The 550,731-nt window shown below is 46.2% G+C and overlaps 3 protein-coding genes across 5 annotated transcripts; all 3 read left to right on the top strand.

Moving 5' to 3' along the window:
* Positions 1 to 13,415: 13,415 nt before the first annotated feature.
* Positions 13,416 to 15,387, top strand: LOC138660347 (uncharacterized). Its single transcript, XM_069745975.1, has 2 exons — positions 13,416 to 13,875; positions 14,012 to 15,387. The coding sequence occupies exons 1-2, from the start codon at positions 13,529 to 13,531 to the stop codon at positions 14,895 to 14,897; spliced, it is 1,233 nt and encodes a 410-aa protein (XP_069602076.1). The 5' UTR covers positions 13,416 to 13,528; the 3' UTR covers positions 14,898 to 15,387.
* A 26,068-nt stretch (positions 15,388 to 41,455) lies between these two features.
* C1QTNF3 (C1q and TNF related 3) lies at positions 41,456 to 278,090 on the top strand. 3 transcript variants are annotated; one of them, XM_069745978.1, is made up of 6 exons: positions 41,456 to 41,543; positions 182,962 to 183,070; positions 218,577 to 218,731; positions 240,592 to 240,721; positions 251,300 to 251,399; positions 277,790 to 278,090. In XM_069745978.1, the coding sequence occupies exons 1-6, from the start codon at positions 41,526 to 41,528 to the stop codon at positions 277,947 to 277,949; spliced, it is 672 nt and encodes a 223-aa protein (XP_069602079.1). In that variant the 5' UTR covers positions 41,456 to 41,525; the 3' UTR covers positions 277,950 to 278,090. The 3 variants fall into 3 exon arrangements, with proteins under 3 accessions (XP_069602079.1, XP_069602077.1, XP_069602078.1); XM_069745976.1 differs by lacking the exon at positions 41,456 to 41,543 and adding an exon at positions 178,376 to 178,732; XM_069745977.1 differs by lacking the exon at positions 41,456 to 41,543 and adding an exon at positions 178,380 to 178,537.
* A 209,126-nt stretch (positions 278,091 to 487,216) lies between these two features.
* On the top strand, positions 487,217 to 525,996 carry AMACR (alpha-methylacyl-CoA racemase). The gene is made up of 6 exons (XM_069745979.1): positions 487,217 to 487,456; positions 498,866 to 499,118; positions 503,840 to 503,983; positions 509,972 to 510,132; positions 516,128 to 516,314; positions 525,447 to 525,996. Exons 2-6 carry the CDS (start codon positions 498,872 to 498,874, stop codon positions 525,854 to 525,856), a joined length of 1,149 nt encoding a protein of 382 aa, XP_069602080.1. The 5' UTR covers positions 487,217 to 487,456; positions 498,866 to 498,871; the 3' UTR covers positions 525,857 to 525,996.
* Positions 525,997 to 550,731: the final 24,735 nt, after the last annotated feature.

Here is a 550,731-nt window from a genome sequence, read left to right on the forward strand (position 1 = left end):
AGTGTGAAAGTAGCCTTACAGATGTGCCTTTTCTGGGGTGGCTGGGGGCAGATGTTTTTAGCTGGGGGGGGGGCCACTATCCATGGTCCCTCTCTAGGCTATTAATATCTGCCCTCAGTCACTGGCTTTACCACTCTGGCGGAGAAAATTGCGTGGGAGGCCACGCCAATTTTTTCCGTGATTTAACCTTTTATTGTAACAGCTAGAGCCACCATATTTTACACAAAGACACTTCTTACATTAGTAGTCAGGAATGTGTAATAAAATAAGGGATATGAGATGGTTTACTGTACTGTATGTAACCATGTCTCATATCAAGTCGGGTTTGTGAAGGAGATAGCAAAAGCCGGTAATTGAATTACCGGCTTTTCTGCTATCTAGCGCTGTATGAAATATAAATATATATATATATGTGTCTCACTGACATATATATCTATATATACCTATTCTATGTGTATATATATATTCTAACCTGTCAGTGTGATTTTACTGTACACCGCTCTGAATTACCGGCTTTTCAAAGGACACCGGTGCGTAAAATTTGGACAGAACTCGCATGGTGCGAGTGCTGTGCGATTTTTTTTCTGGCACCCATTGACTTACATTGGCGAGTCTCGTCCGAGAATCGCAGCAATACACAGCATGCTGCGATTTTTTTCTCAGTCCGATTTCGGCTGAGAAAAAAATCGCAAATGAGATGACATCTATTGAAGAACATTGGTCCGAGTGCAATCCGATTTTTTTATCGGATTGCACTTGTCCGTTTTCCTCGCAAGTGGAAATGAGCCCGAACCCTGAATAAAATCCTTGAGGGGTGTGATTTCTAAAATGAGGTCACTTGTGGGGGGTTCCACTGTTTAGGCACATCAGGGGCTCTTCAAATGCAACATGGCGCCATCATCAATTCCAGACAATTTTCCGTTCAAAAACTCAAATGGTGCTCCCTCCCTTCTGAGCTCTGCCATGCTCCCAGACAGTAGTTTTCCCCCACATATGGGGTATCGTCGTACTCAGGAGCAATTGCACAACAAATTTTGTGGTCCATTTTCTCCTGATACCCTTGTGAAAGTAAAAATGTTTGGGTGTAAAATACATTTTTTTGCGAAAAAGTGAAATGTTATAAAAAGTTTTAAAATTGTGACATTTTCAAACTTTTTCACAAATTTTTCACAAAGAAACGCAAGTGATATCAAATAAATGTTACCCCTATTATGAAGTACAATATGCATCTTACAGAACTAGCAAACCCCATGAGATTTCAGAAATCTCATGCACACACATTGTTTTTTTTTGTCCTCAGTATTTTGTGCTTTGCATGTTTTTTTTGGACATAGAGCATGTCACTTCTTTCAGCGTTTTTCACTCATTGACTTGAATGGGTGGTGAAAAAAACCTGCAGGTATCAGGTTTTGCTATTTTTTTTGTGCCAAAACCTGATTCGATGGAATAGGAGTTTTTTTTTAAAAAACATTAACCTTTATCAGCATGCACAAGACAAGAGGCAAATCTAGCATGCCAAAAACACAGCAAAAACTGCAGCAAAAATGCATTAAAAAACGCATTAAAAACAGAGAAAAAATAAGGAAAACATTCTTTTTTCTGTAGCTTCTTTCCTGCCAAGAGATCAGCTTTTGCTGCAGAAAAAAAAAACACGCTGGAAAAACGCCCTATGTGATCTTAGCCTTAGTTTTTGCAGTATTTGGACCATAGAGGACGTTTCACTTACCTTGCCTGGGTCACTGTCTCACTAAATTCGCTGCCGCTGCCTTACACTAGAATGATAGTATTAGAAAAAATGGAACAGCGCACTTATAAAAATACAATGTGGGTGCAAAAATGCTTCCCAAACAAAATATCCAAATTTTATAAGAGCGTATACGAAGTCAAAAAGGGCACAACTTCCCAAATTAAATGGACTATTTAGCCCACATAGGTGACTTCTTGAGAAAAGTTCCTTTTAACCCGAAAGGTCGCCACACCATGTGGGCTAAATAGTCCATTTATTTTGGTAACTAGTGGCGCGCGGCCTACTTTTTTACAGATAGATATATTTATCCATCCATCCTAATACCCGTCTATTAATATTGTATCTATCCGGATGGATTGGTCCTTGCTGTGCACATATCCTCACTGCAAATCACCGGGTAAGTGGAGAAGAACCAGTATCCAGAGATGCTGATGTGAATATATGGACCTGGTTCTGTTCCTTGCGTTTCTTGCCATTCGATGGAGAGTCTACGAGTCTGAACCGTCTCCATATTGTAAAAGCAGCGCCTGCTTCCTAGTGCACTAAGTACCTTCATTCAGTAAGTAGAATCTATATAGCAGGAATGTCGGAGAGATTCCGTATATTCATTGTTTGCAGACATCTTCACGCACACAGATGCTCCAGATTCTTTTCTTTGTATATATAGATACTATAATCAATGCTGACATAGGTTATTATGGGACAGTTTCCGTTCTCTTGTGCTTCTACTTGATTTCCTCCAGGAGGCGCTGATGTCTTAAATCGGCGGCACGGTGGGGGCCGGTGGTCTCCTGTAGGTTGCACGTGTATACATGTGTTACACTTGCACCCGTCCGGGTCATCTTGGGGCGTGACGTGAATCGCTTTCTATGTACATAATCCTATGAAGTCTTGTGACAGCCGGGGGGAAAACGTCTTCAGTGAGGGGTCAGATGTCATGAATGGATTTTTACACACATCCCTTCAGGCCACATCCAGCAGTGATGGTGGACAGCACATGACTGAGCGCTCCGTACATCACATGAGGTTCAGGCACCACGGCGAGGAATATGGAGGGCGATCAGGGAGGACGAAAGTGCGTGAGAGCCCGGATGATCGTGTTATGCAATAAATGTGCGAAACAGACTGGTGACTGCAATGTAAAAGTAAATGGGCGCTAAGATATTTGCAAACAACACCAAATAATTATAGGGCAATACGTACCCCTCATATGATGTATAAGGTTCAAATACAGTAGTACCTAATTGCATCATACAGGATAACCGTGCTATAAAGTGGCCAGATAATACTCCCTAAGAAAAAAGTACATGTAGTCTCCTCTATACACGCCAAATATACTATATTGTACCCAGCAGGGCCAAACAATCCCTAAATCCCGCCAGAAAGGGCTATACAAGGTTGAAATACTCCTGGTGCGCTGCTACATTTGGGTCCTAGATGCCAAAATGGGCAACTTTCTAAATAACGTTCATTAACAATGTTCCGTCGTTGTAGAGTCTGTGTATCTCTGCTACATAGCTGGCTGTGCAGCTGAATCAGACTTAGACGGGACTGCTTGTCGTCGTGCCGGCTCACTCTGCTCAACCCTTCAAATATGGGTGCCTAACAACAAGATTTCAGTATTGCACTGCCGAATCTACACTGATGACGGTGAATGCGTCTGCTTTGTTTCCAGCGAGTTAACACAATAGCGACACAAAAATCAGCAGAAATTCCACTTTGATGACTTCCAACTCCATCACGCTTCCTAGCAATTTTTCTCATTTGAGCAGCATGATATTGCTGAGATGATGTGAAGTCCTTAGTTTTAGAGAGAGCAGAAGTGTGGGGGGAGGCGATGTATCCAGCAGATGAAATAGTGGTGCAGGAAAGTATCTAAGTTTTCTGAGAGGGTAGATTACCTAGGATGTGGATAGGGAGGAAAGCACAATGGGAGGGAGGATAAGTAAGCGAGTGGATAGAACCCATTGAACTCTCTGTACGGAGAGGGATGGGGAACCATAGACTTCTCAAATTCCGGGAGAAATCACTCCAGGAATGAAGTTGTACTAACTTTTTAGTATACAACAGCTAAAACTAACTCAAGAAAGGTATATTTGTCAACTAAAGGAGACCACACCGAAAACAAACCCAAGACAAAAAGCCCCACTAAAATATTATGACTTTATTAGTTATTAATGTATTAAACAAATAATAAATAATATTTTTTTTAATCATATACAACAGCTGCAGGCTTGTGCTGGAGGAGACAGTGATGAGCAGTTAGCAGATGGCTCAGTGTTAAATGTTAGGCTGCCATCACACTAGCAGTATTTGGTCAGTATTTTACATCAGTATTTGTAAGCCAAAACCAGGAGTGGGTGATAAATGCAGAAGTGGTGCATATGTTTCTGTTATACTTTTTCTCTAATTGCTCCACTCCTAGTTTTGGCTTACAGATACTGATGTAAAATACTGACCAAATACTGCGAGTGTGACGGCAGCCTTAGTGTCATGCAGCTGCAGTGCAGTACAGTGCAACCTCCACCAGGGGGAGCTTGGTAGGGAAGCCAGACTGCACACACAGAGCAACTGAACAGACGCCACCTAGTGGCGAGAGCGAGGTCAGGAAAGCCGAGTCAGATTACAAGACAGCACAATAGTACAAATGGAGTTAGACAGAAAGAATAGTCAGGACATAGCAAGGGATAAGTAAACCAGGACGGGCAAAATACGGTACAATAGCGACAAACTGAAACAGAGTCAAAGAGCCAAGCCAAGATCATAACCAGAGAGTCAAGCAGATATACAAACAAACAAAGAGACACTGGGAAAGGGCAGGCAGGGGGAGATAACAGACACAGGACAAGTCAGGGTTCACAGTAGGTCAAACCAAGGGCTTCCAGAGTCAGGTTCACACGCCAAAGACAGAGCTATAGCTGACACCACCCTCGGGATACCTGGGAGCTAAATAGCAAACTTGAGCCCAGAATGAGGCAGATCAAAGTTAACCCTTGACATGATCCATCCAGAGAAACAGCAGACAGGACTAAACTCCGGAACGGATCATGACAGTTAGAGTTTTTTTAAAGGGTTATTCCCCCCCCCCAAAAAAAAAATTAGGTTACCCCCTACCGAAAGGACTTCTGGAGATTTATAGTCTATGGGACTGAGTGGAAAAATTGGGGTGCTGTGCTCAGTTGTCTCATAAAAAATAAATGGAGCAAGGGTGCACATGCGCACCGCCGAATGATTCCGTGTGGGGTTGCTGACCCCCATTATTTTTTGACGTTCCAAAAGTATCACTAGACTTCAAGTTTTGTGCGTTGCAAAATTGAGTAAATTAGTATTTAGCCGGCGCTGCGTCTTCGTTCTCATTTCGTGAGCGATGTTCTTTATTTCATCTGGCTGATAATAGCGGGGAGAAGGCGCTCGATTGCTCATTTCTTCTCTTTCACAGCCGCCGCCGTGTCTTGTGTTCTGCAGTAGTAATTAGCAGATGGGGCGGCTGCTTTTGATGGAGATATAAAGGAACGACGCGTTCCAGCCGCACGGCGAGCACCGACAATTACACCTATCATCTGCGGGTATTGGTATGTAAAGCGATTTCTATTAACCAACGTAATTGTACCTTTAAATTAACTCCTTAAGGACCAAGTCAACAAAGAAGTTTTCCTGCTTTTGTACAAATAAAGCTTAATCACTAAATAGCTGAAAAGTGCATCAACTTTCCAATATATTTTGCCATTTGATGGATATTTATCGTTTGCTGTCAGTGAATGAGAACACTTGTTTCCATTCAGAGGCAGTAACACTGTACATCGCTAGTTTGGACTTTTCTAATGCAGGAGTATCTCTCCCAGTAATTCATGCTGGATGTTACAGTCTTCACTAGTTCTCATGTGTCAGCACAGCTTAATTCCTGGAGTAATTAACCTTTCTACAGGCCATGAGGAATCCCCTCTCCATTGGGATGACTGACGCTGGTGCTGAGGAGTATGTGAGTCCAAGTCCCTGCAGACTCTGCCGCGTGTGCTTTCCTCTCCTTCTACTCTGTGTGATCTGCCCTCTCTGAACCCTTGGATGCTTTTCTACCTCTCCATATTCCAAACTACCATTTATAGTCTTCACTTGTCCCTGCTGATATTTTTAAAAATGAGAGGTGAAAGGGAGAACGGAGAAAGCCGATACAGTGAGGAGCCGTGCACGTACAGCTTTTGGTCAGACAGCAGGATAACTAGCTATGTGAAGGATTGAAACAAACTTCAGCAAAATGCAAGGACATTTTCAATGCAGATTATTTATAAAGTTGATTTATTTCTCATCTAGAAAACAATGAAGACATAAACATTTAGTGTGAAGTGAATAATAGCCTTTAAAGAGAATCTGTCAGCAGGTGTTTGCTACGTAATCTGACGTCAGCATGATGTTGGTTGCTGAAAGCCTGATTACAGAGATGAGTCACTTACTAGGCTGTGTTTGGGTGTCTCCTGTCTCTTAGTGCTGCTGCTCTGTGTAACCCCACCCTCACCACTTATTAGCAGATTTCTGCCTATGCATAGTACACACAGAAAGTTGACAAACAGTGGTCAGAAAGCAGTGGCCCCATGGCTCCCAAAGCTGACGGCTCCAGTGACTCATCCACGGCCGCCACACACTGTCCAGGCCGTTCACAACACTGAGTCTCCTGCGGAGGTCCTTCCTCCTGACTGGAGGCCATTTTCATGGCCACCGCATATGGCCCTCGGGGCCCCTGCTCCTCGATAAAGTCAACATGGTACACTAACCACAGAGGATTGTGAAATGTAAGGGACCCAGCATTAATGTAGACCTTGGCTCTGGTACCAGTCTCCTGAATTAAGCCGTAGCCCCGCGCCAAGTCCAGATGTCGGACTACACCGCCGGCCATCCGTCCAGCCATAGCTCCCCCTCTGGGGCGCTACAGTTCCATAACAATGCGGCGCTCTTGCCGCTTCTCCCTGATCACACTCCAAATCCACTGAGCTTCTCCAGCAGTGGGCACATGGGTCTCCTCCATGTATGCGCTGCTGGTGCCTGACAGAACAGGTGCGAACCGGGATGACACAAGTGTTACCATCACCGGGGGAAATGGTGGAGTCGGGAGACAAGACACGACTGGAGAGGACGGTGGGACCACAGGGGGTGAAGGATCAGGGGCCACGATGACAGGTTGGTCAGACAGGAGTTCCTTACTCACCGCCGTTGCATCCAATGAGATCACTCTGGTGCAGCCATGGGAGTCGGTAATCACAGCCACTTTGATCTTCCTCAAAGCAGCCTTCAGGGTCTTCCGAGCTGTGATGAGGGAGCAGCCGCCATCTTGAATACAGGCATACTAACAGAGATTGGCGTGACTCCATTTTGTCTCCTGGTCATAGGTCTGCAGAGATGAGCACTCCTGGCCCCCACCTTTTCTCATGAATAAAGTTCATTTTAGCATGGTAATGGAATTAAGCTCACTGTAGCAGGCAGAAGGTACTTCAAGGCTCAATGAGGCAGTCACACCAGCAGGGGACCAGGAGGTGCCTGGGGGCTCAATTAAAGCACGCATGTCAAGTGGCCACAGGATACACGTCTATTGTGGCCTTCCAGTCGAACCGTCTCCAACATGGAATCATGAATTATGGACGCATCGTCCGGGGTTATAGGCTCATAAAAAATATCCCCCTCGCCCTAAAGAAATTGCGCATCTGACAGTGCAACTCCAGGCATCACTGTCCTCACCTTCGCACGAATTGAACATGAAGAAGAAGTCAGAGATCTTCATGTCAATCTGTAAGAAGCCGGGGACAGTGACGTTAGCACTGACTGGGTGCTTGGGGTCACATGTCACAACAACCGCACCACAGCCCTGGGACCGCCAGTGCCGACCCTGGAATGGCGCCGCATGGGAGGGGAGTATAGGCTTTATTATTATACCGAGGCCAAACATTTAGATCAAGGGTGGTCCTAGTAGTGGATAACTCCTTTAAGCTTTATTTATATAAATCAGAAAACCCCTTTAAGCTGGTTTTCCTAGCACTACTGGTCTGATCTGCATCAGGACAAGTGAGTCTTCTGACATTCCCTGCTCTGCTGCTGGGCTCTGCTACAACATTGTTCTCTGCTTCTTCTCTACAATGAGTCTCTAGCTCTGCTACATTAACAGACTACTCATCTCGCTGCTTCATCATCATCGGTCCGCGCTGCTTTCCATCTGCTCATTCAGACCAAGGGCTGTGATGACAGAACTTACCCAGGAGACATAACAGAATGTGGAACATAAAAAAAGAATATAAAATCCTATTAGCAATTGTTCATTAAAAAAATAAATATTTTTTTTTGTTCTTGTTTTTCTATGGAACCTTTTAATATTCCATGACAAACATCGCACACAGTCACACGTGTATATAAACTCTCAATGGTTGTTAATGAGGGCACATCTCAAGAAGAGGCTATAAATGAGCCATCGGCATCTGCAGTTCTCCATTTTCCCCTTTATAATTAGTGGGGTTAGATGTTAATCTGGAATTCTTGGAACTTCCTTTTCAGTTTCCACGTCAGATATTTAACCCTTTCCCACACAGCCTCAGCCATTCATTAATTATACCGTAACATCGTCTTCATCAACCGAGCACATAGCCTTATGTATACAATGTAGGTTTATTTCTGGGAGCGGGAGGACGAGGAAAGCGATCACTTATCCTGGAGGAGCTAACGAGAGCCTTCATTACTTCCCCAGACATAATAACATCAATTCACATTTTTAATTGTAATCTTTTGTTTGGAAGATGAAGGCACAATTCACTTTGCTGTAGCAATAGGCGGAGAAAAAAATAACATAACAAACAAAAAAATGTGAAAACAAACATTGTAGGTAAATACAAAATATAAATTAAAAAATATATTTTTTTTTCAACCATTTTTTTTAACCCCAGTGAAAGAGCCAGATTAATGACCGGGCCAATTTTTACAGTTCTGACCACTGTCACTTTATGAGGTTATAACTCTGGAACACTTTAATAGATCCCGATGATTCTGAGAATGTTTTCTCGTGACATATTGTACTTCATGTTAGTGGTAACATTTCTTTGATATTACCTGCGTTTATTTATGAAAAAAAATGGAAATATGGCAAATTTTTTACATTTTGCAGTTTTCAAACTTTGTATTTTTATGCCCTTAAATCAGAGAGATATGTCACACAAAATACTTAATAAATAACATTTCCCACATGTCTACTTTACATCAGCACAATTGTGGAAACAATTTTTTTTTTTGTTAGAAAGTTATAAGGGTTAAAAGTTGACCAGCAATTTCTCATTTTTCCAACAAAATTTACAACACCATTTTTTTTAGGGACCATCTCACATTTAAAGTCACTTTGAGGGATGTACATGACAGAAAATACCCAAACTTGACACCATTCTAAAAACTACACCCCTTTAAACCACATTCAAGAAGTTTATTAACCCTTTACGTGCTTCACAGGAACTGAAGCAATGTGAAAGGAAAAAATTAACATTTAACTTTTTTTTACAAACATTTTACTTCAGAACCAATTTTTTTTATTTTCACAAGTGTAAAAAGAGAAATTAACCACAAAATTTACTGTGCAATTTCTCCTGAGTACGTCGATACTCCACATGTGGGGGTAAACCACTGTTTGGGCGCACGGCAGAGCTTAGAAGCAAAGGAGCGCCGTTTGACTTTTTCAATGCAGAACTTGCTGGAATTGAGATCGGATGCCATGTCGCGTTTGCAGAGCCCCTGATGTGCCAAAACAGTGGAAACTCCCCACAAGTGACACCATTTTGGAAAGTAGACCCCTAAGGAACTTATCTAGATGTGTGGTGAGCACTTTTAACCCCCAAGTGCTTCACAGAAGTTTATATCGTAGAGCCGTGAAAATAAAAAAATCGTATTTTTTCCACAAAAATGATATTTTCGCCCCCAAATTTTTACTTTTACAAGGGTAACAGGAGAAATTGGACCCCAAAAGTTGTTGTCCAATTTTTCCTGAGTACACTGACACCCCAAATGTGGGAGAAAACTACTGTTTGGGCGCACGATGGGGCTCGGAAGGGAAGTAGTGATGTTTTGGAATGCAGACTTTGATGGAATGGTCTGCTGGTGTCATGTTGTGTTTGCAGAGCCCTTGATGTTCCTTATCAGTAGAAACCCCCCACAAGTGACCACATTTTGGAAACTAGACCCCTTAAGGAGCTTATCTAGATGCGTGGTGAGCACTTTGAAAGCCCAAGTGCTTCACAGAAGTTTATAACACAGAGCCGTGAAAATAAAAAATCATTTTTTTCCACAAAAATGATTTTTTAGTCCCCAATTTTTTATTTTCCCAGGGGTAACAGGAGAAATTTGACCCCAAAAGTTGTTGTCCAATTTGTCCCGAGTATGCTGATGCCCCATATGTGGGGGGAAACCACTGTTTGGGCGCATGGGAGAGCTCGGAAGGGAGGGAGCACCATTTGACTTTTTGAACGCAAAATTGGCTGGAATCAAAGTTGGCGCCATGTCGCGTTTGGAGACCCCTGATGTGCCTAAACAGTGGAAACCCCCCAATTCTAACTCCAACCCTAATCCCAACACACCCCTAATCCCAACCCTAACCACACCCCCAACCCCAACACACCCCTAACCCTGATCCCAACCCTAACCATAACCCTAATCAAAACTCTAACCCCAACACACTCCTAACCCTAATCTCAACCATAACCCTAATCAAAACTCTAACCCCAACACACCCCTAACCCTAATCCCAGCCCTAACCGTAATCCCAACTCTAAAGGTACCTTCACACATAACGATTTCGTTAACGATATCTGTCATGATCCCAATGGCAGGGGATCACAAAAGGACAAGCACAAAAAACAAAACAAGCTCTAGGGTGATGGAAACTGAGCTGACCGCGATCCTGAACCTCAACACACAACTAGCTGTAGCCGGGGAACGTGCCTACGATGATTCTAGACGTCTCGCGCCAGCCGAAGAACTAACTTTCCCTATTAGAAGAAACACAGACCTCTCTTGCCTCCAGAGAAACACCCCACAGAAATAGCAGCCCCCCACATGTAATGACGGTGAAATGAGAGGAAAGCACATACGTAGTTATGAAAACAGATTCAGCAAAATGAGGCCCGCTAAAGCTAGATAGCAGAGGATACAAAAGTGAACTGCGCGGTCAGCGAAAAACCCTACAAAAAACCATCCTGAAATTACTTGAACTCATGTTCCAACTCATGGAACATGAGGAGTAATATCAGCCCACTAGAGCAACCAGCAAAAAGGAATCACATATCTGCAAGCTGGACTAAGACAAAAATTAAGCAAAACGTGGAACAGGAAAATCAAAAACTTAGCTTGTCCTGAAGAATACAGAAGCGGGAAGCAGAGGTAACAAGACACACTGATTACATTGATAGCCGGCGAGGAAATGACAAGAAAGCCAGGTTAAATAGGAAACTCCCATATCCTGATAGAACAGGTGGACACCAGAGACCGCAGAGAACACAAGTCACCCAGTACCATCTGTAACCACCAGAGGGAGCCCAAAAACAGAATCCACAACAGTACCCCCCCCCCTTGAGGAGGGGTCACCGAACCCTCACGAGAACCACCAGGGCGACCAGGATGAGCCCTATGAAATGCATGGACCAAATCAGCAGCATGAACATCAGAGGCAACCACCCAAGAATTATCCTCCTGACCATAACCCTTCCACTTGACCAAATATTGGAGTTTCCGTCTGGAAACACGAGAATCCAAGATCTTCTCCACAACATACTCCAATTCTCCCTCCACCAGCACCGGAGCAGGAGGCTCAAGCGAAGGAACAACAGGTACCTCATACTTCCGCAACAACGACCGATGGAACACATTATGAATAGCAAACGATGCCGGGATATCCAAACGAAACGACACAGGGTTAAGAATTTCCAAGATCCTATAGGGACCGATGAACCGAGGCTTGAACTTAGGAGAAGAGACCTTCATAGGAACAAAACGAGAAGACAACCACACCAAGTCCCCAACACGAAGTCGAGGACCCACGCGGCGACGGCGATTAGCAAACTGCTGAGCCCTCTCCTGGGACAACTTCAAATTGTCCACCACATGACTCCAAATCTGATGCAACCTATCCACCACCATGTCCACTCCAGGACAATCAGAAGGCTCCACCTGACCAGAGGAAAAACGAGGATGAAACCCCGAATTACAAAAGAAAGGAGAAACCAAGGTAGCAGAACTAGCCCGATTATTAAGGGCAAATTCGGCAAGCGGCAAAAAGGTAACCCAGTCATCTTGATCAGCAGAAACAAAACACCTTAAATAAGTTTCCAAGGTCTGATTAGTTAGTTCCGTCTGGCCATTCGTCTGAGGATGGAATGCAGACGAAAAGGACAAATCAATGCCCATCTTAGCACAGAATGTCCGCCAAAATCTAGACACAAACAGGGATCCCCTGTCAGAAACGATGTTCTCCGGAATCCCATGCAAACGAACCACGTTCTGAAAAAACAGAGGGACCAACTCAGAGGAGGAAGGCAACTTAGGCAAGGGTACCAGATGAACCATCTTAGAAAAGCGGTCACACACAACCCAGATGACGGACATTTATTGAGAGACAGGGAGATCCGAAATAAAGTCCATGGAAATGTTCGTCCAAGGCCTCTTCGGAATAGGCAAAGGTGACAACAATCCACTGGCCCGAGAACAGCAAGGCTTAGCCCGAGCGCAAACTTCACAAGACTGCACAAAAGAACGCACATCCCTCGACAAGGAAGGCCACCAAAAAGACCTGGCCACCAAGTCTCTAGTACCAAATATTCCAGGATGACCTGCCAACGCAGAAGAATGGACCTCGGAGATGACTCTACTGGTCCAATTATCCGGAACAAACAGTCTTTCAGGCGGACAACGATCAGGTTTATCCGCCTGAAACTCCTGCAAAGCATGTCGCAAGTCTGGGGAGACAGCCGACAAAATCACCCCATCCCTAAGGATACCAGTGGGCTCAGAATTTCCAGGGGAGTCAGGCACAAAACTCCTAGAAAGAGCATCCGCCTTCACATTCTTTGAACCTGGCACCCTCAAGCCAATGACGCTACTCCTCAAATGCCCATTTCATGGCCAAAAGCTCCCGATTACCAACATCATAATTCCGCTAAGTGGGCGAAAACTTTCTAGAAAAGAACGCACATGGCTTCATCACTGAGCAATCGGAGCTTCTCTGTGACAAAACCGCCCCCGCTCCAATCTCGGAAGCATCAACCTCAACCTGAAAAGGAAGCGAAACATCTGGCTGACGCAACACAGGAGCAGAAGAAAACCGGCGCTTAAGTTCCTGAAAGGCCTCCACAGCCGCAGGAGACCAATCAGCAACATCAGCACCCTTCTTAGTCAAATCCGTCAAAGGCTTAAGTCTAAGTTCACATTTGCGTTGTGCGCCGCAGCGTCGTCGCCGCAACGCACAACGCCGCAACGCACAACGCAAACAAAAACGCACCAAAACGCATGTACAACGCAGCGTTTTGCGCCGCATGCGTTCAACGCATGCGTTGCAAAACGCTGCGGGTTTTTGAAACGCAGTTGCGTTTTTACCAAAAAACGCAGCGTTTTTAGACGCATGCGTTTTTAGTGCAGTGAGTCATTCATGATCCCCCACCCACAATAAAAAGTGTCTACACAATAGATAAAGAACCACCAATGGCTAGAAGAGGGTTGGTGTTAACAAATGTGTATATACCCTGGCAGAGATGAATTCCTCACATTTTGCTGGTATTCATGATGGAGCGAACCATGAACAGTATCTACATGGATATGGATATGGAATTTGCCTTGGCTCATGCCTATGCTGTTGCCTGTTTTAATGAAAGGGAAAGGGAAAAACGGAGATGGAGTCGTCGCCGCTTTTGGATCCACCCTATAGTTGAAGTCCGGGAGAGTCGTGGAGCATACCATTGCTTGTTTGGCGAACTGAATGACAACCGGGAAAAATATTTCGAATATACCCGGATGTCACAGGAGAGCTTCCGCTATCTTCTGCGTCGGGTGGAAGGATCCATTAGCAGGCAGGACACGCAGCTCCGGAGAGCTATTTCCGCAGAGGAACGGCTGCTGGTGACTCTACGGTACGTTGCTGTTTGAATGACTGTGATATGTATTTACTTTTTATTTTATTTTATTAATTTTTTTCAATTGTAATGGTCAATGTACTTTTATAAATTATAATGTGCTTTATTCTAAATTTCTTTATCTTCTTTGCAGTTTCCTGGCTACCGGAGAAACGTTGAGGTCACTTCATTTTCAATTCCGGATTGGAGTCTCCACTCTTTCAGGAATTATTGCTGAGACATGCCGCGCTTTGTGGGATAATCTCCGGGAGGAATATTTACCTGTCCCTACAAGTGCAATCTGGGAGGCCAACGCACAGAAATTCAACCAAGTGTGTAATTTTCCAAACTGTATTGGCGCTGTCGATGGAAAGCACATTCGGATTACCAAGCCTGCGAAAAGTGGATCCCTTTTCTACAATTATAAAAAATACTTTTCAACTGTTCTCATGGCAATTGCCGGTGCGGACTGCCGTTTTCTCGCAGTGGACATTGGTGCATTTGGGCGTGCAAATGACTCGCGCACATTTAAAGAGTCGGATATGGGCCAAAAGTTATATGGAAACAATTTTAATTTCCCACAGCCACGACCTCTTCCCCACACCGAAGGCCCTGCGATGCCATTTGTTGTGGTAGGGGATGAGGCGTTCCAAATGTCTGCCAACCTATTGAAACCCTACTCCAGTCGGGGCTTGGACCATACAAAAAGGGTTTTCAATTACAGACTGTCCAGGGCCAGAAGGACTGTGGAGTGCGCCTTTGGCATCCTCGTTTCCAAATGGCGGATATTGGGATCGGCCATTAATCTTAAAATTGAAACAGTGGATGAGGTGGTGAAGGCTTGTGTGGTTCTCCACAATTTCATTATGGCCAAAGAGAGAATAAATGTTGAACTGGATGAACCCATAGCCAACCCCTTGCCCGATTACCATGATCATCCTCTGAGGACAAGTGTGGAAATTGCGCAGATGCGTGATCGTTTTGCGGCCTATTTTGTGTCAGATGTTGGCCGTGTGTCATGGCAAGATCAAATGGTGTAGTAATGTTACTTTTGGACTGTCTTCTGATTGTAACTACACCAATAATACCTCTACTGTGACAGTTAGAAATATATTAAAAAAAAATAATTTTCCGTTAAATGTGCAATCAAAGTTCCGTTTAGGTTGGTTTGGTATATGTCAAATTTTGCATCTAAGTATAGTTCACAAATTTAATGTTCCTATAAAAACTTGAACCTGTTGTTTTTAAAATATTAAATAAAAAAGTTTTTAAATTCTATACCGATTCAAATACAATTTTTATACCATAATATTACATATACTTGTTTGTCTGATCGACCTGTATCTTTGTGTTTTACCTGATAAGCAACGATAACAGCGATGTTTTCCAATTGAAACCAGGGTAAATATCTGAAGCGTGGCCCTGCGCTTATCAACATGATGTACGTGGGCCTCTGCATCGTTGTTCGCTGGAGAGATGTCTGTGACAGCTCTCCAGGGACCAACCAGCGGACGCTGCAGTGATCTGCATCATTGTCTGTTTCGCTGCTGTGAAACACCTCATACAGCAATGAGAGACACCCAAAAAAAGGCAAACTAAAAATTGAAAAAATAGTGTCTGACATTGCATATATGAGGTGTTTGAAGCACAAAATATGTGTAGACAGCACATGGCGTGATTTGCCGACATAAATTCTGGAAAATAATAGCATAAATAATAACAAATAGTGTTTTTTTAAAATAACATTTTTTATTGGGGGAAAACAGAAAACAAAAAGGGTTCTTAAACTTAGGGGGTTTCCACCTGTGCCACCAGGGGGGAATGGTAGGTGTCTTCTCTGGAATGGTGAGAGAAATGGGAGGATGATGGAGAAGATGACGATGATGGCGAAGAGGAGGATACATAGTCAAGTAGACTTGATGGGAGATCCAAACCCTCCCCAGGGTATACTGGGGAGGAAACCGCCACCTCTGTAGGGGAGGGAGGAGGCAACACAAGCCTTGTTTGGCCCTGGCTGCTCCTACTGCGACTCGAGCCCCTACGGACAGTTGGTGTTGTCACTGGAACAGCAACCAGAGCCTCTTTGTGTGCACGTCTGTGTTTCCTCTTTTTTTTTTTTTTTTTGGGTCCTGTGGCAGGTTCCCCAGCATGATGACGCCTACGGGAGGATGAAGGCATGGCAGGAGCAGGAGTCGGCGGCACTATGTTATGGTGCCTGTGGTGGCGTCGCTCGGCACGTGGACCACGGTGGGGTGGCTGGAGTGGCTCTCCAGCAGGAGTGGGAGTCATGCTTGCCAGCGACGGCACTACTGCCATTGTCTGTTATGGCTGGCAATCAGGCAACACAGCGTGCAGTAATCAGCGCACATACAGAGATCTGGCAATAACCCAAAACAATAGGACGAGCTCTGAGACGTGGAATCTCTGTAGACTGCAGTACCTGATCTATCCTCACACAACTGGAAGCAGCAGTGGATTGCGCCTATCCACTACCTATGCAACTCGGCACTGCCTGAGGAGCTGACTAGCCTGAAGATAGAAATACAAGCCTGACTTACCTCAGAGAAATACCCCAAAGGAATAGGCAGCCCCCACATATAATGACTGTTAGCAAGATGAAAAGACAAACGTAGGAATGAAATAGATTCAGCAAAGTGAGGCCCGATATTCTAGACAGAGCGAGGATAGCAAAGAGAACTATGCAGTCTACAAAAAACCCTAAAACGAAAACCACGCAAAGGGGCAAAAAGACCCACCGTGCCGAACTAACAGCACGGCGGTGCACCCCTTTGCTTCTCAGAGCTTCCAGCAAAAGATAATAACAAGCTGGACAGAAAAAACAGAAAACAAACTAGAAGCACTTATCTAGCAGAGCAGCAGGCCCAAGGAAAGATGCAGTAGCTCAGATCCAACACTGGAACATTGACAAGGAGCAAGGAAGACAGACTCAGGTGGAGCTAAATAGCAAGGCAGCCAACGAGCTCACCAAAACACCTGAGGGAGGAAGCCCAGAGACTGCAATACCACTTGTGACCACAGAAGTGAACTCAGCCACAGAATTCACAACAGTACCCCCCCCTTGAGGAGGGGTCACCGAACCCTCACCAGAACCCCCAGGCCGACCAGGATGAGCCACATGAAAGGCACGAACAAGATCTGGGGCATGGACATCAGAGGCAAAAACCCAGGAATTATCTTCCTGAGCATAACCCTTCCATTTGACCAGATACTGGAGTTTCCGTCTAGAGACACGAGAATCCAAAATCTTCTCCACAATATACTCCAATTCCCCCTCCACCAAAACAGGGGCAGGAGGCTCCACGGATGGAACCATAGGTGCCACGTATCTCCTCAACAACGACCTATGGAATACATTATGTATGGAAAAGGAGTCTGGGAGGGTCAGACGAAAAGACACCGGATTGAGAATCTCAGAAATCCTATACGGACCAATAAAACGAGGTTTAAATTTAGGAGAGGAAACCTTCATAGGTATATGACGAGAAGATAACCAAACCAGATCCCCAACACGAAGTCGGGGTCCCACACGGCGTCTGCGATTAGCGAAAAGCTGAGCCTTCTCCTGGGACAAGGTCAAATTGTCCACTACCTGAGTCCAGATCTGCTGCAACCTGTCCACCACATTATCCACACCAGGACAGTCCGAAGACTCAACCTGTCCTGAAGAGAAACGAGGATGGAACCCAGAATTGCAGAAAAATGGAGAGACCAAGGTAGCCGAGCTGGCCCGATTATTAAGGGCGAACTCAGCCAACGGCAAAAATGACACCCAATCATCCTGGTCAGCGGAAACAAAACATCTCAGATATGTTTCCAAGGTCTGATTGGTTCGTTCGGTCTGGCCATTAGTCTGAGGATGGAAGGCCGAGGAAAAAGATAGGTCAATGCCCATCCTACCACAAAAGGCTCGCCAGAACCTCGAGACAAACTGGGAACCTCTGTCAGAAACAATATTCTCAGGAATGCCATGTAAACGAACCACATGCTGGAAGAACAAAGGCACCAAATCAGAGGAGGAAGGCAATTTAACCAAGGGCACCAGATGGACCATTTTAGAAAAGCGATCACAGACCACCCAAATGACAGACATCTTTTGAGAAACGGGAAGGTCAGAAATGAAATCCATCGAAATATGTGTCCAAGGCCTCTTCGGGACCGGCAAGGGCAAAAGCAACCCACTGGCACGTGAACAGCAGGGCTTAGCCCTAGCACAAATTCCACAGGACTGCACAAAAGCACGCACATCCCGTGACAGAGATGGCCACCAGAAGGATCTAGCAACCAACTCCCTGGTACCAAAGATTCCTGGATGACCGGCCAGCACCGAACAATGAAGTTCAGAGATAACTTTACTAGTCCACCTATCAGGGACGAACAGTTTCTCGGCCGGACAACGATCAGGTTTATTAGCCTGAAATTTCTGCAACACTCTCCGCAAATCAGGGGAGATGGCAGACACAATGACTCCTTCCTTGAGGATACTCGCCGGCTCAGATAACCCCGGAGAGTCGGGCACAAAACTCCTAGACAGAGCATCCGCCTTCACATTTTTAGAGCCCGGAAGGTATGAAATCACAAAATCAAAACGAGCAAAAAATAACGACCAACGGGCCTGTCTAGGATTCAAGCGCTTGGCAGACTCAAGATAAGTAAGGTTCTTATGATCAGTCAAAACCACCACGCGATGCTTAGCACCCTCAAGCCAATGACGCCACTCCTCGAATGCCCACTTCATGGCCAGCAACTCTCGGTTGCCCACATCATAATTACGCTCAGCAGCAGAAAATTTCCTGGAAAAGAAAGCACATGGTTTGAACACTGAGCAACCAGAACCTCTCTGTGACAAAACCGCCCCTGCACCAATCTCAGAAGCATCAACCTCGACCTGGAACGGAAGAGAAACATCAGGTTGACACAACACAGGGGCACAGCAAAAACGACGCTTCAACTCCTGAAAAGCTTCCACGGCAGCAGAAGACCAATTAACCAAATCAGCACCCTTCTTGGTCAAATCGGTCAATGGTCTGGCAATGCTAGAAAAATTACAGATGAAGCGACGATAAAAATTAGCAAAGCCCAGGAATTTCTGCAAACTTTTTAGAGATGTCGGCTGAGTCCAATCCTGGATGGCCTGAACCTTAACCGGATCCATCTCGATAGTAGAAGGGGAAAAGATGAACCCCAAAAATGAAACTTTCTGCACACCGAAGAGACACTTTGATCCCTTCACGAACAAGGAATTAGCACGCAGTACCTGGAAAACCATTCTGACTTGCTTCACATGAGACTCCCAATCATCTGAGAAGATCAAAATGTCATCCAAGTAAACAATCAAGAATTTATCCAGATACTCACGGAAAATGTCATGCATAAAAGACTGAAAAACAGATGGAGCATTGGCAAGTCCGAACGGCATCACCAGATACTCAAAATGACCCTCGGGCGTATTAAATGCCGTTTTCCATTCATCTCCCTGCCTGATTCTCACCAGATTATACGCACCACGAAGATCAATCTTAGTAAACCAACTAGCCCCCTTAATCCGAGCAAACAAGTCAGAAATCAATGGCAAGGGATACTGAAACTTAACAGTGATCTTATTAAGAAGGCGGTAATCAATACACGGTCTTAGCGAACCATCCTTCTTGGCTACAAAAAAGAACCCTGCTCCCAATGGTGACGACGATGGGCGAATATGTCCCTTCTCCAGGGACTCCTTCACATAACTGCGCATAGCGGTGTGTTCAGGTACGGACAAATTAAATAAACGACCCTTAGGGAATTTACTACCAGGAATCAAATCGATAGCACAATCACAATTCCTATGCGGAGGTAGGGCATCAGACTTGGACTCTTCAAATACATCCTGAAAGTCCGACAAGAACTCTGGGATGTCAGAAGGAATGGATGACGAAATAGACAAAAATGGAACATCACCATGTACTCCCTGACAACCCCAGCTGGTTACCGACATAGAGTTCCAATCCAATACTGGATTATGGGTTTGTAGCCATGGCAACCCCAACACGACCACATCATGCAAATTATGCAGTACCAAAAAGCGAATAACTTCCTGATGTGCAGGAGCCATGCACATGGTCAGCTGGGCCCAGTACTGAGGCTTATTCTTGGCCAGAGGTGTAGCATCAATTCCTCTCAACGGAATAGGACACCGCAAAGGCTCCAAGAAAAATCCACAACGTTTAGCATAATCCAAATCCATCAGATTCAGGGCAGCGCCTGAATCCACAAACGCCATGACAGAATATGATGACAAAGAGCACATTAAGGTAATGGACAAAAGGAATTTGGACTGTACAGTACCAATAACGGCAGAGCTATCGAACCGCCTAGTGCGTTTAGGACAATTAGAAATAGCATGAGTAGAATCACCACAATAGAAACACAGTCTGTTCAGACGTCTGTGTTCGTGCCGTTCTACTTTAGTCATAGTCCTGTCGCACTGCATAGGCTCAGGTTTACTCTCAGACAATACCGCCAGATGGTGCACAGATTTACGCTCGCGCAAGCGACGACCGATCTGAATGGCCAAGGACATAGACTCATTCAAACCAGCAGGCATAGGAAATCCCACCATTACATCCTTAAGAGCTTCAGAGAGACCCTTTCTGAACAAAGCCGCTAGAGCAGATTCATTCCACAGAGTGAGTACTGACCATTTTCTAAATTTCTGACAATATACTTCTACATCATCCTGACCCTGGCATAAAGCCAGCAGATTTTTCTCAGCTTGATCCACTGAATTAGGCTCATCGTAAAGCAATCCCAGCGCCTGGAAAAATGCATCAACATTACTCAATGCAGAATCTCCTGGTGCAAGAGAAAACGCCCAGTCCTGTGGGTCGCCGCGCAAAAAAGAAATAATAATCAAAACCTGTTGAATAGGATTACCAGAAGAATGAGGTTTCAAGGCCAAAAATAGCTTACAATTATTTCTGAAGCTCAGGAACTTAGTTCTGTCACCAAAAAACAAATCAGGAATCGGAATTCTTGGTTCTAGCATCGATTTCTGATCAATAGTATCTTGAATCTTTTGTACATTTACAACGAGATTATCCATTGAGGAGCACAGAGCCTGAATATCCATGTCCACAGCTGTGTCCTGAAGCACTCTAATGTCTAGGGGAAAAAAAAGACTGAAGACAGAGCTAAGAAAAAAAAATGATGTCAGGATTTCTTTTTTCCCTCTATTGGAAATCATTGAATGGCTCCTTGTACTGTTATGGCTGGCAATCAGGCAACACAGCGTGCAGTAATCAGCGCACATACAGAGATCTGGCAATAACCCAAAACAATAGGACGAGCTCTGAGACGTGGAATCTCTGTAGACTGCAGTACCTGATCTATCCTCACACAACTGGAAGCAGCAGTGGATTGCGCCTATCCACTACCTATGCAACTCGGCACTGCCTGAGGAGCTGACTAGCCTGAAGATAGAAATACAAGCCTGACTTACCTCAGAGAAATACCCCAAAGGAATAGGCAGCCCCCACATATAATGACTGTTAGCAAGATGAAAAGACAAACGTAGGAATGAAATAGATTCAGCAAAGTGAGGCCCGATATTCTAGACAGAGCGAGGATAGCAAAGAGAACTATGCAGTCTACAAAAAACCCTAAAACGAAAACCACGCAAAGGGGCAAAAAGACCCACCGTGCCGAACTAACAGCACGGCGGTGCACCCCTTTGCTTCTCAGAGCTTCCAGCAAAAGATAATAACAAGCTGGACAGAAAAAACAGAAAACAAACTAGAAGCACTTATCTAGCAGAGCAGCAGGCCCAAGGAAAGATGCAGTAGCTCAGATCCAACACTGGAACATTGACAAGGAGCAAGGAAGACAGACTCAGGTGGAGCTAAATAGCAAGGCAGCCAACGAGCTCACCAAAACACCTGAGGGAGGAAGCCCAGAGACTGCAATACCACTTGTGACCACAGAAGTGAACTCAGCCACAGAATTCACAACAATTGTCGCTGACTGCATGACCCCAGCCTGCTGGAGAGCCCTCACGTAGGAAGTGTTGCAGGACTGCATCACTGAAATCTGTAGTTCCGGCATAAGGTGTTCCACCATGCCCTTAGCAATGGTACTAAAAAAATGTTTTGCCGGATTTGAGAACTCGGTTTCAATTGTTTCAAGGCGCCGGTCGATATTGGACAGACGAGTGTCCATGTTATCGCTCAACGCCTTGAAACAGTTCTGGAAAACCGTGCTCAAATGCAAAAATTCGGGCATGGTTGGCCTGTCCGAGGCCCGCTGGCGCTGTCGGGAATACCCAAACGAAGGTGCGCCAGAGGCCTCGGCCAGGGGAACACCTGATGTACCGGCTGCCGGTTCACCAGATGGTGGTGCAAGCCTGCTGTCGCTGTGGGAGGGCTGTGTTGTTCAGATGGCGATTCATGAAGGACCGCTTCTGCGGGGCGAGCTCTCTCGAGGGTGCTGCTGTGTGTCCTGTGAAAAGATAATGAAAAAATTAGTCTTCAATGAATAACCTCTCCCATACGCCAACTCCTGGAATAAAAATAGCATTACATTACACAATAATACAAATCCTCGGTCTCACAGTCTGTGTGGCCAATAATTAATTTCTGATTGTTATCGCCAGCTGACCGTTAGGGCCGACGATAACAATCATGAACATTCCCGCTGTCAAAGCATTTTGACCGTATACCACTGTGGGTATAAAAATTTTGTAATCGAAAACTCTTTCTGGAAGCTGCCTATGCCACAAAAATAGTTGAAAATTTAATGTCAAGATAAAAAATTAAATAAAAAAAAAACCAGTGATTTCACTGATCTGATTGCAGGAACGACCATGATGTTAGGATCATGTGATCGAGACTTCATCATTATTCCTGCAATCAGAACTACCCTGACTCAGAACTTAACCTGTCATGGACTACAAGGACTCACGCTTAACCCAAAAAATTAACTAATGGCCTATATAGCATTTTAATAGGGATACATTTACGTGGATGGCCAATATGTTACGCTGACTACATGGATGGGCAATACAGTATGTGCCTGGGAAATATACTATGTGGATACGTGGCTAGAACGTGTGGTATGTGGCTGCGATATTGTTACCTGCCAATATACTATGTGGATGCACAATGTACGTGGCTGGGCAATGTACTATGTGGCTGTGCAGTAGGCTATGTGGCTGGGCACTGTAATGGGGCTGTGCAATATGTTTTGTGGACAAAATACTTACTGACGGTGGCCAAGGACTGGTCTTAAGAACTGTAAACATTTGGAATATTTATAGGGCACAGACTTGGCCGCAGCAGCACCACTCTTCGAGCGCTCCTCCTCTGCCCGTAGCCCCTTATTGAAACGGTCCTTGATGGATCGCCATCTGATCCTCAACCTTTTAACTGTGAATGCAAAGGAAAAAAAAGGTTACATATGTAGCATTTGAAATGGATAAAACAACCGTGTGCGATGCAAAACTTTAGGCGTTTATTGCATCACACACGGTTGTGTTTATCCTGGAAAGATGGTGGGTCATAGCAACGTATCTGCACGGCGTATCAGCAATACTCACCAAAGTTGGCTTTGTCCTTTGCAGGAGCTATGTCAAAGCCCTCCCACAGCGACTTTGCCACCTCTACCCACAAACGCCTCAACACCACCTGGTCCATGTGCCGGGAGTCACGGCTGTCCCACAACGGGCCACGCTCCTGGATGCTTGATATGAGGAGCTCCACATCAATGACTCCATGGTCCCGTTGTGAAACCTAGAAAAATTACAAACAGAAAAGGTTACAAATATGCAAATATTAACAAACACCAGCACCTGTCATGATATGTACCTTGGCCCTATCCTTTGTCATTTGATATATGTATATTGATGGTTTCTACACCTGTATTTTTGAATGTTTTGGTTGTTTCACCTTTGTTACCTTCCCCCAATACTTGCTACCCTGAAAAGTTTGAATGTAAGCTTACTAAACATCCCTAGTGAAAGCAGGATGCTAATCAAAAAAAAAAAAGAAATTGTTTAATAAAAATACTCACTCGCCGTGCTGACGCCACACCTTGGCCCTGACCTCTCTGCTCCCGCTGACTTCCTTCACCCTCACTTGAAGAAGCCTGTAAATATTGTATAAAGAAATTATTTTAAAAACTACAAATGACTGCGTATAGTAAGGAAATTGACATAATTACTCACCACACTCCCCTGCGCCGATTGGCTCGATTCTGACACAGTGGCCATTGTAGCACGTATGTTCTGGCATGAAAAAATGAAAAAAAAAAAATCAAAACTAAACCTAAATATGGCACATACAATAAAATATGCCCAAAATTTTTTACAACAACCACAATTGACTTTTGACTGATCGGACAAAGCAAAAATAAGAAAGCGACACCACAACGCCATACATTGCAAGAGAAGACAATCAATAGAAGAAACTATACAAGAATAGACCCAAACCAAAAAGCAAAAATAGACACCTATGTCCAAAAATGGACATATCAAAACTTTCTGAAAAAACATTACAGGCACAAAAATACAATGAAAGAGCAAAATAATGAACGCAATACTTTACAATTGCAACAAGACATGATCCTAAAAAACAACATCTTGTGACATCTAACCACAGAAAGACAAAAGGCAATAAAAACCATTCTAGATAACAAGCAATAAACATTACGGGACAACCGCTGTAAAAATATACAGCAACCCAAACATAAACCATAGCCAAATAGAAAATAAAACACATGGAATTTTTAAAAAAGGCCACCACCAAAAATAATATAAACAAATAAAAATTATACTACACACTTCGCAATGCAATCAGTCAATGAAGGAAGATATATGCCATACGGAAAACGACGTAAAAACATCAGCGATATTTTTTAAAATAAAGGGAAAGTACAATTGAAACTATAATGGCATAGCAGCAGCACGGAACTATACAATACAAAGACATCATAAATGTTGCCCCCCCACCAGCAAGAAAATACACTCAAGGAAAGAAAAAATAAAGCCAACAGCATAATCCAAAACACAGCAAGACATGAGCCAAGAAAATGCCACACAGTTACCACCAACAATAGAAACCAGAAAAACATGCACCAGAAATTTTACAAGACAAAATGAGCAAAAATCAATACATTGAACAACCACATGACACAAGAACAAAACACATAACCAAACCCAAACTAACGTAAAAAAAAAAAATAAAAGAAGAAAAAAAAAAAAAAAAGAAAATAAATGCAATCCTATTAACCCAGAAGAACATCAGAGCCAGACAAACAATTTTTCAATAACAACCCATAACCGTAATAGCACAGACCAAACATTACAAAAATATAGACAAATCAAGAAATAAAACACAGAATACAAAATGTGCAAAGAGAAATATATACTTACAAGTTTGGAAAGCAGATTCTCCTCTCAGTCTTGTCTTGTGTGATGACTTGTGAAAGACAATGGCAAACCCCTCGTTTCTTTATATATATAGGTTGTTTTTTTTGTGTCTAGACAAAGTCTAGACAATGTTTTGCATTTTTTATTGGAAAACGCATGCGTCGTACAACGCACCACGACGCAAGTACTTGCGTCGTCTGCGTTGTCAATACAAGTCAATGGGAAAAAAGGCGCATCGACGACGCAAACACGACGCAAACACGACGCATGCGTTTTTTAAAAGGTCGGCGCCGCCAGAAAAATGCAACATGTTGCATTTGCCGCGCCCAGACAGGTGCGCCCTAACGCCGCATGCGGCGTAAAACGCAACACAACGCATGCACATGCGGCCCCATGCGGCGCCAATGTTAAAGATAGGGCCGCACGACGCATGCGTTTTGTTGCGGCGGCGACGCTGCGGCACAAACCGCAAATGTGAACGTACCCTTAACAACACTAGAAAAATTAGTTATGAAACGACGATAAAAATTAGCAAAGCCCAAGAACTTCTGTAGACTCTTAAGAGATGTAGGCTGCGTCCAGTCACAAATAGCCTGAACCTTGACGGGATCCATCTCAATAGTAGAAGGGGAAAAAATATACCCCAAAAAAGAAATCTTCTGGACTCCAAAGAGACACTTTGAACCTTTTACAAACAAAGAATTGGCCCGCAGGACCTGAAACACCTTCCTGACCTGCTGAACATGGGACTCCCAGTCATCCGAAAAAACCAAAACATCATCCAAATACACAATCATAAATTTATCCAGATATTCACGGAAAATATCGTGCATAAAGGACTGGAAGACAGAAGGAGGATTAGAAAGTCCAAAAGGCATCACCAAATACTCAAAATGGCCCTCAGGCGTATTAAATGCGGTTTTCCACTCATCACCCTGCTTTATCCGCACACGATTATACGCACCCCGAAGATCAATCTTAGTGAACCATTTAGCCCCCTTAATGTGAGCGAACAAATCAGTCAACAACGGCAAAGGATACTGATATTTAACTGTAATCTTATTCAAAAGACGGTAATCTATACAAGGCCTCAAGGAACCATCTTTTTTGGCCACAAAAAAAAAACCTGCTCCCAAAGGGGACGAAGATGGACGGATATGTCCCTTTTCCAAGGACTCCTTAACATAATCACGCATAGCAGTATGCTCTGGCACTGACAGATTGAACAAACGACCTTTAGGAAATTTACTGCCAGGAATCAAATCTATAGCACAATCACAATCCCTGTGAGGAGGAAGCGAATTGAGCTTAGGCTCCTCAAAAACATCCCGATAATCAGACAAAAATACCGGAACCTCAGAAGGAGTAGATGAAGCGATAGAAATCGGAGGTGCATCATCATGAACCCCCTGACATCCCCAGCTTAACACAGACATCGTTTTCCAGTCCAAGACTGGGTTATGAGTTTGTAACCATGGCAGACCAAGCACTAAGACATCATGTAAATTATACAGTACCAGGAAGCGAATCACCTCCTGATGAACGGGAGTCATACGCATGGTCACTTGTGTCCAGTACTGAGGTTTATTCATAGCCAAAGGTGTAGAGTCAATTCCTTTCAAAGGAATAGGGACTTCCAGAGGCTCCAGACTAAACCCACAGCGATTGGCAAATGACCAATCCATAAGACTCAGGGCAGCGCCTGAATCCACATAGGCATCGACGGAAATGGCTGATAATGAACAAATCAGAGTCACAGACAGAATGAACTTAGACTGTAAAGTACTAATGGCAACAGACTTATCAACCTTTTTTGTGCGTTTAGAGCATGCTGATATACAGATATCGTTGCAACGTCACGCTTTTTGTGACGTAGCAACGATCCCGCTAACGATCTCGTTATGTGTGACAGCGACCAACGATCAGGCCCCTGCTGGGAGATCGTTGGTCGCCGGGGAATGATCAGGACCTTTTTTTGGTCGCTGATCACCCGCTGTCATCACTCGATCGGCGTGTGTGACGCCGATCCAGCGATGTATTCACTTGTAACCAGGGTAAACATCGGGTTACTAAGCGCAGAGCCGCGCTTAGTAACCCGATATTTACCCTGGTTACCATTGTAAAAGTAAAAAAAAAAAAACAGTACATACTCACATTCCGATGTCTGTCACGTCCCCCGGCGTCAGCTTCCCTGCACTGACTGTCAGCGCCAGCTGTAAAGCAGAGCACAGCGGTGACGTCGCCGCTGTGCTGTGCTTTACGGCCGGCGCTGACACAGTCAGTGCGGGAAGCTGACGGCGGGGGAATCGGAATGTGAGTATGTACTATTTTTTTTTTTTTTACTTTTACAATGGTAACCAGGGTAACTATCGGGTTACCAGGCGCGGGCTGGGCCGGGTGGAAAAGGGGCATGTGCCCCCTGGGCCGGTCACCAAGCAGCTGATTCGGGCTGCTGGTGGCCGGCGCTGTGTTGTATATGTCCTGGCAGCTGCCTCACGGTGGAGCTGCAGACACGCCCCTTGCCCCCTGTGTGTGCGGCCGGCTGCTGAGGTAGAGAGGGGACACTGCTGCATGTAACTGCTGGAGATCTGCATGTGGATGGCTCAGATATCAGTGAGTACAGTAGTACCTTCAGCTCTCTGAGTGTGGTGAGGAGGTGAACGCTGCTGCTCACCTCCCGATAAGTCCAGGGCCGGTCTCTATAGTATCAGTGGCCGCTCTGCTGATGCTCACAGAGTTATTGCAGGGGTCTGAACTTTCACCCTGTCAGTGCCAGGTCATCAGCTCCAGGGTCACCAGACTGCAGGAAAGTTCAGTCTCCTGCAATAAATCTCCCTATACCGAGAGTGAGCACAGACTGTCTACAGAATCCAGCACTGGAGTGATCAAGCCTGAACCTGGTGACCAGACATCACATGCTATATACATGGCCCTGTATATATACAGTGCATGTATGTCCTGGGTAGAGTTGAGCGACCTTGACCTTTTTAGAGTCGAGCCGGGTTTCGCGAAACCCGACTATCTCAAAAGTCGGGTCGAGTGAAATCGGCCGATTATGACGTAAAGTCGGGATCGACCGAAACACGAAACCCAATGCAAGTCAATGGGGCAGCATAGTCGGCAGTGAGTGGGGGCCAGGAAAACACCTAGAGTGCCCATTTTAATGTCAAAACCATCCATTCTTCTTAATGAAGCTTGTCAAGCGTAATTTACCTTATAATAATTGGAAGGCATTTGAAATTGGGGGTCATGTGGCTAAAGTTGTGGTGGGTAGGGCTGGTTCAAGTAATTAGTGGGCCCAGGAAATCTGGACCACGTCACGGCAGTGGAGCAGGGAGAGGTAAGTATTTCAACTTTGCAAGTGCTGTGAACCTGAGCAAGCAGGGGGGGCCCACTCGTTGGCATTGGCACTGGCACAGGGCCCCTCAAAGTACAGCGGTGTGTTTGCACGGCGGGGGCGCCTCCCACCGGCAGCAACACTTTTGCGTACCATGAGAGGCCCTGTGCCAGTGACGTCGCCAACTAGTATTCCTCCCCCCACCTGATGAAGGAACCTGCACTTTCATCTGCACCTTCCTGTTTGTCCCCGTGTAAGGTGGTATGGTATGCGGGAAGGGGGACCTGACTTTCAGCAGGGTCACAATCTTGCAGTGTAGCGTGCACGGGAAATGTTGCGTTATGGGTCAATGTACCAGCAGACTCATCTATCACTGGCTGGGCAATGGGCAGGATGAGGAGGAAACACAGATATAAGCCCAAAGAATAAAGTGGGCTAAATGCAGTTCAAAATTGGTAACACAGGACTAATCAGGGGGCATTGCAGTGGAGGACAACTGGAATGAGAGGCTGACACAGAGAGTAGGCCCAAATCAGTAAGTAGTCGAAATGCAGTTCAAAATTGGCAACAGTAGTAAACAGGCGGCACAGCTTTGTTCAGTGGAGGAGAACAGCAAGGAGTGGCAGACACCGATAGTAGGCCCCAACCCAACTAGTAGGCCAAATGCAGTCTAACATTAACAACTACTTAACGAGCGCCTGAAAACGGAATTTCAGGACAGGAAACCAGGAGAACAGCAAGGAGCGGCAGACACCGATAGTAGGCCCCAAACCAACTAGTACGCCAAATGCAGTTGTTCCGTTTAACCACAATTTAATGAGAGCCTGAAGATAGAAGTTCAGGAAAGGCAACCTGGAGAACACCTTGGAGTGGAACACACCATCTCTCTACACCCCATACCCAATTTGTAGGTCTAATGCAGCGTAGTTTCCAACAACTACTAAACGAGAGCATGATGATCGAAGCATTGGCGAGGAAACCTGGGGAACACCTTGGAGTGGAACACACCATCTCTCTACAGTGGAACACACCATCTCTCTACACCCCATACCCAATTTGTAGGCCTAATGCAGCGTAGTTTCCAACAACTACTAAACGAGAGCCGGAAGATCGAAGCAATGGAGAGGAAACCTGGGGAACACCTTGGAGTGTAACACACCATCTCTCTACACCCCATACCCAATTTGTAGGCCTAATGCAGCGTAGTTTCCAACAACTACTAAACGAGACCCGGAAGATCGAAGCAATGGAGAGGAAACCTGGGGAACACCTTGGAGTGTAACACACCATCTCTCTACACCCCATACCCAATTTGTAGGCCTAATGCAGCGTAGTTTCCAACAACTACTAAACGAGAGCCGGAAGATCGAAGCAATGGAGAGGAAACCTGGGGAACACCTTGGAGTGTAACACACCATCTCTCTACACCCCATACCCAATTTGTAGGCCTAATGCAGCGTAGTTTCCAACAACTACTAAACGAGAGCCGGAAGATCGAAGCAATGGAGAGGAAACCTGGGGAACACCTTGGAGTGTAACACACCATCTCTCTACACCCCATACCCAATTTGTAGGCCTAATGCAGCGTAGTTTCCAACAACTACTAAACGAGAGCATGATGATCGAAGCATTGGCGAGGAAACCTGGGGAACACCTTGGAGTGGAACACACCATCTCTCTACAGTGGAACACACCATCTCTCTACACCCCATACCCAATTTGTAGGCCTAATGCAGCGTAGTTTCCAACAACTACTAAACGAGAGCCGGAAGATCGAAGCTCAGGAAAGGCAACCTGGGGAACACCTTGGAGTGTAACAAACCCTCTCTCTACACCACGGAAGGGCTGATTCTTAGGAAGGAAGGCTGTCGGAAAGAAGCAGGGCGCGTCCGAGGGTGATTATATTCTTATTAGGTATATACTCACCCTCGGACGCGCCCTGCTTCTTTATTTGTAATGAATGTTTATTTGCAATGTGGTTTTGACTTACTCTATTTTTTTGGTAAATAATGATTTTATTATTTTCATTGTTTTGCATCTTCTTGGCAATAATATAAAGAAGACGCGACAGGACAACACTCGGTGGATGCCATATCTGAGTTTAAAATTGAAAAAACCTTTCAGTTAACTACTTGCAGGAGAAAGTTATTGTAGCTGGTGGCCATTTTTAGTACTGTACCAGATTTTTGTTGTATGTGTTTGTTTTTAATGTTAAAATGTCTGCATTTGATATCTCTCCAGTATTTTCTTTTTTATAAGCAAAATACTTATTTTTATATTTTCTGATGTTGGTTCCAGGGGTACACGGGCAGCAGTGGTGTGGTCAGTGGAGGCCTAGTGGAAGGAGTGACCGCAGACAGGCATCGAAGGCCTAAAATAATAACACATGGCTGTAGGCAATTTTAAATTGGTTCCAGGGGTACACGGGCAGCAGTGGTGTGGTCAGTGGAGGCCTAGTGGAAGGAGTCACCGCAGACAGGCATCGAAGGCCTAAAATAATAACACATGGCTGTAGGCAATTTTAAATTGGTTACAGGGGTACACGGGCAGCAGTGGTGTGGTCAGTGGAGGCCTAGTGGAAGGAGTCACCGCAGACAGGCATCGAAGGCCTAAAATAATAACACATGGCTGTAGGCAATTTTAAATTGGTTACAGGGGTACACGGGCAGCAGTGGTGTGGTCAGTGGAGGCCTAGTGGAAGGAGTGACCGCAGACAGGCATCGAAGGCCTAAAATAATAACACATGGCTGTAGGCAATTTTAAATTGGTTCCAGGGGTACACGGGCAGCAGTGGTGTGGTCAGTGGAGGCCTAGTGGAAGGAGTCACCGCAGACAGGCATCGAAGGCCTAAAATAATAACACATGGCTGTAGGCAATTTTAAATTGGTTACAGGGGTACACGGGCAGCAGTGGTGTGGTCAGTGGAGGCCTAGTGGAAGGAGTGACCGCAGACAGGCATCGAAGGCCTAAAATAATAACACATGGCTGTAGGCAATTTTAAATTGGTTACAGGGGTACACGGGCAGCAGTGGTGTGGTCAGTGGAGGCCTAGTGGAAGGAGTGACCGCAGACAGGCATCGAAGGCCTAAAATAATAACACATGGCTGTAGGCAATTTTAAATTGGTTCCAGGGGTACACGGGCAGCAGTGGTGTGGTCAGTGGAGGCCTAGTGGAAGGAGTGACCGCAGACAGGCATCGAAGGCCTAAAATAATAACACATGGCTGTAGGCAATTTTAAATTGGTTACAGGGGTACACGGGCAGCAGTGGTGTGGTCAGTGGAGGCCTAGTGGAAGGAGTGACCACAGACAGGCATCGAAGGCCTAACATAACAAAAATGTCAATACAATGGTATTGTCAGTGGCAGGCATTGAAGGATGTCAGCGCATAGACTAAACATTGGTGGAGCTGTGAGATAATTTTGCAAGTGGTAGAGCACTGTTTGAGCTGGGGTGGGGGGAAACTGTCTTGTGGCCGGCGGTACAGGCCCAGGGCCCCTCATATTACAACGGTGTGTCTGACGTTGGGTGCGCACCACCACCGCCAGAGACACTTTATTGTACTAGGAGGGACCCAGTGGCAGTGCCATCGACCAAAAGCGGGCTCACCCACCTCTTCAGACAAACTGCACTCTCACGGGTGCTGTCGCCAAGTGTCGATACCACGGCCCCGTGTGGGGAGTTTGGCCATTTAGTGAGGTGTAAACATGTCGTATGCTGGACAATCAGGTGCAGAAAATTACGAGATTGGAAAAGGCATTCAGAATAGTCCACAGGTAAGACCTTTTCATAGGAAAGCTAGGTGTCAGCCGGGCAAGGTGGGGCAAAAGATTTCGAAATCCAGTTGTGGTTCATTTTAATGAAGGTTAGATCATCTACATTTTGGGTAGCCAGACGAGTCCTTTTTTCTGTTAGTATTGAACCTGCAGCACTGAATACTCTTTCTGATAGGACACTAGCTGCCGGGCAAACAAGCTCCTGCAATGCATATTCTGCCAATTCTGGCCAGGTGTCTAATTTTTATGCCCAGTAATCAAATGGGAATGACGGTTGAGGGAGAACATCGATAAGGGATGAAAAATAGTTTGTAACCATACTGGACAAATGTTGTCTCCTGTCACTTTGAATTGATGCTGCAGTACCTGTCCTGTCTGCGGTCATAGCAAAATCACTCCACAACCTGGTCAGAAAACCCCTCTGGCCAACGCCACTTCTGATTTCTGCCCCTCTAACTCCTCTGGTCTGCTGGCCCCTGCAGCTCGTGTGAGAACGATCACGGGCGCTGTGTGCAGGGAATGCCAGAAGCAAACGGTCAACAAGAGTTGATTGTTTGGTTGCTAATATTAGTTCCAAGTTCTCATGTGGCATTATATTTTGCAATTTGCCTTTATAGCGAGGATCAAGGAGGCAGGCCAACCAGTAATCGTCATCATTCATCATTTTAGTTATGCGTGTGTCCCTTTTGAGGATACGTAAGGCATAATCCGCCATGTGGGCCAAAGTTCCAGTTCTCAAATCTGCGGTTGTGCTTGGTTGAGGGGCAGTTTCAGGCAAATCCACGTCACTTGTGTCCCTCAAAAAACCAGAACCCGGCCTTGCCGCGCCACCAATTTCCAGTGGCCCTGGAAAAGCTTCCTCATTAAAAATATAATCATCCCCATCATCCTCCTCGTCCTCCTCCTCCTCTTCGCCCGCTACCTCGTCCTGTACACTGCCCTGGTCAGACAATGGCTGACTGTCATCAAGGCTTTCCTCTTCCTCAGCTGCAGACGCCTGATCCTTTATGTGCGTCAAACTTTGCATCAGCAGACGCATTAGGGGGATGCTCATGCTTATTATGGCGTTGTCTGCACTAACCAGCCGTGTGCATTCCTCAAAACACTGAAGGACTTGGCACATGTCTTGAATCTTCGACCACTGCACACCTGACAACTCCATGTCTGCCATCCTACTGCCTGCCCGTGTATGTGTATCCTCCCACAAAAACATAACAGCCCGCCTCTGTTCACACAGTCTCTGAAGCATGTGCAGTGTTGAGTTCCACCTTGTTGCAACGTCTATGATTAGGCGATGCTGGGGAAGGTTCAAAGAACGCTGATAGGTCTGCATACGGCTGGAGTGTACGGGCGAACGGCGGATATGTGAGCAAAGTCCACGCACTTTGAGGAGCAGGTCGGATAACCCCGGATAACTTTTCAGGAAGCACTGCACCACCAGGTTTAAGGTGTGAGCCAGGCAAGGAATGTGTTTCAGTTGGGAAAGGGAGATGGCAGCCATGAAATTCCTTCCGTTATCACTCACTACCTTGCCTGCCTCAAGATCTACAGTGCCCAGCCACGACTGCGTTTCTTTCTGCAAGAACTCGGACAGAACTTCCGCGGTGTGTCTGTTGTCGCCCAAACACTTCATAGCCAATACAGCCTGCTGACGTTTGCCAGTAGCTGCCCCATAATGGGAGACCTGGTGTGCAACAGTGGCAGCTGCGGATGGAGTGGTTGTGCGACTGCGGTCTGTGGACGAGCTCTCGCTTCTGCAGGAGGACGAAGAGGAGGAGGAGGGGTTGCGAACGGCTACAGCCAATTGTTTCCTAGACCGTGGGCTAGGCAGAACTGTCCCAAACTTGCTGTCCTCTGTGGACCCTGCATCCACCACATTTACCCAGTGTGCCGTGATGGACACGTAACGTCCCTGGCCATGCCTACTGGTCCATGCATCTGTTGTCAGGTGCACCTTTGTGCTCACAGATTGCCTGAGTGCATGGACGATGCGCTCTTTAACATGCTGGTGGAGGGCTGGGATGGCTTTTCTGGAAAAAAAGTGTCGACTGGGTAGCTCGTAGCGTGGTACAGCGTAGTCCATCAGGGCTTTGAAAGCTTCGCTTTCAACTAACCGGTAGGGCATCATCTCTAACGAGATTAGTCTAGCTATGTGTGCGTTCAAACCCTGTGTACGCGGATGCGAGGCTAAGTACTTCCTTTTTTCTAACCATAGTCTCATGTAGGGTGAGCTGGACTGGAGAGCTGGAGATCGTGGAACTAGCGGGGGTGCCGGTGGACATGGCAGACTGAGAGACGGTGGGAGATGGTATTGTTGCCACCGGTGCCCTAGATGCAGTGTTTCCTACTACGAAACTGGTGATTCCCTGACCCTGACTGCTTTGGCCTGGCAAAGAAACCTGCACAGATACTGCAGGTGGTGCGGAAAATGGTGGCCCTACACTGCCGGAAGGGATGTTGCGTTGCTGACTAGCTTCATTGGCCGAGGGTGCTACAACCTTAAGGGACGTTTGGTAGTTAGTCCAGGCTTGCAAATGCATGGTGGTTAAATGTCTATGCATGCAACTTGTATTGAGACTTTTCAGATTCTGTCCTCTGCTTAAGGTAGTTGAACATTTTTGACAGATGACTTTGCGCTGATCAATTGGATGTTGTTTAAAAAAATGCCAGACTGCACTCTTTCTAGCATCGGATACCTTTTCAGGCATTGCAGACTGAGCTTTAACCGGATGGCCACGCTGTCCTCCAACAGGTTTTGGCTTTGCCACGCGTTTTGGGCAAGATACGGGCCCGGCAGATGGAACCTGTTGCGATGTTGATGCCTGCTGCGGCCCCTCCTCCTCCGCTTCAGAACTGCTGCCGCCTGCACCCTGTTCCCCCAATGGCTGCCAATCGGGGTCAAGAACTGGGTCATCTATTACCTCTTCTTGTAGCTCGTGTGCAACTTCGTCTGTGTCACCGTGTCGGTCGGTGGTATAGCGTTCGTGATGGGGCAACATAGTCTCATCAGGGTCTGATTCTTGATCAGCACCCTGCGAGGGCAATGTTGTGGTCTGAGTCAAAGGACCAGCATAGTAGTCTGGCTGTGGCTGTGCATCAGTGCACTCCATGTCAGATTCAACTTGTAATGGGCATGGACTGTTAACTGCTTCACTTTCTAAGCCAGGGACGGTATGTGTAAAGAGCTCCATGGAGTAACCCGTTGTGTCGCCTGCTGCATTCTTCTCTGTTGTTGTTTTTGCTGAAGAGGACAAGGAAGCGACTTGTCCCTGACCGTGAACATCCACTAACGACGCGCTGCTTTGACATTTACCAGTTTCACGAGAGGAGGCAAAAGAGCTAGAGGCTGAGTCAGCAAGATAAGCCAAAACTTGCTCTTGCTGCTCCGGCTTTAAAAGCGGTTTTCCTACTCCCAGAAAAGGGAGCATTCGAGGCCTTGTGTAGCCAGACGACGAACCTGGCTCCACAGCTCCAGACTTAGGTGCAATATTTTTTTTCCCACGACCAGCTGATGCTCCACCACTACCACTACCCTCATTACCAGCTGACAATGAACGCCCCCGGCCACGACCTCTTCCACCATACTTCCTCATTGTTTTAAAAACGTAAACAAACTAACGGTATTTGTTGCTGTCACACAAATTACACGGTGAGCTATAACTTCAGTATGATTTAGCTACCCCTTTACAGGTGAGTGAGACCACAACGAAAATCAGGCACAATGTTACACACTCTGTTGTTGGTGGCAACAAATGAGAGAGATGCCACACACGCAGGACTGTCACTGAAGCACAAATGTAAATATTAATCTCCCACTGATTTGATTTTTTTTTTTTTTTTAAGGGAGACTTTAGGAAAAAAAAAAATAGAATAAAATGATTTTTTGAGGAAGAATTTAGAAACCAAATAAAATAAAATGATTTTTTCAGGGAGAATTTAGAAAACAAATAAAACAAAAAAAGGCTTTCTATGGCCCACTGAGTGAGAGATGACGCACACAGGAGTCAGGAGTGGCACACAAGCCCAGAGGCCAATATTTATCTCCCACTGATTGATGTAGTGATTTTTTCAGGTAGATTTTGGAACCCAAATCAAGCTAAAAAAAATAATAGGCTTTCTATGGCCCACAATTGGAGAGAGAGAGAGAGATGGCACACCCAGGAGTCAAGACTGGCACACAAGCAGAAAGGGCAATATTAATCTCCCACTGATTTGTTTTTTTGGTTTTTTTTTTCAGGGAGACTTTAGTAAAAAAAAAAAATAGAATAAAATGATTTTTTGAGGAAGAATTTAGAAACCAAATAAAATAAAATGATTTTTTCAGGGAGAATTTAGAAAACAAATAAAACAAAAAAAGGCTTTCTATGGCCCACTGAGTGAGAGATGACGCACACAGGAGTCAGGAGTGGCACACAAGCCCAGAGGCCAATATTTATCTCCCACTGATTGATGTAGTGATTTTTTCAGGTAGATTTTGGAACCCAAATCAAGCTAAAAAAAATAATAGGCTTTCTATGGCCCACAATTGGAGAGAGAGAGAGAGCTGGCACACCCAGGAGTCAAGACTGGCACACAAGCAGAAAGGGCAATATTAATCTCCCACTGATTTTTTTTTTTTTTTTTTTTCAGGGAGACTTTAGGAAAAAAAAAATAGAATAAAATGATTTTTTGAGGAAGAATTTAGAAACCAAATAAAATAAAATGATTTTTTCAGGGAGAATTTAGAAAACAAATTAAACAAAAAAAGGCTTTCTATGGCCCACTGAGTGAGAGATGACGCACACAGGAGTCAGGAGTGGCACACAAGCCCAGAGGCCAATATTTATCTCCCACTGATTGATGTAGTGATTTTTTCAGGTAGATTTTGGAACCCAAATCAAGCTAAAAAAAATAATAGGCTTTCTATGGCCCACAATTGGAGAGAGAGAGAGATGGCACACCCAGGAGTCAAGACTGGCACACAAGCAGAAAGGGCAATATTAATCTCCCACTGATTTGTTTTTTTTTTTTTTTCAGGGAGACTTTAGGAAAAAAAAATAGAATAAAATGATTTTTTCAGGAAGAATTTAGAAACCAAATAAAATAAAATGATTTTTTCAGGGAGAATTTAGAAAACAAATAAAACAAAAAAAGGCTTTCTATGGCCCACTGAGTGAGAGATGACGCACACAGGAGTCAGGAGTGGCACACAAGCCCAGAGGCCAATATTTATCTCCCACTGATTGATGTAGTGATTTTTTCAGGTAGATTTTGGAACCCAAATCAAGCTAAAAAAATAATAGGCTTTCTATGGCCCACAATTGGAGAGAGAGAGAGAGATGGCACACCCAGGAGTCAAGACTGGCACACAAGCAGAAAGGGCAATATTAATCTCCCACTGATTTGTTTTTTTTTTGTTTTTTTTTCAGGGAGACTTTAGGAAAAAAAAAATAGAATAAAATGATTTTTTCAGGAAGAATTTAGAAACCAAATAAAATAAAATGATTTTTTTCAGGGAGAATTTAGAAAAGAAATAAAACAAAAAAAGGCTTTCTATGGCCCACTGAGTGAGAGATGACGCACACAGGAGTCAGGAGTGGCACACAAGCCCAGAGGCCAATATTTATCTCCCACTGATTGATGTAGTGATTTTTTCAGGTAGATTTTGGAACCCAAATCAAGCTAAAAAAATAATAGGCTTTCTATGGCCCACAATTGGAGAGAGAGAGAGAGATGGCACACCCAGGAGTCAAGACTGGCACACAAGCAGAAAGGGCAATATTAATCTCCCACTGATTTGTTTTTTTTTTGTTTTTTTTTCAGGGAGACTTTAGGAAAAAAAAAATAGAATAAAATGATTTTTTCAGGAAGAATTTAGAAACCAAATAAAATAAAATGATTTTTTTCAGGGAGAATTTAGAAAAGAAATAAAACAAAAAAAGGCTTTCTATGGCCCACTGAGTGAGAGATGACGCACACAGGAGTCAGGAGTGGCACACAAGCCCAGAGGCCAATATTTATCTCCCACTGATTGATGTAGTGATTTTTTCAGGTAGATTTTGGAACCCAAATCAAGCTAAAAAAATAATAGGCTTTCTATGGCCCACAATTGGAGAGAGAGAGAGAGAGATGGCACACCCAGGAGTCAAGACTGGCACACAAGCAGAAAGGGCAATATTAATCTCCCACTGATTTTTTTTTTTTTTTTCAGGGAAAATTTATAAACCCATTAAAAAAAATAAATAAATAAATAGGCTTTCTATGGCCCACTATCTGAGAGAGAGAGATGGCACGCTTAGGACTGGCACACAAGCCCAAAGGCCAATATTAATCTCCCTTTTTTTTTAAGGGAGAATTTATAAAACCAAAAAAAAAAAAAATAAATAGGCTTTCTATGGCCCACTATTTGTGAGAGAGATGGCACGCTCAGGACTGGCACACAAGCCCAGAGGCCAATATTAATCTCCCACTTTTTTTTTTTTTTTCCAGGGAAAATTTATAAACCCATTAAAAAAAAAATAAAATAAATAGGCTTTCTATGGCCCACTATCTGAGAGAGAGAGATGGCACGCTTAGGACTGGCACACAAGCCCAAAGGCCAATATTAATCTCCCACTGATTGATTTATTGATTTTTTCAGGTAGAATTTAAAACCCAAATAAAGCAAAAAAAAAAAAAAAGGGCTTTCTATGGCCCACTGAGTGAGTGATGATGCACACAGGAGTCAGGAGTGGCACACAAGCCCTGAGGCCAATATTTTTCTCCCACTGATTGATGTAGTGATTTTTTCAGGTAGATTTTAGAACCAAAATCAAGCAAAAAAATAAATAGGCTTTCTATGGCCCACTGAGTGAGAGATGGCACACACAGGAGTCAAGAGTGGCACACAAGCCCTGAGGCCAATATTTTTCTCCCACTGATTGATGTAGTGATTTTTTTTAGGTAGATTTTATAACCCAAATCAAGCAAAAAAATAAATAGGCTTTCTATGGCTCACTGAGTGAGAGATGACACAGACAGGGATGGCACTCTAGCAGAAATGTCAATCTTAATCTCCCACAAAAAAAAAAAAAAAACAGGGAGTGTCCTTCAATTACTATCTCCCTGCAGTAATCTCAGCCAGGTATGGCAGGCAGCAATAAGGAGTGGACTGATGCACAAATTAAATAAAAAGTGTGGACAAACAAACAAGATAGCTGTGCAGAAAGGAAGGAACAAGAGGATTTGTGCTTTGAAAAAAGCAGTTGGTTTGCACAGCGGCGTACACACAGCAATGCAGCTATCAGGGAGCCTTCTAGGGCAGCCCAATGAGCTACAGCGCTGAGGGGGAAAAAAAAAAATGTAGCTTCCACTGTCCCTGCACACCGAAGGTGGTGTTGGGCAGTGGAAATCGCTACAGCACAAGCGGTTTTGTGGTTAATGGACCCTGCCTAACGCTATCCCTGCTTCTGACGAAGCGGCAGCAACCTCTCCCTAAGCTCAGATCAGCAGCAGTAACATGGCGGTCGGCGGGAACTCCCCTTTATAGCCCCTGTGACGCCGCAGACAGCAAGCCAATCACTGCAATGCCCTTCTCTAAGATGGTGGGGACCAGGACCTATGTCATCACGCTGCCCACACTCTGCGTTTACCTTCATTGGCTGAGAAATGGCGCTTTTCGCGTCATTGAAACGCGACTTTGGCGCGAAAGTCGCGTACCGCATGGCCGACCCCGCACAGGGGTCGGATCGGGTTTCATGAAACCCGACTTTGCCAAAAGTCGGCGACTTTTGAAAATGAACGACCCGTTTTGCTCAACCCTAGTCCTGGGCCAGGTGCAGGATTGATCCATCCAGTGTATATAACATTGTATATCTGTGCCTATGGTATACCACTATCAGGGGCGTAACTACAGAGGTTGCAGCAGGGCCCGGAGTGTTAAGGGGCCCCTAAGCACGCGGAGCTACAAAATGGGCCGCCGGCCCTCTAAATCGTCTGCGCAGGCCCTGGTGCGTGCTCTTTTGGTGAACGCGCTGACCAAGGCCGTGGCGGCCCACATGAGCACAGCCCTCATTCGTGCTTGCGTACATGGCTGCAGCTTTTGTCAGTGAAGGCAAACAGGAGAGCGCACGCACCAGGGCCTGTGCAAAGGTTTGAAAAGGCCGCCACTGTGTGCACAGACGCCCGAGCCTCACTGTGTCTGACCCTGGCCAGAACCAGCATCAGAGAACAGCGCTCTCCTCACCAATCCCCGGCCAGCATCTGCCCCACGTCCTTAGCACCTCCGATGCCGGCTGGACAGTGGACCCTCCTCATCCTCCACTATCTCAGGTGAGAACCAAGATGAAAACTTTTGTAAGTATATGCAGCATTTGCAGTTTGACCTGTCTAATGTATATTGTATACTGTTGTATATACATTATATAGGTGAAACTGCGGTACGTACATTATATAGGTGATACCACTGTGTGTAATATACTGCGACCACTGTGTATAGGCCATATAGGTCAGCCGCAGTGTTTATGTGCGTGTGTGTGTGTATATATATATATATATACATACACAGACACACACACATTTGTACACACACAGCGTCTGGCCTTTATGGGCTATACATAGCGGTCGCAGTATATTACACACAGTGGTATCACCTATATAATGTACATACCGCAGTCGCGGTTTCACCTATATAATGTATGTGTGAGTGTGTGTGTGTCTATGTATGTGTGTGTGTGCGCGCGTGCATGTATGTATGTGTATGTATGTATATATATATGTGTGTGTGTGTGTCTATGTATGTATGTGTGTGTGCGTGCGTGCGTGCGTGCATGTATGTATGTGTGTCTATGTATGTGTATATATATGTGTGTGAGTGTCTGTATGTGTGTGTGTGTGTCTATGTGTGTGCGTGCATGTATGTAAGTGTGTGTGTGTGTATATGTATGTATATATATATATATATATATATATACGTAATTGTGATGCCCGGAACCAATCAGTGCTGGTGTCACTGTCTTCGCCTTCAGACAAACTGAACATGAAGAGGACGTGCAGGATGAGCTGCTTGATCCCGGACGTCCTCTTCATGTTCAGATTGTGTGAAGATTGAGACAGTGACACCAGCACTGATTGGTTCCAGGCATCACGTGTCATAACACCACATAACAGCCTCTGTGGGAATGGCGCTGGCACAGGAGGTGAGTATAGGCTTTCTTAGTTTATTGGGGCCGAACACTTAGGGGTTGTCCTAGTAGTGGACAAGCCCTTAAATATTTGGTGCTGCTCAGTTATGATATATATTGCCTGCATGGTGTAAATCTATGTCTGTATATATACACTGCACATACCACTCCTCCTGTCCTGTATATATACACTGCACAGTACCACTCCTCCTGTCCTGTATATATACACTGCACATACCACTCCTCCTGTCCTGTATATATACACTGCACAGTACCGCTCCTCCTGTCCTGTATATATACACTGCACAATACCACTCCTCCTGTCCTGTATATATACACTGCACAATACCACTCCTCCTGTCCTGTATATATACACTGCACAGCACCACTCCTCCTGTCCTGTATATATACACTGCACAGCACCACTCCTCCTGTCCTGTATATATACACTGCACAGTACCGCTCCTCCTGTCCTGTATATATACACTGCACAGCACCGCTCCTCCTGTCCTGTATATATACACTGCACAGCACCACTCCTCCTGTCCTGTATATATACACTGCACAGTACCACTCCTTCTGTATATATACACTGCACAGTACCACTCCTCCTGTCCTGTATATATACACTGCACAGCACCACTCCTCCTCTCCTGTATATATACACACTGCACAGTACCACTCCTCCTGTCCTGTATATATACACTGCACAGTACCACTCCTCCTGTCCTGTATATATACACTGCACAGCACCACTCCTCCTGTCCTGTATATATACACTGCACAGTACCACTCCTCCTGTCCTGTATATATACACTGCACAGTACCACTCCTCCTGTCCTGTATATATACACTGCACAGTACCACTCCTCCTGTCCTGTATATATATATATACTCTGCATCGTACCACTCCTCCTGTCCTGTATATATACAATGCACAGTACCACTTCTCCTGTCCTGTATGTATATATATATATATATATATATATGTATATATATATATGCACTGCACAGTACCACTCCTCCTGTCCTGTATATATACAATGCACAGTACCACTTCTCCTGTCCTGTATGTATATATATATATATATGTATATATATATATATATACACTGCACAGTACCACTCCTGCTGTCCTGTATATATACAATGCACAGTACCACTTCTCCTGTCCTGTATATATATATATACAGTCATGGCCAAAAGTATTGACACCCCTGCAATTCTGTCAGATAATACTCATTTTCTTCCTGAATATGATTGCAATCACAAATTCTTTGGTATTATTATCTTCATTTAATTTGTCTTAAATGAAAAAACACCAAAGAGAATGAAGCAAAAAGCAAAACATTGATCATTTCACACAAAACTCCAAAAATGGGCCAGACTAAAGTATTGGCACCCTCAGCCTAATACTTGGTTGCACAACCTTTAGCCAAAATAATTGCGACCAACCGCTTCCGGTAACCATCAATAAGTTTCTTACAATGCTCTGCTGGAATTTTAGACCATTCTTCTTTGGCAAACTGCTCCAGGTCCCTGATATTTGAAGGGTGCCTTCTCCAAACTGCCATTTTTAGATCTCTCCACAGGTATTCTATGGGATTCAGGTCTGGACTCATTGCTGGCCACCTTAGAAGTCTCCAGTGCTTTCTCTCAAACCATTTTCTAGTGCTTTTTGAAGTGTGTTTTTGGGTCATCGTCCTGCTGGAAGACCCATGACCTCTGAGGGAGACCCAGCTTTCTCACACTGGGCCCTACATTATGCTGCAAAATTTGTTAGTAGTCTTCAGACTTCATAATGCCATGCACACGGTCAAGCAGTCCAGTGCCAGAGGCAGCAAAGCAACCCCAAAACATCAGGGAACCTCCACCATGTTTGACTGTAGGGGCCGTGTTCTTTTCTTTGAATGCCTCTTTTTTTCTCCTGTAAACTCTATGTTGATGCCTTTGCCCAAAAAGCTCTACTTTTGTCTCATCGAACCAGAGAACATTCTTCCAAAACATTTTAGGCTTTTTCAGGTAAGTTTTGGCAAACTCTAGCCTGGCTTTTTTATGTCTCGGGGTAAGAAGTGGGGTCTTCCTGGGTCTCCTACCATACAGTCCCTTTTCATTCAGACGCCGACGGATAGTACTGGTTGACCCTGTTGTACCCTCGGACTGCAGGGCAGCTTGAACTTGTTTGGATGTTAGTCGAGGTTCTTTATCCAACATCCGCACAATCTTGCGTTGAAATCTCTTGTCAATTTTTCTTTTCCGTTCACATCTAGGGAGGTTAGCCACAGTGCCATGGGCTTTACACTTCTTGATGACACTGGGCACAGTAGACACAGGAACATTCAGGTCTTTGGAGATGGACTTGTAGCCTTGAGATTGCTCATGCTTCCTCACAATTTGGTTTCTCAAGTCCTCAGACTGTTCTTTGGTCTTCTTTCTTTTCTCCATGCTCAATGTGGTACACACAAGGACACAGGACACAGGTTGAGTCAACTTTAATCCATGTCAACTGGCTGCAAGTGGGATTTAGTTATCGCCAACACCTGTTAGGTGCCACAGGTAAGTTACAGGTGCTGTTAATTACACAAATTAGAGAACCATCACATGATTTTTTGAACAGTGCCAATACTTTTGTCCACCCCCTTTTTTATGTTTGGTGTGGAATTATATCCAATTTGGCTTTAGGACAATTCTTTTTGTGTTTTTTCATTTAAGACAAATTAAATGAAGATAATAATACCAAATAATTTGTGTTTGCAATCATTTTCAGGAAGAAACTGAGTATTATCGGACAGAATCGTAGGGGTGTCAATACTTTTGGCCATGACTGTATATATACTCTGCATCGTACCACTCCTGCTGTCCTGTATATATACAATGCGCAGTACCACTTCTGTCCTGTTCTCGGATAGGCGACATTGGTCTTTGGGAGGGTTAATATTGGTTTATTATTTTCAGGAATACTATGGGAAAATAAAAAATATATATATATTGGAAAACACATTTAAATGGATTATACCAAGTAATCCCCTTTCCCGAGAACTTTGTAGTTGCTGGGGTCCGAACGCTGGGACCCCCATGATCTCGAGAACCGGCGCTCTAAAGAAGCGATCAATCGTGCGCACTGCGACGGCATTCACACATAGCTCTTCAAATAACGCCTTTAAGAGGAGCGTTGAAGAACACAACACAGTATAGGAAAATCCACTGATCGGGTGTCGGGGAGTGTTATAGTCTGTGGGCTGGTGGGGTTTGTGTGGCATTGCTCCTTTTTTGTTCCAGCACGGCCCTGGACAGCAACTTTGTACTGGTTTTATTCCCTGCACATAGTAGGGCAGCTGAAGGGTTCAGGTAGCAGTGTCATCGCCCTGTGTTGTTCTGTAGCCCACATTCCCACCCTGACTATATACAGTGGCAACTAAGGGGTAGACAGCAGTTCCTTATGAATAGTAGGGTCAGTGGGTAAATGTGTCTACCTGTTTTACAATGGTATGGCCCAAATGTGAGCTGAGGTAAAACATTGCCAGAAGCTAAGAGGCACTAACATGTCCATACACAGGCACTAATGCCCTCACACTTCTGCCAGTATGTACTGCCGTGTGTGTGGCAGTAGTTTTTCTAATAGTCTTATCACACCTGTCTGCCATACTTCCTTGAGGCGGGATGGGAACTAAAGTTGACGTGTTCTAATATTGAGCTCCCATTTCCCAGCTCTGGAAATTCAGCACTTACGGTTGGAGGATTGGCAGTGATTACATGGTTTAGAGGAGCACACTTCCATTTATAAGGGGTTGACCCCGTCAGGCTGGGTTTACAGGAGGGATACCCTCCGCGAGGCTGGCGGTTGTGGTGTGTATACAGAATGTAAACTTCACTCTTGTGAACCCAGCCTACAACTAATTATGTAATGGTGCATGTATTACTAATGCAGATGACGTTTGCGTGTGTCGCCATTTCTAATTCATCTATATATTTTGGCATGGGGGGACCTCATTTGACAGTTCGCAGCGGGGCCCATAACTTTAGTAGTTACGCCACTGCTCTGTAGTAAGCTCTGTTCTGCTCCCATATGTCTGTAGTAAGCTCCGTTCTGCTCCCATATCTCTGTAGTAAGCTCCGTTCTGCTCCCATATCTCTGTAGTAAGCTCCGTTCTGCTCCCATATGTCTGTAGTAAACTCCGTTCTGCTCCCATATCTCTGTAGTAAACTCCGTTCTGCTCCCATATCTCTGTAGTAAGCTCCGTTCTGCTCCCATATGTCTGTAGTAAACTCCGTTCTGCTCCCATATCTCTGTAGTAAGCTCTGTTCTGCTCCCTTATCTCTGGAGTAAGATCAGTTCTGCTCCCATTGTCAAGGTAAAAATATACGTCTTTATACACTTTTGTACTTTTATATACTCTTATGCTGTGAAACAATAAGTTTTTCCCTTTGCTTGCCACATGCAAATTTAACTGTATTTAAGATGGCTGCCAGTATTCACCTTTGCCCTACTTTCAGGCTGAAGGAACAAGTTGCACATTCCAGAAGGACAAGTAACATTTCTCTGGAATTCGAAACTTAACAAGATGTGGACAAAGAAAGATTCATCAGATGATGTCAGAGCCAATCAGAAGGACAGAATACTAGATACATTGCTTAACCCCTGCCTATCCCCGCCCTCTGCACACCTTCCCCCAATGGACCATGTAATATTGTGTTTTAGGAAATAAAGTTCAGTAGTTGCTGTGACGTTCCCACTACGTGTGGACACACGAGCATGCTATGAGTTTGAACCAGCATTGTGTCTGACTCATTCTTATCCGGTACCAACATGCTTTAAATCTGATTTGGAATGACTGGTGGATGAAGGGTATTGTCGTGACGACCCCGACAATTTGGCGCAACCAACGTGGGGCGTGGCCCGCGATCCGAGACCCCCTGGACCCATACCTGGACGTCCGTGGACGACACCCGTAGTGGCTGACCTCGAGGACTGATCACCCTCCAAACACGGTAAGTGGAGATCACATACTATGTATGTGTCACACTTGCTAGTGTTTCAGCCGTTATTGGTTAGTCTGTGGTCTCCTTGGGTCTGGGGAGTGACCGGTCGAGTGGTGAGACCGAGCGCGATCCCGTGCCACGCTTCGAACCAGCAACTGAGAGACGTCGCACTCTGCGCGTCCTCGTGTACACCACACCTCCTCCACTGGTCATTGTACTCCATTCAACCACCCTACCCGTGACTGTTGCCTAGTAGTGATAGAGTGAAAGATTGAGGAAGTTTGTGGATTGGGGGCGGCTTTGAGAAAGGGATAGGAGACGCAGCCTCTGTGATATTGTACCAACTAGGTAATTAAGACGTCCCGAGAGGGGACCACCTGTTTTTCTGTGGAGGGCTCTCACTAGGAGACCGCCTCCCGACTGGTTAGAATATCGTGACAGGGTAGACTGTTAATCACGGGTGTTCAGGGGTTAGGGACAGGATATCGAGCGCGAGGCTCTTTATTCATAACACGTCGAGCGCGAGGCTCCGTGTTGTTTTTTGAAGGGAAACCTGTGTTGTTACCGCTGTCAGTGATCCTGGGCTGCAGCAGGGCATAGTATTCTGTGAGTCATGTTGCGTCTCTTATGGCAGAAGAAGTCCGTGCCCCACAAGTTAGATGAGGATGCTGTGGAAGTCAAGACAATAGTAGAGTCACGGGAGGGCAAGAAGGCAGTCAAGAATGTTGAAAGATGAAGGACTGTTAGAACAAGTGCAAGCTCATCTGCGAGTTGCGCGAGGATAAAGAATGAGGGATGGAAAGAGGTTGATGGAGAGGGAGGATGAGAGGATGCAGAGCCCGTGTTTGGCTATAAAATACCTCAATTATTAGTTTTTCTGAGGTGTTCTGGCATAGGAATTGTGTGAAGGTTTTGTAGAAATTAATTGAGTCTGAGAACTGCTGTATTTCGTCACTCTGTGTGGTTTTCCGAGACACCCAATGGGAGGGGTGAACCCCTGCGCGAATTGTTTTTTTTTTTTTTACTTCTCCTCTTTGTGCTGCCGGCCAGAGAAAGGGGGGCCAAAGTTTCCAGAAGAACTTAACCCAGTCTGTATCAGCAGCTGCAGCGATCCTCACTCGCTCTCTAGTCCCCCTCCCCTCGCAGCTTCAAGGACACAACTCGCAGCTCGCTTCCTTATCAGTGGCCCAAGAAGCAGAAGACTTCAGCTCCAGCCCCCCCTCCCTTACACAAATCAACTCTTAAGCTCCAATATTCATTTTAACCCTGTGTCTGGAAATCTCCCTCGCCATGTTAATTCTCAGACCAAGATAGGACAGATGGATTTGTAAATATTGCGGTCAGACAAACCCAGACTGGAGAAATGCTTGTATAATCTGTGCTGCAACTCGACCTAAGTGAATTACACTGATTCCTGTCCAGATAAGATCACATGTAGTGATGTAGTGATATAAGAAGCTGACACAGGATAGTGGGTAGTGGGGACATTAACTTTGGGAGTAGGCTGACAGTAATCCTTTTGGGAAGGAGCTGTAGACCAGCATGTCATGTCACCCCCACCCGGTCATCTAGTCACCCCCACCACCAGAGAACCAACCACACCAGGTAGTGTAAGACAGATACAGGAGTATTATCCCTGGAAGCCCTCTGACTAGCTAGCTACGCTAAAATAATTGGCTGACCCTGAGAACAAACCTTTCCCAATTTACAGACAAAGACAATATGATGGACGTATAAGTGCACCTGAGCAGACCTAGAGAGTTGGTGAGCCAAGATGATGGTCAGATGGTATTTATGTTATATAACCCCTATGTAGATGAATATAATGAGATGTGTTATTAAAAAAAAAAAAAAAAGGGGGGGATAGCGTTGTTAACCCTGTCAGTTAGAATATGCCTATGTCACGTTACTTCAGTATGTGGGTAATTTTTTTTTTGTTTTTTGTTGTGTGCACAGACAGAGCAGGAAGCCATTGTTGCCACTGTTAGTTTTCGCAAGTATCTGGCAGATCTGAACTGTCGGGCTTCGGCCTTGAAACTTCGGTTCTGCCTTGGTCAAGTGATATTTTTGGGTCACTGTCTCCTTCAGGGTGCCAGACACCTCACAGAAGAAAGAAAAAAAATAGCCGTCAGCTCCCTTCCATTCCCAAAAGATGTGACTGAGCTCCAGCGTTTCCTTGGACTATGTACTTATTGTTGTCAGTGGATACCGGACGCATCCCGCATAATGCAACCTCTCTACAAGGCCCTGAAAGACTGTTCAAGATATGCTGATGATTTTGGCAGATTTCACACATGATACGCTGTTACTACGGAAGACACTGTAGTGCACGGAGCTGCACTCACTCCCTCCCACCGTCAGCACAAGAAGCAGAACGTCAGGCTCTGTCTACTGCATGTACTTTGGCCAAGGACAGGCGGGCTAATAAATACACAGACTCACTGTAAGCATTTGGTATTGTTCATGATTTCGGAGCCTATGAACCAATCGAGGATTTGTTACTACCGCCGGGACTCAGTGAAGAATGTTGAAGCTGTTAAAGCCCTCATGGACTCAATCGAATTACCTACCCAGGTGGCCATTATCAAAGTTAAGGAGCATGGTACTATGGAACAGGCCACAGACTGTTGGTAACGCCTGTGCGGATATGCAAGCAAAAGACGCTGCTCTCCTACCCGTTGAACTGACCATACCAGCTATGGTGACCACACGCCCTCACTCTAAACAGTTACAAGAAACACTGACTCTACAGGAACCTGATGATCTATGCCAGACTGAGGATTTCTGCCGGACCTCGCAAGACCGCTTAATGACGATGCAGAGAATGTCTCCAAAGGAAGAAGTGAAGCAGTGGAAAGCTGATGGAGCACGTATGGACATGGTCGCTGGAAAAAGGACCAACTTGTGTGTCTCCCTAAGCGGATGTACCCTGCTATTGCCATGTGGGCGCATGGGCCCACATATCGAGGTATCTGTCAGACCTGCTAACCCGGTCAACTTCAACGTGTACCCCCGAAGCATCTTGCTAAGCCCGACTATCCTTTCCAAAGGCTCCAGGTGGACCACATCACGTTGCCGAAGTCTGGAAGGTATGAATATTGTCTGGTGGTTGTCGACATGTTCTCCAGTTGGCCAGAAGCATTCCCCGTTACCAACGTGACTGCAAAGATCACAGCAAAGAAACTGGTGATGGAAGTTATATGCAGATATGGTGTTCCAGAAGTTGCTGAAAGTGACCAAGGCCCGGCCTTTTCTTCTCATGTGTATCAGGAGGTTCTGACAATGCTTGGATCCACTGTAGCCCTCCATACTCTCCACAATCCAGTGGGAAAGTTAAGAGGCTGAACGGCACACTGAAGGGACAATTGACCAAAAATGATGCAGGAGACTACGGCTCCATGGCCAGGGCTCTTACACATTCGTACTACCCCTATTGCAAAATATGGCCTGTCCCCATATGAGATATTGTTTGGTGCTAGGTTCTCAGTTGCAAATTTTCAGTCTCAGTAGTTGTCAGAAGAAACTGACCGTGCTGTTCAATATGTTATTCAGCTTAGTAAAAAATGTTGCTAACACCCATGTTTTAGTTTCTTTTTCCCTTCCAGGTTCAGCAGAAACCGATATTGGTCACAATTTGATGCCTGGTGGTTTTATGGTCGTGAAAAGCTATGTCAGTAAAACTTGAAGGAAAGAGCACCTGAATCCACGCTTCACACTGCAAAAGAGACCGGACCAGCGCTTACTCATAGTGATGATCGAAGGAAAATGTTGTTGTTGTTTTTGGTCCTAGGGCCAGGGGTCATCCTCGCCCCTACCTCCCCGGCCCCTATTGTAAATAAGAATCCCGGTGCCACTATTCTCTGGGTAAACCTAACGGCCCCGGTAAATATCTGGTGATTTGATTTCTGCGATGTAGTCAAGTGCCCCGAGACTCAGCGGTTGGTAGAGGGAATTATCCAGTATTATATATGTGTTACCAGAGATAACAATTGTACTGGGAAGATATTTTCATAATGTGTTTAATAGTATCGGATACTATGGGAATTTAGGCCATATACAGCTCCAGGATATTAGCTTCAGACCAACCAAGGCCCCCGTTACCAGTACAGCTAAAACAGGCCCAGGTGAACGTTTGCAAAATATAGTTAACGAAGTAATCCCCATTCCAGGTCTTAGTTGGCAAGAAGTTTTCTCCATAGAAACACAAACAGCCCCAAGGACAAATTTATGGTTAGAATGGGTAAGATACAATGTAAGAGTCCAGAATATCTCTGTAGGATGTATTGCTTGTGCTGCAGCGGATACACATCTATACACACATGCATTGTCTTTTCCTGATGACAATACTACTGCCTGTGTTATGAATCTGTTGAAGGGTCTAAAGTCCACTGATTGCTCAGATTATGTCCCACTAATTCATGAAGAACCCAAACTAAAGGTCCCAGGGGGATAACCGTATTAGCTGATAATTATACCTGCTATAATACCCACGACACTACAGGTACACCAGTAGGGGTCTTCGAGGCAGGGTTCTGCAAAGAGAACAGTTCCCTGGATACTGATTTCCTAACTAAACATACACAGTACATGTACGACATTTATTGGTTATGTGGAGATGGTAAACTCCGTCCTAGGTTGCCTAATGCCTGGACAGGTCAATGTACCCTTGTTAAACCAGCTGTGCAGTTTAAGATTTCACTTTGGGATCCGGAGACACCTGATGAATATACCAGAAAGAGGAGAAGTCTCGATCAGCTCTACATGAGTTATGAAGAAAATCCATTGGTATATGTCGATGGCATTGGAGTGCCAAGGGGGGTGCCTGACCAATTTAAGGCCCAGAATCAGATTTATGCTGGCTTTGCTTCCATAATCCCACAGGTGCAGATTAATAAAAATGTTGATGGGATCAATTACATATATTACAGTGAACAAAGGTTTGTCAATTCTATCTGTGATACCTTCCAAGGTATGGTTGAGGAATTGGGCCCTAACACTAGAATGACCCTCCAAAACCGACTAGCCCTTGATATGATCTTAGCTGAGAAAGGAGGAGTCTGTGGGATGGTGGGAGAGGAGTGTTGTACCTATATCCCTCAGAACTCTGGGGTAAATGGAAAGACCATGATAGCCCTTAAAAAGATAAATGGGTTAGCAGCAGAATTAAAAACTAATGCAGGAGTAGACACATCATTCTTTTCCGGTTGGTTGGGTGGGCTCAAAGGATTCCTCCAACAAGCTTGTCTGGTACTGATTGCCCTTCTTGTAGTTGGATCGATAATCCTCTGTTGTGTTATTCCCCTGTATAAAAAGGTTATTGCTGAGGCAACTCCGACTGGCACCTTCCTCAACCAAGAAGTAGACCCACTAGAGTACAATGGCACTGATCCGGGGGAAATCCCTAAGTATGTCCCCCTCAAGAAGATAGACAATACCCCTTACTCTCAGGTGCTAAGAGATCTAGTTTAGGGACAGTAGGAGAACTCCATGTGAAGCTAGTGAAGGGTTCAGCTGCCTGGAGGCCTCTCACAAGGGGAGAACTTCTGAGGTGTCTGGATGAAGAAATCCACCTCCCCTTTCCCCATCACATGGACAGTCTCAAAGGAACTTTCTTTTTAGGGAAAAACTTAGTGTTTAGGGGGGATTGTCAAGGTAAAAATATACGTCTTTATACACTTTTGTACTTTTATATACTCTTATTCTGTGAAACAATAAGTTTTTCCCTTTGCTTGCCACATGCAAATTTAACTGTATTTAAGATGGCTGCCAGTATTCACCTTTGCCCTACTTTCAGGCTGAAGGAACAAGTTGCACATTCCAGAAGGACAAGTAACATTTCTCTGGAATTCGAAACTTAACAAGATGTGGACAAAGAAAGATTCATCAGATGATGTCAGAGCCAATCAGAAGGACAGAATACTAGATACATTGCTTAACCCCTGCCTATCCCCGCCCTCTGCACACCTTCCCCCAATGGACCATGTAATATTGTGTTTTAGGAAATAAAGTTCAGTAGTTGCTGTGACGTTCCCACTACGTGTGGACACACGAGCATGCTATGAGTTTGAACCAGCATTGTGTCTGACTCATTCTTATCCGGTACCAACATGCTTTAAATCTGATTTGGAATGACTGGTGGATGAAGGGTATTGTCGTGACGACCCCGACACCATATCTCATAGTAAGCTCTGTTCTGCTCCCTTATCTCTGGAGAAAGCTCAGTTCTGCTCCCATATCTCTGCAGCAAGCTTAGTTCTGTTTCCATATCTCTGTACCAGCATGTTTTTAAAGCCTGTTATGTCTGCTGCTTTAATGCAATGGACAGAGGTAAGCAGGGAAAAGGAGGGCCACCGCAACTGAAGGGCCACTGCCTTGTGATTGCCCCCCAGGCTGAAAAGTGCCAGCCAGCCCCTGCGGGTTACTAAGCGTGGCCCTGCACTTAGTAACCCGATGTTTACCCTGGTTACCCGGGTGCTGCAGGGGGACTTCGGCATCGTTGAAGACAGTTTCAACAATGCCGAAGTCTTTCCCCTGATCGTTGGTCGCTGGAGAGAGCTGTCTGTGTGACAGCTCCCCAGCGACCACACAACGACTTACCAACGATCACGGCCAGGTCGTATCGCTGGTTGTGATCGTTGGTAAGTCGTTTAGTGTAACGGTACCTTAACCCTAACTTTAGCCCAACTCTAACCCTATTGGGAAAATGGAAATAAATATATTTTTTCATTTTATTATTTTTTCCTATCTGAGGGGGTGATAAAGGAAGGGTTTATTTGCAATTTTTTTTATTTTGATCATTGTGGTAGGGTCACAGTGACCAAAATGAAACAATAGGAAAAATCTTCCTATTGTTGCCAGGTGCCGGCCGGCAGATGTCGGCGAGCATACTGCGCATGCGCCTGCCATTTTCTTACCGGAAGAAAACGTCAGCAGCTGTGGGAGAAGCAGGAGGACCCAGGGACACCGGGGGCACTGGTAAGTATCAGGGGGCAATCGGAGACCCTATTTTTATGTCAGGGGACAGAGAAATTACATGGCAAATTGCGTTTTTTTATTACGGTCGCCGTTATACGGTTAATAACGGCGATCGCAACCTGGGGGTCGGTAAAAACCAACCCGAATCATGTTCTCCCCCAGCAGCCGAGACCCCCAGAGAAAATTCGACTCTGGGGGGCGTTATACACTTTTTCCACAGCGCTGTTAATTAACGGAGCTGTGGTTTAAGTACCCTTAACTTCCGCCGTTAAAAGGCGTATCAGCGGTCGTTAAGGGGTTAAGCCATTATTAAATAAGCCCTCCTCCTCGTTTTCCTCCTCATTTTCCTCCTTCTCTTCCTCCTCCTCCTTGTCTTTCTACTCCTAGTCTTCCTCCTCCTCCTTGTCTTCATCCTCCTCCTCATTTTCCTCCTATCAATTTTTTTTATCTTCTTAATAAATTGCAGTCATCATAATATACGGCACTGTGCACTTACAATTGCTTATTTTTCTTTTCTACCCAGATAATTCTTCTCTTTTTCATTAGATCTATGACATCACATGATTAATAACTGAGGAGCTGAATCCTTCTAAGCTCTATGTAGCAACAGGAGGTCAATTTTCTCTGCATGAGTCATCAGTCACTGCAAAAGTCCCTGGCAGGGGGGAGGAGAGAGCAGCTGGGTGAGGAGTTGGAAGAGGGGGATGACTCATGCAGGGACAAGAGACTTCCTGTTTCTACAAAGAGCAAAAAAAAGAATTTACTGGGTAGAAAGGCAAAACAAGCAATGGTAAGTACAAAATGCTAAAATGTATTTTATTTGCTTTTTATATTTAGAATTTATATTTATTTATGGCATTTTTATGTATATGTATCCCCCTCCTTATGAATACAGGGGATGAGATTAAAACCCTGAACTTTCCACTAAAAAAAACTTTTTCTCTGGTTCATTTTCTAGTAAACTATGCAAATTAACATAATATTTGGCCCCATAAAAAAAATGCTAAGCTGCAAGAATAAAAAAAAATGGCCCAAAAGGCGAGAAGCTACTCCTGGGGTGAGTATTTTTGCTGAGTCATTGGAGTTAAAACTCCTTAGGGAAAAAAATAATAAAAAAAAGTTGGTGTTTCTGCTCCAAAAGCTCATCAAAAAGATTCAGCACGCACACAGCTTTAGGGTATGTTCACACGGCGTCATTTAGATGTTGGCACAGGATCCACTTTAGGAATGAGCCTAGCAGTTGACTTCACGAGCCGGCTTCACTGGTGGCTTTGCCATCGTTCCATCAGTAGCTTTGCGGTGGCTTGAGCGCGGGTGGCTTTTCAGTGGAAGCTTCTTACTTTTTTTAACCTTTTCAGGCTTCCAAAGATGCAAAGTGGTTAAAAAAGTGACAAAAGAGAGTAAATATGCACAAGAAGTAACAGAAAACTGATCACGTGCACAGGGTTGTTTTGACATTCTTGTTCATTTTATGGGTCACTTTTGCAGCACTTTTTTTAGCCGGATTCTGGGTAGGCACACTACGTTCACGATCCCTCAGAATATGGGCACCAACGACTATTAAACTCAGACCAACCCTCAGGGTATTGGCATCAACAACTACTAAACTCAGGTGAACCCTCAGGGTATTGGCATCAACGACTACTAAACTCAGGTGAACCCTCAGGGTATTCGCATCAACAACTACTAAACTCAGGTGAACCCACAGGGTATGGTCACCAACAACTACTAAACTCAGGTGAACCCTCAGGGTATTGGCATCAACAACTACTTAACTCAGGCCAACCCTCAGGGTATTGGCATCAACAACTACTAAACTCAGGTGAACCCTCAGGGTATGGGCACCAACAACTACTAAACTCAGGCCAACCCTGAATTTTTCAAGCAAAAGACTCTTCAGTAGTGATGATCGAATATCTTGTTGCTCGGGTTTTTGTTGTGAATTCTGCTCTTGGGCTCCCTCCGGTGGTTATGAGTGGTAGTGCTGCTGTCTTTGGATCGCAGCATTTATCAGGTGTGTCCACTTATTGCAATTTGGGCTGGGCTATTTAGTCTTGCTTGATCCTTTAGTCAGTGCCAGTTGTCCATTGTTTTTGGAGGATTCACTTCCCTGCTGGTCTCTCCTGTTTTGCTGTTCATTTCAACAAAGATCAGTTCTGGCTTTGTTTTTGCTGTCCACATGCTGTGGACCTTATAGTTCAGTGCATTTTCATGTTTTGTCTTGTCCAGCTTTGTCTGTGAAGGATTTTTGCAGCCAAGCTGTGTCTCTGGAGATGCAGATATACCCCCCATGTCTTTAGTCAGATGTGGTGATTTGTATTTTCTGCGGTGGATATTTTCTAGTGTTTTAATACTGACCACATAGTACTCTGTCCTATTCTTTCTTTTTAGCTAGTATGGCCTCCTTTGCTAAATCCTGATTTCAGTCTGCGTATGTCATTTCCCTCTCCTCTCACAGTCAATATTTGTGGGGGGCTGTCTATCCTTTGGGGATTTTCTCTGAGGCAAGATAGTTTTCCTTTTTCTATCTTTAGGGGTAGTTAGTTCTCAGGCTGTGACGAGGTGCCTAGGGAGTGACAGGAGCATCCCACGGCTACTTCTAGTTGCGGTGCTAAGTTCAGGATCTGAGGTCAGTACAGGTACCACCTTCTCCAGAGTACGTCTCATGCTGCTCCTAGGCCACCAGATCTGTACAAATCACTAGTTAGACCGCACATGGAGTACTGTGTCCAGTTTTGGGCACCGGTGCTCAGGAAGGATATAATGGAACTAGAGAGAGTACAAAGGAGGGCAACAAAATTAATAAAGGGGATGGGAGAACTACAATACCCAGATAGATTAGCGAAATTAGGATTATTTAGTCTAGAAAAAAGACGACTTAGGGGCGATCTAATAACTATGTATAAGTATATAAGGGGACAGTACAAATATCTCGCTGAGGATTTGTTTATACCAAGGAAGGTGACGGGCACAAGGGGGCATTCTTTGCGTCTGGAGGAGAGAAGGTTTTTCCACCAACATAGAAGAGGATTCTTTACTGTTAGGGCAGTGAGAATCTGGAATTGCTTGCCTGAGGAGGTGGTGATGGCGAACTCAGTCGAGGGGTTCAAGAGAGACCTGGATGTCTTCCTGGAGCAGAACAATATTGTATCATACAATTATTAGGTTCTGTAGAAGGACGTAGATCTGGGGATTTATTATGATGGAATATAGGCTGAACTGGATGGACAAATGTCTTTTTTCGGCCTTACTAACTATGTTACTATGTTACTATGTTACTATAACAGGATTTCGTCAGCACACTCAGGTTGTCTCTGAGTGTTTGTTAGTGTTCAGAGATTTAGTTTTCATCACTGCAGCTGAATGATTTACAGCAGGGGTGTCAAACTGCATTCCTCAAGGGCTGCAAACTGGTCATGTTTTCAGGATTTCCTTGTACTGCACAGGTGATAATTTAATCACCTACACAAATAATGAGTTGGTGATTAAATTATCACCTGTGCAGTACAAGGAAATCCTGAAAACATCACCTGTTTGCAGCCCTCGAGGAATGCAGTTTGACAACCCTGATTTACAGCTGCTAGCCAGCTTGATTACATGTAGGGATTCTCTAGCAACCAGGCAACCCCCGCATGTACTCAGGCTGGCTAGTAGCTGTAAATCATTCAGCTGCAGTGATGAAAACTTAATCTCCGAGCAGTCATAAATACTCGGAGGTCACCCGAGCGTGCTCTGGAAAACCCGAGCAACGAGTACACTCGCTCATCACTACTCTTCAGTAAACTCTAGTGTTTTTTCACTGAATTGTCTTTTGTCTCATTTTTTTCGGCGGTTTCCTGATCTTCTTTCTGAGGGTTTTTCTGTAAGGATTTCCTATGGATTTTGTGATGTTGTTATTTCACTCCATTGGACAATGAAAAAATGATGGCAAAACTTTCCAAAATGTCCGGGCGGCATCATTTTTGCCTTCCCATTCACTTTTATTGTAAAGTACAAAACCTCTTCTGAGTGTAAACCGCCAGAAAAATGGATGTCACTTCTTTCACCTTATGCAGGGTTTCTGCTGCTCTATATCTTTTCAACTCCGCTAATGAGACATTTTCAATATCACTGCTTTCTACTAGTGAATGTACATCAATCTAATACATTATACACCTACAGACAATGCTCTGTGAGCTGAACACCCTGGACTCCAGACTGATACAATGTATCCGGTACAGACAATTCTCTGTGAGCTGAACACCCTGGACTCCAGACTGATACAATGTATCCGGTACAGACAATGCTCTGTGAGCTGAAAATCCCAGTCTCCAGACTGATACAATGTATCCAGTACAGACAATGCTCTGTGAGCTGAACACCCCGGACTCCAGACTGATATAATGTATCTGGTACAGACAATGCTCTGTGAGCTGAACAACCCGGACTCCAGACTGATATAATGTATCCGGTACAGACAATGCTCTGTGAGCTGAACACCCCGGACTCCAGACTGATATAATGTATCTGGTACAGACAATGCTCTGTGAGCTGAACAACCCGGACTCCAGACTGATATAATGTATCCGGTACAGACAATGCTCTGTGAGCTGAACACCTCGGACTCCAGACTGATACAATGTATCCGGTACAGACAATGCTCTGTGAGCTGAACACCTCGGACTCCAGACTGATACAATGTATCCAGTGCAGACAATGCTCTGTGAGCTGAACACCTCGGACTCCAGACTGATACAATGTATCCGGTACAGACAATGCTCTGTGAGCTGAACACCCCGGACTCCAGACTGATATAATGTATCCGGTACAGACAATGCTCTGTGAGCTGAACACCTCGGACTCCAGACTGATACAATGTATCCAGTGCAGACAATGCTCTGTGAGCTGAACACCTCGGACTCCAGACTGATACAATGTATCCAGTACAGACAATGCTCTGTGAGCTGAACAACCCGGACTCCAGACTGATATAATGTATCCGGTACAGACAATGCTCTGTGAGCTGAACACCTCGGACTCCAGACTGATATAATGTATCCAGTACAGACAATGCTCTGTGAGCTGAACAACCCGGACTCCAGACTGATATAATGTATCCGGTACAGACAATGCTCTGTGAGCTGAACACCTCGGACTCCAGACTGATATAATGTATCCGGTACAGACAATGCTCTGTGAGCTGAACACCTCGGACTCCAGACTGATACAATGTATCCGGTACAGACAATGCTCTGTGAGCTGAACACCTCGGACTCCAGACTGATACAATGTATCCGGTACAGACAATGCTCTGTGAGCTGAACACCCCGGACTCCAGACTGATATAATGTATCCGGTACAGACAATGCTCTGTGAGCTGAACACCTCGGACTCCAGACTGATACAATGTATCCAGTGCAGACAATGCTCTGTGAGCTGAACACCCCGGACTCCAGACTGATACAATGTATCCAGTACAGACAATGCTCTGTGAGCTGAACACCCCGGACTCCAGACTGATACAATGTATCCGGTACAGACAATGCTCTGTGAGCTGAACAACCCGGACTCCAGACTGATACTTTGTAGCTGCTCCCGATATTCGTCCTTTTTGGATTGTTCTGTCTGTTACTTGGGTGACAACAGTTACATTTCTTGTCTGACATTCAGGAGTCTGGGAAAGCTGGGAGATAAATGACACGGTAGCTGTAATGGTGGCCATTTTGGTTACCGGCTAGCTCAGAAGTAGCTGAATAAAGTAGTTTGTATTTGCCCAATGATATTTGAAGAATTGCAATTAGGGGAAAGTGAGTAAGTTCTGCATTCACCAGAGATACAATATTACTGTGGTCTGATGACCGCGATACTAAATGCTCTCCCTGTACCGGTCATGGCCAATAGGGGGCAGTATATTCTCACACTGAAAGCAATAATCCTGGCGCCCTGATCCTGAGTGCTGAGCGAGCACGTTTTATTCTAATGCAGACTTGTATGGAAACCTCTCGCTCAGATCATAGGAGCGTCTCTCGGGCAGATGGGCCCATCGCTGGTCTGTGGCTGAATTGAAGCCTCAGAATAAAGAATATATATATATAATAAAGCAAGGATCAATATTAAAGGCCGTCCCTGGTACATGTCTGATGCACTTCTATCATAAGTAGGAGTCATCCCATTATAGCGGGAAGTTGGCTCCCATCGGCAGGAGAGTATATACCGGGCTGATTCTGGCAGATGCATAACCAGACACTAGGGGGCGCCACAGGAAAAACAGCGGACCCCGAAGATTCCCTGTTTAGTGCCCATTTGTAATAGTCTCCCCCACTGATCGGCAGCGGTTCCATGAGTCCCAGTGATCAGATACTGATGGACAGTTCTAAAAGAGAGACCGTCAATATCATAATCTCCAGAGACCCTTATATTATTACATTTTTTCAGTTAATTACACAAAACAACAATATTCAGTGTAAATACAATTATTAATGAATCTAGATATCATTACACACTTGTTATGGCGCCCCCTGCTGTTACAGACTTGTTATGCCGCCCCCTGGTGTTACAGACTTGTTATGGCGTCCCCTGGTGTTACAGACTTGTTATGGCGCCCCCTGGTGTTACATACTTGTTATGGCGTCCCCTGCTGTTACAGACTTGTTATGGCGCCCCCTGGTGTTACATACTTGTTATGGCTCCCCCTGGTGTTACATACTTGTTATGGCGTCCCCTGCTGTTACAGACTTGTTATGGCGCCCCCTGGTGTTACAGACTTGTTATGGCGTCCCCTGCTGTTACATACTTGTTATGGCTCCCCCTGCTGTTACATACTTGTTATGGCGCCTCCTGGTGTTACATACTTGTTATGTCTCCCCCTGCTGTTACATACTTGTTATGGCTCCCCCTGCTGTTACATACTTGTTATGGCGCCTCCTGGTGTTACATACTTGTTATGGCGCCACCTGGTGTTACATACTTGTTATGGTGCCCCCTGCTGTTACATACTTGTTATGGCGCCTCCTGGTGTTACATACTTGTTATGGCGCCCCCTGGTGTTACATACTTGTTATGGCGCCCCCTGGTGTTACATACATGTTATGGCGCCCCCTGGTGTCACATACTTGTTATGGTGCCCCCTGGTGTCACATACTTGTTACAGTGCCTCCTGGTGTTACATACTTGTTATGGCGCCCCCTGCTGTTACATACTTGTTATGGTGCCCTCTGCTGTTACATACTTGTTATGGCGCCCCCTGGTGTTACAGACTTGTTATGGCGCCCCCTGGTGTTACAGACTTGTTATGGCGCCCCCTGGTGTTACAGACTTGTTATGGCGCCCCCTGGTGTTACAGACTTGTTATGGTGCCCTCTGCTGTTACATACTTGTTATGGCGCCCCCTGCTGTTACAGACTTGTTATGGCGCCCCCTGGTGTTACAGACTTGTTATGGCGCCCCCTGGTGTTACAGACTTGTTATGGCGCCCCCTGGTGTTACATACTTGTTATGGTGCCCCCTGCTGTTACATACTTGTTATGGCGCCTCCTGGTGTTACATACTTGTTATGATGCCCCCTGCTGTTACATACTTGTTATGGTGCCCTCTGCTGTTACATACTTGTTATGGTGCCCCCTGCTGTTACATACTTGTTATGGCGCCTCCTGGTGTTACATACTTGTTATGATGCCCCCTGCTGTTACATACTTGTTATGGTGCCCTCTGCTGTTACATACATGTTATGGCGCCCCCTGCTGTTACATACTTGTTATGGCGCCCCCTGCTGTTACATACTTGTTATGGTGCCCCCTGCTGTTACATACATGTTATGGCGCCCCCTGCTGTTATATACTTGTTATGGCGCCCCCTGCTGTTACATACTTGTTATGGTGCCCCCTGTTGTTACATACTTGTTATGGCGCCCCTTGCTGTTACATACTTGGTATGGCGCCTCCTGCTGTTACATACATGTTATGGCGCCCCCTGCTCTTACATACTTGTTATGGAGCCCCCTGCTGTTACATACTTGTTATGGCGCCCCCTGCTGTTACAGACTTGTTATGGTGCCCCCTGCTGTTACATACTTGCTATGGTGCCCCCTGCTGTTACATACTTGTCATGGCACCCCCTGCTGTTACATACTTGTTATGGTGCCCCTTGGTGTTACATACATGTTATGGCGCCCCCTGCTGTTACATACTTGTTATGGCGCCCCCTGCTGTTACATACTTGTTATGGTGCCCCCTGCTGTTACATACATGTTATGGCGCCCCCTGCTGTTATATACTTGTTATGGCGCCCCCTGCTGTTACATACTTGTTATGGTGCCCCCTGTTGTTACATACTTGTTATGGCGCCCCCTGCTGTTACATACTTGATATGGCGCCCCCTGCTGTTACATACTTGATATGGCGCCCCCTGCTGTTACATACATGTTATGGCGCCCCCTGCTCTTACATACTTGTTATGGAGCCCCCTGCTGTTACATACTTGTTATGGCGCCCCCTGCTGTTACATACTTGTTATGGTGCCCCCTGGTGTTACATACATGTTATGGCGCCCCCTGCTGTTACATACTTGTTATGGTGCCCCCTGGTGTTACATACTTGTTATGGCACCCCCTGCTGTTACATACATGTTATGGCGCCCCCTGCTGTTACATACTTGTTATGGCACCCCCTGCTGTTACATACATGTTATGGCACCCCCTGCTGGTACATACTTGTTATGGTACCTCCTTCTGCTTAATATTTTGTTATGGTGCCCCTGGTGTTCATTTGCTTCCATCTCAGACCACAGACCCCCTGTTTCCAGTGTTGGTGGTCACTAGCGATGAGCGTACATGCTTGGGTGTTATCTGAGCATCTCGGGAGCGCTCGTATATTAACTTCGAGTCCCCGCGCTGCGTTATCCGCGGCTGTTAGATACATGCGAGGATTCTGTGTGTTCGGCGGTGCCATCCTGATGATGCCCTTGTGCACAGTCGGTGGAGGTAGTAATCCGCTCATGGAGCTTCTTCATGTTCCCAGCACTGGGCACAAATTAGTGATCGGGTGCCAATATTTTTTACGTTTCCTCTGAAGAGCTCTGTTACAGAACACACCAATATCGTCCAACATTGAGTTTGGTGAATGTGTGGCGCCCCTGAGGTTCAGTCGCCACAGAGGTACTGCTCCTCATCCAGAGGTGTGGTACTCTTGGGTAAGGAGGGTGCACTACCCAGGATCAACACACTTGCATTCAACATCACATCACTTGAGCCTGGAAAGATGGGCAGACACTAGAAAAAGGGATCTCACTTAGGCAGGAAGGGTGGTGACAGTTGGAGGAGAGTGTGCAGTCAGTCTGTGGGGAGGAGGAGAGCAGAGCAGACCTGAGAGATTGTGAGAGGAAGTAGAAGGAGTGAGAAATGAAGAAAGAAGCTCCCAGAGAGAGGGAGCTAGAGAAAGGTGAAGCTACAGAAAGAAGTGAAAGAAGGGGTCCTAGGGGCACGGGTAGTGACCATTGCCAGGTGGAGAGACCAAGTCGCAGTGGGGAACTGGTCCCCAAGGCTAGTGGTGTGCTGCTCAGTTTATTCTGATAGACTTTCAGTCATACATGGACATTTATGTAGTGCTAAAATGCCTGGTTCTATCATTTGTTGTATTTGTTATACTTTGCTGCCATCTACTGGCCGTTGCTATATCACACTGTAATATTTGTTATGGCATTTTTCCCACAACACCTTTCTGTCTTTAGCTCCTCCTATCTTTTTCCTTCTCTTCCTGTTTTGTACTCCGTGCCATCTTGGAATACACATGTGCTGCAGAGCTGGAGAAGGATTCTCTTGTTACCTCTAACCTGAAGCTTCTATTATCTCTATCTGGTGATTCTGTAACAGCTCTAACCTACAGTCCTCACTCTCACCAAGGTACTGTAAATAAACCTGTTGAATGTATCACTGCATCATCCTTCCGGATCACCACGCATAGCTGATAGAGACTGCTGGCACGGGTTGGCGAGTAACGCTACCTGCCATTGTTTATATAGCGATTTGTGATCACATCCCTCAGACACATCTCATCCACGTATATCGGTGGCAGAATAGTAACAAGAGACCTAAGTCTACAGTGTCTGTGTGCATATGCATTGTCTGCTAGCAAGTCTTAACCATCCGCCATCTTAGCTAAAACATGTCCACAAAAAGCACCGTAGACCCATCTGCAAGTGAAGCACATCAGGTTCCCGACACCATAGATGCTGCAGGAGCAGAGTCCACACTTACTGCAGAGCAGGACGTACGACCCAAAAGTGTAACCAAGCCGACACAAAAGGCCAGAGAGAACTTTGAGACTACTAGAGACGAGTTCCATGATAACCTAGAACATTTATGGGGCAGAGTTGATCACTATTTAGCAACTCTTCCACGTTACCACAGTGACGCTGCAGGTTTAACCGCCACATTGAAGAGTTTATCTGCCGCCTATGATCGCTACCAGAGACTGTCTGCAAAGTACATCACATTTCTGAGTAACTGTGACATGGAAGATGCCCCAGCAGAAGTAACTGAAAGGGAAACTCTTCTCCAAGAAAAGACCTCATTAGTACGAGATGCCCAGGATAAAGAAGAACTCCGCATCGCTCACCTCCAAGAGGTTAGGTCACATCGCACAACATCGACCAAAATCACAGCTCGGTCTTCCAGATCATCTCACTCCAGGAAGTCAACATTGTCCGACAAGCTACTGGAGATCCATGCAGCTGCAGAGGAAGCTAGAGTAAAAAGCTCCTTTGCTAAAAGGGAGGCTGAAGTGGAAGTGGAAGCTCAAAGAAACAAAGTGGAAGCTCAAAGAAATGAGATGGAAGCTCAAAGGAAATTAAAAATACTCCAAGCAGAAAGGGAAGAAGCAACAGCCCTTGCTAAACTGAAGGTCCTTGAACAAGCATTGGGACAAGAAGACAACTCGGACTGTCTTATTCCAGAAGAAATGGAGGACTCAGCTGATCGCACCTCTGACTACGTGCTAAGACATCTAACATCTGCACCAGCACCACCTCCAGTTTCTAACACGGATGCGCCCGCAAGTCAAGAAATGTCGCCACCTACTGCCGACAAGGTAACTTCCAGCACTAACTCACAATTTAGGCCACAGCCAGCGGACCCTATAGAGACTAAACCGCAGTTTAACCCTTATGCCGCATCATTTCGTCCTGATTTGTCGCAGTCATATAAGCCAGAGAACTTACATTCCCTACGGATACCACAAGTTCATCCTGCAACAATGACCGGGAGATCGGACATGTCTGACTTCGCCAGATACATGATTCGCCGGGAGTTAATAAACATTAGTCTCTCAAAGTTTGATGATCGTGCTGAGAATTATAGAGCCTGGAAATCCACCTTTCAAGCAGTGATCCAAGACCTTAATCTCACCGGCAAGGAACAACTGGATTTGCTTGTTAACTGGTTAGGCCCTGAATCAGCAGAGCGCATAAAGACAATAAGGGCAGTTCATGTGGACTATTCAGATGCAGGTCTTATTGCAGCCTGGGAGAGACTGGAACAAACCTATGGCAGCTCAGAAGCTATAGAATGTGCCTTATTTAAAAGACTGCAAACCTTCCCAAAGATAACTAACAAGGACAATAGAAAACTTCAAGATCTGAGCGACCTGCTAAAGGAAATAGAATTGGCAAAATTAGACCCACGTCTCTCAGGACTGAGCTACCTAGATACTGCTCATGGCGTTAATCCAATAGTGTCCAAGTTGCCACACGGCATGCAGGATAAATGGGCAGACCACGGCTCACGGTATAAAAGGCAGCATGATGTGTCCTTTCCCCCCTTTTCATATTTTTCCAGGTTCATCAGTGACCAAGCTCGGAAGAAGAATGATCCCAGCTTCGACTTCACTGAGCCTACTCCACCAGCATCATCATCATCTACAAGGTATGATAACATTGCCAAACGTAGAGATTCAAGGAACACAGTATCTGTGAGAAAGACTGACGTTCCACTTACTACACCTGCCTTCACTAAGACAAATAATGTTGCTCCTAAAGTCATGGACAGTAACCGCATGTGCCCTATCCACAAAAGGCCTCACCCACTTAAAGAATGCCGTGGATTCAGAGCAAGGAATTTGCAGGAGTGTAAAGATACCCTCAAGGAGCTTGGGATATGTTATAAGTGTTGCACCTCCTCAGACCACCTCGCTAAGGACTGTAAGGCCGCCATTAAGTGCACTGAATGCAGCAGTGATAAACACGTCACAGCCATGCATCCCACGCCAGCTCCACACAACTCACAACCTTCTGCAGCATCTAACCCTGCTCAAAAGCATGGCGGGGAGCCACAGGTCCCTGACCCAACTGCAGCTGGTGTTTCCTCCTCATGTACTGAAGTATGTGGAGAAGGGACTGATCCTAAATGCTGTGCCAAGGTATGTCTGATTAAGGTCTATCCAGAAGGACAACCCGACAAGGTCTCCAAAATGTATGCCATAATAGATGAGCAAAGTAACCGATCTCTAGCAAGGCCCAAATTCTTTGAGATCTTCAACATAAAGGGACAAACGACTCCTTACACCCTCAACACCTGCTCTGGTCGTATTGAGACTTCTGGCAGGAGAGCCTCTGGGTACATAGTCTCTTCAATCAAGGGAAACGTGCATATACCCTTGCCAACCCTAATTGAATGTGACCAGATACCTGATAACAGGGAGGAGATTCCCACTCCGGAAGCCGCACTTCATCATCGCCACTTGAGGCACCTGACTAATGAAATTCCTCCTCTGGACATGAATGCTGATATTCTAATCCTACTCGGAAGGGACATTCTGAAGGTCCACAAGGTACGCCAACAATGCAATGGCCCAGATGATGCTCCATACGCCCAAAGACTCGACCTAGGCTGGGTAATTGTGGGCGATGTATGTCTGGATAGGAGTCACAAGGCATCCGAAGTCAACGCCTGTAAAACGTATGTGCTCCAAAATGGTCGCGCAACTCACTTTAAGCCATGCCTTCATCACTACGAAGTGAAAGAGAGGTTCTCTGATTGCATCCAGGAGCCTGACATCATTCCCACTCCCTACGGTGATGACTTAGGGAGAACAGTGTTTCACACAACAAAAGATGATAACAAAGTCGCCTTATCCATAGAAGACAAGGAGTTTCTTAAAATTATGGACAGTGGATTCTTCAAAAATGAATCGGACGGCTGGGTTGCTCCCTTACCCTTCAAGGCTTCAAGGACCAGGCTTCCTAACAACAGAGAACAGGCCTTATCTAGATTCATCTCACTGCAGAGAACATTAAGGAACAAGCCTGAAATGAAGGAACATTTCATAGCCTTTATGGACAAGATATTTCGCAATGACCATGCAGAGCCAGCTCCACCATTGCAAGCTGATGAAGAATGCTGGTATCTCCCTGCCTTTGGAGTGTATCATCCAAGAAAGCCGAAACAAATCAGAGTGGTGTTCGATTCAAGCGCCAAACATGACGGCGTATCTCTGAATGACGTTCTCCTCACTGGTCCGAACCTGACTAACAACCTGGTGGGAGTGCTCATGAGATTCAGAAAGGAACCGGTCGCCATTACCGCCGACATCGAACAAATGTTCCATTGTTTCATCGTGCAACAAGATCACAGAAATTATCTCCGTTTTCTATGGCACCGAGACAACGACACCAACAAGAAAATGATCGAATACCGCATGAAGGTGCATGTTTTCGGAAACAGTCCTTCTCCTGCAGTCGCTACATACGGCCTACGTAGGACCGCCTCTGATGGTGCTGCGGAGTTCAGGAAAGATGCCCAACAGTTCGTTGAAAAGGACTTCTACGTGGACGACGGTCTTAAATCCCTTCCTACAGTGGAGAAAGCCATAGATCTGCTCCAACGGACACAAGGTATGCTTTCTAAAGCTCATTTAAGATTGCATAAAATTGCCTCCAATAGTGCTGTTGTCATGAAGGCCTTTCACCCTAATGATCATGCTGCAGAATTTAGGGTTTTGAACCTAGGCTCAGACAATCCACCAGTACAGAGAAGTCTAGGCCTGAGGTGGAACTTGCTAAATGACTCCTTCAGCTTTCAGGTTAATGGTGCAGAAAAACCATTTACTAAGCGTGGGGTTCTGTCAGTGGTGAACAGTCTATATGATCCACTTGGGTTTGTTGCACCCCTGACTATACAAGGCAAGCTCCTGCTGAGACAACTCTCAGAGTACATTAAGGACTGGGATATACCACTCCCTGCAGACAAACAAAGTGGAAGTCATGGAGAGAATCTCTTTGCGCCTTGGATAAGATCCACATACCACGTTGTTACACTCCAGCATCCCTAACTACAAGTCAAAGGAAGGAGATTCGTGTATTCGCCGATGCCTCCACTGAAGCTATTGCTGCTGTCGCTTACTTGAAGGTTGTAGACTCTAATAATGAAGCCCATGTTGGATTTCTGTTTGGAAAGGCTAAACTGGCTCCTAAACCCGAGCACACCATACCCAGACTCGAGCTCTGTGGGGCTGTACTAGCCATAGAGATTGCAGACTTCATACAGAGCGAACTAGCTATTCACGTGGATGACACAAGATTCTACACAGACAGTAAGGTAGTTCTGGGCTACATATACAGGTCCTTCTCAAAAAATTAGCATATAGTGTTAAATTTCATTATTTACCATAATGTAATGATTACAATTAAACTTTCATATATTATAGATTCATTATCCACCAACTGAAATTTGTCAGGTCTTTTATTGTTTTAATACTGATGATTTTGGCATACAACTCCTGATAACCCAAAAAACCTGTCTCAATAAATTAGCATATTTCACCCATCCAATCAAATAAAAGTGTTTTTTAATAACAAACAAAAAAAACATCAAATAATAATGTTCAGTTATGCACTCAATACTTGGTCGGGAATCCTTTGGCAGAAATGACTGCTTCAATGCGGCGTGGCATGGAGGCAATCAGCCTGTGACACTGCTGAGATGTTATGGAGGCCCAGGATGCTTCAATAGCGGCCTTAAGCTCATCCAGAGTGTTGGGTCTTGCGTCTCTCAACTTTCTCTTCACAATATCCCACAGATTCTCTATGGGGTTCAGGTCAGGAGAGTTGGCAGGCCAATTGAGCACAGTAATACCATGGTCAGTAAACCATTTACCAGTGGTTTTGGCACTGTGAGCAGGTGCCAGGTCGTGCTGAAAAATGAAATCTTCATCTCCATAAAGCATTTCAGCCGATGGAAGCATGAAGTGCTCCAAAATCTCCTGATAGCTAGCTGCATTGACCCTGCCCTTGATGAAACACAGTGGACCAACACCAGCAGCTGACATGGCACCCCACACCATCACTGACTGTGGGTACTTGACACTGGACTTCAGGCATTTTGGCATTTCCTTCTCCCCAGTCTTCCTCCAGACTCTGGCACCTTGATTTCCGAATGACATGCAAAATTTGCTTTCATCAGAAAAAAGTACTTGGGACCACTTAGCAACAGTCCAGGGCTGCTTCTCTGTAGCCCAGGTCAGGCGCCTCTGCCGCTGTTTATGGTTCAAAAGTGGCTTTACCTGGGGAATGCGGCACCTGTAGCCCATTTCCTGCACACGCCTGTGCACGGTGGCTCTGGATGTTTCCACACCAGACTCAGTCCACTGCTTCCTCAGGTTCCCCAAGGTCTGGAATCGGTCCTTCTCCACAATCTTCCTCAGGGTCCGGTCTCCTCTTCTCGTTGTACAGCGTTTTCTGCCACATTGTTTCCTTCCAACAGACTTACCATTGAGGTGCCTTGATACAGCACTCTGGGAACAGCCTATTTGTTGAGAAATTTCTTTCTGGGTCTTACCCTCTTGCTTGAGGGTGTCAATGATGGCCTTCTTGACATCTGTCAGGTCGCTAGTCTTACCCATGATGGGGGTTTTGAGTAATGAACCAGGCAGGGAGTTTATAAAAGCCTCAGGTATCTTTTGCATGTGTTTGGAGTTAATTAGTTGATTCAGAAGATTAGGGTAATAGGTCGTTTAGAGAACCTTTTCTTGATATGCTAATTTATTGAGACAGGTTTTTTGGGTTATCAGGAGTTGTATGCCAAAATCATCAGTATTAAAACAATAAAAGACCTGACAAATTTCAGTTGGTGGATAATGAATCTATAATATATGAAAGTTTAATTGTAATCATTACATTATGGTAAATAATGAAATTTAACACTATATGCTAATTTTTTGAGAAGGACCTGTACAACCAGACGAAACGCTTCTACATCTATGTCAGTAACCGAGTGGAAAGGATCAGGAAATCCTCCAAACCCCAGCAATGGCAGCACGTCCCATCCCATCTGGGTTGGTGCCTTCGCAAGCTCTTCTTGGTTGACTGGACCGGAGTTCCTTCACGAACAGTGCAAAGAGACTGCCGTTGAAGACAGCTTCAGCCTTGAGGATCCAGATGTCGACCCAGAGATCCGTCCTGATGTCAGCACCTTCATCACCAAATTCAAGGAGAAGGTTGGCTTGGACTGTCAGCATTTTGATCGCTTCTCAAGATGGAGGAGGCTGGTTCGTGCCATTGCAAGGTTAGTACACATTGTACAATGCTATCGCAATAAGGACAGTAACACTGATTGTCACGATTGGCATATCTGCCATAAGCCTCTCTCTGCAGAAGACATTGCTCTGAGTGAACTCATTGTGATACGCAATGTGCAGCAGAATGTTTTTCACAAGGAACTGGAATGTATACGTAAAAAACTAGACGTTCCTAAAAACAGCCCCATTGTCAACTTAAACCCAGTAATTGACGAAAGGTGTTTATTGAGAGTTGGTGGTCGTTTAAACAAAGCTAAATTGGATGAGGCAGAAAAGAATCCTCTAATTATTCCTGGTCATCACCATATCACCACTCTACTTATACGACATTACCATGAAAAAATCAAACATCAAGGCAGACACTTCACTGAAGGTGCCTTAAGAGCTGCAGGCCTCTGGATTGTGGGAGCAAAGAGAGCGGTTTCCCATTTAATTTATCATTGTGTTCAGTGTCGTAAGACAAGAGGAAAACTGCAACAACAACAGATGTCTGATTTGCCTGCTGATAGGACAAGCACAGAGCCCCCATTTACCTATGTTGGCTTGGACGTTTTTGGCCCATGGGCAGTCGCTGCACGTCGGACCAGAGGCGGGCATGCGGAAAGTAAACGTTGGGCAGTGTTGTTCACGTGCATGAGTGTACGAGCAATACACATAGAAGTGATAGAGTCCATGGATTCCTCCAGTTTCATTAATGCCCTAAGACGATTCTTCTCCATCAGAGGACCAGTAAAACAACTAAGATCTGATTGTGGAACGAACTTTGTAGGTGCCTGTCGAGAACTACAACTGAATTCAACAACAGTCCAGAACTTCTTGACAACCAATGGCTGTTCTTGGGTCTTCAATCCTCCTCATGCTTCCCATATGGGCGGATCATGGGAAAGAATGATAGGCATTACTCGTCGGATACTGGAATCTATGCTGATGGACTCAAATCTTTCAAGACTCACTCACGAGACCTTGACCACTTTCTTAGCAGAAGTCTCTGCTATAGTAAACTCAAGACCACTTGTACCCATATCTACGGATCCAGAATCTCCTACAATTCTCACTCCAGCAACTCTCCTCACCCAGAAACTTGGAACTGTTCCAAACCCGCCTGAAGACTCTGTGTCCGGTAACAAATATCAGAGACGGTGGAAATACAGTGGGGCAAAAAAGTATTTAGTCAGTCAGCAATAGTGCAAGTTCCACCACTTAAAAAGATGAGAGGCGTCTGTAATTTACATCATAGGTAGACCTCAACTATGGGAGACAAACTGAGAAAAAAAAATCCAGAAAATCACATTGTCTGTATTTTTAACATTTTATTTGCATATTATGGTGGAAAATAAGTATTTGGTCAGAAACAACATTTCATCTCAATACTTTGTAATATATCCTTTGTTGGCAATGACAGAGGTCAAACGTTTTCTGTAAGTCTTCACAAGGTTGCCACACACTGTTGTTGGTATGTTGGCCCATTCCTCCATGCAGATCTCCTCTAGAGCAGTGATGTTTTTGGCTTTTCGCTTGGCAACACGGACTTTCAACTCCCTCCAAAGGTTTTCTGTAGGGTTGAGATCTGGAGACTGGCTAGGCCACTCCAGGACCTTGAAATGCTTCTTACGAAGCCACTCCTTCGTTGCCCTGGCGGTGTGCTTTGGATCATTGTCATGTTGAAAGACCCAGCCACGTTTCATCTTCAATGCCCTTGCTGATGGAAGGAGGTTTACACTCAAAATCTCACGATACATGGCCCCATTCATTCTTTCATGTACCCGGATCAGTCGTCCTGGCCCCTTTGCAGAGAAACAGCCCCAAAGCATGATGTTTCCACCACCATGCTTTACAGTAGGTATGGTGTTTGATTGATGCAACTCAGTATTCTTTTTCCTCCAAACACGACAAGTTGTGTTTCTACCAAACAGTTCCAGTTTGGTTTCATCAGACCATAGGACATTCTCCCAAAACTCCTCTGGATCATCCAAATGCTCTCTAGCAAACTTCAGACGGGCCCAGACATGTACTGGCTTAAGCAGTGGGACACGTCTGGCACTGCAAGATCTGAGTCCATGGTGGCGTAGTGTGTTACTTATGGTAGGCCTTGTTACATTGGTCCCAGCTCTCTGCAGCTCATTCACTAGGTCCCCCCGCGTGGTTCTGGGATTTTTGCTCACCGTTCTTGTGATAATTCTGACCCCACGGGGTGGGATTTTGCGTGGAGCCCCAGATCGAGGGAGATTATCAGTGGTCTTGTATGTCTTCCATTTTCTAATTATTGCTCCCACTGTTGATTTCTTCACTCCAAGCTGGTTGGCTATTGCAGATTCAGTCTTCCCAGCCTGGTGCAGGGCTACAATTTTGTTTCTGGTGTCCTTTGACAGCTCTTTGGTCTTCACCATAGTGGAGTTTGGAGTCAGACTGTTTGAGGGTGTGCACAGGTGTCTTTTTATACTGATAACAAGTTTAAACAGGTGCCATTACTACAGGTAATGAGTGGAGGAAAGAGGAGACTCTTAAAGAAGAAGTTACAGGTCTGTGAGAGCCAGAAATCTTGATTGTTTGTTTCTGACCAAATACTTATTTTCCACCATAATATGCAAATAAAATGTTAAAAAAACAGACAATGTCATTTTCTGGATTTTTTTTTCTCAGTTTGTCTCCCATAGTTGAGGTCTACCTATGATGTAAATTACAGACGCCTCTCATCTTTTTAAATGGTGGAACTTGCACTATTGCTGACTGACTAAATACTTTTTTGCCCCACTGTATGTGCAACATCTGGCTAATTGTTTCTGGAATAGATGGAAGAGGGAGTACCTGACACTTCTCCAAAAACGAAGAAAATGGCAACAAGTAAAGCCAAATTTACAAGTAGGAGATATTATCCTCATGAAAGACCAGAAGGAGGAAAGAAGCACATGGCCTATGGGACTTATATCTAAAACCTTTCCAAGTGACGATGGCAAGGTACGCAAGGTAGAAGTGACAGTTACTAAGCAAGGTGACCCCAAAACTTTCATTAGGCCTATATCAGAGATTATCTTACTCATACCGGTTGAGGATTGATTATCCATCCAATCAGTAGGAACTCTTTCAAGGAACTTCAACCTTTGGATTACAAATGGGTTGGAGACAGTTTGGCCTAGCGCGGCTTCTCCAATCCGAAGATGGGTTATCCGTTGGATTACTTCAGGGACTCGTTATAGACATTTGTCTATCTTGTTATTCAATATGTTATTGTTGCATTGCATGCGTTGTTTTCATCTTACAGGTTGAGGTATCCCTCCATGCACTTCTGGTAAACACTTCCAATTTGAGACTGGTATAGTGAAATCCGAGGATTTCAGACGGGGAGTGTGCTGCTCAGTTTATTCTGATAGACTTTCAGTCATACATGGACATTTATGTAGTGCTAAAATGCCTGGTTCTATCATTTGTTGTATTTGTTATACTTTGCTGCCATCTACTGGCCATTGCTATATCACACTGTAATATTTGTTATGGCATTTTTCCCACAACACCTTTCTGTCTTTAGCTCCTCCTATCTTTTTCCTTCTCTTCCTGTTTTGTACTCCGTGCCATCTTGGAATACACATGTGCTGCAGAGCTGGAGAAGGATTCTCTTGTTACCTCTAACCTGAAGCTTCTATTATCTCTATCTGGTGATTCTGTAACAGCTCTAACCTACAGTCCTCACTCTCACCAAGGTACTGTAAATAAACCTGTTGAATGTATCACTGCATCATCCTTCCGGATCACCACGCATAGCTGATAGAGACTGCTGGCACGGGTTGGCGAGTAACGCTACCTGCCATTGTTTATATAGCGATTTGTGATCACATCCCTCAGACACATCTCATCCACGTATATCGGTGGCAGAATAAGTGGAGAACTACAAAGGCTCAGCTAGCCAACCGGAGGCTGTGGTATCTGTATGTGCCACAGCCAGATCCACACATATTCACTGAAAAGGCAGCCACATAGGACCCAGGGGACTAGAGAGACGTCACCCAACTAGATCCGGGGCTGCTGACTTGGGACACTGTGTGTGAAGGCGCAGAGCAGGAGAGGTGGGAGCCAGCACAGCGAGACGGCAAGGAAAGGAACATAAGAAGGGGGTTCTGGCAAAGTGTACCCTGAATTACCTGAGAGCTGGCTGGACCACAGACCCGGAGGACACAGCACCCCGGCTGGGGACTGCATCTAAGAACTGTGAGTAAAGGTGTGGAAACTGCACCCTGCTGTGTCCTCTGAATTATTACTGCATCACCTGCCCTGCACCACAACATCCACCATCACATTTAACACCATAACTGCCCTGGGACTAAAGGCCCCTTCACATTTAGCGACGCTGCAGCGATACCGACAACGATCCGAATCGCTGCAGCGTCGCTGTTTGGTCGCTGGAGAGCTGTCACACAGACCGCTCTCCAGCGACCAACGATGCCGGTAACCAGGGTAAACATCGGGTAACTAAGCGCAGGGCCGCGTTTAGTAACCCGATGTTTACCCTGGTTACCATGCTAAAAGTAAAAAAAACCAAACACTAGATACTTACCTACAGCCGTCTGTCCTCCAGCGCTGCGCTCTGCTTCTCTGCTCTCCTCCTGTACTGTCTGGGAGCCGGAAAGCAGAGCGGTGACGTCACCGCTCTGCTTTCCGGCTCACAGACAGTACAGGAGGAGAGCAGAGCACAGCGCTGGAGGACAGACAGCGGTAGGTAAGTATCTAGTGTTTGTTTTTTTTACTTTTAGCATGGTAACCAGGGTAAACATCGGGTTACTAAGCGCGGCCCTGCGCTTAGTTACCCGATGTTTACCCTGGTTACCAGTGAAGACATCGCTGGATCGGTGTCACACAGGCCGATCCAGCGATGTCTCCAGAGAGTCCAGCGACGAAATAAAGTTCTGGACTTTATTCAGCGACCAACGATCTCCCAGCAGGGGCCTGATCGTTGGTCGCTGTCACACATAACGATTTCATTAACGATATCGTTGCTACGTCACAAATAGCAACGATATCGTTAACAATATCGTTATGTGTGAAGGTACCTTAAGCTCTACCTGTGGAGAGCTGTACCAACTCTGCTGCATCACCATCAGCCCCAGCGGTTCTCTTGAAGCAGCGCCGGCCATCCCTAGCCAAGTACCACAGGTGGCATCACGAACAATTCCCCTATAAACTATTTCCATTTCATTGACACTTTTATTGACCTCCAGGACCACGGTCCGGGTCACTGCTGCAGTGACACATCCCCCTTAACCCCTTTCTGACCTTAGACGTACTATCCCGTCAAGGTGCCCTGGGCCTATCTGACCCTCGATGGGATAGTACGTCATATGCGATCGGCAGCGCTCACGGGGGAGCGCCGCCGATCGCGGCCGGGTGTCAGCTGCCTATCACAGCTGACATCCGGCACTATGTGCTAGGAGCGGTCACGGACTGCCCCCGGCACATTAACCCCCGGCACACCGCGATCAAACATGATCGCGATGTGCCGGCGGTATTGGGAAGCATCGCGCAGGGAGGGGGCTCCCTGTGGGCTTCCCTGAGCCCCCCGCAGCAACGCGATGTGATCGCTTTGCTGCGAGGGTCTCCTACCTCCTTCCTTGCTGCAGGCCCCGGATGCAAGATGGCCGCGGCATCCGGGTCCTGCAGGGAGGGAGGTGGCTTCACAGAGCCTGCTCAGAGCAGGCACTGTGAAGGCTGCAGTGCTGTATGTCAGATCGGTGATCTGACAGAGTGCTATGCAAACTGTCAGATCACTGATCTGTGATGTCCCCCCCCGGGACAAAGTAAAAAAGTTTAAAAAATTTTTTCCAAATGTGTAAAAAAAATTAAAAAAAATATTCCTAAATAATGAAAAAAAATATATATTAGTCCCATAAATACATTTCTTTATCTAAATAATAAAAAAAACAATAAAAGTACAGTATATTTAGTATCGCCGCGTCCGTAACGACCCCACCTATAAAACTGGCCCACTAGTTAACCCCTTCAGTAAACACCGTAAGAAAAAAAAAAAACGAGGCAAAAAAACATCGCTTTATTATCATACTGCCGAACAAAAAGTGGAATAACACATGATCAAAAAGACAGATATAAATAAACATGATACCGCTGAAAACGTCATCTTGTCCCGCAAAAAACGAGCCGCCATACAGCATCATCAGCAAAAAAATAAAAAAGTTATAGTCCTGACAATAAAGCGATGCAAAAATAATTATTTTTTATAGTTTATATCGTATAAAAGCGCCAAAACATAAAAATATGATATAAATGAGGTATCGCTGTAATCGTACTGACCCGAAAAATAAAACTGCTTTATCAATTTTACCAAACACGGAACGGTATAAACGCCTCCCCCAAAAGAAATTCATGAATAGCTGGTTTTTGGTCATTCTGCCTCACAAAAATCGTAATAAAAAGCGATCAAAAAATGTAGCGTGCCCAAAAATGTTACCAATAAAAACATCAACTCATCCCACAAAAAAAAAGACCTCACATGACTCTGTGGACCAAAATATGGAAAAATTATAGCTTTCAAAATGTGGTAACGCAAAAAATATTTTTTGCAATAAAAAGCGTCTTTCAGTGTGTGACGGCTGCCAATTATAAAATCCGCTAAAAAACCCGCTATAAAAGTAAATCAAACCCCCCTTCATCACCCCCTTAGTTAGGGAAATATTAAAAAAAATGTATTTATTTCCATTTTCCCATTAGGGCTAGGGTTAGGGCTAGGGTTAGGGCTAGGGTTAGGGTTAGGGCTAGGGTTAGGGCTAGGGTTGGGGCTATAGTTAGGGTTGGGGCTAAAGTTAGGGTTGGGGCTAAAGTTACGGTTAGGGTTTAGATTACATTTACAGTTGGGATTAGGGTTAGGGGTGTGTCAGGGTTAGAGGTGTGGTTAGGGTTACTGTTGGGATTAGGGTTAAGGGTGTGTTTGGATTAGGGTTTCAGTTATAATTGGGGGTTTCCACTGTTTAGGCACATCAGGGGCTCTCCAAATGCGACATGGCGTCCGATCTCAATTCCAGCCAATTCTGCGTTGAAAAAGTAAAACAGTGCTCCTTCCCTTCCCAGCCCTCCCATGCGGCCAAACAGTGGTTCCCCCCCACATATGGTGTATCAGCGCACTCAGGACAAATTGGACAACAAATTTTGGGGTCCAATTTCTCCTGTTACCCTCGGGAAAATACAAAACTGGGGGCTAAAAAATAGTTTTTGTGGGAAAAAAATGTTTGTTTTATTTTTACAAGTATTCAAGAATCACCCGGCACTCAAAAATTGTGAAAAGTTACAAATACAGTTTATTATTATCCAGACATAGAACCAGTATGTTGAACGTTTTCGGTCCCAGATGGACCTTCTTCAGAACAGTTCAATTTATCTAGTAAGTGCTCCTAATATGAAGAAGTGCAATTCCCATGGAGGTCTAATTTTGTAGAACAGACGAAATTCTTCCATATAAACATAGTCGGTGAAAAGTGCATTGTGCCTGGAATGGAAGGATAATGCATATGGCCAGTAGGGGGATCCCTCTGACAATGTACTGGCTATCACCACACTAAATGCAATGTGTACATCTGGGGTGTGTAGTGCACAGCGGCGCTACAGAGATCCGGAGGTCAGCACGCTTCCCCTCGGCGACCTAGCACGCCACCAGTGCTGCTGCTTCACCACGTGCTGACCTCCGGATCTCTGTAGCGCCGCTGTGCACTACACACCCCAGATGTACACATTGCATTTAGTGTGGTGATAGCCAGTACATTGTCAGAGGGATCCCCCTACTGGCCATACGCATTATCCTTCCATTCCAGGCACAATGCACTTTTCACCGACTATGTTTATATGGAAGAATTTCGTCTGTTCTACAAAATTAGACCTCCATGGGAATTGCACTTCTTCATATTAGGAGCACTTACTAGATAAATTGAACTGTTCTGAAGAAGGTCCATCTGGGACCGAAAACGTTCAACATACTGGTTCTATGTCTGGATAATAATAAACTGTATTTGTAACTTTTCACAATTTTTGAGTGCCGGGTGATTCTTGAATACTTGTGACTGAGGGTTGGATACCCTACTCGAGCACCAAAACTCATATCCTCACAGAGTGCCGTGTTTATCAATTTTTATTTGTTTTATTTTTACGGCTCTGCATTATAAACTTCTGTGAAGCCCTTGGTGGGTCAAAGCGCTCAAAACACATCTAGATAAATGCCTTAGGGGGTCTAGTTTCCAAAATGGTGTCACTTGTGGGGGGTTTCAATGTTTAGGCACATCAGTGGCTCTCCAAACGCAACCTGGCGTCCCATCTCAATTCCATTCAATTTTGCATTGAAAAGTCAAACGGCGCTCCTTCCCTTCCGAGCTCTCCCATGCGCCCAAACAGTGGTTTACCCCCACATATGGGGTATCAGCGTACTCAGGACAAATTGTACAACAACTTTTGGGGTCCAATTTCTTCTCTTACCCTTGGGAAAATAAAAAATTGGGGGCGAAAAGATAATTTTTGTGAAAAAATATGATTTTTTATTTTTACGGTTCTGCATTATAAACTTCTGTGAAGCACTTGGTGGGTGAAAGTGCTCACCACACCTCTAGATAAGTTCCTTAGGGGGTCTACTTTCCAAAATAGTGTCACTTGTGGGGGGTTTCAATGTTTAGGCACATCAGAGGCTCTCCAAACGCAACATGGTGTCCCATCTCGATTCCAGTCAATTTTGCATTGAAAAGTCAAATGGCGCTCCTTCCCTCCCGAGCTCTGTCATGCGCCCAAACAGTGGTTTACCCCCACATATGGGGTATCGGTGTACTCAGCACAAATTGTACAACAACTTTTGGGGTCCATTTTCTCCTGTTACCCTTGGTAAAATAAAACAAATTGGAGCTGAAGTAAATTTTTTGTGAAAAAAAGTTAAATGTTTATTTTTATTTAAACATTCCAAAACTTCCTGTGAAGCACCAGAAGGGATAATAAACTTCTTGAATATGGTTTTGAGCACCTTGAGGGGTGCAGTTTTTAGAATGGTGTCACACTTGGGTATTTTCTATCATATAGACCCCTCAAAATGACTTCAAATGAGATGTGGTCCCTAAAAAAAAATGGTGTTGTAAAAATGAGAAATTGCTGGTCAACTTTTAACCCTTATAACTCGCTAACAAAAAAAAATGTTGGTTCCAAAATTGTGCTGATGTAAAGTAAACATGTGGGAAATGTTACTTATTAAGTATTTTGTGTGACACATCTCTGTGATTTAATTGCATAAAAATTCAAAGTTGGAAAATTGCGAAATTTTCAGAATTTTCGCCAAATTTCTGTTTTTTTCACAAACAAACGCAGGTACTATCAAAGAATTTTTACCAATATCATGAAGTACAATATGTCCCGAGAAAACAATGTCAGAATCACTGGGATCCGTTGAAGCGTTCCAGAGTTATTACCTCATAAATGGACAGTGGTCAGAATTGTAAAAATTGGCCTGGTCATTAACGTGCAAACCACCCTTGGGGGTAAAGGGGTTAAGAACTGTCCGACATGGCCCGAGTACCCCACGGCCCTGGCGGGCGCTCCAAATGTTCTGTGTAGTGTCCCTTATACACTGTGACCTCCCATGTCCTCCCTGCTCGGCCTCTGCTACTTCCTCCACATTGTTACGTCACCATCTTGGCGAGAATCACTTGGCATTAATAATCTCTACACTTGTGAGGGACATAATATGGTTCTCAGGATCCTCATGGGATGAGAGCTGAGGAGACAGACGCTAAACTCCAGGCGATTACTGCAGCAGAGCGGAGCAGCTGTGGTGTCGGGCTACAAATCAGCCATGAAAACCGCAAACGTGCAGAAGAAACAGTGATATAGACAAAAGTGCACAAATGTAGGAGACATGGGCATGGGCCACCTACAAGCATCACCGCAGGGCAACAACAGCAAGAAATAACCCGGTGGGATCGAACAGAGGCCAAGGTCAAGAAGTGTAGGTTAGTCATGTATAGAGATGGATGACCCCGAACAGTAAAGTTCCACCTGTTCAGGCGGCACAGAAACCGAACACGTACTTCACCAGGAATTCCACGCTACTGTTTGGGTTCGGCCCCCTGTACACTGGGTGTTTGTCACATGACAGCGCGGCAAACACTGCTTCTGATCAGCAGTAAAATCATTACCACTGGTCAGACAGCTGCGGTTCCCACGCTCTCATTTGAGCCCACAGCTGTGATAACTATTATCAGCTGATGGGACTACTGCTCCCATCAGCCTACGCCAGCTGGAGCTAATGACAGAGTTAGAGCGGCGGATGGGAGTATTCATCAGCCGACACCTGCGCTCTAAATAAATAATTAAAAAAAAACAGCAGTAAAATCATTACCACTGGTCAGACAGCTGCGGTTCCCACGCTCTCATTTGAGCCCACAGCTGTGATAACTATTATCAGCTGATGGGACTATTGCTCCCATCAGCCTACGCCAGCTGCTGCTAATAACTGAGAGTAGGATTGGCGGATGGGAGTATTCGTCAGCCGACATCTGCGCTAAATAAATAATTAAAATAAAAACAAAAGCGTGGCGTCCCCTGTATTTTTGATAACCAGCCAGTTAAAACTCACAGCTGGTGGCTGCAACTCTCAGCTGTCAGCTTCAGCAAGGCTGGTTATCAAAAATAGAGGAGTCCCCACACTGTTTTTTTAATTATTTAAATTAAAAACATACATGCTCTGAACTGGACACACCTGCCCAGGAATGGACACACATGCTCTGATCTGGACACACATGCTCTGAACTGGATTCACATGCTCTGGAGAGGACACGCATGCTCAGTCACTCTCTTCAGCCGCCTCTCTGCATAGAGACGTACTGTGCAAAGCACGACAGCCAATAGAAATAGCTTGCAGGGCAGAAAACTATTTCAATTGGCTGAGGAGGAGGCTGTGGGGAGTGTGTCTGAGCATGTGCGACCACCTCACTCAGCTCATAAGAAGGATATATCACCATTCATTTAAATACCTTACTGGTGCCATACTATGAAACAAAATTACATGACCTGTTGTTTCCTTTTATTTCATGCCCTCTTACCTCAATCTGAACCTTTAGAAAACGGAAATTCTAACTAATCTGAACTTACAAGACTTTACTCGTGCTGCACCCGATCTCTGTACTCCGCTACCCCAGACAGTCAGATTAAAGAAAGGCAGGACTTCTTTTGTATAAAAGATGGCCAAATTATTGTATCCTTCTTTCCTCGTAGACAAAAAGCCCATGAGAGCTGAGCCCCAATTCATTGTTAATTAGTCTGTTATTCTGAAATGTCCTATTTTTTTTTTTTTTTTTGGGGGGGGGGGGGGGGATTGAAATAAATAAAAAAAACATGAGTGCGCTCTTCCGTAGACGGCTCCATATCTGTCAACAGGTTGTGTCTGGTATTACAGTTCAGGCGCATTCACTTTAGTGGAGCTGAGCTGCAGTACCAGACACAACCTGTGGACCGGAGTGGCGCTGTTTCTGCGGAACCCTTTTAAGAACTGCTGATATATTTAATTTGTCATCCTCACAGCTCTAAAAATACACACTTTGACAGAACAGAACATAAGGTGATTAACTATTCGTCTTGGTTGGACTTTCATGCCGCCGTGCAGCACCACCGGTTGTCATTGATCACTCCCGTTAGGTGAAAGGTCTGTGAAATATTCCGAGAGGAAATCCAATTACAGAGACCCGCCACAGTACAGTCAGTGACAGACAAAGGGGAATTGGGTAAGCGACTTCCATTTCAAGCTCTTACAAGTGACCTTGAAGGGGATCGACTCCTGGTGGGGAATGATCCGGTGGGGATGGAGAGAGAGCCAGTAAGTGATCTGGTTTGTCCACACAAGTTATCACTTCCGATTTCACAGACAATATGAAATTTTCTTCTAAAGAAGTTTTCAAATTTACATAAAAAAATATTGTTTTGCTAAAGTTTGTGCACCCTTTGGAGTCAGCTGTAAAATATGACTACATCATTGTGTCATTACTGACCTTTTGGTAGCCACCTTGGGCCGCGTCTCCGCGTGCAAAAAAAAAAGTATTTTTTCTGCAAACATCCAATAATTGATTCGATTATTGCATTTTTGCTGTTTTTGTGCGTTTTCTCATTTTTTTTTATGTTTTTTTTTTATTGGTGCAGATTTGAAGCAGTAATTTTTCCATGCTTCTTCCTCACTGCAAAAAGCGAGGCAAAAAATGTGATTTTTAAATAAGCGCAGCAAAATAATGGACTGCAGCAAAAAAAAAACGCAATCATTTTATGAGTTTGCTCGACAAAGCGGGTGTGATTTTCATTATTCTGATTGATATTTTGGCTAATTCATTATTAAAAATGTTTCCGCAATGGGATATGAATACTCTTGCGGTGCACAAATTTTTTTTTTTGCACAGTTGAAGCCTAACGTGAAACATTTTAAAACTTATTAAAAGGATCAGTCTAAAAAAGCCAAAAAGTAAAAATAATCAACTTTTAACTCGCACCAAATTCCGTTCACAGAGAGGTTTTTCTTGGCAAATGTAATGCCCCTTGTTATACTCTGGGGTCTCCGTCTTCCAATAATGACGCCTTGCTCTATTTGTCTTTCCGGACCCCCAAGGAGATTTCACCAACTCCTGTTTTGTGTTGTAATTTACATCAAATAACTAAGCTATATAAATGTAATAAAATCCAATTTTCTAATGTATTAAATACAAATGTGTAATTGTGTTACCTCCAAATTGATGCTTAATCCGGCAAAAAAATTCCGCTTTGTCCTAGCACCCAAGGGAAGAGCGGCCAATAATGAGAAACCATAATATTATAATCACCACATTAATTGAGCAAATGACATAACAAGAAAAATTATGTGGATGTCACATTATAGTCGTCCATAAGAGGATTAAAGAAAAGTCCTCTATTAGCCATTGCCGAAATTAGCTGCAAAGAATGTCTCTCCTCATTGAAGGACCCAGCACGTCCATTTATAACACAGATAGCCCAATAAATTTTTTTAATAGATAACGTGATACTACATTTCTCCTGCAGAGGCGCTGTAGGGGGATTGAATGCCTACTTAGGTTACCCCACAGATTGTTGGTCACTGGTTATCAGAGATTAGCAAATCAATTTAATGCACATAGAATTTGTTTGATTTTACACAAAAGATGGAGTCCCAAATTTTTGAGATCCAGTCGCTCAAGTTCAAACCAAATTGTGGCCGACCGGACCCTACTGTGCTAGATTTTTTTAGAGTAAGCAAGGGATAACGCCTCCAATATGATACTTCCTCTCCTTGCCCCACCCCTGCAGATCCTTCTGGCTCTGGTCACACTCCAGGGCTCTCGTGTGCCTAAGGAGTTGACAAAACCTCACATATCATGACATGGGCTGACTCATATCATGATAGTAGTTCTCACATGAGGTGCCTCCTCCATCATTACACTGTAACACCGATGCTGGAGTCCCTGTGTGGCCCCTCTCCCGCCTCTCGGTAGGGATGCCGACATACTCACTACTCCAGTTAAGTAAATAGGGCAGCACACTGCAGCGCCAAAACATGCAAACTTGAAAACACGAAATTTGAACTGCATTACTGCACTAGAAATATGAAAAATGAGAGCTTTTAGCGCATAAAAATGGCCAATTTTATGTGTACCTCGTAGCCACTTTACGGCATCTCTCTTATACGAGGTCCTACGCTTGACCTACCTCGCTGAGAATAAACGTCTCCATCTGAATGGGTACATGTGAAACCTCTTCTTGGACTCAAATTCTCTCTCTCTGTGGAGGGGTATTGGACCTACTATAATTAAAACACCTGAAGCTAGGAGTCGGGGAGTGCACGATCAGAAGGCTAGAGAATACATTTCAAAAACCTGACCTGCACATCCAAACATAGACTAAGTGTGAACAGGTGCTGAACCCAGAGTCGCCAACTCGTATATAGTTAAGTAAATAGGGCAGCACTATTTACTTAACTATATACGAGTTGGCGACTCTGGGTTCAGCACCTGTTCACACTTAGTCTATGTTTGGATGTGCAGGTCAGGTTTTTGAAATGTATTCTCTAGCCTACTGATCGTGCACTCCCCGACTCCTAGCTTCAGGTGTTTTAATTATAGTAGGTCCAATACCCCTCCACATAGAGAGAGAATTTGAGTCCAAGAAGAGGTTTTTACATGTACCCATTCAGATGGAGACATTTATTCTCAGCGAGGTAGGTCAAGCGTAGGACCTCGTATAAGAGAGATGCCGTAAAGTGGCTACGAGGTACACATAAAATTGGCCATTTTTATGCGCTAACAGCTCTCATTTTTCATATTTCTAGTGCAGTAATGCAGTTCAAATTTCGTGTTTTCAAGTTTGCATGTTTTGGCGCTGCAGTGTGCTGCCCTATTTACTTAACTATATACGAGTTGGCGACTCTGGGTTCAGCACCTGTTGACACTTAGTCTATGTTTGGATGTGCAGGTCAGGTTTTTGAAATGTATACTCACTACTCCAGCCATGCAGAGGTGTCTCTGTTCATTGCTGTGACTTGGTGGTTCCCTGGGCCTGCACATGTCGTGCATGTCTCACAGCGGTGTGTCTAGTGCTAGTGCTCACTTTGGAAATGACCCCAGCAAAGCTGGGCGGCATCAGGTTTATGAGGCATGCTGCCCTGTAGGGAGGTGCCTGAGCAACACTTCCCCTTTGCTTAGTGTTTACGCAGTTAGTCAGTTGCAGGTCTCCTGTGTTGTCAGAACCTGAACGGTGCCTGAACCTGAAGCCGCTCTGGCTGTAGCTGAACCCGAAGCCACTCCAGCGGTGCCTGAACCTGAAGCCACTCCGGCGGTTCCTGAACCTGAAGCCGCTCTGGTGGTGCCTGAACCTGAAGCCGCTCTGGCGGTTCCTGAACCTGAAGCCGCTCTGGAGGTGCCTGAACCTGAAGCCGCTCCAGCGGTGCCTGAACCTGAAGGTGCTCTGGCGGTTCCTGGACCTGAAGCCGCTCCGGCGGTTCCTGACCCTGAAGGCGCTTCAGCGGTGCCTGAACCTGAAGCCGCTCCGGCGGTGCCTGAACCTGAAGTCGCTCCGGCGGTTCCTGAACCTGAAGCCACTCCGGCAGTGCCTGAACCTGAAGCTTCTCCGGGGTTGCTGAACCTGAAGTCGCTCCGGCGGTTCCTGAACCTGAAGCCGCTCCAGCGGTGCTTGAACCTGAAGTCGCTCCGGCGGTTCCTGAACCTGAAGCCGCTCTGGCGGTGCCTAAACCTGAAGCCGCTCTGGCGGTTCCTAAACCTGAAGCCGCTCCGGCGGGGCCTGAACCTGAAGTCGCTCCGGCGGTTCCTGAACCTGAAGCTGCTCTGGTGGTGCCTAAACCTGAAGCCGCTCTGGCGGTTCCTAAACCTGAAGTCGCTCTGGCGGTTCCTGAAGCTGAAGCCACTCCGGCAGTGCCTGAACCTGAAGCCTCTCCGGGGTTGCTGAACCTGAAGTCACTCCGGCGGTTCCTGAACCTGAAGCCGCTCTGGCGGTGCCTGAACCTGAAGTTGCTCCGGAGGTTCCTGGACCTGAAGCCACTCCGGCGGTGCCTGAACCTGAAGCCTCTCCGGGGTTGCTGAACCTGAAGTCTCTCCGGCTGTAGCTGAACCTGAAACGAGTTCTGTCTTCATGACAAGTATTTTAGTATCGGAGTCTTGTTCTGCCAGTGACTCAGGGGACTGCCCAAGAGTGGTACCTGGCAGCTACCTGCAGTGCAAGCCTAACTCCACCATAAGGAGCTCTATAAAAAACCAGGTAGCTGCTTAGCCACACCTCTCCTGGGTAAGCCCGGCCTGTGGCACAGTGGGTCCACTATCCACGTGTGTGAAACACACCGTGAATCTACGTCACCGTGCAAGGTGCTGAAAATTGACAGGAACCAGAGACTGGTGAGGGTCTGTGAAAGTTGAGAGTTATATTTAAATTTAACCCCTTTACTATTCTCTGGAATCTGGGGAGACCTCAGAGCATAATAAATATGATAAATACCATCATATAGATATACAGGCAGCATTCTAGTGAAGCCTCATCGATTTCCCCCTATTGACTGTGACTTATATTGTGTACTTTTGGCCTCTCGCAATCATAAAACAAAGCCCTTTCCTAAAATGCTTCCACGTGTTTTCTCCTCCATTGATCGACTTGTGACCCGATCCCGGTTCAGCATTGTTTCCGAACAAGATCAATTAGCTTTTAGCTAAAGTAGTGAGATTCTTACTGTTGACCTCAGTCTGCGGAGGATGGGGGGAGGGCGGCAGGAAATTAACCTTGTCACCTCCAGAGGGAATTAGCTTATTTGTGGCACGATCAATTTGAACCTGAAGACGTCGACAGTTTCCATTAAAGCACATATTTCTGATAAGAATATTAATAATTTATATGAGAAAGAAAGTAACATGTTCATATACAGTGGCATGTAAAAGTTTGGGCACCCCTGATTAAAAGTACTGTTATTGTGAACAGTTAAGCAAGATGAAGGTGAAATTATCTCTAAAAGGCCTAAAGTTAGAGGTGACACATTTCCTTTGTATTTTAGGGAAAAAAAACTATAGTCTTTTTTTTTTACATTTTAAAATTTGCAAAAAGGAAAATGGACCAATGCAAAAGTTTACTGCATGGTCAGTACCTAGTAGCGCCCCCTTTTGCAAGTATCACAGCTTGTAAACTCTTTTTGTAGACAGACAAGAGTCTTTCAATTCTTGTTTGATGGATTTCCATCTATTCTTCCTTGGTGAATTCCTCCAGTTCTGTGAGATTCCTGGGTCATCTTGCCTCCTCTGCTATTTTGAGATCTCACAACAGATTTTCAATGATGTTCAGATCAGGGGACTGTGAGGGCCATTGTAAAACCTTCATCTTGCGCCTTTTGAGGTTGTCTATTGTGGATTTCGACGTGTGTTTAGGATCATTATTACCCATTTGTAAAAGCCATCCTCTTCTTCTTTTTACATTCAGCTTTTTAATAGACAATGTTTGCATCAAGAATTTGTTGAAATTTAATTAAATCCATTCTATCCTCTAGCTGTGAAATGTTCCCTGTGCCATTAGTTGACGAGATGTTCTTTTCCTGAAATTCTGTGCCCTTTTTTTCCCACACATACCTTTGATCATTGTGGCCAAAGAGTTCTAATTTAACCTCATTGGTCCAAAGGACTTGTTTCCAAAATGCGTCAGGCTTGTTTAGATGTTATTTTACATACTTCTAACTATGAATTTTATGGTGAAGACAAAGAATAAGTTTTCTTCTGATGACCCTTCTATGAAGGCCATATTTTTGCAGGTGTCTCTGAACAGTAAAACAATGTAATACAACTCCAGAGCCTGCTAAATCTTTCTGAAGATCTTTTGCAGTCAAGTGGGGGTTCTGATTTGCCTCTCTATCAATCCTATGAGCAGCTCACACCAAAGTTTTTCTTGGTCTTCCAGACCTTATCTTGACCTTCCCTGTTCCTGTTAGCTGCCATTTCTTAAATACATTTTGAATGGAGGAAAGGGCAACTTGAAAACGCTTTGCTATCTTATAGCCTTCTCCTGCTTTGTGGGCCTCCACCATTTCCATTTTCAGAGTGCTCGGCAGCTGCTTAGAAGAATCCATGGCTGCATTTTTGACACAAGGTTAGAGGAGGCTGGGTTTTTATAAAGCAGGGAAATTTGCATCACCTGGCCTTTCCTAACAATCATAGTGATAAAGCCATACCCTTAACAGGCTAAAAAAGGTCTGAGACCTTGGTTAAAGTTATCTGAGCACACAAATAAACAAATGTGCCCAAACTTTTGCAATGGCCCATTTACCTTTTTTGTAATTTTAAAAAAAGTAAAGGATGAATATAAATAAATATGTATATATATATGTTTTACAGAAGAAATGTGTCATCTTTAACTTTAGGCCTTTTAGAGATCATTTCTAGTGATGAGCGAGGGTGCTCGTTACTCAGGTTTTCTGAGCATGCTTGGGTGTTCTCTGAGTATCTTGGGCGTGCTTGTAGATTGTTTGTGTTCTCGGAGCTGCATGATTTGTGGATGTTAGACAACCTGGACACATGCAGGGATTGCCTGATTGTTAGGGAATCCCCACATGTATTCAGGCTGTCTAGCAGCTGTAAATCATGCTACTGCGGTGACTCAAACATAATCTACCAGCAGGCCCAAGACACTCAGAGAACACCTGAGCATGCTCGGAAAACCTGAGTAACGAGCACCCTCGCTCATCACTAATAATTTAATCTTCAACTTTCTTAAAGTGAATCTGTCACCTCATTTTTCGGCTATAAGCTGCGGCCTCCGGCATCAGGGGCTTATCTACATCATTCTGTAATGCTGTAGATAAGCCCCCGATGTAACCTGAAAGATAAGAAAAACAAGTTAGATTATACTCACCCAGGGGCGGTCCTGATGTGGTCCGGTCCGATGGGTGTCGCGGTCGGGGTCCGGCGCCTCCTATCTTCATAGGATGACGTCCTCTTCTTTGCTTCCTGTCGTGGCTCCGGCGCAGGCGTACTTTATCTGCCCTGTTGAGAGCAGCGTAAAGTACTGCAGTGCGCAGGCGCCGGGGCTCTCTGACCATTCCCAGCGCCTGCGCACTGCAGTACTTTGTTCTGCTTTCAACAGGGCAAATAAAGTACGCCTGCGCCGGAGCCTCGACAGGAAGCAAAGAAGAGGACGTCATCCTATGAAGATAGGAGGCGCCGGACCCCGACCGCGACACCCATCGGACCGGACCGCATCGGGACCGCCCCTGGGTGAGTATAATCTAACTTGTTTTTCTTCTCTTTCAGGTAACATCGGGGGCTTATCTACAGCATTACAGAATGCATTACAGAATGCTGTAGATAAGCCCCTGATGGCGGTGGCCACAGCTTATAGGCAAAAAATGGGGTGACAGATTTCCTTTAACAGTTCACAATAACAGTAATATTGATCAGGGGTACCCAAACTTTTATATGCCATTGTATAGAACTTTCTGTATTTTATGGGATAGATCCCTTTATTGGGTGCCAAATCCTACTCAGTGATGGATTTATCAGTTGTTGGGATCTTGTTCAAGGTCCCAACTGCAGCACGCTGGAACACACGGCCCTACTCATGCCACAACGGCCGGGACCAGATACAACTCCTGTCCCAGCAGTTTAATCCCGTGGATGCCTAAGTCAGTAGTGACTACAGCATATAAGACATTTGACAGATGAGCAGGGCTTCTGTATCAGCCCAAAAAGCACCCATGATCACAAGGTGCCAGTAGATTACCAGGATAGCCAGGGTCAAACAAAACTAGCGGTATAGAGTAGGACATTCAACCCCCGGGAGTGCCATCTAGCCATTTTGCCCTTGAGGGTATTTAGATGCAGATTTGGGGGGTTTAAACTGAATGTTTTTCCTAGATAAAATCATGCCTGACAACTTTCTGGCAATTCTGATCGGGACGACAGAATATGTACTGTGCAAAGTTGCAGCCATGCCTAATTTTGAGAGCCTCTCGTCTCTTTTTCATCACCTCTTTCCCGACACCTCCATTAAGGATACTTTTAGGAAGCTTTAGGAAGAATTAAGCTTTTATCCGGGGGTCTTTCCTTTTTTTCGGGAGTCTTCTTGACATTCCAGAAGAAGTGACAATTGTGGCTATAATAAAACCTAGCCTAAAACTCCAAGCAACGGCCCCAAGGTCCGACATAGGTATCTGTCCAACTGGCCATGAACCCACCGATATCCTCCCCTGCAGCCCAATCAGTGCCCTTGGCAATGGGCTGCAGCTTTCATGGACTGATTGCCTGATGCTCCCTGCAGCTGGTAACCACTGCAGCCAATCACTACACAGTGATTGTTTCTTTTTTTAGTCATGTGTCGGCAGAAACAGTCCCTTCCTCTCTCCTTCACGGCTCATATGGCACATCATGGCTGCAGTCAATCGGTATTTAAAGAGAAAGCATGGAGACTGACGGGGAACATGGGCAGCACCGAGACTCCCGTGGGTATATATATATATTTTTTATTATTTTAAGACCACCATAGGCGTATTATTTTAAATAAAAAGCGGTAGATAATCCCTTTAAGGCGTTGAACACAGGGTTAAGGCGTTAAACTCAATCCGAGGTAAAGGAAAATCGAGCTACAACTTTGCTTTATGGATCTTAAGATTGCGCCAGGCCACCTGGAGGAAACCCACCCAAGCACATGGAGCAGAATTCCAGATGGATGTCATCTCTGGTTGAGTTTATTTTCTACTGATTTTTCTTTTTTAACATTTAGAAAAAAAAAAGTCTCTACGCTTCACTGCTGTGCACGTTCTCTACTCCAAGAATTGGAAGAACATCATAGAAGTAGGTGCACGGTGTTCTGGAATCTCCTGTTAACCCTTCTCACACCTGGTTGCTTAGTGCCGAGTGTTTAGACAATCTGCTGGTAAATGAAGAACAGCGGGAGAAGAAGAGAAGTCAAACAATTTACGTCTGCCCGCCGTTATGTCCTCCTCCATCCCACCGGCAATGCTTCTGATTCTGAATGCTTATGACTCATATTGAAAGACTTAATGCATAGACCATCATAGATGATGTGTTGAGCTGACCCCGGCAAAAGAAGCCTAAAAAAAACCCAAAGCATCTGAAACCAGCCACCGACTCCTAACATTTGCTGACTTAAGATGCTAAATGCCAGATGGTCATCCATATTTCTCCAACAATCATTTGTAACAGACTAAACTAAGCGCATTGACCTCAAATCAGAGGGCGCTCAATGCCAGTAAGCCTCCGATCAGCCAATGTAAATATATCCTGCACTCCACTCTAAGAAACTCTAGGAATATCGAATGGCAGAACCGATTCATTAGAAGTATTAGTTATGCATTCTGCGCCTTCCAATTGGGATTATTGTGGGAAAATACCAGAGCGGCCACAATCTGATATTTTACCGGGAGCGTTTAGTGCAAGAGCAGCATGCGGTGTCATTCTAGTCTGTAGACACACGGCATTATCAGCCAAGAGATGAAAGGGAGTGGAGAGAAAGTTCAGACCTAAAATGCCCCTATCATTTACATCCAATGTTTATACAGGACATGGGAAATGAAGCTCCCGCAGATTATTTTATATGTGCGATCATTGGAGACACCTGTCTTTTTATCCAGAGTTTCACCTCTCTGGGAGTGAGACACATGAGCCCAAACTACAGGAAAAAAATAAATCAGTTTTTCATAGATCCATATAAGAATGGGAGAACCAAGTGATCTGATTACAGGCACTAGATCATCTGGGGCCAATGGGGCCTTGTGGGGTTGTCTTATGAAGCGGTGTAGTGAGTATATAAAAAATGGTGTGATCCAGGAAAAACATCCAAAAAAAGTGGATCCGGCAGACAGAAATAACTCATGAAGGAAAAGGGATGAGAGGAGGATGCGAAGAATCGTTCTCATGAAAGGATCGGTGGAGGATGTGAAGAGGCAGTCTGATGAAAGGATCAGAATAGGACGGGAAGAATTTTTCTGATGATTGGATCAAAGGAGGATGTGAGGAATCATTCTGACAAAAAGGATCAGAAAAGGATGTGAAGAATCATTTTGATGTGACATTTAGAGAAGGTAGTGGAGAATCATTCTAATGAAAGCATCAGAAGATGTGAATAATCATTCTAATGAAAGCATCAGTGGATGTGAAGAATCATTCTAATGAAAGCATCAGTGGATGTGAAGAATCATTCTAATGAAAGCATCAGTGGATGTGAAGAATCATTCTAATGGAAGAATCAGTGGAGGATGGGAAGAATAATTGTGATGAAAGAATCAAAGGAGGTCGGGACGAATTTTTCTGATTATTGGATCAAAGGAGGATGTGAAGAATCATTCTGACAAAAAGGACCAGAATAGGTTATGAAGAATCATTCTGTTAGGTCTCGAGTTCCCGCTTCTGCACAGGGGGAATCTCGAGCCGTCTCCGCTGCGGTCCCCCATCCCCATCCAGCCGCAGTGGAGCCTGCTCAGCAGGGACGTCAGTCCCAGCGTCTTGCTCGGTCTCACTCTGTTCAGAGAGTTACTGCTGCTTCTTCAGCTCCTGCCATTAAAGTCAGTGCTGGTCAGCAGCGAGTGGACTTCTCTGGGACTAAGTCCTTGTCTGCGCACACTGAGCATGCCCAGGGCAAGATCTCCCGTTGGAGATCGAGGGTCATGTGCTCAGACTCTGCAGCGCATTCTATTGGTCCTCTTGGCAGGTCTTGGAAGGGCAAAGTTTCTGTGGCCACTTCCTGTCCTGCAACTATATAAACTGCGCATGACCGCACGGCCATGCACTAGTGTACAATTTAATACGTGTGTTTGTTGTGAGTGCAAGTCGTTCATTAAATACCCCTACCCTATTGTATGACTGTTCGCGTATGGTGTATGGCTGCTATCTAGCGCCCGACTAATCACTCAACGTGTCACACACGTATCAGCGTCTATTGCTGTGACCGCCAGTGCGGTGCCACGCGCCAGTGTGCGCTTCCTGACCCACGTCTGGGTGCTTAGTGGTACCTGCCAGCACGGCACAGTTCGCACTTTGGTGCTATAATTATATATTTCCTTACACACCCAGTTGCGGTGTAGTGCCAGCAAGGGTCTAATCGGACTACAATCCCTGTTGGGGTTAAGTTCGCTGACCACTTGCTCGCGCTCTATGTGCGGTACCGCGGTCCTGTGACGCAACAGGATCGCTTTCTTCACGCTGGGTGAGGTTTAACCCACGCGTGTATACTTTTGGATACCGCCATATTGTCTGTCATTTCCTAGCAGCAGGTTTCACCTGCACGGTGGACCCCGGACTGCGAACGCATCTATATCATCTCTTTTGGTGCGTTCCGCCAGTCCTAACACATTCTGATGGGACGTTTAGAGAAGGTAATGGAGAATCATTCTAATGAAAGCATCAGAAGATGTGAAGAATCATCCTAATGGAAGAATCAGAGGAGGATGGGAAGAATAATTGTGATGAAAGAATCAGAGGAGGATGGGAAGACTCGGTCGGTGAAAGGATCAGTTTACGATGTGAATAATTGTTTTCATGCAAAGAACAGAAAAAAATAGTCAAAAGAGGATATGAAGAATTGTTTTACTGAAAGAAACAGAGGATGATGAATTGTTTTAATGAATCAGAGATTTGTTATGAACAGGTAACTCAGAACCACAATGGACATTGAAGTTCAGAGCACACAAAGTGACCTGACATTTACCAAAAACATAGGACGAGCTCTGAGACGTGGAATCTCTGCTGACCGCAATCCCTAATCCTATCACACCACACTAGAGGTAGCCGTGGATTGCGCCTAATGCTCCCTATGCAACTCGGCACAGCCTGAGAAACTAACTAGCCCTGAAGATAGAAAAATAAGCCTACCTTGCCTCAGAGAAATTCCCCAAAGGAAAAGGCAGCCCCCCACATATAATGACTGTGAGTAAAGATGAAATACAAACACAGAGATGAAATAGATTTAGCAAAGTGAGGCCCGACTTACTGAATAGACCGAGGATAGGAAAGATAGCTTTGCGGTCAACACAAAAACCTACAAACAACCACACAGAGGGGCAAAAAGACCCTCCGCACCGACTAACGGTACGGAGGTGCTCCCTCTGCGTCTCAGAGCTTCCAGCAAGCAAGAAAAAACCAATATAGCAAGCTGGACAGAAAATATAGCAAACAAAAATAACATAAGCAGAACTTAGCTTATGCAGGATAGACAGGCCACAGGAACGATCCAGGAGGAAGCAAGACCAATACTAGAACATTGACTGGAGGCCAGGATCAAAGCACCAGGTGGAGTTAAATAGAGCAGCACCTAACGACTTAACCTCATCTCCTGAGGAAGGAAACTCAGAAGCCGCAGTACCACTCTCATCCACCAAAGGAAGCTTATAGACAGAACCAGCCGAAGTACCACTCACGACCACAGGAGGGAGCTTGGCCACAGAATTCACAACAGTACCCCCCCTTGAGGAGGGGTCACCGAACCCTCACCAGAGCCCCCAGGCCGACCAGGATGAGCCACATGAAAGGCATGAACCAGATCGGCAGCATGGACATCAGAGGCAAAGGCCCAGGAATTATCTTCCTGACCATAACCCTTCCACTTAACCAAATACTGGAGTTTCCATCTCGAAACACGAGAATCCAAAATCTTCTCCACAATATACTCCAATTCCCCTTCAACCAAAACCGGAGAAGGAGGATCAATAGATGGAACCACAGGTGCCACGTATCTTCGCAACAATGACCTATGGAACACGTTATGGATGGAAAAAGAAGCTGGAAGAGTCAAACGAAAAGACACAGGATTAAGAACCTCAGAAATCCTATATGGACCAATGAAACGAGGCTTAAATTTAGGAGAGGAAACCTTCATAGGAATATAACGAGATGACAACCAAACCAAATCCCCAACACGAAGTCGGGGACCCACACAGCGCCTGCGGTTAGCGAAACGTTGAGACTTCTCCTGGGTCAAAGTCAGATTGTCCACTACATGAGTCCAAATCTGCTGCAACCTATCCACCACAGTATCCACACCAGGACAGTCCGAAGACTCAACCTGCCCTGAAGAGAAACGAGGGTGGAACCCAGAATTGCAGAAAAATGGCGAAACCAAAGTAACCGAGCTGGCCCGATTATTAAGGGCGAACTCAGCCAAAGGCAAAAAGGACACCCAATCATCCTGATCAGCAGAAACAAAACATCGCAGATATGTTTCCAAGGTCTGATTGGTTCGTTCAGTCTGGCCATTTGTCTGAGGATGGAAAGCCGAGGAAAAAGACAAATCAATGCCCATCCTAGCACAAAAGGCTCGCCAAAACCTCGAAACAAACTGGGAACCTCTGTCAGAAACGATGTTCTCTGGAATGCCATGTAAACGAACCACATGCTGGAAAAACAACGGCACCAAATCAGAGGAGGAAGGCAATTTAGACAAGGGCACCAAATGGACCATCTTAGAGAAGCGATCACAAACTACCCAAATGACCGACATTCTTTGAGAGACGGGGAGATCCGAAATAAAATCCATAGAGATATGTGTCCAAGGCCTCTTTGGGACCGGCAAGGGCAAAAGCAACCCACTGGCACGAGAACAGCAGGGCTTCGCCCGAGCACAAATCCCACAGGACTGCACAAAAGAACGCACATCCCGCGACAGAGACGGCCACCAAAAGGATCTAGCCACTAACTCTCTGGTACCAAAGATTCCAGGATGACCAGCCAACACCGAACAATGAACCTCAGAGATAACTTTATTCGTCCACCTATCAGGGACAAACAGTTTCTCCGCTGGGCAACGGTCAGGTCTATTAGCCTGAAATTTTTGCAGCACCCGCCGCAAATCAGGGGAGATGGCAGACAAAATTACCCCCTCTTTGAGAATACCCGCCGGCTCAGACAAACCCGGAGAATCGGGCACAAAACTCCTAGACAGGGCATCCGCCTTCACATTTTTAGAGCCCGGAAGGTACGAAACCACAAAGTCAAAACGGGAGAAAAACAGCGACCAACGAGCCTGTCTAGGATTCAACCGTTTGGCAGACTCGAGATAAGTCAAGTTTTTGTGATCAGTCAAGACCACCACGCGATGCTTAGCTCCTTCAAGCCAATGACGCCACTCCTCGAATGCCCACTTCATGGCTAGCAACTCTTGATTGCCAACATCATAATTTCGCTCAGCAGGCGAAAATTTCCTGGAAAAGAAGGCGCATGGTTTCATCACCGAGCAATCAGAACTTCTCTGCGACAAAACAGCCCCTGCTCCAATTTCGGAAGCATCAACCTCGACCTGGAACGGAAGCGAAACATCTGGTTGGCACAACACAGGGGCAGAAGAAAAACGACGCTTCAACTCCTGAAAAGCTTCCACAGCAGCAGAAGACCAATTGACCACATCAGCACCCTTCTTGGTTAAATCAGTCAACGGTTTAGCAATGCTAGAAAAATTAGCGATGAAGCGACGATAAAAATTAGCAAAGCCCAGGAACTTCTGCAGACTCTTCAGAGATGTTGGCTGAGTCCAATGAAAAATGGCCTGAACTTTAACAGGGTCCATCTCGATAGTAGAAGGAGAAAAAATGAACCCCAAAAATGAAATCTTCTGAACACCAAAGAGACACTTTGACCCCTTCACAAACAAAGAATTAGCACGCAGGACCTGGAACACCATTCTGACCTGCTTCACATGAGACTCCCAATCATCCGAGGAGACCAAAATATCATCCAAGTATACAATCAGGAATTTATCCAGGTACTCTCGGAAGATGTCATGCATAAAGGACTGAAACACTGATGGAGCATTAGAAAGTCCGAATGGCATAACCAGGTACTCAAAATGGCCTTCGGGCGTATTAAATGCTGTTTTCCATTCATCGCCCCGTTTAATACGCACAAGATTATATGCACCACGAAGATCTATCTTGGTGAACCAACTAGCCCTCTTAATCCGAGCAAACAAATCAGACAGCAGCGGCAAGGGGTACTGAAATTTGACCGTAATTTTATTTAGAAGGCAGTAATCAATACAAGGTCTCAGCGAACCATCCTTCTTGGCCACAAACAAGAACCCCGCTCCCAATGGCGACGATGACGGGCGAATATGACCCTTCTCCAAAGACTCCTTCACGTAACTCCGCATAGCGGCGTGCTCAGGTACAGATAAATTAAACAGTCGACCCTTAGGAAACTTACTACCAGGAATCAAATCGATAGCACAATCGCAATCCCTATGCGGAGGTAGGGCATTGGACTTGGGCTCATCGAATACATCCCGGTAATCAGACAAGAACTCTGGGACCTCAGAAGGGGTGGATGATGAGATAGACAGAAATGGAACATCACCATGTACCCCCTGACAACCCCAGCTGGACACAGACATTGAATTCCAATCTAATACTGGGTTATGGACTTGTAGCCATAGCAACCCCAACACGACCACATCATGCAGATTATGCAACACCAGAAAGCGAATATCCTCCTGGTGCGCAGGAGCCATGCACATGGTCAGCTGGGTCCAATACTGAGGCTTATTCTTGGCCAAAGGCGTAGCATCAATTCCTCTCAATGGAATAGGACACTGCAAGGGCTCCAAGACAAACCCACAGCGCCTAGCAAACTCCAAGTCCATCAAATTCAGGGCAGCGCCTGAATCCACAAATGACATGACAGAATAGGAAGACAAAGAGCAGATCAAAGTAACGGACAAAAGAAATTTCGACTGTACCGTACCAATGGTGGCAGAACTAGCGAACCGCTTAGGACAATCGGAGATAGCATTAGTGGAATCACCACAGTAGAAACACAGCCCATTCTGACGTCTGTGTTCTTGCCTTTCAGCTCTGGTTAAAGTCCTATCGCACTGCATAGGCTCAGGTTTATGCTCAGATAATACCGCCAAATGGTGCACAGATTTACGCTCGCGCAAGCGTCGACCGATCTGAATGGCCAAAGACATAGACTCATTCAGACCAGCAGGCATAGGAAATCCCACCATGACATCCTTAAGGGCTTCAGAGAGACCCTTTCTGAAAATAGCTGCCAGCGCACATTCATTCCATTGAGTGAGCACGGACCACTTTTTAAACTTCTGACAATAAATCTCTATCTCATCCTGACCCTGACACAGAGCCAGCAAATTTTTCTCTGCCTGATCCACTGAATTAGGTTCGTCAGAAAAAACGCATCAATATTACATAATGCAGGATCTCCTGGTGCAAGGGAAAATGCCCAGTCTTGAGGGTCGCCACGTAATAAAGAAATAATGATTTTAACTTGTTGAACTGGGTCACCAGAGGAGCGGGGTTTCAAAGCCAGAAATAGTTTACAATTATTTTTAAAATTCAAAAACTTAGCTCTATCTCCAGAAAATAACTCAGGAATAGGAATTTTAGGTTCTAACATAGGATTCTGAACCACTAAATCTTGAATGTTCTGTACTCTTATAGTGAGATTATCCATCAAAGAGGACAGACCCTGAATGTCCATGTCCACACCTGTGTTCTGAATCACCCTGATGTAAAGGGAAAAAGAAAGACAGAACACAGTGCAAAGAAAAAAAAATGGTCTCAGAACTTCTCTTTTCCCTCTATTGAGAAGCATTAGTACTTTTGGCCTCCAGTACTGTTATGAACAGGTAATTCAGAACCACAATGGACATTGAAGTTCAGAGCACACAAAGTGACCTGCATTTACCAAAAACAAAGGACGAGCTCTGAGACGTGGAAACTCTGCTGACCGCAATCCCTAATCCTATCACACCACACTAGAGGTAGCCGTGGATTGCGCCTAACGCTCCCTATGCAACTCGGCACAGCCTGAGAAACGAACTAGCCCTGAAGATAGAAAAATAAGCCTACCTTGCCTCAGAGAAATTCCCCAAAGGAAAAGGCAGCCCCCCACATATAATGACTGTGAGTAAAGATGAAATACAAACACAGAGATGAAATAGATTTAGCAAAGTGAGGCCCGACTTACTGAATAGACCGAGGATAGGAAAGATAGCTTTGCGGTCATCACAAAAACCTACAAACAACCACGCAGAGGGGCAAAAAGACCCTCCGCACCGACTAACGGTACGGAGGTGCTCCCTCTGCGTCTCAGAGCTTCCAGCAAGCAAGAAAAAACCAATATAGCAAGCTGGACAGAAAATATAGCAAACAAAAATAACATAAGCAGAACTTAGCTTATGCAGGATAGGCCTGTCTGACAGGAACGATCCAGGAGGAAGCAAGACCAATACTAGAACATTGACTGGAGGCCAGGATCAAAGCACCAGGTGGAGTTAAATAGAGCAGCACCTAACGACTTAACCTCATCACCTGAGGAGGAAACTCAGAAGCCGCAGTACCACTCTCATCCACCAAAGGAAGCTTATAGACAGAACCAGCCGCAGTACCACTCACGACCACAGGAGGGAGCTTGGCCACAGAATTCACAACAGAGATTGCCAGAGACGATCAAGACTGAACACAAGACTGGAAGGAGAGAGCGAGGGATCGGACAGGGATCTACGGAATCAGGAAGGTGCATCTAGGACAAGTGAGCATAATATTTTAGTGGTTTTTTTTTTAATCTTTTTTCAATTTTGGAGCCAGGCTGAATTTGTTTGGAATGAATCGAATCTGTCCGTTGATTAGAGCGAATCTGTCCCAAATGAATTTTAGGAGATTTACTCTTCTCCAACTGGGACCCATGGATTCCTATAAGTATATTGGGTTGACCACAACCCAACAAGCCCTTTTTACAACCCCAAGACAATCATCTCCATGGCATCCATAGGATATATGGAAATATATGATACCGCATGGACTGTCTCACATGAGAACGTCAACTCTGCTACTTTATAGATATCTATTGGTACTGTTATGTAGCAGGAAGAAGTCTATTGTATGGCCAGAGCCATGTGGGACATGGACGACGACATATAACTAGGAGGGTCCCTGCAGAGCTCAGGCAGATTTACGTGATGTTCAGAGAAGGTTTTCCTGGAAATCTTGATGCTTCCCCGGAGAACTGTGACAGGTGGCTTAGGATGTGCCGCTCTCCTGATGGTCAGACTCTGCTGTAATAATCCATCAGATGGTTTATTTTGAGAAACAAGAATAAGAAACTCAAGAAAACATCCGCAGCCCATTGGATCCAAAACTTCTGGGCTCCATCAAGAAATCTGTACCACTCCTTACCAAAAAACCAGAGATTACACCCATGTGCATCGGGCTATGTGAACACAGAGTTTTCCAGGAGGAGGACAAAAACGACAAGTCATCAGGAGCTGATTCAAAGAAAAGACAAACACTTGTCTTTTTTCTCCGCTAGGCGTTTAAAGCAGAATGAAAGCGCTCAAAAGTAAGAAGGTGGGGAAGCTTTTTTATGTCCTCTCCACGTTCGAAAATACTGGATCCCACTCTGATCAAACTCTGATCTGGGTCTGATTAGCGTAATCGGCCCAATTTTTTCTGATGGAGAGAAAACGGTCATGTGACCTTAAGCCTAAGAAAAAGTTACAAACTCCCCCCCCCCCCACCGACATATTCATGCAACCAGTGGTGCGCACAGAAACAAGAAACCCGTGAATGACAAATAGTGCCACATTTTTTATGAAAACCATTTTTGTAAAAATATTTTTAGCCAAAAGTACATGCATTAACATAAAAAAATTACCCAAAACGTGTCTAGATTCTTTACAAACTTGAATATTCTGTACACTGGTGTATAGTTTAATAGAACTAAGAAGAGAATTCGATAGAGGAGGTGCAGCACAGGAGAAGTGTATGAGATAAGACGGTTTCCATGGGTCAAGACAGTGTTTGGTGCATAGCAGGTAGAGTGGGTAGGCATATAGGAGTGATTCAGGTTCAAGGTTACTAGGGGTGAAGAGGGGTAAAAAGTTTAACCATCTGTCTTGGGAGACGTTTGGTGACCAGTGGTGAGAATTGGAATGGCTAGTAAAAAGAAAAATAGTGTGGTGACTGTGTATATTTGAGGATTTTATGGGTCCCTGGGATAGAGGGGGCCCGGCCTTGGCTGATCTATTGCTTTTTGTTGCTGTGTGGCAAGAACCTGTGCAGAACTCCACTCGTTATTCATGTTATCACATTCAGTAGCATTCACTTCGTTCTTATTTTAGATCTCAGTAACTACAACTCCCATGGGTGAAAGTTAATGAGAACCTGCAGATTTCCGCTATTCGTTCATTAAAGAGTAAAAAATATACCCACCTATCTCAGGAGACGTTGGGTGGAGAGAATTGGAATGATTAGTAAAAAAAAAATAGTGTGGTGGCTGTGTACACTTGAGGATGATTAGCAAGGTCATCCATAACATAGAGGATCACTATGCAGCTGCTATGGGTCCCTGGGAGAGAGGGGACCCGGTCATGGATGATCTAATGCTTTTAGGTACTGTGTGGCAAGAAACTGTGGAGAACTCCACTCATTTTGTATGTTATTATATTCAGTGGCATTCACCTCGTTCTTTTTAGATCTCAGTAACTACGACTCCCATGGGTGAAAGTTAATGAGAACCTGCAAATTCCCTCTATTAGTTTATTACAAATGCATCTTTGGCATTTAGAGAGAAAATCTAAATTCCACATTAGCATAAACCATCCTCTTGCTGCCCTGGTTTGTAGACCTTTTGATGTGCTTAATGGGACAGTGGGAGCTTCTTTAGGTCATCGGCAAATCTGCAAACCAGTTTTGTCACATTATGATGCAGGGATGCTGGTGCTGATAAAAAAGCATCAGGTTAATAAATGAAAGGTCAGATCCATACAGGAATCCCATTAGTTACATCCCAGCATAATTGCAGAACGTTGACAAGCAGACTGTAAGTGTCTCACAGTACGCTGATCACTCACGTACTATACTAGCCCATACACATTAACATCAGCGAGTCCTTCTGTATAATCCCAAAATCTAGTGTGCATAGGGTCTCCTGACTGTCTGCCATGAATGTGCAATATAAGGCTACTTTCACACTAGCGTTGTTTGCTGTACGTTGCAATGCGTCGTTTTGGAGAAAAAACGCATCCTGCAAATGTGCTTGCAGGATGCGTTTTTTCTCCATAGACTTGCATTAGCGACGCATTGCGACGTATGGCTACACGTCACATCCGTCGTGCGACGGGTGCGTCGTGTTTTGTCGCATCATCGGCACAAAAAATGTTACGTGTAACTTTTTTTGTGTGTCGAGTCCGCCATTTCCGACCGCGCCCCCTCCGCCCCCTCCTCCCTGGACCTTACAATGGGGCAGCGGATGCGTTGTAAAACTGCATCTGCTGCCCCCGTTGTTCATTATTTTCGCAGTTTGCGTCGGTACGTCGGGCCGACGCATGGCGACGGCCCTGTACCGACGCATGGCGACGGCCCTGTACCGACGCTAGTGTGAAAGTAGCCTAAAATGGAGAAACGGGACACAATGTAGCTATAAATTAATGGTTGGGGGTCTCAGGGTTCTGCTCTGGAGACGGAATTTATTAAAGGACCTGAATTTTTTGTCTTGCCTTGTAGACTTGCTGTGGCTGTAGTTGTATATTGGAAAAAATCTCTGGGCAGCAAACTCTGAAGTCATCAGGAGATGTCGTCGTAACAGTCTGGCTGGATGGAGATGAATGGTTTGGGGGTCTAAATTAATCTAGGAATCTTATTTAGGTCTGAATTAATTTGGGGTTTGATATGGGATTTGTATTTATTTAAGCTTCTAATCTGGGGTATATATGTTTTTAGGGGGTCTTGTTTTGAATCTGTATTTACTAGCGATCTGAATTGATTTATGTTGCTTTACAGGCTGCACTTTTCAGGAGAAGTTATGATATTGGTCTGAGCTGGATGGAGAGCAAAAAATAACGTCTACAGTTAGGGAAGATATGACCTGGGCAATGGGCATCACTGGATGTGCTTTGTCTATTTTGACTGTTTTGAGAGAGGAAAAAGCCACTGCCAGACCTTTCCTCTCCAAGGAAACACAGGATAGGGCAGATATCCTGAAGGTTGGGGGATCTCCTCATTTCTCGAGGACCTGAGCTGCATCCCATTGACCAGCCCCAGCTGAGGTCACCATGGGGAGGTATATGGGCGGCAATCTTATTCAGTGCTTGATGATACAGCTTGCTGTAGTTCTGTACCATTTCCAAAACAAATCATTATGATGTAAAAAGAGAAAACACAGTAGTTTGATAATAAATGGCTTCACCCAACCACTAACCATGAGTGGAGGAAAAGTTTTGGTGTTATCATTCATATTTTCTGAAAAAAAGGTCAAGAAAGCAAAAATTTAGCCGGGGTATGTAAACTTTTCCAGCAGGACAGCTTGAATTTCTTTGGAACTTGATTGGGGCTTATCCACATCCGGACTATCCTGCGTTGCAACTTTTCATAAATTTTTCTCTGTTGTCCACGTCCATGGAGATTAGCTATACTGCCATGGGTTGTAAACTTCTTATTTAAGTTGTGCACCGCGGACAAAGGAACATCAAGATCTCTAGAGATGGACTTGTCACCTTGAGATTGTTGATATTTTTCAGCAATTTTGGTTCTCAAGTCCTCAGACAGTTCTCTTCTCCTCTTTCTGTTCTCCATGCTTTTTGTGGCACCACAGTCACACAATGCAAAGATTGAGTCACCTTCTCCCCTTTTTATCTGGTTCCAGATGTGATTTTTATATTGCCCACACCTGTTACTTGCAACAGGTGAATTTGAATGAGCATCACACGCTTGAAGCAAAGTTGTTTACCCACAGTTTTGGGAAAGTGCCAACAATTTTGTCAGGTCCATTTATGCATTTTTTTTTTTTTTTTTTTAAATGACGTCCAATTTGCCTTTTCTTCTCTTTTTTTACGGCGTTGTTCCAATAAACACAAAGGCAATAAACATGGGTATTACAAAACATGTGTAATTGCAATAATTTTCTGTGAGAAATATTTTATTTTCTGGAACAATTTCAAGGGTGCCGACACCTTTGGCCATGATTGCATATGTGCACGTCTGTGTATTTTATTTTTTTATTTATTTATTTTTCTTCTGTTTTTGCTCTTTGAGTGTTGATGTTAAATATATCTAATTTAAAATACATTTTTAGGGGTTGTTTTCATAAGGTTTATCATCTGAAGTGCACAATAACCTGCCTAGAATCAAAAGCAGCCGTGGTCTCGTCCAACAATCGTCAAGTCATGATTTTGTAGGGATCCGATGTGTCACTCAAGAGCATTCTAGAAGAAGAAGCCATATTCAAATATGACCGGAAATGCATCGTAAGAATTTGATCAAGTGCATTCCTAGACAGCGCTATAATAATAATTCACAAGCTAAATTGCCGAGGGGTTCTATGCTAAATTCTTCATTTCTGGAACATCAGATCTTCACAAAAAAAAGTAGCGTTATATATTTTTTTGTATTGGGGGACAAGTTCGTATATAGCTATACCACCACTTCCACATCTGAGAATGACATAGTGGGTTCACATTCTTCTCCAGAGACCTGGCCACAGAGCTATACAAATTCATAAATATCCTTTTGGGAAGAATGGCACCACAGGGGTCACTACTAATCATTCTATGCTCACATTTTGGTTTGTTTTGTTTCCACTTCTCTTCTCTTTACTTCTTGATTTTCTCATCCTTCGATTTTTTTTTTTCACAATGTTCTTATTCCTGACCTCGTTTTATTGTTTTGTGGATTTCACAATTTGACTGAAAGATATATAATAAGTACCGCTCTTCTTTGTCGCATTTTCTGTATTCCAGTATTCAGCTTGTGGGAAGAGAGAAAAAGGCCGATGCCAAACTCCTCATTTACATGGAAAAAAAAAGATCGGGCATATTAAAATCCAACATTCTCTATTCTTCCAACGGAATCCGCCTTCAGGGAGACACTACATTATGTAATCCTGTAGGAATCATCCAGCTTCCTTCTACATAACTATCTACAGTCATGGCCAGAAGTTTTGAGAATGAGACAAATATTAATTTTTCCAAAGTCTACTGCTTCATTTTTTCTAATGGCAATTTGCATATATTCCTGAGTGATCAGCTTAACAGCAATTACTGTACTTGCAAAGTCAATATTTGCCCAGAAAATGAACTTTATCCCCCAAAACACATTTCAACATCATTGCAGTCCTGCCTTAAAAGGAGCAGCTAACATCGTTTTAGTGATTGATCCATTAACACAGGTGTGGGTGTTGATGAGGACAGGGCTGGCGATCAATCAGTCATGATTAAGTAAGAATGACATCACTGGACACTTTAAAAGGAGGCTGGTGCTTGGTATCATTGTTTCTCTTCAGTTAACCATGGTTATCTCTAAAGAAACACTTGCAGCCATCATTGCACTGCACAAAAATGGCCTAACAGGGAAGAGTATCGCAGCTACAAAGATTGCACCTCAGTCAACAATCTATCGCATCATCAAGAACTTCAAGGAGAGAGCTTCCATTGTTGTCAAAATGGCCCAGGGCGCCAAAGAAAGACCAGCAAGCGCCAGGACCGTATCTTAAAACTGTTTCAGCTGTGGGATCGGACTACCAGCAGTGCCGAGCTTGCTCAGGAATGGCAGCAGGCTGGTGTGAGTGCTTCTGCACGCACAGTGAGGCGGAGACTCTTTGAGCAAGGCCTGGTTTCAAGGAGGGCAGCAAAGAAGCCACTTCTCTCCAGAAAAAACATCAGGGACCGACTGATATTCTGCAAAAGGTACAGGGAGTGGACTGCTGAGGACTGGGGCAAAGTCATTTTCTCTGATGAATCCCCTTTTCGATTGTTTGGGACATCTGGAAAACAGCTTATTCGGAGAAGAAGAGGTGAGCGCTACCACCAGTCTTGTCTCATGCCAACTGTAAAGCATCCTGAAACCATTCATGTTTGGGGTTGCTTCTCAGCCAAGGGAATTGGCTCACTCACAGTCTTGCCTAAAAACACAGCCATGAATAAAGAATGGTACCAGAATGTCCTCCAAGAGCAACTTCTCCCGACCGTCCAAGAGCGGTTTGGCGCCCAACAATGCCTTTTCCAGCATGATGGAGCACCTTGCCATAAAGCAAAGGTGATAACTAAATGGCTCATGGAACAAAAGATAGAGATTTTGGGTCCATGGCCTGGAAACTCCCCAGATCTTAATCCCATTGAGAACTTGTGGTCAATCATCAAGAGACGGGTGGGCAAACAAAAACCAACAAATTCTGGCAAAATGCAAGCATTGATTATGCAAGAATGGACTGCTATCAGTCAGGATTTGGTCCAGAAGTTGATTGAGAGCATGCCAGGGAGAATTGCAGAGGTCTTGAAGAAGAAGGGTCAACACTGAAAATATTGACTTGCTGCATTAACTCATTCTAACTGTCAATATAACCTATTGGTAATCCTAATATGATTGTAATTATATTTCTGTATGTGATATAAACATCAGACAAACACTAATAAAAACCAGAGGGCAGCAGATCATGTGAAAATATAATTTTGGTGTCATTCTCAAAACTTCTGGCCATGACTGTATACATAATCATAAGTGTGAAGACACAAAAGAGCACAGTGAGGTCAATACTCTGTTGTAAAAAAATCACAGTAATAAGCAAGTGTTTTTCAAAAGATGGAAAAAAACAGGGTATTTAGTTGATACGTTTTTTTGCAAAACAATGTATACTAAGCTGCTCCACCAATCGTCAAGGTATAACATAGTAACATAGTAACATAGTAACATAGTTAGTAAGGCCGAAAAAAGACATTTGTCCATCCAGTTCAGCCTATATTCCATCATAATAAATCCCCAGATCTACGTCCTTCTACAGAACCTAATAATTGTATGATACAATATTGTTCTGCTCCAGGAAGACATCCAGGCCTCTCTTGAACCCCTCGACTGAGTTCGCCATCACCACCTCCTCAGGCAAGCAATTCCAGATTCTCACTGCCCTAACAGTAAAGAATCCTCTTCTATGTTGGTGGAAAAACCTTCTCTCCTCCAGACGCAAAGAATGCCCCCTTGTGCCCGTCACCTTCCTTGGTATAAACAGATCCTCAGCGAGATATTTGTATTGTCCCCTTATATACTTATACATGGTTATTAGATCGCCCCTCAGTCGTCTTTTTTCTAGACTAAATAATCCTAATTTCGCTAATCTATCTGGGTATTGTAGTTCTCCCATCCCCTTTATTAATTTTGTTGCCCTCCTTTGTACTCTCTCTAGTTCCATTATATCCTTCCTGAGCACCGGTGCCCAAAACTGGACACAGTACTCCATGTGCGGTCTAACTAGGGATTTGTACAAAGGCAGTATAATGCTCTCATCATGTGTATCCAGACCTCTTTTAATGCACCCCATGATCCTGTTTGCCTTGGCAGCTGCTGCCTGGCACTGGCTGCTCCAGGTAAGTTTATCATTAACTAGGATCCCCAAGTCCTTCTCCCTGTCAGATTTACCCAGTGGTTTCCCATTCAGTGTGTAATGGTGATATTGATTCCTTCTTCCCATGTGTATAACCTTACATTTATCATTGTTAAACCTCATCTGCCACCTTTCAGCCCAAGTTTCCAACTTATCCAGATCCATCTGTAGCAGAATACTATCTTCTCTTGTATTAACTGCTTTACATAGTTTTGTATCATCTGCAAATATCGATATTTTACTGGGTAAACCTTCTACCAGATCATTAATGAATATGTTGAAGAGAACAGGTCCCAATACTGACCCCTGCGGTACCCCACTGGTCACAGCGACCCAGTTAGAGACTATACCATTTATAACCACCCTCTGCTTTCTATCACTAAGCCAGTTACTAACCCATTTACACACATTTTCCCCCAGACCAAGCATTCTCATTTTGTGTACCAACCTCTTGTGCGGCACGGTATCAAACGCTTTGGAAAAATCGAGATATACCACGTCCAATGACTCACCGTGGTCCAGCCTATAGCTTACCTCTTCATAAAAACTGATTAGATTGGTTTGACAGGAGCGATTTCTCATAAACCCATGCTGATATGGAGTTAAACAGTTATTCTCATTGAGATAATCCAGAATAACATCCCTCAGAAACCCTTCAAATATTTTACCAACAATAGAGGTTAGACTTACTGGCCTATAATTTCCAGGTTCACTTTTAGAGCCCTTTTTGAATATTGGCACCACATTTGCTATGCGCCAATCCTGCGGAACAGACCCTGTCGCTATAGAGTCCCTAAAAATAAGAAATAATGGTTTATCTATTACATTACTTAGTTCTCTTAGTACTCGTGGGTGTATGCCATCCGGACCCGGAGATTTATCTATTTTAATCTTATTTAGCCGGTTTCGCACCTCTTCTTGGGTTAGATTGGTGACTCTTAATATAGGGTTTTCATTGTTTCTTGGGATTTCACCTAGCATTTCATTTTCCACCGTGAATACCGTGGAGAAGAAGGTGTTTAATATGTTAGCTTTTTCCTCGTCATCTACAACCATTCTTTCCTCACTATTTTTTAAGGGGCCTACATTTTCAGTTTTTATTCTTTTACTATTGATATAGTTGAAGAACAGTTTGGGATTAGTTTTACTCTCCTTAGCAATGTGCTTCTCTGTTTCCTTTTTGGCAGCTTTAATTAGTTTTTTAGATAAAGTATTTTTCTCCCTATAGTTTTTTAGAGCTTCAATGGTGCCATCCTGCTTTAGTAGTGCAAATGCTTTCTTTTTACTGTTAATTGCCTGTCTTACTTCTTTGTTTAGCCACATTGGGTTTTTCCTATTTCTAGTCCTTTTATTCCCACAAGGTATAAACCGCTTACACTGCCTATTTAGGATGTTCTTAAACATTTCCCATTTATTATCTGTATTCTTATTTCTGAGGATATTGTCCCAGTCTACCAGATTAAGGGCATCTCTAAGCTGGTCAAACTTTGCCTTCCTAAGGCAAAGGTATACCCATATAGAGCAGTCCTATCTAATGTACATAATCCCTATCTGATGTATTTAAAACCTGATCATCTGTATAGTACCTGTATAAGCAGGGTTCAGAGAAGGAACATCCATGTGGACATGCAGGATGGAACAGCTTAAATGCAAATGACCCACAGAGGAGTGGTGGACTCCCCATCATAATCATAAGTGTGAGGAGCTGGCCACTTACTAAAGACTATTGGACCAATGCACGTAGAGCGGAGTCCACAGCTCTAACGGATGCAGACTTTTTCCAGCACAAAGTACCAAAGCAATCGTTCTAGTAATCTCATCAGTATCTTAGGGGCTTCAAGCCATTGTTCTCCCAGCAACTAGGCCCATTGTGTGGATGGGGAAAGTAGACCCATGGAAGCCATCACCATAGGGGGGTCTCATATCACATGCAATCCCAGGTGATGGGCTTTTGGAATATTCTCCATTTTCTGAATTAATATCAAATATTTAAGGGGGAGGGTGTGATCACTTATGCCCATTCAGGGGGCTGATCCCCGAGAGGGAGGAAAAAGCCACTTAATTATTCAGGGAGTTGGTGAGAGTGACATCCAACGGAGAGGATCTAGGATGACATCCTGGAGGACATGGATGGATAGAGTGTGAAGTTCAATTGCCGTCAGGGCTAGACGTATGTCCTACTGTTGAGGGATCTGTCGTCTGGATTTCAGAAACTTTATTAACGACTGTTGCTGCTGGATACAGGGGCTTCGGTTGTGTTTCATTGTTAGAAGGCTATCTTTATTTGCCATGATTGCAAAATTTGTCTCATTTGACTGAAATATATATAATGTGAACCTCTCTCCTTTATATTGTGTTTTCAGTTCAACGTTCATGGGTTTTGTGGCCATAAATCAGACTTACTATGGATGTAGAAGCGTATTGGTAAAACATGTCAGGAGGAGAAGTCGCCATATTGCTCTGGGCTGGATGGAGAAGAAAACAGGATGTCTACAACTATAGTGAAAGGCACACGAGTCATTGGATTTACTTGTGTATTATTATTATGGGGAGACATAAAAAATTAGCCACTGCCAAACTCCTCTTTTATGTGGAAACTAAGGCTCAGGCAGGTTAAAATCCAACACCCTCTCCCCATCTATTACATCCACCATCAGGGAGAATAGAGAAGCAACATTACATAATCCTGGTGAAATTATTCAACTTCCCGACTGCAGAACACTTTATTCATATCTTAAATATCCATTTTGGAATGATGGCACCCTATGTATCACTAGTATGTACATCCAGACAGGATGGTTTTCCTACTTTCTAATTTTTCTCTTCTCTTTTACTTCTTTATTACTTATTTTTCTAGTTCTTCTCACAATTTTCTTACTTCTCACCTTATTATGTGGATTCTTTTATTTCCCGTGATTGCACAGCTTGTCGTATTTGACTGATAGAACCAAAAGATATAAAAAGGTTCCATACATATTTAATATCATGTTTTCTGTATTCCGATAGTTTGTGTATTATCACGTATTTTTCCTTTTCGATAAACTGTCTCGTTCTCTCTCACAGCGGGAAGTCACAGCAGTATCTTTTGAAGGAAAAAAAAACAATGGAAAAGAAACATTACAAGAACATCAAGTAAGAAGAATTCTGAGGCTTAAAAGGTAACATAAGACTACAAAAACAAGGCTGCTCTCCTCCAAAAACATCAGAGCTCCAGTCCTCAGGCCGTGTGGTGCTGCTCGCGAAAAAAGCAGAGTATGAAAATCTTCTGTAAGAAACATATTAACCCCTTTACCCCCAAAGGTGGTTTGCACGTCAATGACCAGGCCAATTTTTACAATTCTGACCACTGTCCCTTTATGAGGTTATAACTCTGGAACGCTTCAACGGATCCTGGTGATTCTGACATTGTTTTCTCGTGACATATTGTACTTCATGATAGTGGTAAAATTTATTTGATAGTACCTGCGTTTATTTTTGAAAAAAATGGAAATTTGGCAAAAATTATGAAAATTTCGCAATTTTCAAACATTGAATTTTTATGCAATTAAATCACGGAGATATGTCACACAAAATACTTAATAAGTAACATTTCCCACATGTCTACTTTACATCAGCATAATTTTGGAACCAAATTTTTTTTTGTTAGGGAGTTATAAGGGTTAAAAGTTGACCAGCAATTTCTCATTTTTACAACACCATTTCTTTTTTAGGGACCACATCTCATTTGAAGTCATTTTGAGGGGTCTAAATGATAGAAAATACCCAAGTGGGACACCATTCTAAAAACTGCACCCCTCAAGGTGCTCAAAACCACATTCAAGAAGTTTATTAACCCTTCAGGTGTTTAATAGGAATTTTTGGAATGTTTAAATAAAAATGAACATTTAACTTTTTTTCACAAAAAATTTACTTCAGCTCCAATTTGTTTTATTTTACCAAGGGTAACAGGAGAAAATAGACCCCAAAAGTTGTTGTCCAATTTGTCCTGAGTACGCTGATACCCCATATGTGACAGTAAACCACTGTTTGGGCGCATGGGAGAGCTCGGAAGGGAAGGAGCGCCGTTTGACTTTTCAATGCAAAATTGACAGGAATTGAGATGGGACGCCATGTTGCGTTTGGAGAGCCACTGATGTGCCTAAACATTGAAACCCCCCACAAGTGACACCATTTTGGAAAGTAGACCCCCTAAGGAACTTATCTAGAGGTGTGGTGAGCACTTTGACCCACCAAGTGCTTCACAGAAGTTTATAATGCAGAACCGTAAAAATAAAAAATCATATTTTTTCACAAAAATTATATTTTTGCCCCCAATTTTTTATTTTTCCAAGGGTAAGAGAAGAAATTGGACCTCAAAAGTTGTTGTTCAATTTGTCCTGAGTATGCTGATACCCCATATGTGGCAGTAAACCACTGTTTGGGCGCATGGGAGAGCTCGGAAGGGAAGGAGCGCCGTTTGACTTTTCAATGCAAAATTGACAGGAATTGAGATGGGACGCCATGTTGCGTTTGGAGAGCCACTGATGTGCCTAAACATTGAAACCCCCCACAAGTGACACCATTTTGGAAAGTAGACCCCCTAAGGAACTTATCTGGATGTGTGGTGAGCACTTTGACCCACCAAGGGCTTCACAGAAGTTTATAATGCAGAGCCATAAAAATAAAACAAAAGTTTTTTCCCACAAAAATTATTTTTTAGCCCCCAGTTTTGTATTTTCCCTAGGGTAACAGGAGAAATTGGACCCCAAAAGTTGTTGTCCAATTTGTCCTGAGTACGCTGATACCCCATATGTGGCGGGGGAACCACCATTTGGGCGCATGGGAGGGCTCGGAAGGGAAGGAGCGCCATTTGGAATGCAGACTTAGATGGAATGGTCAGCAGGCGTCACATTGCGTTTGCAGAGCCCCTAATGTACCTAAACAGTAGAAACCCCCCACAAGTGACACCATTTTGGAAAGTAGACCCCCTAAGGAACTCATCTAGATGTGTTGTGAGAGCTTTGAACCCCCAAGTATTTCACTACAGTTTATAACGCAGAGCCGTGCAAATAAAAAATATTTTTTTTTTCCACAAAAATTATATTTTAGCCCCCAGTTTTGTATTTTTCCAAGGGTAGCAGGAGAAATTGGACCCTAAATGTTGTTGTCCAATTTGTCCTGAGTACGCTGATACCCGATATGTGGGGGGGAACTACCGTTTGGGCGCATGGGAGGGCTCAGAAGGGAAGGAGCATCATTTGGAATGCAGACTTAGATGGATTGGTCTGCAGGCGTCACATTGCGTTTGCAGAGCCCCTAATGTACCTAAACAGTAGAAACCCCCCACAAGTGACCCCATATTGGAAACTAAACCCCTTAATGAACTTATCTAGATGTGTTGTGAGAACTTTGAACCCCCAAGTGTTTCACTACAGTTTATAACGCAGAGCCGTGAAAATTAAAAATCTTTTTGTTTTCCCACAAAAATTATTTTTTAGCCCCCAGTTTTGTATTTTCCCAAGGGTAACAGGAGAAATTGGACCACAAAATTTGTTGTCCTATTTGTCCTGAGTACGCTGATACCGCATATGTTGGGGTAAACCCCTGTTTGGGCACACGGGAGAGCTCGGAAGGGAAGGAGCACTGTTTTACTTTTTCAACGCAGAATTAGCTGGAATTGAGATCGGACGCCATGTCGTGTTTGGAGAGCCCCTGATGTGCCTAAATAGTGGAAACCCCCCAATTATAACTGAAACCCTAATCCAAACACACCCCTAACCCTAATTCCAACGTTAACCCTAACCACACCTCTAACCCTGACACACCCCTAACCCTAATCCCAACCCTATTCCCAACTGTAAATGTAATCTAAACCCTAACCCTAACTTTAGCCCCAACCCTAACTGTAGCCCCAACCCTAACCCTAGCCCTAACCCTAGCCCTAACCATAACCCTAGCCCTAACCCTAACCCTAGCCCTAACCATAACCCTAGCCCTAACCCTAACCCTAGCCCTATTCCCAACTGTAAATGTAATCTAAACCCTAACTTTAGCCCCAACCCTAACTGTAGCCCCAACCCTAACCCTAACCCTAACCCTAGCCCTAACCCTAGCCCTAACCCTAGCCCTAACCCTAACCCTAGCCCTAATCCTAGCCCTAACTCTAGCCCTAACCCTAGCCCTAACCCTAGCCCTAACCCTAGCCCTAACCCTAGCCCTAATCCTAACCCTAGCCCTAACCCTAGCCCTAACCTTAGCCCTAATGGGAAAATGGAAATAAATACATTTTTTTTATTTTTCCATAACTAAGGGGGTGATGAAGGGGGGTTTGATTTACTTTTATAGCGAGTTTTTTAGCGGATTTTTATGATTGGCAGCCGTCACACACTGAAAGACGCTTTTTATTGCAAAAAATATTTTTTGCGTTACCACATTTTGAGAGCTATAATTTTTCCATATTTTGGTCCACAGAGTCATGTGATGTCTTGTTTTTTGCGGGACAAGTTGACGTTTTTATTGGTAACATTTTCGGGCACGTGACATTTTTTGATCGCTTTTTATTCCGATTTTTGTGAGGAAGAATGACCAAAAACCAGCTATTCATGAATTTCTTTTGGGGGAGGCGTTTATACCGTTCCGCGTTTGGTAAAATTGATAAAGCAGTTTTATTCTTCGGGTCAGTACAATTACAGCGACACCTCATTTATATCATTTTTTTATGTTTTGGCGCTTTTATACGATAAAAACTATTTTACAGAAAAAATAATTATTTTTGCATCGCTTTATTCTGAGGACTATAACTTTTTTATTTTTTTGCTGATGATGCTGTATGGCAGCTCGTTTTTTGCGGGACAAGATGACGCTTTCAGTGGTACCATGGTTATTTATATCTGTCTTTTTGATCGCGTGTTATTCCACTTTTTGTTCGGCGGTATGATAATAAAGCGTTGTTTTTTGCCTCGTTTTTATTTTTTTTCTTACGGTGTTTACTGAAGGGGTTAACTAGTGGGCCAGTTTTATAGGTCGGGTCGTTACGGACACGGCGATACTAAATATGTGCACTTTTATTGTTTGTTTTTTTTTTTATTTAGATGAAGAAATGTATTTATGGGAATAATATTTTTTTTTTTTTTCATTATTTAGGAATATTTTTTTTAATTTTTTTTTACACATTTGGAAATTTTTTTTTTTACTTTTTTACTTTGTCCCAGGGGGGGACATCACAGATCAGTGATCTGACAGTTTGCATAGCACTCTGTCAGATCACTGATCTGATATGCAGCGCTGCAGCCTTCACAGTGCCTGCTCTGAGCAGGCTCTGTGAAGCCACCTCCCTCCCTGCAGGACCCGGATCCGCGGCCATCTTGGATCCGGGCGTGGAGCAGGGAGGGAGGGAGGTAAGACCCTCGCAGCAACGCGATCACATCGCGTTGCTGCGGGGGGCTCAGGGAAGCCCGCAGGGAGCCCCCTCCCTGCGCGGTGCTTCCCTGTACCGCTGGCACATCGCGATCATCTTGTGACCGCTCCTGGCACATAGTGCCGGATGTCAGCTGCGATAGGCAGCTTACACCCGGCCGCGATCGGCGGCGCTCCCCCCGTGAGCGCTGCCGATCGCTATGACGTACTATCCCGTCCAGGGTCAGATAAGCCCAGGGCACCTCGACGGGATAGTACGTCTAAGGTCACAGAGGGGTTAAACACCTTCTTCTCCACGGTATTCACGGTGGAAAATGAAATGCTAGGTGAAATCCCAAGAAACAATGAAAACCCTATATTAACCCCTTTACCCCCAAGGGTGGTTTGCACGTTAATGACCGGGCCAATTTTTACAATTCTGACCACTGTCCCTTTATGAGGTTATAACTCTGGAACGCTTCAATGGATCCTGGTGATTCTGACATTGTTTTCTCGTGACATATTGTACTTCATGACAATGGTAAAAATTATTTGATAGTACCTGCGTTTATTTGTGAAAAAAACGGAAATTTGGCGAAAATTATGAAAATTTCGCAATTTTCCAACTTTGAATTTTTATGCAATTAAATCACAGAGATATGTCACACAAAATACTTAATAAGTAACATTTCCCACATGTCTACTTTACATCAGCACAATTTTGGAACCAAAATTTTTTTTTGTTAGGGAGTTATAAGGGTTAAAAGTTGACCAGCAATTTCTCATTTCTACAACACCATTTTATTTTAGGGACCACATCTCATTTGAAGTCATTTTGAGGGGTCTATATGATAGAAAATACCCAAGTGTGACACCATTCTAAAAACTACACCCCTCAAGGTGCTCAAAACCATATTCAAGAAGTTTATTAACCCTTCTGGTGCTTCACAGGAATTTTTTGAATGTTTAAATAAAAATGAACATTTAACTTTTTTTCACAAAAAATGTAATTCAGCTCCAATTTGTTTTATTTTACCAAGGGTAACAGGAGAAAATGGACCCCAAACATTGTTGTACAATTTGTCCTGAGTATGCCAATACCCCACATGTGGGGGTAAACCACTGTTTGGGCGCATGGCAGAGCTCGGAAGCGAAGGAGTGCCATTTGACTTTTCAATGCAAAATTGACTGGAATTGAGATGGGACGCCATGTTTCGTTTGGAGAGCCCCTGATGTGGCTAAACATTGAAACCCCCCACAAGTGACACCATTTTGGAAAGTAGACCCCCTAAGGAACTTATCTAGAGGTGTGGTGAGCACTTTGACCCACCAAGTGCTTCACAGAAGTTTATAATGTAGAACCGTAAAAATAAAAAATCATATTTTTTCACAAAAATTATCTTTTTGCCCCCAATTTTTTATTTTCCCAAGGGTAAGAGAAGAAATTGGACCCCAAAAGTTGTTGTACAATTTGTCCTGAGTACGCGGATACCCCATATGTGGGGGTAAACCACTGTTTGGGTGGATGGGAGAGCTCGGAAGGGAAGGAGCGCCGTTTGACTTTTCAAAGCAAAATTGACAGGAATTGAGATGGGACGCCATGTTGCGTTTGAAGAGCCACTGATGTGCCTAAACATTGAAACCCCCCACAAATGACACCATTTTGGAAAGTAGACCCCCTAAGGAACTTATCTAGAGGTGTGGTGAGCACTTTGACCCACCAAGTGCTTCACAGAAGTTTATAATGCAGAGCCGTAAAAATAAAACAAAATTTTTTTCCCACAAAAATTATTTTTTTAGCCCCCAGTTTTGTATTTTCCTGAGGGTAACAGGAGAAATTGGACCCCAAAATTTGTTGCCCAATTTGTCCTGAGTGCGATGATACACCATATGTGGGGGGAACCACTGTTTGGGCACATGGGAGGGCTCAGAAGGGAAGGAGTGCCATTTGTATGCAGACTTAGATGGAATGGTCTGCAGGTGTCACATTGCGTTTGCAGAGCCCCTAATGTACCTAAACAGTAGAAACCCCCCACAAGTGACACCATTTTGAAAAGTAGACCCCCTTAGGAACTTATCTAGATGTGTGCTGAGCGCTTTGACCCACCAAGGGCTTCACAGAAGTTTATAATGGAGAGCCGTAAAAATAAAACAAAAATTTTTTCCCACAAAAATTATTTTTTAGCCCCCAGTTTTGTATTTTTCCGAGGGTAAAAGGAGAAATTCGACCCCACAATTTGTTGTCCAATTTGTCCTGAGTGCGCTGATACCCCATATGTGGGGGGGAACCACTGTTTGGGCGCATGGGAGGGTTCGGAAGGGAAGGAGCTCCATTTGGAATGAGGACTTAGATGGAATGGTCTGCAGGTGTCACATTGCATTTGCAGAGCCCCTAATGTACCTAAACAGTAGAAACCTCCCACAAGTGACACCATTTTGGAAACTAGACCCCCTAAGGAACTCATCTAGATGTGTTGTGATAGCTTTGAACCCCCAAGTGTTTCACTACAGTTTGTAACGCAGAGCCGTGAAAATTAAAAAAAAAAATCTTTCCCCCCAAAATTATTTTTTAGCCCCCAGTTTTGTATTTTCCCGAGGGTAAGAGGAGAAATTCGACCCCAAAAGTTGTTGTCCAATTTGTCCTGAGTACGCTGATACCCCGTATGTTGGGGGAAACCAACGTTTGAGCGCATGGCAGAGCTCGGAAGGGAAGGAGCGCCATTTGGAATGCAGACTTAGATGGAATGGTCTGCAGACGTCACATTGCGTTTGCAGAACCCCTAATGTACCTAAACAGTAGAAACCCCCCACAAGTGACCCCATATTGGAAACTAGACCCCCCAGGGAACTAATCTAGATGTGTTGTGAGAACTTTGAACCCCCAAGTGCTTCACTACAGTTTATAACGCAGAGCCGTGAAAATAAAAAATCTTTTTTTTTCCCACAAAAAATATGTTTTAGCCCCGAGTTTTGTATTTTCCCAAGGGTAGCAGGAGAAATTGGACCCCAAAAGTTGTTGTCCTATTTGTCCTGAGTACGCTGATACCCCATATGTTGGGGTAAACCCCTGTTTGGGCACACGGGAGAGCTCGGAAGGGAAGAAGCACTGTTTTACTTTTTCAACGCAGAATTGGCTGGAATTGAGATCGGACGCCATGTCGCGTTTGGAGAGCCCCTGATGTGCCTAAACAGTGGAAACCCCCCAATTATAACTGAAACCCTAATCCAAACACATCCCTAACCCTAATCCCAACAGTAACCCTAACCACACCTCTAACCCTGACACACCCCTAACCCTAATCCCAACCCTATTCCCAACCGTAAATGTAATCTAAACCCTAACTGTAACTTTAGCCCCAACCCAAACTGTAGCCCTAGCCCTAACCCTAGCCCTAACCCTAGCCCTAACCCTAACCCTAGCCCTAGCCCTAACCCTAGCCCTAACCCTAACCCTAGCCCTAACCCTAGCCCTAACTCTAACCCTAACCCTAGCCCTAACCCTAGCCCTAACCCTAGCCCTAACCCTAACCCTAGCCCTAACCCTAGCCCTAACCCTAGCCCTAGCCCTAACCCTAGCCCTAACCCTAACCCTAGCCCTAACCCTAGCCCTAACCCTAGCCCTAACCCTAGCCCTAACCCTAACCCTAGCCCTAATGGGAAAATGGAAATAAATACATTTTTTTAATTTTTCCCTAACTAAGGGGGTGATGAAGGGGGGTTTGATTTACTTTTATAGCGGGTTTTTTAGCGGATTTTTATGATTGGCAGCCGTCACACACTGAAAGACGCTTTTTATTGCAAAAAATATTTTTTGCGTTACCACATTTTGAGAGCTATAATTTTTCTATATTCTGGTCCACAGAGTCATGTGAGGTCTTGCTTTTTGCGGGACGAGTTGATGTTTTTATTGGTAACATTTTCGGGCACGTGACATTTTTTGATCGCTTTTTATTCCGATTTTTGTGAGGCAGAATGACCAAAAACCAGCTATTCATGAATTTCTTTTGGGGGAGGCGTTTATACCGTTCCGCGTTTGGTAAAATTGATGAAGCAGTTTTATTCTTCGGGTCAGTACGATTACAGCGACACCTCATTTATATCATTTTTTTATGTTTTGGCGCTTTTATACGATAAAAACTATTTTATAGAAAAAATAATTATTTTTGCATCGCTTTATTCTCAGTACTATAACTTTTTTATTTTTTTGCTGATGATGCTGCATGGCGGCTCGTTTTTTGCGGGACAAGATGATGTTTTCAGCGGTACCATGGTTAGTTATATCTGTCTTTTTGATCGCGTGTTATTCCACTTTTTGTTCGGCGGTATGATTATCAAGCGTTGTTTTTTGCCTCGTTTTTTTTTTTTTTTTTCTTACGGTGTTTACTGAAGGGGTTAACTAGTGGGCCAGTTTTATAGGTCGGGCCGTTACGGACGCGGCGATACTAAATATGTGTACTTTTATTGTTTTTTTTTTTTTATTTAGATAAAGAAATGTATTTATGGGAATAATATTTTTATTTTTTTTTCATTATTTTGGAATATTTTTTTTTATTTTTTTTTACACATTTGAAATTTTTTTTTTTTACTTTTTTACTTTGTCCCAGGGGGGGACATCACAGATCAGTGATCTGACAGTTTGCACAGCACTCTGTCAGATCACTGATCTGATAGGAGTGCAGGCTGCTTCACAGTGCCTGCTCTGAGCAGGCTCTGTGAAGCCACCTCCCTCCCTGCAGGACCCGGATCCGCGGCCATCTTGGATCCGGGGCTGGAGGGAGCAGGGAGGGAGGTGAGACCCTCGCAGCAACGCGATCACATCGCGTTGCTGCGGGGGGCTCAGGGAAGCCCGCAGGGAGCCCACTCCCTGCGCGGTGCTTCCCTGTACCGCCGGCACATCGCGATCATCTTTGATCGCGGTGTGCCGGGGGTTAATGTGCCGGGGGCGGTCCGTGACCGCTCCTGGCACATAGTGCCGGATGTCAGCTGCGATAAACAGCTGACACCCGGCCGCGATCGGCGGCGCTCCCCCCGTGAGCGCTGCCGATCGCATATGACGTACTATTGCGTCCTTGGGAAGTAAAGCCCACCCCACATGGACGCAATAGTACGTCTAATGGCAGAAAGGGGTTAAGGGTCACCAATCTAACCCAAGAAGAGGTGCGAAACCGGCTAAATAAGATTAAAATAGATAAATCTCCGGGTCCGGATGGCATACATCCACGAGTACTAAGAGAACTAAGTAATGTAATAGATAAAGCATTATTTCTTATTTTTAGGGACTCTATAGCGACAGGGTCTGTTCCGCAGGACTGGCGCATAGCAAATGTGGTGCCAATATTCAAAAAGGGCTCTAAAAGTGAACCTGGAAATTATAGGCCAGTAAGTCTAACCTCTATTGTTGGTAAAATATTTGAAGGGTTTCTGAGGGATGTTATTCTGGATTATCTCAATGAGAATAACTGTTTAACTCCATATCAGCATGGGTTTATGAGAAATCGCTCCTGTCAAACCAATCTAATCAGTTTTTATGAAGAGGTAAGCTATAGGCTGGACCACGGTGAGTCATTGGACGTGGTATATCTCGATTTTTCCAAAGCGTTTGATACCGTGCCGCACAAGAGGTTGGTACACAAAATGAGAATGCTTGGCCTGGGGGAAAATGTGTGTAAATGGGTTAGTAACTGGCTTAGTGATAGAAAGCAGAGGGTGGTTATAAATGGTATAGTCTCTAACTGGGTCGCTGTGACCAGTGGGGTACCGCAGGGGTCAGTATTGGGACCTGTTCTCTTCAACATATTCATTAATGATCTGGTAGAAGGTTTACACAGTGAAATATCAATATTTGCAGATGATACAAAACTATGTAAAGCAGTTAATACAAGAGAAGATAGTATTCTGCTACAGATGGATCTGGATAAGTTGGAAACTTGGGCTGAAAGGTGGCAGATGAGGTTTAACAATGATAAATGTAAGGTTATACACATGGGAAGAAGGAATCAATATCACCATTACACACTGAACGGGAAACCACTGGGTAAATCTGACAGGGAGAAGGACTTGGGGATCCTAGTTAATGATAAACTTACCTGGAGCAGCCAGTGCCAGGCAGCAGCTGCCAAGGCAAACAGGATCATGGGGTGCATTAAAAGAGGTCTGGATACACATGATGAGAGCATTATACTGCCTCTGTACAAATCCCTAGTTAGACCGCACATGGAGTACTGTGTCCAGTTTTGGGCACCGGTGCTCAGGAAGGATATAATGGAACTAGAGAGAGTACAAAGGAGGGCAACAAAATTAATAAAGGGGATGGGAGAACTACAATACCCAGATAGATTAGCGAAATTAGGATTATTTAGTCTAGAAAAAAGACGACTGAGGAGCGATCTAATAACCATGTATAAGTATATAAGGGGACAATACAAATATCTCGCTGAGGATCTGTTTATACCAAGGAAGGTGACGGGCACAAGGGGGCATTCTTTGCATCTGGAGGAGAGAAGGTTTTTCCACCAACATAGAAGAGGATTCTTTACTGTTAGGGCAGTGAGAATCTGGAATTGCTTGCCTGAGGAGTTGGTGATGGCGAACTCAGTCGAGGGGTTCAAGAGAGGCCTGGATGTCTTCCTGGAGCAGAACAATATTGTATCATACAATTATTAGGTTTTGTAGAAGGACGTAGATCTGGGGATTTATTATGATGGAATATAGGCTGAACTAGATGGACAAATGTCTTTTTTCAGCCTTACTAACTATGTTACTATGTTACTAAACTGTCAAGTCTGACATTTATTAGCAGAAAAGCAGAAATTTGGGGATTCCACGAGGGATGTGACATTAGTAAGATACAGCTTTTTGTCACAAAAATGTTGCAAGTTGTTTGCCGAAACGCAAACTTTTTTTTATGTTTTTTGGCATTTTTACATGAGTTCTGAATGCCTGTGGCCTCCCGACACCTTCCTCTGGCCGCAGGCATTCAGCACAATGACAGCTGGGCACAGTCACACAGGTAAGCTGTGTTGGGTCACTGACACATCTCACCTCCACAACCCGGCAGTCGTTTCCTCCTCGCACACAGTTTTATTGCATCTATCAATTGTGAATACAACTGAAGGGAGTGTTGCTCGAGACGAGATGTAATAACCCCCCTGCTCCACCACTATATCTGGCCTGCGGAGGGATGTGACATCGATAAGAGACAATTTCTTGGCACAAAAATGTTGCAATTTTTTTGTGCAACGCAAACTTTTTTTAATGGTTTTTGGCATTTTTACATGAGTCTTGGCCTGCTCCATGAGTTTTTAGAAAAGGGTCGTCACTAGGGTTGATCGATCACCCTAAAAATCGTATCGGAAAGGACTGGCCCGATCACACTTGAAAATCGGCGATCGGGAATTCCGATTTCTGATCCTCATTGAAGTCAATGGGGATAAAATATCAGAGACTGTGCGTGTCTGTGTGTGCAGGCACATTCCGTTCAAGAGGGGGAAAGAGTGTGGGCGGTGCGTGGGCGGAGACTGTGCGTATCTGTGTGTGCGGGTGGGGTCTGTGCGGGACCATCGGGGGTCTATGCGGCCTGTCGGGGGTCTGTGCGGGCCTGCCGGGGGTCTGTGCGGGCCTGCCGGGGGTCTGTGCGGACCTGCCGGAGGTCTGTGCGGGCCTTTCGGGGCCTGTCCGGGCTGACGGGGGTCTGTGCGGGCCTCTCGGGGTTCTGTATGGGTCTGCCGGGGGTCTGTGCGGGCCTGCCAGGGGTCTGTGCGGGCCTCTCGGGGGTCTTTGTGCATGTGTGTGCAGGCATCGTCCGATGGGACTACAAGTCCCATCGGGCTAGGCCTGCTACAATGACTGTGATTGACACATTGACACAATAGCCAATGATGGGACAGTAGTAGTCCCATCACCCGGCTAATGTGTTGAATGTAAAAAAACCACAAACATACTTACTACATGCTACATACAACATACTACATACATACAACATACATAATACATACATACAACATACTACATACATACAACATACATACTACATACATACAACATACATACTACATACATACTACATACAACATACATACAACACACTACATACATACAACATACATACTACATACATACAACATACATACTACATACATACAACATACATACAACACACTACATACATACAACATACATACTACATACATACAACATACATACAATATAATACATACATACAACATACATACTACATACAACATACATACTACATACATACAACATACATACAACATACATACAACATACTACATACATACTAAATACATACAACATACATACATATAACATACTACATACATACATACTACAGACATACATACAACATACTACATACATACAACATACATACTACATACATACATACATACAACATACAAACAACATACATACAACAAACATTTTTCCTCCACTGAAAAAAGCAATGCCGCCTGTTTAGTCCTGTTACCAATTTTGAACTGCATTTAGCCTACTTTATCGTTTGGGCCTACTAACTGTGTCTGCCCCTCATTACAGTTGTCCTCCACTGAACAAAGCAATGCCGCCTGTTTAGTCATGTTACCAATTTTGAACTGCATTTAGCCTACTTTAGTATTTGGGCCTACTAACTGTGTCAGCCCCTAATTACAGTCGTTCACCACTGAACAAAGCAATGCCGCCCGTTTAGCCCTGTTACCAATTTTGAACTGCATTTAGCCTACTTTATTATTTGGGCCTACTATGTTGTGAATTCTGTGGCAGAGCTCCCTCCTGTGGTCACAAGTGGTACTTCGGCTGATTCTCTCTGTGAGCTTCTGTTGGTGGAGGGAAGTGGTACTGCGGCTTCTGAGTTTCCTCCCTCAGGTGATCTGGTGAGGTCGTTAGGTGCTTCTCTACTTAACTCCACCTAATGCTTTGATCCTGGCTTCCTGTCTATGTTCCAGTGTTGGACTTGCTTTTCCCTGGATCATTCCTTTGGCCTGCTGCTCTGCATAGCTAAGTTCTTCTTTGCTATTTGTTTGCTATTTTTTCTGTCCAGTTTGTCTAATTTGTTGCTGGAAGCTCTGGGACGCAAAGGGTGTACCTCCGTGCCGTTAGTTCGGTACGGAGGGTCTTTTTGCCCCCTTTGCGTGGTTTTCTTTAGGGTTTTGTGTAGACCGCAAAGTTACCTTTTCTATCCTCGCTCTGTTAAGAAAGTCGGGCCTCACTTTGCTGAATCTATTTCATCTCTACGTTTGTCTTTTCATCTTAACTCAGTCATTATATGTGGGGGGCTGCCTTTTCCTTTGGGGTATTTCTCTGAGGCAAGGTAGGCTTATTTTCTATCTTCAGGCTAGTTAGTTTCTCAGGCTGTGCCGAGTTGCATAGGCAGAGTTAGGCGCAATCCACGGCTGCCTCTAGTGTTGTTTGGAGAGGATTAGGGATTGCGGTCTGCAGAGTTCCCATGTCTCAGAGCTCGTTCTATGATTTTGGGTTATTGTCAGATCACTGTATGTGCTCTGACCGCTATGTCCATTGTGGTACTGAATTGCCTTTCATAACAGTACAGGAAGCCAAAGTACTAATGATTCTCAATAGAGGGAAAAAAGAAGTTCTGAGACCATTTTTTTTTCTTTGCACTGTGTTTTGCCTTTTTTTTCCCCTAGACATTTGGGTGGTTCAGTACACAGGTGTAGCGATGGACATTAGAAGTCTGTCTTCATTTGTGGATCAGCTCTCGGCAAGAGTACAAAAGATTCAAGACACTATTGATCAGAAATCTATGTTAGAACCAAGAATTCCTATTCCTGATTTGTTTTTTGGAGATAGAACTAAGTTTCTGAGTTTCAAAAATAATTGTAAATTATTTCTGGCCTTGAAACCTCGCTCCTCTGGTGATCCAGTTCAACAGGTTTTGATTGTTATTTCTTTTTTGCGCGGCGACCCTCAGGACTGGGCATTTTCTCTTGCGCCAGGAGATCCTGCATTGAGTAATATCGATGCGTTTTTCCTGGCGCTCGGATTGCTGTACGATGAACCTAATTCAGTGGATCAGGCAGAGAAAAATTTGCTGGCTCTTTGTCAGGGTCAGGATGAGATAGAGGTATATTGTCAGAAATTTAGAAAGTGGTCCGTGCTCACTCAATGGAATGAATCTGCGCTGGCAGCTATGTTCAGAAAGGGTCTCTCTGAAGCCCTTAAGGATGTCATGGTGGGATTTCCTATGCCTGCTGGTTTGAATGAGTCTATGTCTTTGGCCATTCAGATCGGTCGACGCTTGCGTGAGCGTAAATCTGTGCACCATTTGGCGGTATTACCTGAGCTTAAACCTGAGCCTATGCAGTGCGATAGGACTTTGACCAGAGTTGAACGGCAAGAACACAGACGTCTGAATGGGCTGTGTTTCTACTGTGGTGATTCCACTCATGCTATCTCTGATTGTCCTAAGCGCACTAAGCGGTTCGCTAGGTCTGCCACCATTGGTACGGTACAGTCAAAATTTCTTCTGTCCGTTACCTTGATCTGTTCTTTGTCATCGTATTCTGTCATGGCATTTGTGGATTCAGGCGCTGCACTGAATTTGATGGACTTGGAGTTTGCTAAGCGTTGTGGGTTTCTCTTAGAGCCCTTGCAGTGTCCTATTCCATTGAGAGGTATTGATGCCACGCCTTTGGCCAAGAATAAGCCTTAATACTGGACCCAGCTGACCATGTGCATGGCTCCTGCACATCAGGAGGTTATTCGCTTTCTGGTGTTGCATAATCTGCATGATGTGGTCGTGTTGGGGTTGCCATGGCTACAAGCCCATAATCCAGTATTAGATTGGAAATCCATGTCGGTGTGCAGCTGGGGTTGTCAGGTGTTATGAAAGGCAATTCAGGAACACAATGTACATAGCGATCAGAGCACACACAGTGATCTGACAACAACCCAAAATAACAGAACGAGCTCTGAGACGTGGGAACTCTGTAGACCGCAATTCCTAATCCTCTCCAAACACAACTAGAGGCAGCTGTGGATTGCGCCTAACGCTCCCTATGCAACTCGGCACAGCCTGAGAAACTAACTAGCCTGAAGATAGAAAAATAAGCCTACCTTGCCTCAGAGAAATACCCCAAAGGAAAAGGCAGCCCCCCACATATAATGACTGTGAGTAAGATGAAAAGACAAACGTAGGGATGAAATAGATTCAGCAAAGTGAGGCCCGATATTCTAGACAGAACGAGGATAGGAAAGATAACTTTGCGGTCTACACAAAACCCTAAAGAAAACCATGCAAAGGGGGCAAAAAGACCCTCCGTACCGAACTAACGGCACGGAGGTACACCCCTTGCGTCCCAGAGCTTCCAGCAAAACAAATAGACAAGCTGGACAGAAAAAATAGCAACAAATAGCAAAGAAGCACTTAGCTATGCAGAGCAGCAGGCCACAGGAATGATCCAGAGAAAACACAAGTCCAACACTGGAACATTGACAGGAAGCATGAATCAAAGCATTAGGTGGAGTTAAGTAGAGAAGCAGCTAACGACCTCACCAGATCACCTGAGGGAGGAAACTCAGAAGCTGCAGTACCACTTTCCTCCACAAACGGAAGCTCCCAGAGAGAATCAGCCGAAGTACCACTTGTGACCACAGGAGTGAACTCTGCCACAGAATTCACAACAGTCGGGGGGTACATGGTGATGTTCCATTTCTGTCAATTTCGTCATCCACCCCTTCTGAGGTTCCAGAGTTCTTGTCTGATTACCGGGATGTATTTGATGAGCCCAAGTCCGATGCCCTACCTCCGCATAGGGATTGTGATTGTGCTATCAATTTGATTCCTGGTAGTAAATTCCCAAAAGGTTGATTGTTTAATTTATCCATGCCTGAGCACGCCGCTATGCGCAGTTATGTGAAGGAATCCCTGGAGAAGGGGCATATTCGCCCGTCATCGTCACCATTAGGAGCAGGGTTCTTTTTTGTAGCCATGAAGGATGGTTCGCTGAGACCTTCTATAGATTACCGCCTTCTAAATAAGATCACGGTTAAATTTCAGTACCCCTTGCCATTGTTATCTGATTTGTTTGCTCGGATTAAGGGGGCTAGTTGGTTCACCAAGATAGATCTTCGTGGTGCGTATAATCTGGTGCGAATCAGGCGAGGAGATGAATGGAAAACTGCATTTAATATGCCCGAGGGTCATTTTGAGTATCTAGTGATGCCATTCGGACTTGCCAATGCTCCATCAGTGTTTCAGTCCTTTATGCATGACATCTTCCGAGAGTACCTGGATAAATTCCTGATTGTGTACTTGGATGACATTTTGATCTTCTCGGATGATTGGGAGTCTCATGTGAAGCAGGTCAGAACAGTTTTTCAGGTCCTGCGTGCTAATTCTTTGTTTGTGAAGGGATCAAAGTGTCTCTTTGGTGTGCAGAAGGTTTCATTTTTGGGGTTCATCTTTTCCCCTTCTACTATCGAGATGGATCCTGTTAAGGTCCAAGCCATCCATGATTGGACTCAGCCGACATCTCTGAAAAGTCTGCAAAAGTTCCTGGGCTTTGCTAATTTTTATCGTCGCTTCATCTGCAATTTTTCTAGTATTGCCAAACCATTGACCGATTTGACCAAGAAGGGTGCTGATTTGGTCAATTGGTCTTCTGCTGCTGTGGAAGCTTTTCAGGAGTTGAAGCGTCGTTTTTCTTCTGCCCCTGTGTTGTGTTAACCAGATGTTTCTCTTCCGTTCCAGGTCGAGGTTGATGCTTCTGAGATTGGAGCAGGGGCTGTTTTGTCGCAGAGAGGTTCTGATTGCTCAGTGATGAAACCATGCGCTTTTTTTTCCAGGAAGTTTTCGCCTGCTGAGCGAAATTATGATGTGGGCAACCGAGAGTTGCTGGCCATGAAGTGGGCATTCGAGGAGTGGCGTCATGGGCTTGAAGGAGCTAAGCATCGCGTGGTGGTATTGACTGATCATAAGAACTTGACGTATCTTGAGTCTGCTAAGTGGTTGAATCCTAGACAGGCTCGTTGGTCGCTGTTTTTTGCCCGTTTTGACTTTGTGATTTCGTACCTTCCGGGCTCTAAAAATGTGAAGGCGGATGCTCTGTCTAGGAGTTTTGTGCCCGACTCTCCAGGTTTGTCTGAGCCGGCGGGTATCCTCAAGGAAGGAGTAATTGTGTCTGCCATCTCCCCTGATTTGCGGCGGGTGCTGCAAAAATTTCAGGCTAATAAACCTGATCGTTGTCCAGCGGAGAGACTGTTTGTCCCTGATAGGTGGACCAATAAAGTTATCTCTGAGGTTCATTGTTCGGTGTTGGCTGGTCATCCTGGAATCTTTGGTACCAGAGAGTTAGTGGCTAGATCCTTTTGGTGGCCGTCTCTGTCGCGGGATGTGCGTGCTTTTGTGCAGTCCTGTGGGATTTGTGCTCGGGCTAAGCCCTGCTGTTCTCGTGCCAGTGGGTTGCTTTTGCCCTTGCCGGTCCCGAAGAGGCCTTGGACACATATCTCTATGGATTTTATTTCTGATCTTCCCGTTTCTCAAAAGATGTCAGTCATTTGGGTGGTCTGTGATCGCTTTTCTAAGATGGTCCATCTGGTACCCTTGTCTAAATTGCCTTCCTCCTCTGATTTGGTGCCATTGTTCTTCCAGCATGTGGTTCGTTTACATGGCATTCCAGAGAATATCGTTTCTGACAGAGGTTCCCAGTTTGTTTCAAGGTTTTGGCGAGCCTTTTGTGGTAGGATGGGCATTGACTTGTCTTTTTCCTCGGCTTTCCATCCTCAGACTAATGGCCAGACCGAACGAACCAATCAGACCTTGGAAACATATCTGAGATGCTTTGTTTCTGCCGATCAGGATGACTGGGTGTCCTTTTTGCCTTTGGCTGAGTTCGCCCTTAATAATCGGGCCAGCTCGGCTACCTTGGTTTCGCCATTTTTCTGCAATTCTGGGTTCCATCCTCGTTTCTCTTCAGGACAGGTTGAGTCTTCGGACTGTCCTGGTGTGGATACTGTGGTGGACAGGTTGCAGCAGATTTGGACTCATGTAGTGGACAATTTGACCTTGTCCCAGGAGAGGGCTCAACGTTTCGCTAATCGCAGACGCTGTGTGGGTCCCCGACTTCGTGTTGGGGATCTGGTTTGGTTATCTTCTCGTCATATTCCTATGAAGGTTTCCTCTCCTAAGTTTAAACCTCGTTTCATTGGTCCGTATAGGATTTCTGAGGTTCTTAATCCTGTGTCTTTTCGTCTGACCCTTCCAGATTCTTTTTCCATACATAACGTATTCCATAGGTCATTGTTGCGGATAATACGTGGCACCTATGGTTCCATCTGTTGATCCTCCTGCCCCGGTTTTGGTGGAGGGGGAATTGGAGTATATTGTGGAGAAGATTTTGGATTCTCGTGTTTCTAGATGGAAACTCCAGTATCTGGTTAAATGGAAGGGTTATGCTCAGGAAGATAATTCCTGGGTTTTTGCCTCTGATGTCCATGCTCCCGATCTTGTTCGTGCCTTTCATGTGGCTCATCCTGGTCGGCCTGGGGGCTCTGGTGAGGGTTCGGTGACCCCTCCTCAAGGGGGGGGTACTGTTGTGAATTCTGTGGCAGAGCTCCCTCCTGTGGTCACAAGTGGTACTTCGGCTGATTCTCTCTGTGAGCTTCTGTTGGTGGAGGGAAGTGGTACTGCGGCTTCTGAGTTTCCTCCCTCAGGTGATCTGGTGAGGTCGTTAGGTGCTTCTCTACTTAACTCCACCTAATGCTTTGATCCTGGCTTCCTGTCTATGTTCCAGTGTTGGACTTGCTTTTCCCTGGATCATTCCTGTGGCCTGCTGCTCTGCATAGCTAAGTTCTTCTTTGCTATTTGTTTGCTATTTTTTCTGTCCAGCTTGTCTAATTTTTTGCTGGAAGCTCTGGGACGCAAAGGGTGTACCTCGGTGCCGTTAGTTCGGTACGGAGGGTCTTTTTGCCCCCTTTGCGTGGTTTTCTTTAGGGTTTTGTGTAGACCGCAAAGATACCTTTTCTATCCTCGCTCTGTTAAGAAAGTCGGGCCTCACTTTGCTGAATCTATTTCATCTCTACGTTTGTCTTTTCATCTTAACTCACAGTCATTATATGTGGGGGGCTGCCTTTTCCTTTGGGGTATTTCTCTGAGGCAAGGTAGGCTTATTTTCTATCTTCAGGCTAGTTAGTTTCTCAGGCTGTGCCGAGTTGCATAGGCAGAGTTAGGCGCAATCCACGGCTGCCTCTAGTGTTGTTTGGAGAGGATTAGGGATTGCGGTCTGCAGAGTTCCCACGTCTCAGAGCTCGTTCTATGATTTTGGGTTATTGTCAGATCACTGTATGTGCTCTGACCGCTATGTCCATTGTGGTACTGAATTGGCTTTCATAACACTACTAACTGTGTCTGCCACTCATTACAGTTGTCCTCCACTGAACAAAGCAATGCCCCCTGGTTAGTCCTGTTACCAATTTTGAACTGCATTTAGCCTACTTTATTATTTGGGCCTATATCTGTGTTTCCTCCTCATCCTGCCCATTGCCCAGCCAGTGATAGATGAGTCTGCTGGTACATTGACCCAGACCACTACATCATTCGCCTTGCACTCTACACAGCCAGAATCTGACCCTGCTGAAAGTCAGGTCCCCCTTTCCGCATACCATACCACCTAACACGGGGACAAAGAGGAAGGTGCAGATGAAAGTGCAGGTTCCTTCATCAGGTGGGGGGGGGGCAATACTCGTTGGCGACGTCACTGGCACAGGGCCCCTCATAGTATGCAAAAGTGTCTCTGGCAGGGGGAGGCGCCACCCGCCGTCAAACACACCGCCATACTATGAGGGGCCCTGTGCCAGTGCCAACTGAAGCAAGCAAACAGATCCCTGCACAGCAGATCACAGCACTTGCAACGTTGAAATACTTACCTCTCCCTGCTCCACCGCCGTGACGTGTTCCGCGTTTCCTGGGCCCACGAAAATCTTGAGCCAGCCCTACCCCCCCACAACTTTAGCCAAATGAGCCCCTGTTTTCAATGCCTAACTATTATTATAAAGTAAATTAATAGTGACATGCTTAAGAAATAAGAATTGATGTTTTGGCATTAAAATGGGCACTCTAGGTGCTTTCCTGTCCTCCACTCACTGACGACTTTGATTCACCATTGACTTGCATTGGGTTTCGTGTTTCGGTCGGCCCCCGACTTTTCGCAATAATCAGCCGATTTCACCCGACCCGACTTTTGACAAAGTCGGGTTTCGCAAAACCCGACTCAATCCGAAAAAAGTAAAAGTCGCTCAACTCTAGCTCCATGCACTGCATAAGAGGCTGTATTCACACCATTAGAGGCTCCGTGCACTGTAATAGAGGCTGTATTCACACCATTAGAGGCTCCATGCACTGCATTAGAGCCTGTATTCCCACCATTAGAGGCTCCATGCACTGCATTAGAGGCTGTATTCACACCATTAGAGGCTCCATGCACTGCATTAGAGGCTGTATTCACTCCATTAGAGGCTCCATGCACTGCATTAGAGGCTGTATTCCCACCATTAGAGGCTCCATGCACTGCATTAGAGGCTGTATTCACTCCATTAGAGGCTCCATGCACTGTATTAGAGGCTGTATTCACTCCATTAGAGGCTCCATGCACTGCATTAGAAGCTGTATTCACTCCATTAGAGGCTCCATGCACTGCATTAGAGGCTGTATTCACTCCATTAGAGGCTCCATGCACTGCATTAGAGGCTATATTCACTCCATTAGAGGCTCCATGCACTGCATTAGAAGCTGTATTCACTCCATTAGAGGCTCCATGCACTGCATTAGAAGCTGTATTCACTCCATTAGAGGCTCCATGCACTGCATTAGAGGCTATATTCACTCCATTAGAGGCTGTATTCACTCCATTAGAGGCTGCATTCACTGCATTAGAGGCTATATTCACTCCATTAGAGGCTCCATGCACTGCGTTAGAGGCTGTATTCACTCCATTAGAGGCTCCATGCACTGCATTAGAAGCTGTATTCACTCCATTAGAGGCTCCATGCACTGCATTAGAAGCTGTATTCACTCCATTAGAGGCTCCATGCACTGCATTAGAGGCTATATTCACTCCATTAGAGGCTCCATGCACTGCATTAGAAGCTGTATTCACTCCATTAGAGGCTCCATGCACTGCATTAGAGGCTGTATTCACTCCATTAGAGGCTCCATGCACTGCATTAGAGGCAATATTCACTTCATTAGAGGCTCCATGCACTGCATTAGAGGCTATATTCCCACCATTAGAGGCTCCATGCACTGCATTAGAAGCTGTATTCACTCCATTAGAGGCTCCATGCACTGCATTAGAGGCTGTATTCACTCCATTAGAGGCTCCGTGCACTGCATTAGAGGCTATATTCCCACCATTAGAGGCTCCATGCACTGCATTAGAGGCTGTATTCACACCATTAAAGGCTCCATGCACTGCATTAGAGGCTGTATTCACTCCATTAGAGGCTCCATGCACTGTATTAGAGGATACATTCACTCCATTAGAGGCTCCATACACTGCATTAGAGGCTATATTCACTCCATTAGAGGCTCCATGCACTGCATTAGAAGTTGTATTCACTCCATTAGAGGCTCCATGCACTGCATTAGAGGCTGTATTCCCACCATTAGAGGCTCCATGCACTGCATTAGAGGCTGCATTCACTCCATTAGAGGCTCCATGCACTGCATTAGAGGCTGTATTCACTCCATTAGAGGCTCCATGCACTGCAGTAGATTCTGTATTCACCCTATTAGAAGCTCCGTGCACTGCATTAGAGGCTCCATGCACTGCATTAGAGGCTGTATTCACTCCATTAGAGGCTCCATGCACTGCATTAGAGGCTGTATTCACACCATTAGAGGCTCCATGCACTGCATTAGAGGCTGCATTCACTTCATTAGAGGCTCCATGCACTGCATTAGAGGCTGTATTCCCACCATTAGAGGCTCCATGCACTGCATTAGAGGCTGTATTCACACCATTAGAGGCTCCATGCACTGCATTAGAGGCTGTATTCACACCATTAGAGGCTGTATTCACTTCATTAGAGGCTCCATGCACTGCATTAGAGGCTGTATTCCCACCATTAGAGGCTTTGTGCACTGCATTAGAGGCTGTATTCACACCATTAGAGGCTCCATGCACTGCATTAGAGGCTATATTCACTCCATTAGAGGCTCCATGCACTGCAGTAGATTCTGTATTCACCCTATTAGAGGCTCCATGCACTGCATTAGAGGCTGTATTCACTCCATTAGACGCTCCATGCACTGCATTAGAGGCTGTATTCACACCATTAGAGGCTGTATTCACTTCATTAGAGGCTCCATGCACTGCATTAGAGGCTGTATTCCCACCATTAGAGGCTCCATGCACTGCATTAGAGGCTGTATTCACACCATTAGAGGCTCCATGCACTGCATTAGAGTTTGTATTCACTCCATTAGAGGCTCCATGCACTGCATTAGAGGCTGTATTCACTCCATTAGAGGCTCCATGCACTGTATTAGAGGATACATTCACTCCATTAGAGGCTCCATGCACTGCATTAGAGGCTATATTCCCACCATTAGAGGCTCCATGCACTGCATTAGAGGCTGTATTCACTCCATTAGAGGCTCCATGCACTGCATTAGAGGCTGCATTCACTCCATTAGAGGATCCATGCACTGCATTAGAGGCTGTATTCACACCATTAGAGGCTCCATGCACTGCATTAGAGGCTACATTCACTCCATTAGAGGCTCCATGCACTGCATTAGAGGCTGTATTCAGTCCATTAGAGGCTCCATGCACTGCATTAGAAGCTGTATTCACTCCATTAGAGGCTCCATGCACTGCATTAGAGGCTGCATTCACTCCATTAGAGGCTCCATGCACTGCATTAGAGGCTCCATTCACTCCAATAGAGGCTCCATGCACTGCATTAGAGGCTGTATTCACTCCATTAGAGGATCCATGCACTGTATTAGAGGCTACATTCCCACCATTAGAGGCTCCATGCACTGCATTAGAGGCTACATTCACTCCATTAGAGGCTCCATGCACTGCATTAGAAGCTGTATTCACTCCATTAGAGGCTCCATGCACTGCATTAGAGGCTACATTCCCACCATTAGAGGCTCCATGCACTGCATTAGAGGCTACATTCACTCCATTAGAGGCTCCATGCACTGCATTAGAGGCTATATTCACTCCATTAGAGGCTCCATGCACTGCATTAGAGTTTGTATTCACTCCATTAGAGGCTCCATGCACTGTATTAGAGGATACATTCACTCCATTAGAGGCTCCATGCACTGCATTAGAGGCTATATTCCCACCATTAGAGGCTCCATGCACTGCATTAGAGGCTGTATTCACTCCATTAGAGGCTCCATGCACTGCATTAGAGTTTGTAATCACTCCTTTAGAGGCTCCATGCACTGTATTAGAGGCTGTATTCACTCCATTAGAGGCTCCATGCACTGCATTAGAGTTTGTAATCACTCCTTTAGAGGCTCCATGCACTGCATTAGAGGCTATATTCCCACCATTAGAGACTCCATGCACTGCATTAGAGGCTGTATTCACTCCATTAGAGGCTCCATGCACTGCATTAGAAGCTCTATTCACTCCATTAGAGGCTCCATGCACTGCATTAGAGGCTGCATTCACTCCATTAGAGGCTCCATGCACTGCATTAGAGGCTGCATTCACTCCATTAGAGGCTCCATGCACTGCATTAGAGGATACATTCACTCCATTAGAGGTTCCATGCACTGCATTAGAGGCTACATTCACTCCATTAGAGGCTCCATGCACTGCATTAGAGTTTGTATTCACTCCATTAGAGGCTCCATGCACTGCATTAGAGGCTGTATTCACACCATTAGAGGCTCCATGCACTGCATTAGAGTTTGTATTCACTCCATTAGAGGCTCCATGCACTGCATTAGAGGCTATATTCACTCCATTAGAGGCTCCATGCACTGCATTAGAGTTTGTATTCACTCCATTAGAGGCTCCATGCACTGCATTAGAGGCTATATTCACTCCATTAGAGGCTCCATGCACTGCATTAGAGGCTATATTCACTCCATTAGAGGCTCCATGCACTGCATTAGAGGCTGTATTCCCACCATTAGAGGCTCCATGCACTGCATTAGAGGCTGTATTCACTCCATTAGAGGCTCCATGCACTGCATTAGAGGCTGTATTCACTCCATTAGAGGCTCCATGCACTGCATTAGAGGCTGCATTCACTCCTTTAAAGGATCCATGCACTGTATTAGAGGATACATTCACTCCATTAGAGGCTCCATGCACCCCTGTATAGAATGATCTCACTGCATTAGAGGCTGTATTCACACCATTAGAGGCTCCAAACACTGCATTAGAGGCTGTATTCACTCGATTAGAGGCTGTATTCACACCATTAGAGGCTCCATGTACTGCATTAGAGGCTGTATTCACTCCATTAGAGGCTCCATGCACTGCATTAGAGGCTGTATTCACTCCATTAGAGGCTCCATGCACTGCATTAGAGGCTACATTCACTCCATTAGACGCTCCATGCACTGCATTAGAGGCTGTATTCACTCCATTAGAGGCTCCATGCACTGCATTAGAGGCTGTATTCACTCCATTAGAGGCTCCAAACACTGCATTAGTGGCTGTATTCACTCCATTAGAGGCTGTATTCACACCATTAGAGGCTCCATGCACTGCATTATAGGCTGTATTCACTCCATTAGAGGCTCCAAACACTGCATTAGAGGCTGTATTCACTCCATTAGAGGCTCCATGCACTGCATTAGAGGCTGTATTCACTCCATTAGAGGCTCCATGCACTGCATTAGAGGCTCCAAACACTGCATTAGAGGCTGTATTCACTCCATTAGAGGCTCCATGCACTGCATTAGAGGCTGTATTCACTCCATTAGAGGCTCCATGCACTGCATTAGAGGCTCCAAACACTGCATTAGAGGCTGTATTCACTCCATTAGAGGCTCCATGCACTGCATTAGAGGCTGTATTCACTCCATTAGAGGCTCCATGCACTGCATTAGAGGCTGTATTCCCACCATTAGAGGCTCCATGCACTGCATTAGAGGCTGTATTCACTCCATTAGAGGCTCCATGCACTGCATTAGAGGCTATATTCACTCCATTAGAGGCTCCATGCACTGCATTAGAGGCTACATTCACTCCATTAGAGGCTCCATGCACTGCATTAGAGGCTGTATTCACTCCATTAGAGGCTCCATGCACTGCATTAGAGGCTGTATTTACTCCATTAGAGGCTCCAAACACTGCATTAGAGGCTGTATTCACTCCATTAGAGGCTGTATTCACACCATTAGAGGCTCCATGCACTGCATTAGAGGCTGTATTCACTCCATTAGAGGCTCCAAACACTGCATTAGAGGCTGTATTCACTCCATTACAGGCTCCATGCACTGCATTAGAGGCTGTATTCACACCATTAGAGGCTCCATGCACTGCATTAGAAGCTGTATTCACTCCATTAGAGGCTCCATGCACTGCATTAGAGGCTGTATTCACACCATTAGAGGCTCCATGCACTGCATTAGAAGCTGTATTCACCCTATTAGAGGCTCCATGCACTGCATTAGAGGCTGTATTCACTCCATTAGAGGCTCCATGCACTGCATTAGAGGCTGTATTCACACCATTAGAGGCTCCATGCACTGCATTAGAAGCTGTATTCACTCCATTAGAGGCTCCATGCACTGCATTAGAGGCTGTATTCACACCATTAGAGGCTCCATGCACTGCATTAGAAGCTGTATTCACTCCATTAGAGGCTCCATGCACTGCATTAGAGGCTGTATTCAATCCATTAGAGGCTCCATGCACTGCATTAGAGGCTGTATTTACTCCATTAGAGGCTCCATGCACTGCATTAGAGGCTGTATTCACTCCATTAGAGGCTCCATGCACTGCATTAGAGGCTGTATTCACTCGATTAGAGGCTGTATTCACACCATTAGAGGCTCCATGTACTGCATTAGAGGCTGTATTCACTCCATTAGAGGCTCCATGCACTGCATTAGAGGCTGTATTCACTCCATTAGAGGCTCCATGCACTGCATTAGAGGCTACATTCACTCCATTAGACGCTCCATGCACTGCATTAGAGGCTGTATTCACTCCATTAGAGGCTCCATGCACTGCATTAGAGGCTGTATTCACTCCATTAGAGGCTCCAAACACTGCATTAGAGGCTGTATTCACTCCATTAGAGGCTGTATTCACACCATTAGAGGCTCCATGCACTGCATTATAGGCTGTATTCACTCCATTAGAGGCTCCAAACACTGCATTAGAGGCTGTATTCACTCCATTAGAGGCTCCATGCACTGCATTAGAGGCTGTATTCACTCCATTAGAGGCTCCATGCACTGCATTAGAGGCTCCAAACACTGCATTAGAGGCTGTATTCACTCCATTAGAGGCTCCATGCACTGCATTAGAGGCTGTATTCACACCATTAGAGGCTCCATGCACTGCATTAGAGGCTGTATTCACTCCATTAGAGGCTCCATGCACTGCATTATAGGCTGTATTCCCACCATTAGAGGCTCCATGCACTGCATTAGAGGCTGTATTCACTCCATTAGAGGCTCCATGCACTGCATTAGAGGCTATATTCACTCCATTAGAGGCTCCATGCACTGCATTAGAGGCTACATTCACTCCATTAGAGGCTCCATGCACTGCATTAGAGGCTGTATTCACTCCATTAGAGGCTCCATGCACTGCATTAGAGGCTGTATTTACTCCATTAGAGGCTCCAAACACTGCATTAGAGGCTGTATTCACTCCATTAGAGGCTGTATTCACACCATTAGAGGCTCCATGCACTGCATTAGAGGCTGTATTCACTCCATTAGAGGCTCCAAACACTGCATTAGAGGCTGTATTCACTCCATTACAGGCTCCATGCACTGCATTAGAGGCTGTATTCACACCATTAGAGGCTCCATGCACTGCATTAGAAGCTGTATTCACTCCATTAGAGGCTCCATGCACTGCATTAGAGGCTGTATTCACACCATTAGAGGCTCCATGCACTGCATTAGAAGCTGTATTCACCCTATTAGAGGCTCCATGCACTGCATTAGAGGCTGTATTCACTCCATTAGAGGCTCCATGCACTGCATTAGAGGCTGTATTCACACCATTAGAGGCTCCATGCACTGCATTAGAAGCTGTATTCACTCCATTAGAGGCTCCATGCACTGCATTAGAGGCTGTATTCACACCATTAGAGGCTCCATGCACTGCATTAGAAGCTGTATTCACTCCATTAGAGGCTCCATGCACTGCATTAGAGGCTGTATTCAATCCATTAGAGGCTCCATGCACTGCATTAGAGGCTGTATTCACTCCATTAGAGGCTCCATGCACTGCATTAGAGGCTGTATTCACTCCATTAGAGGCTCCATGCACTGCATTAGAGGCTGTATTCACACCATTAGAGGCTCCAAACACTGCATTAGAGGCTGTATTCACACCATTAGAGGCTGTATTCACTCCATTAGAGGCTCCATTTACTGCACTAGAGGCTGTATTCACTGCATTAGAGGCTCCATGCACTGCATTAGAGGCTGTATTCCCACCATTAGAGGCTCCATGCACTGCATTAGAGGCTGCATTCACTCCATTAGAGGCTCCATGCACTGCATTAGAGGCTGTATTCACTCCATTAGAGGCTCCATGCACTGCAGTAGATTCTGTATTCACCCTATTAGAGGCTCCGTGCACTGCATTAGAGGCTCCATGCACTGCATTAGAGGCTGTATTCACTCCATTAGAGGCTCCATACACTGCGTTAGAGGCTGTATTCACTCCATTAGAGGCTCCATGCACTGCATTAGAGGCTGTATTCACACCATTAGAGGCTCCATGCACTGCATTAGAGGCTGCATTCACTTCATTAGAGGCTCCATGCACTGCATTAGAGGCTGTATTCCCACCATTAGAGGCTCCATGCACTGCATTAGAGGCTGTATTCACACCATTAGAGGCTCCATGCACTGCATTAGAGGCTGTATTCACACCATTAGAGGCTGTATTCACTTCATTAGAGGCTCCATGCACTGCATTAGAGGCTGTATTCCCACCATTAGAGGCTTTGTGCACTGCATTAGAGGCTGTATTCACACCATTAGAGGCTCCATGCACTGCATTAGAGGCTATATTCACTCCATTAGAGGCTCCATGCACTGCAGTAGATTCTGTATTCACCCTATTAGAGGCTCCATGCACTGCATTAGAGGCTGTATTCACTCCATTAGACGCTCCATGCTCTGCATTAGAGGCTGTATTCACACCATTAGAGGCTGTATTCACTTCATTAGAGGCTCCATGCACTGCATTAGAGGCTGTATTCCCACCATTAGAGGCTCCATGCACTGCATTAGAGGCTGTATTCACACCATTAGAGGCTCCATGCACTGCATTAGAGTTTGTATTCACTCCATTAGAGGCTCCATGCACTGCATTAGAGGCTGTATTCACTCCATTAGAGGCTCCATGCACTGTATTAGAGGATACATTCACTCCATTAGAGGCTCCATGCACTGCATTAGAGGCTATATTCCCACCATTAGAGGCTCCATGCACTGCATTAGAGGCTGTATTCACTCCATTAGAGGCTCCATGCACTGCATTAGAGGCTGCATTCACACCATTAGAGGCTCCATGCACTGCATTAGAGGCTGTATTCACTCCATTAGAGGATCCATGCACTGCATTAGAGGCTGTATTCACACCATTAGAGGCTCCATGCACTGCATTAGAGGCTACATTCACTCCATTAGAGGCTCCATGCACTGCATTAGAGGCTGTATTCACTCCATTAGAGGCTCCATGCACTGCATTAGAAGCTGTATTCACTCCATTAGAGGCTCCATGCACTGCATTAGAGGCTGCATTCACTCCATTAGAGGCTCCATGCACTGCATTAGAGGCTGCATTCACTCCATTAGAGGCTCCATGCACTGCATTAGAGGCTGTATTCACTCCATTAGAGGATCCATGCACTGTATTAGAGGCTACATGGCAGACGCGGTACTGATTAAGGAACGCGTCTCTGACTGGGGAGCACACAGAGAGCTGCACGTAAAGGTTGTAAGTGCCAGATCCCCCCTAGCATCACTCCCCCTTAGTGATGCACTGATTGGAAGACCCCCAGCCGGCCAGTGGGCACTAGAGGGGAGGGGTCCTACGGCCACTCCTACAGGGGTTAAATCCAGGTGTCCGGCCCAGAACTTTCTCTTTCACTCTCGGCAGGACACCTGGAAGCTTTTGTCCCTGCAGTCGTGATGTCGGACCCCCTGATTGAGGCCTTACAGAAGAGAGCGGCACAGAGAGGTGAGAACTGGCTTCGGTCCGTTTTTTCCGACATCAGGGCTCAGCTTTCTGTGCCCTCTCCCGACCCCCTGCTCACACCCCCCTTATCTGGTCCGGCCTCGTCCTCCCTCACGCCTGCGCCCCCGGGGCCCCTTATGGCAAGCTCACCTTTCACGCCAGCTGGGGGCCGTCCCGTGCAGCGTTCATGCGGTCCAGGGTATGATTTGGTGCTGCCCCTCTCTTCCACCCTACGGGCTGAGGGTATCACAGCCGCAGACGTTGGGAGGGCCTCCAGGAAGCGGCGGGGGAGGGCCGGGTGCCGCACACAGCGCAAACGAAGGGTAGTCCCCCCGGGCGTCGCGGGCCGCGCCGTGCAGCTGACAGGGTCGCCTCCTCCCCCTGTGCCTCTGGTGGCCGGTGGTGAGCCGGCTAGCGGCGCCAGGCGGCGTGAGGCTTCGCCTCCTTCCCTGGCCGTTCCGGCGGGTACCGCAGCTGTGCGGGGGGGAAGGCGGTCTGCCCGCCTACCCCGCGCCCCGGAGCGGCTCCAGGTCGGTGAAGGGGCGGCCTCGCCGCCTCGCAGCGGCCGGCGTCCTCGGGCACCGCTTGCTGCATCGGTCCGGCGCTCGGTGGAAGCTCCGCCCACCGACTTCCTGCCTCCGCCCGCCCACTTCCGGTCCCCTCATTTCAGCAGTGCTGGTTACAGCGCCGGACAGTCCTCCATTACCTTCCCTGCGGGCATATATATGCCGCCCGCAGGGGGTAACCTGGAGGCTTCCAATAGCGCCCCACGGTCCCCAGAGCGCTTTGATCGGTCAAACCAGACCGATCAGCGCGCTGATTTCTCTCCAGGTCTGACCTCCTGCCCACCCCCCGGCAGACGCCGCACTGATGCCTGCTCGGGGGTATCAGGGGTCAGGACGAAGCGGTTACAGCGCAGCTGAAGAGCGCATTGTTCGGTCCCATAGGACCGAGCAGGGCGCTCGACAGCTGCACAACGGGAATCACTGCGTAATATCAATAAACGCACCAAGCATGGACATATTTACACCTCCCCCCATTGCCCAATTTCCTAATAAAAATTATCCGTCAACCGCCGCCCCATTAAATCCCAGCAACGAGGATGAATACAGTTACCGCCTGACTCCCCCCCCTTCTAAGTAGCACAACAGGACCGGATACCTCCAATATTCACCCCCCATAATACCGCTAGAACCCCCCCATTACACCGCTGAGCAACGGCGGACGAAGGCGTAGACGCCGCACGTCCTCCCAATCCTCATCAGATAACTCCCATCACCATTCCCGCTACCCCTCTAAACGCCCCTCCCGTCACCGTCGCAGACGCAGCTCCCATAGGAGCCGCCGCAGATCTCAGACAACAGCCAAGGGGTCCGATTTATCGCAGAGCCCGGACAGAAGTCGCGCACGTGGCAAATCATATAAATCGCGGGCACCCTCTAGGGCTTTCAGCCGGGGAGAACAATCCCCCGCGGCTTCCAGCCACAACAACCACCGCACAGTCGCTGAAGACGGAGCCATCAATCCGCCACTATGTGGTAGTAATCGGGCTCCCGCGGCTTCCAGCCACAACAACCACCGCGCAGTCGCTGAAGACAGAGCCAACAATCCGCCACTACGTGGTTGTAATCGGGCTTCATCGCAAGATACTCAGCATCAATCCCTCGCTGTAGCGGGAGCCAGAGTTTCCCCGTCCTGCGACATCCCCCCGTCAACATCTGCGGGGGTTCCTCCAGGATCGGTGTACACTCGTCCAGAGTCACACAGCGGTGAGTGTTCCAAGGATAGCGAGGAAACGTTACGCTACGGGGTTAATGTAAAGGAAATGGAGCTAACTTCAGCGTTAAAGGAGATAATCCTACAACTTTCACATTCGAGCGGTAAAGTGGTGAACAATTCAACAGCTAATCTACACAAAGACGCCTTCTTCTGCGGGATCAGCCCGCTAGGCGCTCATATAGATCTGGACACTAGACAGAAAATCTGGAACAACGATTATATTGATATTTGGTCGCTGTTATCAGCGGACCAGCAAACGGGGGATAGAGCTAACGATAGGGGTTTCGATAGGGGGAGATCGAAAATCGGTTTAACGATGAATAATTGGCTCCAGGTCAGAACTCGGTGGTCGTGCGAAAACCCGTGGCCTGCTGGCTATATAACGAGGGAAACTGCCGTTTCCACACATTATGCAAATTCAGACATGATTGCTCCGCTTGCGGGGGGGGGACACCCAGCATCAAGGTGCACTCGTCAGGCATACAAAGGGACTACAAGGCAGAACCCCAGTGAGCGTAACCGCAATGGGCACCCCCCCCACCCCCCCTAAAGCTAAAGATCTACCCTAATAAGAAAGCGGCTCAGCAGCTGCAGGCAGGATTCTCCGACAGTTTCTTTATCCCCTTTAGGCTAACAAGAACGCCAACCCTATCTGATAACCTAAAATCGGCCCGCGAATTTCCCCCAAATTCTCAGACTAAAAATCGAAAAGGAAGTAGAAATGGGTAGAAAAGAATCCGGTAAATACCGCCTAATCCACCATTTATCTCACCCAAAGGGCGATTCGGTTAATGACGCAATTTCCACAGAAGAAGCTTCCGTCTCATACGCGTCGTTTGATAAAGCGGTTGAATTAGTCCGGGCAGCCGGACCCGGCGCTCTGCTAGCCAAATCCGACATAGAATCGGCATTCCGGTTACTACCCGTGCACCCCGAATGTTTCCACCTTCTGGGCTGTAAAATGGACCAATACTATTACTTCGACATGTGCCTCCCGACGGGATGTTCCATCTCATGTCACTACTTCAAGCTATTCAGCACCTTCCTAGATTGGGTAGTTCGGTACGAGACGGGCAGTAAATCCCTAATCCACTACCTCGACGATTTCCTGTTCGTCGGCCCCAGAAATTCTAAAGTCTGCTCCAATCTACTAGAAAAATTCAAATCTATATCACTCAAATTCGGCGTGCCATTGTCACCGGAGAATACGGAGGGTCCATGTAATGTATTGCCCTTCCTGGGCATTGAAATAGATACCAACATGATGGTGTTTCGCTTACCAGAGGATAAAATACAAAAAACCCAGCAAATATTGAAAGGCTTCCGCGAAGTTAACAAGGTAACCCTACTGCAAATGCAGGCGTTATTGGGTCTACTGACGTTCGCCTGCCGCGTAATGCCGGTCGGCAGAGCATTCTCGCGCAGACTATCGCTGGCAACAAAAGGCGCTTCTCAGCCCGGCCATAGAATTAGGCTCACTCGTTCGCTAAAAGCTGATCTGCTGGTATGGCAGACGTTCCTGCAATCGTACAACGGTCACACGTGTGTCATGGCTAGAGAGATCACAAGCAAGGAATTAGGGCTGACAATAGGGTGGAACAAAAAGGAGGGTTTCGCAGCAATCTACAAAAACCAATGGTGCAAATCTGGTTGGCCAGAGAAATGGACGACAACAAAGTGGGGGCAAGACCCAGCCCTATGGGAATTGTTTGCGGTAGTAGCAGCGATGGAGTTATGGGCCGATCAGTTGAGGAACATGAACATTTGTTTCCAAACTAAAAATGTGAAAACAGCAAAGAGTCTAAATCACATGTCCTCTTCATCCCTGCCCATACTCGCTCTCTGGCGACGGCTCGCACTGATATGCCTAGAAAACAATATTTGGTGTAGAGCCACCGTGGTGGCGGAAGTTGACGATAATATCTTTAACCCATTGTTATTTTCCAATTGGCAAGCTTTCAGAATCCAGCAGCCCAACGCGCAACACCGGGGTATTCTGTGTCCACAGTCCCTGTGGGATACAGTGGCCAATCATTGATGCCCTTAATCCGGGCCTCCGTTTCGCCAGCTACCTGGCAGGTGTATGGTAAGGATTGGGAGGAGTGGTGCTCACTAATTCAGGGTAGGCCAGTCGATAAATGCAACCGAGCACGAAGCGTGGTGACAACCGATTTCCTATTACGGATGAGGGAAGGTGGGGCGTCGGGCACCTCGGCACAACGGAAATTATCGGGGCTAGCATTTTTCTTTCAATTATTGGGATGGGTAGACGTAACTAAGTCCTTCTGCATAAGACAAGCCATAAAAGGTTGGAAGAGGCTTCAGCCAAGTCAAGAATGTCGCCGCCCCATTTCACTGAGATTATTGCAGGAACTGATTGCGATATCCCCGTCGGTCTGCTTATCGCAATATGAGGCGGCCCTCATATCAGCAGCTTTTGCGACCGTCTTTTTCGGAGCACTGCGTATCAGCGAATTGCTACCGCGGTCAAAAAAAAAAAAAAAAAAAAAAAAAAGCGTCGGAAGGAGGCCTAATTAATGAGGACATGGTAATATGCAGCGACGCCCTGCGCATCAGGGTTAGAAAATCCAAATGCGACCCCACCGGTAGGGGCACATGGGTACTGGTTAACTCCACAGATGGCCCAGCTGGCCCACTAAAAATGGTTAGAAGATACGCCGGGATAAGACACGCTGGTAGATTTTTCTTCACTCATACAGACGGGTCCCCTCTGACCAAGTACCAATTTCAGGCGATGTTCAAGCTATGCTTGGAAAAAGCCGGCGCAAATCCAAAGGAGTACGGAACACATTCGTTTCGCATAGGTGCAGCCACAGAAGCGGCTAGGGCAGGAGTGTCAGAGGCCGAGTTGCAGAGAATGGGTCGTTGGAAGTCCGCATGCTTCGCCAGATACATAAGACCCGACTTGCTTAATTAACATGTGTTGTCTCTTACAGGGGTTGAAGTTTGGGTTGTAGGAGATTCCTACGTTTACTGGGCCGAAAAGAGGGCCGAACGGCGGCCAGGAGGGACAAATCTTTACCTCCCGGAAAAAAAAAAAAAAAAAAAAAAAAAAAAAAAGTTAACTGGAGGGGTGTCAGAGGCCTCCAGTGGAGACAGGTGTTCAAAGAGATGGTTGGCATAGCAAGGATGGCGGAACACCTGGTGAGAATGGTGGTACATGCGTGTGGCAATGACCTCGGCAAACAAAAGGTGGCCGAATTGTACAAATGGGTGACAACGGATATGGAAAGGTTCAACTGCCTATTCAGGAACATAATACTGGTGTGGTCGGATATAACACCACGGGCCGTGTGGCGAGGTGTAAGAGATAAAAAAGCCATAGAGCGGACAAGAAGGAAATTCAACGCGCGGATTGGAAAATATGTGAGAGGAAGAGGCGGTATCGTATCGTGATTCGTCACCACCAGCTACAAGGGGATAACACGCCACAATTAAGGCCGGACGGAGTTCACCTAACGGACATTGGCATCGATATTTTTCTGTCTGGTTTACAGGATGGGGTTGAACAGGCCCTAGCATCGAGGGGTGGGGTCGGAGTCCCGCGTAGTTAATTCACGGGATCCTCCGTGGCGGAAAAAGCGGAGGAGGGCAAAGGTCGTAACCGCTCGTTGGGCCAATTCCCCTGTCGATCACGGACAGGAGCTCGGCGCGAGCCGCTCGTTACGATATGTAATTGCCCTTTCTCCGATTATTGAATTAATAAACTGTGACCGACCTGTTCAACCCAACTAGGACTGTGTGTGTTTCATTACGGGACTGATGGGAGGGGGGAAGGCACTGGTTACGACACCCAGGTCTCCACAGTCTGGCAGACGCGGTACTGATTAAGGAACGCGTCTCTGACTGGGGAGCACACAGAGAGCTGCACGTAAAGGTTGTAAGTGCCAGATCCCCCCTAGCATCACTCCCCCTTAGTGATGCACTGATTGGAAGACCCCCAGCCGGCCAGTGGGCACTAGAGGGGAGGGGTCCTACGGCCACTCCTTCAGGGGTTAAATCCAGGTGTCCGGCCCAGAACTTTCTCTTTCACTCTCGGCAGGACACCTGGAAGCTTTTGTCCCACCCACCCTCCCTTTTTAAAGGCTAATGATTAAACTAACCCACAGGATAATGTAAATGTGTGAATTATGTTGTAAGATTTATAAAAAAAAAAAAAAAAAAAATTATTACGCATGTTGATAGAACTAACCCCTGGTAACCTTTATTAAGTCACAGCGGAAAAAGCGGAGGAGGGCAAAGGTCGTAACCGCTCGTTGGGCCAATTCCCCTGTCGATCACGGACAGGAGCTCGGCGCGAGCCGCTCGTTACGATATGTAATTGCCCTTTCTCCGATTATTTAATTAATAAACTGTGACCGACCTGTTCAACCCAACTAGGACTGTGTGTGTTTCATTACGGGACTGATGGGAGGGGGTAAGGCACTGGTTACGACACCCAGGTCTCCACAGTCTTCCCACCATTAGAGGCTCCATGCACTGCATTAGAGGCTACATTCACTCCATTAGAGGCTCCATGCACTGCATTAGAGGCTGTATTCACTCCTTTAGAGGCTCCATGCACTGCATTAGAAGCTGTATTCACTCCATTAGAGGCTCCATGCACTGCATTAGAGGATACATTCCCACCATTAGAGGCTCCATGCACTGCATTAGAGGCTACATTCACTCCATTAGAGGCTCCATGCACTGCATTAGAGGCTATATTCACTCCATTAGAGGCTCCATGCACTGCATTAGAGTTTGTATTCACTCCATTAGAGGCTCCATGCACTGTATTAGAGGATACATTCACTCCATTAGAGGCTCCATGCACTGCAATAGAGGCTATATTCCCACCATTAGAGGCTCCATGCACTGCATTAGAGGCTGTATTCACTCCATTAGAGGCTCCATGCACTGCATTAGAAGCTCTATTCACTCCATTAGAGGCTCCATGCACTGCATTAGAGGCTGCATTCACTCCATTAGAGGCTCCATGCACTGCATTAGAGGCTGCATTCACTCCATTAGAGGCTCCATGCACTGCATTAGAGGCTATATTCCCACCATTAGAGGCTCCATGCACTGCATTAGAGGCTGTATTCACTCCATTAGAGGCTCCATGCACTGCATTAGAGGATACATTCACACCATTAGAGGCTCCATGCACTGCATTAGAGGCTGTATTCACTCCATTAGAGGCTCCATGCACTGCATTAGAAGCTGTATTCACTCCATTAGAGGCTCCATGCACTGCATTAGAGGCTGTATTCACTCCATTAGAGGCTCCTTGCACTGCATTAGAAGCTGTATTCACTCCATTAGAGGCTCCATGCACTGCATTAGAGGCTGTATTTACTCCATTAGAGGCTCCATGCACTGCATTAGAAGCTGTATTCACTCCATTAGAGGCTCCATGCACTGCATTAGAGGCTGTATTCACTCCATTAGAGGCTCCATGCACTGCATTAGAGGCTATATTCACTCCATTAGAGGCTCCTTGCACTGCATTAGAAGCTGTATTCACTCCATTAGAGGCTCCATGCACTGCATTAGAAGCTGTATTCACTCCATTAGAGGCTCCATGCACTGCATTAGAAGCTGTATTCACTCCATTAGAGGCTCCATGCACTGCATTAGAGGCTGTATTCACACCATTAGAGGCTCCTTGCACTGCATTAGATTCTGTATTCACCCTATTAGAGGCTCCATGCACTGCATTAGAGGCTGCATTCACTCCATTAGAGGCTCCATGCACTGCATTAGAGGCTGTATTCACTCCATTAGAGGCTCCATGCACTGCATTAGAGGCTGTATTCACTCCATTAGAGGCTCCATGCACTGTATTAGAGGATACATTCACTCCATTAGAGGCTCCATGCACTGCATTAGATGCTGTATTCACCCTATTAGAGGCTCCATGCACTGCATTAGAGGCTGCATTCACTCCATTAGAGGCTCCATGCACTGCATTAGAGGCTGCATTCACTCCATTAGAGGTTCCATGCACTGCATTAAAGGCTACATTCACTCCATTAGAGGCTCCATGCACTGCATTAGAGGCTGCATTCACTGCATTAGAGGCTCCATGCACTGCATTAGAGGCAATATTCCCACCATTAGAGGCTCCATGCACTGCATTAGAGGCTATATTCCCACCATTAGAGGCTCCATGCACTGCATTAGAGGCAATATTCACTCCATTAGAGGCTCCATGCACCGCATTAGAGGCTATATTCACTCAATTAGAGGCTCCATGCACTGCATTAGAGGCTGTATTCCCACCATTACAGGCTCCATGCACTGCATTAGAGGCTGTATTCACTCCATTAGAGGCTCCATGCACTGCATTAGAGGCTGCATTCACTCCATTAGAGGATCCATGCACTGTATTAGAGGATACATTCACTCCATTAGAGGCTCCATGCACCTCTGTATAGAATGATCTCACTGCATTAGAGGCTGTATTCACTCCGTTAGAGGCTCCATGCACTGCATTAGAAGCTGTATTCACTCCATTAGAGGCTCCATGCACTGCATTAGAAGCTGTATTCACTCCATTAGAGGTTCCATGCACTGCATTAGAGGCTGTATTTCCACCATTAGAGGCTCCATGCACTGCATTAGAGGCTGTATTCACTCCATTAGAGGCTCCATGCACTGCATTAGAGGCTGTATTCACTCCATTAGAGGCTCCATGCACTGCATTAGAGGCTGTATTCACTCCATTAGAGGCTCCATGCACTGCATTAGAGGCTGTATTCACTCCATTAGAGGCTCCATGCACTGCATTAGAGGCTGTATTCACACCATTAGAGGCTCCAAACACTGCATTAGAGGCTGTATTCACTCCATTAGAGGCTGTATTCACACCATTAGAGGCTCCATGCACTGCATTAGAGGCTGTATTCACTCCATTAGAGGCTCCATGCACTGCATTAGAAGCTGTATTCACTCCATTAGAGGCTCCATGCACTGCATTAGAGGCTGTATTCACTCCATTAGAGGCTCCATGCACTGCATTAGAGGCTATATTCACTCCATTAGAGGCTCCATGCACTGCATTAGAGGCTGTATTCACACCATTAGAGGCTATATTCACTCCATTAGAGGCTCCATGCACTGCATTAGAAGCTGTATTCACTCCATTAGAGGCTCCTTGCACTGCATTAGAAGCTGTATTCACACCATTAGAGGCTCCATGCACTGCATTAGAGGCTGTATTCACACCATTAGAGGCTATATTCACTCCATTAGAGGCTCCATGCACTGCATTAGAAGCTGTATTCACTCCATTAGAGGCTCCTTGCACTGCATTAGAAGCTGTATTCACTCCCAATGCGGAACGAATGTGTTCCGTACTCCTTTGGGTTTGCGCCGTTTTTTTCCAAGCATAGCTTGAATATCGCCTGGAATTGGTACTTGGTCAGGGGGGACCCGTCTGTATGAGTGAAGAAAAATCTACCAGCGTGTCTTATCTCGGCGAATCTTCTAACCATTTTTAGCGGGCAAGCTGGGCCATCAGTGGAGTTAACCAGGACCCATGTTCCCCTACCGGTGGGATCGCATTTGGATTTTCTAACCCTGATGCGCAGGGCGTCGCTGCATATTACTATGTCCTCATAAATTAGGCCGCCTTCCGACGCGTTTTTTGACCGCGGTAGCAATTCACTGATACGCAGTGCTCCGAAAAAGACGGTCGCAAAAGCTGCCGATAAGAGGGCTGCCTCGTATTGCGATGAGCAGACTGACGGGGATAACGCAATCAGGTCCTGCAATAGTCTCAGTGAAATGGGGCGGCGACATTCTTGGCTTGGCTGAAGCCTTTTCCAACCTTTTATGGCTTGTCTTATGCAAAAGGACTTAGTTACGTCTACCCATCCCAATAATTGAAAGAAAAATGCTAGCCCCGATAATTTCCGTTGTGCCGAGGTGCCCGACGCCCCATCTCCTCTCATCCGCATTAGAAAATCAGTCGTCACCGCGCTTCGTGCTTGATCGCATTTATCGACTGGCCTACCCCGAATTAGTGAGCACCACTCCTCCCAAGCCTTACCATACACCTGCCAGGTAGCTGGCGAAACGGAGGCCCGGATTAAGGGCATCAATGATTGGCCACTGTATCCCACAGGGACAGTGGACACAGGATACCCAGGGGTTGCGCGTTGGGCTGCTGGATTCTGAAAGCCTGCCAATTGGAAAATAACAATGGGTTAATGATATTCTCGTCAACCTCCGCCACCACGGTGGCTCTACACCAAATATTGTTTTCTAGGCATATCAGTGCGAGCCGTCGCAAGAGAGCGAGTATGGGCAAGGATGAAGACGACATGTGATTTAGACTCCTCGCTGTTTTCACATTTTTAGTTTGGAAACGAATGTTCATGTTCCTCAACAGATCGGCCCATATCTCCAACGCTGCTACTACCGCAAACAATTCCCATAGGGCTGGGTCTTGCCCCCACTTTGTTGTCGTCCATCTTTCTGGCCAACCAGATTTGCACCATTGGTTTTTATAGATTGCTGCGAAACCCTCCTTTTTGTTCCACCCTATTGTCAGCCCTAATTCCTTGCTTGTGATCTCTCTAGCCATGACACACGTGTGACCGTTGTACGATTGTAGGAACGTCTGCCATACCAGCAGATCAGCTTTTAGCGAACGAGTGAGCCTAATTCTATGGCCGGGCTGCGAAGCGCCTTTTGTTGCCAGAGATAGTCTGCGCGAGAATGCTCTGCCGACCGGCATTACGCGGCAGGCAAACGTCAGTAGACCCAATAACGCCTGCATTTGCTGTAGGGTTACCTTTTTAACTTCGCGGAAGCCTTTCAACATTTGCAGGGTTTTTTGTATTTTATCCTCTGGTAAGCGGAACACCATCAAGTTGGTGTCTATTTCAATGCCCAGAAAGGGCAATACATTACATGGACCCTCCGTTTTCTCCGGTGACAATGGCACGCCGAATTTGAGTGAGATAGATTTGAATTTTTCTAGTAGATCGGAGCAGAGTTTAGAATTTCTGGGGCCGACGAACAGGAAATCGTCGAGGTAGTGAATTAGGGATTTACTGCCCGTTTCGTACTGAACTACCCAATCTAGGAAGGTGCTGAATAGCTCGAAATAGTGACATGAGATGGAACATCCCATTGGGAGGCACATGTCGAAGTAATAGTGTTGGTCCACTTTGCAGCCCAGCAGGTGGAAACATTCGGGGTGCACGGGTAGTAAACGGAATGCCGATTCAATGTCCGATTTGGCTAGTAGGGCGCCGGTCCCGGCTGCCCGCACTAATTCTACCGCCCTATCAAAAGACGCGTATGAGACAGAAGCTTCTTCTGGAGTAATTGCGTCGTTAACCGAATCGCCCTTTGGGTGAGATAAATGATGGATTAGGCGGTATTTCCCGGGTTCCTTTTTTGGTATGATGCCTAACGGTGATATTTTAATGTTTTTGAAGGGGAGCGACGTAAAGGGGCCTGCTACCCTACCCAATTCTACCTCCTTTCCAATTTTTTGCCTAAGAATTTTGGGGAATTCGCGAGCCGATTTAAGGTTATCGGATAGGGTTGGCGTTCTTGTTAGCCTAAAGGGAATAAAGAACCCGTCGGAGAATCCCGCCTGCAGCTGCTGAGCCGCTTTCTTATTGGGGTAGAGCTTTAGCCAGGGGGCCATCGCGGTTACGCTCACTGGGGTTCTGCCTTGTAGGCCCTTTGTGCGGCTGACGAGTGCACCTTGATGCTTGGTGTCCCCCCCCGCAAGCGGAGCATTCGTGTCTGAACTTGCATAGCGCGTGGAAACGGCAGTTTCCCTCGTTATATAGCCAGCAGGCCCCGGGTTTTCGCACGACCACTGAGTTCTGACCTGCGGCTCCGGAGTAATGAGTGGTCGTGGCTGAAAAGGGGGGCTGCTTTTGAGACAACATCATACGCAACCACACGTCTGTCGCTTTTACCCCCCAGCCTAGATCGGGCTGTAGGGCCAGACGCCTGCGGAACTCCTCGTCGTACCTTCGCCAGGCTGAACCGCCGTGCGACTTGTACGAACTATATATCATGTCCTGATATATAAACAATTCGGAGCAGCGTTCCGGATGTTTCTGGCCCATAATACAGCCCAATACTGCGAAGGCCTGGATCCAATTATTCATGGTTAGAGCAATTTTCGATCTCCCCCTATCAAAACCCCTATCGTTCGCTTTATCCACCGTTTGTTGGTCGGCTGATAACAGCGACCATATATCTATGTAATCGTTGCTCCATATCTTCAGTCTCGTTTCCTGGTCTATATGAGCGCCTAGCGGACTGATCCCGCAGAAGAAGGCGTCTTTGTGTAGATTAGCGGATTGTGGTATTGAATTGTTCACCACATTTCCCCTTGCCTGAGATAATTGCAGGATTATCTCCTTTAACGCTGAAGTTAGCTCCATTTCCTTCACATTAACCCCGTAGCGTAACGTTTCCTCGCTACCCTTGGAACACTCACCGCTGTGTGATTCTGGACGAGTGGACACCGATCCTGGAGGAACCCCCGCCGATGTTGACGGGGGGATGTCGCAGGACGGGGAAACTCTGGCTCCCGCTACAGCGTGGGACTGGCCGATGTGCTGAGTATCGTGCGTTGGAGCCCGATTACTACCACATAGTGGCGGATTGATGGCTCCGTCTTCAGCGACTGCGCGGTGATAGTTGTGGCTGGAAGCCGCGGGGAGAGCCCGATTACTACCACATAGTGGCGGATTGATGGCTCCGTCTTCAGCGACTGCGTGATGGTTGTTGTGGCTGGAAGCCGCGGGGGATTGTTCTCCCCGGCTGAAAGCCCTAGAGGGTGCCCGCGATTTAGAGGACTTGCCACGTTCACGATGAATCTTATCCGGACTTAGCGATACCTCGGACCCCGCGGATGTTGCTGATGACAGCCATCCTGAGGCCCGGGATCTGCGGCGGCTCCTATGGGAGCTGCGTCTGCGACGGTGACGGGAGGGGCGTTTAGAGGAGTAGTGGGAACGGCGACGGGAGTTATCGGAGGAAGATTGGGAGGACGTGCGGCGCCTACGCCTTCGTCCGCCGTTATTATGCGGTGCAATGGGGGGGATTCTATCAGTAGACAGAGGGGGATAATTGGCCGTAGATGGTCCTGTAACGCTAATCGGAAGGGGGGGCGTCAGGAGGTAACCATATTCATCCCCATTGCTGGGATTTGACGGGGCGGCGGTTAACGGATAATTTTTATTTAGGTTTTGGGCAGTGGGGGGAGGTGATAATGTGTTTGTGTTTGGTGCGTTTACTGAGGTGTCGCCATGATTCCCGCTGCGCGGCTGTTGAGCGCCTTGCTCGGTCCCATGGGACCGAACAACGCGCTCTTCAGCCGCCCTGTGACCTCTCCGGCCTGACCCCTGATACCCCCGTACAGGCATCAGGGCTGCGTCTGCCGGGGGTAGGCTGGTGGTCAGGCCAGGTGATAAATCAGCACGCTGATCGGTCGATTTCGACCGATCAGTGCACTGTGGGGAAAGTGAGGGGTTAAAACCAGCCCCCAGGTTACCCCCTGCGGGCGGCGTATATGTGCCCGCAGGGAAGGCAACCGAGGACTGGCCAGCGCTGTGTTCAGCGCTCATCTGCCGCGACCGGAAGTGGGTGGGCGGGGACCGGAAGTGGCTGGGCGGAGCCTCCCAGCACTCCGAGCGGTGTCCGAGGCCTCCGGAAGACGCCTGCAGCTGCGAGGCGGCGAGGCCCTCCCCTCCCCGACCTGGAGCCGCTCCGGGGCGCGGGGCAAGCGGGCGGATCGCCTGCCACCCGGCGCCACCACCGGCCTCTCCGGAGCGGCCGGGGAAGGGGGCGACACCGTCCGCCGCCGGGCGCCGCCGGATGTAGCCCCGCACAGCCGGGACGGAGTAACCGGCGCCGGCTGCCCATCGCTGCCCTCCGCCCCCACCGGAGTCCGGACAAGAGCCGGCGAGGAGATGCCGGCCACCCTCCGACGGGTGCGACGCCCGGCTCTACCCCGCCGCCTTCGAGAGGCCCCCAGACCCCCTACAGCCGAGGGGTCCGGCACCGACAGCGGCGCAGAGAGGGGCCTCTGTCCACCGATCGGGGCCGGGCCTAACGACGGACCGCAGGGCGCTGGTGCTCCCGAAGGTCTTGGAGGTGAGCTAGGCCCGAGGGGGCCCGATGGCGGAGGGGTGAGGGAGAACAGCCCTGGAGAAGGGATACTGGGGGACGGACCCAGGGGACCAGCGGGCGATGGGGTAATATAGGACGGACATACGGGACCAGGGGACAAAGGGGTAATGGAGGACGGACCTATGGGGCCAGGGGACGAAGGGGTGAGGAAAGACAGAGCGGGGTCAGGAGAAGGCCCAGGGAGGTGAGCCCTGAGGCCGGTAAGGATGGCCTGAAGCCAGTGCTCACCTCTCTGTTCCAATCCTTTCCGCAGGGCCTCGACCAGGGGGTCCGACATTACTACAGGGATGCAGGCACAAACGCTTCCAGGTGTCCTGCCGAGAGTGAAAGAGAAAGTTCTCGGCCGGACACCTGGATTTAACCCCTGTAGGAGTGGCTGTAGGACCCCTCCCCTCTAGTGCCCACTGGCCGGCTGGGGGTCTTCCAATTAGTGCATCACTAAAGGGGGGGGGGGGGAGTGATGCTAGGGGGGAACTGGCACAGACCACCTTTACGTGCAGCTCTCTATGTGCTCCCCAGTCAGAGACGCGCACCTTATTCAGTACCGCGTCTGCCATACAGCTTCTAATGCAGTGCATGGAGCCTCTAATGGAGTGAATACAAACTCTAATGCAGTGCATGGAGCCTCTAATGGGCAGCCACGGAAGCGGCTAGGGCAGGAGTGCCAGAGGCCGAGGTGCAGAGAAGGGGTCGTTGGAAGTCCGCATGCTTCGCCAGATACATTAGACCCGACTTGCTTAATTAACATGTGTTGTCTCTTACAGGGGTTGAAGTTTGGGTGGTAGGAGATTCCTACGTTTACTGGGCCGAAAAGAGGGCCGAACGGCGGCCAGGAGGGATAAATCTTTACCTCCCGGGCATAAAAGTTAAATGGAGGGGTGTCAGAGGCCTCCAGTGGAAACAGGTGTTCAAAGAGATGGTTGGAATAGCAGGGATGGCGGAACACCCGGTGATAATGGTGGTACACGCGTGTGGCAATGACCTGGGCAAACAAAAGGTGGCCGAATTGTACAAATGGGTGACAACTGATATGGAAAGGTTCAGCTGTCTAGTCAGGAACATGATACTGGTGTGGTCGGATATAACACCACGGGCCGTCTGGCACGGAGCAAGAGATAAAAAAGCCATAGAGCGGACAAGGAGCAAATTCAATGCTCGGATTGGAAAATATGTGAGAGGAAGAGGCGGTATCGTGATTCGGCACCACCAGCTACAAGGGGATAACACGCCACAATTAAGACCGGACGGAGTTCACCTAACCGACATTGGCCTCGATATTTTTCTGTCTGGTTTACAGGATGGGGTTGAACAGGCCTTAACATTGAGGGGTGGGGTCGGAGTCCCGCGTAGGTAGTACACGGGATCCTCCGTGGCGGAAGAAGCGGGGGAGGGCAAAGGTCGTAACCGCTCGTTGGGCCAATTCCCCTGTCGATCACGGACAGGAGCTCGGCGCGAGCCGCTCGTTACGATATGTAATTGCCCTTTCTCTGCTTATTTAATTAATAAACTGTGACCGACCTGTTCAACCCACCTAGGACTGTGTGTGTTTGATTACGGGACTGATGGGAGGGGGGAAGGCACTGGTTACGACACCCAGGTCTCCACAGTCTTCACTCCATTAGAGGCTCCATGCACTGCATTAGAGGCTGTATTCACTCCATTAGAGGCTCCATGCACTGCATTAGAAGCTGTATTCACTCCATTAGAGGCTCCTTGCACTGCATTAGAAGCTGTATTCACACCATTAGAGGCTCCATGCACTGCATTAGAGGCTGTATTCACACCATTAGAGGCTATATTCACTCCATTAGAGGCTCCATGCACTGCATTAGAAGCTGTATTCACTCCATTAGAGGCTCCTTGCACTGCATTAGAAGCTGTATTCACTCCATTAGAGGCTCCTTGCACTGAATTAGATTCTGTATTCACACCATTAGAGGCTCCATGCACTGCATTAGAGGCTGCATTCACTCCATTAGAGGCTCCATGCACTGCATTAGAGGCTGTATTCACTCCATTAGAGGCTCCATGCACTGCATTAGAAGCTGTATTCACACCATTAGAGGCTCCATGCACTGCATTAGAGGCTGTATTCACACCATTAGAGGCTATATTCACTCCATTAGAGGCTCCATGCACTGCATTAGAAGCTGTATTCACTCCATTAGAGGCTCCTTGCACTGCATTAGAAGCTGTATTCACTCCATTAGAGGCTCCTTGCACTGAATTAGATTCTGTATTCACACCATTAGAGGCTCCATGCACTGCATTAGAGGCTGCATTCACTCCATTAGAGGCTCCATGCACTGCATTAGAGGCTGTATTCACTCCATTAGAGGCTCCATGCACTGCATTAGAGGCTGTATTCACTCCATTAGAGGCTCCATGCACTGCATTAGAGGCTGTATTCACTCCATTAGAGGCTCCATGCACTGCATTAGAGGATACATTCACTCCATTAGAGGTTCCATGCACTGCATTAGAGGCTACATTCACTCCATTAGAGGCTCCATGCACTGCATTAGAGTTTGTATTCACTCCATTAGAGGCTCCATGCACTGCATTAGAGGCTGTATTCACACCATTAGAGGCTCCATGCACTGCATTAGAGTTTGTATTCACTCCATTAGAGGCTCCATGCACTGCATTAGAGGCTATATTCACTCCATTAGAGGCTCCATGCACTCCATTAGAGTTTGTATTCACTCCATTAGAGGCTCCATGCACTGCATTAGAGGCTATATTCACTCCATTAGAGGCTCCATGCACTGCATTAGAGGCTATATTCACTCCATTAGAGGCTCCATGCACTGCATTAGAGGCTGTATTCCCACCATTAGAGGCTCCATGCACTGCATTAGAGGCTGTATTCACTCCATTAGAGGCTCCATGCACTGCATTAGAGGCTGTATTCACTCCATTAGAGGCTCCATGCACTGCATTAGAGGCTGCATTCACTCCTTTAGAGGATCCATGCACTGTATTAGAGGATACATTCACTCCATTAGAGGCTCCATGCACCCCTGTATAGAATGATCTCACTGCATTAGAGGCTGTATTCACACCATTAGAGGCTCCAAACACTGCATTAGAGGCTGTATTCACTCCATTAGAGGCTGTATTCACACCATTAGAGGCTCCATGCACTGCATTAGAGGCTGTATTCACTCCATTAGAGGCTCCATGCACTGCATTAGAGGCTGTATTCACTCCATTAGAGGCTCCATGCACTGCATTAGAGGCTACATTCACTCCATTAGACGCTCCATGCACTGCATTAGAGGCTGTATTCACTCCATTAGAGGCTCCATGCACTGCATTAGAGGCTGTATTCACTCCATTAGAGGCTCCAAACACTGCATTAGAGGCTGTATTCACTCCAATAGAGGCTGTATTCACACCATTAGAAGCTCCATGCACTGCATTAGAGGCTGTATTCACTCCATTAGAGGCTCCAAACACTGCATTAGAGGCTGTATTCACTCCATTAGAGGCTCCATGCACTGCATTAGAGCCTGTATTCACTCCATTAGAGGCTCCATGCACTGCATTAGAGGCTGTATTCACACCATTAGAGGCTCCAAACACTGCATTAGAGGCTGTATTCACTCCATTAGAGGCTCCATGCACTGCATTAGAGGCTGTATTCACACCATTAGAGGCTCCATGCACTGCATTAGAGGCTGTATTCACTCCATTAGAGGCTCCATTCACTGCATTAGAGGCTGTATTCCCACCATTAGAGGCTCCATGCACTGCATTAGAGGCTGTATTCACTCCATTAGAGGCTCCATGCACTGCATTAGAAGCTATATTCACTCCATTAGAGGCTCCATGCACTGCATTAGAGGCTACATTCACTCCATTAGAGGCTCCATGCACTGCATTAGAGGCTGTATTCACTCCATTAGAGGCTCTATGCACTGCATTAGAGGCTGTATTCACTCCATTAGAGGCTCCAAACACTGCATTAGAGGCTGTATTCACTCCATTAGAGGCTGTATTCACACCATTAGAGGCTCCATGCACTGCATTAGAGGCTGTGTTCACTCCATTAGAGGCTCCAAACACTGCATTAGAGGCTGTATTCACTCCATTAGAGGCTCCATGCACTGCATTAGAAGCTGTATTCACACCATTAGAGGCTCCATGCACTGCATTAGAAGCTGTATTCACTCCATTAGAGGCTCCATGCACTGCATTAGAGGCTGTATTCACACCATTAGAGGCTCCATGCACTGCATTAGAAGCTGTATTCACCCTATTAGAGGCTCCATGCACTGTATTAGAGGCTGTATTCACTCCATTAGAGGCTCCATGCACTGCATTAGAGGCTGTATTCACACCATTAGAGGCTCCATGCACTGCATTAGAAGCTGTATTCACTCCATTAGAGGCTCCATGCACTGCATTAGAGGCTGTATTCACTCCATTAGAGGCTCCATGCACTGCATTAGAGGCTGTATTCACTCCATTAGAGGCTCCATGCACTGCATTAGAGGCTGTATTCACTCCATTAGAGGCTCCATGCACTGCATTAGAGGCTGTATTCACTCCATTAGAGGCTCCATGCACTGCATTAGAGGCTGTATTCACACCATTAGAGGCTCCAAACACTGCATTAGAGGCTGTATTCACACCATTAGAGGCTGTATTCACTCCATTAGAGGCTCCATTTACTGCATTAGAGGCTGTATTTACTGTATTAGAGGCTCCATGCACTGCATTAGAGGCTATATTCACTCCATTAGAGGCTCCATGCACTGCATTAGAGGCTGTATTCACACCATTAGAGGCTCCATGCACTGCATTAGAAGCTGTATTCACTCCATTAGAGGCTCCATGCACTGCATTAGAGGCTGCATTCACTCCATTAGAGGCTCCATGCACTGCATTAGAGGCTGTATTCACTCCATTAGAGGCTCCATGCACTGCAGTAGATTCTGTATTCACCCTATTAGAGGCTCCGTGCACTGCATTAGAGGCTCCATGCACTGCATTAGAGGCTGTATTCACTCCATTAGAGGCTCCATACACTGCGTTAGAGGCTGTATTCACTCCATTAGAGGCTCCATGCACTGCATTAGAGGCTGTATTCACACCATTAGAGGCTCCATGCACTGCATTAGAGGCTGCATTCACTTCATTAGAGGCTCCATGCACTGCATTAGAGGCTGTATTCCCACCATTAGAGGCTCCATGCACTGCATTAGAGGCTGTATTCACACCATTAGAGGCTCCATGCACTGCATTAGAGGCTGTATTCACACCATTAGAGGCTGTATTCACTTCATTAGAGGCTCCATGCACTGCATTAGAGGCTGTATTCCCACCATTAGAGGCTTTGTGCACTGCATTAGAGGCTGTATTCACACCATTAGAGGCTCCATGCACTGCATTAGAGGCTATATTCACTCCATTAGAGGCTCCATGCACTGCAGTAGATTCTGTATTCACCCTATTAGAGGCTCCATGCACTGCATTAGAGGCTGTATTCACTCCATTAGACGCTCCATGCACTGCATTAGAGGCTGTATTCACACCATTAGAGGCTGTATTCACTTCATTAGAGGCTCCATGCACTGCATTAGAGGCTGTATTCCCACCATTAGAGGCTCCATGCACTGCATTAGAGGCTGTATTCACACCATTAGAGGCTCCATGCACTGCATTAGAGTTTGTATTCACTCCATTAGAGGCTCCATGCACTGCATTAGAGGCTGTATTCACTCCATTAGAGGCTCCATGCACTGTATTAGAGGATACATTCACTCCATTAGAGGCTCCATGCACTGCATTAGAGGCTATATTCCCACCATTAGAGGCTCCATGCACTGCATTAGAGGCTGTATTCACTCCATTAGAGGCTCCATGCACTGCATTAGAGGCTGCATTCACACCATTAGAGGCTCCATGCACTGCATTAGAGGCTGTATTCACTCCATTAGAGGATCCATGCACTGCATTAGAGGCTGTATTCACACCATTAGAGGCTCCATGCACTGCATTAGAGGCTACATTCACTCCATTAGAGGCTCCATGCACTGCATTAGAGGCTGTATTCACTCCATTAGAGGCTCCATGCACTGCATTAGAAGCTGTATTCACTCCATTAGAGGCTCCATGCACTGCATTAGAGGCTGCATTCACTCCATTAGAGGCTCCATGCACTGCATTAGAGGCTGCATTCACTCCATTAGAGGCTCCATGCACTGCATTAGAGGCTGTATTCACTCCATTAGAGGATCCATGCACTGTATTAGAGGCTACATTCCCACCATTAGAGGCTCCATGCACTGCATTAGAGGCTACATTCACTCCATTAGAGGCTCCATGCACTGCATTAGAGGCTGTATTCACTCCTTTAGAGGCTCCATGCACTGCATTAGAAGCTGTATTCACTCCATTAGAGGCTCCATGCACTGCATTAGAGGCTACATTCCCACCATTAGAGGCTCCATGCACTGCATTAGAGGCTACATTCACTCCATTAGAGGCTCCATGCACTGCATTAGAGGCTATATTCACTCCATTAGAGGCTCCATGCACTGCATTAGAGGATACATTCACTCCATTAGAGGCTCCATGCACTGCAATAGAGGCTATATTCCCACCATTAGAGGCTCCATGCACTGCATTAGAGGCTGTATTCACTCCATTAGAGGCTCCATGCACTGCATTAGAGTTTGTAATCACTCCATTAGAGGCTCCATGCACTGTATTAGAGGATACATTCACTCCATTAGAGGCTCCATGCACTGCATTAGAGGCTATATTCCCACCATTAGAGGCTCCATGCACTGCATTAGAGGCTGTATTCACTCCATTAGAGGCTCCATGCACTGCATTAGAGTTTGTATTCACTCCATTAGAGGCTCCATGCACTGTATTAGAGGATACATTCACTCCATTAGAGGCTCCATGCACTGCAATAGAGGCTATATTCCCACCATTAGAGGCTCCATGCACTGCATTAGAGGCTGTATTCACTCCATTAGAGGCTCCATGCACTGCATTAGAGTTTGTAATCACTCCATTAGAGGCTCCATGCACTGTATTAGAGGATACATTCACTCCATTAGAGGCTCCATGCACTGCATTAGAGGCTATATTCCCACCATTAGAGGCTCCATGCACTGCATTAGAGGCTGTATTCACTCCATTAGAGGCTCCATGCACTGCATTAGAAGCTCTATTCACTCCATTAGAGGCTCCATGCACTGCATTAGAGGCTGCATTCACTCCATTAGAGGCTCCATGCACTGCATTAGAGGCTGCATTCACTCCATTAGAGGCTCCATGCACTGCATTAGAGGCTATATTCCCACCATTAGAGGCTCCATGCACTGCATTAGAGGCTGTATCATTAGAAGCTGTATTCACTCCATTAGAGGCTCCATGCACTGCATTAGAGGATACATTCACACCATTAGAGGCTCCATGCACTGCATTAGAGGCTGTATTCACTCCATTAGAGGCTCCATGCACTGCATTAGAAGCTGTATTCACTCCATTAGAGGCTCCTTGCACTGCATTAGAAGCTGTATTCACTCCATTAGAGGCTCCATGCACTGCATTAGAGGCTGTATTTACTCCATTAGAGGCTCCATGCACTGCATTAGAAGCTGTATTCACTCCATTAGAGGCTCCATGCACTGCATTAGAGGCTGTATTCACTCCATTAGAGGCTCCATGCACTGCATTAGAGGCTATATTCACTCCATTAGAGGCTCCTTGCACTGCATTAGAAGCTGTATTCACTCCATTAGAGGCTCCATGCACTGCATTAGAAGCTGTATTCACTCCATTAGAGGCTCCAAGCACTGCATTAGAAGCTGTATTCACTCCATTAGAGGCTCCATGCACTGCATTAGAGGCTGTATTCACACCATTAGAGGCTCCTTGCACTGCATTAGATTCTGTATTCACCCTATTAGAGGCTCCATGCACTGCATTAGAGGCTGCATTCACTCCATTAGAGGCTCCATGCACTGCATTAGAGGCTGTATTCACTCCATTAGAGGCTCCATGCACTGCATTAGAGGCTGTATTCACTCCATTAGAGGCTCCATGCACTGTATTAGAGGATACATTCACTCCATTAGAGGCTCCATGCACTGCATTAGATGCTGTATTCACCCTATTAGAGGCTCCATGCACTGCATTAGAGGCTGCATTCACTCCATTAGAGGCTCCATGCACTGCATTAGAGGCTACATTCACTCCATTAGAGGCTCCATGCACTGCATTAGAGTTTGTATTCACTCCATTAGAGGCTCCATGCACTGCATTAGAGGCTATATTCCCACCATTAGAGGCTCCATGCACTGCATTAGAGGCAATATTCACTCCATTAGAGGCTCCATGCACCGCATTAGAGGCTATATTCACTCAATTAGAGGCTCCATGCACTGCATTAGAGGCTGTATTCCCACCATTACAGGCTCCATGCACTGCATTAGAGTCTGTATTCACTCCATTAGAGGCTCCATGCACTGCATTAGAGGCTGCATTCACTCCATTAGAGGATCCATGCACTGTATTAGAGGATACATTCACTCCATTAGAGGCTCCATGCACCTCTGTATAGAATGATCTCACTGCATTAGAAGCTGTATTCACTCCATTAGAGGCTCCATGCACTGCATTAGAAGCTGTATTCACTCCATTAGAGGTTCCATGCACTGCATTAGAGGCTGTATTTCCACCATTAGAGGCTCCATGCACTGCATTAGAGGCTGTATTCACTCCATTAGAGGTTCCATGCACTGCATTAGAGGCTGTATTCACTCCATTAGAGGCTCCATGCACTGCATTAGAGGCTGTATTCACTCCATTAGAGGCTCCATGCACTGCATTAGAGGCTGTATTCACTCCATTAGAGGCTCCATGCACTGCATTAGAGGCTGTATTCACACCATTAGAGACTATATTCACTCCATTAGAGGCTCCATGCACTGCATTAGAGGCTGTATTCACTCCATTAGAGGCTCCATGCACTGCATTAGAGGCTGTATTCACACCATTAGAGGCTCCAAACACTGCATTAGAGGCTGTATTCACTCCATTAGAGGCTGTATTCACACCATTAGAGGCTCCATGCACTGCATTAGAGGCTGTATTCACTCCATTAGAGGCTCCATGCACTGCATTAGAAGCTGTATTCACTCCATTAGAGGCTCCATGCACTGCATTAGAGGCTGTATTCACTCCATTAGAGGCTCCATGCACTGCATTAGAGGCTATATTCACTCCATTAGAGGCTCCATTCACTGCATTAGAGGCTGTATTCACACCATTAGAGGCTATATTCACTCCATTAGAGGCTCCATGCACTGCATTAGAAGCTGTATTCACTCCATTAGAGGCTCCTTGCACTGCATTAGAAGCTGTATTTACTCCATTAGAGGCTCCTTGCACTGAATTAGATTCTGTATTCACACCATTAGAGGCTCCATGCACTGCATTAGAGGCTGCATTCACTCCATTAGAGGCTCCATGCACTGCATTAGAGGCTGTATTCACTCCATTAGAGGCTCCATGCACTGCATTAGAGGCTGTATTCACTCCATTAGAGGCTCCATGCACTGCATTAGAGGCTGTATTCACTCCATTAGAGGCTCCATGCACTGCATTAGAGGATACATTCACTCCATTAGAGGTTCCATGCACTGCATTAGAGGCTACATTCACTCCATTAGAGGCTCCATGCACTGCATTAGAGTTTGTATTCACTCCATTAGAGGCTCCATGCACTGCATTAGAGTTTGTATTCACTCCATTAGAGGCTCCATGCACTGCATTAGAGGCTATATTCACTCCATTAGAGGCTCCATGCACTGCATTAGAGTTTGTATTCACTCCATTAGAGGCTCCATGCACTGCATTAGAGGCTGTATTCACACCATTAGAGGCTCCATGCACTGCATTAGAGTTTGTATTCACTCCATTAGAGGCTCCATGCACTGCATTAGAGGCTATATTCACTCCATTAGAGGCTCCATGCACTGCATTAGAGTTTGTATTCACTCCATTAGAGGCTCCATGCACTGCATTAGAGGCTATATTCACTCCATTAGAGGCTCCATGCACTGCATTAGAGGCTATATTCACTCCATTAGAGGCTCCATGCACTGCATTAGAGGCTGTATTCCCACCATTAGAGGCTCCATGCACTGCATTAGAGGCTGTATTCACTCCATTAGAGGCTCCATGCACTGCATTAGAGGCTGTATTCACTCCATTAGAGGCTCCATGCACTGCATTAGAGGCTGCATTCACTCCTTTAGAGGATCCATGCACTGTATTAGAGGATACATTCACTCCATTAGAGGCTCCATGCACCCCTGTATAGAATGATCTCACTGCATTAGAGGCTGTATTCACACCATTAGAGGCTCCAAACACTGCATTAGAGGCTGTATTCACTCCATTAGAGGCTGTATTCACACCATTAGAGGCTCCATGCACTGCATTAGAGGCTGTATTCACTCCATTAGAGGCTCCATGCACTGCATTAGAGGCTGTATTCACTCCATTAGAGGCTCCATGCACTGCATTAGAGGCTACATTCACTCCATTAGACGCTCCATGCACTGCATTAGAGGCTGTATTCACTCCATTAGAGGCTCCATGCACTGCATTAGAGGCTGTATTCACTCCATTAGAGGCTCCAAACACTGCATTAGAGGCTGTATTCACTCCATTAGAGGCTGTATTCACACCATTAGAAGCTCCATGCACTGCATTAGAGGCTGTATTCACTCCATTAGAGGCTCCAAACACTGCATTAGAGGCTGTATTCACTCCATTAGAGGCTCCATGCACTGCATTAGAGGCTGTATTCACTCCATTAGAGGCTCCATGCACTGCATTAGAGGCTGTATTCACACCATTAGAGGCTCCAAACACTGCATTAGAGGCTGTATTCACTCCATTAGAGGCTCCATGCACTGCATTAGAGGCTGTATTCACACCATTAGAGGCTCCATGCACTGCTTTAGAGGCTGTATTCACTCCATTAGAGGCTCCATGCACTGCATTAGAGGCTGTATTCCCACCATTAGAGGCTCCATGCACTGCATTAGAGGCTGTATTCACTCCATTAGAGGCTCCATGCACTGCATTAGAAGCTATATTCACTCCATTAGAGGCTCCATGCACTGCATTAGAGGCTACATTCACTCCATTAGAGGCTCCATGCACTGCATTAGAGGCTGTATTCACTCCATTAGAGGCTCTATGCACTGCATTAGAGGCTGTATTCACTCCATTAGAGGCTCCAAACACTGCATTAGAGGCTGTATTCACTCCATTAGAGGCTGTATTCACACCATTAGAGGCTCCATGCACTGCATTAGAGGCTGTATTCACTCCATTAGAGGCTCCAAACACTGCATTAGAGGCTGTATTCACTCCATTAGAGGCTCCATGCACTGCATTAGAGGCTGTATTCACACCATTAGAGGCTCCATGCACTGCATTAGAAGCTGTATTCACTCCATTAGAGGCTCCATGCACTGCATTAGAGGCTGTATTCACACCATTAGAGGCTCCATGCACTGCATTAGAAGCTGTATTCACCCTATTAGAGGCTCCATGCACTGTATTAGAGGCTGTATTCACTCCATTAGAGGCTCCATGCACTGCATTAGAGGCTGTATTCACACCATTAGAGGCTCCATGCACTGCATTAGAAGCTGTATTCACTCCATTAGAGGCTCCATGCACTGCATTAGAGGCTGTATTCACTCCATTAGAGGCTCCATGCACTGCATTAGAGGCTGTATTCACTCCATTAGAGGCTCCATGCACTGCATTAGAGGCTGTATTCACTCCATTAGAGGCTCCATGCACTGCATTAGAGGCTGTATTCACTCCATTAGAGGCTCCATGCACTGCATTAGAGGCTGTATTCACACCATTAGAGGCTCCAAACACTGCATTAGAGGCTGTATTCACACCATTAGAGGCTGTATTCACTCCATTAGAGGCTCCATTTACTGCATTAGAGGCTGTATTTACTGCATTAGAGGCTCCATGCACTGCATTAGAGGCTATATTCACTCCATTAGAGGCTCCATGCACTGCATTAGAGGCTACATTCACTCCATTAGAGGCTCCATGCACTGCATTAGAGGCTGTATTCACTCCATTAGAGGCTCTATGCACTGCATTAGAGGCTGTATTCACTCCATTAGAGGCTCCAAACACTGCATTAGAGGCTGTATTCACTCCATTAGAGGCTGTATTCACACCATTAGAGGCTCCATGCACTGCATTAGAGGCTGTATTCACTCCATTAGAGGCTCCAAACACTGCATTAGAGGCTGTATTCACTCCATTAGAGGCTCCATGCACTGCATTAGAGGCTGTATTCACACCATTAGAGGCTCCATGCACTGCATTAGAAGCTGTATTCACTCCATTAGAGGCTCCATGCACTGCATTAGAGGCCGTATTCACACCATTAGAGGCTCCATGCACTGCATTAGAAGCTGTATTCACCCTATTAGAGGCTCCATGCACTGTATTAGAGGCTGTATTCACTCCATTAGAGGCTCCATGCACTGCATTAGAGGCTGTATTCACACCATTAGAGGCTCCATGCACTGCATTAGAAGCTGTATTCACTCCATTAGAGGCTCCATGCACTGCATTAGAGGCTGTATTCACTCCATTAGAGGCTCCATGCACTGCATTAGAGGCTGTATTCACTCCATTAGAGGCTCCATGCACTGCATTAGAGGCTGTATTCACTCCATTAGAGGCTCCATGCACTGCATTAGAGGCTGTATTCACTCCATTAGAGGCTCCATGCACTGCATTAGAGGCTGTATTCACACCATTAGAGGCTCCAAACACTGCATTAGAGGCTGTATTCACACCATTAGAGGCTGTATTCACTCCATTAGAGGCTCCATTTACTGCATTAGAGGCTGTATTTACTGCATTAGAGGCTCCATGCACTGCATTAGAAGCTATATTCACTCCATTAGAGGCTCCATGCACTGCATTAGAGGCTACATTCACTCCATTAGAGGCTCCATGCACTGCATTAGAGGCTGTATTCACTCCATTAGAGGCTCTATGCACTGCATTAGAGGCTGTATTCACTCCATTAGAGGCTCCAAACACTGCATTAGAGGCTGTATTCACTCCATTAGAGGCTGTATTCACACCATTAGAGGCTCCATGCACTGCATTAGAGGCTGTATTCACTCCATTAGAGGCTCCAAACACTGCATTAGAGGCTGTATTCACTCCATTAGAGGCTCCATGCACTGCATTAGAGGCTGTATTCACACCATTAGAGGCTCCATGCACTGCATTAGAAGCTGTATTCACTCCATTAGAGGCTCCATGCACTGCATTAGAGGCTGTATTCACACCATTAGAGGCTCCATGCACTGCATTAGAAGCTGTATTCACTCCATTAGAGGCTCCATGCACTGCATTAGAGGCTGTATTCACTCCATTAGAGGCTCCATGCACTGCATTAGAGGCTGTATTCACTCCATTAGAGGCTCCATGCACTGCATTAGAGGCTGTATTCACTCCATTAGAGGCTCCATGCACTGCATTAGAGGCTGTATTCACACCATTAGAGGCTCCAAACACTGCATTAGAGGCTGTATTCACACCATTAGTGGCTGTATTCACTCCATTAGAGGCTCCATTTACTGCATTAGAGGCTGTATTCAGTCCATTAGAGGCTCCATGCACTGCATTAGAGGCTGTATTCACACCATTAGAGGCTGTATTCACTCCATTAGAGGCTGTATTCACACCATTAGAGGCTGTATTCACTCCATTAGAGGCTGTATTCACTCCATTAGAGGCTGTATTCACTCCATTAGAGGCTGTATTCACTCCATTAGAGGCTCCATGCACTGCATTAGAGGCTGTATTCACTCCATTAGAGGCTGTATTCATACCATTAGAGGCTCCATGCACTGCATTAGAGGCTGTATTCACTCCATTAGAGGCTCCATGCACTGCATTAGAGGCTGTATTCACTCCATTAGAGGCTCCATGCACTGCATTAGAGGCTGTATTCACTCCATTAGAGGCTGTATTCACTCTATTAGAGGCTGTATTCACTCCATTAGAGGCTGTATTCACACCATTAGAGGCTGTATTCACTCCATTAGAGGCTGTATTCACTCCATTAGAGGCTCCATGCACTGCATTAGAGGCTGTATTCACTCCATTAGAGGCTCCATGCACTGCATTAGAGGCTGTATTCACTCCATTAGAGGCTCCATGCACTGCATTAGAGGCTGTATTCACTCCATTAGAGGCTCCATGCACTGCATTAGAGGCTGTATTCACTCCATTAGAGGCTCCATGCACTGCATTAGAGGCTGTATTCACACCATTAGAGGCTCCAAACACTGCATTAGAGGCTGTATTCACACCATTAGTGGCTGTATTCACTCCATTAGAGGCTCCATTTACTGCATTAGAGGCTGTATTCAGTCCATTAGAGGCTCCATGCACTGCATTAGAGGCTGTATTCACACCATTAGAGGCTGTATTCACTCCATTAGAGGCTGTATTCACACCATTAGAGGCTGTATTCACTCCATTAGAGGCTGTATTCACTCCATTAGAGGCTGTATTCACTCCATTAGAGGCTGTATTCACTCCATTAGAGGCTCCATGCACTGCATTAGAGGCTGTATTCACTCCATTAGAGGCTGTATTCATACCATTAGAGGCTCCATGCACTGCATTAGAGGCTGTATTCACTCCATTAGAGGCTCCATGCACTGCATTAGAGGCTGTATTCACTCCATTAGAGGCTCCATGCACTGCATTAGAGGCTGTATTCACTCCATTAGAGGCTGTATTCACTCTATTAGAGGCTGTATTCACTCCATTAGAGGCTGTATTCACACCATTAGAGGCTGTATTCACTCCATTAGAGGCTGTATTCACTCCATTAGAGGCTCCATGCACTGCATTAGAGGCTATATTCCCACCATTAGAGGCTCCATGCACTGCATTAGAGGCTGTATTCACTCCATTAGAGGCTCCATGCACTGCATTAGAGGCTGTATTCACACCATTAGAGGCTCCAAACACTCCATTAGAGGCTGTATTCACACCATTAGAGGCTGTATTCACTCCATTAGAGGCTGTATTCACTCCATTAGAGGCTGTATTCACTCCATTAGAGGCTGTATTCACACCATTAGAGGCTGTATTCACTCCATTAGAGGCTCCCTGCCCTGCCATACAGGTACTGTGCCAGTCTGCATAAGCCCTTAGAGAAAGCATATCCAGCAGGAGCTTGGAGACATAAGATAATCTACACTGAAGGAACGTTAGTTCTGCAAGATGAAGCCAAATCGTTCCAAAGATAATTGCCAAATAGTAAGACCACAGGAATTGTTGGCATCACAGTGTATTACAGCATGGAGGAAATGATGCCAAGAAGTCTGGAAAATGACTGAAGTGACATAAGAGAAACTATTGCAGGAAAAGCAATTAATTGAACCTGAATATCGCAAACTACAGTATAATTATTCCATATATATCCTATAGGTGGGATCTCTACCCAAGACTCCCTGTTTGGAGTGATCTGGAAACCGTTGACCTTCATTTGCCAATGGTGTCTTCCATGTTGATCTCTCCGCAAACGTTTATAGATAAAGGTACATACCCGTATGAATTGCCATCTTTGTAGTGCGATTATTCGTCGTGCTAACAATAATTTTGAAAGTTTTTTTTTTTAACCTGTAACTAATATTGTTTATTTTATAAAGTACCGATGTGGGTTGGGATATTTGGTCAATCATCGTTCAGCTATTAGGTTATTTGTTGAATAAAAACAAATTTTGATGGATAATAAATTGGGGAAACAATGGTAGCCAGACATTTTTGGGAGTGAAAACGCATGGTGTCTGAATTAAAATGGATGGTTTGGTTAGAAATTTCCAAGACAGATGTAAATCAGATAAAAAAAGGAACTATTACAAAGAGACGTACAGTATACTGGATGTACTCTCTTCATACAGTCTCACTTAAAGGGATGAATGAAAAATGTAGCTTTAATGATTTTTTTTATAAGATGGATCGATTGGGTTGTGTGTGTTTTTTGGGCATTTTGTGTAATAATTGCTTATATTTAACCCCTTTACTACAAATAAGTACGTCCAAGGTCGTCTACCACCCTTTGATGCGGGCTCAGGTGCTGAGCCTGCATCTTTCCCTGCGTATGACAGCAGACCCGATCTGCTGTCATGTGCCTCTAACAGCCGCGGGTGTATCCATGATCCAATTGTGGCTGTTAACATGCTAAATCGCGCTGTGAATCTCTGACAGCGGCATTTAGGTCACACAAAACCGTAAGCGCGTCGTAAGTAATGCCCATCGGTGTACCTGTGATGCAATTGCGGGGCACTGATGAGTTGTCATCACAGAATACCCCCATGCCTGTCATTGTAAATCTCCGATGAACGCTGGGCCTATTCATAGGAGATGATGATTTATGCTACTGTCACGATTCATTTTTTGATTCGTGAACGCTCGGGTTCTGCTTTAATTTAAATAGTTTTACTTTTTGGTCAGCAAGGGTTAATGTCAGTTTCCTTGCTGGCTGCTGCTTTGTTGCTGGTCAGCTGATGTGGGTGGTGACCACTCCCACCAATCTTTAAATAGTCACATGACGCATCAGTTGACCGTTAGTAATAGAATTTGTTTCTGAAGACCAGCCTAGGAGTTTGTTTCTCTCTGGTGCCAGCGGTGTATCTGCTGCTTCTGTGGAGTTCGAGGGTCCTGGTGCCGTATCCTCTGCTGTTTGGAGCTTGGCAGCAGAGTATGGAGCTAAGTTTCGTTGTTCCTTTCCTTGACTGTCGCGTGCTTGTCACTACCCCTTGAGTTGATACAATCTGCAGTGGTGAGGCTAGCATCCTTGCTGGCCAGTGCACTAGCCAGGATATAGGGAAGTGACAGCTAGGGACAATGCATGTGACGGCGGCGGGTGGAAGGACCTGAATAGGACATTAGGGGAGTTTAGGAAAAGGCACAGGTTGTGGATAGGAGGTGCCTCATTCCTCGCTTATTACTGTTAGGGCTTTCCTCTCCCTTTTTCCATCCTGTTTGTGTGTGTTGTGCCGTCCGCCGGACTTTCCCACCCTGTGAGTGACAGTTACACACAGGCTGAATCACCGCTATGTGTACTATAAGCGATCAGATCATCGCAGCTTCAAGTCTCTTCAGGAGACTATTGAAGCAAGTAAAAAGTAAAGAAAACTATTTATAAAATAAAAAAAAATTAAAAAAGCATAAAAAGTTCAAATCACCCCCATTTTTGCCCCATTCAAAATAAGACAGTAAAAAAATACACATATTTGGTACCGCTGCGTTCAGAAATATCCCATTTATCAAAATATAAAATAAATTTATTTGATCGGTAAACGGCATAACGAGAAAAAAAATCAAAATGACAGAATTACGTTTTAATGGTTGCCGCAATAATGCAATAAAATGCAATTACGATAGCTCAAAACATTATACCTACCCCAAAATGGTATAAAAAATCAGCTCATCATGCAATAAATAAGGCTGGTTTCACATTTGCGGATGGAGGTGCTGTGGAGGGCTGCGTAAGTCCGCCGTGAAGCTCCGCCCACCGCCGCATCTCCTCCAGTCAGCTCCGCCTACCTCGGCATGAGGCGTGCGTACCCTATCTTTACCATTAGGTACGCAGGCCATGCAGATGTATGACGGTGCGGCGACCAGCACTGAACGCAACAAGTTGCATTTTGTTGCCGACACCGCACCGTCAAAACGACGCATCCGCAGCACCTCCAACCGCAAATGTGAAACCAGCCTAAGCTCTCACCCAGCCCTTGATCCCGAAAAATGGAGACACTATGGGTCTCAGAAAATAGTGATTTTTTTTTTTTTTAATTTCACCGCACTTGGAATTTTGTTTCCAATTTTCCAGTATACTATATGATAAAATCAATGGCGTCATTCAAAATTACAACTCGTCATGCAAAAAACAAGCCCTCACATGGCCATATAGACAGAAAAATGAAAAAAGTTATGGCTCTGCAAACAAGGAGAGCAAAAAATACAAAGTGCAAAAACGGAAAATCGCAAGGTGATGATGGAATTAAAGGAGGATTGCATGGCGAGGTCCCCCGAAATGTCATCGCGGGTGTTTCCCTGTATTTTTAAACAAGCGTCTCTGTCCTGCTGCTTTATCCATAGTGCTTGTGTGTGCGCGGTTTGTCTACATTGTTGTTCCTGCTGCTGCCCAGAAGTCTGCTGGAGCTCACATCCAGGGCTGCCACTAGAAATTTCGGGGCCCCATACTGGCAAAATTTTCGGGGCCCCCTTGAGACTCCGCCCAGGCTCCACCCCAGCCCCGCCTCCAGGCTCCACCCCTCGAAGACACTTTTGGCCGGGCCCTACTCTGCTGTAACCTATTAAATATTTGTTAAAATATGCAATACAATTTAGGTATATTTTTATTTATTTTTCAATTTTTAAAATGCCCAATAATATCACATAGAAGGAACAAATACCACAACACCATGACCAGATGACATATTACCACCACAGTGATCGAATAATATCACATACAAGGAACAAATACCACAACACCATGACCAGACCACATATTACCACCACAGTGATCGAATAATATCACATACAAGGAACAAATACCACAACACCATGTCCAGACCACATATTACCACCACATAGTGACTGAATACTACAATTCTGATCAGTAATTTTTTAAAAAGCACCATACTATCACCATAAGTGCCATTATACACAGGAAATCTGTACTTAGTATGCAGTGTCTGTGTACAGATAATATAGTGATCACTAGTGAAATTATACACAGGAGCTCTGTATACAGTGTATAGTGTCAGTGTATAGGTAACACACTGACTCACCAGTGACGTCTCTAGGTGAAGTCCTTCATCTTTCATCCAGCACAGACCGACATCATTTCATCCAGCCAGGACTTCTCTCTGCAGGAAATAACACAGTTATCTCGAGCTCCGCTTGCAGAACACATTACTTAATTTTTCACAACTTCTACATTACACCACATAAAGAAGGCGACATAGTATCACTCTATACAGTAACAGGACCGCCCCCCATTTAAAACAGTATACTCAAAAAATAAAATAAATACATCACTGCAGTAATAATATCCCTAAATTAGCCCCTATGGTATTAATAATATCACCCAGCCTGGCCCCGTGTGTCTCATTCCTGGCGTCAGCCAGATATTCTCCCATCCTGCCCTCATGAGTATCCATTCTGCCCCATATGATCTCCTTATCCTGCCCCATATGATCGCCCCATGTGATCTCTCCATCCTGCCCCATCTGTCTCCATCATATCCATCCTGCCCCATGATCCTGCACGATCTGTCTCCAATTCTGCCCCCAGTGTCTCCAATCATGCCCCATGTCTCCATTCTGCCCCCTATGTCTCCAACCATGCCCCCATGTCTGCAATCCTGACACTTGTCTCCAATCATGCCCCCTGTGTCTCCATTCTGCCCCATCTGTCTCCAATCCTGCCCCATCTGTCTCCAGTCATGCCCCCATGTCTTTCATCCTGCCCCGTGTCTCCAATCATGCCCCGTATCTCCATTCTGCCCCGTGTCTCGCATTCTGCCCCTGGGTCTCACAGTCTGCCCCTGTGTCCAGCATTCTGCACCTGTCACTGTGTCCAGCATTCTGCCCCTGTCACTGTGTCCAGCATTTCTGCCCCACTGTGTCTAGCATTCTGCCCCAATGTCCAGCATTCTGCCCCTGTCACTGTGTCCAGCATTTCTGCCCCTGTCTCCAGCATTCTGCCCCACTGTGTGTCCAGCATTCTGCCCCACTGTGTGTCCAGCATTCTGCCCCACTGTGTGTCCAGCATTCTGCCCCACTGTGTCCAGCATTTCTGCCCCTGTGTCCAGCATTTCTGCCCCTGTGTCCAGCATTTCTGCCCCACTGTGTCCAGCATTCTGCCCCACTGTGTGTCCAGCATTTCTGCCCCGGTGTGTGTCCACCATTCTGTCCCACTGTGTCCAGCATTTCTGCCCCTGTGTCCAGCATTTTTGCCCCACTGTGTCCAGCATTTCTGCCCCACTGTGTCCAGCATTTCTGCCCCTGTGTGTCCAGCATTCTGCCCCACTGTGTCCAGCATTCTGCCCCACCGTGTGTCCAGCATTTCTGCCCCTGTCTCCAGCATTCTGCCCCACTGTGTCCAGCATTTCTGCCCCTGTGTCCAGCATTTCTGCCCCTGTGTCCAGCATTTCTTCCCCTGTGTCCAGCATTTCTGCCCCTGTGTATCCAGCATTCTGCCCCACTGTGTCCAGCATTCTGCCCCACTGTGTGTCCAGCATTTCTGCCCCTGTGTGTGTCCACCATTCTGTCCCACTGTGTCCAGCATTTCTGCCCCTGTGTCCAGCATTTTTGCCCCACTGTGTCCAGCATTTCTGCCCCACTGTGTCCAGCATTTCTGCCCCACTGTGTCCAGCATTTCTGCCCCTGTGTGTCCACATTTCTGCCCCACTGTGTTCAGCATTCTGCCCCACTGTGTCCACCATTCTGCCCCACTGTGTCCGGCATTTCTGCCCCTGTGTCACTGTGTCCAGCATTCTGCCCCACTGTGTCCACCATTCTGCCCCTGTGTGTCCACCATTCTGCCCCTGTGTGTCCAGCATTTCTGCCCCACTGTGTCCAGCATTCTGCCCCACTGTGTCCACCATTCTGCCCCACTGTGTCCGGCATTTGTGCCCCTGTGTGTCCAGCATTCTGCCCCACTGTGTCCACCATTCTGCCCCTGTGTGTCCACCATTCTGCCCCTGTGTGTCCACCATTCTGCCCCACTGTGTCCAGCATTTCTGCCCCTGTGTGTCCAGCATTCTGCCCCACTGTGTCCACCATTCTGCCCCTGTGTGTCCACCATTCTGCCCCTGTGTGTCCACCATTCTGCCCCTGTGTGTCCACCATTCTGTCCCACTGTGTCCAGCATTTCTGCCCCTGAGTGTCCACCATTCTGCCCCACTGTGTCCACCATTCTGCCTCACTGTGTCCAGCATTTCTGCCCCTGTGTGTCCACCATTCTGCCCCTGTGTGTCCACCATTCTGCCCCTGTGTGTCCACCATTCTGCCCCACTGTGTCCAGCATTTCTGCCCCTGTGTGTCCACCATTCTGCCCCACTGTGTCCACCATTCTGCCCCACTGTGTCCAGCATTTCTGCCCCTGTGTGTCCACCATTCTGCCCCTGTGTGTCCAGCATTTCTGCCCCTGTGTGTCCATCATCCTGCCCCCCGGGCCCTCCTGGATCGCAGCAGCTCTCAAAGAAAAAAAAAAAACACAACTTCTTACCTGGCCAAGCTCCAGTGCCGGGTGAAGCTCCCTCTCCAGGCTCCACACAGACGCACTCGCCGCCGGGCCCGGCGGCTGACAATGACGTCAGACGCCGGCGGCGGCGAGTGCGCACTGCGGCCCTATTCAGCCGCCAGCCTCAGACTGGCTGGCGGCTGTTAACTATTGACGTGCGGGCGCGGGCCCGCACGTCAATAGTGTGCCGCTGCCGCAGCGCCTGCAGGGGGGGCCCGGTGACCAGATGAGACGGGGCCCGATGCGGGCCCCCTCTGCTCACCGGGCCCCATACGCCAGTCACGGCTGTCATGCCCTGATGGCGGCCCTGCTCACATCGCAGTGGGATATTATATCCACAGTGGTGATTATTATCTACTAGATGGTGGCCCGATTCTAACGCATCGGGTATTCTAGAGTATGCATGTCCACGCAGTATATTGCCCAGCCACGTAGTATATTGCCCCAGTTACGTAGTATATTGCCCATTTACGTAGTATATTGCCCAGCCACGTAGTATACAGCACAGAGCCACGTAGTATACAGCACAGAGCCGACCAATCAGCGACTTGGATTTCCATGATAGACAGAGGCCAGGACCAATGAATATCCGTGACAGAAGGACAGACAGACAGATGGAAGTACCCCTTAGACAATTATGTATATAGATTTATACTGTACAGTTTTGTCCATTTTGTAACAACTTTGTTATTTTATAAACACTGTATATATTTTATCAGATTAAATATATAAAATAGTTCTGTTCCTCTTGTTCTATAAACCGCACCCCTAAAGCCATATGCTATCTCAACGGTTGTCCAATCGGTGTGTATAAACCATTTGTAGTGGCCGCTAGTTACTTTTGGTATTGTAAAGGTTGGCAGTGACCTTACTGAGGTGTATATATACTGTATACGTACTGTACCATACACTCAATGTGAGTTCCTCAATAACTGGCCTAACAGTAAAAACAGCTGAAACCTCATCCGTCACTCATTGGACAATTGCATAATTGTCTTGATGGTTGGAGGCAGCAGAATGTCATTCTTGATCGTCGGTGCAGCAAGACTCCATCAGGGAATTCAATACGGCCTCCCACTGCCTCAAATGATTGGTCCTCGTTGCCCTAGCAGCCCACTGCACCTGAACTTGACCTGCTCACTGCACGTCTCTAACCACACACTATCAGGAACTACCTCCTTTTTTTTAAACACTAGTTCCCACCCACTGGGTTAGTTCTATCATTAAAGGGAACCTGTCACCTGAATTTGGCGGGACTGGTTTTGGGTCATATGGGCGAAGTTTTTGGGTGTTTGATTCACCCTTTCCTTACCCGCTGGCTGCATGCTGGCCGCAATATTGGATTAAAGTTCATTCTCTGTCCTCCATAGTACACGCCTGCACAAGGCAAGATTGCTTTGCACAGGCGTGTACTATGGAGGACAGAGAATGAACTTCAATCCAATATTGCAGCCAGCATGCAGCCAGCGGGTAAGGAAAGGGTGAATCAAACACCCTAAAACTCCGCCCATATGACCCAAAACCAGTCCCGCCAAATTCAGGTGACAGAGTCCCTTTAACAATATCCTATCCTATAGACTAAACCTATTGTCCTTTCTTATGCCCCATACCACTTAACTATGTGAACTATGGGATTGCTGTCTTCAGAGGCAGGAACAGGGTAACTCAGTCCACATCCCTACAACTGCTTGTTACTCGATAGAGCATCAGGTTGCTCGGACACGCTCATTACTTGATTCAGTATCACGAGTGCTCACGTGCCATACACACCTGACAGATTCCATTTCACATATTAAATACATTTAAAAAAGTTAAGAGGGGGAGAGGGTTAATTACCAGCTAAGGTAAAGCAGACAGTATCAAAACAAAGCTCCATATATTTTGGACCACAGAGATGGAGATCGTTATGGGACCTCCATGTGGACCACGGTAGACTGGCGGATTTTTTATTTTAATAAATTGGTGAAAGAGGGAAATTGCTATGGAGAGAATTTTTCAGTTAAAGATTTTTGCGTGTGTGTTTGTTACTGGGTTAGTAATGGGGGTATCTGATGGACACCTCTCGTTACTAAGATCAGGGCTTTGATGTTTGCCAGCTGTTGACATCATCCCCAATAAACATTACCCCAATTGCCACCGCACCAGGGTATCTAATATCATGCACCACTTCTGGGGCGGCTGCGGGATGGTATTATTAAGCTAAGAAGGGTGAAATAACCATGGACCTTCCCAGCCTGACAATATAAGCCTACAGCATTCTGCTTTACCCTAGCTGGTTATTAAAATAGAGGGGACCCCAAGTAGTTTTTTTTTTACTTATTCAACATGTTAAAGTGAATCTATCAGGTGATTTTTTTTGGACTAAACCAGTAGTATCCTGAAATAGGGCTTGGGCAACTCTTTCACGAAATGTAACGTTTATTGCTCTCACTTGTCTTGTTTTCTCATTGTCTGCACCAGAGAAATGACCAATTAAGCAGATGTTAATTCAAAATGAATATTCACTGCTCCCTATGGCCACCTCTCGGCGCCGGGTCAGTGACAGTAAAAATCTTCACAGGCGCCGAGAGGTTGGCGAGATTATAATTGCGGGGAACACGGAATATTCATTTTGAATTTACATTTGCTTGACTGCTGCGGCTGAGCAGTGGTTCCATCCATTTAAGTGATTTTCATGCCTCGCCAGAGTCGCCATCCCTCTGGGTAGGATCTGCAGGAAAAATTCTCAAGTTTCCCATTGACTTCCATTACACTCGGTACTCAAGGCGAGCCCATCCGAGAGTCCAACCTGCTCGATTTGAGTACCGAGCACTCGAGCATTTTAGTGCATGATCATCACTAGTCCCTATGGCAGAAGATGATCTCCGAGGACCACAATAACCAAATAAAAGACTTGTCTGAGTAAACATAATAAAAAATAATTTGCTATCATGATGAAAATTTTTAAAAAAATTTAAAAAGTTTGAGAATAATTACTCAAGAAAAGAAAACTTCCTCGTGGTTCTGGTTATTTTGAGAAATTTTCACACTTGAGAAAACGCTCTAGAGAAACTCTTGGCCACCATAAAACTTGTCCTTGTTCCAACTTGTCCTTGTACAAATGAAGAAGCCATACAATCTCCGTGTCTAACGAAGGGCAAAATCCCAATTGTTCCATGGTCACAATTTTCCATCTTATTTGTATATAGAGAGGCGACGTATCCGGAGAGGTTTGACTCCCATACACGTCCCGAATTACGACCATTCATGATACTAAGCGAAAGCCGCGGGGAAATCCATTTCTCTGGTCACAGTAGAAGGATGACTAATACTTTCCTTTAGGCTTGGTATATTTTGCGGTCCTCTTTTTTTTTTTCCCCCTCTCCAGCTGCCTCCAGTATATAACTTGGTAGGAGCAGATTTTTTCGGGAACTTTTTTGACCCAAGCTTTATGTCTCTTGCCTGGATTCTCTACCTGAATGGCTCCAAAGCGTCTTAGCCTCTGGTGGCTTCTGGCTGTATTTGCTTTGCCGTGTAGCCTTGGTCAGGATGAAAACATGGAGGTGAGGAGAAGATCTAATAATCCACTGGCCAAAGTAGTTGGGAGTCATCATCAACGGACGGGCGTTGTATCCAGCAGGGAAGTAGTGGGAGAGCGGAATCTCCACATTGAGACATTTTCCTTTAATTCTGCTACTCAAAAAGAGTTGGTGACCCCAGAGGTAGATGAGCTAGAGCAACCCTCCCCCAGAGTCCAGGTACTCTGCATTCATCTTCTTCACCTCTACCTGTCTTGGCTTTTCTTGATTATTTCTTACAAGAACTCTGGTTATAACTCCTGTTTCCTAGATGTAGCAGAGCTGACTGTATTGTTGGAACCTCCTATTAATTCTTTACCAGCAGTGCCAAATGTCGGACTCTGACAAACTCAGCTCTGCTACATCTGTAATTCGTTCCATTGTCATTGTCTTGCTCTGTTTCTTGATGTCTCTTTATTAGGATGGTTACTGTATGTTCTGACGGAGGTCACTTTTTTTCTTGGACAGTCCGGGTTATGAAGATGGAAATTTCTCATATTTACTTATTTGTGGTGATGACGGATTAATTTGTGCACTTGGAAAGCGGCTGTTACTGTTTTGTTCCATTTTGGAGTTTTTCTCACTTTTTTGTAACTTATTTTTATAAGGTATTATTCAATCGTAGCCCGACATTGTTATATATAACTATCACTGTAGATGGAGATATAGGGTCACTGGGAGGATGCGGAGGCTATGTAGGGTTAGCTGATTACAGTTTTGAGTCTGGTACTATTGACTCCAGCAGGAGAATAGTGAGTGCAGCTCTGGGGTATAATACAGGATGTAACTCAGGATCAGTAATGTAATGTATGTACATAGTGACTGCACCAGCAGAATAGTGAGTGCAGCTCTGGGGTATAATACAGGATGTAACTCAGGATCAGTAATGTAATGTATATACACAGTGACTGCACCAGCAGAATAGTGAGTGCAGCTCTGGAGTATAATACAGGATGTAACTCAGGATCAGTAATGTAATGTATGTACACAGTGACTGCACCAGCAGAATAGTGAGTGCAGCTCTGGGGTATAATACAGGACGTAACTCAGGATCAGTAATGTATGTACACAGTGACTGCACCAGCAGAATAGTGAGTGCAGCTCTGGAGTGTAATACAGGATGTAACTCAGGATCAGTAATGTAATATATGTACACAGTGACTGCACCAGCAGAATCGTGAGTGCAGCTCTGGGGTATAATACAGGATGTAACTCAGGATCAGTAATGTAATGTATGTACACAGTGACTGCACCAGCAGAATAGTGAGTGCAGCTCTGGAGTATAATACAGGATGTAACTCAGGATCAGTAATGTAATGTATGTACACAGTGACTGCACCAGCAGAATAGTGAGTGCAGCTCTGGGGTATAATACAGGACGTAACTCAGGATCAGTAATGTATGTACACAGTGACTGCACCAGCAGAATAGTGAGTGCAGCTCTGGAGTGTAATACAGGATGTAACTCAGGATCAGTAATGTAATATATGTACACAGTGACTGCACCAGCAGAATCGTGAGTGCAGCTCTGGGGTATAATACAGGATGTAACTCAGGATCAGTAATGTAATGTATGTACACAGTGACTGCACCAGCAGAATAGTGAGTGCAGCTCTGGGGTATAATACAGGATGTAACTCAGGATGAGTAATGTAATGTATGTACACAGTGACTGCACCAGCAGAATAGTGAGTGCAGCTCTGGGGTATAATACAAAATATAACTTAGGATCAGTAATGTAATGTATGTACACAGTGACTGCACCAGCAGAATAGTGAGTGCAGCTCTGGAGTATAATACAGGATGTAACTCAGGATCAGTAATGTAATGTATGTACACAGTGACTACACCAGCAGAATAGTGAGTGCAGCTCTGGGGTATAATACAGGATGTAACTCAGGATCAGTAATGTAATGTATGTACACAGTGACTGCACCAGCAGAATAGTGAGTGCAGCTCTGGGGTATAATACAGGATGTAACTCAGGATCAGTAATGTAATGTATGTACACAGTGACTACACCAGCAGAATAGTGAGTGCAGCTCTGGGGTATAATACAGGATGAAACTCAGGATCAGTAATGTAATGTATGTACACAGTGACTGCACCAGCAGAATAGTGAGTGCAGCTCTGGAGTGTAATACAGGATGTAACTCAGGATCAGTAATGTAATGTATGTACACAGTGACTGCACCAGCAGAATAGTGAGTGCAGCTCTGGGGTATAATACAGGATGTAACACAGGATCAGTAATGTAATGTATGTACACAGTGACTGCACCAGCAGAATAGTGAGTGCAGCTCTGGAGTGTAATACAGGATGTAACTCAGGATCAGTAATGTAATGTATGTACACAGTGACTGCACCAGCAGAATCGTGAGTGCAGCTCTGGGGTATAATACAGGATGTAACTCAGGATCAGTAATGTAATGTATGTACACAGTGACTGCACCAGCAGAATAGTGAGTGCAGCTCTGGGGTATAATACAGGACGTAACTCAGGATCAGTAATGTATGTACACAGTGACTGCACCAGCAGAATAGTGAGTGCAGCTCTGGAGTGTAATACAGGATGTAACTCAGGATCAGGAATGTAATGTATGTACACAGTGACTGCACCAGCAGAATAGTGAGTGCAGCTCTGGGGTATAATACAGGATGTAACTCAGGATCAGTAATGTTATGCAGGGGTGTCAAACTGCATTCCTCGAGGGCTGCAAACAGGTCATGTTTTCAGGATTTCCTTGTACTGCACAGGTGATAATTTAATCACCTATACAAATAATGAGTTGGTGATTAAATTATCACCTGTGCACTACAAGGAAATCCTGAAAACATGACCTGTTTGCAGCCCTCGAGGAATGCAGTTTGACACCCCTGATGTAATGTATGTACACAGTGACTGCACCAGCAGAATAGTGAGTGCAGCTCTGGAGTATAATACAGGATGTAACTCAGGATCAGTAATGTAATGTATGTACACAGTGACTGCACCAGCAGAATAGTGAGTGCAGCTCTGGGGTATAATACAGGACGTAACTCAGGATCAGTAATGTATGTACACAGTGACTGCACCAGCAGAATAGTGAGTGCAGCTCTGGAGTGTAATACAGGATGTAACTCAGGATCAGTAATGTAATATATGTACACAGTGACTGCACCAGCAGAATCGTGAGTGCAGCTCTGGGGTATAATACAGGATGTAACTCAGGATCAGTAATGTAATGTATGTACACAGTGACTGCACCAGCAGAATAGTGAGTGCAGCTCTGGGGTATAATACAGGATGTAACTCAGGATGAGTAATGTAATGTATGTACACAGTGACTGCACCAGCAGAATAGTGAGTGCAGCTCTGGGGTATAATACAAAATATAACTTAGGATCAGTAATGTAATGTATGTACACAGTGACTGCACCAGCAGAATAGTGAGTGCAGCTCTGGGGTATAATACAAAATGTAACTCAGGATCAGTAATGTAATGTATGTACACAGTGACTGCACCAGCAGAATAGTGAGTGCAGCTCTGGGTATAATACAGGATGTAACTCAGGATCAGTAATGTAATGTATGTACACAGTGACTGCACCAGCAGAATAGTGAGTGCAGCTCTGGAGGATAATACAGGAGGTAACTCAGGTTCAGTAATGTAATGTATGTACATAGTGACTGCACCAGCAGAATAGTGAGTGCAGCTCTGGAGTATAATACAGGATGTAACTCAGGATCAGTCATGTAATGTATATACACAGTGACTGCACCAGCAGAATAGTGAGTGCAGCTCTGGAGTATAATACAGGAGGTAACTCAGGATCAGTAATGTAATGTATGTACACAGAGACTGCACCAGCAGAATAGTGAGTGCAGCTCTGGAGTATAATACAGGATGTAACTCAGGATCAGTAATGTAATGTATGTACACAGTGACTGCACCAGCAGAATAGTGAGTGCAGCTCTGGAGTATAATACAGGATGTAACCCAGGATCAGTAATGTAATGAATGTACACAGTGACTGCACCAGCAGAATAGTGAGTGCAGCTCTGGGGTATAATACAGGATGTAACTCAGGATCAGTAATGTATGTACACAGTGACTGCACCAGCAGAATAGTGAGTGCAGCTCTGGAGTATAATACAGGATGTAACTCAGGATCAGTAATGTAATGTATGTACACAGTGACTGCACCAGCAGAATAGTGAGTGCAGCTCTGGAGTATAATACAGGATGTTAATCAGGATCAGTAATGTATGTACAGATTGCATGAAGATTTTGATGTAATTCACAAATATTGAAATCTACATGTTGACTACATGTTTGTGCTGTAGTCGTGCTATGGACACAGTTGTCAATGATGAAATTCTTCTGATGTTTTAGGCTCGGTGTGTAACAATAATTTATATTTTTTAGACTCCGCAGCAACCAGATTGCAGCAGCTGCTGTCGAGGAGAATTTGGTTATAGATTTCAGCAACCAATTGCAGGACCACCCGGTCTGCCGGGACCACCGGGTATGCCAGGTACTGTAATTATAGCGGAATTTATCAAATTCTGTAGGAACGCTGACAGTAAAGGCCATAAGGCTAAAAGAACTGCTGGAGATACACAATAATAAATGTTACATGAAGCCCGAAAGAGAAATTCTCTCCCATTCTCTGCAGATAAGATCACGTCTTGATTCTTGATGATATAAAATCTAAATTTCAGGCAATATATTTTCCCAAGAATATCCCCTTTAACCCTGATGTTGCTGGGACAATTTTTACATCTTTGACCCACAAAAAAAAAAAATCTAAATTCTAACGAAATAAATCATATTCCGCCATGTCTCCATGTGTCTCCTGTGTGTTTGAGAATGCCAGTCGGCACTTTACACTCATAAATGCTTTCAGCCGGTTTTGCATTAAAATTTACATTTATATAAACTATGCAAATTCGTAAGATTTATGTCTGTGTCTATTTTCACGTATGTTCACATGGTAATCTAAACTGAATAGACAAAACCCCCCTATCCAGATGCCAGAAAATATCAATAAATTGATGCAGCTCAGAATAACAGCTCATGCTTTGTCCCTGACGTAGAAAATAAATACCTTCCCCTGCCGAAATATAGCATTCACATAGCATTTATCCTTTCTGTATGCCCCATAGATGTCATTGAAGGCAGTGGCGTACCACCAATGTAGGCACCACACCGTACAGCTGCTATAGGGCCCGTGGTTCGGGCCCCTCAACCGCCACCATAAGTTCAACTATATCGGGGAGTGCATTATACTGTATGGACTATGGGGAGTGCATTATACTGTATGGGCTACGGGGAGTGCATTATACTACATGGACAACTATGGGGAGTGCATTATACTGTATGGACTATGGGGAGTACATTATACTACATGGACAACTATGGGGAGTGCATTATACTGTATGGGCTATGGGGAGTGCATTATACTACATGGACAACTATGGGGAGTGCATTATACTGTATGGACTATGGGGAGTGCATTATACTACATGGACAACTATGGGGAGTGCATTATACTGTATGGGCTATGGGGAGTGCATTATACTACATGGACAACTATGGGGAGTGCATTATACTGTATGGACTATGGGGAGTGCATTATACTGTATGGGCTATGGGGAGTGCATTATACTACATGGACAACTATGGGGAGTGCATATACTGTATGGACTATGGGGAGTGCATTATACTACATGGACAACTATGGGGAGAGCATTATACTGTATGGACTATGGGGAGTGCATTATACTACATGGATAACTATGGGGAGTGCATTATACTGTATGGACTATGGGGAGTGCATTATACTACATGGACAACTATGGGGAGTGCATTATACTGTATGGACTATGGGGAGTGCATTATACTACATGGACAACTATGGGGAGTGCATTATACTGTATGGACTATGGGGAGTACATTATACTACATGGACAACTATGGGGAGTGCATTATACTGTATGGACTATGGGGAGTGCATTATACTGTATGGACTATGGGGAGTACATTATACTACATGGACAACTATGGGGAGTGCATTATACTGTATGGACTATGGGGAGTACATTATACTACATGGACAACTATGGGGAGTGCATTATACTGTATGGACTATGGGGAGTGCATTATACTACATGGACAACTATGGGGAGTGGATTATACTGTATGGACTATGGGGAGTGCATTATACTACATGGACAACTATGGGGAGTGCATTATACTGTATGGACTATGGGGAGTACATTATACTACATGGACAACTATGGGGAGTGCATTATACTGTATGGACTATGGGGAGTGCATTATACTACATGGACAACTATGGGGAGTGCCAAAAAAAAGACTCGCACATCCAAACTAGTGTGAATAGGTGCATACCAGGAGCAGCTACCTCCATACATAAATATACAAAAAAGGTTGCACTCTATCGTGCAAAAGCATGTCTAATCTGAAATATATGAAATATGAATAGCAAAATGGCTTTTTTGGTTTTTAATCGCATCTCATCACACTTGGCCCCGGCCAATTCATATGTAGGCTTTGCTGAACAGAGGTGTCCATATTCACCCAGGCATACAGACATTGGCCTTCGGTAAGTGTTCACATTTGGACAGGGGGGTCAGGGACCCATCAGTTTTATGAGACCACCTTGACGACGGTTGATGGGCTCACACTATTTGATTATATCAAATTCTGTGCAAAGCGTCTCTTAAATATTTTCCTAATGTTCAAAAGCCATTTTGCTATTCATATTTCATATATTTCAGATTAGACATGCTTTTGCACGATAGAGTGCAACCTTTTTTGTATAACTATGGGGAGTGCATTATACTGTATGGACTATGGGGAGTACATTATACTACATGGACAACTATGGGGAGTGCATTATACTGTATTGGCTATGGGGAGTGCAATTCAGTACCACAGTGGACATAGAGGTTAGAGCACATACAGTGATCTGACAATAACCCAAAAACATAGAACGAGCTTTGAGACGTGGGAACTCTGTTGACCGCAATCCCTGATCCTCTCCAACAACACTAGAGGCAGCCGTGGATTGCGCCTAACGCTCCCTATGCAACTCGGCACAGCCTGAGAAACTAGCTAGCCTGAAGATAGAAAATAAGCCTACCTTGCCTCAGAGAAATACCCCAAAGGAAAAGGCAGCCCCCCACATATAATGACTGTGAGTTAAGATGAAAAGACAAACGTAGAGATGAAATAGATTTAGCAAAGTGAGGCCCGACTTTCTGAACAGAGCGAGGATAGGAAAGGTAACTTTGCGGTCAACACAAAACCCTAAAAACCATGCAAAGGGGGCAAAAAGACCCTCCGTACCGAACTAACGGCACGGAGGTACACCCTCTGCGTCCCAGAGCTTCCAGCAACCGAATAGATAAGCTGGACAGAAGAAAAGCAAACAAAATAGCAAAGGAAAACTTAGCTATGCAGAGCAGCAGGCCACAGGAACGATCCAGGAGGAAAAAAAGTCCAATACTGGAACATTGACAGGAAGCCAGGATCAAAGCACTAGGTGGAGTTAAGTAGAGCAGCACCTAACGACCTCACCACATCACCTGAGGGAGGAAACTCAGAAGCCGCAGTACCACTTCCCTCCACCAACGGAAGCTCACAGAGAGAATCAGCCGAAGTACCACTTGTGACCACAGGAGGGAGCTCTGCCACAGAATTCACAACAGTACCCCCCCCCTTGAGGAGGGGTCACCGAACCCTCACCAGATCCCCCAGGCCGACCAGGAAGAGCCACATGAAAGGCACGAACAAGATCAGGAGCATGGACATCAGAGGCAAAGACCCAGGAATTATCTTCCTGAGCATAACCCTTCCACTTAACCAGATACTGGAGTTTCCGTCTTGAAACACGAGAATCCAAAATCTTCTCCACAATATACTCCAACTCCCCCTCCACCAAAACCGGGGCAGGAGGGTCAACAGATGGAACCATAGGTGCCACGTATCTCCGCAACAATGACCTATGGAATACGTTATGTATGGAAAAAGAATCTGGAAGGGTCAGACGAAAAGACACAGGATTAAGAACCTCAGAAATCCTATACGGACCAATGAAACGAGGTTTAAACTTAGGAGAGGAAACCTTCATAGGAATATGACGAGAAGATAACCAAACCAGATCCCCAACACGAAGTCGGGGACCCACACAGCGTCTGCGATTAGCAAAACGTTGAGCCTTCTCCTGGGACAAGGTCAAATTGTCCACTACCTGAGTCCAAATCTGCTGCAACCTGTCCACCACAGTATCCACACCAGGACAGTCCGAAGACTCAACCTGTCCTGACGAGAAACGAGGATGGAACCCAGAATTGCAGAAAGACGGTGAAACCAAGGTAGCCGAGCTGGCCCGATTATTAAGGGCGAACTCAGCCAAAGGCAAAAAGGACACCCAGTCATCCTGATCAGCAGAATCAAAGCACCTCAGATATGTTTCCAAGGTCTGATTGGTTCGCTCGGTCTGGCCATTAGTCTGAGGATGGAAAGCCGAGGAAAAAGACAAGTCAATGCCCATCCTACCACAAAAGGCTCGCCAAAACCTCGAAACAAACTGGGAACCTCTGTCAGAAACGATATTCTCTGGAATGCCATGTAAACGAACCACATGCTGGAAGAACAATGGCACCAAATCAGAGGAGGAAGGCAATTTAGACAAGGGTACCAAATGGACCATCTTAGAAAAGCGATCACAGACCACCCAAATGACTGACATCTTTAGAGAAACGGGAAGATCTGAAATAAAATCCATAGAGATATGTGTCCAAGGCCTCTTCGGGACTGGCAAGGGTAAAAGCAACCCACTGGCACGAGAACAGCAGGGCTTAGCCCGAGCACAAATCCCACAGGACTGCACAAAAGTACGCACATCCCGCGACAGAGATGGCCACCAAAAGGATCTAGCCACTAACTCTCTGGTACCAAAGATTCCAGGATGACCAGCCAAGACCGAACAATGAACCTCAGAGATAACTTTATTCGTCCACCTATCAGGGACAAACAGTTTCTCCGCTGGACAACGATCAGGTTTATTAGCCTGAAATGTTTGCAGCACTCGCCGCAAATCAGGGGAGATGGCAGACACAATTACTCCTTCCTTGAGGATACCCGCCGGCTCAGACAAACCCGGAGAGTCGGGCACAAAACTCCTAGACAGAGCATCCGCCTTCACATTTTTAGAGCCCGGAAGGTACGAAATCACAAAGTCAAAACGGGCAAAAAACAGCGACCAACGAGCCTGTCTAGGATTCAACCGCTTGGCAGACTCGAGATAAGTCAAGTTCTTATGATCAGTCAATACCACCACGCGATGCTTAGCTCCTTCAAGCCAATGACGCCACTCCTCGAATGCCCACTTCATGGCCAGCAACTCACGGTTGCCCACATCATAATTTCGCTCAGCAGGCGAAAACTTCCTGGAAAAGAAGGCGCACGGTTTCATCACTGAGCAATCAGAACCTCTCTGCGACAAAACAGCCCCTGCTCCAATCTCAGAAGCATCAACCTCGACCTGGAACGGAAGCAAAACATCTGGTTGACACAACACAGGGGCAGAAGAAAAACGACGCTTCAACTCTTGAAAAGCTTCCACAGCAGCAGAAGACCAATTGACCACATCAGCACCCTTCTTGGTCAAATCGGTCAATGGTTTAGCAATACTAGAAAAATTACAGATGAAGCGACGATAAAAATTAGCAAAGCCCAGGAACTTTTGCAGACTTTTCAGAGATGTCGGCTGAGTCCAATCATGGATGGCTTGGACCTTAACAGGATCCATCTCGATAGTAGAAGGGGAAAAGATGAACCCCAAAAATGAAACCTTCTGCACACCAAAGAGACACTTTGATCCCTTCACAAACAAAGAATTAGCACGCAGGACCTGAAAAACCGTTCTGACCTGCTTCACATGAGACTCCCAATCATCCGAGAAGATCAAAATGTCATCCAAGTACACAATCAGGAATTTATCCAGGTAATCTCGGAAGATGTCATGCATAAAGGACTGAAACACTGATGGAGCATTGGCAAGTCCGAACGGCATTACTAGATACTCAAAATGACCCTCGGGCGTATTAACTGCAGTTTTCCATTCGTCGCCTCGCTTAATTCGCACAAGATTATACGCACCACGAAGATCTATCTTGGTGAACCAACTAGCCCCCTTAATCCGAGCAAACAAATCAGATAACAACGGCAAGGGGTACTGAAATTTAACCGTGATCTTATTTAGAAGGCGGTAATCTATACAAGGTCTCAGCGAACCATCCTTCTTGGCTACAAAAAAGAACCCTGCTCCTAATGGCGACGATGACGGGCGAATATGCCCCTTCTCCAGGGACTCCTTCACATAACTGCGCATAGCGGCGTGCTCAGGCACAGATAAATTAAACAATCGGCCTTTTGGGAATTTACTACCAGGAATCAAAGTGAAAGCACAATCACAATCCCTATGCGGAGGTAGGGCATCGGACTTGGGCTCATCAAATACATCCCGGTAATCAGACAAGAACTCTGGAACCTCAGAAGGGGTGGATGATGAAATTGACAGAAATGGAACATCACCATGTACCCCCTGACAACCCCAGCTGGACACCGACATGGATTTCCAATCTAATACTGGATTATGGACTTGTAGCCATGGCAACCCCAACACGACCACATCATGCAGATTATGCAACACCAGAAAGCGAATAACCTCCTGATGTGCAGGAGCCATGCACATGGTCAGCTGGGTCCAGTACTGAGGCTTATTCTTGGCCAAAGGCGTAGCATCAATTCCTCTCAATGGAATAGGACACTGCAAGGGCTCCAAGAAAAACCCACAACGCTTAGCATACTCCAAGTCCATCAAATTCAGGGCAGCGCCTGAATCCACAAATGCCATGACAGAATACGATGACAAAGAGCAGATCAAGGTAACGGACACAAGAAATTTTGACTGTACCGTACCAATGGTGGCAGACCTAGCGAACCGCTTAGTGCGCTTAGGACAATCAGAGATAGCATGAGTGGAATCACCACAGTAGAAACACAGCCCATTCAGACGTCTGTGTTCTTGCCGTTCAACTCTGGTCAAAGTCCTATCGCACTGCATAGGCTCAGGTTTAAGCTCAGGTAATACCGCCAAATGGTGCACAGATTTACGCTCACGCAAGCATCGACCAATCTGAATGGCCAAAGACATAGACTCATTCAAACCAGCAGGCATAGGAAATCCCACCATGACATCCTTAAGGGCTTCAGAGAGACCCTTTCTGAACATAGCTGCCAGCGCAGATTCATTCCATAGAGTGAGCATGGACCACTTTCTAAATTTCTGACAATATAACTCTATCTCATCCTGACCCTGACAAAGAGCCAGCAAATTTTTTTCTGCCTGATCCACTGAATTAGGTTCATTGTACAGCAATCCGAGCGCCAGGAAAAACGCATCGATATTACTTAATGCAGGATCTCCTGGCGCAAGAGAAAATGCCCAGTCCCGAGGGTCGCCACGCAAAAAAGAAATAATGATCAAAACCTGTTGAACTGGATCACCAGAGGAGCGAGGTTTCAAGGCCAGAAACAGTTTACAATTATTTTTGAAACTCCGAAACTTAGTTCTATCTCCAAAAAACAAATCAGGAATAGGAATTCTTGGTTCTAACATAGATTTCTGATCAATAGTGTCTTGAATATTTTGTACTCTTGCCGTGAGCTGATCCACACATGAAGACAGACTTCTAATGTCCATTGCTACACCTGTGTCCTGAACCACCCAAATGTCTAGGGGAAAAAAAAGGCAAAACACAGTGCAGAGAAAAAAAAATGGTCTCAGAACTTCTTTTTTTCCCTCTATTGAGAATCATTAGTACTTTGGCTTCCTGTACTGTTATGTTTAGGCAATTCAGTACCACAGTGGACATAGAAGTCAGAGCACATACAGTGATCTGACAATAACCCAAAAACATAGAACGAGCTCTGAGACGTGGGAACTCTGTTGACCGCAATCCCTGATCCTCTCCAACAACACTAGAGGCAGCCGTGGATTGCGCCTAACGCTCCCTATGCAACTCGGCACAGCCTGCGAAACTAGCTAGCCTGAAGATAGAAAATAAGCCTACCTTGCCTCAGAGAAATACCCCAAAGGAAAAGGCAGCCCCCCACATATAATGACTGTGAGTTAAGATGAAAAGACAAACGTAGAGATGAAATAGATTTAGCAAAGTGAGGCCCGACTTTCTGAACAGAGCGAGGATAGGAAAGGTAACTTTGCGGTCAACACAAATCCCTAAAAACCACGCAAAGGGGGCAAAAAGACCCTCCGTACCGAACTAACGGCACGGAGGTACACCCTCTGCGTCCCAGAGCTTCCAGCAACCGAATAGATAAGCTGGACAGAAGAAAAGCAAACAAAATAGCAAAGGAAAACTTAGCTATGCAGAGCAGCAGGCCACAGGAACGATCCAGGAGGAAAACAAGTCCAATACTGGAACATTGACAGGAAGCCAGGATCAAAGCACTAGGTGGAGTTAAGTAGAGCAGCACCTAACGACCTCACCACATCACCTGAGGGAGGAAACTCAGAAGCCGCAGTACCACTTCCCTCCACCAATGGAAGCTCACAGAGAGAATCAGCCGAAGTACCACTTGTGACCACAGGAGGGAGCTCTGCCACAGAATTCACAACAGAGTGCATTATACTACATGGACAACTATGGGGAGTGCATTATGCTGTATGGACTATGGGGAGTGCATTATACTGTATGGACTATGGGGAGTGCATTATACTGTATGGACTATGGGGAGTACATTATACTACATGGACAACTATGGGGAGTGCATTATACTGTATAGACTATGGGAAGTACATCATACTACATGGACAACTATGGGGAGTGCATTATACTGTATGGACTATGGGGAGTACATTGTACTACATGGACAACTATGGGGAGTGCATTATACTGTATGGACTATGGGGAGTACATTATACTACATGGACAACTATGGGGAGTGCATTATACTGTATGGACTATGGGGAGTACATTATACTACATGGACAACTATGGGGAGTGCATTATACTGTATGGACTATGGGGAGTACATTATACTACATGGACAACTATGGGGAGTGCATTATACTGTATGGACTATGGGGAGTGCATTATACTACATGGACAACTATGGGGAGTGCATTATACTGTATGGACTATGGGGAGTACATTATACTACATGGACAACTATGGGGAGTGCATTATACTGTATGGACTATGGGGAGTACATTCTACTACATGGACAACTATGGGGAGTTCAATATACTGTATTGAGGACTACGGGGAGTGCATTATACTGTTTGGACTATGGGGAGTGTATTATTCTGTATGGAGGACTATTGCTGTGGTGAATTTCACTGTATGGAGAACTATGAGTAGCAGTATACTATATGGAGGATTATGGGGTGCAGTATACAATATGGAGGACTATGGGGCACATTATACTATATGGCGAGGTATGTTGAGGCCATTCTAATATTTGGATGGATATGTGGGAGGTTTCATCCGTTATGGAGGGCTATGTGGGGGCCACTAAACTGTATGCAAACAATTGTAAAGTGTGAAGATTTGTGCGGGATCCATCATACTGTATGGGGGCCATTATACTGTTTGGAGGGTTAGTGAGGGCTATTATTATTATTTATTGTTATAGTGCCATTTATTCCATGGCACTTTACATGTGTAAGGGGATATACATAAGAAAAACAAATAAAATTATTTTCACCAAAATGAGTCATCGACTGGTACAGGAGGAGAGAGAACTCTGCCCATGAGGGCTCACAATCTACAAAGGATGGTTGAGGATATAGAAGGTTAGGGTTGTGCAGCGATATGGTGGTTCGGGGTTTACTGTAGGTTGTAGGCTTGTCAGAAGAGGTGAGTCTTCAAGTTCTTTTTGAAGGTTATGAAGGTTTTGAAGAGTTCCAGAGTAGAGAAGATATACGGGAGGAGTCTTGTATGCGATTGTGGGAAGAGGAGATAAGATGGGAGTAGAGAAAGAGATCTTGTGAGGATCGGAGGTTGCGTGCACGTAAGTACTGGGAGACGAGGTCACAGATGTATGGAGGATACAGGTTGTGGATGGCATTGTATGCTAAGGTTAGGGTTTTGAACTGGAGTCTCTGGGTAATGGGGAGCAAGTGTAGAGGTTGACAGAGGGGAGAGGCTGGGGAATAGCGGGGGAGAGGTGGATTAGTCAGGCAGCCGAGTTGAGGATAGAATGGAGGGTTGCAAGAGTGTTAGAGGGGAGGCCATAAAGAAGGAGGTTGCAGTAGTCAAGGCAGGAGATGATGAGGGCATGGCTACCGCCCAGATTGACCCTATTATAATCCGCCCCTGGCTACATCCCTTCCAAGGCAGGCCTGGCCCTGTGGCACAGTGGGTCTACAAATCCACTTGCGCCACTGTTGGACTTAACACCATGATAAAAGTTCCCTCAGTTTCCCCTTAGATAAGATCTTCCCCGAAAGTAAGCCCCAACATGATTTTACATGATTTTTAGAGCAGGTTTGAAATATAAGCCATACTCGAAAAAATAATCCCTAGTTACAGTTGGGACCAGCATTTGGAAGGTGGGTGGGAAAACTGATCAATTTCCCAGGATCCCACTCTCTTAGGAGCCCCCAGCATGTCTGTTCCGAGGTTAAAACTGCTTAAGGACCTTTTAATGACATCACGGTCATGTCAGCATGATGTTGTAAGAGTATGTCAGGGACAAGCATGTTCTTCGTCCCTTCCTAATAAAACGGGTATGCTTTTTTCTGTGTTGTGAATAATGCTGTAGAATGTTTATATATTAATGTTATGGTTGACTCATGTGTATTTTGATAACGGGGCTTCAAATATGTTATAATGACATTACGATGTTGTATTATGTATAGGAAAAATATAAGGATTGGAAATTAGAACAAAGGTATAGGGATAAGATTAGAGTGATAGGTATAGTTAAGATTCAGAAGTACAGTGAGGCCACAGTAGAATAGGAAATAGTTATCTATGGTAAAGTAATCGGTATTACAGACAGGAATGGCCCCAGTTAGGGGAAGCACAGGTAAATATAAGGGGAAGCATTTCTTAGTTTTAGATAGGGTTGGAGATAGTGTTGATGTGATCAAGTAAGAAAGTTTGGAGCAGATGTTCAGGGAGAGAGGGCTGAAAGTAACTTGGATACTAAAGGAAAGAGAGCAGCATGAGGATGACCACGACAAATTTCAGTCATTCTTCCTGTAATGTCCGCGGCCAGCAGCCTGAAAAAGGTATGGAGGAGGCTGCCTTACTTTCGTCCCCAAAGGAGAAAACGGATGGGAAACGGATGTGTATATACATGTGTATGTGAAGTGTGTGTATATATTGTACATGTGTATGTGCAGTGTGTGTGATGACATGATTATGTTGAGGGAGGATCTGAAGTGACCTTTCACGGCTGACCTAGTGATTTCCAAATTGATCCACAGAGCGTTGCGTTGCCGGCATCTGAAAATGACCAGACAGAGACGTGTGTCTCTGTTTGGAGGGATCGAGCAGATCTCTGTCCCCCGTTTATTGCTTCGCACTTTTCATAATCTTAACAAGTTACACTTCAACCAATCAACATAAGAACACGCTCACAGTTCTTAACCTATAAGAATGCAGGAACAGCCTGTACGTGAAGGTCCCGTAGAACAAAACACCCTCAGTGTCATATCTTGTTCAGGCTGGAATAATAAAGGTCTCATAACAGCTATGAACTTTAACCTAGTAACAAAATTTATCTTAAAGCAGCAAGATGGAGTCGGAAAAGCACAAAATGAGGCCTGCTTTAATTTTTCTTAGTTTATCCCTTCACATTCCCCCCTATATAAATTGTTAACTAATATGCAGCATCAGAGGTACTATCCCGAGCTATAAGCTCGAGGGGTACGGTTTTCACATGACTGGTGCCATGTTACCAGCCATGGCTGTTGTGGTGCACCCGTCCCCCCTGTATTCTACAATTTGCAGATAACTATTTTTGATGATGGTGGAGGAGGTCTTTTGAAGCTAGCCATGCGCTTGGCTTCAACATCTTCATCAGGTAGGTTTGTGAAATCGGTGTAGAGAAGACCAGGGGTGGCAACGTTTTTGGTATCATCATTAGTTGTTCTAGTGCAGAATCTCCTAATATATTCAGAAATACAGCAAAGAACAAGTTTTAGTATTACATACATGACAAGGATAAAGGCAGCGATATGTAACAAACTTTGCAAGATTCCAGCTATCCAGCCTCCAAGTCCCTTAAACCAAATGGCTGGATAAAGAAAGGAGATGGTGTCTGCCCACCAACTGTCCTTATTACGGTCATTGTCTTTATCATATTAATCTCTGAGTCTTTGAATATCTTCTAACTTTAACTTTAACTTCATAGTGCTATTGGGATCTATATAATGACAGCAAGTGGGTCCAATAACCTGACACATACCACCCTGTGCTGCTGTTAAGTAATCCAGTACTATAGTATGTTGATTAGTGACTATGATAAGTTGGTTCTGGACAGCAACAGTAGTATTAAGTATATCCAATATATCCCAAATTTGATAATCTAGATAGTCTGTGGCCCTAAGCAATTTATCCCACATTTGTGTAATCATAGGGTAAATGAAAATAGAACTGGCAATTTTATTGGCTATACCCATATGTACTACATGTGGTCTCCCCGAAGGGAAAAAAAAAAAACATTATGCCCCTTATTTGCTTATTTGCTACTAGTCTGTTTAACCAGCTTGCAGTGCGATGCGTGGATCCACGTCGGCCTTCCTTCCAGCTTTACTGACATAGGAGTGATATGGAGGCCCTGATAGGGACCATCATACAAGGGTTCTAGTCCGTGTTTTCTGACATGCCTTTTCAAGACCACAAAATCACCAAGCTTCAAGTTGTGACAAGTGTCAGTTTCTTCTGAATCTGGAAGGGAAGAAGAAACTAGAGCATGGGTGTTAGCAAGATTTTTACTAAGCTGAATAACTTATTGAACAGTACGGTCAGTTTCCTCTGACAACTGCTGAGACTGGAAATTTGCAACTGGGAGCCTAGCACCAAACAATATCTCATATGGGGACAGGCCCTGTTTTGCAATGGGGGTAGTACGAATGTAGTACAGTACAATGGGTAGGAGCTCTGGCCATGGAGCCGTAGTCTCCTGCATCATTTTGGTCAATTGTCCCTTCAGTGTGCCGTTCAGCCTCTCAACTTTCCCACTGGATTGTGGATGGTACGGAGTATGGAGGGCTACAGTGGATCCAAGCATTGTCAGAACCTCCTCATACACATGAGAAGAAAAGGTCGGGCCTTGGTCACTTTCAACGACTTCTGGAACACAATATCTGCATATAACTTCCATCACCAGTTTCTTTGCTGTAGTTTTTGCAGTCATGTTGGTAACGGGGAATGCTTCCGGCCAACTGGGGAACATGTCGACAACCACCAGACAATATTCATACCTTCCAGACTTAGGTAACGTGATGTGGTCCACTTGGAGCCTTTGGAAAGGATAGTCGGGCTTAGCAAGGTGCTTCGGGGGTACACGTTGAAGTTGACCGGGACTGCAGGTCTGACAGATATTACATGCACGGTTGAGTGCTGTCAAGACAGTAGAAATACCTGGAGCCCAGTAGGATTTTTGTACCAGGGCTAGGGCCTGTTTTTTTCCTCAATGTTTGGGCCCATGTGCCCACGTGACAATAGCAGGGTACATCCTCTTAGGGAGACACACAAGTTGGTCCTTTTTCCAGAGACCATTGTCCATACATACTCCATCAGCCTTCCACTGCTTCACTTCTTCCTTTGGGGACATTCTCTGCATCATCATTAAGCGGTCTCGCGGGGTCCGACAGAAAACCTCAGTCTGGCGTAGATCATCAGGTTCCTGTAAAGTCAGTGTTTCTTGTAACTGTTCACGCTGAGAGCACCGTAGCTGGTATGGTCAGTTCAACAGGTAGGAGAGCAGCAGCTTTTGCTTGCATATCCGCAAAGGCGTTACCAACAGTCTGTGGACTGTTCCTAGGATCGTGCGCCTTGACCTTGATAATGGCCACCTGGGTCGGTAATTTGATTGAGTCCATGAGGGTTTTCACAGCTTCAGCATTCTTCACTGGAGTCCCGGCGGTAGTAATAAACCCTCGATTGGCCCATAGGGCTCCAAAATCATGAGCAATACCAAATGCATATCGTGATGTTGTGAGTTCTGTTTTTGGGCTCCCTCTGGTGGTTACTGATGGTACTGGGTGACTTGTGTTTTCTGCAGTCTCTGGTGTCCACCTGTTCCATCAGCTTATGGGTGTTTCCTATTTAGCCTGGCTTCTTTGTCATTTCCTCGCCGGCTATCAATGTAATCAGCGTGTCTGTTTACCTCTGCTCCCTGCGTTTGTATTCTTCTGGACAAGCTAAGTTTTGATTTTCCTGTTTTTCGTTTTGCTAACTTTTGGTCTTTGTCCAGCTTGCAGTTATGTTATTTCTGCTACTGGTTGCTCTAGTGGGCTGAAATTACTCCTCATGTTCCATGAGTTGGCACATGAGTTCAGGTAATTTCAGGATGGTTTTTTGTAGGGTTTTTCGCTGACCGCGCAGTTCACCTTCGTATCCTCTGCTATCTAGCTTTAGCGGGCCTCACTTTTGCTGATTCTGTTTTCATTACTACGTATGTGCTTTCCTCTCATTTCACCGTTATTACATGTGGGGGGCTGCTATTTCTGTGGGGTGTTTCTCTGGAGGCAAGTGAGGTCTGTGTTTCTTCTTATAGGGGAAGCTAGTCCTCCGGCTGGAGCGAGACGTCTAGAATCATCGTAGGCACGTTCCCCGGCTACTGCTAGTTGTGTGTTTGGGTTCAGGATCGCGGTCAGCTCAGGTTCCATCTCCCTAGAGCTGGTTATGTTTTTGTGCTTGTCTTTTGTGATCCCCTGCCATTGGGATCATGACAGTATAGCCGGCCCATAAATATAATTTGGTCTTTGTTTTGGCTGAAGTAGGAGGAAAAATAGTCTGAGCATTTTTTTTATTTTTATTTTTTTCCTTTCCTCCTCTTAATCTTTGAATGGCCCTGACTTCAGCTGTTTATCATGGACGTCCAGAGTTTGGCTTCCAGCCTGAATAATCTTGCTGCTAAGGTTCAAAATATACAAGATTTTGTTGTACATACGCCTATCTCTGAACCTAGAATTCCTGTCCCAGAGTTTTTTTCTGGAGATAGATCTAGTTTTTTGAATTTTAGGAATAATTGCAAGTTGTTTCTTTCCTTGAAATCTCGCTCTTCTGGAGACCCTGCTCAGCAGGTCAAGATTATTATATCTTTCCTGCGGGGGGATCCTCAGAATTGGGCATTTGCATTGGCACCAGGGTAACCTGCGTTGCTCAATGTGGATGCGTTTTTTCTGGCATTGGGTTTGCTCTATGAGGAACCTAACCTAGAGATTCAGGCTGAAAAGGCTTTATTAGCTCTCTCTCAGGGGCAAGATGAAGCAGAAATATATTGTCAGAAATTTCGGAAATGGTCGGTGCTTACTCAGTGGAATGAGTGCGCTCTGGCTGCAAAATTCAGAAATGGTCTTTCTGAGGCCATTAAAGATGTTATGGTGGGGTTTCCGGCGCCTACAGGTCTGAATGAGTCCATGACTATGGCTATTCAGATTGATCGGCGTTTACGGGAGCGCAAACCTGTGCACCATTTGGCGGTGTCTTCTGAACAGGCACCTGAGATAATGCAATGTGATAGAATTCAGTCCAGAAGTGAACGGCAAAATTATAGACGGAAAAATGGATTGTGTTTTTATTGTGGTGATTCAGCTCATGTTATATCAGCATGCTCTAAACGCACAAAAAAGGTTGATAAGTCTGTTGCCATTGGTACTTTACAGTCTAAGTTCATTCTGTCTGTGACGCTGATTTGTTCATTATCATCCATTTCCGTCGATGCCTATGTGGATTCAGGCGCTGCCCTGAGTCTTATGGATTGGTCATTTGCCAAACGCTGTGGGTTTAGTCTGGAACCTCTGGAAGTTCCTATTCCTTTGAAAGGAATTGATTCTACACCTTTGGCTATGAATAAACCTCAGTACTGGACACAAGTGACCATGCGTATGACTTCCGTTCATCAGGAGGTGATTCGCTTCCTGGTACTGTATAATTTACATGATGTCTTAGTGCTTGGTCTGCCATGGTTACAAACTCATAACCCAGTCCTGGACTGGAAAACAATGTCTGTGTTAAGCTGGGGATGTCAGGGGGTTCATGATGATGCATCTACGATTTCTATCGCTTCATCTACTCCTTCTGAGGTTCCGGTATTTTTGTCTGACTATCGGGAGGTTTTTGAGGAACCTAAGCTCAGTTCGCTTCCTCCTCACAGGGATTGCGATTGTGCTATAGATTTGATTCCTGGCAGTAAGTTCCCTAAAGGTCGTTTGTTCAATCTGTCTGTGCCAGAGCATACTGCTATGCGGAATTATATTAAGGAGTCCTTGGAAAAGGGGCATATCCGTCCATCTTCGTCCCCTTTGGGAGCAGGTTTTTTTTTTGTGGCTAAGAAAGATGGTTCCTTGAGGCCTTGCATAGATTATCGTCTTTTGAATAAGATTACAGTCAAATATCAGTATCCTTTGCCATTGTTGACTGATTTATTTGCTCGCATTAAGGGGGCTAAATGGTTCACTAAGATTGATCTTAGGGTTGCGTATAATCTTGTGCGGATAAGGCAGGGTGATGAGTGGAAAACCGCATTTAATACGCCTGAGGGCCATTTCGAGTATTTGGTGATGCCTTTTGGACTTTCTAATGCTCCTTCTGTCTTCCAGTCTTTTATGCACGATATTTTCCGTGAATATCTGGATAAATTTATTATCGTGTATTTGGATGATATTTTGTTTTTTTCTGATGACTGGGAGTCTCATGTTCAGCAGGTCAGGAGGGTGTTTCAGGTCCTGCGGGCCAATTCTTTGTTTGTGAAGGGTTCTAAATGTCTCTTTGGGGTCCAGAAGATTTCTTTTTTGGGGTATATTTTTTCCCCTTCTACTATTGAGATGGATCCCGTCAAGGTTCAGGCTATTTGTGACTGGACGCAACCTAAATCTCTTAAGAGTCTACAGAAGTTCTTGGGCTTTGCTAATTTTTATCGTCGCTTCATAACTAATTTTTCTAGTGTGGTTAAGCCTTTGACGGATTTGACTAAAAAGGGTGCTGATGTTACTGATTGGTCTCCTGTGGCTGTGGAGGCCTTTCGGGAACTTAAGCACCGGTTTTCTTCTGCTCCCGTGTTGCGTCAGCCAGATACGTCGCTTCCTTTTCAGGTTGAGGTTGATGCTTCCGAGATCGGAGCGGGGGCGGTTTTGTCGCAGAGAAGTTCCGATGGCTCAGTGATGAAGCCATGTGCGTTCTTTTCTAGAAAGTTTTCGCCCGCTGAGCGGAATTATGATGTTGGTAATCGGGAGCTTTTGGCCATGAAGTGGGCATTTGAGGAGTGGCGTCATTGGCTTGAGGGTGCTAGACATCGTGTGGTGGTCTTGACTGATCACAAAAATCTGATGTACCTTGAGTCTGCCAAGCGTCTGAATCCTAGACAGGCTCGTTGGTCACTGTTTTTCTCCCGTTTCAATTTTGTGGTTTCATACCTGCCGGGTTCAAAGAATGTGAAGGCGGATGCTCTTTCTAGGAGTTTTGTGCCTGACTCCCCTGGAAATTCTGAGCCTACTGGTATCCTTAGGGATGGGGTGATTTTGTCGGCGGTCTCCCCAGACTTGCGACGTGCTTTGCAGGAGTTTCAGGCGGATAAACCTGATCGTTGTCCGCCGGAAAGACTGTTTGTTCCGGATAATTGGACCAGTAGAGTCATCTCCGAGCTTCATTCTTCTGTGTTGGCAGGTCATCCTGGAATATTTGGTACTAGAGACTTGGTGGCCAGGTCTTTTTGGTGGCCTTCCTTGTCGAGGGATGTGCGTTCTTTTGTGCAGTCTTGTGGAGTTTGTGCTCGGGCTAAGCCTTGCTGTTCTCGGGCCAGTGGATTGTTGTTACCTTTGCCTATCCCGAAGAGGCCTTGGACGCACATTTCCATGGACTTTATTTCGGATCTCCCTGTCTCTCAAAAAATGTCCGTCATATGGGTTGTGTGTGACCGCTTTTCTAAAATGGTTCATCTGGTGCCCTTGCCTAAGTTACCTTCCTCCTCCGAGTTGGTCCCTCTGTTTTTTCAAAACGTGGTCCGTTTGCATGGCATTCCGGAGAACATCGTTTCTGACAGGGGATCCCAGTTTGTGTCTAGATTTTGGCGGACGTTCTGTGCTAAGATGGGTATTGATTTGTCCTTTTCGTCTGCGTTCCATCCCCAGACGAATGGCCAGACGGAACGAACTAATCAGACTTTGGAAACTTATTTAAGGTGTTTTGTTTCTGCTGATCAGGATGACTGGGTTTCCTTTTTGCCGCTTGCCGAGTTTGCCCTTAATAATCGGGCTAGTTCTGCTACCTTGGTTTCTCCTTTCTTTTGTAATTCGGGGTTTCATCCTCGTTTTTCCTCTGGTCAGGTGGAGCCTTCTGATTGTCCTGGAGTGGACATGGTGGTGGATAGGTTGCATCGGATCTGGAGTCATGTGGTGGACAATTTGAAGTTGTCCCAGGAGAAGGCTCAGCAGTTTGCTAATCGCCGTCGCCGCGTGGGTCCTCGACTTCTTGTTGGGGACTTGGTGTGGTTGTCTTCTCGTTTTGTTCCTATGAAGGTCTCTTCTCCTAAGTTCAAGCCTCGGTTCATCGGTCCCTATAAGATCTTAGAAATTCTTAACCCTGTGTCATTTCGTTTGGATCTCCCGGCATCGTTTGCTATTCATAATGTGTTCCATCGGTCGTTGTTGCGGAGGTATGAGGTACCTGTCGTTCCTTCTCTTGAACCTCCTGCTCCGGTGCTGGTGGAGGGTGAGTTGGAGTATGTTGTGGAGAAGATCTTGGATTCTCGTGTTTCCAGACGGAGACTCCAGTATTTGGTTAAGTGGAAGGGTTATGGTCAGGAGGATAATTCTTGGGTGATTGCCTCTGATGTTCATGCTGCCGATTTGGTCCGTGCTTTTCATAGGGCTCATCCGGTTCGCCCTGGTGGTTCTCGTGAGGGTTCGGTGACCCCTCCTCAAGGGGGGGGTACTGTTGTGAGTTCTGTTTTTGGGCTCCCTCTGGTGGTTACTGATGGTACTGGGTGACTTGTGTTTTCTGCAGTCTCTGGTGTCCACCTGTTCCATCAGCTTATGGGTGTTTCCTATTTAGCCTGGCTTCTTTGTCATTTCCTCGCCGGCTATCAATGTAATCAGCGTGTCTGTTTACCTCTGCTCCCTGCGTTTGTATTCTTCTGGACAAGCTAAGTTCTGATTTTCCTGTTTTTCGTTTTGCTAACTTTTGGTCTTTGTCCAGCTTGCAGTTATGTTATTTCTGCTACTGGTTGCTCTAGTGGGCTGAAATTACTCCTCATGTTCCATGAGTTGGCACATGAGTTCAGGTAATTTCAGGATGGTTTTTTGTAGGGTTTTTCGCTGACCGCGCAGTTCACCTTCGTATCCTCTGCTATCTAGCTTTAGCGGGCCTCACTTTTGCTGATTCTGTTTTCATTACTACGTATGTGCTTTCCTCTCATTTCACCGTTATTACATGTGGGGGGCTGCTATTTCTGTGGGGTGTTTCTCTGGAGGCAAGTGAGGTCTGTGTTTCTTCTTATAGGGGAAGCTAGTCCTCCGGCTGGAGCGAGACGTCTAGAATCATTGTAGGCACGTTCCCCGGCCACTGCTAGTTGTGTGTTTGGGTTCAGGATCGCGGTCAGCTCAGGTTCCATCTCCCTAGAGCTGGTTATGTTTTTGTGCTTGTCTTTTGTGATCCCCTGCCATTGGGATCATGACACCGTGAGTCCGTGTATATATTAGCCCGCCTGTCTTTGGCCAGAACACATGCAGTAGACAGAGCCTGAAGTTCTATTTCTTGTGCTGACAGTGAGGGAGGGAGTGCAGCTGCGTGCACTACAGTGTCTTCCATAGTAACAGCGTATCCTGTGTGGAATCTGCCAAACTCATCAGCATATCTTGAACCATCCGTGTATAACACCAGATCAGGATTTGGAAGTGGGTTTTTGCTGACATTTGATGGAGTAGCTGTCTCTTCAGACAGGAGTTGGGAACAGTTATGTTTGAGATAATCCTCATCACTGCCATCTTTCTTGGGGACCAGCAGTAAAGTAGCGGGGCTGATTGTAGTACAGCGATGCAAGTATTGTTGTACAGTCAGATGTCTTGGCTGTTGAAGTGTCAGTATTGCCGCAATATCATGCGGGGCAAAAATGTGCGTCTCATGTCCAAGAATTATGTCTGCAGTCTTGTCATGCAACGAGTGAGTGGTGTGAACTGCCCTCATGCAACTTGGTGATGCTTGGGCCACGGGGTCAAGGTGGGCTGAATAATAGCCCACTGGCTGGTGCGGTCAAGTATAGTCTTGGATGCACAAGGCAGGGGCAGATGCAATAAACCGCTTTAATTCAGAGAAGGCACGATAAAGGCTTTCCATACAAACGTGATCTTTCCTTATAGTTCATTATACCGTCTTTCTAGGCATTGTAGAGAGGTTGCATTATGCGGGATGTGTGAGGTGTCTGACACCCTGAAGGAGACAGTGACCCAAAAATATCACTTGACCAAGGCAGAACTGAAGTTTCGAGGCCGAAACCCGACAGTTCAGATCTGCCAGATACTTGAGGAGGCTAACAGTGGCAGCAATGGCTTCCTGCTATGTTCGTGCACACATCAAAAGATCATCCATAGGGATGATCTAACTGCCAGGGTAAAAGACACTCGTCCATATTTTTTTGCAAACTGATTGGGACTGTTTTGGGCCCCTTGTGGCATAACTGTCCACGTCAATTGTCATCCCTGATAAGTGAATGCAAGCAGAAACTGGCAATCTGGGTGTAATGGAATGCTGAAGACGGCATTGGCAAGGTCGATGACTGTGAACCAAGCAGCATTCTGAGGTATCTGGGACATAAGAGTATGTGGATAAGGCACCACCGGAGTTTCTAGCACAGTAGCTGCATTAACTGCCCGTAGATTTTGTACCAGCCACTACACAGGGGGTTGGCCGGATGGGGTCTTTTTCTTAAGGGTTATGTAATGTAAGGACCATCTGATCATCATCTCGGAATTGTATTCTGGAGCGGAACTGTGATAATAAATCTGACCCCAGTAAATTTACCGGACATGCGGGAGAGATTGCGAACTGAGCAGTAACCTCAGGGGAAGGTCCCACAGGGATGGGTTTTGTAAGAGTATGTTTTTTGGGTATGCCATCTACTCCAATTAAAACAAGCTCTTGATCTGAGAATTGACATGGCGGTGCTAGGGAGTGGGGTTCCCAGAAATAGGGTTAAAAGGTTGGAGTAGGGAACTAAATTTGTGTAAGGTGGGAGGGCAGGAGCTGAAGTCTGTTGCGTAGACCTCTGATAAGAAACCAGCTACAACTCCGGGTCTTTTTTCTCCACAATTGTAACAGACCTCTCTCCACTGAGAATTAGTAACTCCACATATATCACGAATCCACCCGGCAGGAACATAGGGTGGGAGCGCACTAAGCTTGGCAACCCAGGATATATTGGTGCTTTGGGATTGAGGGGCACGGAGCTTACAGTCGGGAAGAGAGGCTTAAGTTCCTGGGGAGGGACCATATCATCTAACAGGGTGCCCCCCTGTCCCAGATCATTATTTTTAATTATTCGTTTTTTCTAGCACATTACCCTAAATCACTTTCTCAGTTCCTTCTTGCACCACAAAACATCCAGTCTTTGTCATAGTAGTAGATAGCTTTCCTTTTTCAACATAACAATAACAGAAACAATCAGAACTCACTTCCTCTGTTATTCCTCAATTTGCTATATATCAATCACTCAACTTGAAGCAGGTGAATCTTTTACCAATCTTTCAATCACACTGATAACCAATCACTTACAAGTTTCCTTCTAAAACTAGGCACCATATTGTACTTTCAACTTCCAAATTCAACTTACAATATTTCTTTCTACTTCAATACAGTACTGTTGCTTTAAACAAAACACAGATCTCCCAGCGTGTACTACACCAAGGACAGAATATACAGCGAATCTTGAGCACTGCTACATGCCCCCTCCCACCCGAGACTTCAGCGGAGATAAGAACTCACAGCATCTCTCCACACAGAAAGGAGAAAGCAATTGCGCAGCTGCTTAGACTGCCTCTCCCCTCAGATTTTTAGAAATTTCACACAGAAACAGAATACAGCAGTTCTCAGACTTAATTAATTTCTACAAAACCTTCATGACACAAATTCTTCTTTTTTCTTAGACGGAAACATGATTCTCCTTTAGAGCTAAACATCCTTACTTCAGTTGTGCACAGTACTAGAGCAGCCGTATTGTCTGTTCCACTGGGTCCACCTGTCCCCCACTGGGACAACCCAAGAAACGCGGTACTCCGTGAAAGGAAGAGGGTGTCTCAGACTATTCCCTCTGGATACCCCTGGACATATATATATATCTATATATTCCTGAGTTACGTATCCTACCCAATCTTCGATCACCTCACCACGTCTGATTCTAACAGTGATCAGGATTTCAGGATATTTTGACTATAAAGAGAATTACAATCACTGGTGATTCCGGGGTGTCCGTCCCTTATGAGGTACGGTTTGAGCACTGGGCCCCCAACGGAACTACACCTCTATATGATTCAACCCAAGAATCACGCCACCATTGGGGACAAACCTCAGATCCTCTTTGCAGAAACAAACACTGGAAAACCACACCAAATGGTCAGTCTGAACAGTATAACTGCCAACTTACCGTGGTTGTTGTGGGGGATGATCAGTCCCAATTTTCCAGTGCCTGTGTCCAGTCCGAGGGTCCTTTGTCTTGTTGTCCTCCTGGGGGCAGAGGTGTCCCTATTGGGGGCCCCACGTAGGGCGCCAAGCTGTTGAGGGAGGATCTGAAGTGACCGTTCACGGTTGACCTAGTGGTTTCCAAATTGATCCACAGAGCGTTGCCGGCAACTGAAAATGACCAGACTGAGACGTGTGTCTCTGTTTGGGGGGATCGAGCAGATCTCTGACTCCCGTTTATTGTGTCGCACTTTTCATAATCTTATCAAGTTACACTTCAACCAATCAACATAAGAACACGCTCACAGTTCTTAACCTATAAGAATGCAAGAACAGCCTGTACGTCAAGGTCCCGTAGAACAATACACCCTCAGTGTCATATCTTGTTCAGGCTGGAATTATCAAAGTCTCATAACAGCTATGAACTTTAACCTAGTAACAAAATGTATCTTAAAACAGCAAGATGGAGTCAAAAAGCACAAAATGAAGCCTGCTTTAATTCTTCTTAGTTTAACCCTTCACAATTATGTTTGAGTAAATGTTTTATTGTTTGTTCGAGAATAAATGTTGATTGTTGTTCATGGAAAAAAAAAAGATATAAACTGAAAATAATCCGTAAAAACATCTTTCAGACCAAAAAATAATATAAGACCATGTCTTATTTTTGGGAAAACTTGATAGATATAACAGTCTGTCTTACGGAACCCAGCTGGGGAATCCCGCAGATATCCCCTCACTGTTACCAAGTTGTCACGAATAGCACTTGGTTGTCTCCAATCGTCAGGACAATTACTCAATTGACTGGTGATTGGTGGACGAGGACATTTTTGGCATGTTTTTACAAATAAAATGGGCCCACCCCTGGCATCCACATGTGATTTACGCCTGAAACAATAGTTCCTGACAGTGCTTCCCAAGCAGATGGGCAGGTTTGAAACAATAGATATTAGGCCGGGGTCACACTTGCGAGTGCAATGCGAGAAACTTGCATCAATATAGAAATAAATGCAGCCGCACAATCCGGTCCCGAGTGCCGACACCAGTGCCAGATATTGATGCGGTAGACTGGCGTGAGTTTCTCACATTGCACTCGTAAGTGTGACCCCGGCCATATGGGCTGGAGGGGGTGTAACTGGACATGTACCTATGCTAAAGATGCAATATAAAGTTTAACTTTCTTAACTACATATATGATGTGATGGGATGGTTCCTGTGCTTTCCTTCATCAGGGATTGTTTATTTACCAATAACCATTCCACTAGTGACTTTTGATGTTTTCTCTTTTACATATTTTACATTGATTTCAATTCTTGTAGTTTCTCCATGGTAACGGAGGTTGGACCAAAAGGAGGAATCAAGGGGAATAGTCTATGACTGACTTACCATACAGTGAGTACAGAAAGTATTCAGACCCCTTTAAAAATTCCACTCTTTGTTTCATTGCAGACTTTTGGTAAATTCAAAATAGTTCATTTTTTTCACATTAATGTACACTCTGCACCCCATCTTGACTGAAAAAAACAGAAATGTAGAAATGTTCTGATATCCACTCCTTTGCTACGACTTCCTTCATGCTCGCTGCAATACAATTCTGCCCTTGATGTCTCTTTCCAGGAGCTGCAGCTCTGATGGCATGCATAGCTCCGTGTCCTTCTCCTTCGTTCTCTGACAGGATCCCACCCCTGTCAAGGACCAACTAACTGAGCAGAGCTCAGCCAGCAACTGACTAACTTTCCCTACAGGCGACCAGTTTTTACCAATGTGGGGAGTGACCTAATAAATAGGAGCAAGAGCTCCCCCTGGTGGCCTGGAGTGTGAAATATGTTGCATGTTTGTGATACCTGGATGCAGTTATCTTTCTTTGCCTCCAAACGTAGCATCACTCTCCCCGAGAGGAAAGCAATACCACTGCGACGACCAGGACCCTGGGACACCGCAGTTACAACAGAATTTCTGCAGTAATCAAGGTTCCTAAGAGCACAGTGGCCTCCATAATCCTTAAATGGAAGAAGTTTGGGACCACCAGAAGTCTTCCAAGACCTGGCCATCCAGCCAAACTGAGCAATCGTGGGAGAAGAGCCTTGGTGAGAGAGGTAAAGAAGAACCCCAAGATCACTGTGGCTGAGCTCCAGAGATGCAGTAGGGAGATGGGAGAAAGTTCCACAAAGTCAACTATCACTGCAGCCCTACACCAGTCAGGCCTTTATGGCAGAGTGGCCAAACGGAAAACTCTCCTCAGTGCAAGACATATGAAAGCCCGCATAGAGTTTGCTAAAAAACACATGAAGGACTCCCAGACTATGAGAAATAAGATTCTCTGGTCTGATGAGACGAATATACACCTTTTTGGTGATAATTCTAAGCGGTATATGTGGAGAAAACCAGGCACAGCTCATCACCTGCCCAATACAATCCCAACAGTGAAACATGGTGGTGGCAACTCACTATTTTAATAGCATGTTTTTAAAGGCATTGCAATAAAATGAAGTTTTTAACGTCCACTCAATGACCTGATTTTGGATGTCTGTTCCTGGAACTTTTTTGTTTGATTACCAGCTTTGCTCAGCTTTTTCTGAGCAACATCCTGGAGTCCACACCCAAAGCCAGAGAAATTCATCCAATGGGGAGCTGAATAACTTTTTTTTTCTATGGTGGCAGCATCATGCTATGGGGGTGTTTTTCAGCTGCAGGGACAGGACGACTGGTTGCCATTGAAGGAAACATGAATGCGGCCAAGTACAGAGATATCCTGGATGAAAACCTCTTCCAGAGTGCTCTGGACCTCAGACTTGGCGGAAGGTTCACCTTACAATAAAACAATGACCCTAAGCACACAGCTAAAATAACAAAGAAATGGCTTCAGAACAACTCTGTGACCATTCTTGACCGGCCCAGCCAGAGCCCTGACCTAAACCAATTGAGTATCTCTGGAGAGACTTGAAAATGGCATCCACCAACGTTCACCATCCAACCTGACGGAACTGGAGAGGATCTGCAAGGAAGAATGGCCGAGGATCCACAAATCCAGGGGTGAAAAACTTGTTGCATCATCACCAAGAAGACTCATGGCTGTACTAGCTCAAAAGGTGCTTCTACCCAATACTGAGCAAAGGGGCTGAATAATTATGACCATGTGATATTTCAGTTTTTCTGTTTTAATAAATTTGCAAACATTTTTAGATTTTTTTTTTTTCAGTGAAGTTGGGGTGCAGAGTATACATTAGTGAGAGAAAAAAATGAACTTTTTTGAATTTACGAAATGGCTGCAATGAAACAAAGAGTGAAAAATTTAAAGGGGTCTGAATACTTTCCGTACCCCCTGTACTGTGGGGACATCATAATGTGTGTGGGAATGCTTCCTGTTTTGTGTTATTTGACTATGTACTTTTTTGGGGGCTTGACAAAAGCCCTGAGTGGCTGAAACATTGCTAATTTTCCTGTGTGTACATTGGTGTTAATTAAAATATTTTTTGTGGAAGAAAGATACCCGGTATCTTGGATTTTTTAGAGTACACCCAATTTTCACAACTTTGTAGAAGGGCTATATCAAGTCTACATGGGAAATGGAGTGGTGCATGGGATACACCTTGTATTAATGGAAGAGGCCATGGCTACTTTTGCTTCTTGGCCGGATATTAGGCAACTCACAGTGACCATATAATATATACACCTCCGATTCCAATCCATGGAATAGACATATATATATTCTGGTAGTCACTCTCAAGCTTTGCAATAACACAGGAAAATTAGCTGCTGCAACCAATCGTTTATACAGACCAATTGGATACCCGTTAAAGATGTGCAGTTCATAGAACAAGAGGCTATTAAATTTTCTTTATTTAAGTTGAAAAGTAAGCAGTGTATATAAAAATACACAAAATATGTTACAAAATGGGATACAGCATATAAAATCACGTAAAATAAAAATGGATAATAAAAGAAAAGTACTAAATCTGTGTCACATAAATGGCGCAGTTCTTAGTTGAGGGAAACACTCCTTTTAGGAAAATTGTACCGAGCCACAGCTTACTGTGTCTTCTGGGACTGACAATGATTATAATTCAAAATCTGTATTTATCAGATAAAAGTCACCTCACCTGGGTGACCTCAGATTGGGGTGGGTTATTGGAATGTGCCTAGGTCCCAAAAAATTATGGAATCCCTGATTTTCAGGATATCTGCCCACCTGGAGGTCCCAGGTGGGAGATGTTAATGCCATATTTCTTATCATTATTTTAGCTTTCATAGATCTGAAACATAGCATATATGTAATTATCCACCTGTCCAATATTAATTTGGAGCTATTGCAGCGACCACCCATTGAGTGGTAAGTAAATACGTTACGTTAGCCACTTCGTCACGGCACCGAATATACATAGAAGCTACATCATTCACAAAAAAAAACAATATTCATACCTGGACTTCAATATCCTAATGTCTGACATCCTTGGCCAAATGAGGCTTTGAAGAGAGGAAACTTATTTTCCCAGGTGACAAAAGTCACAACCCTCAGCCTCTTGTAACCACTGAGCACAGTCATGGTGTCTGCTTTTCAGCAAATAACCCACTTCAATCACCTGTTCTTAGCAGGAGGTCATAAAGCAGATGAAGTGCTAGCTCTAGTTCCTTTCCCAAGTTATAATTAAGCCTTGCTTCAATGATATGAGGGTGACATGTCCTCTCTTAAGAGATTGCTTATGTATTTTGATCCCATTTTACCATTACATCTATGAAAGGCTGTTATTGGTAAGATGGGTGATACTAAGATGAAAGTTCCTGTTCAGGAGACAGATAAAAATTACAGGCTGTACTCTTTCTACCTGCTGTTAGCTGCTGCACCAGGCTCAGGCATGTGTACTCTAGAGACACAGCATTGTATCTTAATTAACCAGTCATCTATTTTTAGCAAGCCAGGAAGAATAGACTGTTATCTATATGTGGACTTATAACATGGTGACACGGTGGGTCAGTAGCGCTTCCGTCCACTAGCTGAAACTGCATGGACTAGGGGTCATGCGACCGAGCGCCCGCTGTCCTTTTAATGTGGGCATAACGCTATTCAGATAACACAGGGTGAGGGTGAAACCATATGGCCATACTTTATTGAACCACAAAACAGGCAGATAACACATAGAACAGTCCCAGCACTAAACCCAAGATGGTACACTTTACAAAGTCTCACCCTTACACTGATTCTGCCGGGAGAAGAGAAGCTGTGACTTCAGAGCTTCCAGGGTCGACTGCCCAACCTGTGGCATGCACAGAGAGACGAGGTAACGAGAAGCTTAGGAAGATGACAATCCATTCAGGTATAAGGCCAGCTGACTGGAGGGTCACAACCTGGCTTCGTTTTCCAGGGCCGACTACCCCACCTGTGGCATGCAAAGAGAGAAGGTAACGACAAGCTTAGGAAGATGACAGTCCATTGAGATATAAAGCCAGTTGAACGGAGAGTCACATCCTGGCTTTTCCAAACATCTCCCAGTGACAGGCGGGTCTCAATCATGGCTTTCTCCAAACGTTTCCATGGGTTGAGTGATGGTCAATGGAGCAGATCTCTATTATGCCAGCCAGGACCGAGGTCCTCTAAGCTGGCATCCTGTAGAATTATAAATCTGTGTCCCTCGTGATGGAGCCATGATGTCTTGGCTGCAGTCTTGTAGAGTGCCTGGATGTGTTGATGTCTTTGCTCAGTCTCTGTCTCTGCATACAGAGGTATATAACCTCTTTTTATACTTAGCAAGTGTCCTTCAAGCCATTCACAGATAAAGGGGAGAATGGTGATGTATTTGCATAGATTTTTCTCCTCTATAGTAAAAGTTAACAAACTGGATGGTGTGGACAATATGTAATTAGCATATCAGCAAACATCATTAGTCATCAAGGATAAGAGCACAATATGTTACATCATATGTCAACTTACAAGTCAATATTACAGGCTTAGACAAGCAAAATGTAAAACCTAAAACAAGTATGGGTATCGGAATGGCTAGATGTAAGACATATTTATATACAAAATTATGCCTTAGAAGAGACCTAGAAACACTAGGATTGGTGAAGCAATATCAAATGTATTGACAGAAAATACACAAATTTATCATAAACATAATAATTGGGGAGGGGGAGAAGACAGAAGTGAGAATCCCCTTAAGAGATTCATCTCTCTCCAAAAGCCACACAACCAAGGTGGGTACACTAATAATTTGTAGTGATATCAGATGCAACTGAAAACGTTAATGGCTAGTAGGCTACATAACATTAGTGGGTATGAAAATGACCCACAATAGACAGTTGCTGTGTGGTATTGCACAAATGATTGACACTGAATAAAGGATAGAAAATATAATTCAAGAATATAAACAGGGACACTGAAACAGTATTTGCTGTAAACCTATCCCTCTCTCTCATTCTTCCCCTTATTCCCAGCCCGCACATTTTATTACTTTCTTGGAATTGACCAATCCAAGTTTTATAAAAACAAGTCTATTAAATATTATTCTATTTAGCATTTGAATTAAACATTCTGGACCCCGGACTCTGGACACGTCTGGACCCCGAGAGCGCCATAGGCTATGTTGTGAGGCGAAATTTTAACCCCGTGCGTTCCAATTCACCAAACAATTTCGCCCCTATCTACATAATGGGGAAAAAGTGAAAGGAAAAGTGTTGGAGGCGAACTGACAGCAGCCAGATGTGAAGAAGGGGGACTTAAAGAATGAGAGCGATGGCGCCAAAGCGTATATACCGTACAGTCGCTAAGGTGGGGCCCCGACATGGGATACTCACCACACACTGGAATATGAACACACACACAAAATGCGCCACACACTACCACCTGCTTGAACACATATACCACCCTCAGCACACATTTCACCACACATACACCAACCTCGCCACATAAAAGTCGAAACACAAAAGTCGCCGCTCAAAACTCGCCACACGCAAAACTCGCCACATGCAAAACTCGCCACATGTAAAACTAGGCTCATGCAAAACTCGCCACAGGTAAATCTTGCAGACACGGAAAAATTGCCACATGCACAAAAGTTGCAACACATGCAAAAGTTGCCTCACACAAAACTTGCACATACTCAAAACATACCACAAATGTACCATATAGGAACATGACCTGTCTATTATGTGTATGCATGAGCTAATATATACTGCCAGGGGGAGGGCTTCCTGTTGGCTGGGGATTTATCAGGCTGCCATTTTAGCTTCCAAATACTGAGGTAAAAATACTGAGCAAATAACGTGTGAACGAGGTCTAATACAGGAGTAGATGACATACAGATATATACTATATACAGGGGAGATGACACACAGGTATATACCATATACAGGAGAGATGACACACACAGGTATATACTATATACAGGAGGAGATGACATACAGGTACATACTATATACAGGGGAGATGACACACAGATATATACTATATACAGGAGAGATGGCACACACAGGTATATACTATATACAGGAGGAGATGACATACAGGTACATACTATATACAGGGGAGATGACACACAGGTATATACTATATACAGGAGCAGATGACACACAGGTATATACTATATACAGGAGGAGATGACTTACAGGTATATACTATATACAGGAGGAGATGACATACAGGTATATACTACATACAGGAGGAGATGACACAGGTATATACTATATACAGGAGGATAGTAATTAATAATAATTTTTATTTATATAGCGCCAACATATTCCGCAGCACTTTACAATAAGCGGGGAAATGTACAGACAATAAATTCAGTATAAGTTAAGACAATTTAAACAGTGACATTAGGGGTGATGTCCCTGCTCGCAAGCTTACAATCTACAAGGAAATGGGGGGACACAATAGGTGAAAAGTGCCTGTTATTTCAGGTCTGGCAATTGTAATAAATAGGGATTTTCATATAAAGCTGCATGATCCGGTCATCAGCCCGTGTGTTTAAGTGCAATAGTCAAGTATCAAGTGCAGTTATCGTGTGCATGGAGGATGTGGAGACAGATGGATAGTAGGATGCAGATTCACATGATAATATTTGGAGGAGGGAACAGGACAAAGTTAGTTTACTGAGTAGTTGATTTGGTAGGCTTGTTTGAAGAGATGGGTTTTTAAAGCGCACTTGAATAGGTCGGGGCTAGGTATCAGTCTGATCGTCTGGGGAAGTGCATTCCAGAGAGCTGGAGCAGCACGAGAGAAGTCTTGGAGACGGAGGTGCGAGGTTCGGATTTCGGGGGATGTTAGTCTTAGGTCATTTGTAGAACGGAGTGCACGTGTAGGGCGATAGACGGAGATGAGAGAGGAGATATAAGGCGGTGCAGAACTGCGGAGAGCTTTGTGGGTGAGAGAGATGAGTTTATACTGAACCCTGTAGCGAATAGGTAGCCAGTGTAATGACTGGCACAAGATGGAGGCATCGGTGAAGTGGTTGGACAGACATATGACCCTGGCTGCCGCATTCAAGATGGATTGGAGAGGAGAAAGTTTGGAAAGAGGGAGACTGATCAGAAGAGAGTTGCAGTAGTCCAGACGAGAATGAATAAGAGCAACAATAAGAGTCTTAGCAGTTTCAAAGGTGAGTAAAGGTCGGATTCTGGAGATGTTTTTAAGATGCAGGTGACAGGAGCGAGTGAGTGATCGGATATAGGGAGTAAAGGAAAGTTCGGTGTCGAATATGACCCCAAGACAGCGGGCATGCTCCTTGGGAGTTATGGTTGAACCCTCCAGGGTAATTTCGATGTTGGGTAGAGTGAGGTTAGTAGAAGGGAGAAACACAAGTAGTTCAGTTTTGGAGAGATTTAGTTTCAGATAGAGGGAGGACATGATGTTAGAGACAGCAGACAGACAATTCTTGGTATTTTGAATTAGGGTAGGGGTGATGTCGGGGGAAGAAGTGTATAATTGGGTGTCGTCAGCATAGAGATGGTACTGGAACCCAAATCTGCTGATTGTTTGTCCAATAGGGGCAGTGTATAGAGAGAAGAGGAGGGGGCCCAGGACTGAACCCTGCGGCACTCCGATAGTAAGGGGACGAGGAGAGGAAGAGGAGCCGGCAAAAGATACAGTGAAGGAGAGATAGGAGGAGAACCAGGAGAGGGCTGTGTCCTCGAGGCCTATGGAGCGGAGCATGGTGAGAAGGAGCTGGTGATCCACAGTATCAAATGCGGCAGAGAGATCCAGGAGAATCAGCAGAGAGCAATGACCTTTGGATTTAGCTGTTATCAGATCATTAGAGACTTTAGTGAGGGCAGTTTTAGTGGAGTGTAAAGAGCGGAAACCAGATTGTAAGGGGTCAAGAAGAGAGTTATCCGAGAGATAGCGGATTAGACGGGAGAGGACCAAGCGTTCCAGGAGTTTAGAGATGAAGGAAAGGTTAGAGACAGGTCTGTAGTTAGCCATGCAGTTCTGGTCCAGGGATGGCTTTTTAAGTAAAGGGGTAATGATGGCATGTTTAAATGAGGAGGGAAAGATGCCTGAGGAAAGAGGGAGGTTAAATATTTTAGTCAGGTGAGTGGTGACCACTGGTGACAGAGACTGCAGGAGAGGTGAAGGAATGGGGTCACTATTGCAGGTTGTAGGCCGGGCAGAAGCGAGGAGCTTGGAAACTTCTTCTTCTGAAACAGGCTCAAAGATGTCTAATGAGCTTGAGGTGCGGCAGGGAAGGGGATCCAGGCACTGAGGAGATTGGGCTGAGATATCTTGATGGATGTGGTTGATTTTTAGGAGGAGATGACATACAGGTATATACTACATACAGGAGGAGATGACACACAGGTATATAATATATACAGGAGGAGATGACATACAGGTATACACTATATAAAAGAGGAGATGACACCTAAGTAAATACAGGAGGATATGACATACAGGCATATATATATACAGGAGATGACATACAGGTATATACTATATATAGGAGGGATGACATACAGGTATATACTATATACATAATAGATGATATACAGGCATATACTATACACAGGAGGAGATGACACATAGGTATATACAATATAGAGGAGGAGATGACATACAGCAGGTATATACTATTTACAGGGGAGATGACATACAGGTATATACTATATACAGGGGAGATGACACACAGGTATATACTATTTACAGGAGATGACATACAGGTGTATTATATATAAGGGAGATGACAAACATGTATATACTGAGGGGAAAATGAGAGGTGTGAGGTGAAAATGAGAGGTGTGAGGTGAAAATGAGAGGTGTGAGGTGAAAATGAGAGGTGTGAGGTGAAAATGAAAAGGTGTGAGTGCAAAATGAGAGGAGTGAGGGAAAATAGTGGAGTGATGGGAAAATGACAGATGTGAGGTCGGAATGACAAGTGTTAGGGGGAATGAGAGGAGTGAGGGGGAAAATAAGAGGAGTGAGGGGGAAAATGAGAGATGTGAGGTGGAAAATGAGAGGCGTGATGGGAAAATGAGAGAAGTGAGGTGCTATAACTAACCACAGATATTTACTATGCCCAGGCAACGCCGGGCTCTTCAGCTAGTATACAGTACAGACCGAAAGTTTGGAAACACCTTCTCATTTAAAGATTTTTCTGTATTTTTATGACTATGAAAATTGTACATTCACACTGAAGGCATCAAAACTATGAATTAACACATGTGGAATTATATACTTATCAAAAAAGTGTGAAACAACTGAAATTATGTCTTATATTCTAGGTTCTTCAACGTAGCCACCTTTTGCTTTGATGACTGCTTTGCACACTCTTGGCATTCTCTTGATGAGCTTCAAGAGGTAGTCACCAGGAATGGTTTTCACTTCACAGGTGTGCCCTGTCAAGTTTAATAAGTGGGATTTCTTGCCTTATAAATGGGGTTGGGACCATCAGTTGTGTTGAGCAGAAGTCTGGTGGATACACAGCTGATAGGCCTACTGAATAGACTGGTAGAATTTGTATTATGGCAAGAAAAAAGCAGCTAAGTAAAGAAAAACGAGTGGCCACCATTACTTTAAGAAATGAAGGTAGTCAGTCCGAAAAATTGGGAAAACTTTGAAAGTGTCCTCAAGTGCAGTTGCAAAAACCATCAAGCGCTACAAAGAAACTGGCTCACAAGAGGACCGCCCCAGGAAAGGGAGACTAAGAGTCACCTCTGCTTCTGAGGATAAGTTTATCTGAGTCACCAGCCTCAGAAATCGAAGGTTAACAGCAGCTCAGATTAGAGACCAGGTCAATGCCACACAGAGTTCTAGCAGCAGACACATCTCTACAACAACTGTTAAGAGGAGACTTTGTGCAGCAGGCCTTCATGGTAAAATAGCTGCTAGGAAACCACTGCTAAGGACAGGCAACAAGCAGAAGAGACTTGTTTGGGCTAAAGAACACAAGGAATGGACATTAGACTAGTGGAAATCCATGCTTTGGTCTGATGAGTCCAAATTTGAGATCTTTAGTTCCAACCACCGTGTCTTTGTGCGACGCAGAAAAGGTGAACAGATGGACTCTACATGCCTGGTTCCCACCGTGAAGCATGGAGGAGGAGGTGTGATGGTGTGGGGGGGCTTTGCTGGTGACACTGTTGGGGATTTATTCAAAATTGAAGGCATACTGAACCAGCATGGCTACCACAGCATCTTGCAGCGGCATGCTATTCCATCCGGTTTGTGTTTAGTTGGACCATCATTTATTTTTCAACAGGACAATGACCCCAAACACACCTCCAGGCTGTGTAGGGGCTATTTGGCCAAGGAGGAGAGTGATGGGGTGCTACGCCAGATGACCTGGTCTCCACAGTCACCAGACCTGAACCCATTCGAGATGGTTTGAGGTGAGCTGGACCGTAGAGTGAAGGCAAAAGGGCCAACAAGTGCTAAGCATCTCTGGGAACTCCTTCAAGATTGTTAGAAGACCATTCCTGGTGACTACCTCTTGAAGCTCATCAAGAGAATGCCAAGAGGGTGCAAAGCAGTCATCAAAGCAAAAGGTGGCTAATTTGAAGAACCTAGAATATAAGACATAATTTCAGTTGTTTCACACTTTTTTGTTAAGTATATAATTCCACATGTGTTAATTCATAGTTTTGATGCCTTCAGTGTGAATGTACAATTTTCATAGTCATGAAAATACAAAAAAATGTTTAAATGAGAAGGTGTGTCCAAACTTTTGGTCTGTACTGTATATATATATATATATATATATATATATATATATATATATATATATATATGTATATATACATATATAATTTTTTTTTGCATGTAGAATCAACACATAGTCATTTGCATGAAAACTACAGAACGCAAACATTTCTGGAGGATATGATGATGCCGCAATGTTAGGGCAATCATATATATGTAACAGAAGTGTCAATCACCTGCAGCATATGCTTCCTACATGTGACATGTGCAGTGATTTCCCTAGATGCTGAGCATGAAAAGAATCCATTTATTCACCAGCACCTGTTGTCAGGCAGTTTATTTGTATTCTGCCTGAGATGGTAAATCTGTTATACAGGATCAAAAAACATAGCTGTTTTTTTTTTCTATATACAACAAATTATAATATTCTGTCAGCCTGCAGTCACCACTAGGGGGCGCTGAATGACAGTTATATAAATATCCCTGTAGTGAGCTCCCACTAGTGGTGGTTGTAGGGAGATGTAATGTTATACTTTGACTATGGGTATTTAACAGGGAACAGAGGATTTAGATTTGGGTCACAAACAATACATTTTGACAGGATGACACTAAAGAGAAATTGGCAACAGTCTTCTGCAATGATGAGCTCCAGAATTGCCAGTATTATAGTCATACAGGAGGTGGTTAAAATAGGAAATCAGTAAGGCGCAGCTTCAGCCAATAGTTTCTGAATAGGAAGTGATGTCAGAGAAAGGGGTGTGGTTTGGGCAACCTCTGCTGCACAACACAGTCATCTGCAGCAGTAGTTATTATTCCCACTGCTGCAATGTACATCAAAATAAAACATTTCTGGTCTTGGCATGTTACTCCACCCTAATAGCTTCATTTTACTAACTATGAATAAAAGTTTCAATTTCTTATAAACCTTTTCTTTTGCATGTAATGTTTAGGAAATCATGGAAATAATGGCAACAATGGAGCAACTGGGCAAGAAGGAACAAAGGGTGATAAAGGGGACAAAGGAGACATAGGTCCAAGAGGAGAAAGGGGGAACTCAGGCCTCAGAGGAGAAAAAGGCTACCCAGGCGTTCCTCCGGAGCTTCAGGTAAGAGTATGACATCACTTAAAGGGGTTTGTCCACTTTTTTCTTTTCACCAAAAGTGATTTTCATACTAAATGTCTATGTATTTAACTTAATAATCAGCTCACTTTTATAATGAACTAGAATTAAACACTTCCTCTTTAAATGCTTTTTTTTGGCTCAAACTTTTTCACGATGCAACCAATTTCCATTTTTGTGCTTTCGTCTTTTACTCCCCTTCTTTTCAGAGCAATAACTCTTATTTTTCTGTCCACATAGACATACGAGGGCTTGTTTTTTTGCAGGACGACTTGTACTTTTGAATGACACCATTCATTTTACCACACAGTGTACTGGGAAACTGGGAAAAAAAAATCAAAAACAGCAATTCTGATATTGTTTTTTGAGAATTTCTTTTTTGTCACATGTTATGTAGTTAGAACTACTTCACAATATCATTCTCCTCATCAGAACGATTGCAGCGATACCAAACATGTACAGTTTTTAAAGTTATTTTAGTGGTGAAAAATAAAATCAGAAATGTAAAAAAAAAAAATATTTTTGCTTGTGTTACCACTTTCTGGGACTTTTCAGTCGATGGAGCTGTTTGAGGGCTTATTTTTTGAGGGGTTGAGAAGACGTTTCTATTGATACCATTTTGGGATAGATAAGACAATTCAATCACTTTTAACAGTACAGTATATTTGCGGTATTGCCATGTGGCAAAAAAACCCCGCAATTTGGGTTTTCTGTTTATGGCATTAAGCGATCGGGTTACTTGTTTTTATATTTTTAGGAAAGTATATCTGTAGTAATAGGTGGGCGCTAGTGCCAGGAGAGGTATTGCAGGTATGCGGCTGCAAACAGGACAACACCACAACGTTGTGAAAAATTCAAGCAAATAAAGACAAAGAAAAAGAAGTTTGCGCCTGTATATACCCTTTGACGGAAAAAAACTCTTAATAAAAACACATGTAATCCATGATGGCGAATATAAGTTATTACCTTATCTTTAAAATGGTGGTTGAAGTCCAAGGTAAAATCACTGGGATCTTCTTCTTATCCTCCTCCGATACATGTAATAGTTGGTGTGTAGAAAACACACACTGCAGCAGCTTTAGCCAAACACGAAGATCTTCAGAAGTGTTGACCCCGGCCGGTGACAAACGCTCCCTTAGCCTCCTTCCCGATGTAGCACGGGCTCACCGTGCTCCGTAATCGAGGAGTGCAAAGCCGCGTCCGGCTAGCAGGACCTTCAGTGACGTAGGAAGTCACGTGATGTGCGGGAGTACGAGGCGCTGTCAGGACCAAAAAACAATCCAACGCGTTTCGGAGATCTCGATCTCCTTCGTCAGGGATGGCACTTGAACAAACACAGCTGCTTTATATAGTAACTGTTACCTTCACTGCAATAGAACAAGATTGGAGGTGGATATTTTAAATAAAAGCGAACAGCTCTATTTCGCTATTCAAACCCGATGGCTTCATTGAATCCAAATTAAAAATCCAACTGCTCTCTGCTCTCGACATTTTTCTAATAAAATTCCCTTTTCGCCAGTCTTTTTTTTATTATCTCAAGGCCTGTGATTATTGTACCGTTAATTAACCCATTATGATACTCTCCATAATGCTTAGATAATGGGTGGCCCTTGAACTTCTTCCTGATGTTTCTCAAATGCTCGTTGATCCTAACTCTATACAGGAGGAGATGACATACAGGTACATACTATATACAGGGGAGATGACACACAGGTATATACTATATACAGGAGCAGATGACACACAGGTATATACTATATACAGGAGCAGATGACACACAGGTATATACTATATACAGGAGGAGATGACTTACAGGTATATACTATACTACTAGTTTAGTGTGCCCCACATAAATCTTACTGCACGGGCATTTTAGAGCATAAATCACCCCAGTAGTATTACATGTGATGACATCGCAAATTTTAAAGTCCTTTTTCCCACTTGTGATAGATTGCTGTTTTGGTGTTTTTAATATTTTGCATATATTACAATAACCGCAAGGGAAAAAAACTGAAGTTTTTTTTTCCCAATAAAGGAGATAGATTTTCCTTTTTGATTGTAAAAAGGTATTGAGGGGGCTATCAAATTCCCCACATTCTGCGTTTTTTCTAAAAATAAATCTGGGATTCACGGGAAATTTATCGCCAATTATTTTATCCTCTTTAAGTAAACTCCAATGTCTCTTAACAATTTTCTTAAAGATACGCACATTGGAGTTATATTGAATAATAATAGGGATGTCATTAATGATGTCACCGTCTTTTTTAACATTTCCAGTATTTTTCAAAAGCTCTTCATGGGGCTTGCTCGATGCAGCCTGTCTAGCTTTTAAAAAACCGGCGTCATCATATCCTTTGGTCATTAACTTGGTAGTTAAGAGATCTGCCTCTCTTATGAAATTGCGTGAGCAATTTCTATATGCGCGTGAGTATTGACTCTTTGGTACATTTAAAAGCCAGTTGGGGAGATGGCAACTATTCTTAGATATATAATTATTTGAGTCAGTTGGTTTGAAATACGTGCAAGTGTGAATGGTATCCTCCTGTATAAAAAATTTTTAAATCCAGGAAATTAATAGTCTCAAAACTCGTTGTTGCAGTAAAATTTTAAAAATAACTATTTTTATTAATATCATCTAAAAAAAATTCCCCAGAGATTCTGGGCCGCCTGACCATATAAAAATAATATCATCAATAAATCTCTGCCAGAGTACCAGGTTCTCACGCAGCCCGCCACCTCCAAAAATGGCAGACTCCTCACATTTGCCAACATAGAGGTTGGCGTAGCTGGGCGCGAACCTGGCCCCCATGGCAGTACCCCATTGCTGGGAGTAGTAGTTCTCCTCAAATTGAAAATAATCGTGGGTTAAAATAAATTGGATACAGTCAATAATAAACTGTCCTTGTTCACTAGGGATATCGTCTGCTTTATTTAAAAAATACTCGGCTGCTTCATACCCTTTTGTATGCTGAATAACAGTGTAAAGAGATGTAACATCTAGTGTACCCAGGATGTAATGTTCATGCCGCTGAGTTTTACTCAAAATCCCCAAAATATGTGCACGATCCTTTAGGTATGATGGTAACAGAGGTACCAACCTTTGTAAAAAAAAGTGTCCACATATTTAGACATATTGGCTGTTAAGCATTGTATACCCGATATTACTGGGCGACCAGGAGGATTTTCTATATTCTTATGTACTTTTGGTAAGTAGTAAAAAATGGCCATCCTGGGTTGTGTAACCTTCATAAAATCAAACTCGTGTTTATTGAGTATACCAGTGTTGAATCCCTTTTTCAGCAATAACTGCATTTCTTTAATATAACCCGACGTGGGGTCATTTTTCAGTTTTCTATAAGTGTGTCCGTCACCCAGCAACCGCAAAGCTTCTTTATGGTAATCTGATGTATTAATAATCACAATTCCCCCTCCCTTGTCCGCCGGACGAATCGCTATCTCTTTATTTTCCTGTAGTTGTTTTATGGCTTTTCGTTCATCCAAATTTAGATTATATCTGATATTAGAACATTTTTTCTCACTAGTCTTTCCAATATCCTTGATTACGTTTTTCTGAAAAGCTTCAAACGATTCGAAATATTCATTAGGGGGATTGAAGGTGGATTTATTACGGAGATTAGTATGTGAGTATTGTTGAACCTCATTCTCAGAATAATTAGACATCACTGCGTTCTTTTTTTTGAAAATGTTTTTTTCAGGGCCAGTTTTCTCGTGAATAGTTTAATTCCAATAAATGCTTGGAATTTATTAAACCGGGTAGCCGGGGCAAAATTCAATCCCTTATTCAGGAGGTTAATCTCATTTTGACTAAGGTCGTGCTTGCTTAAATTAAAAAATTTTTGTTGTTCCTCCTTATTTAGTTCTTTCTGCTTTTTTCTTTTTTTTTTTGGCGAGTTTCCCCCCTCGGCAGCTCCTCCTGTGTTTCTTTTTGGGGCCACCCGAAAAAACGGAACACTGCTTTGTCTTTTTCGAACTTGTTTTTTCCTTTCAATCATGGTATTAGAATCCAATGCTAAACTAATTTCACTCGCATTGCTGGTTGATGGTGGTTCGTCTAATTCTCTCAAGCATTGGAACCTATTTTATACATTAAGTACAGTATTAGTCATGGGGTGCATTAAAAGAGGTCTGGATACACATGATGAGAGCATTATACTGCCTCTGTACAAATCCCTAGTTAGACCGCACATGGAGTACTGTGTCCAGTTTTGGGCACCGGTGCTCAGGAAGGATATAATGGAACTAGAGAGAGTACAAAGGAAAGGAGGGCAACAAAATTAATAAAGGGGATGGGAGAACTACAATACCCAGATAGATTAGCGAAATTAGGATAATTTAGTCTAGAAAAAAGACGACTGAGGGGCGATCTAATAACCATGTATAAGTATATAAGGGGACAATACAAATATCTCGCTGAGGATCTGTTTATACCAAGGAAGGTGACGGGCACAAGGGGGCATTCTTTGCGTCTGGAGGAGAGAAGGTTTTTCCACCAACATAGAAGAGGATTCTTTACTGTTAGGGCAGTGAGAATCTGGAATTGCTTGCCTGAGGAGGTGGTGATGGCGAACTCAGTCGAGGGGTTCAAGAGAGGCCTGGATGTCTTCCTGGAGCAGGACAATATTGTATCATACAATTATTAGGTTCTGTAAAAGGACGTAGATCTGGGGATTTATTATGATGGAATATAGGCTGAACTGGATGGACAAATGTCTTTTTTCGGCCTAACTATGTTATATGTTACTATGTTATATGTTGTCATTGGTGTTAAAGAATTTTTATGATCTTTGGAAGACCCAGTGGGAATATTAGTCTCATTTACCACTGCAAGATTAGTAGTATTATAATCCGGAGAAAAGGATTCCTCCTCTGACACAGGGTGAATAGAGAATCTGTCATCAGAGAGAGCAATAGATGTCGGACTCCCACTGATTTCATCAATAATCTCAAATTGTGATTCCCTCATGGGTGAATTTTCAACATGATTTTCTGGTATGGCATCTCTACCGAATTTTCGACGTTTTTTTCTCCAATAATTTCTTGTTCCTTTTGATGGATTCTCTTTTGTATGTTGGTAGAGAGAAGTACAACCTCTGGGTGCGATTGATATGGTTTAATTTCATTAAATAGTTTTAAAAATTTGTATCTTACTTTCTAGTAATTGTTTTTTCCTCTTTTCAATAATAAATAAAACTGTGCGTTTGGAAAAGTCTTTAAACATTACATCCCATTCGGCAGTAATACTTGAATCGGCTAGATCACCAGATAGAGATTTATATGCTTAAAGTCCTTTTGGGACGCAATCATGGGCTAAATAACGCTCTAATCTCTCATTTCCTTTAGGAGACATTGTTCCAATATTTTTAATGAGTCTATGGTCTTCTTAATATTAACATCCTTAGATTTACTGGGTGTTGCTGATGGGATAAATTAATTTTTTTTTGGATAGTCTGGATTCTATCCCTTCTATCTGTCCACAGATCAATCATACTAAAAGGACACTGCTGCCTCCCAAAAGAGTGGATAAACACTTAGCAAAGTATATCTGTAGTAATAGGTGGGCGCTAGTGCCAGGAGAGGTATTGGAGGTATGCGGCTGCAAACAGGATAACACCACAACATTGTCAAAATGTTGAGCAAGTAAAGACAAAGAAAAAGAAGTTTGCGCCTGTATATACCCTTTGATGGAAAAAAACCTCTTAATAAAAACACATGTGTATCCCTTCAAAAACAGGATTATTTGTAGATACAGCCTACAGATTATGGTCCACTATGTGCAATAAAGATGAAATAAGATTGTTCGTGCACATGCATATAATTCAGATGGCGAATATACTGTATATACTCGAGTATAAGCCGAGATTTTCAGCCCAAAAAAATGGGCTGAAAGTGCCCCTCTCGGCTTATACTCGAGTCATAGAAGGTGGGGGGGGTCGGCGGGTGAGGGGGAGCGACGCCTGTCAAATACTCACCTGCTTCCAGCGCTCCTGACGCGGTCCCTGCATGTCCCACGGTCTTCGGGCGCCTGCAGCTTCTTCCCCTGTTCAGTGGTCACATGGTACCGCTCATTAAAGTTATGAATATGGACTCAACTCCCATAGGGGTGGAGCCGCATATTCATTACTGTAATGAGCGGTACCATGTGACCGCTCACTACAGGAAGAAGTTGCTGCTCCCGGAGACGTGGGAAATGCAGGGACCGCGTCAGGAGCGCCGGGAGCAGGTAAGTATGTCATATTCACCTGTCCGCGTTCCACCCGCTGGGCGCCGTTCCGTCTCCCCGTCCTCTTGCTGTGACTGTTCAGGTCAGAGGGCGCAATTACGTATCAGTGTGCGCACCACCCTCTGCCTGAACAGTCACTGCGGAGAGACGGGATGCTGAGGAGCAGCGACAAGAGGTGAGTATGTGATTTTTTTTATTTTATTTTTTAGTGCAGCAGCATTACTTGTGGCACAATGCATGGCAAGAACTGCATGGGGCATCTATGGGGCCATAACTGCATGGAGCATTATATGGGGCCATAACTGCATGGAGCATTATATAGGGCCATAACTGCATGGAGCATTATATGGGGCCATAACTGCATGGAGCATTATATGGGGCCATAACTGCATGGAGCATTATATGGGGCATCTATGGGGCCATAACTGCATGGAGCATTATATGGGGCATCTATGGGGCCATAACTGCATGGAGCATTATATGGGGCATCTATGGGGCCATAACTGCATGGAGCATTATATGGGGCATCTATGGGGCCATAACTGCATGGAGCATTATATGGGGCATCTATGGGGCCATAACTGCATGGAGCATTATATGGGGCCATAACTGCATGGAGCATTATATGGGGCCATAACTGCATGGAGCATTATATGGGACCATAACTGCATGGAGCATTATATGGGGCATCTATGGGGCCATAACTGTTATGAAAGGCAATTCAGAATCACAATGGACATAGAGGTCAGAGCACATACAGTGAACTGACAATAACCCAAAATAGAACGAGCTCTGAGACGTGGGAACTCTGCAGACCGCAATCCCTAAGCCTATCAAACCACACTAAAGGTAGCCGTGGAGCGCTCCTGACCAGAACCTAGGCGCCTCGTCACAGCCTGAGAAACTAGCTAATCCTGAAGATAGAAAAATAAGCCTACCTTGCCTCAGAGAAATTCCCCAAAGGAAAAGGCAGCCCCCCACATATAATGACTGTGAGTAAGATGAAAACACAAACATAGAGATGAAACAGATTTAGCAAAGTGAGGCCCGACTAGCTGAACAGAACGAGGATAGGGAAGATAACTTTGCGGTCAGCACAAAAACCTATAAAAAAACACGCAGAGGGGACAAAAAGACCCTCCGCACCGACTAACGGTACGGAGGTGGTCCCTCTGCGTCTCAGAGCTTCCAGCAGGCGAGAAAAACCAATAAAGCAAGCTGGACAGAAAAATAGCAACAAAATAACAAAAGCAAAACTTAGCTTTGCAGAGCAGCAGGCCACAGGAATGATCCAGGGAAAAAACAAGTCCCACACTGAAACATTGACAGGAAGCATAGATCAAAGCATCAGGTGGAGTTAAGTAGAGAAGAAGCTAACAAGCTCACCAGATCACCTGAGGGAGGAAACTCAGAAGCTGCAGTACCACTTTCCTCCACAAACGGAAGATCCCAGAGAGAATCAGCCGAAGTACCACTTGTGACCACAGGAGTGAACTCTGCCACAGAATTCACAACAGTACCCCCCCCTTGAGGAGGGGTCACCGAACCCTCACCAGAGCCCCCAGGCCGACCAGGATGAGCCACATGAAAGGCACGAACAAGATCGGGAGCATGGACATCAGAGGTAAAAACCCAGGAATTATCCTCCTGAGCATAACCCTTCCATTTAACCAGATACTGGAGTTTCCGTCTAGAAACACGAGAATCCAAAATCTTCTCCACAATATACTCCAATTCCCCCTCCACCAAAACCGGGGCAGGAGGCTCAACAGATGGAACCATAGGTGCCACGTATCTCCGCAACAATGACCTATGGAATACGTTATGTATGGAAAAAGAATCTGGAAGGTTCAGACGAAAAGACACAGGATTAAGAACCTCAGAAATCCTATACGGACCAATAAAACGAGGTTTAAACTTAGGAGAGGAAACCTTCATAGGAATATGACGAGAAGATAACCAAACCAGATCCCCAACACGAAGTCGGGGACCCACACGGCGTCTGCGATTAGCGAAAAGTTGAGCCTTCTCCTGGGACAAGGTCAAATTGTCCACCACATGAGTCCAGATCTGCTGCAACCTGTCCACCACAGTATCCACACCAGGACAGTCCGAAGACTCAACCTGTCCAGAAGAGAAACGAGGATGGAACCCAGAATTGCAGAAAAACGGTGAAACCAAGGTAGCCGAGCTGGCCCGATTATTAAGGGCGAACTCAGCCAAAGGCAAAAAGGACACCCAGTCATCCTGATCAGCAGAAACAAAGCACCTCAGATATGTTTCCAAGGTCTGATTGGTTCGCTCGGTCTGGCCATTAGTCTGAGGATGGAAAGCCGAGGAAAAAGACAAGTCAATGCCCATCCTACCACAAAAGGCTCGCCAAAACCTCGAAACAAACTGGGAACCTCTGTCAGAAACAATATTCTCTGGAATGCCATGCAAACGAACCACATGCTGGAAGAACAAAGGCACCAAATCAGAGGAGAAAGGCAATTTAGACAAGGGTACCAGATGGACCATCTTAGAAAAGCGATCACAGACCACCCAAATGACTGACATCTTTTGAGAAACGGGAAGGTCAGAAATAAAATCCATAGAGATATGTGTCCAAGGCCTCTTCAGGACCGGCAAGGGCAAAAGCAACCCACTGGCACGAGAACAGCAGGGCTTAGCCCGAGCACAAATCCCACAGGACTGCACAAAAGCACGCACATCCCGCGACAGAGAGGGCCACCAAAAGGATCTAGCCACTAACTCTCTGGTACCAAAGATTCCAGGATGACCAGCCAACACCGAACAATGAAGTTCAGAGATAACTCTATTCGTCCACCTATCAGGGACAAACAGTTTCTCCGCTGGGCAACAATCAGGTTTATTAGCCTGAAATTTTTGCAGCACCCGCCGCAAATCAGGGGAGATGGCAGACACAATTACTCCTTCCTTGAGGATACCCGCCGGCTCAGATAAACCCGGAGAGTCGGGTACAAAACTCCTAGACAGAGCATCCGCCTTCACATTTTTAGAGCCCGGAAGGTACAAAATCACAAAGTCAAAACGGGCAAAAAACAACGACTTTTCAGAGATGTCGGCTGAGTCCAATCATGGATGGCTTGGACCTTAACAGGATCCATCTCGATAGTAGAAGGGGAAAAGATGAACCCCAAAAATGAAACCTTCTGCACACCAAAGAGACACTTTGATCCCTTCACAAACAAAGAATTAGCACGCAGGACCTGAAAAACCGTTCTGACCTGCTTCACATGAGACTCCCAATCATCCGAGAAGATCAAAATGTCATCCAAGTACACAATCAGGAATTTATCCAGGTACTCTCGGAAGATGTCATGCATAAAGGACTGAAACACTGATGGAGCATTGGCAAGTCCGAACGGCATCACGAGATACTCAAAATGACCCTCGGGCGTATTAAATGCAGTTTTCCATTCATCACCTTGCTTAATTCGCACCAGATTATACGCACCACGAAGATCTATCTTTGTGAACCAACTAGCCCCCTTAATCCGAGCAAACAGATCAGATAACAATGGCAAGGGGTACTGAAATTTAACCGTGATCTTATTAAGAAGGCAGTAATCTATACAAGGTCTCAGCGAACCATCCTTCTTGGCTCCAAAAAGAACCCTGCTCCTAATGGCGACGATGACGGGCGAATATGCCCCTTCTCCAGGGATTCCTTCACATAACTGCGCATAGCGGTGTGCTCAGGCACAGACAAATTAAACAATCGACCTTTTGGGAATTTACTACCAGGAATCAAATTGATAGCACAATCACAATCCCTATGCGGAGGTAGGGTATTGGACTTGGGCTCATCAAATACATCCCGGTAATCAGACAAGAACTCTGGGACCTCAGAAGGAGTGGATGACGAAATTGACAGAAATGGAACATCACCATGTACCCCCTGACAACCCCAGCTGGACACCGACATGGATTTCCAATCTAATACTGGATTATGGGCTTGTAACCATGGCAACCCCAACACGACCACATCATGCAGATTATGCAACACCAGAAAGCGAATAACCTCCTGATGTGCAGGAGCCATGCACATGGTCAGCTGGGTCCAGTATTGAGGCTTATTCTTGGCCAAAGGCGTAGCATCAATTCCTCTCAATGGAATAGGACACTGCAAGGGCTCCAAGAAAAACCCACAACGCTTAGCATAATCCAAATCCATCAGATTCAGGGCAGCGCCTGAATCCACAAATGCCATGACAGAATATGATGACAAAGAGCAGATCAAGGTAACGGACAGAAGAAATTTTGACTGTACAGTACCAATGGTGGCAGACCTAGCGAACCGCTTAGTGCGCTTAGGACAATCAGAGATAGCATGAGTGGAATCACCACAGTAGAAACACAGACCATTCATAGTAACATAGTAACATAGTTAGTAAGGCCGAAAAAAGACATTTGTCCATCCAGTTCAGCCTATATTCCATCATAATAAATACCCAGATCTACGTCCTTCTACAGAACCTAATAATTGTATGATACAATATTGTTCTGCTCCAGGAAGACATCCAGGCCTCTCTTGAACCCCTCGACTGAGTTCGCCATCACCACCTCCTCAGGCAAGCAATTCCAGATTCTCACTGCCCTAACAGTAAAGAATCCTCTTCTATGTTGGTGGAAAAACCTTCTCTCCTCCAGACGCAAAGAATGCCCCCTTGTGCCCGTCACCTTCCTTGGTATAAACAGATCCTCAGCGAGATATTTGTATTGTCCCCTTATATACTTATACATGGTTATTAGATCGCCCCTCAGTCGTCTTTTTTCTAGACTAAATAATCCTAATTTCGCTAATCTATCTGGGTATTGTAGTTCTCCCATCCCCTTTATTAATTTTGTTGCCCTCCTTTGTACTCTCTCTAGTTCCATTATATCCTTCCTGAGCACCGGTGCCCAAAACTGGACACAGTACTCCATGTGCGGTCTAACTAGGGATTTGTACAGAGGCAGTATAATGCTCTCATCATGTGTATCCAGACCTCTTTTAATGCACCCCATGATCCTGTTTGCCTTGGCAGCTGCTGCCTGGCACTGGCTGCTCCAGGTAAGTTTATCATTAACTAGGATCCCCAAGTCCTTCTCCCTGTCAGATTTACCCAGTGGTTTCCCGTTCAGTGTGTAATGGTGATATTGATTCCCTCTTCCCATGTGTATAACCTTACATTTATCATTGTTAAACCTCATCTGCCACCTTTCAGCCCAAGTTTCCAACTTATCCAGATCCATCTGTAGCAGAATACTATCTTCTCTTGTATTAACTGCTTTACATAGTTTTGTATCATCTGCAAATATCGATATTTTACTGTGTAAACCTTCTACCAGATCATTAATGAATATGTTGAAGAGAACAGGTCCCAATACTGACCCCTGCGGTACCCCACTGGTCACAGCGACCCAGTTAGAGACTATACCATTTATAACCACCCTCTGCTTTCTATCACTAAGCCAGTTACTAACCCATTTACACACATTTTCCCCCAGACCAAGCATTCTCATTTTGTGTACCAACCTCTTGTGCGGCACGGTATCAAACGCTTTGGAAAAATCGAGATATACCACGTCCAATGACTCACCGTGGTCCAGTCTATAGCTTACCTCTTCATAAAAACTGATTAGATTGGTTTGACAGGAGCGATTTCTCATAAACCCATGCTGATATGGAGTTAAACAGTTATTCTCATTGAGATAATCCAGAATAACATCCCTCAGAAACCCTTCAAATATTTTACCAACAATAGAGGTTAGACTTACTGGCCTATAATTTCCAGGTTCACTTTTAGAGCCCTTTTTGAATATTGGCACCACATTTGCTATGCGCCAGTCCTGCGGAACAGACCCTGTCGCTATAGAGTCACTAAAAATAAGAAATAATGGTTTATCTATTACATTACTTAGTTCTCTTAGTACTCGTGGGTGTATGCCATCCGGACCCGGAGATTTATCTATTTTAATCTTATTTAGCCGGTTTCGCACCTCTTCTTGGGTTAGATTGGTGACCCTTAATATAGGGTTTTCATTGTTTCTTGGGATTTCACCTAGCATTTCATTTTCCACCGTGAATACCGTGGAGAAGAAGGTGTTTAATATGTTAGCTTTTTCCTCGTCATCTACAACCATTCTTTCCTCACTATTTTTTAAGGGGCCTACATTTTCAGTTTTTATTCTTTTACTATTGATATAGTTGAAGAACAGTTTGGGATTAGTTTTACTCTCCTTAGCAATGTGCTTCTCTGTTTCCTTTTTGGCAGCTTTAATTAGTTTTTTAGATAAAGTATTTTTCTCCCTATAGTTTTTTAGAGCTTCAATGGTGCCATCCTGCTTTAGTAGTGCAAATGCTTTCTTTTTACTGTTAATTGCCTGTCTTACTTCTTTGTTTAGCCACATTGGGTTTTTCCTATTTCTAGTCCTTTTATTCCCACAAGGTATAAACCGCTTACACTGCCTATTTAGGATGTTCTTAAACATTTCCCATTTATTATCTGTATTCTCATTTCTGAGGATATTGTCCCAGTCTACCAGATTAAGGGCATCTCTAAGCTGGTCAAACTTTGCCTTCCTAAAGTTCAATGTTTTTGTGACTCCCTGACAAGTCCCCCTAGTGAAAGACAGGTGAAACTGCACAATATTGTGGTCGCTATTTCCTAAATGCCCAACCACCTGCAGATTTGTTATTCTGTCAGGTCTATTAGATAGTATTAGGTCTAAAAGTGCTGCTCCTCTGGTTGGATTCTGCACCAATTGTGAAAGATAATTTTTCTTGGTTATTAGCAGAAACCTGTTGCCTTTATGGGTTTCACAGGTTTCTGTTTCCCAGTTAATATCCGGGTAGTTAAAGTCCCCCATAACCAGGACCTCATTATGGGTTGCAGCTTCATCTATCTGCTTTAGAAGTAGACTTTCAATGCTTTCTGTTATATTTGGGGGTTTGTAACAGACCCCAATGAGAATTTTGTTACCATTTTTCCCTCCATGAATTTCAACCCATATGGACTCGACATCCTCATTCCCTTCGCTAATATCCTCCCTTAAAGTGGACTTTAGACAAGACTTTACATAGAGACAAACCCCTCCTCCTCTCCGATTTTTACGATCCTTTCTAAACAGACTGTAACCCTGTAAGTTAACTGCCCAGTCATAGCTTTCATCTAACCATGTCTCGGTTATTCCCACTATGTCAAAGTTACCTGTAGATATTTCTGCTTCTAGTTCTTCCATCTTGTTTGTCAGGCTTCTGGCGTTTGCGAGCATGCAGTTTAGAGGATTTTGTTTTGTTCCAATCTCCTCACTGTGGATTGTTTTAGAAATGTTCTTACCTCCCTTCTGAGTATGTTTTCCTGGGTCGTCTTTGTTCGAGTCTAATGTTTTTCTTCCCGTCCCCTCTTCTTCTAGTTTAACGCCCTCCTGATGAGTGTAGCGAGTCTTCTGGCGAATGTGTGTTTCCCAGGTTTGTTGAGGTGTAGTCCGTCTCTGGCGAGGAGTCCATCATACCAGTAATTCACACCGTGGTCCAGGAATCCAAATCCTTGTTGTCTGCACCATCTTCTTAGCCAGTTGTTTGCATCAAGGATCCTGTTCCATCTCCTGGTGCCATGCCCGTCTACTGGAAGGATAGAAGAAAAAACTACCTGTGCATCCAGTTCCTTTACTTTCTTCCCCAACTCTTCAAAGTCCTTGCAGATTGTCGGTAGGTCCTTCCTTGCCGTGTCATTGGTGCCAACATGTATCAGAAGAAATGGGTGGACGTCCTTGGAGCTGAAGAGCTTTGGTATCCTATCGGTCACATCCTTGATCATCGCACCTGGAAGGCAGCAAACTTCTCTTGCAGTTATGTCCGGTCTGCAGATGGCTGCTTCGGTGCCTCTCAGTAGTGAGTCTCCCACCACCACCACTCTTCGTTGCTTCTTGGCTGTACTTTTTGCTGTCACTTGTTGCTGTGTGCCCTTTTCTTTTTTGCTTGCTGGTATTGCTTCATTCTTAGGTGTGCCATCTTCATCCTCTACAAAGATTTGATATCGGTTCTTCAGTTGTGTGGTTGGTGATTTCTCCATGGTCTTCTTGCTTCTTTTGGTCACATGCTTCCACTCATCTGCTTTTGGAGGTTCTCTGACACTTTTTGCACCTTCTGTGACCAGTAGAGATGCTTCTGTTCTGTCTAGAAAGTCTTCATTCTCTTTGATGAGTTTCAAAGTTGCTATTCTTTCTTCCAGACCCCGCACCTTTTCTTCTAAAAGGGCCACTAGTCTACACTTCTGACAGGTGAAATTGGATTCTTCTTCTGGTCGATCTGTGAACATGTAGCACATGCTGCAGCTCACCATGTAGGTTGTCACATCTGCCATGTTGCTCCTAGATCCTGCTGACTTGCTGTGTGTTTTCCTTCTTGTGTAATCTACTCAGCCAAGCTCTCTTGCAATAATGTCCTTCAGACGTCTATGTTCTTGCCGTTCAACTCTGGTCAAGGTCCTATCACACTGCATAGGCTCAGGTTTAAGCTCTGGTAATACCGCCAAATGGTGCACAGGTTTACGCTCACGCAAGCGTCGACCGATCTGAATGGCCAAAGACATAGACTCATTCAAACCAGCAGGCATAGGAAATCCCACCATGACATCCTTAAGGGCTTCAGAGAGACCCTTTCTGAATATTGCTGCCAGCGCAGATTCATTCCATTGAGTGAGCACTGACCACTTTCTAAATTTCTGACAATATACCTCTATCTCATCCTGAGCCTGACAAAGAGCCAGCAAATTTTTTTCTGCCTGATCCACTGAATTAGGCTCATCGTACAGCAACCCAAGCGCCAGGAAAAACGCATCGATATTACTCAATGCAGGATCTCCTGACGCAAGAGAAAACGCCCAGTCCTGAGGGTCGCCGCGCAAAAAAGAAATGACGATCCTAACCTGTTGAATTGGGTCACCAGAAGAGCGAGGTTTCAAAGCCAGAAATAGTTTACAATTATTTTTGAAACTCAGAAATTTAGTTCTATCTCCAAAAAACAAATCTGGAATAGGAATTCTCGGTTCAAGCAAAGAATTCTGGACCACAAAATCTTGAATATTTTGAACTCTTGCCGTGAGCTGATCCACACATGAAGACAGACCTTTAATGTCCATTGTAACACCTGTGTCCTGAACCACCCAAATGTCTAGGGGAAAAAAAAAGGCAAAACACAGTGCAAAGAAAAAAAAATGGTCTCAGAACTTCTTTTTTCCCTCTATTGAGAATCATTAGCACTTTTGGCTTCCTGTACTGTTATGAAAGGTAATTCAGAATCACAATGGACATGGAGGTCAGAGCACACAAAGTGACCTGACAATAACCAAAAAACATAGGACGAGTTCTGAGACGTGGGAACTCTGCTGACCGCAATCCCTAAGCCTATCAAACCACACTAAAGGTAGCCGTGGAGCGCTCCTGACCAGAACCTAGGCGCCTCGTCACAGCCTGAGAAACTAGCTAATCCTGAAGATAGAAAAATAAGCCTACCTTGCCTCAGAGAAATTCCCCAAAGGAAAAGGCAGCCCCCCCACATATAATGACTGTGAGTAAGATGAAAACACAAACATAGAGATGAAACAGATTTAGTGAGGCCCGACTAGCTGAACAGAACGAGGATAGGGAAGATAACTTTGCGGTCAGCACAAAAACCTATAAAAAACCACGCAGAGGGGACAAAAAGACCCTCCGCACCGACTAGCGGTACGGAGGTGGTCCCTCTGCGTCTCAGAGCTTCCAGCAGGCGAGAAAAACCAATAAAGCAAGCTGGACAGAAAAATAGCAACAAAATAACAAAAGCAAATCTTAGCTTTGCAGAGCAGCAGGCCACAGGAATGATCCAGGGAAAAAACAAGTCCCACACTGAAACATTGACAGGAAGCATAGATCAAAGCATCAGGTGGAGTTAAGTAGAGAAGAAGCTAACGAGCTCACCAGATCACCTGAGGGAGGAAACTCAGAAGCTGCAGTACCACTTTCCTCCACAAACGGAAGATCCCAGAGAGAATCAGCCGAAGTACCACTTGTGACCACAGGAGTGAACTCTGCCACAGAATTCACAACACATAACTGCATGGAGCATTATAGGGGGCCATAACTGCATGGAGCTTTTTATGGGGCCATAACTGCATGGAGCATTATATGGGACCATAACTGCATGGAGCATTATATGGGGCCATAACTGCATGGGGCATTATATGGGGCCATAACTGCCTGGAACATTATATGGAGCATCTATGGGGCCACAAAGAACTGCATGGAGCATTATATGGGGCCATAAAGAACTGCATGGAGCATTATATGGGGCATCTATGGGGCCATAAAGAACTGAATGTAGTATTATATGGGGCATCTTATGGGGCCATAAAGAACTGCATGGAGCATTATATGGGGCATATTTTGTATGGAGCATCTTATGGGGCCATAAAGAACTGCATGGAGCATTATATGGGGCATATTTTGCATGGAGCATCTTATGGAGCCATAAAGAACTGTATGGAGCATTATATGGGGCTCTTGATTCAATATGGATATTCAAAAACACTTAACCTACTGATGCCTCAATTAATTTTACTTTTATTGGTACCTATTTTTATTTTTAACATTTACCGGTCGCTGCTGCATTTTCCACCCTAGGCTTATACTCGAGTCAATTAGTTTTCCTAGCTTTTTTGTTCCAAAATTAGGGGGGTCGGCTTATACTCGAGTATATACGGTAAGTTATTACCTTGTCTTTAAAATGGTGGTTGAAGTCCAAGGTAAAATCACTGGGATCTTCTTCTTATCCTCCTCCGATACATGTAATAGTTGGTGTGTAGAAAACATACACTGCAGCCAAACACAAAAATGACATACCGGGACAAGTGTGGGGAATATAGTGCTGCCTTTGTAGCCCCTTACAGGTGATCAAATACTTATTTCATGCAATAAAATGCAAATTAATTATGTAAAAATCCTACAATGTGATTTTCTGTTTTTTTATTTTTAGATTCTGTCTCTCACAGTTGAAATGTACCTACGATAAAAATCACAGACCTCTCCATTCTTTGTAGGTGTGAAAACCTGCAAAATCGACAGTGTATCCAATACTTATATTCCCCCCACTGTGTATATACTGTATATGTATATATTATATATATATATATATATTTTTTTTTTATTTATTTATATATTTTTTTTTAACTAATTAATTTATTTTTTCGTCAGAAAACTAATAAATGTGTCTGTTTTTCACAAGAAGTCATTGACCCTTCCTGTTATCTCTGTAGTTGCCATTACTTTAATAACGCGCTCCGAGTTCTCTGAATATCTGACTATATCCTACGTCCCAATAATCGAGTCCGGGAGAAAAAGGAGGGTTTCCATGGCGATGTGTCCGCATTTCTTCCTTCTTTCATTTATCCGTTCTGTATCTTCTCGGTTCCGTGTTGTCAAGGAGATTGTTTTCTTAATTCTTGTAAGAAGTTTATGGCATTTTTGTGTTTTGTGTTTTTTTTTTTGCTTTTGTTTTAAAAAATTCTTGACTAAATTGTAGAATAAATGAATGTGGGAATAATTCACCAATAATTAATGCGGATGAAAGGATGCCAAATTATGGAAGCGCAGGCTCGGCTAAAGCAAATATTTAACCCTGTGGCGGTCAAAAATTAATTCTCTGAATAAATTAGTTTCTACTACAAACTAACATATTTTATAGTGTTAAAATAAGAAAAAAAAATAAAACAAAACTCGCGGACTTTCGGCGTACCTTTGATCTGCTGCCCATTTCCCCTGCCGATCTTTCCTAGTATCACAAGTACACTATATGGTCAAACTTATTAAAGGGAACCTGTCAACTGAATTTGGCGGGACCGGTTTTTGCCTTGCCTTGCCTTGCGCTGGCATGTACTACGGAGGACATAGAATGAACTTCAATCCAATATTGCGGCCAGCATGCAGCCAGCGGGTAAGGAAAGGGTCAATCAAATACCCGAAAACTCCGCCCATATGACCAAAAACCGGTCCCGCCAAATTCAGGTGACAGGTTCCCTTTAAGACACTTTCCGGACCTCCTATCCTACAACCATAGATATTAATATGGAATCGGCCCCTCCATCATCTGTACAGGGGCACAATGCTGTCAGGGGGTAACGTCCTCTTAGAATCACCAAACGCAGACTCCGCTATCAGACACAGATAGAGAAGTGCGACCCATCACTGCACAGAACACGTCTCCTCCAGAGTCCAGTGGTGGCGGCTTTACACCACTCCATCTGACTCTCAGCATTGTGCTTGGTGATGTACGGCTGCATGCAGCTGCTAGGCCATGAAACATCCGGCGGGGGGAGCAGTGTTTGTGCTCATGTTATACCAGAGGAGGTCTGGACTTTTCAGTTACGGGGTCAGCAGAGTGGTGCTGACTTTTCTGCCCTCTGCTCCTCAGTACTCGGCCCCTGTTCTGTAATGTGGCTGAGCTGCTGCAGTTCCTTCCTCTTCTCAATAGTATCACTCACAGGTGATGGGGGAAGATTTAGGAGGAAGAAATATCATGAACGGACTTGTTACCCCGGTGGCTCCTATTACAGGACCGCGCTGGTATCAGTGAGCTCCGCACTACTGGCCATCCTGTCATATGGTAGTAAAGGCAAATGGCATGGCAGAGGGCTGGAAGATATACACGGAAAGCGAGGGGCCGGATGTTATACACCAGGGTGAGGGGCCAGTTGTAATACACTGTGAGGCGAGAGGCCGGATGTTATTCACCGGGAGGCGAGCCCGGATGTTATACACCAGGGTGAGGGGCCGGATGTTATACACCAGGGTGAGGGGCCAGTTGTAATACACTGTGAGGCGAGAGGCCGGATGTTATTCACCGGGAGGCGAGCCCGGATGTTATACACCAGGGTGAGGGGCCGGATGTTATACACCAGGGTGAGGGGCGGATGTTATACACTGGACACTGGGAGGCGAGGGGCCTGATGTTATACACCAGGGTGAGGGGCGGATGTTATACACCAGGGTGAGGGGCCGGATGTTATACACCAGGGTGAGGGGCGGATGTTATACACTGGACACTGGGAGGCGAGGGGCCTGATGTTATACACCAGGGTGAGGGGCGGATGTTATACACCAGGGTGAGGGGCAGATGTTATACACCAGGGTGAGGGGCCGGATGTTATACACCAGGGTGAGGCGCGGATGTTATACACCAGGGTGAGGGGCAGATGTTATACACTGGGAGGCGAGAGGCCAGATGTTATACACCAGGGTGAGGGGCCGGATGTTTTACACCAGGGTGAGGGGCAGATGTTATACACCAGGGTGAGGGGCCGGATGTTATACACCAGGGTGAGGGGCGGATGTTATACACCAGGGTGAGGGGCAGATGTTATACACTGGACACTGGGAGGCGAGGGGCCTGATGTTATACACCAGGGTGAGGGGCAGATGTTATACACTGGGAGGCGAGAGGCCAGATGTTATACACCAGGGTGAGGGGCCGGATGTTATACACCAGGGTGAGGGGCAGATGTTATACACCAGGGTGAGGGGCCGGATGTTATACACCAGGGTGAGGGGCTGGATGTTATACACCAGGGTGAGGGGCCGGATGTTATACACCAGGGTGAGGGGCCGGATGTTATACACCAGGGTGAGGGGCAGATGTTATACACTGGGAGGCGAGAGGCCAGATGTTATACACCAGGGTGAGGGGCAGATGTTATACACTGGGAGGCGAGAGGCCAGATGTTATACACCAGGGTGAGGGGCAGATGTTATACACCAGGGTGAGGGGCTGGATGTTATACACCAGGGTGAGGGGCGGATGTTATACACCAGGGTGAGGGGCCGGATGTTATACACCAGGGAGAGGGGCCGGATGTTATACACTAGACACTGGGAGGCGAGGGGCCTGATGTTATACACCAGGGTGAGGGGCGGATGTTATACACCAGGGTGAGGGGCAGATGTTATACACTGGGAGGCGAGAGGCCAGATGTTATACACCAGGGTGAGGGGCAGATGTTATACACTGGGAGGCGAGAGGCCAGATGTTATACACCAGGGTGAGGGGCAGATGTTATACACTGGGAGGCGAGGGGCCAGATGTTATACACCAGGGTGAGGGGCGGATGTTATACACCAGGGTGAGGGGCCGGATGTTATACACCAGGGTGAGGGGCCGGATGTTATACACTGGACACTGGGAGGCGAGGGGCCTGATGTTATACACCAGGGTGAGGGGCAGATGTTATACACTGGGAGGCAAGGGGCCAGATGTTATACACCAGGGTGAGGGGCGGATGTTATACACCAGGGTGAGGGGCCGGATGTTATACACCAGGGTGAGGGGCAGATGTTATACACTGGGAGGCGAGGGGCCAGATGTTATACACCAGGGTGAGGGGCGGATGTTATACACCAGGGTGAGGGGCCGGATGTTATACACCAGGGTGAGGGGCCGGATGTTATACACTGGACACTGGGAGGCGAGGGGCCTGATGTTATACACCAGGGTGAGGGGCAGATGTTATACACTGGGAGGCGAGAGGCCAGATGTTATACACCAGGGTGAGGGGCAGATGTTATACACTGGGAGGCGAGGGGCCAGATGTTATACACCAGGGTGAGGGGCGGATGTTATACACCAGGGTGAGGGGCAGATGTTATACACTGGGAGGCGAGGGGCCAGATGTTATACACCAGGGTGAGGGCCAGATGTTATACACCAGGGTGAGGGGCCGGATGTTATACACCAGGGTGAGAGGCAGATGTTATACACTGGGAGGCGAGGGGCCAGATGTTATACACCAGGGTGAGGGGCCGGATGTTATACAGTGGGAGGCGAGGGGCCAGCTGTTATACACTGTGAGGCAAGAGGCCGGATGTTATTCACCGGGAGGCGAGGGACCGGATGTTATACACTGGGAGGCGAGGGGCCAGATGTTATACACCAGGGTGAGGGGCGGGATGTTATACAGTGGGAGGCGAGGGGCCAGCTGTTATACACTGTGAGGCAAGAGGCCGGATGTTATTCACCGGGAGGCGAGGGGCCGGATGTTATACACTGGGAGGCGAGGGGCCGGATGTTACACACCAGGGTGAGGGGCCAGATGTTATACACTGGGAGGTGAGGGGCCAGATGTTATACACCAGGGTGCGGGGCCAGATGTTATATACTGGGAGGCGAGGGGCCGGATGTTATGCACCAGGGGCAATGGGGCCGGATGTTGTACACCAGGGGCAATAAGGCTGGAGGAAGAACCTGATCTTCTAAGAATACTGTCATCCACCTTATGTCAGGTCGGACCAGTCAAAAATTGTAAAAGACAGAAGGGTAGCTTGTAGCTCCTGAGTCCCACTTCAAAATTTGTTCTGGGGGCCCCAAGTACGATCTGCACTTTATAATACTGACACCTCCTCTTGTGGCAGAGGCACCCTTATGTCTTCTTAGACAACCGGATCCATGTGCTCTTCTCACCTCCACTACCTTACGCCTCTGTAGCAGAATCACAGCCATGCCAAGACATTGTACATGTTATCCATTCCATCGTACATATAACTTCAGACGTGGCCTCTTCTTTCGTAGGTCGCCTTCATGGCCTCCATGGCCACTCACTTCAGCAACATTAACAGTGGGATCATCTTCAGCAGCGTGGAGACAAATGTCGGTAACTTTTTCGACGTCATGACTGGAAGGTTTTCAGCCCCCGTAGCAGGTATGCAATTAGCGGTAATGGGATAATAGTGTTTACTCTGTCATGATCGTTATTGGGCCTTCCGGAATCTTCGGTCTTTACATACTTCGTGATGTAAAATTAAGGAAAGTCCGATATGGACTGAACTAGGGGTTTTACATTTTATGGAAAGTTTGATATTTTGGCACTTTGTGAGAAGATAGCAAGATGGACAAGAAGAAGATGGTGTCATAGATCCACCGAGCCAAAAGGGACATTCACTTTAGAACACTTCTTGTTAAAGACCAAAACAAGTTGCAAAGTAACTTATCTAAGGAACCAAAGTCAAGATTTTACCTAGAAAGTTGTTAGAAATCCATACCAACCAGAAAGTGTACAGACACAGAGGGGTATTAAGTACATAAAGGGAGAGAACAGTTGATACTTGGGTCCTGGTTTCGAAGACAATGTTATATGGGCAACACAGGGATAGTTAGATAAGTATGTTGAGGCAGTAGGCTAGTCTGAAGAAAAGCATATTTAGGGCACGCTTAAAACTGTGGGTATTGGGGATTAATCAAATTGTCCAGAGTAGTGCATTCCAAAGAATTGCCGCAGCATGCGAGAAGTCTTGGAGACGGGAGTGGGAGATTCTGATTATTGAGGATCTTAGTCTTAGGTCATTAGCAGAACGGAGAGCATGGGAAGGGTGGTAAACTGAGATGAGGGAGGAGATGTAGGGTGGTGCTGATCCATGGAGCGCTAAGTGATAAGTTTATATTGAACTCTGCAATGGATGGGTAACCAGTGCAATGACTGGCACAAGGTAGAGATATCGGTGTAATGGTTGAATGAAAATATTGAATACGTTGATGCAATTTTACTAAACTGTTAGCAAATGATGCAAAATTTACGAAGAACGAACACAGTTCACAAATTAATGGTAAGTGATAAACTGGTCATAGCAGATGAAGAGCGGATATTGAGGGAACCTGTCCGTCTGATCTTACTAACAACGGTGTTGTCGGTTCACCAGGTGCCCTCGATGCCATAAGGTTTTCCTGTCATAACTTGACTTCACGGCTTTTTGTTGCTTTGTTCAACCCAAACTCTCAGTGGACAATAAAGGGTTCTGTCCATCTTAAAGGTGTCTCTGATGGGTATCTTCCTCAACATAAAGTATGGACAAAGAGTACATCTCTGCCTTTCACTCATTCTGTCTTTTTCGCTGGTTCGGCCATTAGTTGTCTCTGCTCTGTTACCCTAAGGCTTTCTTTGCTGCCCCAAATTTTGACTACTCATTGGAGGAACAGAAGCATCCATCTGCCATCTTTTCCGATTCTTCTTCCTAAGACACTCCTGGGGGTAAACCAGCCCTCCTCCTTTTGAAGGTTACTCTAGGACCTCGTCTTCACCTTGCACTACAATCTGGTAGAAGCAACCGCTATAACATCCCCCCCAAAATATGGGCAGCCATAGTGGTCATGTACCTTCCAGTCCCAATTTTGGGGCAGATTCTGAAGTCTTGTGAAACTCTCCAACCAAGGGTCATTTATGCAGTGATGCGACTGCTCCCAATGCTCCCCCATGCTCTTAGCTTAGCACAAAGTTAGGAGAACTTACAGACTCGGGGTAATAATTTGTAGATGGTTTGATAATTTCTGTTTTCCATTAAGCACTTGTTTCCGTATAATATTATAATATATATTCCAGAACGAACATTTGCTGTAATTATTTATTTCCTGTTTATTTTTGGAGCATTACTTTAGCACTTTGGGCTTTTTCAGTTTTCTTAACCTCGCGCTAATTGGTTGACCCAGCACAATTCGCACAGCATGAGGAACATCCGGGGCCGTCACCTCCTCACAGGTCTCGTAGGTTTCACAGTCTGCGATTCACCAAATCTTTTTAAAACGTAAAATAAAAATGCTGCTGAAAAGCTAAAACTCATTAATGGCTTGACATTGGTCGTGCTTTATGCCATTAAATAGTTTTTAGAATTATTTTTATTTTGAGTTGTAAAATATTCATCCACAGATTTGTATCACTTAACCCCTTCCCTCCACTGCATTTTAAAAAAATTTTTAATGCACAATTTTCCCTTTTTTCTTCCAAATGCCATAACTTTTTTTTTTTTAACTTTCCCATTGATATGGCCATTTATTTGTGGAATCAGATGGAGTTTCGTGTGCAAAATTCCAAATATGGTGATAAAAACCCTACAATTGAAGCTATTACTTCTATTACTTTTTGTATTTCGTTTTTACAGCGTTCATTGTGCTGTAAAAATGACCTGGTAACGTAATGCTTCGGGTCAGTGCAATTACAGTCATACTGCACTTGTGTACTTGTATTTTTTATATCTTAGTGTTTACAAAATTCAGAACTTTGTAAAAAAAAAAAAAAGTTGGTTTGTGTCAAAATTTTCCGAACCTTTTTATTTTTACATAAATGGAGCCAGTTTAGGACTTTTTTTTATTGATGCCATATTGGGGTACATACAGTGTTTTGATTGCTTTTTATTTCAATTTTTGGGTAGATACGAGGGGCGATCCAAAAGTAATGATAATCAATACTAAACACAATGAATATAGTCAAAAAATTTTTTTATTTTTTTACATAGTCTCCTAACAAGTCTATACATTTAGTCCATCTCTTTTCTAAACTTAGAATTCCCTTCGAAATAAAATTCTTGATATTGACCCTCAAAAAAATCCCCAACAGCAGTTATCACGTCACTGTTGTCATCAAATTTCTTGCCCCGGAGGTGTTCCTTGAGCCGAGGATAGAGAAAGAAGTCACTGGGGGCTAGATCTGGTGAATAGGGGGGGTGTTCCACCAGTTCAAAGCCCGCTTCTTGAATGGTAGCCATGGCAACTGCAGCTTTGTGAGCCGGCACGTTATCTTGGTGAAACAGCACTCCAGCCCGCAGTTTGCCGCGCCTTTTCTCCTTGATAGCCTCCCGCAATCTTCTTATTTGTTCTGCGTAGTAGGAGCCTGTAATAGTGGCTCCCTTCTCCAAATAGTCCACCATGATAATTCCTTCAGCGTCCCAAAAAACAGACGCCATAACCTTCCCTGCTGAGCTTGACACTTTGAATTTCTTCGGCGTTGGTTCGTCGGCTCGTTTCCACGTCATCGATTGTTGTTTAGTTTCGGGATCAAAGTGGTGGATCCAGGTCTTGTCCATTGTCAAAAAACGTGACAAAAAATGTTCCTTGTCTGCTTGGAACTTTTCGAGATTTGCTATTGAAATGTCAACTCGTTTCTTCTTTTGTTTGTCGGTTAACATTTTTGGCACCCAACGCGCGGAGACCTTTCTCATATGCAATTCTTTTGCAAGGATTCTTTGAATACTGCCATATGAGATCCCTGTGACCTCAGCTACATGCCTGATAGTCACTCTTCGATCTGCCAATACAACTTCTTCAACTTTTTTCACGTTTTCTTCATTGAGGGACGTGGATGGGCGTCCTTCACGATGTTCATCTTCCGTCGATGTTCTTCCCAGCTTAAATTCCTTGGCCCAGCGTGCAACTGTGGAATATGGAGGAGAAGAGTCCCCCAATGTTTCCACCAAGTCGCTGTGTATGTCTTTGGTAGTCATTTTTTTCAAGCAGAGGTATTTGATGACAGCTCCGAGCTCGTTTTTTTCCATTTTGATGTTCACTCCTCGGCCGTTCATATTCAAATGAATGTAGCTCCCGGGAATCGTGGTCTATTTAAGTGATTTTTTTTTTCCTGGACTAGTGGGTACCTAAGAGAGAAGAAAACATTTTATTTTAATTTCTGTGTGCAATAGAAATAACCGATTATCATTACTTTTGGATCGCCCCTCGTACAGTGACAGAAAAATGCCAGTTCTGATGTTAAAAAATTTTTTCTCTTAAAATAATAAGATGTTTTTTTTTTTTTTTTTTGTTGCTTAGACTTTTTTGGAGAAGGCAATAATTTTTTGAAATGTAATTAAACTTTTCAATTTTTCTAATACAGTGTGCAGGGCTATGTGTGGGCCCTTATACAGTGTGCAGGGCTATGTGTGGGCCCTTATACAGTGTGCAGGGCTATGTGTGGGCCCTTATACAGTGTGCAGGGTTATGTGTGGGCCCTTATACAGTGTGCAGGGTTATGTGTGGGCCCTTATACAGTGTGCAGGGTTATGTGTGGGCCCTTATACAGTGTGCAGGGTTATGTGTGGGCCCTTATACAGTGTGCAGGGCTATGTGTGGGCCCTTGTACAGTGCGCAGGGTTATGTGTGGGCCCTTATACAGTGCACAGGGTTAAGTGTGGGCCCTTATACAGTGTGCAGGGTTATGTGTGGGCCCTTATACAGTGTGCAGGGTTATGTGTGGGCCCTTATACAGTGTGCAGGGTTATGTGTGGGCCCTTATACAGTGTGCAGGGTTATGTGTGGGCCCTTATACAGTGTGCAGGGTTATGTGTGGGCCCTTATACAGTGTGCAGGGTTATGTGTGGGCCCTTATACAGTGTGCAGGGTTATGTGTGGGCCCTTATACAGTGTGCAGGGTTATGTGTGGACCCTTATACAGTGTGCAGGGCTATGTGTGGGCCCTTATACAGTGTGCAGGGCTATGTGTGGGCCCTTATACAGTGTGCAGGGCTATGTGTGGGCCCTTATACAGTGTGCAGGGCTATGTGTGGGCCCTTATACAGTGTGCAGGGCTATGTGTGGGCCCTTATACAGTGTGCAGGGTTATGTGTGGGCCCTTATACAGTGTGCAGGGCTATGTGTGGGCCCTTGTACAGTGCGCAGGGTTATGTGTGGGCCCTTATACAGTGCACAGGGCTATGTGTGGGCCCTTATACAGTGTGCAGGGTTATGTGTGGGCCCTTATACAGTGTGCAGGGTTATGTGTGGGCCCTTATACAGTGTGCAGGGTTATGTGTGGGCCCTTATACAGTGTGCAGGGTTATGTGTGGGCCCTTATACAGTGTGCAGGGTTATGTGTGGGCCCTTATACAGTGTGCAGGGCTATGTGTGGGCCCTTGTACAGTGCGCAGGGTTATGTGTGGGCCCTTATACAGTGTGCAGGGTTATGTGTGGGCCCTTATACAGTGTGCAGGGTTATGTGTGGGCCCTTATACAGTGTGCAGGGCTATGTGTGGGCCCTTGTACAGTGCGCAGGGTTATGTGTGGGCCCTTATACAGTGCACAGGGCTATGTGTGGGCCCTTATACAGTGTGCAGGGTTATGTGTGGGCCCTTATACAGTGTGCAGAGTTATGTGTGGGCCCTTATACAGTGTGCAGGGTTATGTGTGGGCCCTTATACAGTGTGCAGGGCTATGTGTGGGCCCTTATACAGTGTGCAGGGTTATGTGTGGGCCCTTATACAGTGTGCAGGGTTATGTGTGGGCCCTTATACAGTGTGCAGGGTTATGTGTGGGCCCTTATACAGTGTGCAGGGTTATGTGTGGGCCCTTGTACAGTGTGCAGGGTTATGTGTGGGCCCTTATACAGTGTGCAGGGTTATGTGTGGGCCCTTGTACAGTGTGCAGGGTTATGTGTGGGCCCTTATACAGTGTGCAGGGTTATGTGTGGGCCCTTATACAGTGTGCAGGGTTATGTGTGGGCCCTTGTACAGTGCGCAGGGTTATGTGTGGGCCCTTATACAGTGCACAGGGCTATGTGTGGGCCCTTATACAGTGTGCAGGGCTATCTGTGGGGCCTTATACAGTGTGCAGGGCTATGTGTGGGCCCTTATACAGTGTGCAGGGTTATGTGTGGACCCTTATACAGTGTGCAGGGTTATGTGTGGGCCCTTATACAGTGTGCAGGGTTATGTGTGGGCCCTTATACAGTGTGCAGGGTTATGTGTGGGCCCTTATACAGTGTGCAGGGTTATGTGTGGGCCCTTATACAGTGCACAGGGCTATGTGTGGGCCCTTGTACAGTGCGCAGGGTTATGTGTGGGCCCTTATACAGTGCACAGGGTTATGTGTGGGTCCTTATACAGTGTGCAGGGTTATGTGTGGGCCCTTATACAGTGTGCAGGGCTATGTGTGGGCCCTTATACAGTGTGCAGGGCTATGTGTGGGCCCTTATACAGTGTGCAGGGTTATGTGTGGGCCCTTATACAGTGCACAGGGTTATGTGTGGGCCCTTATACAGTGTGCAGGGTTATGTGTGGGCCCTTATACAGTGCGCAGGGTTATCTGTGGGCTCTTATACAGTGTGCAGGGCTATGTGTGGGCCCTTATACAGTGTGCAGGGTTATGTGTGGGCCCTTATACAGTGTGCAGGGTTATGTGTGGGCCCTTATACAGTGTGCAGGGTTATGTGTGGGCCCTTATACATTGTGCAGGGTTATGTGTGGACCCTTATACAGTGTGCAGGGCTATGTGTGGGCCCTTATACAGTGTGCAGGGCTATGTGTGGGTCCCTATACAGTGTGCAGGGTTATGTGTGGGTCCTTATACAGTGTGCAGGGTTATGTCTGGGCCCTTATACAGTGTGCAGGGTTATGTGTGGGCCCTTATACAGTGCACAGGGCCATGTGTGGGCCCTTATACAGTGCGCAGGGCTATGTGTGGGTCCCTATACAGTGTGCAGGGTTATGTGTGGGCCCTTATACAGTGCACAGGGCTATGTGTGGGCCCTTATACAGTGTGCAGGGCTATGTGTGGGCCCTTATACAGTGCGCAGGGTTATGTGTGGGCCCTTATACAGTGTGCAGGGTTATGTGTGGGTCCTTATACAGTGTGCAGGGTTATGTGTGGGTCCTTATACAGTGTGCAGGGTTATGTGTGGGCCCTTATACAGTGCACAGGGCTATGTGTGGGCCCTTGTACAGTGCGCAGGGTTATGTGTGGGCCCTTATACAGTGCACAGGGTTATGTGTGGATCCTTATACAGTGTGCAGGGTTATGTGTGGGCCCTTATACAGTGTGCAGGGCTATGTGTGGGCCCTTATACAGTGTGCAGGGCTATGTGTGGGCCCTTATACAGTGTGCAGGGTTATGTGTGGGCCCTTATACAGTGTGCAGGGTTATGTGTGGGCCCTTATACAGTGTGCAGGGTTATGTGTGGGCCCTTATACAGTGTGCAGGGTTATGTGTGGGCCCTTATACAGTGTGCAGGGTTATGTCTGGGCCCTTATACAGTGTGCAGGGTTATCTATGGGCCCTTATACAGTGGACAGGGCTATGTGTGGGTCCTTATACAGTGTGCAGGGTTATGTGTGGGCTCTTATACAGTGTGCAGGGCTATGTGTGGGCCCTTATACAGTGCACAGGACTATGTGTGGGCCCTTATACAGTGCGCAGGGTTATGTGTGGGCACTTATATAGTGTGCAGGGTTATGTGTGGGTCCTTATACAGTGTGCAGGGTTATGTGTGGACCCTTATACAGTGTGCAGGGCTATGTGTGGGCCCTTATACAGTGTGCAGGGCTATGTGTGGGCCCTTATACAGTGTGCAGGGTTATCTGTGGGCCCTTATACAGTGGACAGGGCTATGTGTGGGTCCTTATACAGTGTGCAGGGTTATGTGTGGGCTCTTTTACAGTGTGCAGGGCTATGTGTGGGCCCTTATACAGTGCACAGGACTATGTGTGGGCCCTTATACAGTGCGCAGGGTTATGTGTGGGCACTTATATAGTGTGCAGGGTTATGTGTGGGCCCTTATACAGTGTGCAGGGCTATGTGTGGGCTCTTATACAGTGCACAGGACTATGTGTGGGCCCTTATACAGTGCGCAGGGTTATGTGTGGGCCCTTATACAGTGTGCAGGGTTATGTGTGGGCCCTTATACAGTGTGCAGGGTTATGTGTGGGCCCTTATACAGTGTGCAGGGTTATGTGTGGGCCCTTATACAGTGTGCAGGGCTATGTGTGGGCCCTTATACAGTGTGCAGGGCTATGTGTGGGCCCTTATACAGTGTGCAGGGTTATGTGTGGGCCCTTATACAGTGTGCAGGGTTATGTGTGGGCCCTTATACAGTGTGCAGGGCTATGTGTGGGCCCTTATACAGTGCACAGGGCTATGTCGGAAAAAGCAGTCCGTCGGTTGCAAAAAACGTTACATTTAACGTTTTTGGCTCCCGGCGGTCCGCCACAACACGGCGCAACCGTCGCAAGACGGTTGCGACGTGTGTCAATACGTCGCAATGCGTCGGTAATGTAACTCTATGGGGCAAAAACGCATCCTGCAAACAACTTTGCAGGATGCGTTTTTTCCCCTAAACGACGCATTGCGACGTATTAAAAAAAACGCCAGTGTGAAAGTAGCCTTAAACAACAGAATATAACTCCAAGTAAATCAAAATTCTGTGAAATCAAACTGTCCAAATAGGAAGCAACACTGATTGACAATCAATTTCACATGCATTTGTGGAAATGGAATAGACAACAGATGGAAATTATTGGCAATTATCAAGACACCCTCAATAAAGGAGTGATTCTTCAGGTGGGGACCACAGACCACATATCGGTACCAATGCTTTCTAGCTGATGTTTTGGTCACTTTTGAATGTAGGTTGTGCTTTCACACTCTTGGTAGCATGAGACGGACTCTACAACCCACACAAGTGGCACAGGTAGTGCAGCTCATCCAGGATGGCACATCAATGCGAGCTGTGGCAAGAAGGTTTGCTAACAGCAGGAGATGTGGAGGGGGCCGTAGAAGGGCAAAAACCCAGCAGCAGGACCGCTTCACAGCTTTTTTGCAAGGAGGAACAGGAGGAGGACTGCCAGAGTCCTGCAAAATGACCTCCAGCAGGCAACAAATGTGCATGTGTCTGCACAAATGGTTAGAAACCGACTCCATGAGGATGGTCTGAGTGCCCGACATCCACAGATGGGGGTTGTGCTCACAGCCCAACACTGTGTAGGATGCTTGCTATTCACCACAGAACAAAAGGATTGGCAAATTCGCCACTGGCGCCCTGTGCTCTTCACAGATGAAAGCAGGTTCACACTGAGCACATGTGACAGAGTCTGGAAATGCCGTGGAGAGCGATCTGCTGCCTGCAATATCCTTCAGCATGACTGGTTTGGCAGTGGGTCAGTAATGGTGTGGGGTGGCATTTCTTTCGAGGGCCGCACAGCCCTCCATGTGCTCACCAGAGGTAGCCTGACTGCCATTAGGTACTGAGATGAGATCCTCAGACCCCTTGTGAGAGCATATGCTGGTGCGGTTGGTCCTGGGTTCCTCCTAATGCAGGACAATGCCAGACCTCATGTGGCTGGAGTGTATCAGCAGTTCCTGCAAGATGAAGGCATTGAAGCTATGGACTGGCCCGCCCGTTCCCAAGACCTGAATCCGATTGAGCACATCTGGGACATCATGTCTCGCTCCATCCACCAACGTCACGTTGCACCACAGACTGTCCAGGAGTTGGCGGATGCTTTAGTCCAGGTCTGGGAGGAGATCCCTCAGGAGACCATCAGCCACCTCATCAGGAGCATGCCCAGGTGTTGTACAATGGGTAGGTCATACAGGCACTTGGAGGACACACACAATACTGAGCATCATTTTGACTTGTTTTAAGGACATTACCTTCCACTTTAATTTTCTGTGTGACTCCAAATCCAAGCCATCATTGGTTAATAATAGTGATGAGCGAGTATACTCGTTGCTCGGGTTTTCCCAAGCACGCTCGGGTAGTTTCCGAGTATTTGTTAGTGTTCAGAGATTTAGTTTTCATCGGCGCAGCTGAATGATTTACAGCTACTACCCAGTCTGAGTACATGTGGGGGTTGCCTGGATACTAGGGAATCCCCACATGTGTTCAAGCTGTCTGCTGAGGTGATGAAAACTTAATCTCCGAGCAGTTACAAATGCTCGGAGACCACACGAGCGTGCTCGGGAAAACTCGAGCAACGAGAACACTCGCTCATCACTAGTTAAATTTGATTTCCATTGATGATTTTTGTGTGATTTTGTTGTCAGCACATTCAGCTTTGTACAGAACAAAGTATTCAATAAGAATATTTCATTCATTCAGATCTAGGATGTGTTATTTGAGTGTTCTCTTTATTTTTTTGAGCAGTGTATTTAGAGAGTTATGTGGGGGCCGTTATTATGCTACTGTGTTGGGGAAGCTACAGGCCCGTCTGCGGGTCTGGACTATTTGAGGTGCCCTGACCACAAGGACAGTGATCCCAGCTAGGCAGCTTTCCTGGGAACCAGGACTGACAGGAGTCAGTGTGTGGAGCAGGAGCTCCTGTAAGGTAACTACAAATAAAGGGGGTTACTGGCAGAGAGGTATCTGCCATTGGAACAGACTGTCGGTGGTTAATGTGTTCCGTTGATGTATATAATGAACTGTTTGTGACGCGGTTTATGAGTCTAAATAAACCGATATAGACTGTTTTTGTGAGAAAATGTGCCTGAGTGCTTTAATCCTGTTGCCAAGCGAGTGTCCCCCAACCCACTCAGGTAGCGCTATCTCGCATGTACATCAGTCTGCTCAGCTCCTCCTGTTCTACACCATCCTCCCTGCAGATCAGAGACCATTTTCAACATGACGGATTCACTTTACTGATGTAGGAGCACAATTGTGATTTTACATGCCCATTAAACTAGCCATAGTGGAAAATACTGAGATTTGCTTTGTTTTTCCTTAGGTAGTAACCATAATTATGATCCTTTCTTTCAGGTGTATACTTTTTTACATTCAGCATGTTGAAGCACGAAGAGGTGGAGGATGTCTATGTGTACCTTATGCATAATGGCAATACCATAGTCAGCATGTTCAGGTAAGTGATCCGGACATCGATTAATGGGTCCACCTCAATAAGTACAACAACTCTGAAGTCATTGGAGAGATGGTCATTGACGTTGCACAAGGCGTATACTTTTTACCCCAGTAGAAAGCACCATTCTTCTTTGCAGAATGCTTCTGGTTTTTGGTGCTCAGTTGCATATAGTTGACATTATTTACTGAAAAAAAAAAAAAAAAATTAGGGTTGGCATGTTTGAAGAATGAAGGGATGAAGTCAGAGCCAAAACCATATTTCTTTAAAGTGGTATTCTCACCAAGAACATTTATCAGGCACCCAAGAAACAAAAGGTAGAGATCCATCTAAAAGATGGCGCGCCAATAGATTTGTATGGAATGGAATTAAGTATGATCCTCCTGATGGTGGGGAATGATGGGTCCCCAGTTTTCTGAATTCGGGGGTTCCAACCCATATAATGAATAGGTGACGAACGTTCATACCTAGAATGTTGCTTTACGTTTCTTACAGTCCTTGTTTTCCAAGTGATTGAGAGCAGCTCCCTCCATCTTTATGTTTTCCTGTAACATTCCCATAGTGTTTGTAATGACGAAGAATATAAGAAAACGAGCACTCGCCATCCGTGCAAAAATGTCCTTCCTTTATTGAGGCTTCATATTAAAACAGCAGAACATAGCAGGGAGAACCTATGGTTCCAAATGACGACGGCCGTTTCTCTCTCCTGAGCTTCTACGAGTCCCGTAGAAGCTCAGCAGAGCGAAACGGCCGTCGTCATTTGGAACCACAGGTTCTCCCTGCTATGTTCTGCTGTTTTAAGGACATTTTTGCACGGATGGTGAGTGCTCGTTTTCTTATATTCTTCGTCATTACAGAACTTTCCCCTGTTTTCTACGAGCACCGCATTCCGTAGTGGCTAAATACAATGCTGACTGGTCTGAGGGTAGCATAATAGGTGTTTCGGAGCTGATTGTGCGTCTGCCTTTTTCTTTTGATTTTCCCGTAGTGTTTGCTCATATTACTAGACAGTCAGCACGGACTTCCCCTATGGAGCCTTATCGCCAGTGCACAGAGAAGTGCGTCGCCGCTTATCTCCACTCCGCAAATATAGTTATGGACAGATGTCAATTACAAACACTCACAGGCGCCAATCAATTTGTCTCAGGAAGCCGAGCGGCTGTCTAATCCTGCACAGCACCGACAAATCCAATCCCCCAGGCTTTCGGAAGGTGCAAACAGGAACAGAAAATAATATATTAGGTCCCGTAGAGAATATATGGTTTGTAGATATTTGCTGACATGGCATTCCCAGCCTAATGTTATAAAAAGGGTAATGCCAAGACAGGATAATACCCCCATGACACACGAGCCCGAAGGGGCACTAAAACCGCTGATTGTGCTAAAGTCATGAGCAAGAGCAAAAACAGGACTCTTAGCGATGGATGTCAAAATACAATGGTGTCCACAGAGAAGATGGCAAAATCTACCCATAGAAATGTATTTATTGTTGTCTAGAGACTAAATATGGTCTAGTGAAGGTGCAGAATTAATGGCAATGTCTATTATATTCCAGGGTGGTTATGGGCTAATATTTATATCTCTATAACTAGTTTGAATAATTTTATATTTATTTCACATCTACAGTTCAATAACTTATCCTGCAGTTTTATATCACTGAATTAAATGATAATGTTCTTTCCACCTGCATCCACCCCTAGGTGGAGCTCACTACATGTAGATCTATTCAATTACCACTGGAGGGAGCACACTGCAGGTGGTTTTATACAGCCACCACTAGGTGGAGCTCACTACCTGTTTATACATACTCACTACATACATATTTACACAGTCACCACTAGAGGTAACTCATTACATACATATCTATACTACCATGATTAGGGGGAGCTTACTATTTACACATTTATGCAGCCACCACTAGCGGGAGCTCACTACATACGGATTTATACAGTCACCACTAGGAGGAGCTCACTACAGCTTTCACTAGGAGGAGATCATTACATACAGATTAATATAGCCACCACTAGGGGGAGTTTACCTCATATGGATATATTCAGCTACCACTAGGGAGAGCTCATTCAGAAGGATTTATACAGCCATTACTAGGAAGATCATACTACATATGTATCTTCATAGTCACCAATAGAGGGAGCTCATTATATACCGATTTGTACAGTCACCACTATAGGGAGCGCACTGCATATAGATGAATGCAGCCACCACTAGGGGGGAGCTCACTACATACATATTTACACAGTCACAACTAGAGGTAAGTCACTACATACATATTTATACTACCATGATTAGGGGGAGCTTACTATTTACAGATTTATGCAGCCACCACTAGAGGGAGCTCACTACATATAGATTTATACAGCCACCACTAGGAGGAGCTCACTACATACAGATTTATACATCCACCACTAGGGGGAGCACATTACATATAGATTTATACAGCCACCACTAGGAGGAGCTCACTACATACAGATTTATACATCCACCACTAGGGGGAGCACACTACATATAGATTTATACAGCCACCACTAGGAGGAGCTCACTATATACAGATTTATACAGCCACCACTAGGGGGAGCACACTACATATAGATTTATACAGCCACCACTAGGGGGAGCTCACTACATACAGATTTATACAGCCACCACTAGACGGAGCTCACTACATACAGATTTATACAGTCACCACTAGGAGGAGCTCACTACATACAGATTTATACAGTCACCACTAGGAGGAGCTCACTACATACAGATTTATACAGCCACCACTAGAGGGAGCTCACTACATACAGATTTATACAGCCACAAATAGACGGAGCTCACTACATACAGATTTATGCAGCCACTACTAGGAGGAGCTCACTACATACAGATTTATATAGTCACCACTAGGGGGAGCTCACTACATACAGATTTATACAGCCACCACTAGAGGGAGCTCACTACATACAGATTTATACAGTCACCACTAGAGGGAGGTCACTACATACAGATTTATACAGCCACCACTAGATGGAGCGCTCTACATACAGATTTATACAGTCACCACTAGGAGGAGCTCACTACATACAGATTTATACAGCCACCACTAGAGGGAGTTCACTACATACAGATTTATATAGTCACCACTAGAAGGAGGTCACTACATACAGATTTAGACAGCCACCACTAGGGGGAGCTCACTACATACAGATTTATACAGTCACCACTAGGAGGAGCTCACTACATACAGATTTATACAGTCACCACTAGGAGGAGCTCACTACATACAGATTTATACAGTCAGCACTAGGAGGAGCTCACTACATGCAGGTTTATACAGCAACCACTCGGGGAAGCTCACTGCATACAGGTTTATACATCCAGATTTATACAGCCATTGCATATGGGAGTTACACTCTGAACACTCTGCCTTAATTCAAAAGAAAACCAAGCCATCATATGTTATGATCTGGTGATTAGGGAGCGACATGCGTCTAGCTCTGAGCAGGTGGCAACTATACTGACTGCAGTCCCTAAGCTCAACAAAATACTAGAAGTAGCCGTGGAATGCTCCTAACTCGGCCTAGGCATCTCGTCACAGCCTAAGAGCTAACTACCCCTAAAGATAGAAGCAGGAAAACTATCTTGCCTCAGAGAAAATCCCCAAAGGATAGATTAGCCCCCCACAAATAATGACTGTGAGAGGAGAAGGAAATGACATACGTAGTATGAAACAAGATTTAGCACAGGAGGCCACTTCTAGCTAAATAGAAATAGTACAGAGCAGAACGCAGTGCGGTCAGTAAAAAAAACTAGAAAAAGTCCACCGCAGAGAAATGCAAAAATCTCCACACCTGACTAAAGGTGTGGAGGGCAAACTCTGCTGCCCAGAGCTTCCAGCTTAACTGAATAGATTCATACTGAAAAGCTGGACAAATGAACAAAAACAAAGAAAGTGCTGAACACCAAAGTCCAAAACAAGAGAACCGCAAAAGGACAAGCAAGGACTTAGCTTTGATGAACTGGTCAGAGTGTCAGGAAAGTCCTAAGAGCAATGACTCCAGGCAGTAACAATTGACAACTGGCATTGAATGAGGGATAAGGCCAGACTAATATAGCCGAGCCAGAAAGACGATCAGTGAAAACAGCTGCTGAAGCTAAATCCAAGAAGCAGCCATACCACTCAAAACCACAGGAGGGAGCCAAAGAGCAGAACTCACAAAAATGCTACTTCCAACCACCGGAGGGAGCCCAAGAGCGGAATTCACAACATCATGGCAATGACTCAGATTGTCTCTATTCAGTATTGTAACGAATGGAAGCAGAGGCACAGATGGTGAAGTGCGCATTCGTTTATTGCTATTTTGGTGGAACCACTGGACCACGGTCCAGGGGGCTCTGACGGGGGCGTGACTAAGTGAACCACTGACACCTGTAGTAAGACCCCTCGATCAGGATCAGAGTAGGATGTCAGAGGGACACAAGTGCTACCTCCAGTTAGACCCCGGACACGTGGAAGCTGGTCCAACAAAACAGGTGCTCAAACAGGGATAACAGATGACATAGAACTCAACAGGCGGGATGCGGCTGGCTGTGACGGAGCTGGCAGGCAGTGCTGACGTCTTCTATGGTAACGGAGGGACGGACGTCTGAGCTGGATGGAACTTGCACAAGTAGTACTGGCGTCGTCCCGAGGATGGAGTAGCAAGCTGCAGATAATCTGAGAAGACAAGCAGTATTAGCTGGGTACTGGCAGGACACAGGCAAAACACAACAGGTCACAGGAACGTAAGGACTGCCACTGCCCAGGGCCACGGCAGCAGGTGAATTTTCACTAAAGAGCCCAGGGAAGGAATAGACGCAATAACACGTAAAGTAACAAACTAAAGTATCAGAGCTACTAGGTGTCCAACCCCTGTACATTACATGCTCTAGAAAATCTGTTGTTTCATTGTTGATTTCATTTGCAATAGGTGATGGGTTAATTTATCATTTCCGTGGATCAATCAATAACCCATCGAGCTGCAGATGAGTCTCCCGCTGTCATTTCTTCATCTCAGACTGGATTTATTGTCAGATTTTTAATTCTCCAGCAGAAAGATGCTGCCATAATGACTTGTCACAGGGGCACTAAATGCTGCTCTATATAAAAGCTGATTAAATATCTGTGATTATTTACCCCCTACTGCAAAGCATATGAGATCCAGATATAATTTTGGTATTAGATTTTATTGAGCCGATACCCACAATGGGACAGGATGAATGCATTCATACTTGTCATGGAAAGCTGGCATTACTTCTGTTTGTGCGGAGCTCCGCTGTACCTGCCGCAGGTGCTGGTTTGTTATGTAGTGACATTGTGTTCTAAGAGGGTAACACTGAATGGAAACTTTACCCAAAAGACTCCTTTATCTTTGATTTAAAGGGAACCTGTCACCTGAATTTGGCGGGTCCTTTTTTTGGGTCATATGGGTGGTGTTTCCCGGTCTTTTATTAACCCCTTTTTTTTCCTGCTGGCTGCACGCTCATCGCGAAATTGACTTGCCGTTGATTCGCTTTCCTCCCTAGTTAACGCGTGCGCAAAGCAATCTTGCCTTGCGCACGCACAGTATGCTTTGCCCAATTGCGGGCAAAGCCGAAAACCATTAGTGCGCATGCGCCGACGCACTATGTCCCAGAACACAGCAAGATACTTCCGGGACACAGTGCGTCGGCGCATGCACACTAATGGTTTTCGGCTTTGCCCGCAGTTGGGCAAAGCATACTGAGCATGCGCAAGGCAAGATTGCTTCGCGCACGCATTAACTAGGGAGGAAAGCAACTCAACGGCAAGTCAATTTCGCGACCAGCGTGCGGCCAGCGGGAAAAAAAGGGGTTAATAAAAGACCCCAAAACACCGCCCATATGACCCAAAAAAGGACCCGCCAAATTCAGGTGACAGGTTCCCTTTAAACAAATGTTACTGCTGACATATAATATTATGGCAACATGTGGTATATCTACAGTATAAAGGGAGGCTAAGCGGTAAATATTCCTGGTTAAATGACTAGTAGTCTAGAGCCATTTTCTACGTGTCACCTCAGTATTGGTGATGATGTTATGTTGACAGGTTTCTGTAGAACGCTTACACAGTCCATGCGCCCATTTTTCATCACCTATGGGCATCAATCTCAAATTGTCTTATCTCCAGGCAGATGAAAGTAGACCGATAGGCACACAATTTTGATGATAAGTCAGTTGTATTACCATTTACACTTTTATAAAGATTGAGCTCCAGTCAGCTTGTTATGACCACATCAAAGTTCAGCAAAACTTTGATAAGGTCTGTGATCATAAATCAGTAGAGTGGACTTCAGAAGCAAAAAAATAAACTCCCTTTTTAAGACCTCTCCTTTAGTGTCACGGAGTGACTAGGGATTGTGGGCACATATCGAAACCTTTGAACTAGGGGCACTGTAGTCTATCCCTGTCCCCCAGATTACTCCTAAAGGTGGAGACTCCGGGTTCACGTGCCTTGCAATGCACCTATATTAACCCTTATCTGTTCCCTCTCCCACCCATGGAGGTGTGAGTTCAAAGTGTATAGGATAACACCAACCAGATAAACAAGGTAAGATGAACAGGGATAAATGAAAGTTACATTCATACAAAATACACTCACCAAACAACAGAGTAGAACACAGGAAACCTGTTATGAATAGGTAATTCAGAACCACAATGGACCTAGTGGTTAAGAGCACACAAAGTGACCTGATAGTTACTAACATAGGACAAGCTCTGAGACGTGGAAACTCTGCTGACCGCAATCCCTAATCCTATCATACCACACTAGAGGTAGCCGTGGATTGCGCCTAACGCTCCCTATGCAACTCGGCACAGCCTGAGAAACTAACTAGCCCTGAAGATAGAAAAATAAGCCTACCTTGCCTCAGAGAAATTCCCCAAAGGAAAAGGCAGCCCCCCACATATAATGACTGTGAGTTAAGATGAAAATACAAACACAGAGATGAAATAGATTTAGCAAAGTGAGGCCCGACTTACTGAATAGACCGAGGATAGGAAAGATAACTTTGCGGTCAACACAAAACCCTACAAACAACCACGCAGAGGGGGCAAAAAGACCCTCCGCACCGACTAACGGTACGGAGGTGCTCCCTCTGCGTCCCAGAGCTTCCAGCAAGCAAGAAAAACCAATATAGCAAGCTGGACAGAAAAAATAGCAAACAAAAACAACACAAGCAAAACTTAGCTTAAGCAGGATAGACTGGCCACAGGAACGATCCAGGAGGAAGCAAGACCAATACTAGAACATTGACTGGAGGCCAGGATCAAAGCACTAGGTGGAGTTAAATAGAGCAGCAACTAACGACTTAACCTCATCACCTGAGGAAGGAAACTCAGAAGCCGCAGTACCACTCACATCCACTAACGGAAGCCCATAGACAGAATCAGCCGAAGTACCACTTGTGACCACAGGAGGGAGCTCTGCCACAGAATTCACAACAGTACCCCCCCTTGAGGAGGGGTCACCGAACCCTCACCAGAGCCCCCAGGCCGACCAGGATGAGCCATATGAAAGGCACGAACAAGATCGGCAGCATGGACATCAGAGGCAAAGACCCAGGAATTATCTTCCTGATCATAACCCTTCCACTTAACCAGATACTGGAGTTTCCGTCTCGAAACACGAGAATCCAAAATCTTCTCCACTATATACTCCAACTCCCCCTCCACCAAAACCGGGGCAGGAGGATCAACAGATGGAACCATAGGTGCCACGTATCTCCGCAACAATGACCTATGGAATACGTTATGGATGGAAAAAGAATCTGGAAGGGTCAAACGAAAAGACACAGGATTAAGAACCTCAGAAATCCTATACGGACCAATGAAACGAGGCTTAAACTTAGGAGAGGAAACCTTCATAGGAATATATCGAGATGACAAGCAAACCAAATCCCCAACACGAAGTCGGAGACCCACACAGCGTCTGCGATTAGCGAAACGTTGAGCCTTCTCCTGGGACAAGGTCAAATTGTCCACTACATGAGTCCAAATCTGCTGCAACCTGTCCACCACAGTATCCACACCAGGACAGTCCGAAGACTCAACCTGCCCTGAAGAGAAACGAGGATGGAACCCAGAATTGCAGAAAAACGGCGAAACCAAGGTAGCCGAGCTGGCCCAATTATTAAGGGCGAACTCAGCCAACAGCAAAAAGGACACCCAATCATCCTGATCAGCAGAAACAAAGCATCTCAGATATGTTTCCAAGGTCTGATTGGTTCGTTCAGTCTGGCCATTTGTCTGAGGATGGAAAGCCGAGGAAAAAGACAAATCAATGCCCATCCTGGCACAAAAGGCTCGCCAAAACCTCGAAACAAACTGGGAACCTCTGTCAGAAACGATGTTCTCTGGAATGCCATGTAAACGAACCACATGCTGGAAGAACAATGGCACCAAATCAGAGGAGGAAGGCAATTTAGACAAGGGTACCAAATGGATCATCTTAGAGAAGCGATCACAAACCACCCAAATGACCGACATTTTTTGAGAGACGGGGAGATCCGAAATAAAATCCATAGAGATATGTGTCCAAGGCCTCTTCGGGACCGGCAAGGGCAAAAGCAACCCACTGGCACGAGAACAGCAGGGCTTAGCCCGAGCACAAATCCCACAGGACTGCACAAAAGAACGCACATCCCGCGACAGAGACGGCCACCAAAAGGATCTAGCCACTAAATCTCTAGTACCAAAGATTCCAGGATGACCAGCCAACACCGAACAATGAACCTCAGAGATAACTTTATTCGTCCACCTATCAGGGACAAACAGTTTCTCCGCTGGGCAACGATCAGGTTTATTAGCCTGAAATTTTTGCAGCACCCACCGCAAATCAGGGGAGATGGCAGACACAATTACTCCCTCTTTGAGAATACCCGCCGGCTCAGACAAACCCGGAGAATCGGGCACAAAACTCCTAGACAGGGCATCCGCCTTCACATTTTTAGAGCCCGGAAGGTACGAAACCACAAAGTCAAAACGGGAGAAAAACAGCGACCAACGAGCCTGTCTAGGATTCAACCGTTTGGCAGACTCGAGATAAGTCAAGTTCTTGTGATCAGTCAAGACCACCACGCGATGCTTAGCTCCTTCAAGCCAATGATGCCACTCCTCGAATGCCCACTTCATGGCCAGCAACTCTCGATTGCCAACATCATAATTTCGCTCAGCAGGCGAAAACTTCCTGGAAAAGAAGGCGCATGGCTTCATCACCGAGCAATCTGAACCTCTTTGTGACAAAACAGCCCCCGCTCCAATTTCAGAAGCATCAACCTCGACCTGGAACGGAAGCGAAACATCTGGTTGACACAATACAGGGGCAGAAGAAAAACGACGCTTTAACTCTTGAAAAGCTTCCACAGCAGCAGAAGACCAATTGACCACATCAGCACCCTTCTTGGTCAAATCGGTCAATGGTTTAGCAATACTAGAAAAATTACAGATGAAGCGACGATAAAAATTAGCAAAGCCCAGGAACTTTTGCAGACTCTTCAGAGATGTCGGCTGAGTCCAATCATAAATGGCCTGGACCTTAACAGGGTCCATCTCGATAGTAGAAGGGGAAAAAATGAACCCCAAAAATGAAACCTTCTGAACACCAAAGAGACACTTTGATCCCTTCACAAACAAAGAATTAGCACGCAGGACCTGGAACACCATTCTGACCTGCTTCACATGAGACTCCCAATCATCCGAGAAGACCAAAATATCATCCAAGTATACAATCAGGAATTTATCCAGGTACTCTCGGAAGATGTCATGCATAAAGGACTGAAATACTGATGGAGCATTGGCAAGTCCGAATGGCATAACTAGGTACTCAAAATGGCCCTCGGGCGTATTAAATGCAGTTTTCCATTCATCGCCCCGTTTAATACGAACAAGATTATATGCACCACGAAGATCTATCTTGGTGAACCAACTAGCCCCCTTAATCCGAGCAAACAAATCAGATAGCAGCGGCAAGGGGTACTGAAATTTGACCGTGATTTTATTTAGAAGGCGGTAATCAATACAAGGTCTCAGCGAACCATCCTTCTTGGCCACAAAAAAGAACCCTGCTCCCAATGGCGATGATGACGGGCGAATATGACCCTTCTCCAAGGATTCTTTTACGTAACTCCGCATAGCGGCGTGCTCAGGTACAGATAAATTAAACAGTCAGCCCTTAGGAAACTTACTAGGAATCAAATCGATAGCACAATCACAATCCCTATGCGGAGGTAGGGCATTGGACTTGGGCTCATCGAATATATCCCGGTAATTAGACAAGAACTCTGGGACCTCAGAAGGGGTGGATGATGAGATAGACCGAAATGGAACATCACCATGTACCCCCTGACAACCCCAGCTGGACACAGACATTGATTTCCAATCTAATACTGGGTTATGGACTTGTAGCCATGGCAACCCCAACACAACCACATCATGCAGATTATGCAACACCAGAAAGCGAATATCCTCCTGGTGCGCAGGAGCCATGCACATGGTCAGCTGGGTCCAATACTGAGGCTTATTCTTGGCCAAAGGCGTAGCATCAATTCCTCTCAATGGAATAGGATACTGCAAGGGCTCCAAGAAAAAACCACAGCGCCTAGCAAACTCCAAGTCCATCAAATTCAGGGCAGCGCCTGAATCCACAAATGCCATGACAGAACAGGAAGACAAAGAGCAGATCAAAGTAACGGACAAAAGAAATTTCGACTGTACCGTACCAATGGTGGGAGACTTAGCGAACCGCTTAGTGCGCTTAGGACAATCGGAGATAGCATGAGTGGAATCACCACAGTAGAAACACAGCCCATTCTGACGTCTGTTTTCTTGCCTTTCAGCTCTGGTCAAAGTCCTATCGCACTGCATAGGCTCAGGTTTATGCTCAGATAATACCGCCAAATGGTGCACAGATTTACGCTCACGCAAGCGTCGACCGATCTGAATGGCCAAAGACATAGACTCATTCAGACCAGCAGGCATAGGAAATCCCACCATGACATCCTTCAGGGCTTCAGAGAGACCCTTTCTGAAAATAGCTGCCAGCGCACATTCATTCCATTGAGTGAGCACGGACCACTTTCTAAACTTCTGACAATAAATCTCAATCTCATCCTGACCCTGACACAGAGCCAGCAAATTTTTCTCTATCTGATCCACTGAATTAGGTTCATCGTACAGTAATCCGAGCGCCAGGAAAAACGCATCAATATTACATAATGCAGGATCTCCTGGCGCAAGGGAAAATGCCCAGTCTTGAGGGTCGCCACGTAATAACGAAATAATGATCTTAACTTGTTGAACTGGGTCACCAGAGGAGCGAGGTTTCAAAGCCAGAAACAGTTTGCAATTATTTTTGAAACTCAGAAATTTAGCTCTATCTCCAGAAAACAAATCAGGAATAGGAATTCTTGGTTCTAACATAGAATTCTGAGCCACAAAGTCTTGAATAGAGTTGAGCGACCTTGACCTTTTTAGAGTCGAGCCGGGTTTCGCGAAACCCGACTATCTCAAAAGTCGGGTCGAGTGAAATCGGCCGATTATGACGTAAAGTCGGGATCGACCGAAACACGAAACCCAATGCAAGTCAATGGGGCAGCATAGTCGGCAGTGAGTGGGGGCCAGGAAAACACCTAGAGTGCCCATTTTAATGGCAAAACCATCCATTCTTCTTAATGAAGCTTGTCAAGCGTAATTTACCTTATAATAATTGGAAGGCATTTGAAATTGGGGTTCATTTGGCTAAAGTTGTGGTGGGTAGGGCTGGTTCAAGTAATTAGTGGGCCCAGGAAATCTGGACCACGTCACGGCAGTGGAGCAGGGAGAGGTAAGTATTTCAACTTTGCAAGTGCTGTGAACCTGAGCAAGCAGGGGGGCCCACTCGTTGGCATTGGCACTGGCACAGGGCCCCTCAAAGTACAGCGGTGTGTTTGCACGGCGGGGGCGCCTCCCACTGGCAGCAACACTTTTGCGTACTATGAGAGGCCCTGTGCCAGTGACGTCGCCAACTAGTATTCCTCCCCCCACCTGATGAAGGAACCTGCACTTTCATCTGCACCTTCCTCTTTGTCCCCGTGTAAGGTGGTATGGTATGCGGGAAGAGCAACCTGACTTTCAGCAGGGTCACAATGTTGTTGTGTAGCGTGCACGGGGAATGTTGCGTTATGGGTCAATGTACCAGCAGACTCATCTATCACTGGCTGGGCAATGGGCAGGATGAGGAGGAAACACAGATATAGGCCCAAATAATAAAGTGGGCTAAATGCAGTTCAAAATTGGTAACACAGGAATAACCAGGGGGCATTGCAGTGGAGGACAACTGGAATGAGAGGCTGACACAGAGAGTAGGCCCAAATCAGTAAGTAGTCGAAATGCAGTTCAAAATTGGCAACCGTAGTAAACAGGCGGCACAGCTTTGTTCAGTGGAGGAGAACAGCAAGGAGTGGCAGACACCGATAGTAGGCCCCAACCCAACTAGTAGGCCAAATGCAGTCTAACATTAACAACTACTTAACGAGCGCCTGAAAACGGAATTTCAGGACAGGAAACCAGGAGAACAGCAAGGAGCGGCAGACACTGTTAGTAGGCCCCAAACCAACTAGTACGCCAAATGCAGTTGTTCCATTTAACCACAATTTAACGAGAGCCTGAAGATAGAAGCTCAGGAAAGGCAACCTGGAGAACACCTTGGAGTGGAACACACCATCTCTCTCCACCCCATACCCATTTTGTAGGCCTAATGCTGTGTAGTTTTCTACAACTACTAAACGAGAGTCGGAAGACCGAAGCAATGGCAAGGCAACCTGGGGAACACCTTGGAGTGTAACACACCATCTCTCTCCACCCAATACCCATTTTGTAGGCCTAATGCAGCCTACTTTCCGCATCTACTAAACGAGAGCATGAAGATCGAAGCTCAGGAAAGGCAACCTGGAGAACACCTTGGAGTGGAACACACCATCTCTCTCCACCCCATACCTATGTTGTAGGCCTAATGCTGTGTAGTTTTCTACAACTACTAAACGAGAGTCAGAAGACCGAAGCAATGGCAAGGCAACCTGGGGAACACCTTGGAGTGTAACACACCATCTCTCTCCACCCAATACCCATTTTGTAGGCCTAATGCAGTGTAGTTTTCTACAACTACTAAACGAGAGTCGGAAGACCGAAGCAATGGCAAGGCAACCTGGGGAACACCTTGGAGTGGAACACACCATCTCTCTCCACCCCATACCCATTTTGTAGGCCTAATGCAGCCTACTTTCCGACAACTACTAAACGAGAGCATGAAGATCGAAGCTCAGGAAAGGCAACCTGGGGAACACCTTGGAGTGTAACACACCCTCTCTCTACACCCCATACCCAATTTGAAGGCCTAATGCAGCGTAGTTTCCAACAACTACTAAACGAGAGCCGGAAGATCGAAGCTCAGGAAAGGCAACCTGGGGAACACCTTGGAGTGTAACACAACGTCTCTCTACACCACGGAAGGGCTGATTCTTAGGAAGGAAGGCTGTTGGAAATAAGCATTGCGCGTCCGAGGGTGATTATATTCTTATTAGGTATATACTCACCCTCGGACGCGCCCTGCTTCTTTATTTGGAATGAATGTTTATTTGCAATGTGGTGTTGACTTTCTCTATTATTTTGGTAATTAATGATTTTATTATTTTCATTGTTTTGCATCTTCTCGGCAATAATATAAAGAAGACGCGACAGGACAACACTCGGTGGATGCCATATCTGTGTTTTCAATTTTAAAAACCTTTCAGTTAACTACTTGCAGGAGAAAGTAATTGTAGCTGGTGGCCATTTTTAGTACTGTACCAGATTTTAGTTGTGTGTTTGTTTTTAATGTTAAAATGTCTGCATTTGATATCTCACCGAGTCACCAGTATTTTCTTTTTTATAAGCAAAATACTTTTTTTTTTATTTTATGATGTTGGTTCAAGGGGTACACGGGCAGCAGTAGACAGGTCAGTGGAGGCCTAGTGGAAGGAGGGACCGCAGACAGGCTTCGAAGCCCTAACATAATAAATTGGGCTGCCTGTAGGCAATTTAAAATTGGTTCCAGGGGAACACGGGCAGCAGTAGACAGGTCAGTGGAGGCCTAGAGGAAGGAGGGACCGCAGATGCGCCAATGTTTCCCCCATACCAAATTTGTAGGCCTAATGCAGTGTAGTTTCCAACAACTACTAAACGAGAGCCGGAATATCGAAGCTCAGGAAAAGCAACCTGGGGAACACCTTGGAGTGTAACACACCCTCTCTCTACACCCCATACCCAATTTGAAGGCCTAATGCAGTGTAGTTTCCAAGAACTACTAAACGAGAGCTGGAAGATCGAAGCTCAGGAAAGGCAACCTGGGGAACACCTTGGAGTGGAACACACCATCTCTCTCCACCCCATACCCAATTTGTAGGCCTAATGCAGTGTTGTTTCCAACAACTACTAAACGAGAGCCGGAAGATCGAAGCTCAGGAAAGGCAACCTGGGGAACACCTTGGAGTGTAACACAACGTCTCTCTACACCACGGAAGGGCTGATTCTTAGGAAGGAAGGCTGTTGGAAATAAGCATTGCGCGTCCGAGGGTGATTATATTCTTATTAGGTATATACTCACCCTCGGACGCGCCCTGCTTCTTTATTTGGAATGAATGTTTATTTGCAATGTGGTGTTGACTTTCTCTATTATTTTGGTAATTAATGATTTTATTATTTTCATTGTTTTGCATCTTCTCGGCAATAATATAAAGACGCGACAGGACAACACTCGGTGGATGCCATATCTGTGTTTTCAATTTTAAAAACCTTTCAGTTAACTACTTGCAGGAGAAAGTAATTGTAGCTGGTGGCCATTTTTAGTACTGTACCAGATTTTAGTTGTGTGTTTGTTTTTAATGTTAAAATGTCTGCATTTGATATCTCTCCAGTATTTTCTTTTTTATAAGCAAAATACTTATTTTTATATTTTCTGATGTTGGTTCCAGGGGTACACGGGCAGCAGTGGTGTGGTCAGTGGAGGCCTAGTGGAAGGAGTGACCGCAGACAGGCATCGAAGGCCTAAAATAATAACAAATGGCTGTAGGCAATTTTAAATTGGTTCCAGGGGTACACGGGCAGCAGTGGTGTGGTCAGTGGAGGCCTAGTGGAAGGAGTGACCGCAGACAGGCATCGAAGGCCTAAAATAATAACACATGGCTGTAGGCAATTTTAAATTGGTTCCAGGGGTACATGGGCAGCAGTGCCCTGGTCAGTGTAGTAGTAGTTGAAAGAATGGACCGCAGACAGGCATCGAAGGCCTAAAATAAAAAAATTGGGCTGGCTGTAGGCAATTTTAAATTGGTTCCGGGGGTACACGGGCAGCAGTGCCCTGGTCAGTGTAGTAGTAGTTGAAAGAATGGACCGCAGACAGGCATCGAAGGCCTAAAATAAAAAAATTGGGCTGGCTGTAGGCAATTTTAAATTGGTTCCAGGGGTACACGGGCAGCAGTGGTGTGGTCAGTGGAGGCCTAGTGGAAGGAGTGACCGCAGACAGGCATCGAAGGCCTAAAATAATAACACATGGCTGTAGGCAATTTTAAATTGGTTCCAGGGGTACACGGGCAGCAGTGCCCTGGTCAGTGTAGTAGTAGTTGAAAGAATGGACCGCAGACAGGCATCGAAGGCCTAAAATAAAAAAATTGGGCTGGCTGTAGGCAATTTTAAATTGGTTCCAGGGGTACACGGGCAGCAGTGGTGTGGTCAGTGGAGGCCTAGTGGAAGGAGTGACCGCAGACAGGCATCGAAGGCCTAAAATAATAACACATGGCTGTAGGCAATTTTAAATTGGTTCCAGGGGTACATGGGCAGCAGTGGTGTGGTCAGTGGAGGCCTAGTGGAAGGAGTGACCACAGACAGGCATCGAAGGCCTAAAATAATAACACATGGCTGTAGGCAATTTTAAATTGGTTCCAGGGGTACACGGGCAGCAGTGCCCTGGTCAGTGTAGTATTAGTTGAAAGAATGGACCGCAGACAGGCATCGAAGGCCTAAAATAAAAAAATTGGGCTGGCTGTAGGCAATTTTAAATTGGTTCCAGGGGTACACGGGCAGCAGTGGTGTGGTCAGTGGAGGCCTAGTGGAAGGAGTGACCGCAGACAGGCATCGAAGGCCTAAAATAATAACAAATGGCTGTAGGCAATTTTAAATTGGTTCCAGGGGTACACGGGCAGCAGTGGTGTGGTCAGTGGAGGCCTAGTGGAAGGAGTGACCGCAGACAGGCATCGAAGGCCTAAAATAATAACACATGGCTGTAGGCAATTTTAAATTGGTTCCAGGGGTACACGGGCAGCAGTGCCCTGGTCAGTGTAGTAGTAGTTGAAAGAATGGACCGCAGACAGGTATCGAAGGCCTAAAATAAAAAAATTGGACTGGCTGTAGGCAATTTTAAATTGGTTCCAGGGGTACACGGGCAGCAGTGGTGTGGTCAGTAGAGGCCTAGTGGAAGGAGTGACCGCAGACAGGCATCGAAGGCCTAAAATAATAACACATGGCTGTAGGCAATTTTAAATTGGTTCCAGGGGTATACGGGCAGCAGTGGTGTGGTCAGTGGAGGCCTAGTGGAAGGAGTGACCACAGACAGGCATCGAAGGCCTAACATAACAAAAATGTCAATACAATGGTATTGTCAGTGGCAGGCATTGAAGGATGTCAGCGCATAGACTAAACATTGGTGGAGCTGTGAGATAATTTTGCAAGTGGTAGAGCACTGTTTGAGCTGGGGTGGGGGGAAACTGTCTTGTGGCCGGCGGTACAGGCCCAGGGCCCCTCATATTACAACGGTGTGTCTGACGTTGGGTGCGCACCACCACCGCCAGAGACACTTTATTGTACTAGGAGGGACCCAGTGGCAGTGTCGTCGACCAAAAGCGGGCTCACCCACCTCTTCAGACAAACTGCACTCTCACGGGTGCTGTCGCCAAGTGTCGATACCACGGCCCCGTGTGGGGAGTTTGGCCATTTAGTGAGGTGTAAACATGTCGTATGCTGGACAATCAGGTGCAGAAAATTACGAGATTGGAAAAGGCATTCAGAATAGTCCACAGGCAAGACCTTTTCATAGGAAAGCTAGGTGTCAGCCGGGCAAGGTGGGGCAAAAGATTTCGAAATCCAGTTGTGGTTCATTTTAATGAAGGTTAGATCATCTACATTTTGGGTAGCCAGACGAGTCCTTTTTTCTGTTAGTATTGAACCTGCAGCACTGAATACTCTTTCTGATAGGACACTAGCTGCCGGGCAAGCAAGCTCCTGCAATGCATATTCTGCCAATTCTGGCCAGGTGTCTAATTTTGATGCCCAGTAATCAAATGGGAATGACGGTTGAGGGAGAACATCGATAAGGGATGAAAAATAGTTTGTAACCATACTGGACAAATGTTGTCTCCTGTCACTTTGAATTGATGCTGCAGTACCTGTCCTGTCTGCGGTCATAGCAAAATCACTCCACAACCTGGTCAGAAAACCCCTCTGGCCAACGCCACTTCTGATTTCTGCCCCTCTAACTCCTCTGGTCTGCTGGCCCCTGCAGCTCGTGTGAGAACGATCACGGGCGCTGTGTGCAGGGAATGCCAGAAGCAAACGGTCAACAAGAGTTGATTGTTTGGTTGCTAATATTAGTTCCAAGTTCTCATGTGGCATTATATTTTGCAATTTGCCTTTATAGCGAGGATCAAGGAGGCAGGCCAACCAGTAATCGTCATCATTCATCATTTTAGTAATGCGTGTGTCCCTTTTGAGGATACGTAAGGCATAATCCGCCATGTGGGCCAAAGTTCCAGTTCTCAAATCTGCGGTTGTGCTTGGTTGAGGGGCAGTTTCAGGCAAATCAACGTCACTTGTGTCCCTCAAAAAACCAGAACCCGGCCTTGCCGCGCCACCAATTTCCAGTGGCCCCGGAAAAGCTTCCTCATTAAAAATATAATCATCCCCATCATCCTCCTCGTCCTCCTCCTCCTCTTCGCCCGCTACCTCGTCCTGTACACTGCCCTGGCCAGACAATGGCTGACTGTCATCAAGGCTTTCCTCTTCCTCAGCTGCAGACGCCTGATCCTTTATGTGCGTCAAACTTTGCATCAGCAGACGCATTAGGGGGATGCTCATGCTTATTATGGCGTTGTCTGCACTAACCAGCCGTGTGCATTCCTCAAAACACTGAAGGACTTGACATATGTCTTGAATCTTCGACCACTGCACACCTGACAACTCCATGTCTGCCATCCTACTGCCTGCCCGTGTATGTGTATCCTCCCACAAAAACATAACAGCCCGCCTCTGTTCACACAGTCTCTGAAGCATGTGCAGTGTTGAGTTCCACCTTGTTGCAACGTCTATGATTAGGCGATGCTGGGGAAGGTTCAAAGAACGCTGATAGGTCTGCATACGGCTGGAGTGTACGGGCGAACGGCGGATATGTGAGCAAAGTCCACGCACTTTGAGGAGCAGGTCGGATAACCCCGGATAACTTTTCAGGAAGCACTGCACCACCAGGTTTAAGGTGTGAGCCAGGCAAGGAATTTGTTTCAGTTGGGAAAGGGAGATGGCAGCCATGAAATTCCTTCCGTTATCACTCACTACCTTGCCTGCCTCAAGATCTACAGTGCCCAGCCACGACTGCGTTTCTTTCTGCAAGAACTCGGACAGAACTTCCGCGGTGTGTCTGTTGTCGCCCAAACACTTCATAGCCAATACAGCCTGCTGACGTTTGCCAGTAGCTGCCCCATAATGGGAGACCTGGTGTGCAACAGTGGCAGCTGCGGATGGAGTGGTTGTGCGACTGCGGTCTGTGGACGAGCTCTCGCTTCTGCAGGAGGACGAAGAGGAGGAGGAGGGGGTGCGAACGGCTACAGCCAATTGTTTCCTAGACCGTGGGCTAGGCAGAACTGTCCCAAACTTGCTGTCCCCTGTGGACCCTGCATCCACCACATTTACCCAGTGTGCCGTGATGGACACGTAACATCCCTGGCCATGCCTACTGGTCCATGCATCTGTTGTCAGGTGCACCTTTGTGCTCACAGATTGCCTGAGTGCATGGACGATGCGCTCTTTAACATGCTGGTGGAGGCTTTTCTGGAAAAAAAGTGTCGACTGGGTAGCTCGTAGCGTGGTACAGCGTAGTCCATCAGGGCTTTGAAAGCTTCGCTTTCAACTAACCGGTAGGGCATCATCTCTAACGAGATTAGTCTAGCTATGTGTGCGTTCAAACCCTGTGTACGCGAATGCGAGGCTAAGTACTTCCTTTTTCTAACCATAGTCTCATGTAGGGTGAGCTGGACTGGAGAGCTGGAGATCGTGGAACTAGCGGGGGTGCCGGTGGACATGGCAGACTGAGAGACGGTGGGAGATGGTATTGTTGCCACCGGTGCCCTAGATGCAGTGTTTCCTACTACGAAACTGGTGATTCCCTGACCCTGACGGCTTTGGCCTGGCAAAGAAACCTGCACAGATACTGCAGGTGGTGCGGAAAATGGTGGCCCTACACTGCCGGAAGGGATGTTGCGTTGCTGACTAGCTTCATTGGCCGAGGGTGCTACAACCTTAAGGGACGTTTGGTAGTTAGTCCAGGCTTGCAAATGCATGGTGGTTAAATGTCTATGCATGCAACTTGTATTGAGACTTTTCAGATTCTGTCCTCTGCTTAAGGTAGTTGAACATTTTTGACATATGACTTTGCGCTGATCAATTGGATGTTGTTTGAAAAAAATGCCAGACTGCACTCTTTCTAGCATCGGATACCTTTTCAGGCATTGCAGACTGAGCTTTAACCGGATGGCCACGCTGTCCTCCAACAGGTTTTAGCTTTGCCACGCGTTTTGGGCAAGATACGGGCCCGGCAGATGGAACCTGTTGCGATGTTGATGCCTGCTGCGGCCCCTCCTCCTCCGCTTCAGAACTGCTGCCGCCTGCACCCTGTTCCCCCAATGGCTGCCAATCGGGGTCAAGAACTGGGTCATCTATTACCTCTTCTTGTAGCTCGTGTGCAACTTCGTCTGTGTCACCGTGTCGGTCGGTGGTATAGCGTTCGTGATGGGGCAACATAGTCTCATCAGGGTCTGATTCTTGATCAGCACCCTGCGAGGGCAATGTTGTGGTCTGAGTCAAAGGACCAGCATAGTAGTCTGGCTGTGGCTGTGCATCAGTGCACTCCATGTCAGATTCAACTTGTAATGGGCATGGACTGTTAACTGCTTCACTTTCTAAGCCAGGGACGGTATGTGTAAAGAGCTCCATGGAGTAACCCGTTGTGTCGCCTGCTGCATTCTTCTCTGTTGTTGTTTTTGCTGAAGAGGACAAGGAAGCGACTTGTCCCTGACCGTGAACATCCACTAACGACGCGCTGCTTTGACATTTACCAGTTTCACGAGAGGAGGCAAAAGAGCTAGAGGCTGAGTCAGCAAGATAAGCCAAAACTTGCTCTTGCTGCTCCGGCTTTAAAAGCGGTTTTCCTACTCCCAGAAAAGGGAGCGTTCGAGGCCTTGTGTAGCCAGACGACGAACCTGGCTCCACAGCTCCAGACTTAGGTGCAATATTTTTTTTCCCACGACCAGCTGATGCTCCACCACTACCACTACCCTCATTACCAGCTGACAATGAACGCCCCCGGCCACGACCTCTTCCACCAGACTTCCTCATTGTTTTAAAAACGTTACCAAACGAACGGTATTTGTTGCTGTCACACAACTTACACGGTGAGCTATAACTTCAGTATGATTTAGCTACCCCTTTACAGGTGGGTGAGACCACAACGAAAATCAGCCACAATGTTACACACTCTGTTGTTGTTGGCAACAAATGAGATGCCACACATGCAGGACTGTCACTGAAGCGCAAATGTAAATATTTATCTCCCACTGATTTGTGTTTGTTTTTTTTAAAAGGGAGACTTCAGAAAAAAAAAAAATTAAAAAAAAATTATTTTTTACAGAAGAATTTATAAAACAAATAAAATGAAATGATTGTTTCAGGGAGAATTTAGGAAAAAAAAAAAAAAAAAGGCTTTGTAGGGCCCACTGAGTGAGAGAGGACGCACACAGGAGTCAGGAGTGGCACACAAGCAGAAGGGGCAATATGAATCTCCCACAGATTTTTTTTTTTTTTTTTTTTTTCAGGGAGACTTGAGAGAAAAAAAAATACAAAAAAAATGATTTTTTTCAGGAATAATTTAGAAACCAAAGAAAATAAAATGATTGTTTCAGGGAGAATTTAGAAAACAAATAAAACAAAAAATAGGCTTTATAGGGCCCACTGAGTGACAGATGACGCACACAGGAGTCAGGAGTGGCACACAAGCCCAGAGGCCAATATTAATCTCCAACTGATTGATTTGGTGATTTTTTTTGGTAGATTTTGGAACCCAAATCAAGCAAAAAAATTAATATGCTTTCTATGGCCCACAATTGGGGAGAGAGAGAGAGATGGCACACCCAGGAGTCAAGACTGGCACACAAGCAGAAGGGGCAATATGAATCTCCCACAGATTTTTTTTTTTTTTTCAGGGAGACTTGAGAGAAAAAAAAATACAAAAAAAATGATTTTTTTCAGGAATAATTTAGAAACCAAAGAAAATAAAATGATTGTTTCAGGGAGAATTTAGAAAACAAATAAAACAAAAAATAGGCTTTCTAGGGCCCACTGAGTGACAGATGACGCACACAGGAGTCAGGAGTGGCACACAAGCCCAGAGGCCAATATTAATCTCCCACTGATTGATTTGGTGATTTTTTTTGGTAGATTTTGGAACCCAAATCAAGCAAAAAAATTAATATGCTTTCTATGGCCCACAATTGGGGAGAGAGAGAGAGAGAGAGATGGCACACCCAGGAGTCAAGACTGGCACACAAGCAGAAGGGGCAATATGAATCTCCCACAGATTTTTTTTTTTTTTTTTTCAGGGAGACTTGAGAGAAAAAAAAATACAAAAAAAATGATTTTTTTCAGGAATAATTTAGAAACCAAAGAAAATAAAATGATTGTTTCAGGGAGAATTTAGAAAACAAATAAAACAAAAAATAGGCTTTCTAGGGCCCACTGAGTGACAGATGACGCACACAGGAGTCAGGAGTGGCACACAAGCCCAGAGGCCAATATTAATCTCCCACTAATTGAATTAGTGATTTTTTTTTGTAGATTTTGGAACCCAAATCAAGCAAAAAAATTAATAGGCTTTCTATGGCCCACTATCTGAGAGAGAGAGATGGCACGCTTAGGACTGGCACACAAGCACAAAGGCCAATATTAATCTCCCACTGATTGATTGATTGATTTTTTCAGGTAGAATTATGAACCCAAATCAACCAAAAAAATAAATAGGCTTTCTATGGCCCACTATTTGTGAGAGAGATGGCACGCTCAGGACTGGCACACAAGCCCAGAGGCCAATATTAATCTCCCACTTTTTTTTTTTTTCCAGGGAAAATTTATAAACCCAATAAAATAATAAAAAAATAGGCTTTCTATGGCCCACTATCTGAGAGAGAGAGAGATGGCACGCTTAGGACTGGCACACAAGCCCAAAGGCCAATATTAATCTCCCACTGATTGATTTATTGATTTTTTCAGGTAGAATTTAGAACCCAAATCAAGCAAAAAAATTAATAGGCTTTCTATGGCCCACTGAGTGAGAGATGGCACACACAGGAGTAAGGAGTGGCACACAAGCCCTGAGGCCAATATTTTTCTCCCACTGATTGATGTTGTGATTTTTTCTGGTAGATTTTGGAACCCAAATCAAGCAAAAAAATAAATAGGCTTTCTATGGCCCACTGAGTGAGAGATGACACAGACAGAGATGGCACTCTAGCAGAAATGTCAATCTTAATCTCCCAAAAAAAAAAAAAAAAACAGGGAGTGTCCTTCAATTACTATCTCCCTGCAGTAATCTCAGCCAGGTATGGCAGGCAGCAATAAGGAGTGGACTGATGCACAAATTAAATAAAAAGTGTGGACAAACAAACAAGATAGCTGTGCAGAAAGGAAGGAACAAGAGGATTTGTGCTTTGAAAAAAGCAGTTGGTTTGCACAGCGGCGTACACACAGCAATGCAGCTATCAGGGAGCCTTCTAGGGCAGCCCAATGAGCTACAGCGCTGAGGAAAAAAAAAAAAAAAGGAGCTTCCACTGTCCCTGCACACCGAAGGTGGTGTTGGGCAGTGGAAATCGCTACAGCACAAGCGGTTTTGTGGTTAATGGACCCTGCCTAACGCTATCCCTGCTTCTGACGAAGCGGCAGCAACCTCTCCCTAAGCTCAGATCAGCAGCAGTAACATGGCGGTCGGCGGGAACTCCCCTTTATAGCCCCTGTGACGCCGCAGACAGCAAGCCAATCACTGCAATGCCCTTCTCTAAGATGGTGGGGACCAGGACCTATGTCATCACGCTGCCCACACTCTGCGTTTACCTTCATTGGCTGAGAAATGGCGCTTTTCGCGTCATTGAAACGCGACTTTGGCGCGAAAGTCGCGTACCGCATGGCCGACCACGCACAGGGGTCGGATCGGGTTTCATGAAACTCGAGTTCGCCAAAAGTCGGCGACTTTTGAAAATGTTCGACCCGTTTCGCTCAACCCTAGTCTTGAATATTTTGTACTCTTGCAGTGAGATGATCCACACATGAAGACAGACCTTTAATGTCCATCACTACACCTGTGTCCTGAACCACCCAAATGTCTAGGGGAAAAAAAAGGCAAAACACAGTGCAAAGAAAAAAAAATGGTCTCAGAACTTCTTTTTTCCCTCTATTGAGAAGCATTAGTACTTTGGGCCTCCAGTACTTTTATGAATAGGTAATTCAGAACCACAATGGACCTAGTGGTTAAGAGCACACAAAGTGACCTGATAGTTACTAACATAGGACAAGCTCTGAGACGTGGAAACTCTGTTGACCGCAATCCCTAATCCTATCATACCACACTAGAGGTAGCCGTGGATTGCGCCTAACGCTCCCTATGCAACTCGGCACAGCCTGAGAAACTTACTAGCCCTGAAGATAGAAATATAAGCCTACCTTGCCTCAGAGAAATTCCCCAAAGGAAAAGGCAGCCCCCCACATATAATGACTGTGAGTTAAGATGAAAATACAAACACAGAGATGAAATAGATTTAGCAAAGTGAGGCCCGACTTACTGAATAGACCGAGGATAGGAAAGATAACTTTGCGGTCAACACAAAACCCTACAAACAACCACGCAGAGGGGGCAAAAAGACCCTCCGCACCGACTAACGGTACGGATGTGCTCCCTCTGCGTCCCAGAGCTTCCAGCAAGCAAGAAAAACCAATATAGCAAGCTGGACAGAAAAAATAGCAAACAAAAACAACACAAGCAAAACTTAGCTTAAGCAGGATAGACTGGCCACAGGAACGATCCAGGAGGAAGCAAGACCAATACGAGAACATTGACTGGAGGCCAGGATCAAAGCACTAGGTGGAGTTAAATAGAGCAGCAACTAACGACTTAACCTCATCACCTGAGGAAGGAAACTCAGAAGCCGCAGTACCACTCACATCCACTAACGGAAGCCCATAGACAGAATCAGCCGAAGTACCACTTGTGACCACAGGAGGGAGCTCGACCACAGAATTCACAACAAAACCTAAAGGAAGGAGAAACCAAATAGGAGAGGATGGGGATGTACACACAAACTCCAAACAGCTATCTCCTAAACAACTCTCCAAATGCTTGCGTCAAACACAAACGTCACCTCCAACTTCTAACCAGGCAGTAAGAACGATCACCGACCATTCCCAAGTGCCAGTGTCAAGCATATAAAGCAGAGGAAAGTGGCCAACACTGAACAGCTGAGACAATCCAGGTTAGAGAGCTCAATGAGGTCAACTGAACTAATTAACCTTTGCACTGCCAGCAAGGAAAAAACTGCACCATTTAATAAAATGGAGAAGCAGTTCTAACCAATGCAGGAGTTCGAGTAACCAGATGTCACAATCTTCTGGCCTCTTTTTGTAGCGGTATCACCATAACATTTAGGCTTTATTCACACATCAGTGTTTTTCATCAGTATTACTCCACCACTCATGGTGTCCTATGGGTGCAGTGAGTGACAGCTCAGCGGTCCTATAGAATCAGGGGCATGTTAGGCTGTCATAATTGTGAGTGACAGTCCAGCTGCCCAATCTGGCTGAGCTTGCGGGACTTTCTCCATTCTGGGTGATGACCTGGCTATTTAGATGGCTGACAATGGTCAGACCATTGCCAGTCGTAGCTTTGCTCAGTCATCTGTATATCTTGTGCTCTGTGTTCAGCTATGCATATATTTGTTGCCTGACCTCGCACTTTGCCTTTTGACCATTCTTTCGCCTTACCCTTTTGCCCTTGACATGCTTGCCTGGCATCTGACCCCGGACTCCCTTACTTCCTTGTCTCACAGCTTGTCTGTAAGAAGTGACTCAGCGTCACAATTATGCCAAAACCAGAAGTGTCTCCAAAATATAGGAAAGTTGTCAATTTTTCAATTATAGTTTTTCTCTGTAAGTTACACTCCTGGTTTTGACATACAAACACTGATAAAAAACATTGAACAAATGCTGATGTGTGAATGAGCTCACTGAGCTTAAAAAAAGCAAAACGGTTCAAATACAATAATTTTTGTAAAATATTTGTCCGAGAATTCTTTTTTTTTTTAAATCAACCTTTCCGTTAAGGTCTCCAATTCTTATTTTTAAAATTCAATATATCATGGTGATATGTGAATCACAAATTCATTTTTTTTAAATATCAGATTAGTGGTCCGAGTGCAGGGACCCCCTCATTGTTTGCTAGACATAGTGATACTTTTGGTATTGGCTAGCGGTGGGGTTAAAGAGGGGTTAAAGTGCAAACGTCCCTTTATTCGGCTGATCATTGGGGGTGCCGAGTCAGAGCCCCATCAGTCTGATGTTTATGACAATTTCTTACGATCTTTTACTTTTTTTTTTTTTACACTTTTTACAGTGGAAAAATATTACAATTTCCAATAAATTCTTTCTCAGTTTGTGTTTTTTTTTTTTCTTTTTCCATGTCATTATCAAGTATTATAATTCACCGGAAGCAATATATTCAGGATCCACTGCATCTCGATACAATATTCTGCACACATTTCATATGTGACCTTTTAAGAATGCGCTTCAACAATTTCTATACATTTCCTTTTATTTCTTGCGTTGAGCGATTTTAGCCTCCATGGTAAAAATAAAGTCTGACATTCAGTACGTAAGCAAATAGATTCCCTCTTCTCCAACTCTAAAAAAAAATTGGAAGCAGATTTTTTACAGTTATATGTTGCCAGTAATTAATTTTTTTTTTTCACTTCCAGTTATGAGTCTAAGGGGAAGCAAGACACGTCGGGAAACAGCGCGGTGCTAAAACTGGTCAAGGACGACGAGGTGTGGCTGAGGATGGGAACCGGCGCCCTCCACGGAGATCATCAACGTTACTGCACCTTCTGCGGGTTCCTGCTCTTCGAAACCAAATAAAGAAATTGGATTGTGTTGGTTCTTCGCTTTGTTCGGAGAGTTATCTACAAGTTTACGAAAAGGAAGTAGGATAAGAATTGAAAGGATCTCAAACCATTAAAATGCAAAAATAAAATGATTTTTTTTTACAAAAATATACAAGCTTCCTATACTTTACCCCTATTTCTACATTCACCAGGCCACCACAACGCAAATCAGCTTAGCAGGGGCACAGCTGTAGGTATACTTGCCAATTTTTTAAAATAATTGCCATTTTTTTCCATAATCCCATGCACACACATACCTTCCACAATCCCAGTTTCTCTTTACCCAAAATTTAGGCTTAGACGCTGGGGATCAGCTTCATGATAAAAACCTTCATGGAGGTAGGGTCATAGACTTCTGCAGCACCGAAGAAATTTGTCCACTTCTTCCAGTATCCAGTAGGTCTCCATTTTACTGGGAGCCTCCTGAATGTAGACAGGTATGGGGGCAATGATGGGGGTCCCAGAGACAGCGATAACACCCAGGTAGTGGTACTGTAGAGTCAATGACACATAGGAAGACATCTGTATTATAAACTGCATGCTGTAGTTCATTGTCCTGTTACAAACTTGTGTTGGAGCAACAGGAAGTCAAGTTCTGCATTTGCACGTGGAAAAAGGGAGTGTCACGGTGCTACCGCGACAGAGAGGTTCCAGAGAACCGCAGCGCTCTGGGCCTCGTTCACACACAGTGAATAGAAGCTCTTCACCTATATTCTGACCTGGCTGCTTTGTGCCAGCAGTGCAGGAGTTAACCTTGTTGCTGAGAGATGGGTATCTCTCAGCTGAAGTAGATTAATCTGATCCTCTATATAGACCCAGTCCTGACTTCAGCTATTGTCAGTGATCAGTTCTACTGCCTGGCTTGGAGGTTGAAGGAGCGCAGTGTTGGTGTTGGAGGTTTATTTACAGAGATTGGTGTCTGCTGTTTTTGGTTGCATGTTTAACCTGTTTTCCTTCCTAGTTTATTCCTGCTCTTCCCTTCTCTGTGTTTCCTCTGTGGTTGTGTGAGCATTTGGTGAGTTTGAGACTTTTAATTACCTTGTCTGTATACCCTGTTATTTCTTGTATTATTACACTGGTGCAGTCCACCTCCTTTGGGGGGAGAGGGGGTCACTGATAGGGCCTGCACAGGAGACAGGGATACGCTGGCAGCTCGGGCCTCCTAACCATCATAGGTACCCCCGAGATAAGGGAAAGCCAGGGCCCCATTAAAGTGGTAGGGACAGGTGCGAGTCCCAGTACGCCGTCCTGCCCCTTTAATGCCGGCGTGACAGGGAGTTAGATTCAATGACATATCACTAATGTCCACAAATGACATGGCCGCTATGGGACATCATCACAATTTCGACAGTATCCGTATTCTTGAGATGCAGATACCATGAATATAGTGGTGGAATAGGGAATCAACCAAACACTATTCTGTGTCTGAATCTAAATTCAGCAGGTGCAGTTACGTCATTAGATTGCGCCTGTGTAGGTAAATGGGGCAAAGTGAGTCGTTATCTATATATATGTCGGCTATGTGTGGTCATCATACTGTGTAGAAGGAACTGTGGTTGCCATCATACTGTGGGTGAAGGTGAAGGCCATAATACTGTTTTTGGGCAATGTGGATAAATCATACTGTGTGTGGGCTTTAGGGACATCTTATTGCCTAGGGAGCACTGGGGATTTCATACAGTGTGGGAGGTCACTGGGGGCCTCATAATGTGTATAGGAACTGTGGGGCACTATACTGTGTGTGGGAGCTGTGGAGGCATCATACTATGTGTGTGAGCACTGTGAGGGCATCATACTGTATGTGGACACTGGGGAATCAAATTGTTTGTGGGCACAGTGGAAGCATCGTACTGTGTTTGGGGCTGTTAGAGTATCATACTATATGCGGGCACTGTGAGGGCATCATACTGTATTTGGGCACTGTAAGAGTATCATGTGTGGGTACTAGTGGGGAATCATACTATGTGTGGCACTGTGGAGGCATTATACTGTGTGTGTGGGAGAAAGAGTTGTGGGAGAATAATTTCATGTGGCATCATACTGTGTGCTGGGGACTGTGAAGGTGTAGGGGATGTTAAATGTATGATGTTCCCTTTTCTCTCCAAACCCTTTAAGTGTATGGAACTTATATTATTATTGTGTTAGTACACGGTGGTACTGCTACACATAAAGTGTATTACCACCATACATAGATATATGTTCACATGTTTTGCACACACATAGTTTGTAGGGAAAGTAAGTCCCCGGGTCTAGTATAATGATAGGCGCGTAGTGTCCATAGTTGGCCATTAGAGGGGGCATTGTAGCACATAGTTAGAGTAGGAGGGGTATAGTGCATAAGTATAGTGTAACTTCCTGGTACTAGTCAGTCAGGGCCTGGGCGCCCATGCAGCTCACTGGGCTGCCTAGCCAGGAGTCGCTGTGCCCCACAACGTTAAGGAAGGGGTCCAGCACAGTACAGCTAGCTAAAGAATTCCTCTAGGAGGAAAGGAGAATGGAAGTGCTGCAGATGCAGCTGAAGGAAGTCTGTCCCAGTAGAGCAAGAAGACAGGTCAGCACGGTCACTACACACAAGATGTGGAAAACACCGTATGCACTACCCGACATGGTGCCTAAATAGGGTCCCACGCCATAAATATAGAAGAAAATAAACTTAGGCACTCAACTTATGCAGAGTTTGTTTGTGATTTAATGTAGTCATCAAATTAAACGTTTTGGCCACAATGGACGGCCTTCTTCAGTAACAAATACTTATCGGAGAAGGATAAAAGCGTAGGTGAACGCGTATATATATCATCGACACAGTAGCAAAAGATTCTGTCTAAAGGAGAAATGTCTGGACCCGTGTAACCGGTAACTAATGGAAGCCCGGGAAGGACAGCGTGCCGGCGTGTCCGGCAGAGACGCGGACTCCACCGCTAGTGAGACTGACTAGTGGTGGATTCCGCGTCTCTGCCAGACACGCCGGCTTCTATACACACAAGATGTGGCAGATTTTTGCCTTGGTGGCAGTACTTAGAACCGGGGTGAAACGGTATAGGACTCCCCCATGTAAGGCAAGAATTCCGGATGGAATAGATTTTGCGGGGCCGAAAGTAGAGGTCCAACCCGGGGCTGAATATAGAGAAGGAAAGGACAGAGCAGGGACAGAGAAGAATGTGTTGTATGCGTTACCCGAAGTGCCTGTAATTGATCGAGCTGTGCTGAGTAAAGAAGTTGTCGTTGAAGTTAACCCGGAGTGTGTCTCATTTATTCCGGAGTTGTCTGTGAGGAAACCACCCCCGTACCGGGCAAGTCCAGATGGTGCAGAGAGCCATCACATAGGTAACGCAGCGGAGAAATGTGAACTTTTATGGGGAAAGGGCCAGTGAGCCATACAAGGATTAATGTCGGCCATGTCTATCACTCTAGCACCCCCTGGCCCTTCCTACAAGGGCATCATACAGTGTGTGTGGGGCAGTTGAGCGGGCAAGGTCCAAGGCCAGGCAGCAATACATCAGAGCACAGAAACAAGGCACACAAACTGCATCAAGCTAAGGCTACAACTGGCAATAATCAGATACAAACTAGCTAAATAGCTAAGTAATAACCCAGAACGGAAGACACCTGGAGGAAACCCAGCATGCCCCAGGCCTGATTGGTTGGCTGGACTTTTACTCACAACACTGACAGCTCAGATTGCCTCAGCCTCAGATTGGACAGCTGAGCCATTAATCACAATTCTGACAGCTCAGCACACCCCTGCCCCTGATTGGATGATTGATCGGTCAGTCACTGCATCAAATACACAATAAGTAGTGAAATTGTGACACTACCCCTTCTTTTATGGGGGCCAGTGGAAAACCAGATTTCCCAGGAAACCTAAGATTGAAGGCCCTAACCAGACAATTGGCTTTCACGGAACGAGCCGGAACCTTAGATCTGTTCTCGGGTCCGTAGTAGTGGAAGAGGCCAAAGACTGGACTCTACATATCTCCGCTTCGAACTGCGAGGATGGAAACCACAATGCCCTGATTAAGAATGGAGGATGGAGGTTTTGGAGGAGAATCTGAATCAAGGCTTTGTGATAAAGCATCAGCTCTCACATTCTTGGACCCTGGCCTGAACATGATAGAAAAATTGAATCTAGAAAAAATAAGGACCATCTAGCCAGGCGTGGGGTTAATCGTTCAGCTGATTCAGTACAACCTACATTTTTATGATCTGTCACCACCGTGAGTTGATGATCATCTCCCTTCAAAAATGTCTAAAATTCTTCAAAAGCGAGACAGCGAGAAGCTTGCGATTCCCAACATCATAATTTCTTATGTAACCTGTAGTTAGTAGTAGTATATTAAATTTAACACTTTACAATAGAGGGGAGGATTTCAAGTTTTGTGCAAAAACTTAAAAAATTGGTGGTTTAGTTTTTTGATCAGTAGAGATTTGCCGTGCGTTGTGTGGGTTGAGGTGTAAGTGTAGAAAACTGTCACATGTAACTCAGAGCATCTCTCCTGAGTCCTTGGAAAAAAGCAAATTAGTCAACTTTTTTGGTAATTTAAACCGCTGTCAAGTTGTGCAAACAAATTTTAGACAGCTGACAGGCGCTGAGGAGATTGTGATTATTTTATTTCTACTGAAAAGAAGGAACAGATATTGCAGAAAAAAAAATTGACAGACAAATATTTAATGACCTTATTGCTTCATTCTAAGGAATTCTTCAATTTATAGGGACTCTGTCAGCGCAGAATGACTGTACAGCCGCTCAGTGCATCATGGAGCTGCCAAACAGGTCAGTTCACCATCCCAACTAATTATTTTCCCTCTATCTCTGTCCCCTTCTATTTTGATTGACAGCTCAGGTTTTATAAAGCCAGAGAAGGTTGAAGGTGGATGGAAAACAATTAGGTTGCTGTTACAATTGTTATCTTTGGAGTTGCACATATTAGGGTCAACTGAATCTAAGCTGCTCTAAAAATGTTGCCTCTTCCCTTACACTTCTATATTTTTAGACTATGGCACATATATGATCATGACAGTCATGCACAAGAACCAGAGGCCTTTTGAATGTTAATAACCTGCTAGTGTCAACATTTTGGGAATTGCAGTTTTATAAGAGCTGAAGATATATCTGAAACAGACCACTTTGTTTTGATCAAACGTTTGCAGGATAAGGAAATTCCATTGTGTGAACAATACAAGTCTTTTATGTGCAGTAATATACCAAGCAGCCACTCCCTCTATTGGGATTGGTAGGTTGTGAGTGGTTGCCTCATCGGTATTTCTGCACCTGTATTGCTGCCATCTTAACTATATGGGTCTACTGCATCCTGAAAGTGAATTTGTTTGGAGGCCTAGGTAGGTAAGCATCTCTGCCTTTTTGCTAGTATTTTTTGGTGAGCATCCGGCATTAGAGCAGAAAGGCCTTAGAGCCCGGACAGGGCGGTCAGCTCCGATACATTGAAGCTAGAAGCCCAGACGTCCAAAGCCAGCAGGCCAGAAATTGCAGCAGCACAGGAGCGCAGGTGGCTCTATCATGTGGCCACTTACTACGTGGGCAGATGCCCTTATGTCTGGGTCGAAACGGACAAGGGAACTCCTAAAAGTAGTGAAACTGGACAGGGAGTACGCTGTGGTCCCGTACAAGATGACACGACCCGGAAACATGCTGAAGGACATGAGGGAGAGCACAGTGAAAGTGAAGGATATAAGCTATGTGGAACCCTTTGTCGATGCTGTAATTGATTTGGACATGCTGAGGAAGGAAACCAGTAAAGTTACTCATTTAAAGTTGGAACTGGATTCTGTCTCTGTGTGCAATCGTTGGAAGTGAGCCTGCAAGAGACCAGAGGTGACCCTGACTGCTCGGAGAATAGAGAGACAGGTACACTGTCAAAGAGACATTGTATGTATGTGGCGGGAGACCAGGTGATGATTGAGCAATATATGTCAGCCACGACTACAGCCCTGGCTCCCCTGACACTTGGCGTAGCGCGGCAGGATCACACAGCCTTGCAACATGGGAATGCCATGAAAGACGAAGATACTGATACCCTGGATGTGACTAATAGATTGGATATGACTGAAACCCTGGATCCTAATACATTTGATGTGACTAAACCCCTGGATGTGACTGACACTTGATTGTGACCAAGATGGCAACCATAAAGGTGGCAGAAAAATGAAGCACGGCAACTTTGTTCCCGACCCTCATGAGTGTATTGACTAAGACATGGCATGAGAATCCGTGTGGCAGAATCCCCTGGCCCGCCCATGGTGGGAGTGTTTGAAAAGAAGACTTCGCCCCTTCCCACGGATTGCAGAGAAATGGGTGGAGCGGCCAGAAGCAACCCCACCTTGGAACGGGTGGGGCCCAGAAGAAAACCCCGGGTGCAGCTGCGTGGTATCATTGCGAGACACGGCACCAGCAGCGATGGACCACTCCTGTACCCATTGCTGTGGTGGCATAGGCCGCTTTGAGTGGACGTGGCAACAGGAGGAAGAAGAGATCCAACCTGGAAGGCTGAGGGGAGTCGCGGATGAGTTCTGGACCAACCAATTCCCCTTACCTGTAGAGGAGCAGGACAAGTGGCTGCCGGAGCCGGAACATCGATGTTGGAAGCTGGACTGTCATGGAGGAGCCCGTGCCCAAAATGGAGGCCGAGTTGAAGTGTGCAGATCCGGACGCGGTCAGGATGTTGGAGCGGATGGCGGTGAGTGGTCCTCGGCCCATGACCCAGGAAGGCTCTCCCAAACCCCGGAGAGCAGGCCCATGTGCAGTGGTACCCCATCCCTCGGCCAGTCGCATTTTCACCAGGAGGCAGAAGGACTTTTTCCATCTCCTGGGCAGGCCGCTTAGATTGTGGGGGTCATTGAATGCAAAAAACAACAGGAGAAAGAGTTGTGGGCACAACTAGGAGGGGGCGCTATGACTGGACGTTGCACCAGTGGGCAGTTGGTGTACATGGACGTGGACCGGGGCTATGGTTTCACTCCTGAGATGGAGACCAATGCAAAAGTCTATGTAAATGCCGCCTCTGTGAAACTTGGCAGACCATTGCAGGGGGGAGATTGGGTCAATTTTTACAAGGAGGATGGCCCTCGTGGATATTATGCTGTGGCCGTAAGTCTGCATTCAGAGGATGATTTAGAGCTGTTTTCAGACCTGGAACAGGCTCAGTTGGCTCCCAGTTCCATGGCCACTGCCCTGCCAGGCCCTGCCTCTGCCAAGTCCTGGCAACTCATGACGTCTGCGGCTGCAGAGTCATCAGCCCAAACCCGGGCATGAAGCCCGAAAGCTGACAAAGCGGCACGGGACGCGTGCCGCTGAACTACATATGGCTCTTCGAATTTCGCTAGTGCTTGTTGCACAATTTGAAATGTATGGGACCGTTTCGCATCCCTGTGGAGCCCTGGAGCACTAAAGTCGAGGGCAGTGTGTCCGGAGCGGGCCACGGTGGAACATTGATAAGTGGTGATTTCTTTTCCTCCTTCCCTAAGTTTTTGTTCCGCCTGTTGCGCTTTTCCTGCTGGTGGGCAGGACTATGCCCTTGAACTGAGGAAAGGACAATGTGCGGCTGTAGCAACAGACTGTGCTTTAGGGACAGACAGTGCACACACAGTAACAGGGCAGTACTTTACACAAAGGAAGGGGGAAGTCTCCAAGGACTGAGGACCTGAAGGACAGGTCAAGTTAATAATGGACAGCTGATGTGTTTGGGTCCTGTGGATGGACGGGACTGCAGCCTAATGGACTGTAGGTGTACCTGAGACCTGAGAATCAGGCACCAGTTTTAAGAGAATGAACTCTCATGCGTTGAAAGGACTCTGCTCACGTTGAGATAGTAAATCTACCTCGTTTGTATGTTTTTGTCCCTCCATGGAGTACTGTAATATAAAAAAAATTTAAGTTTTGAAGAGTTATATGTCGGGGAGTGTAGGGGGTCACCGAGATTGCCCTGTACCCCAAACACGTCCCGGCTAAGTTATTACTTTTTATATTGTCATATATACCTTATTTGTCTGGATATGTTCATGCTGCCCTGTATGCTGCTATATGTAAACAGAATGTTAGGGAAAGCATAGTACCTAAGTTGGTCCACTAGAGGAGACACGTTAGGATTATTTAATTTAACCCTGTAAATAGTTAACACAGGAGGAGCTAACTGTTGGTAAGTCGGTGAGCATCCGGCATTAGAGAAGAAGGGCCTTAGAGCCCGGACAGGGCGGTCTGCTCCGCAACGATTAAGCTAGAAGCCTGGATGTCCAAGGCCAGCCGGCCAGAAATTGCAGCAGCACAGAAGCACAGGTGACTCTATTATGTGGCCGCTTACTATGTGGGCAGATGCCCTTATATCTGGGTCGAAACGGACAAGTGAACACCTAAAAGTAGTGAAGCTGGACAAGACTACACAACCTGGGAACATGCTGAAGGACATGAGGGAGAGCACAGGGAAAGTGAAGGATATAAGCTATGTGGAACTCTTTGTCGATGCTGTAATTGATTTGGACGTGCTGAGGAAGAAAACCAGTAAAGTTACTTGTTTAAAGTTGGAACTGGATTTTGTCTCTATTTGTGTGCAATCGTCGGAAGTGAGCCTGCAACAGACCAGAGGTGACCCTGATGGCTCGGAGAATAGAGAGACAGGTACACTGTCAAAGAGACATTGTATGTATGTGGCAGGAGACCAGGGCGTGATTGAGCAATATACAGTACAGAGCAAAAGTTTGGACACACCTTCTCATTTAAAGATTTTTCTGTATTTTCATGACTATGAAAATTGTAAATTCACACTCAAGGCATCAAAACTATGAGTTAACACATGTGGAATTATATACTTAACAAAAAAGTGTGAAACAACTGAAAATATGTCTTATATTCTAGGTTCTTCAAAGTAGCCACCTTTTGCTTTGATGACTGCTTTGCGCACTCTTGGCATTGTCTTGATGAGCTTCAAGAGGTAGTCACCGGAAATGGTTTTCACTTCACAGGTTTAATAAGTGGGATTTCTTGCCTTATAAATGGGGTTGGGACCATCAGTTGTGTTGTGCAGAAGTCTGGTGGATACACAGCTGATAGTCCTACTGAATAGACTGTTAGAATTTGTATTATAGCAAGAAAAAAACAGCTAAGTAAAGAAAAGCGAGTGGCCGTCATTACTTTAAGAAATGAAGGCCAGTCAGTCCGAAAAATTGGGAAAACTTTTGAAAGTGTCCCCAAGTGCAGCTGCAAAAACTATCAAGCGCTACTAAGAAACTGGCTCACATGAGGACCGCCCCAGGAAAGGAAGACCAAGAGTCACCTCTGCTTCTGAGGATAAGTTTATCCGAGTCACCAGCCTCAGAAATCGCAGGTTAACAGCAGCTCAGATTAGAGACCAGGTCAATGCCACACAGAGTTCTAGCAGCAGACACATCTCTACAACAACTGTTAAGAGGAGACTTTGTGCAGCAGGCCTTCATGGTAAAATAGCTGCTAGGAAACCAATGCTAAGGACAGGCAACAAGCAGAAGAGACTTGTTTGGGCTAAAGAACCCAAGGAATGGACATTAGACCAGTGGAAATCTGTGCTTTGGTCTGATGAGTCCAAATTTGAGATCTTTGGTTCCAACCACCGTGTCTTTGTGCAAGACAATGCCAAGAGTGCACAAAGCAGTCATCAAAGAAAAAGGTGGCTACTTTTAAAGAACCTAGAATATAAGACATATTTTCAGTTGCTTCACACTTTTTTGTTAAGTATATAATTCCACATGTGTTAATTCATAGCTTTGATGCCTTCAGGGTGAATTTATAATTTTCATAGTCATGAAAATACAGAAAAATCTTTACATAAGAAGATGTGTCCAAACTTTTGCTCTGTATTGTATGTCAGCAATGACTACGGCCCTGGCTCCCCTCACAGCTACGGTATATCAACACCATCAGTCTGTGGTGCATTCCATTGATTTATCTGATCAGTGTTTCCCAAACTCCAGTTCTTACAGCCCCCAACATGTCATGTTTTCAGGATTTCGTTAGTATTGCACAGATGATAGAATTATTATTGAGGCATCAGATATGGCCACAGGTTCTCTCACCGGTGCAATGCTAAAGAAATCCTGAAAACATGATATGTTGGAGGGGCCGTGAAAACTGGGTTTGGGAAACACTTATCTGGACCAAAGGCTTTGAGGAAACACCTCACCAGTCGAAACGGTGATAAAGGCACCACAATATAAGAAAAAAGTGATCCGCATCGCTAGAACCATAATAGCCAAGTTTGCCAGCTCGGTATTTAATACTTCTGCAGGCATGTAACCTGAGACGTCGAGTGCTCACCGAGAGGAAACCCAGTAATATACAAGACCTGTAGAAGCGCAACAGTGCGAAACGGACGTCGTCACTCACATACTCCATCTCCCTTTCTCCCGTTGAAGATGTTTTAACCGTTTGTGTTTCTTCAATAAAGCATGAATTTTCTAGAGTGGTGAGTGCCACCTCTGCTTTCTACATTCTTGGACTTACAGTGATGAAAGGTCATCTAGAAGGGGAGGAACTGTACGTCTTATTTAGGGGTGTATCAGTCATCAACACTAATTTTGGCAGCATTGTTCCTGATTTTTGTATCGATAATAAATGATACTGAACTGGAAGGTCTTTGGGCAGCAGTATTTCTTTAATATATCCACCTGCAAATATAATGATCTGACTAAAGTGATACAATCATCTGGTTGCATCCAAAAATTCCAGATCGAGTAAGGCAATTTGACCGAGGCATAAGAAGTGAAGTACAATACGTCAAATAGGAAAGAATCGGTACCCCGCTCACATTTGTAGAGACAGAACTCAATATTTTTCCCATTCAGACACACTATTATCCTAATTTATCTTAAATGTCGCCGTGAGAGTCATGATTGATGTTCTTATTCACATCCGATTACACAAAGCTCTCGGATGAATGGGAGAATTACTAAACTTTCCTCCTGATGATGAAGAGCGTTAGCACCGACTGTGTCACCCACTTTATATAGAGGCAGGTCTGAATGGCCTTTAATGTGTTAATGAACGATAATCGCTTTGTCCATTAGGACGCTTTGTGTTAAGACAATAAGCCGATGATGATGCGATGATGGAGGGCAGAGGAGTTATTTCACTGAAATGCAGAAAATATTGACAATAAAACACATTCCGTAACTCTTCCAATACCAGGATTTAAGCACTAAACCCTCTACTCCGAGCATAGTAGAAGTCAAGGATCAAGAAGGAGAGGCTTACAACCTGGTCCTGGGTCTATGAAGGGAACAGAAAGCTTCAAGTGAGAGCAGAAAGAACTACCCAAGCCTCCATCATGTCTCCTACTTTACAGTCACCAGTGACCTCAGGAGCTTTTCTTCGTGCTATCGCCTCCTCGTTGTAGAGAGAATGTGCTCTACAGTACTATTAAACGGGTATTTTTTTTAAAAAAAACTTAGGACTAGAGATAAGAGGATCGATTTTCGGATGATCGAATTCAAAGTAAAATTTCCTGAAATTCACAGTTTTATGCAATTCAAACATTTTGAGATTTGATTTGCAATTGCCAAAAAAATAAAAACTTGCCCAACGCCATTCCCCACACTGCTGAAGCAAAGTGGGCTAAAATAATTTTGCATTGTTGCGCTGATATCCCCTTAATGCCCTGCAGCTATGAAATTTTACAGATTATCACACTTTGCACAGTGGAGGTCATAATCTCAGCCGTCACAGATCACTGGCTCCCAGCGAAGCACAGATTGTATGGCAGTCATTTTTTTTTATCTCCAGCTTCACTGGAAAGCCACTTTTTTCTGTAGACTATAACTTCTTATGGTCAGCAAAACCCTCATCTTCTGTAGAGTGTAAACTCTTGTGACCAGTGGGGTCCTCTGTCTCCTGTAGAGAGTAAGCTCTTATGGTCAGTGGGGTCCTCTCTCTCCTGTAGAGTGTAAGCTCTTATGGTCAGTGGGGTCTTCTTTCTCTCCTGTAGAGTGTAAGCTCTTATGGTCAGTGAGGTCCTCTCTCTCCTGTAGAGTGTAAGCTCTTATGGTCAGTGAGGTCCTCTCTCTCCTGTAGAGTGTAAGCTCTTATGGTCAGTGAGGTCCTCTCTCTCCTGTAGAGTGTCAGCTCTTATGGTCAGTGAGGTCCTCTCTCTCCTGTAGAGTGTAAGCTCTTATAGTCAGTGAGGTCCTCTCTCTCCTGTAGAGTGTAAGCTCTTATGGTCAGTGAGGTCCTCTCTCTCCTGTAGAGTGTCAGCTCTTATGGTCAGTGGGGTCCTCTCTCTCTCCTGTAGAGTGTCAGCTCTTATGGTCAGTGGGGTCCTCTCTCTCTCCTGTAGAGTGTAAGCTCTTATGGTCAGTGAGGTCCTCTCTCTCCTGTAGAGTGTAAGCTTTTATGGTCAGTGAGGTCCTCTCTCTCCTGTAGAGTGTAAGCTCTTATGGTCAGTGAGGTCCTCTCTCTCCTGTAGAGTGTCAGCTCTTATGGTCAGCGGGGTCCTCTCTCTCCTGTAGAGTGTAAGCTCTTATAGTCAGTGAGGTCCTCTCTCTCCTGTAGAGTGTAAGCTCTTATGGTCAGTGAGGTCCTCTCTCTCCTGTAGAGTGTCAGTACTTATGGTCAGTGGGGTCCTCTCTCTCTCCTGTAGAGTGTCAGCTCTTATGGTCAGTGGGGTCCTCTCTCTCTCCTGTAGAGTGTAAGCTCTTATGGTCAGTGAGGTCCTCTCTCTCCTGTAGAGTGTAAGCTTTTATGGTCAGTGAGGTCCTCTCTCTCCTGTAGAGTGTCAGCTCTTATGGTCAGCGGGGTCCTCTCTCTCCTGTAGAGTGTAAGCTCTTATAGTCAGCGAGGTCCTCTCTCTCCTGTAGAGTGTAAGCTCTTATGGTCAGTGAGGTCCTCTCTCTCCTGTAGAGTGTCAGCTCTTATGGTCAGCGGGGTCCTCTCTCTCCTGTAGAGTGTCAGCTCTTATGGTCAGCGAGGTCCTCTCTCTCCTGTAGAGTGTGTTATGACCTGGTGGTGAGGACAATAATGGATCTGGTGGTTAAGAGCACACGGAATGACCTGATAGTTACTAATAATACAGGACAAGCTCTGAGACGTGGGAACTCTGCTGACCGCAATCCCTAATCCTATCACACACACTAGAAATAGCCGTGGAGCGCTCCTGACGCTCTCTAGGCGCCTCGTCACAGCCTAAGGAACTAGCTAGCCCTAAAGATAGAAAAATAAAGCCTACCTTGCCTCAGAGAAATTCCCCAAAGGAACAGGCAGCCCCCCACATATAATGACTGTGAGTTAAGATGAAAATTACAAACACAGAGATGAAATAGATTTAGCAAAGTGAGGCCCGACTTACTGAACAGACAGAGGATAGGAAAGGTAACTTTGTGGTCAGCACAAAAAACTACAAAAAGACCACGCAGAGGGCGCAAAAAGACCCTCCGCACCGACTCACGGTGCGGAGGCGCTACCTCTGCGTCCCAGAGCTTCCAGCAAGCAAGACAAAAATCAAAATAGCAAGCTGGACAGAAAAAATAGCAAACAGAAAAAAACAAGCAGGAACTTAGCTTCTGCTGGGAAGACAGGTCACAAGAACGATCCAGGAGCGAACTAGACCAATACTGGAACATTGACAGGTGGCATGGAGTGATGATCTAGGTGGAGTTAAATAGAGCAGCCAGTTAACGAATTAACCTCGTCACCTGTGGAAGGAACCTCAGAAGCCGCAGCCCCACTCACAACCACCAGAGGAAGCCCATGGACAGAACCAGCCGAAGTACCATTCATGACCACAGGAGGGAGCTTAACAACAGAATTCACAACAAGAGTGTAAGCTCTTATGGTCAGCGAGGTCCTCTCTCTCCTGTAGAGTGTAAGCTCTTATGGTCAGTGGGGTCCTCTCTCTCCTGTAGAGTGTAATCTCTTATGGTCAGTGGGGTCCTCTCTCTCCTGTAGAGTGTAAGCTCTTATGGTCAGTGGGGTCCTCTCTCTCTCCTGTAGAGTGTAAGCTCTTATGGTCAGTGGGGTCCTCTCTCTCCTGTAGAGTGTAAGCTCTTATGGTCAGTGGGGTCCTCTCTCTCCTGTAGAGTGTAACCTCTTATGGTCAGTGTGGTCCTCTCCTGTAGAGTGTAAGCTCTTATGGTCAGCGGGGTCCTCTCTCTCCTGTAGAGAGTAAGATCTTATGGTCAGTGGGGTCCTCTCTCTCCTGTAGAGTGTAAGCTCTTATGGTCAGTGGGGTCCTCTCTCTCTTGTAGAGAGTAAGATCTTATGGTCAGTGGGGTCCTCTCTCTCCTGTAGAGTGTAAGCTCTTATGGTCAGTGGGGTCCTCTCTCTCCTGTAGAGTGTAAGCTCTTATTGTCAGTGGGGTCCTCTCTCTCCTGTAGAGTGTAAGCTCTTATGGTCAGTGGGGTCCTCTCTCTTCTGTAGAGTGTAAGCTCTTATGGTCAGCGAGGTCCTCTCTCTCCTGTAGAGTGTAAGCTCTTATGGTCAGTGGGGTCCTCTCTCCTGTAGAGTGTAAGCTCTTATGGTCAGTGCGGTCCTCTCGCTCTCCTGTGGACTGTAAGCTCTTATGGTCAGTGGGGTCCTTTCTCTCTCTCTCCTGTAGAGTGTAAGTTCTTATGGTCAGCGGGGTCTTCTCTCTCCTGTAGAGTATAAGCTCTTATGGTCAGTGGGGTCCTCCCTCTCTCTCCTGTAGAGTGTAAGCTCTTATGGTCAGTGAGGTCCTCTCTCTCCTGTAGAGTGTAAGCTCTTATGGTCAGTGGGGTCCTTTCTCTCTCTCTCCTGTAGAGTGTAAGCTCTTATGGTCAGTGGGGTCCTCTCTCTCCTGTAGAGTGTAAGTTCTTATGGTCAGTGAGGTCCTCTCTCTCCTGTAGAGTGTAAGCTCTTATGGTCAGTGAGGTCCTCTCTCTCCTGTAGAGTGTAAGCTCTTATGGTCAGTGGGGTCCTTTCTCTCTCTCTCCTGTAGAGTGTAAGCTCTTATGGTCAGTGAGGTCCTCTCTCTCCTGTAGAGTGTAAGTTCTTATGGTCAGTGGGGTCCTCTCTCTCCTGTAGAGTGTAAGCTCTTATGGTCATCTTTATCAGCACATGTCAGCTGTTTAGACACATCGGGGGCTCTGCAAACACGACATGGCGTCCGCTAGCTATTCCAGCCAATTTTGCACTCCATAAAGGTACCGTCACACTGAGCGACGCTGCAGCGATACCGACAACGATCCGGATCGCTGCAGCGTCGCTGTTTGGTCGCTGGAGACAGCTCTCCAGCGACCAACGATGCCGGTAACCAGGGTAAACATCGGGTTACTAAGTGCAGGGCCGCGCTTAGTAACCCGATGTTTACCCTGGTTACCAGCGTAAAAGTAAAAAAAAAAAAAACACTTCATACTTATCTTCCGCTGTTTGTCGGCGCTCTGCTTCTCTGCCCTGTGTAAGCCCAGCGGCCGGAAAGCAGAGCGGTGACGTCACGGATCGCTAGCGATATCGTTTAGTGTGACGGTACCTTTAGTCAAATGAAGCTCCTTCCCTTCCAAGCTCTGCCGTGTTCACAGTAATTTTCTACTACATATGAGACATTGTTGTACTGAGGAGAAATTTTACAACAAATTGTACAGTTTATTTTCTCTTGTTACCAGTATGAAAATGCAAAACTTGAGGCTAAAGCAACATTTTTGTGGGAAAAAAGCAACATTTTCTTTATTTCCAAATTGCTTTAATTCCTGTGAAGCACCTAAAGTTTTAATTAACTTATTACATGTTGTATCGCGCACCTTGAGGGGTACCATTTTTAAAATGGTGTCACTTTTGGGTATTTTTTGTCACATAGGCCCCTCATAGTCACATCAAATGTGATGTGGTCCCTTAAAAAAATTGGTTTTGTAAATTTTGTTGTAAAAGCAAGAAAGTGCTGATCAACTTTTAACCCTTCTAACTTCATAACAAAAATAATGTTTCAAAAATGATGCTGATGTTAAGTAGATATGTGGGAAATCATATTCCTTAACTATTTTGTGTGGTATAACTATCTGGTTTAAGTTCATGAAAATTATGTTTTAAACATTTTCCAAACTGTTCCCAAAATTCCGATATTTTCACAAATAAAAGCAAAAAAACAGAACTAAATTTACCACTAACATAAAGTACAATGTGAAAAGAACAATCTCAGAATCACCGGGATCCGTTGAAGCTCCAGGGTTATAATGTCATAAAGTGACAGTGTTCAGAATTGTAAAATTTGGCCTGGTTAGGAAGGTGAAAACAGGCAGGGGGTGAAGGGGTTAAATCCTCCTATAAACTAGTCGGGAAGTTTTTGTTTTATGCGGAGATCGTGAAATCTTTATATCCATTTCTCATGGTTCGCAGTAACTACCATACATGATCTGTTTTCTAGGACAAATTTCTCATTAGTGCAGTTTTGAGAAACGGAAATATATTTTTCAACTCTGATAATTGTCAGAAAATTTCCATTAAAGGAAAGACTAAGAACCAAGTAAAAGGCATGAAATCAACCATACAAATAAAATCACAACTTATTATAAACCCTAAATAAAATAAAAGAAATAAACAGAGCAACACAAAAACCTTTCACCTGCTTATAACATAACTAGATGGTGGCCCGATTCGAATGCATCGGGTACTCTGGAATATGTATGTAGTTTATTTATGAAGATTTAAGATTAATGCAATGAATACTCAGGATTCGGAGTCGGGCGCGACCAATCAGCGAAGCGTGGTTCAAATCCCGTGCCAATTCGCGGCCAGACTGCGCCTGTCGCTGATTGGTCGGGCACGACCAATCAGTGAAGCCAGGGCTGGCTCCAGGTTTTTGAGTGCCCCGGGCGAAAGAGTCTCAGTGGGCCCCCCCTTTAACACATACCACGATTCATGATGCACAGATACAGCAGAGAAATATAGCACAGCCAAGTAGCATATAACACAGCCCACGTAGTATATAACACAGCCCATGTAGCATATAGCACAGCCACGTAGCATATAACACAGCTATGTAGTATATAACACAGCCACGCAGTATATTGCACAGCCCACATAGCATATAACACAGCCCACGTAGTCTATAGCACAGCCACCTAGTATGTAACACAGCCACATAGTATATAGCACAGCCAAGTAGCATATAACACAGCCCATGTAGTATATAACACAGCCCATGTAGCATATAGCACAGCCACGTAGCATATAACACAGCCACGTAGTATATAACACAGCTACGTAGTATATTGCACAGCCCACGTAGCATATAAAACAGTCCACGTAGTCTATAGCACAGCCACCTAGTATGTAACACAGCCACATAGTATATTGCACAGCCCACGTAGCATATTTAACAGTCCACGTAGTATATAGCACAGCCACATAGTATATAGCACAGCCACGTAGTATATAGCACAGCCACATAGTATATAACACAGCCCACGTAGTATATAACACAGCCCACATAGTATATAGCACAGCCATGTAGTATATAACACAGCCACATAGTATATAGCACAGCCACGTAGTATATAACACAGCCACGTAGTATATAACACAGCCCACGTAGTATATAACACAGCTCGCGTAGTATATAGCACAGCCCATGCAGTATGTAACACAGCCCATGTAGTATATAACACAGCCCACGTAGTATATAGCACAGCCCTCGTAGTATATAGCACAGCCCACAGTCGATGGGGTGGGACTTCTGACGTCATTCTGATCCCTGTCGCCTAACTGGCAGAATGATGTCGGAAGTCAGCAGAGGCAGCCGGATCCCTGGTAGGTGCGGTCTCTGTGCCGGAGAAGAAAGGCGCCACGTGCATCTGGCAGTTAAGATGCAGTTACCTGCCTGTTGGTGCTTAGGCATATTTTTTTATATTTTTTATTTTTCCATAAAGTCCCGGATATACCCTTTAATAGCACCAGTTTGGTGTGCATAAATAGTTCTACATACTGTACAGTGGGGAAAATAAGTATTTGATACATGGTTGATTTTGCAAGTTATCCCACCTACAGTACAAAGAAAGGAGAGGTCTGTAATTTTTATCGGTACACTTCACCTGTGAGAGACAGTTTTAAAAAAAATCCAGAAAATCACATTGGATGATTTTCTCATAATGAATTTGCATTTTATTGCATGAAGTAAGTATGTGATACAGTAGAAAAACAAAACGTAATATTTGGTACAGAAACCTTTGTTTGTAATTGTAACGGGGTCTAACAAGCTGGGGTACCTCTTTCAGTACCACCCCGTGTTTCAGGAGGTCCACTCTGCTTTTGGTAGTTTCTGAATGAAGGACGCTGGCAGGAATTTCTTGATTACATGAGAGCATATAAAAGCTGACTGCTTCTTCACGTATTTCCAGTCTAAGAACACCCTTTATTTACAGCACACAGAATATATAACACAGATACACATGGCCGGCCAATAGGAAAACAGCAGGCCAGACATACATTACAATAGCCGCAGGGGGCCGGAGCCTGCCGCTAATTACTGTGGGAATTACAAAGGTTGGGGGAGGTCAGAAAGAGAATATCTTGTCCAGGGGCGCAGCCTGTGGACTTATGCATTTCACATGGAAACTATTATACATACATATTCTGCATAACATTCTTGTTGCTGGGGGGTTCTTTAACACGGCTCCCCTTTTCAGCGACGCGATCGGCATACACAGTCTGATCCTTAACGGTTCGGTTTGGGGATGACCGAAGTTTATGGGGTTGGTACGAGTTCCGTTTGTCGACTTAGTCCATCGGCGTTACCGTTTTGTTTGCCGGGTCTCTAGGTGATGGTGAAGTCCAGAGGTTGTAGGGCTAAACTCCACCGCAGTAATCTGGCGTTGTCTCCGGAGACCCGATTAAGCCATACAAAGATGGTTGTAACTTTTTGAGTGCCCATACTATTGCCAGGCACTCCTTCTTGATGGCCGCATAGCTCACTTCACGGGGCAGTAGTTTCCGACTCAGGTAAGCTACTGGGTGTTTTTGGCCGTCCGGCCTGACTTGGCTCAGTACTGCCCCCAATCCAAACATAGAAGCGTCTGTGTGGACAAGGAAACGTTTAGTTGGATCAGGTGCGGCCAATACAGGGGTATTGGTGAGGGCGTCCTTTAGCTGGCGGAAGGCTTCCTCACACTCTGGGGTCCAGGTTACCTGGCGGGGTTGGTTCTTATGGGTAAGCGGCATGGTGGCGCAGTGGTTAGCACAGCAGCCTTGCAGCGCTGGAGTCCTGGGTTCAAACCCCGCCAAGGACAACATCTGCAAAGAGTTTGTATGTTCTCTCTGTGTTTGCGTGGGTTTCCTCCGGGCACTCCGGTTTCCTCCCACATTCCAAAGACATACTGATAAGGAATTTAGATTGTGAGCCCCATCGGGGACAGTGATGATAATGTGTGCAAAAATGTAAAGCGCTGCGGAATATGTTAGCGCTATATAAAGATTATTATTATTATTATTAGATCAGTGAGGGGCTTGACTACGCTGCTGTAATTGGGAACGAATTTCCTGTAATACCCCACTGTCCCTAGAAACGCCATGACCTGGGTTTTAGTGGGCCATTTGGCTATGGCCTCAATCTTGGCTGGTTCTGGTCTCTGTTTCCCACTTCCCACCCAATGCCCTAAATACTGAACTGCCACCAGTGTAACGGGGTCAAGCTGGGGTACCTCTTTCAGTACCACCCCGTGTTTCAGGAGGTCCACTCTGCTTTTGGTAGTTTCTGAATGAAGGATGCTGGCAGGAATTTCTTGATTACATGAGAGCATATAAAAGCTGACTGCTTCTTCACGTATTTCCAGTCTAAGAACACCCTTTATTTACAGCACACAGAATATATAACACAGATACACAGGGCCGGCCAATAGGAAAACAGCAGGCCAGACATACATTACAATAGCCGCAGGGGGCCGGAGCCTGCCGCTATTTACTGTGGGAATTACAAAGGTGGGGGGAGGTCAGAAAGAGAATATCTTGTCCAGGGGCGCAGCCTTTGGACTTATGCATTTCACATGGAAACTATTATACATACATATACTGCATAACATTCTTGGTGCTGGGGGGTTCTGTAACAGTAATTACAGAGGTTAAATGTTTTCTCTAGTTTTTAGTTGCCTGGCTGTGTGTTTCGGGGCATTGTCATGCTGGAAGACCCATCCACGGCCCATCTTCAGTGCTCTTACTGAGGTAAGTAGGTTGTTGGCCAAAATCTTGCTGTACATGACCCCATCCATCTTCCCATCAATACCATGCAGTCATCCCCACCCAAAGTATGATGTTTCCCCCATGATGCTTCATGGTTGGGATGGTGTTCTTGAGGTTCTACTCAAACATGGCGAGTGGAGTTGATGCCAAAAAGTTCTATTTTGGTTTCATATGACCACATGACCTTCTTGCATGCGTCCTCTAGATCAGAGGTCCCCAACTCCAGTCCTCAAGGCCCACCAACAGGTCATGTTTTCAGGATTTCCTTTGCATTGCACAGGTGATGCAATTATTACCTGGGCAAGACTAAGGAAATCCTGAAAACATGACCTGTTGGTGGGCCTTGAGGACTGGAGTTGGGGACCTCTGCTCTAGATCACCCAGCTGGTCATTGACGAACTTCAAATGGGCCTGGACATGTGCTGGTGTGAGTAGGGGGTCCTTGCAGGATTTTAATCCATGACGGCTTAGTGTGTTACTAATAGTAATGTTTGAGACTGTGGTCCCAACTCTCTTCAGGTCATTGACCAGCTCCTCCCGTATAGCTCTAGGCTAATTCCTGACCTTTCTCAGAATCATCCTTACCCCATGAGGTGAGATCTTGCATGGAGCTCCAGACTGAGGAAGGTTGACAGTCATCTTGTGTTTCTTCCAGATTCTAATACTTGTGCCAACAGTTGTTGCCTTCTCACAAAGCTGGTTGCCTATTGTCCTGTAGTCCATCCAAGCCTTGTGCAGGTCTTTAATTTTGTCACATTAAAGCTCATTAAACATATTGCGTATAGAAGAAAGCTTTTATTTGGTCTTTCCTTTTTGTCCTGAACACCATATCATTCATTTCTACTCAGTTATATAGCGCCATAATATTGCACAACGTTTTACAGACATCATCATCACTCTCCCCATTGGGGCTCACAATCTAAATTCCCTATCAGTAGGTCTTCGGAATCTGGGAGGAAACCCATGCAAATATGGAGAACGTATGAACTCCGTACAGATGTTGTCCTTGGTGGTATTTGAACCCAGGATCCCAGCACTGTAAGGCCATCATACAGCATGGGGTCTACTAAGGGGCCGTAATATGCATGAGGAGGGCAATTCATTTTTCTTAGGGGCCACATGACAGACATTGACTGTTGTGGAGGCCAAACCAACAGGCTGAAATTAATTCTGATCAATATTAATTTTTTACATATTAATTATAATTATTTTGTATTAATATTAATTATATAACTAAATTGATCAGAATTAAGTATGCTGACATCCACCTATAAGAGGCCACACACAGCCCTTATATACTGTAACAGACCACACAGCCTCCTATATACAGTATCAGCTCCCATATAGCCTATATACAGTATGAGCCCCCACATAGCCTCCTATATACAGTATGTGTCCCCATATAGCCTCATATATACAGTACTAGATTGTGGCCCGATTCTAACGCATCAGGTATTCTAGAATATGCATGTCCCTGTAGTATATGGACAATGATGATTCCAGAATTCGCGGCAGACTGTGCCCGTCGCTGATTGGTCGAGGCAACCTTTATGACATCATCGTCGCCATGGCAACCATTATGACATCTACGTCGATACTGTGCCCGTCGCTGAATCAGAAACGCGGGATGTCTACGTCCTTTATGACATCATCGTCGCTGTGCCCGTCGCTGATTGGTCGAGGCCTGGCGGCCTCGACCAATCAGAGACGCGGAATTTCCAGGACAGACAGACAGACAGAAAGACAGACAGACGGAAAAACCCTTAGGCAATTATATATATAGATGAGCCCCCACATAGCCTCCTATACACAGTATGAGCCCCCACATAGCCGCCTATATACAGTATAAGCCCCCACATAGCCTCCTATATACAGCATAAGCCCCCACATAGCCTCCTATATACAGTATCAGCTCCCATATAGCCTATATACAGTATGAGCCCTCACATAGCCTCCTATATACAGTATGAGCCCCCACATAGCCGCCTATATACAGTATAAGCCCCCACATAGCCTCCTATATACAGCATAAGCCCCCACATAGCCTCCTATATACAGTATCAGCTCCCATATAGCCTATATACAGTATGAGCCCCCACATAGCCGCCTATATACAGTATGAGCCCCCACCTAGCCTCTCAATATACAGTATGAGCCCTCACATATCCTCCTATACACAGTATGAGCCCCCACATAGCCTCCTATATACAGTGTAAGCCCTCACATAGCCTCCTATACACAGTATGAGCCCCCACATAGCCTCCTATATACAGTATGAGCCCCCACCTAGCCTCCTATACACAGTATATGCCCCCACCTAGCCTCCTATATGCAGTATGTGCCCCCACATAGCCGCCTATATAAAGTATGAGCCCCCACATAGCCTCCTATATACAGTATGAGCCCCCACCTAGCCTCCTATACACAGTATATGCCCCCACCTAGCCTCCTATATGCAGTATGTGCCCCCACATAGCCTCCTATATACAGTATAAGCCCTCACATAGCCTCCTATATACAGTATGAGCCCCCACATAGCCTCCTATATACAGTATAAGCCCTCACATAGCCTCCTATACACAGTATGAGCCCCCACAAAGCCTCCTATATACAGTTTGAGCCCCCACCTAGCCTCCTATACACAGTATATGCCCCCACCTAGCCTCCTATATGCAGTATGTGCCCCCACATAGCCTCCTATATACAGTATGAGCCCCCACATAGCCTCCTATATACAGTACTAGATTGTGGCCCGATTCTAACGCATTGGGTATTCTAGAATATGCATGTCCCCGTAGTATATGGACAATGATGATTCCAGAATTCGCGGCAGACTGTGCCCGTCGTTGATTGGTCGAGGCAACCTTTATGACATCATCGTCGCCATGGCAACAATTATGACATCTACGTCGATACTGTGCCCGTCGCTGAATCAGAAACGTGGGATTTCTACGTCCTTTATGACATCATCGTCGCTGTGCCCGTTGCTGATTGGTCGAGGCCTGGCGGCCTCGACCAATCAGAGACGCGGGATTTCCAGGACAGACAGACAGACAGACGGAAAAACCCTTAGGCAATTATATATATAGATGAGCCTCCACATAGCTGCCTATATACAGTATGAGCCCTCACATAGCCTCCTATATACAGTATGAGCCCTCACATAGCCACCTATATACAGTATGAGCCCTCACATAGCCTCCTATATACAGTATGAGCCCTCACATAGCCTCCTATACACAGTATGAGCCCCCACAAAGCCTCCTATATACAGTATGAGCCCCCACCTAGCCTCCTATACACAGTATATGCCCCCACCTAGCCTCCTATATGCAGTATGTGCCCCCACATAGCCTCCTATATACAGTATGAGCCTCCACATAGCTGCCTATATACAGTATGAGCCCCCACATAGCCACCTATATACAGTATGAGCCCCCATATAGCCCCCTATATACAGTATGAGTTCCTATATAGCCTCCTATATACAGTATGAGCCCCACATAGCCTCCTATATACAGTATGAGCCCCCATATAGCCCCCTATATACAGTATGAGCTCCTATATAGCCTCCTATATACAGTATGAAGCTTCATATAGCCTCCTGCATACAGTATGAGCCCCCACATAGCTTTTTATATACACTAGGAGCCCCCACATAACCTCCAATATACAGTGTGTGCCACCACATAGCCACTATATACAGTATGTGCCCCATATAGCCCCCTATATAGAGTATGTGCCCCCATATAGCCCCTATATACAGTATGAACCCCCACATAGTCTTATGTATACAGTATGTGCCCCCATATAGCCCACTATATACAGTATGAGCTCCTATATAGCCTAGTATACACAGTATAAACCCCCACATAGCCTCCTGTATACAGTATGAGCCCCCATAACGTCCTATATACAGTATGTGACCCCACATAGCCTTTTATATACAATATGAGCTCCTATATAGCCTAGTATACACAGTATAAGCCCTCACATAGCCTCCTGTATACAGTATGTGACCCCACATAGCCTTCCATGTAAAGCTTTTGCTCCAAGCAGCCTCTCATATACAGCATGTCACCCATGTAGCCTCTCATATACAGCATGTCACCCACATAGCTTCTGATTCACATCATATGCATTGATGAATTGATGAAAATCCCTCAAACAAGAATTGAAAGACTCTTGTCTGGCTACAAAAAGCATTTTATTTGATGTGATACTTTCAAAAGGAGGTGGTACTAGATACTAACCATGCAGGGTGCACAAACTTTTGCATACGTCCATTTTTCAATTTTTTTTAAATATTTTTGGGGGGTGGGGGTGGGGGGACTGTATAATGTGTCATCTTTAACGTTAGGCCTTTTAGAGATAATTTCATCTTCAACTTGCTTAACTGTTCACAATAACAGTCATTTTGACCAGGACTGTCCGAACTTTTACATGCCACTGTACATCTTCTTATCAAGATCACAGTCACCCTACTTGTTGATGGTTTCCAAATGGCAAAACAATTGTAGACTTTACTTGGTAGAAAAAAAAGAAGAATATATAATAATATATAAAAATACTATAATGCATACTGTATACAGATGATATAAATTCACTTAAAATTCGCCGTCTGCATTTATAGGTTTCTTGACTTGCGGCCGGTGATTACCGTTATCTTCTCTACATGTTATTACCATATGACAAGATCATCCGTGCATTGATACGAGCTGTTTTCACACCGAGGAAATGCTAAGTGCAGATGATGGCTTTCTAATCGTAAATCATATAGAATTCTCAAAAAAATGAAGCGACGCAAATGGAGATCTAACTGTGATGTATTACTCTGCAGTCAGAGGATCCTGCGGGAGACAGGGCGACATTTATGGGATTAAAATGATGATGAAATTCCTTTTTTTTTTTAAATATATATATATAAATATATATATCTGCTGCTTCTGTACCTGTCATTTCTTCCATTGCGATGGTGCCGACTTGGAGATAAATGTGGCACTGGCTACAGGTATTCGATCATCGCGCCTCTATCATCTAATTGTATCCAACCTTTGGTAAAGAAAAAAATGATGAATCTGGAATAAAGGGAGCAGTCGTCAATAAAAGTCCCAAACTTTCATTATGGAAGCAGTTATAGGAATCCAAGTAATATTTACAAGGATGGGAGTATTATTGCGATTAGGTTTCCTATAGGACAGCATGTCCGCCTGCTGCTGAATCTAGAAAGTTACTGCATCTGTGAACTGAGGACTAAGGAGTAACGCTTCTCCTTGTGGACAGTGACATGTCTGAAAGGAGACTTAAGGTACCGTCACACTGGACGATATCGCTAGAGATCCGTGACGTTGCAGCGTCCTGGCTAGCGATATCGTCCAGTGTGACAGGCAGCAGCGATCAGGCCCCTGCTGTGATATCGCTGGTCGGGGCAGAAAGGCCAGGACTTTATTTCGTCGCTGGCTCTCCTGCTGACATCGCTGAATCGGCGTGTGTGACGCCGATTCAGCGATGTCTTCGCTGGTAACCAGGGTAAACATCGGGTTACTAGGCGCAGGGCCGCGCTTAGTAACCCGATGTTTACCCTGGTTACCATCGTTAAAGTAAAAAAAACAACCACTACATACTTACCTACCGCTGTCTGTCCCCGGCGCTGTGCTTCTCTGCTCTGGCTGTGAGCGCCGGGCAGCCGGAAAGCACAGAGGTGACGTCACCGCTCTGCTTTCCGGCCGCTGTGCTCACAGCCAGAGCAGAGAAGCACAGCGCCGGGGACAGACAGCGGATGTAGTGGTTGTTTTTTTTACTTTAACGATGTTAACCAGGGTAAACATCGGGTTACTAAGCGCGGCCCTGCGCTTAGTAACCCGATGTTTACCCTGGTTACCGGCATCGTTGGTCACACACAGACAGCTCTTCAGCGACCAAACAGCGACGCTGCAGCGATCCGGATCGTTGTCGGTATCGCTGCAGCGTCGCTTAGTGTGACGGTACCTTTATAGGCCATGCAATGCTCCTCTGGGAAATTACACTGCAAATTGTCTCTTCAGAAAGGATGAGGACTTGAACTCTAGTGTCATCTTTTAGAAGTAGAAACACTAAAAGTCAATATCGACCCTTCAATGAGCCTTGGCACATGACTTAGGATAAAAGCCAAATCAGAATCTCAATTTACAGACATAGTGTTCCAGGGTGTTGCCCCTCTTTAGTGCAAAGTATGAGATCTAATTTGGCTAGATGAGAGGTCTCTAACTGGGTTAGGCATGTCCCTCTCCACAAAGAGAGACACTGCCCCTGAGATCCCAGTCAGAGGCCTCTCATACAGCCAAATCAGATATCTTGCTTTGCACTGAGGAGGGGAAACATCCTGAAACACTGTGTCTGTAAATTGTGATTCTGGTTTGGCTTTCATCCTAAGTCAAGTTGCAAGGCTTGTTAAAGGGTCGATATTGACTTTTAGGATCGCTTCCAATAAGTGGCACTAGATTTCAAGTCCTCTTCTCCGAAGAGGCAATTTGCATGTGCACAGAGGAGACATTTTACCGATGAGAGTGTTAAGGATTTTGTGTGTTGACTTCTGCCACCAAACCATTAATTGAAGCTCTCAGTAGGTTTTCCTAAAATAAACCAGTCCCACGACGTTTAAAATCTCTTCCTTTACTCTCCTACAACCATTGTCTTTCCGACATACCTGCAGTTCGAATTTTTGATGTCCAATGCGCATCTCAGGACCGTACTTGGAGTCCTCTCTCTTTGTCTGTTAATGCCATCCATCCCTCTGATTGATGCAGGCAACTTCTCCTACATCATCCTAAAAGTCAGACACATCCCCTAGTTCATTGCTCAGAAGACTGGCGCATGCGAACTTGAGTAGTTTGGTTCAGACCATTGGAGAGTGATCCTTTGCGTATGCTTTGATGAGATTTCCATGAAGCTAGCCAAATGTTGCCCAGAAGATTGGAGCATGTGCAGGGAATCTCCTTGCAGTGCCAATAACATGGCAGAGTAACGCACATGCACCAGTTCTCTGAGAAATGGTTCAGGAGAGAACAAGTTCTGGAGATGACCATCCAGCTGTCACGATGTAAAGCAGTTAATACAAGAGAAGATAGTATTCTGCTACAGATGGATCTGGATAAGTTGGAAACTTGGGCTGAAAGGTGGCAGATGAGGTTTAACAATGATAAATGTAAGGTTATACACATGGGAAGAAGGAATCAATATCACCATTACACACTGAACGGGAAACCACTGGGTAAATCTGACAGGGAGAAGGACTTGGGGATCCTAGTTAATGATAAACTTACCTGGAGCAGCCAGTGCCAGGCAGCAGCTGCCAAGGCAAACAGGATCATGGGGTGCATTAAAAGAGGTCTGGATACACATGATGAGAGCATTATACTGCCTCTGTACAAATCCCTAGTTAGACCGCACATGGAGTACTGTGTTGTGGCTGGCAATCAGGCAACACAGCGTGCAGTAATCAGCGCACATACAGAGATCTGGCAATAACCAAAAACAATAGGACGAGCTCTGAGACGTGGAATCTCTGTAGACTGCAGTACCTGATCTATCCTCACACAACTATAAGCAGCAGTGGATTGCGCCTATCAACTACCTATGCAACTCGGCACTGCCTGAGGAGCTGACTAGCCTGAAGATAGAAATACAAGCCTGACTTACCTCAGAGAAATACCCCAAAGGAATAGGCAGCCCCCCACATATAATGACTGTTAGCAAGATGAAAAGACAAACGTAGGAATGAAATAGATTCAGCAAAGTGAGGCCCGATATTCTAGACAGAGCGAGGATAGCAAAGAGAACTATGCAGTCTACAAAAAACCCTAAAACGAAAACCACGCAAAGGGGGCAAAAAGACCCACCGTGCCGAACTAACAGCACGGCGGTGCACCCCTCTGCTTCTCAGAGCTTCCAGCAAAAGACAATAGCAAGCTGGACAGAAAAAAACAAAAAACAAACTAGAAGCACTTATCTAGCAGAGCAGCAGGCCCAAGGAAAGATGCAGTAGCTCAGATCCAACACTGGAACATTGACAAGGAGCAAGGAAGACAGACTCAGGTGGAGCTAAATAGCAAGGCAGCCAACGAGCTCACCAAAACACCTGAGGGAGGAAGCCCAGAGACTGCAATACCACTTGTGACCACAGAAGTGAACTCAGCCACAGAATTCACAACAGTACCCCCCCCTTGAGGAGGGGTCACCGAACCCTCACCAGAACCCCCAGGCCGACCAGGATGAGCCACATGAAAGGCACGAACAAGATCTGGGGCATGGACATCAGAGGCAAAAACCCAGGAATTATCTTCCATTTGACCAGATACTGGAGTTTCCGTCTAGAGACACGAGAATCCAAAATCTTCTCCACAATATACTCCAATTCCCCCTCCACCAAAACAGGGGCAGGAGGCTCCACAGATGGAACCATAGGTGCCACGTATCTCCTCAACAACGACCTATGGAATACATTATGTATGGAAAAGGAGTCTGGGAGGGTCAGACGAAAAGACACCGGATTGAGAATCTCAGAAATCCTATACGGACCAATAAAACGAGGTTTAAATTTAGGAGAGGAAACCTTCATAGGAATATGACGAGAAGATAACCAAACCAAATCCCCAACACGAAGTCGGGGTCCCACACGGCGTCTGCGATTAGCGAAAAGCTGAGCCTTCTCCTGGGACAAGGTCAAATTGTCCACTACCTGAGTCCAGATCTGCTGCAACCTGTCCACCACAGAATCCACACCAGGACAGTCCGAAGACTCAACCTGTCCTGAAGAGAAACGAGGATGGAACCCAGAATTGCAGAAAAATGGAGAGACCAAGGTAGCCGAGCTGGCCCGATTATTAAGGGCGAACTCAGCCAACGGCAAAAATGACACCCAATCATCCTGGTCAGCGGAAACAAAACATCTCAGATATGTTTCCAAGGTCTGATTGGTTCGTTCGGTCTGGCCATTAGTCTGAGGATGGAAGGCCGAGGAGAAAGATAGGTCAATGCCCATCCTACCACAAAAGGCTCGCCAGAACCTCGAGACAAACTGGGAACCTCTGTCAGAAACAATATTCTCAGGAATGCCATGTAAACGAACCACATGCTGGAAGAACAAAGGCACCAAATCAGAGGAGGAAGGCAATTTAACCAAGGGCACCAGATGGACCATTTTAGAAAAGCGATCACAGACCACCCAAATGACCGACATTTTTTGAGAAACGGGAAGGTCAGAAATGAAATCCATCGAAATATGTGTCCAAGGCCTCTTCGGGACCGGCAAGGGCAAAAGCAACCCACTGGCACGTGAACAGCAGGGCTTAGCCCTAGCACAAATTCCACAGGATTGCACAAAAGCACGCACATCCCGTGACAGAGATGGCCACCAGAAGGATCTAGCAACCAACTCCCTGGTACCAAAGATTCCTGGATGACCGGCCAGCACCGAACAATGAAGTTCAGAGATAACTTTACTAGTCCACCTCTCAGGGACGAACAGTTTCTCGGCCGGACAACGATCAGGTTTATTAGCCTGAAATTTCTGCAACACTCTCCGCAAATCAGGGGAGATGGCAGACACAATGACTCCTTCCTTGAGGATACTCGCCGGCTCAGATAACCCCGGAGAGTCGGGCACAAAACTCCTAGACAGAGCATCCGCCTTCACATTTTTAGAGCCCGGAAGGTATGAAATCACAAAATCAAAACGAGCAAAAAATAACGACCAACGGGCCTGTCTAGGATTCAAGCGCTTGGCAGACTCGAGATAAGTCAAGTTCTTATGATCAGTCAAAACCACCACGCGATGCTTAGCACCCTCAAGCCAATGACGCCACTCCTCGAATGCCCACTTCATGGCCAGCAACTCTCGGTTGCCCACATCATAATTACGCTCAGCAGCAGAAAATTTCCTGGAAAAGAAAGCACATGGTTTGAACACTGAGCAACCAGAACCTCTCTGTGACAAAACCGCCCCTGCACCAATCTCAGAAGCATCAACCTCGACCTGGAACGGAAGAGAAACATCAGGTTGACACAACACAGGGGCACAGCAAAAACGACGCTTCAACTCCTGAAAAGCTTCCACGGCAGCAGAAGACCAATTAACCAAATCAGCACCCTTCTTGGTCAAATCGGTCAATGGTCTGGCAATGCTAGAAAAATTACAGATGAAGCGACGATAAAAATTAGCAAAGCCCAGGAATTTCTGCAGACTTTTTAGAGATGTCGGCTGAGTCCAATCCTGGATGGCCTGAACCTTAACCGGATCCATCTCGATAGTAGAAGGGGAAAAGATGAACCCCAAAAATGAAACTTTCTGCACACCGAAGAGACACTTTGATCCCTTCACGAACAAGGAATTAGCACGCAGTACCTGGAAAACCATTCTGACTTGCTTCACATGAGACTCCCAATCATCTGAGAAGATCAAAATGTCATCCAAGTAAACAATCAAGAATTTATCCAGATACTCACGGAAAATGTCATGCATAAAAGACTGAAAAACAGATGGAGCATTGGCAAGTCCGAACGGCATCACCAGATACTCAAAATGACCCTCGGGCGTATTAACCCCTTCCCGACCTTTGACGCCACGTAGGCGTCATGAAAGTCGGTGCCAATCCGACCCATGACGCCTATGCGGCGTCATGGAAAGATCGCGTCCCTGCAGATCGGGTGAAAGGGTTAACTCCCATTTCACCCGATCTGCAGGGACAGGGGGAGTGGTAGTTTAGCCCAGGGGGGGTGGCTTCACCCCCTCGTGGCTACGATCGCTCTGATTGGCTGTTGAAAGTGAAACTGCCAATCAGAGCGATTTGTAATATTTCACCCATTATAACGGGTGAAATATTACAATCCAGCCATGGCCGATGCTGAAATATCATCGGCCATGGCTGGAAATACTAGTGTGCCCCCACCCCACCCCTCCGATCGCCCCCCCACCCCCCCGATCTGGCCGGTACACTGCTCCGGCTCCCCTCCGCCCTGTGCTCCGCTCCCCCCCGTGCTCGTGTCCGCTCCCCCCGTGCTCCAATCACCCCCCCGTGCTCCAATCACCCCCCCTGCACTCCGATCCACCCCCCCCCGTGCTCCGTTCCACCCCCCCGTGCTCCATTCCAGCCCCCCCGTGCTCCGTTCCACGCCCCCCGCGCTCCGTTCCACCCCTCCCGCGCTCCGATTCCCCCCCCCCGTGCTCCGATCCCCCCCCCGTGCTCCGATCCCCCCCCCCGTGGTCCCCCCCCACCCTATCATACTTACCGATCCAGCCGTGGTCCCGTCCGTCTTCTCCCGGGCGCCGCCATCTTCCAAAATGGCGGGCGCATGTGCAGTGCGCCCGCCGAATCTGCCGGCCGGCAGATTCGTTCCAAAGTGCATTTTGATCACTGAGATATAATCTATCTCAGTGATCAAAATAAAAAAAATAATAAATGACCCCCCCCCTTTGTCACCCCCATAGGTAGGGACAATAAAAAAATAAAGAAATTTTTTTTTTTCCACTAATGTTAGAATAGGGTTAGGGTTAGGGGTAGGGTTAGGGTTAGGGGTAGGGTTAGGGGTAGGGTTAGGGTTAGGGGTAGGGGTAGGGTTAGGGGTAGGGGTAGGGTTAGGGGTAGGGTTAGGGTTAGGGCTAGGGTTAGGGGTAGGGTTAGGGGTAGGGTTAGGGTTAGGAATGTGCACACGTATTCTGGTCCTCTGCGGATTTTTCCGCTGCGGATTTGATAAATCCGCAGTGCTAAACCGCTGCGGATTTACCGCGTTTTTTTCTGCGCATTTCACTGCGGTTTTACAATTGCGATTTTCTATTGGAGCAGTTGTAAAACCGCTGCGGAATCCGCACAAAGAAGTGACATGCTGCGGAATGTAAACCGCTGCGTTTCCGTGCAGTTTTTCCGCAGCATGTGTACAGCGATTTTTGTTTCCCATAGGTTTACATTGAACTGTACACTCATGGGAAACTGCTGCGGATCCGCAGCGTTTTCCGCAGCGTGTGCACATACCTTTAGAATTAGGCTATGTGCACACGGTGCGGATTTGGCTGCGGATTCGCAGCAGTGTTCCATCAGGTTTACAGTACCATGTAAACATATGAAAAACCAAATCCGCTGTGCCCGTGATGCGGAAAATACCGCGCGGGAACGCTGCGTTGTATTTTCCGCAGCATGTGAATTCTTTGTGCGGATTCCGCAGCGTTTTACACCTGTTCCTCAATAGGAATCCGCAGGTGAAATCCGCACAAAAAACACTGGAAATCCGCGGAAAATCCGCAGGTAAAACACAGTGCCTTTTACCCGCAGATTTTTCAAAAATGGTGCGGAAATATCTCACACGAATCCGCAACGTGGGCACATAGCCTTAGGGTTAGGGTTGGAATTAGTGTTGTGGTTAGGGGTGTGTTGGGGTTAGGGTTGTGATTAGGATTATGGCTACAGTTGGGATTAGGGTTAGGGGTGTGTTGGGGTTAGTGTTGGAGTTAGAATTGAGGGGTTACCACTGTTTAGGCACATCAGGGGTCTCCAAACGCAACATGGCGCCACCATTGATTCCAGCCAATCTCGTATTCAAAAAGTCAAATGGTGCTCCCTCACTTCCGAGCCCTGACGTGTGCCCAAACAGTGGTTTACCCCCACATATGGGGTACCAGCATACTCAGGACAAACTGCGCAACAATTACTGGGGTCCAATTTCTCCTGTTACCCTTGTGAATCTAAAAAAATGCTTGCTAAAACATAATTTTTGAGGAAAGAAAAATGATTTTTTATTTTCACGGATCTGTGTTGTAAACGTCTGTGAAGCACTTGGGGGTTCAAAGTGCTCACCACATATCTAGATAAGTTCCTTGGGGGGTCTAGTTTCTAAAATGGGGTCACTTGTGGGGGGTTTCTACTGTTTAGGCACACCAGGGGCTCTGCAAACGCAACGTGACACCCGCAGACCATTCCATCAAAGTCTGCATTTCAAAAGTCACTACTTCCCTTCTGAGCCCCGACGTGTGCCCAAACAGTGGTTTACCCCCACATATGGGGTATCAGCGTACTCAGGAGAAACTGGACAACAACTTTTGGGGTCCAATTTCTCCTGTAACCCTTGGGAAAATAAAAAATTCTGGGCTAAATAATTATTTTTGAGGAAAGAAAACGTATTTATTATTTTCACGGCTCTGCATTATAAACTTCTATGAAGCACTTGGGGGTTCAAAGTGCTCACCACACATCTAGATAAGTTCCTTTCAGGGTCTAGTTTCCAAAATGGGGTCACTTGTGGGGGGTTTCTACTGTTTAGGCACATCAGGGGCTCTGCAAACGCAACGTGACGCCCGCAGAGCATTCCATCAAAGTCTGCATTTCAAAACGTCACTACTTCAATTCCAAGCCCCGGCATGTGCCCAAACAGTAGTTTACCCCCACATATGGGGTATCACCGTACTCAGGAGAAACTGGACAACAAATATTGGGGTCAAATTTCTCCTGTTACCCTTGGGAAAAATAAAAAACTCTGGGCTAAATAATTATTTTTGAGGAAAGAAAACGTATTTATTATTTTCACGGCTCTGCATTATAAACTTCTATGAAGCACTTGGGGGTTCAAAGTGCTCACCACACATCTAGATAAGTTCCTTTGGGGGTCTAGTTTCCAAAATGGGGTCACTTGTGGGGGGTTTCTACTGTTAAGCCACATCAGGGGCTCTGCAAACGCAACGTGACGCCCACAGAGCATTCCATCAAAGTCTGCATTTCAAAACGTCACTACTTCACTTCCGAGCCCCGGCATGTGCCCAAACAGTGATTTACCCCCACATATGGGGTATCAGCGTACTCAGGAGAAACTGGACAACAACTTTTGGGGTCAAATTTCTCCTGTTACCCTTGGGAAAATAAAAAATTGCAGGCTAAAAGATCATTTTTGAGAAAATAATTTTTTTTTTTTTTTTCATGGCTCTGCGTTATAAACTTCTGTGAAGCACTTGGGGGTTCAAAGTCCTCACCACACATCTAGATTAGTTCCTTTGGGGGTCTAGTTTCTAAAATGGTGTCATTTCTGGGGGATCTCCAATGTTTAGGCACACAGGGGCTCTCCAAACGTGACATGGTGTCCGCTAATGATTGGAGCTAATTTTCCATTTAAAAAGCCAAATGGCGTGCCATCCCTTCCGAGCCCTGCCGTGCGCCCAAACAGTGGTTTACCCCCACATATGGGGTATCAGCGTACTCAGGACAAACTGGACAACAATATTTGGGGTCCAATTTCTCCTATTATCCTTGGCAAAATAGGAAATTCCAGGCTAAAAAATCATTTTTGAGGAAAGAAAAATTATTTTTTATTTTCATGGCTCTGCGTTATAAACTTCTGTGAAGCACCTGGGGGTTTAAAGTGCTCAATATGCATCTAGATAAGTTCCTTGGGGGGTCTAGTTTCCAAAATGGGGTCACTTGTGCGGGAGCTCCAATGTTTAGGCACACAGGGGCTCTCCAAACGCGACATGGTGTCCGCTAACAATTGGAGCTAATTTTCCATTCAAAAAGTCAAATGGCGCGCCTTCTCTTCCGAGCCCTGCCGAGTGCCCAAACAGTGGTTTACCCCCACATATGAGGTATCGGCGTACTCGGGAGAAATTGCCCAACAAATTTTATGATCCATTTTATCCTACTGCCCATGTGAAAATGAAAAAATTGAGGCGAAAAGAATTTTTTTGTGAAAAAAAAGTACTTTTTCATTTTTACAGATCAATTTGTGAAGCACCTGAGGGTTTAAAGTGCTCACTAGGCATCTAAATTAGTTCCTTGGGGGGTCTAGTTTCCAAAATGGGGTCACTTGTGGGGGAGCGCCAATGTTTAGGCACACAGGAGCTATCCAAACGCGACATGGTGTCCGCTAACGATGGAAATAATTTTTCATTCAAAAAGTCAAATGGCGCTCCTTCCCTTCCGAGCCTTACCATGTGCCCAAACAGTGGTTTACCTCCACATGTGAGGTATTGGTGTACTCAGGAGAAATTGCCCAACACATTTTAGGATCCATTTTATCCTGTTGCCCATGTGAAAATGAAAAAATTGAGGCTAAAAGAATTTTTTTGTGAAAAAAAAGTACTTTTTCATTTTTACGGATCAATTTGTGAAGCACCTGGGGGTTCAAAGTGCTCACTATGCATCTAGATAAGTTCCTTGGGGCGTCTAGTTTCCAAAATGGGGTCACTTGTGGGGGAGCTCCAATTTTTAGGCACACGGGGGCTCTCCAAACGTGACATGGTGTCCGCTAAAGAGTGGAGCCAATTTTTGATTCAAAAAGTCAAATGGCGCTCCTTCCCTTCCAAGCCCTGCCGTGCGCCAAAACAGTGGTTTACCCCCACATATGAGGTATCAGCGTACTCAGGACAAATTGGACAACAACTTTCGTGGTTCAGTTTCTCCTTTTACCATTGGGAAAATAAAAAAATTGTTGCTAAAAGATAATTTTTGTGACTAAAAAGTTAAATGTTCATTTTTTCCTTCCATGTTGCTTCTGCTGCTGTGAAGCACCTGAAGGGTTAATAAACTTCTTGAATGTGGTTTTGAGTACCTTGAGGGGTGCAGTTTTTAGAATGGTGTCACTTTTGGGTATTTTCAGCCATATAGACCCCTCAAACTGACTTCAAATGTGAGGTGGTCCCTAAAAAAAATGGTTTTGTAAATTTCGTTGTAAAAATGACAAATCGCTGGTCGAATTTTAACCCTTATAACTTCCTAACAAAAAAAAATTTTGTTTCCAAAATTGTGCTGATGTAAAGTAAACATGTGGGAAATGTTATTTATTAACTATTTTGTGTCACATATCTCTCTGGTTTAACAGAATAAAAATTCAAAATGTGAAAATTGCGAAATTTTCAAAATTTTCGCCAAATTTCCGTGTTTATCACAAATAAATGCAGAATTTATTGACCTAAATTTACCACTAACATGAAGCCCAATATGTCACGAAAAAACAATCTCAGAACCGCTAGGATCCGTTGAAGCGTTCCTGAGTTATTACCTCATAAAGGGACACTGGTCAGAATTGCAAAAAACGGCAAGGTCTTTAAGGTCAAAATAGGCTGGGTCTTGAAGGGGTTAAATGCCGTTTTCCATTCATCTCCCTGCCTGATTCTCACCAGATTATACGCACCACGAAGATCAATCTTAGTAAACCAACTAGCCCCCTTAATCCGAGCAAACAAGTCAGAAATCAATGGCAAGGGATACTGAAACTTAACAGTGATCTTATTAAGAAGGCGGTAATCAATACACGGTCTTAGCGAACCATCCTTCTTGGCTACAAAAAAGAACCCTGCTCCCAATGGTGACGACGATGGGCGAATATGTCCCTTCTCCAGGGACTCCTTCACATAACTGCGCATAGCGGTGTGTTCAGGTACGGACAAATTAAATAAACGACCCTTAGGGAATTTACTACCAGGAATCAAATCGATAGCACAATCACAATTCCTATGCGGAGGTAGGGCATCAGACTTGGACTCTTCAAATACATCCTGAAAGTCCGACAAGAACTCTGGGATGTCAGAAGGAATGGATGACGAAATAGACAAAAATGGAACATCACCATGTACTCCCTGACAACCCCAGCTGGTTACCGACATAGAGTTCCAATCCAATACTGGATTATGGGTTTGTAGCCATGGCAACCCCAACACGACCACATCATGCAAATTATGCAGTACCAGAAAGCGAATAACTTCCTGATGTGCAGGAGCCATGCACATGGTCAGCTGGGCCCAGTACTGAGGCTTATTCTTGGCCAAAGGTGTAGCATCAATTCCTCTCAACGGAATAGGACACCGCAAAGGCTCCAAGAAAAATCCACAACGTTTAGCATAATCCAAATCCATCAGATTCAGGGCAGCGCCTGAATCCACAAACGCCATGACAGAATACGATGACAAAGAGCACATTAAGGTAATGGACAAAAGGAATTTGGACTGTACAGTACCAATAACGGCAGAGCTATCGAACCGCCTAGTGCGTTTAGGACAATTAGAAATAGCATGAGTAGAATCACCACAATAGAAACACAGTCTGTTCAGACGTCTGTGTTCTTGCCGTTCTACTTTAGTCATAGTCCTGTCGCACTGCATAGGCTCAGGTTTACTCTCAGGCAGTACCGCCAGATGGTGCACAGATTTACGCTCGCGCAAGCGACGACCGATCTGAATGGCCAAGGACATAGACTCATTCAAACCAGCAGGCATAGGAAATCCCACCATTACATCCTTAAGAGCTTCAGAGAGACCCTTTCTGAACAAAGCCGCTAGTGCAGATTCATTCCACAGAGTGAGTACTGACCATTTCCTAAATTTCTGACAATATACTTCTACATCATCCTGACCCTGGCATAAAGCCAGCAGATTTTTCTCAGCCTGATCCACTGAATTAGGCTCATCGTAAAGCAATCCGAGCGCCAGGAAAAATGCATCAACATTACTCAATGCAGAATCTCCTGGTGCAAGAGAAAACGCCCAGTCCTGTGGGTCGCCGCGCAAAAAAGAAATAATAATCAAAACCTGTTGAATAGGATTACCAGAAGAATGAGGTTTCAAGGCCAAAAATAGCTTACAATTATTTCTGAAGCTCAGGAACTTAGTTCTGTCACCAAAAAACAAATCAGGAATCGGAATTCTTGGTTCTAGCATCGATTTCTGATCAATAGTATCTTGAATCTTTTGTACATTTACAACGAGATTATCCATTGAGGAGCACAGAGCCTGAATATCCATGTCCACAGCTGTGTCCTGAAGCACTCTAATGTCTAGGGGAAAAAAAAGACTGAAGACAGAGCTAAGAAAAAAAAATGATGTCAGGATTTCTTTTTTCCCTCTATTGGGAATCATTGGTGGGGCTCCTTGTACTGTTATGGCTGGCAATCAGGCAACACAGCGTGCAGTAATCAGCGCACATACAGAGATCTGGCAATAACCAAAAACAATAGGACGAGCTCTGAGACGTGGAATCTCTGTAGACTGCAGTACCTGATCTATCCTCACACAACTATAAGCAGCAGTGGATTGCGCCTATCAACTACCTATGCAACTCGGCACTGCCTGAGGAGCTGACTAGCCTGAAGATAGAAATACAAGCCTGACTTACCTCAGAGAAATACCCCAAAGGAATAGGCAGCCCCCCACATATAATGACTGTTAGCAAGATGAAAAGACAAACGTAGGAATGAAATAGATTCAGCAAAGTGAGGCCTGATATTCTAGACAGAGCGAGGATAGCAAAGAGAACTATGCAGTCTACAAAAAACCCTAAAACGAAAACCACGCAAAGGGGGCAAAAAGACCCACCGTGCCGAACTAACAGCACGGCGGTGCACCCCTCTGCTTCTCAGAGCTTCCAGCAAAAGACAATAGCAAGCTGGACAGAAAAAAACAAAAAACAAACTAGAAGCACTTATCTAGCAGAGCAGCAGGCCCAAGGAAAGATGCAGTAGCTCAGATCCAACACTGGAACATTGACAAGGAGCAAGGAAGACAGACTCAGGTGGAGCTAAATAGCAAGGCAGCCAACGAGCTCACCAAAACACCTGAGGGAGGAAGCCCAGAGACTGCAATACCACTTGTGACCACAGAAGTGAACTCAGCCACAGAATTCACAACAGTACTGTGTCCAGTTTTGGGCACCGGTGCTCAGGAAGGATATAATGGAACTAGAGAGAGTACAAAGGAGGGCAACAAAATTAATAAAGGGGATGGGAGAACTACAATACCCAGATAGATTAGCGAAATTAGGATTATTTAGTCTAGAAAAAAGACGACTGAGGGGCGATCTAATAACCATGTATAAGTATATAAGGGGACAATACAAATATCTCGCTGAGGATCTGTTTGTACCAAGGAAGGTGACGGGCACAAGGGGGCATTCTTTGCGTCTGGAGGAGAGAAGGTTTTTCCACCAACATAGAAGAGGATTCTTTACTGTTAGGGCAGTGAGAATCTGGAATTGCTTGCCTGAGGAGGTGGTGATGGCGAACTCAGTCGTGGGGTTCAAGAGAGGCCTGGATGTCTTCCTGGAGCAGAACAATATTGTATCATACAATTATTAGGTTCTGTAGAAGGACGTAGATCTGGGGATTTATTATGATGGAATATAGGCTGAACTGGATGGACAAATGTCTTTTTTCGGCCTTACTAACTATGTTACTATGATATGGTATGAAATATCATATAAGTAGTTTCTCTTGTTAGCAGGCTGCGGGCTAAAAAGCCCCCTTCCCTTTCACTCAGCCAAGAGCTTCCCTTTCCAAGGTATGGGGGAAGAAGAGTTTATTACCTCTAGCTCGGAGAGCAAAGGTATTTACGACCGGCACCCCTGCAGTGGAAAGTGACCGGCTAGAACTGGATTCTAAGTCTCTAGAATCCATGGAAGTTCTTTGTTCTGTTTTTGTAAGATATTACGCAAACCGTTTAAGTTAAGAACACGAAAATATATATTCTTAATCTCCCTCGGTGGATCTACCCATCACTCTAAACACGGGCTTCTAACTCCATCAGGTAAAGAAGTAGGGATTTCTCTGTAAATATGTATCCCAGATAGGACATATTTGATCTCATTAGAATGCCCACGTTAATCCGAGATGAATGCTGGGTTTGTTATGACTATGACATGTTTTGTAGCGAAGTTATAGAAAGTAGACGAATTTAAGGTTGAAGTACTCAGAATGTAGAGAGAGGAGGGTCTGGATAAGCCAGCCTTTCTGTGATGTCACTAGCTGCAGGTTTTAAGTTTTTTTTTAAGTCAGCAGTGACTTCTTGTCTTTTTCCTGGAGAGCCCTGAGCACGTCCAATGAGCTGGGACGTATGGAAGCTCCACTAGCCTGGTTGCCTGCAATGCTTTGAAAACATGTGAGTGTTATCTTTTCTCCTGTAATCCCTTTATGTTATAATTACCTTGTACATATTTGCAATTGTCTCATTTGTAACATCTTTGTAAAATATTTTGATAAAGCACTGCCTAAATTTTGTGGGGTATTTTATTTAATACTAGTTCTCTCCATGCTCTAAACTTACCCTGTTTTCTGAAGGGAATTATGCTACTGTTTTGGGTTAGCTTCAGACCCGTTTAATCGAAGCTGGTGGCAGCATATGTTTTGTACTGGGTAGTTGGGTGTTGTTGTAGCGACTGCGGCGTTGATAATTATTGTTCCTGCCTGAGCGGGAGTAGTTTATCGCGTCGCTGCAGCGTGCCCAATAGCCAGTACACAGCAGACAGCCTTTCTGGCGACTAATTACCCCAGGTGAAGTACCTAATCTGACCTGAGAGTAAGGGGGGCGCCAGAGAGCTGCAAGTCTTAAGTGGAACTGTAAGCGGGATATACATAAATCCCTGCAGTTCGTGGTATATTGAAGAGCAGTGGGATACCTAGAATAAGCCCCTGCTGTAAACTAAGAGGTCAATAGCCTTGTGTGTGTTTTTTCATCACATTGTGGAGTGGAGGGATAACTAAGATAAGCCCCCCTGCACATGTGATAGCCGTCTGTTGGCCTAAAGTCACCCCGATCCGTGACGTAGGGGTGACGGTCACGGTGTGCATCGTGACAAATTGGTGGCAGCGGTCAGGGATTCCTGACACCAGCCATTCAATGTTCCCTATAAAGCAGCATGGGAAAATTTCAGGCAGTTTTCTTGCAGCTGGGGTAAAATGGAGGCATTGAATGGAGAGGGAAAAGGGTTTCATGCGGTGGTATTCTTTACAAAGGGAAAATGAATGCAAGTTGAGTTAAAGGACTTAGACAGAATGAGTTGTGTTACTCTCATCTCTCTTCTTCTGGACCATCTTCCAAGATTATTTATTACCACATCCAAGTGCAACATTCATCTGGTCATTAATCAGCTTGGGAGAGTTCAGGAGAAGAAAGAGAAGGTTAACAGACCAGAATAAGCTCAATGATGGATTCACAGGTAACTCACATGTACAGTGATATATGGAGGATGTAGAAGACAAATACTTTTTAACAAAATCATTCAAAAATAGATGAAAAAGAAAGTAAAAAGTGTTCATATTTCCCAGACCTTTGTCATTCCAAACCTTGCCTCTCTTTAACCAGTTTGAATGTATTCACCTTTGGTTTTGGATCATTGAAGCTTTGCAGAACCTTCACCATTGGAACATCATCAATGTCATATAGATCCTGGCGCCTGTAGCATGGAGGAAGTGCGCTGCTCGATCTTTAGAGATGAGTGAATTTGATGAATTTTGATTCACCGGATTTGCTCGTATTTGGCTGGGAAATTCAATTCAAGTTGAATTAATTCAGGATAAATCAAATTACTGGTAAAACCTTTTATTATGCTCCGAAGTCTAATGAGACCACAGATCGTGAAAAAGAAGTTAAAAATATCATACTTATTTCACCCCATCCTGGTGAGCTCCTCTGCTGCCTCACTTCATTCCTCCGACTTCAGTCTTCTGTTTCGTCCTCACCCTGTGGCGCCTCTGGCACTGACTGCTTTAGGTAATATAATGGCGTTGTAGGTCGAAGAGCGTGATCATGTGGTGCATGACCTTGTCAGTGCCGGAGGCACCAAAGACTGAAGGCGAAAGAGAAAACTCAAGTTGTAGTAAAGAAGCGGGCCAGCGAAGGGAGCAGCCATGCCAAGACTAGCCATGTAATGCATTTTCATTTTTATCCTTTTTCAAGATGAGCCACCATTTTCGAAAAATTTGAGATCAGAAAAAAATCGAGGTAATCTTGGTTGACCTCAAATCAATTCGCGTTACCATGATTGGGCATGAATTTTCAATACAATTTTTCGTTTCCAGCACCGCCATATTGTGTATCCTGGTGCCAGTCCTATGGCCAGTGCGCTACAACACAGGGGCCGGAGAATTGCATCCGAAACACAGATACTGACAAATACACCATGATATAGTATGTACGGAAATCAGGAACATCTCCTTTCAAGGGTACAAAGACTCGTTTGCAGTCATCAGCGATCAGCGGCTCCTCACACTCTTACATTGGATTTTCTCTGATGACAGCTCACACTAGAGGGCAACTTTCACCTGTTTTCTTGGAAGTCTTAATGAGGCATAATTACAGCAGATTGTTAATATCTTTTATGTGATTTTTTTTTATTTTTCCAGGAATAGAATCTTTACTTTCTCCTATGTTGAGTGTGACATGAACCCATCACTATTCACTTGGAAAATGTGCATTCAAAAGCTCTAATAACAATCAGGTAACGAGCTAATGGGGAAATGTTCAGAGCTGAATACTAACGGTCTAGATACAGGAAAGAGATAGTGCTCTATGTAACCCTGTAGCACAAGTGGACAAACATGTATGACTAGACATGGAAGGAAGTGCCAGCGGAAAAAGCCAGCGGCGAAACGCGTGTCGGGGTGTGGGGAGTCCACTCTGCCATAAAAATGAGGTATTTATTAAGTGATTTTTCTATCTGGACCTATCTTTCTCCCCTCATTGTTGGGTTTATGCCTTTGGCTTTGGAGTATCACTTGGGTATATACTGACACTGAGAAGCCTGATTTAAAGTGTCATGGTGGTGCATTGCTTAGGGGAAGTTTATATTTGATACTGTGATCTATGATATGATACCTGTGGATAATATTTATTCCTTTCTCCCATCTTTTGAGTTTGCACTTAGTTTATTTTGGCATTATGTTCCCTGCCCATATGCCCCATTTTTTTGGCTAACTGTTTTTTGAACAATTGAGCATATTGATATACTTACAGTGCCTTGCGTAAGTATTCGGCCCCCTGGAACTTTTCAACCTTTTCCCACATATCATGCTTCCAACCAGAGGCGTAGCTAGGGTTTTGGTTCAGTGGGGGCAAAGCTTCTGAGTGGGCCCCTAACCAGGTAACTTTGATTATAACTGGGTGACGCGCCCTAATAGTGGAGAAGAACTTCAGCAGATGACTGCGCTGTTACTGAAGATAATCTATATAAAGACCAACATGGATATTACCGCCATATGGTCAGTAGTAGATACCAGCCCTACAGAACATGTAAGAGATCACAGCACAGTTACAGATAATGACTTGACGCTGACGTCCTTTATGATGGAATCGTCACTTTTCATGTCTTTTCCATCTGGCCCAGACCGACATGACAACTTCTTCCAGCAACGACTCGGCTGCAGAAAATACAACAAAGACACGTTTCACTTCTCATATTCCAGCCCCATCACCATCTATTCCCAACCTGCACAAACTCCTTATCCTGCTGATACCCCAATACTGAGCCGCTGCTGCCGTATGTGTCTCTATTACTGCACCTGATACCCCAATACTGAGCTCCTGCTGCCGTATGTGTCTCTATTACTGCCCCTGATACCCCAATACTGAGCCGCTACTGCCGTATGTGTCCCTATTACTGCCCCTGATACCCCCAATACTGAGCCGCTGCTGCTGTATGTGTCCCTATTACTGCACCTGATACCCCAATACTGAGCTCCTGCTGCCGTATGTGTCCCTATTACTGCACCTGATACCCCAATACTGAGCTCCTGCTGCCGTATGTGTCCCTATTACTGCACCTGATACCCCAATACTGAGCCGCTGCTGCCGTATGTGTCTCTATTACTGCACCTGATACCCCAATACTGAGCCGCTACTGCCGTATGTGTCCCTATTACTGCCCCTGATACCCCCAATACTGAGCCGCTGCTGCTGTATGTGTCCCTATTACTGCTCCTGATACCCCAAAACTGAGCTCCTGCTGCCGTATGTGTCCCTATTACTGCCCCTGATACCCCAATACTGAGCTCCTGCTGCCGTATGTGTCCCTATTACTGCACCTGATACCCCAAAACTGAGCTCCTGCTGCCGTATGTGTCCCTATTACTGCCCCTGATACCCCAATACTGAGCCGCTACTGCCGTATGTGTCCCTATTACTGCCCCTGATACCCCAATACTGAGCCGCTGCTGCCGTATGTGTCCCTATTACTGCACCTGATACCCCAATACTGAGCCGCTGCTGCCGTATGTGTCCCTATTACTGCACCTGATACCCCAATACTGAGCCGCTGCTGCCGTATGTGACCCTATTACTGCCCCTGATACCCCAATACTGAGCCGCTGCTGCCGTATGTGTCCCTATTACTGCACCTGATACCCCAATACTGAGCCGCTGCTGCCGTATGTGTCCCTATTACTGCACCTGATACCCCAATACTGAGCCGCTGCTGCTGTATGTGACCCTATTACTGCCCCTGATACCCCAATACTGAGCCGCTGCTGCCGTATGTGTCCCTATTACTGCCCCTGATACCCCAATACTGAGCCGCTGCTGCCGTATGTGTCCCTATTACTGCACCTGATACCCCAATACTGAGCCGCTGCTGCCATGTGTCCCTATTACTGCACCTGATACCCCAATACTGAGCCGCCGCTGCCGTATGTGTCCCTATTACTGCCCCTGATACCCCAATACTGAGCCGCCGCTGCCGTATGTGTCCCTATTACTGCACCTGATACCCCAATACTGAGCTCCTGCTGCCATATGTGTCCCTATTACTGCACCTGATAACACAATACTGAGCCGCTGCTGCCGTATGTGTCCCTATTACTGCACCTGATACCGCAATACTGAGCCACTGCTGCAGTATGTGTCCCTATTACTGCACCTGATACCCCAATACTGAGCCGCTGCTGCCGTATGTGACCCTATTACTGCCCCTGATACCCCAATACTGAGCCGCTGCTGCCGTATGTGTCCCTATTACTGCACCTGATATCCCAATACTGAGCCGCTGCTGCCGTATGTGTCCCTATTACTGCACCTGATACCCCCAATACTGAGCCGCTGCTGCCGTATGTGTCCCTATTACTGCACCTGATACCCCAATACTGAGCCGCTGCTGCCGTATGTGTCCCTATTACTGTACCTGATACCCCAATACTGAGCCGCTGCTGCCGTATGTGTCCCTATTACTGCACCTGATACCCCAATACTGAGCTGCTGCTGCCGTATGTGTCCCTATTACTGTACCTGATACCCCAATACTGAGCCGCTGCTGCCGTATGTGTCCCTATTACTGCACTTGATACCCCAATACTGAGCCGCTGCTGCCGTATGTGTCCCTATTACTGCACCTGATACCCCAATACTGAGCCGCTGCTGCCGTATGTGACCCTATTACTGCCCCTGATACCCCAACACTGAGCCGCTGCTGCCGTATGTGTCCCTATTACTGCACCTGATACCCCAACACTGAGCCGCTGCTGCCGTATGTGTCCCTATTACTGCACCTGATACCCCAATACTGAGCCACTGCTGCCGTATGTGTCCCTATTACTGCCCCTGATACCCCAATACTGAGCCGCTGCTGCCGTATGTGTCCCTATTACTGCACCCGATACCCCAATACTGAGCCGCTGCTGCCGTATGTGTCCCTATTACTGCACTTGATACCCCAATACTGAGCCGCTGCTGCCGTGTGTGACCCTATTACTGCCCCTGATACCCCAATACTGAGCCGCTGCTGCCGTATGTGTCCCTATTACTGCACCTGATACCCCAATACTGAGCCGCTGCTGCCGTATGTGTCCCTATTACTGCACCTGATACCCCAATACTGAGCCGCTGCTGCTGTATGTGACCCTATTACTGCCCCTGATACCCCAATACTGAGCCGCTGCTGCCGTATGTGTCCCTATTACTGCCCCTGATACCCCAATACTGAGCCGCTGCTGCCGTATGTGTCCCTATTACTGCCCCTGATACCCCAATACTGAGCCGCTGCTGCCGTATGCGTCCCTATTACTGCACCTGATACCCCAATACTGAGCTACTGCTGCCGTATGTGTCCCTATTACTGCACCTGATACCCCAATACTGAGCCGCTGCTGCCATGTGTCCCTATTACTGCACCTGATACCCCAATACTGAGCCGCCGCTGCCGTATGTGTCCCTATTACTGCCCCTGATACCCCAATACTGAGCCGCCGCTGCCGTATGTGTCCCTATTACTGCACCTGATACCCCAATACTGAGCCGCCGCTGCCGTATGTGTCCCTATTACTGCCCCTGATACCCCAATACTGAGCCGCCGCTGCCGTATGTGTCCCTATTACTGCACCTGATACCCCAATACTGAGCCGCCGCTGCCGTATGTGTCCCTATTACTGCACCTGATACCCCAATACTGAGCTCCTGCTGCCATATGTGTCCCTATTACTGCACCTGATACCCCAATACTGAGCCGCTGCTGCCGTATGTGTCCCTATTACTGCACCTGATACCCCAATACTGAGCCACTGCTGCAGTATGTGTCCCTATTACTGCACCTGATACCCCAATACTGAGCCGCTGCTGCCGTATGTGACCCTATTACTGCCCCTGATACCCCAATACTGAGCCGCTGCTGCCGTATGTGTCCCTATTACTGCACCTGATATCCCAATACTGAGCCGCTGCTGCCGTATGTGTCCCTATTACTGCACCTGATACCCCCAATACTGAGCCGCTGCTGCCGTATGTGTCCCTATTACTGCACCTGATACCCCAATACTGAGCCGCTGCTGCCGTATGTGTCCCTATTACTGCACCTGATACCCCAATACTGAGCCGCTGCTGCCGTATGTGACCCTATTACTGCCCCTGATACCCCAACACTGAGCCGCTGCTGCCGTATGTGTCCCTATTACTGCACCTGATACCCCAATACTGAGCCGCTGCTGCCGTATGTGTCCCTATTACTGCACCTGATACCCCAATACTGAGCCGCTGCTGCCGTATGTGTCCCTATTACTGCACCTGATACCCCAATACTGAGCCACTGCTGCCGTATGTGTCCCTATTACTGCACCTGATACCCCAATACTGAGCCGCTGCTGCCGTATGTGTCCCTATTACTGCACCTGATACCCCAATACTGAGCCGCTGCTGCCGTATGTGACCCTATTACTGCCCCTGATACCCCAATACTGAGCCGCTGCTGCCGTATGTGTCCCTATTACTGCCCCTGATACCCCAATACTGAGCCGCTCCTGCCGTATGTGTCCCTATTACTGCACCTGATACCCCAATACTGAGCCGCTGCTGCCGTATGTGTCCCTATTACTGCCCCTGATATCCCAATACTGAGCCGCTGCTGCCGTATGTGTCCCTATTACTGCACCTGATACCCCAATACTGAGCCGCTGCTGCCATATGTGTCCCTATTACTGCACCTGATACCCCAATACTGAGCCGCTGCTGCCGTATGCGTCCCTATTACTGCACCTGATACCCCAATACTGAGCTACTGCTGCCGTATGTGTCCCTATTACTGCACCTGATACCCCAATACTGAGCCGCTGCTGCCGTATGTGACCCTATTACTGCACCTGATATCCCAATACTGAGCCGCTGCTGCCGTATGTGTCCCTATTACTGCCCCTGATACCCCAATACTGAGCCGCCGCTGCCGTATGTGTCCCTATTACTGCACCTGATACCCCAATACTGAGCCGCTGCTGCCGTATGTGTCCTTATTACTGCCCCTGATACCCCAATACTGAGCCGCTGCTGCCGTATGTGTCCTTATTACTGCCCCTGATACCCCAATACTGAGCTACTGCTGCCGTATGTGTCCCTATTACTGCACCTGATACCCCAATACTGAGCCGCTGCTGCCTTATGTGACCCTATTACTGCCCCTGATACCCCAACACTGAGCCGCTGCTGCCGTATGTGTCCCTATTACTGCACTTGATACCCCAATACTGAGCCGATGCTGCCGTATGTGACCCTATTACTGCCCCTGATACCCCAATACTGAGCCGCTGCTGCCGTATGTGTCCCTATTACTGCACCTGATACCCCAATACTGAGCCGCTGCTGCCGTATGTGTCCCTATTACTGCACCTGATACCCCAATACTGAGCCGCTGCTGCTGTATGTGACCCTATTACTGCCCCTGATACCCCAATACTGAGCCGCTGCTGCCGTATGTGTTACTATTACTGCCCCTGATACCCCAATACTGAGCCGCTGCTGCCGTATGTGTCCCTATTACTGCACCTGATACCCCAATACTGAGCCGCCGCTGCCGTATGTGTCCCTATTACTGCCCCTGATACCCCAATACTGAGCCGCCGCTGCCGTATGTGTCCCTATTACTGCACCTGATACCCCAATACTGAGCCGCTGCTGCCGTATGTGTCCCTATTACTGCACCTGATACCCCAATACTGAGCCGCTGCTGCTGTATGTGACCCTATTACTGCCCCTGATACCCCAATACTGAGCCGCTGCTGCCGTATGTGTTACTATTACTGCCCCTGATACCCCAATACTGAGCCGCTGCTGCCGTATGTGTCCCTATTACTGCACCTGATACCCCAATACTGAGCCGCTGCTGCCATGTGTCCCTATTACTGCACCTGATACCCCAATACTGAGCCGCCGCTGCCGTATGTGTCCCTATTACTGCCCCTGATACCCCAATACTGAGCCGCCGCTGCCGTATGTGTCCCTATTACTGCACCTGATACCCCAATACTGAGCCGCCGCTGCCGTATGTGTCCCTATTACTGCCCCTGATACCCCAATACTGAGCCGCCGCTGCCATATGTGTCCCTATTACTGCACCTGATACCCCAATACTGAGCCGCCGCTGCCGTATGTGTCCCTATTACTGCACCTGATACCCCAATACTGAGCTCCTGCTGCCATATGTGTCCCTATTACTGCACCTGATACCCCAATACTGAGCCGCTGCTGCCGTATGTGTCCCTATTACTGCACCTGATACCCCAATACTGAGCCACTGCTGCAGTATGTGTCCCTATTACTGCACCTGATACCCCAATACTGAGCCGCTGCTGCCGTATGTGACCCTATTACTGCCCCTGATACCCCAATACTGAGCCGCTGCTGCCGTATGTGTCCCTATTACTGCACCTGATATCCCAATACTGAGCCGCTGCTGCCGTATGTGTCCCTATTACTGCACCTGATACCCCCAATACTGAGCCGCTGCTGCCGTATGTGTCCCTATTACTGCACCTGATACCCCAATACTGAGCCGCTGCTGCCGTATGTGTCCCTATTACTGTACCTGATACCCCAATACTGAGCCGCTGCTGCTGTATGTGTCCCTATTACTGCACCTGATACCCCAATACTGAGCTGCTGCTGCCGTATGTGTCCCTATTACTGCACCTGATATCCCAATACTGAGCCGCTGCTGCCGTATGTGTCCCTATTACTGCACCTGATACCCCCAATACTGAGCCGCTGCTGCCGTATGTGTCCCTATTACTGCACCTGATACCCCAATACTGAGCCGCTGCTGCCGTATGTGTCCCTATTACTGTACCTGATACCCCAATACTGAGCCGCTGCTGCTGTATGTGTCCCTATTACTGCACCTGATACCCCAATACTGAGCCGCTGCTGCCGTATGTGTCCCTATTACTGCACCTGATACCTCAATACTGAGCCGCTGCTGCCGTATGTGTCCCTATTACTGCACCTGATACCCCAATACTGAGCTGCTGCTGCCGTATGTGTCCCTATTACTGTACCTGATACCCCAATACTGAGCCGCTGCTGCCGTATGTGTCCCTATTACTGCACCTGATACCCCAATACTGAGCCGCTGCTGCCGTATGTGTCCCTATTACTGCACCTGATACCCCAATACTGAGCCGCTGCTGCCGTATGTGACCCTATTACTGCCCCTGATACCCCAACACTGAGCCGCTGCTGCCGTATGTGTCCCTATTACTGCACCTGATACCCCAACACTGAGCCGCTGCTGCCGTATGTGTCCCTATTACTGCACCTGATACCCCAATACTGAGCCACTGCTGCCGTATGTGTCCCTATTACTGCCCCTGATACCCCAATACTGAGCCGCTGCTGCCGTATGTGTCCCTATTACTGCACCCGATACCCCAATACTGAGCCGCTGCTGCCGTATGTGTCCCTATTACTGCACTTGATACCCCAATACTGAGCCGCTGCTGCCGTATGTGACCCTATTACTGCCCCTGATACCCCAATACTGAGCCGCTGCTGCCGTATGTGTCCCTATTACTGCACCTGATACCCCAATACTGAGCCGCTGCTGCCGTATGTGTCCCTATTACTGCACCTGATACCCCAATACTGAGCCGCTGCTGCTGTATGTGACCCTATTACTGCCCCTGATACCCCAATACTGAGCCGCTGCTGCCGTATGTGTCCCTATTACTGCCCCTGATACCCCAATACTGAGCCGCTGCTGCCGTATGTGTCCCTATTACTGCACCTGATACCCCAATACTGAGCCGCTGCTGCCATGTGTCCCTATTACTGCACCTGATACCCCAATACTGAGCCGCCGCTGCCGTATGTGTCCCTATTACTGCCCCTGATACCCCAATACTGAGCCGCCGCTGCCGTATGTGTCCCTATTACTGCACCTGATACCCCAATACTGAGCCGCCGCTGCCGTATGTGTCCCTATTACTGCCCCTGATACCCCAATGCTGAGCCGCCGCTGCCGTATGTGTCCCTATTACTGCACCTGATACCCCAATACTGAGCCGCCGCTGCCGTATGTGTCCCTATTACTGCACCTGATACCCCAATACTGAGCTCCTGCTGCCATATGTGTCCCTATTACTGCACCTGATACCCCAATACTGAGCCGCTGCTGCCGTATGTGTCCCTATTACTGCACCTGATACCCCAATACTGAGCCACTGCTGCAGTATGTGTCCCTATTACTGCACCTGATACCCCAATACTGAGCCGCTGCTGCCGTATGTGACCCTATTACTGCCCCTGATACCCCAATACTGAGCCGCTGCTGCCGTATGTGTCCCTATTACTGCACCTGATATCCCAATACTGAGCCGCTGCTGCCGTATGTGTCCCTATTACTGCACCTGATACCCCCAATACTGAGCCGCTGCTGCCGTATGTGTCCCTATTACTGCACCTGATACCCCAATTCTGAGCCGCTGCTGCCGTATGTGTCCCTATTACTGCCCCTGATACCCCAATACTGAGCCGCTGCTGCCGTATGTGTCCCTATTACTGCACCCGATACCCCAATACTGAGCCGCTGCTGCCGTATGTGTCCCTATTACTGCACTTGATACCCCAATACTGAGCCGCTGCTGCCGTATGTGACCCTATTACTGCCCCTGATACCCCAATACTGAGCCGCTGCTGCCGTATGTGTCCCTATTACTGCACCTGATACCCCAATACTGAGCCGCTGCTGCCGTATGTGTCCCTATTACTGCACCTGATACCCCAATACTGAGCCGCTGCTGCTGTATGTGACCCTATTACTGCCCCTGATACCCCAATACTGAGCCGCTGCTGCCGTATGTGTCCCTATTACTGCCCCTGATACCCCAATACTGAGCCGCTGCTGCCGTATGTGTCCCTATTACTGCACCTGATACCCCAATACTGAGCCGCTGCTGCCATGTGTCCCTATTACTGCACCTGATACCCCAATACTGAGCCGCCGCTGCCGTATGTGTCCCTATTACTGCCCCTGATACCCCAATACTGAGCCGCCGCTGCCGTATGTGTCCCTATTACTGCACCTGATACCCCAATACTGAGCCGCCGCTGCCGTATGTGTCCCTATTACTGCCCCTGATACCCCAATACTGAGCCGCCGCTGCCGTATGTGTCCCTATTACTGCACCTGATACCCCAATACTGAGCCGCCGCTGCCGTATGTGTCCCTATTACTGCACCTGATACCCCAATACTGAGCTCCTGCTGCCATATGTGTCCCTATTACTGCACCTGATACCCCAATACTGAGCCGCTGCTGCCGTATGTGTCCCTATTACTGCACCTGATACCCCAATACTGAGCCGCTGCTGCCGTATGTGTCCCTATTACTGCACCTGATATCCCAATACTGAGCCGCTGCTGCCGTATGTGTCCCTATTACTGCACCTGATACCCCCAATACTGAGCCGCTGCTGCCGTATGTGTCCCTATTACTGCACCTGATACCCCAATACTGAGCCGCTGCTGCCGTATGTGTCCCTATTACTGCACCTGATACCCCAATACTGAGCCGCTGCTGCCGTATGTGACCCTATTACTGCCCCTGATACCCCAACACTGAGCCGCTGCTGCCGTATGTGTCCCTATTACTGCACCTGATACCCCAACACTGAGCCGCTGCTGCCGTATGTGTCCCTATTACTGCACCTGATACCCCAATACTGAGCCACTGCTGCCGTATGTGTCCCTATTACTGCACCTGATACCCCAATACTGAGCCGCTGCTGCCGTATGTGTCCCTATTACTGCACCTGATACCCCAATACTGAGCCACTGCTGCCGTATGTGACCCTATTACTGCCCCTGATACCCCAATACTGAGCCGCTGCTGCCGTATGTGTCCCTATTACTGCCCCTGATACCCCAATACTGAGCCGCTCCTGCCGTATGTGTCCCTATTACTGCACCTGATACCCCAATACTGAGCCGCTGCTGCCGTATGTGTCCCTATTACTGCCCCTGATATCCCAATACTGAGCCGCTGCTGCCGTATGTGTCCCTATTACTGCACCTGATACCCCAATACTGAGCCGCTGCTGCCATATGTGTCCCTATTACTGCCCCTGATACCCCAATACTGAGCCGCTGCTGCCGTATGTGTCCCTATTACTGCACCTGATACCCCAATACTGAGCCGCTGCTGCCGTATGCGTCCCTATTACTGCACCTGATACCCCAATACTGAGCTACTGCTGCCGTATGTGTCCCTATTACTGCACCTGATACCCCAATACTGAGCCGCTGCTGCCGTATGTGACCCTATTACTGCACCTGATATCCCAATACTGAGCCGCTGCTGCCGTATGTGTCCCTATTACTGCCCCTGATACCCCAATACTGAGCCGCCGCTGCCGTATGTGTCCCTATTACTGCACCTGATACCCCAATACTGAGCTACTGCTGCCGTATGTGTCCCTATTACTGCACCTGATACCCCAATACTGAGCCGCTGCTGCCGTATGTGACCCTATTACTGCACCTGATATCCCAATACTGAGCCGCTGCTGCCGTATGTGTCCCTATTACTGCCCCTGATACCCCAATACTGAGCCGCCGCTGCCGTATGTGTCCCTATTACTGCATCTGATACCCCAATACTGAGCTACTGCTGCCGTATGTGTCCCTATTACTGCACCTGATACCCCAATACTGAGCCGCCGCTGCCGTATGTGTCCCTATTACTGCACCTGATACCCCAATACTGAGCCGCTGCTGCCGTATGTCTCCCTATTACTGCACCTGATACCCCAATATTGAGCCGCTGCTGCCGTATGTGTCCCTATTACTGCCCCTGATACCTCAATACTGAGCCGCTGCTGCCGTATGTGTCCCTATTACTGCACCTGATACCCCAATACTGAGCCGCTGCTGCCGTATGTGTCCCTATTACTGCACCTGCTGTGTGGTTCTCTGTACCCTCTAAAGTAATGCCGGGTGCAAGTGCCCTAGAAATTAGTGCCCACATTTTGCCCCTAGAAAGTAATATTGCCCTGTGTGCCCCTTTGATAGTCACAGTAACCTGTGTTCCCCTATAACAATAAGTGCCCACTTTACACTTAATAAATGTCCTCAGTCTCCCCCTGTACAGCTCCCCTACACAAAGTATAATGCCCCCTAACTGTATAGTACCACCCACACAGTATACTGACCCCTTATTGGCCTCCAAACTGTTTGATGGCTCCAACACTATATGATGGCCCCCTCACTGTAATCCCCACACAGCACCCCTATCGGCAGACCCTGTAGTATAAGACAGTACCCCATAGGCAGACCCTGTAGTATAAGGCAGCACCCCATAGGCAGCCCTTGTAGTATAAGACAGTACCCCCATAGGCAGACCCTGTAGTATTAAGCAGCACCCCCATAGGCAGATCCTGTATATAAGGCAGCACCCTCCCCAATAGGCAGATCCTGTATGTAAGGCTGCACCCCCCCCCCCATAGGCAGATCATGCATATAAGGCAGCACTCCCCCCATAGGCAGATCATGTATATAAGGCAGCACCCCCATAGCCAGATCCTGTATTTAAGGTAGCACCCCCCCAATAGGCAGATCATGTACAGGGTGGAGCGCGGTAATTTGCTTTTTTGCACTGCATGCTGTGGCGGCACTGTCGGTCGAAGAGAGGGGAGAGTGGGTGTGGCATACAGTGGCTGATGGGAGATTTGTATTCCTCTGCCTTTCAGTTGCCATCATGCAGTGGACACGTGAGGAGAGGTCATTTTGTGTTGAAGCGTATTTTTCAAATGCCCACTCGATCATTGCAGTGCAGCGTGCTTTTCGTTTACAATTCGCTGTTCCTCCACGCGGACGTGTTCCTGGACGGCAATCAATTGTAAATTGGGTGAATGCATTCAGAACAGCAGGGAATGTGTCATGTGTACGAAGGGGACCTGAGAGAAGGATTACAACACCACAAAACATCGAGAGAGTTAGAGCAGCAGTACTGCAATCTCCGAAACGCTCTGCTCGGAAGCAATCATTTGCTCTTGGCATTTCAAGACGTTCTCTCCACCGGATTCTTCATGATGAACTGAATTTTGATAATGGTCGTGCCATAACTGTGAACTCCGAACGGTACTTGTCTATGATACAGGATTATTTTCAGCCGGCTCTTGAGGCAATGGAACTAGAGGATACATGGTTCCAACAGGATGGTGCCACTGCACACACAGCGAGGGTTACCATGAATTGTTTGAGGCAAATGTTTCCTGGACGGCTTATCTCTTTGAGGGGAGATGTGAACTGGCCAGCACGCTCACCAGATTTAGCCCCATGCGATTTTTTCCTTTGGGGTTACCTGAAGTCTAAGGTGTATATCAACCGTCCCAACACCTTGGAAGACCTAAGGAACAATATTGAAGCTGAAATTGGCAGAATACCAGTGGACATGCTTGTTAGAGTTCATGAAAACTTCAGAAAACGTATGCAGCAGTGTGTGGATAGCGAAGGTCGACATTTGCCAGATACACTATTTAAAACCATGTAATTTAAAAATTCCATTACTGTTCAGTATAATTAAAATATAAAATAAATTTTTCTAATGATCATAAATTTTTTATTTCATTCCCAAATCAGCAAATTACCGCGCTCCACCCTGTATATAAGGCAGCGCCCCCCCAATAGGCAGATCCTCTAAATAAGGCAGCACTCCCCCCCAAATAGGTAGATCCTGTAAATAAGGCAGCACCCCCTCCAATAGGCAGATCCTGTATATAAGGCAGCACTCCCCCCCAAATAGGTAGATCCTGTAAATAAGGCAGCACTCCCCCCCAAATAGGCAGATCATGTATATAAGGCAGCGCCCCCCAAATAGGTAGATCCTGTAAATAAGGCAGCACCCCCCCAATAGGCAGATCCTGTAAATAAGGCAGCACTCCCCCCCAAATAGGTAGATCCTGTAAATAAGGCAGCACTCCCCCCCAAATAGGCAGATCATGTATATAAGGCAGCGCCCCCCAAATAGGTAGATCCTGTAAATAAGGCAGCACCCCCCCAATAGGCAGATCCTGTAAATAAGGCAGCACTCCCCCCCAAATAGGTAGATCCTGTAAATAAGGCAGCACTCCCCCCCAAATAGGCAGATCATGTATATAAGGCAGTGCCCCCCCAATAGGCAGATCCTGTAAATAAGGCAGCACTCCCCCCCCCAAATAGGTAGATCCTGTAAATAAGCCAGCACTCCCCCCCCAAATAGGCAGATCATGTATATAAGGCAGCGCCCCCCCAATAGGCAGATCCTATAAATAAGGCAGCACTCCCCCCAATAGGCAGATCATGTATATAAGGCAGCACCCCCCCAATAGGCAGAACCTGTAAATAAGGCAGCACCCCCCCAATAGACAGATCCTGTAAATAAGGCAGCACTTCCCCCCCAAATAGGCAGATCCTATAAATAAGGCAGCATTCCCCCCCCAATAGGCAGATCCTGTAAATAAGGTAGCACCCCCCCCCCAAATAAGCAGATCATTTATATAAGGCAGCGCTCCCCCATAGGCAGATCCTATAAATAAACAAATACTCACCTCTCTTCCTCCTTGTTCCAGCGGCGCTCCCTGCTCCCGCTCATCCACTGACAGCGGGTGCAGGACAGTGACATCATCGCGCCCGCTGTCAGTGTGGGGGATGATGGGGAAAGGAGCGCAGCGCTCCTTCCCTCATCAATGCGGTGAGCTGTATCGGCTAGATGCCGATACAGCTCACATTGCGATAACGGGCGGGGGGCCCGCTGCTGGCACCGGGCCCCCCCCCCCCCTCCTGCCCAGGGGCCCTATAGCGGCAGAGCAGAGAGATCGATTCTCCCTGCCCTGTCGCAGAATGTAACTGCATCGGCGCGCTGTGCGCGCCGATGCAGTTACAGTAGCGTAGCTCCGGGTGGGCCCCCTCAGAGCGCGGGGCTCGGGGCGATGACCCCCTCTGCCCCCCGGTAGCTACGCTACTGCTTCCAACGTAAAGATACCAAATGTACATTTTTGGTGAAGAATCAACAAGTGGAACACAATTGTGAAGTCGAACGAAATTTATTGGTTATTTTAAATTTTTGTGGAAATTCAAAAACTGAAAAGTGGGGCGTGCAATATTATTCGGCGCCTTTAACTTAATACTTTGCTTGGGGTTTGTTTCCATCAGTTTTGTACATCGAGAGACTGAAATTCTTGCCCATTCTTCCTGGCAAACAGCTCGAGCTCAGTGAGGTTTGATGGAGATCGTTTGTGAACAGCAGTTTTCAGCTCTTTCCACAGATTCTCGATTGGATTGAGGTCTGGACTCTGATTCGGCCATTCTAACATCTGGATACGTTTATTTGTGAACCGTTCCATTGTAGATTTTGCTTTATGTTTGGGATCATTGTCTTGTTGGAAGACAAATCTCCGTCCCAGTCTCAGGTCTTTTGCAGACTCCAACAGGTTTTCTTCAAGAATGGTCGTGTATTTGGCTCCATCCATCTTCCCATCAATTTTAACCATCTTCCCCTTCCCTGCTGAAGAAAAGCAGGCCCAAACCATGATGCTGCCACCACCATGTATGACAGTGGGGATGGTGTGTTCAGGGTGATGAGCTGTGTTGCCTTTACGCCAAACATATCGTTTGGCATTGTTGCCAAAAAGTTCCATTTATGTTTATCTGATCAGAGCACCTTCTTCCACATGTTTGGTGTCTCCAGGTGGCTTGTTCCAAACTTTAAATGACACTGTTTATGGATATCTTTGAGAAATGGCTTTCTTCTTGCCACTCTTCCATAAAGGCCAGATTTGTGCAGTGTACGACTGATTGTTATCCTATGGACAGACTGGCCCACCTCAGCTGTAGATCTCTGCAGTTCATCCAGAGTGATCATGGGCCTCTTGGCTGCATCTCTGATCAGTCTTCTCCTTGTTTGAGATGAAAGTTTAGAGGGACGGCCGGGTCTTGGTAGATTTACAGTGGTATGATGCTCCTTCCATTTCAATATGATCGCTTGCACAGTGCTCCTTGGGATGTTTAAAGTTTTGAAAATCATTTTGTATCCAAATCCGGCTTTAAACTTCTCCACAACAGTATCACGGACCTGCCTGTTGTGTTCCTTGGTCTTCATGATGCTCTCTGTGCTTCAAACAGAAGCCTGAGACTATCACAGATCAGGTGCATTTATACGGAGACTTGATTGCACAGAGTTGGATTATATTTATCATCATTAGACATTCTGGACAACATTGGATCATTCAGAGATCCACAATGAAGTTCTGGAGGGAGTTGGCTGCACTGAAAGTAAAGGGACCGAATAATATTGCACGCTCTACTTTTCAGTTTTTGAATTCCCACAAAAATTTAAAATAACCAATACATTTCGTTCAACTTCTCAATTGTGTTCCACTTGTTGTTGATTCTTCACCAAAAATTTACATTTGGTATCTTTATGTTTGAAGCATGATATGTGGGAAAAGGTTGAAAAGTTCCAGGGGACCGAATACTTTCCCAAGGCACTGTATGTATGTAGCACTCCCCCTTTGAAGCACTTGATTGAATTTTAATAATTATGAATAAAGTTTCTATATTTTATTATGGATCTCTTTATTTTTTTCTGGCACTACCAGGTAACAGAATTAGTGTTTATAGAAGAAAGTGGGGCTACAGGGGGAAATAGAACTTTATTTCCTCCCGGGAGTGTGGGTGGTGACTGTAAACGCTACAAGCATCGCCTCACGACTGAAAGCAAATTTTCTCACTTTCACTCCAGGTGCTAGGCATTTTTCTAACACTATTAACCTGCAGATTAACCCTATATTTGCAGATAGATAGCCTGTTCTTTTAGCAACAGGTTTTCTTTAAATCGAGTGATTTTTCTTTGCTCCAAACTTTCCCCACGACAAGATTGCGAGGTGCTGATGAATTGCGATGACAAACTGGGACCTTCTGAAGACCCCCATGGCTGCCACTGGGAAACTCTTCTGAGGCCTTGATCCCTAGGACATCATTGTTAACAGTATATACCAGTGAAATATGAGGAAAATAATCAGTCCAAGAGGAGAAAGAAGCAGATTTATCTGATAAGACATATTACAAAGTTTCTTATTTTCATGTGTACTATTGATTTATGAAATAAAAATGCTTAGACTTGAACAACGACCCTCAAAACACCAAGTACACAGGCCCATTACGCCTTGCTGGATAAATGGCCTGACGGCCTGCCTGTAGGTAAGTAGTGTAGTATAATATTTGAGAGCTCAGTGGCAATTTATAGTGGACACTTTCCATCACCAATACTCAGTTGTTGGGTGTCCCGGAATAGGGGCTCCTTCCTTGTTCCTAACGTTCCCCGGATTACTGCTGATGGTGAAGATGCCAGGACCACATACCTTGCCTTATCTCCTGAATCTGCCCGTGGAATATATGACAAATGGTGATTTATGTGTCAGAACCCATGATGGAGGTGAAAAGACGATCATTAAAGATTAATGTCATCCATCCTGCCACGCTTGATTCCCTTGTAGCTGGGCCATTTAGTGGAGAAGGGTCGGCCGGTAAATCAATTAAGGTTCAGGGTAATTGACTCTGTTGCTCCATTAAGGAGAGATGGTGATCCAGAAAAATGGCTGCATAGGTAGAGATAATATTTGATGCAATTGTTACAGCTCCGAGGAATAATGGATTGAACATGGGCCTATTAATATTCTTCATCTGTATTAACCCCTTCCCACCAAAGGACGTAACTGTATGTTCAGTAATTTACATTAGTCCGACATATGGTTATACCCTGTGGATGGCGCAGGCTCAGGGGCTTAGTCAGCGCCATCCCAAGCTGTAACATACAGCTATAATGGTCGAGCTAGAACACAGGCCCAATCCAGGTTACATACCCCCTTGGGTGCCACAGTCAATGGTGACCTTAGTTTCTAAGTGGTTATACAGAAGGAGTTGTGCGTCATCTATCACCTCATCTGTCTATGATGTACCATTGTGTTGTCTTGATATCTGAGGGTTTAATAATGTCCCCAATGGCTATCATTTATATATAATAACTAGGTCTCATGTTGACAGGCATAGTGGAATATTGGTAGAGGTCCATGTGATCAGACATTAAGGATGGATAGATGATTTGTAAAACTCCCTTTCCCACTTTAGAAAGTTATCCCCTATCCAAGTGGTCAGACCCCGACTGATCATGAAAACACCCATATTTAATGGAGCAAAAGTGCACATGCTCAACCTCCACTTATAAACTATAGGAAACAGAGGAAGACCGTACTCATTTTCTCCCTGCAATCCAATAAATAATGGAGCAAAGGTTGAGCATTCACAACTTCTCTCCATCCAATGTAAAGCTCCGCATAGCCAATGAATAAGGGATAACTTCAACTTTCAAATATGGAAAATCTCCTATTACCCAAAAGTTATTGTAATGGTAGTGGTAGAACCACTGTGTCATGGTCTGAGAAAGGCCTTGAGGGGCGTGACTAGGAGCACCTCACTCTTCACTAGAGCCCCTGATGGTGGGGTTAAGCTTGGCTCCCGATGGACACTAGGTGCTACTCCAGGACAGACCTCAGACGCATGGCAACTGACCCATAAGGGATAGGTAATTGGAAGGGCTTGGTAGGAGAGTACAGCTGATACAAGCAACTACAGAAGGAACCCAGGAACAATAGATGCAGATGGGTAAGGCTGGTATACAGGTAGCCTTTGATAGGTGCAGGCAGGTCCAGCTGATATGCAGACTGGCACGGCAGGTGCAGGCGGTTCTGGCTGATTTACAGACTGGCACGGCAGGTGCAGGCGGGTCCGGCTGATATATAGACTGACAAGGCAGGTACTGCCAAGGAGGTTAGGGACAGAGAGACACTAGTGGAACTAGCAAGAACAACAGACAGGGACCTGAGACCTAGTTAGCATGTTGGGGACAAACTAAGAACATTGCACAGGCACCTCCATGCAGGTAGAAGTGCCTTAAATAATAAGTGTCTCCCAGACATAGACAGGGGACTCTTTAGGACAGAGCATGGCCCCTATAAAAGAGAGGTAGTGCGCATGCACGCCCTAAGCATAGTGTACGTGTAAGGCGGTCAGGGTGGTAGTCGTGGCAACGAGCTGTAGTGTTCCTACACCCCGGCGCCCCACAAAAGAAGTGTAATGCCCCTTCTGTTGTATGTGCATTGTGCACAGCAGAAAACTCACATTAGTTGCCGGAATCCCCTCTGCTTCTTTTGTTTCGACTCCAGATCCACGGGTCTCACAAACAACTCCAGATACAGTGTCCATTCTTAACAGTTCAACTTTACTCATCAGCAGGGTTTTCATTACAGATGCGGCACAGTGCGTACATAGTGTCATTCCTAGGGCTTTCCCTGTTCTACGGGCAATCACTGCTGTTTTTGGACATTCCTAGTCCTCCTGGTGTGACGCTGTAAGAATCTGGCTGCACTCGGATGTCACCCGAGTGCAGTCCTATTAGAGCATGTAGATTCAAACAGTGAAAAACAGAGAGTGGACCCACTGGACCGTGATGACGAACCCCTCTCGGACGAGCTGACCAGGTGGACCGCCCCTATACAGGGAGAGTTAGGGGCAGGCCCGTGAGGGACTATCGCCACGGAAGCTGGAGGGTCGACTGAGATCAGATGGGTACACAGCAGGCACAAAGGGAAAGAGGGAACAGAAAGGAACTACTGAGACAAGGGAGAAGATGGAAACGCTACGGAGGCACGGAGGCTGGCAGGACAATATGGAGACACTGAGGCTGACGGGAGCAAGGAAAAGATATAGGAGCCGGGCAGGTACCGCAGAGGAAAAGGAACTGAAGGAACAAGGCAGGAACACAGGAAACAGGCAGGCACGGCAGAGGGCGGAGGAGACCCAAAGTCAGAGAGCTAGGAACGCACAGAGACCACAGGTGACCAGAAGCACTTGTAAACACAAATGAACATCAGGCACAGAGAAGCAGCAGGAAGCAGCATGGGAGCTACTTCCGGGTTACAGTCCTCCAGGATGACGGAGAGGACAGGAAAGAGCGCCAACAGAGGAATCAGATGTGCGCACGCGCAGAGCTGAATGCGACGCGCGCGCGCACCCGGCGAGCTGCAGTGGGGAGAGGCAGCGGCAGCAACGGCATGACACCTGGCAATCAATGCTCTTCCTGGACAATCCCTGTCCCATCTGTGCCGTTAGGCCTACCAGCTTCCTTCCATTCGCTTTGTCCAGTTTCAAAGGAAAAGGTAAAAAGTTCATCATCTCAGCTTCACCTAGTCCAAGCCGTAGGCCCCGGGTCCCCTTCGGAATGGTTACCGTTTATACTGGTGACCGCCTGCACGCCACTCAGCCTGGGGTCCCTTCCTGCCTTAGTAGCTTCACCCCGACGGCTATCAGACTGTCCTCTCTTAATGCTGCATCATTACTGCCCTATAACCAGGAAGTCCCATCGCTATACTACTGCCCTACACTACGCCAATCTATAACTCCTCCCAGCCTGGAGAAAAAACCCTTATGCTAACTATACCTATTCTCACTACCATCCTATGCTATCCCTAAACTTATGCACAACACATATCAAGTGCATACGCATTATAGCAGCATTACATGAACACATTAACAGTAACAAACACTAGGAAAGCGCACTCAATTTATATGAATACTGTGCGAAGAGGGGAGGCATATAATGACCTCTGTCACCTCCCTACACTCGCATTGTGAAGACCCCGGGCAGCAGCCGGACAGGAAGGGGGAGGAAGTGCGGGACAGGGGCCATGGCGATGAGTGAGCCGGCGTCCCTGCCATGTAGAGGAGCAGCGTGCAGGGACGCCAGTGTTAAAGTTGACTTGTTTTAGAGTGGTCCACTATTAGAGGTTTGGGACCTCAATCCAATGCTCCCTGTAATAGTGTGTCACCTCAGTCGGCCTGTATGGAGCACAATGTAATTAGGCCTCCATTGGCATTCCCTGTCCTGTATCTGGTGGGGGCATGTCTTTGTACCTCTCTGCAGGGGGCCTCATTTATACACAACATTACAGACTGGCTGGAGACAAGAATTCAGGGACCCTCTTTCACTCTTTGTATATAATGTTCCATGTGTTTAATGGGGAGGGGTGTGAGTATCTGTACCCAACCAGGGGGCAGATGGGGCTGATCCCAAAAAGAAGGTAGAGAAAGGGAAGACACATGTCTGGGGTTGTTGGTGCTATCTCTTGGAAGAGCTAAGATCTGCTGCTTAGGCCAGATCCTGGTGCCACTACTTGGACATTGAGAGACAGGAGATTATTAGTATTATTATTATTTATTATTATAGCGCCATTTATTCCATGGCGCTTTACATGTGAGGAGGGGTGTACATAATAAAAACAAGTACAATAATCTTAAACAAATACAAGTCATAACTGGTACAGGAGGAGAGAGGACCCTGCCCACGAGGGCTCACAATCTACAAGGGATGGGTGAGGATACAGTAGGTGAGGATAGAGCTGGTCGTGCAGCGGTTTGGACTATCGGTGGTTACTGCAGGTTGTTGACTTGTCAGAAGAGCTGGGTCTTCAGGCTCTTTTTGAAGGTTTCCATGGTAGGTGAGAGTCTGATAAGTTGGGGTAGAGAGTTACAGATTAGGGGGGATGCGCGGGAGAAATCTTGTATGTGATTGTGGGAAGAGGAGATAAGAGGGGAGTAGAGAAGATCTTGTGAGGATCGGAGGTTGCATGTAGGTAAGTACCGGGAGACGAGGTCACAGATGTATGGAGGAGACATGTTGTGGATGGCTTTGTATGTCATGGTTAGGGTACCGTTACACTATACGATTTACCAACGATCACGACCAGCGATACGACCTGGCCGTGATCGTTGGTAAGTCGTAGAGTGGTCGCTGGAGAGCTGTCACGCGACCAACGATGCCGAGGTCCCCGGGTAACCAGGGTAAACATCGGGTTACTAAGCGCAGGGCCGCGCTTAGTAACCCGATGTTTACCCTGGTTACCAGCGTAAAAAAAACAAACACTACATACTTACATTCCGGTGTCTGTCCCTTGCCGTCTGCTTCCCGCACTGACTGACTGCCGGCCGTAAAGTGAAAGCACAGCACAGTGGTGACGTCACCGCTGTGCTCTGCTTTCACTTTACAGCCGGATGTCAGTCAGTGCGGGAAAGCAGACGGCAAGGGACCTGACGGACACCGGAATGTAAGTATGTGCTGTTTGTTTTTTTTACATTTACGATGGTAACCAGGATAAACATCGGGTTACTAAGCACGGCCCTGCGCTTAGTAACCTGATGTTTACCCTGGTTACAAGCGAACACATCGCTGGATCAGTGTCACACACACCGATCCAGCGATGACAGCGGGAGATCCAGCGACGAAAGAATGTTCCAAACGATCTGCTACGACATACGATTCTCAGCAGGATCCCTGATCGCTGCTGCGTGTCAGACACAGCGATATCGTATGGATATCGTTGGAACGTCACGAATCGTACCGTCGTAGCGATCAAAATGGCACTGTATAAAGATATATGTCGGGAGCACAACCAATATATGAAAATGTAGCTAATAGGGTGCTACACAATGCATAGGAAATGTAAATGCTGAACCGAAAAAGAAGAAGACAATGCATAAAAGTGTGCACACCTATATATCAAAAGAATAACAACTTTATTATAAGACACAAAGCAATACAAAATATAAAACCATTAAAAACATGTCCCATAAGGATCAAAAAACACAAACACACCATACTGCTTGAATAATAATATTATACCTACAAGCCACAGCCCAAGATGTTAGAAAAATGCTCATACATAAATATGCGTAGATACAAATGTAATCTTATAAATATATACAGGCCGAGCCCTTGTAACATAAGTAAATATATATGTAGCCACACAGAACCTAATAACAGATGAGCGTCCCCAAAGTTATTAAAACATAAGCCAAACACAGCTGTTCTGCCCTCACTAGCTGAGGCAGGCTCATACGTAGCTATACAGTCAGCTAAACCGCTATACCGGGGTCCAATAAGGAGACTGTGGTTGAGTCTGTGCTTTATTAAACGTAGTGGTATATTGATGCGGTGAAACTGTGAACAATGATATACATAGAATCAGTGCATGGCATAGAACAGATACATAATACACATGATATACATTATGCATAACATTTAGAAAGCTAGTGACTAAACTGGGAGTACAACTGGTTAAACTAAGCTAATATAGAGCAGGAATATCTATAGGAAGCATAAAGACATACCGGCAATGCAATCGCAAGGGGGATGAAGTGAAGAGTCTTTCCTTGAAGGCAAACTGAAGAAAGTGAAAGGAAAAATGGAGGGAAATGGAGGCTGAGCTACCATAATGCATTGCAAAGGAGGAGGAGAATCAGACATGGATAATACAAAAACAAGATTGAACTGCCAACATAACTCTGGCCGCTAGAGGGAGCCAAAGCATCACAGATGAATAAAGGCATGAATATATCAATACTGTATACTGAGGAAACTGCAATTATGCAAGCAAATAATCAGGGCAACAATATTAGATGGCGGAGACAGAACAACAGCCAAGTGAAAAAAATGTACTAGGCAAAAGATACCCTATTGCTAATAATATATACCCCAAACGGGGAAAGCAAAAGGCCAGAAAAATATATATATGTAGGCTATATCAGCATAGAGGCACAGAAAGACATGCCACTGACAATGTGTGCACAAAATCACAGCCACAAAATAGAGAAGCAGCAATCATGGCAGAACAATACCACAGTCCAAAAGATGCAAATAGAGCTGTGCAGCCACCTCAAAAAAATGATGAAAGAGGTGCCAAAAGGATAATAACATATCTAATGGCTGCCATCAGAAAGACCCCCATGCTGGCGACTCTGTGGGCAAACAAGAAGAAGGTGTGGGAGAATCCCACGCGTATCGCTGCACTGGGGTATATATTATTAGCAATAGGGTATCTTTTGCCTAGTACATTTTTTTCACTTGGCTGTGTTTGGCTTATGTTTTAATAACTTTGGGGACGCTCATCTGTTATTAGGTTCTGTGTGGCTACATATATATTTACTTATGTTACAAGGGCTCGGCCTGTATATATTTATAAGATTACATTTGTATCTACGCATATTTATGTATGAGCATTTTTCTAACATCTTGGGCTGTGGCTTGTAGGTATAATATTATTATTCAAGCAGTATGGTGTGTTTGTGTTTTTTGATCCTTATGGGACATGTTTTTAATGGTTTTATATTTTGTATTGCTTTGTATCTTATAATAAAGTTGTTATTCTTTTGATATATAGGTGTGCACACTTTTATGCATTGTCTTCTTCTTTTTCGGTTCAGCAAAATGGCACTGTGTGACGGTACCCTTAGGGTTTTGAACTGGAGATCATCTGCCATGCACTATTGCCACCCACTTTAGATACTCTGTTGATTAGATAAGTTTTATAAAGGACTAGTGTTTTACTATCTTTGACATTGGATTACTGGGTTGCGTCCCTAGATTTGTTCCGTTTGCCATGTTACTGACTCTAGGGAACTGTATTTATGTTTGGTGTAACATTCTCCAAGTGATGCAAGTCAGGAAGATCTACAAGCGGCGATAAAGGTAAACGGAGCAGCTGTGTGCGGCGCCTGTGTGAGTGGTGCATTCATAGCCCACTATTACCGCCTGTGATCATCCTGTGATATCATTGTATATATGTATCTGCTGCACTCTATCAACTGCTTCACAAAGGCTCTTTTTAGCTGAGTCATTGTTTTTTTTTTGCACATTTAACAAATTCAAAATTTGATCACTTTTTTGATATTTCTACAGTCTGCTGCCTGCCATATTGCGTTTAAATGATTAAGTTACAAGGTTGTAACATGCAGGCTGGTGTAGTGTTGCCATGTCTGCATGCTGCCACTCTTCCACGGCAGAGACGCCGGCGGCTTACTCACCACCGCAGCCCCCGTCCTGCACTTCCTCCTTCCTCCGTGTCTGCTGATGCCCAGGGTGCGCACACGGTGCGCCGATCCCCGGGCCCTGTGCTTAGGGAGCACGTGCGCTCCCTCTTTCTTAAAGGGGCTGTACGCGGTGTCCTAAAGTATCCTCAACCAATAGCTGGGTGACACTGACTATTTAAGGCACATCCTCCAGCATGGAGGTGCCTGAGCAACGTGGTTAGTTAGCCCTTAGCATGCTTGCTAGTTGTTAGGTCTCCAGTAACCGCCAGTCAGTCTATCTGTCCTGTACTTGCCTGCCCGTACTTGCTTGGCTACCTCAGTTTCAGCCGCTCCTGTCTGCACCTGTCAGTGCTCATCTGTACATTAGCCAGTCTAGTCCACACCTCGCCAGTTCTCATCTATACATCAGCCGGTCCAGTTTGCACCTGCCAGTTCAAATCTGTACATTAGCCGGTCCAGTCCGCAACTGCTGCTGCTCATCTGTACATCAGCTGGTCCAGTCTACACCTGCCTGTGCTCATCTGTCTAAGAGCCGGTCCAGTCCGCACCTGCCAGTGCTTCTGTATATCAGCCAGATAAGCCTGCACCTTCCTGTGCCAATCTGTATTCCAGTCGGTCCCATCTGTACCTGTGGTGCCTGTGTTTAATCAGTGCCTGCCTGCATCTGCTATCCCTCCATACTGGCCATGCCTGCTACCATTTCCTTGGAGGTAAGCTGCTGTGCATCTGTGGTCAGTTCTGGAGTGGCACCTGGTGTCCATCGGGAGCCAAATCTAACCCCACTATCAGGGGCTATAGTGAAGGGTCAGGTGCTCACCTAGTTACGCCCCTCCAGGCTCTCCTCATACCCCGACACAGTGGTTCCATCATTTGCATTACAACTTGCAACTATCAGCTGAATTTGTATTTGCTTGTGTGGCATCATCCTTTGTTTTGTTTTTTTCTAGACAGATATATAGGGTCATGACCCAAAGTGCACCCTTGAAATTGAAAATGAAGTATTTTTCCCAGAAAAATATTGCAATTTCACAGGTTATGTTATAAGATATATAGATAAGTTAGATATATAACATAGATATATAAGATAGATTAAGATAGATAACATAAGATAGATAAATAAGATAGACGGACAAGTGTATGAGAATACCAGCCTACAGCTGTCATGTTAGCTTGGCTGGTTATCAAAAATGGGGGGACGTCTCGCCGATTTTTAAAATTATTTATTGAAATAATTTTTAAAAAATGGCGTGAGACCCCTCTATTTTGATAACATCCATTATAAAGCTGACAGCTGAGGGTTTCAGCCTTCAGTTGTCAGTTTTGCCTACGCTGGTTATCAAAAAGAGAACAGACACCACATCAAATTTTTTTATTTATTTATAAGTTTATAGCACAGGCATCAGCTCATGAATACTCTCATCTGCCTCAACTGCTCTCGCTGCTGTCAGTGACAGCAGGCGTACCCTGATGAGAGTAGTACTCCCATCAGCTGACGCCTGTGACTGGCGGTAACCCTTTTACTGTCGGTGACAGATGCTGACTCACATGCTGTCATCGAACATATTTCTCATGCATGCCCAGATAACACACAAACATGCTTAGCTAGCACGATATCTGAGCATGCTCGCCCATTACTAGTGTCCAGATAAATGAATATGGCTCATGTCTATACAATGCTTTTTTGCCTGTTTCTATCATTAGGGTGCCTGCTGTGATTAGCTCACATTCCCTCCTCTGTCGAGCTGCTGGCTTTCTCGCCAGACTTTAGCTCCACAGCTGGCGTTTTCATCGAGAAAAACATTCTGCATTATTGTCAATGAAGAACAAAGGACAAAAGGAGATTGTTAGTTCCATAAATCGTGAATTAAGTACCGCCCGGTAGACTGTGGCATATGCGATGCTTATTTACACACGATTTACCATTATACAGCCTCACCTGAGGAGCGTCAAGAGAATAATGAAGACTGAGTTCTCCTAAATGTCACGGCTTAAATCACCTCTCAGCCCTGTAGTAATATATTCCTGTGTGTGAGCCCTACAGAAGAATCTACAGACTAAAATACCACCAAATTTCACACTATAAATGGCTTAATTTAGTACACTGCTCCAAAAAAATAAAGGGAACACTTAAACAACAGAATATAACTCTAAGTAAATCAAACTTCTGTGAAATCAAACTGTCCACTTAGGAAGCAACACTGATTGACAATCGATTTCACATGCTGTTGTGCAAATGGAATAGACAACAGATGGAAATTATTGGCAATTATCAAGACACCCTCAATAAAGGAGTGGTTCTGCAGGTGGGGACCACAGACCACATCTCAGTACCAATGCTTTCTGGCTGATGTTTTGGTCACTTTTGAATGTAGGTTGTGCTTTCACACTCGTGGTAGCATGAGACGGACTCTACAACCCACAGAAGTGGCTCAGGTAGTGCAGCTCATCTAGGATGGCACATCAATGCGAGCAAGAAGGTGTTCCTGTGTCTGTCAGTGTAGTGTCCAGTGGCTGGAGGTGCTACTAGGAGACAGGCCATATATACACATAGGCGTCAGCAGGTAATATACATGAGGAGACAGGCCAGTAGACCGGGAGATGTGGAGGGGTCCATAGGAGGGCAACAACCCCGCAGCAGAACTGCTACCTTCGCCTTTGTGCTCGGAGGAACAGGAGGATCACTGCCAGAGCCCTGCAAAATGACCTCCAGCAGGCCACAAATGTGCATGTGTCTGCACAAACAGTTAGAAACCGACTCCATGAGGATGGTCTTATTGCCTGACATCCACAGATGGGGTTTGTGCTCACAGCCCAACACCGTGCAGGGCGCTTGGCATTTGCCACAGAACACCAGGATTGGCAAATTCTCCACTGGCGCCCTGTGCTCTTCACAGATGAAAGCAGGTTCACACTCAGCACATGTGACAGACGTGACAGAGTCTGGAGACGCCATGGAGAGCTATCTGCTGCCTGCAACATCCTTCAGCATGACCGGTTTGGTAGTGGGTCAGTAATGGTGTGGGGTGGCATTTCTTTGGAGGGCTGCACAGCCCTCCATGTGCTCGCCAGAGGTAGCCTGACTGCCATTAGGTACCGAGATGAGATCCTCAGACTCTTTGTGAGACCATATGCTGGTGCGGTTGGCCCTGGGTTCCTCCTAATGCAGGACAATGCCAGACCTCATGTGGCTGGAGTGTGTCAGCAGTTCCTGCAAGATGAAGGCATTGAAGCTATGGACTGGTCCGCCTGTTCCCCAGACCTGAATCCGATTGAACACATCTGGGACATCATGTCTCGCACCATGCACCAATGTCACGTTGCACTATTATTATTATTATTTATTATTATTATTTATTATTATACACTACAGACTGTCCAGGAGTTGGTGGATGCTTCAGTTCAGGTCTGGGAGGAGATCCCTTAGGAGACCATCCGCCACCTCATCAGGAGCATGCCCAGGCGTTGGACAGTAGAGAGGTCATACAGGCACGTGGAGGCCACACACAATACTGAGCATCTTTTCCTTGTCATGAGGCATTTCCACTGAAGTTGGATCAGCCTGTAATTTGATTTTCCACTTTGATTTTGAGTATCATTCCAAATCCAGACCTCCATGGGATGTTCATTTTGATTTACATTGATAATTGTTATATTTTATTGTTCTGAGCACACATTCCACTATGTGATGAATAAAGATTTACAACTGGAATATTTCATTCAGAGATAATTAGGATATGGTATTTTAGTGTTCCCTTTATTTTTTTGAGCAGTGTATATAGATTTCTTAGACCTGATCAGGCTTCTGTACTTAGTGTACAAATTCATGTCAGAATGGCTACAGAATTAAGTTATTATAATGAGCATTTTATGAGTTTAGCAAAAGAGTGAGAGAGCTCATGAGTCCAAGAGTATTCAATCTCCACTCCGACCGACTAACAGCTGCAGCTGGTACAGATAAATTTGATATTCAGCAGCAGGGAAGAGGGGCACTGAGGAGCTCTTAATAAGGTTGCATGGGTGAAGATTAGTGATGAGCGAGTGTACTCGTTGCTCGGGTTTTCCGAAACACACTCGGGTAACCTCTGAGTATTTATGACTGCTCAGAGATTTAGTTTTCATCGGGGCAGCTGAATGATTAACAGCTACTAACCAGGTTGAGTACATGTGAGGGTTGCCTGGTTGCTAGGGAATCCCCACATATAACAAGCAGGCTAGTGGCTGAAAATCATTCAGCTGCCGCGATGAAAACAAAATTTGCGAGCAGTCATAACTACTCGGAGGAAACGCGAGCAACGAGTACACTCGCTCATCACTAGTGAAGATTCATCAGCAGCAGGGAAGAAGAGCTGTCAATCAGCCTAGGTGGGTGGAGACTGACCAGCAGCAGGGAGAAAAGACACTATGGAGCTTGTCAATCAGTCTAAGTGGGTGGAGATTCAGCAGCAGCAAGGAGAAAGGAGGCTAATTGGTCAGAAACTGATTGTAAACTTTCAAAAATAGGTAAATACTCGTTTTGGTCTGGATTTTCACAGTAAATACTCGGCTCATCAGGTTTATGAGATTTATTTACTAATGTATGCAGGTTGTATTGGGTAAATCAATAAATCCTTCACAAGTTGATTTGCAAAGCTTCTTCCCATGTAGCCCAAGAATCTACCCGACTCCATTGTGCTGCATATAATATCTAAGACTTATAGGGAACTTGTAATGTCCCCAAACGCTAATAACTGTCATGAGGGTGTCAAATCCCCCTGGGAGACCTGGAGTTAGAAGGTCACTACGGGTAATGAATCGCAGGTCCTAAACACTGATGGAAAGGAAATCCATTTAAAATAGGACTCAAATCACACCATCTATAAAGAGAGCCAGTGGGATTCCCCTTATTTTAAATGAATTTCCTTTCCATCAGTACTGAAAAGGTTAAGGACTCTTTCCTTGTTGGCTTGGAACATACAGTGTTATTGCTCTCTTACTGTATATACTAGCTCTGGGCATTTCTTCCTTGCCAGTGAAAGAATCTTCTTCCTTTAAGTATTGAGCTGTGTTTTGTTGGACTTGGGAGTAGTTGCTGGAGTGTTTTGTGTGCAGTAGTTTAATGACAGTTTTTGCCCTCGTCCTTATTCCTATTTAGTATGTTTGCTCCTCCTTTTCCCTATCCTCCTCCCTATTTTTGTTGAGTGTTTAGTAGTGGCCGGAGCTGGAGCCGCCCCTCCCCCCAGCAGCGTAAGTGGAGGCGAACATGACCATGGGATGGAGGGAGGGGTTAGGGTTAATAGGGAGGAATAGTGGAAAGAGCGGGAGCTTATATAGTGGTGGAGGGGTGGGGCCAAGCAGTTCCCGCTCTCAAGGCATCGTGAGTACACTTTACCTGACAATGGCTGCGGTGGACCAGATCCTGGAGAGCCTGAGGGCTGCGGCTGCCTCGCACCCTCCCGACTGGCTACAGCAGCAAGTGGCGGGCATCCTGGGGAGCGGCGGTCAGGCTGCGGCGGCTTCCCCGCTGCGGCGCTCGCGCCGCGCCAGGCCGCCGGACCGACTCTCACCCGACTCTGCACCTCGGGCCCCCCGTAGGCGTAGGAGCCCCTCCAGGGACCCTCCAGGCCGGGCGCCAGCGGGTCGCGGTGCTAGGGGGCCCCGGCCTGGGAGGAATCCATTGGCCACGAGGGGTCCATCTTCGGCTGCTAGGCCTCAGCCTCGCAGCACTGTGGGGGCGGAGCCTGTGCGAGCTGGGCAACGTGGGAGGACTTGTGCGACGGGAGTGCAGGATGGGATGGCGTTTTCACCAGGACCGGTTGGTGGCTCCGCAACTTCGTCGGTGCAGTCATTTGGAGGGCGGCTGGCACCAGATCTGACACCCTCATCGGCTGGAGCAGCACAGGGATCGCAACTGGATTCAAGCCAGGGGCCCAGCACGGCATCCCCCTATGATGGATCGTCTGCAGCGGGACAGAGTCGTCAGGATCCTCAGGATCCACGCCAGTGGTTCGGGGTCTGCAAGGCGATGGAGGGTCTGTTTTTGGGGCCGTGGGCCCGAGTGCAGGGGATACAGGGGGGGTAAGTGCGCTTTTGGAGAATGTGAGGGATTTATTTGACAAGATTGGAGAGGGGTATGAATGATCAGAGGCATTTGGCAGCATGGATAGGTGCTGGCGGTGTGGATATGGGAACGAGGGAGGTAGCGGTTAGCCCTGTGGCTCCGGTTTCAGTTTCAGTGCAGACGGAGAAGGAGAAAGAATGCCGTATTCACTTGGATGATAGGGCGCATGGGGAGGTGTATGTCTGTTTTGAGGGCCCCTTGGGGGCGCACCTTAAAAAAGAGGTGAGAGAAAAAATTGTAAAAGATGAGTATGTGGAGATATTTTCGTTACTTCCCCTTGAAAAATTTAACCTGGATAAAGGGAAGAAAGAGGACAGTAAAAAGGAGGAGGAGGAGAAGCGCAGATGGCGTTTAATTCCTCAGACTTTTGTTAACTGGCTGCAAGCCTTTGCTATTTTGGCTAGTGTGATTGGGGAGAAGGCGCCGGAGAATTGTTCGGGCCTGTTCTGTTACATGGATTCTATTGGGGAAGCTCATAGAGTGTATGGGGGGCAGGCTTGGTTGAGGTATGACGAACAATTTCGTCAGCGTAAAGCGATTCGGCCGACATTGCGGTGGGACCAAAAGGATATAGGGCTATGGCTGCGCGTGATGGCGCAGTATAAATTCGGTCATTCCTTTCAAGGGGGGGCCGGATCTTCTGGTCAAGGTAACCAGTCCACCAGTACAGGGGCGTCAAGCCAGTCCGGTCAGTCAGGGGGGCATAAGGCAGGTCTGTGTTGGCAGTACAACGACGGACAGTGTAAGTACGGGGTCAATTGCAAATTCAAGCATTTGTGCTCCCATTGCAATGGATCCACACACGGGGCAACAAAATGCTTTAAAAAAGGCAAGTCAAAGACAGGGGCAGGGAATTCCTATGGGGGTGACGCCGGTGAGGCTGGAAAGAATGGCCCCTTATCTAAGTAGATATCCTGAGAGGGAGGCGGCAGAGTTGTTATTCAGTGGTTTCCAGGTTGGTTTTGTTATCCCGGCTCCGTCATTTGAGGTGCCTCGGGTCCTTAAAGGGAACCTGTCACCTGAATTTGGCGGGACTGGTTTTGGGTCATATGGGCGGAGTTTTCGGGTGTTTGATTCACCCTTTCCTTACCCGCTGGCTGCATGCTGGCTGCAATATTGGATTGAAGTTCATTCTCTGTCCTCCATAGTACACGCCTGCACAAGGCAAGATTGCTTTGCGCAGGCGTGTACTATGGAGGACAGAGAATGAACTTCAATCCAATATTGCAGCCAGCATGCAGCCAGCGGGTAAGGAAAGGGTGAATCAAACACCCAAAAACTCCGCCCATATGACCCAAAACCAGTCCCGCCAAATTCAGGTGACAGAGTCCCTTTAAGAATTTACGTTCGGCTTTGGTTCATAAGGAGATTGTGTCGGAAATATTGAGTAAGGAGGTGGCGCTAGGGAGGATGTCGGGCCCGTTTTCGTCATCGCCGTTTAAGGATTTGGTAGTCTCCCCGCTGGGTGTGGTCCCTAAGAAGGAGGTGGGTAAGTTTCGGCTCATTCACCATCTTTCTTACCCGCGTGGACTATCGGTTAACGATGGTATCGCTCCTGAGCTTTGCTCGGTGGTGTATGCATCATTTGATGAAGCCATTGGGTGGGTGCGTAAGTTTGGGAAGGGGGCGCTGTTGGCAAAAACGGATATTGAGGCAGCATTACGGTTACTGCCTGTTCATCCGGATAGCGTAAGACTTCTTGGTTGTTTTTGGGAAGGGGGGTTTTTTGTGGATCGATGTTTGCCCATGGGTTGCTCGTTATCATGTGTATTGTTTGAAACTTTCAGTTCGTTTCTGGAATGGGCAATTAAGGACGTGTCAGATTGTGATTCGGTGATACACTATCTGGATGATTTCTTGTGTGTGGGCCCGGCTGGGTCTGATCGTTGCCATAGGCTTCTGAAGGCAGTGGAATGGGTGGCGGAGCGGTTTGGAGTACCGTTGGCTCCTGGTAAAATGGAAGGCCCGTGCACGTGCTTGAGTTTTCTGGGCATTGTCATTGATACTGTGGAGTGGGAGTTTCGGCTGCCTGTTGAAAAGATTGAGGGGCTTCGCCAGGATTTGGTCAGAGCGCATCGGGTGAAAAAATTGTCATTGCGGGATCTGCAGTCATTGTTGGGAAAACTCAATTTTGCGTGCAGGGTGATGCCGATGGGGAGAGTTTTCTCCAGACGGCTGGCAAGTGCTACTGCGGGTGTTCGAGCCCCGCATCATTTTGTGCGGTTGTCAGCTGATTTAAAAGAGGATTTGGCGGTATGGAGCACCTTTTTGGAAACTTACAATTGTCGTTCATTGGTGATGGAGGAGGTTGTGGACAATGACTCGTTGGATTTGTTCACGGACGCGGCTGGCAGCAGTGGTTTCGGAGCGTACTTTCGAGGGCAGTGGTGTGCGGCACCTTGGCTGGCGGAATGGTTCTCGGAAGGGTTGGTGCGTAATGTTGCGTTATTGGAAATTTTTCCTATTTTGGTGGCAGTGCATTTGTGGAAGCAGGAATTCCGTAACAGGCGCATTCGTTTCAACTGTGATAATATGGGGGTGGTATGTGCGGTTAATGGTCTCACTGCATCGTCACCTCCGGTGGTAAAAGTGTTGAGACAGCTGGTTCTTTGTTGTTTGGAGTTGAATTCTCAGGTTACGGCTACTCATGTGCCTGGGGTGTGTAATTCAATAGCTGATTCTCTTTCTCGTTTCCAGTTCGACCGTTTTCGGTCCTTGGCTCCAGAAGCGGAGAGCAGCGGTTTGGAATGCCCGGCGGAACTTTGGCTAGTGGTATCCGGGACGCAGAAAATCTGATAAGATCGTCGTTGGCTCCCAAGACGTGGGAGGCTTATCAGGCAGCTTGGTTGTTATGGGAAAGAGAGTTGTCTTTTCACCATGGTGAGGGTGATCCTGATGGACAGGTGGGGGTCTTGTTGTCATGGTTGAGCCGGGGGTTTTCTGAAGGTTGGTCCTGGTCTAAAGCGTCGCGTTTGTTAGCTGCTTTAGCTTTTGGTTTCAAGCTAAGAGGACAGCGGGATTTATCAAAAGTGTTCCTGGTAAAACAGGCAGTTAAGGGTTTTCGCAGACAGTATAATCGTTTGGATTCTCGGCGTCCAATTTCTTTCGTGATGTTGGAGCGGTTAGGCGAGTGTTGTGAGTCGGAATTTGAACACTGTTTGTTCAGACTGGCGTTTTCTTTGGCCTTTTTCGGCGCCATGAGAATTGGAGAGTTAAGGTACCTTCACACATAACGATATTGTTAACGATATCGTTGCTATTTGTGACGTAGCAACGATATCGTTAATGAAATCGTTCTGTGTGACAGCGACCAACGATCAGGCCCCTGCTGGGAGATCGTTGGTCGCTGAACAAAGTCCAGAACTTTATTTCGTCGCTGGACTCCCTGGAGACATCGCTGGATCGGCGTGTGTGACACCGATCCAGCGATGTCTTCACTGGTAACCAGGGTAAACATCGGGTAACTAAGCGCAGGGCCGCGCTTAGTAACCCGATGTTTACCCTGGTTACCATGCTAAAAGTAGAAAAAAACAAACACTAGATACTTACCTACCGCTGTCTGTCCTCCAGCGCTGCGCTCTGCACTCCTCCTGTACTGTCTGTGAGCCGGAAAGCAGAGCGGTGACGTCACCGCTCTGCTTTCCGGCTCACAGCCAGTACAGGAGAAGTGCAGAGAAGCAGAGCGCAGCGCTGGAGGACAGACAGCGGTAGGTAAGTATCTAGTGTTTGTTTTTTTTTACTTTTAGCATGGTATCCAGGGTAAACATCGGGTTACTAAGCGCGGCCCTGCGCTTAGTTACCCGATGTTTACCCTGGTTACCGGCATCGTTGGTCGCTGGAGAGCGGTCTGTGTGACAGCTCTCCAGCGACCAAACAGCGACGCTGCAGCGATCCGAATCGTTGTCGGTATCGCTGCAGCGTCGCTTAATGTGAAGGGGCCTTTAGTGTCTCCCAATAAGAGAGTAGTGGGGGGCATTTTGGCACGCGACGTAATTTTGTATGACAGGCGTGTGGAATTTTGGTTACGTCGATCTAAGACGGATCAGGCGGGTCGAGGTAAGAAGATTGTGCTCGGCTCAGTTAGTGGTTCAAGAATGCGCCCAGTTGATTGTTTGAGAGTTTTTTGGGGACGGGGTTCGTCCAGGGCGGGTTCGTTGCTCTGCCACGGGGACGGTTCCTCGCTGTCGCGATATCAGTTTCATATGGTCTTTAAAAGGGCGATTAGAGCCTTAGGTCTAGATGACTCTCGATTCGCTCCTCACTCGTTTCGGATTGGGGCAGCAACCGCTGCAGCGGAAGGGGGTCTGGATTCTGAGGTCATCAAGTGCATTGGTAGATGGAAGTCTAACAGATATCGCAGTTATGTTAGGAATTGATGGTAGGGTGTTGGGTGACATCAGGTTTGGTGTCTGGGTCGTTTTAGCGTTGGTTTAACTGCATGTGTTTGTATTTTTCAGATTCCCCCCCACTGCTTGTGTGGATTTTCGGCCATTCTTATGTCCATTGGGGAGCCCTGAGAGCTGACATGCGGTCGGAGGGTAGACAGCTGGGATTCGATCGCTCGGTGGCGGTGGTTCGATGGATCGGATTTAGGGGCTTGGTCTGGAACAAGGTGCTGAAGGAAATCCACAAGGCAGTTATTTTGGATAAGTCACCTGATATTTTGGTGTTGCATGTGGGGGGTAATGATTTGGGGGCAAGACCCTTCAGAGAGTTAATCAGGGATATTAAGCAGGATTTGCTTCGGGTATGGCTTTTATACCCGGGTGTGGCAGTGGTTTGGTCCGAGATAGTGCCGCGTAAGCATTGGCGAAACATGAGATCTTTGGACAAGCTTAACAAAGCTAGAATTAAAGTAAACAGAGCGGTGTCTGCTTTTGTTGTACGGAATGGGGGAGTTGCCGTGCGGCATTTTGAATTGGAAAAAGGTGACGGGGCTTTTTGGTTGGCAGATGGTGTCCATCTGAATGCAGTCGGAATGGATTTCTGGGCACTGGGACTGCAAGAAGGTGTGGAGAAGGCCATAGCGTTTCGTTCTGGTGGGGTCTTGGGTCTTTGAGGTGTTCAAAGCCCCTCGTTGTGGTGGTTGGGGGGAGTCCTTGGAGTTGGTGGAAATTGGGTTGGGGGAGCCATTGGCTGATGGCTCCTCTGTATTTAGAGGTCAATTGGTTTTGGATCTGGTGACTGGGGTGGGGGTTCCGGCAGGGGTGGTCAGTTCCCCTGGAATATTAGCGTGAACAGTTAACCCTATGGGGTTCTTTGGTGCTCCCGAGCCAGTAGGGTAACGGCTGGGAGTAATTTTGGTTTGGATAAAGTCACGCTATGCTGTGTTGGTCACCAGATTCTTGGGAGCTCCAAGGACTCCTTCACAGTTTTAATGATTGGTGTTTTTTATATATTCAATGTTTGTTTTATGTTAAATAAATAAAAAGGCTGCTGTGGCCGATACTATTCCAAAGAATATGTTGTAAGTGTGTTATTGGTGGGCAATGGGGTTGGCAAACGGAGGTATGTACAAGTTAAGTAAGATGGGGTGTTTTCCCCGTTACCCCAATCGCTCGACATTACCAGGGTCAAGTAGTGGCCGGAGCTGGAGCCGCCCCTCCCCCCAGCGGCGTAAGTGGAGGCGAACATGACCATGGGATGGAGGGAGGGGTTAGGGTTAATAGGGAGTAATAGTGGAAAGAGCGGGAGCTTATATAGTGGTGGAGGGGTGGGGCCAAGCAGTTCCCGCTCTCCAGGCATCGTGAGTCCCGCCCGCCCGCCCTATTTGTTATGGTTAGTGGGGGTGGAATGTTATTTTATGGGGAATTTTGTACCGGGTAACAAGGGTCACTGTGGCTTTGGTGGCTGGGGGGAGTCCTTGGAGTTGGTGGAAATTGGGTTGGGGGAGCCATTGGCTGATGGCTCCTCTGTATTTAGAGGTCAATTGGTTTTGGATCTGGTGACTGGGGTGGGGGTTCCGGCAGGGGTGGTCAGTTCCCCTGGAATATTAGCGTGAACAGTTAACCCTATGGGGTTCTTTGGTGCTCCCGAGCCAGTAGGGTAACGGCTGGGAGTAATTTTGGTTTGGATAAAGTCACGCTATGCTGTGTTGGTCACCAGATTCTTGGGAGCTCCAAGGACTCCTTCACAGTTTTAATGATTGGTGTTTTTTATATATTCAATGTTTGTTTTATGTTAAATAAATAAAAAGGCTGCTGTGGCCGATACTATTCCAAAGAATATGTTGTAAGTGTGTTATTGGTGGGCAATGGGGTTGGCAAACGGAGGTATGTACAAGTTAAGTAAGATGGGGTGTTTTCCCCGTTACCCCAATTGCTCGACATTACCAGGGTCATGTATGATAGTGGTTTTAGGTTACCCCTGTCTGTCTCCTTGTCTTGCTTCCCTTACATTTCTGTCCCATGTCTCATGGAGTGGGGAAGGGGACAGATCAGGGTTTAACAGGAGCATAGTAAGGTTAGAGACCCAGACCTCTCTACCATCAAGAGTACCCCTGGGACAGGGATAGTTAGTGTTCCTGTTCCAGCTACAGTTTTAGGCTTCTGTCCCTTGTTTGAGAAAGTCACATCATGATAATAACCTGCAGATATGGGGTTACTCTGGACATTATAAGTGTCACCATACATTTTGGGCTTGCAGACTCCTGAGGCAAAGACTCGCACAACAGCGAAGTAACATCACCACCATACAAAGCATCAGGGAAGCTTCACCTGGAAGATACAGTTTAGTCCTGGGCAATAGTTCATAGAAAGGAGTTGGAAGTGTAAGAAGAGCCACATAAAAGGATCGACACTTGGGACCAGGAGGGAACATTTTCCTTTTAGCACAGATCGGTTCTTGCATAATAGGATTTTTTTAACCTCTTTCAGATCAATTCGAGGAAGTATAAATGTCAAATTTACTCTTTCCTTTCATCTCCCATCCCTTGGTTGAACTTGATGCTTTCTTCTTCATCCATTGTAACTACGTAGGTGTCGGAATGGATGCACATTTCAGCTGTGCAGTTCACCTATAATTACGTGGGCTGCTGAAATCCAGAGAATGAGATAAAAGCATTTTTAAGATTATTCATCGTATTTCATCCAGGTTCTTGCACTATTAATGCAGGAAAACAGTGAATTATCCAGCTGACAAAATATGAGAAACGTGGTCTTTCAGATGACTGTCTTTGAACGTTCCTCCTGAACTCAGGAACGGTATATATAGAAGTTGTGGGGCTTTGTCATTTAACTCTTTTACTCAGCATCGGATAACACATTGTGCAAATGTCAGACATGGCCAAGCTTTGTCTAGGAAGCTCAGCTCTGCTATATACGATCATAGGTGCCCAGTTGGTCACGGGATGGAAAATGGGGCTTATAATTGTTTTTCTGACCGTAGGGCAACACAGATCTTCAGCGACCCCGACTTGATTAAAGTTAGGAGTCAAATAGGTATAGAAAAGATACAGCTAGCTCTCCAAGGGCTGCGGATTGCATCGGAAAAGAGTGGAAAGGCCATGCTTGTTCATTATCACAGGTGGCAGGCTATATTCTGGACCATTGTGTAGCAGATTCCTGGAACAGAGCTGGTGTAGATCTCAATGGTATATTTTTTAAGACAAGAAAATCTCCTGTACTACTGTATAAGTTTCGGTGTACATTGAGAGTTATTTAAGGAGTTTTTAGAGCAGAAACTGAAAGAAAACTTTCCAAACTCTCATCCAAATTTCAAAACTCCTCAAAAACTTCCCATTTCTGCTCTTAAAACTCAGCAAAAAGTATGAGGGTGTGTGCACCCAGAGCTTTTTGAGGAGTTTTGGTTGGCTCTGAAAAATCACTCAAGAAACTTGAAAGACTTACCGTATATACTCGAGTATAAGCCGAGATTTTCAGCCCATTTTTTTTTAGGCTGAAAGTGCCCCTCTCTGCTTATAGTCGAGTAATTGTACCAGGGGGTCGGCGGGGGAGCGGTGGCTGTGACATACACCTGCTCCGGGCGCAGTCCCTGCACGTCCCTGGTTCTCCGGGCGCTGACAGCTTCTTTCAGCGTTGAGCGGTCACGTGGTATTGCTCATTACAGTAATGAATATGGACCCGACTCAACTCCCATAGGGGTGGAGCCGCATATTCATTACTGTAATGAGCGGTAACGTGACCGTTCAATGCTGGAAGAAGCTGTCAGTGCCCGGAGACCGGAGAAACAGGGACCTCGCCAGGAACAGGTGAGTATAATGGGGAGGGGGAGCAGTGCTCGATATTCACCTTCTCCTCGTTCCGGGCCCTGCTCCGTCTTCCGCGTCCTCTTCAGTGACGCTCAGGTCAGAGGGCGCGATGACGTGGTTAGTCCGCGCCCTCTGCCTGAGCGTCAGTGCAGAGGATGCGGAAGACACAGCGGCGCTGGAACGAGGACTGGTGAGTATTGCAAGTGCCGGGGGCCTGAGCGACAAGAGGTGAGTATGCCATCTCTTTGTTTAATCGCAGCAACAGCACCCTCTGCCCCCCGGTAGCTACTCTACTGGTATGGAGCATCTTATGGGGCCCATCATGAACTGTATGGAGCATTATATGGGGCTCCTGATTCAATATGGATATTCAAAAACACAACCTACTGATGTCTCCATTAATTTTCCTTTAATTGGTATCTATTTTTATTTTTGAAATTTACCAGTAGCTGCTGCATTTGCCACCCTAGGCTTATACTCGAGTCATTAAGTTTTCCCAATTCTTTTGTGGCAAAATTAGGGGGTCAGCTTATACTCTGGTCGCCTTATACTCAAGTATATACGGTATTTATTTCTGGAGTGAAATATAGTGGAGCTGGTGTATAAAGGTTTATAAAATCACAGAAAAAAAGCAGAGATGATTACCAGCTCAGGCCTCCAAACAAATGCAAAAGTCCTCTTTTTGGGTCGGTGAGCTGTTTTCATGTTTAGCATTAGGACTGGCAAGTGTGAGGACCCTTGACTGGGATGCGAGCTTACATATTGTGGCCCCAATATTAACTAATACCTTACATATATTAATATTTTTTGCACTTTATCTTGCAGGGTGCAGTTGGACCCAGATGGCTCTGTAAACTGTGGCCTCTGTTCACACAGCATGCTTTTTGTAGCACTGGGCGGCCCGCCTGTATGTGCGTTAGTAATAGGCTGTAAGCCAGATGCTCTGCATTGCCTGTGTGAATTACACCACATACACACTATTATCTTTTATCTTTTGTGCACTAATATACCAAGCAATCACTCACTCCATGGATTGGTAGGCTGAGAGTGTGTTACACTCACGCCCTGACTGGTGGGCGTGAGCTCGGGGGTTTTGTGGCCCCACTGTGCCACAAACCAGACTACCCTGGAAGTGGCGTGACTATGATAGCTGCCTGGGTTTTCACTGGAGCCTCTGATGGTGAGGACAGGCTTGTGCAGCAGGCAGCTGCCAGGTGCTACTGCAGGGTGGTGTCTGGCTGTGGCTGCTGATCCCACTTGGGAGACAGGAACACCAGGATTGGTGCGGGCATTAGGCAGGACTGGCAGAAGGGCACGGCTGGAACACAGACGAGTAGGCTGGCACGGCTGAGACAGGGCTGGCAGAGACACGGCAGAGAACACAGGGCTGGCAGAGACACGGCAGGAAACAGGACTGGCTAGGATGGCAGGAACACAGGACTGGAAGGCAGGGCAGGAACGGCAGGAACACAGGATTGGGAGGCACGGCAGAGAACACAGGACTGGTTGATGTGGTATATGAAGGAACAGGTAAGGGCCTGTTCACACTGGACATGCAGGTACAGATATGTAGTTTGGAACACAGGGCTTGCTAGGACGGCAGGAGACACAGGACTGACTTAGGACGGCAGGAGACAGGACTGGCTAGGACGGCAGGAAACACAGGACTAGCTGATGAGATATTAGAATCAGGCGGCACTCAGATGACACCCGAGTGCAGTCCAATTGTGAGTGAGATGAAGGAACAGGTAGGGATATATAGTTTGGAGGAACAGGTAGGGACCTGTTCACACAGGAGAGGAGTGAAAGACTGCAGATAGGAATGGAAAAGCAGCAAGCGGTAGCGTAGCGACAAAAGCTGAGCAGAGCCACAAAGAATGTGGAGAGAAGCTGCAGCAAGAGATACTGCAGAAGCTAAGCAAAGTGGAACCGCAAGGATTGCAGAGAGGAACTGCAGCAAGAGGTTTCTGCAGCAACGGGAGCGGAGCAGAGTAAGACGGAGCAGAACCGCAGAAGTGCGGAGCAGCGGTAAAGCCACCAAGATGCAGAGCAGGCAGAGCCGCAAGAGTGCAGAGTGAAAGCAGACTGAGAACACAAGAAAAGACACAGCAGGGAAGGAAGCCACACACAAGGAGACCGAGATAAGACTAAGTACAGACAAGGCAATGGAACAAGACACAAGGACAAAGACACAGGGACCAGGATATTCTGCCTCCTGGAGGGCGGACAAAGATCAAGGCAAATGCACAGAGAAAAGCCTCCAGAGAGGGAGTAACATAGAGCTAGACCTGGCAAACTCAGAAGCAAAACACTAACTGAGCAAACACATTGCACAGGCCCAGACCACAGGGTGGAGCTGCCCTATATACAGGAGGCCTCTTGGCAATTGGCCAGAAGCACCTTAGGGAGGTGCACACAGTCTCAATAAGAATCCGGAGTGGCGGGCGCCCCCCCCCTATGCACACGGCCAGGAAGTGTACACAGAGCAGGCCGCCATGAAGCACATGGCATGGAACCAGCAGCAGACAGATCTCACAGCATGGCACTGGGTGAGTGAGTAGATGTAGCAGGCAGGTGGGGAATGGAAGGCCATGCAGTGATACCGACAGGGTTGTTACAGAGTGATTGCTACATCGGTATTGCTGCACCTGTGTTTCTGCCATCATTAATCGGGTCCATGTCGGTAAGCTCGGTATATAGGTTTATAACTGCTGCAAGTCAAGAAACCCACCACAAAGGGATCAGAAATAATATAAATTGTTAGAATAGACTCACGCTGAAAAAACAAAGTATGGGAGAATTTTTTTTACTAATCTTAGAATGTTGCTGTAAAGAGATATACAGTAAATATGTAAAGGTACCTTCACACATAACGATATCGTTAAGGATATCGTTGCAACGTCACGCTTTTTGTGACGTAGCAACGATCCCGCTAACGATATCTTTATGTGTGACAGCGACCAACGATCAGGCCCCTGCTGGGAGATCGTTGGTCGCTGGGGAATGATCAAGACCTTTTTTTGGTCGCTGATCACACGCTGTCATCGCTAGATCGGCGTGTGTGACGCCGATCTAGCGATGTGTTTACCTGTAACCAGGGTAAACATCGGATTACTAAGTGCAGGGCCGCGCTTAGTAACCAGATATTTACCCTGGTTACCATTGTAAAAGTAAAAAAAAAACACTACATACTCACATTCCGATGTCTGTCACGTCCCTCGCCGTCAGCTTCCCTGCACTGTGTCAGCGCCGGCCGGCCGTAAAGCAGAGCACAGCGGTGACGTCACCGCTCTGCTTTACGGCCGGCTCTTACACAGTGCAGGGAAGCTGACACCGAGGGACGTGACAGACATCGGAATGTGAGTATGTAGTGTTTTGTTTTTACTTTTACAATGGTAACCAGGGTAAATATCTGGTTACTAAGCGCGGCGCAGGGAGAAAATGTAATTTAATCAGATAATTTTTAAATATATAGATCTGCTTGGCTAAGTGCCTTTCACTGCAAGAACTAGGAGTGTATTAATCCACAGGACCATAAGCAGCAGATCCTGCATGTACATATGAATCAGGCTAAGATTCAGAACCACATTACAATAAAGTGCCTCATAGTATATACAGTATATCTTGGAGTGTTGATACAAGCCATAGGTAGATGGCATACACTTGATACAATATTAGTGCCTATGTTTTACCTGAAACAAGAAGCAAGTGCTGAGTGACCACTGCGTCTTCCACCACAACATGCATTAACGCGCGTTTCACTTATTCTTCCAGGGTGCCTTTTCTGTGGGGACTGAAGGCTGCTATTTTTAGGCTAGGCAGGGCCAATATCCACGTCCCCTTCCCAGCCTGAAAATACCAGCCCCCATCTGTCTGCTTTAGCTTGGCTGGTTGTCAAAATTGGAGGATGCATAATTTAAAAAAAACTGCATGGGACTCCTCTATTCTTGATAATCAGCCATGATAAAACTGACAGCTGTCATGCTGGGTGAGGGAGAAAGCTAAGTGCACAACAGCAGGAAGAGGGTGAGAGAGCCCAAACACTAGGAAAGGAGGGAGTGGAAACCCCTAGGCAGATCTGACAACAACCTGTCTGCCCTAATATCTCTAAATAGGTTCTGTACCCATCACTGAGCAGGAACCTAATCCCTGACTGCTACTGGCGATAGGCCCTGGATAGGGAGGGGGCAGGGCAAGTGTTAGTCAGCCCCCATTACCACCAAAGGCAAAGCAGGAAGACAAACAAGGGAATACACTTAGCCTGAGAGGACACAAGAGAGCTCACGCCAGCCATCCTCCAAAAGGCTTCAAGAAGAAACTTGTCGACTTCTAGCACTTCCAACAGACAGAAGTAAATAGAGCAAACACCACTGTCTAGCTGAAGGGACTAAAGGTATTTAAACATCCAGCAAGGGTGTGTCAATAAGCAGCAGAAGATGGAGGTTGCTGCTAGGTTCTAAAGGTAGAATGATATCACTCCATAACAGAGATGCAAAAATCAAGAAAGTGTTTGCAAGCGCAATTACCTTCAACAGCTGGATCAAAAATGACTGTCTGCAGCACCTGGCACACCCGTGACAACATCAGCTTTGCCTGTGCTGGTTATCAAAAATGGAAGAGACCCCACATAATTTTTTAAATGTATTTTTTTATAGCACAGGCATCCGCTCATCGACAGCAGTCATACAATGTAGGACGATGAGGGCAGTAGCCTCAGAAGATAATGCCTGTGACCAATAGTAATCTTTTTACCGCCGGTCACAGCTGCTGACTAACATGCTGTCATCTAACAGTGTGGGTACCGCAGCTGTCTCACCAGCGTTAACAATATTACCGCCGATCAGAGCCCATATTTGCCATGCTACCACACAGATGACAGCGTGGCAAACATTAAATTTCAGATGAATGGGTTCTGTTTTCCAGTTCGGGTACTGTTCTGGAACCTGAGCCGAACTTTTTTTTAATAATCGACCTGACTCGAACATCGATGGGTTCATCCAACACTAGTTAATATAGGTATGGCATGGAAATATTGCACTTACAGTGTCATGTAATTTCTCTAGTATGGACTAGAGACAACAAGTCTATCTCTTTTCTCTGTATATTTTAGCACCTCTATGCTAGCAAAGAAACATGCAGACTGTAGACTGCCTAACTCCTTGATAATTTAATGCCCGTTGTCCATTGATATCACATTTTTATTTATCTAATCCATAACATACAGTGGGGCAAAAAAGTATTTAGTCAGTCAGCAATAGTGCAAGTTCCACCACTTAAAAAGATGAGAGGTGTCTGTAATTTACATCATAGGTAGACCTCAACTATGGGAGACAAACTGAGACAAAAAATTCCAGAAAATCACATTGTCTGTTTTTTAACATTTTATTTGAATATTATGGTGGAAAATAAGTATTTGGTCAGAAACAAAATTTCATCTCAATACTTTGTAATATATCCTTTGTTGGCAATGACAGAGGTCAAATGTTTTCTGTAAGTCTTCACAAGGTTGCCACACACTGTTGTTGGTATGTTGGCCCATTCCTCCATGCAGATCTCCTCTAGAGCAGTGATGTTTTTGGCTTTTCGCTTGGCAACACGGACTTTCAACTCCCTCCAAAGGTTTTCTATAGGGTTGAGATCTGGAGACTGGCTAGGCCACTCCAGGACCTTGAAATGCTTCTTACGAAGCCACTCCTTCGTTGCCCTGGCGGTGTGCTTTGGATCATTGTCATGTTGAAAGACCCAGCGAAGTTTCATCTTCAATGCCCTTGCTGATGGAAGGAGGTTTGCACTCAAAATCTCACGATACATGGCCCCATTCATTCTTTCATGTACCCGGATCAGTCGTCCTGGCCCCTTTGCAGAGAAACAGCCCCAAAGCATGATGTTTCCACCACCATGCTTTACAGTAGGTATGGTGTTTGATGGATGCAACTCAGTATTCTTTTTCCTCCAAACACGACAAGTTGTGTTTCTACCAAACAGTTCCAGTTTGGTTTCATCAGACCATAGGACATTCTCCCAAAACTCCTCTGGATCATCCAAATGCTCTCTAGCAAACTTCAGACGGGCCCGTACATCTACTGGCTTAAGCAGTGGGACACGTCTGGCACTGCAGGATCTGAGTCCATGGTGGCGTAGTGTGTTACTTATGGTAGGCCTTGTTACATTGGTCCCAGCTCTCTGCAGTTCATTCACTAGGTCCCCCCGCATGGTTCTGGGATTTTTGCTCACCGTTCTTGTGATCATTCTGACCCCACGGGGTGGGATTTTGCGTGGAGCCCCAGATCGAGGGAGATTATCAGTGGTCTTGTATGTCTTCCATTTTCTAATTATTGCTCCCACTGTTGATTTCTTCACTCCAAGCTGGTTGGCTATTGCAGATTCAGTCTTCCCAGCCTGGTGCAGGGCTACAATTTTGTTTCTGGTGTCCTTTGACAGCTCTTTGGTCTTCACCATAGTGGAGTTTGGAGTCAGACTGTTTGAGGGTGTGCACAGGTGTCTTTTTATACTGATAACAAGTTTAATCAGGTGCCATTACTACAGGTAATGAGTGGAGGAAAGAGGAGACTCTTAAAGAAGAAGTTACAGGTCTGTGAGAGCCAGAAATCTTGATTGTTTGTTTCTGACCAAATACTTATTTTCCACCATAATATGCAAATAAAATGATAAAAAAAAACAGACAATGTGATTTTCTGGATTTTTTTTTCTCAGTTTGTCTCCCATAGTTGAGGCCTACCTATGATGTAAATTACAGACACCTCTCATTTTTAAGTGGTGGAACTTGCACTATTGCTGACTGACTAAATACTTTTTTGCCCCACTGTACATACTAATCAAAGAGTGTATTTTTGACATGTGTGAGGAAATTGGAGTACAAGGGGAAGCCTAAAGAAGTAGATAAGAATTCCATGCAGATTAGCCATCACCTTGGACAAAAAGTCAGTTTGACTCCCCCTCCTATACACAGTCTAAGCAGTTTGAGTAATCATGTGATCGCTCGTATGCCATTTCCATGTTTACAGTCACATGGAGAGGAGATGCTCTTCCTCAATACTCAGTGAAAAACATAATTGAAAAAAGCAGGAAGAGAAGCTAGTTGGCAACTGACCGTAAGTATAAAATTCATACTTGCTGAAAATATGCTTTGGCTCACAAAACCGTATTAACCTATGCATCCTGGTGCATATGTTATAGTCATTGTCCCATAAGGAAAGTAGATTTTAATTAATAAATCTTGAAATAATAATAAGTTCCGCAATTGTAAGTGTTACAAAAATGTTCCTGTGCTGAGATAATTTTATAACCACTGCTGGGTGCTGTGTAATGGCTGTGTCTGACCAAGTAAAGCGGCTCTAGTTCCTGGACAGCACATAACACGGCTACTGACCTGGAGGCGGGTCATAGGTCACTTATGATAAGCGAGTATACAGATGCCTGCATTATCACAGGAGTGAGTAACACGGCTCCTGACCTGGAGGCGGGTCATAGGTCACTTATGATAAGCGAGTATACAGATGCCTGCATTATCACAGGAGTGAGTGTTTCTGAAGTGTCACAAGCCTGTGAGATCATTAAAAAATGACATAGAAATTACATCTTCTTTGACTGGAGTCGTTCTCTTTCTTTTCTTCCCCATCGTGTACACTTGCCATGATATCATTTCACATCCACAGGTCGTCTCTGCGGACTTCTCTCATCTCCATTCTACTGCAGCACATCCCAACATGGTGCTCTGAAAAATAGCAGAGAGATGTTAATGGTCATAAATTAAAATATCTGCTTCATGCTGTGCCCCTGAATAAATGACTGCTCCTCACTCTGCTCCCTGCACAAAATATGACTTTGCGCTGTCCGTCTTAAGGTACATGGTATCCACACTGTCCTAACCTATAAAATATTGTATCCACAACATGAACCATAATCCCCACACTGTCCCCCTTATGAACTATATCTACCACTCAGTCCGAACATATTAACTATAACCACCACACTGTCCCTATCTTTACTGTCATCTCACGTTGCCTCCTTTACATACCGAACCCACTCTTCACATTGTCCCCTCTATGTCTCCTCTCTATACTGTGCCCCATACTGTCCCCTCACACTATGTTCGCCCCATACTGCCCAGTCTATATACTGTTCCCCCTCCTCACACTTTTCCTTCCTCTTCGCACTTTTACACAAGGCTATTTTATTTACCAGTATATGAAAAAGGCACAAAAACAAGTCAAAACACAATGTACTAGACTCCGCTTTTTCTCGACCAGAGGAACTTTTGGCCTTCACCACACAATACATATAAATATATCATGAGTCACGATTCCGATGGACATCATTTTTTATATCTAGTTTTCATTTTCTATTGTTTTCTTCTTTGTTCTTTCATATATCAGAATTTCAGCATATGTAACTATGGACATTTTACTGCTAATTATGTAACATTTACACACAAAAATGAAATGTTAGAATTTGTCTCATGGATTCCAGTGCAATGACATTTTGCTTTCATAACACTATTCAAGGACAGAAAAAAATTGAAATAGTAAACAATAATAACTCTTTTTGCGCAAATAAAATTATATAGGGGATAACCCACCAACAAGGCTGCCATCAGGGATTTCAAGGCCCCATACTGGCAAAATTTTTGAGCCCTTGAGACTCCTCCTAGGCTCCACCCAAACTCCACCTGCACCTCCCAAACCTTCCATAGTTCCACAGCCCACTCTTGACAAAACTCCACTTCTGTATCACGTTCTCACCAATCACACATTAACAGTTCCCATCGAACACCAGATCACATATATAGCCATCAGCTTTTGTTTTGACCAAAAGATTATTTAAGCTTCATCTCACCACGGAAAGGTAAACTCTTTTGGCCGGGCCCTACTGCACTCTAACTATTAAAAATTAGTCAAAATTTCCAATACTCTCTATAAGTATATTTTTATTTAATTTTCTTTATGGGAATTTGTCACATACATTTTTTTTTAAATGAGCAATAATATCACATACAAGGGACAAATACACACCATGACCAGATCACATTATCACCACTGTTGTGAATTCTGTTGTCGGGCTCCCTCCTGTGGTCATGAATGGTACTTCGGCTGGTTCTCTCCATGGACTTCCTCTGGTGGCTGTGGGTGTTTCTGAGTTTCCTTCCACAGGTGACGAGGTTAATTCGTTAGCTGGCTGCTCTATTTAACTCCACTTAGATCTTTACTCCATGCCACCTGTCAATGTTCCAGTATTGGTCTAGTTCTCTCCTGGATTGTTCTTGTGACCTGTCTTCCCAGCAGAAGCTAAGTTCCTGCTTGTTTTCCTTTGGTTTGCTATTTTTCTGTCCAGCTTGCTATTTTTATTGTGGTCTTGCTTGCTGGAAGCTCTGGGACGCAGAGGGAGCGCCTCCGCACCGTGAGTCGGTGCGGAGGGTCTTTTTGCGCCCTCTGCGTGGTCTTTTTGTAGGTTTTTGTGCTGACCGCAAAGCAACCTTTCCTATCCTCAGTCTGTTCAGTAAGTCGGGCCTCACTTTGCTAAATCTATTTCATCTCTGTGTTTGTATTTTCATCTTTACTCACGGTCATTATATGTGGGGGGCTGCCTTTTCCTTTGGGGAATTTCTCTGAGGCAAGGTAGGCTTTATTTTTCTATCTTCAGGGCTAGCTAGTTCCTTAGGCTGTGCTTAGTTGCATAGGGAGCGTTAGGAGCATTCCACGGCTATTTCTAGTGTGTGTGATAGGATTAGGGATTGCGGTCAGCAGAGTTCCCACGTCCCAGAGCTCGTCCTTTATTATCAGTAACTATCAGGTCATTCCGTGTGCTCTTAACCACCAGGTCCATTATTGTCCTGACCACCAGGTCATAACACACCACATAGTGACCGAATAATACCACATAAAAGGGAAAAATACCACCACACCATGACTAGACCACATATTACCCAGCACATAGTGACTGAATAATACCATGTGCAAGGGAGAAATACGGCCACACCATGACCAGACCACACCACATATTACCACCACATAGTGACTGAATGAAACCATGTACAAGGAAGAAATGCTGCCACACAATGACCAGATCACATAGTAACCAAATACTACAATACTGATCAATAATAAAAAACTACAATACTAATATTACCATTAGTGCCATTATACACAGGAGCTCTGAACATAGTCTACAGTGTATAGTGTCAGTGTACAGGTAACACATTGACTCACTGGTGACGTCTCTAGTTGAAGTCCTTCATCTTCGCTTTTCTTCCTCATCCAGCGCAGACCACAGCGCAGGAAATAACACACTGTTATCTAGAACTCTGCTTCTAAAACACATTCCCCAATTTTTACCCAACTTCTACCCTGTCAGATAAAGAAAAAAGCGACATAGTGCCGCCCTGCACAGCCACAGGACATCCCCTCAATTCATCACACTCCCACACCCCTCAGTCTCAATTCATAATTATTTGCTCTCATTCACACCAGGTACAGCATCATTTGCTCTCCCTCACCTTCAATACATAATTTACTCTCCCCCACCACCAATTCATCATTATTTGCTCTCCCCTACCCCATCTCCCACCTTCAATTCATCATGTGCTCTCCCCATCCCCCACCCTCAAGTCATCGTCATTTGCTCCCCCACGCCTATTTAATTGATTTTATTGAAAAAAAATGTTTTTCATACTTACCTCTCATATCATCCCCTGCAGCTCCACTTCTGGTTATCAGAGCATACATGCTGTCACCTACGCGATTATGCCGTTCTGTTTTGACAACCGTGGAGCTCCAGGAAAGTTCTCTTCGCTGAGATGTGTGCTGGCACCATCGTCATTATCATTCACTATGGGTCCAACCCACCCCTGCCACTCGGGCCTGGGGAGTAGAAGCAAAAGAGGGTCCCCATCTTTGCTTCTGTTCACCGGGTCCCATACACCAGTAAGGGTAATAATGCCCTGATGTTGGCCCTGCAGTAGCTGCACATGGGCAACATTGCTCCACATATTGTCTACGGTACTGCTGGAAATAGCCAAGTAGTGCAAGGCCACACTATGCATTGATAAATTATATACAGTCTCGATACGTATAACAATGAGATACATTTTGAACCGTACATACTAAAAAAACTAATAAAAGTAAAATTTTATATTTCGGAATCATTAGGAATTATTTGTCCTTCGCAATTTGTAAATAATGTAATTGTTATCCTACGCCGATTCCATGAACAATTTTGGTGCTTTACAATCCTCATTGTCAACCCCAAAAAATAAAGACTTGTGCTTGTGTCTTTAGTGTCTTGCACTGACATGTTATATCTTCTGTTTTTCTCCGGCTTATAATAATCCCCCGGGTCTGCTGGATAATGGGGTATGACCGTGTGTACTATATACATTGACTTCTCCACTCAGGGAGCGGTGACCTCCGGATCCCTGGCGTTCCTACCATGTCTAATTGGTATGTCATCAGGGAAATCCCCCCTCAAGCACAGATCTCCAGGGGTCTTAAGGGATTGCAATAATTGTGTTAAGAGGAAGTTATTAAATATTGGAGCATCTTGCATGCATTAAGAAAATTTATGCCACCGTGTCGGAATTGTTCTCCGCATGCATTCAATGAACAAGAGTTGGCAATGGTTAAGTGTGTCAAGAAGATAATGGGGTCGGGGCGTTCCGAGATTGTAATGAGTTTATAAATTACACATGTAATTATAAATGAAGTTGAAAATGTTACATTTAAATAATTCAATTACAAGGGTGGGAGGTATAAAGATATAATAGATGATGGCTCGTTAGCGGGAACCCTGGGAAACATGGCTGATGTGATAAATACCCCCATAATAATATTATGTAGGACAAAGACAAAGTTGTAATGTTATAATAGAGGATCAGAAGTCTGGCTCCAACTGACAACCAAAGTCCTAACTTCCATTTCCTTATCTCTCACTGCTTGTATTGTATATAAAGTCACCAAGGTCTGGTGGCATAAAAACAGCAGGATCTAGTCTATGAATAAAGCAGCTCTTTCTCCTTCCTTCCCAGCAGAAAATCCCAGAATACACAAACAAACCAGATACAGGACTACATAGGGCCAAACAGCAGCATGGCACCAAAGGTAACTGTTATGGGCTCACCTGCTGAGATGGATTCAATAAGCAGTAGGCAGCATGGACTAGAGATAACAGTGCAGCGGAGCGGGTCTTGACACATGGATCAGTATGGACCAGAACAGCAGGCTATGCATGACTGCAGGCAAACAAGCCAAGCTGGTAGAACAGATGAGCAGAATAAGTATAGGAATAGTATAAGTATAGGAGTATAGCAAACTGGTATCTTCAGTCAGGAAAGCAGTTAATAACAGGAATGCAAGCTTGTATTTTCCGGCAGGGTATTGGTTAAACACAAGAGTAACTGAGAAGTTAATGGAGTCTGGTATCTTTCAGGAGTGCAAAGGTTAATAGCAGCAATTTAAGAGAACCATAAATGCAGTCTGATAACTTTCAGCAGGGTAACTGTTAATAGCTGCAATGTAAGAGAAAAATAAATGCACTAGGGTATCTTCCGCAAGGCAATGGTCAATAGCAGCAATGTAAGAGAAAATAAATTCAGTCTGATATAAAAAAAAATAAATCTGACCAGCACCTCCATATAGTGTGAACAGGTGCAAACTGCAGTGACTACATAATGTCCAAAAAAGCAAAGAGCGCAGCAGCACTCTGTAAGAGTCAAAATGTATGCAAACACTGATTACAAAAGATCTGAACTGCATTATTGCTAAATAAAATGTACCGTACTTACAAAAATGAAGGTTCCTAGAGCATAAGTTGACCAATTCATGTATACCCATCAACCATAGCAAGGTGACACTTCTCTGATGGGTACCTAACCTCTTAGGAGGGGGATACTATCACAAAAATTCTGAGACAGAGAGAGGCCAGAAAATTGCACCGTCTGGTCACCCGAAATCCTGCACTGATTACAACTGATTCACCATCCCATTAAACAGAGCAGGCTTTTCCTGGCTCTGTCAATGCAAAGGTTAATCAATTCAGCTGATATGCCCTGGAGCTCTGGAATTGCCAGTGATAGTTCTTACTTCCTGGTTAGGTGATGGAGGAGAAAATCAGTATTTGGAGTAAGCAGTTGGAGAGTTGTTCAGGAGATTTCTGATTGGTGTTGGTTTGCAAGTTTATACTCATCCTCTCCTATTTGGTTTGTGCCTCCTATTCTTCCCTGTTGTTTTGTGAGTATAAATGCATTATTGCAGTTTGCTTTCATCCGTGTTTGTCTTCCCTTGTCTGTCTGGTTTGTTTGGTTAGTGTTATCCAATACACTTTAGCCTCACACCTCTCTGGGTGGGGGAGGGAACAGATAAGGTTTAAGATAGGAGCATAGAAAGGTACATGACCCTGGTATCTCCACCTTCTGGGGTAATATGTGGGACAGGGATAAACTAGAGTGCTGACTAATATGAGTGATCACATAGGCACCCACAGTCCCAAGCAACTACGTGACAAGAGCAATGGTTAATAGCAGCACTATAAGAAAAAAAATGCAGTCTGATATCTTCCAGCAGGCCAATGATTAATATCAGCAATGTAAGAGATAAATAAATGCAGTTTGGTATCTTCCAGCAGAGCAATGGTTAATAGCTGCTATGTAACAGATACCGTATATAAATGCACACTTTTATCTTACAGCAGGGAAATGGTTCATAGAAGCAATGTAAGAAAAATAAATGCAGTCTGGTATCTTTCATGAGGGCAATGGTTAATAGCAGCCATACAAGAGAAAAATAAATGTAGTCTAATTTCTTCCAGCTGGGCAATGGTTAATAGCAGCAACGTAAGAGAAAAATACATGTAGCCTAGCATGTTCTAGCAAGTCAATTATTAATTTAATCAATGTTAGAGAAAAATAAACCAAGTACTGGTAGCGATGTAACAGCAGTAAATGTAGTCTGGGATCTTCTTTTAGGCCAATAATTAATAGCAACAATGTAACTGAGAGGTAAATGTAATGAAGTATATGCAAACTGGAGATTCAATTGAAGAGTTGCGGTACCTTGCTTGCAGCATCCATGTGTGAACAGTTACCTGGAGATTGTAACTTGCTGAGAGGTTGATGTGGTCAACACTAGTGTTGAGCATTCCGATACTGCAAGTATCGGGTATCGGACGATACTTGCGGTATCGGAATTCCGATACCGAGTTCCGATATTTTTGCGATATCGGGAATCGGTATCGGATCCATATTAATGTGTAAAATAAAGAATTAAAATAAAAAATATTGATATACTCACCTCTCCGGAGGCCCCTGGACATCACCGCTGGTAACCGGCAGCCTTCTTTGTTTAAAATGAGCGCGTTTAGGGACTTCCATGACGTCACGGCTTCTGATTGGTCGCGTGCCGCTCATGTGACTGCCACGTGACCAGTCAGAAGCCGCGACGTCATTCTCAGGTCCTAAATTCCTAGAATGAGGAGTTTAGGACCTGAGAATGACGTCGCGGCTTCTGATTGGTCGCGTGGCGGTCACATGAGCGGCACGCGACCAATCAGAAGCCGCGACGTCATTCTCAGGCCCTAAACTCCTCATTCTAGGAATTTAGGACCTGCGAATGACGTCGCGGCTTCTGATTGGTCGCGTGGCGGTCACATGAGCGGCACGCGACCAATCAGAAGCCGCGACGTCATTCTCAGGTCTTAAACGCGCTCATTTTAAACAAAGAAGCCTGCCGGTTACCAGCGGTGATGTCCAGGGGCCTCCGGAGAGGTAATTATATCAATATTTTTTATTTTAATTCTTTATTTTACACATTAATATGGATCCCAGGGCCTGAAGGAGAGTTTCCTCTCCTTCAGACCCTGGGAACCATCAGGATACCTTCCAATACTTGGTGTCCCATTGACTTGTATTGGTATCGGGTATCGGTACCGGCGATATCAGATACTTTTCGGGTATCGGCCGATACTATCCGATACCGATACTTTCAAGTATCGGACGGTATCGCTCAACACTAGTCAACACCTAAGTAGCCAGAATATAGCCTGGAAATATCTTTAGTTAAAGCATTGAAGTCAGCAGTCAAAGGAGTGGATGATTAAACAACTAGCGACCTGAGAAATCCAGAGTTCAAATGTATTGAAGTTGGCAAGTAAGTAATAAAGGGGATTGTAACACTTTATAGCCTCCGAGTATTTGTTAGTGTTCGGAGATTTAGTTTTCATCCCAGCAGCTGAATGATTTACAGCTATTAGCCAGCTTGATTACATGTGGGGATTCCCTAGCAACCAGGCAACCCCCACATGTACTCAGCCTGGCTAGTAGCTGTAAATCATTCAGCTGCCGTGATAAAAACTAAATCTCCGAGCAGTCATAAATACTTGGAGGTCACCCGAGGCGTAGCTAGGGTTTTGGTTTAGCGGGGCGAAGCTTCTGAGCGGGCCCTAACCAGGTAACCTTGATTACAACTCGGTGACGCGCCCTAATAGTGGAGAACCTCAGCAAATGACTGCGCTATTACTGAAGATAATCTCTATATAACGACCAACATGGATATTACCACCATATGGTCAGTGGTAGATACCAGCCCTACAGAACATATAAGAGATCATAGCACAGTTACAGATAATGTCTTACCGCTGACGTTCTCTGATGGAATCGTTCACTTTTCCTGTCTTTTCCATCTGGCCCAGACTGACATGACAACTTCTTCCATCCAGGACTCGTCTGCAGAGAATACAACAAAGACACATTTCACTTCTCATATTCCAGCCCCATCACCATCTATTCCCAACCTGCACAAACTCCTCATCCTGCTGATACCCCAATACTGAGCCGCTGCTGCCGTATGTGTCCCTATTACTGCACCTGATACCCCAATACTGAGCCGCTGCTGCCGTATGTGTCCCTATTACTACACCTGATACCCCAATACTGAGCCGCTGCTGCCGTATGTGTCCCTATTACTGCCCTTGAAACCCAAATACTGAGCCGCTGCTGCCGTATGTGTCCCTATTACTGCACCTGATACCCCAATACTGAGCCGCTGCTGCCGTATGTGTCCCTATTGCTGCACCTGATACCCCAATACTGAGCCGCTGCTGCCATATGTGTCCCTATTACTGCTCCTGATACCCCAATACTGAGCCACTGCTGCCGTATGTGTCCCTATTACTTCACATAATACCCCAATACTGAGCCGCTGCTGCCGTATGTGTCCCTATTACTTTACCTGATACCCCAATACTGAGCCGCTGCTGCCGTATGTGTCCCTATTACTGCCCCTGATACCCCAATACTGAGCCGCTGCTGCCGTATGTGTCCCTATTACTGCACCTGATACCACAATACTGAGCCGCTGCTGCCGTATGTGTCCCTATTACTGCACCTGATACCCCAATACTGAGCCGCTGCTGCCATATGTGTCCCTATTACTGCTCCTGATACCCCAATACTGTTCCGCTGCTGCCGTATGTGTCCCTATTACTGCCCCTGATACCCCAGTACTGAGCCGCTGCTGCCATATGTGTCCCTATTACTGCCCCTGATACCTCAATACTGAGCCGCTGCTGCCGTATGTGTCCATATTACTGCACCTGATACCCCAATACTGAGCCGCTGCTGCCGTATGTGTCCCTATTACTGAGCCGCTACTGCCGTATGTGTCCTTATTACTGCACCTGCTATGTAAATTCTAAAGCACCCCTCTATACTATAGTAATGCTGGGTGCAAGTGCCCTAGAAAACAGTGCCCATATTTTGTCCCCTAGAAAGTAATATTGCCGTGTGCCCCTTTGATAGTCACAGTAAGCAGAGTTCCCCTATAACAATAAGTGCCCACTTTACATTTAATAATGTCCCGAGTCTCCCCCTGTACAGCTCCTCTATACAAAGTATGATGCCCCCACACTGTATAGTACCACCGACACAGTATACTGACCCCTTAGTAGACTCCAAACTGTTTGATGGCTCCAACACTGTATGATGGCCCCTTCACTGTAATCCCCACACTGTACAATGGCCTCCATAGATAACCTCCATATAGTATAATGTGCCAGATAGTCCTCAATATAGTACAAGGCAGCACCTCCCATAGACAGATCCTGTATTATAAGGCAGCACTCCCCCCAGGCAGAACCTGTAATGTATAAGGCCGCACACCCTTGAGGCAGATCCTATAATGTATAAGGCAGCACTCCCCTCAGGCAGATCCTGCAATGTATAAGGCAGCACTCCCCCCAGGCAGATCCTGTAATGTATAAGGTAGCACTCCCCCCAGGCAGATCCTGTAATGTATAAGGCAGCACTCCCCCTAGGCAGATCCTATACTTTATAAGGCAGCACTTCCCCTAGGCAGATCCTATACTGTATAAGGCAGCACTCCCCCTAAGCAGATCCTATACTGTATAAGGTAGCACTCCCCCCAGGCAGATCCTGTACTGTATAAGGCAGCACTCCCTCCCCCCCAGGCAGATCCTGTAATGTATAAGGCAGCACTCCCCCCAGGCAGATCCTGTACTGTATAAGGCAGCACCCTCCCAGGCAGATCCTGTAATGTATAAGGCAGCACTCCCTCCCCCCACAGGCAGATCCTATACTGTATAAGGCAGCACTCCCTCCCCCCCAGGCAGATCCTGTACTGTATAAGGCAGCACCTTCCCAGGCAGATCCTGTAATGTATAAGGCAGCACTCCCCCCAGGCAGATCCTGTACTGTATAAGGCAGCACCTTCCCAGGCAGAGCCTGTAATGTATAAGGCAGCACTCCCCCCAGGCAGATCCTGTACTGTATAAGGCAGCACTCCCTCCCTGTTATGACCTGGTGGTTAGGAGCACCCGACCTGATAGTTAAACTCATACAGAACAAGCTCTGGGATGTGGGAGCTCTGCTGACCGCAAGCCCTAATCCTATCGCACACACTAAAAATAGCCGTGGAGCGCTCCTGACGCTCCCTAGGCGCCTCGTCACAGCCTAAGGACTAGCTAGCCCTAGAGATAGAAAATAAAGCTACCTTGCCTCAGAGAAATTCCCCAAAGGAAAAGGCAGCCCCCCACATATATTGACTGTGAGTAAGATGAAATCACAAACACAGAGATGAAATAGATTTAGCAAAGAGAGGCCCGACTTACTGAACAGACAGAGGATAGGAAAGGTAACTTTGCGGTCAGCACAAAAACCTACAAAAAGCCACGCAGAGAGTGCAGGGAAAAAAACCTTCCGCACCGACTCACGGTGCGGAGGCGCCCCTCTGCGTCCCAGAGCTTTCAGCAAGCAAGGCAATATTCACAATAGCAAGCTGGACAGAAAAAATAGCAACAAGAAAGTAGCAAAGAGGAACTTAGCTTCTGCTGGAGTAAACAGGGAACCAGAACGATCCAGGAGCGAACTAGACCAATAGTACAACATTGACAGCTGGCATGGGGCAAAGATCAAAGTGGAGTTAAATAGAGCAGCCCACTAACGAATTAGCCTCGTCACCTGTGGAAGGAAACTCAGAAACACCCACAGCCACCAGAGGAAGTCCATGGACAGAACCAGCCGAAGTACCATTCATGACCACAGGAGGGAGCTCGACAACAGAATTCACAACAGTACCCCCCCTTGAGGAGGGGTCACCGAACCCTCACCAGAGCCCCCAGGCCGACCAGGATGAGCCAAATGAAAGACACGAACCAGATCGGCCGCATGAACATCAGAGGCAAAAACCCAGGAATTATCCTCCTGACCATAACCCTTCCACTTGACCAGGTACTGGAGTTTCCGTCTCGAAATACGAGAATCCAAAATCTTCTCCACCACATACTCCAACTCCCCCTCAACCAACACCGAGGCAGGAGGATCAACGGATGGAACCACAGGCGCCACGTATCTCCGCAATAACGACCTATGGAACACATTATGGATGGCAAAAGAAGCTGGAAGGGCCAAACGAAATGACACAGGATTGATAACCTCAGAAATCTTATACGGACCAATGAAACGAGGCTTAAACTTAGGAGAGGAAACCTTCATAGGAACATAACGAGACGACAACCAAACCAAATCCCCAACACGAAGTCGGGGACCCACACAGCGTCGGCGGTTAGCGAAACGCTGAGCCTTCTTCTGGGACAATGTCAAATTGTCCACCACATGAGTCCAAATCCGCTGCAACCTATCCACCACAGTATCTACACCAGGACAGTCCGAAGACTCAACCTGCCCTGAAGAGAAACGAGGATGGAAACCAGAATTGCAGAAAAACGGCGAAACCAAAGTAGCCGAGCTGGCCCGATTATTAAGGGCGAACTCAGCCAAAGGCAAAAAGGACACCCAATCATCCTGATCAGCAGAAACAAAGCATCTCAGATATGTCTCCAAAGTTTGATTAGTTCGTTCGGTTTGGCCATTTGTCTGAGGATGGAAAGCCGAGGAAAAAGACAAATCAATGCCCATCCTAGCACAAAAGGATCGCCAAAACCTCGAAACAAACTGGGAACCTCTGTCCGAAACGATGTTCTCCGGAATACCATGTAAACGAACCACATGCTGGAAAAACAATGGCACCAAATCAGAGGAGGAAGGCAATTTAGACAAGGGTACCAAATGGACCATCTTAGAAAAGCGATCACAAACCACCAAAATGACCGACACATCCCGTGACAAAGACGGCCACCAAAAGGATCTAGCCACCAAATCTCTGGTACCAAAGATTCCAGGATGCCCAGCCAACACCGAACAATGAACCTCAGAGATAACTCTACTAGTCCATTTATCAGGGACAAACAGTTTCTCCGCTGGGCAACGGTCAGGTCTATCAGCCTGAAATTTTTGCAGCACCCGCCGCAAATCAGGGGAGATGGCAGACAAAATTACCCCCTCTTTGAGAATACCCGCCGGCTCAGGAACACCCGTAGAGTCAGGCACAAAACTCCTTGACAGGGCATCAGCCTTCACATTCTTAGAGCCCGGAAGGTACGAAACCACAAAATCAAAACGGGAGAAAAACAACGACCATCGAGCCTGTCTCGGATTCAACCGTTTGGCAGACTCAAGATAAGTCAAATTCTTGTGATCTGTCAAGACCACCACGCGATGCTTGGCTCCTTCAAGCCAATGACGCCACTCCTCGAATGCCCACTTCATGGCCAACAACTCTCGATTACCAACATCATAATTGCGCTCAGCAGGCGAAAACTTTCTAGAAAATAAAGCACATGGCTTCATCACCAAGCCATCAGAACTTCTCTGCGACAAAACAGCCCCTGCTCCAATCTCAGAAGCATCAACCTCAACCTGAAACGGGAGCGAAACATCTGGCTGGCACAACACAGGGGCAGAAGAAAAACGACGCTTCAATTCCTGAAAAGCTTCCACAGCCGCAGAAGACCAATTGACCACATCAGCACCCTTCTTGGTCAAATCAGTCAACGGTTTAGCAACGCTAGAAAAATTAGCGATGAAGCGACGATAAAAATTAGCAAAGCCCAGGAACTTTTGCAGGCTCTTCACAGATGTCGGCTGAGTCCAATCGTAAATGGCCTGAACTTTAACAGGGTCCATCTCGATAGTAGAAGGGGAAAAAATGAACCCCAAAAATGAAACCTTCTGAACTCCAAAGAGACACTTTGACCCCTTCACAAACAAGGAATTCGCACGAAGGACCTGGAACACCATTCTGACCTGCTTCACATGAGACTCCCAATCATCCGAAAAGACCAAAATATCATCCAAATACACAATCAGGAATTTATCCAGGTACTCTCGGAAGATGTCATGCATAAAGGACTGAAACACTGATGGAGCATTGGAAAGCCCGAATGGCATCACCAGGTACTCAAAATGGCCCTCGGGCGTATTAAATGCTGTTTTCCATTCATCGCCACGTTTCATACGCACAAGATTATACGCCCCTCAAAGGTCTATCTTGGTGAACCAACTAGCCCCTTTAATACGAGCAAACAAATCAGACAGCAACGGCAAAGGATACTGAAATTTGACTGTAATTTTATTAGGAAGGCGGTAATCAATACAAGGTCTCAAAGAACCATCCTTCTTGGCCACAAAAAGAACTCTGCTCCTAACGGTGACGACGACGGGCGAATATGGCCTTTCTCCAAGGATTCCTTTATATAACTCCGCATAGCGGCGTGTTCTGGCGCAGATAAATTGAACAATCGGCCCTTAGGAAACTTACTACCAGGAATCAAATTAATTGCACAATCGCAATCCCTATGAGGAGGTAGTGCACTGGATTTGGGCTCATCAAATTCATCCCGATAATCCGACAAAAACTCCGGAACTTCAGAAGGAGTGGAAGACAAAATTGACAAAAATGGAACATCACCATGTACCCCCTGGCAACCCCAGCTGGACACAGACATAGATTTCCAGTCCAATACTGGATTATGAACCTGTAGCCATGGCAACCCCAAAACGACCACATCATGCAGATTATGCAACACCAAAAAGCGGATATCCTCCTGATGTGCAGGAGCCATGCACATGGTCAATTGGGTCCAGTACTGAGGCTTATTCTTGGCCAAAGGCGTAGCATCAATTCCTCTCAATGGAATAGGATACTGCAAGGGCTCCAAGAAAAACCCACAGCGCCTAGCATACTCCAAGTCCATCAAATTCAGGGCAGCGCCTGAATCCACAAATGCCATAACAGAGTAGGATGACAAAGAGCAAATCAGAGTAACGGACAATAGAAATCTAGACTGTACCGTACCAATGGTGGCAGACCTAGCGAGCCGCTTAGTGCGCTTAGGACAATCGGAGATAGCATGAGTGGAATCACCACAGTAAAAACACAGCCCATTCCGACGTCTGTGTTCTTGCCATTCAGCTCTAGTCAAAGTCCTATCACACTGCATAGGCTCAGGCCCATGCTCAGATAGTACCGCCAAATGGTGCACAGCTTTACGCTCACGCAAGCGTCGATCGATCTGAATGGCCAAAGACATAGACTCATTCAGACCAACAGGCATGGGAAATCCCACCATGACATCCTTAAGGGCTTCAGAGAGACCCTTTCTGAAGATTGCTGCCAGGGCACATTCATTCCACTGAGTGAGCACAGACCACTTTCTAAACTTCTGACAGTACACCTCCGCTTCATCCTGACCCTGACACAGAGCCAGCAAGATTTTCTCTGCCTGATCCACTGAATTAGGTTCGTCATAAAGCAATCCAAGCGCCAGGAAAAACGCATCAACATCACGCAATGCCGGATCTCCTGGCGCAAGGGAAAATGCCCAGTCTTGAGGGTCGCCACGTAACAAAGAAATAATGATCCTTACTTGTTGAACAGGATCACCTGAGGAGTGAGGTTTCAAGGCAAGAAACAATTTACAATTATTTTTGAAATTCAAGAACTTAGATCTATCACCAAAAAACAAATCAGGAATTGGAATCCTAGGCTCTGACATCGGATTGTGAACCACAAAATCTTGAATGTTTTGTACACTTATAGTGAGATTATCCATCAAAGAGGACAGACCTTGAATGTCCATGTCTACACCTGTGTCCTGAACCACCCAGAGGTAAAGGGGAAAAGAGAGACAAAACACGCTGCAAAGAAAAAAAATGGTCTCAGAACTTCTCTTATCCCTCTATTGAGATGCATTAATACTTTGGGCCAGCTGTACTGTTATGACCTGGTGGTTAGGAGCACCCGACCTGATAGTTAAACTCATACAGAACAAGCTCTGGGATGTGGGAGCTCTGCTGACCGCAAGCCCTAATCCTATCGCACACACTAAAAATAGCCGTGGAGCGCTCCTGATGCTCCCTAGGCGCCTCGTCACAGCCTAAGGACTAGCTAGCCCTAGAGATAGAAAATAAAGCCTACCTTGCCTCAGAGAAATTCCCCAAAGGAAAAGGCAGCCCCCCACATATATTGACTGTGAGTAGGATGAAATCACAAACACAGAGATGAAATAGATTTAGCAAAGAGAGGCCCGACTTACTGAACAGACAGAGGATAGGAAAGGTAACTTTGCGGTCAGCACAAAAACCTACAAAAAGCCACGCAGAGAGTGCAGGGAAAAACACCTTCCGCACCGACTCACGGTGCGGAGGCGTCCCTCTGCGTCCCAGAGCTTCCAGCAAGCAAGGCAATATTCACAATAGCAAGCTGGACAGAAAAAATAGCAACAAGAAAGTAGCAAAGAGCAACTTAGCTTCTGCTGGAGTAAACAGGGAACCAGAACGATCCAGGAGCGAACTAGACCAATAGTACAACATTGACAGCTGGCATGGGGCAAAGATCTAAGTGGAGTTAAATAGAGCAGCCCACTAACGAATTAGCCTCGTCACCTGTGGAAGGAAACTCAGAAACACCCACAGCCACCAGAGGAAGTCCATGGACAGAACCAGCCGAAGTACCATTCATGACCACAGGAGGGAGCTCGACAACAGAATTCACAACACCTCCCCCCCAGGCAGATCCTGTAATGTATAAGGCAGCACTCCCCCCAGGCAGATCCTGTAATGTATAAGGCAGCACTCCCTTCCCCCCAGGCAGATCCTATACTGTATAAGGCAGCACTCCCTCCCCCCCAGGCAGATCCTGTAATGTATAAGGCAGCACCCTCCCAGGCAGATCCTGTAATGTATAAGGCAGCACCCTCCCAGGCAGATCCTGTACTGTATAAGGCAGCACCCTCCCAGGCAGATCCTATACTGTAATAATAACAAAACCAGGCAACATAATCGATACAGGAGGGGGATAGGAGCACTAAATAGTGCAAAATAACCCCCCACCCAACAAAAGAACCAACTCCATATAAAAGGAGCATAACGGAAATCAAAAAAGATAATAATGCTTTATTAAATTACATGTAAAAAGTGTAACACACACATCATAACAATATATTAGTACAAAAGTATATATATAGTGCTCAAGGATGGTTAAAACATAAGTGGACAACCCCCGGCGTGCACCGCCAATAGGGCCAATACCCAAGCATAAGGTATACGTGTGCTAATTAAGGTGCACAAGAGTAACTGCACCCATGTAACAGTGGTACCTAGTGGTAACAAAAGTCAATATAAAGCGTAGCCACACTTACCGAGTAAAGGCACCAAGGCAGGGCACACCGGACGGGGACCACCAGCGCAACGCTGTGAGCGTCGGTCAGCCGGAAAGCAAAGCGGTGACGTCACCGCTCTGCTTTCCGGCCGCTGTGCTCACAGCCAGTGCAGGAGGAGTGCAGAGAAGCAGAGCGCCGGGGACAGACAGCGGTAGGCAAGTATGTAGTGTTTGTTTTTTTTACTTTTACGCTGGTAACCAGGGTAAACATTGGGTTACTAAGCGCGGCCCTGCGCTTAGTAACCCGATGTTTACCCTGGTTACCCGGGGACTTCGGGATCTTGGTCGCTGGAGAGCTGTCTGTGTGACAGCTCTCCAGCGATCAAACAGCGACGCTGCAGCGATCGACATCGTTGTCGGTATCGCTGCAGCGTCGCTGAGTGTGAAGGTACCTTTAGTGATAGCCAATAAAAATAGCCAATAAAAATATCCTGTGCAATAACCGCAATAAAAAACAGCGTCCTGATACTGATAAAAAAACATTCAAAGTTCTAGCAGAATCTTAGATTAATTCAAGGGTTAATAAAGGTAAATGGTTCCGTTCACTCCTTCGGGTTTAGCAGCGGTCACATGATCCACTACGTCACGGAAGGTCCTGCGCACCAGCCGGAATCACCGCTAACACTACAAGCGGCGCCGACTTTGCAAGATTCCTGCTTAAAGAAGCAGCCACCAGCTTAAAGAAGTTCTTCTTTCCGGGCTCAACCTATCACAAGGACATTACTGTGGTCGCCTCCAAGTTCTCAGGAACCTCATCAGTGGGGGTAAGATAAGCGCCATTTACCTTTATTAACCCTTGAATTAATCTAAGATTCTGCTAGAACCTTGGATGTTTTTTTTATCAGTATTAGGACCACATTTTTTATTGCAGTTATTGCACAGGATATTTTTATTGGCTATGACTTAGCACGAACCTGTATATACAGAGGTACAGTGGGGCAAAAAAGTATTTAGTCAGTCAGCAATAGTGCAAGTTCCACCACTTAAAAAGATGAGAGGCGTCTGTAATTTACATCATAGGTAGACCTCAACTATGGGAGACAAACTGAGAAAAAAAAATCCAGAAAATCACATTGTCTGTTTTTTTATCATTTTATTTGCATATTATGGTGGAAAATAAGTATTTGGTCAGAAACAAACAATCAAGATTTCTGGCTCTCACAGACCTGTAACTTCTTCTTTAAGAGTCTCCTCTTTCCTCCACTCATTACCTGTAGTAATGGCACCTGTTTAAACTTGTTATCAGTATAGAAAGACACCTGTGCACACCCTCAAACAGTCTGACTCCAAACTCCACTATGGTGAAGACCAAAGAGCTGTCAAAGGACACCAGAAACAAAATTGTAGCCCTGCACCAGGCTGGGAAGACTGAATCTGCAATAGCCAACCAGTTTGGAGTCAAGAAATCAACAGTGGGAGCAATAATTAGAAAATGGAAGACATACAAGACCACTGATAATCTCCCTCGATCTGGGGCTCCACGCAAAATCCCACCCCGTGGGGTCAGAATGATCACAAGAACGGTGAGCAAAAATCCCAGAACCACGAGGGGGGACCTAGTGAATGAACTGCAGAGAGCTGGGACCAATGTAACAAGGCCTACCATAAGTAACACACTATGCCACCATGGACTCAGATCCTGCAGTGCCAGACGTGTCCCACTGCTTAAGCCAGTACATGTCCAGGCCTGTCTGAAGTTTGCTAGAGAGCATTTGGTTGATCCAGAGGAGTTTTGGGAGAATGTCCTATGGTCTGATGAAACCAAACTGGAACTGTTTGGTAGAAACACAACTTGTCGTGTTTGGAGGAAAAAGAATACTGAGTTGCATCCATCAAACACCATACCTACTGTAAAGCATGGTGGTGGAAACATCATGCTTTGGGGCTGTTTCTCTGCAAAGGGGCCAGGACGACTGATCCGGGTACAGGAAAGAATGAATGGGGCCATGTATCGTGAGATTTTGAGTGCAAACCTCCTTCCATCAGCAAGGGCATTGAAGATGAAACGTGGCTGGGTCTTTCAACATGACAATGATCCAAAGCACACCGCCAGGGCAATGAAGGAGTGGCTTCGTAAGAAGCATTTCAAGGTCCTGGAGTGGCCTAGCCAGTCTCCAGATCTCAACCCTATAGAAAACCTTTGGAGGGAGTTGAAAGTCCGTGTTGCCAAGCGAAAAGCCAAAAACATCACTGCTCTAGAGGAGATCTGCATGGAGGAATGGGCCAACATACCAACAACAGTGTGTGGCAACCTTGTGAAGACTTACAGAAAACGTTTGACCTCTGTCATTGCCAACAAAGGATATATTACAAAGTATTGAGATGAAATTTTGTTTCTGACCAAATACTTATTTTCCACCATAATATGCAAATAAAATGTTAAAAAAAAACAGACAATGTGATTTTCTGGATTTTTTTTTCTCAGTTTGTCTCCCATAGTTGAGGTCTACCTATGATGTAAATTACAGACGCCTCTCATCTTTTTAAGTGGTGGAACTTGCACTATTGCTGACTGACTAAATACTTTTTTGCCCCACTGTATATACTATTCATTCATTTAGATCCTGTAATGTATAAGGCAGCACTCCCCCCATAGTCAGATCCTGTAGTATAAGGCAGCACCCCCCCATAGGCAGATCCTGTAATGTATAAGGCAGCACTCCCCCATAGGCAGATCCTGTAATGTATAAGGCAGCACTCCCCCCATAGGCAGATCCTGTAATGTATAAGGCAGCACTCCCCCAGGTAGATCCTGTACTGTATAAGGCAGCACCCCCCCATAGGCAGATCCAGTAGTATAAGGCAGCAGTCCCCCCCAGGCAGATCCTGTAATATATAAGGCAGCACTCCCCCCAGTCAGATCCTGTACTGTATAAGGCAGCACCCACCAGGCAGATCCTGTACTATATAAGGCAGCACTCCCCCCCAAGGCAGATCCTGTACTATATAAGGCAGCACCCCCCCCCAGGCAGATCCTGTACTGTATAAGGCAGCACTCCCCCCCAAGGCAGATCCTGTACTGTATAAGGCAGCACCCCCCATAGGCAGATCCTGTACTGTATAAGGCAGCACCCCCCCATAGGCAGATCCTATACTGTATAAGGCAGCACCCCCCCATAGGCAGATCCTGTAATGTATAAGGCAGCACCCACCAGGCAGATCCTGTACTATATAAGGCAGCACCCACCAGGCAGATCCTGTACTATATAAGGCAGCACCCTCCCCAAGGCAGATCCTGTACTATATAAGGCAGCACTCCCCCCCCCCCCCCCAAGGCAGATCCTGTACTATATAAGGCAGCATCCCCCTTCCAGGTAGATCCTGTACTGTATAAGGCAGCACTCCCCCCCCAGGCAGATCCTGTACTGTATAAGGCAGCACTCCCCCCCGGCAGATCCTGTACTGTATAAGGCAGCACTCCCCCCCCCCCCCCCAATGCAGATCCTGTACTGTATAAGGCAGACCCCATAAAAAAAAAAACAATAAATAAATACCTCTTTTCCTCCTTGTTCCAGCGCTGCTCCCTGCTCCCGCTGATCTCCTGACAGCGGGCGCCGGGCTGTGAAATCACCGTGCCAGCTGTCAGTGTCGGCATCTGCGACATCAGACGCTTACAGGGAATGATGGGAGAAGGACCGCAGAGCAGCGCTCTTTCCCTCATCAATGCGGTGAGCTGTATCGGCTAAATGTCGATACAACTCACCATGCGATGACATGCGGGGGGCCCACTGCTGGCACTGGGCCCCCCCATCACTTGCTAAGGGGCCTCATAGCGGCAGAGCAGGGCGATTGATTCTCCATGCTCTGCCGCAAAATGTAACTGTATCGGTGCATTGCATGCGCCGATACAGTTACAGTAGTGTAGCTCCGGGTGGGCCCCATCAGAGCGCCGGGCCCGGGGCGACCGCCCCCTCTGTCCCCCCGGTAGCTACGCTACTGCCAAGCGTGCTCTTGAAAATTCGAGCAACGAGTACACTCACTCATCACAAACCAGCACCAATATTACACTGGACACAGTCCTGATCATGCTGACTGGGGTCATACATAGAAATCATGAGGGCCTCATAACAAAAGTCTGAATTATCCCCCCCCCCCCTCAAAAAAAATTAATTAGAGTAAATGGCATCATGGATATATTACAACAGGAAGTGGTCCAGGATGGGTAACATTATACCATGAAGAGGCCCAAGATGAGGGACATTGTCACAGAACGAGACAAGGATGGGGGATCTTATTGCTGGAACGGACAGAGGATAGGGATATTATCACAGGATAGGTCCCAAGATGGGGAGATTGTTACAGGAACGGGCCCAAGATGAGAAAATTATTTCAGGAAGGGGACTATGATGGGGACATCCTTATATTGGGGGGGACTGAAAACGAATTTGTCTTTATAGGATCTTAAATACTGCAAGAGCTCATACATCTGACCAACAGGCAGGTGTGGGCTCAGGTCCAAATGTTTCACTGGGGCCCATCAGACTCTAGTTACGCCACTGGTTAGAGATCATTAATATAGAAGTTTCCATATATATTGCTATATAACATAATGGATAGGTGGCAGTAGGACGCAAAGAAGAAGCACTTTATGAATTAAAGGAACGTGACATGAAAAATTGTTTTCACTTTCTCTGGGAAAATAAACCATTATTTTTAGTAAAATCCAATACTGTGTGAGAGCTCTGATGGAAGCTGGGGCTGCGGGGTTTAGCGAGATGACCATACCTAAAGATTTCAGAGTCAGCCATACATCATATTGATGGAAATTCATTGAAAGCCAATAAGTGATATTGTGCATCTCGGGTCAATGTACACAAATCTACAGCACACGGATCGTACACACAGGATTTACAGGCAGCTACAAAAGGTAGAAAAAAAATGTAAAAAAAAAAGATAAATTGTGAAGTCCAACATTCTACTCCGATATTTTCTGGGATCCAGAGATGCAAGTCTGTCTCTGCAACTGCCAGTGAGTATTGCAACTGGAGACAGGGATGCCAGGGTGAACAAAGCATAGCTTCACGGCGCCATGTGTCCAATGGCAGCATGCTGGCCTCAGTGCCAGGCTATGTCCATCTAGTTTGTAACATCATATTCCGTGAACTCTTGTTTTATAAACCCATGACATTATCCCGGCGTCGTTCGATTCGCCACTCTCCAGAATTATCACCCATGATACCACTTGACCTCTTTTACCAGAACCTTTGATCTATCAACAACCTTAACAATTCACCTATGGAGTCACCTAATGTTTCTATATCTGCCTCCCTTTTTCTAACTTGTAGTATGCAAAGTTGCTCATGATGGCCCTCCGGATAATTTTGCGTTGGTCAAACCCTAGAAAAAATATTCACCACTTTTCCTCCTTAATTCTGTGATCTAAGAGGTAAGGTTTCTCCTTGTGGAGAGTGCCAAGCCAGATCTGGCAGACCATTATAAGGAGATCGAATTGCCTTCCATGCTCCTCTGGGAAATTAGATATGCAAATTGTCTCTTCAGAGAGGAAGAGAACTTGAACTCTAGTGGTACCTATTGGAAGTAGCAACCTTTAAAGTCATTATTAAGCCTTTAGCAAGCCTTGCAATGTGACTGTCATAGCACTTTTTGCAGGATATCCAGGCTCCTTCTATATCCCTAGAGCTAGGGGCACAATAGTCTGTCCCTGCTCCCCGGGTTACTTCTGATGGTGAAGACACCGGGACCATTTGCCTTGCTGAGATTCTAAATCTGCCCTTAACTGTCCCTTCCCCCACCTGAGGAAAAGGAGAGTGGTAGTGTTCAAGAATACGCAAACCAGACTAACAAGGGGAGACGTACAAGGATAAATGAAAATACAAATCGTCAAATATGCACTCACAAAAAACAGATTGGAATGCCAGGAAGTAAACAAAGCGAAAAACAAATTAGAGAGGTTGAGGATATGCACACAGACAAATCACCAAGCAACAGTCTTTTGAACAATAATCCAAACGCCTCTTCAAACATCCAACTCCACAACAAGCAGTATGAAACTAACACTGGCATAACTAAATTGCCAGAACGAGTATATATGTGGTGCCCCTGAGGGTTCAGTCACCACAGAGGTACTGCACCTTATCCAGAGGTGTGGCATCCCACTTTCCGGTAAGGAGGGGGCAGTACCCAGGACTCTAACACCAGCATCCAACACCTTACCACTCCAGTCGGGGCACCTGGGCATACCCCAAGGGAGGAAGGCCTCATCCCAGTCTGGAGAGGGTAACTAGGTAGAGACTGTGGGTAGAGTCAGTAGTTAGGGGAGGAACTAATTAGGAGGGAAAGTGAGAGAGAGACGCTCAGAGGAGCTGAATAGAGTAAGACGTGCAGAAAGAAGCTCCCTGTCAGAGGGAGCTAGAGAAAGAAGAGTAGATAGAAAGAAGCTTCAGAAGGAAGAAGAGGTCCTAGGGGCACGGGGAGTGAGCAATCCACCCGTGGGGCTCACAACCACTCTGACCATCGCCAGGTGGAGGGACCAGGTCGCAGTGGGGAACCGGCCCCCAAGACTAGTGGAGAACTCAGCTAGCCAGCCGGAGGCTGTGGTATCTGTACGTGTCATAGCCATATCCACACACATTCACTGAAAAGGCAGCCACATAGGACCCAGGGAACTAGAGAGATGTCGTCCGACAAGATCCAGGGCTGCTGGCTTGGGACACTGTGTGTGAAGGTGCAGGGCAGGAGAGGTGAGAACCAGCGCACTGAGATGGCCAGGAAAGGAACATAAGAGAGGAGTCCTAGAGAAGTGTACCCCAAATCATCTGGGGGTTGGCTGGACCCAAAGGACACAGTACACGGCTGGAGACAGTAATCTGCAGAACTGTCAGTAAAGCGTTGAAAATTGCACCCAGGTCTAAGCAGCCAAACTCTCAGTAATCATAGAATGCTAGCATTGTGGCTTGTAAAATAGTAAGGCTTACAAATGAAAATAAGTCACCCCTCAATAACGGATTTAATGCAAAAAAAAAAAACCCACTGCAAATGATGACGTAAGTCAGCGTTTTTGCTCCAAAAATTGCTGGCAGTTTCTTTGTTGTTGGAAAACCGTAAAAAAGAAAACCACAGTCAAAAATGTTGAAAATGTGCTCAGTAAAAGACCAAAAAAAAAACTCTGAAAAAGACGCTTTGGGAGAAAAAAGGCTGCCGTTTTCTAAAGCATCTTCCTCTTGAAAAACGTGGTGTGTTCGCCCTTCTGGAAAATACCTCATGTGCGCAATACGCTTAATGATCTGAGTTCATCAAAATGGATCAAGTACGAAAAGTCTATCAATAAAGGTAGAAAATGTGCAAGTAACGCAAATGTATCAACATAACTGCCGGAAAAGGAACTTACCACCAGAAGCAGGAAAACGGGACAGGCAGATGTCTATGCAATAGCTTCATTAGAAAAGAAGAGGACTTGAACTCTAGGGCCATTAACTGGATGAAGCAACCCTAAAAGTCACTATCATTTCTTTAAGGGGAACCTGTCACCTGAATTTGGCGGGTCCTTTTTTGGGTCATATGGGCGGTGTTTTCGGGTCTTTTATTAACCCCTTTTTTTCCTGCTGGCCGCACGTTGGTCACGAAATTGACTTGCCATTGATTCACTTTCCTCCCTAGTTAACGCGTGCGCAAAGCAATCTTGCCTTGCGCACGCGCAGTATGCTTTGCCCAACTGCGGGCAAAGCCGAAAACCATTATTGCGCATGCGCCGGCGCACTATGTCCCGGAAGTTTTTTGCTGTGTTCCGGGACATAGTGTGCCGGCGCATTCGCACTAATGGTTTAGTCACATGACTAAGGATAAGAAGCCAAACCAGAAAGTTAATTTTGGGTGTTTAACCTTCATGAGTGCTGTACTAGTGATAAGCGAGTATACCCGTTGCTCGGGTTTCCCAGAGCACGCTCGGATGACCTCCAAGTATTTATGACTGCTCGGAGATTTAGTTTTCATCGCTGCAGCTGAATGATTTACAGGCTCAATAAAGGTTCTATATTGACTTTGAGGATTGCTACATCCAATAGTTGGCAATAGAACTTCTGTCCTCTTCCACTGAAGAGCATATTTGAATATTTATTTCCTATGAGGGCTTATGCCACAAGGGGAAACCTTAGACCCCATGTGCTTTGCCGGCACACCTCTTACCTCCATGATCGGACGTTTTGTACTTGTTCCATTTCTAATCCAATTTTATTACAGAAATAAATAAAGAAAACTGTTGGCATCTTGGCATGAATGTCATAAAGTGTGATATCAGATAGAGTCTAATCAATGACACCGTAGAGATCCACAGAAATCCATCTACGTCCCCGACACGGCGGTGACTGCGGCGGTGTTTAACGTGAAATGTCTTTGATTGTATTCTGTCTGTGAATAGTCTCTGATTACAGATATTTGCGAGGAATCTCCAGGAGGCGCCTTTTCAGAACTGAAAACCTGTTTTTTTTCCTTTGAAGCCTAGAATTTCCTTCTACAAAAACATGGACAATGCACAAAAGATGGAGAAACCGGAGGGAATTAGATGCATCATTTTATCTCAATCCCGGCTCGGCTGGAACAATGCTCCAACCCTGAGGTTTCTCATTCTTCATCTTTCTTCCTTACACTTTTGCGCATTAATCATTGACCTACTTACTATTTCTTCGAAAAATGTTGTAGTAGGTGCATATCCATCGCCCACATTTTCAGATCGAATCTTCTAGGATAATTATTATTGACAAGCAGTTCGGAAAGATCATTTGCAATTTATTTCAGCTACTTTTCTTTTTTTGTCTTGTGGTACTCGTAGACGGTTTTCCGACATGTTGAAAATTTTCCTTGGGGCCGATTCATTATTACATAAGAGATTTTTTCACCTATTTTTCACTTGCACCTTATTTTCTTTGAATTTTTGCCTTTCATGAAGTCTATTTTATGTTTGTTCGCCTGTTTTCCCATGTTCATCACTGTGAAGGGAATTTTGGGTTTCCAGCAGATTCATCAATTAAAAACATATTAAAGAGTTACTAATTTTTTAGTATTTTTTCTTCCGGTCTTCCCCAGAACTGATTTTATGTGAGGCTTGATTTTTTGCACGTATTTTAGCAAAAAATACAACATTTTGAGCTAAAAGGTTACAAAAAAGTAAAACAAAGAGCATAAAATTCATGAATCTCGTGTATGCCATTTTGATGTGAAGAATTTGGAGCAAGAAGCATCAACAAATACCGCATGATATAAAAAAAAAGAAAATTATGAATTGGGTCCTTGATTTTTGTCTTTAACCTTTTTTGCATCTTGCTAGCAAGAGAAGTGGTGTGTTCCGCTAAAATGATGCAAAATTTGAGCAAAAATTACAGAGGTACATAAAATGACTCCAGGAAGAGTGGACTGGAGAAAAATTTGAAAAAAGTTACAACTGATTAATTACCGTATATACTCGAGTATAAGCCTTACCTAAGTATAAGCCGAGACCCCTAATTTTGCCACAAAAAACTGGGAAAACTTAATGACTCGAGTATAAGCCTAGGGTGGGAAATGCAGCAGCTACCGGTAAATGTCAAAAATAAAAATAGATACTAATAAAAGTTAAATTAATTGAGACATCAGTAGGTTAAGTGTTTTTGAATATCCATATTGAATCAGGAGCCCCATATAATCCTCCATACAGTACATGATGGGCCCCATAAGATGCTCCATAATAAAATATGCCCCATGTAATGCTGCACAAATGCTGATTATGGCCCCATAAGATGCTCCATAGAGATATTTGCCCCATATAATGCTGCACAAATTCTGATTATGGCCCCATAATATGCTCCAGAGATATTTGCCCCATTCAGTGCTGCACAAATTCTGATTATGTCTCCATAAGATGCTCCATAAACACATTTGCCCCATATGCTATTGCTGCGATTAAAAAAAAAAAATTCAAAAAAAAAAAATCACATACTCACCTCTCGTCACTCAGGCCCCCGGCACTTGCTATAGTCCACCACTGGGCGCCGCTCAGTCTTCCTCTGCACTGACGTTCAGGCAGAGGGCGGCGCGCACACTAATCGCATCATCGCGCCCTCTGACCTGAGCGTCACTGCATAGGAAGATAGAGCGGCAGACAGGTGAATATAGCGCAATGCCCCCATGCTCACCTGCTCCTGGCGCAGTCCCTGGTTCTCTGGGCGCCGGCAGCTTCTTCCTGTGTTGAGCGGTCACATGGTACCGCTCATTACAGTAATGAATATGCGGCTCCACCTCTATGGGAGTGGAGTCAGGTCCATATTCATTACTGTAATGAGTGGTACCATGTGACCGCTCAACGCTGGAAGAAGCGGTCAGCGCCCAGAGACCTGACATGCAGGGACCGCGCCAGGAGCAGGTGAGTATGATTAGACAGCTGCCGCTCCCCCTCCCCTGCCGACCCCTGGGAATGACTCGAGTATAAGCCGAGAGGGGCAATTTCAGCCTAAAAAAAAAAATGGGCTGAAATTCTCGGCTTATACGGTAGTCAAAATCATCTGGGAACCCAAAATCTGGCCAAAAACGATAAACATAAAAAAGAAAAACAGCCGAAAAATACAAATTAATATGGAAAAAATGAAAAAAGGAGAAAGACGATAAAATCAGACAAAAATTGGTGCTAAAGCAATAATTGGATCCGCTAAAGATCTAGGTAAAGACTTTAAGAATTACATGTATATAAAAAGGACCCATTTCAAGGGGCATATCTGAGGGGGTATGTGGGGCATTTGCCTCGGGCACAGATGCCTGGGGGGCACCATCAGGTTGCCTGATGCAGCGATCTGAGGTGTCTCCCTGGCAACTGCAATTTGCCACCCCTTGGAGTGGGATACGGCCATTCTCTGAGCTGGCAGTCAACATTCCGGCTCCCAGAAATTTATCGTACTCACGTCTTTCGGGCAAGAATACAGTTGTACAATTGAAGCCTTGACCGTCAGCACTTCCGGGTCAGGGCGTTGCCAGCAGCTTGACCAGGTCATCTGATCTCACTGCCGTCATTACTCTCCAGTGCCACATAGGCGCAGCGAACATTGGTATGGTAAGAGCTCCAATGGAGATGAAAAAATTAAGATTTATTGTAATGGGGGAGGAAAAATTTGAGGAGACAGTAAGGGGTGTGTGAAATGTGTTAGGAGACAGTATGAGGAGACGGGGAATAGGGAAGTATGAGGAGACAACATGGAGAGCAAGGGTGGGGAATGTGTGAGAAGACTGTTGAGGGGAATAGTGTGAGGAGACAGGATGGGGAGAAAGGTGTGAAGGAGCACATAATGGAGACTTCTTAGTTTGGACACCAGTATAGAAAGGGGTCATCATAACTGCGACTGTTTGGGCGTGCATTCTTTTGCTTTAGAAAAAACACTCCATGCTGACAGTTTCCCTCTGGTTTTCGAATGTGCAGTTATATTGATGGAAGAACTCACCTCTACTCTCAGCAACTCCTATTATCGTTTCTATACAAAGTGGTTTTACTATATGGAATTTACAACTTCCGATGAATATGTGGCCCTCATCGTGGAAAGCTGAGCTGGTGGACCCAAGAGTCCTTGTTGTTTTCTTTCTCTCTCTGCTTTCACTTATTTTGTGCTATTATGGAAAGGATCGTCTGATAATATAACTTAAGTGCAATTTTACTGTCATGGATGAATTTATTACTCTGTATGATACTCTTTATTGATGTTTTCCTTCTCTTTGTTTTTGTGACTCTTGTTCTGCTGCGGCACATTCGTTCCATGACGTGACTATCATTCTTTAAAAAATGTTGATAAATAAAGATAAATTTAAACAAGAGGGGCCTAGTATGGAAAGGATATGGCAGTGTGTAGGGCATGTACCATAAGAGGTATGGAGGGGGTCATATTTTGTGAAGGGAGCAGAGTGAGGGGCAATTATTCATTCAGGGGCATCGTCACATCAGTGCTGTAGTTCTTGTATGGTTCGCAGTCTGATAATAACTCTCAGTATCACCTTTCCATTATTAAAAACATACTGGGAGTTGTAAGTTCATGTGATACAACTATATATGGGGCTGACCTTATATTGCAATCGATAGCTGTACTAAGCTTAGTGATGTAGTCATGTGCTGATAGTGATTCTTTTGATGTATTTTTGTACTGATGGTGATTCTGGTGATGTATTTCTGTGCTGCTGGAGGTTCTGATGAACTATTCCTGTACTCATGGGGGATTGTGATGCAGTTGTCACAACTCTGTTGTCGGGTGACCCAGGACCAGTGGCCCCTTCCATGTCTCTAAAGCTAGGGGCGCCGTAACTCGCGCTGTTTCCCAGAGAACTTCTGATGGTGAAGATGCCAGGGCCATGTATCTTGCCTTAGCTCCAGAATCCGCCCTCAGTCTGTACCCTTCTTCTACCCAGAGTAGTAGTGTACCGTAATGCAACAACCAAACTTACAAGGTAATACGAACAGGGATAAAGGAAAATATCAAACATACAAATATACTCACTCAGACAACAGATGAATGCACTGAGTAGTGGAGGATGGGGTCAAACCAAAGTAGGAGAAGAAAGGGAATTATCACACACTCAAAACACACACTGAAATAATAGCAACAGTCAAATTAATCCCACCAACCGCCATCTCCAATAACCGACAACAAACACCTCCAGCCGTGCAGCATAATCTAGCTGTGACAATGAGTGCTAGCCAGGACCCTGATTATATAGGAGGCAGGAGTGGCTAACAGTGCACAGCTGAGAGCCTTAACACAGGAAAGCTTCCAGGAGCTCTCAACTAAGCCGATTAACCCCTGCTTAAATAAATTTACATAATTTAATAAGAAGGTGAAGTGCATCTAATCAGTGCAGGAGAATGAGAAATCAGACGCTGCATCTTCTGGCTCCTCTCTGTCGCCTGACAGTAGTGTTTCCATACTGGTGATGGTTCTGATGAGGGTTTTAATGCTGTGTTTCTGGACAGATTGTGTTTCTGGTGATGTATTTCTGTACTGCTGGTGGTTCTGGTGATGTATTTATGTACCGTTTTTGGTTCTGATCTTGTAGACACATAACAATCCATAACTTGTAAGACGACCTGATACATGGCTATGTTAATAAAGCGTTGTGTCGTATTACAGGTTAAGGGTAGGTACATTTTTATATATGATAGGAGCATTAAAACAGTTGTCCAAGTTTGTGATGGAAGTCTGCAGTCACCTTATGCATACTGCACATTGCAAGGATTCTCTGGCATCGGCAGTGAGAGCTAGAGATCATGTAACTGCAAGCATGTGATTCGTATACATGCGGTCATGTGCCAACTAGACATGAGTGGCCTCTCTCAATACAAGTGAAGGAGTCTGGACACATCTAGTCGGAATGTGGCTGAAAGTATGCAAATTGCATATTTGGGGTCACAAGATTGCCCACTCTTGCCTCTGACATGGGAGAATCTAAAAAGTGTGTAAAGTGCTCTTTGAGGACCCAGAAGTCTGCAGTCATCTAGAGTGACTGCAGAATTTTATCAGAACCATGGGCAACCCCTTTAATTATAACTTTAAAGGGGTATTCAGAAAATAAAATGTATTTTAATCCTAAATGTCTATTTAATGTCATATCTTAATCTTTTTTCTAATATACTTTAATTAAAAAGTCCCTATCAAAGCAAAACCCAGACACTTTTGAGCTGGTGACAAGTCCTCTTTAAGTTCCCTACTTTGGGTTTGGGGTCATACGTGACTTCTCAGAAGACTTGTCCGGCTCCTGTGCTCCATTGGAGGAATGCAGAAACGTAAAATTGGTGCGTTTCATCTGAAGCTTCTCAGGTTCTCAAGAGTTTGATATAAACCCAGCGAAGCTGCGAGCAGGAAATCTCGTGTGACACAACGCAGGTGACAGGGGAAGACAAAGCGACGCCGATGTTAATTGACGACCGATGTTAACTGATGACTGATCTCTGCTGACTGACAGCCGGATGAAGTCTTGTAATTATGATCCATTATTGTCACCGCTGAACCTTTTCGAAACATCGTAATAAAGAATGCAGCTGATAAAAAAAATAAATGCTCACCCCGGGAAAGAACCGAGCCGAGGCTGCACGTTTCATCAGAAGGCGGCGAACGCTCAGGGGGCCACTTCAATTATACCCCCAGGCTGAAACGCGATTGACAATCATGCTCTAAACTTCCTTTTGACACATTGGACTAATTTTTCCACATCTTGCATAATTCTGTTAAGATGCCTCCTTAAAGGGGTTGTCCACTTTTGGGAATATTTTTTTCTTAGACAAATGCATGCATTTTTGGCTTAAAAAAAAACAAACAAATTAGTTTTCATTAAAAATGTTGCACTGTTTGCCTTCTATGCCCTCCTGTGGTGCCCTGACTATTGCTGGTTGCCAAATGAGTCAACTGAGAATCTATCAGTGAGCTCATTCTGACTTTCCAATGGAGGAAAATGTCAAAGAGTGCAACATTTTTAATGACTCAAATGGAAAACAAATATGATTTTTAAACCCAAATACATGCCTTTATGTAAAAAAAAAATTGAAAAATTGTCTCCAGAAGTAGAAAATCCCTTTAAATTTCATCTTGCAATCCCAGCATGCCTCAGCACTGCCTTGCCTGATAGGGCTAAGCAAATATCTCTGCCTTCCGGGAAAACAGTGGGATTTTGCCCACCTCAATAAAAGAGACTATTAATTAATTACCAGACCTGGAGGCCTGGAAGGTTCACCTCCCCAAACTTCACCTGACTCCCTCATACACATGCGCACTCGGCTCGTGTTTTACAATGGGGAGAGGGGAATAGGTCATTCCTACATTCCTCTGGCATAAGTTCATCTCCTGTAGCAAAATAAAAAAAGGATTGGACATATTGCAATTCAGCATGTCTGATCCTTCTCTCTCCTTATGTCTGCCATTACAGACTTTCCCAGGGGATAAGATGGTTCAATTTAGCAGTCACAGTCTATGTCAATCAATTAAAAGTACAGCAGAATAAAATAAAAGGGGTTGTACAGAATTCTAAAAGCGGCGCCACACCAGTCAGACATTCTAGGGAAAAGCAGAAGGCAGAGACAGACTGTAAGGCTGTGTGCCCACGTTGCGTTTTTTTAATGTGTTTTTGCCACAGCGGAAACGCTTAAAAAACACTTAAAAACGCATTCCCATGCATTCCTATGGGATTTCGCAGTTGCTGTGCCCATGCTGCGGATTTTACTGCTGCGGAATCACATAGCGGTAAAATCCACAGCATGTTCATTATTTCTGCAGAATCGCGGCGATTCCGACGCCATAGGATTGCATTGAAACGCTCACTTTACGCATGTGGCTATGCGCACCATGCGTAAACTGAGAGCTTCGTGTGCGGTTGGTACCCAGGGTGGAGGAGAGGAGACTCTCCTCCAGGCCCTAGGAACCATATTCCTGTAAAAAAATAAAGAATTAAAATAAAAAATCGTGATATACTCACCTTCTGATGGCCCCCGGAGTCCTCCCGCCTCTCAGCGGTGCAGGCGGCGGCTTCTGTTCCCAGGGATGCTTTGCGCGAAGGACCTGGGATGATGTCGCGTTCACAAAGTTCCTTCGCGCAAAGCATCCCTGGGAACGGAACGTACCGGGAGCACCGCTGAGGAGATCGGGGGCTTTCGGAAGGTGAGAATAACCATATTTTTATTTTTTGTATTATTTTTAACATTTTATCTTTTACTATTGATGCTGCATAGGCATAGGCTTGACAAGTGTGACCAACCTGTCAATCACCTTTACAAGCGATGCTTGGGAAAAAATAAGCAAGCTAAAAAATGCTTGCAAAACGCTTGTGTTTTGCAGGAAAAAGCATGCAATTCCGCATGCATTTTACCTGCGGCAGGGAGTTACGGAAAAGCTGTGGACATTTCTGCAGCATTTCTGCAACGTGGGCACATAGCCTAATGCTGCCGCAGAGCAGTATGTGCAACCTTCACCAGGGGGAGCTGGTGGAGGAAGAAAGGTTGAACTCACAGTGTAGCACCACAGTGCAGCAGCGCAGACGCCACTAGGTGGCGAGAGAGTGGTCAGACGAGCCAAGTCAGTAACAGGAAACGCAGTACCAGGGGAAAGAGCAACAAACGTGGTCAGATGATAGCCAGAGGTCAGAGCCAGATGGGAGCGGAAATGCCAGAGACGTGAGACAGACACCGAGTCAGAGGTCAAGCAGGGTCAGATACCAAGAGGTCAGAGCATGGGGAACAAACTCTAAGTCAAGCAGGGTAGCAGGAGAGGGAAGGCAAGGGGACTGAGTAACCGGGCAGAGGACAAACCAGGGTGTAACGGGGGTCAGCTGCTCAAGCCTGGGCAGGAACTATAACTGACACTGCCTGCAGGTAACAGAGACATGAAATAGCCAGACAGATCCCAAAATGAGGCAAGGAAGAAAGTTAACCCCTGCATGTCCAGAACAGGGAAAGCATAGCAAGAAAAAAACCCCGGCCTAGATCATGACACAGACACTCTAAGGAGGAGCTAAAGGCAGACACAGACATTCTAGGGAGGAGCTAGAGGAACACACAGACATTCTAGGGAGGAGCTAGAGGAACACACAGACATTCTAGGGAGGAGTTAGAGGCTGACACAGACATTCTAGGGAGGAGCTAGAGGAATACACAGACATTCTAGGGAGGAGTTAGAGGAACACAGACATTATAGGGAGGAGCTAGAGGAACACAGACATTCTAGGGAGGAGTTAGAGGAACACACAGACATTCTAGGGAGGAGCTAGAGGCAGAGACAGACATTCTAGGGAGGAGCTAGAGGAATACACAGACATTCTAGGGAGGAACACACAGACATTCTAGGGAGGAGCTAGAGGCACACAGACATTCTAGGGAGGAGCTAGAGGAACACAGACATTCTAGGGGGGAGCTAGAGGCAGAGACAGACATTCTAGGGAGGAGCTAGAGGAACACAGACATTCTAGGGGGGAGCTAGAGGAACACACAGACATTCTAGGGAGGAGCTAGAGGCAGAGACAGACATTCTAGGGAGGAGCTAGAGGAATACACAGACATTCTAGGGAGGAACACACAGACATTCTAGGGAGGAGCTAGAGGCACACAGACATTCTAGGGAGGAGCTAGAGGAACACAGACATTCTAGGGGGGAGCTAGAGGCAGAGACAGACATTCTAGGGAGGAGCTAGAGGAACACAGACATTCTAGGGGGGAGCTAGAGGAACACAGACATTCTAGGGGGGAGCTAGAGGCAGACACAGACATTCTAGGGTGGAGCTAGAGGAACACAGACATTCTAGGGGGGAGCTAGAGGCAGAGACAGACATTCTAGGGAGGAGCTAGAGGCAGACACAGACATTCTAGGGAGGAGTTAGAGGCAGACACAGACATTCTAGGGAGAAGCTAGAGGCACACAGACATTCTAGGGAGGAGCTAGAGGCAGACACAGACATTCTAGGGGGGAGCTAGAGGCAGACACAGACATTCTAGGGGGGAGCTAGAGGCAGAGACAGACATTCTAGGGAGGAGTTAGAGGCAGACACAGACATTCTAGAGAGGAGCTAGAGGAACACACAGACATTCTAGGGAGGAGCTAGAGGCAGAGACAGACATTCTAGGGAGGAGCTAGAGGAATACACAGATATTCTAGGGAGGAACACACAGACATTCTAGGGAGGAGCTAGAGGCACACAGACATTCTAGGGAGGAGCTAGAGGAACACAGACATTCTAGGGGGGAGCTAGAGGCAGAGACAGACATTCTAGGGAGGAGCTAGAGGAATACAGACATTCTAGGGGGGAGCTAGAGGAACACAGACATTCTAGGGGGGAGCTAGAGGCAGACACAGACATTCTAGGGTGGAGCTAGAGGAACACAGACATTCTAGGGGGGAGCTAGAGGCAGAGACAGACATTCTAGGGAGGAGCTAGAGGCAGACACAGACATTCTAGGGAGGAGCTAGAGGCACACAGACATTCTAGGGAGGAGTTAGAGGCAGACACAGACATTCTAGGGAGAAGCTAGAGGCACACAGACATTCTAGGGAGGAGCTAGAGGCAGACACAGACATTCTAGGGGGGAGCTAGAGGCAGACACAGACATTCTAGGGGGGAGCTAGAGGCAGACACAGACATTCTAGGGGGGAGCTAGAGGCAGAGACAGACATTCTAGGGAGGAGTTAGAGGCAGACACAGACATTCTAGGGAGGAGCTAGAGGCAGACACAGACATTCTAGAGAGGAGCTAGAGGAACACACAGACATTCTAGGGAGGAGCTAGAGGCAGAGACAGACATTCTAGGGAGGAGCTAGAGGAATACACAGACATTCTAGGGAGGAACACACAGACATTCTAGGGAGGAGCTAGAGGCACACAGACATTCTAGGGAGGAGCTAGAGGAACACAGACATTCTAGGGGGGAGCTAGAGGCAGAGACAGACATTCTAGGGAGGAGCTAGAGGAACACAGACATTCTAGGGGGGAGCTAGAGGAACACAGACATTCTAGGGGGGAGCTAGAGGCAGACACAGACATTCTAGGGTGGAGCTAGAGGAACACAGACATTCTAGGGGGGAGCTAGAGGCAGAGACAGACATTCTAGGGAGGAGCTAGAGGCAGACACAGACATTCTAGGGAGGAGCTAGAGGCACACAGACATTCTAGGGAGGAGTTAGAGGCAGACACAGACATTCTAGGGAGAAGCTAGAGGCACACAGACATTCTAGGGAGGAGCTAGAGGCAGACACAGACATTCTAGGGGGGAGCTAGAGGCAGACACAGACATTCTAGGGGGGAGCTAGAGGCAGACACAGACATTCTAGGGGGGAGCTAGAGGCAGAGACAGACATTCTAAGGAGGAGTTAGAGGCAGACACAGACATTCTAGGGAGGAGCTAGAGGCAGACACAGACATTCTAGGGAGAAGCTAGAGGCAGACACAGACATTCTAGGGTGGAGCTAGAGGAACACAGACATTCTAGGGGGGAGCTAGAGGCAGAGACAGACATTCTAGGGTGGAGCTAGAGGCACACAGACATTCTAGGGAGGAGCTAGAGGCAGACACAGACATTCTAGGGTGGAGCTAGAGGAACACAGACATTCTAGGGAGGAGCTAGAGGCAGACACATACATTCTAGGGAGGAACTAGAGGCAGACACAGACATTCTAGGGAGGAGCTAGAGGCACACAGACATTCTAGGGAGGAGTTAGAGGCAGACACAGACATTCTAGGGAGGAGCTAGAGGCACACAGACATTCTAGGGAGGAGCTAGAGGCAGACACAGACATTCTAGGGAGAAGCTAGAGGCAGACACAGACATTCTAGGGTGGAGCTAGAGGAACACAGACATTCTAGGGAGGAGCTAGAGGCAGAGACAGACATTCTAGGGTGGAGCTAGAGGCACACAGACATTCTAGGGAGGAGCTAGAGGCAGACACAGACATTCTAGGGTGGAGCTAGAGGATCACAGACATTCTAGGGAGGAGCTAGAGGCAGACACAGACATTCTAGGGAGGAGCTAGAGGCAGACAGAGACATTCTAGGGTGGAGCTAGAGGAACACAGACATTCTAGGGAGGAGCTAGAGGAATACACAGACATTCTAGGGGGGAGCTAGAGGCAGACACAGACATTCTAGGGAGGAGCTAGAGGCACACAGACATTCTAGGGAGGAGCTAGAGGCAGACACAGACATTCTAGGGTGGAGCTAGAGGAGCACAGACATTCTAGGGAGGAGCTAGAGGAATACACAGACATTCTAGGGGGGAGCTAGAGGCACACAGACATTCTAGGGAGGATCTAGAGGCAGACACAGACATTCTAGGGAGGAGCTAGAGGCAGACACAGACATTATAGGGAGGAGCTAAAGGCAGACACAGACATTCTAGGGAGGAGTTAGAGGCAGACAGACATTCTAGGGGGGAGCTAGAGGCAGACACGGACATTCTAGGGGGGAGCTAGAGGCAGACACAGACATTCTAGGGAGGAGCTAGAGGAACACAGACATTCTAGGGAGGAGCTAGAGGCAGACACAGACATTATAGGGAGGAGCTAAAGGCAGACACAGACATTCTAGGGAGGAGTTAGAGGCAGACACAGACATTCTTGGGGGGAGCTAGAGGCAGACACAGACATTCTAGGGGGGAGCTAGAGGCAGACACAGACATTATAGGGAGGAGCTAAAGGCAGACACAGACATTCTAGGGAGGATCTAGAGGAACACACAGACATTCTAGGGAGGAGTTAGAGGCAGACACAGACATTATAGGGAGGAGCTAAAGGCAGACACAGACATTCTAGGGAGGAACTAGAGGAACACACAGACATTCTAGGGAGGAGTTAGAGGCAGACACAGACATTATAGGGAGAAGCAAGAGGCAGAGACAGACATTATAGGGGGGAGCTAGAGGCACACAGACATTCTAGGGAGGAGCTAGAGGCAGAGACAGACATTCTAGGGAGGAGCTAGAGGCAGACACAGACATTCTAGGGAGAAGCAAGAGGCAGAGACACATTATAGGGGGGAGCTAGAGGCAGACACAGACATTCTAGGGAGAAGCTAGAGGCAGACACAGACATTATAGGGAGGAGCTAGAGGCAGAGACAGACATTCTAGGGAGGAGCTAGAGGCACACAGACATTCTAGGGAGGAGCTAGTGGAATACACAGACATTCTAGGGAGGAGCTAGAGGCACACAGACATTCTAGGGAGGAGCTAGTGGAATACACAGACATTCTAGGGAGGAGTTAGAGGCAGACACAGACATTCTAGGGAGGAGTTAGAGGCAGACACAGACATTCTAGGGGGGAGCTAGAGGCAGACACAGACATTCTAGGGGTGAGCTAGAGGCAGAGACCGACATTCTAGGGAGGAGCTAGAGGCACACAGACATTCTAGGGAGGAGCTAGTGGAATACACAGACATTCTAGGGAGGAGCTAGAGGCACACAGACATTCTAGGGAGGAGCTAGTGGAATATACAGACATTCTAGGGAGGAGTTAGAGGCAGACACAGACATTCTAGGGAGGAGCTAGAGGAACACACAGACATTCTAGGGGGGAGCTAGAGGCAGACACAGACATTCTAGGGAGGAGTTACAGGCAGACACAGATTCTAGGGGGGAGCTAGAGGCAGACACAGACATTCTAGGGGGGAGCTAGAGGCAGACACAGACATTATAGGGGGGAGCTAGAGGAACACACAGACATTCTAGGGAGGAGCTAAAGGCAGACAGACATTATAGGGGGGAGCTAGAGGCAGACACAGACATTCTAGGGGGGAGCTAGAGGCAGACACAGACATTCTAGGGAGGAGCTAGAGGCAGACACAGACATTATAGGGAGGAGCTAAAGGCAGACACAGACATAGGGAGGAGCTAGTGGAATACACATTCTAGGGAGGAGTTAGAGGCAGACACAGACATTATAGGGGTTGCTAGAGGCAGACACAGACATTCTAGGGGGGAGCTAGAGGCAGACACAGACATTCTAGGGGGGAGCTAGAGGCAGACACAGACATTCTAGGGAGGAGCTAGAGGCACACAGACATTCTAGAGAGGAGCTAGAGGCAGATACAGACATTCTAGGGGGGAGCTAGAGGCACACAGACATTCTAGGGAGGATCTAGAGGCAGACAGACATTCTAGGGAGGAGCTAGAGGCAGACACAGACATTATAGGGAGGAGCTAAAGGCAGACACAGACATTCTAGGGAGGAGTTAGAGGCAGACAGACATTCTAGGGGGGAGCTAGAGGCAGACACAGACATTCTAGGGGGGAGCTAGAGACAGACACAGACATTCTAGGGAGGAGCTAGAGGCACACAGACATTCTAGGGAGGAGCTAGAGGCAGACACAGACATTATAGGGAGGAGCTAAAGGCAGACACAGACATTCTAGGGAGGAGTTAGAGGCAGACACAGACATTCTAGGGGGGAGCTAGAGGCAGACACAGACATTCTAGGGAGGAGCTAGAGGCACACAGACATTCTAGGGAGGAGCTAGTGGAATACACAGACATTCTAGGGAGGAGCTAGAGGCACACAGACATTCTAAGGAGGAGCTAGTGGAATACACAGACATTCTAGGGAGGAGTTAGAGGCAGACACAGACATTCTAGGGAGGAGTTAGAGGCAGACACAGACATTCTAGGGGGGAGCTAGAGGCAGACACAGACATTCTAGGGGTGAGCAAGAGGCAGAGACCGACATTCTAGGGAGGAGCTAGAGGCACACAGACATTCTAGGGAGGAGCTAGTGGAATACACAGACATTCTAGGGAGGAGCTAGAGGCACACAGACATTCTAGGGAGGAGCTAGTGGAATATACAGACATTCTAGGGAGGAGTTAGAGGCAGACACAGACATTCTAGGGAGGAGCTAGAGGAACACACAGACATTCTAGGGGGGAGCTAGAGGCAGACACAGACATTCTAGGGAGGAGTTACAGGCAGACACAGATTCTAGGGGGGAGCTAGAGGCAGACACAGACATTCTAGGGGGGAGCTAGAGGCAGACACAGACATTCTAGGGGGGAGCTAGAGGAACACACAGACATTCTAGGGAGGAGCTAAAGGCAGACAGACATTATAGGGGGGAGCTAGAGGCAGACACAGACATTCTAGGGGGGAGCTAGAGGCAGACACAGACATTCTAGGGAGGAGCTAGAGGCAGACACAGACATTATAGGGAGGAGCTAAAGGCAGACACAGACATAGGGAGGAGCTAGTGGAATACACATTCTAGGGAGGAGTTAGAGGCAGACACAGACATTATAGGGGTTGCTAGAGGCAGACACAGACATTCTAGGGGGGAGCTAGAGGCAGACACAGACATTCTAGGGGGGAGTTAGAGGCAGACACAGACATTCTAGGGAGGAGCTAGAGGCACACAGACATTCTAGAGAGGAGCTAGAGGCAGATACAGACATTCTAGGGGGGAGCTAGAGGCACACAGACATTCTAGGGAGGATCTAGAGGCAGACACAGACATTCTAGGGAGGAGCTAGAGGCAGACACAGACATTATAGGGAGGAGCTAAAGGCAGACACAGACATTCTAGGGAGGAGTTAGAGGCAGACAGACATTCTAGGGGGGAGCTAGAGGCAGACACAGACATTCTAAGGGGGAGCTAGAGGCAGACACAGACATTCTAGGGAGGAGCTAGAGGCACACAGACATTCTAGGGAGGAGCTAGAGGCAGACACAGACATTATAGGGAGGAGCTAAAGGCAGACACAGACATTCTAGGGAGGAGTTAGAGGCAGACACAGACATTCTAGGGGGAGCTAGAGGCAGACACAGACATTCTAGGGGGGAGCTAGAGGCAGACACAGACATTATAGGGAGGAGCTAAAGGCAGACACAGACATTCTAGGGATTATCTAGAGGAACACACAGACATTCTAGGGAGGAGTTAGAGGCAGACACAGACATTCTAGGGAGGAACTAGAGGAACACACAGACATTCTAGGGAGGAGTTAGAGGCAGACACAGACATTATAGGGAGAAGCAAGAGGCAGAGGCAGACATTATAGGGGGGAGCTAGAGGCACACAGACATTCTAGGGAGGAGCTAGAGGCAGAGACAGACATTCTAGGGAGGAGCTAGAGGAACACACAGACATTCTAGGGAGGAGCTAGAGGAACACACAGACATTCTAGGGAGGAGTTAGAGGCTGACACAGACATTCTAGGGAGGAGCTAGAGGAATACACAGACATTCTAGGGAGGAGTTAGAGGAACACAGACATTATAGGGAGGAGCTAGAGGAACACAGACATTCTAGGGAGGAGTTAGAGGCAGACACAGACATTCTAGAGAGGAGCTAGAGGAACACACAGACATTCTAGGGAGGAGCTAGAGGCAGAGACAGACATTCTAGGGAGGAGCTAGAGGAATACACAGACATTCTAGGGAGGAACACACAGACATTCTAGGGAGGAGCTAGAGGCACACAGACATTCTAGGGAGGAGCTAGAGGAACACAGACATTCTAGGGGGGAGCTAGAGGCAGAGACAGACATTCTAGGGAGGAGCTAGAGGAACACAGACATTCTAGGGGGGAGCTAGAGGAACACAGACATTCTAGGGGGGAGCTAGAGGCAGACACAGACATTCTAGGGTGGAGCTAGAGGAACACAGACATTCTAGGGGGGAGCTAGAGGCAGAGACAGACATTCTAGGGAGGAGCTAGAGGCAGACACAGACATTCTAGGGAGGAGTTAGAGGCAGACACAGACATTCTAGGGAGAAGCTAGAGGCACACAGACATTCTAGGGAGGAGCTAGAGGCAGACACAGACATTCTAGGGGGGAGCTAGAGGCAGACACAGACATTCTAGGGGGGAGCTAGAGGCAGAGACAGACATTCTAGGGAGGAGTTAGAGGCAGACACAGACATTCTAGAGAGGAGCTAGAGGAACACACAGACATTCTAGGGAGGAGCTAGAGGCAGAGACAGACATTCTAGGGAGGAGCTAGAGGAATACACAGATATTCTAGGGAGGAACACACAGACATTCTAGGGAGGAGCTAGAGGCACACAGACATTCTAGGGAGGAGCTAGAGGAACACAGACATTCTAGGGGGGAGCTAGAGGCAGAGACAGACATTCTAGGGAGGAGCTAGAGGAATACAGACATTCTAGGGGGGAGCTAGAGGAACACAGACATTCTAGGGGGGAGCTAGAGGCAGACACAGACATTCTAGGGTGGAGCTAGAGGAACACAGACATTCTAGGGGGGAGCTAGAGGCAGAGACAGACATTCTAGGGAGGAGCTAGAGGCAGACACAGACATTCTAGGGAGGAGCTAGAGGCACACAGACATTCTAGGGAGGAGTTAGAGGCAGACACAGACATTCTAGGGAGAAGCTAGAGGCACACAGACATTCTAGGGAGGAGCTAGAGGCAGACACAGACATTCTAGGGGGGAGCTAGAGGCAGACACAGACATTCTAGGGGGGAGCTAGAGGCAGACACAGACATTCTAGGGGGGAGCTAGAGGCAGAGACAGACATTCTAGGGAGGAGTTAGAGGCAGACACAGACATTCTAGGGAGGAGCTAGAGGCAGACACAGACATTCTAGAGAGGAGCTAGAGGAACACACAGACATTCTAGGGAGGAGCTAGAGGCAGAGACAGACATTCTAGGGAGGAGCTAGAGGAATACACAGACATTCTAGGGAGGAACACACAGACATTCTAGGGAGGAGCTAGAGGCACACAGACATTCTAGGGAGGAGCTAGAGGAACACAGACATTCTAGGGGGGAGCTAGAGGCAGAGACAGACATTCTAGGGAGGAGCTAGAGGAACACAGACATTCTAGGGGGGAGCTAGAGGAACACAGACATTCTAGGGGGGAGCTAGAGGCAGACACAGACATTCTAGGGTGGAGCTAGAGGAACACAGACATTCTAGGGGGGAGCTAGAGGCAGAGACAGACATTCTAGGGAGGAGCTAGAGGCAGACACAGACATTCTAGGGAGGAGCTAGAGGCACACAGACATTCTAGGGAGGAGTTAGAGGCAGACACAGACATTCTAGGGAGAAGCTAGAGGCACACAGACATTCTAGGGAGGAGCTAGAGGCAGACACAGACATTCTAGGGGGGAGCTAGAGGCAGACACAGACATTCTAGGGGGGAGCTAGAGGCAGACACAGACATTCTAGGGGGGAGCTAGAGGCAGAGACAGACATTCTAAGGAGGAGTTAGAGGCAGACACAGACATTCTAGGGAGGAGCTAGAGGCAGACACAGACATTCTAGGGAGAAGCTAGAGGCAGACACAGACATTCTAGGGTGGAGCTAGAGGAACACAGACATTCTAGGGGGGAGCTAGAGGCAGAGACAGACATTCTAGGGTGGAGCTAGAGGCACACAGACATTCTAGGGAGGAGCTAGAGGCAGACACAGACATTCTAGGGTGGAGCTAGAGGAACACAGACATTCTAGGGAGGAGCTAGAGGCAGACACATACATTCTAGGGAGGAACTAGAGGCAGACACAGACATTCTAGGGAGGAGCTAGAGGCACACAGACATTCTAGGGAGGAGTTAGAGGCAGACACAGACATTCTAGGGAGGAGCTAGAGGCACACAGACATTCTAGGGAGGAGCTAGAGGCAGACACAGACATTCTAGGGAGAAGCTAGAGGCAGACACAGACATTCTAGGGTGGAGCTAGAGGAACACAGACATTCTAGGGGGGAGCTAGAGGCAGAGACAGACATTCTAGGGTGGAGCTAGAGGCACACAGACATTCTAGGGAGGAGCTAGAGGCAGACACAGACATTCTAGGGTGGAGCTAGAGGATCACAGACATTCTAGGGAGGAGCTAGAGGCAGACACAGACATTCTAGGGAGGAGCTAGAGGCAGACAGAGACATTCTAGGGTGGAGCTAGAGGAACACAGACATTCTAGGGAGGAGCTAGAGGAATACACAGACATTCTAGGGGGGAGCTAGAGGCAGACACAGACATTCTAGGGAGGAGCTAGAGGCACACAGACATTCTAGGGAGGAGCTAGAGGCAGACACAGACATTCTAGGGTGGAGCTAGAGGAGCACAGACATTCTAGGGAGGAGCTAGAGGAATACACAGACATTCTAGGGGGGAGCTAGAGGCACACAGACATTCTAGGGAGGATCTAGAGGCAGACACAGACATTCTAGGGAGGAGCTAGAGGCAGACACAGACATTATAGGGAGGAGCTAAAGGCAGACACAGACATTCTAGGGAGGAGTTAGAGGCAGACAGACATTCTAGGGGGGAGCTAGAGGCAGACACGGACATTCTAGGGGGGAGCTAGAGGCAGACACAGACATTCTAGGGAGGAGCTAGAGGAACACAGACATTCTAGGGAGGAGCTAGAGGCAGACACAGACATTATAGGGAGGAGCTAAAGGCAGACACAGACATTCTAGGGAGGAGTTAGAGGCAGACACAGACATTCTTGGGGGGAGCTAGAGGCAGACACAGACATTCTAGGGGGGAGCTAGAGGCAGACACAGACATTATAGGGAGGAGCTAAAGGCAGACACAGACATTCTAGGGAGGATCTAGAGGAACACACAGACATTCTAGGGAGGAGTTAGAGGCAGACACAGACATTATAGGGAGGAGCTAAAGGCAGACACAGACATTCTAGGGAGGAACTAGAGGAACACACAGACATTCTAGGGAGGAGTTAGAGGCAGACACAGACATTATAGGGAGAAGCAAGAGGCAGAGACAGACATTATAGGGGGGAGCTAGAGGCACACAGACATTCTAGGGAGGAGCTAGAGGCAGAGACAGACATTCTAGGGAGGAGCTAGAGGCAGACACAGACATTCTAGGGAGAAGCAAGAGGCAGAGACACATTATAGGGGGGAGCTAGAGGCAGACACAGACATTCTAGGGAGAAGCTAGAGGCAGACACAGACATTATAGGGAGGAGCTAGAGGCAGAGACAGACATTCTAGGGAGGAGCTAGAGGCACACAGACATTCTAGGGAGGAGCTAGTGGAATACACAGACATTCTAGGGAGGAGCTAGAGGCACACAGACATTCTAGGGAGGAGCTAGTGGAATACACAGACATTCTAGGGAGGAGTTAGAGGCAGACACAGACATTCTAGGGAGGAGTTAGAGGCAGACACAGACATTCTAGGGGGGAGCTAGAGGCAGACACAGACATTCTAGGGGTGAGCTAGAGGCAGAGACCGACATTCTAGGGAGGAGCTAGAGGCACACAGACATTCTAGGGAGGAGCTAGTGGAATACACAGACATTCTAGGGAGGAGCTAGAGGCACACAGACATTCTAGGGAGGAGCTAGTGGAATATACAGACATTCTAGGGAGGAGTTAGAGGCAGACACAGACATTCTAGGGAGGAGCTAGAGGAACACACAGACATTCTAGGGGGGAGCTAGAGGCAGACACAGACATTCTAGGGAGGAGTTACAGGCAGACACAGATTCTAGGGGGGAGCTAGAGGCAGACACAGACATTCTAGGGGGGAGCTAGAGGCAGACACAGACATTATAGGGGGGAGCTAGAGGAACACACAGACATTCTAGGGAGGAGCTAAAGGCAGACAGACATTATAGGGGGGAGCTAGAGGCAGACACAGACATTCTAGGGGGGAGCTAGAGGCAGACACAGACATTCTAGGGAGGAGCTAGAGGCAGACACAGACATTATAGGGAGGAGCTAAAGGCAGACACAGACATAGGGAGGAGCTAGTGGAATACACATTCTAGGGAGGAGTTAGAGGCAGACACAGACATTATAGGGGTTGCTAGAGGCAGACACAGACATTCTAGGGGGGAGCTAGAGGCAGACACAGACATTCTAGGGGGGAGCTAGAGGCAGACACAGACATTCTAGGGAGGAGCTAGAGGCACACAGACATTCTAGAGAGGAGCTAGAGGCAGATACAGACATTCTAGGGGGGAGCTAGAGGCACACAGACATTCTAGGGAGGATCTAGAGGCAGACAGACATTCTAGGGAGGAGCTAGAGGCAGACACAGACATTATAGGGAGGAGCTAAAGGCAGACACAGACATTCTAGGGAGGAGTTAGAGGCAGACAGACATTCTAGGGGGGAGCTAGAGGCAGACACAGACATTCTAGGGGGGAGCTAGAGACAGACACAGACATTCTAGGGAGGAGCTAGAGGCACACAGACATTCTAGGGAGGAGCTAGAGGCAGACACAGACATTATAGGGAGGAGCTAAAGGCAGACACAGACATTCTAGGGAGGAGTTAGAGGCAGACACAGACATTCTAGGGGGGAGCTAGAGGCAGACACAGACATTCTAGGGAGGAGCTAGAGGCACACAGACATTCTAGGGAGGAGCTAGTGGAATACACAGACATTCTAGGGAGGAGCTAGAGGCACACAGACATTCTAAGGAGGAGCTAGTGGAATACACAGACATTCTAGGGAGGAGTTAGAGGCAGACACAGACATTCTAGGGAGGAGTTAGAGGCAGACACAGACATTCTAGGGGGGAGCTAGAGGCAGACACAGACATTCTAGGGGTGAGCAAGAGGCAGAGACCGACATTCTAGGGAGGAGCTAGAGGCACACAGACATTCTAGGGAGGAGCTAGTGGAATACACAGACATTCTAGGGAGGAGCTAGAGGCACACAGACATTCTAGGGAGGAGCTAGTGGAATATACAGACATTCTAGGGAGGAGTTAGAGGCAGACACAGACATTCTAGGGAGGAGCTAGAGGAACACACAGACATTCTAGGGGGGAGCTAGAGGCAGACACAGACATTCTAGGGAGGAGTTACAGGCAGACACAGATTCTAGGGGGGAGCTAGAGGCAGACACAGACATTCTAGGGGGGAGCTAGAGGCAGACACAGACATTCTAGGGGGGAGCTAGAGGAACACACAGACATTCTAGGGAGGAGCTAAAGGCAGACAGACATTATAGGGGGGAGCTAGAGGCAGACACAGACATTCTAGGGGGGAGCTAGAGGCAGACACAGACATTCTAGGGAGGAGCTAGAGGCAGACACAGACATTATAGGGAGGAGCTAAAGGCAGACACAGACATAGGGAGGAGCTAGTGGAATACACATTCTAGGGAGGAGTTAGAGGCAGACACAGACATTATAGGGGTTGCTAGAGGCAGACACAGACATTCTAGGGGGGAGCTAGAGGCAGACACAGACATTCTAGGGGGGAGTTAGAGGCAGACACAGACATTCTAGGGAGGAGCTAGAGGCACACAGACATTCTAGAGAGGAGCTAGAGGCAGATACAGACATTCTAGGGGGGAGCTAGAGGCACACAGACATTCTAGGGAGGATCTAGAGGCAGACACAGACATTCTAGGGAGGAGCTAGAGGCAGACACAGACATTATAGGGAGGAGCTAAAGGCAGACACAGACATTCTAGGGAGGAGTTAGAGGCAGACAGACATTCTAGGGGGGAGCTAGAGGCAGACACAGACATTCTAAGGGGGAGCTAGAGGCAGACACAGACATTCTAGGGAGGAGCTAGAGGCACACAGACATTCTAGGGAGGAGCTAGAGGCAGACACAGACATTATAGGGAGGAGCTAAAGGCAGACACAGACATTCTAGGGAGGAGTTAGAGGCAGACACAGACATTCTAGGGGGAGCTAGAGGCAGACACAGACATTCTAGGGGGGAGCTAGAGGCAGACACAGACATTATAGGGAGGAGCTAAAGGCAGACACAGACATTCTAGGGATTATCTAGAGGAACACACAGACATTCTAGGGAGGAGTTAGAGGCAGACACAGACATTCTAGGGAGGAACTAGAGGAACACACAGACATTCTAGGGAGGAGTTAGAGGCAGACACAGACATTATAGGGAGAAGCAAGAGGCAGAGGCAGACATTATAGGGGGGAGCTAGAGGCACACAGACATTCTAGGGAGGAGCTAGAGGCAGAGACAGACATTCTAGGGAGGAGCTAGAGGCAGACACAGACATTCTAGGGAGAAGCAAGAGGCAGAGACAGACATTATAGGGGGGAGCTGGAGGCAGACACAGACATTCTAGGGAGAAGCTAGAGGCAGACACAGACATAATAGGGAGGAGCTAGAGGCAGAGACAGACATTCTAGGGAGGAGCTAGAGGCACACAGACATTCTAGGGAGGAGCTAGTGGAATACACAGACATTCTAGGGAGGAGTTAGAGGCAGACACAGACATTCTAGGGAGGAGTTAGAGGCAGACACAGACATTCTAGGGGGGAGCTAGAGGCAGACACAGACATTCTAGGGGGGAGCTAGAGGCAGAGACCGACATTCAAGGGAGGAGCTAGAGGCACACAGACATTCTAGGGAGGAGCTAGTGGAATACACAGACATTCTAGGGAGGAGCTAGAGGCACACAGACATTCTAGGGAGGAGCTAGTGGAATACACAGACATTCTAGGGAGGAGTTAGAGGCAGACACAGACATTCTAGGGAGGAGCTAGAGGAACACACAGACATTCTAGGGAGGGGCTAGAGGCAGACACAGACATTCTAGGGAGGAGTTACAGGCATACACAGACATTCTAGGGGGGAGCTAGAGGCAGACACAGACATTCTAGGGAGGAGTTACAGGCAGACACAGATTCTAGGGGGGAGCTAGAGGCAGACACAGACATTCTAGGGGGGAGCTAGAGGCAGACACAGACATTCTAGGGGGGAGCTAGAGGAACACACAGACATTCTAGGGAGGAGCTAAAGGCAGACAGACATTATAGGGGGGAGCTAGAGGCAGACACAGACATTCTAGGGGGGAGCTAGAGGCAGACACAGACATTCTAGGGAGGAGCTAGAGGCAGACACAGACATTCTAGGGAGGAGCTAAAGGCAGACACAGACATAGGGAGGAGCTAGTGGAATACACATTCTAGGGAGGAGCTAGTGGAATACACAGACATTATAGGGAGGAGCTAGAGGCACACAGACATTCTAGGGAGGAACTAGTGGAATATACAGACATTCTAGGGAGGAGTTAGAGGCAGACACAGACATTCTAGGGAGGAGCTAGAGGAACACACAGACATTCTAGGGAGGGGCTAGAGGCAGACACAGACATTCTAGGGAGGAGTTACAGGCAGACACAGACATTCTAGGGGGGAGCTAGAGGCAGACACAGACATTCTAGGGAGGAGTTACAGGCAGACACAGATTCTAGGGGGGAGCTAGAGGCAGACACAGATATTCTAGGGGGGAGCTAGAGGCAGACACAGACATTCTAGGGGGGAGCTAGAGGAACACACAGACATTCTAGGGAGGAGCTAAAGGCAGACAGACATTATAGGGGGGAGCTAGAGGCAGACACAGACATTCTAGGGGGGAGCTAGAGGCAGACACAGACATTCTAGGGAGGAGCTAGAGGCAGACACAGACATTATAGGGAGGAGCTAAAGGCAGACACAGACATAGGGAGGAGCTAGTGGAATACACATTCTAGGGAGGAGTTAGAGGCAGACACAGACATTATAGGGGTTGCTAGAGGCAGACACAGACATTCTAGGGGGGAGCTAGAGGCAGACACAGACATTCTAGGGGGGAGCTAGAGGCAGACACAGACATTCTAGGGAGGAGCTAGAGGCACACAGACATTCTAGAGAGGAGCTAGAGGCAGATACAGACATTCTCGGGGGGAGCTAGAGGCACACAGACATTCTAGGGGGGAGCTAGAGGCAGACACAGACATTCTAGGGGGGAGCTAGAGGCAGACACAGACATTCTAGGGAGGAGCTAGAGGCACACAGACATTCTAGGGAGGAGCTAGAGGCAGACACAGACATTATAGGGAGGAGCTAAAGGCAGACACAGACATTCTAGGGAGGAGTTAGAGGCAGACACAGACATTCTAGGGGGGAGCTAGAGGCAGACACAGACATTCTAGGGGGGAGCTAGAGGCAGACACAGACATTATAGGGAGGAGCTAAAGGCAGACACAGACATTCTAGGGAGGATCTAGAGGAACACACAGACATTCTAGGGAGGAGTTAGAGGCAGACACAGACATTCTAGGGAGGAACTAGAGGAACACACAGACATTCTAGGGAGGAGTTAGAGGCAGACACAGACATTATAGGGAGAAGCAAGAGGCAGAGACAGACATTATAGGGGGGAGCTAGAGGCACACAGACATTCTAGGGAGGAGCTAGAGGCAGAGACAGACATTCTAGGGAGGAGCTAGAGGCAGACACAGACATTCTAGGGAGAAGCAAGAGGCAGAGACAGACATTATAGGGGGGAGCTAGAGGCAGACACAGACATTCTAGGGAGAAGCTAGAGGCAGACACAGACATTATAGGGAGGAGCTAGAGGCAGAGACAGACATTCTAGGGAGGAGCTAGAGGCACACAGACATTCTAGGGAGGAGCTAGTGGAATACACAGACATTCTAGGGAGGAGCTAGAGGCACACAGACATTCTAGGGAGGAGCTAGTGGAATACACAGACATTCTAGGGAGGAGTTAGAGGCAGACACAGCCATTCTAGGGAGGAGTTAGAGGCAGACACAGACATTCTAGGGGGTAGCTAGAGGCAGACACAGACATTCTAGGGGGGAGCTAGAGGCAGAGACCGACATTCTAGGGAGGAGCTAGAGGCACACAGATATTCTAGGGAGGAGCTAGTGGAATACACAGACATTCTAGGGAGGAGCTAGAGGCACACAGACATTCTAGGGAGGAGCTAGTGGAATACACAGACATTCTAGGGAGGAGTTAGAGGCAGACACAGACATTCTAGGGAGGAGCTAGAGGAACACACAGACATTCTAGGGAGGGGCTAGAGGCAGACACAGACATTCAAGGGAGGAGTTACAGGCAGACACAGACATTCTAGGGGGGAGCTAGAGGCAGACACAGACATTCTAGGGAGGAGTTACAGGCAGACACAGATTCTAGGGGGGAGCTAGAGGCAGACACAGACATTCTAGGGGGGAGCTAGAGGCAGACACAGACATTCTAGGGGGGAGCTAGAGGAACACACAGACATTCTAGGGAGGAGCTAAAGGCAGACAGACATTATAGGGGGGAGCTAGAGGCAGACACAGACATTCTAGGGGGGAGCTAGAGGCAGACACAGACATTCTAGGGAGGAGCTAGAGGCAGACACAGACATTCTAGGGAGGAGCTAAAGGCAGACACAGACATAGGGAGGAGCTAGTGGAATACACATTCTAGGGAGGAGTTAGAGGCAGACACAGACATTATAGGGGGGAGCTAAAGGCAGACACAGACATTCTAGGGGGGAGCTAGAGGCAGACACAGACATTCTAGGGGGGAGCTAGAGGCAGACAGGCATTATAGGGAGGAGCTAAAGGCAGACACAGACATTATAGGGAGGATCTAGAGGAACACACAGACATTCTAGGGAGGAGTTAGAGGCAGACACAGACATTCTAGGGAGGAACTAGAGGAACACACAGACATTCTAGGGAGGAGTTAGAGGCAGACACAGACATTATAGGGAGAAGCAAGAGGCAGAGACAGACATTATAGGGGGGAGCTAGAGGCACACAGACATTCTAGGGAGGAGCTAGAGGCAGAGACAGACATTCTAGGGAGGAGCTAGAGGCAGACACAGACATTCTAGGGAGAAGCAAGAGGCAGAGACAGACATTATAGGGGGGAGCTAGAGGCAGACACAGACATTATAGGGAGGAGCTAGAGGCAGAGACAGACATTCTAGGGAGGAGCTAGAGGCACAAAGACATTCTAGGGAGGAGCTAGTGGAATACACAGACATTCTAGGGAGGAGCTAGAGGCACACAGACATTCTAGGGAGGAGCTAGTGGAATACACAGACATTCTAGGGAGGAGTTAGAGGCAGACACAGACATTCTAGGGAGGAGTTAGAGGCAGACACAGACATTCTAGGGGGTAGCTAGAGGCAGACACAGACATTCTAGGGGGGAGCTAGAGGCAGAGACCGACATTCTAGGGAGGAGCTAGAGGCACACAGACATTCTAGGGAGGAGCTAGTGGAATACACAGACATTCTAGGGAGGAGCTAGAGGCACACAGACATTCTAGGGAGGAGCTAGTGGAATACACAGACATTCTAGGGAGGAGTTAGAGGCAGACACAGACATTCTAGGGAGGAGCTAGAGGAACACACAGACATTCTAGGGAGGGGCTAGAGGCAGACACAGACATTCAAGGGAGGAGTTACAGGCAGACACAGACATTCTAGGGGGGAGCTAGAGGCAGACACAGACATTCTAGGGAGGAGTTACAGGCAGACACAGATTCTAGGGGGGAGCTAGAGGCAGACACAGACATTCTAGGGGGGAGCTAGAGGCAGACACAGACATTCTAGGGGGGAGCTAGAGGAACACACAGACATTCTAGGGAGGAGCTAAAGGCAGACAGACATTATAGGGGGGAGCTAGAGGCAGACACAGACATTCTAGGGGGGAGCTAGAGGCAGACACAGACATTCTAGGGAGGAGCTAGAGGCAGACACAGACATTCTAGGGAGGAGCTAAAGGCAGACACAGACATAGGGAGGAGCTAGTGGAATACACATTCTAGGGAGGAGTTAGAGGCAGACACAGACATTATAGGGGGGAGCTAAAGGCAGACACAGACATTCTAGGGGGGAGCTAGAGGCAGACACAGACATTCTAGGGGGGAGCTAGAGGCAGACAGGCATTATAGGGAGGAGCTAAAGGCAGACACAGACATTCTAGGGAGGATCTAGAGGAACACACAGACATTCTAGGGAGGAGTTAGAGGCAGACACAGACATTCTAGGGAGGAACTAGAGGAACACACAGACATTCTAGGGAGGAGTTAGAGGCAGACACAGACATTATAGGGAGAAGCAAGAGGCAGAGACAGACATTATAGGGGGGAGCTAGAGGCACACAGACATTCTAGGGAGGAGCTAGAGGCAGAGACAGACATTCTAGGGAGGAGCTAGAGGCAGACACAGACATTCTAGGGAGAAGCAAGAGGCAGAGACAGACATTATAGGGGGGAGCTAGAGGCAGACACAGACATTATAGGGAGGAGCTAGAGGCAGAGACAGACATTCTAGGGAGGAGCTAGTGGAATACACAGACATTCTAGGGAGGAGCTAGAGGCACACAGACATTCTAGGGAGGAGCTAGTGGAATACACAGACATTCTAGGGAGGAGTTAGAGGCAGACACAGACATTCTAGGGAGGAGTTAGAGGCAGACACAGACATTCTAGGGGGGAGCTAGAGGCAGACACAGACATTCTAGGGGGGAGCTAGAGGAACACACAGACATTCTAGGGAGGAGCTAAAGGCAGACAGACATTATAGGGGGGAGCTAGAGGCAGACACAGACATTCTAGGGGGGAGCTAGAGGCAGACACAGACATTCTAGGGAGGAGCTAGAGGCAGACACAGACATTCTAGGGAGGAGCTAGAGGCAGACACAGACATTATAGGGAGGAGCTAAAGGCAGACACAGACATAGGGAGGAGCTAGTGGAATACACATTCTAGGGAGGAGTTAGAGGCAGACACAGACATTATAGGGGTTGCTAGAGGCAGACACAGACATTCTAGGGGGGAGCTAGAGGCAGACACAGACATTCTAGGGGGGAGCTAGAGGCAGACACAGACATTCTAGGGAGGAGCTAGAGGCACACAGACATTCTAGAGAGGAGCTAGAGGCAGATACAGACATTCTCGGGGGGAGCTAGAGGCACACAGACATTCTAGGGGGGAGCTAGAGGCAGACACAGACATTCTAGGGGGGAGCTAGAGGCAGACACAGACATTCTAGGGAGGAGCTAGAGGCACACAGACATTCTAGGGAGGAGCTAGAGGCAGACACAGACATTATAGGGAGGAGCTAAAGGCAGACACAGACATTCTAGGGAGGAGTTAGAGGCAGACACAGACATTCTAGGGGGGAGCTAGAGGCAGACACAGACATTCTAGGGGGGAGCTAGAGGCAGACACAGACATTATAGGGAGGAGCTAAAGGCAGACACAGACATTCTAGGGAGGATCTAGAGGAACACACAGACATTCTAGGGAGGAGTTAGAGGCAGACACAGACATTCTAGGGAGGAACTAGAGGAACACACAGACATTCTAGGGAGGAGTTAGAGGCAGACACAGACATTATAGGGAGAAGCAAGAGGCAGAGACAGACATTATAGGGGGGAGCTAGAGGCACACAGACATTCTAGGGAGGAGCTAGAGGCAGAGACAGACATTCTAGGGAGGAGCTAGAGGCAGACACAGACATTCTAGGGAGAAGCAAGAGGCAGAGACAGACATTATAGGGGGGAGCTAGAGGCAGACACAGACATTCTAGGGAGAAGCTAGAGGCAGACACAGACATTATAGGGAGGAGCTAGAGGCAGAGACAGACATTCTAGGGAGGAGCTAGAGGCACACAGACATTCTAGGGAGGAGCTAGTGGAATACACAGACATTCTAGGGAGGAGCTAGAGGCACACAGACATTCTAGGGAGGAGCTAGTGGAATACACAGACATTCTAGGGAGGAGTTAGAGGCAGACACAGCCATTCTAGGGAGGAGTTAGAGGCAGACACAGACATTCTAGGGGGTAGCTAGAGGCAGACACAGACATTCTAGGGGGGAGCTAGAGGCAGAGACCGACATTCTAGGGAGGAGCTAGAGGCACACAGATATTCTAGGGAGGAGCTAGTGGAATACACAGACATTCTAGGGAGGAGCTAGAGGCACACAGACATTCTAGGGAGGAGCTAGTGGAATACACAGACATTCTAGGGAGGAGTTAGAGGCAGACACAGACATTCTAGGGAGGAGCTAGAGGAACACACAGACATTCTAGGGAGGGGCTAGAGGCAGACACAGACATTCAAGGGAGGAGTTACAGGCAGACACAGACATTCTAGGGGGGAGCTAGAGGCAGACACAGACATTCTAGGGAGGAGTTACAGGCAGACACAGATTCTAGGGGGGAGCTAGAGGCAGACACAGACATTCTAGGGGGGAGCTAGAGGCAGACACAGACATTCTAGGGGGGAGCTAGAGGAACACACAGACATTCTAGGGAGGAGCTAAAGGCAGACAGACATTATAGGGGGGAGCTAGAGGCAGACACAGACATTCTAGGGGGGAGCTAGAGGCAGACACAGACATTCTAGGGAGGAGCTAGAGGCAGACACAGACATTCTAGGGAGGAGCTAAAGGCAGACACAGACATAGGGAGGAGCTAGTGGAATACACATTCTAGGGAGGAGTTAGAGGCAGACACAGACATTATAGGGGGGAGCTAAAGGCAGACACAGACATTCTAGGGGGGAGCTAGAGGCAGACACAGACATTCTAGGGGGGAGCTAGAGGCAGACAGGCATTATAGGGAGGAGCTAAAGGCAGACACAGACATTATAGGGAGGATCTAGAGGAACACACAGACATTCTAGGGAGGAGTTAGAGGCAGACACAGACATTCTAGGGAGGAACTAGAGGAACACACAGACATTCTAGGGAGGAGTTAGAGGCAGACACAGACATTATAGGGAGAAGCAAGAGGCAGAGACAGACATTATAGGGGGGAGCTAGAGGCACACAGACATTCTAGGGAGGAGCTAGAGGCAGAGACAGACATTCTAGGGAGGAGCTAGAGGCAGACACAGACATTCTAGGGAGAAGCAAGAGGCAGAGACAGACATTATAGGGGGGAGCTAGAGGCAGACACAGACATTATAGGGAGGAGCTAGAGGCAGAGACAGACATTCTAGGGAGGAGCTAGAGGCACAAAGACATTCTAGGGAGGAGCTAGTGGAATACACAGACATTCTAGGGAGGAGCTAGAGGCACACAGACATTCTAGGGAGGAGCTAGTGGAATACACAGACATTCTAGGGAGGAGTTAGAGGCAGACACAGACATTCTAGGGAGGAGTTAGAGGCAGACACAGACATTCTAGGGGGTAGCTAGAGGCAGACACAGACATTCTAGGGGGGAGCTAGAGGCAGAGACCGACATTCTAGGGAGGAGCTAGAGGCACACAGACATTCTAGGGAGGAGCTAGTGGAATACACAGACATTCTAGGGAGGAGCTAGAGGCACACAGACATTCTAGGGAGGAGCTAGTGGAATACACAGACATTCTAGGGAGGAGTTAGAGGCAGACACAGACATTCTAGGGAGGAGCTAGAGGAACACACAGACATTCTAGGGAGGGGCTAGAGGCAGACACAGACATTCAAGGGAGGAGTTACAGGCAGACACAGACATTCTAGGGGGGAGCTAGAGGCAGACACAGACATTCTAGGGAGGAGTTACAGGCAGACACAGATTCTAGGGGGGAGCTAGAGGCAGACACAGACATTCTAGGGGGGAGCTAGAGGCAGACACAGACATTCTAGGGGGGAGCTAGAGGAACACACAGACATTCTAGGGAGGAGCTAAAGGCAGACAGACATTATAGGGGGGAGCTAGAGGCAGACACAGACATTCTAGGGGGGAGCTAGAGGCAGACACAGACATTCTAGGGAGGAGCTAGAGGCAGACACAGACATTCTAGGGAGGAGCTAAAGGCAGACACAGACATAGGGAGGAGCTAGTGGAATACACATTCTAGGGAGGAGTTAGAGGCAGACACAGACATTATAGGGGGGAGCTAAAGGCAGACACAGACATTCTAGGGGGGAGCTAGAGGCAGACACAGACATTCTAGGGGGGAGCTAGAGGCAGACAGGCATTATAGGGAGGAGCTAAAGGCAGACACAGACATTCTAGGGAGGATCTAGAGGAACACACAGACATTCTAGGGAGGAGTTAGAGGCAGACACAGACATTCTAGGGAGGAACTAGAGGAACACACAGACATTCTAGGGAGGAGTTAGAGGCAGACACAGACATTATAGGGAGAAGCAAGAGGCAGAGACAGACATTATAGGGGGGAGCTAGAGGCACACAGACATTCTAGGGAGGAGCTAGAGGCAGAGACAGACATTCTAGGGAGGAGCTAGAGGCAGACACAGACATTCTAGGGAGAAGCAAGAGGCAGAGACAGACATTATAGGGGGGAGCTAGAGGCAGACACAGACATTATAGGGAGGAGCTAGAGGCAGAGACAGACATTCTAGGGAGGAGCTAGTGGAATACACAGACATTCTAGGGAGGAGCTAGAGGCACACAGACATTCTAGGGAGGAGCTAGTGGAATACACAGACATTCTAGGGAGGAGTTAGAGGCAGACACAGACATTCTAGGGAGGAGTTAGAGGCAGACACAGACATTCTAGGGGGGAGCTAGAGGCAGACACAGACATTCTAGGGGGGAGCTAGAGGCAGAGACCGACATTCTAGGGAGGAGCTAGAGGCACACAGACATTCTAGGGAGGAGCTAGTGGAATACACAGACATTCTAGGGAGGAGCTAGAGGCACACAGACATTCTAGGGAGGAGCTAGTGGAATATACAGACATTCTAGGGAGGAGTTAGAGGCAGACACAGACATTCTAGGGAGGAGCTAGAGGAACACACAGACATTCTAGGGAGGGGCTAGAGGCAGACACAGACATTCTAGGGAGGAGTTACAGGCAGACACAGATTCTAGGGGGGAGCTAGAGGCAGACACAGACATTCTAGGGGGGAGCTAGAGGCAGACACAGACATTCTAGGGGGGAGCTAGAGGAACACACAGACATTCTAGGGAGGAGCTAAAGGCAGACAGACATTATAGGGGGGAGCTAGAGGCAGACACAGACATTCTAGGGGGGAGCTAGAGGCAGACACAGACATTCTAAGGAGGAGCTAGAGGCAGACACAGACATTATAGGGAGGAGCTAAAGGCAGACACAGACATAGGGAGGAGCTAGTGGAATACACATTCTAGGGAGGAGTTAGAGGCAGACACAGACATTATAGGGGTTGCTAGAGGCAGACACAGACATTCTAGGGAGGATCTAGAGGCAGACACAGACATTCTAGGGAGGAGCCAGAGGCAGACACAGACATTATAGGGAGGAGCTAAAGGCAGACACAGACATTCTAGAGAGGAGTTAGAGGCAGACAGACATTCTAGGGGGGAGCTAGAGGCAGACACAGACATTCTAGGGGGGAGCTAGAGGCAGACACAGACATTCTAGGGAGGAGCTAGAGGCACACAGACATTCTAGGGAGGAGCTAGAGGCAGACACAGACATTATAGGGAGGAGCTAAAGGCAGACACAGACATTCTAGGGAGGAGTTAGAGGCAGACACAGACATTCTAGGGGGGAGCTAGAGGCAGACACAGACATTCTAGGGGGGAGCTAGAGGCAGACACAGACATTATAGGGAGGAGCTAAAGGCAGACACAGACATTCTAGGGAGGATCTAGAGGAACACACAGACATTCTAGGGAGGATTTAGAGGCAGACACAGACATTCTAGGGAGGAACTAGAGGAACACACAGACATTCTAGGGAGTAGTTAGAGGCAGACACAGACATTATAGGGAGAAGCAAAAGGCAGAGAGACATTATAGGGGGGAGCTAGAGGCACACAGACATTCTAGGGAGGAGCTAGAGGCAGAGACAGACATTCTAGGGAGGAGCTAGAGGCAGACACAGACATTCTAGGGAGAAGCAAGAGGCAGAGACAGACATTATAGGGGGGAGCTAGAGGCAGACACAGACATTCTAGGGAGAAGCTAGAGGCAGACACAGACATTATAGGGAGGAGCTAGAGGCAGAGACAGACATTCTAGGGAGGAGCTAGAGGCACACAGACATTCTAGGGAGGAGCTAGTGGAATACACAGACATTCTAGGGAGGAGCTAGAGGCACACAAACATTCTAGGGAGGAGCTAGTGGAATACACAGACATTCTAGGGAGGAGTTAGAGGCAGACACAGACATTCTAGGGAGGAGTTAGAGGCAGACACAGACATTCTAGGGGGGAGCTAGAGGCAGACACAGACATTCTAGGGGGGAGCTAGAGGCAGAGACCGACATTCTAGGGAGGAGCTAGAGGCACACAGACATTCTAGGGAGGAGCTAGTGGAATACACAGACATTCTAGGGAGGAGCTAGAGGCACACAGACATTCTAGGGAGGAGCTAGTGGAATACACAGACATTCTAGGGAGGAGTTAGAGGCAGACACAGACATTCTAGGGAGGAGCTAGAGGAACACACAGACATTTGATTCTGAAAATCAAATCTACCCGAAGATTTCATCCATTATAAGTTCATGCTAAAGACCTACAATTCTGCCCTTCACCTCTCCAAACAAACCTACTTCAACACCCTCATCACCTCCCTGTCCAATAACCCTAAACGTCTCTTTGACACGTTCCAGTCCCTACTCAACCCAAGAGCGCAGGCCCCAACCACGGATCTCCGTGCTGACGATCTGGCCAATTATTTCAAAGAAAGAATTGACCACATTCGACAGGAAATCATCTCCCAATCTCTTCATACCATGCACTGTCCTCCCTCCCCCACTGCATCTAGTTCACTCTGACTTTGAAGCAGTTATAGAAGAAGAAGTAAGCAGGCTCCTTGCATCTTCTCGCCCGACCACTTGCACCAGTGACCCCATTCCGTCACATCTCCTCCAGTCCCTTTCCCCGGCTGTCACCTCTCACCTAACAAAAATATTCAACCTTTCCCTCACTTCCGGTATTTTTCCCTCCTCATTTAAGCATGCCATCATACATCCATTACTTAAAAAACCATCCCTCGATCAAAATTGTGCCGCTAATTATAGACCTGTCTCTAATCTTCCCTTCATCTCTAAACTCCTCGAACGCCTGGTCCACTCCCGTCTTACCCGCTATCTCTCAGATAACTCTCTTCTCGACCCTCTTCAATCTGGCTTCCGCTCTTTACACTCTACTGAAACTGCCCTCACTAAAGTCTCTAATGACCTACTAACAGCTAAATCTAATGGTCACTACTCCATGCTAATTCTCTTGGATCTCTCTGCAGCATTCGACACTGTGGATCATCAGCTCCTCCTCACTATGCTCCGCTCCATCGGCCTCAAGGACACCGTTCTCTCCTGGTTCTCCTCCTATCTCTCTGACCGATCCTTCACTGTATGTTTTGCTGGTTCCTCCTCCTCTCACCTTCCCCTTACTGTTGGGGTTCCTCAAGGATCAGTCCTAGGCCCCCTCCTTTTCTCTTTGTACACTGCCCCTATTGGACAAACAATCAGTAGATTTGGTTTCCAGTACCATCTCTATGCTGACGACACCCAATTATACACTTCTTCTCCTGATCTCACGCCTGCCTTATTAGAAAACACCAGTGATTGTCTTACCGCTGTCTCTAACATCATGTCCTCCCTCTATCTGAAACTAAACCTGTCAAAAACTGAACTCCTCGTGTTCTCTCCCTCTACTAACCTACCTTTGCCTGACATTGCCATCTCCGTGTGCGGTTCCACCATTACTCCAAAGCAACATGCCCGCTGCCTTGGGGTCATCCTTGATTCTGACCTTTCATTCACCCCACACATCCGATCACTGGCTCGCTCTTCTTACCTGCATCTCAAAAACATTTCTAAAATTCGCCCTTTTCTTGCTTTCGACTCTGCAAAAACTCTTACTATTTCACTTATTCATTCTCGTCTGGACTATTGTAACTCTCTACTAATCGGCCTCCCTCTTGCAAAACTCTCCCCGCTCCAATCTGTCCTGAATGCTGCTGCCAGGATCATATTCCTCACCAACCGTTACACCAATGCCTCTACCTTGTGCCAGTCATTACACTGGTTACCCATCCACTCCAGAATCCAGTACAAAACTACTACCCTCATCCACAAAGCGCTCCATGGCTCAGCACCACCCTACATCTCCTCTCTGGTCTCAGTCTACCACCCTACCCGTGCCCTCCGCTCCGCTGATGACCTCAGGTTAGCATCCTCAATAATCAGAACCTCCCACTCCCGTCTCCAAGACTTTACACGTGCTGCGCCGATTCTTTGGAATGCACTACCTAGGTTAATACGATTAATCCCCAATCCCCACAGTTTTAAGCGTGCCCTAAAAACTCATTTGTTCAGACTGGCCTACCGCCTCAATGCATTAACCTAACGATCCCTGTGTGGCCTATTTAAAAAACAAAACAAAAAAAAAACAAAAAAAAAAACAGATTCCTCGCACTATGTTCTCATACACTTTATGCAGTTAATATCCCTCTGTGACTGTACTGCTGCGTACTTAGGCAGTTAACTGGTTCATGCAGCTTTACATGAACACCCGAGCCTTACACTATGGCTGGTCCGAATAACTATAGCAATTGTTACCATCCACCTCTTGTGTCTCCCCTTTTCCTCATAGTTTGTAAGCTTGTGAGCAGGGCCCTCACTCCTCTTGGTATCTGTTTTGAACTGTATTTCTGTTATGCTGTAATGTCTATTGTATGTACAAGTCCCCTCTATAATTTGTAAAGCGCTGCGGAATATGTTGGCGCTATATAAATAAAAATTATTATTATTATTATTATTATTATTCTAGGGAGGGGCTAGAGGCAGACACAGACATTCTAGGGAGGAGTTACAGGCAGACACAGACATTCTAGGGAGGAGTTACAGGCAGACACAGATTCTAGGGGGGAGCTAGAGGCAGACACAGACATTCTAGGGGGGAGCTAGAGGCAGACACAGACATTCTAGGGTGGAGCTAGAGGAACACACAGACATTCTAGGGAGGAGCTAAAGGCAGACAGACATTATAGGGGGGAGCTAGAGGCAGACACAGACATTCTAGGGGGGAGCTAGAGGCAGACACAGACATTCTAGGGGGGAGCTAGAGGCAGACACAGACATTCTAGGGAGGAGCTAGAGGCAGACACAGACATTCTAGGGAGGAGCTAAAGGCAGACACAGCCATAGGAAGGAGCTAGTGGAATACACATTCTAGGGAGGAGTTAGAGGCAGACACAGACATTATAGGGGGGAGCTAGAGGCAGACACAGACATTCTAGGGGGGAGCTAGAGGCAGACACAGACATTCTAGGGGGGAGCTAGAGGCAGACACAGACATTCTAGGGGGGAGCTAGAGGCAGACACAGACATTCTAGGGAGGAGCTAGAGGCAGACACAGACATTCTAGGGGGGAGCTAGTGGAATACACAGACATTATAGGGAGGAGCTAGAGGCAGACACAGACATTCTAGGGGGGAGCTAGAGGCAGACACAGACATTCTAGGGAGGAGCTAGTGGAATACACAGACATTCTAGGGAGGAGTTAGAGGCAGACACAGACATTCTAGGGAGGAGCTAGAGGAACACACAGACATTCTAGGGAGGGGCTAGAGGCAGACAGACATTCTAGGGAGGAGTTACAGGCAGACACAGACATTCTAGGGGGGAGCTAGAGGCAGACAGACATTCTAGGGGGGAGCTAGAGGCAGACACAGACATTCTGGGGGGGAGCTAGAGGCAGACACAGACATTCTAGGGAGGAGCTAGAGGCAGACACAGACATTATAGGGAGGAGCTAAAGGCAGACACAGACATTCTAGGGAGGAGCTAGTGGAATACACAGACATTCTAGGGAGGAGTTAGAGGCAGACACAGACATTCTAGGGAGGAGTTAGAGGCAGACACAGACATTCTAGGGGGAGCTAGAGGCAGACACAGACATTCTAGGGGGGAGCTAGAGGCAGACACAGACATTATAGGGAGGAGCTAAAGGCAGACACAGACATTCTAGGGAGGATCTAGAGGAACACACAGACATTCTAGGGAGGATTTAGAGGCAGACACAGACATTCTAGGGAGGAACTAGAGGAACACACAGACATTCTAGGGAGGAGTTAGAGGCAGACACAGACATTATAGGGAGGAGCTAGAGGCAGACACAGACATTCTAGGGAGAAGCAAGAGGCAGAGACAGACATTCTAGGGGGGAGCTAGAGGCACACAGACATTCTAGGGAGGAGCTAGAGGCAGAGACAGACATTCTAGGGAGGAGCTAGAGGCAGACACAGACATTCTAGGGAGAAGCAAGAGGCAGAGACAGACATTCTAGGGGGGAGCTAGAGGCAGACACAGACATTCTAGGGAGGAGCTAGAGGCACACAGACATTCTAGGGGGGAGCTAGAGGCAGACACAGACATTCTAGGGAGAAGCAAGAGGCAGAGACAGACATTCTAGGGGGGAGCTAGAGGCACACAGACATTCTAGGGAGGAGCTAGAGGCAGAGACAGACATTCTAGGGAGGAGCTAGAGGCAAACACAGACATTCTAGGGAGAAGCAAGAGGCAGAGACAGACATTCTAGGGGGGAGCTAGAGGCAGACACAGACATTCTAGGGAGGAGCTAGAGGCACACAGACATTCTAGGGAGGAGCTAGAGGCACACACAGACATTCTAGGGAGGAGCTAGAGGCACACAGACATTCTAGGGAGAAGCTAGAGGCAGACACAGACATTATAGGGAGGAGCTAGAGGCAGAGACAGACATTCTAGGGAGGAGCTAGAGGCACACACAGACATTCTAGGGAGGAGCTAGAGGCACACAGACATTCTAGGGAGGAGCTAGAGGCAGACACAGACATTCTAGGGGGGAGCTAGAGGCAGACACAGACATTCTAGGGGGGAGCTAGAGGCAGACACAGACATTCTAGGGGGGAGCTAGAGGCAGACACAGACATTCTAGGGGGGAGCTAGAGGCAGACACAGACATTCTAGGGGGGAGCTAGAGGCAGACACAGACATTCTAGGGGGGAGCTAGAGGCAGACACAGACATTCTAGGGGGGAGCTAGAGGCAGACACAGACATTCTAGGGAGGAGGTTCAGGCAGACACAGACATTCTAGGGAGGGGCTAGAGGCAGACACAGACATTCTAGGGAGGAGTTACAGGCAGACACAGACATTCTAGGGGGGAGCTAGAGGCAGACACAGACATTCTAGGGAGGAGTTACAGGCAGACACAGACATTCTAGGGGGGAGCTAGAGGCAGACACAGACATTCTAGGGAGGAGCTAGAGGCAGACACAGACATTCTAGGGAGGAACTAGAGGAACACACAGACATTCTAGGGAGGAGTTAGAGGCAGACACAGACATTCTAGGGAGGAGCTAGAGGCAGACACAGACATTCTATGGAGAAGCAAGAGGCAGAGACAGACATTATAGGGGGGAGCTAGAGGCACACAGACATTCTAGGGAGGAGTTACAGGCAGACACAGACATTCTAGGGGGGAGCTAGAGGCAGACACAGACATTCTAGGGAGAAGCAAGAGGCAGAGACAGACATTATAGGGGGGAGCTAGAGGCACACAGACATTCTAGGGAGGAGCTAGAGGCAGAGACAGACATTCTAGGGAGGAGCTAGAGGCAGACACAGACATTCTAGGGAGAAGCAAGAGGCAGAGACAGACATTATAGGGGGGAGCTAGAGGCAGACACAGACATTCTAGGGAGAAGCTAGAGGCAGACACAGACATTATAGGGAGGAGCTAGAGGCAGAGACAGACATTCTAGGGAGGAGCTAGAGGCACACAGACATTCTAGGGAGGAGCTAGTGGAATACACAGACATTCTAGGGAGGAGCTAGAGGCACACAGACATTCTAGGGAGGAGCTAGTGGAATACACAGACATTCTAGGGAGGAGCTAGAGGCACACAGACATTCTAGGGAGGAGCTAGTGGAATATACAGACATTCTAGGGAGGAGTTAGAGGCAGACACAGACATTCTAGGGAGGAGCTAGAGGAACACACAGACATTCTAGGGAGGGGCTAAAGGCAGACACAGACATTCTAGGGAGGAGTTAGAGGCAGACAGACATTCTAGGGGGGAGCTAGAGGCAGACACAGACATTCTAGGGAGGAGTTACAGGCAGACACAGACATTCTAGGGGGGAGCTAGAGGCAGACACAGACATTCTAGGGAGGAGCTAGAGGCACACAGACATTCTAGGGAGGAGCTAGAGGCATACACAGACATTATAGGGAGGAGCTAAAGGCAGACACAGACATTCTAGGGAGGAGTTAGAGGCAGACACAGACATTCTAGGGGGGAGCTAGAGGCAGACACAGACATTCTAGGGGGGAGCTAGAGGCAGACACAGACATTATAGTGAGGAGCTAAAGGCAGACACAGACATTCTAGGGAGGATCTAGAGGAACACACAGACATTCTAGGGAGGAGTTAGAGGCAGACACAGACATTCTAGGGAGGAACTAGAGGAACACACAGACATTCTAGGGAGGAGTTAGAGGCAGACACAGACATTATAGGGAGAAGCAAGAGGCAGAGACAGACATTATAGGGGGGAGCTAGAGGCACACAGACATTCTAGGGAGGAGCTAGAGGCACACAGACATTCCAGGGAGGAGCTAGTGGAATACACAGACATTCTAGGGAGGAGCTAGAGGCACACAGACATTCTAGGGAGGAGCTAGTGGAATACACAGACATTCTAGGGAGGAGTTAGAGGCAGACAGACATTCTAGGGAGGAGTTAGAGGCAGACACAGACATTCTAGGGGGGAGCTAGAGGCAGACACAGACATTCTAGGGGGGAGCTAGAGGCAGAGACCGACATTCTAGGGAGGAGCTAGAGGCACACAGACATTCTAGGGAGGAGCTAGTGGAATACACAGACATTCTAGGGAGGAGCTAGAGGCACACAGACATTCTAGGGAGGAGCTAGTGGAATACACAGACATTCTAGGGAGGAGTTAGAGGCAGACACAGACATTCTAGGGAGGAGTTAGAGGAACACACAGACATTCTAGGGGGAGCTAGAGGCAGACACAGACATTCTAGGGGGGAGCTAGAGGCAGACACAGACATTATAGGGAGGAGCTAAAGGCAGACACAGACATTCTAGGGAGGATCTAGAGGAACACACAGACATTCTAGGGAGGATTTAGAGGCAGACACAGACATTCTAGGGAGGAACTAGAGGAACACACAGACATTCTAGGGAGGAGTTAGAGGCAGACACAGACATTCTAGGGAGGAGTTAGAGGCAGACACAGACATTCTAGGGAGGAGCTAGAGGAACACACAGACATTCTAGGGAGGGGCTAGAGGCAGACACAGACATTCTAGGGAGGAGTTACAGGCAGACACAGACATTCTAGGGGGGAGCTAGAGGCAGACACAGACATTCTAGGGAGGAGTTACAGGCAGACACAGATTCTAGGGGGGAGCTAGAGGCAGACACAGACATTCTAGGGGGGAGCTAGAGGCAGACACAGACATTCTAGGGGGGAGCTAGAGGAACACACAGACATTCTAGGGAGGAGCTAAAGGCAGACAGACATTATAGGGGGGAGCTAGAGGCAGACACAGACATTCTAGGGGGGAGCTAGAGGCAGACACAGACATTCTAGGGAGGAGCTAGAGGCAGACACAGACATTCTAGGGAGGAGCTAAAGGCAGACACAGACATAGGGAGGAGCTAGTGGAATACACATTCTAGGGAGGAGTTAGAGGCAGACACAGACATTATAGGGGGGAGCTAGAGGCAGACACAGACATTCTAGGGGGGAGCTAGAGGCAGACACAGACATTCTAGGGGGGAGCTAGAGGCAGACACAGACATTCTAGGGGGGAGCTAGAGGCAGACACAGACATTCTAGGGAGGAGCTAGAGGCAGACACAGACATTCTAGGGAGGAGCTAGAGGCAGACACAGACATTCTAGGGGGAAGCTAGAGGAACACACAGACATTCTAGGGAGGAGCTAGAGGCAGACACAGACATTATAGGGAGGAGCTAGAGGCAGACACAGACATTATAGGGAGGAGCTAGAGGCAGACACAGACATTCTAGGGGGGAGCTAGAGGCAGACACACATTCTAGGGAGGAGCTAGTGTAATACACAGACATTCTAGGGAGGAGTTAGAGGCAGACACAGACATTCTAGGGAGGAGCTAGAGGAACACACAGACATTCTAGGGAGGGGCTAGAGGCAGACACAGACATTCTAGGGAGGAGTTACAGGCAGACACAGACATTTTAGGGGGGAGCTAGAGGCAGACACAGACATTCTAGGGGGGAGCTAGAGGCAGACACAGACATTCTGGGGGGGAGCTAGAGGCAGACACAGACATTCTAGGGAGGAGCTAGAGGCAGACACAGACATTCTAGGGAGGAGCTAAAGGCAGACACAGACATTCTAGGGAGGAGCTAGTGGAATACACAGACATTCTAGGGAGGAGTTAGAGGCAGACACAGACATTCTAGGGAGGAGTTAGAGGCAGACACAGACATTCTAGGGGGGAGCTAGAGGCAGACACAGACATTATAGGGAGGAGCTAAAGGCAGACACAGACATTCTAGGGAGGATCTAGAGGAACACACAGACATTCTAGGGAGGAGTTAGAGGCAGACACAGACATTATAGGGAGGAGCTAGAGGCAGACACAGACATTCTAGGGAGAAGCAAGAGGCAGAGACAGACATTCTAGGGGGGAGCTAGAGGCACACAGACATTCTAGGGAGGAGCTAGAGGCAGAGACAGACATTCTAGGGAGGAGCTAGAGGCAGACACAGACATTCTAGGGAGAAGCAAGAGGCAGAGACAGACATTCTAGGGGGGAGCTAGAGGCAGACACAGACATTCTAGGGAGGAGCTAGAGGCAGACACAGACATTCTAGGGAGGAGCTAGAGGCACACAGACATTCTAGGGGGGAGCTAGAGGCAGACACAGACATTCTAGGGAGGAGTTAGAGGCAGACACAGACATTCTAGGGGGGAGCTAGAGGCACACAGACATTCTAGGGAGGAGCTAGAGGCAGAGACAGACATTCTAGGGAGGAGCTAGAGGCACACACAGACATTCTAGGGAGGAGCTAGAGGCACACAGACATTCTAGGGAGGAGCTAGAGGCAGACACAGACATTCTAGGGAGGAGTTAGAGGCAGACACAGACATTCTAGGGGGGAGCTAGAGGCAGACACAGACATTCTAGGGGGGAGCTAGAGGCAGACACAGACATTCTAGGGGGGAGCTAGAGGCAGACACAGACATTCTAGGGGGGAGCTAGAGGCAGACACAGACATTCTAGGGCGGAGCTAGAGGCAGACACAGACATTCTAGGGGGGAGCTAGAGGCAGACACAGACATTCTAGAGAGGAGTTACAGGCAGACACAGACATTCTAGGGAGGGGCTAGAGGCAGACACAGACATTCTAGGGAGGAGTTACAGGCAGACAGACATTCTAGGGGGGAGCTAGAGGCAGACACAGACATTCTAGGGAGGAGTTACAGGCAGACACAGACATTCTAGGGGGGAGCTAGAGGCAGACACAGACATTCTAGGGAGGAGCTAGAGGCAGACACAGACATTCTAGGGGGGAGCTAGAGGAACACACAGACATTCTAGGGAGGAGCTAAAGGCAGACACAGACATTCTAGGGGGGAGCTAGAGGCAGACACAGACATTCTAGGGAGGAGCTAGAGGCAGACACAGACATTCTAGGGGGGAGCTAGAGGAATACACAGACATTCTAGGGAGGAGCTAAAGGCAGACACAGACATTCTAGGGAGGAGCTAGAGGAACACACAGACATTCTAGGGAGGAGCTAAAGGCAGACACAGACATTATAGGGGGAGCTAGAGGCAGACACAGACATTCTAGGGGGGAGCTAGAGGCAGACACAGACATTCTAGGGAGGAGCTAGTGGAATACACATTCTAGGGAGGAGTTAGAGGCAGACACAGACATTATAGGGGGGAGCTAGAGGCAGACACAGACATTCTAGGGGGGAGCTAGAGGCAGACACAGACATTCTAGGGGGGAGCTAGAGGCAGTCACAGACATTCTAGGGGGGAGCTAGAGGCAGACACAGACATTCTAGGGGGGAGCTAGAGGCAGCCACAGACATTCTAGGGGGGAGCTAGAGGCAGACACAGACATTCTAGGGAGGAGCTAGAGGCAGACACAGACATTATAGGGAGGAGCTAAAGGCAGACACAGACATTCTAGGGAGGAGTTAGAGGCAGACACAGACATTGTGGGGGGGAGCTAGAGGCAGACACAGACATTCTAGGGAGGAGCTAGAGGCAGACACAGACATTCTAGGGGGTAGCTAGAGGAACACACAGACATTCTAGGGAGGAGCTAAAAGCAGACACAGACATTATAGGGAGGAGCTAAAGGCAGACACAGACATTCTAGGGAGGAGCTAGTGGAATACACAGACATTCTAGGGAGGAGCTAGAGGCAGACACAGACATTCTAGGGGGGAGCTAGAGGAATACACAGACATTCTAGGGAGGAGCTAAAGGCAGACACAGACATTCTAGGGAGGAGCTAGAGGAACACACAGACATTCTAGGGAGGAGCTAAAGGCAGACACAGACATTATAGGGGGAGCTAGAGGCAGACACAGACATTCTAGGGGGGAGCTAGAGGCAGACACAGACATTCTAGGGAGGAGCTAGTGGAATACACATTCTAGGGAGGAGTTAGAGGCAGACACAGACATTCTAGGGGGGAGCTAGAGGCAGACACAGACATTCTAGGGGGGAGCTAGAGGCAGACACAGACATTCTAGGGGGGAGCTAGAGGCAGACACAGACATTCTAGGGGGGAGCTAGAGGCAGACACAGACATTCTAGGGAGGAGCTAGAGGCAGACAGACATTCTAGGGAGGAGCTAGAGGCAGACACAGACATTATAGGGAGGAGCTAAAGGCAGACACAGACATTCTAGGGAGGAGCTAGTGGAATACACAGACATTCTAGGGAGGAGTTAGAGGCAGACACAGACATTATAGGGGAGAGCTAGAGGCAGACACAGACATTCTAGGGGGGAGCTAGAGGCAGCCACAGACATTCTAGGGGGGAGCTAGAGGCAGACACAGACATTCTAGGGAGGAGCTAGAGGCAGACACAAACATTATAGGGAGGAGCTAAAGGCAGACACAGACATTCTAGGGAGGAGCTAGTGGAATACACAGACATTCTAGGGAGGAGTTAGAGGCAGACACAGACATTCTAGGGAGGAGTTAGAGGCAGACACAGACATTGTGGGGGGGAGCTAGAGGCAGACACAGACATTCTAGGGAGGAGCTAGAGGCAGACACAGACATTCTAGGGGGGAGCTAGAGGAACACACAGACATTCTAGGGAGGAGCTAAAAGCAGACAGGCATTCTAGGGAGGAGCTAGAGGCAGACAGACATTCTAGGGAGGAGCTAGAGGCAGACACAGACATTCTAGGGAGGAGTTAGAGGCAGACACAGACATTCTGGGGGGGAGCTAGAGGCAGACACAGACATTCTAGGGAGGAGCTAGAGGCAGACACAGACATTATAGGGAGGAGCTAGAGGCAGACACAGACATTCTAAGGAGGAGCTAGTGGAATACACAGACATTCTAGGGAGGAGTTAGAGGCAGACAGACATTCTAGGGAGGAGTTAGAGGCAGACAGACATTCTAGGGAGGAGCTAGTGGAATACACAGACATTATAGGGGGAGCTAGAGGCAGACAGACATTCTAGGGGGGAGCTAGAGGCAGACACAGACATTCTAGGGGGGAGCTAGAGGCAGACAGACATTCTAGGGAGGAGCTAGAGGCAGACACAGACATTATAGGGAGGAGCTAAAGGCAGACAGACATTCTAGGGAGGAGCTAGTGGAATACACAGACATTCTAGGGAGGAGTTAGAGGCAGACACAGACATTATAGGGAGGAGTTAGAGGCAGACACAGACATTCTAGGGGGGAGCTAGAGGCAGACACAGACATTCTAGGGAGGAGCTAGAGGTAGACACAGACATTCTAGGGAGGAGCTAGAGGCAGACACAGACATTATAGGGAGGAGCTAGAGGCAGACACAGACATTCTAGGGAGGAGCTAGAGGCAGAAACAGACATTCCAGGGAGGAGCTAGAGGCAGACACAGACATTCTAGGGAGGAGCTAGAGGCAGACACAGACATTATAGGGAGGAGCTAGAGGCAGAGACAGACATTCTAGGGAGGATCTAGAGACAGACACAGACATTCTAGGGAGGATCTAGAGGCAGACACAGACATTCTAGGGAGGATCTAGAGGCAGACACAGACATAGTGGGGAGCAAGAGGCAGACACAGACATTATAGGGAGGAGCTAGAGGCAGACACAGACATTCTATTGAGGAGCAAGAGGCAGACACAGACATTATAGGGAGGAGCTAGAGGCAGAGACAGACATTCTAGGGAGGAGTTAGAGGCAGACACAGACATTCTAGGGAGGAGCAAGAGGCAGACACAGACATTATAGGGAGGAGCTAGAGGCAGACACAGACATTCTATTGAGGAGCAAGAGGCAGACACAGACATTATAGGGAGGAGCTAGAGGCAGAGACAGACATTCTAGGGAGGATCTAGAGACAGACACTGACATTCTAGGGAGGAGCAAGAGGCAGACACAGACATTATAGGGAGGAGCAAGAGGCAGACAGACATTATAGGGAGGAGCTAGAGGCAGACACAGACATTCTAGGGAGGAGTTAGAGGCAGACACAGACATTATAGGGAGGATCTAGAGGCAGACACAGACATTCTAGGGAGGAGATAGAGGCAGACACAGACATTCTTTTGAGGAGCAAGAGGCAGACACAGACATTCTATTGAGGAGCAAGAGGCAGACACAGACATTCCATTGAGGATCTAGAGGCAGACACAGACTGACTTTCTAGGGAGGATCTAGAGGCAGACACTGACATTCTAGGGAGGAGCAAGAGGCAGACACAGACATTATAGGGAGGAGCAAGAGGCAGACACAGACATTATAGGGAGGAGCTAGAGGCAGACACAGACATTATAGGGAGGATCTAGAGGCAGACAGACATTCTAGGGAGGAGATAGAGGCAGACACAGACATTCTTTTGAGGAGCAAGAGGCAGACAGACATTCTATTGAGGAGCAAGAGGCAGACACAGACATTCCATTGAGGATCTAGAGGCAGACACAGACATTCTAGGGAGGATCTAGAGGCAGACACAGATGTTCTAGGGAGCAGCTAGAGACAGACACAGACATTCTAGGGAGGAGCTAGAGGCAGACACAGACATTCTAGGGAGGAGCTAGAGGCTGACACAGACATTCTAGGGAGGAGCTAGAGGCAGAAAAATTCTAGGGAGGAGCTAGAGGCAGACACAGACATTCTAGGGAGGAGCTAGAGGAACACACAGACATTCTAGGGAGGAGCTAGAGGCAGAAAAATTCTAGGGAGGAGCTAGAGGCAGACACAGACATTCTAGGGAGGAGCTAGAGGAACACACATTCTACTGAGGAGCTAGAGGCAGACACAGACATTACAGGGAGGAGGTAGAGGCAGAGACAGACATTCTAGGGAGGAGGTAGAGGCAGACAGACATTACAGGGAGGAGCTAGAGGCAGACAGACATTCTAAGGAGGAGCTAGAGGCTGACACAGACATTGTAGGGAGGATCTAGAGGCAGAGACAGATATTCTATGAAGGAGCTAAAGGCAGAGACAGACATTCTAGGAAGGAGCTAAAGGCAGAGACAGACTTTCTATGTAGGAGCTAGAGGCAGACACAGACATTATAGGGAGGAGCTAGAGGCAGACACAGACATTCTAGGGAGGAGCTAAAGGCAGAGACAGACTTTCTATGGAGGAGCTAGAGGCAGACAGACATTTTGCTGCAAGTTCTCCTTAAACGACACCTGCAGTTCTCCATACAACTTTATGAACATCAACTGTCATCTTCTCTCTCAGTAATGGGAAAATCTATATTTACTGAAGAAACATTTTACCTTTCTTGAAAATGACCGATCAGTTCTGGATGAGAAAGAAGCAGATTTCTCTGAGATATATTACAAATCTACTTATTTTCACCTTTATTATTAAATTTGTGAAAAAAAACACTTTACACTTTAAGTTGAGCGGAGTAGCAATAGTAGACACAACATCCTAATGGTGGCCCAGTTGACTTTTTCTATGCGACCCGCTCTCTACTCTGTAACGTATCGGCTGCTCACACCCAGCTTCTCCAGACCTGTCGATTGTCGACACCTGAGGTTTCTTCGTAATTAAATCTACTTTCTTTCCCCTGATGTGCACTTCACCGGGGAGGGAGCAGACACATCTCTGTAACAGTATGTGTCGTATTATATCACTACATCACTTTCCTCCGCAGAGAAGTCACCATGGGGACTGGAGAGAAATAAATATTTGTGAGCCTGAAATGAGTGAGCGGCGGCTCCCGGCTCTTATTTTCTTTTAGTTCTTTGTTTGACAAATAAACAAAACTGATCATTCTTTACTTGGTCCCAAGAGAGCGGGAAGAAGCGAAGACGTGTTCTTAAAATATACAAGAAAATGGTTTAATAATTTAAGGGAAAACTTCACTTTGGAACGTTAATCTCTTGTTATCTTCCCTCACGTGATCTCCGGTCCTCCCAAGACCTCCTTCTCTCCTCCACAATTATTCGCTCCTCATCCAACCGCCTCCAAGACTTCTCCTGAATATCCCCCATCCTCTGGAATTCTTTGCCCCAACACGTCCGACTATCAACCACATTCGGATCCTTCAGACGGAACCTGAAAACCCATCTCTTCAGGAAAGCCTACAGCCTGCACTGACCCCGCTGCCTCCTCACCAATACCGGAGATACCGCCTCACCAACACCGGAGCTCCTGCAACCCTCAATCTACTGTCTCCTTCCCCACCATCCTGTAGAATGTAAGCCCGCAAGGGCAGGGTCCTCGCCCCTCTGTATCAGTCTGTCATTGTTAGTTTAATTACTGTAAGTGATATCTGTAATTTGTATGTAACCCATTCTCATGTATAGCACCATGGAATCAATGGTGCTATATAAATACAGTTATATGAAAAAAGTTTGGGCACCCCTATTAATCTTAAGCTTAATGTTTTATAAAAATTGGGTTTTTTTGCAACAGCTATTTCAATTTCATATATCTAATAACTGTTGGACACAGTAATGTTTCTGCCTTGAAATGAGGTTTATTGTACTAACAGAAAATGTGCAATCCGCATTCAAACAAAATTTGACAGGTGCATAAGTATGGGCACCCCACCAGAAAAGTGACATTAATATTTAGTAGATCCTCCTTTTGCAAGAATAACAGCCTCTAGTCGCTTCCTGTAGCTTTTAATGAGTTCCTGGTTCCTGGATGAAGGTATTTTTGACCATTCCTCTTTACAAAACAATTCCAGTTCAGTAAAGTTTGATGGTCGCCGAGCATGGACAGCCCTCTTCAAATGATCCCACAGATGTTCAAAGATATTCAGGTCTGGGGACTGGGATGGCCATTCCAGAACAGTGTAGTTGTTCCTCTGCATGAATGCCTGAGTAGATTTGGAGCGGTGTTTTGGATCATTGTCTTGCTGAAAGATCCATCCCCTGCGTAACTTCAACTTTGTCACTGATTCATGAACATTATTGTCAAGAATCTGCTGATACTGAGAGGAATCCATGCGTCCCTCAACTTTAACAAGATTCCCGGTGCCGGCATTGGCCACACAGCCCCACCAAATTTTACTGTGGGTAGCAAGTGTTTTTCTTGGAATGCTGTGTTTTTTGGCCGCCATGCATAACGCCTTTTTGAATGACCAAGATTGAGTTGTTTGGTTTCATCAGTCCACAGGACCTTCTTCCAAGAAGAAATTGGCTTTTCCAAATGTGCTTTTGCATACCTCAGCCAACTGTTTGTGGCGTGCTTGCAGAAACGACTTCTTTCGCATCACTCTCCTATACAGCTTCTCCTTGTGCAGAGTGCGTTGTATAGTTGACCGATGCAGTGACACCATCTGCAGCAAGTTGATGCTGCAGCTCTCAGGAGGTGGTCTGAGGATTGTCCTTGACTGATCTCACCATTCTTCTTCTCTGCCTTTCTGATGTTTTTCTTGGCCTGCCACTTCGGGCCTTAACAAGAACTGTACCTGTGTTCTTCCATTTCCTTACTATGTTCCTTACAGTGGAAATTGACAGGTTAAATCTCTGAGACAGCTTTTTGTATCCTTCCCCTGAACAACTATGTTGAATAATCTTTGTTTTCAGATCATTAGACAGTTGTTTTGAGGAGCCCATGATGCCACTCTTCAGAGGAGATTCAAACAGGAGAACAACTTGCAAGTGGCGACTTTAAGTAGCTTTTCTCATGATTGCATACACCAGGCTATGAAGTTCAAAGCTCAATGAGGTTAGAAAACCAAAAAAAAGTGCTTTAGTAAGTCAGTAAAAAGTAGGTAGGAGTATTTAAAACAAGAAAATGATAAGGGTGCCCATACTTATGCACCTGAAAAATTTTGTTTGAATGCAGATTGCACATTTTCTGTTAGCACAATAAACCTCATTTCAAGGCAGAAACATTACTGTGTCCAACAGTTATTAGATATATGAAACTGAAATAGCTGTTGCAAAAAAAAAACAATTTTTATAAAACATTAAGCTTAAGATTAATAGGGGTGCCCAAACTTTTTCATATAACTGTAAATAATAATAATAATAATAATTGTTTACACCCAATAAAAGTTGCCATTAGTTTGCAACAAAACGCAAAAAAATTAACATTGATGGGGAAATTGGTTATCTCATAAACTACATTTATCAATGGAAAGCTGCAAAAAGTTTCACAAGACCCATCTTTAGTACGAAAGACCAGAGTCCTGCAACCTTCTACCTGCCAGAGTCACCTCTGGATCATGCGTTGCAGGAGGAGGAAGAGGAGGTTCTCAGGGAGCGAGTGCAGCGAACTTGGACTTCAGAAATTGCTGTTGGACCAAAACGAATATATATATTACCAATCCAGCAGATGGATAATTGCTGGAGTCTGACTGCTAAGACCCTCGTCGATCCTGACATTGGGGGTCCCAATGTCCCCTGAATGAAAGAAGCAGTGAGCATGTGCAACAACCACACCTCACCCCCACTCCACTAGTGCAGTTTCTCTATAAATGGAAGGACTCATGTACTTTTCTATGAAATTGGAGAGAAGCAGCGCTGACAGGTTTTCTCCAAAAATGGTAGGGAGGAGCAGGACTCACAGGCTTCCTCCTATCACATGAGGGGGGATAAGGACTCACAGGCTTCCTCCTATCATAGGAGGGGGAGAAGGACTCACAGGCTTCCTCCTATCATAGGAGGGGGAGAAGGACTCACAGGCTTCCACCTATCATAGGAGGGGGAGAAGGACTCACAGTCTTCCACCTATCATAGGAGGGGGAGAAGGACTCACAGGCTTCCACCTATCATAGGAGGGGGAGAAGGACTCACAGGCTTGCTCCTATCATAGGAGGGGGAGAAGGACTCACAGTCTTCCACCTATCATAGGAGGGGGAGAAGGACTCACAGTCTTCCACCTATCATAGGAGGGGGAGAAGGACTCACAGGCTTCCACCTATCAGAGGAGGGGGAGAAGGACTCACAGGCTTCCTCCTGTCTTAGGAGGGGAGAGAAGGACTCACAGGCTTACTCCTATCATGGGAGGGGGAGAAGGACTCACAGTCTTCCACCTATCATAGGAGGGGGAGAAGGACTCACAGTCTTCCACCTATCATAGGAGGGGAGAAGGACTCACATGCTTCCACCTATTATAGGAGGGGAGAAGGACTCACAGGCTTCCTCCTATCATAGGAGGGGAGAAGGACTCACAGCCTTCCTCCTATCTTAGGAGGGGGGAGAAGGACTCACAGGCTTCCTCCTATCATAGGAGGGGGAGAAGGACTCACAGTCTTCCCCCTATCATAGGAGGGGGGGGGAAGGACACACAGCCTTCCTCCTATCATAGGAGGGGTGAGAAGGACTCACAGTCTTCCAATTATAATAGGAGGGGGAGGAGGACTCACAGGCTTCCACCTATCATAGGAGGGGGAGAAGGACTCTCAGGCTTCCTCCTATCATAGGAGGGGGAGAAGGACTCTCAGGCTTCCTCCTATCATAGGAGGGGGAGAAGGACTCTCAGGCTTCCACCTATCATAGGAGGGGGAGAAGGACTCACAGGCTTCCACCTATCATAGGAGGGGGAGAAGGACTCTCAGGCTTCCTCCTATCATAGGAGGGGGAGAAGGACTCACAGTCTTCCACCTATCATAGGAGGGGGAAAAGGACTCACAGTCTTCCACCTATCATAGGAGGGGGAGAAGTGTTGTGAATTCTGTGGTCGAGCTCCCTCCTGTGGTCATGAGTGGTACTTCGGCTGGTTCTGTCTATGAGCTTCCTCTGGTGGATGTGAGTGGGGCTGCGGCTTCTGAGTTTCCTTCCTCAGGTGACGAGGTTAAGTCGTTAGGTGCTGCTCTATTTAACTCCACCTAGTTCTTTGTTCCTTAGCTCCAGTCAATGTTCCAGTATTGGTCTTGCTCTCTCCTGGATCGTCTTGTGGCCTGTCTGCCCTGCATAAGCTAAGTTCTGCTTGTGTTACTTTTGTTTGCTATTTTTTCTGTCCAGCTTGCTATATTGGTTTTTCTTGCTTGCTGGAAGCTCTGGGACGCAGAGGGAGCACCTCCGTGCCATTAGTCGGTACGGAGGGTCTTTTTGCGCCCTCTGCGTGGTTGTTTGTAGGTTTTTGTGCTGACCGCAAAGCTATCTTTACTATCCTCGGTCTATTCAGTAAGTCGGGCCTCACTTTGCTAAAACCTATTTCATCTCTGTGTTTGTATTTTCATCTTTACTCACAGTCATTATATGTGGGGGGCTGCCTTTTCCTTTGGGGAATTTCTCTGAGGCAAGGTAGGCTTATTTTTCTATCTTCAGGGCTAGCTAGTTTCTCAGGCTGTGCCGAGTTGCATAGGGAGCGTTAGGAACAATCCATGGCTACCTCTAGTGTGGTGTGATAGGATTAGGGATTGCGGTCAGCAGAGTTCCCACGTCTCAAAGCTCGTCCTATGTTATTAGTAACTATCAGGTCACTTTGTGTGCTCTTAACCACCAGGTCCATTGTGTTTCTGAATCACCAGTTCATAATAGTACTGGAGGCCCAAAGTACTAATGCTTCTCAATAGAGGGAAAAGAGAAGTTCTGAGACCATTTTTTTTTCTCTGCACTGTGTTTTGTGTTCCTTTTCCCCTAGACATTTGGGTGGTTCAGGACACAGGTGTAGTGATGGACATTAAAGGTCTGTTTTCTTGTGTGGATCATCTCACTGCAAGAGTAAAAAATATTCAAGACATTGTGGTTCAGAATTCTATGTTAGAACCTAGAATTCCTATTCCTGACTTATTTTCTGGAGATAGAGCTAAGTTTCTGAATTTCAAAAATAATTGTAAACTGTTTCTGGCTTTGAAACCCCGCTCCTCTGGTGACCCAGTTCAACAAGTTAAGATCATTATTTCTTTATTACGTGGCGACCCTCAAGACTGGGCATTTTCCCTTGCGCCAGGAGATCTTGCATTATGCGATATTGATGCGTTTTTTCTGGCGCTCGGATTGCTGTATGATGAACCTAGTTCAGTGGAGCAGGCAGAGAAAAATTTGCTGGCTCTGTGTCAGGGTCAGGATGAGGTAGAGATATATTGTCAGAAGTTTAGGAAGTGGTCTGTGCTCACTCAATGGAATGAATGTGCGCTGGCAGCAATTTTCAGAAAGGGTCTCTCTGAAGCCCTTAAGGATGTCATGGTGGGATTTGCTATGCCTGCTGGTCTGAATGAGTCTATGTCTTTGGCCATTCAGATCGATCAACGCTTACGTGAGCGTAAAAATGTGCACCATTTGGCGGTATTATCTGAGCATAAACCTGAGCCTATGCAATGTGATAGGACTTTGACCAGAGCTGAACGGCAAGAACACAGACGTCGGAATGGGCTGTGTTTTCATTGTGGTGATTAAACTCATGCTATCTCCGATTGTCCTAAGCGTACTAAGCGGTTCGCTAGGTCTGCCACCATTGGTACGGTACAGTCGAAATTTCTTTTGTCCGTTACTTTGATCTGCTCGTCAGCCTATTCTGTCATGGCATTTGTGGATTCAGGCGCTGCCCTGAATTTGATGGACTTGGACTTTGCTAGGCGCTGTGGGTTTTTCTTGGAGCCCTTGCAGTATCCTATTCCATTGAGAGGAATTGATGCTACGCCTTTGGCCAAGAATAAGCCTCAGTACTGGACCCAACTGACCATGTGCATGGCTCCTGCGCATCAGGAGGATATTCGCTTTTTGGTGTTGCATAATCTGCATGATGTGGTCGTGTTGGGGTTGCCATGGCTACAAGTCCATAACCCAGTATTGGATTGGAAATCAATGTCTGTGTCCAGCTGGGGTTGTCAGGGGGTACATGGTGATGTTCCAGTTCTGTCTATCTCATCATCCACCCCTTCTGAGGTCCCAGAGTTCTTGTCGGATTACCGGGAAGTATTTGATGAGCCCAAGTCCAGTGCCCTACCTCCGCATAGGGATTGCGATTGTGCTATCGATTTGATTCCTGGTAGTAAGTTTCCTAAGGGTCGACTGTTTAATTTGTCTGTGCCTGAGCACGCCGCTATGCGGAGTTACGTAAAGGAATCCTTGGAGAAGGGTCATATTCGCCCGTCGTCGTCGCCATTGGGAGCAGGGTTCTTTTTTGTGGCCAAGAAGGATGGTTCGTTGAGACCTTGTATTGATTACCGCCTTCTAAATAAAATCACAGTCAAATTTCAGTACCCCTTGACGTTGCTGTCTGATTTGTTTGCTCGGATTAAGGGGGCTAGTTGGTTCACCAAGATAGATCTTCGTGGTGCGTATAATCTTGTGCGTATTAAACAGGGCGATGAATGGAAAACAGCATTTAATACGCCCGAGGGCCATTTTGAGTGCCTGGTTATGCCATTCGGGCTTTCCAATGCTCCATCAGTATTTCAGTCCTTTATGCATGACATCTTCCGAGAGTACCTGGATAAATTCCTGATTGTATACTTGGATGATATTTTGGTCTTCTCGGATGATTGGGAGTCTCACGTGAAGCAGGTTAGAATGGTGTTCCAGGTCCTGCGTGCGAATTCTTTGTTTGTGAAGGGGTCAAAGTGTCTCTTTGGTGTTCAGAAGGTTTCATTTTTGGGTTTCGTTTTTTCCCCTTCTACTATCGAGATGGACCCTGTTAAAGTTCAGGCCATTTATGATTGGACTCAGCCGACATCTCTGAAGAGTCTGCAAAAGTTTCTGGGCTTTGCTAATTTTTATCGTCGCTTCATCAATAATTTTTCTAGTATTGCTAAACCTTTGACTGATTTAACCAAGAAGGGTGCTGATGTGGTCAATTGGTCTTCTGCTGCTGTAGAAGCTTTTCAGGAGTTGAAGCGTCGTTTTTCTTCTGCCCCTGTGTTGTGCCAGCCAGATGTTTCGCTCCCGTTCCAGGTCGAGGTTGATGCTTCTGAGATTGGAGCAGGGGCTGTTTTGTCGCAAAGAAGTTCTGATGGCTCGGTGATGAAACCATGTGCCTTCTTTTCCAGGAAGTTTTCGCCTGCTGAGCGCAATTATGATGTTGGCAATCGAGAGTTGTTGGCCATGAAGTGGGCATTCGAGGAGTGGCATCATTGGCTTGAAGGAGCTAAGCATCGCGTGGTGGTCTTGACTGATCACAAGAACTTGACTTATCTCGAGTCTGCCAAACGGTTGAATCCTAGACAGGCTCGTTGGTCGTTGTTTTTCTCCCGTTTTGACTTTGTGGTTTCGTACCTTCCGGGCTCTAAGAATGTGAAGGCGGATGCCCTGTCTAGGAGTTTTGTGCCCGACTCTCCGGGTTTGCCTGAGCCGGCGGGTATTCTCAAAGAGGGGGTAATTTTGTCTGCCATCTCCCCTGATTTGCGGCGGGTGCTGCAAAAATTTCAGGCTAATAGACCTGACCGTTGCCCAGCGGAGAAACTGTTTGTCCCTGATAAATGGACGAGTAAAGTTATCTCTGAGGTTCATTGTTCGGTGTTGGCTGGTCATCCTGGAATCTTTGTTACCAGAGATTTGGTGGCTAGATCCTTTTGGTGGCCGTCTGTCGCGGGATGTGCATTCGTTTGTGCAGTCCTGTGGGATTTGTGCTCGGGCTAAGCCCTGCTGTTCTCGTGCCAGTGGGTTGCTTTGCCCTTGCCAGTCCCGAAGAGGCACTGGACACATATCTCTATGGATTTTATTTCGGATCTCCCCGTCTCTCAAAAGATGTCGGTCATTTGGGTGGTTTGTGATCGCTTCTCTAAGATGGTCCATTTGGTACCCTTGTCTAAATTGCCTTCCTCCTCTGATTTGGTGCCATTGTTTTTACAGCATGTGGTTCGTTTACATGGCATTCCGGAGAACATCGTTTCTGACAGAGGTTCCCAGTTTGTTTCGAGGTTTTGGCGAGCCTTTTGTGCTAGGATGGGCATTGATTTGTCTTTTTCCTCGGCTTTCCATCCTCATACAAATGGCCAAACTGAACGAACCAATCAGACCTTGGAAACATATCTGAGATGTTTTGTTTCTGCTGATCAGGATGATTGGGTGTCCTTTTTGCCTTTGGCTGAGTTCGCCCTTAATAATCGGGCCAGCTCGGCTACTTTGGTTTCGCCATTTTTCTGCAATTCTGGTTTCCATCCTCGTTTCTCTTCAGGGCAGGTTGAGTCTTCGGACTGTCCTGGTGTGGATACTGTGGTGGATAGGTTGCAGCAGATTTGGACTCATGTAGTGGACAATTTGACATTGTCCCAGGAGAAGGCTCAACGTTTCGCTAACCGCAGGCTCTGTGTGGGTCCCTGACTTCGTGTTGGGGATTTGGTTTGGTTGTCGTCTCGTTATATTCCTATGAAAGTTTCCTCTCCTAAGTTTAAGCCTCGTTTCATTGGTCCGTATAGGATTTCTGAGGTTCTTAATCCTGTGTCTTTTCGTTTGACCCTTCCAGCTTCTTTTTCCATCCATAATGTATTCCATAGGTCATTATTGCGGAGATACGTGGCACCTGTGGTTCCATCCGTTGATCCTCCTGCCCCGGTTTTGGTTGAGGGGGAGTTGGAGTATATAGTGGAGAAGATTTTGGATTCTCGTATTTCGAGACGGAAACTCCAGTACCTGGTTAAGTGGAAGGGTTATGGTCAGGAAGATAATTCCTGGGTCTTTGCCTCTGATGTTCATGCTGCCGATCTGGTTCGTGCCTTTCATTTGGCTCATCCTGGTCGGCCTGGGGGCTCTGGTGAGGGTTCGGTGACCCCTCCTCAAGGGGGGGGGTACTGTTGTGAATTCTGTGATCGAGCTCCCTCCTGTGGTCATGAGTGGTACTTCGGCTGGTTCTGTCTATGAGCTTCCTCTGGTGGATGTGAGTGGGGCTGCGGTTTCTGAGTTTCCTTCCTCAGGTGACGAGGTTAAGTCGTTAGGTGCTGCTCTATTTAACTCCACCTAGTTCTTTGTTCCTTAGCTCCAGTCAATGTTCCAGTATTGGTCTTGCTCTCTCCTGGATCGTCTTGTGGCCTGTCTGCCCTGCATAAGCTAAGTTCTGCTTGTGTTACTTTTGTTTGCTATTTTTTCTGTCCAGCTTGCTATATTGGTTTGTCTTGCTTGCTGGAAGCTCTGGGACGCAGAGGGAGCACCTCCATGCCGTTAGTCGGTACGGAGGGTCTTTTTGCGCCCTCTGCGTGGTTGTTTGTAGGTTTTTGTGCTGACCGCAAAGCTATCTTTACTATCCTCGGTCTATTCAGTAAGTCGGGCCTCACTTTGCTAAAACCTATTTCATCTCTGTGTTTGTATTTTCATCTTTACTCACAGTCATTATATGTGGGGGGCTGCCTTTTCCTTTGGGGAATTTCTCTGAGGCAAGGTAGGCTTATTTTTCTATCTTCAGGGCTAGCTAGTTTCTCAGGCTGTGCCCGAGGCGCCTAGGTCTGGTCAGGAGCGCTCCACGGCTACCTCTAGTGTGGTGTGATAGGATTAGGGATTGCAGTCAGCAGAGTTCCCACGTCTCAGAGCTCGTCCTATGTTATTAGTAACTATCAGGTCACTTTGTGTGCTCTTAACCACCAGGTCCATTGTGTTTCTGAATCACCAGTTCATAACAGAGAAGGACTCACAGGCTTCCACCTATCATAGGAGGGGGAGAAGGACTCACAGGCTTTCTCCTATCATAGGAGGGGGAGAAGGACGCACAGGCTTCCACCTATCATAGGAGGGGGAGAAGGACTCACAGGCTTCCTCCTATCATAGGAGGGGGAGAAGGACTCACAGTCTTCCACCTATCATAGGAGGGGGGAGAAGGACTCACAGGCTTCCTCCTATCATAGGAGGGGGAGAAGGACTCACAGTCTTCCACCTGTCATAGGAGGGGAGAAGGACTCACAGGCTTCCACCTATTATAGGAGGGGGAGAAGGACTCACAGGCTTCTTCCTATCATAGGAGGGGAGAAGGACTCACAGCCTTCCTCCTATCTTAGGAGGGGGGAGAAGGACTCACAGGCTTCCTCCTATCATAGGAGGGGGAGAAGGACTCACAGTCTTCCCCCTATCATAGAAGGGGGGGGGAGGACTCACAGCCTTCCTCCTATCATAGGAGGGGTGAGAAGGACTCACAGGCTTTCTCCTATCATAGGAGGGGGAGAAGGACTCACAGTCTTCCAATTATAATAGGAGGGGGAGAAGGACTCACAGCCTTCCTCCTATCATAGGAGGGGGGAGAAGGACTCACAGTCTTCCACCTAGCATAGGAGGTGGAGAAGGACTCTCAGGCTTCCTCCTATCATAGTAGGGGGTACAGGACTTACAGGCTTCCTCCTATCATAGGAGGGGGAGGACTCTCAGGCTTCCTCCTATCATAGTAGGGGGTACAGGACTTACAGGCTTCCTCCTATCATAGGAGGGGGAGAAGGACTCACAGCCTTCCTCCTATCATAGGAGGGGGAGAAGGACTTACAGTGTTCCAATTATCATAGGAGGGGTAGAAGGACTCACAGCCTTCCTCCTATCATAGGAGGGGGGAAGAAGGAATCACAGGCTTCCTCCTATCATAGGAGGGGGAGAAGGACTCACAGTCTTCCACGTATCATAGGAGGGGGAGAAGGACTCACAGCCTTCCTCCTATCATTGGAGGGGGCAGAAGGACTTGTTGAGGGAGGATCTAAATTGATCCTTCACGGTTGACTCAGTGATTTCCAAATTAATCTACAGGACGTTGCCGGCAACTGAAAATGACCAGACGGAGACGTATGTCTCTGTATAGGGGATTGAGCAGATCTCTGGGCCCCCGTTTATTCTGTATGACTTTTCATAGTCATAGAAATTATACTTCAACCAATCAGCATAAGAATACGGTCACAGTTCTTAACCTATAAGAATGCAGGAAAAACGTAACACATGAAGATACAGGAAAAAACGGAAACTACATATATGGTCATGTCTTTTTGGCATAAAAAAGACATACTAACAGGTGCCTCAGTCTTGTATAGCGATACACCCCCGAGTCCCCTCCCTGGCTCGAGTTAGAACAATCAAGGTCTTTATACCAATTATGAGCCATAGCCTAGTTGAATAACAGACTTATGAAAAACAAGATAAAATTACTTCATGGCAGCTGTAACCTTTTACCTAATTAAATAACAGAATTTATCTTTGACCAACAAGAAAATGGAGTCAAAGCACAAAATGGAGAATCTTTCTTAATCTGTTCCTTCACAGACTCACAGGCTTCCTCCTATCATAGGAGGGGGAGAAGGACTCACAGGCTTCCTCCTATCATAGGAGGGGGTGCAGGATTTACAGGCTTCCTCCTATCATAGGAGGGGAGAAGAAGGACTCACAGGCTTCCTCCTATCATAGAAGGGGGGGAAGAAGGACTCACAGGCTTCCTCCTATCATAGGAGGGGGAGAAGGACTCACAGGCTTCCTCCTATCATAGAAGGGGGGGAAGAAGGACTCACAGGCTTCCTCCTATCATAGGAGGGGGGAGAAGGACTCACAGGCTTCCTCCTATCATAGGTGGGGAGAAGGACTCACAGGCGTCCACCTATCAGGAGGGGAGAAGGACTCACAGGCTTCCACCTATCATAGGAGGGGGGAGAAGGACTCACAGGCTTCCACCTATCATAGGAGGGAGGAACAGGACTCACAGGCTTCCTCCTATCATAAGAGGGGAAGCAGGACTTACAGGTTTCCTCCTATAATAGGAGGGGGGAGCAGGATTCACAGACTTTTATCAATAATGAAAGGGGAGAAGCAGGACTCACAGGCTTTCTTTGATAATGGGATGGGCAGTGGGACTCACAGGTAGAGATAGGCGAACCCAAACAGTAAAGTTCAGGGTCCATACCGAACACCTACTGTTTGGGCATGGACCCCGAACACATACTTCACCAGGAAGTCCATGTTACTGTTTGGGTTCAGCACCCCAAATACTGGGTGTTTTGTGGTTGTTGTTTGAGAAGGTGTTTGGTGGATTTATCTGAGACTGTTGCTAGGTTTTAGGTGTGTGCTAATTCCCCTACTTCTCCTACTTTAGTTTTACCCCATCCTCCACTTTCAAGTGTTTCCCTCTATTTTTTGCGTTAATATGTTTATATGATTAGTAAATCGACAAAGGAAAAAGGAACAGCAGCACTCACCCAATCCGTCTTTTAAATTACGGATTAATTCATTACATAGATGGCATTAACACATGTGGAGGTGCAGGTGTCAGGGGAGTTTTTCATGAGAAATGAAACCTAATGGACTGTGGCTGTTTCACGACTTGCTGGTGCTTCTACAGTTCCATAATTATAGTTATGGAACCGTAGAAGCACCAGCAAGGCGTGAAACGGCCGCATTCCATCAGGTTTCATTTCTCATGAAAAACTCCCCTGACCCCTGCATGTATTAATGCCATCTATGTAATAGATTAAACCACAATTTGAAAGAAGGATTAGGTGAGTGCTGCTGTTCCTTTTTCCTTTGTCGATTTATCATATGCACTCTATACGTGTGCACCACCCAGAAGAAGTCCGGCGAGGGTAAGTTAGAGGATTTCGGTTGCATGTACACACGAAATATAAGAGCTCGGTGCCTGGAATAACCCTTCTCCTATGGATTTATATGATTGGCATTTTCCTTTATCCCTGTTCATATTACCTTGTTAGTCTGGTTGGCGCATTACGGGGAACTGCCCTCTTAACTGGATGAGGGAAGGGTACAGACCGAGGCCGGATTCAGGAGCTAAGGCAAGGTACGTGGTTCTGGCATCTTCACTATCAGAAAAAATCCAGGGAACAGGGTGAGCTAGGGTGCTTCTAGCGTTAGGGACAGGGATGGAGCCCCTGGTCCCGGGACACCCAACAACAGGGTCGTGACCGTAGCATAGTAATCTGATGGCTCCCTGCTCCAGTTATATTCAGCTGTATTTGTATTCTAAGGACAAAGATAAGCTGAAGTCGGGATATAGCCCCAACAGTGGGAAAGTTCCCCAAATTCAGAACAGTCCCTGTGGGATCACTGGAAGTTGGATCCTGCACCACCTGCCCTCCATGCATGTTGTATTTTTTAGACTTCTCATGGATTGTAATCCAGATTCATCATCATCTGCGGGGGGTTTTCAAAGTCACTTTTTTTGTCTTATGATGTCCGTTGACTTTTTTTTTTTACACCAAATTCTTCAAAATGTCACAAGTGGTTCATGAATTTTGTGCAAAATCAAAATTGCTCTTTGGGCCGGATTCATTACTGCAATGCACCAATTTTTTGTTTAGCTTTTGGTGTCTTGCACCTTTTTTTTGATTTGTGCCAAATTGATCTTTCCATTTGTGCCATTTTTGAAATTTATTTGAAATATGCTTGTTTTGTGCCCGTTTTTCTTTTTTTTTTTTTAACATTCGCTATTATGGAAGATGTTTAGAGTTTTCAAAATATTTTCACATAATTCCTCACTTGCTACTTAAAAACAAAACAAAAACAACTAAATTTGTCACAAATGTGCTATAGTCCCCATTTGGAGTCAATTCATGTACACCTGGAATTTTTGTACAATTTTTGTGACAAAGAACAAGTGACTTAAAAAAAATGCAAATGATGAATTGAACTCTGGGGTGGACTAGAATGTTTTGCAAAAATATTTGTGCCAAAATTTTGCCTTTTTTTTTAAATTATTTCAACCAATGAATCAGATGAAAGCATTTGGAAACTTCAAACTACGTCCATGGTGAAGTGGTACAATTGTTAAAGGAAAAAAGAAAAACACAAGCAAACACATACACAATTAACTTTAAAAAAGGTCGAATTAAAAAAAGAATAAGGTGCAAATGCACCCAAAAAAAAGCAGATAAAAAGTTGCAAATGTGATAATTAGTTGAGTGCGTGGAGGAAGCAGGACACCATAGATAACTACTAGTGATGAACAAATGTGCTCACAGATAAAGTGTTATCTGAGCATGCTCGGGTGCTAACCGAGTGTCCGGTGTACTCGAAAAATATGTTTGAGTCCCGGTGGCTGCATGTTTCGCGGCTGTTCAACTGCCCCAACACATCAAGGGAATTCCTGTTTGTTAGGCAATGCCTGCATGTGTTGTGGTTGTACCATGAGATTTGCAGCGGCGGGGATTCAAACACATTTTTCGAGCACGTCGAAGACACTATTAGCACCCGAACATGCTCAGATAACACCTTATCTGTGCACGTATGCTCAGCAGTAATAACCACACATCCTGTGCTGTCCTGAGATAGGAGAATTGATCCCTCGGGATGTGTCTGTATAGACAAGTGTAGCACAAAATAAACTGTGGTTTCCAGAATAGTCGATTGTGATGTCTAAGTGTCAATAAAATACCAGGGAGGACGAGTAATCCTAATGATTTCAGCTGAATTAATAGGACGCGCTGCTATAAAAATCACAGAAACAGGTTCAGACTTAATTATCACAGTTCCTCTAGGAGAATGCAGAATCTCCTGCTGGAATAATGGAGATGATAATGCATCGCTACTGTTTGCTTATTTCAACAGCCGGAGGAACGGAGGCCTATTGTACGTGATGACCTCCAGCGACTCCTGGCTCCATCAAGCATCCTTTTTTCCCATACGAGCTCTACCTGTGTTTTTCATAGATAGGATATGTATTTATTATAGATCATGGGACCATTCACATGCACAATTTTTTTTGCAGGCTGAGTGGTCCGTGCAAAATTAATCAGAATGTCGTTTCAAATTTGACGGCTCCAAATAGGCTCCATAAGGGGCCCGACATCCCGTAGTGGGACTTCTGCTCACTGCCCAGCATCACTCAGGCCAGTTGGCATTACCCAGAGAAGCTCGGAATAGTCAGCTCTGCCAACACGTACCCATTATAGTTTATGGGGTGGTTCATATGTCTGGGTTTTTTTCTTGGAACCTATTCATTTGTGCTGCTGCAAAAAAATGGAAAGTACCAATACAGGTCTATGTACCCATGTTTAACATTGTGAAGAAGATGATAAGCTTTGAAATTTTTATGGTCAGTTAGGCTGGTTTCACATTTGCGGTTGTGTCCTCAGCGTTCGTGCCGCAATTTTCTGCATGCGTCGTGTATTCCTAACTTTAACATTAGGGACGCAGGTGTCTGCGATTGGTTGCGTTTTGCCGCGTTTGACGACGCATGCGTTGTTTCGTTGTCTGCGGCTTGGCGCGGTAAACGCTACATGTAGTAATTTTAGAGGCGTCAATTTGCCGCCTAGAAACGTATGCAGTTGTTAGCGCAAGGAATGCGGCAAAAAAATGCCTTACTGTCTATGGGAACGCATACGTACACATGTCTTTGCGCACGCATGCTGTCACGGATCCCTTACTCCGTGGTGCCACTAATTCATCACATGTCCGCTCTGACACGTGACTTGGGGTTGTGCCTGCAAGGGTTAATCTATCTCCCCTTTCTGTCCAGCATTCAACCTCTGTCCTATGCTGTAATGGGAGCATAAATCCCACGCCGACCCAGGCCACACACCCGCTCATACACGCTGCCACCATTCACCGAATACACGGGCGATGAGTCCCGGACTATTAATACTAATAATGTCTATCACTCATAAGGCTCACACACCTTAGGCTATGGATTCTTTTAGAACATTCAAGGTTCAACTTGTTAAAGTTTCATACTTTAATAACAAGGGTCAGTGCTTACAGTAAGAAAAAGGTATAAAAATATGATAATAAAAAGACATACATTTATGCAAAACAGTATAAAATAAAACAGGAGAAACTTACATAAATTATCTAACTGGTAGTTGCTTTCTGCTCCCTGAGGGTAGGACGAATGTAGATTGGATCACACCAGCTTCTCAGGCTGCCCCCATTATGTGAACAAAATTCTCTGTATACAGCCGTAATTTATAGCTTGGTCTGGAGGTCAGGTTTCTAGACTGCCCCCTCAGGTTAATATCATAATTGCTGACTTTTTGATTGGGCCACGGCTGCGCCCCTGTTATGATCTGGTGGTTTAGGAACAACATGAGACAAGCTCTGAAGGAGGTGGTATCTGTACTGACCGCAGACCCTGAACCTAGCAGCGCAACTAAAAATAGCCGTGGGGGGTACCTGACGCTCCCTAGACCCCTCGGCACAGCCTAAGATCTAACTTCCCCTAAAGATGGAAACAGGAAACCTATCTTGCCTCAGAGTAAATCCCCAAAGGAAAGATAGCCCCCCACAAATATTGACGGTGAGAGGAGGGGAAAATAACATACGCAGAGATGAAATCAGGTTTTAGCATAGGAGGCCAGTCGAGCTTGATAGATAGGACAGGAAAGGATACTGTGCGGTCAGTATAAAAACTACAAAACAATCCACACAGAGTTTACAAAATCTCCACACCTGACTAAAGGTGTGGAGGGTAAATCTGCTTCCCAGAGCTTCCAGCTAACAGAAAAAATCCATAATGACAAGCTGGACAAAAATAGAATGCACAGAACAATAAGTCCACAACATGTGGACTGAAATGAGCAAAGCCAGAACTTATCTTAGCAGAACTGGTCAGGAAACCAGGAGAATCCAAGCAGAGATGTGAATCCAGCCAGAAAACATTGACAAGCGGCATAGGCAGACTAGAGCCAGGTTAAATAGCAGAGCCAGGAGAGACGATTAGTGAAAGCAGCTGCTAAAGCTAAACCCAAGGAGCAGCAGTTCCACTCAAAACCACCAGAGGGAGCCCAAGGGCAGAATTCACAAAAGTGCTATTTACAACCACCGGAGGGAGCCCAAGAACGGAATTCACAACAGTACCCCCCCCTTGAGGAGGGGTCACCGAACCCTCACCAGAGCCCCCAGGCCGATCAGGACGAGCCAAGTGAAAAGCACGAACCAAATCGGTAGCATGGACATCGGAGGCAACAACCCAGGAATTATCCTCCTGGCCATAACCCTTCCACTTGACAAGATACTGGAGCCTCCGCCTCGAAAAACGAGAATCCAAAATCTTCTCAACCTCATATTCCAACTCTCCCTCAACCAACACCGGGGCAGGAGGGTCAACCGAGGGAACAACGGGCACCACATATCTCCGCAACAAAGATCTATGGAAAACATTATGAATGGCAAAAGAGGCTGGAAGAGCCAAACGAAAAGAGACCGGATTAATAATTTCAGAAATTTTATAAGGACCAATAAACCGAGGCTTAAACTTAGGAGAAGAAACCTTCATAGGAACATGACGAGAAGACAACCAAACCAAATCCCCCACACGAAGCTGGGGACCAACACGCCGACGGCGGTTAGCAAAACGTTGAGCCCTTTCCTGAGACAACGTCAAATTGTCCACCACATGAGTCCAAATCTGCTGCAGCCTGTCCACCACAGAATCAACACCAGGACAATCAGAAGGCTCAACCTGCCCAGAAGAAAAACGAGGATGAAAACCAAAATTACAAAAGAAAGGTGAAACCAAAGTAGCCGAACTAGCCCGATTATTAAGGGCAAACTCGGCCAACGGCAAGAAAGCCACCCAATCATCCTGATCAGCAGACACAAAGCATCTCAAATAGGTCTCCAAGGTCTGATTAGTTCGCTCAGTTTGGCCATTAGTCTGAGGATGAAACGCCGAAAAAAAAGACAAATCAATGCCCATCCTAGCACAAAAGGCCCGCCAAAATCTAGAGACAAACTGAGAACCTCTGTCAGACACAATTTTCTCCGGAATGCCATGCAAACAAACAAACCACATGCTGAAAAAACAATGGAACCAGATCTGAGGAGGAAGGCAACTTAGGCAAAGGTACCACATGGACCATTTTAGAGAACCGGTCACAAACAACCCAGATAACAGACATCTTCTGGGAAACAGGAAGATCCGAAATAAAATCCATGGAAATATGCATCCAGGGCCTCTCAGGGACCGACAAAGGCAAAAGCAACCCACTAGTGCGGGAACAGCAAGGCTTGGCCCGGGCGCAAGTCCCACAGGACTGCACAAAAGCACGCACATCGCGAGACAAGGAAGGCCACCAAAAGGACCTAGCAACCAAATCTCTGGTACCAAAAATCCCAGGATGACCAGCCAACACTGAACAATGAACCTCAGAAATTACCTTACTTGTCCATCTATCAGGAACAAACAGCTTCCCCACTGGACAGCGGTCAGGCCTATCAGCCTGAAATTCCTGAAGCACCCGGCGCAAATCAGGGGAGATAGCAGAAAGAATCACCCCCTCCTTAAGAATGCCAACCGGGTCTGCGGTCAGTACAGATACCACCTCCTTCAGAGCTTGTCTCATGTTGTTCCTAAACCACCAGATCATAACAGTACAAGCGGCCTAGGCAGACTATAGCCAGGTTAAATAGCAGAGCCAGGAGAGACGATTAGTGAAAGCAGCTGCTAAAGCTAAACCCAAGGAGCAGCAGTTCCACTCAAAACCACCAGAGGGAGCCCAAGGGCAGAATTCACAAAAGTGCCATTTACAACCACCGGAGGGAGCCCAAGAACGGAATTCACAACACGCCCCCCAATGAATATATTATTTTTCTCTTGAGTCACCCTGTGTAAAGGTTCTCATGGATAGATACCAGGGGTGGATTAAGGGTAGCCAGGGCCCCGGGCTGTTCAGACACTGTGGGCCCCCCGGTCATGTGACGGGGGTCATGTGATGGGGGTCATCTGACGGGGGTCATGATATACCCGAACCAGATTATTCCTGAAAAATGGCCGGGCCCTACTCTACTGTAACCTATTAAATATTTGTTAAAATCTGCAATACAATTTAGGTATATTTTGACCAATAATATCACATACAAGGAACAAATACCACCGCACCATGACCAGACCACAAATTACAACCACAGTGATTGAATAATATCACATACAAGGAACAAATACCACTGCACCATGTCAAGACCACATATTACCACTAGGGTTGAGCGACCTTGACTTTTTTAGAGTCGAGTCGGGTTTCGCGAAACCCGACTATCTCAAAAGTCGAGTCGAGTGGAATCGGCAGATTATCGCGAAAAGTCGGGGATCAACCGAAACAAGAAACCCAATGCAAGTCAATGGGGGAGCATAGTCGGCAGTGAGTTGAGGCCAGGAAAACATGTACAGTGCCCATTTTAATGGCAAAAACATACATTCTTGTTACTGAAGCTTGTCAATCTTAATTTACCTTATAATAATAGTAAGGCATTGGAAATTGGGGGTCATTTGGCTAAAGTTGTGGGGGGTAGGGCTGGTTCAAGTAATTAGTGGGCCCAGGAAATCTGGACCACGTCACGGCAGTGGAGCAGGGAGAGGTAAGTATTTTAACTTTGCAAATGCTGTGATCCTGAGCAAGCAGGGGGGGCCCACTCGTTGGCATTGGCACTGGCACAGGGCCCCTCAAAGTACGGCGGTGTGTTTGCACGGCACGGGCGCCTCCCACCGGCAGCGACACTTTTGCGTACTATGAGGGGCCCTGTGCCAGTGACGTCGCCAACGAGTATTCCTCCCCCCACCTGATGAAGGAACCTGCACCTTCATCTGCACCTTCCTCTTGGTCCCCGTGTAAGGTGGTATGGTATGCGGGAAGGGGAACCTGACTTTCAGCAGGGTCACAATCTTGCAGTGTAGCGTGCACGGGGAATGTTGCATTATGGGTCAATGTACCAGCAGACTCATCTATCACAGGCTGGGCAATGGGCAGGATGAGGGGAAAACAGATATGGGCCCAAAGAATAAAGTGGGCTAAATGCAGTTCAAAATTGGTAACAGGACTAACCAGGGGGCATTGCTTTGTTCAGTGGAGGACAACTGAAATGAGAGGCTGACACAGAGAGTAGGCCCAAATAAGTAAGCAGTCTAAATGCAGTTCAAAATTGGCAACAGTAGTAAACAGGCGGCACAGCTTTGTTCACTGGAGGAGAACAGCAAGGAGCGGCAGACACCGATAGAAGGCCCCAACCCAACTAGTAGGCCCACTGCAGTTTTAAAATTCCGATAGGCTGAAAACCAAATAATTGTAGGTCATTTTTTGTAAAGAGGACAGCTGTATTGTGGCGCAGCCAGACACTACAAGTAGGCCTTACACCACAAAGTTGGCTCCACGCAGGTTTAAAAAAGGTTACATGGGTACACGGTCTGCATTGGTGTGCTCAGTGGAGGACAATTGGAAGGAGGGACTGCAGAAAGACTTAGTAGGCGTAAAATTACAAAATAGGCTCTATGCAGCTTCGATTATGTGGCAACCTGGAGAACACCTTGGAGCGGCAGACACCGTCTCTACGACCCAGACCCAACTTGTAGGCCTAATGTAGTGTTGTTTCAACAACTACTTAAGACGAGCATGAAGATTGAAGCAATGGAGAGGCAACCTGGAGAACACCTTGGAGCGGCAGACACCGTCTCTACGACCCAGACCCAACTTGTAGGCCTAATGTAGTGTTGTTTCAACAACTACTTAAGACGAGCATGAAGATTGAAGCAATGGAGAGGCAACCTGGAGAACACCTTGGAGCGGAAGACACCATCTCTACAACCCAGACCCAACGTGTAGGCCTAATGCAGTGTTGTTTTCAACAACTACTAAACGAGAGCTAGAAGATCGAAGCTATGGAGAGGCAACCTGGAGAACACCTTGGAGCGGAAGACACCGTCTCTACAACCCAGACCCAACTTGTAGGCCTAATGCAGTGTTGTTTTCAACAACTACTAAACGAGAGCTAGAAGATCGAAGCTATGGAGAGGCAACCTGGAGAACACCTTGGAGCGGCAGACACCGTCTCTACAACCCAGACCCAACTTGTAGGCCTAATGCAGTGTTGTTTCAACAACTACTTAACGAGAGCTAGAAGATCGAAGCTATGGAGAGGCAACCTGGAGAACACCTTGGAGCGGAAGACACCGTCTCTACAACCCAGACCCAACTTGTAGGCCTAATGCAGTGTTGTTTCAACAACTACTAAACGAGAGCTAGAAGATCGAAGCTATGGAGAGGCAACCTGGAGAACACCTTGGAGAGGCAGACACCGTCTCTACAACCCAGACCCAACTTGTAGGCCTAATGCAGTGTTGTTTTCAACAACTACTAAACGAGAGCTAGAAGATCGAAGCTATGGAGAGGAAACCTGGAGAACACCTTGGAGCGGCAGACACCGTCCCTACAACCCAGACCCAACTTGTAGGCCTAATGCAGTGTTGTTTTCAACAACTACTAAACGAGAGCTAGAAGATCGAAGCTATGGAGAGGCAACCTGGAGAACACCTTGGAGCGGAAGACACCGTCTCTACAACCCAGACCCAACTTGTAGGCCTAATGCAGTGTTGTTTTCAACAACTACTAAACGAGAGCTAGAAGATCGAAGCTATGGAGAGGCAACCTGGAGAACACCTTGGAGCGGCAGACACCGTCTCTACAACCCAGACCCAACTTGTAGGCCTAATGCAGTGTTGTTTCAACAACTACTAAACGAGAGCTAGAAGATCGAAGCTATGGAGAGGAAACCTGGAGAACACCTTGGAGCGGAAGACACGGTCTCTACAACCCAGACCCAACTTGTAGGCCTAATGCAGTGTTGTTTCAACAACTACTGAACGAGAGCTAGAAGATCGAAGCTATGGAGAGGCAACCTGGAGAACACCTTGGAGCGGAAGACACCGTCTCTACAACCCAGACCCAACTTGTAGGCCTAATGCAGTGTTGTTTTCAACAACTACTAAATGAGAGCTAGAAGATCGAAGCTATGGAGAGGAAACCTGGAGAACACCTTGGAGCGGCAGGCACCGTCTCTACAACCCAGACCCAACTTGTAGGCCTAATGCAGTGTTGCTTTCAACAACTACTAAACGAGAGCTAGAAGATCGAAGCTATGGAGAGGCAACCTGGAGAACACCTTGGAGCGGAAGACACCGTCTCTACAACCCAGACCCAACTTGTAGGCCTAATGCAGTGTTGTTTTCAACAACTACTAAACGAGAGCTAGAAGATCGAAGCTATGGAGAGGCAACCTGGAGAACACCTTGGAGCGGCAGACACCGTCTCTACAACCCAGACCCAACTTGTAGGCCTAATGCAGTGTTGTTTCAACAACTACTTAACGAGAGCTAGAAGATCGAAGCTATGGAGAGGCAACCTGGAGAACACCTTGGAGCGGAAGACACCGTCTCTACAACCCAGACCCAACTTGTAGGCCTAATGCAGTGTTGTTTCAACAACTACTAAACGAGATCTAGAAGATCGAAGCTATGGAGAGGCAACCTGAAGAACACCTTGGAGCGGCAGACACCGTCTCTACAACCCAGACCCAACTTGTAGGCCTAATGCAGTGTTGTTTTCAACAACTACTAAACGAGAGCTAGAAGATCGAAGCTATGGAGAGGCAACCTGGAGAACACCTTGGAGCGGCAGACACCGTCTCTACAACCCAGACCCAACTTGTAGGCCTAATGCAGTGTTGTTTCAACAACTACTAAACGAGAGCTAGAAGATCGAAGCTATGGAGAGGAAACCTGGAGAACACCTTGGAGAGGAAGACACGGTCTCTACAACCCAGACCAAACTTGTAGGCCTAATGCAGTGTTGTTTCAACAACTACTGAACGAGAGCTAGAAGATCGAAGCTATGGAGAGGCAACCAGGAGAACACCTTGGAGCGGCAGACACCGTTAGTAGGCCCTACCGAAGTAGTAGCCCCAATGCAGTTTTCAAATTCCTATAGGCTGAAAACCAGACTATTGACGCTCAGCGTTTTTCAGAGGAGGACAGCTGTATTGAGTGGCGCAGACAGACACAGGTAGTATGCCTTAAACAAAAAATTTGGCTCAATGCAGTTTAAAAAAGGTTACAGGGGTACACAGGCAGCATTGCTCTGGTCAGTGGAGGACAATTTCAATTATGGACCGCAGACAGACTTAGTACGCCAACAATTAAAAAAAGGATGCTCTATGCAATTTAAAATAGGTTCCAGGGGTACACGGGCAGCAGTGGTGTGGTCAGTGGAGGACTATTGGAAGGAGGGACTGCAGACAGGCTTAGTAGGCCTAACATAACAAACGTAGGCTGTAGGCACTTTAAAATAGGTTCCAGGGGTACACGGGCAGCAGTGGTGTGGTCAGTGGAGGACTATTGTAAGGAGGGACTGCAGACAGGCTTAGTAGGCCTAACATAACAAAAGTAGGCTGTAGGCACTTTAAAAAAGGTTCCAGGGGTACACGGGCAGCAGTGGTGTGGTCAGTGGAGGACTATTGTAAGGAGGGACCGCAGACAGGCTTAGTAGGCCTAACATAACAAAAGTTGGCTGTAGGCACTTTAAAAAAGGTTCCAGGGGTACACGGGCAGCAGTGGTGTGGTCAGTGGAGGACTAGTGGAAGAAGGGACCGCAGACAGGCTTAGTAGGCCTACCATAACAAAAGTAGGCTGTAGGCACTTTAAAATAGGTTCCAGGGGTACACGGGCAGCAGTGGTGTGGTCAGTGAAGGACAATTTCTATAATGGACCGCAGACAGGCTTAGTAGGCCTAACATAACAAAAGTAGGCTGTAGACACTTGGAATTATCTTGCAGGGGTACACAGGCAGCATTGGTGTTGTCAGCGGAGGCCGATTGTAATGAGTGTCTGACAGTTAGTACTCACCAAAAATAAATAGATGTTAATGTCTCGCAATCCAACAAAACCAAAAGACAAAAGGGTGGCATACTTAGGTCCAGGGGTGGGCTCCTCTGCTGAGTTTCAGACCTAGTAATTTGACGCAAAGTATTTACTGGTGTAAATATAGGACACTGCCCCTGACTATTTTAAGTAGCATCATACATGTCAACACATTGGTATTGTCAGTGCCAGGCATTGAAGGATGTCAGCGCATAGACTAAACATTGGTGGAGCTGTGAGAGATAATTTTGCAAGTGGTAGAGCACTGTTTGAGCTGGGGGGGGGGTAACTCTCTTGTGGCCGGCGGTACAGGTCCAGGGCCCCTCATGTTACAACGGTGTGTCTGACGTTGGGTGCGCACCACCACTGCCAGAGACACTTTATTGTACTATGAGGGACCCAGTGGCAGTGCCGTCGACCAAAAACGTGCACACCCACCTCTTCAGACAAACGGCACTCTCACGGGTGCTTGCGCCAAGTGGCGAGACCACGGCCCCGTGGGGGGAGTTTGGCCATTTTGGGAGGTGTAAACATGTCATATGCTGGACAAACAGCTGCTGCAAATTACGAGATTGGAAAAGTCAGTCAGAGCAGTCCACAAGCAAGACCTTTTCATAGGAAAGCTAGGTGCCAGCCGGGAAAGGTGGGGCAAAAGAATTCAAAATGCAGTTGTGGTTCATTTTAATGAAGGTTAGATCATCAGCATTTTGGGTAGCCAGACGAGTCCTTTTTTCGGTTAATATTGAACCTGCAGCACTGAATACTCTTTCTGATAGGACACTAGCTGCTGGGCAAGCAAGCTCCTGCAATGCATATTCTGCCAATTCTGGCCAGGTGTGTAATTTGGATGCCCAGTAATCAAACGGGAATGACGGTTGAGGGAGAACGTCGATAAGGGATGAAAAATAGTTAGTAACCATACTGGACAAATGTTGTCTCCTGTCACTTTGAATTGATGCTGCAGTACCTGTCCTGTCTGCGGTCATAGCAAAATCACTCCACAACCTGGTCAGAAAACCCCTCTGTCCAACGCCACTTCTGATTTGTGCACCTCTAACACCTCTGGCCTGCTGCCCCCTGCAGCTCGTGTGATAACGCTCACCGTCGCTGTGTGCTGGGAATGCCTGAATCAAACGGTCAACAAGAGTTGATTGTTTGGTTGCTAATATTTGTTCCAGGTTCTCATGTGGCATAATATTTTGCAATTTGCCTTTATAGCGAGGATCAAGGAGGCAGGCCAACCAGTAATCGTCATCAGTCATCATTTTACTAATGCGTGGGTCCCTTTTGCGGATACGTAAGGCATAATCCGCCATGTGGGCCAAAGTTCCAGTTGTCAAATCTGCGGTCGTGCTGGGTTGAGGGGCAGTTTCAGGCAAATCTACGTCACTTGTCTCCCTAAAAAAACCTGAACCCGGCCTTGCCACGCCACCAATTTCCAGTGGCCCCGGAGAAGCTTCCTCATTAAAAAAATACTCATCCCCATCATCCTCCTCGTCCTCCTCCTGTTCGCCCGCTACCTCGTCCTGTACACTGCCCTGACCAGACAATAGCTGACTGTCATCAAGGCTTTCCTCTTCCTCTGCAGTAGACGCCTTCTCCTTTATGTGCGACAAACTTTGCATCAGCAGACGCATTAGGGGGATGCTCATGCTTATTATGGCGTTGTCTGCACTAACCAGCCATGTGCATTCCTCAAAACACTGAAGGACTTGACACATGTCTTGTACCTTCGACCACTGCACACCTGACATCTCCATGTCTGCCATCCTACTATCTGCCCGTGTATGGGTATCCTCCCACAAAAACATAACAGCCCGCCTCTGTTCGCACAGTCTCTGAAGCATGTGCAGTGTTGAGTTCCACCTTGTTGCAACGTCGATGATTAGGCGATGCTGGGGAAGGTTCAAAGACCGCTGATAGGTCTGCATACGGCTGGAGTGTACGGGCGAACGGCGGATATGCGAGCAAAGTCCGCGCACTTTGAGGAGCAGGTCGGATAACCCCGGATAACTTTTCAGGAAGCACTGCACCACCAGGTTTAAGGTGTGAGCCAGGCAAGGAATATGTTTCAGTTTGGAAAGGGAGATGGCAGCCATGAAATTCCTTCCGTTATCACTCACTACCTTGCCTGCCTCAAGATCTACAGTGCCCAGCCATGACTGCGTTTCTTTCTGCAAGAACTCAGACAGAACTTCCGCGGTGTGTCTGTTGTCGCCCAAACACTTCATAGCCAATACAGCCTGCTGACGCTTGCCAGTAGCTGCTCCATAATGGGACACCTGGTGTGCAACAGTGGCAGCTGCGGATGGAGTGGTTGTGTGACTGCGTTCTGTGGACGAGCTCTCGCTTCTGCAGGAGGACAAGGAGGAGGAGGAGGAGGGGGTGCGAACGCCTACAGCCAACTGTTTCCTAGACCGTGGGCTAGGCAAAACTGTCCCAAAATTGCTGTCCCCTGTGGACCCTGCATCCACCACATTCACCCAGTGTGCCGTGATGGACACGTAACGTCCCTGGCCATGCCTACTGGTCCATGCATCTGTTGTCAGGTGCAACTTTGTACTCACAGATTGCCTGAGTGCATGGACAATGCGCTCTTTAACATGCTGGTGGAGGGCTGGGATGGCTTTTCTCGAAAAGAAGTGTCGACTGGGTAGCTCGTAGCGTGGTACAGCGTAGTCCATCTGGGCTTTGAAAGCTTCGCTTTCAACTAACCGGTAGGGCATCATCTCTGACGAGATTAATCTAGCTATGTGGGCGTTCAAACCCTGTGTACGCGGATGCGAGGCTAAGTACTTCCTTTTTCTAACGAGAGTCTCATGTAGGGTGAGCTGGACTGGAGAGCTGGAGATCGTGGAACTAGCGGGTGTGCCGGTGGACATGGCAGACTGAGAGACGGTTGGAGACGGTATTGTTTCCGCCTGTGCCCTAGATGCAGTGTTTCCTACTACGAAACTGGTGATTCCCTGACCCCGACTGCTTTGGCCTGGCAACGAAACCTGCACAGATACTGCAGGTGGTGCGGAAAATGGTGGCCTTACAGTGACGGAAGGGATGTAGCGTTGCTGACTAGCTTCATTGGCCGAGGGTGCTACAACCTTAAGGGACGTTTGGTAGTTAGTCCAGGCTTGCAATGCATGGTGGTTAAATGTCTATGCATGCAACTGGTATTTAGAATTTTCAGATTCTGACCTCTGCTTAAGGTAGTTGAACATTTTTGACAGATGACTTTGCGCTGATCAATTGGATGTTGTTTAAAAAAATGCCAGACTGCACTCTTTCTAGCATCGGATACCTTTTCAGGCATTGCAGACTGAGCTTTAACCGGATGGCCACGCTGTCCTCCAACAGGTTTTGGCTTTGCCACGCGTTTTGGGCCAGATACGGGCCCGGCAGATGGAACCTGTTGCGATGTTGATGCCTGCTGCGACCCCTCCTCCTCCGCTTCAGAACTACTGCCGCCTGCACCCTGTTTCCCCAATGGCTGCCAATCGGGGTCAACAACTGGGTCATCTATGACCTCCTTTTCTATCTCGTGTGCAACCTCGTCTGTGTCACCGTGTAAGCCGGTGGTATAGCGTTCGTGACAAGGCACCATAGTCTCATCAGGGTCTGATTCTGGATTAGTACACTGCGAGGGCAATGTTGTGGTCTGAGTCAAAGGAACAGCATAGTAATCTGGCTGTGGCTGTGCATCTGTGCACTCCATGTCCGATTCAACTTGTAATGGGCATGGCCTGTTAACTGTTTCACTTTCTTTCCCAGGAACGGTATGTGTAAAGAGCTCCATGGAGTAACCCGTTGTGTCGCCTGACGCATCCTTCTCTGTTGTTGTTTTTGCTGAACAGGACAATGGAGCGACTTGTCCCTGAGCGTCAACATCCACTAACGACGCGCTGCTTTTACATTTACCAGTTTCAGAAGAGGAGGCAAAAGAGCTAGAGGCTGAGTCAGCAAGGAAAGCCAAAACTTGCTCTTGCTGCTCTGGCTTTAAAAGCAGTTTTCCTACTCCCAGAAAAGGGAGCGTTCGAGGCCTTGTGTAGCCAGACGACGAACCTGGCTCCACAGCTCGAGACTTAGGTGCTATATTGTTTTTCCCACGACCACCTGATGCTCCACCACCACTACCATCATTACCAGCTGGCAATGAACGCCCACGGCCACGACCTCTTCCACCAGACTTCCTCATTGTTTTAAAAATGTAACCAAAGTAACGGTATTTGTTACTGTTAAACAACTAAAAAGGTGAACTCAAACTTCTGTAGGATTTAGATATCCCTTTATAGGTGGGTGAGACTGCAAGGAAAATCAGGCACAATGTTACACACTCGGTTTTCTGTGGCACAAAATGAGAGAGATGCCACACACGCAGGACTGTCACTCAAGCACAAATGCCAATATTAATCTCCCACTATTTATTTTTTTTTCAGGGAGAATTTAAAAACCAAAATAAAAAAAAATAAAAAAACTAGGCTTTCTGTGGCCCACAATTTGAGAGAAATGGCACAGACAGGACTGGCACAGAAACACAAAGGCCAATATTAATCTCCCACTATTTTTTTTTTTTCAGGGAGAATTTAAAAACCAAAATAAAAAAAAACAGACACTAGGCTTTCTGTGGCCCACAATTTGAGAGAGATGGCACAGACAGGACGGGCACAGAAGCACAAAGGCCAATATTAATCTCCCACTATTTTTTTTTTTCAGGGAGAATTTAAAATCCAAAATAAAAAAAAACAGACACTAGGCTTTCTGTGGCCCACAATTTGAGAGAAATGGCACAGACAGGACTGGCACAGAAGCACAAAGGCCGATATTAATCTCCCACTATTTATTTATTTTTTCAGGGAGAATTTAAAAACCAAAATAAAAAAAACAGACACTAGGCTTTCTGTGGCCCACAATTTGAGAGAGATGGCACAGACAGGACTGGCACAGAAGCACAAAGGTGTTATGACCTGGTGGTTAGGACAATAATGGGCCTGGTGGTTAAGAGCACACGGAATGACCTGATAGTTACTAATAATACAGGACGAGCTCTGAGATGTGGGAACTCTGCTGACCGCAATCCCTAATCCTATCACACACATTAGAAATAGCCGTGGATTGCTCCTAACGCTCCCTATGCAACTCGTCACAGCCTAAGGAACTAGCTAGCCCTAAAGATAGAAAAATAAAGCCTACCTTGCCTCAGAGAAATTCCCCAAAGGAAAAGGCAGCCCCCCACATATAATGACTGTGAGTAAAGATGAAAATTACAAACACAGAGATGAAATAGATTTAGCAAAGTGAGGCCCGACTTACTGAACAGACAGAGGATAGGAAAGGAAACTTTGCGGTCAGCACAAAAAACTACAAAAAGAATACGCAGAGGGCGCAAAAAGACCCTCCGCACCGACTCACGGTGCGGAGGCGCTCCCTCTGCGTCCCAGAGCTTCCAGCAAGCAAGACAAGAATCAAAATAGCAAGCTGGACAGAAAAATAGCAAACCAGAGAAAAACAAGCAGGAACTTAGCTTCTGCTGGGAAGACAGGTCACAAGAACGATCCAGGAGCGAACTAGACCAATACTGGAACATTGACAGGTGGCATGGAGCAATGATCTAAGTGGAGTTAAATAGAGCAGCCAGCTAACGAATTAACCTCGTCACCTGTGGAAGGAAACTCAGAAGCCGCAGCCCCACTCACAACCACCAGAGTAAGCCCATGGACAGAACCAGCCGAAGTACCATTCATAACCACAGGAGGGAGCTTGACAACAGAATTCACAACACAAAGGCCAATATTAATCTCCCACTATTTTTTTTTTTCAGGGAGAATTTAAAAACCAAAATAAAAAAAACAGACACTAGGCTTTCTGTGGCCCACAATTTGAGAGAGATGGCACAGACAGGACGGGCACAGAAGCACAAAGGCCAATATTAATCTCCCACTATTTATTTTTTTTTTTCAGGGAGAATTTTAAAAACCAAAATAAAAAAAATAAAAAAAAACTAGGCTTTCTGTGGCCCACAATTTGAGAGAGATGGCACAGACAGGACGGGCACAGAAGCACAAAGGCCAATATTAATCTCCCACTATTTATTTTTTTTCAGGGAGAATTTAAAAACCAAAATAAAAAAAACAGACACTAGGCTTTCTGTGGCCCACAATTTGAGAGAGATGGCACAGACAGGACGGGCACAGAAGCACAAAGGCCAATATTAATCTCCCACTATTTATTTTTTTTTCAGGGAGAATTTAAAAACCAAAATAAAAAAAACAGACACTAGGCTTTCTGTGGCCCACAATTTGAGAGAAATGGCACAGACAGGACGGGCACAGAAGCACAAAGGCCAATATTAATCTCCCACTATTTATTTATTTTTTCAGGGAGAATTTAAAATCCAAAATAAAAAAAACAGACACTAGGCTTTCTGTGGCCCACAATTTGAGAGAGATGGCACAGACAGGACTGGCACAGAAGCACAAAGGCCAATTTTAATCTCCCACTATTTTTTTTTTTTCAGGGAGAATTTAAAAACCAAAATAAAAAAAAACAGACACTAGGCTTTCTGTGGCCCACAATTTGAGAGAGATGGCACAGACAGGACGGGCACAGAAGCACAAAGGCCAATATTAATCTCCCACTATTTATTTTTTTTTTCAGGGAGAATTTAAAAACCAAAATAAAAAAAAACAGACACTAGGCTTTCTGTGGCCCACAATTTGAGAGAGATGGCACAGACAGGACGGGCACAGAAGCACAAAGGCCAATATTAATCTCCCACTATTTATTTTTTTTTCAGGGAGAATTTTAAGAATTAAAATACAAAAAAAACAGACACTAGGCTTTCTGTGGCCCACAATTTGAGAGAGATGGCACAGACAGGACGGGCACAGAAGCACAAAGGCCAATATTAATCTCCCACTATTTATTTTTTTTTCAGGGAGAATTTAAAAACCAAAATAAAAAAACAGACACTAGGCTTTCTGTGGCCCACAATTTGAGAGCGATGGCACAGACAGGACGGGCACAGAAGCACAAAGGTCAATATTAATCTCCCACTATTTATTTATTTTTTCAGGGAGAATTTAAAAAACAAAATAAAAAAAACAGACACTAGGCTTTCTGTTGCCCACAATTTGAGAGAGATGGCACAGACAGGACTGGCACAGAAGCACAAAGGCCAATATTAATCTCCCAGTATTTTTTTTTTTTTCAGGGAGACTTTAAAAACAAAAATAAAGAAAACAGACACTAGGCTTTCTGTGCCCCAAAATTGGAGAGAGTTGGCACACACAGGACTGGCACTCTAGCAGAAATGCCAATCTTAATCTCCCACTACTTTTTTTGGTTAGGGAGAATTGCCAAGAAATCAGGGCCAGTATTACACACTAGGCTTTCTGTGCCCCAAAATTGGAGAGAGATGGCACACACAGGACTGGCACTCTAGCAGAAATGCCAATCTTAATCTCCCACTACTTTTTTTTGTTAGGGAGAATTGCCAAGAAATCAGGGCCAGTATTACACACTAGGCTTTCTGTGCCCCAAAATTGGAGAGAGATGGCACACACAGGACTGGCACTCTAGCAGAAATGCCAATCTTAATCTCCCACTACTTTTTTTGGTTAGGGAGAATTGCCAAGAAATCAGGGCCAGTATTACACACTAGGCTTTCTGTGCCCCAAAATTGGAGAGAGATGGCACACACAGGACTGGCACTCTAGCAGAAATGCCAATCTTAATCTCCCACTATTTTTTTTATTAGGGAGAATTACAAAAATAAAATAAAAAAAGTAAAGGATTATAGACACTAGGCTTTCTGTGCCCCACAATTGGAGAGAGATGGCACACACGACTAGCACTCAAGCACAAATGCCAAGATTAATCTCCCACTATTTATTTTTTTTCAGGGAGAATTAAAAAAAAACAAAAAAAACAAAAAAAATCAGGGACTGTCCTACAATTACTATCTCCCTGCAGTAATCTTAGCCAGGTATGGCAGGCAGCAATAACAAGGAGTGGACTGCTGCACAAATTACATCAAAAGTGTGGACAAACAAAAAAGATAGCTGTGCAGAAAGAAAGGAACAACAGGATTTGTGCTTTGAAAAAAGCAGTTGGTTTGTACAGCGGCGTACACACAGCAATGCAGCTATCAGGGAGCCTTCTAGGGCAGCCCAATGAGCTACAGCGCTGAGGAAAAAAAATGTAGCTTCCACTGTCCCTGCAAACAAAAGGTGGTGTTGGACTGTGGAAATCGCTACAGCACAAGCGGTTTGGGGGTTAATGGACCCTGCCTAACGCTACCCCTGCTTCTGACGAAGCGGCAGCAACCTCTCCCTATGCTCAGATCAGCAGCAGTAACATGGCGGTCAGCGGGAACGCCCCTTTATAGCCCCTGTGACGCCGCAGACAGCAAGCCAATCACTGCAATGCCCTTCTCTAAGATGGTGGGGACCAGGACCTATGTCATCACGTTGCCCACACTCTGCGTCCACCTTCATTGGCTGAGAAATGGCGCTTTTCGCGTCATTGAAACACGACTTTGGCGCGAAAGTCGCGTACCGCATGGCCGACCCCACACAGGGATCGGGTCGGGTTTCATGAAACCCGACTGTGGAAAAAGTCGGCGACTTTTGAAAATGAACGATCCGTTTCGCTCAAACCTAATTACCACCACTTGGTGACCAAATAGCACATACAAGGCACAAATACCACAACACCATTTCCAGACCACATATTACCACCACATAGTAACTGAATACTACAATACTGATCAGTAATAAAAAAAACAAAACACAATACTATCACCATAAGTGCCAGTATTCACAGGAGATCTGTACTTAGTATGCAGTGTCTGTGTAGAGGTAATACAGAGATCACTGGTGACATTATACACAGGAGCTCCGTATATAATGTATAGGTAATACAGTGATCACTGGTGACATTGTACACAGGACCTCTGTGTATAGTATACAGTGTATAGTGTCAGTGTATAGGTAACACTGACTCACCAGTGACGTCTCTAGGTGAAGTCCTTCATCTTTCATCCAGCACAGACCGCCATCATTTCTTCCAGCCGGGACTCGTTTCTGCAGGAAATAACAGTTATCTCGAGCTCCGCTTGCAGAACACATTACTTAATTTTTCACAACTTCTACATTACACCACATGAAGAAAAAAAGGCGATATAGTGTCACTCTGCACAGTAACAGGACCGCCCCCCCATTTAAATCAGTATACTCAAAAAATAAAATAAATACATCACTGCAGTAATAATTTCCCTTAATTAGCCCCTATGGTAATAATATTCCCCACCCTGGCCCCCTGTGTCTCATTCCTGGCTCCAGCCATATGTTCTCCCATCCTGCACTCATGAGTATCCATTCTACACCATATGATCTCCCCATCCTGCCCCATCTGTCTCCATCGTATCCATCCTGTCCCATGATCCAATCCTGCCCCATGTCTTTGATTCTGCCCCGTGTCTCCAATCATGCCCCGTGTCTACATTCTGCCCATGCCTTCAGTCCTGCCCCCAGTGTGTCCAGCAATCTACCCCAGTGTGTCCAGCATATTGTACAAAGAAAGAAAAAAGCCAGCTCACCGATATGTGCAAGGAGCACGGAACTTCGTCCTGACTCGACGTAGTGCAGATCCAAGTAAAAGAGAAAAATGTTCCAGCTTCTTGATAAAATGTAAAACTTTAATCCATCATATATGAGCTGTGACAAAGACCGTATGGTCGAAACGCGTAGCTTTCTTCACTTGTGACATGGCATTGTCCCAGGAGTGTGTCTTCTACTATTTTATATGATGGATTAAAGTTTTACATTTTATCAAGAAGCTGGAACATTTTTCTCTTTTACTTGTCCAGCATATTACCCCCAGTGTGTCCAGCATATTACCCCCAGTGTGTCCAGTATATTACCCCGTGTGTCCAGCATATTGCCCCCAGTGTCTCCAGCAATCTGCCCCAGTGTCTGACTCCAGCATATTGCCCCACTGTGTCCAGCATTGCCCCCAGACAGTGTGTCCAGCAATCTGCCCCAGTGTGTCCAGCAATCTGCCCCAGTATGTCCAGCATATTACCCCCAGTGTGTCCAGCAATCTGCCCCAGTATGTCCAATTGTCCAGCATTGCCCACAGTGTGTCCAGCAATCTGTCCCAGTGTGCCCAGCATTGCCCCAGTGTCTCCAACATTGCCCCAGTGTCTCCAGCATTGCCTCAGTGTCTCAAGCATTGCCCAAGTGTCTCCAGCATTGCCCCCAGACAGTGTGTTCAACAATATGCCCCAGTATGTCCAGCATATTGCCCCAGAGTATCCAGCATTGCCCCCAGTGTGTCCAGCAATCTGCTCCAGTGTCCAGCAATCTGCCCCAGTGTCTCCAGCATATTACCCCCAGTGTGTCCTGCAATCTGCCCCAGTGTCCAGCAATCTGCCCCAGTGTCTCCAGCATATTACCCCCAGTGTGTCCAGCAATCTGCCCCAGTATGTCCAGCATTGCCGTCAGTGTGTCCAGCAATCTGCCCCAGTGTCTCCAGCATTGCCCCAGTGTCTCCAGCATTGCCCCAGTGTCTCCAGCATTGCCCCAGTGTCTCCAGCAATCATCTGCCCCAGTGTGTTCTCCAGCATTGCCCCAGTGTGTCCTCCAGCATTGTCCCAGTGTGTCCAGAAATCTGCCCCAGTGTCTCCAGCATTGCCCCAGTGTCTCCAGCATTGCCCCAGTGTCTCCAGCAATCTGCCCCAGTGTGTCCTCCAGCATTGCCCCAGTATGTCCAGCAGTCTGCCCCAGTGTCTCCAGCATTGCCCCAGTGTCTCCAGCATTGCCCCAGTGTCTCCAGCAATCTGTCCCAGTGTGTCCTCCAGCATTGCCCCAGTGTCTCCAGCAATCTGCCCCAGTGTGTCCTCCAGCATTGCCCCAGTGTGTCCAGTAGTCTGCCCCAGTGTCTCCAGCATTGCCCCAGTGTCTCCAGCATTGCCCCAGTGCCTCCAGCATTGCCCCAGTGTCTCCAGCAATCTGCCACAGTGTGTCCTCCAGCATTGCCCCAGTGTGTCCAGCAATCTGCCCCAGTGTCTCCAGCATTGCCCCAGTGTCTCCAGCAATCATCTTCCCCAGTGTGTCCTCCAGCATTGCCCCCAGTGTGTCCACCGTTAGGTTATCAAAAAAACAAAACAAAAAAAAACAAACAGAGTCTCCTCACCTGACCAGCGCTCCAGGCGGCTAGCTCCCTCCAGCAGCGCACACTCGCCGGCGACTGACAATGACGTCAGACGCCGGCGACGTGTGCGCTGCGGCCAACTTCAGCTGCCAGCTTTCAATTGGCTGACGGCTGTTGTTAACTATTGACGTGCGGGCGCGCGCGCGCTCTCAAGTCAATAGGAAACCGCCGCAGCGCCGGAAGGGGCCCAGTGAGCAGATGAGAAGGGGCCCGATGCGGGCCCCCTCTTTCTGCCCACCAGATCCGGGGGCACATAAATGCCGGCGGGCAATCACACTCGGGCTGATTAGCAGAGTGCAGAGGGTGAATCTGTGCGGTAGCCCAGGGCCCCCCCACACCACTGGGCCCTGGGCTACCGCCCATATTGACCCTCTGATAATCTGCCCCTGAATAGATACCCTCAGACCACAATTAACATCTCCCCTCCAAGACCTAGGAGGTGTCAAATGTTCCCTTTCTTCTTGGCCCCAGCTAGACCTCCTGGTGAGATTTGCAGACAGACTCCGCTTGTCCCAGGGAAGTACCTATTAACACCTGGGTGTGACTTGTAGCTTTCAGGACAGATGTTACATTTGCCAGTAACAAAATAAATCTACACATAGTCCACTGCACACACACACATATATATATATATATACATATTTCACTACACATGCGTTTAATGCGCTTGGGTACTTCGGACTGCGCATGTCCAGGAACTGATTTGCCCATTAAGACACACCCTCCTGGAAATATCAAACGCATGCGCATAAAAAGCGCAAACACATGTAAAGACGCATGCAAATGCTGTGTTTCTTTTACCATCATGTGTAAGCTGATGCGGATAAAAAACGCTGACGTTTGCATGCGTTTTTGCATGCGTCTGCGGTTGCGGACGATACGCTGCGGACTTATCCGCAAATGTGAACCTAGCCTAAGAACAGTTACCGGATGATTGTCCCCTTCCAAAAGATGTCTCCATTCAGAGAAGGTGACTTTAATAGCTAAAAGTTGTTTATTTCCAATTTCACAGTTCTTTTCTGCAGATGGCATGGTGTGAGAAAGGAATGCACATGGATGAAGCCGCATTTTGTCTCCAACTCGCTGTGATAAAACGGTTCCCACGGCAGATTCTGAGGCGTCTACTTTGACAACTAACAGCAGTTCAGGATTTGGATGGACAAGTAATGGTGCGGAAGTAAAAAGAGTCTTTAATTTGTCAAAAGCCTCCGGGCCTCTGGAGACCAGGAAAACACTTTGGTTTTCTTTGTGAGTGAAGTTACTGGTAAAATAATTTTTGAAATGTTTCTGTAGAAATTTGCAAATCCTATAAAGCAATGGAGGTGTATTGAGCCCTAATTTGTTCAAATTTACATTTTTCGAGTTTGATACAGAGCTGATTCTCTTGTAGACGTTTCTGTTGTGAATTCTGTGGTCAAGCTCCCTCCTGTGGTCATGAGTGGTACTTCGGCTGGTTCTGTCTATGTGCTTCCTCTGGTGGATGTGAGTGGGGCTGCGGCTTCTGAGTTTCCTTCTTCAGGTGACGAGGTTAGGTCGTTAGGTGCTGCTCTATTTAACTCCACCTAGTTCTTTGTTCCTGGCCTCCAGTCAATGTTCCAGTATTGGTCTTGCTTTCTCCTGGATCATTCTTGTGGCCTGTCTGCCCTGCATAAGCTAAGTTTTGCTTGTGTTACTTTTGTTTGCTATATTTTCTGTCCAGCTTGCTATATTGGTTTTTCTTGCTTGCTGGAAGCTCTGAGACGCAGAGGGAGCACCTCCGTACCGTTAGTCGGTGCGGAGGGTCTTTTTGCCCCCTCTGCGTGGTTGTTTGTAGGTTTTTGTGTTGACCGCAAAGCTATCTTTCCTATCCTCGGTCTATTCAGTAAGTCGGGCCTCACTTTGCTAAAATCTATTTCATCTCTGTGTTTGTATTATCATCTTAACTCACAGTCATTATATGTGGGGGGCTGCCTTTTCCTTTGGGGAATTTCTCTGAGGCAAGGTAGGCTTATTTTTCTGTCTTCAGGGCTAGCTAGTTTCTCAGGCTGTGCCGAGTTGCATAGGGAGCGTTAGGCGCAATCCACGGCTACCTCTAGTGTGGTATGATAGGATTAGGGATTGCGGTCAGCAGAGTTCCCACGTCTCAGAGCTCGTCCTATGTTAGTAACTATCAGGTCACTTTGTGTGCTCTTAACCACTAGGTCCATTGTGGTTCTGAATCACCTGTTCATAACAGTACTGGAGGCCCAAAGTACTAATGCTTCTCAATAGAGGGAAAAGAGAAGTTCTGAGACCATTTTTTTTTCTCTGTACTGTGTTTTGTCTTTCTTTTCCCCTAGACATTTGGGTGGTTCAGGACACAGGTGTAGTGATGGACATTAAAGATCTATCTTCTTGTGTGGATCATCTCACTGCAAGAGTACAAAATATTCAAGACTTTGTGGTTCAGAATTCTATGCTAGAGCCAAGAATTCCTATTCCTGATTTGTTTTCTGGAGATAGAGCTAAGTTTCTGAGTTTTAAGAATAATTGTAAACTGTTTCTGGCTTTGAAACCCCGCTCCTCTGGTGACCCAGTTCAACAAGTTAAGATCATTATTTCTTTATTACGTGGCGACCCTCAGGACTGGGCATTTTCCCTTGCGCCAGGAGATCCTGCATTATGTAATATTGATGCGTTTTTTCTGGCGCTCGGATTGCTGTATGATGAACCTAATTCAGTGGATCAGGCAGAGAAAAATTTGCTGGCTCTGTCTCAGGGTCAGGATGAGGTAGAGATATATTGTCAGAAGTTTAGGAAGTGGTCTGTGCTCACTCAATGGAATGAATGTGCGCTGGCAGCAATTTTCAGAAAGGGTCTCTCTGAAGCCCTTAAGGATGTCATGGTGGGATTTCCTATGCCTGCTGGTCTGAATGAGTCTATGTCTTTGGCCATTCAGATCGGTCGACGCTTGCGTGAGCGTAAAACTGTGCACCATTTGGCGGTATTATCTGAGCATGGACCTGAGCCTATGCAGTGCGATAGGACTTTGACCAGAGCTGAACAGCAAGAACACAGACGTCAGAATGGGCTGTGTTTTTACTGTGGTGATTCCACTCATGCTATCTCCGATTGTCCTAAGCGCACTAAGCGGTTCGCTGCCACCATTGGTACGGTACAGTCGAAATTTCTTTTGTCCGTTACTTTGATCTGCTCTTTGTCATCCTATTCTGTCATGGCATTTGTGGATTCAGGCGCTGCCCTGAATTTGATGGACTTGGAGTTTGCTAGGCGTTGTGGGTTTTTCTTGGAGCCCTTGCAGTATCCTATTCCATTGAGAGGAATTGATGCTACGCCTTTGGCCAAGAATAAGCCTCAGTACTGGACCCAGCTGACCATGTGCATGGCTCCTGCGCATCAGGAGGATATTCGCTTTTTGGTGTTGCATAATCTGCATGATGTGGTCGTGTTGGGGTTACAAGTGGCTACAAGTCCATAACCCAGTATTGGATTGGAAATCAATGTCTGTGTCCAGCTGGGGTTGTCAGGGGGTACATGGTGATGTTCCTTTTCTGTCTATTTCATCATCCACCCCTTCTGAGGTCCCAGAGTTCTTGTCAGATTACCGGGATGTATTTGATGAGCCCAAGTCCAGTGCACTACCTCCTCATAGGGATTGCGATTGTGCTATCGATTTGATTCCTGGTAGTAAATTTCCTAAAGGTCGACTGTTTAATTTGTCTGTGCCTGAGCACGCCGCTATGCGGAGTTACGTAAAGGAATCCTTGGAGAAGGGTCATATTCGCCCGTCGTCGTCGCCATTGGGAGCAGGGTTCTTTTTTGTGGCCAAGAAGGATGGTTCGCTGAGACCTTGTATTGATTACCGCCTTCTAAATAAAATCACGGTCAAATTTCAGTACCCCTTGCCGCTGCTGTCTGATTTGTTTGCTCGGATTAATGGGGCTAGTTGGTTCACCAAGATACCGTATATACTCGAGTATAAGCCGAGATTTTCAGCCCAAATTTTTGGGCTGAAAGTGCCCCCCTCGGCTTATACTCGAGTCACGGTAGCGGTGGGGTCGGCGGGTGAGGGGGAGAAGGCGCTGAGGTATACTTACCTAGTCCCAGCGATCCTCGCGCTGTCCCTGCCGTCCCACGGGCTTCGGCGCTGCAGCTTCCTCCTCTCTTCAGCGGTCACGTGGGACCGCTTATTAGAAAAATGAATAGGCGGCTCCACCTCCCATAGGGGCAGAGCCGCCTATTCATTTCTCTAATCAGCGGTGCCGGTGACCGCTGATAGAGAAAGAATCTGCGGCACTGAAGACAGCTGTGACAGGCGGAGACAGCGCGAGGATCGCCAGGACTAGGTGAGTATGTTATATTCACCAGTCCACGTTCCAGCCGCCGGGCGCCGATCCATCTTCCCGGCGTCTATCTGCGCTCTGACTGTTCTGGTCAGAGGGCGCGATGACGCACTAGTGTGCGCGGCGCCCTCTGCCTGATCAGTCAGTGCAGAGAGACGCCGGGACCAGACGCTGGGAGCTGCAATCAGCGAGGTGAGTATGGCTTTTTTTTTTTTTATTGCAGCAGCAGCGGCCATGGCACAGACTTATACCGAGCATCTATGGGGCAATATGAACGCAGCAGAGCACAGTATGGGGCAGATATGGGGATATATGAACGCAGCAGAGCACAGTATGGGGCAGATATGGGGATATATGAACGCAGCAGAGCACAGTATGGGGCAGATATGGGGATATATGAACGCAGCTACTGATGTCTCAATTAATTTTACTTTTATTGGTATCTATTTTTATTTTTGAAATTCACCGGTAGTTGCTGCATTTCCACCCTAGGCTTATACTCGAGTCAATAAGTTTTCCCAGTTTTTTGTGGCAAAATTAGGGGGGTCGGCTTATACTCGGGTCGGCTTATACTCGAGTATATACGTAGATCTTCGTGGTGCGTATAATCTTGTGCGTATTAAACAGGGCGATGAATGTAAAACAGCATTTAATACGCCCGAGGGCCATTTTGAGTACCTGGTTATGCCATTCGGGCTTTCTAATGCTCCATCAGTGTTTCAGTCCTTTATGCATGACATCTTCCGAGAGTACCTGGATAAATTCCTGATTGTGTACTTGGATGATATTTTGGTCTTCTCGGATGATTGGGAGTCTCACGTGAAGCAGGTCAGAATGGTGTTCCAGGTTCTGCGTGCGAATTCTTTGTTTGTGAAGGGGTCAAAGTGTCTCTTTGGTGTTCAGAAGGTTTCATTTTTGGGGTTCATTTTTTCCCCTTCTACTATCGAGATGGACCCTGTTAAAGTTCAGGCCATTTATGATTGGACTCAGCCGACATCTCTGAAGAGTCTGCAAAAGTTCCTGGGCTTTGCTAATTTTTATCGTCGCTTCATCAATAATTTTTCTAGTATTGCTAAACCGTTGACTGAGTTAACCAAGAAGGGTGCTGATGTGGTCAATTGGTCTTCTGCTGCTGTGGAAGCTTTTCAAGAGTTGAAGCGTCGTTTTTCTTCTGCCCCTGTGTTGTGCCAACCAGATGTTTCGCTTCCGTTCCAGGTCGAGGTTGATGCTTCTGAGTTTGGAGCAGGGGCTGTTTTGTTCTGATGGCTCGATGATGAAACCATGCGCCTTCTTTTCCAGGAAGTTTTCGCCTGCTGAGCGTAATTATGATGTTGGCAATCGAGAGTTGCTGGCCATGAAGTGGGCATTCGAGGAGTGGCGTCATTGGCTTGAAGGAGCTAAGCATCGCGTGGTGGTCTTGACTGATCACAAGAACTTGACTTATCTCGAGTCTGCCAAACGGTTGAATCCTAGACAGGCTCGTTGGTCGCTGTTTTTCTCCTGTTTTGACTTTGTGGTTTCATACCTTCCGGGCTCTAAAAATGTGAAGGCGGATGCCCTGTCTAGGAGTTTTGTGGCCGACTCTCCGGGTTTGTCTGAGCCGGCGGGTATTCTCAAAGAGGGGGTAATTTTGTCTGCCATCTCCCCTGATTTGCGGCGGGTGCTGCAAAAATTTCAGGCTAATAGACCTGACCGTTGCCCAGCGGAGAAACTGTTTGTCCCTGATAAATGGACGAGTAGAGTTATCTCTGAGGTTCATTGTTCGGTGTTGGCTGGTCATCCTGGAATCTTTGGTACCAGAGATTTGGTGGCTAGATCCTTTTGGTGGCCGTCTCTGTCGCGGGATGTGCGTTCGTTTGTGCAGTCCTGTGGGATTTGTGCTCGGGCTAAGCCCTGCTGTTCTCGTGCCAGTGGGTTGCTTTTGCCCTTGCCAGTCCCGAAGAGGCCTTGGACACATATCTCTATGGATTTTATTTCGGATCTCCCCGTCTCTCAAAAAATGTCGGTCATTTGGGTTGTTTGTGATCGCTTCTCTAAGATGGTCCATTTGGTACCTTTGTCTAAATTGCCTTCCTCCTCTGATTTGGTGCCATTGTTCTTCCAGCATGTGGTTCGTTTACATGGCATTCCGGAGAACATCGTTTCTGACAGAGGTTCCCAGTTTGTTTCGAGGTTTTGGCGAGCCTTTTGTGCTAGGATGGGCATTGATTTGTCTTTTTCCTCGGCTTTCCATCCTCAGACAAATGGCCAGACTGAACGAACCAATCAGACCTTGGAAACATATCTGAGATGTTTTGTTTCTGCTGATCAGGATGACTGGGTGTCCTTTTTGCCTTTGGCTGAGTTCGCCCTTAATAATCGGGCCAGCTCGGCTACTTTGGTTTCGCCGTTTTTCTGCAATTCTGGTTTCCATCCTCGTTTCTCTTCAGGGCAGGTTGAGTCTTCTGACTGTCCTGGTGTGGATACTGTGGTGGATAGGTTGCAGCAGATTTGGACTCATGTGGTGGACAATTTGACATTGTCTCAGGAGAAGGCTCAACGTTTCGCTAACCGCAGGCGCTGTGTGGGTCCCCGACTTCGTGTTGGGGATTTGGTTTGGTTGTCATCTCGTTATATTCCTATGAAAGTTTCCTCTCCTAAGTTTAAGCCTCGTTTCATTGGTCCGTATAGGATTTCTGAGGTTCTTAATCCTGTGTCTTTTCGTTTGACCCTTCCAGCTTCTTTTTCCATCCATAACGTATTCCGTAGGTCATTGCTGCGGAGATACGTGGCACCTGTGGTTTCATCCATTGATCCTCCTGCTCCGGTTTTGGTTGAGGGGGAGTTGGAGTATATAGTGGAGAAGATTTTGGATTCTCGTATTTCGAGACGGAAACTCCAGTACCTGGTTAAGTGGAAGGGTTATGGTCAGGAAGATAATTCCTGGGTCTTTGCCTCTGATGTTCATGCTGCCGATCTGGTTCATGCCTTTCATTTGGCTCATCCTGGTCGGCCTGGGGGCTCTGGTGAGGGTTCGGTGACCCCCTCCTCAAGGGGGGGTACTGTTGTGAATTCTGTGGTCAAGCTCCCTCCTGTGGTCATGAGTGGTACTTCGGCTGGTTCTGTCTATGTGCTTCCTCTGGTGGATGTGAGTGGGGCTGCGGCTTCTGAGTTTCCTTCCTCAGGTGACGAGGTTAGGTCGTTAGGTGCTGCTCTATTTAACTCCACCTAGTTCTTTGTTCCTGGCCTCCAGTCAATGTTCCAGTATTGGTCTCGCTTTCTCCTGGATCATTCTTGTGGCCTGTCTGCCCTGCATAAGCTAAGTTTTGCTTGTGTTACTTTTGTTTGCTATATTTTCTGTCCAGCTTGCTATATTGGTTTTTCTTGCTTGCTGGAAGCTCTGAGACGCAGAGGGAGCACCTCCGTACCGTTAGTCGGTGCGGAGGGTCTTTTTGCCCCCTCTGCGTGGTTGTTTGTAGGTTTTTGTGTTGACCGCAAAGCTATCTTTCCTATCCTCGGTCTATTCAGTAAGTCGGGCCTCACTTTGCTAAAATCTATTTCATCTCTGTGTTTGTATTTTCATCTTAACTCACAGTCATTATATGTGGGGGGCTGCCTTTTCCTTTGGGGAATTTCTCTGAGGCAAGGTAGGCTTATTTTTCTGTCTTCAGGGCTAGCTAGTTTCTCAGGCTGTGCCGAGTTGCATAGGGAGCGTTAGGCGCAATCCACGGCTACCTCTAGTGTGGTATGATAGGATTAGGGATTGCGGTCAGCAGAGTTCCCACGTCTCAGAGCTCGTCCTATGTTAGTAACTATCAGGTCACTTTGTGTGCTCTTAACCACTAGGTCCATTGTGGTTCTGAATCACCTGTTCATAACAGTTTCAGGACTAACTGGACATGTCTGCGATGCTCCTCTAAGGAATCTGAAAATATAAGAATGCCATCAAGATAAACATCTGTAAGGAGGTGGTAGGGACCCTCAGTGATCCCTCTCTCCTGTATGCTGGGCATGTGTGCCCCATGCGGTGTCCCCGGAAGTTTACCTATGTTTTACTGTTTTATTAATGTCATCGGTATTGTGTGATGCTCCTCTATTCTATGGGTACCGTCACACTATACGATTTACCTACGATCACGACCAGCGATATGACCTGGCCGTGATCGTAGATAAATCGTAGTGTGGTCGCTGGGGAGCTGTCACACAGACAGCTCTCCAGCGACCAACGATGCCGAGGTCCCTGGGTAACCAGGGTAAACATCGGGTAACTAAGCGCAGGACCGCGCTTAGTTACCCGATGTTTACCCTGGTTACAAGCGTTAAACTAAAAAAAAACAAACAGCACATACTTACATTCTGGTGTCCGTCAGGTCCCTTGCAGTCTGCTTCCCGCACTCAGTGACTGCCGGCCGTAAAGTGAAAGTGAAAGCACAGCCGCTGTGCTCTGCTTTCACTTTACGGCCGGCAGTCACAGTGCAGGAAGCAGAGACGGCAAGGGACCTGACGGACACCAGAATGTAAGTATGTGCTGTTTTTTTTTTTTTAGTTTAACGCTTGTAACCAGGGTAAACATCGGGTAACTAAGCGCGGTCCTGCGCTTAGTTACCCGATGTTTACCCTGGTTACAAGCGAACGCATCGCTGGATCGCATCGCTAGATCGCTAGATCGGTGTCACACACACCGATCTAGCGATGACAGCGGGAGATCCAGCGATGAAAGAAAGTTCCATACGATCTGCTACGACGTACGATTCTCAGGAGGATCCCTGATCGCTGCTGCGTGTCAGACACAGCGATATCGTAACGATATCGCTGGAACGTCACGAATCGTACCGTCGTAGCGATCGAAATGGTATAGTGTGACGGTACCCTATGTCTTGTTTTGTATCTACTGTGTTGCAATGAACATGTTAGCATTAGAGATAGTAAGAGTTAATTTGGTGGGCTGGACTTCCAGCCTCAAAGGGACAGGACGTTCCTGTCTCATGAGCAAAGCCCGGGCAGGACTGCCCAAGGCAGGACGTGTGTCACCATCTGGGGAATGCGTGTGTCCCCGTTTGGGACAGAAAGAACCCCTGGCTGGGGAAAGGATTGCCACAGGACTGTCGAGCAAGAAGAATGGGTGCTAGGACTTAGGAGGTGCCCTCCAAGAGACTGTTAGCTCCCAGGAGCCGATTGGGAGCTTATGCTTCTGCTGCTGCTGTGCCGATGGAGCAGCATCTTTGAATAGGGACAGCTCAGAATTTGTTATTGCATTTAGTAAATTTACCTCATATTCATTAAAAGTTCAAATGTTGGGAAAGAACTGCGACTCCGTGGTGCTTCATGGACCAGAATTCCAGCAGACAATGTGAGTACCCATCCCTCCATGTGCAAGGTGCCGGGGAGTTCACTGACTGTGACTTAGTAAACTTGCCCACGACTACCACCCCATGCCACCTTGTTACACAACAACAAACCAATCCAAGAAATCTCGAAAAACATACCGTAATTAATGAAGTGCTGAAAGGTGGCAGGGGAGTTACTAAGGCCGAAAGACATAATCAGACATTCAAAATGTCCATATGTAGTTCTAAAGGCGGGTTTCCACTCATCACCCAGGCAAATTTGTATTAGAGTATAAGCCCCTCTTAGATCGGGTTTGGTAAAAGTCTTGGCAGAACGCAGTCTCTCCAGCAACTTAGGAATGAAGGGGAGTGGGCAGCCATTTTTAATGGTACTCTTATTTATTTCCCTGTAAGCAATACATGGCCGTAGGGTTGAGTCCATCTATTCTACAAATAAAAACAGGTGTTACAGCTGGCGAAGAAGAAGGTTGAATGAAGCCTTTCTCTAAATTTTCATCTATATATTCCTTTAGTTCTTTCAATTCCGGTTCAGAAAGATTATAAATTCTCCCAAACGGAATGGACGCTCCAGGAAGTAATTCAATGAGACAGTCGTAAGAACGATGAGGAGGCAGTTGATCGGTTTTCTTCTTACTGCAGACCTCATTGAGCTGCTGGTACTGAGGTGGTAGTGTCATGGGGATACTGCAACAGAGAGGAGCCAGAAAACCACAGCGTCTGATTGCTCCTACTCCTGCGCTGAAAAGAAGCACTTCACCTTCTTTTTTAAATGGTGTTAATTTATTTTGACAGAACAGGGGTTAATCGGCCATGTTGGGAGCTATGGGAGTCAGAGCTCTTAGCTGAGCTCGGTTAGCCACTCCTATCCCCTATATCAGTGATGGCGAACCTTTTGGAGACCGAGTGCCAAAACGGTAACACAAAACCCACTTATTTGTCAAAAAGTGCCAATATGGCAATTTAATATCACTTCACACAATACTTGCAAAATACTCCCCTTTATACACACACAGGGTTAGCGCTAGGGTTGGGGCTAGGGTTAGGGTTATTAGGGTTAGGAGTGTGTTGGGGTTAGGGTTGAAGTTAGAATTGGGGGGTTTCCACTGTATAGGTACATCTCCAAACGCAACATGGCATCACCTTTGATTCCAGCCAATTTGGCGTTCAAAAAGTCAAATGGTGATCCATCCCTTCTGAGCCCTGCCATGCACCCAAACAGTGGTTTCCCCCCACATATGGGGTATCAGCGTACTCAGGAGAAATTGCACAACAAATTTTGTGGTCCACTTCCTCCTGATACCCTTGTGAAATTAAAAAAGTTTGGTTCCAAAGTAAATTTTTTGTGAAAAAAGTAAAATGCTAATTTTTTCCTTCCACGTAGCTTTAGTTCTTTGGAAGCACCTGAAGGGTTAATAAATTGAATGTGGTTTTGCGCACCTTGAGGGGTGCAGTTTTATAATGGTGTCACTTTGGGGTATTTTCTGTTATATTGACCCCCAAACTTACTTCAAATGTGAGGTAGTCCCTAAAAAAAATGGCTTAGTAAATTTTATTGGACAAATGAGAAATCGCTGGTCAACTTTTAAGTTTAACCCTTATAACTTCCTAACAAAAAAATGATGTTTCCAAAATTGTGCTGATGTAAAGTAGACATGTGGGAAATGTTATTTATTAACTATTTTGTGTGACATATCTCTCTGATTTAAGGGAATAAAAATTCAAAGTTTGAAAATTGCTAAATTTTAAAAATTTTCGCCAAATTTCTGATGTAACTCATGTTTTTAAGGGGTTAAATGACTTTGGGCCACTGACCTCACACACAGATAGAGATGCCCTGCATCAAACCCAGGTCCCTGCAGCCTGGCCCAAATGGGTTCTGGGCATCAGAACTGGCATCAAAGTGGGCAGACAGTCAATATTGGCCATTTGAATAAGTAACTGATGTTTTTAAGGGGTTAAATGACTTTGAGCCACTGATCTCACACTAAGAATACAAGATGTGTATTCTTAATGTGAGGTCAGTGGCCCAAAGTCATTTAACACCTTAAAAATATCAGTTACTTATTCAAATCTGTGAAAATGGGCTGTTTGTCCACTTTGATGCCAGTTCTGATGCCCAGAACCCATTTGGGCCAGGCTGGAGGGACCTGGGTTTGATGTGAGGTATTACTTTCTGTGTATTCTTAGTGTGGTGTCAGTGGCCCAAAGTCATTTAACCCATTAATGCGCAGATTGAGATCGTGGCGGCCATTTTCCTGAAGCCGAGTTCGCAGATTGAGATCTCGGCTTCAGGAAAATGGCCACCGCGATCTCCATCTGTGCACACGCTGCCTCCTGCGGCCATTTTCCTGAAGCCCTGGGAAGCAGAGTACTCAATCTGCGCTTGTGCGGCCTGAGGAAGATGGCCGCTGCCACCGATAAACCCGTGATTAACCCAGCTCTGCTGCTCGCCTTGGACACCAGGCTGCGGCGTCACCTCGCCTGAGGAAGGGATCCTGCTCGGGTGCAAGCCGTACCGCCCACCGTGACTCAGCATCACCACACCACTGCCACAACCCTCCGTGGACACCAGGCTGCGGCGTCGCCCACCTTAGCAGGAAGGGACCCTGCTAAGGTGCACTTCCCACAGCTCACACCGAACATCAGTACCGCCGACACCGGATCGGACTTATCCTGAGGAAAGGACCATGCCTCCTGTGACCCTGCTGTACCACTGCCAGCCCTCAGGTAATATACCTTCAATTCGGACAATAAGATGGACCCCCATCTAATAAAAATCTTTTTTTCTGCTATTTTCACCCCAAAATTTGGGGTGCGTCTTATGGTCCGCTGCGTCTTATAGTAAAATAAAAAATATGGTATTCAAATTGCCAAAATCGACTGTCTGCCCACTTTGATGCCAGTTCTGATGCCCAGAACCCATTTGGGCCAGGCTGGAGGGACCAGGGTTTGATGCAGGGCATCACTGTCTGTGTATTCTAAGTGTGAGATTAGTGGCCCAAAGTCATTTAACCCCTTAAAAGCATCAGTTACCTATTCAAATCTGTGAAAATTGGCTGTTTGCCCACTTCGGTGCCAATTCTGATGCCCAGAACCCATTTGGGCCAGGCTGGAGGGACCAGGGTTTGATGCAGGGCATCACTGTCTGTGTATTCTAAGTGTGAGATTAGTGGCCCAACGTCATTTAACCCCTTAAAAGCATCAGTTACCTATTCAAATCTGTGAAAATTGGCTGTTTGCCCACTTCGGTGCCAATTCTGATGCCCAGAACCCATTTGAGCCAGGCTGGAGGGACCTCGGTTGGATGCGAGGCATCAATATCTATGTATTCTTAGTGTGAGATCAGTGGCCCAAAGTCAATTAACCCCTTAAAAACACCAGTTACTTATTCAAATGGCCAAAAACGCCTGTCTTCCCTTTTTGATGCCAATTCTGATGCCAAGAATCCATTTGGGCCAGGCTGGAGATACCTGGTTTTTATGGGCTCACTGTTAGATATGTCTGCACTGTGATATCAGTGGCCCTAAGTCTTTTAAAGGGACACTGTCACCTGAATTTGGAGGGAACAATCTTCAGCCATGGAGGCGGGGTTTTGGGGTTTTTGATTCACCCTTTCCTTACCCGCTGGCTGCATGCTGGCTGCAATATTGGATTGAAGTTCATTCTCTGTCCTCTGTAGTACACGCCTGCACAGTCTGCAATCTTCCCTTGTGCAGGTGTGTACTATGGAGGACAGAGAATGAACTTCAATCCAGTATTGCAGCCAGCATGCAGCCAGCGGGTAAGGAAAGGGTGAATCAAACACCCAAAAACCCCGCCTCCATGGCTGAAGATTGTTCCCTCCAAATTCAGGTGACAGTGTCACTTTAACCCTATTAACGCCCTTCAGGACCCGCTTTGATGCCCATTTTTGTGCCAGTTTTAGAATTTTTGTAGCCGTTTTTAAGTGTATTCACATCAGGGCACCTCGCTGCATTGTATGTTATTGTTGTGATGATTATTTTTTGTTGTTAAACCTATAAAAACAGAAAAGAAAAAATTGCTGAATAAGAAACTGACGAACAAGAAACCAACTTCAGCCTCGTTAAATGTATACATATTACATAAGAGAAGACTATATACTATATATTACACTGCTTTGCTATGTATTCTGTCTACTAGATGTTACTACTACCACCACCCTCCTGCTATCTGATCTGTGATGATTACTGGACTATCCTGACAAGCTGGAGACACAGAGAGCAGAGATCAGTGTCAGAGAAGTCTGAGGGCAGAGAACACTGAGGGCAGAGAACACTGAGGGCAGAGAACACTGAGGGCAGAGAACACTGAGGAGAACACTGAGGGCAGAGAACACTGAGAACACTGACAGCTTCCTGGGGGAGGAGGAAACTGCAGCAGGAAGTGTCTGAGGGACAGAGGAGCCGAGAGCAGAGAGAGCAGGTACTGTGTGTATATATGTGTATATAGAGCAGGTACTGTGTGTATATATGTGTATATAGTGCAGGTACTGTGTGTATATATGTGTATATAGTGCAGGTACTGTGTGTATATATGTGTATATAGTGCAGGTACTGCTGTGTGTATATATGTGTATATAGTGCAGGTACTGCTGTGTGTATATATGTGTATATAGAGCAGGTACTGTGTGTATATATGTGTATATAGTGCAGGTACTGTGTGTATATATGTGTATATAGTGCAGGTACTGTGTGTATATATGTGTATATAGTGCAGGTACTGCTGTGTGTATATATGTGTATGTAGAGCAGGTACTGTGTGTACATGTGTGTATATAGTGCAGGTACTGTGTGTATATATGTGTATATAGTGCAGGTACTGCTGTGTGTATATATGTGTATATAGTGCAGGTACTGCTGTGTGTATATATGTGTATATAGTGCAGGTACTGCTGTGTGTATATATGTGTATATAGTGCAGGTACATGTGTGTATATATGTGTACTAGCTATTGAACCCGTTATATTGGTATATTGTCTCCATCCTGTCATGTGCTGCTCCATCCTGCGTCCCCATCCTGTCATGTGCTGCTCCATCCTGCGTCCCCATCCTGTCATGTGCTGCTCCCATCCTGCGTCCCCATCCTGTGATGCGCTGCTCCCATCCTGCGTCCCCATCCTGTCATGTGCTGCTGCATCCTGCGTCCCCATCCTGTCATGCGCTGCCCCATCCTGCGTCCCCATCCTTATGTGCTGCTCCATCCTGCGTCCCCATCCTTATGTGCTGCTGCATCCTGCGTCCCCATCCTTATGTGCTGCTGCATCCTGCGTCCCCATCCTTATGTGCTGCTCCATCCTGCGTCCCCATCCTTATGTGCTGCTCCCATCCTGCGTCCCCATCCTTATGTGCTGCTCCATCCTGCGTCCCCATCCTTATGTGCTGCTGCATCCTGCGTCCCCATCCTTATGTGCTGCTGCATCCTGCGTCCCCATCCTTATGTGCTGCTGCATCCTGCGTCCCCATCCTTATGTGCTGCTCCATCCTGCGTCCCCATCCTTATGTGCTGCTCCCATCCTGCGTCCCCATCATTATGTGCTGCTCCATCCTGCGTCCCCATCCTTATGTGCTGCTGCATCCTGCGTCCCCATCCTTATGTGCTGCTGCATCCTGCGTCCCCATCCTTATGTGCTGCTGCATCCTGTGTCCCCATCCTTATGTGCTGCTCCATCCTGCGTCCCCATCCTTATGTGCTGCTGCATCCTGCGTCCCCATCCTTATGTGCTGCTGCATCCTGCGTCCCCATCCTTATGTGCTGCTGCATCCTGCGTCCCCATCCTTATGTGCTGCTCCATCCTGCGTCCCCATCCTTATGTGCTGCTGCATCCTGCGTCCCCATCCTTATGTACTGCTGCATCCTGCGTCCCCATCCTTATGTGCTGCTGCATCCTGCGTCCCCATCCTTATGTTCATGCTGCATCCTGCGTCCCCATCCTTATGTTCATGCTGCATCCTGCGTCCCCATCCTTATGTTCATGCTGCATCCTGCGTCCCAATCCTTATGTGCTGCTCCATCCTGCGTCCCCATCCTTATGTGCTGCTCCATCCTGCGTCCCCATCCTTATGTGCTGCTGCATCCTGCGTCCCCATCCTTATGTGCTGCTCCCATCCTGCGTCCCCATCCTTATGTTCATGCTGCATCCTGCGTCCCCATCCTTATGTGCTGCTGCATCCTGCGTCCCCATCCTTATGTGCTGCTCCCATCCTGCGTCCCCATCCTTATGTTCATGCTGCATCCTGCGTCCCCATCCTTATGTGCTGCTGCATCCTGCGTCCCCATCCTTATGTGCTGCTCCATCCTGCATCCCCATCCTTATGTGCTGCTCCATCCTGCGTCCCCATCCTTATGTGCTGCTCCCATCCTGCGTCCCCATCCTTATGTGCTGCTCCATCCTGCGTCCCCATCCTGTTATGTGCTGCTCCATCCTGCGTCCCCATCCTTATGTGCTGCTGCATCCTGCGTCCCCATCCTTATGTGCTGCTGCATCCTGCGTCCCCATCCTTATGTTCATGCTGCATCCTGCGTCCCCATCCTTATGTTCATGCTGCATCCTGCGTCCCCATCCTTATGTGCTGCTCCATCCTGCGTCCCCATCCTTATGTGCTGCTGCATCCTGCGTCCCCATCCTTATGTGCTGCTCCCATCCTGCGTCCCCATCCTTATGTTCATGCTGCATCCTGCGTCCCCATCCTTATGTACTGCTGCATCCTGCGTCCCCATCCTTATGTGCTGCTCCCATCCTGCGTCCCCATCCTTATGTTCGTGCTGCATCCTGCGTCCCCATCCTTATGTGCTGCTGCATCCTGCGTCCCCATCCTTATGTTCATGCTGCATCCTGCGTCCCCATCCTTATGTTCATGCTGCATCCTGCGTCCCCATCCTTATGTTCATGCTGCATCCTGCGTCCCCATCCTTATGTGCTGCTCCATCCTGCGTCCCCATCCTTATGTGCTGCTCCATCCTGCGTCCCCATCCTTATGTTCATGCTGCATCCTGCGTCCCCATCCTTATGTGCTGCTGCATGCTGCGTCCCCATCCTTATGTGCTGCTCCCATCCTGCGTCCCCATCCTTATGTTCATGCTGCATCCTGCGTCCCCATCCTTATTTTCATGCTGCATCCTGCGTCCCCATCCTTATTTTCATGCTGCATCCTGCGTCCCCATCCTTATGTTCATGCTGCATCCTGCGTCCCAATCCTTATGTTCATGCTGCATCCTGCGTCCCCATCCTTATGTGCTGCTCCATCCTGCGTCCCCATCCTTATGTGCTGCTGCATCCTGCGTCCCCATCCTTATGTGCTGCTCCCATCCTGCGTCCCCATCCTTATGTTCATGCTGCATCCTGCGTCCCCATCCTTATGTGCTGCTGCATCCTGCGTCCCCATCCTTATGTGCTGCTCCCATCCTGCGTCCCCATCCTTATGTGCTGCTGCATCCTGCGTCCCCATCCTTATGTTCATGCTGCATCCTGCGTCCCCATCCTTATGTTCATGCTGCATCCTGCGTCCCCATCCTTATGTTCATGCTGCATCCTGCGTCCCCATCCTTATGTGCTGCTCCATCCTGCGTCCCCATCCTTATGTGCTGCTGCATCCTGCGTCCCCATCCTTATGTGCTGCTCCATCCTGCGTCCCCATCCTGTTATGTGCTGCTCCATCCTGCGTCCCCATCCTGTTATGTGCTGCTCCATCCTGCGTCCCCATCCTTATGTGCTGCTCCATCCTGCGTCCCCATCCTTATGTGCTGCTGCATCCTGCGTCCCCATCCTTATGTGCTGCTCCATCCTGCGTCCCCATCCTTATGTGCTGCTGCATCCTGCGTCCCCATCCTTATGTGCTGCTCCATCCTGCGTCCCCATCCTTATGTGCTGCTCCATCCTGCGTCCCCATCCTTATGTGCTGCTGCATCCTGCGTCCCCATCCTTATGTGCTGCTCCCATCCTGCGTCCCCATCCTTATGTGCTGCTCCATCCTGCGTCCCCATCCTTATGTGCTGCTGCATCCTGCGTCCCCATCCTTATGTGCTGCTCCCATCCTGCGTCCCCATCCTTATGTTCATGCTGCATCCTGCGTCCCCATCCTTATGTGCTGCTGCATCCTGCGTCCCCATCCTTATGTGCTGCTCCCATCCTGCGTCCCCATCCTTATGTTCGTGCTGCATCCTGCGTCCCCATCCTTATGTGCTGCTGCATCCTGCGTCCCCATCCTTATGTTCATGCTGCATCCTGCATCCCCATCCTTATGTTCATGCTGCATCCTGCGTCCCCATCCTTATGTTCATGCTGCATCCTGCGTCCCCATCCTTATGTGCTGCTCCATCCTGCGTCCCCATCCTTATGTGCTGCTCCATCCTGCGTCCCCATCCTTATGTGCTGCTGCATCCTGCGTCCCCATCCTTATTTTCATGCTGCATCCTGCGTCCCCATCCTTATGTTCATGCTGCATCCTGCGTCCCAATCCTTATGTTCATGCTGCATCCTGCGTCCACATCCTTATGTGCTGCTCCATCCTGCGTCCCCATCCTTATGTGCTGCTGCATCCTGCGTCCCCATCCTTATGTGCTGCTCCCATCCTGCGTCCCCATCCTTATGTGCTGCTGCATCCTGCGTCCCCATCCTTATGTTCATGCTGCATCCTGCGTCCCCATCCTTATGTTCATGCTGCATCCTGCGTCCCCATCCTTATGTTCATGCTGCATCCTGCGTCCCCATCCTTATGTGCTGCTCCATCCTGCGTCCCCATCCTTATGTGCTGCTGCATCCTGCGTCCCCATCCTTATGTGCTGCTCCATCCTGCGTCCCCATCCTGTTATGTGCTGCTCCATCCTGCGTCCCCATCCTGTTATGTGCTGCTCCATCCTGCGTCCCCATCCTTATGTGCTGCTGCATCCTGCGTCCCCATCCTTATGTGCTGCTCCATCCTGCGTCCCCATCCTTATGTGCTGCTGCATCCTGCGTCCCCATCCTTATGTGCTGCTCCATCCTGCGTCCCCATCCTTATGTGCTGCTCCATCCTGCGTCCCCATCCTTATGTGCTGCTCCATCCTGCTTCCCCATCCTTATGTGCTGCTCCATCCTGCGTCCCCATCCTTATGTGCTGCTCCATCCTGCGTCCCCATCCTTATGTGCTGCTCCATCCTGCGTCCCCATCCTTATGTGCTGCTGCCATCCTGCGTCCCCATCCTTATGTGCTGCTCCATCCTGCGTCCCCATCCTTATGTGCTGCTCCATCCTGCGTCCCCATACTGTTATGTGCTGCTGCATCCTGCGTCCCCATCCTTATGTGCTGCTCCATCCTGCGTCCCCATCCTTATGTGCTGCTGCATCCTGCGTCCCTATCCTTATGTGTTGCTCCATCCTGCGTCCCCATCCTTATGTGCTGCTCCATCCTGCGTCCCCATCCTTATGTGCTGCTCCATCCTGCGTCCCCATCCTTATGTGCTGCTCCATCCTGTGTCTCCATCCTTATGTGCTGCTCCATCCTGCGTCCCCATCCTTATGTGCTGCTCCATCCTGCGTCCCCATCCTTATGTGCTGCTCCATCCTGCGTCCCCATCCTTATGTGCTGCTCCATCCTGTGTCTCCATCCTTATGTGCTGCTCCATCCTGCGTCCCCATCCTTATGTGCTGCTCCATCCTGCGTCCCCATCCTTATGTGCTGCTCCATCCTGCGTCCCCATCCTTATGTGCTGCTGCATCCTGCGTCCCCATCCTTATTTTCATGCTGCATCCTGCGTCCCCATCCTTATGTTCATGCTGCATCCTGCGTCCCAATCCTTATGTTCATGCTGCATCCTGCGTCCACATCCTTATGTGCTGCTCCATCCTGCGTCCCCATCCTTATGTGCTGCTGCATCCTGCGTCCCCATCCTTATGTGCTGCTCCCATCCTGCGTCCCCATCCTTATGTGCTGCTGCATCCTGCGTCCCCATCCTTATGTTCATGCTGCATCCTGCGTCCCCATCCTTATGTTCATGCTGCATCCTGCGTCCCCATCCTTATGTTCATGCTGCATCCTGCGTCCCCATCCTTATGTGCTGCTCCATCCTGCGTCCCCATCCTTATGTGCTGCTGCATCCTGCGTCCCCATCCTTATGTGCTGCTCCATCCTGCGTCCCCATCCTGTTATGTGCTGCTCCATCCTGCGTTCCCATCCTGTTATGTGCTGCTCCATCCTGCGTCCCCATCCTTATGTGCTGCTGCATCCTGCGTCCCCATCCTTATGTGCTGCTCCATCCTGCGTCCCCATCCTTATGTGCTGCTGCATCCTGCGTCCCCATCCTTATGTGCTGCTCCATCCTGCGTCCCCATCCTTATGTGCTGCTCCATCCTGCGTCCCCATCCTTATGTGCTGCTCCATCCTGCTTCCCCATCCTTATGTGCTGCTCCATCCTGCGTCCCCATCCTTATGTGCTGCTCCATCCTGCGTCCCCATCCTTATGTGCTGCTGCCATCCTGCGTCCCCATCCTTATGTGCTGCTCCATCCTGCGTCCCCATCCTTATGTGCTGCTCCATCCTGCGTCCCCATACTGTTATGTGCTGCTGCATCCTGCGTCCCCATCCTTATGTGCTGCTCCATCCTGCGTCCCCATCCTTATGTGCTGCTGCATCCTGCGTCCCTATCCTTATGTGTTGCTCCATCCTGCGTCCCCATCCTTATGTGCTGCTCCATCCTGCGTCCCCATCCTTATGTGCTGCTCCATCCTGCGTCCCCATCCTTATGTGCTGCTCCATCCTGTGTCTCCATCCTTATGTGCTGCTCCATCCTGCGTCCCCATCCTTATGTGCTGCTCCATCCTGCGTCCCCATCCTTATGTGCTGCTCCATCCTGCGTCCCCATCCTTATGTGCTGCTCCATCCTGTGTCTCCATCCTTATGTGCTGCTCCATCCTGCGTCCCCATCCTTATGTGCTGCTCCATCCTGCGTCCCCATCCTTATGTGCTGCTGCATCCTGCGTCCCCATACTGCCTCTGACCCGCTCGGCGCCGAGTGCTGGGGGGCCTGAGCAGGCGGGGACACCGGCGCGCTGTGGGGGTCAGGTGCCGGTATCGCCGCCAGCTCAGGCCCCCCCAGCACTTACTATACTCACCTGTCCGGCGTTCCATCGCTGAGCGCCGCCATCTTCCCGGTCTCCTGGCTGTGACTGTTCAGTCAGAGGGCGGCGCCGGCGCGCATTAAGCGCGTCATCGTGCCCTCTGAACTGAAGGTCACAGGCCGAAGACCGGGAAAATGGCGCCGCTCAGCGATGGAACGGGGACAGGTGAATATAGGCCGATACTCACCCTCCTGGCGGTCCCTGCTTCTGCGGTGGAGATCGCGGTGTGCGTTCAGTGTGAACGCACACCGCGATCTCCCAGGAGCGTCACTCTGTGAGGCCCAGACTGCGCCGGCGCTTGCGCTTGCGCTTGCGCAGTCTATAAAGGCTTCGGACAGAGTGACGCTCCCAGCGTTATATTATAGATATAGTGCAGGTACTGCTGTGTGTATATATGTGTATATAGTGCAGGTACTGCTGTGTGTATATATGTGTATATAGTGCAGGTACTGCTGTGTGTATATATGTGTATATAGTGCAGGTACTGCTGTGTGTATATATGTGTATATAGTGCAGGTACTGCTGTGTGTATATGTGTATATAGTGCAGGTACTGTGTGTATATATGTGTATATAGTGCAGGTACTGCTGTGTGTGTATATATGTGTATATAGTGCAGGTACTGCTGTGTGTATATATGTGTATATAGTGCAGGTACTGCTGTGTGTATATATGTGTATATAGTGCAGGTACTGCTGTGTGTATATATGTGTATATAGTGCAGGTACTGCTGTGTGTATATATGTGTATATAGTGCAGGTACTGCTGTGTGTATATATGTGTATATAGTGCAGGTACTGCTGTGTGTATATATGTGTATATAGTGCAGGTACTGCTGTGTGTATATATGTGTATATAGTGCAGGTACTGCTGTGTGTATATAGTGCAGGTACTGCTGTGTGTATATATGTGTATATAGTGCAGGTACTGCTGTGTGTGTATATATGTGTATATAGTGCAGGTACTGCTGTGTGTATATATGTGTATATAGTGCAGGTACTGCTGTGTGTATATAGTGCAGGTACTGCTGTGTGTATATAGTGCAGGTACTGCTGTGTGTATATAGTGCAGGTACTGCTGTGTGTATATATGTGTATATAGTGCAGGTACTGCTGTGTGTATATATGTGTATATAGTGCAGGTACTGCTGTGTGTGTATATATGTGTATATAGTGCAGGTACTGCTGTGTGTATATATGTGTATATAGTGCAGGTACTGCTGTGTGTATATAGTGCAGGTACTGCTGTGTGTATATATGTGTATATAGTGCAGGTACTGCTGTGTGTATATATGTGTATATAGTGCAGGTACTGCTGTGTGTATATGTGTATATAGTGCAGGTACTGTGTGTATATATGTGTATATAGTGCAGGTACTGCTGTGTGTGTATATATGTGTATATAGTGCAGGTACTGCTGTGTGTATATATGTGTATATAGTGCAGGTACTGCTGTGTGTATATATGTGTATATAGTGCAGGTACTGCTGTGTGTATATATGTGTATATAGTGCAGGTACTGCTGTGTGTATATATGTGTATATAGTGCAGGTACTGCTGTGTGTATATATGTGTATATAGTGCAGGTACTGCTGTGTGTATATATGTGTATATAGTGCAGGTACTGCTGTGTGTATATATGTGTATATAGTGCAGGTACTGCTGTGTGTATATAGTGCAGGTACTGCTGTGTGTATATATGTGTATATAGTGCAGGTACTGCTGTGTGTATATATGTGTATATAGTGCAGGTACTGCTGTGTGTATATATGTGTATATAGTGCAGGTACTGCTGTGTGTATATAGTGCAGGTACTGCTGTGTGTATATAGTTCGGGTACTGATGTGTGTGTATATAGTGCGGGTACTGCTGTGTGTATATAGTGCAGGTACTGCTGTGTGTATATAGTTCGGGTACTGATGTGTGTGTATATAGTGCGGGTACTGCTGTGTGTATATAGTGCAGGTACTGCTGTGTGTATATAGTGCGGGTACATGTGTGTGTATATAGTGCAGGTACATGTGTGTGTATATAGTGCAGGTACTGCTGTGTGTATATAGTGCAGGTACTGCTGTGTGTGTATATAGTGCGGGCGCTGCTGTGCGTGTAGAGATGGTGCCGGCGCTGCTGTGCGTGTGGAGATGGTGCCGGCGCTGCTGTGCGTGTGGAGATGGTGCCGGCGCTGCTGTGCGTGTGGAGATGGTGCCGGCGCTGCTGTGCGCGTGGAGATGGTGACGGCGCTGCTGTGCGTGTGGAGATGGTGCCAGCGCTGCTGTGCGTGTGGAGATGGTGCCGGCGCTGCTGTGCGCGTGGAGATGGTGACGGCGCTGCTGTGCGCGTGGAGATGGTGACGGCACTGCTGTGTGTGTGGAGATGGTGCCGGAGCTGCTGTGCGTGTGGAGATGGTGCTGGCGCTGCTGTGTGTGTGGAGATGGTGCCGGCACTCCTTAACAACCAGAGGTATTTTCGTTTTTTGCGTTTTAATTTTTCGCTCCCCTCCTTCCCAGAGCCATAACTTTTTTATTTTTCCGTCAATATGGCCATGTGAGGGTTTGTTTTTTGCAGGAAGAGTTGTACTTTTGAACGACACCATTAGTTTTTCCATGTCGTGTACTAGAAAACAGGAAACAAACTCCAAGTGATGTGAAATTGCAAACAAAGTGCAATCCCACAGTTTTTTTTTTTTTTTTTTTTTTTAACCATGTTCACTAAATGCTAAAACTGACCTGCCATTATGATTCGCCAGGTCATTCCGAGTTCACAGACACCAAACATGTGTAGGTTCTTTTTTTATTTAAGTGGTAAAAAAAATCCAAAATTTGTTATAAAAAAAACAAATTGCGCCATTTTCCGATACCTGTAGCGTCTCCGTTTTTCGTAATATGGGGCCAGGTGAGGGCTTATTTTTTGCGTTCCGAGCTGAAGTTTTTATTGATACCATTTTGGTGCAGATATGATCCTTTGATCGCTCGTTATTGCGTTTTAACGCGATATTGCGGCAACCAAAAAAAATGTAATTTTGACTTTTTTTTTCTCGTTATGCCGTTTAACAATCGGGTTAATTGTTTTTTTTATATAGATAGATCGGGAGATTCTGAACACGGTGATGCCAAATATGTCTATGTTTGATTTTTTTTTTAATTGTTTTATTTGAGCAAAAGGGGGTGATTTGAAAATGTATATATTTAAAGAAAAAAATGTATTAAATTTTTTTTTCTCTTTTGGCATGCTTCAATAGTCTCCGAAGCTGCTATAATCGGCTTTGCTATGTACAGGGGATGATGAGATCGTAGCAATCTGGCAGTGACAAACATAGAGGTCTGTTGGAGACCTCTGGTTGTCATGCCAACTCATCAGTGACCCTAGTTAACAGCAGCAGGTGGATCGCGATTCCACCTGCGGCTGTTAGAGGCACATGTTAGCTGTTCAAGATAGCTGACATGTGCTGGAAAAGATGTGGGCTCAGCGTCGGAGTCTGACATCGGCGTACTATTACGCCTGATGTTGGAAAGGGATTAAAAACAGACAGGAAATGTTTTCCTGCACAAAAATAATCAGCTGTGATCCAGTGCTGTAATGTCTGTATAGTCTTTTGCCCTCCCCCTTTGCCCAGGAGCTGTGGTATGACCCGACCATGTTCCTGTATGGTCAAACACGACCATTTACACAGTGCACAGCAGGGACACATTTATTAGACTATCTCGGCACAGGAACATTTTATTTAAACACATCCCATGGTGGGAATTATTATTATTCCAAGATCTATTGATTAAAGTGAACTTTTGTTTGCGGGAAAAAACCCTTTAATGGGAGATTTGAGCCCCACCCCCATTCTCATAGTGGTCCCAGTTCTTGGACTCCCAGCAGTCGGCCCGTTATCACCCGTCCTTGGTGATGAATCCACAATATTGTAACTTTTTAGAATTTATCAATCATTGACAGAACGTCCTTGAGTCCTGAGATCCTGAGCAAAGTTCTTAATTTATTGCTCTGCCGTAGAAAAGAAAACTATTGGCAACGCCTGTCTGTATGCACTGCTAGTGTCTAAGGACATCATACAGGGGGGTCCTACACTCAGGACCCTCTGTTATGAATAGACTCCATGCAATATTATGTAGAAAGCTGTCACATTGGCACACATGGGTAATGGTCAGCTCGGCACAAGAGTTGTAAACAGTAGACAATTTCTAAGAATTGCTGTACAACAGACTGCTTTTCTGTGCTGCACAGACTTGTTTTAAGAAGCAACGTTGCAAGCATTTTCCATCAAAAAACTCTCCCTCCGTATTCTGTATACAGCTCCTGTGCTGACCTTTACAATGGGTAGGCTAACAAGAAGTTGGGGGAAGTCGAAAGGAAGACTGACTGCGGGGTCAGACTGCACTGGGTTTGTAGTCTGTTACCGTGTTACACATATAGATGTGCACAGGGACTGTATACTCAAAACGGTAGAAGATTTTGTATGTGGATTTTTCACTCCTTCGGTAGTTATTTTGTGAGAAGCTCAGTAATAGGTGATTACCCATTGGTGGATATGAGAGGCCTGGATGTCTTCCTGGAGCAGAACAATATTGTATCATACGATTATTAGGTTCTGTAGAAGGACGTAGATCTGGGGATTTATTATGATGGAATATAGGCTGAACTGGATGGACAAATGTCTTTTTTCGGCCTTACTAACTATGTTACTATGTGTAATCATAATGGACGCTCGGTGCTAATTGTGTTGTCCTTTACGTAGGCAGCAATGGCCTTGGCTGGGGTCCGAGTGCTGGAACTGGCCGGACTGGCCCCTGTTCCATTCTGTGGAATGATACTCGCTGACTTCGGGGCCAAAGTCATCCGGGTGGATAAAGCCAACACTACGTTTTCAAGTGACGCTATGGCACGGGGTAAAAGATCGATAGCTTTAAATCTGAAGACCCCCCAAGGGATCGGCGTCCTGAAGACGTTATGTAAGCAGTCCGATGTCCTCATTGAGCCTTTCCGTCACGGTAAGTTATTGCGACGATACACGTATGTTTTAAGAAGCGGTCGTCTGGTTTCCTAAACCCATTTTCTTACACCCTGTTAGAGATGATACAGCAAGCATCTTATTTAAAGGGGTTGTCCATTTTTGGAAAACTTATTTTTTGCAACTTTTTAGGGAATCCTGAGTTAATAGACAATCTGACCCAATACTTTGTGATGCAGTGACCCCTGTTGTGTTCTTAGGATACATATGGGGGCGTAACTGTAATGGTGATAATGAAACAGTGTCCGGTATGATTGTAAATGGCCGGTATGTGTCGCAGAGGGAGACTGCGCTGTAAGCCTGTAATGTTTGCATAGTTGTAAAGGGAGGCTTATAGGGTTAGTTGGAGAGCTGGGCGGGTCTGACTAACCACACACACCTCCCACCCAGGGGAGGGGTTACAGGTACATAATGTGACCATGGTGTGGTCACTTGGGGGAGAGTGTTTGGATCTGTTTGGTCCATGTGCAGGGTCCTGGAAAAGCCTATGTGTTGGGAGTGCTATCTCCCTGAAGAGCACGTGGTGAGGCTTTGGGACCTGGTGGCCTGTGTGTTGATGGTCCCAAGTGGGGATGGACGTCCTGAATAGCACACGGAGAGGCCTGTGTGTAGGAAGGTCCCAGGTGGGGATGGACGTCCTGAATAGCACACGGAGAGGCCTGTGTGTTGGAAGGTTCCAGGTGGGGACGGACTTCCTGAATAGCACATGGAAACGCCGAATGTGCAAGGTCAGCGTGGTACTGCATTGGGGAGCTACTGACCTTCGGAGGGTCTGGACTGTTGTGAGTGCCCTGGTCGCAAGGACAGTGATCCCCTTTAGGCTGCTTCCCATGAGTGTGGAATGACAATGAGTCAGCGTGTGGAGCAGGAGCTCCCGAAAGGTACTTCCAGATAAAGGGGTTTTCTATGAACTGTGCGGTCACCCATGGTAACAGGTCAGAAGAGGACCAGCTTGTTTAGACATTGCAATCTCATGTCGTGATGCTATAAAAGTAGACATTGATACGGTGCATGGACACGCCCGGGAACTAGTCAGCAGAGGACTAGCGGGTGTAGTGTGTGAACTGTGAGTTAAAGCCGTATATGAAGTAACGGAGTTAAAATGTATATAATGAACTGTGCATGACCCGGTTGATGCTGCATAAAAATAAACCTCACTATTTGTGTGAGAAGCCCGTTCCCTGTGTGTCTGAATATCATGGCCAAGTGAGTGTCCCCCAAAACACTCAGTAAGCGCTATCTTACAACTTCTACAACATGCCAACTTCAGAGTGTTGCATCGGATGCCGCAGAGTGTAAAATTCCATTGAGGGTATGAAGTTGTAGGTAATTAATATTTTTAAATACTACAAATAACCCAAGATGTATTTATCAAGTAGTCCAGTGATATATTCTTACTGGTCGCTTATGCCTTTGGGGAGGTTTAGAGACTACTTTTCCAGCGCTCTAAATTTCCTGTAGTGTTGCAGGACTTAGGTAATGAGTCCTCCACCTCCTAATAAAGGGAAAATCGCAATGTCTCTACCTACAGTACTGGTCAAAAGTTTAGATACCCCTGTTCAATGCAATGGATTTCCGTGTTCTTATTGCAATATGCACATTTTAGATTCAGACAGAACCATGAAGTAACACATGGAAACAAGGAGTAAAGAAACACATGTGAAACAAAGCAGAATATGTAATAAATCTTAGCTTCCTCAATGTACCCCACTTTTATTCTGACAATTTTACACCCCGTTGACATTCTGTTCTGCACCTTCGTCAGGTTATCACCTGGAATGGCTTCCAGTGAACAGGTTGCCTTGTGAAGCATTCGTTTGTGAAATCACTAATCTTCAGAAAGTGTCTGCGACCATACAGTGTATTTGGCAGAGGTTGTGTAGGTACATAGCTCTTTACAGTTCTGACTCTGTTTCAATAACTGTTGTAAACCAGAACATCTCAAGAACCACTCATCTAAATAATGAGAAATGTCCGTCTTTACTGTAAGACATGAAGGTCAGTCAATCCGGAATATTGATAGACCACTGAAGGTATCCTCAAGTGCAATCATGAAAATCATCAAGCTGTTATGATAGTGTAGCAACTCATTTGGGTAAAAACTAAAAACTGCAACTGACTTCATGTGCACACTAGAGATCTTGACCCAGCAGTCCCTACTGGTGCCTACAAGAGTCGAGAAAGCTCTAACCACAGACTAGGTGATGGCAACTTGGACCCATTCTGCCTGAAAGGCTGTCGAGCGATTCACGCTCCTCCTAAAGAACCAGAGGGCAGGGCAGAGTGCAAATTACCTAGAGAAGGGAACGTGTTAAAATAAAAAGTGATCCCAGAGTGAGTAAAAGAAATCAAGAAATAAAAAATAAAGGATAAACTACGGACTGTTAGAAAATATGTCACCTACTTCCTAAAAATAAAAAAAATAGATGCATAATAATAACAAACAACTAAGAGATAAACCCCAGCTGGTCTTTCACTGACTGACTTAAACTGCAGTAGTATGGCAGGATATTCAAATGAGACTATCACCAGCAGAGAATACCAGCAGGGGGAAAGTATATAAAGCCGCAACCGAAAGGTGATAGGACAGACAACTGAGTAAATGAAAACATCTGTCACCCTATCAATACTGAAACAAGAATAAAAGAAACTGAACACCCATAGAAAAAGTGTATCGGCTGTGGCTCGGCGGACAGGGAAGCCGACCACGAAGCACAGGCTCAAGGGTTCAAACCTAGATGTATGACAAATTGCTATGATAAAATTGTCTCGTGAACTGCCTCATAAAAGGAAAGGAAAACATAACCTGTTGCAGAGGATAAGTTCATCAGAGTTCCCTTTCTCAGAAGCCAAAAACTGACTGCAAATTAGATAAAAGCCCTCATAAATTATATCAGGTAGCAGACACATCTCAGCATCAACCTTTCAGAGGACACTGTGGGGAACACTTTACGATCAAAGTGCTACAAAGAAGCAAATACTGACAACCGCACAGAAGAATAAGAGACTTCTTTGTGCCAAGAAATACAAAAACTAGACATAAGATCAGTAGAAATTTGTATTGTGGTCTGTGAGTCAAATTTTTTTTATGTTTGGTACCAACCACCATGTTTCTTTGAGATGCAGAAAAGGTGAGCGGATGGTTTCTACATTTGTGGTGAAGCACGGAGAGGAGGTGTGGGGGTGGTCCGGAGGTGACATTGTTAGTGATTTACTCCAAATTCATGGCACACTTCACCAGAATGGCTACCACATCATTCTGTAGCGACTTTCATCCCATCTGGTCTGCGCTTGGTGGGACAATGATTTGTGTTGCAACAGAACAATGACCAAAAACACCTCCTGGCTATGTAAGGGTAATATCATCAAAGAGCAGAGCGATGGAGGCTGCTTCAGAGGACATGGTCTCTACAATCACCTGAGCTCAACCCAACTGAGATGGTTTAGAATGAGTTGGACGCATTGTGAAGGCGAAGAGCCGTCAGGAGCTCAGCACCTCTAGGAGCTCCTTCAAGACATTTGGAAGCCAATCCAGGTGACACCTGCTGAAGCTGCTTCCGAGATGTCAAAAGGAGGTATAAGGTTGTTATCAGAGTAAAAGGGGGTGTTTTGATGAATCAAAGGTATAACACATATTCTGTTTTTTTTTCACGTTTCTTTACTCCTTGTTCCCATATGTGTTTCTTCGTGGTTTTACTGCCTTCAGTCTGAATCTACAACGTGCACGTTCCAATAAGAACAAGGAAAACTATTGCAGGAACCAGTGTGCCTAACTTTTGACTATTTTACAAATATGGAATGCTATGTAGAGAATGTCTGCTGTACACAGACTGACTCTTAATGCTGCACAGACTTGTTTTAGATTCCTACGACTAAGATTCCTGGAGATTGCAGTGCATAAAACAATGTAGTTCCCGGATACAGATACAAAATGGGCGGCAACACCCTATAAACTGCATCAGCACAGTATGATAGCGGAAAAACCCACCACATTTTATTTCTACGGTATTATGGACAATGGGGAAAATAGGTATTTGATCCACTGCCAATTTTGCAAGTTTTCCCCCCTACAAAGAATGGAGAGGTCTGTAAATTTTTATCGTAGGTACACTTCACCTGTGAGAGACAGAATCTTTAAAAAAAAATCCAGAAAATCACATTGTATGATTTTTACATAATTAGGCTAGTTTCACATTTGCGTTAAAAAACGCAGCGTTTTTAACGCAAACGCATGTGGTGCAAAAAACGCATGTAAACGCGTGCAAACGCTGCGTTTTTTAGACGCATGCGTTTTTGCATGTGGTAAAAAAACACGGCGTTTTGACGCGTTTACATGCGTTTTTTCATGCGTTTGCGTTTTTGAAACGCATGATGAGAAGTGTGTGACAGCTGCCAATCATCAAAATCAACTAGAAAACCCACTATAAACAGAAATAGCTAGGGTTAGGGTTAGGATCACTAGGTTAAGGGTTAGGGTTAGGATCCCTAGTAACCCTAGTAATCCATACTGTATAATCTGACTTCACACAGGGTCTGCTTGCAGACTGTAACCTTAGCGACAACTAGATCTGCATAAGAGCTGTGTACACAAAACGGGAGTATGGTTTTTGCAAACATCTACGTACCCTTTAAGGGAATATATTTTGAGAATGTTAAGGAGGTCACATATAGTTACATGTGTATTTGTGCTCTGAATTACAGGCGTGATGGAAAATCTGGGTATCGGGCCTGAGGTTTTACTAAAGGAAAATCCACAGATCATATATGCACGACTGAGTGGATTTGGGCAGTCTGGGAAATATGCGAAATCTGCGGGTCACGACCTTAATTATGTCTCTATCTCAGGTATGTGGACGGGGGGTCTGTAGAGACTACATCCTTAAAGACGACCTGTCATCAGGTCAAAAGTGTCCATTTTTTTATTATTCCCGTTGTTCCCCTGAGATTTTGTTTTGCTTTTTTTAATTAAATCTTTTCCAAGGAGGTTTGTCTCACAGGATCCTCAGGGGCGTGACTTTAAGCTGTTCTGCATAATCATCCTGTGTGCCACGCCCCCCTTGATAAGAGGATAAAAATGAGCATTAAATGAAAAAGCTCATGTGTCAGGAACTGATCAGGATCCTGTCAGCACCTGTGAACTGCCACAGCTGAGAATGGTGACTCACCCACACTACAGGAGAGGGCAGCGCGGTGCAGGAGGGGCGAGCAGAGAATAGTCAGAAGGTAGGCAAGGAGTGATACACGGAGATGGCAGCACGGTGCAGGAGGGGCGAGCAGAGAATAGTCAGAAGGTAGGCAAGGAGTGATACACGGAGATAGCAGCGCGGTGCAGGAGGGGCGAGCAGAGAATAGTTAGAAGGTAGGCAAGGAGTGATACACGGAGATGGCAGCGCAATACAGGAGGGACAGGCAGAGAATAGTCAGAATGTAGGCAAGGAGTGATACACAGAGATAGCAGTGCAGTACAGGAGGGACAGGCAGAGAATAGTCAGAAGGTAGGCAAGGAGTGATACACAGAGATGGCAGCGCAGTACAGGAGGGGCGAGCAGAGAATAGTCAGAATGTAGGCAAGGAGTGATACACAGAGATAGCAGTGCAGTACAGGAGGGACAGACAGAGAATAGTCAGAAGGTAGGCAAGGAGTGATACACGGAGACAGCAGCGCAGTACAGGAGGGGCGAGCAGAGAATAGTCAGAATGTAGGCAAGGAGTCGTACACGGAGAGGGCAGCGCAGTACAGGAGGGACAGGCAGAGAATAGTCAGAATGTAGGCAAGGAGTCATACACGGAGAGGGCAGCACAGTACAGGAGGGACAGGCAGAGAATAGTCAGAAGGTAGGCAAGGAGTGATACACGGAGATAGCAGCGCAGTACAGGAGGGACGAGCAGAGAATAGTCAGAATGTAGGCAAGGAGTCATACACGGAGATAGCAGCGCAGTACAGGAGGGGCGAGCAGAGAATAGTCAGAATGTAGGCAAGGAGTCATACACAGAGATAGCAGCGCAGTACAGGAGGGGCGAGCAGAGAATAGTCAGAAGGTAGGCAAGGAATGATACACGGAGAGGGCAGCGCAGTACAGGAGGGGCGAGCAGAGAATAGTCAGAAGGTAGGCAAGGAGTGATACACGGAGATAGCAGCGCAGTACAGGAGGGACAGGCAGAGAATAGTCAGAAGGTAGGCAAGGAGTCATACACGGAGAGGGCAGCGCAGTACAGGAGGGACAGGCAGAGAATAGTCAGAATGTAGGCAAGGAGTGATACACGGAGATGGCAGCGCAGTACAGGAGGGGCGAGCAGAGAATAGTCAGAAGGTAGGCAAGGAGTGATACACGGAGATAGCAGCGCAGTACAGGAGGGGCGAGCAGAGAATAGTCAGAAGGTAGGCAAGGAATGATACACGGAGAGGGCAGCGCAGTACAGGAGGGACGAGCAGAGAATAGTCAGAAGGTAGGCAAGGAGTCATACACGGAGATGGCAGCGCAGTACAGGAGGGGCGAGCAGAGAATAGTCAGAATGTAGGCAAGGAGTGATACACGGAGATAGCAGCGCAGTACAGGAGGGACAGGCAGAGAATAGTCAGAATGTAGGCAAGGAGTGATACACGGAGAGGGCAGCGCAGTACAGGAGGGGCGAGCAGAGAATAGTCAGAATGTAGGCAAGGAGTGATACACGGAGATAGCAGCGCAGTACAGGAGGGGCGAGCAGAGAATAGTCAGAATGTAGGCAAGGAGTGATACACGGAGATAGCAGCGCAGTACAGGATGAGCGAGCAGAGAATAGTCAGAATATAGGCAAGGAGTGATACACGGAGATAGCAGCGCAGTACAAGAGGGGCGAGCAGAGAATAGTCAGAATGTAGGCAAGGAGTGATACACGGAGAGGGCAGCGCAGTACAGGAGGGGCGAGCAGAGAATAGTCAGAATGTAGGCAAGGAGTGATACACGGAGATAGCAGCGCAGTACAGGAGGGGCGAGCAGAAAATCGTCAGAAGGTAGGCAAGGAGTGATACACGGAGATAGCAGCGCAGTACAGGAGGGGCGAGCAGAGAATAGTCAGAATGTAGGCAAGGAGTGATACACGGAGATAGCAGCGCAGTACAGGAGGGGAAGGCAGAGAATAGTCAGAATGTAGGCAAAGAGTCATACACGGAGATAGCAGCGCAGTACAGGAGGGGCGAGCAGAGAATAGTCAGAAGGTAGGCAAGGAGTCATACATGGAGATAGCAGCGCAGTACAGGAGGGGCGAGCAGAGAATAGTCAGAATGTAGGCAAGGAGTGATACACGGAGATAGCAGCGCAGTACAGGAGGGGCGAGCAGAGAATAGTCAGAATGTAGGCAAGGAGTGATACACGGAGATAGCAGCGCAGTACAGGAGGGACGAGCAGAGAATAGTCAGAAGGTAGGCAAGGAGTGATACACGGAGATAGCAGCGCAGTACAGGAGGGGAAGGCAGAAAATAGTCAGAATGTAGGCAAGGAGTCATACACGGAGATAGCAGCGCAGTACAGGAGGGGCGAGCAGAGAATAGTCAGAATGTAGGCAAGGAGTCATACACGGAGATAGCAGCGCAGTACAGGAGGGACGAGCAGAGAATAGTCAGAAGGTAGGCAAGGAGTCATACATGGAGATAGCAGCGCAGTACAGGAGGGACGAGCAGAGAATAGTCAGAAGGTAGGCAAGGAGTGATACACGGAGATAGCAGCGCAGTACAGGAGGGGAAGGCAGAGAATAGTCAGAATGTAGGCAAGGAGTCATACACGGAGATAGCAGCGCAGTACAGGAGGGGCGAGCAGAGAATAGTCAGAATGTAGGCAAGGAGTCATACACGGAGATAGCAGCGCAGTACAGGAGGGGCGAGCAGAGAATAGTCAGAAGGCAGGCAAGGAGTCATACATGGAGATAGCAGCGCAGTATAGGAGGGACGAGCAGAGAATAGTCAGAAGGTAGGCAAGGAGTGATACACGGAGATAGCAGCGCAGTACAGGAGGGGCGAGCAGAGAATAGTCAGAAGGTAGGCAAGGAGTCATACATGGAGATAGCAGCGCAGTACAGGAGGGACGAGCAGAGAATAGTCAGAATGTAGGCAAGGAGTCATACACGGAGATAGCAGCGCAGTACAGGAGGGGCGAGCAAAGAATAGTCAGAATGTAGGCAAGGAGTCATACACGGAGATAGCAGCGCAGTACAGGAGGGGCGAGCAGAGAATAGTCAGAAGGCAGGCAAGGAGTCATACATGGAGATAGCAGCGCAGTACAGGAGGGACGAGCAGAGAATAGTCAGAAGGTAGGCAAGGAGTGATACACGGAGATAGCAGCGCAGTACAGGAGGGGCGAGCAGAGAATAGTCAGAAGGTAGGCAAGGAGTCATACATGGAGATAGCAGCGCAGTACAGGAGGGACGAGCAGAGAATAGTCAGAAGGTAGGCAAGGAGTCATACATGGAGATAGCAGCGCAGTACAGGAGGGGCGAGCAGAGAATAGTCAGAAGGTAGGCAAGGAGTGATACACGGAGATAGCAGCGCAGTACAGGAGGGGAAGGCAGAGAATAGTCAGAAGGTAGGCAAGGAGTCATACATGGAGATAGCAGCGCAGTACAGGAGGGACGAGCAGAGAATAGTCAGAAGGTAGGCAAGGAGTGATACACGGAGATAGCAGCGCAGTACAGGAGGGGCGAGCAGAGAATAGTCAGAATGTAGGCAAGGAGTCATACATGGAGATAGCAGCGCAGTACAGGAGGGACGAGCAGAGAATAGTCAGAAGGTAGGCAAGGAGTGATACACGGAGATAGCAGCGCAGTACAGGAGGGACGAGCAGAGAATAGTCAGAATGTAGGCAAGGAGTCATACATGGAGATAGCAGCGCAGTACAGGAGGGACGAGCAGAGAATAGTCAGAAGGTAGGCAAGGAGTCATACATGGAGATAGCAGCGCAGTACAGGAGGGGAAGGCAGAGAATAGTCAGAATGTAGGCAAGGAGTCATACATGGAGATAGCAGCGCAGTACAGGAGGGGCGAGCAGAGAATAGTCAGAAGGTAGGCAAGGAAGTCCAAAGTAAAAAAGTGACAGCGCTCCATCCGGGTGTAATCCAAAAATCGAAACTTTATTTAAGCCATAAAACAGCAGACAGCAACGTTTCGACCCTGTGGGTCTTTATCAAAGAGCGCTGTCACTTTTTTACTTTGGACTTCCTATGGTCCTAGTTGGTTCCCTGGACCTGGACGGGCGCTCCTGCCTGTGAAGTGCGGTTCGCCATCTTGTTTGTTAAGGTAGGCAAGGAGTCATACACGGAGATAGCAGCGCAGTACAGGAGGGGCGAGCAGGGAATAGTCAGAGGGTAGGCAAGGAGTGCTACACGGAGATAGCAGCGCAGTACAGGAGGGACAGGCAGAACTCTTAACAGGGACAGAACCAGATCAGAACCAGACAAGCATAAAGTAGCACAGGCACAACAGGGTCACACACACTCGGCTAAGGGTCAAAGTATAAGCGATGAGGAATGACCCCACAATGAGGCTATAAGAAGCTCCCAGAATCCTAGAGTGAGTCTGTGCTGGCTGTAAGAGCACAGTAATAAAAAAATAATGATTGATAAAAATAACTGCGTCCTGAATGGGTTAACAGACTCTTCAGTTATTTATAGAATGGAATCGAAAACATTCCGATTTGTATTTGAATTAGGTTCCGTCTTTTTCAACTGCCGTTCTGGGCGGAGCTTAGTGGTCACATGACTTTGCCTATTTACGGTAATGTCGAAATAAAATTGGTTTTTCTCCCCATTTTTGGAGACCCCTAACTTTTTTTTTTATTTTTTTTTATCGATGCAGCCTTCTGAGGGCTTGTTTTTTTTTTTGTCTGCTGAGCTGTCCATTTGTACCATTTTATACTATAAATTATGTTTTTTTTGTATTTATGGTGGGGGTAAGTTAAATGACCAAAAATGTTTTTTTTTTACAGACATGGTAGTACTGATTATGCTTTTTTTTCAACATTTTTTTTGTATGTTATTTATTTTAGAATTTTATTCTTTATATTTTTTTCATTATTTTTTATATATTTTTTTCACATTTTCAAAGGGGATTAGAACTTGCGATCGCTTGATTGCTTGTACTTTATGCTGCAATATTATTATATGACAGTATATACAGAAATGTAGTAATCTCCTATGATGCCCAGCTATAGGATTGGCTTCTTTTAGTACAAATGTAACAAAGGTAATTGCAATAAATGAAAACAAAAGCCTAGTGTTCTCATTCACTGACAGCAAGCACAGATCTTGAAAACAATGGGGAAATTAAACATAATGTAATCAGAAAGTGGTAAAACTTTTCATTTATAAAAAGATTGTTTTAGTTATGTAAATCTGGGCATTCCCTTTAAATCATTAACCCTTCCCACTCTTTTATTTCCATGTAAATACACAGTGCAGTTTGTATGTTTATTTCTATAGGAAATGATTATTTGGTGTTTTTTACTTTTCAATTTGATGCATTTTGATAAAAATTTTGAGTAAACGTCTATTTGAATATATAATAGTCCATGAATGGAGTCACCCAGACATGACTTGTACTAATGGACTACATAGGAGACCTGTACATATCAGGTGCTGTCACTTTAAGGAATACTCCAAGGTCAAGGAAAGCTGAGTGACAACCAATGCTAGCCACAAGAGTTGTCACTGAACCTTCTCAGACCCCTGATGTGTAGGGAAATGGGATGCATTCAGGAGTCTGGGAAAGCTGAGTGCTAAATTAACAGCTGACATATCATCCCAGTTTTTTTTTTTTAATTACAATTTTAATTATTAGGGACTTTCTTTGATTTTTCAATTTTCTAGGTTTGCTCTCAAGACTTGGAAAAAAACACGAGAACCCAACTTTCCCCATGAACATGCTTGCTGACTTTGCTGGGGGAAGTTATACGTGTGCTCTGGGTATCGTCATGTCTCTGTTTGAACGTACCCGATCTGGGCGAGGGCAGGTCATTGATTCTAGCATGGTAAGTCCTGCCCACTAGGAGCCAGACCAACTCTACAGGCTGCCCCGCCCACTAGGAGCCAGACCGACTCTACAGGCTGCCCCGCCCACTAGGAGCCAGACCAACTCTACAGGCTGCCCCGCCCACTAGGAGCCAGACCAACTCTACAGGCTGCCCCGCCCACTAGGAGCCAGACCAACTCTACAGGCTGCCCCGCCCACTAGGAGCCAGACCAACTCTACAGGCTGCCCCGCCCACTAGGAGCCAGACCAACTCTACAGGCTGCCCCGCCCACTAGGAGCCAGACCAACTCTACAGGCTGCCCCGCCCACTAGGAGCCAGACCAACTCTACAGGCTGCCCCGCCCACTAGGAGCCGAAACAGCTCTTTAGGCTTCATAATAAGGTCAGGAATGCCCCACACTTTTTTATGTGGGGGGGGGGGGAAGTTCACCTCTATATAAGCTTAGTCTTGACATTATCTGTTATCTGCTGTCACCTTTGTGCCAGCCCAAGAAAAAAATAAAATGTATACTCCCTTGTCCTCAGAGTCCTCCTATTCTTGCCACATAGAGCAAGCTGGTACAGGAGGCAGAATACAGTGGAGGGCTCCAACCCATTACACCATATACAGTTGTGTGAAAAAGTGTTTGCCCCCTTCCTGATTTCCTATTCTTTTTCATGTTTGTCACGCTTAAATGTTCCAGATCAACAAAAAAATGTAAATATTAGGCAAAGATAACACGAGTAATCACAACATGCAGTTTATAAATGAAGGTCTTTATTAGTAAGGGAAAAAAAATCCAAACCTACAGGGTCCTGTGTGAAAAAGTGACCCCTAAACCTTTTAACTGGTTGGACCGCCCTTAGCAGCAACAACTGCAATCAAGCATTTGCCATAACTGGCAGTGAGTCTTTTACAACGCTCTGGAGGAATTTTGGCCCGCTCATCTCTGCAGAATTGTAATTCAATCACACTGGAGAGTTCCCGAGCATGAACCGCCTTTTTAAGGTCATGCCACAGCATCTCAATTGGATTAAGGTCAGGACTTTGACTAGGCCACTCCAAAGTCTTAATTTTGTTTTTCTTAAGGCATTCATAAGTGGATTTGCTGGTGTGTGTTGGATCATTGTTCTGCTGCGTAACCCAAGTGCGCTTCAACTTGAGGTTACAAACAGATGGCCGGATATTCTACTTCAGGATTTTTTGGTAGACAGCAGAATTCTTTGTTCCTTTTACAACAGCACATCTTCCCGGTCCTGAAGCAGCAAAACCGCCCCAGATCATCACACTACCACCAACATATTTTACTGTTGGTATGATGTTCCTTTTCTGAAATGCTGTGTGTGTTCTGCACAGATGTAATGGGACAAACATCTTCCAAAAAGTTCAACTTTTGTCTTGTCAGTCCGCAGAGTATTCTCCCAAGGGTCTTGGGGATCGTCAAGATGTTTTCTGGCAAAACTGAGACGAGCCTTTATGTTCAGCAGTGGTTTTCATCTTAGAACTCCACCATGCAGGCCATTTTTGACCAGTCTCTTATGGTGGAGTCATGAACACTGACCTTAACTGAGGCAAGTGAAACCTGCAGTTCTTTGGATGTTGTTGTGGGGTCTTTTGTGACCTCTTTGAGTCGTCGCAGCGTTCTTGGGGTAATTTTGGTCGGTCAACCACTCCTGGGAAGGTTCACCGCTGTTACATGTTTTTGCTATTTATGGATAATGGCTTGCTGGAGTCCCAAAGCTTTAGAAATGACTTTATAACCTTTTCCAGACTGATAGATCTCAATGACTTTGTTTCTCATTTGTTCCACAGAATTTCTTTGGATCGTGGCATGACGTTTAGCTTTTGAGGATCTTTTGGTCTACTAAACTTTGTCAGGCAGGTCCCATTTAAGTGATTTCTTGATTGAGAAAAGGTGTGGCAGTAGTCAGGCGTGCGTGTGGCTAGGGAATGTGAAGTCAGCTTCCCAAAGATGTGATAACTCACACTTAATTTATGTTTTAAGGTGGGGGGGGGGGGGGCATCACTTTTTCTCACAGGGCCCTGTAGGTTTGGATTTCTTTTTCCCTTAATAATAAAGACATTCATTTAAATACTGCATTTTGTGCTTCCTTGTGTTGTCTTTGTCTAATATTTACATTTGTTTGGTGACCTGAAACATTTAAGTGTCAGAAACATGCAAAAGAATAAGAAATCAGGAAGGGGGCAAACACTTTTCAGACGACTGTATATACTTAGCCCATATGAAAATCATACCTGTAATTCAGATTTTAGTCATTGAGTTTTATATATAAATAAACGTTTTATTACATATGTAAATGGGGCTCCTCTGTGCATCCTTGGTGTAGTCAAGAGCTTTATGTTTCCCATTAGCCACACTTCTTTTTGTGTTTACTGACAGTTCTCGCTTTGAAGCGCTGCCTCACCCCTGTACACACTGACACTGCTGGGGCCTAGTTTTCATCCCTCTCCTGTCTGCTGCAGCCGCTCACTGCACACAGGATCGCACAGTAGCTGGTGGCCGGTGCTAACGGGAGAAGGATGGGAATGTGTTCTTGCATTGTCAGTGTGTGCACTCTGATCCTTCTCCTCTGCAGCGGCTGCACACAAGATCAAACAGAAGAGGGATCCGAAACAACCTGTACACACTGACACTGCAGGGGCCTAGTTTTCATCCCTCTTCTGTCTGCTGCAGCCGCTCACTGCACACAGGATCGCACAGTAGCTGGTGGCCGGTGGTAACGGGAGAAGGATGGGAATGTGTTCTTGCATTGTCAGTGTGTGCACTCTGATCCTTCTCCTCTGCAGCGGCTGCACACAAGATCAAACAGAAGAGGGATCCGAAAGAACCTGTACACACTGACACTGCAGGGGCCTAGTTTTCATCCCTCTTCTGTCTGCTGCAGCCGCTCACTGCACACAGGATCGCACAGTAGCTGGTGGCCGGTGCTAACGGGAGAAGGATGGGAATGTGTTCTTGCATTGCCAGTGTGTGCACTCTGATCCTTCTCCTCTGCAGCGGCTGCACACAAGATCAGACAGAAGAGGGATCCGAAAGCACCTTTACTCACTGACACTGTGTGCTTTTGGCCTCCGCAGTGTCAGTGTGTGTTGGTCTCTCCCTGTCTGAGGCCGCCGCTTGCTTCACACAAGGTAACACAGTAACAGGTGGCCCCTGCAGACCAGAGAGATGGATTAGAGTGCACTGACACTGTGTGTGTGCTCTCTGCTCCTGCAGTGTCAGTGTGCAGGGCTGGGGCTTTAATTCAAATAGAGCTCCAAAGTAAGCGCTGTTAATCAATATAATGGGAGGTGTGGAGGATTGTAATTGAGGGGGTGGAACACTGCACTAATCTCTAGGCCACACCAATGGTGCACTGAACTCTAGGCCACACCAAAAGTGCACTAAATTCCAGTCATTTGTAAATGTAATAAAACGTGTTTTTTTTTTTACAGTGCCTTGAAAAAGAATTCATACTCCATGAACTTTTCCACGTTACAGCCACAAACTTAAATGTATTTTGTTGGGATTTTCTGTGACACCAACACAAAGTAGCAAATATTTGTAAAATGTAAAGGAAATGGTACATGATTTTCTAAATATTTAAAAAAAATATAAATCTGACAAATGCTACGTGCAGTTGTATTCAGCCCCCTGTAGTCGGATACCCCTAAATAAAATCCTGAGACCAATCGCCTCCAGAACTCACATAATTAGTAAATTGAGTCCGTGTGAGTATGATTTCTTCTCAAACATAAGAAAAACGGAGCAAAAAGTCCAAAAAATATAAAAAGGTATAAATTTATTAATGACAAAATTTACAATCAACACATGATAATAACAGACTAGGGTCAGGTAATAAGGCTGAACACCGCACCTTGAGAAAGAAGCCAAACGCGTGTCGGTGGCAACGAGGCACATGTCCTGACTTCTTAAGCCATGGGCAAGCACGTATAGCGGTGTGGGGACTCGGGTTCCAACGTTATAGCGCACATTATATTATACAGGGCCTGGGTCTCTTTGTCACCTTTACACTAATGTTGTTCTGTATGGTTTATGTTTATCTATATATAATTTCTTCTCAGTATAACTACAGCTGTTCCATGAAGGCCTCAGAGGTTTGCGTGAGAACATTAGGGATCAAACAGCATCATGAAAAACAAGGAGCCCACCAGACAGGTTAGGGATAACGTTGTGGAGAAGATGAAAGCAGAGTTAGGTTATAAAAAATAGCCTAAGCTATGAACATCTCACAGAGCACTGATCAATCCATCATCCAAAAATGGAAGGAGTATGGCACAACTGCAAATCTACCAAGACATAGCCGTCCACTTGGCATGACATCCCAAGGAAGGAGAACGCTAATTAGAAAGCAGCCAAGGAGCCCATGGTCATTGTGGAGAAGCTTCAGAGATCCACAGCTCAAGGGGGGAGAATCTGTCCACAAGACAACTATGAGGGAGCAGACCTATTGCAGTATTTCTCATGCGAGGATCGCATCGCAATCCTCGGACTGACCATCCATTCTCCTCACCTGAGCGTGACAGCTGTATAGCAATACATCATGTTGTCATGCTCTGGTCAGAAGAGGTTTCGGTCCAGTCTGTGCACTGTGATGCAATCCTCACATTAGTCTGTCTGTCAGTGCCCTTAGTCGAATACTCAACAAATCTGACCTTTTATTGAAGAGTGGCAATTGGAAAGCCATTTTTGAAAGCAAGCCATAAGAAGCCCCGTTTGTAATTTTTTAAAAATCCATGTGGGAGACAGCGAACATGTGGAAGAAGGTCCTCCGGTCAGATGAGACCAAAGGAGAACTTTTTGGGCTAAATGTAAAATGCTATGCGTGGCAGAAAACTAACACTGTACATCACTCTGAAAACACCATCCCCACTGTCAGATATGGTGGTGTCAGCATCATGCTGTGGGGAGGCTGTTCTTCAGAAGGAACTTGGTCAGAGTTGATGGGAAGATGGATGGAGCTAAATACAGGGCAATCCTGGGGAAGAACCTGTTAGAGGCTGCAAAAAACTTACGACTGGGGCGTAGGTACAGCAGGACAATGACCCTAAACATCCTGCCAGAGCAACAATTGATGGTTTAGATCAGAGCATATTCCTGTGTCACAGTCCAGACAGAGAATCTGTGACGAGAGGTGAAAATTGCTGATCACAAACGTTCCATACTTTTTCAAGGCGCTACATGTAAAATCTACCGTACGAGTCTAATTTTATGAGGTCTAAGTCCCGGACATGATTTTATAAGTACTTTAATTTGAGTTTTAGGGAACGATAGAGCTAATTAGGTTTTTGTGACTCATAATTGAAGCACAAGAAGCCTCCTGGAGGAGAAGGCCTGATTCCGCTCTGCTACATCTGTATCTACTGTGCAGTCCACCATTATGTCGTGTAGACCGCACCAGCCCCGAAATAAGTAGTGGAGCATCTACTCGTACCATGAGCGGATTCTCCGATGACCAATATCGTGGCCAGTGCCATATATCCCTGGTAATGTATTCCGTTTGGCAGATTGCCAGGGTAGTGTGAGAACTGAGGACGCACTCGTTAATAATGCATCACACCTCGTTACCGCTCGTTAGTACTTTCTCAAGTCTTCCAGTTATTTATGTAAATATCTAACGTGAGAAAGCAAACAGAGAAATATTGTGTTTTCTTTGTTCGCACCTTTCATAAAGAAACTGTAAACCGAGAAATGAATGTTTACGGCAGAATAGACAAAGTGGGGAGAGGCTCCTGCTGGTGATAGGTATTGGGCAGATGTATATGTATCGCACATAAGTGTGCCCCAACTAAAAAACTGCAGTCGGGGAGCATTGAATCCACTATTAAACTGTATGAAGAGATAAGCGGCCGCCAAGTCAGATGTGATGCCGCTTATTAATTTCTCATATCGCTGCAGTGCTGAGAAATCCTAATCCCGTACACCCTATACAGTAAAATAATTTATTATGTTCTGCATTTCCATTAACTCCATTATTTCCCTTTTTTCAAGGTGGAAGGTGCCGCATATCTGGGGTCATTTGTGTGGAAGTCACAGAAGTTAGGACTGTGGAGCAGACCTCGGGGTGAGAACATGCTGGACGGCGGAGCGCCGTTCTATAACACATACGTGACCGCGGATGGAAAGTACATGGCTGTGGGAGCGATCGAGCCCCAATTCTATAAAGAACTTTTGAAGGGTAAGTTATTAGACACTGAGCCCAGATATTACCCATTGAGCTCAGTGCTTGTAGCTTCTCAGATATTACCCACTGAGCTCAGTGCTTGTAGCTTCACAGATATTACCCACTGAGCTCAGTGCTTGTAGCTTCTCAGATATTACCCACTGAGCTCAGTGCTTGTAGCTTCTCAGATATTACCCACTGAGCTCAGTGCTTGTAGCTTCACAGATATTACCCACTGAGCTCAGTGCTTGTAGCTTCACAGATATTACCCACTGAGCTCAGTGCTTGTAGCTTCACAGATATTACCCACTGAGCTCAGTGCTTGTAGCTTCACAGATATTACCCACTGAGCTCAGTGCCTGTAGCTTCACAGATATTACCCACTGAGCTCAGTGCTTGTAGCTTCACAGATATTACCCACTGAGCTCAGTGCTTGTAGCTTCACCGATATTACCCACTGAGCTCAGTGCTTGTAGCTTCACAGATATTACCCACTGAGCTCAGTGCTTGTAGCTTCTCAGATATTACCCACTGAGCTCAGTGCTTGTAGCTTCTCAGATATTACCCACTGAGCTCAGTGCTTGTAGCTTCACCGATATCACCCACTGAGCTTAGTGCTTGTAGCTTCACCGATATTACCCACTGAGCTCAGTGTTAGTAGCTTCACAGATATTACCCACTGAGCTCAGTGCTTGTAACTTCACCGATATTACCCACTGAGCTCAGTGCTTGTAGCTTCACCGATATTACCCACTGAGCTCAGTGCTTATAGCTTCACAGATATTACCTACTGAGCTCAGTTCTTGTAGCTTCACAGATATTACCCACTGAGCTCAGTGCTTGTAGCTTCACAGATATTACCCACTGAGCTCAGTGCTTGTAGCTTCACAGATATTACCCACTGAGCTCAGTGCTTGTAGCTTCACTGATATTACCCACTGAGCTCAGTGATTGCAGCTTCACAGATATTACCCACTGAGCTCAGTGCTTGTAGCTTCTCAGATATTACCCACTGAGCTCAGTGCTTGTAGCTTCTCAGATATTACCCACTGAGCTCAGTGCTTGTAGCTTCTCAGATATTACCCACTGAGCTCAGTGCTTGTAGCTTCACCGATATCACCCACTGAGCTTAGTGCTTGTAGCTTCACCGATATTACCCACTGAGCTCAGTGTTTGTAGCTTCACAGATATTACCCACTGAGCTCAGTGCTTGTAACTTCACCGATATTACCCACTGAGCTCAGTGCTTGTAGCTTCACCGATATTACCCACTGAGCTCAGTGCTTATAGCTTCACAGATATTACCTACTGAGCTCAGTTCTTGTAGCTTCACAGATATTACCCACTGAGCTCAGTGCTTGTATCTTCACAGATATTACCCACTGAGCTCAGTGCTTGTAGCTTCACAGATATTACCCACTGAGCTCAGTGCTTGTAGCTTCACAGATATTACCCACTGAGCTCAGTGCTTGTAGCTTCACTGATATTACCCACTGAGCTCAGTGATTGCAGCTTCACAGATATTACCCACTGAGCTCAGTGCTTGCAGCTTCACAGATATTACCCACTGAGCTCAGTGCTTGTAGCTTCACCGATATTACCCACTGAGCTCAGTGCTTGTAGCTTCACAGATATTACCCACTGAGCTCAGTGCTTGCAGCTTCTCAGATATTACCCACTGAGCTCAGTGCTTGTAGCTTCACAGATATTACCCACTGAGCTCAGTGCTTGTAGCTTCACAGATATTACCCACTGAGCTCAGTGCTTGTAGCTTCACAGATATCACCCACTGAGCTCAGTGCTTGTAGCTTCACAGATATCACCCACTGAGCTCAGTGCTTATAGCTTCACAGATATTACCACTGAGCTCAGTGCTTGTAGCTTCACAGCTATTACCCACTGAGCGCAGTGCTTGTAGCTTCACAGATATCACCCACAGAGCTCAGTGCTTGTAGCTTCACAGATATTACCCACTGAGCTCAGTGCTTGTAGCTTCACAGATATTACCCACTGAGCTCAGTGCTTGTAGCTTCACAGATATTACCCACTGAGCTCAGTGTTTGTAGCTTCACAAATATTACCCACTGAGCTCAGTGCTTGTAGCTTCACCGATATCACCCACTGAGCTCAGTGCTTGCAGCTTCACAGATATTACCCACTGAGCTCAGTGCTTGTAGCTTCACAGATGACACCCACTGAGCTCAGTGCTTGTAGCTTCACTGATATTACCCACTGAGCTCAGTGCTTGTAACTTCACCGATAACACCCACTGAGCTCAGTGCTTGTAGCTTCACAAATATCACCCACTGAGCTCAGTGCTTGTAGCTTCACCGATATCACCCACTGAGCTCAGTGCTTGTAGCTTCACAGATATTACCCACTGAGCTCAGTGCTTGTAGCTTCACAGATATTACCCACTGAGCTCAGTGCTTGTAGCTTCACAGATATTACCCACTGAGCTCAGTGCTTGTAGCTTCACAGATATTACCCACTGAGCTCAGTGCTTGTAGCTTCACAGATATTAGCCACTGAGCTCAGTGCTTGTAGCTTCACAGATATTACCCACTGAGCTCAGTGCTTGTAGCTTCACAGATATTACCCACTGAGCTCAGTGCTTGTAGCTTCTCAGATATTACCCACTGAGCTCAGTGATTGCAGCTTCACAGATATTACCCACTGAGCTCAGTGCTTGTAGCTTCACAGATATTACCCACTGAGCTCAGTGCTTGTAGCTTCACAGATATTACCCACTGAGCTCAGTGCTTGTAGCTTCACAGATATTACCCACTGAGCTCAGTGTTTGTAGCTTCACAAATATTACCCACTGAGCTCAGTGCTTGTAGCTTCACCGATATCACCCACTGAGCTCAGTGCTTGCAGCTTCACAGATATTACCCACTGAGCTCAGTGCTTGTAGCTTCACAGATGACACCCACTGAGCTCAGTGCTTGTAGCTTCACTGATATTACCCACTGAGCTCAGTGCTTGTAACTTCACCGATAACACCCACTGAGCTCAGTGCTTGTAGCTTCACAAATATCACCCACTGAGCTCAGTGCTTGTAGCTTCACCGATATCACCCACTGAGCTCAGTGCTTGTAGCTTCACAGATATTACCCACTGAGCTCAGTGCTTGTAGCTTCACAGATATTACCCACTGAGCTCAGTGCTTGTAGCTTCACAGATATTACCCACTGAGCTCAGTGCTTGTAGCTTCACAGATATTACCCACTGAGCTCAGTGCTTGTAGCTTCACAGATATTACCCACTGAGCTCAGTGCTTGTAGCTTCACAGATATTAGCCACTGAGCTCAGTGCTTGTAGCTTCACAGATATTACCCACTGAGCTCAGTGCTTGTAGCTTCACAGATATTACCCACTGAGCTCAGTGCTTGTAGCTTCTCAGATATTACCCACTGAGCTCAGTGATTGCAGCTTCACAGATATTACCCACTGAGCTCAGTGCTTGTAGCTTCACAGATATTACCCACTGAGCTCAGTGATTGCAGCTTCACAGATATTACCCACTGAGCTCAGTACTTGTAGCTTCACAGATATTACCCACTGAGCTCAGTGCTTGTAGCTTCACAGATATTACCCACTGAGCTCAGTGCTTGTAGCTTCACAGATTACACCCACTGAGCGCAGTGCTTGTAGCTTCCCAAATATTACCCACTGAGCTCAGTGCTTGTAGCTTCACTGATATTACCCACTGAGCTCAGTGCTTGTAACTTCACCGATAACACCCACTGAGCTCAGTGTTTGTAGCTTCACAAATATTACCCACTGAGCTCAGTGCTTGTAGCTTCACAGATGACACCCACTGAGCTCAGTGCTTGTAGCTTCACTGATATTACCCACTGAGCTCAGTGCTTGTAACTTCACCGATAACACCCACTGAGCTCAGTGCTTGTAGCTTCACAAATATCACCCACTGAGCTCAGTGCTTGTAGCTTCACCGATATCACCCACTGAGCTCAGTGCTTGTAGCTTCACAGATATTACCCACTGAGCTCAGTGCTTGTAGCTTCACAGATATTACCCACTGAGCTCAGTGCTTGTAGCTTCACAGATATTACCCACTGAGCTCAGTGCTTGTAGCTTCACAGATATTACCCACTGAGCTCAGTGCTTGTAGCTTCACAGATATTAGCCACTGAGCTCAGTGCTTGTAGCTTCACAGATATTACCCACTGAGCTCAGTGATTGCAGCTTCACAGATATTACCCACTGAGCTCAGTGCTTGTAGCTTCACAGATATTACCCACTGAGCTCAGTGCTTGCAGCTTCACAGATATTACCCACTGAGCTCAGTACTTGTAGCTTCACAGATATTACCCACTGAGCTCAGTGCTTGTAGCTTCACAGATATTACCCACTGAGCTCAGTGCTTGTAGCTTCACAGATTACACCCACTGAGCGCAGTGCTTGTAGCTTCCCAAATATTACCCACTGAGCTCAGTGCTTGTAGCTTCACTGATATTACCCACTGAGCTCAGTGCTTGTAACTTCACCGATAACACCCACTGAGCTCAGTGTTTGTAGCTTCACAAATATTACCCACTGAGCTCAGTGCTTGTAGCTTCACAGATGACACCCACTGAGCTCAGTGCTTGTAGCTTCACAGATATTACCCACTGAGCTCAGTGCTTGCAGCTTCACAGATATTACCCACTGAGCTCAGTGCTTGTAGCTTCACAAATATCACCCACTGAGCTCAGTGCTTGCAGCTTCACAGATATTACCCACTGAGCTCAGTGCTTGTAGCTTCACAGATGACACCCACTGAGCTCAGTGCTTATAGCTTCACAGATATTACCCACTGAGCTCAGTGCTTGTAGCTTCACTGATATTACCCACTGAGCTCAGTGCTTGTAACTTCACCGATAACACCCACTGAGCTCAGTGCTTGCAGCTTCACAGATATTACCCACTGAGCTCAGTGCTTGTAGCTTCACAGATGACACCCACTGAGCTCAGTGCTTATAGCTTAATCGATATCACCCAACTGAGCTCAGTGCTTGTAGCTTCACAAATATTACCCACTGAGCTCAGTGCTTGTAGCTTCACTGATATTACCCACTGAGCTCAGTGCTTGTAACTTCACCGATAACACCCACTGAGCTCAGTGCTTGTAGCTTCACAGATATTACCCACTGAGCTCAGTGCTTGTAGCTTCACTGATATTACCCACTGAGCTCAGTGCTTGTAGCTTCACAAATATCACCCACTGAGCTCAGTGCTTGTAGCTTCACCGATATCACCCACTGAGCTCAGTGCTTGTAGCTTCTAAGATATTACCCACTGAGCTCAGTGCTTGTAGCTTCACAGATATTACCCACTGAGCTCAGTGCTTGTAGCTTCACAAATATCACCCACTGAGCTCAGTGCTTGTAGCTTCTCAGATATTACCCACTGAGCTCAGTGCTTGTAGCTTCTCAGATATTAGCCACTGAGCTCAGTGCTTGTAGCTTCACTGATATTACCCACTGAGCTCAGTACTTGTAGATTCACAGATAACACCCTCTGAGCTCAGTGTTTGTAGCTTCTCAGATATTACCCACTGAGCTCAGTGCTTGTAGCTTCTCAGATATTAGCCACTGAGCTCAGTGCTTGTAGCTTCACAGTAAAATACCAGGACATTTTCTTGCAACCTGCACTTGTTGCCCCCACCATGGCTACATATCAGTGCACTGGGATGTCCTGCAGATAACACAGGGGTTAATTTTATACTTGCCTGTTTCATTTTAGGATGGGGACAGCTAGGGGTAGGGCTTAAAACAAATGTCCTCCAGTCACCTCTCGTAGAGGCTTATCGCCCTAGCAGATATAAGGATTGGGCATAAAAAATAAATATGCCCAATCTCAGCCATCCTCTGCTGTGGGAGAAACATACAAGATATGAGGCTGGTCTGAAATAAATCAGCGGGTTTCGACAACTTATCTCTAACTTGAGTGGGAGCTTTACGGTCCACGTCACCTCTATTTGCAGACGACATTGCATTCTCTCTGTTATCAGCCAGGGTGGGGCTGACTGTATCCTCTCAATGGGATGAGTGGCGGGACGTGTAGAAATTCCCTTCACTTTCTTGGATCTACTTTTACAAGAGGCCAAATAGCATAAATTTAATGTGGGGTCATTGAAAGAAATGAGGGTCCGGGATGTCGCCGTGACCATTAACCCATTGTGCTGCAGCCCCGTCCTGCAGGGACCCGCTCGGAGGACTCGCTCCGTCCTTGGAAGAACACTTTACGCCCCCCTCTTATCTTCCTTGTAGTAACTCATCAGTAATTTCCTATATTTCTCGTCCATCACTCATTTTCAGATTTCGTCTTCCTACCGGCATTTTGTAGTCTTCTGTCATTTTCTAGCCGATATCCAATTGTGTAAACGCGAGTGATGATAACATTTTGCTATTTTACCGCATTAAATCCACTTTTTGTGTTAATGGAATAATTCGGTGTGCAGATAATGCACGGGATTCATCGTTATCTTCCAGGAACGCTCCATATTAGATTACTTTGTTACCGTGTCCCCGTCTGGGCGCCAGATTTACCTTTTTGTTGCTCTACTCATGAAGCCTTTCCATTTTTATTTTTTGCATGTGAATGCCCAGCGCTCAACTACTGGACGGCTGATATATTGTGTCTGACAGGAGGAGTGGGGAGAGGGGCGACAAACGTGAATGAGACTGTCTCCGGAAATCACGTGAAGCCCATTAATAAGAAGCGATATTATCCCGCCAAGGGCAGATCAGCCGTCCTATGTTACAAATGCAACTTGTGACTGTTAGATCTTCAGTTTTGGAATGTTCTGTATTGTATGGAATGTTCCCGTTGTCTTAACCCTTTAAACTGAAAATTTTTTTTTTGCATTTTCATTGTGGCATATCAGGAGTTAGTGTTATTTAGGGACATGTTTTTTGAAGGCTGACTTATATTATCAATGGCGCATTTTTGAGACGCATACAACTTGCTGGCTGAGTTCTATTAATTTCTTGAACAACAATGGCAATTTGAGCTTAGATTTTTGCATGAAAAATTTCATACTATTCACTTTTCAGCATATATATTGTGATACCTTTATTACGCCAGTCTCTCTGATTGAGCGATACCAAAATTTTACATAAATATAATATTAAAGTTGAGCGAGAAGATTCTCTGGACTCTGGTCCAGATGTTATATCGGTAGACTGAGGCCTCTGGACCATGGCAGTGCCCCTTTTTCTAGCATCACAATAGCACTCCTGCATCTCGACGCTAGTCCAGTTGTTATATCGGTAGATCGGAGCCTCTGGACCATGGCAGTGCCCCTTTTTCTAGCGTTTCAATAGCATTCCTGAATCTTGACCCTAGTCCAGTTGTTTTATCGGTGGATCAGGGCCTCTGACCATGGCAGTGCCCCTTTTTCTAGCGTCACAATAGCATTCCTGCATCTCGACCCTAGTCCAGTTGTTATATTGGTAGATCGGGGGGCCTCTGGACCATGGTAGTGCCCCTTTTTCTAGCGCCACAATAGCCTTCTTGCATCTCGACCCTAGTCCAGTTGTTATATCGGTAGATCGGGGCCTCTGGACCATGGCAGTGCCCCTTTTTCTAGCGTCACAATAGCACTCCTGCATCTCGACCCTAGTCCAGTTGTTATATCGGTAGATCGGGGCCTCTGGACCATGGTAGTGCCCATTTTTCTAGCGTCACAATAGCATTCCTGCATCTCGACCCTAGTCCACTTGTTATATCGGTAGATCAGGGTCTCTGGACCATGGCAGTGCCCCTTTTTCTAGCGTCACAATAGCATTCCTGCATCTCGACCCTAGTCCAGTTATATCGGTAGATCGGGGCCTCTGGACCATGGCAGTGCCCCTTTTTCTAGCGTCACAATAGCATTCCTGCATCTCGACCCTAGTCCACTTGTTATATCGGTAGATCGGGGACCCTCGACCAGGACGGTTCCCCTTTTTTTAGTGTCACAATAGCATTCCTGCATCTCCCCACAACGATCATGTTGTGCCAGGCCTACTAATCAGAAGAGATGTCTGCAGGAAATTAGCAGGGCTCTAGTCCGGGTTCACAGACTATCAATGAGACACCTGGATCAATGTGCTGCAAATATTTTTGCTCCCCTCTATTTTTCAAGTTTGAAAAACATTTTGTAAAAAAAAACCTTATTTATTTTTATATTACCTTTTTCTGACACCCATAACTTTTGTCTAACTACCAAGGTGCTGTGATTGCTTTAGACCGAGGCATCTAAGGGTTTGATCCATGCCACTGCAGCGGGACGTTGGCTGTCGGTTACAGCTTTGGTGTCATGGGTTTACTGCAACAGAGAGGATCCAGAAGACCGCAGCGTCTGATTTCTCCTACTCCTGCACTGATTAGAAGCACTTCACCTTGCAGAGGTTAATCTGCTCAGTTGAGAGCTCCTGGAAGCTTTCCTGCATTAAGGCTCTCACCTGAGCACTGTTAGCCACTCCCATTTCCTTTACAATCTGGGTCCTAGATAGCACTCATTGTCAGAGGCTAGCTTATTCTGCATTGCTGAAGGTTGTTATTGGAGAAGGCATTTAGTGCGTTTATCTGTTACTGTAGCTAGGTTTTGGGTGTGTGTTTATTTCCCCACCTTCTCTTACTTTAGTTTTACCCTAACCTTCACTAGCCAATGCATTCCTCTGTTGTTTGTGTGAGTATATTTGTATGATTAGCATTTTCCTTTATCCCTGTTCGTATTACCTTGTTAATCTGGTTGGTGTATTACGGTACACTTCTACTCCCCTCTTCCCTGGATGGGGGAAGGGTACAGACTGTGGGCAAATTCTGGAGCTAAGGCAAGGTACGTGGCCCAGGCGTCTTCACCATCAGAAGTAATCTGGGGAACAGGGCGAGCTAGGGCGCACCTAGTGTTAGGGACAGGGAAGGAGCCCCTGGTCCCGGGATACCCAACAACAGATGATCAAACAGAAGCAGCTCGGATAGAAATGCCAATAGCGCTTTGAAGTCTGGATCCATTATTTGCAAAAGAATAAAAATAAAGCATAATAATTAGTAGGATTGCTGATGCCCATGCACAATCTGCATCAGTAATTACAAGTTCTACAACTTTCTAATAAACTTTGTTTTAATTCTCCATCATTTTCTGCTCCGCAGGACTCGATCTCGATCCTTCCGACCTTCCCGATCAGATGAGTTTTTCCGATTGGCCCGAAATGAAGAAGCAATTTGCCGTAAAGTTTTTGGAAAAGACGCAAGATCAGTGGTGTCAGATCTTTGATGGCACGGATGCGTGCGTGACGCCGGTCTTATCCTTCGACAATGTCGCAATCCACCAGCACAATAAAGAGCGAGGATCTTTCTTCTCTAACGATGATGGGGACGTGAGTCCGCGGCCGGCCCCGCTGCTCTCCCGAACCCCCGCAGAGCCGTCCTCCAGCAGGGATCCTTTCATCGGGGAGCACACACATGAAGTGCTGGCAGAACACGGCTTTAGTGCTAAACAAATTTCTGATCTTAAATCTTCTAAAGTGATTTCATGCCATAACCCGAAATCTCAGCTCTAACCTCACATCATGGAAGACACGAGCAGCCGTGTCATCTATAACTAATAACTGGCTCATTACTGGTAATTTTGATAAAAAATAATACTATAAAATAATCTATATTTGAGAAATTAGACTTTAATTAAAGAAGAATTTTTTTATATTGTGTTTCCATTTTCTAATGTTCATCTAGTGTGTTGGCATTTAGCAGTGCTCGAGTTGCAATGGTCGCTGTCATTTCAGCTAATTTAGCATAAATCAAAAATGAATATAAAAAAAACACACTGAGCGATCAGATTACAGCTGCCTGTTAAAAGTCTGGAGAGGGGAGGGGAAAAGAGAGAGGAGCAAAGATAAGCATGGACACATACATACCCAGGCTAAGTGTTTTCTTTTCGCCCCAATGTTGAATTCACAGCTACACAGCTAAGTGCTCCTGTATAATGTCATCCATTCTGCTACGTTCTGGTATTTTATTTCACCGCAGTGTTGTATTCACAGCTACACAGCTATGTGCACCTGTATAATGTCATCCATTCTGCTATGTTCTGGTATTTTATTTCACCGCAGTGTTGTATTCACAGCTACACAGCTAAGTGCTCCTGTATAATGTCATCCATGCTGCTACTTTCTGGTATTTTATTTCACTGCAGTATTGGATTCACAGCTAAATGCTCCTCTATAATGTCATCCATGCTGCTACTTTCTGGTATTTTATTTCACCGCAGTGTTGTATTCACAGCTACACAGCTAAGTGCTCCTGTATAATGTCATCAATGCTACTACTTTCTGGTATTTTATTTCACTGCAGTATTGGATTCACAGCTAAATGCTCCTGTATAATGTCATCCATGCTGCTACTTTCTGGTATTTTATTTCACTGCAGTATTGGATTCACAGCTACACAGCTAAGTGCTCCTGTATAATGTCTTTCATGCTGCTACTTTCTGGTATTTTATTTCACCCCAGAGTTGAATTTGCAGCTGTACAGCTAAGTGCTAATGTATAATGTCAACCATGCTGCTACTTTCTGGTGTTTTCTTTCACCCTAGAGTCGGATTCATAGCTAAACTGCTCAGTACTCCTGTGTAATGTCTTCCTTGCTGTGGCTGCATCCGAACATGTACTACATAGAAACAGGAGAGCAGGAATCCCTCATGTCTGTGTGCTGTAAAAGGGAAACATCATATCAGCTAGTCTCCATCACATCACTACAGCTCAATGTAACTCACCTGTCCTGACGTTTCTTACCTGGCAAACAACTCTGACATAATCGCCCAAGGCCTTTTTAAGGCTGGATCAGGGAGATGTCAGCTGTCTGTGTAGTACTGTATGTACTCAAACATAGCTCCAAGTAAGTTACCACATGTTATTCACTAATTAAAGGGAACCAGTCAGGTGAAAAGATCGTATTAACCTGCAGATATGGGGTTAACCTGCAGCTTAATAGTGTTCAGAACCTTAATTTCCTCTCAGCAGCAGGGATGTAACTTTATTCCTTCTGGTAATGTTTGGGTTTCAGTCATAAAGGCGGCGCCCAGGGCGGCCATCAGGGCATCACTTCCATTACAGGTGTATGGGGCCAGGTGAGCAGAAGCAAAGGATGGGAGGGCCTGGGACTGGGTGAGACACGCAGCACAGCCTGCAAGGGGGCAGCACAGCCGAGACACTGTATAAACGGCGTGGCATGCTGGGGTCTGGGATAATTACTTTACTTTGCTTTATTCACTCACTCACAGCCACTGCTACTTACATTGTATGGCCGCAGCAGAGGGGGCTGGCCGCATCTGACATCAGGCGCTGCCGGCCCGCCCTCTGTTTTTAAGCTTCCGGCATACCCATCGCCCTTGCAGCACATTATATACAGGAGTTGAAATTTGGCCAAAATTTTGAAAATTTTGCCATTTTCAAACTTTCAATTTTTGTGCCCTAAAATCATCAGAGTCATATCGCACAAAATAGTTAATAAATAACATTACCCACATGTCAACTTTACATCAGCACAATTTTGGAAAGATCTTTTTTTTTTTTGTTAGGACGTTAAAAGTGTAAGGGTTAAAAGTTGACCAGTTATTTCTAATTTTTCAAACAAAATTTATAAAACCATTTTTTTTAGGGACCATCTCACATTTGAAGTCACTTTGAAGGGATTATGTGACCGAAAATACCCAAAAGTAACACCAATCTAAAAACTGCACTCCTCAAGCTGCTCAAAACCACATAAACCCTTCAGGTGCATCACGAGAGCTAAAGAAATGTGGAAGGAAAAAATTAATATTTAACTTTTGTCACAAAAAAAATCACTTTAGACCCAAACTTTGAAATTTTCACAAGGGTAATAAGAGAAAAAAGACCTCAAAATTTGTTGTGCAATTTCTCCTGAGTACGCCGATACCCCGTATGTGGGGGAAAGCCACAGTTTGGGCGCATGGCAGGGCTCAAAAAGGAGGGAGCACCGTTTGACTTTTTGAACGCAAAATTGGCTGGAATCAATGATGGCGGGCACCATGTCGCATTTGGAGACACCCTGATGTACTTAGAATTGGGTTTTTTCCACTGTTTAACTCCAACCCTAACACAGCCCAACCCTGACCCCAACACACCCTCAACCCTAATCTCAACCCTAACCCCAACACAACCCTAACTCCAACACACCCTCAACCCTAACCACAGCTCTAACCCTAGCCTCAACCCTAACTCTAACTGCAAAGAATGGAAAAAAATTACAATTTCTTATTTTATTATTTTTAACTAAGGGGGTGACAAAGGGGGGTTTGATTTTCTATTTTTTCATTTTGATCACTGTTGTAGGGTCTATCACAGTCATCAAAATGAACCAATAGGATTCTGAATCACCCTGAAAATCAAAGCTATTTAAATCATGGGCGAATCCAATTCACGTGACTTTAATCATGGCAACTCACATCGTGACTCAGTAGCACATTGCCTGTGTGCAATCCTGACTTCTGGCCATTCTCTTGATGAGGCAGCAGATGGTGTCCTGGGTGATCTCCCCGACCTGGATCAGGACATTAGTGGATCCTGGACGATCTTTGGTGATACTTGGATGCACCATGGCCAGATCCAGGATGTCGGTCACACCTGACACACCTGTGACATTAATACATTCATCAATTCGGATTTTTGATTTGGACCATGAATGGAGCGGAGGTGGAACAGACAGACCTCTGCTACTGCAGAGCCCGGATGTTCATGATAAAGAGCCCCATTCTCAGGATCATTTGGAGTCCCAGCAATTGGACCCCCAACAATCTGTAACTTACCCCTCGTACTATGTATAGGGGCTACTTTTCAATTCTGGGAAAAACCCTTTAAACTCAGTACAGAGAGTGCTAAAGTGACCAAAGACAAGCTCGGCTCGGCTTCAGCTTTCTGTATGTGAAGCTCTGACATTTACTATTCGTGTGACATCTAGGTGGACACAGGCACAAGTTTTTTTGTCAATTAGTAGTTGCAATATCTTTGCTGGAGCCGAACTTCTTGTCTGTTGACATCGTGGGGTGGCATTTTATGTGTATCTATCACAGTCATGAGTCAGCTAGCTATGGGGCAGAAGTAAGGAGCGTAAGGATAGAAAAGTGCCAAAAGCAAGAACTTAGGTAGGAGAGGGGGTAGGGTTAGGAGAGAGAAGTGAGGCATTAGGATATTGTCCAAAAGGCTGAAGAACAAGTATTTATCAGCTCTGGTCTGCTGCCAAAAACTTTTTCTTTCTCCAATACCTGACCACCCATTTGGACGTGCTATTTTGGTTTGCTAATAATTGACTGTTCCTCTGTGGACTCCAAGGTTGTGTTGGGGTAGCTGGCTCATGAGTGTGGGGGTGCCCTTCACAAATCTTGGAGAACAGTCGGTAAGAAAGCAAGCAAGAAGGTTTTGTCATGAATGGAGGGAGGAGAGGTTCGGAATATATATCAATATTTCACTTCCTTGAACCCTCGCTCACAAATCCCCATAATCAGCCTGACCCCTGCTTTTTCAGCGTGGCACCTTTATCTACTTATGCACCTTATTGATCCCCAATTCACTCTTTTGGGGCCTTCCTGAATCACGAGGGGAGACTGTTATGACCTGGTGGTCAGGACAATAATGGACCTGATAGTTAAGAGCACACGGAATGACCTGATAGTTACTGATAATATAGGACGAGCTCTGGGACGTGGAAACTCTGCTGACCGCAATCCCTAATCCTATCACACACACTAGAAATAGCCGTGGTTTGCTCCTAACGCTCCCTATGCAACTCGGCACAGCCTAAGAAACTAGCTAGCCCTGAAGATAGAAAAATATAGCCTACCTTGCCTCAGAGAAATTCCCCAAAGGAAAAGGCAGCCCCCCACATATAATGACTGTGAGTAAAGATGAAAATACAAACACAGAGATGAAATAGATTTAGCAAAGTGAGGCCCAACTTACTGAACAGACCGAGGATAGGAAAGGTAGCTTTGCGGTCAGCACAAAAACCTACAAAAAGACCACGCAGAGGGTGCAAAAAGACCCTCCGCACCGACTCACGGCGCGGAGGCGCTCCCTCTGCATCCCAGAGCTTCCAGCAAGCAAGACAACAAAACAAAATAGCAAGCTGGACAGAAAAATAGCAAACCAGAGAAAAACTAGCAGGCACTTAGCTTCTGCTGGGAAGACAGGTCACAAGAACGATCCAGGAGTGAACAAGACCAATACTGGAACATTGACAGGTGGCATGGAGCAAAGAACTAAGTGGAGTTAAATAGAGCAGCCAGCTAACGAATTAACCTCGTCACCTGTGGAAGGAAACTCAGAAACACCCACAGCCACCAGAGGAATTCCATTGTTAGATTAGCCGAAGTACCATTCATGACCACAGGAGGGAGCCCGACAACAGAATTCACAACAGTACCCCCCCTTGAGGAGGGGTCACCGAACCCTCACCAGAGCCCCCAGGCCGACCAGGATGAGCCAAATGAAAGGCACGAACCAGATCGGCAGCATGAACATCAGAGGCAAAAACCCAGGAATTATCTTCCTGACCATAACCCTTCCACTTGACCAGGTACTGGAGTTCCCGTCTCGAAATACGAGAATCCAAAATCTTCTCCACCACATACTCCAACTCCCCCTCAACTAACACCGGGGCAGGAGGATCAACGGATGGAACCACAGGCGCCACGTATCTCCGCAATAACGACCTATGGAACACATTATGGATGGCAAAAGAAGCAGGAAAGGCCAAACGAAACGACACAGGATTGATAACCTCAGAAATCTTATACGAACCAATGAAACGAGGCTTAAACTTAGGAGAGGAAACCTTCATAGGAACATAACGAGATGACAACCAAACCAAATCCCCAACACGAAGTCGGGGACCCACACAGCGCCGGCGGTTAGCGAAACGTTGAGCCTTCTCCTGGGACAATGTCAAATTGTCCACCACATGAGTCCAAATCTGCTGCAACCTATCAACCACAGTATCTACACCAGGACAGTCCGAAGACTCAACCTGCCCTGAAGAGAAACGCGGATGGAAACCAGAATTGCAGTAAAACGGCAAAACCAAAGTAGCCGAGCTGGCCCGATTATTAAGGGCGAACTCAGCCAACGGCAAAAAGGACACCCAATCATCCTGATCAGCAGAAACAAAGCATCTCAGATATGTTTCCAAAAGTCTGATTAGTTCATTCGGTTTGGCCATTTGTCTGAGGATGGAAAGCCGAGGAAAAAGACAAATCAATGCCCATCCTAGCACAAAAAGATCGCCAAAACCTCGAAACAAACTGGGAGCCTCTGTCAGAAACGATGTTCTCCGGGATACCATGCAAACGAACCACATGCTGGAAAAATAATGGCACCAAATCAGAGGAGGAAGGCAATTTAGACAAAGGTACCAAATGGACCATCTTAGAAAAGCGATCACAAACCACCCAAATGACCGACATCTTTTGAGAGAAGGGGAGATCCGAAATAAAATCCATAGAAATATGCGTCCAGGGCCTCTTCGGGTCCGGCAAGGGCAAAAGCAACCCACTGGCACGAGAACAGCAGGGCTTAGCCCGAGCACAAGTCCCACAGGACTGCACAAAAGAACGCACATCCCGTGACAAAGACGGCCACCAAAAGGATCTAGCCACCAAATTTCTGGTAGCAAAGATTCCAGGATGCCCAGCCAACACTGAACAATAAATCTCAGAGATAACTCTACTAGTCCATCTATCAGGGACAAACAGTTTCTCCGCTGGGCAACGGTCAGGTCTATCAGCCTGAAATTTTTGCAGCACCCGCCGCAAATCAGGGGAGATGGCAGACAAAATTACCCCCTCTTTGAGAATACCCGCCGGCTCAGGAACACCCGGAGAGTCAGGCACAAAACTCCTTGACAGGGCATCAGCCTTCACATTCTTAGAGCCCGGAAGGTACGAAACCACAAAATCAAAACCGGAGAAAAATAACGACCATCGAGCCTGTCTTGGATTCAACCGTTTGGCAGACTCAAGATAAGTCAAATTCTTGTGATCTGTCAAGACCACCACGCGATGCTTGGCTCCCTCAAGCCAATGACGCCACTCCTCGAATGCCCACTTCATGGCCAACAACTCTCGATTACCAACATCATAATTGCGCTCAGCAGGCGAAAACTTTCTAGAAAAGAAAGCACATGGCTTCATCACCGAGCAATCAGAACTTCTTTGCGACAAAACAGCCCCAGCTCCAATCTCAGAAGCATCAACCTCAACCTGAAACGGGAGCGAAACATCTGGCTGGCACAACACAGGGGCAGAAGAAAAACGACGCTTCAACTCCTGAAAAGTCTCTACAGCTGCAGAAGACCAATTGACCACATCAGCACCCTTCTTGGTCAAATCAGTCAACGGTTTAGCAACACTAGAAAAATTAGCGATGAAGCTCCGATAAAAATTAGCAAAGCCCAGGAACTTTTGCAGGCTCTTCACAGATGTCGGCTGAGTCCAATCGTAAATGGCCTGAACTTTAACAGGGTCCATCTCGATAGTAGAAGGGGAAAAAATGAACCCCAAAAATGAAACCTTCTGAACTCCAAAGAGACACTTTGACCCCTTCACAAACAAGGAATTCGCACGAAGGACCTGGAACACCATTCTGACCTGCTTCACATGAGACTCCCAATCATCCAAAAAGACCAAAATATCATCCAAATACACAATCAGGAATTTATCCAGGTACTCTCGGAAGATGTCATGCATAAAGGACTGAAATACAGATGGAGCATTAGAAAGCCCGAATGGCATAACCAGGTACTCAAAATGGCCCTCGGGCGTATTAAATGCTGTTTTCTATTCATCGCCTTGTTTAATACGCGCAAGATTACACGCCCCTCGAAGATCTATCTTGGTGAACCAACTAGCCCCTTTAATACGAGCAAACAAATCAGGCAGCAACAGCAAAGGATACTGAAATTTGACTGTAATTTTATTGAGAAGGCGGTAATCAACACAAGGTCTCAAAGAACCATCCTTCTTGGCCACAAAAAAGAACCCTGCTCCTAACGGTGATGACGACGGGCAAATATGGCCTTTCTCCAAGGATTCCTATATAACTCCGCATAGCGGCGTGTTCTGGCACAGATAAGTTGAACAATCGGCCCTTAGGAAACTTACTACCAGGAATCAAATTAATTGCACAATCGCAATCCCTATGAGGAGGTAGGGCACTGGCTTTGGGCTCATCAAATACATCCCGATAATCTGACAAAAACTCTGGAACTTCAGAAGGAGTGGAAGACGAAATAGACAAAAATGGAACATCACCATGTACCCCCTGGCAACCCCAGCTGGACACAGACATAGATTTCCAGTCCAATGCTGGATTATGGACCTGTAGCCATGGCAACCCCAAAACGACCACATCATGCAGATTATGCAACACCAGAAAGCGGATATCCTCCTGATGTGCAGGAGCCATGCACATGGTCAATTGGGTCCAGTACTGAGGCTTATTCTTGGCCAAAGACGTAGCATCAATTCCTCTCAATGGAATAGGATACTGCAAGGGCTCCAAGAAAAAACCACAGCGCCTAGCAAACTCCAAGTCCATCAAATTCAGGGCAGCGCCTGAATCCACAAATGCCATAACAGAATCGGATGACAAAGAGCAAATCAGAGTAACGGACAATAGAAATTTAGACTGTACCGTACCAATGGTGGCAGACCTAGCGAACCGCTTAGTGCGCTTAGGACAATCGGAGATAGCATGAGTGGAATCACCACAATAAAAACATAGCCCATTCCGACGTCTGTGTTCTTGCCGTTCAGCTCTGGTCAAAGTCCTATCACATTGCATAGGCTCAGGCTCATGCTCAGATAGTACCGCCAAATGGTGCACAGCTTTACGCTCACGCAAGCGTCGATCGATCTGAATGGCCAAAGACATAGACTCATTCAGACCAGCAGGCATGGGAAATCCCACCATGACATCCTTAAGGGCTTCAGAGAGACCCTTTCTGAAGATTGCTGCCAGGGCACATTCATTCCACTGAGTGAGCACAGACCACTTTCTAAACTTCTGACAATATATCTCCGCTTCATCCTGACCCTGACACAGAGCCAGCAAGATTTTCTCTGCCTGATCCACTGAATTAGGTTCGTCATAAAGTAATCCAAGCGCCAGGAAAAACGCATCAACATCACGCAATGCCGGATCTCCTGGCGCAAGGGAAAATGCCCAGTCTTGAGGGTCACCACGTAACAAAGAAATAATGATCTTTACTTGTTGAACAGGGTCACCTGAGGAGCAAGGTTTCAAGGCAAGAAACAATTTACAATTATTTTTGAAATTCAAGAACTTAGATCTATCACCAAAAAACAAATCAGGAATTGGAATCCTAGGCTTTGACATCGGATTCTGAACCACAAAATCTTGAATGTTTTGTACACTTATAGTGAGATTATCCATCAAAGAGGACAGACCTTGAATGTCCATGTCTACACCTGTGTTCTGAACCACCCAGATGTAAAGGGGAAAAGAGAGACAAAACACACTGCAAAGAAAAAAAAAAGGTCTCAGAACTTCTCTTATCCCTCTATTGAGATGCATTAGTACTTTGGGCCACCTGTACTGTTATGACCTGGTGGTCAGGACAATAATGGACCTGATAGTTAAGAGCACACGGAATGACCTGATAGTTACTGATAATATAGGACGAGCTCTGGGACGTGGAAACTCTGCTGACCGCAATCCCTAATCCTATCACACATACTAGAAATAGCCATGGATTGCTCCTAACGCTCCCTATGCAACTCGGCACAGCCTAAGAAACTAGCTAGCCCTGAAGATAGAAAAATATAGCCTACCTTGCCTCAGAGAAATTCCCCAAAGGAAAAGGCAGCCCCCCACATATAATGACTGTGAGTAAAGATGAAAATACAAACACAGAGATGAAATAGATTTAGCAAAGTGAGGCCCAACTTACTGAACAGACCGAGGATAGGAAAGGTAGCTTTGCGGTCAGCACAAAAACCTACAAAAAGACCACGCAGAGGGTGCAAAAAGACCCTCCGCACCGACTCACGGCGCGGAGGCGCTCCCTCTGCATCCCAGAGCTTCCAGCAAGCAAGACAACAAAACAAAATAGCAAGCTGGACAGAAAAATAGCAAACCAGAGAAAAACTAGCAGGCACTTAGCTTCTGCTGGGAAGACAGGTCACAAGAACGATCCAGGAGTGAACAAGACCAATACTGGAACATTGACAAGTGGCATGGAGCAAAGAACTAAGTGGAGTTAAATAGAGCAGCCAGCTAACGAATTAACCTCGTCACCTGTGGAAGGAAACTCAGAAACACCCACAGCCACCAGAGGAATTCCATGGATAGAACCAGCCGAAGTACCATTCATGACCACAGGAGGGAGCCCGACAACAGAATTCACAACAGGAGACATTGGGGAAGATTTCAAAGGTCTGAGATTCAGTTCTGGCTTCTCTATCTTCCTCCTGTCTCGGACAGCATTCTCTGCTCTACTTTGTAAGACTATCCTGAGCAGACATGCTCTCAGGCCTCATTCACCTGTTCGGGTAGCTCGCAGCCTGAGTAATCAGGTAGTTGGCATCCTTGTGTTGCTTCATAACGGAACAGGTTGATTTCACAGAAGTGTGATTGACTTGGAGTTGTGCAATTTTTAGTGTTTTTTATTTTTTTGAGCAGTGTATATACATAATGTGTATATATATATATATATATATATAACTTTCTGATGTCTGTTGTCCGTTCTTTACGCATGGCCAAAAGATAGGATCAATCTGGACCAAAGTTGGCCGATAGGTAAATCAAGCATTTCCAAAGATGGGATTCTGCTATTCTCTACATGTTCACAAAAAATGCAATACAGAAGCAAATATTCATTTACAGTCAAGAACTGGATCAATCTGCCCTAAATTGGCAAATAGGTAAATCAGGCACTTCCGAAGATTGAATTCAGCCCTAGGATATGTACTCTATGTACTGTATTCACAAAAAAATAGAATACCAAAGTAAATATTAATTTACAGCCAAAGTACTGGATAACTTACCCTACATTTAGTATACAGGTAACTCAGGAAGGTTTTAAACAGTGTTTTAGCTCTTAGTGACCTACTGTTCAAGATATTTGACCACAAAATGGAAAACATAAATATTAATTTACAGCCAAACGACTGCACCAATCTGCCCCACGTTTGCCAAGTAGATAAATAATGGAATTTCGGAAGGTTTTACACCAGGTTTTAGGTCTCTAAGATCTCCAAAAAACTTAACACAAAACTTGGGATATTTGCCATGAAACGGAAGACTAAACATTAGTTTACAGCCAAGCAACTCGACCACTTTGCCCCAAATTTACCGCTTTGGTAAATCAGGCGCTTTGGAAGCTTTTATACCTGGTTTCAGCCCTCTAGGACTTACTGTTTTCACGATTTCTCTAGATATTCCCCTTAAAATTGAGTACAAAGCTAAATATTTATGGCCTAACAATGAGGGCAATCTGTACCACATTTGGCAATAGGTAAATCAGGTTCTTCTCAAAATTTTACACCGTTTTCAGCTCTCTAAAAACGTCCGTTTACGTGATCTTCATAAAAAAATAACACCAATGCAAAGATCAGTAGAAATAAAGTTTTTAACCACATATAGGCAACAGTCAAACCAAATAGACCTGTGCGTGTTAAATATTAATTGAATTATTCTTATTCTATACTGAGCACATTGCTTCTTGCTGACATTACAAAAGCTATTTCTGTGTATGTAGCTCAGAGTATAAGTTAATGTCATATACAGAGAACACGTGGTCTGTTGGACATATAAATAACGTCTCTTAGGAGGGTGGGGGGCTTTTTGTCATGTGGGGGCCATCACCTCCTGCTTTCACCATCATTCTCCATGGACATCAGACAAGTCACAAGGAACAACAGCTGGTAGCCATGCCATGATTCTACTCCATGAAAGTAAGATGACTTCAGAGTTCACACAGACAGACGGTTTTACCATTCAGGACTTTGGGAAAGATGAGTAACAAGCGCTGATATTTACACATGGACAATCTGTTCGTAACTATTTCATCTATTTTTATGTTTTGCTGCAATGTAGTTTTTCTGTGGACAATTCAATAAACCACTACATGATTTATGAGAATATCATGACATTTTTTCTTTAAGAGTAAGCACCTGGTGAATAGTCCTGATAAAATAAATGTGCGAAATAAGAATATTTTAACAGTGCGAATCTGGGTAATTGCTCGTATAGTGCACATCATACACTCAAGCCTGGAAGACGTCACCTGTGCATTGCCCGCAGGGCCTTTGAAACCTCCATTATCCTATAATTACACATCTCTGCTCTTAGCAAAAGATTTTGTGATGTCGAGCCGCTCCAAGGTCTTCTCCACCATTTACAAGCCTCATATAAGCAGAGCGAATTGCAGTTTTCCGCATACTCTTATCTGGAGCTTTGTTAATTTTTCATGCAGTTCACAGCTGAAACTGAGCAGCAGGTTGTGCCGTAGCCATAAAATATTATGGGGAAAAAAAGGAAAAGCATGCAAGTCATATCAAGCAGAGATTTCTCAAGGCAAGGGAGAGGGCTGGAGTGTAACATGTCTGTAGAATATCATCATTATAAAGCAGATTCTCAGCTGTGAGCGCAACATTTCACGTCTTTTTCATGTTTCGATAGATGTTGCGGCTAACTGATCTTTCCACTGAAAGTAATGAAAACCCTTGGATGAGCTTGTATTACTCGCTGTCAGGTCAAAGTTATTATCTCTCAGAACAGAAAGGACTTATAGTTCCACAAGAGTTTGTTGTGTTTACTTATAAGGGCGGGCTTATAGGGTTAGCTGGTGAGCTGGGCGGGACTGTCTAACCACACACACTCCCATCTAGGGGAGTGGTTACAACCATATAATGTGACTGAGGTCTGGTCACATGGTCAGAGTGTATGGATCTGTTTGGTCCATGTACAAGGTCCTGGACGGTCGGTGTTGGAAACTCCTGTGAGTGGAGGTTTCCTGGAAGCACCTAGAGAGACCGTGGACCTGAATGCTCAGGGTGTTGGATTGTCCTGGGATGGACTGGAGTCCTGCAAGCACCTGCTGAGAGTGTGAGTCCTGGAATGGTCAGGGTGTTGGATTGTCCTGGGATGGACTGGAATCCTGCAAGCACCTGCTGAGAGTGTGAGTCCTGGAATGGTCAGGGTGTTGGATTGTCCTGGAGTGGACTGGAGTCCTGGAAGCACCTGGTGAGACCATGGACTGACGAGCTATGTGTTGGGGAAGCTACAGTTCCTACTGTGGGTCTGGAGTATCCGAGGTGCCCTGGTCACAAGGACGGTGATCCCAGTGAGGCAGCTTTCCCCTGGGAACCAGCATTGACGGGAGTCAGTGTGTGGAGCTGCGCTGTCTGGGTGTTATGTTTGACTCCGATCTCTCCTTCACTTCCCATATACAATCTCTTGCTCGCTTTTGCTGCTTATCCTAAAGAACATCTCTAGAATCCGCCCTTTTCTCACCATGGAAACAACAAAAACCCTCACTGTCACCCTGATCCACTCCCGTCTGGACTACTGTAATGCTCTATTAATTGGCCTCCCCCTCACTCGACTTTCCCCCTCCAGTCTATCCTTAATGCGGCAGCCAGGGTCGTCCATCTAGCTAATCGGTATTCAGACGTGTCCGCTCTTCGCCAGTCGTTACACCGGCTGCCCATTCATTATAGGATACAATTCAGAGTACTTGCTCTCACCCACAAAGCTCTCCACAGTGCGGCACCCCCTTACATCTCCTCTCTCATTTCTGTCTATTGGCCTAACCGACCACTGCGCTCTGCAAATGACTTTCGACTAACCTCTGCCCTAATCTGTACCTCCCACTCTCGACTCCAAGACTTCTCCTGTGCTGCGCCAATCCTCTGGAATGCTCTACCCCAAGATATTAGGACCATCCACAATTTGCATAGTTTTAGGCATTCCCTCAAAACACATTTGTTCAGAGTGGCCTGTCACATTCCCTAATCAAAGTCATTTTATGTGTAAGTGTGTGTGTGTAGCCCATTCACTATCTCCATCTACCCCCCACTCCCTGAAGATGGCTGGACCATCATTGTAAAAACATCATTGTAAATACATCATTGTAATTACACACCTGTACTTTCTATCTCCCCCTCCTCATTGTAGATTGTAAGCTCTCACGAGCAGGGTCGTCTTATTGTGCTTTAATTATTGTATTGTTAAAGTTGTTACTTATGACTGTTGTGTTTGAAACTTAAACTGTAAAGCGCTGCGGAATATGTTTGCGCCATATAAATAAAGATTATAAAAACTACCTAGGGGAGAGGAAGTCTTTTATACAAGATGCCTCCCAGATGCCTCCCACCTGGCCGGCCTAGTCTTTTAGTCCTATGGTTTCAATACCAGCTTACACGTTGCCTCTTCAGCCCTATTGCTTTCTAGCTGCCCTGGGCCCACATTCCACAGCTGTGTTTCGGGCTTCAGGCCATAAGCACTAACTGCTGGCTTCCTCCTGTCAAGCACTTCTCAGTGTAGTGTCTGGGTAGCTCTGACACTTCTTTCTTCAGTCATTTTTCAGCTTGCCACTTCGGCAATCTTCCTATAACACACACCCTAGTAATCCGTGGGCAATTATACAGTTTGTATACTAATGTGCGGACAATTATACAGTTGGGGCACTAAAGTGGAGGTCATCATACAGTTTGGGGACTACTGTGGGGGCCCTCATACAGTGTGAGGAGCTCTCATACATTGTAGGGAGATCTGTGAGGGTCCTCATAAAGTGTGGGAGAAATTATATAGCATGTGAGCTAATGTAGGGGGCACTGTACAGTTTGGGAACTACTGTGGGGGCCATTGTACAGTGTGGGAGCTTTTGCAGGGGTCATTATACAGTTTTGAGGACAGTGTGGGGACTACTGTGGAGGCCATTATACAGTGTGAGAGCATCTTTGGGGGTCATTATACTGTGTTTTGGGGAGCAAAGGGGACATAATATTGTGTATAGCGGAGCTGTGAGGACATCATACTCAGTGTGGTGGGACCACAGGTCCCTTTAAACAATGTATAGGGGAGCTGAGGGCCCACCATACTGTGTATAGAGGAGCTGTATATCGGGGGGTTTAGTGGACATTGTTGGCATATGCAACAGATTGGGACTTATTATAAGTGAAAGGAGGACTTTATACTAACCAGACAGCAGATGGCGATAGTGTGTAAAGTCATATACTTGCTGTAATGTGGGGAGGGAAGTTCTCAGTGGTTGGTTGCTTTTCTTACTTTCGGTTTTGCTTTTCTTCATGAATGTGTTGTCTTCAGTGCACGGACTGTGTGACACTGAATTGTATCTCATGTTTATCCAGTATGAAGTAAATACTCTTTACTCAAGATATCTTGCTGATTGAAGCTTTCCTAAGTACAGCGGTGACTGCAAGAAGACGCACTCTGCAACAGGTTATGGGCCCAGGCACCCCAGATAACCCCAGATAACCCCAGGCACCCCAGATAACTCCAGGCAACCCAGGCACCCCAGACACTACAGGTCTGCACTACAAGCTCAGGCAGAAGGATCCTGGTTTATAGCCCAGATAACGGAGCACACAGATAAGCTCTGTAAACAGAAGGAACTAAATCCAGATACAGAGTGACAGAGGAATTTACCATCCCAGGAGCTGGATATACAGTTAGGGCCAGAAATATTTGGACAGTGACACAAGTTTTGTTATTTTAGCTGTTTACAAAAACATGTTCAGAAATACAATTATATATGTAATATGGGCTGAAAGTGCACACTCCCAGCTGCAATATGATAGTTTCCACATCCAAATCGGAGAAAGGGTTTAGGAATCATAGCTCTGTAATGCATAGCGTCCTCTTTTTCAAGGGACCAAAAGTAATTGGACAATGGACTCTAAGGGCTGCAATTAACTCTGAAGGCGTCTCCCTCGTTAACCTGTAATCAATGAAGTAGTTAAAAGGTCAGGGGTGGATTCCAGGTGTGTGGTTTTGCATTTGGAAGCTGTTGCTGTGAGCAGACAACATGCGGTCAAAGGAACTCTCAATTGAGGTGAAGCAGAACATCCTGAGGCTGAAAAAAAAGAAAAAATCCATCAGAGAGATAGCAGACATGCTTGGAGTAGCAAAATCAACAGTTGGGTACATTCTGAGAAAAAAGGAATTGACTGGTGAGCTTGGGAACTCAAAAAGGCCTGGGCGTCCACGGATGACAACAGTGGTGGATGATCGCCGCATACTTAATTTGGTGAAGAAGAACCCGTTCACAACATCAACTGAAGTCCAGAACACTCTCAGTGAAGTAGGTGTATCTGTCTCTAAGTCAACAGTAAAGAGAGGACTCCATGACAGTAAATACAAAGGGTTCACATCTAGATGCAAACCATTCATCAATACCAAAAATAGACAGGCCAGAGTTAAATTTGCAGAAAAACACCTCAAGAAGCCAGCTCAGTTCTGGAAAAGTATTCTATGGACAGATGAGACAAAGATCAACCTGTACCAGAATGATGGGAAGAAAAAAGTTTGGAGAAGAAAGGGAACGGCACATGATCCAAGGCACACCACATCCTCTGTAAAACATGGTGGAGGCAACGTGATGGCATGGGCATGCATGGCTTTCAATGGCACTGGGTCACTTGTGTTTATTGATGACATAAGAGCAGACAAGAGTAGCCGGATGAATTCTGAAGTGTACCGGGATATACTTTCAGCCCAGATTCAGCCAAATGCTGCAAAGTTGATTGGACGGCGCTTCATAGTACAGATGGACAATGACCCCAAGCATACAGCCAAAGCTACCCAGGAGTTCATGAGTGCCAAAAAGTGGAACATTCTGCAATGGCCAAGTCAATCTCCAGATCTAAACCCAATTGAGCATGCATTTCACTTGCTCAAATCCAGACTTAAGACGGAAAGACCCACAAACAAGCAAGACCTAAAGGCTGCGGCTGTAAAGGCCTGGCAAAGCATTAAGAAGGAGGAAACCCAGCGTTTGGTGATGTCCATGGGTTCCAGACTTAAGGCAGTGATTGCCTCCAAAGGATTTGCAACAAAATATTGAAAATAAAAATATTTTGTTTGGGTTATGTTTATTTGTCCAATTACTTTTGACCTCCTAAAATGTGGAGTGTTTGTAAAGAAATGTGTACAATTCCTACATTTTCTATCAGATATTTTTGTTCAACCCTTCAAATTAAACGTTACAATCTGCACTTGAATTCTGTTGTAGAGGTTTCATTTCAAATCCAATGTGGTGGCATGCAGAGCCCAACTCGCGAAAATTGTGTCACTGTCCAAATATTTCTGGCCCTAACTGTAATTGCAGAGAATTCACAGGACATACAGGAGAATATCTTCAGTACAACTCTCTAAACAAGTAAGACTATATAAAGATGATGAGTAACAGAACTGAAATTTACAGTAGCTAAACTGAATAGTGAAAATTATCAGTTATGGAAATTCAAAGTAGAGATGTTGTTATCTAAGGATGATCTATGGGAAGTAATTGTTACAGCAAGACCAGATCAAGATAATCAGAGATGGGATAAGAAGGATATACAAGCGAGAGCCACCATTAGCTTATTAGTGGATGATGCTCAATTAATACATATAAGAAATGAAGAAACAGCTAAGGGAATGTGGGAAGCATTAAGAAAACTGTATGAAAGGCCTAGCTTGAATCACAAGTTGTTTTTATTAAGAAAGCTGTACAGTATGAGATTGAGTGCAAATGACGATATGCAGAAGCACATATTCTCAATGATGGAAGTGATATCACAGCTAAGATCTATTGGTGAAGATATTAAAGAAAGTCATGTAGCAGCTATATTGTTGTGCAGTTTACCAGATTCGTATACAGCCTTGATAAATGCCCTTGAGACGAGACCAGAAACTGACATTACATTAGATTTTGTGAAAACAAGACTAATAGATGAATATCAGAGAAGAAAAGAACAAAGAAATGATTCTTCTACTGAAAAGGACAGTGAAAACGCTCTTAAAGCTACAGAATTCCAAAAACCCTATAATAAAGAGACAAGAGAATGCTTCAGATGTAAGAAAAAAGGTCATTTAAAGAAAGACTGTACCATATGGAAAGCAGAACAACAAAAATTACAACATAAAAAGCATACAGAGAAAGTAAACAACACAATTTCCGATTCATGTGAGAATAATTGGAATGGCACATTTAAAGTAACAGACAAGAAATCATCACTTGGTTGGTTTATTGATTCAGGAGCAACGAGTCATATGACAAGTGACAAGAATTTCTTTACTGATCTTGATTTAGATAAGAAAGAAGCCATTTATCTCGCAGATGGAAGCAAAATAACCGCAGAAGGTATCGGACAAGGTATGCTAAATTATATAAAACAAGTTCGGACAAGATTCAAAGATACTTGTACAAGATGTGTTGTATGTTCCAAAATTGGAAGGCGGATTATTATCTGTGAAACGTTTAACAGCAAAAGGACTTACAGTGAAATTCAAAGACAATGAGTGTGCAATTATTGCAGGAAACAAGGTGATAACCAAAGTCAAGGCAGATGAACAATTATATCATTTTGACACACCAAAGGAACAGATGAAGGTATGTACACATGATCACAAAAACTGTATTCACATGTGGCATAGACGTCTAGGACATAGACACCCTGACAGTATAAGGGAACTACAGAGAAAAGAATTGACAAAAGATTTAAAGATATCAGATTGCTCAATTACCATAAGATGTGATTGTTGTATAAAATCCAAAGCCACAAGGATATCTATTCCAAAAGAAAGTGAGATGAAAAGCGAAAGACCACTTGATTTGGTGCATACTGACGTATGTGCACCCATGAAAGTGACTACATCAGGAGGCAATAGATACATGTTGACTTTTATAGACGATTACTCAAGATACACAGTCACATACTTAATTAAAAACAAAAGTGAAGTTTTTGATAAACTTGTAGACTATGTAACAAGATCAAGTAACAAATTTCAAAGGAAGCCAATTGTCATCAGAAGTGATAATGGAGGTGAATTTACAGGTCACAGAATAGAAGACTACTTAAGACAAAATGGAATAGAACACCAAAAAACGGTTCCATACACACCTGAACAAAATGGAGTAGCAGAAAGGAAAAACAGAACTCTAACAGAGATGATAAGATGTATGCTGACTGATTCCAAACTACCAGAGAAATATTGGGGTGAGGCAGCAATGACAGCTACTTATCTACAGAACAGACTTTTTTTCCAGAAAACTGACGAAAACTCCATATGAACTGTGGCAAGGTATGAAACCAAGTGTCAATCATTTAAAAGTTTTTGGATGTAAAGTTTTCATATTCATTCCAACAGAAAAACGTTCCAAACTTCAAAACAGATCCATGGAAGGAATATTTGTTGGATATAGTGAAAATTGCAAAGGATACAGAATCCTAGATCCCAAAACAGACAGAGTTACGGTGAGTAACAGTGTGACATTCATTGAAGATTTGAATGAAGACATTATGATTTCAGTTGAAACAAAAAATGAGAAAACCAATAATGACACAACTGAAGAAATATCTGATGAGAAAGAAGCAGAAGTTAATGAAGAACAAAATACTGAAAGTGAAGAATCACAACTACAAACAGACACAGAACCAAGACGTTCAATGAGAGAGAACAAAGGAAAACCACCAAAACGTCTCTCATACAAGACAAGCACAAGAAAAATCTATGAGCCTACTTCTTGGGAAGAAATATCTAAACTGCCTGTTGGAGAAGACTATGATGAGACATTTGCTCCAGTTGTCAAACACACTATCTTCAACAGAAGCAGAATATGTTGCCGCAGCACATGCGAGTCAAGAAGTACTGTGGTTAAGACAATTGTTGACAGAATTAGGACAACCACAGTTGGCACCAACAAAACTAAAAGAGGACAATCAAGGATGTCTTGTTCTTGCTCAGATGGAAAGAGTCAATCCAAGAACCAAGCATATTGATGTGAAATATCATTTCTTGAGAGATCATCAGGAACAAGGAGTCTTGAAGTTAGAGTACTGTCCTACTGAAGAAATGACAGCAGACATTTTCACGAAGGCGTTGAATGCTGATAAACATCAGAGACTAATAAAAAAGTTGGGTTTGATTGAATAAGTCCTTACTGTTGAGAAAGGGTGTTGGCATATGCAACAGATTGGGACTTATTATAAGTGAAAGGAGGACGTTATACTAACCAGACAGCAGATGGCAATAGTGTGTAAAGTCATATACTTGCTGTAATGTGGGGAGGGAAGTTCTCAGTGGTTGGTTGCTTTTCTTACTTTCGGTTTTGCTTTTCTTCATGAATGTGTTGTCTTCAGTGCACGGACTGTGTGACACTGAATTGTATCTCATGTTTATCCAGTATGAAGTAAATACTGTTTACTCAAGATATCTTGCTGATTGAAGCTTTCCTAAGTACAGCGGTGACTGCAAGAAGACGCACTCTGCAACAGACATTATTAAATGTTAAGTGGGCACTGAATAATCATTATTGTTATAGGGGAACTCAGAGTATTGTGGCCGTCAAGGGGTCAAAAATGTGAACACTGTTTACTAGGGCATTTGCACAGAGCATTAATGTTTTCTATTGGCACTTTAACCATCTAGAGGGCTATGTAAGGGGCATAGTAGTGGCGTTATTATGTGGGGCACCAAGAGGAGCGCTGTTATTTTGCCAAACAGCAGGTGCAGTAATAGGGACACATACGGCAGCAGCGGCTCAGTATTGGGATATCAGGGGCAGTAATAGGGACACATACGGCAGCAGCGGCTCAGTATTGGGATATCAGGGGCAGTAATAGGGACACATACGGCAGCAGCTGCTCAGTATTGGGGTATCAGGGGCAGTAATAGGGACACATGGCAGCAGCGGCTCAGTATTGGGATATCAGGGGCAGTAATAGGGTCACATAAGGCAGCAGAGGTTCAGTATTGGGGTATCAGGTGCAGTAATAGGGACACATACGGCAGCAGCGGCTCAGTATTGGGATATCAGGGGCAGTAATAGGGTCATGCAGCGCCCCAGAGACCTGGTCGTTGCAGTATGACGCTCTGCCGCTAAGGGGAGTGATGGTACGTTTGATGGCACTAAAGGAGTTCTTCTGACCAGGTATCACCAGCACACTTTACACTTCACACTCCGGCCACTAGGGGGAGAAAAAGGTTTTATTTACTAGGTCACTCCTCACACTGGTAAAACTAGGGGTTGGATAGGAAGTTAGTCAGAAGCTGACTGGGTTGGATTCAGGCAACATCCCATGGCAGGGGGTGTTGCAGGGAGAAGATTCAGGGGGGTCCCTGTCAGGCGTGGGAACCTGGCAGGTACCTAGCGACCAGAATAGAACGTTACGGAACCGCGCCTGCACACCCCGCGGCGGTATCCTAAAAAAGAGACACGAAGCGAAGGATATTGTGGACAGTGAGAAACGAGATCAAGCACAAAGGAGAGCCAGTAGGAGTCGTGCCCGGAGAACGGCAACATCCTACTGAGGCGCGTAGCCGGTGGCCGGAACACCGAGGAAGTAACTGACTATGCCTTACTTCAAACTCCGCAGGACAGTTAATTACAGGTTGGCTGTCTAACTTACATCGCCTAAGCAGACATAGGGGGCAACGCGTGGAGAGGGGCATCTCTAGGGTCCTGGAAGAGCTCCGAGCCTACCCATCGAAAGGGTGCGTCCTAGCCATAACGTGCCTGGGGGAAGGAGAACTAGAAAGATCTGGAACGAATTAGAAAGAACGAACGAACGAGAATAGAAGTTGTGAGGACTATTCCGAATGCTCAGCAGGGTAGCACTACAACACACAGGCGCTATTGGTAGGCAACGATTTCCACCTGTAAAGGGAACTCTGGATGTGCCATCGGACCGGCTGGTCTCAGACAGCCCTGTTAACAGTGCTCTGGATTGCGGATCCTGAAGTCTTCAGTAAAGTGGTAAAGAGACTGCACCCTGTGTCCTCGTTATTGACTGCACCTCACACCATCACCATCCACCTTACTGGGAAGCCCTGGGGACATACTTCACCTGTGGGAAGGTATACCATCTAGCTGCCATTCCATCACCCCAGCGGACCCCAAGCAGCGTCGGTCGCCCTGACCGAACACCACAGGTGGCGTCACGAAACCTTGACAAACTACCCTCACCCCTTTTATTGGACGCCCCTTAGCAGGGTCACGGACCGGGTCCAGCCACCATGACAGCCCCAGAACTGAGACAGAAAGGACCGGTACTGAGTAACCTGTGGGCACTGAATAATCATTATTGTTATAGGGGAACTCAGAGTATTGTGGCCGTCAAGGGGTCAAAAATGTGAACACTGTTTACTAGGGCATTTGCACAGAGCATTAATGTTTTCTATTGGCACTTTAACCATCTAGAGGGCTATGTAAGGGGCATAGTAGTGGCGTTATTATGTGGGGCACCAAGAGGAGCGCTGTTATTTTGCCAAACAGCAGGTGCAGTAATAGGGACACATACGGCAGCAGAGGTTCAGTATTGGGGTATCGGGTGCAGTAATAGGGACACATACGGCAGCAGCGGCTTAGTATTGGGGTATCAGGTGCAGTAATAGGGACACATACGGCAGCAGCGGCTCAGTATTGGGGTATCAGGTGCAGTAATAGGGACACATACGGCAGCAGCGACTCAGTATTGGGGTATCAGGTGCAGTAATAGGGACACATACGGCAGCAGCGGCTCAGTATTGTTGTATCAGGTGCAGTAATAGGGTCACATATGACAGCAGTGGCTCAGTATTGGGGTATCAGGTGCAGTAATAGGGACACATATGGCAGCAGCGGCTCAGTATTGAGCTATCAGGTGCAGTAATAGGGACACATACGGCAGCAGCGGCTCAGTATTGGGATATCAGGGGCTGTAATAGGGACACATACGGCAGCAGCGGCTCAGTATTGGGGTATCAGGTGCAGTAATAGGGACACATACGGCAGCAGAGGCTCAGTATTGGGGTATCAGGTGCAGTAATAGGGACACATATGGCAGCAGCGGCTCAGTATTGGGGTATCAGGTGTAGTAATAGGGACACATACGGCAGCAGCGGCTCAGTATTGGGGTATCAGGTGCAGTAATAGGGCCACATTCGGCAGCAGCGGCTCAGTATTGGGTTATCAGGGGCAGTAATAGGGACACATACGGCAGCAGCGGCTCAGTATTGGGGTATCAGGGGCAGTAATAGGGTCACATTCGGCAGCAGCAGCTCAGTATTGGGGTATTAGGTGCAGTAATAGGGTCACATACGGCAGCAGCGGCTCAGTATTGGGGTATCAGGTGCAGTAATAGGGTCACATTCGGCAGCAGCAGCTCAGTATTGGGGTATCAGGGGCTGTAATAGGGACATATACGGCAGCAGCGGCTCAGTATTGGGGTATCAGGTGCAGTAATAGGGTCACATTCGGCAGCAGCAGCTCAGTATTGGGGTATCAGGGGCAGTAATAGGGACACATACGGCAGCACTGGCTCAGTATTGAGGTATCTGGTGCAGTAATAGGGTCACATTCGGCAGCAGCAGCTCAGTATTGGGGTATTAGGTGCAGTAATAGGGTCACATATGGCAGCAGCGGCTCAGTATTGGGGTATCAGGGGCAGTAATAGGGTCACATACGGCAGCAGCGGCTCAGTATTGGGGTATCAGGGGCAGTAATAGGGACACATACCGCAGCAGCGGCTCAGTATTGGGGTATCAGGGGCAGTAATAGGGACACATACGGCAGCAGCGGCTCAGTATTGTGGTATCAGGGGCAGTAATAGGGACACATACGGCAGCAGCGGCTCAGTATTGGGGTATCAGGGGCAGTAATAGGGACACATACGGCAGCAGCGGCTCAGTAGTGGGGTATCAGGTGCAGTAATAGGGACACGTATGGCAGCAGCGGCTCAGGATTGGGGTATCAGGTGCAGTAATAGGGACACATACGGCAGCAGCGGCTCAGTATTGGGGTATCAGGTGCAGTAATAGGGACACATACGGCAGCATCGGCTCAGTATTGGGGTATCAGGTGCAGTAATAGGGACACATATGGCAGCAGCGGCTCAGTATTGGGGTATCAGGTGCAGTAATAGGGTCACATACGGCAGCAGCGGCTCAGTATTGGGGTATCAGGTGCAGTAATAGGGACAGATACGGCAGCAGCGGCTCAGTATTGGGGTATCAGGTGCAGTAATAGGGTCACATACGGCAGCAGCGGCTCAGTATTGGGGTATCAGGTGCAGTAATAGGGTCACATACGGCAGCAGCGGCTCAGTATTGGGGTATCAGGTGCAGTAATAGGGACACATACGGCAGCAGCGGCTCAGTATTGGGGTATTGGGTTGTTGTATTCTCTGCAGACGAGTCGTGACTGGAGAAGTCATCATGTCGGTCTGGGCCAGATGGAAAAGATGAGAAAATTGAACGAGTCCATGAGAAAGAACGTCAGCGGTAAGTCACCATTTATAACTGTACTTTAAGCTCATATCTATTATGCAAGATTGGTATCTACCACTATATGTCACCAAATGGCGTGCACCACTTTTTAAAATTAAAATTACTTTATAATCCACAGCAAAAAGTCATTTTTGACTTCATCTCACCCACTTTTTCAATTTTGGTGTGGAATCTAAACGGAAATTGGCTTTTGTTGAGTTTTTAGTCCCATAACATGTTGATTTTAGACTTTTGATGGAAATTTTACCCATTATTTTCAATGGGGATCCTAAATCTGCCGATTAAATTGCAAACAAGAGCGTCTTTCATTGCCATTTTAGTACATTTCTGGAGAGAAAAAAAATGCACATAACGCATGAGTCAGTGAAGAAATTATGCACAGAATTCAGAAACGCTGTGATTTCAGTTTAGAAATCTGCATGTAAAATCTGCATCAAATATGCAAAGTGTGAACCTAGCCCTAAGCATGCGCAGGCATTACCGTGCGCGTATGACCCTGAGGGTGGATTCACGCATAGAGATGAATTGTTTTTATAGCTTTTAGCTGTGCTTTTCCAACGGGGTTGTGCACCTTTGGGGACATTTTATTTTCCCTACATGTATGTATTTTGAGCTAATTTTTTTTAATTTTTTTTACTATTTGGTGTCATTAAAAATTTTGCAGTGTTTACCTTCTTTGTGCTAACTATTGCTACCTGCTGAATGAGACAACTGAGACTGTCTGAGTGAGCTTAGTCTGATTCTCTTTTTCTGAGCTTCTCTCATCTGAGATCTGGTCACGAGATCCAAGGTCATGCAGGAAATTGTGATCCTATGGGTGAGAAAATATGAAGAAAAGCAGTAGTGTGAGCTTTGGCTTTGACTGCAGCATGTGCTGCATCTCTGTTAAATATTAATTATTAATTGAA

This window comes from Ranitomeya imitator, chromosome 1 (genome assembly GCF_032444005.1).
Source record: "Ranitomeya imitator isolate aRanImi1 chromosome 1, aRanImi1.pri, whole genome shotgun sequence".
Lineage (NCBI taxonomy): Eukaryota > Metazoa > Chordata > Amphibia > Anura > Dendrobatidae > Ranitomeya > Ranitomeya imitator.

What these genes read in the sequence shown, in the direction of transcription:
- LOC138660347 (XM_069745975.1), top strand. Translation starts at nt 13,529, where the DNA reads ATGATGGAGCGAACCATGAACAGTATCTACATGGATATGGATATGGAA. An exon ending in CGGCTGCTGGTGACTCTACG is followed by an intron (nt 13,876 to 14,011) that starts GTACGTTGCTGT and finishes TCTTCTTTGCAG; the next exon opens with TTTCCTGGCTACCGGAGAAA.
- C1QTNF3 (XM_069745976.1), top strand. Translation starts at nt 178,454, where the DNA reads ATGGCTCCAAAGCGTCTTAGCCTCTGGTGGCTTCTGGCTGTATTTGCT. An exon ending in GGGACCACCGGGTATGCCAG is followed by an intron (nt 183,071 to 218,576) that starts GTACTGTAATTA and finishes TGTAATGTTTAG; the next exon opens with GAAATCATGGAAATAATGGC. An exon ending in GCGTTCCTCCGGAGCTTCAG is followed by an intron (nt 218,732 to 240,591) that starts GTAAGAGTATGA and finishes CTTCTTTCGTAG; the next exon opens with GTCGCCTTCATGGCCTCCAT.
- AMACR (XM_069745979.1), top strand. Translation starts at nt 498,872, where the DNA reads ATGGCCTTGGCTGGGGTCCGAGTGCTGGAACTGGCCGGACTGGCCCCT. An exon ending in CATTGAGCCTTTCCGTCACG is followed by an intron (nt 499,119 to 503,839) that starts GTAAGTTATTGC and finishes TCTGAATTACAG; the next exon opens with GCGTGATGGAAAATCTGGGT. An exon ending in AGGTCATTGATTCTAGCATG is followed by an intron (nt 510,133 to 516,127) that starts GTAAGTCCTGCC and finishes CCTTTTTTCAAG; the next exon opens with GTGGAAGGTGCCGCATATCT.